This window comes from Cetorhinus maximus, chromosome 17 (genome assembly GCF_964194155.1).
Source record: "Cetorhinus maximus chromosome 17, sCetMax3.hap1.1, whole genome shotgun sequence".
Lineage (NCBI taxonomy): Eukaryota > Metazoa > Chordata > Chondrichthyes > Lamniformes > Cetorhinidae > Cetorhinus > Cetorhinus maximus.
The window spans coordinates 93048514-93548739 of NC_135895.1; the positions used below are offsets into that span (position 1 = coordinate 93048514).

Here is a 500226-nt window from a genome sequence, read left to right on the forward strand (position 1 = left end):
AATTTCAATCTCAGTCTTGAAAATTGAGCTTCCACAGCCATTTGAAAGTTGGGAAAGAGTAGGAATTCCCATTTTCTACTAGCCTGTGTATGAAGAATTACTGATTTCACATGTAAATGGCCTAGCTCAAGTTTTAAGATAATGTCCCCCTCATTCTTGATTCCCCCACCAGAGGAAATAGTTTTTTCTGCATCTACTCTACTATATCCTTTTATCATTTTAAATACTTCAATTCGATTACCCCTCAATCTTCTTTTTTAAAGGTTTATGCAACTGGACTTCATAGTTTCAGAAGTTTCAGACTCCAAAGCATACACCAGCCCTGCAAGCAAGGCATTTGCAGAGATCATTCGGCACCACTGGCAAAGTACAACTTCATTTGTGGCAGACTTACCTTCACAGAATTGGGCTTGTTCAGCCATCAAAAGAAGCACAGCAGATTATCTCAATTGACCTCAGATGGAAGGACGCCCACCTCATAAATGAATCCTCTTAAGCCCCAGCATCATTCCGCTGAATCTGTATAAGCAGCTATCAAATTGCATATTAGAACAGCCATGGTCCAAGCATGAACAAAAGAGCTGAACTCAAGATGAGATGAGAGTGACTGCTCTTCAAATCATAACAGCTTTTGATCAAAGGTGGCATCAAGGAGCCCTAGCAAAATGGAAGTCAATGGGAATCAGGGAAAACTCTCCACTGGCTGTAGTCATATCTAGTATAAAGAAAAATGGTTGTGGTTGTTGGAGGCCAATCATCTCACTCCCAGGAAATCGCTGCAGGAGTTCTTCAGGTAGTGTCCTAGGCCCAACCATCTTCAGGTGCTTGTTCAATTCCATTGGCAACTCCTCAGATACTGAAGTAGTCCATGTCCATATGCTGCAAGACCTGGACAACCTTCAGGCTTGGGCTAATCAGTGGCAAATAACATGGGCACCACACAAGTGCCAGGCAATGACCATCTCCAACAAGAGAGAATCCAACCATCTCCCCTTGACATTCAATGTCATCACCATTGATGAACCCCCTACCATCAACATCCTGGGGGTTATCATTGACTGGAAACTGAACTGGACTAGCCATATAAATACTGTGGCTACAAGAGACAGTCAGAGACTAGGAATTCTGTGGTGGGCGACTGACCTCCTGACTCCCCAAAACCTGTCCACCATCTACAAGGCACAAATCAGCTGTGTGATGGAATAGTCTCCATTTGCCTGGATGAGTGCCACTCCAACATTATTCAAGAAGCTCATCACAATCCTGGGACAAAGCAGCCCTCTAGGTCAGCACCTCATTCACCACCGTTAACATTCACTCCCTCCACCACTGACACACAGTGGCAGCCGCATGTACCGTATACAAGATGTACTGCAGCAACTCACCAAGGCACCTTCCAAACCTGCAACCTTCTCAAGAGCATTTAGAGATGAACAACAAATGCAGCCTTGCCAGTGACATTCATATCACATGAAAGAATAAAAAAACGCAAACACTTGATCCAGCATTTCAAAGGGGTTCAATATCATTCAAACAGCATTAATTAGACCACACTGCACAATTGCACTCATCAAGTATACATATACCTGCACGGTATTGCAACCATAATTGGAAGTAACAATTAGCTAGAATGTAGAATCATAGTATTGTAGAGCAGAAAAGGAGGCGACTTGTTCATTGTGCCTGAGCTCATGCTTTAAAAAAACTATCCAATTAGTCCAAATCCCCCTATGTTTTCCCCATAGCCTGCAATGTTTTCCTTTTCAAGTATTTATCTAATTACTGTTAGAAAATTACAATTGAATCAGCTTCCTCCACCCTTTCAGGCAATGCATTGTGGATCATAACTTGCTGTACAAAAAAAATCCTTGGCTCCACTCTGGTTCTTCTGTCAATTATCTTAAATTGGCAGCAAATTAGTTACAAATTTTCTGGAAACAAATTTTCATTCCTAAAACAGAATTACCTGGAAAAACTCAGCAGGTCTGGCAGCATCGGCGGAGAAGAAAAGAGTTGATGTTTCGAGTCCTCATGACCCTTCAGGAGAATTGAGTGAAGTTAGGAGAGGGGTGAAATATAAGCTGGTTTAAGGTCGGGGGGAGGGGGGGAGAGAAGTTTGGTGGGGGTTGGTTGTAGGGACAAGCAAGCAGTGATAGGGAAAGATAATCAAAAGATGTTACAGACAAAGGAACAGGGAGGTGTTCCCTTCCCTTCCCTTCCTTGACCTCTCTGTCTCAATTTCTGGTGATAGACTGTCCACCAATATCCATTACAAGCCTACCGACTCCCACTGCTACCCTGACTACAGCTCCTCACGCCCCGCTTCTTGTAAGGACTCCATCCCATTCTTTCAGTTCCTTCGCCTCCGTCGCATCTGTTCTGATGATACTACCTTCAAAAACAGTTCCTCTGACATGTCCTCCTTCTTTCTTAACCGAGGTTTTCCACCCGCGGTCGTTGACAGGGCCCTCAACCCTGTCCGGCCCATCTCCCACGCATCTGTCCTCACGCCTTCTCCTCCCTCCCAGAAACATGATAGGGTCCCCCTTGTCCTCACTTATCACCCCACCAGCCTCCGCATTCAAAGGATCATCCTCTGCCATTTCCGCCAACTCCAGCATGATGCCACCACCAAACACATCTCCCCTTCACCTCCCCTGGCGGCATTCTGTACGAATCGTTCCCTCCGTGACACCCTGGTCCACTCCTCCATCATCCCCTACTCCTCAACCCCCACCTATGGCACCTCCCCATGCCCACGCAAAATATGCAACACCTGCCCCTTCACTTCCTCTCTCCTCACCGTCCAAGGGCCCAAACACTCCTTTCAAGTGAAGCAGCATTTCACTTGCATTTCCCCTAACTTAGTCTACTGCATTCGTTGCTCCCAATGCGGTGTCCTCTACATTGGAGAGACCAAACGCAAACTGGGCGACCGCTTTGCAGAACACCTGCGGTCTGTCCGCAAGAAAGACCCAAACCTCCCTGTCGTTTGCCATTTTAACACTCCACCCTGCTCTCTTGCCCACATGTCTGTCCTTGGCTTGCTGCATTGTTCCAGTGAAGCCCAACGCAAACTGGAGGAACAGCACCTCATCTTCCGACTAGGCACTTTACAGCCTTCCGGGCTGAATATTGAATTCAACAACTTTAGATCTTAAACTCCCTCCTCCATCCCCACCCCTATTTCCGTTTCTTCCCCCTCCCTTTTTTTTCCAAAAATTTATATAGATTTTTCTTTTTCCACCTATTTCCATTATTTTTAAATCTATAACTATAATACCCTGTCAGCCTTTCCACCCCACCCCCACTAGAGCTGTACCTTGAGTGTCCTGCCATCCATTCTTAATCAGCACATTCTCTTAGATAATATCACCACCTTTAACTCCTCCCTGTTCCTTTGTCTGTAACATCTTTTGATTAGCTGCTCCTATCACTGCTTGCTTGTCCCTACAACCACACCCCCCCCAAAACTTCTCTCCCCCCTCCCCCCCCCCCCCCCGACCTTAAACCAGCTTATATTTCACCCCTCTCCTATTTTTATTTAGTTCTGCTGAAGGGTCATGAGGACTCGAAACGTCAACTCTTTTCTTCTCCGCCGATGCTGCCAGACCTGCTGAGTTTTTCCAGTTAATTCTGTTTTTGTTTTGGATTTCCAGCATCCGCAGTAGTTTTTTGTTTTTAAATTTTCATTCCTGTTCCCCTTAATCACCTGACGCTGATACATGATATGTCAATGGTTCATGATTAATTGCATGGTTTCGTAACTGATAAAAACACATTGAACATTTCACTTATTAAGTAAGCAAACCCTGTTGATATGACTGCCTCTTAGTGAAAAGTTCTTACATAGCAACAACTAAAATAGGCAAAAAAATCTGATTCAAACAAAGCTCTTTACAAGATAATTTACAGGATTTTTTTATTTGCTTATGGGATGTGGGTGTTGCTAGCAAGACCAGCATTTATTGCCCATCTCTAATTGCCTTTGAAAAGGTGGTGGTGAGCTCACCTTGAACCACTACAGTCCACGTGGTGTAGGTACACCCGCAGCATTGTTAGCGAGTTCCAAAACTTTGACCCAGTGACAGTGAAGGAATGGAGATATATTTCCAAGTCAGAACGGTGTGTGACTTGGAAGGAAACTTACAAGTGATGGTTTCCAATACTTCAGCTGCCTTGCCCTTAATCTAGGTGGTAGAGGTCACGGATTTGGAAGGTGCTGCTGAAGGAGCCTTGACGAATTTTGAAGTGCATCTTTTTAGATGGTACACATGGCTGGCACTGTGTGCCAGTGGTAGAGGGAGTGAATGTTTAAGTTGGTGATTGGGATGTTAATCAAATGGACTATATTGTTCTAGATTGTGTCAAGCTGCTTCAGTGTTGTTGGAACCGTACTCATTCAAGCAATTTGAAAGTATTCCATCACACTCCTCACGTGTGCCTTGTAGATAGTGGACAGACCATGGTATGCCACTTTTTACAATAATCGTTGTTTCCTGTCCATCAGCCAACTTTCTACGGTTCTGAAGAAGCGTCAAGTTGGACTCGAAATGTTAACTCTGTTCCACTTTTTACAGATGCTTTTTTTATTTCAGATTTCTAGTATCTGCAGCATTTTGCTTTTATTTCTACAGTTCCTCTCTTACCATATGCCTCAATTTTGGTAAGAAGTTTCTCGTGACATCTATCTATCCAGTAAATTTTAAGTATGTCAAACATTTGTCCAGATGAAGTCCATTTAGCCCAGCTAAGACTACTCTTGTCTCAGAACTTCGTTAAATATTCCAGGAAACTGAACCTTTCCCTCCTGCACTGTCTCCTGAGCCAGCATTTATCTCCCTTGTTTTACATTACAACATAGTTTATCCCTATCTACCCCATTAATTCCTTTAATCATCTTTGAACCTTCAGTTAGATCACCACTTAATCTTTATACTCAAGGGAATTTGGGCTATGCAATCTTTAGTTTCTTTATTCTTTCATGGGACGTGCATGCAAGGCCAGCATTTGTTGCCCATCCCTAATTGCCCTTGAACTGAGTGGCTTGATGGGCCATTTCAGAGAGCAGTTAAGAGTCAACCATATTGCTGTGGGTCTGGAGTCACATGTAGGCCAGACCAGGTAAGGGTGGCAGATTTCCTTCCCTAAAGGACATTAATGAACCAGATGGGTTTTTAAAACGCTTCTATCCTAGTACAGGATTTCAGCCATTCCCTTCCTACTAAATGCAACTAATTTTCCTTAAATGTTTAAGGAAATCAAAGACAATGACATGTTCAATCTCTTAAATTGGCCGGAAAGGAAGGTTCTTGCAATTCTTATTTTCATGAAATTGCATAAATTTACTTTATTGGGTATTGTGGATGTAAAAGAATATACGTAAAACTGAATATATATAGTAAAGATTGTTTTTATTTTTTTAAAAAGTGAAATTTTGTGGTGCAGCTTTGTCAGTTCATAGCTGGGTACTTAGATTTCTTCTTTAAACGTTAACAGTCTCTAACAGGATTGTAACAATACATCTAAATAAAAGGTTTTGTTGAGTCAGATGCACTTTGAATTGAATGAAGCATCATGGTGGGAGTAGCAGGGGATGGTGTTGGAACATTGTGGGTAGAATCTTCTGTTCAGCGTGTGGGAGCAGGCCCCTCATGCCGATGCATAAAATGACGCGCAGTGACGTCGGGCGTGCGTCCTGACGTCAACACGCATCATTCTGATTTTCCGTTTGGCGGGGGCGCACCAGAGTCGTCTGCGGCCCGCTGAACTGTCAAAGGTCTGTTAAGGCCATTAATAAACCAATTAACCCAATTGAGAAAGCTGCCTGTCCAACCTTAAGGTTGGCGGGTGGGCAGGCGAAGAGCCCAGGCGGCCTTCATATTTTTCATGGAACCTCGTCCAGGCGCAGGATGAGGTTTGATGAAAGATTTATTAATGAATTAAAAATGATCAAAATTCATAAACATGTCCCAGCCGGGGACATGTCTGAATAATTTTCTTTTTTCTTATAACTTTACAACTGCACTTAATCTCCCTGAGGCATGGAGCTGCCTCAGCGAGATTTCTGTGTTCATTCGTGCTCATGCGCGACAGAGCGCAGGCCCCGATTCTCCCTCCTCCCTCCGCCCACACAGGTAGCACTGAGCGCTACCAGGCTTGCGTCAGGCTGGGTGGGCCCATGTAAAATGGCGGCGCGCAGCCGACTGCGGGTGGCAATCGACTCCGTGCCCTCGCCCGCTCCCGACCGGCCCACCCGATGGGGAGAAAATTTTCCTGTGACTTTCAATCATACCAAACGAATGCTCGATGATACACCAGAGCCCTCCAATGCTATTGTTCCTCTCAAAGCAGACAGGCTTCAAACCTTTGTCCAAACAGCACTTTGTACAAGTTAGGCCACTAGCACCAGCCCCAATGACGGAGACTCACTTTGCCATTTTCACCTAGCAAAGCAAACTGCCACCATTGTGTAATGATACATTCAGACACTAATATTTAATACATGCTGCAAAAAAAGAATCAATGTTTCTTTTTCATTGAAAATCATAGGCTGAACTCAATAATACAGTGAGATCAGTCCAAAGGCTACTTGATGACTTAATACAGATAGTCGCTTGGTAGTAGAGAACTTGACTCTTTTTTCAGCAATACTTAATACAGATTTCTTATGCAGTGAAACTCTATTTAATTTGACAGATAAATGTTGCGGTATCATTGTATTTAATTGCTTAATTGATGATCCAAGATCCAGCACTAGCAGAGACCTTTTAAGGCAAGGTTTTAATGTTTTTATTGTGGGACCAAGAGGAACAGAAGTACTGATCCAAGCCCCACAAATGTTTAGGCCTCCCCTGGAACTTCCACTGTGACCTCCTCCCAAAAAGCCCTCCCTGCAACTTAACGTCTTGTTGGTAAGTTTCCCTTTGGTGCCATCTAGTGGTTTCCTGGCACCCAAACCTCAACTCCAAACGACAACCAGGGCATGCAGCTAATGGGCAGCATGCACATGTATGTATGCAGCTAATGTTCAGCATGCACATGTATGCATGCAGCTAATGAGCAGCATGCACATGTATGTATGCAGCTAATGTTCAGCATGCACATGTATGCATGCAGCTAATGGGCAGCATGCACATGTATGTATGCAGCTAATGTTCAGCATGCACATGTATGCATGCAGCTAATGAGCAGCATGCACATGTATGTATGCAGCTAATGAGCAGCATGCACATGTATGTATGTAATCAGCTAATGGGCAGATGTACATGCATGTATGCAGCCAATGGGCAGATGTACATGCATGTATGCAGCCAATGGGCAGATGTACATGAGGCCTGGGAGTTAAAATTGGGGCTAAAGCTTCTGGATTGTGCTGCTTGGGAACTTCTTAAGCTTCATCCTACTCCCTTAATGTTAGCAGGAGGCTGAATGTTAGTGTGGAGTTGAGTTGAATATGTGAAGGGCATGTCAGTTGTCACATCCAGACCAGTGGTCCTTTCTGATTGAACCGATAAGAGGCATTACTTTCAATATATTGGGTTTGAGTCAACAGAATTTACTTGTCTATGTAGACAAACTTGGCCTGTTGTAACAGCCGTACCAATACGTATTTATAAAGCACCTTACATTTACAAAACCCTCTCAAAGGGCTTTACCAAGATTAAATCCAGTGGTGTGATTGACTCTTAACTGCCCTCTGATATGGCGCAACCCACACAGTTGTATCAAAACTGCTAAAAAGTATAAAAGGAATGGAACCGGACGGACACCCAACTTCGACCTAGGCACAAGAAACAACAATGGCAAACTCAGCCCTGTCAACCCTGCAAAGTCCTACTTACTAACACTTGGGGGCTAGTGCCAAAATTGTGTGATCTGTCTCACAGACTGGTCAAGCAACAGCCTGACATAGTCATACTCACGAAATCATACCATACAGACAATGTCCCAGACACCACCATCACCATCCCTGGGTATGCCCTGTCCCACCAGCAGGATAGACCCAGCAGAGGTGGCGGCACAGTGGTATACAGTCAGGAGGGAGTTGCCCTGGGAATCCTCAACATCGACTCCGGACCCCATGAGGTCTCATGGCATCAGGTCAAACATGGGTAAGCAAAGCACCTGCTGATTACCACGTACTGCACCCCCTCAGCTGATGAATCAGTGCTCCTCCATGTTGAACACCACTTGGAGGAAGCACTGAGGGTGGCAAGAATGTACTCTGGGCAGGGAACTTCAATGTCCGTCGCAAAGAGTGGCTCGGTAGCACCACTAATGACCAAGCTGGTTGAGTTTTTTTTAATTCATTCATGGGATGTGGGCATCGCTGGCTAGGCCAGCATTTATTTTCTATCCCTAATTGCCCTTGAGAAGGTGGTGGTGAGCTGCCTTCTTGAACCGCTGCAGTCCATGTGATGTAGGTACACCCACAGTGCTGTTTGGAAGGGAATTCCAGGATTTTGTTCCACCGACATTGAAGGAAGGCAATATCTTTCCAAGTTAGGATGCTGAGTGGCTTGGAGGGGAACTTCCGGGTGGTGGTGTTACTATGTGTCCTTCTAGATGGTAATAGTCGTTGGTTTGGAAGGTGCTGTCCAAGGAGGCTTGGTGAGTCCCTGCCGTGCATCTTGCAGATGGTACAAACTACTGCCACTGTGTGTCGGTGGTGGAGGGAGTGAATATTTGTCAATGGGGTGCCAATCAAGCGGCTGCTTTATCCTGGATGGTGTCAAGCTTCTTGAATGTTGTTGGAGCTGCACTCATCCAGGCAAGAGAGGGTATTCCCTCATACTCCTGACCTGTGCCTTCTAGATGGGTCTGCAGCAGGCAGGTGGTGAGGTAACATACGACCTCATCCTCACCAATCTGCCTGCCACAGATGCATCTGTCCATGACAGTGTTGGTAGGAGTGACCACCGCATAGTCCTTGAAGAGACAAAATCCCGTTTTCACATTGAGGATACCCTCCAACATGCTGTGTGGTACCATCACTGTGCTAAATGGGATAGGTTTCGAACACACTTAGCAACTCACGATTGGGGAACCATGTGGGCCATCAGCAGCAGCAGAATTGTATTCAACCACAATATGTGACCTCATGGCCTGGAATCTCTCCCCTCTACCATCACCACCAAGCCAGGGGATCAACCCTGGCTCAATGAAGAGTGCAGGAGGGCAAACCAGGAGCAGCACCAGGCATATCTAAAAATGAGGTGTCAATGTGGTGAAGCTACAACACAGGACTACTTGCATGCTGAACAGCATAAACAAACTTCAGCCAGTTTGATTCACTCCATGTGATATCAAGAAGTGGCCGAAGGCATTAGATACTGCAAAGGCTATGGGCCTTGACAATATTCTACAATAGTACTGAAGACTTGTGCTCCAGAAGTTGCCGCGCCCCTAGCCAAGCTGTTCCAGTGCAGTACAACACTGGCATTGATCTGGCAATGTGGAAAACTGCCCAGGTATGTCCTGTACACAATAAGCAGGACAAATCCAACCCAACAATTACTGCCCCATCAGTCTAATCTCGACCATCAGTAAAGTGACGGGTCATCAACAGTGCTATCAAGCGGTATTTGCTTAGCAATAATCTGCTTACTGACGCTCAGTTTGGGTTCAGCCAGGGAACTCAGCTCCTGACTTCATCACAGCCTTGGACAAAAGAGCTGAACTCCAGGAGGTGAGTGAGAGTGACTGCCCTTGACATCAAGTCAGCATTTAACCGACTGTGGCATCAAGGAGCCCTAGCAAAACTGGAGTCAATGGGAATCAGGGGAAAACTCTCCACTGGTTCGAGTCATACCTAGCACAAAGGAAGATGGTTGAGTTTGTTGGAAGTCAATCATCTCAGTTCCAGGACATCATTGCAGGAGTTTCTCAGGGCTGTGTCCTAGGCCCAACCATCTTCAGCTATCAATGACCTTCCTTCCATCATAAGGTCAGAAGTGGGAATGCTCGCTGATGATTGCACAATATTCAGCACCATTCACGATTTCTCAGATACTGAAGCAGTCCATGTCCAAATGCAGCGAGACCTGGACAATATTCAGGCTTCGGCAGACAAGTGGCAAGTAACATTCGCGCCATACAAGTGCCTGCAATGACCATCTCCAACAAGACTGAGCCTAACGATCACCCCTTGACATTCAATGGCATTACCATCGCTGAATCCCCGCTATCAACATCCTGAAGCATTACCATTGACCAGAAACTGAACTGGACTAGTCACATAAATACTGTGGCTACAAGAGCAGATCAGAGACTAGGAATTCTGCGGCGAATAACTCACCTCCTGACTTCCCAAAGCCTGTCCACCATCGACAAGGTGCAAGTCAGGGGTGTGATGGAATACACTCCACTTGGCTGGATGGGTACAGCTCCAACAACACTCAAGAAGCTTGACACTATCCAAGACAAAGCAGCCTGCTTGATTGGCACCCCATCCACAAACATTCACTCCCTCCACCACCAATGAACAATAGCAGCAGTGTGTACCATCCACAAGATGCACTGCAGGAACTCACCAAGCCTCCTTAGACAGCACCTTCCATACCCATGACCGCTTCCTTCTAGAAGGACAGGGGCAGCAAATCGATGAGAACGCCACCATCTGGAAGTTCCCTTCCAAGCCACTTACCATTCTGACTTGGAAATATATTGTTGTTCGTGGGTCAAACTCCTGGAACGCCCTCCCTAACAGCACTGTGGGTGTACCTATGCCACAGTTCAAGAAGGCAACCCCTCACCACTTTCTCAAGGGCAATTAGAGTTGGGCAATAAATGCTGACCTAGCCAGTGATGCCTACATCCCATGAATGAATAAGAGTGACTAGTACCACTTAAAGCTAGCCTGCATTGCATAAACGCATCCTGCATCTTTTAAAGGAGAGGTGCATTTTATCTGGAGTAGGTCACTCAGGAAACTCTGACATTCAACAATGGCAGAACATGGAACAGCAGGCTTCAAGGTTTTCAGATGTTGCACTGGAGGCGGTTGAAAGGACAGATGTCCTTATCTGCAAGAGAGCCAGGGGGCTATCCAGATACATGTTCAGAAGGCAGTGGAGATCAATGCCTGGAGTCAAGCTCCTAGCACCTGGACTTGATGCTGTAAGACATTCAATGCCCTCACCTAAGTGTTCAAAGTCAGTGAATGCACCTTCAAATGTCATATACCACTAACTTCGCCACTAGCCACTTTGGTCTCCTTAATTGAAAAAAGATATAATTGCTTTAGAAGCAGTTCAGAAAAGGTTCACTAGACTCATTCCTGGGATGAAGGAATTGTCTTATGAAGAAAGGTTGAATACATTGGGCCTACACCCATTGGAGTTTAGAAGAATGAGACGTGACTTCATTGAAATATGTAAGATCCTGACAGGACTTGATAGGCTGGACACCCAGAGGACGTGTCCTCATGTGGGGGAGACTAAAACTAGGGGAATAAATTTAAAAATAAGAGGACTCCCTTTTAAAACAGAGATGAGGAGAAATCTTTTCTCCCAAAGGGTCGTTGGTGTGGGGCATTCTCTTCCGCAGAAAATAGTGAAGTCAGGGTCATTGAATTTATTCAAGGCAAAGATTTTTGGTAGGCGAAGGAATCAAGGGTTATTGGGGGCAGACAGGAAAGTGGAGCTGAGAACACAACCAGACCAACCATGATCTTATTGAGCGGACTCAAAAGGTAAATGTCCTACCCCTGTTTCTATGTTCCCTAGCCTTAGATGCTGCTCCATCCACTACACTCTGATCACCCACTTATCAACAACCTCTATCAATCAGACCTTATGGCTGACATTCATGTGCTTCACCTCATCCTCACACACATAGCATTGCTGCAGATTTCAAAACCACATCTCAAGTTGCGCACACACTGCCAGCTATTCACCCATCACAGCCACATGAAATGGATTGCCCAACCCTCACTGACAAATCCCTTTCTCTTGCAAGGTGGCTTGCAATCAATCAGAGTCAGCAGGAGCTAACTGGATGGGAAGAGGCGGAGAAGCATGTTTGACCCCCACAGGTCATGATGCTGGCCATTTATTGGGACACCAATTGCTGAGACCATGTTCAGTGGCAGAGCTGAAGCCATTGGATGGGAGTTTCCTTATATCTAATCCTTCTTCTCACATCTCACCTCCCTCTAATCCTGCATTCTCTTCTGATTTAAGCAGCAGATGGTATAAGCATGCTCGTCTTACTTCCCTCCACTTCCTGCATGACAATCTTACCCTCGTGCCTTGCTCCTGTCAAATGCCCAATAAGTGCAATCTAGCCACAGAGTGGAGGAACAGCAAGAGTGCAGTGATGATGAACATGTTCCTCGATTTCACACTCACAGCCACCTAGCCCATATACATACAGTCAATGTTTCCTCTAAGCTGCACATTGTATGGTTGCACAGTCATTCAGAACAAACTGTGCAGGGAACAGACTTCACTGAACCAATGTTCCTTTTTAGGTGCATGCATGTGTGGAAATTTTAAAGGTGTCATACACAGCAAAGAGAAATTAGAAGAATCATTGCTGTTGCTGCCCATAATTTAGAGGACAGCACGTGTGGTGAGATAAAACAACATAAGAATAATAGAACTAGGAGCAGAAATAGGTCATTTGGCCCTTTGAGCCTGCTGCGATATTCAACGAGATCATCTGCCTCAACTTAACGTATCACTGTACCCCTAACTCCCTGAGTACCCAAAAATCTATTGACCTTGGTCTTCAGTATAGTCAATGACTGAACATCCACAGCTCTCTGGAGTAGAGAATTCCAAAGACTCACAACCTTCAAAAGGAAATCTCCTTCTCTTTCTCTAGCTATTACACTGGAAGCAGAGCCAAGTCTCAGTAATTCTGCCATTCCAGCACTTCACTACATGTACTGTCATTCACTTGATCCCTCGCAGTATATCCTGAGGCATTTAGACATTGCATAAGAGAGGATGGGTGTGGAGTATCATATACAGCTAAAGGAGCAGAGAAATCCACTGGCTGGAAGGTTAATTGGTATCTCACCTTGGTAAAGGAGCCTGAGAATATGGGCTTGATCAGGCATCCTTTTAAAGGAGCAATGCTTTCCGAATATTAGGCACTGCAGTCAGTGCCAGGCAGCGTGCTGTAAATGGTGACTCAAGTGGGAGACTGCTGCAGTCACATATGTGGAGCCACGTATAATAATTTCACACCATTGTCACCCACGCTGGATCTTGCAACAACTCCAGAAATATTTTGCAGCAAAACCACACTCCCCATGTCCTTAAGGCAGCCAGTGCTTTTCTCACAGAGACATCAGGATGCAAGGATTGACTGATTTCATTAATGGAAACAGGGCTATGGTCAAGATTGAGACTAATAGGTTTTTGGAGTCCAAGGGAACCAAAGGATACGAGGATTGGGAGGCTAAGTGCAATTGAAGTCAAAGATCAGCTGTTAACTTATTGGATGGTGGAGGAGACTTGAGGGGCTGAATGGCCTACTCCCGCTCCTATTTCTTATGACTGCACTCTTGCCATCCTGTGACCATCCAGCAATAGGGGCTTGGTAGGATCTGGCACGGATGATGGTGGTGATTCCTGAAACTGTAACATATCCAGCCCTTTGCACCAGCATCTTCTGATGCACATGTGGCAGAAAGAATGGCCAGGGGAACATATAGTCAGTGAAATTGACACAACTGGTATGTAGGGAAAGAAAACCATCGCATTTCCAAGGTATTTGTATGCACTCACTGCAGACAGACACCCTTCCAATGATGTAGCCACAGGGAAGCTATGTGTAAAACGTATTCTACATGAACTTCTAGGTGGCAGGGGCGTGATTATTTGCGAGTTGTTTGGAAGATTTAAGCTATTCAACAGAATGTGCTTTTATCGATGACATGGGATGTTGCATACTAGTATGAGAAGAAAACAGCCCAAAAGAGAAAGCACATACACTGGCAGGGGCATCTCCTGACTCACGTAGCATATGCACACAAGGGAAAACCCTGTGAATCCAAGGAAGAGAGCTACAGAGAGTGCTGGAGAAGTAGAATTGTCAGCAGCTCAGCGATTGTCACAACTTTCTGCTGCTCCTCTTTGTCATCCTATTCTCTCATTTGTTTACTGGCAGCAAAGTGAAATCTAAAGCCCTTGTTATCATGTGTTTGCAAGTTGAGAGGAAGCAACCTGAAGGATAGCTCACCAAATGCTCTCGTAAACAAAGCCTTTAGGTTCCTTAGTAGGGACCTAGGGAATAGGAGCGGCCATAGGCCATTTGGCCCCTTGAGCCTGCTTCTCCATTGAATTAGATCAAGGCTGATCTTCCACCTCAACGCGGTTTTCCTGCACTATCACCATATCCCAAGGTCTTCAATGCATGGAAGTCTATCGATCTCTGTCTTGAACATACTCAATGACTGGGCCTCCAGCGCCCTCTGGGGTAGAGAATTCCAAAGATTCACCACCCTCTGAGTGAACAAAATCCTCATCTCAGTTCTAAGTGTTCTAATCCCTTTATTCTGAGTCTGTGCCCCTGGTTCTGGACCCCCCAGCCAGGGAAACAACCTGCATCTGCCCTGTCGAGCTCAGTGAGAATTTTGTATGTTTCAATTATATCACCTCTTTTTCTTTTGAACTCTGGAGAATATATGCCCAGTCTCCTCCATCGCTCCTCATAGGACAATCTCACCATCCCAGGAAGCAGTCTGGTGAACCTTTGTTGCACTCCCTCTATGGCATGTATATCCTTTCATAGATAAGGAGACCAAAACTGTATACAATGCTCCAGGTGTGATCTCACCACAGCGCGATACAATTGCAACAAGACATCTATCTCTAGCTCTGCACTCAAATCCTTTTGCAACAAAGACCAACATTTGTCTTCCTAATTGCTTGCTGCACCTGCATGTTAACTTTCAGTGACTCATAGACAAGGACACCCAGGTCCCTTTGTACATCAACACTTCCCAATCTCTCACCATTTAAGAATTACTCTGCATTTCTATTTTTCATACCAAAGTGGATAACTTCACATTTTTCCACATTATATTCCATCTGCCATGTCCTTGCCACTCACATAGCCCGTTGAAATCCCCCTGAAGCCTCTTTGTATCCTCCTCGCAACTCACATTCCCACCTAGCTTTGTGTCATCAACAAACTTGGAAATATTATACAACAACTCAGCAGGTCTGGCAGCATCTGTGGAGCAAGAAACAGAGTTAACATTTCGAGTCCATACGACTCTTCTTCAGAACTTCTCTTCGGCTCTGAAGAAGTCATACAGATTCAAAATGTTAACTCTGTTTCTCTTTCCACAGACGCTGTCAGACTTGCTGAGTTTTTCCAGCATTGTCTGTTTTTGTTTCAGATTTCCAGCATCTGCAGTATTTTGCTTTTATCTTGGAAATACTATATATGGTCCCTACATCCAAATCATTGATATAGATTGTGAACAGCTGGGGCCCAAGCACTGTTCCTTGCGGTACCCCATTGTCACAGCCTGCCACCCTGAGATTGAACCGTTTATTCCTGCTCTCTGTTTCCTGTCTGTTAGCCAACTCTCAATCCATGCCAGTATATTACCCCATTCCCATGTGCTCTAATTTTGTTTACTAACCTCATGTGTGGGACCTTATTGAAAGCCTTCTGAAAATCCAAATACACCGTATCCACTGGTTCTCCCTTATCTATTCTGCTACTTATATCCTTAAAAAACTACAGCAGTTTTATGAAACATGGTTTCCCTTTCATAAATTCTCGCTAACTCTGCCCAATCCTACCATTATTTTCTAAGTGTCCAGTTATCACATCCTTTATAATAGATTTTGGCATTTTCCCTACTACTGATGTCAGGCTAACAGGTCTGTAGTTCCCCATTTTCCCTCCCTCCTTTCTTAAATATTGGTTACATTTGTACATACGAGTGGGCCACTTTGACCCTCCAGCCTGCTCCGCCATTTAATAAGATCATGGCTGATCTGGTAGTAACCTTAAATTTACATCCTGCCTACCCCCGATAACCTGTCACCCCCTTGCTTACCAAGAATCTATCCACCTCTGCCTTAAAAATATTTAAAGACTCTGCTTCCGCCCCCTTTTCAGGAAGAGAGTTCCAAAGACTCTCAACCCTCTGAGTGAAAACATTTCACCTCATCTCCACTTTAAATGGGTGACCCCTTATTTTTAAACAGTGACCCCTAGTTCTAGATTCTCCCACAAGAGGAAACATCTTCTCCGCATCCACCCTGTCAAGTCCCCTCAGTATCATATATGTTTCAATCAAGTCACCTCTTACTCTTCTAAACCCCAGTAAAGACAAGCCTAGTCTGTCCAACCTTTCCTCATAATACAACCTGCCCATCCAGGTATTAGTCTGTAAACATTCTCTGAACTGCTTCCAATACATTTACATCCTTCCTTAAACAAAGTGACCATCACTGTGCACAGTACTTCAGACATGGTCTCACTAGTATTCTGTATTACTGAAGCATAACCTCCCTACCTTTGTATTCAATTCCCCTCGCAATAAATGATAACATTCTATTAGCTTTTCTAATTACTTCCTGTACCTGCATACTAGCCTTTTGTGATTCATACACTAGGGCACCCAGATCCCTCTGCATTTCAGAGCTCTGCAATCTCTCACCATTTAGATAATATGCCTCTTTTATTCTTCCTGCCAAAATGGACAATTTCACATTTTCCCTCATTATACTCCATTTGCCAGATCCTTGCCCACTCACTTGACCTATCTATATCTTTTTGTAATCTCCTAATGTCCTCTTCACAAATTAGTTTGCTACCTGGGTGTCATCAGCAAATTTGGCAACCATCTCATCTATCCCTTCCTCCAAGTCATTTATATAAATTGAAAACAGTTGAGGTCCCAGCACTGATCCCTGTGGCACACCACTCGTTACATCTTGCCAACCTGAAAAAGACCCATTTATGCTTACTCTCTGCTTCCTGTTTGCCAGCCAATCTTCTAGCAATGCCAATATATTACCCTCTATACCACGAGTTTTTATTTTCCGCAATAACTTTTAATGTGGCACTTTATCAAGTGCCTTCTGGAAATCTAAGTACAGTACATCCACCGCACATACTTCCTCAAAGTACTCCAATAAGTTGGTTAAACATGATTTCCCTTTCACAGAACCATGTTGACTCTGCCTGATGACCTTGAACATATTCAAGTGCCCTGCCATAGCTTCTTTAATAATAACATCTGTCATAGGGAAAATATTAGAAGCTAAGTTAACTGGCCTGTAGTTTCCGCTTTCTGTCTCCCTTCCTTTTTGAATAATGGGTCTGCATTTTACCTTTGGTGAGCACGTGCAATCGGCAGGCCCAGAAGCGGTCAGGCAACGGGCCCCCGACGGCAATTTCATGCTGGCTGGCCAATTAACGGCCAGCCAGTGTGAAACACGCGCTGAAAAGCTCAGTGCTACCTGGGGGGTGGGGAGGGGTGGGGGGTGGGGGGGGGGGGGGTAGCGGGGGGAAGGCGGGTGGTAACGTTTCCACGGCACAGGTGAGAGCTGCGAGAGAGCTCCCCGAAGGCAGACCTGAAAATGCTCAAATAAAGGTTTGAAAAGCTACAAAAAAATGTCCATGCATCACAATCAATCACTTGAAAATGTGGCTGATAAAAATGCTGTCCACATATTCATTTTTATTATATTTCATAACGGAAATATCATCCTGCCCTTGGATGAGGTTTGATGAAAAATGTAAAGGCTGCCTGGCCAACTTGCCCGTCAGCTGACTGCAAGGTTGGATGGGCCATGACAAATCAACAAAGAACAAAGAAAAGTACAGCACAGGAACAGGCCCTTCGGCCCTCCAAGTCTGCGCCGATCATATTGCCCGTCAACTAAAACATTTTGCACTTCCGGAGTCCGTATCCCTTTATTCCCATCCTATTCATGTATTTGTCAAGCTGCCTCTTAAACACTACTATCGTACCTGCTTCCACCACCTCCTCTGGCAGCAAATTCCAGACACTCACTACCCTCTGCATAAAAAACTTGCCCCGCACATCACCTTTATAGTTTTCTCTTCTCACCTTAAATCTATGTCCCCTAGTAATTGACTCTTCCACCCTGGGAAAAAGCTTCTGACTATCTACTCTGTCCATGCCACTCATAATTTTGTAAATTTCTATCAAGTCGCCACTCAATCTCCGTCGCTCTAGTGAGAGCAATCCGAGTTTCTCCAACCTCTCCTCATAGCTAATAACTTCCAGACCAGGCAGCATCCTGGTAAACTTCCTCTGCACCCTCTCCAATGCCTCCATATCCCTCTAGTAATGTGGTGACCAGAATTGCACGCAATATTCCAAGTGTGGCCTAACCAAGGTTCTATACAATCGAAGACAATTGTGCTGTTAATGGACTTAATTGCCCTCTTAATTGTCGGCGGGCGCGTGCTTCCAACTTTTGCACATGCCAGCAGAGCAAAATATCACAAGACTACGCGATGACGTTGGGACGCTCACCTGACGTCTTCTCACGCGATTTTACACCCAATCGGGTCGGATGCGCACCTACCTGCAGGACATAAAATTCAGCCCATGGAGTTACATTTGCTATCTTCTAATCTAATGGAATTGCAGAATCTAGGGAGTTTCAGAAAATTAAAATCCCCAATGCATCAACAATCTCACCAGCCATTTCTTTTAAGACCTTAGGATGAAGTCCATCAGGACCCGGGCACTTGTCAGCCCACAGTTCCAACAATTTACTCAGTACCACTTCTCTGGTGATCGTAATTTTCCTGAGTTCCTCCCTCCCTTCCATTTCCTGATTTAAAACAGCTTCTGGGATGTAAACAAACACGAGCTGCTGAAACCCAGGTATGAACTAGGGACCTTTAGATCTTCAGTCTAGTGCTCTGTCAACCAGGAATGGGAGCTATTCCTGCCACCACTCTTCAGGCTGCTCTAGTGTGTTCCCATGATGAGATTTTCAGCATCTAGTAGAGTTTAAAACTACCGTAGAATGCCCTTAAGAACCATCCAGGTATCTGAAGTGCAACTTTAACAGTTCAGTGGTGTGTTCAATGATTACTGGCATCTCAGTTTAACTGTGTTCAGCTGGCAAGAGAATCTGAGTGGAGATGAGGAGATTTTTTAATGCAGTCAGTTATTATGATTTGGAATACACTGCCTGAAAAGGTAATGAAAGCAGATTCATTAGTATATTTTGAAAGGAAATTGGATATATACTTGAAAAGTAATAGCTTACTGTATGAAAGAGCAGGGGAGTCAGATTAATTGGAAAGCTCCTTCAAAAGAGCCGGCACAGGAGCAATGGGTCAAATTGTCTCTCTCTGCACTGTATGATTCTGTGATTTTACTGCAGGATTGCTGTTTTCACCGTGCTAAATTCTCTAATCAATGGGATATGCTTTGCCCTTCATCCTTCTCAACACAGGGGTGACTCTCATACAGAGTGTGGCTTCTATGGTGTCAGTGTGCAGTATTGCGAATAACCCCTGCCTTAACATCATGCAGGTCAAAGCCACAATCTTTGGCAATGCACACTATGCATTCATTTTGAGACGGCCCACTATGACCTGCCGTTCAGCAACACCAACCGCCTAAAGGGCTGGATCACGGGGAATTGATATTTCTTTGAGACATGGCAGAGAAAGAAAAAAATCCGAAGAAGCCAGTTGTACACCCAATCCCACTCAGATCAGAGGAATCGAGAGGTGGCAGCGGCAGGAACGCAAAGGCCTCAAAACCATCAGAAACTTGCATTCATATAGCACCTGTGGCATAGTAAAAACCTCCCTAGTCCCTTCAGAGGAGCACTAACAGACAACTCTTAAAGCAGTAAAGCAAATTGCCACACTTGATCATTTTCATTCCTGAGATGCCAGTGTAGATGGGAATGTAAGAACTTGAAACACAAACAGATCAGCCATGATCTTATTGAATGGCGGAGCAGGCTCAAGGGGCCGAATGGCCTACTCCTGTTCCTATTTCATATGTTCATATTTAAAAAACTTTCCACCTGTAAATGACTTGGTTATAACACTCACGTCATTAATATAAAATAGATCCACAGTCATTCCGAGTTTCAGTTTATGTTACAAAACATGAGGAGCCATTTGGAAAAAACTATCGGAACTCAACAGATGGTGCAATTAATTTACTTTCTCATTAATCCGATTGTTTAAAAGAACTAAGCTTTTGAGACATGTATAATTTGGGATCAAATAGGAATTTAATTAGCATTATGCTATCAGTTACAGATTTGTTGAAGATTTTCTGGATCTATACCTACATCCAATAATTTGTTGCATCATGTTCCTGGTAAACTGTTCAGTTCATCCCATGGCTGTGGATTTCACTGGATAAACCACCAGTCAATTCCTCAGTGAAATCAAAGACGGTGAAAGAAAGCTACTAATTATAACAATCTGCATGTACCATAATTATACAAAGGAAAATGTCAGTTGTATTCCCCGCACAAACATCACCCATTGATTTACTTCAAAATAGAACCTAAACAGCTGCAGGCTTTAAATAATAGTATATCTGAACATTATCAGCTAAAAATCTTTTAGAACTGTCTCAACATTTCACATACAAGGAATTAGTATGTAGGCAAACACAAAGCCAATCTGCACATAGCAGCATCCCACAAACCGGAACAAGTAGAAGACTGAGGTAAAAAGTTGTTTTTTTTTTAGGTGGTTTAGTTGAGGGAGGAATGTTGGCCAAGACACCAGAAGGATTCTACTCCTTTTGAGAGACTTTCAGCATCCAGCTAAATTACCAGAAAGGGGGCGTGGATTTTATGGCCACCACCCCCCTAAACTGCTGCATTGGCAGGAGTGTGGAAAGGGCGCTCATAAGATGGAATGGGTGCCAAGCCCATCATCTCCCCCCCCCACCAACTTACCGCATAATACAGTGGGCGAGCAAGACAACAGCCAGCCCATCCACCCTTACACCAATTGAGGCCCTTAACTGGCCGATTAATGGCCAGTTAAGGGCCTGCTCCTGCCCCATCACAATTATATGTGCAGCTTGGGAAGGCAGAACGAAGGAGGTCAGCCTGTTACTTAACCACCTCAGGTGAAAAGGCAGGAGGGGGTGTTACCTCCTTTGTGACTGCGCCCACCCCCCGCCCCCACACCATCCCAACCCCGCACCCTCTCCTTAGGGTCCCTGAATCCCTGCCTGACCAAGAAGCCTAAACTTACCTTATAAGTCTGGTCGCCATGGATCTTCTCCTTGGTACGGCTTGTAGTCCTCGCAGCTGCTCCTATTGAGTTCTGGTGCTGCTGGGACTACTCAGCTGCCAGCCAATCAGAGTGGCTGGGAGGGCAGGGGGCGCCGGGGTGGTGGGAGCAATATGTCCCTGTAAAATTCAGCCCAGGGAGTGGATTTCCTCCAGTCCTACACTGGGGTATATTTTTAGATTATGAGCTCCAATCTTTTCAGGAGGGTTGCAATTGTTGCCATCTGAACCAAGTTGAGGATCTGTGGGATGTGTGTTTTATTTCTTCCTCTGGAATTAAGTATAACATTTTTTTTTAAAGAAATGTGTAAATCTTTATCATATAGTGTGTAAAAATTATTCTTACTTTCCCCGCCCTTCCTTCCACTCCTGAAATGTCAGCTGGAGCACAGATTCACAAGCACCCAGCAGTACCTCAGGCAAATGGCTATCCTCATCATCCTGGACAAAATGTTGCAATAGAAAAATCTAGTTCCCAGAGCATTTTCAAAAATGATTTCTAATTTTCCATTTCTTAAAACACCTCACCTGAATGCACTGCGTGTTGCAGCTCATGAATAAAAAGGACATGCAGTTTGTAAATTAGCAATTATTAACACCACAAGGAACATGTTGTTCATTAAAGTAAAGCACCCACAGCTGGCATGCTGCTTCTTGGCAAAATGTTCCTTAAATCAAAAACAACAGCTGAACCAGATGTAAAACCTGATTCATTCAAGGCACCGAGTCTTCAGGAACAAATTCCACAGGAATCAAAATACATCACATGAGAGGTAATCAATGCTATGATTAAAAACAATCAGAATCTGAATCTCTAACATTAATTGGCTGAGAAAAACTCCTGAGGAAAACCTTCTGACTAATTAGAGAAACAGGTAAACAGCACCAAGGGCAAATAACAGAGCCATGAGTTTCAGCAGCATTGACAAAGAAGCTTCTTGCTGATTCTTAGTGAGCACACGCGTTTTGGTCGGTTTGATGATGCGCTCCCACTGTGTGAGGATGGTCTCTCGAGCTTTTAGCCATTTTCCGGGCCCATTCAGTCGAAACTGGTACGGTGAACAGGGGCCAAAAAAGACCTGAAATGCCAACTGTGGATCACTGAAGAGGAGATGCTTCATGTTAGGCTTCACACCAATCTGCTCTGCTAATTCATCCATGTAGGGTATGTAATCAACTTCAATAGTGTGCCTTTGGGAGCTGACATACCTTATAGAGAGAAAGAGACACAAGGAGATACACGACTTAAAAAATATCTGACTTTGCCTTGACTATTCAAACCCTGGTTCCCTGCAGGCTACAACCTCATGGTGAGGGACTGTTCCAAGGTGCTGGCAGCCTTCAATGCAGTTTGCATTCTTGCTATGAATGTCAAGCAAGTTAACGGCTAATGTCACAGCCAAGCTCATCTGCTTTCCTCACTCAGTGTACACCCATTTTCCACCATGTGTCACTGGATAGTGAACATTTTCACTAGCTTTTCTTTCTACTGGCACTCTTTGAGATCAACAAACACACTACCACCCTGCAGTGTGCTTACCGGTGGTTGACTACTGTGGAAGCTCACTCACAAATCTCAAATGATATAGCCCTCAACATGAACAAGAAATAACCTTGGTCACAAACAGGAGCAAAATAGTGTAATTATAACTGTTTTTTTAAAAAAAAAAATATTGTTTCAAGGCAAGAACAATCAATATTTTCTCAGATCTTTGAAAAATATTACTTGAGGTCCCATGGCACTGCACATAGTGAGTCATGGTCTAGTGGTCTTCAGGTGAAGCCACGACAACAATGTGCATTTTAAAAAGCGTTCTAAATGTAGTAAAACATCTCAAGGTTATTTGAAGCGAGGGCACAGAAGTTAATTAGACTAGAGTATTTAGATACAAGTCAATTGCCATTTTAAAACCTTACACTCGCTCCTGATTTCAAATTATTACTAACATAACCTCAGGAGTGTACTTGTGGTAGGGCAGAAGGATTTGTTTTTTTCATTGTTTTTACAGGGAGGGAAAAGCACTTAAGCCAATGAATCACATTTCATTTTTATTTAAATATATTGTGATTTTTCATGATGCATCGGGGATTGAGTTTCGTAAATGTCCATTATTCCGTGAAAAGCAGGAAGGGTAAAGGAGTGGTCTTTTACCCCGTTACCCTTATTTTAAAGAAAATATTTTTATTCTTTTATCATCTTCAAAGCTGAATGAACACAGGCAAGATGTTACATGAGATGCGCAAATTGGGGATGGATACTGGAGTCCTACTAGTGAGGCAAACTATCAGAAGTGAACAGCAATGTACTGCACCCACCCACCTCCCCACCCCTTCCCCTACTTCCACACCCACAGTTCATTGCTAGCACCACCTGACTGCCCCACGTGTGGAACAGACACATGGGATAGATACCTTCAGTTTTGTCCCGGGCCAGTGGCTGGGTGCTTCCTACAGGTTCTGCGATGGCAGGCCCCTGCCTATTCACCCACTCCCTAACTGAAACAGATGCAATACATTGAAAATTGGCTCTGCACCCCCCAGCAGGTGATGCATTACATGACTTCCCATCTCTTTCCCTCACCTCGGAGTAGGTGAAACTCATGAATGAGTACACTCTTACCCTTTCGGCTTTTTTCTTATTCTTTCCTGCTCCTGTCTGCCTTAAATCAGTATCTCTGTATTTCTCCCCTCAGAGGACACTATTTGAGACTGATTTAATCGCTTTCTATTTGGGGAGACCAAGATGGCATGGAAGTGTGATGGGAGTGGGCATGGGGATGGATCAGAGGCAGGAGGCACATGAGTGACCTGCCTCTTGGGCAGGTTTCCATGTGGCATGTGAATTCCTGGGAGTTAGGGGTATCAGCAGCAAGGCCAGAGTGGGGCACATAGTGTTTGAGTGTTATGTGAGGACTTTTGATCGCCTTCTCAACACACTATTGTGTTGCTGGTGCTTTTCCTTTCTTATATATCTACCACTTCACTCACTGTTCCAGAACAGCTTCGTCCAATTCAGGTTTGTGGGGGGTCAGAGCCTATCCAGATAGGCACTGGGTACACTCAGGACACACACGTGCACACGTCGTTGGATGGTGGGTGGAAACTGGAGCAACAAGTGGAAACCCACACAGGCACAGGGAGAACGTGCAAACTCTACACAGACAGACACCCCAGGTCAGGATTGAACCCAGGTCCCTAGAGCTGTGAGGCTGCAGCGCTAACCACTACATCACCATGTCACCCAAATACCTACCAGATAACTTCAAATCCACAGAACTTTCCTGCACTGTCTCTACTAATGTCAAACTCCCTCTCTTTCCTCTCACATATAGGCATCCACTTCCTTTCCCTGGCCTGACTTCCTTTTGAACAGCCCTATATTCTGAGACATTTAATAGTGCACTGTTCAGCTGATGCAAGTTTTGAATCAATGCCAGACTGTTGATATATTTTCCCTCTGCATTCACACACTGGCAACTAACAGAAAATTTTGTTTTGCATAACTCTGCCAATGTGACACCCTAATCCACACAATACAACACATTTGATTATTAACTGCTCCATAGTATATGTCTGAGTTAAAATGCACCAATCAGATAAAAGCTGCCACTGACATTTCCAGATATTGCCTTTTCTTCATATTATGCTGTTCCAATGCCTTGTTATTGGGTTTATCTCAACATTTGGGCTTTAACAGTTCTTGTGTTACCACTCAAGAATTTGACGGGTCCTAGGTGCTAGGTTTCTCTTGTGATTTTATTCCCTCAGTGTTCTCATCCAATTCCACTGATGCTAATAAAAAAACTTGAGGGGAGAAATAGAGCTTTCAACAATATTTAGTAAAACGTAATGAAGAGAGTGAGTCGATATGGAATATCTTCACTACAGATGTATAAAATACATAGCCATAGAACTGAAAAGCAAAGAAGTGTTATTAACCTTGTATAGAACCTTGGTTATACCTCACTTAATGCAGCCTATCTCTGCATTATGAAAATGATATACAGATACTAGGGAAGAAAAAAGATACACAAGAATAATACCGGAACTGAGCATATGTACTTCTCAGGAATGGCTGACCAGACTGGGGCTCTTTTTCTAGAAAAGAGAAGGCTAAGGGGTGACCTGATAGAGATCTTTAAGAATATGACAGGGGTAGATGAGGGATTATGTTTCCACTTGTAGAAGAGTCCAAAACTGGAGGACATAAATATAAGAAATCCTATAGATAATTTAGGCGAGATGTTTTCACCCAAAGAATGGTTAGAATGTGGGACGCACCACCACAAGGGTTCGTTGAGACAAGCAGCACAGATACCTTTAAGGGAGAAGGGAATGGAAGGTAATACTATAGGGGTAGATAACGAAGGATAGGGGGAGCCTAGTTTGGAGCATAAACTCTGGCATAGACCTTTGGGCCAAATGGCCTGTTTCAGTGCTGCAAATTCTGTTTTCTATCTACTTTAATACCTTTTGGCTATTTTTTCTTTCTTCTCCAGTATCTCTGCCATCATGGCGCTAACAGAAGGCAGTTTAGCCAAACCTGGAAAATTAAATAAGAAAGTAAAAGAACATTATTCCACATAAGGTATCGGGTTTATCTCATCAATATTGTAGAAGTAAATGCAGTTACAACTTGTAGCAGCACAGTGCTGTCTTTGACAGAAACTAATATGTTTTAAGTTGCTGCTTGACCAGTGATTAAATCACCAGGGATTGATATAAAGGTAGGGATTAATCACGTGATAAAGGGCCTTCTTTGAATTCATTACATCAACTGTGAGGTTTTTTCTTAAATTAAGAAGCTAGAGTGAAGGGCCAAAGCCCTTGCTGCAGGACAAACCAGAGTTGGAAAAAGAAAGAAATTGAGGTAAATTGGAACATAGTGATTCAGTGGCAGTCTGATAATCCTAAGAAGTTAAGCCATTCTATCATTTGGAACAGCTCGGAAAGAATAAGTTAAAAGCAGATGCAATGACTGCTGGCAAAGTCTCTAGCAATCACATGTATTCCCCGCTCAGTTTCCCTCTAGAAACTACTAACTATTGACAGTCCTCTGGACCTTCAACCAGGAGGGTACTCTGCATGTATTATTCAAGACAAGTCAACACCAGTGAGCTACTTGGTAAGCCAACACGGTCAACTCAATATTGTTCTAATTCAGTATCCATACACAGTCCTTTCTGAGCTCACCATCAATTAGCAATCTAGAGCAGGAATTGTTGACTAATTATGTCCCTCCTAGTTTGGGACCATTTGCATCCCCCAATTGAGAAGGTAAAGAAATATACAACCAAAGAGGTTCAGCTTAATGCAGCACATGCTGCATGCTGGGGATTGAACCTGCGATCTTCTGGCCTGTGTAGCTCAGTATCCAACGGGGCATTTAAGGAGGTAAATCATCTTCACTTTGGCAACAAGATATCTAAATACTGATGTCACCTCAGAAATACACCTTGCTACACATTATATTGCTTTGCTCAGCTCTATGGAAATCACATATAAAAATGAAGGACAAAAAGTATTAAGCAATGCAAGCATCCTCATACCTTTAAAAACTCTTGTGGCCCAACGTGCTTGAAGTTCAGCTATTGGCATAATAGCTCCTAATGGCTGGATGAGGCCAATGATGGCCAGAGTTGGCTGCTCCAGCTGAGGTGGAAAGACATATTTGTGGAGAGTAGCATGGTTTTTGTTGACTTTAACAACAGACTCATCCAGAAATGGAAAACAGAAGGCGTATCCCGTTGCAAAAACAACAACATCGATATCTTCCACTGTGCTATCTTCAAAGATGGCAGCAGTTTCAGTAAATTGTTTCACATTAGGTTTCACAAGTACTGTTCCTGATAAGATGCGATTTGGTAAATCATCATTGACGGTTGGATGTTGGCTGCGAAAACTGCAATAGAGGTAACACCTCACAAATAACAACTGGAATACAGTGGTGTCATCAACATTTCAGAAATTACAGTCCAGGTGCACAAAATAACTTACCAAATACAGCACCCAGTGAATGTACAAATATTGCCAGCTAAGTGGAGGTCATGAGGGTGGAGGTTCCCTTCACATGATTTCCCCAGAGGGTGAAAACCCACGAAGCGTGAAGAGCACAGATTTAATGCTACCATTAGGAAGCACAGAAATTGGAAGAGGATAGATCTGAGACTGAGGTGGGCACTTAGAAGGAGTTTGAGGCAAGGTACTACATGATACACATTCTACACTCTTACTGATGATCAACACTGCCGATGTAACCATTTTACCAGAAAAACAAATTGAGTGGGGAAATAAAATCAGCTAAATCTGCTTTGGTGAGAGACAACTATTACAAGACTATTTTCTTAAAGTTCACTCCATGGTCTGTGTGAATTTACTTGACCTGAGCCAGAGTAACAGGGCTACAATTGGTGGCAGTGCCTCTGGGTTAGGGAAAAGGAAAGATTAGGACTCTTGTTCCTGATGGAAATATGCACATGTTTGTGTTGTGAAGATAGGACAGACTTTGGCTACAATGCAGCCATGATTCTAGGTACAAAAGGGCATTCAGGATCTATGGAACATTACTACAGGAAATAATTGATATTCTTGAGAAAATAGAGGGAAAACAGGTTAAGAAAATAAGTAGTTAAGAAGGTAATTGGGGAAACGACTGAAGGCTGGGAGACCATAAAAAGCAACATAAATTTGCCGTTAATTGCTAAAAGAAAAATCTGTCCCAAAAACAACGTACATTTATATAACCTCTTTTTAACACAGTAAAATGCCCAAAGCATTTCCTCTGAACATTATCAGATAAAATCTGACACCGAGTCATGTAAGGGAATATTGGCCTGGATTTTATATTAAGAATTACAGTAAGGCTATCAATGTTCACTTTTATTTTGGCATGACCCAGACACCAACTTCTGGTATCTGCATATGCACAGTCAGATGGGGAAATCAGGAGGTTGCTGCTCTTCCACAGCTTTTGCTACACCAGTACCTTGTGTTTTAATGCTTTTTTTATTAACATGAAGGGTATGCATTTGCGATACTTACCAACAAGATACACCACAAAAAGTTAGGACTAGTGCATTCAGGTGTAAGTGAACTTTAAATAATGTGACAAGTCTTAATAATTGCCAAACAGCTTCTCTGGCACTGAAAATTTACTTTTTCAAGTGTGGAGTCTCATTCCTTCAGATTGTAATTATTGAAGACTTAAAAAAATGTTTTTTTTTTTTTTGGTCTCTATCTCTCTCTCTTAATCCCATGTTTCTTTCTCCCTCTATTTCTCTTTCTGTACATGACTTTAGATTGAAATGAATATTCTAATTGACACTTCCTGGTTTCTACTCCGCATGTCTCAATGAGGATTCTTCAATCAGATTGGGTGAAGAGACACGCTCTTGAGATGTGCTGTTGCTGGCCCTGTTCACACACAGCACAAACCTCAGAAAGAGGGCACCATGCTGAAAATGATCTCTCAGAACTGCAAGTTACCACACAAAAGAGCATGGAAAGTCTGTGGGGAGTTGTAAGCGTATTGAAGAACAAGTGCCATTCCTTTGCCACTGACCACAAAATCTGGGCCATTAGGATAGGTCATCAGAAGCTTGGTCAAAGAGGTAGGTATTAAGGTGTGACTTAAAGGAGGAGAGAGACAGCTATGCCACATTGTTCAAATTTCCTAGAACAGAATGTTGCCGGGTACTACAAACCTGTGGCTAGGCTGAAGGCCATAGTTTTCATGACTGAATCGACTGTTGTGGGCCCTTTCAGTATACCAGGTAATAACAGATGAAGGCCAAAAGACATTAATGCGACGGTTAAACTGTACGTCTCCAGGTAATCCTCTGTAACCCACTCGGTTTACTATCCAGGCACCTCTTCTCGTACTCAGAAATACCTACAGGACATTTCAAGAACATAAGGACAGTGAGTTTTAAAATCTTCTCCATGTTCGTGCACAGGTAAACATTAATATTGTATCTTATTTTCTACAAAGGAGAACCAGATATGTACCACTGATTCTGGTGGGATTCTGGGGGAAAGAAAAAACAAGCTCACTAGATTTCCCACTTTTTATCATTCTCCAGTATTGGAAAGGATATAAACATCAGGAGGGGACATCATGGCTGAAATGTCATGGGCACCTCTTAATTGGCCCATGAACCACCTATCATTTTCCTGTCAAATAGGTTTCAACCTTATTGCTCTTTAGTCATTCTGTTCAGTCTCTTAGACTGACTCTTTAGTCAGTTATTGCTCTTTAAAAGTCCCAGACCAGTTTGCCATAATTCAATTAACAAACCTCCTTTTTAAAATCATGATTTATAATCAGTTCCGGCATCCTTCCATCTACGGATGATGATGGACATGCAGCAAACAATCCATTTCAGATGGGGTGTCTTCAAATGACGTTGCTTTGCTGATGGCTGAAGAGATCAATTCTTGAGCGACAGATTCTACCAAAAGTGCTGTACATGGAGCTTCCAAGCGTCATTGAGAGTTGTTGTTTTCAGCATTGGCTTTAGTTGCCAAGCCACTGTAGCCACCTGTCATCATGGGGGTGCATACCAGCCCACAGGAAGTGTCGACGTTTTCCTCTGTCATCAACTAGTGACGCCCATGTGCGATAATTGACGTCTAGGGCCTTCATGTCATGTTTGTGAGCATCCTTGAAGCCGAGCCTTGGGCATCTTACTGGACGCCTGGCTCTGGCTACCTCACCATAAGGAAAGTCTTTGGTGTGCGACCATCTTCCATGCTGTGGACATGCCCGAGCAAACAAAGTAATGGTCCAATGATGCAATAACCGCGTTAAAATTTGAAATTAAGGGTTTTATTAGGATAGATGTGCGAGAAGATGTTTCCCCTTGTGGGGGTCTTAAACTATGGGCCATAAATGTAAGATGATTCAACAGGAGTTCCGGAGAAATTTCTTTATTCAGGCAGTGAAATATGGAACTTGCTACCATCGTCAGTAGTAGAGGTGAATAGCAGAGATGCATTTAAGGGATAACTAGATCTCCATATGAGGGAGAAAGGAACATAAATGATATACTGATAGGGTTAGATGAAAAGGGGATCAATGGAAGCTTGTGTGGAGCATAAACACCCTTATGCCTACTGGGCTCAAATGGCCAGTTTGTGCTGTAAATTTGATGTTTTTCTATGCAATTGTTGTACATGCATTAGCAGTATTTCAGAATGCCGGAACAAAAGGTGGGCATTAGATAGCTGATCATAGTAATGAGTGTAACCCAAATTAAAACAGGAAATACTGTACTAGAAATGTGCATCAAGTCAACTAGGACATGAAACAGACCTGCAACAACAACTTCTTTTTATATAGTGCATTTCATGTAATAAGCGTGCCAAGGTTTTTCGTAGGAGCAAAGAAAATTTGACACTGAGCTACGATAAGTGAAAATGCAGCAGATAACCAAAAGCTTGATCAAAGAGGTAGGTTTTAAGGGGTTTCTAAATGGAGATGAGAGAGGCAGAGAGGGTTAAGGAGGGAATCCTAGAGCTCGGGGCCTTGGCAGTTGAAGGAACTGCCACCAATAGTGGAGCAGTTAAAATCAGGGATTCTCAATATGCCAGAATTAGAAGAGTCAAAATATCTTGGAGAGTTTGGAGCTGGGGGAGATTACAGAGATATGGAGGGGGAAGAAATTTAGAAACAAGGATGAGAACTGTAAAATCAAGACACTGCTTAGCTGGGAGCCAATGTAAGTAAGCGAGCATGCAGCTGAACAGGACATGGTGTGAGTTAGGACATGGGCAGCAGAATTTTGGATGATCTCAAGTCTTCTAAAGAGCGGAACGTGGAAGGTTGGCCAAAAGTGCATTGAAATAGTCGAGTCTAGAGATTACAAATGCATGGCGACGATTTCAGAAGCAGATGGACTGAGGCAAGGGGTGAAGTCAGATGATGTTATGGAGGTGAAAATAGGCCATCTTGATGATGGTGTGGGTACGTGGTTGGAAGCTCAACACGGCGTTAAACATGGCTCCAGTATGCTTCAGCCTGAGAGAGGGATGGAGTCACTGGCTGGAGAATGGAGTTTGTGGCAAGTCTGATGACAATGCCTTCAGCCCTACCAATATTTAATTGAAGGAAATTTCTGCTTATCCAGTCCTGGATGTTATTCAAGCAGTCTGACAATTTAGAGACAGTGAAGAAGTAGTAATTAGGTAGAGGTGGGTGTTGGCAATGCACATGTGGAAACTGATGTTGTGCCTTTGGATGACATTCCCAAGGTGTAGCACGTGGATGAGAAAAAGGAGGGGACCAAGGATAGACCTTTGTGGAGAGTTATCAATGTCTGAGCGTGAAGAGAAGCAATTGCAGGAATTTTTCTGGCTATGGTTAGATAGATAAAAATGGAACCAGGCAAATGCAGTTCCACAAAGCTGGTGAACCGTGGAGATGTTTTGGAGGAGGATGATGTGGTCAATCATGTCAAAGGCTGCAGACAGGTCGAGATGGGTGAGGATGGAAAGTTTACCTTTGTCACAAACACATAGGATGTTACTTGTGACTTTAATAAGAGCCATTTTGGTGCAATGGAAAGGGAAAACCTGATTGGAGGGATTCAAACATGGAACACCAGGAAAGATGGGCACTGATTTGGGAGCCTCATAGGCTTTGTAGAGGAAGGTGAAATTGGAGATGAGATGGTAGTTTGCTAGGATGGAGGGTCAGAAATACTGTGGTGAATGGAGGGTCAAAGTCTATGCAATTTGGGTTTTGAAAGTGCAGTTGTAAGTGAATTGAGAGTTTTTCACAAACGGTGAACACAGAGAGATGTAGAAACTGGGTCACAAACTGTCTCTTTCTTCTAATCTGCTTATTTCTGTCATTTTCTGCCTTTATTTCAGGTTTTTAGCATTTGCAGCTTTTCTTTTTAATCTCTAAACCTGGCCAATTCATACTAATCCTTACTTTCCTGAATCTGGATAAATGGTGGATGCCTCATTGCATCCTGTGAATTTAAGATAATGACAACACAAACCAAGCGACCATTCTAGTTATTACTTTCTTTCTACATTTAACTACAGAGATTTAGCTTCCAATAGTTTCCTCGGAATACATATTTTCCATTCCCATACACAATAGTTAGATCACATCTTGAGTACTGTGTAGAGTTCTAAACGCCACACCCTTGGCAATTATCTACTTGTCTTGGAAAGAGTGCAGTGCTGATTCCACAAAATGTTACCAGGACTCCAAGCAACGTTCCTTCTAATTTCCCCTTGCTATGTGCGGCTCATTTGTTGTACTGCACAGTCTCTTTAAGATTGCCCTGTAGCGGTGCAGCGCGCATCTTCAAAGGACCACTGCTTGATCACAGCCATGCACCCATGCAGTTCAGAGAAAACATTGGTTCCAAGGGTTAAATTGTGAAAGAGATCACATAAATTAGCCTAGTGATTTGGTTGAGGTAGTTGGGATTTTGAAAGGAATTGATGGGGCGGAGAGAGAGAATTTTTTCTGCTGGTGAAAGTCTAGGACAAGACGACATAATCCTAAAATTAGAGTCAGTCCATTCAGCTGTGATGTTAGGAGACATTTCTCCTACAGAGAGTGGCAGAAGTGGGTGGTAGAACTCTCTCTCTCTCTCTCAAAAAAAATTAGATGCGAGCTCCATTAGGAATTTAAAATTGGAGATAGATATATTTTTGCTAGATAAGGGTTATAAAAGGATAAAGAGACAAGGTAGGTGATGGAGTTAAGAAGAAAACAGCAGCTATGATCTTATTGAATGGTGGACAGGCTTGAGGCGCTGAATGGTCCACCCCAAGTGAGTTCTACCACCCACTTCTGCCACTCTCTGCAGAAGAAATGCCTCCTAACATCACTGCTGAATGGACTGACTCTAATTTTAGGACTATGTCATCTTGTTCCTATGTAATTATCCACTGTTATTTGTTGTCACATTCTGGACATCATTGTTTACTATGCAGCTCTGTGCCATGTGTCAAGAAGTGGGGTAGAGAAGTGCTGTCAAAGAAGGTTATAACAGATCAGGTTTGGAATAGCACCAGGTGACAGACAGATAAAGTTTCAGCGAAAGCTAGTCGATTCTTTTACAGGCAGTAACCATGTTCAACAATTCTGAAAGGCGAGATACTTTATTATGAGTTGATCCTTACCTGTTTAGCATGTCGACTGATTTCAACTGCAAGGTCACCCCCGGAGTTTCCAATTCCAATTATTACCACTCTCTTTCCTTCAAACATCAGGGGTCCTTTATATTCCTTACTGTGCATGTATTGACCCTTGAACTTTTCTATGCCTAGTTAAAAATGAGAGAGCGAGAAAGCCAAAGGAATGTTACTTGTTCAATATATAATTCTGTCTGGTAATAAAAATCTTGATATAAACAGACTAAAAGAATTTGTGCATTTGTGTTTGTGTCTGTGCAGGAAATAGTCATAATCAATTTCAGCACAGGAGGAAGCTATTTGCCTCATCATGTCTGCAGATACTAGCTTCTCTATCAATCCAATTCAAATACCTTATTCTTTTCCTATTCCCCTTAATATTTTTGCTCTTTATTTCACTCCTGCTCATGTGCCGTGATTGATCAGCTTCTGTCTACCTGTGGTAGACTTATCCTGGTGACACATCAGCCTTAAATCCCATCAGCCTTAAAGGTGCTTTTAGTAGTTTCCTTTTCAACATGAATTCATGCTACCCCAACATCCTCCTCCAGTCTTTGTCTTTCTCCTTCATTTACTTCTCAAAAAGCAGATGCAAAATCTGGTACATATCTCTTGACATTCTGTATTTTCTACAATGCAATTCCATCACTTTTTAAAGCTATCCCCTCTGCTTTCTATTTATCTTTTTTTATGTACTGTCCATTTATCCTTCTAGTCTCCCTGATTTGCTTCTCTTCCCTGCTTTTTTGTATTTTTCCTAGTTTTCTTCTGTATTATGAACTTTATTAAGGAGGAATATCCTAAAAATAGACCTCATTTTTGATCTGCTGGCCTAGATTTTGCAATATTAATGATGGTGAAGTTACTACTCTGAAAATAGCAGCAACTTCTGGACTCCGCACATGTGCAGTTGCATGTTGTAATCCAGAAGTTGCTGTCCAGAATCTTATCAATTAGAAATCATCGAGCTGATGAAAACTTCTACTCTTTTATGCTTTTAGTCTCACTGTAAAAACCTTTGAAGAAGTTATACCTTGTTGAATGATACGTAACTGAATTTTTAAACAGCATACTATGCTCATAATTACTGCTAAACAGCCTCACTGGTCTTGAAAGAGTACGTTTATATGTTCTATATCATGTGTCCCCATGAAATTCCACATTTAAATAAAACATAAAGTTTGTTTAGGAGATTTTAGCTTCTACCCTATGTCCATGTGCATGTCCTAATCATTTATTTCACTATCTGTAAAATTTAAAACTCAAAAGTGAATCTTTTTACTGCTATTCCCTTCCTGCTTTGATGTGAGAATACTTTACCGTGATTGGCTGCTTAACTTGCTCGATGAGATCATTGTTGCTCGCTGCCTGGAGATCTCCATGACTTGGCGCCGGGTTCAAACTGAGGCCAGGAAAGGTGATAGCGTGCTAGGAGATCGCTAGATCATTGTGGGCAAATATCTCAGGACAGTGACGAGTGCTATTGCTTCACCGCTGACTGCAAAATTCAGACTACCAGTGGGTGAAGACAATGTTAAGAGAAGATTTGATGGAGACGTTCAAATCATAAGTTGTATAGGCAGAATAGATAGGGAGAAACTGTTCCAATTGGCGGAGGACACTGTTTAAAGATGATTGGCAGATGAGGAAAAACGTTTTTATGCAGTGAGTGTTTAAGATCTGGAATGCACTGCCCCACCCCCACCAAGTTGGTGCAGGCTGAGCTTTCAGAGGGGAATTGGATAAGCACCTGAAGAGACAAAATTTATAGAGTTACGGGGAGAGGGAGGGGGAATGAGACTAGCTGAGTTGCTCTTGCAGATATGATGGGCTGAATGGCCTCCTGTGCAGTAACCATTCTCTGATTCTACCTTTATATTAATCTATGACACTGTCTGCAAAACCAATTTTAAAACTGGACAGCTGGTTGAAAAGTCCACCCTAACGTTCTATTACCTTCAGGTCCCCGTTCTTTATCCAGAGACAAGTCTGGCCCTACACTGTTCTTCAATGAATGTTTCAACAATGTACCGCTTTTAATTCCAATCCAATTATTTTGAATTGTTCATTAATACAAATGGAAGGTGCAGTAAAAAATGCCTCCCACTGAAAATTTGTTGCTTACTTCAAAATCACAGAATCAGAATCTTTACAGTGTAGAAGGAGGCCATTCGGCCCATCGAGTCTGCACTGGCTCGCTGAAAGAGCATTCTACCTAATTCCATTCCCCTAACTTATCCCTGTAACCTTGCACATTCTCTTTTCAGATAGCAATCCAATTCCCTTTTGAATACCTCAATCGAACCTGCCTCCACCACCCTCTCTGGAAGTTCATTCCAGACTCCAACCACCCTTTGGGTAAAAAAATTTTTCCTCACATCATTTCCACTCCTTTTGCCCATTATTTTGAATCTGTGCCCTCTAGTTCTTGATGCTCTCTTGAGTGGGAACAGTATCTCACTATTTATCCTGTCTATACCCCTCAGGATCATGAATACCCCTACCACTATCACTGCCTGCGAAATAACGGATTGCAAGAACATAGCTACAACTTTATTCACAGTCAAAAACCAATAAGAAATTATGAAGTTTTTATATATGGAATAATATACTCTCTATATATTCTGAATAAGGCAGATCCCTCCGCTTGCTAAGGCTATAACAAACCTGGAGAAGAGTCAAATACTTAGGTCTGAATTTTTAGGCCTGCGGAGGTCGGGAATGGAAATGGATGGGGCCCAAATATACCCTCGTTGGCTGGTGTGCAGGATTCCTATCCCCATGCCCAGCGCCAGACATTTTTGCCAAGGTGTGTTTGGGCTGGCAGGGTTACCCACCCCTCCATGAGTGGATAGCCAATCTGCCTATTAAAAGCCTTTGTTAACCAGAGTTAAAGGAGGTTGACTGAAGCATTCAATTAAATCTTAATTTAAACCTTAAACCACCTTAAACCAGCTTATATTTCACCCCTCTCCTATTTTTACTTAGTTCTGTTGAAGGGTCATGAGGACTCGAAACATCAACTTTGTTCTTCTCCGCCGATGCTGCCAGACCTGCTGAGTTTTTCCAGGTATTTCTGTTTTTGTGAAGCAGTTCAATTGTCTAGAGGTGGGCACCCAGCAGCAGGCCAGCAGGGGGGCTAGTGCTCCAGGCAGACTAATAGGCCCTCTCTGCCTGCCTGGGTGTGAGTTCAACCAAAGGCTGTCCTATAGGGGGATTCTACCCCCAACCTGCCAAATCCTGCCCCTCCCCCAGTGGTGGCCTGGCTGCTTTTTAAGACTTCAAATAGAAAACAAAAAAAATTTAATGAGAGGACATCTTCATGTTAAAGTTACCTACCAACTTACTGCAGCCTGCTGCAGCTCTCAAGCTGGAAGGTTTCAGATTGGCCCTGCAATTTCAAGAGCCCACCCTCCACCCTTATTTGGACAGGGAATCCAGCTGCATACTAATATGGGTGGGCGGGTGGGGGCAGTGTGGCACCAGGGGAGATGGTGGCATAGTGGCAATGTCACTAGACTAGCAATCCCGAGGCCTAGGTTAATACTCGGGGAACATGGGTTCAAATCCCACTACTACAGCTGAGGAATTTAAATTCAATTAATAAATCTGGAATTAAAAACCAGTGTCAGTAATGGTCACCACGAAACTATCATCGAGTTTCGTAAAAACCCATCTGGTTCACTAATGTTCTTTAGGGAAGGAAATCTGCCATCCTTACCTGGTCTGGCCTGCATGTGACTCCAGGTCTACAGCAATGTGGTTGACTTTTAATTGCCCTCTGAAATGGCTTAGCAAGCCACTCAGTGACACCCACATCCCATGAAAGATTAAATTTTAAAAATTGGCTGTTTCCCGTGGGGGTAGGAAACAGGAATTGGAAATTGGAAGGGAAAATCCAGCCCTTAATGTCAGTCACAGAATCACAGAATTGTTACAGCACAGAAGGAGGCCATTCTGCCCATCATGTCTGCACCAGCTTTCCAAATGAGCATTATGCCATAGTGCCGTTCTCCTGCCTTTTCTGTACCCATGCATCTTGTTCAACTCTATTGTTCTTCCAGCATCGCTCAACACCTTTTTAAATAATCACCTAATGCTCTCTTGAATGCCTCAATTGAACTTGCCTCCACACTTTCAGGCAGTGCATTCCAGACTCGAACCCCTTGCTGTGTGAAAAAGTTTTTTCTCACATCACATTTGCTTCTTTTGCAAATCACTTTAAAACTGTGCCCTCTCGTTCTTGATCCTTTTACGAGCAGGAATAGTTTCTCCCTACCTACTCTATCCAGCTCCCTCATGATTTTGAACACCTCTATCAAATCTCCTCTAAGCCTTCTCTCCAAGGAGAGCAGTCCCAACCTCTCCAATCTATCTTCATAATTGAAGTTTCTCATCCCTGGAATCATTCTTATAAACCTATTCTGTACTCTCTCCAATTCCCATAGTTTAGTGCCCAGAACTGTACACACTACTCCAGCTGAGGTCTAACTAGTGTCATATATAAGCTCAGCACAACCTCCCTGCTCTTGTACTCTCTCCTCCTATTAATAAAGCCCAGGATACTGTATGCTTTATTGACTGCTCTCTCCACCTGTCCTGCCACCTTTAATGATCCGAGCACATATACACCCAGGTCCCTCTGCTCCTGTACTCTCTAAAGAATTGTACCCCCTATTTTACATTGTCTCTCCATGTGCTTCCTACCAAAATGCTTCACACTTTTCGCATTGGACTTCATCTGGCACCTATCTGCCCACTCCACCAACTTGTCTCTGTCCTTTTGAAATTCTATACTGTTCTTCTCAGTTTACAATGCTTCCAAGTTGTGTATCGTCCTCAAACTTTGAAACAGTCCCCTGCACACCAAAATCTAGATCATTAATATATATCAATCGTGACTCAGTGGTAGCAATTTGCTTCTGCCAGAATATTGAGAGTTCAATTCCCACTCTCAGGACTTGAGCTCAAAAGTCTAGGCTGACACACCAGTGTAATACTGAGGGAGTTCTGCACTGCTGGAGTTGTCATCTGTCAGATGAGACATTAAGCTGAGGACAGTCTGTTCTCTCAGGTGGATGTAAAAGATCCCAAGGCACTTTTTTGAATGGCAGCAGGGGATTCCTGTCCAATATCTACATAGGCCATTCAGCCCAACAAGTCCATACAAGCATTACGCTCCACTTGAGTCTCCTCTCAGCCTTCCTCAACAAACTATCAACATAACCCTCATTCCCTTCTCCCTCATATGCTTATTTAGCTTCCCCTTAAAGTCCTGTATACTATTCAACTCAACTACTCCCGTGATAATGAGTTCCACATTCTGGGCAAAGAAGTTTCTTCTGAAGTCCCTATATGATTTCTTTGTGATGATCTTATTTTGATGGCTTCTAGTTTTGTTCTTTCAGAAGTGCAAACGCTGGCTACTCCAGCAAATTCTTTCATGGTTTTGAAGACATCTATTAGGTCACCCTTCCAGTTTCAAGTGAGAAGAGACTGTTCACTCTTTCCTGATGGGTATCACTTTGTAGTTCTGGTATCATCCTTGTAAACCTGTTTTGCACTCTGCCAGTGCCTCTATCCCCTTTATTACAATATAGCAACTAGAACTGTACAATACTCCAAATGTAATATAACACAGGCTTTTTACAAGTTTCATGTGACTACTCTCCTTTTCAATTCTATCCCTCTAGAAATACACCTTAGTGCTTGGTTTACCTTTGTTGTGGCCTAATTGACCCATGTCACAACACCCATTGATTTGTCTAATTGCATTCCCAATTTCCTTTTGTTCCCCAACCTATTTAGATTATTTTCCAAGTAATATTTAACCTTTTTATTAACAAAATGAAATACCGCACCCTTAACTGTGTTGAAATTCATTTGCAATTATATGCCCATTTTGCAAGTTTCTTGATGTAGTGTTTATTGCAATTTTCCTCATTATCAACTGTACCTCCCAATTTGTCATCACCTGCGAATTTAGAAATTGTGTTTTTGATCCCAACCTCTAAATCTTTAACATAAATTGTACACTCCCTGTGTCCCTGGCATGATTCTTGTGAGACACCGCTTCCTGCCTTCTAACACCCTGAATAACTACCCTTTACCCCTACACTCTGTTTTCTGCCTTGCAGCCAGCTAACTATCCATTCTAAAACTGGCCCCTCATTCTGCATGCTCTGGCCTTATTTCATTAGTCTATTATGTGGCATGTTATCAAAGGCCTGGTCATTATCACATTGCTGTTTGTGGGAGCTTGCTATTGAGCAAATTGGCTGTTGCATTTTCTCCATTACAACAGTGACCACGCTTTTAAAAAAAATACGTAATTGGTTGTAGATTTTTGGGATGTCCTAAGGCCTTTAAGGGTGCTATATAAATGAAAGGCTATTGTTTTGATACCCTGTAACATGTTACGGAACGTGCTGTACTCTGTATATTTTTTCCCCCCCAAGATGAACACCCTCAACATGTGATTTCATTGATGAACATACTCATGAGCAACTCACCAGGAAAGGAATCCAGAGGCAAATGGGGGTTGACATGGTGACCAGTACAGATCAGAATGGCATCGAAAATAGTTGATTCCGAGTTGCCCTCACCATCTATCGTCACAACATCCCACTGTCCCGTGGAGGAGAAATCTGCCCGCTTTGTTATGCTGCACACACTGGTCTACAGGAATGGAATGGGTGGGGTGGGGGGAGAGAACAATTTGGGAACATTATTGCTAAATTCACTCTGCAATTTCCTATAGGATTCTACAATCAGAACAAGATACAGAACAAAAGGGAACTTCAACATGGCTTGAATTAACTAAAATCATGCTGTTATTTTTCTAGACTTCATCCTTTTAATCTCCTGCACTTTTTGGATACCCCAAGGCATGTCTGGTTCCCTGAATAAGTGATTTGCTTAGGCTGCCCAGCTGCCTATGTTTGAGCCACATAGTCCATCTTTTGAGTTGGATGTTCGACTTCTTAGAATGTAGACTAGACAGCCAAAGTTATTTTGTTTTAAAACCGAGTCCATTTGCTCCCCCATTTTGTTTCCAAGTATTGTAATGGTGAGGCCCCTACCTACTAAGACTATGAATGGTTTCAATGAGTTTCCATCAGCAGCAAAGTGAACATTATGACAATGCTGTCCCAGCCAATCTGACTCCCAGCCCTATTTTTGGATTTTTTTTTTTGAGGTGCCACCTCAGAACTATTTTCAGTGACAACATCTGTCCCAGGAGCTGATGATGTGAGAGGGCAGTGTGGGCTGCTCAGTGACTCCCTGATTTCCCAGCTAAGATCAGCAACTCGGGAATACAGAATTCACAACCTCTGGGAATTCCCATATGTTACAGCAAGGAATGTGAATCTTGATTGACAGCAAAAGGGAAAAATCCCATTATCTGCAAACACCTTGCTGACTTTAATCCTATTTTCAAAGTAACCATCACAATTTTGCAAAGATAGAGTTTGCCATTCACCTGATACAGAAGGCAGAACAGGTAACAATCATGCTGTAGTCACAATGGGTCCCAGTTCAGGCAGAACAGCAAAAAGGGACATTTTACACAGGCACTAGATTAGAGTTCTGATAAAAGGCCATCGACCTAAAGCATTAAGATAAAAGCAAAATACTGCGGATGCTGGAAATCTGAAACAAAATCAGAAAATGCTGGAAAAACTCGGCAGGTCTGGCAGCATCTGTGGAGAGAGAAACAGAGTTAAGGTTTCGAGTCCGTACGACTCTTCAGAGCCATACGGTCTCGAAATGTTAACTCTGCTTCTCTCTCCACAGATACTGCCAGGCCTGCTGAGTTCTTCCCAGCATTTTCTGTTTTTATTTCAGGTTTCCAGCATCCGCAGTATTTTGATTTTGTACCAGGTTGGAGTCACGAGAGCAAGAAAAGCAAAGCTAGTTCTGCATGTTTCATTTAAAACATTATTTTCCTTATTACATTCATTTTGGATCGGGACAGCTCAACATTTTAAATCCTTTCATACTTTGAGCATTCTTAAGCTGTGGAAAAAGCTGTGGCAGACCCAACAATACTGGCTACAGATGAAGTTGAAAAGGCAATATCTGAAAAGAATGTTAACATTTATTTTTATAAGTTCAACTGCACATTTGTCACGAAGCTGCCAAGCTCACTGATTTGTGCGTCGCAGATAATTGAATTTAAGATTCTTGTGCTCACCTTCAAATCCCTCTGAATCTTTGATCGCCTCTGTGTTTGCATTATTTATGCAGTCTCCAGTTCTCTAACACCAGCCTACTTGGTGTTCTTCACTTCACCATGTGGCCGCTCTTTGCACTACATTGCCTCTGCTGTCTGGAACTTCCTCCCTCCCTTAAACAAAATCCTTACAACTATTATTTTCTTTACAGTAGATTAAAGCAATAGAGAGGTAGGGAAGGAATGCCGTGAAGGGTCGTAATTACAGGGATGATAATATAAAATTCCTCAGGTGTTGCGGGACCAGGAGCCGACGTAGGAAAGCAAGGACATGAGTATTGGGTGATTGGGGCATGTACGGAATAGGATATCAGCAGCAAAGTTTTACATGAACCGAAGGAGCAGGTCGGCCAGGAGAACCTTGACGTAGTCGAGGCTGGAGGTGACAAAAGTAAATGCTCCAGTGGCAGATTGGCTACAAACAGGAGAGGTTACAGAGGTAGTAGTATGCACTCTCTGTGATGCAGAGGACATGGGGTTGGAAACTCCGCTCAGGAACAAATGGAACATCAAGGTTGCAACAGCCTGGTTCAGTCCGAGAATGGCCAGCTTGGTCAGAAATGTAACAATTGTATGGATGCACTCAACAACGAATAGTCTACAGGTGACATGTCATGTGATTTTCATAATATAGACTTTAAAAATATCTTTGTGCTTTTTATCCTCTCAGAGTTTTGCTCTCTTTTATGCATGTCTTTATGCAGGAGAAGCAACACAGGGAGGCCAGGCTGGTATGGTTACACCAGAAGTACGTGGCACCCACCATGCACACACCAACAGCACACAGGCAGAAACTTGCATCTGGCTAAGCAGAGGTACCTGTGGAGGCCTCATTTTACAAAATGAAGCTGTTGCAGCATTGAGCCACATGCTACCAGCAGACCCGAACCTTACATTCATCAGATTTTTGTTCTGCTGGCTCACTACTCCTTGCCAATTCTGTGTCACAGGGCGATTTCAGACAACTTATATTTACATTGTTATGATCTCAGAAGAGACCAGTAACTTTTTTTTAAAAAGAAGAAATCCAAAACCCCAATTATTTACCTAAAGAATGAAGCCACAAGATTCCATGGTTTGAAAACAGAAGAATTTTCACTATACAAGGGTCAAACAAAGCAAGCACTAAATACTATCATCGATACCCTACAACCCAGAATCACCATTAGTTAAACATGAATTAACAGGCAAATCATGGTCAATTATAAATTACACAATCAACGGCAGAAACAACGAAGACAGATCTTACTATTTTGGCTCAGCAGCCCAACCAGTGTATAGATCAAATTCAGTCACAAACTCCTCCAAAACTCTGAGTTCCTTGTGAAGAATTTCAGCTCCTCCTCCTAGCCTGATCCGCAGTTGACAGCTTTTTTATTATTCATTTACGGGATATGGGCATCGATGGCTAGGCCAGTATTTATTGCCTGTCACTATTGCACTCGAGAAGGTGGTGGTGAGCTGCCTTCTTGAACCGCTGCAGTCCCTGTGGTGTATGTCTACCAATAGTGCCTTTAGGGAAGGAATTCCAGGATTTTGACCCAGTGACAGTGAAGGAATGGCAAAAAGTTCCAAGTCAGGATGGCGAGCGACTTGGAGGGGAACTTCCATGTGGTGGTGTTCCCATGTGTCTGCTGCCCTTATCCTTCTAGCTGGTAGCGGTCATGGGTTTGGAAGGTGCTGCCTAAGGAGCCTTGGTGAATTCCTGCAGTGCATCCTGTAGATGGTACACACTGCTGCTACTGTTCATCGATGGTGGAGGGAGTGAACGTTTGTGGAAGGGGTGTCCTGGATGGTGTCAAGCTTCTTGAGTGTTGTTGGAACTGCACTCATCCCGGCAAGTGAAGAGTATTCCATCGCACTCCTGCTTTGTGCCTTGTAGATAGTGGACAGGCTTTGGGGAGTCAGTAGGTGGGTTACTCGCCACAGAATACCTAGCCTCTGACCTGCTCTTGTAACCACAGTATTTATATGCCTGAACTGCACAAATGGACTCATCAACTGCTCCTTCCGAGCTCGGGTTGATCTGTGTCCTATTATATCTTTCAACCAGGTTCTGTCTCCCTAGAAGTTTTGGTTTCCAATCACAGTTTCAGTTTTCATTTCCTTAGAAACTGGGAGGGTCAGTTTCCCTGCTCAGTTTGGCCTGTCTTTAAAATATACAAGCTTTGAAATCATGAATTCCATCACAAGGTAGCCCCTCTGAAATAAAATGCACCAATGCATTTCATAAGAGCAGTATAAAAATGACACTGAGCCACATAAGGAGATATCGAATCAGAAGACCAGGAGTTTGGTTAAAGAGGTAGAGCTTAAGGAACATCTTAAAGGAGGAAAGAGAGACAGGGTGGTGTAGAGGAGGGAGAATTCCAGGGTTTAGGGCCTACGCAAATGAAGGCACAGCCACTAATGGTGGAGCGATGAAAAGCGACAATGCTCAAGAGGCCAGGATCAAATGAGCGCAGATATCTCAGGGGCTGGTGGAGGTAACGGAGACAGAGAAAGGCAAGAGAAAAGAGAGATTTCAAAACCAATATGAGAATTTTAAAATCAAGATGTTGCTTGACTGGGAGCTAATGTAAGTCAGCGAGCTCAGGGGGAGCAAAAGGTGAATGGGGCTTAGTGTGAATTAGAAAACAGGCAGCAGAGTTTTGTATGCCCTCAAGTTTAAGGCGGATAGAATGTGGGAGACCAACCAGGAGTGTGTTTGAATAATCAAGTCCAGAGGCATGAATGAGGGTTTCAGCAGCAGGTGAGCTGAGACAGGGATGAAGTTGGATGGTGTTATGGAGGAGATGGAAATAGGTGGTCTTATTGATGATGGAACTACATGGTTGGAAGCTCATTTCAGGGACAAATCTGACACCGAGGTTGTGAACAGTCCAGTTTAATCTCAGACTGTCGCCAGGGAGAGGGATGGTAGCTACAGAACAGAGTTTGGAACAGGGACCGAAAACAATGGGTTTGATCTTCCTAATGTTGAATGGGAGGAAATTTCTGTTCATTCCCTGCTGGACATCAGATAAGCAGTCCAATAAATAGCAACAGTGGAGGAGTCAAGAGAGGTGATGGTAAGGTAGAGCTGGGTGGTGTCAGTGTACATGCAAAAACAAAGCTGTGCTTTCAGATGATGTCACTGAGGGGCAGCACTTAGATGAGAAATAGGAGAGGGCCAAGGTTAGATTCTTGAGGACACCAGAAGTAACGGTGTGGCAGCAGGAAGGGAAACCATTGCAAGCTATGATTAGACAGATAAGAATAGAACAAGGTGAATGCCATTCCATCTAGTTGGATTTCAGTGGAAAGGTGTTGGAGGAGGTTGGTGTGGTCAACTGTGTCAAAGACTGTAGACAGGGCATGAAGACTGCTATTGGGGCCACCTGCAACAAGCGTGTACAAAAGAAACGCATCCATTGAGCCACTGATATCAGAGTGAGCAATTTCATCAGCGCCCCCAGGGAGAACCAGCCTCATGATGACCGCGTCACGTGCACGTGCTGCAATTTGTAGAAAACAGATGTAAATCTTACCTTGAACTGTACATATTTCAACAGATTGAAGTGCTTAGCATAAAAGCGGAAGTAGTCCAGAATCCTAGAGTTATGCATGTAGTTTGGGTAATCTTCAGGAACTGGAAAGTCGCTAAAGCACATCATCTCCTTGGAAGTGTTGACGATCAATGATTTATAGATGCTGGCTCTGCCATCTGTTACATTTTCCTGAACAAAAATAAAATTGAAAAAATAATTTGTCGGATTTTTGCTGCATTTTATGCAAACCATGAACAATAATATTCCAAAATATCCCCCTTAATTTAAATTTTGGAGAAGAATAATTTCCTGATATCAATCCTAAATTTGCCTGTGACTAATCTGAATTTGTGGCCCTCTGCCTTGCTTGTAACTTAAAAGTAATTTTCCAGATTTGCTTACCTCCCTCCAACCTGCGCCCACTGTTTACAGTCTTACATACTTCGATAAAGTCACCTCTTAGATGCCTGCTTTCAAGCATGAGATGTCCAATTTCTGCAGACTTGCCTCCCAACTCAAACACCAGGCATCAGCCTCTTAGCTCTTCTCTGTCTGCCTCCAATGCTCGAATTCGCTTGCTTCTCAGTGACCAGAATATTCTAGGTGTACTCTGCGATGAACACTATAGAGTTTAAATCACAACTTCTCTAATGTATTGTCTTTAATAGTTAAGCATTCTACTGGCCTTATTGTCTGTGGCCGAGCAGTAGGTGGGCATGTTGAGCATGTCTAGAAAAGAGAATGCTGAGGGGTGATCTTATAGAAAGTCTTTGGGATTGTGAAAAGTTTTAATAGGGTAGACAGAGAGAGGATGTTCCCATTTCTGGGTCATAGAACAAGATGGCCACTAATAAATCCAACAGGGAATTCAGGCGAATCATCTTTACACAGAGAGTGATTAGAATATGAAATTCACAACCGCAAGGAGCAGTTAAGGTCAATAGTGTGGATTCATTTAAGTGAAGCTAGATGAAGACATGAGAGAGGGAGAGAAATAGGTGAATAGCGGTGGGAGGAGGCTTGGGTGGCATATAAACAAAGGCATACACCGGTTGGTCTAAATATTTTCTGTAAGGCAGTAATATAGCTTTTGAAAAGAGCTGTGACCTGTTATATAACTAACTGTCAATCTGTATTGTTTAAAAATATAAAGCAACTCATCATTTATGTGCCAAATTCCTTGACTTTTAAGAGTTTGTCTCTTGATGCATGAGACACTGGGGTTGGTATTAATGGAATGGCGTCAACTTGTATTCAGTGAAATATTTCTGTTTATGGCTGGGATTACAATGCATCACCAGTCTGTGATCAAGCTGAGAAGATGTCTAATGCAGTTTCTGGATCTGTGGTGAGGGAGCTCTGCTTACACAAGTTCTGCTTGTAGCCAGTAATTTAAAAAAAACTGAGTGCAGTGGTTGGAGTGCACGATTTGTACTGAGGAAATCTTATGCACCCCTTGAGCAATGTTTACACCCTGCTTGACACCCCATAGTTGGAGTTACATAGCATGCAGCATCAAGGCCAAACAGTATAAGAAATGGTCTCCTTTTATGAACTTTAGAGTTGGATCATTGTTGGACACGGAATTTATATCTTTGCTCAGTCTTCAGTCAGTGCAATGGGATCCTGGTATTTTACTGCCTTTCAGGCAGCATGATGGGTCTAGAGTGGGGGAGGTAAGACTATATACAATTCATAAATAAAGTTTTATTATTGTTTGGGGTCAGACCCACCTTGAATTGAATGGTGTGGGCAGAAAGGAGTGGGGTTGGAACACTGGCTTTCAATCACACCAAATGAAACCCTCTCAAACACCAGAGCATACCTGAAGATTCCAGAGCCCTCCAATGTCATTGGTCCTCTCAAAGCAGACAGGCTCCAAGTCTTCATCCAAACAGCACTTTATACAAGTTAGGCCACTAGCACCAGCCCCGATGATAGCGACTCGCTTTGTCATTTTCACCTTAAAGCAAACAGACACCAGTTCAATATTATTTCATTGGGTAAAATACAATTGAGACACCAATACCCATCAAATAAAGCAAACATTTGTTTCCATGAAAATCATAGGCCAACCTTATTACTGGATAGCAAGGTAATTAGAGGTCAACAACTGTGGTGCAAGTGGTCACACTAGCTAGTGGAAGGGGTGGGCACTTATGGGTTGGATGTGGTCTATTCCTACCCTTTTCTGAATGTTAATTAAAGTGAAATTAAACTGTTGAGTTAGGGGAGAGTGAAAACAAAGACAGAGGGGAAATAAGGGGAATGACCGCCACAGCTTATCATCAACTACAGAAATGCAAGTGTAGAAGGAGGACTATCAGCCCATTTAGCTTGATGGCAGAGCTCTGTACTCCAGAGCTCTATCCCCCCATGTCACCAAACAGTCTCCACAGCAGAGCTCTGTATTCCTCTTCATCACCCAACTCCATCTGCAGCAAAGCAATGTACATCAGACCTCTATCCCTCCTCATCAAATTCCATTCGTATCAGAGATCTGTACTCCAGACCTCTATCCATGTTGAACACTAAACTCTCTCCACAGCAGATAATTTCCCTGTCTGTGCAAAATTGTTTTCCTTTTCAAGTGTTTCTTCCAGACTAAAATGTGAAGACTGGCTCGTCTCCATGAATCACTTCAAACCGTGCATTCCACACGCTATTAACTCTGTGTGAAAATAAAATCTGGGCTTTCCCTCTCCCTTCCTAAAGCAGTTGTGAATTTTATCATGACTCACACGCATCAGTTGTACGTGTGCAATATTGACCCTGAATCACTTTTTTCCAAAATGTGATGCTTCAAATTCACCTCCTATAAAACTGCACTGTTCCAATGAACCCCCTTCCTGTATCTCCAGTATGATCCAAGGTCATGTAAATTGTACCTTCTGAATGCCAGCCATATCCTTTCTACAGCGGGTTATACAGGGGATTGAGTTCAAGATGTAATGATGCAAATGGATAAAGACTGATGAGGCCACAGTTAGAGTACTGTGTGGTGTTCTGGCCACAGCATTATAGAAGGACACTAAAGCCACAGACAGTGTACAATCACCAAGATGATGCCAAGACTGGGAAACAAGAGTTTGAGAAAAGTTGTGAAATACTCGGATGATTTCCACTGAAGCTGGGAAAGCTAGGAGGAGATTTAATAAAGGCTTTTCAAATTACAAAGTGTGTTCTGACAGAGTGAATGGTGAGACACCATTTCCTCTGGTTGGTGTATCTGTAATAAGAGTAGTTTGTTTAAAATGGAGTGAGGAGAGAAGTGAGGAGAAATTTCTTTACAGCGTATGGCTGGAGCATGGAATGCTTTGCTACATGGTGTAGTTGAGGTGGACACCATTCACCTTTTAAGTAATAAATTGGATAAATATTAGAAGGTGAGGAAGATACAAGGCTATGGGGAAGAAAACAGGACAGTCGGATTAGTTCTGCATTGCTCTAAACAGCTGGCACAGACTCAGTGAGCTGAATATCCCAGAATATCCTCTTTCTGTGTTGTACACCATTGTGGCACAACCAGTACCTCATACAGATCACTGAAACACTGAATTATATAAGCCTTATTTAAGGCCTAATGCAAATGGCAGGACTTAAAGCAGGCTTTATCTGCACACTTAGAAACAGGTGTGTAGCTTAGCCCAATAGATTTTCCAGAGCTTCTGAATACTTCTTTGTTCCCTTTACCAATCATAAAACACCGCAGCCAACTGGGAACTGCATTTGCTACAAAACTGCAAACTACTCCAATCTGTTGTCAAATGTTGGTGGCGAGCCCATGTCCATATTATTAATTCATATATAATGCAGTTAACCTGGAGCATGCCACCAGTTACATTGACCAATCAGGTTTCAGTTACCAAGCAAAGAGGAAAAAAACTCAGGAAATTTTCAGTTGAAATATTTTCAGAGGGCATTTTGAGTGATTTGTGGGGAAAGCCCACCCAATGGCCAGATTGTGCAAAATGGCTTGCTATCATATATAACAGATGATACAAGTAAAGGGTTTCACACAAGCAGTACAGTTAGAGATGGATATATTAAAAGTGGGAATTCTCAATAGCAGGTGAAACAGATATATTGACTTTGGTAATATAAAGATGTGGAGTGCTTTGTTATTTTGAGTTGCCTGCTCTATTAGTTCTGGGAGGTTTGTAATTTTGTGCTATAGTGTCAGTTTTGGGGGAGGAAATTGGGGTGTTTGGCCTTGCTATTTTTACCGGCAGGTTTAGGCCATTACTCATTACATACACACACTTTCAGACTGGGATGCTGGATTAACTTGGGGAGTTTTGTCAGCACCATATCCTGTATCTGTTTCTGATAGAGCTGCTGTTGAGTGCAGTGTATGTTTGGATCATTTTGCCCACGTTAGAAACGTTGTCATTTAGCACTCATTACTATCACTAACTATTGCAGGTATCTTCTAGGGCTTAGGGCACCAGTACTGGAATTCCTCTAATCGGTTTGAGCATATACTTTTTGTTCTATGGAAGGTAACTCTCACTGAATTATATCTACGGTTAGGGTCGTGAAACCCACAGGTATGGATGTTATCTACTTGGACTTCCAGAAGGCCTTTGACAAGGTGCCGCACAGGAGGTTGCTCAGAAAGATAAGAACCCATGGTGTTAGAGGCAAGGTGCTAGCATGGATAGAAGATTGGCTGTCTGGCAGGAGGCAGAGAGTGGGGATAAGGGGGTCCTTCTCAGGATGGCGGCTGCTGACTAGTGGAGTTCCACAGGGGTCAGTGTTGGGACCACAACTTTTCACTTTATACATTAATGATCTAGAATGATGGAACTGAGGGCATCCTGGCTAAGTTTGCAGATGATACAAAGATAGGTGGAGGGACAGGTAGTATTGAGAAGGCGGGGAGGCTGCAGAAGGATTTGGACAGGTTAGGAGAATGGCCAAAGAAGTGGCAAATGGAATACAACGTGGGGAAGTGTGAGGTCATGCACTTTGGTAGGAAGAGTAGAGGTATAGACTATTCTCTAAATGGGGAGAGAATTCAGAAATCTGGAGTGCAAAGGGACTTGGGAGTCCTAGTCCAGGATTCTCTTAAGGTTAACTTGCAGGTTGAGTCGATAGTTAGGAAGGCAAATGCAATGTTGGCATTTATTTTGAGAGGACTAGAATATAAAAGCAGGGATGTGCTGCTGAGGCTTTATAAGGCTCTGGTCAGACCACATTTAGAATATTGTGGGCAATTTTGGGCCCCGTATCTCAGGAAGGATGTTCTGGCCCTGGAGAGGGTCCAGAGGAGGTTCACGAGAATGATCCCAGGAATGAAAGGCTTAACATATGAGGAACGTTTGAGGACTCTGGGTCTATACTCGATGGAGTTTAGAAGGATGAGGGGGGGATCTGATTGAAACTTACAGAATACTGAAAGGCCTGGATAGAGTGGATGTGGGGAAGATGTTTCCATTAGTAGGAGAGACTAGGACCCGAAGGCACAGCCTCAGAGTAAAGGGAAGACCTTTTAGAACAGAGATGAGGAGAAACTTCTTTAGCCAGAGAGTGGTGAATCTATGGAATTCATTGCCACAGAAGGCTGTGGAGGCCAGGTCATTGAGTGTATTTAAGACCGAGATAGACAGGTTCTTGATTGGTAAGGGGATCAAAGGTTACGGGGAGAAGGCGGGAGAATGGGGTTGAGAAACTTATCAGCCATGATTGAATGGCAGAGTGGACTCGATGGGCCGAATGGCCTAATTTCTGCTCCTATGTCTTATGGTCTTATGGTATTACAATGAAACTCCCTCATTATCTGACTGGATTTCCATGTTCAACATATAGGTACATCTTCAATTTCTCCAAAGGTATACCAAGTTAACAGTTTCCAATGAGTATATGGCCTCCTTATTCTTCCTACCAAAATGCACCACTTCTCATTTATCTGTATTGAAATTTATTTGCCAATTCCACACACATTCTGCAGACTTAAAGTTTTCCTGTGTTTTATTGCAGTCTTCCTCATTAATCAACAATATCCACAATTTGGTTTGTATTTTGTTTACAAATTCTGAAAATGTCCATTCAATCCCAAATTGTTTATGGAAATAGTGAACAACAGTGCTCCTAACACCAATACTTGTGGAACATGATTTCCTACCTTTTGTTAGTCTGAGCAGCTACCCTTTACTCTCGGCTTTGTAGCTAGTTTGCTATTCGTTCTGCTACTTGACCCCCTGCCTCCGCATGTCCTGACTGTAGTCATGAGTCTGCTTGTTGAAGGCCAAGATAAAACACACAGAATAATAAGAGTCACATGATACAATTGGCTCGAATTCTGTTTCTGCACTGTTGCAAAGTTAAACCACAAGGATTCCTACTCCTAGTTCTAAGTAAAAGTGTAATCTATTTGTACCCTGCCTGACTGGCTAGGGCACCGCTTTGCTCCCATCACTGCCTTTTGATGCAACATTGATTCTTGTGTTCTGATATTTTAAAGCTACTCAGCCCCCAAAGAGATTAAAAAATGTTTCCAACACTAAGGTGCAAAAGTATTCTTTTGAATAACCAGGCATTGATAATGAATTGTCCATTGTTTGGATCTCAGAGACAAGTTTGCATCTCATTTATAATTATTACACCCTGAGGCTGCCTGCTGATCAATAAACCAATATCAGCCTTTCAGAGGCACACTTACTAAAAAAAAAGCACAACCTGACATAACTAATGCCCACATCCTTTCAGTTGGAAATACGGCCAAAATGTTATGAACCGTGACAGGCCTGTTGAGTCAACTTGAGCAATTTGTCAGAATGGGCGCTTGATAACACAGGGCATGTTAGATTTCTGATCTTCAAACCTTTTTTGCCATAGATTATTCTGGCTGATCACTCCCATGGCGAGTTCCAACACTCCTCATCCTTGGAATAGTTTATCCTAACCCTGAGGTCTATATAAGCTTCTGAATTTGTGTCTAGGTTTTTGAACAGAGAATCCGTTAGGTACCTGACAACCTATAACCGTCACAAGGTCCTACCTTAGTCTCTGGACACAGAAGATGATCACAATAAATTTTGTATTAGGCTGAATATTCATTGGACAGATACCAAGATAGCAAATTATCAGCACATATACAATCTAATGGCAAAATAATAGGTATATAGCTGCAGCAGCTGTCCTGTTATCTAACTCCTCAAATTGGCAACAATTCTAGCACTAAGCAGACAATTTTTAAATCATTTCCTTTGCTTTCAAGAATGTCAGCAGGATTTCTTCGAAGGTTTCCAGCTGCAAAATGCCTCTTTTGAGAAGAGCTTGACGTTATTGTTAATAAGGAGGCAGTTACAACATCAATCTTAAGATAAGTTCAAAGCAAAAAACTACAGATGCTGGAAATCCAAAACAAAAATAAAAATACCTGGAAAAACTCAGCAGGTCTGGCAGCATCTGCGGAGAGGAACACAGTTAACGTCTTGAGTCCGTATGACTCTTCAACAGAACTAAGGAAAAATAGAAGAGAGGTGAAATATAAGCTGGTTAAATTGGGGGTGGGGTGAGACAAGTAGAGCTGGATAGAGGGCCAGTGATAGGTGGAGGCAAAGAAGAGATTGCCAAAGATGTCATAGACAAAAGGACAAAGACCGTTCCAACTCACTTCCAAGAATTGTTCGACTCATTGACCTGTACTAACCAACTTCAAAAGATTATTGAATATCTAGTTCAAGTTATGACAAAACAAAAAACGTTAAAATCATTCACAGTATTTAAACACCGACAGTATTTGTGGAACAAGCCTAAAGCTCCTGTGCGTAGATTTGAAATGTATAGCTAAATCTACTTGAATAATTAATATATCCAATTATGTATATAGATCTCCAATTAGTTTAATTCCTCTGCTCTTTCCCAGTTGTCCTGCAACATTTTTCCCTTCAAATATTTATCCAATTGCTAACTAATTGTGCCACTATTACTTATACAGGGGACTTGTGTGTGTTCCATGATGAATGTACATTGGAAAGTTGGACATTGTGTACATTAATTTGGCTTTTAATATCTTGAGCCATGGTGAGCAAGAAAATAATTTAGATAAGTAATCTCAGAGACAAAAGTGCTCCATCTTGGTGATAGTAGGGTAGATTTGAGCCCTCTATTTAGTGTTAAGTGATTTTTTTAAAACTATTTAAAATATTGAGCAAATTAGTTTCTGAATGGGAAAGGCAGTAGTTGTCAACAAATAGAAAAATTGGTGCTAGATTTTTAAAAATCTATTTCCCAAATTCACTGCAACCATGAAATGTATCAATCAAATGTCAAAAAATGTATCAATATTTTCTGGGGCAGAACCACCCTTAAGAAAATAAATCTTAGGCCTTCACACGCTTTTTCAATCAGACTTTTGTTTGTTCTGTTTCCTTCAAAATTGAAGGAATGTTAAGTATGGCCTACAAACCTCTGTGCCACTGCACTTAGTGTAAGTAAGTGCAATAAATGCCACCATACCAGCAACACCCACGCCATGAGAATGATTTTTTAAAAAAGTAGCCAGTGAAGACCAATCCCACATCAGGACAACAATTCTGCCCCTGCGGGTAAGTTTGCTGACTGATAACATATGATCACTGTTATCTACAGCTTATTTATCCAATTCATTGAACCAAGTCCAAAGTGTGAACTTAGCTTTCCATTTTATTTTGATAGTGACTTGGAACTCAGCCACTTGATGGCTGAACAGGAGGATGGGAACTGCAGTGAAGCTAATGATATGATCTGCTGTTCAAAATGCTATGCTGACGAACTAAGATACATTTTCTCCCTTGGAAACTTTAATTGTGGTCCTTCTCGGTTTGTTGGTTTTTTTGCAACCAGTGGTATAACTAGAGTTGCAACCAGCCATGATTTACACAGAAATCAAAGAAAAAGGTACAGCTGTTGTCAGGCTTTAATGTGTGCAATACGCTTCCCTATATTCAGTATAGACACCCAATTCACACTGGTACATATGAAGAGTACAACTTAAGCGATGAAAGGGCTTAGAAATGTAGTAAACAATGAGGAGGATAGTAAGAGACTTCAGGAAGACATAAGACTGCTGAAATGAGAAGATGGAATTTAACGCAGAGAAGAGTGCATTGATACATTTTTGGAAGGAAGAATGAGGGTAGTCAATCTAAACTAAATGGTACAGGAAGTGGTGCAGGAAGAGATAGACCTGGGGATATAAAGACAAGTCTTTGAACGTGCTTGCACAAGTTGCGAAGTCTTTTAAAAAATGGGATCCTTGGCTTTATAAATTGAGGACAGAGCACAAAAGCAAGGCACAATGCTAACCCTTTATAAAGCACCGAGCATTCTCTCCAATTCTGGAGACCACACTTTAGAAAGAATGTTAAAGTCTTGACGACAGTGCAGAGGAGAGATACTAGAATGGTACCAGGAATGGGGAACTTTAGTTAATTGGAGAGACTAGAGAAGCTGCAATTGTTCTTCTTGGAGTTAGAAGGCTAAAGGAAGATTTAAGAGAGATGTTCAAAGTTATGAGGGGTTTTGATAAACCGGATAGGGAAAAACTGTTGCTGCAGGCAGGAGGGTGAGTAACAAGAGATTTAAGGTAAATGATAAAAGAGCCAGAGGGAAGAAGAGGCGAGTTCCTTTTAGGCAGCATGTTATGATGATCCGGAATGCATTGCCTGAAAAGTATCTGGAAGCAGTTTCAATAATAATTTTCAAAAGGGATTTGGAAAATATAGGGTGGGATTTTCTGCACCTTCCCCCCCCACCTTCCCACCGGGATCGTCCGGTCCTGCCGCAAGTCAATGGACTTCTGGCTGGGGCACCGCCTCGCCTGCAGCGGGTCCCACCCGCAACGGGACAGGGAAATCCCGGCCATATATGCAAAAGGAAAATGAAAATCTAGGGCAATGGGGCAAGAGCAGGGGAATGGGAATAATTCTTTAGCTCTCCCAGATAACCATCTTCTTCAATGCTGTATGATTCTAGATGTTTCAAAAAAGAAAATCAAGTACAAATTAATATGAAAATTCTGAATTGAATAGTGAATAGTAAATTATGTTTACAGAGGTAATGCCAACCAATATCACCAAGACAGATTATCTGGTCATCATTCTTATCACTGCTTGTTGTCCAGAAATAGGCCTACATGCTTTCCCTACATTAGAACGATGACTGCACTTCAAAACGATTATCATTGAAGCACAATGTGATGTTCTGAGGTGATGAACAGTGCTATATAAATGCAATTCCTTTGTTTAGAGCATGTTAGTGTAATTCTCCATGGTTGCAGTCAAATCAAAAGGTGATTCTGATGATAGTAACCACCATTCAGGCCCGAATGACTTTAAACAACAAGCTTTAATAGACAAAAGCAACACACTTGCAGCTGCTAGAGGTCTGAAATAAAGGGGGAAGTCGCTGGAATACTCAGCAGGTCTGGTAACATCTGTGGAGAGAGAAATAGAGTTAACATTTCAAGTCTGTGACCTTTTGTCAGAACTGGAAAAAATTAGAAATGTTTCAAGCAGGTGAAAGGTGGGAAAAAGAACAAAAAGGGAAGGTCTGTGATAGGGTGGAGGGCAGGAGAGATTAAATGACAAAAGAGTTCAAGGTGCAAGGCCAAAGGTAATTAGATAAATAAACAAAAGAACTGTCCCGGGGAGGTGTGATTGGCAGGATCATGCATACCTGTCATCCGAAAGCAGACAAGAGAAAAAAAACACAGCAAAGAAAAAGGAAACAGAATTTAAAATTGTTTGATTCAAAGTGCCTAATGGAATAATAGCTTTTATTTAAAAGTATTTAAAATTGGAGTAAATTCATTCGATTGTACAGACTGGCATGAAGCCAAGAATCTCCCCGCTTTGCGCAACACCTTCGGTCTGTCCACAAACATGACCCAGACCTCCCTGTCGCTTGCCATTTCAACACTCCACCCTGCTCTCATGCCCACATGTCCGTCCTTGGCTTGCTGCATTGTTCCAGTGAAACTCAACGCAAACTGGAGGAACAGCACCTCATCTTCCGACTAGGCACTTTACAGCCTTCCGGACTGGATATTGAGATCAACAATTTTAGATCATGAGCTCTCTCCTCCATCCTCACCCCCTTTCCGATCCCCCTTTTTTCCAATAATTTATATATATTTTTCTTTTCCCACCTATTTCCATTACTTTTAAATGTATTTCCATCCATTGTTTTATCTCCACCTTTTAGCCTATTTCGATCCCTTCCCCCCACCCCACTAGGGCTATCTGTACCTTGCAGGTCCTGCTTTCTACCCTTAATGTTACCTATTATCACATTCCTTAGATGATATCACCACCTTCAACACCTCTTTGTCCTTTTGTCTATGACGTCTTTTGGTTATCTCCACCTATCACTGGCCCTCTGTCCAGCTCTACCTGTCCCACCACACCCCCCCTTAACCCAGCTTATATTTCACCTTTTCTATTTTTACTTAGTTTTGTTGAAGAGTCATACGGACTCGAAACATTAACAGTGTTCCTCTCCGCAGATGCTGCCAGACCTGCTGAGTTTTTCCAGCTATTTTTGTTTTGGTTTTGGATTTCCAGCATCCGCAGTTTTTTGCTTTTAATCTCCCAGCTCCGCTTCGCCCCCCTCGGGAGCACAGGAGAAACTTTGTTTCAGAGGAGCCGCCTCCAGCACTTCTTCAGATGTGGTTCAGGCCTGCCTGCCTAGCCGGGCGGTGTTAGTGAACAAAGTTTCCCCAGCTAGCTAGCAAGGAGGGAAGGAGGGAGGGAGGGTAAAGCGGAGGTGGGAGATTCAGTCTGTGCAATCCTGTGAATTTACTCCAATTTTCAAGGGGAGGGGAGAGAAACTGCAAAACATTGTCACTTTTTAGCACTATCTATTATCTGGATTCAGACAAATAAAAAATACAGAGTTCTAACATAGCTTTACGTTTTAAAGAGAAAGACATTGAAAATATCACAACTCACTACTTTGGACACGGCTGGATTATTCTGTCAAAAACTCTGGGCTGCAGGCACACTGGAAACGGCAGTGATAACACGGAACAAAAACAGAATTACCTGGAAAAACTCAGCAGGTCTGGCAGCATCGGTGGAGAAGAAATCAGTTAACGTTTCGAGTCTTCACGACCCTTCGGCAGAACTGAGTATAGTTAGGAGAAAGGCGAAATATAAGCTGGTCTAAGGTGGGGGGGCGGGGGGAGAGAGAAGTTGAGGGTGTGGTGATTGTGGAGATAAGCAAGCAGTGATAGGAGCAGATAATCAAAAGATGTCACAGACAAAAGGATCAAAGAGGTGTTGAAGGTGGTGATATTGTCTAAGAAAAGTGCTAATTAAGAATGGAAGACAGGACACTCAAGGTACAGCTCTAGTGGGGGTGGGGTGGAAAGACTAACAAAGTTTTAGTTTTAGATTTAAAAATAATGGAAATAGGTGGGAAAAGAAGGATCTATATAAATTATTGAAAGAAAAGGGAGGGGGGAGAAACGGGGTGGGGATGGGGGGAGGGGAAGTTTAAGATCTAAAGTTGTTGAATTCAATATTCAGCCCGGAAGGCTGTAAAGTGCCTAGTCGGAAGATGAGGTGCTGTTCCTCCAGTTTGCGTTGGGCTTCACTGGAACAATGCAGCAAGCCAAAGACAGACATGTGGGCAAGAGAACAGGGTGGAGTGTTAAAATGGCAAGCGACAGGGAGGTTTGGGTCTTTCTTGCGGACAGACCGCAGGTGTTCTGCAAAGCGGTCGCCCAGTTTGCGTTTGGTCTCTCCAGTGTAGAGGACACCGCATTGGGAGCAACGAATGCAGTAGACTAAGTTAGGGGAAATGCAAGTGAAATGCTGCTTCACTTGAAAGGAGTGTTTGGGCCCTTGGACGGTGAGGAGATAGGAAGTGAAGGGGCAGGTGTTGCATCTTCTGCGTGGGCATGGGGAGGTGCCATAGGTGGGGGTTGAGGAGTAGGGGGTGATGGAGGAGTGGACCAGGGTGTCCCGGAGGGAATGATCCCTACGGAATGCCCTCAGGGGGCGTGAAGGGGAGATGTGTTTGGTGGTGGCATCATGCTGGAGTTGGCGGAAATGGCGGAGGATGATCCTTTGAATGCGGAGGCTGGTGGGGTGATAAGTGAGGACAAGGGGGACCCTATCATGTTTCTGGGAAGGAGGAGAAGGCGTGAGGGAGGATGCGCGGGATATGGGCCGGACACGGTTGAGGGCTCTGTCAACGACCGTGGGTGGAAAACCTCGGTTAAGGAAGAAGGAGGACATGTCAGAGGAGCTGTTTTTGAAGGTAGCGTCATCAGAACAGATGCGACGGAGGCGAAGGAACTGAGAGAATGGGATGGAGTCCTTACAGGAAGCGGGGTGTGAGGAGCTGTAGTCGAGGTAGCTCTGGGAGTCGGTAGGCTTGTAGTGGATATTGGTGGACAGTCTATCATCAGAAATTGAGACAGAGTGGTAACACGGGCTGCAGGCAGGAGGGTAACCGCAAGTGGTGTCACTGGCTTCCCCGCAGCAACAAGTTTCACGGAGAAAGTGAAATTGGCGATTGGAAACAAACACACCGCCTCCCACACATGCAGCAAATCGCTTTCACTCACCATGTTCGCCACGTCCTTTTCGCCCACTTCGATTTCCAATATTATCTTGAATGTGACGTAGCTTCAGCCTCAACCACTAACCCAGGAATTGAACTCCATGGTTAAGGTAGTTTCTCCTGTTCTCCATCGCTGACATTTAATCTTTTTTTTAAAAAAAAACCAAAACTAACCTAGGGAAACAATATTTCAGGAAGTAAGTGGTCAATCTATGAGGACACACTGCCGAGGGAGGCGATGGAAACAGTGCGGATTCATTCCAATGAAAATTGGTGACATTTATTTCACAGGGTAGAGTATAGGAGTAATCTGGGGCTTGGCATGTGGTAAGGGTAGTTTACTGGAAGGAATAGGTGGTTTTTGGTTCCCAAAATTCTCCACTACTGGGGCTTTTTCTCAATATGTCTGGGTCTGTTGTAGGCTAATTGATTAATATGATTAAAAGCAAAATACTGCGGATGCTGGAAATCTGAAACAAAAATAAAACATAGCTGGAAAAACTCAGCAGGTCTGACAGCATCTGTGGAGAGGAACACAGAGTTAACGTTTTGAGTCCGTATGACTCTTCATCATCTGATGAAGAGTCATACGGACTCAAAAGGTTAACTGTGTTACTCTCTGCAGATGCTGTCAGACCTGCTGATTAATATGATTAATTAGCAGCTTCAATGGACCAGTCACCTAACTGTTGTGCCTACCATACCAGATTAGAGGCTGGGAAATCTGCAACAGGTAATTCACCTCCTGACTCCCCAAAGCCTTACCACCACTTACAAAGGCCAAATCAGGAGTGTGATGGAATACATTCCACGTGCTTGGGTGAGTACAGTTCCAACAACACTTAAGGAGCTTGATACCATCCAGTGCAAAGCAGCCCATTTGACTGGCATCCCATCCACAACCTTGAACATTCTCTCTCTCTCCACCAATGGTGCACAGAATCAGCAGTGTGTACCATATACAAGATGCACTGCAGCGCTTTGCCAAGGCTTTGCAACAGTGCCTTCCAAATGTGTGCCTTCTGCTGCCTAGAAGCACAAGGGTAGCAGGTGCACCACCTGTAAGGGAACACCATCACCTATAAGTTACACTTCAAGTCACACACCATCCTGACTTGGAAACATATTACCGTTCCTTCATTGTCACTGGGTCAAAATCCTGGGACTCCCCTCCTAACAGCACCGTGGACACACCTGCGCCACATGGATTGCAGTGGTTCAAGGTGGCTCACCGTCATCTTCTCAAGAACAATTAAGATGAACAATGAATGCTGGCTTTTATGAGTGAATAACATAAAGTTTTCCACAAAGTATTATCAGGAAGATGTAATAATTTCCATAATGCTATTGGATATTATTGTAAAATAGAGTAATAGTGGGATGTGTCTGTGTGTGTGTGTGACTTAATTGAATTAGAGGCAGCTAGTCTGGGTGCTTTGACAAAAGAAGAGAAATTAGGTCTGAAATGTTAATTCGGCAAACATGGCAAGTTTGAGAATGTGAAGCGTAAAGGGAACATTTATATTTTTAAACAAAGTATAGTGACATGAATTCAAAGGAGGAAGTGTAATGTATACCTAGCCAGCAGAAGTAGTAAGAAATAGTGTGTTTATTTATTTTTCCCAAAGATTACTGGTGGAATTGGTACTATGATAGATTTTTTTATTGGTAGAGAGGTAAAGTTCAAAAGACATATTGGCCAGAATTTTTCCCTCATCGGGCTGGCTCAACGGGAGCAGGCAGGGGTGGTCAGGAAGCCAACTGTTGCCCGCGATTGGCTCCACTCCGCGATTTCACGTGGGCGGGCCTGCATAGATCACGAGCGGCAGCGCTCAGCGCCACCTGTGCAGACGGAGGGAAGAGGGAGAGTGAGCTGGCGCGGAGCTGCCTCAGGGAGATTGAGGTGCTTTTTAAAAAAAATTAATAAAGGCAGTAAAAATTTAAAAAAAACATGTCTCCTCACGAGCTGGGATATGTTTTCAAGTCAAAAATAAAGTGTTTATTTGCTTCAGGAAGCCTCATCCACGGGATGAGGTTTCCTAAAAAATGTACAGGCCGCTTGGCTTTTCGCCTGCCCACCAACAGTAAGGTTGGGTGGATAGCGTAAATTTGATTTTAATTAGCTTGTTTATGGCCTTAATGGGCCCTCCAATTATTGGCGGGCGTGCAGCCGACTCTGGCGCACGCCCGCCGAACAAAATATCGTGCGAATGCACGATGGCATCGGGATACACGTCCGGCATCATTGTGCGTAATTTTATGCTCGAGCGTGTCGGGTGTGTGCCCGCATGCCGAGCGTAAAATTCTGCCCTGTGAGACAATGGGAATTCGCATTCAAAGAGGAAAATATGTATAAAGGAGAGAGGGCTGTTTGTAAGGGAGGCATTTTGAGATCCGACAAGTGTGAAAAGCCTTCAGCATCTATGCCTCAAGCTGCTATCTTCAAAGGACTGAAGTTAAGAAAACTCACCTTGAATTCGGCGTGGGTTTTTCCCCGGGTCTTTTAAAATCTATGTGTTTTACTGTTGCCTTAACGAAAGTGTAATTGGGAGTTAGATTGATTAGGAGATTTAGAAGTTATCATAGTAGTAATTTATAGATCTGTGTATGTATTTAAAATCATTTCTCTTATTCATAAATGTTTAATCTAGTTTTGTAAAAACCTATAAGACTGGGTGGTTTTGTTACTACTGTGTTCAAGGCACGCATCTCGAAATTTGTGGCAAGTTGTTTCAAGTTTCCCTTTGGGATTTGATCAATTCAGCATTTACCGTCGGCTGTGCCATAACAGTATCCACTGGATGTCATTTTAACTCCTGTACCAGCATCTACTTTACAACTTTGTAAATGCCACAGGTGAATGTAATTTGACCACTGGGATTGCTGACAATCTTGAAAAGATCAGTTTCAAACCAACAGCAATATTTCAGGTTTAATTTTTCAAAAAGAAAATCCAGTCAACTGCCTTCACCTGGCAACATGTGCTGGGCTGCAATGGGTTTGAACATTTACCACTTGGTGGTGCACTAAACTAACTCCTCAACTCTGCAGTGATGAGAGGTGTTTCACTTCTGTCAGAAAATTACATATCGCACATTACAATCGACACCTGTTACAACATTTCAAAAGTATCTAACATCCAGTCCAGCAATATTAGTTATCTCAGACTCAACAATTACAGTCACCAAAGGTAAGTGCAATCCTGCAACCATAATGTTTGAGAATTGGCTGGAATGGATTATTTCACTTTTAGAAAGTTTTGACAGTGATACCTTACTGCAACACATTATTTAATAAAGCTCTCATAGCTTATTTAAAAATATATATAACTTTCACTCTTATTTTTGTAAATCACCTGAGTAATTAATGCCGTGGTAATAGCCGATGAATAAAAAAAGATATACAGTGAGTAAATTACTAATTATTAACACTTTACAGAACATTTTGTTCATTAAATAAGCACGCACAGTTGGCAGGCTGCTTCTTGGCAAAATGTTTCTTCCATTGAAAACAATAGCTGAACCAGATGTTGAGCCTGGCATCCAGTCTTCAGGAACAAATTCGACAGGAATCAAAATACATCACGAGAAGTAATCAATGCAATGATTAGAAACAATCAGAACCTGATGGCAGAATTGCCCCAAATTTGCACTAAGTGCAGTAGCAGGCGGGTAAAGCGACGTGCTGCCCATCGACAGTGGTGGCAGGTTTTCACGCCATATCGTCCTCAGCCTGCCTCATTACTTACGCACTCCCGGGAAACACGCTGTTTCCATGGTGGGCGGGCGAATGAGGAGCTGCTGTATCACACCGGCTGCCATGTTTAAAGGTTAACTGCAAGCACAGCGCTCATTGCTTCCCACTCACCACAGCTGCCTGGGAGACATGGCCCTCAAAGGCAAGAAGACTGCAGCCCCCTGGCTTAATGACGGGTCCCTCGAGCGGCTGCTGGATGCCGCGGAGGCCCGCCGGGATGTCCTGTACCCCGGCTCTGGCCGCAGGATGGGCAGCAACGTAACCAATCCGTCTTGGGAACCGGTGGCAGCGGTGGTCAGCGCCAATGCCCTTCAGAAGAGGACAGCCACCCAGTGCCGCAAGAGGATTAATGATCTCCATTCCGCCAGGGTAAGTCCCTCTTTTCATCACTCCCAACTCACACACTTACAAACCCATCACACATCCACAGGGCCCTCACTCATTGCTGGTTCAAGGGACCACACCATTCACTCTCTCACACTCGCCATCATTGCCCTCATCCTGTCCAAGGGACCACTCACCACCCACACAGGCCAGGCACATTTATCATCTGGCCTGGCAGGCGTCCTGCTTACACTTTCTCCATCTCTATCCATGCAGAACAAGCTGGCACACAACAACAGGGAGAGGTCGCAGACTGGTTGCAGAATGCTCGAAATCAGGGTCCTCGCGGACTTTGAAAACAAAGCCATCTAGCTGGCCGGCGAGTATGTGGACCACTCCTGTGCTGACGGTGAGGTTGGCGCTGCTCTACCAAGTGAGGATCCAGCAGTGCAACATCCATCAGACAACCATGCTGTAAGTGATGTGTCCTCTTTCACAGGCCACTGCCATGCACTAATTATCTCCTTGCTTTCGCAGGCACATCTGCCAAACAGCCAACAGAGTCCATGACCCAGGGCCTCCAATCAAGCCCCAAAGAAACACACCTTGGTGGGACCTAGCTTTAGAGTAGCCCCTGGTGTGCACATCGCGCCGTATGATCCACTGCATGCGGCAGCAGGGACTTCCCAGGTGTCCGACACTCGGAGGACTGCTGGTGGCCAGAAATTTGCTGAGTCCGAGTCAGATGACGAGACTCTGGACTCGGTCATGTCACAGTTACTGGAGCTGCAAAGGCAAGCTCGGGAACATGAGGAAAGGGTGTCCACTGCACTTCTCAGACTGCAAGGCACAATGGAGGAGTCCGTCCGCATTCAGTCTGAGGTGATAGCGCCAGCATGTCAACGCACCAAGGTCAACACTGGTAGGATGGAGGCTGCCATGGAGACCTTGGTCCAGGACGTCACTCCTGCACTGCTGCGCTGGCTCAACTCCATCGCTGATGCCATATTTGGCTTCTAATAGTGTATATGCATTGAGCTTCCCGGTCTGTCTGCAAGCATTACCCGGACCTCCCTGTCGCTTGCCATTTTAACACACCACCCTGCTCTCTTGCCCACATGTCTGTCCTTGGCTTGCTGCATTGTTCCAGTGAAGCCCAACGCAAACTGGAGGAACAGCACCTCATCTTCCGACTAGGCATTTTACAGCCTTCCGGACTGAATATTGAGTTGAACAACTTTAGATCTTGAACTCCCTCCTCCATCCCCACCCCCTTTCCGTTTCTTCCCCCTCCCTTTTGTTTTTTCCAATAATTTATATAGATTTTTCTTTTCCCACCTATTTCCATTATTTTTAAATGTATTCCATCCATCGCTTATTTCACCCCACCCCCATGCGAGCTACCTTGCTTGTCCTGCTCTCCACTCTTAATTAGCACATTCTTTTAGATAATATCACCTCCTTCAACACCTCTTTGTTCTTTTGTCTGTGACATCTTTTGGTTATCTCCTCCTATCACTGCTTGCTTGTCCCAACAACCACCGCCCCCATCCCCCCTTCTTCCCCACCCCCCCCCCCTTAAACCAGCTTATATTTCACCCCTTTCCTATTTCTACTTAGTTCTGTTGAAGGGTCATGAGGACTCGAAACGTCAACTTTGCTCTTCTCCGCCGATGCTGCCAGACCTGCTGAGTTTTTCCAGGTATTTCTGTTTTTGTTTTTGTTTCTTCTTTTAAACAGACTGCCGGGTCGCCATGGGATCCGGTGGTCTGTACACGCCCGCCACCGCCTGCACACTCCCTCTCTCCATGGGAGTTGGGAAATACACTGGGCGGGCCTTAATCGGCCCGCCCGCGTAAAATGGCGGCGCGGACCCAATCGAGAGCGGCGATCGGGCCCGTGCCTGCTCTGCCCCAGGGCCAAATGGAAAATTCTGCCCCATGCCACTCATCCACACTTAACTGATCTACCTGATCTGTTCCATCACATAGCTAGATCCAGCATTTTTCCTCCCTTTGTAGGCCTATGTGAAGTCCTGCACACATTTTAGGAATCCCATTCCTTTTTTTTCCTATTCCTTTCTCCTGCTTCAATGAATGAGTAATTACAATCTCCCATAGCAATAATGTCGTTAATCATATTTGTATTCCTGATCTGTTGATAGATTTCCTCTTCCAGTTCCCTCCCACGTAAATGATTTTGTAGTCCAACTCCACTAATGCAACAATCACCTTTTTAAAATCTTGGACCTCTAACTATATTGACACCCCTCACACTTGTGCAGAATGGAAAATCTCTGCCAAAATAAATAGAAATGTGTCTTTTTTTAAAATCACCTAACGCAGCAGTTCAATTACAGAATGCTTAAAGACTGACAATGAAACACATTTTTCTATCAGTTTCTGAAATTGGGTATGATTTATTAACCGTAATTTATGAGTTATGCATTCAGCCACTTTTAATTTAAGAAGGCGATATTGAGCATCTTTTGTTTACCAAGTATTCATTGCAAACATACATATGGAAGAGGACAGGAAATGATCAGCCAGTCCATTGAACCTGTTCCATCCCCAGCACGGTGCAACTTCTGCACAATTCCACCGCCACCTTTCCTCACCTTCCCCTCAAAAAAAAGAAGCCACACCTCTAGGAGAGACCTAAAAAAAATTGAAAACAAAATGCCAATTCAAGAATAAAAAATATTGGAACTTCCTGTAGGACCTCCAAATCCAAGCTCCAGAAGACTCTGGTGACTGGGTCCCCAATAATCCACCTACTACTCTCATCTAGAACTCATTTAGATCCTTTCTGATTACTTAAACATTGCTACTGCCAGCAACTTCTCCCGGAGGTTGGTGCCTCTCTGCAAAAAGTCCTTTTTAGTGGCTAACCCAGTTCTGTGTATTTGTCACTTGTGTGCATGTATCCCCAGTACTTTCTAACCCATTTCGCTCAAATATCCTATTAACTGACTCCACAGGCTTTATTAAACTGAAAGCAAAATACTGTGGATGCTGGAAATTCGAAATAAAAGCAGAAAATGCTGGAAAAACTCAGCAGGTTTGGCAGCATCTGTGAGAGAGAAAAACAGGGTTAACGTTTCAAGTCTATATGACTCTTCTTCGGAACTGAAGTGTCAGAAGGGTCATATGGACTCGAAACGTTAACTCCGTTTCTGTCTGCACAGATGCTGTCAGACCTGCTGAGCTTTTCCAGCATTTCCTGTTTTAATTACCACGGGTTTTGTTATTCTGAAGGCCTAATCTAAACTCATGCTTTTCTGAAGTAAAAAACCACAACTCTCTAAACCTGTCCTGGTAACTAAGGGCTCCTAAACTGGGCAATCTAATGGACTGCATGTAAACCTTTCCAGGACATCTATGTCCCCTAATTTGTCCAGTGTCTATTGACAATTTTAAAAATGTATATTGACAGCAATGTTCCCTCCAATGTGCTTCATTTGTTGTGCTTTGTGGTCCCTTTAATCTGCTGTGTGGCCACACATGCGCATGTCTTAAAGGGGCCGCTTGTGTGTGGCCTGTTTGTCCCCTACGGAAGTTCTAGACTGCATGCGGAGCCATGCACCAACACAGCCTAGAAGGAACTTTGCTTGACAGCCTTTTCCCAGTAACGACTCAGTGGATAGATGTAGCACTAAGCCAAATGCTCCAGGTTCAATTCCCTGCTCCCTGCTGAGCCAGCTGGTCTCTGCTGTACTATTACAGAGGTCTCTGCATTGGAAATGGAATTGTTAAGTTAGTGTATAACTGGGAGAACATACTGGAACGTGGAATATAACTGAAAAAGTGTCAAGCTTTTCAGCAGTGTAAACAAGTACAAACTTTTAAACTAATTTATTTAATTATTTTTTGTATTTGTAAAGAATAAAAAGTAGTCAAATTGAGTATGTGCTATTTACAGTGCTACAGTTGTGATTCTACATTAATATCATTTGACTGAGAAAACATAGAAGTCACTGATACTCAATTGCTACCCCTAAAAGTACGATTTGTTCTTTATCAAGTTTCCTTTGTCTTCCATATTAGCTGATATTGTTAATGGTTTTCTCACCTCAGGTTCTGTCTGGCCCCTCTTTAAATCTGCTGTTATCACCCTCTCTCCTCAAAAAACTAACCATAGACCTCTCCGTCCTTGCAAATTACAGCCCCATCTCCAACCTCCCTTTCTTCTACAAAGGCCTTAAATGTGCAGTTGTTCCCAAATCTGTGCACAATTTTCTTGTAATTCTTATGTTTGAATCTCTCCAATCAGGTTACACTCCTGCCACAGTATCTAAACGGTTCTCATCAAGGCCGCAAATGACATCCCATATGACTGAAACAAAAATAATTTACCTCTCCTCGTCCTTCTTGATCTGTCTGATCACACCATCCTCTTCCAACACCTCTCCACTGTTGTCGAGCTGGGTGGTATTGTACTCACCTGGTTCCATTCTTATCCGTCGGGTTGCCCTTGATGCTACCCAAGGATCTATTGTTGGCCATCTCCTAATTCTCATGTACAGGTATGCCCATTTAAACTGTATTTTAATGGCATGTTTTCGTTTCAGCATGGTTTGTAAATTAAGAAAAGTTTCTCAAATAGTGCTGCCTCCATTTTTGTTTTAGCACAGTTACTGCACATACACATTCTTTTCTTAAAAAAAGAACGGCCACTCAGCTCATCATCTCTCCCCACCCCCTAATTATCTCCTGCCCATCACTTCCCTCTCCTAAGCCCCCTGCCCGCCGTTTCTGTGAGAATGGATGTTATTTTTTAATATTTGGGGGGAATATTGTGTTTCTCCGTGAAGAATGCCATTGTCTGTGTGTGTAAATGATTTAATTAAGCTGGGGAAGGTTACAAGAAGACAGGTTGTCTTGGGGGGTTTAAAACATGAAAGGATTGCGGCAAAAACAAAAAACTACTGCGGATGCTGGATGATAGAGGCATTAGGTTTGAGGTACTAGTGAATGGGTTGGATCTAACATCTGCATTTTTAGATAAGCTAAGAGTATTTTCAAATATCAAAGGGAAATCAGAAGTGCCAAGAAACATGTTTGCGACTTGCAGGAGTTCCATAGGTAAATAGAAGAGGGGATATTACATTTTATTGGCCCAAAAGCACAGAAAACCGAAGCATGAAAGATTTTATATTCGGAAGGATTTGAGTTTCAAAGAGTTGTGAGAACAATGGAACATGAAATGAAAGCAGGGAGAAAGGTGTTTTAGAGTTACTATGGAAAGCTTAAGGGAGTTGTTGGCTATGAGCTGTTAGCTGTAGTTGTGGGCTATTGGCTGCATGAGGAATATCTCCTGGAAACAGCTGGGAGAAGATCTAGTTTGAATCAGCCATCTAGTCAAGCCACAAAAGTCTTGGTCTTCAAAAACAGTTTTGTTCTGAAGTTTTGGATTTCCACAGTAGAGTGGGAGAGAGTTCAAGAGGTCATGTGGTATGTCTCTATTAAAGCTACAGCAGTTTTGCCTTGGGTATTATTCCTGGATGCTTAATATTAAACATCTATAAGAGAGTTAAAAGCAAAATACTGTGGAATGTGGAAATCTGAAACAAAAACAAAAATTGCTGGAAAAATTCAGCAGGTCTGACAGCATCTGCGGAGAGGGATACAGAGTTAACGTTTCGAGTCCGTATGATTCTTCATCAGAACTAAAGAGAAATAGCAATGTGGTGAAATAAGCTGTTTAAGGGGGTGTGGGACAGGTGGAGCTGGATAGAGGGCCAGTGATAGGTGGAGGCAATGTCAGAAACAAAAGGACAAAGGGATGTTGATGGTGGTGATATTAGCTAAAGGATGTGCTAATGGTGACATTAAGGGTAGAAAGCAGGATGAGCAAGTGACAGGTGGCCCTAGTTGGGGTGGGGTGGGGGGAAGGGATCAAAATAGGCTAAAAGGTGGAGATAAAACAATGGATGGAAATACATTTTTAAAATAATAATGGAAATAGGTGGGAAAAGAAAAAAATATATATAAAAAATATATAATAATTATTAGAAAAAAGGGGATCAAAAAGGGGGTGAGGATGGAGGAGAGAGTTCATGATCTGAGGTTGTTGAACTCAATGTTAAGTCCGGAAGGCTGTAAAGCGCCTAATCGGAAGATGAGGTGCTGTTCCTCCAGTTTGTGTTGAGCTTCACTGGAACATTGCTGCAGGCCAAGGACAGACATGTGGGAATGAGAGCAGGGTGGAGTGTTGAAATGGCAAGCGACAGGAAGGTCTGGGTCATGCTTGCTGACAGACCAAAGGTGTTCCGCAAAGCGGTTATCCAGTCTGTTTTTGGTCTCTCAAATGTAGAGGAGACCGCATTGGGAGCAGCGAATGCAGTAGACTAAATTGAGGGAAGTGCAAGCGAAATGCTGCTTCACTTGAAAGGAGTGTTTGGGCCCTTGGACGGTGAGGAGGGGGGAAGTAAAGGGGTAGGTGTTGCACCTCCTGCGGTTGCATGGGAAGGTGCAGTGGGAGGGGGTTGAGGTACAGGGGGTGATGGAGGAGTGGACCAGGGTGTCCCGGAGGGTACGGAATGCAGACGGTGGGGTGGGGGGGCGGAGGCGGTGAAGGGAAGATGTGTTTGGTGGTGGTATCATGCTGGAGTTGGCGGAAATGGCGGAGGATGATCCTTTGAATGCGGAGGCTGGTGGGGTGATAAGTGAGAGTCTATAAGGGAGTGTTACCTGGAAGGTGTTTACTTGTGGGTTTCACCAAGTAGGAAGTTCTTTTGGGCGGAATGTTTTTTAAGACTAATTTTAACTGTGTAACTATAATCTTGAGTGCTTAAGTTTTCTTTTATTCTTGTTAATAAAACTTTTACTGTTAATTTTTAAAACCCCAAAAGTGTTACTGGACTTCTTGCTGCTGAGATCAGTACATTTTCTTCTCGTTTTCAGAATACAAAAAAAAGGTATGGCCCGGAAGCCAAGTTTCGCTCAGGGATTTGGTCTGCGGAGCAATTAACATCTGCTGTGGTTTTAACAAATTTGGGGGCTCTTTGCAGGATTATTAAAATTCCTTGATTCGGTTGGAGTTTTTGAATCCATGGGATACGAGTCCAAGGAGAATATTGAACTCAGGAGTCTTGTGTTGAGGGATTTTAAAGTGGTTGAACTGCAAAATGGCTTTGGCAATTATTATGACTTTTCTGGGAGTGGAAAATGTGACTTATGGAGTACTTGAAATATCTGACTAAACATCAGTTGAGAGTAATAAATTAATTAAAATGTGGTAGTGTTGGCCGGATGTGTTGCTAGTACAGCATGTGGAAGCTGCTGAATACCAAGGTGATCCAGAGCGAACACATCTGGAGTAAGTGTTTGCAGCTCAAGGAACTTCGGATCAGATTTCCTCAGATTAGGTCATTCAGATTTGATGTCTGGTCAGGGACAGGAGGGTGTGACTGCAGGTTAGTCAGGTTTGGGGACCCAGGGAGTAGCATTCGAGGAGCCTTGGCCCCTGAAATTGTCCAACAGTTACGAGGTTCTTGCAAGCTGTGTGGATGAGAACAGGGACTGCAGGGAGGATGAGTGAACTGACCCACGGCACTGTGGTACAGGGAGCCATTCAAGTGGTGGGGAGGAAATAGGAACGCAGTAGTGGTAGGGGACAGTATAATTAGGGGGATAGATACTGTTCTCTGCAGCTGTGAGCGTGAGTCCCGAAGGCTGTGTTGCCTGACCGGTGCCAGGGTTAAGGACATCTCCTCAAGGCTGGTGAGGAATTTGGAGTGGGAGAAGAGGGATCCAGTTGTCTTCCACGTTGGTACCAACAACATTGATAGGACTAGAAAGGAGGTTCTGCTGAAAGAATTTGAACAGTTAGAAGCTAGTTTAAAAAGCAGGGCCTCCAAGGTAATAATCTTGGGATTGCTACCTGAGCCACGGGCAAACTGGAATAGGGTAAATAAAGTCAAGGAGTTAAATGCAAGGCTCAAAGACTGGTGTGGGAGGAATGGGTTTCAGTTCATGGAGCACTGGCACCAGTACTGGGGTAGAAGGGAACTGTTCCGGTGGGATGGGCTTCACTTGAACTGTGCTGGGACCAGTGTCCTGGCAAATTGAATAACTAGGGCTTTAGCGAGGGCTTTAAACTAAATGGGGGGCAGGGGGAGGGTTCTGGAGAGTGGATACATAGGCTTACAAAGGAAAAGGATATGGCAGCACTACGGGGCAGCTATTTAGGTAATGACACCCAGAGTGTGACAGGAAGGGACAGAACGTACAAACATAAAAAACAGCAGCAAGTAGAGTCAAAGGGGGAAAAAAATGGTAAAAAGGCAAAATTAGTGGCTCTTTACTTAAATGTACGCAGTATTTGGAACAAAATAAATGAATTAATGGCAAAGTTGAGGTTAATGGATATGATCTTATAGCCATTACAGAGACATGGTTACAAGGGGAGATCAAAGCTGGGAACTAAATATTCAGGGGTATGTGACTTTTCGAAAGGACGGGCAGGAAGGAAAGGGTGGTGGGGTAGCTTTGTTAGTACGAGATGGAATAAGTACAATAGCAAGAATGATCTTGGATCAGAAGATGTCGAATCCATATGGGTGGAGGTAAGAAATAACAAGGAAAAGACAATACTGGTGGGAGTAGCCTATAGGCCCCCTAACATTAGCTATGTAGGACAGAGAATATATCATGAGGTAGTAAGGGCATGAAAAAAGGCAGCACATTAATCATGGGTGACTTTAATCTTCATGTAGATTGGGAAAATCAAATTGGCAGAGGTAGCCACGAGTGAGAATTCATAGAGTGTATTCGGGACAGTTTCCTAGAACAATATGTTATGGATCCAACTAGGGATCAGGCTACTTTGGATCTGGTATTGTGTAATAAGACAGGTTTAATAAATGATCCCAGAGTAAAAGATCCCCTAGGAAACAGTGACCATAACATGGTAGAATTTAGCATTCAGTTTGAGAGTGAGACACTTGGGTCAGAAACAACCTGGCTAAACTTAAACAAGGGTAATTACAAAGGAATGAAGGCAGAGTTGGCTGGAGTGGACTGGGAAAGGAGTTTAGCAGAAAAGATGGTTGATGAACAATGGCAGATGTTTAAGAAAATAGTCCATGACTCACAACAAAGATATATCCCAGTGAGGAAGAAGGATTCAAGGAAGGGGATAAACCAACCATAGTTAACCAAGGAAGTTAAGGGTAGTATCAAATTGAAAGAAAAAACATTCAACGTGGCAAAAATTAGTGGTAAGCCAGAGGATTGGAAAAGTTTTAAAAACTAAAAGATGACCCAAAAAAAAGGAGAAAATAAGCTTTTGAGGGTAAACTAGCAAGTAAAATAAAACGGACAGTAAGAGCTTCTTTAAATATATAAAAAAAAAGAGAGAGGCCAAAGTGAGCATAGGCCCCCTTAGAGAATGAGGTGGGGGAAATAATAATGAGGAACCAGGAAATGGCAGAGGGATTGAATAAATATTTTGCATCAGTCTTCACAGTAGAAGACACTAATAGTATTTCAAAAATACTAAATAATCAAGGGGCAAAAGAGGGGGAGGAAATGAATACAATAAATATCACTAGAGAAAAAGTACTAGGGAAACTAATGGGGCTAAAGGCCGATAAGTCCCCTGGACCTGATGGGTTGCATCCTAGGATATTAAAGGAAGCTACAGAGATAGTGGATGCTCTGGCAATAATCTTCCAAGAATCCTTAGATTCTGGAGAAGTCCCAGAGGATTGGAAAACTGCCAATGTAACACCCTATTCAAAAAGGAAGGGAGACAAAATAAAAAACAGGTAACTATAGGCCAGTTAGCTTAATATCCGTCATTGGGAAAATGTTAGAGTCTATTGTAAAGAATGTAATAACAGAGTGTTTAGAATTACATAATCTAATCAAGCAGACTCAACATAGCTTCATGAAGTGGAAATCATATGTGACAAATTTATTAGAATTCTTTGAGGAGGTAACAAGCAGGATAGATAAAGGGGAACTAGCAGATGTAATATATTTGGATTTCCAAAAGGCACTTGATACTCTTTTTGAGTTCTCAACAGTCACAGATTGCAACTCTTTTGAGTACAATCACAGTTCTTGGTTTCCAGGAGTGGCACATGAACCCATAACCCTCTGATTCAAAGGCGAGGGTGCTATGAACTGAGCCACAGCTGACACCTCTCAAAAGGCACTTGATGAGGTACTGCACATAAGGCTACTTAATAAGATAAGAGCCCATGGTGTTGGGGTAGTGTTTTAGCATGGATAGAGGATTGGCCAACTAATAGAAGACAGAGTTGGGATAAGGGGGGCATTTTCAGGATGGCAACCTGTAACTAGTGGAGTGCCACAGGGATCAGTGCTGGGGCCACAATTATTTACTATATTAATGACTAAGATGAGGGAAATGAATGTACTATCGCCAAGTTTGCGGATGGCACAGAGTCTACAGAGGGATATAGACAGGTTAAGTGAGTGGGCAAAAACTTGACAGGTGGAATATAATGTGGGAAAATGTGAAGTTATGCACTTTGGCAGGAACAATATAGGAGTTCAATATTATTTAAATGGAGAAAGACTGCAGAAAGCTGCAGTACAGAGGGATTTGGGGGTCCTTGTGCATGAATCCCAAAAAGCTAACATACAAGTTCAGCAGATAATTGAGAAGGCAAATGGAATGTTGGTCTTTATTTCAAAGGGAATGGAGTATAAAAATAGGGAAGTCTTGTTGAAACTATACCATGCACTAATTAGGCCACACCTAGAATACTTTGAACAGTTTTGGTCCTCTGATCTAAGGAAAGATGTACTGGCATTGGAGGCAGTCCAGAGAAGGTTCACTAGGTTGATCCCGGGTATGGAGGGATTTTCTTATGAGGAGAGGTTGAGTGGGTTGGACCTGTACTCATTGGACTTTAGAAGAATGAGAGGCGACCTTATTGAAACATACAAGACTTTTAGGCGGCTTCACAGGGTAGCTGCTGAGAGGTTGTTTCACCTTGTGGGACAGTCTAGGACCAGAGGTCATAATCTCAGAGTAAGGGAGCGCCCATTTAAGGCAAAGAGCAGGAGAAATTTCTTCTCTCAGAGGGTAGTGAATCAGTTGAATTCATTACTGCAGAGGGCTGTAGAGGCTGGGTCGTTAAGTAAATTCAAGACTGAGATAGACAGATTTTTAATCAGTAAAGGGATCAAGGGTTATAGGGAAAAGGCAGGAAAGTGGAATTAAGGATTATCATATCAACCATGATCTCATTGAATGGCGGAGCAGACTCAATGGGCCGAATGGCCTACTTCTGCTCCTACACCTTATGGTCTTATAGTTAGCAGATGAAGTGCAGGTAGAGATAAGAGCAGAATTTCGTAAGGCTGATATGGTTAAAATACTCACCCAGCATTTAAAGTTGGAGGAAGGGACACCTGGAACTAGTGTGTCACTGTTGGAGGTACTAAGACTTCAGCTGCAAATGAAGCAACTTTTTAAGAAAGATAAAGGCAAAAGTTCAAATTGGAAGAAAGAGAAGAAGAGAAGAGAAATGAAAAAACTCGAGTTAGAAAGAAAGAAGAAAGAAATGACAAAACTTGAAAAAGGAAAAGGACAGATTAAAAGAAATAGAAATAAAAAAGCTTTGATGGGAAAAAGCTTTGATGGGAAAAAGAGGAGGAAAAGGAAGATTACAAGAGATAGAAATGCGAAAACTTGAACTTCAGAGAGAGGAGTTAGCAGATGAGGCAGAGAGAATGAAAGAGATAGAGAGCTCCAGAGAGACAAAGAAGCTAGGCAGTATGAATTGTCTAAAGTGAAACTTAGAATAAAGGAAGAAAGGAGAGATAATGTCAGATGGTGACTTTGGTTCCTTTGAGGAATTTAACTAGAAATCTTTGGTTAGTGCCCAAATTTATAAAGGATGGAGTTGAAAGATATTTCACTTCATTTGAGAAGATAGTTATGAAACTGAATTGGCCAAGAGATGCTTGGACTATAATGTTACAGCGTTTTATCAGGTACAGTAATGAATCTGTATGCTAGTTTATCAAAGGAACAGTCTGCAGATTACAAGATGGTAAAGAAGGTAATATTAAATGCTTATGAGCTTGATCCTGATGCTTATGAGCTTCATCCTGAAGCTTATCAGTTGAAGTTTAGGACCATAAGGAATAGTGCTCAGTCTTTTGTAGAGTTTGCAAGAGAAAAGAAAGTCTTGGATCAATGATTCAGGGCATTAAAATTAGACAAGACTTGAAAATGTAAGAGAGGTTATGATTATGGAAGAATTTAGAAATAGCATTCCAGAAACATCAAGACATATTTAGATGAAAGACAAAGCAAAAAGATAAGGGAAGCTGCCATTTTAGCCTATACATGTGATATTTTAAACAAAAAGTTGAGTGTAGGGAAAGGGTCATACGGAAATCAGCAAAGAAATTGGAGATTTTGAAAACTTAGTGACGGCAAAAGTGTTAGTAATAAGGATCAAGTTGAAGGATGCCAGTCTATTAAAGATGGGAAGGTGGAAAGTAGAAATGAAGGAAGGAAACTGATATGTTACCATTGTAATAAGGCTGGATATGCAAGATTAAATTGTTGGAGGTCAAACGGGAGACCAATTGGAGTGATGGGAAGTCAGAAGAGTTTTGCAAGTAAGAATACAGTGGGCTCTGAGATTTGGGTACAAGATAAACCAATGGCTTTTGTACAGGTGGAGCAGGAAGAATCAGTGGTAGCTAAAGAAGTGGGAAAGTGTTCACTAACTACTCAAAGGAGTTCTCAAGGGCATATTACAGAGATGTTTAAAGATTTTATATGTGAAGGAAAAGTATATCCATGTTCACAGAGAAGAGCAGGAAAGGATGTCAAAATGTTAAGGGACATGGTGGGGGGGCTAACCAATCCTTAATGTTGTGGCACATTGCCATCTGTTGTCCAGAGGGTTATTGCTGGAGAGGGTATTAATCGGGCAAATTCATGGAGGAGTCAAATCCATTTTATTGTATAAGGTAAATTTAAAATGTGATTTGAAAACAGGAGAGGTGATTGTTGGGGTAGTAGAGAAATTGTCCATTGCAGGGATTCAGTTTATTCTTGGGAATGATATAGCTGGATCACAGATATTGACTATGCCTACTGTAGTAGAGCAGCCTGTTGAGACACAGAGGTTTTACAGAAAGAGCATCCTGGATTTTTTCCAGATTGGTGTGGTGACAAGGTCACAGATACACAAGTTCAAACAGGAAGAGGAAGAATCTGAATGACAAGGGAGGATACTGAAATTCAATTGGCTTGATCAATTTTTAAAAAGATTACTCGGGAGGAGAAGATTAGCAAGGATGAGGCTGAGGTATTTAGTTCATTGAAGTTAGTGGAGTTACAGCAGCAGGATCCAGACTTGAAGCAATTATACCAGACAGCTTATTCTGAAAGAGAAGCAGAATACATTTCAGAGTGTTATTTCATTAAGAACAATGTGTTAATGAGGAAATGGAGACCGCCTCATGTTCTGGCAGATGAAAAGTGGGAGGGGGGTGGGGTAGTATCATGACTTGGCGCACTATTTGGGTACTGGAATGAAATTTTGAGAGTGGCTCATGAAATTCCAATGGCTACACATTTGGGAATTAGGAAACCTCAAGCTAAGACATAAAAACATTTCTATTGGCCTGGACTACATATAGATGTAGTCGATTTCTGTCAAACATGTTATACATGTCAGGTGATGAGAAAACCTTGAGGAGTAATTAAACCTGCACCCTTAATTCGAATTCCAGCATTTGTTGAACCTTTTAACAGAGTCCTGATTGATTGTGTAAGACCCCTCCCTAAGACTAAAAGTGAGAATCAGTGTTTGCTGACAATCATGGATGTGTCCATGAGATTTGCAGGAGCAATACCTTTCAGGAAAATTATAGCAAAGATGATTGTAGAGGAGTTATCCAAATTCTTTACAAGATATAGATTACCAAAAGGTATAGAGTTGGATCAGGGTTCGAATTTCATGTCACAGCTGTTTAAAGTCGTAATGAACAGCCTAGGAAAAAAGCAATTTAGGTCGTCAGCCTATCATCCTGAATCACAAGCAGCCTTAGAAAGGTGGCATCAGGCTTTAAAGACTATGATTAGAGCATACAGTCAAGACTATCCACATGATTGTGATCGCGGGATTCCATTATTGTTGTTTGCTATTAGTGATGTCTCTAATGAGTCAACAGGGTTCAGTCCTTTCGAGTTAATTATGATCATGAAGTAAATGGACCACTCAAACTGATTCAGGAGGGGAAATTAGTGAGTCAAAATTCTGAAACTACTCTCCTAGATTATGTGACAAAATTCAGAGAAAGATTAGGTAAGGAATGTGAGCTAGCTAGGAAACATTTAAAGATATCTCAACAAGTGATGAAGGCAAAGGCAGATAAAAGGGCAAAGGCTGGGGAAAAGTGTTAGTATTGTTGCCAGTGTCAGGAAAACCATTGAAGGCAAGGTTTAGTGGGCCTTACCAGATCGAAAAGAGACCAAGTGAGGTAAACTGTGTAGTGAATACCCTGGATAGAAGGAACAGTCAGCGAGTGTGCCATGCAAATATGCTCAATAAATACTTTGACAGAGGATAAACGGGTGGTGGTACTGGTAGCTGTAAGTAAGGAAACAGGGATAGAAAGTCAGGATTCTGAAATTGACCTTCCTCTGATTAAATTGGACAAAGAGGAAGTACTAAGAATCTAAATATGGTGTTAGGTTACCTTCCAGGAAAGTGTAGGAGTGATTTAAAAGAGCTATTGCAGTCACACAAAGCAATTTGTGGAAATAAATTGGGGAAAACAGATTTAGCTATACATGATGTTGATGTGGGGAATTCAAAATTCAATAAGGCAACAGCCACATAGATTAAATCCAGTAAAATTAGCTCATGTGTGGAAAGAAATTGAATTTATGCTTCAAAATTACACCATAGAGCCCAGTCGCAGTAATTGGAGTTCACCCATTGTAATGGTGCTGAAGCCCAGTGGATCACAAAGACTATCAGAATTCTCTTCTGTCGGGCCCAACCCAATCTCCGACGGGCGGGGAGCCAATCCCCGCCAGTGAAGTGGGCCGCTCCACCATTTTACGTGTGTGGGCCAATTAAGGCCCACCCAGCATGATGTCCGGCGGGAAGTGCTATGCTCTTCTTGTACGGGGTGGGGGTGGGGGGGGGGGGGGAATTCCCTAAAAGCGAGAGTGCGCTCTTTCACGCATGAGCACGAAAGAATGTACATCTCCCTGAGGCTAAGTGCTGCCTCAGGGAGATCGCTTTGACTTTTAAAACTATTAAAAATAAAAAAAATTAAAAATTCCCTAACGTGTCCCCCTCATGTGACAATGTCACGTGAGATGGGACATGTTCATAATTTACAGAATAACTTTATTAACATTTTTAAAACCCTGCATGAAACCTCATCCCGCCGCTTATTGAGGTTTCATGTTTTCTCTATTTGCTGCTGGGGCTCCTGGCCTGCCCGGCAACCTTAAGGTTGGACGGGCAGGTCCTTTAATTGTTTAAATGATCCTGTCAATGGCCTCAATTGGCCATTGACAGGTTGGCGGGCCCGCAGCTGATTTTGCTGCGCCCCTGCCTTCCTGAAAATTTAAATGGGGCGGGATGACGTTGGGGGTTCCGCCCGATGTCATCCCGCGTCATTTTACGTGTTGGCGAGCGGGCCCCGCCTCCTGCTCGCCGATGGCAAAATTCTGCCCCATGTATTGCTTACCGAAAAGTGAATGTAGTAACAAAGGCAGATTCATATCCTACTCCTTGATTGGAGGATTGTATCAAGAAAGTGGGACAGTCATCATTTAGCACAAAAATTGACTGGCTGTGAGGAGATTGGCAAGTATCCTTATCAGAAAGGGCAAAAGAGCTATCAGCTTTTGTGACCCCCTGATAGTCTATATCAATGCAAAGTAATGCCCTTTGGTATGAAAAATTTACCAGCAACATTTCAAAGACTAACAAAGTGACTGAGGGACTGAGCATTTGTGCTGTTTATATTGATGACTGAGTAGTATTCAGTTAAACGTGGGAGGAACAAAATGTCAACATTTAAAGGAACTGTTTGGTCAACTACGGGAAGCCAATTTGGTTGTATACTTGGCTAAAAGTGAATTTGCTATAGCGCAAGTTACATATTTAGGCCACACTGTTGGACATGGGTAAGTGGCCCCACGATTTGCAAAAGTAAAAGCTATTGTGGAATTCCCAGTGCCTACAACAGAATGGAAAGTTTTGAGATTTCTAGGCATGAGTGGATTTTATTGGAAATTCGTGCCAAATTTCAGCAGCTTAGTCGCTCCACTAAGTGGATTATTAAAAAAAAAGAAAATTCCAATGGACACAGGAGTGTCAGAATGTATTCAACAGTTTGAAAACTGTACTAACTACTACACCTGATTATACAAAGCAGTTTAAGTTGGCAATTGACGTTTTGTCAGTGATGTAACAACACAGCACCAACACCTACAAGATGATGAACTTGGAATTGGGAAGATGGTAGGATATTTCTCACGGAAGTTGAATGTATATCAGAAGAAATATTCAACTATAGAGAAAGAGACTAAGTTTGACGTTAGCTTTGCAGCATTTCGAAATGTATGTTATAAACAGTTATATATATTAACCACAACCCTTTGAAGTTTCTGAAGAAACTTCGAAACAAATGCCAGACTGTTTTGGTGGAGTTTATTATTGCAACCATTCAAGTTACAAATTAGACATGTGGGGGGGGGGGGGGGGGTGCGGGGGCTAAAACATGAAAGGATAGAGGCATTAGGTTTGAATAGATTGGAACTAACATTTGCATTTTTTGATAAGTTGAGAGTTCATTTGAATATCAAAAGGAAGTCAGAGGTAGCAAGAAACATGTTTGCACCTTGCAAGAGTTCCATAGGTAAATAGAAGAGGGTATATTACATTTTACTGACCCGAAAGCAGAGACAAAATAGAAACATGAAAGACTTTACATTTGGAAAGATTTGAGTTTCAGAGGTGTGAGAACAATGGAACATGTGATGAAAGGGGGTAAAAGATATTTTAGAGTTACTATGGAAAGTTTAAGGGAGCTGTTGGCTGTGAGCTGTTATCTGTAGTTGTGGGCTATTGGCTGTGAGGAATATCTCCTGGAAACAGCTGGGAGAACACGCTGTTTGAATCAGCCAAACAATCGAGCCAGAAAAGTCTTGGGCTGCAAAAAAACAGTTTTGTTCTGATGTTTTGGATTTCCACAGTAGAGTGGAATGCCTCTGTTAAAGCTACAGCAGTTTGCCTTGGGTAATAATACTGGATTTTTATAGTTAAACATCTATAAGGGAGTGTTGGCTGGAAGGTGGTTACTTGTGGGTTTGACCAAGTAGAGAATCTTTTTGGGGGAATGTTTTGTAGGACTAATTTTAACTGTGTAACTGTAATCTTCTGTGCTTAAGTTTTCCTTTATTTTTTAATAAAAAAATAAAACTTTTACTGTTAATTTTTAAAATCCCAAAAGTGTTCCTGGACTTCTTGCTGCTGAGATCAGTACATTTTCTTTTCGTTTTCAGAATACACATAAAAAAAGGGTATGGCCCATAAACCAAGTTTCCCCTCAGGGATTTGGTTTGCACAGCAATTAACATCTGCTGTGGTCACAATTCTTCCCTCTACGATCCTCCTGCTCGCCACTTCCCTCACTGACTCTTTTGCTGGCCACTTCCCTCACTGACCTGCCTGCTCGCAACATCCCTCTCCGACTCATCTTCATGGCACCTCCCTCTGTGATCCTCCTGCTCCTCCCCCCTCTCCGCTTCCCTCTCTGGAAACCTTTTTGCTTCCTACTCGCTGCCCCTTTCCCGAGCCCTAGCTGTGAGCAGGGGCTCAGGGAAGTGACTGCGAGTGAGAGGGAGTGTGCAGCAGAGGGAGAGGTCACAAAGCAGCGAGCAGAAGGATCAGAGGAGGGCGGGAGGGAAGTGGCAAATAGGAAGTAAGGAGGGGTAGGGGATGGAAGGAGGGAAACAACAGGCAGGGGCAACTAGAAAGAGTTAGTAAATTAGTAAAACAATTTTTCGATCAGTTCGGTTCAAGGCAGCCAATAGGTTTTAATGTAAAAATTATAGGCTGGAATATAACCCACCCTTATTACATGTTTTCTTATGGGAGAATGATTTTTGTTCAGCAAATGTTTTTTTTGGAACACATTAGTAATGGTAAATGAGGGATAGCTGTGCATGCTGCCCCTCAACAACATCATCCAAAATCATGGCGTCAGGTTCCACATGTAAGCTGAAGACACTCACTGCTACCTTTCTTGACCCCTCCACTGTCTCCAAAATGATCAGACTGTTTGTTTAACATCAAGTACTAGTTGAGCACAAATTTTCTCCATTTAGATATTGGGAGGATTGAAGATTGGATCGGATTTTAACTCTATGCAAGTGGATAGGTTTTTAACGGGTAAAAATCTCACCTATTGTCTTTAGCCCCAGCTACAAACTATGTTCCCTAGCTATCAGCTCCATCCCTCTCCCTTGTAATTGTCTGAAGCTGAACCAGACTGTTTGGAACCTTGGTGTGATATTTGACCTCAAGATGAGCTTCTGACCACATATCTGCACCATCACTAAGACTGCCATTTTCATCTCTAACACTGCCTAACTCCACTCCCTGCCTCTGTTCATTTTCTGCTGAAACACTCATTCTATCTCCATTCCTATCTCTACGCATGACTATTCCAGCATATTCCTGACTGGCTTCCCACATTCTGCCCTCTGAACCCATCGAAAACTCTGCTGCCAGTATCTTAACTCATCCCTTGCTGACCTACATTGGCTCCTGGTTAAACAACACCTTGATTGTTATATTCCGCCATGGCCAGGTCCTCCCTACCTCTAATCTCCTCCAGCCCTACAACCCTCAGATATCTGCACTCTAATTCTGGCCTCTTGAGCAACCCTGATTTTAATCACTCCACCCTTGGCAACTGTGTTCTGAAATTCCCTCCCTAAACTTCTGCCTCTACCTCTCTTAACTCCTTTAAGACCTTCCTTAAAATCTACATTGCTAACCATTGCCTTAACACCAATTTCCTTATGTGGGTCAATGTCAAATTTGTTTGATTAGGTTCCTGTGAAGGGCTTTGGAATGTTTCACTGTATTAACAGTGCTATTTCACTACAGGTTGTTGTTGAATGTAGAACCATGTCAAGGTCTGCTGTTCCTGGTATCCTGGACAAGCAGCAAGAAACAAGTAGCATTGGCCCATGGTCAACCTTCATGCTTAAGCCTGGAGTCATCCAGTTGGAAGGCAGGTACGTATGTACTGCATGTGTAACTTGGTCAAGCATCATTATTGTAGCATTTTAAAACAAAAATATTAGATCTTGAGAAGTAGGCCTACAGTATCTCATCCATAGAGCTGAAGTGGACTGGTTGCCCGTGAATGTCCTTTTTTAAAAATGGAGTTGAATAAGGAAGTCTGGTTACAAATGAAAAATTGGAATATTTGTATGCCATTGACAAATCTTCATTGAAAATAACACCAGTTAGGAAAAACTACTTATCATAAAGCCTAATCTGCCTGAAAAAATTATAGTATCGTACATGTCACAGCACAATGCAGCTGAGACACAATTATACCCAAAGCCTGTGTTATTTTCATACAATGCTTTTTTTTTAATATTAACACATCAAAATACACATTTCTAAACACTGAAAATTCCCACTCGAATGTCTAAATACTAAGAGGATGCTTCAAATCTGATTCCAAAAAGACTACAGTAAAAACATACCTCTGATAAAACATGAGCCCTGAAATTTCTTTCCTGAACACCCTCACAGATAGGACAGTAGTACTAACCTGCTCCCTAATAAATTCCAAGTCCAGTTGGCCAAATCATCAATGGATTGACCAGGGCATGATGTTTTGGGGGAGTTTCTTCTTCATCAGACATTGCTTCATCTGGAATATTTACCCAAAACAGCATCCTAGCAGGGTTGCCAACCCTCCAAGATTTTCCTGGCATCCCCAGGAATTAAAAATTAATTTCTTGCACCCTGCCATAACCTCGGGAGAAAAATAAGAGGCATTTAAAAAAAGGTGTATTTTTCATTTTCTTCAAACACTTTCATTAGCTAATAATTAAATGATAATCAAAAGTAGTAGAGAAAAGCAAAAAGGGCTGTTTGACTGGGTGGGGCGGTTGGGTGATGAAACCTCCAGAACTGCATCCAACTAGAGTTGGTAACCAAACACTCCAGTTTCATTTGGGTGAATAAATTACTCCAGTTTTTAAGCAAATCTGCTGCACTCAAGTTAGAACTGTTCTTGTGTAGGGTCTTGCAAGGCCTCAAGCTATTGACTCTTGCATGGCCCAAATGAGGCAGACTTGCCATTTATTGGTTTCTGTGATGCAAGGAGCCAAGGCAAACTTCTGATCAAGCAGCAACCACTTAAGTAGATGGCAGAGTGCCTCCCTATATTGAGGAAGAGCAAGGTATAGATTTAGAGGTGAAAATTGATGGGCAGGGTATACTAAAAAGGCTGGATATGCCTACAGTGGGTTGGTCACCTTGTCCGGATGACTTGCATCCAAGATTACCAAAGGCGGTGGGGTGGAGATAGCAGAAGGGCTTATCATAATTCATCCATTCTTCCTTAGATACGAGTTACTTGACAGAGGATTGGAAAGTAGCAAATGTGACAATTTCAACTACATATCCAGAGCATTACAAAAACTGCCTTTTTCATCTGAACAAAAATGGGTGTAAAGGCTCTTACCGACAGGTGATGAGAAATAAACTGACCCCACCAATTCCCTTCCCTTCTAACAATAATCAATGTAGTTTATTTTGGTGTTTCCTTTTTCCTTCAGATTTCCTTTGTTACATTGCAAACCTGGAGACATAGGCTAGGATTTTCTGGTCCCTGCAGTTGCGGGGGTTGTGCAGAGAGGACAAGATGTGTGTGTTTCGAAACCCCCATTAGTGTGTGGTCAGTTTAGAAAGGTACCAGTAGCAGAATTTTGTGGGTTTAAACATAGGATTATTTATTCACACACTCATCCCGTAGGATCTAAATGCTACGTCAGTCACATGCTACACACTCAAGAAAGATAGAATTAAAGAAGGTGGTGCACCAAGTATTAAACCAAAGGAATAGTTAACAGTTCATGTGCCTTCGAGAGCCCAGTGAAGGAGGAAGCTTTTTCCCCATTTGACTTGTATTTCAGACAAATAAAGATAGCTGGGATCATATATCTGGATTAAATGCAGGGTTCCTTCAAAGAGAAGAAGATGTTCAGCAGGTCACATGGAGAGGCACTCGTGGCCATTGTATCAGGAGGTCCAATTTCTTGATAGTTGAACTCGGAGCTTTGGAAACAGGGCGAGAGGCTTTTTAAAAAGACTATCAAGGCTCTCGGTTCTTAAAAGACAAAGGTGGCACAGCCCTTCTCTGCAGCAGTTGTCTTGCTGATGTTATTCTGCAGACTGACCCCAGGTTTCTTCTGAGTTTTGGGATAAAGGATTTCTGGTTTAGAGAACCAGTTTCAGTCACATGGTGAATGGCCATTAATATTCAATAGAAGGTAAATGGTGGTCTTTCACATTGAACTTGTGGATAACTGGTCTCGTCAGATTTCCTTTGTTACATTGCAAACCTGGAGACATAGGCCAGGATTTTCTGGTCCCTTCAGTTGCGGGGGTTGTGCAGAGAGGACAAGAAAATTTGGAGATCAGCCGAATGTCCGTTCACTTTGAGCTGGAATTTCTGGTCCTGCTGCAGGCAAGACTGGAAAATCCCACTCATAGATTCTAGGTTCAAACATGGACAAAAGAGCTGAACTCCAGAGGTGAGATGAGGTGAGGTGAGAGTAACTGCTCTTAACATCAAGGCAGCAACTGTAGCATTAGGGAACCTTAGTAAAACTAGAATCAATGTGAATCAGGGGGAAAAGTCTCCACTGGTTGGAATCATAGCAAGCACAAAAGAAGATGACTGTGGTTGTTGGAAGTCAATCATCTCAGTTCCAGGACATCACTTCAGGAGTTCCTCAGGGTAGTGTCCTAGGCCCAACCATCTTCAGCTGGTTCATCAATGACCTTCCTTCCAACACAAGGTCAGAAGTGGGGATGTTTGCTGATGATTGCACAATGTTCAGCACTATTTGCAACTCCTCAGATACTGAAGCAGTCCATGTCCAAATGCAGCAAGACCTGGACAATATCCAGCCTTGCGCTGACAAGTGGCAGGTAACATTCACACCATACAAGTACCAGGCAATGACCATCTCCAACAAGAGAGAATCCAACCATCTCCCCTTGGCATTTGATGTCATCACCATTGCTGAATCCCCCACCATCAACATCCTGGGGGTTACCGTTGACCAGAAACTGAACTGGACTAGCTACATAAATACTGTGGCTACAAAAGCAGGTCAGAAGGAATCCTGTGATGAATCCTCACCTCCTGACTCCTCAAAGCCTGTCCACTATCTACAATGCACAAGTCAGGAGTGTAACGGAATACTCCCCATTTGCCTGGATGAGCGCAGCTCCAACAACACAAGCTTGACACCATCCAGGACAAAGCAATCTGCTTAATTGGCACCCCTTCCACAAATATTCACTCCCTCCACCACCGATGAACAGTGGCAGCAGTGTATACCATCTGCAATATGTACTGCAGAAACTCGCCAAGGATCCTTAGGCAGCATCTTCCAAAATCATGACCATCACCATCTAGAAGGGCAAGGACAGCAGATACATAGGAACACCACCACCCGGAAGTTCCCCTCTAAGCCACTCACCATCCTGACTTGGAAATGTATTGCCATTCCTTCACTGTCACTGGGCCAAAATCCTGGAGCTCCTTCCCTAACAGTACTGTGGGTGTACCTACACCACAGGGATGGCAGCAGTTCAAGATGGCAGTTCACCACCGCCTTCTCAAGGGCAATTAGGGATGGACAATAAATGTTGGCCTAGCCAGTGATGCCCACATCCCATAAATGAATTTTTAAAAAAAAAAAGAGTCCATTGGCTTTGTGTTTTCGGACAAGCTTCGACTGGCAGGCGTGAATTCCAGAAAGGAATGCTGTTCAGTCATGACAGGACATTCCCAGTAACTACTGGCCAGTCGGTTTTACATTTATAGTGGGTAATGTTTGAGAAACAACAATTAGGGAAAGAATTAATAGGCACTTGGGAGAGTTTTGAATTAAAGAGAGCTGGCGCCTATTTGCAAAAGGCAGATCATGTTTGATTAACACAACTGAATTTTTTGATTAAGTAACAGTGAAGGTTGATGAAGGAAATGCAGATGTGGGTTCTGTTACGCTCCAAGTGGAGATCGATGACTTGTAAAATGATATTTGAATTTCCAGTGACTGACTGGAAAGATCACACAGCAAGATTTAAGTTTTAAGACTTTTATTGCAACAAAAACTAAAAGCAACACTACTCTAAGCTACAGAAAAGTTTCTCCCATGCAACTTTTAAAATGACCGAAAATCATCATATACTTTATTCTGTCCCTTAAGTGGACACTCTATTCTCCTGGAACCAGCCAGTGCTATTCTGCACTCCAGCTAGCCTGTTTCCTTTCTGAGCTGAGTAACTTCTAATCCCTGAACTGCATGTAAATGGCCTAGCTCAAGTTTTAAGATAATGTCCCCCTCATTCTTGATTCCCCCACCAGAGGAAATAGTTCTTTCTGCATCTACTCTACTATATCCTTTTATCATTTTAAATACTTCAATTTGATTACCCCTCAATCTTCTTTTTTAAAGGTTTATGCAACTGGACTTCATAGTTTCAGAAGTTTCAGAATCCAAAGCATACACCAGCCCTGCAAGCAAGGCATTTGCAGAGATCATTCGGCACCACTGGCAAAGTACAACTTCATTTGTGGCAGACTTACCTTCACAGAATTGGGCTTGTTCAGCCATCAAAAGAAGCACAGCAGATTATCACAATTGACCTCAGATGGAAGGACGCCCACTTCATAAATGAATCCTCTTATGCCCCAGCATCATTCCACTGAATCTGTATAAGCAGCTATCAAATTGCATATTAGAACAGCCATGGTCCAAACATGAACAAAAGAGCTGAACCCAAGATGAGATGAGAGTGACTGCTCTTCAAATCATAACAGCTTTTGATCAAAGGTGGCATCAAGGAGCCCTAGCAAAATGGAAGTCAATGGGAATCAGGGAAAACTCTCCACTGGCTGTAGTCATATCTAGTATAAAGAAAAATGGTTGTGGTTGTTGGAGGCCAATCATCTCACTCCCAGGAAATCGCTGCAGGAGTTCTTCAGGTAGTGTCCTAGGCCCAACCATCTTCAGGTGCTTGTTCAATTCCAATGGCAACTCCTCAGATACTGAAGTAGTCCATGTCCATATGCTGCAAGACCTGGACAACCTTCAGACTTGGGCTGATCAGTGGCAAATAACATGGGCACCACACAAGTGCCAGACAATGACCATCTCCAATAAGAGAGAATCCAACCATCTCCCCTTGACATTCAATGTCATCACCATTGATGAATCCCCTACCATCAACATCCTGGGGGTTACCATTGACTGGAAACTGAACTGGACTAGCCATATAAATACTGTGGCTACAAGAGACAGTCAGAGACTAGGAATTCTGTGGTGGGCGACTCACCTCCTGACTCCCCAAAACCTGTCCACCATCTACAAGGCACAAATCAGCTGTGTGATGGAATAGTCTCCTTTTGCCTGGATGAGTGCCACTCCAACATTACTCAAGAAGCTCATCACAATCCTGGACAAAGCAGCCCACTGGGTCAGCACCTCATTCACCACCATTAACATTCACTCCCTCCACCACTGACACACAGTGGCAGCCACATGTACCGTATACAAGATGTACTGCAGCAACTCACCAAGGCACCTTCCAAACCTGCAACCTTCTCAAGAGCATTTAGAGATGAACAACAAATGCAGCCTTTCCAGTGACATTCATATCACATGAAAGAATAAAAAAACGCAAACACTTGATCCAGCATTTCAAAGGGGTTCAATATCATTCAAACAACATCAATTAGACTGCACAATTGCACTCATCAAGTATACATATACCTGCACGGTATTGCAACTATAATTGGAAGTAACAATTAGCTAGAATGTAGAATCATAGTATTGTAGAGCAGAAAAAGAGGCAAAAGAAAAACAGAATTACCTGGAAAAACTCAGCAGGTCTGGCAGCATCGGTGGAGAAGAAATCAGTTAACGTTTCGAGTCCTCACGACCCTTCGGCAGAACTAAGTATAGTTCGGAGAGAGGTGAAATATAAGCTGGTCTAAGGTGGGGGGGGCGGGGGGAGAGAGAAATTGAGGGTGGGGTGATTGTGGGGATAAGCAAGCAGTGATAGGAGCAGATAATCAAAAGATGTCACAGACAAAAGGATCAAAGAGGTGTTGAAGGTGGTGATATTGTCTAAGAAAGGTGCTAATTAAGAATGGAAGACAGGACACTCAAGGTACAGCTCTAGTGGGGGTGGGGTGGAAAGACTAACAAAGTTTTAGTTTTAGATTTAAAAATAATGGAAATAGGTGGGAAAAGAAGAATCTATATAAATTATTGAAAAAAAAAATGGGAGGGGGGAAAAACGGGGTTGGGATGGGGGGAGGGGGAGTTTAAGATCTAAAGTTGTTGAATTCAATATTCAGCCTGGAAGGCTGTAAAGTGCCTAGTCGGAAGATGAGGTGCTGTTCCTCCAGTTTGCGTTGGGCTTCACTGGAACAATGCAGCAAGCCAAGGACAGACATGTGGGCAAGAGAACAGGGTGGATTGTTAAAATGGCAAGCGACAGGGAGGTTTGGGTCTTTCTTGCGGACAGACCGCAGGCGTTCTGCAAAGCGGTCGCCCCGTTTGCGTTTGGTCTCTCCAATGTAGAAGAGACCGCATTGGGAGCAACGAATGCAGTAGACTAAGTTAGGGGAAATGCAAGTGAAATGCTGCTTCACTTGAAAGGAGTGTTTGGGCCCTTGGACGGTGAGGAGAGAGGAAGTGAAGGGGCAGGTGTTGCATCTTCTGCATGGGCATGGGGAGGTGCCATAGGTGGGGGTTGAGGAGTAGGGGGTGATGGAGGAGTGGACCAGGGTGTCCCGGAGGGAACGATCCCTACGGAATGCCGCCAGGGGGGGTGAAGGGAAGATGTGTTTGGTGGTGGCATCATGCTGGAGTTGGCGGAAATGGCGGAGGATGATCCTTTGAATGCGGAGGCTGGTGGGGTGATAAGTGAGGACAAGGGGGACCCTATCATGTTTCTGGGAAGGAGGAGAAGGCGTGAGGGAGGATACGCGGGATATGGGCCGGACACGGTTGAGGGCCCTGTCAACGACCGTGGGTGGAAACCCTCGGTTAAGGAAGAAGGAGGACACGTCAGAGGAGCAGTTTTTGAAGGTAGCGTCATCAGAACAGATGCGACGGAGGCGAAGGAACTGAGAGAATGGGATGGAGTCCTTACAGGAAGCGGGGTGTGAGGAGCTGTAGTCGAGGTAGCTGTGGGAGTCTGTAGGCTTGTAATGGATATTGGTGGACAGTCTATCATCAGAAATTGAGACAGAGAGGTCAAGGAAGGGAAGAGAAGTGTCAGAGATGGACCATGTGAAAATGATGGAGGGGTGGAGATTGGAAGCAAAATTAATAAATTTTTCCAGATCCCGACGAGAGCATGAAGCAGCACCGAAGTAATCATCGATGTACCGGAGAAAGAGTTGTGGGAGGGGGCCGGAGTAGGAGTGGAACAAGGAATGTTCCACATACCCCATAAAGAGACAGGCATAGCTGGGGCGCATGCGGGTACCCATAGCCACACCTTTTATTTGGAGGAAGTGAGAGGAGTTAAAGGAGAAATTGTTTAGTGTGAGAACAAGTTCAGCCAGATGGAGGAGAGTAGTGGTGGATGGGGATTGTTCGGGCCTCTGTTCAAGGAAGAAGCTAAGGGCCCTCAGACCATCCTGGTGGGGGATGGAGGTGTAGAGGGATTGGACATCCATGGTGAAGAGGAAGCGGTTGGGGCCAGGGAACTGGAAATTGTTGATGTGACGTAAGGTGTCAGAGGAATCACGGATGTAGGTGGGAAGGGACTGGACAAGGGGAGAGAGAAGGGAGTCAAGATAACGAGAAATGAGTTCCGTGGGGCAGGAACAGGCTGACACGATCAGTCTGCCGGGACAGTTCTGTTTGTGGATTTTGGGTAGGAGGTAGAAGCGGGCCGTCCGAGGTTGGGCGACTATCAAGTTGGAAGCTGTGGGAGGAAGATCTCCAGAGGAGATGAGGTCAGTGACAGTCCTGGAAACAATGGCTTGATGTTCTGTGGTGGGGTCATGGTCATGAAAAAGAGGCAACTTGTTCATTGTGCCTGAGTTGACGCTTTAAAAAAACTATCCAATTAGTCCAAATCTCCCTATTCATTCCCCATTGCCTGCAATGTTTTCCTTTTCAAGTATTTATCTAATTAGAAAATTAGAATATCTTGTTAGAAAATTACAATTGAATCAGCTTCCTCCACCCTTTCAGGCAATGCATTGTAGATCATAACTTGCTGTACAAAAAAAATCCTTGGCTCCACTCTGGTTTTTCTGTCAATTATCTTAAATTGGCAGCAAATTAGTTACAAATTTTCTAGAAACAAATTTTCATTCCTGTTCCCCTTAATCACCTGACGCTGATACATGATATGTCAATAGCTGATGATTAATTGCATGGTTTCGTACCTGATAAAAACACATTGAACATTTCACTTATTAAGTAAGCAAACCCTGTTGATATGACTGCTTCTTAGTGAAAAGTTCTTATATAGCAACAACTAAAATAGGCAAAAAAATCTGATTCAAACAAAGCTCTTTACAAAATAATTTACAGGATTTTTTTATTTGCTTATGGGATGTGGGTGTTGCTAGCAAGACCAGCATTTATTGCCCATCGTTAATTGCCCTTGAAAAGGTGGTGGTGAGCTCACCTTGAACCACTACAGTCCATGTGGTGTAGGTACACCCGCAGCATTGTTAGGGAGTTCCAAAACTTTGACCCAATGACAATGAAGGAATGGAGATATATTTCCAAGTCAGAACGGTGTGTGACTTGGAAGGAAACTTGCAAGTGATGGTTTCCAATACTTCAGCTGCCTTGCCCTTAATATAGGTGGTAGAGGTCACGGATTTGGAAGGTGCTGCTGAAGGAGCCTTGACGAATTTTGAAGTGCATCTTTTTAGATGGTACACATGGCTGGAACTGTGTGCCAGTGGTAGAGGGAGTGAATCCTTAAGTTGGTGAGTGGGATGCTAATCAAATGGACTATATTGTTCTAGATTGTGTCAAGCTGCTTCAGTGTTGTTGGAACCGTACTCATTCAAGCAATTTGAGAGTATTCCATCACACTCCTCACTTGTGCCTTGTAGATAGTAGACAGACCATGGTATACCACTTTTTACAATAATCTTTGTTTCCTGTCCATCAGCCAACTTTCTATGGTTCTGAAGAAGCGTCAAGGTGGACTCGAAATGTTAACTCTGTTCCTCTTTTTACAGATGCTTTTTTTATTTCAGATTTCTAGTATCTGCAGCATTTTGCTTTTATTTCTACAGTTCCTCTCGTACCATATGCCTCAATTTTGGTAAGAAGCTTCTCGTGACACCTTCTATCTATCCAGTAAATTTTAAGTATGTCAAACATTTGTCCAGATGAAGTCCATTTAGCCCAGCTAAGACTATTCTTGTCTCAGAACTTAGTTAAATATTCCAGGAAACTGAACCTTTCCCTCCTGCACTATCTCTTGAGCCAGCATTTATCTCCCTTGTTTTACATTACAACATAGTTTATCCCTATCTACCCCATTAATTCCTTTATTCATCTTTGAACCTTCAGTTAGATCACCACTTAATCTTTATACTCAAGGGAATTTGGGCTATGCAATCTTTAGTTTCTTTATTCTTTCATGGGACGTGCATGCAAGGCCAGCGTTTGTTGCCCATCCCTAATTGCCCTTGAACTGAGTGGCTTGCTGGGCCATTTCAGAGAGCAGTTAAGAGTCAACCACATTGCTGTGGGTCTGGAGTCACATGTAGGCCAGACCAGGTAAGGATGGCAGATTTCCTTCCCTAAAGGACATTAATGAACCAGATGGGTTTTTAAAACGCTCCTATCCTAGTAAAGGATTTCAGCCATTCCCTTCCTACTAAATGCAACTAATTTTCCTTAAATGTTTAAGGAAATCAAAGACAATGACATGTTCAATCTCTTAAATTGGCCGGAAAGGAAGGTTCTTGCAATTCTTATTTTCATGAAACTGCATAAATTTACTTTATTGGGTATTGTGGATGTAAAAGAATATACGTAAAACTGAATATATATAATAAAGATTGTTTTTATTTTTTTAAAAAGTGAAATTTTGTGGTGCAGCTTTGTCAGTTAATAGCTGGGTATTTAGATTTCTTCTTTAAACGTTAACAGTCTCTAACAGGATTGTAACAATACATCTAAATAAAAGGTTTTGTTGAGTCAGACGCACTTTGAATTGAATGAAGCATCATGGTGGGAGTAGCAGGGGATGGTGTTGGAACATTGTGGGTAGAATCTTCTGTTCAGCGTGTGGGAGCAGGCCCCTCACGCCGATGCATAAAATGACGCGCAGTGACGTCGGGCGTGCGTCCTGACGTCAACGCGCATCATTCTGATTTTCCGTTTGGCGGGGGCGCACCAGAGTCGTCTGCGGCCCGCTGAACTGTCAAAGGCCTGTTAAGGCCATTAATAAACCAATTAACCCAATTGAGAAAGCTGCCTGTCCAACCTTAAGGTTGGCGGGTGGGCAGGCGAAGAGCCCAGGCGGCCTTCATATTTTTCATGGAACCTCGTCCAGGCGCAGGATGAGGTTTCATGAAGGATTTATTAATGAATTAAAAATTATCAAAATTCATAAACATGTCCCAGCCGGGGACATGTCTGAATAATTTTCTTTTTTTTTATAACTTTACAACTGCACTTAATCTCCCTGAGGCATGGAGCTGCCTCAGTGAGATTTCTGTGCTCATTCGTGCTCATGTGCGACAGAGCGCAGGCCCCGACTCTCCCTCCTCCCTCCGCCCACACAGGTAGCACTGAGCGCTACCAGGCTTGCGTCAGGCTGGGCAGGCCCATGTAAAATGGCAGCGCGCAGGCGATTGCAGGTGGTGATCGACTCCCTGCCCGCCCTCGCCCGCTCCCGACCGGCCCGCCCGGTGGGGAGAAAATTCTCCTGTGACTTTCAATCATACCAAACGAATGCCCGATGATACACCAGAGCCCTCCAATGCTATTGTTTCTCTCAAAGCAGACAGGCTTCAAACCTTTGTCCAAACAGCACTTTGTACAAGTTAGGCCACTAGCACCAGCCTCAATGACGGAGACTCACTTTGCCATTTTCACCTAGCAAAGCAAACTGCCACCATTGTGTAATGATACATTCAGACACTAATATTTAATACATGCTGCAAAAAAAAAACAATGTTTCTTTTTCATTGAAAATCATAGGCTGAACTCAATAATACAGTGAAATCAGTCCAAAGGCTACTTGATGACTTAATACAGATAGTCGCTTGGTAGTATAGAACTTGACTCTTTTTTCAGCAATACTTAATACAGACTTCTTATGCAGTGAAACTCTATTTAATTTGATAGATAAATGTTGCGGTATCATTGTATTTAATTGCTTAATTGATGATCCAAGATCCAGCACTAGCAGAGACCTTTTAAGGTAAGGTTTTAATGTTTTTATTGTGGGACCAGGAGGAACAGAAGTACTGATCCAAGCCCCACAAATGTTTAGGCCTCCCCTGGAACTTCCACTGTGACCCCCTCCCAAAAAGCCCTCCCTGCAACTTAACGTCTTGTTGGTAAGCTTCCCTTTGGTGCCATCTAGTGGTTTCCTGGCACCCAAACCTCAACTCCAAACGACAACCAGGGCATGCAGCTAATGGGCAGCATGCACATGTATGTATGCAGCTAATGGGCAGCATGCACATGTATGTATGCAGCTAATGGGCAGATGTACATGCATGTATGCAGCTAATGGGCAGATGTACATGATGCCTGGGAGTTAAAATTGGGGCTAAAGCTTCTGGATTGTGCTGCTTGGGAACTTCTTAAGCTTCATCCTACTCCCTTAACGTTAGCAGGAGGCTGAATGTTAGTGTGGAGTTGAGTTGAATATGTGAAGGGCATGTCAGTTGGCACATCCAGACCAGTGGTCCTTTCTGATTGAACCGATAAGAGGCATTACTTTCAATATATTGGGTTTGAGTCAACAGAATTTACTTGTCTATGTAGACAAACTTGGCCTGTTGTAACAGCCGTACCAATGCGTATTTATAAAGCACCTTACATTTACAAAACCCTCTCAAAGGGCTTTACCAAGATTAAATCCAGCGATGTGGTTGACTCTTAACTGCCCTCTGATATGGCCTAGCAAGCCACACAGTTGTATCAAAACTGCTAAAAAGTATAAAAGGAATGGAACCGGACGGACACCCAACTTCGACCTTGGCTCAAGAAACAACAATGGCAAACTCAGCCCTGTCGACCCTGCAAAGTCTTACTTACTAACACCTGGGGGCTAGTGCCAAAATTGTGAGATCTATCTCACAGACTAGTTAAGCAACAGCCTGATATAGTCATACTCACGAAATCATACCTTACAGACAATGTCCCAGACACCACCATCACCATCCCTGGGTATGCCCTGTCCCACCAGCAGGATAGACCCAGCAGAGGTGGCGGCACAGTGGTATACAGTCGGGAGGGAGTTGCCCTGGGAATCCTCAACATCGACTCCGGACCCCATGAGGTCTCATGGCATCAGGTCAAACATGGGTAAGCAAAGCACCTGCTGATTACCACGTACTGCACCCCCTCAGCTGATGAATCAGTGCTCCTCCATGTTGAACACCACTTGGAGGAAGCACTGAAGGTGGCAAGAATGTACTCTGGGCAGGGAACTTCAATGTCCGTCGCAAAGAGTGGCTCGGTAGCACCACTAATGACCAAGCTGGTTGAGTTTTTTTTAATTCATTCATGGGATGTGGGCATCGCTGGCTAGGCCAGCATTTATTTTCTATCCTTAATTGCCCTTGAGAAGGTGGTGGTGAGCTGCCTTCTTGAACCGCTGCAGTCCATGTGATGTAGGTACACCCACAGTGCTGTTCGGAAGGGAATTCCAGGATTTTGTCCCAGCGACATTGAAGGAAGGCAATATTTTTCCAAGTCAGGATGCTGAGTGGCTTGGAGGAGAACTTCCGGGTGGTGGTGTTACTATGTGTCCTTCTAGATGGTAATAGTCATTGGTTTGGAAGGTGCTGTCCAAGGAGGCTTGGTGAGTCCCTGCCGTGCATCTTGCAGATGGTACAAACTACTGCCACTGTGTGTCGGTGGTGGAGGGAGTGAATATTTGTCAATGGGGTGCCAATCAAGCGGCTGCTTTATCCTGGATGGTGTCAAGCTTCTTGAATGTTGTTGGAGCTGCACTCATCCAGGCAAGAGAGAGTATTCCCTCATACTCCTGACCTGTGCCTTCTAGATGGGTCTGCAGCAGGTGGTGAGGTAACATACGACCTCATCCTCATCAATCTGCCTGCCACAGATGCATCTGTCCATGACAGTGTTGGTAGGAGTGACCACCGCATAGTCCTTGAAGAGACAAAATCCCGCTTTCACATTGAGGATACCCTCCATCATGCTGTGTGGTACCATCACTGTGCTAAATGGGATAGGTTTCGAACACACTTAGCAACTCACGATTGGGGAACCATGTGGGCCATCAGCAGCAGCAGAATTGTATTCAACCACAATATGTGACCTCATGGCCTGGAATCTCTCCCCTCTACCATCACCACCAAGCCAGGGGATCAACCCTGGCTCAATGAAGAGTGCAGGAGGGCAAACCAGGAGCAGCACCAGGCATATCTAAAAATGAGGTGTCAATGTGGTGAAGCTATAACACAGGACTACTTGCATGCTGAACAGCATAAACAAACTTCAGCCAGTTTGATTCACTCCATGTGATATCAAGAAGTGGCCGAAGGCATTAGATACTGCAAAGGCTATGGGCCTTGACAATATTCTACAATAGTACTGAAGACTTCTGCTCCAGAAGTTACCGTGCCCCTAGCCAAGCTGTTCCAGTACAGTACAACACTGGCATTGATCTGGCAATGTGGAAAACTGCCCAGGTATGTCCTGTACACAATAAGCAGGACAAATCCAACCCAACAATTACTGCCCCATCAGTCTAATCTCGACCATCAGTAAAGTGACGGGTCATCAACAGTGCTATCGAGCGGTATTTGCTTAGCAATAATCTGCTTACTGACGCTCAGTTTGGGTTCAGCCAGGGCACTCAGCTCCTGACCTCATCACAGCCTTGGACAAAAGAGCTGAACTCCAGGAGGTGAATGAGAGTGACTGCCCTTGACATCAAGGCAGCATTTAACCGACTGTGGCATCAAGGAGTCCTAGCAAAACTGGAGTCAATGGGAATCAGGGGGAAAACTCCCTGCTGGTTCGAGTCATACCTAGCACAAAGGAAGATGGTTGAGTTTGTTGGACGTCAATCATCTCAGTTCCAGGACATCACTGCAGGAGTTCCTCAGGGCTGTGTCCTAGGCCCAACCATCTCAGCTATCAATGACCTTCCTTCCATCATAAGGTCAGAAGTGGGAATGCTCGCTGATGATTGCACAATGTTCAGCATCATTCACAATTTCTCAGATACTGAAGCAGTCCATGTCCAAATGCAGCAAGACCTGGACAATATCCAGGCTTCGGCAGACAAGTGGCAAGTAACATTCGTGTCATACAAGTGCCAGCAATGACCATCTCCAACAAGACAGAGCCTAACGATCACCCCTTGACATTCAATGGCATTACCATCGCTGAATACCAACTACCAACATCCTGAAGCATTACCATTGACCAGAAACTGAACTGGACTAGTCACATAAATACTGTGGCTACAAGAGCAGATCAGAGGCTAGGAATTCTGCGGCGAGTAACTCACCTCCTGACTTCCCAAAGCCTGTCCACCATCTACAAGGTGGAAGTCAGGGGTGTGATGGAATACACACCACTTGGCTGGATGGGTACAGCTCCAACAACACTCAAGAAGCTTGACATCATCCAGGACAAAGCAGCCTGCTTGATCGGCACTCCATCCGCAAACATTCACTCCCTCCACCACCAATGAACAATAGCAGCAGTGGGTACCATCCACAAGATGCACTGCAGGATCTCACCAAGCCTCCTTAGACAGCACCTTCCATACCCATGACCGCTTCCTTCTAGAAGGACAAGGGCAGCAAATCGATGAGAACGCCACCATCTGGAAGTTCCCTTCCAAGCCACTTACCATTCTGACTTAGAAATATATTGTTGTTCGTGGGTCAAAATCCTGGAACGCCCTCCCTAACAGCACTGTGGGTGTACCTACGCCACATGGACTGCCGCAGTTCAAGAAGGCAGCTCCCCACCACTTTCTCAAGGGCAATTAGGGATGGGCAATAAATGCTGACCTAGCCAGTGATGCCTACACCCCATGAATGAATAAGAAAAAAATCTTGAGTGACTAGTACCACTTAAAGCTAGCCTGCATTGCATAAACGCATCCTGCATCTTTTAAAGGAGTGGTGCATTTTGTCTGGAGTAGGTCACTCAGGAAATAACTCTGACATTCAATAATGGCAGAACATGGAACAGCAGGCTTCAAGGTTTTCAGATGTTGCACTGGAGGCGGTTGAAAGGACAGATGTCGTTATCTGCAAGAGAGCCAGGGGGCTATCCAGATACATGTTCAGAAGGCAGTGGAGATCAATGCCTGGAGTCAAGCTCCTAGCACTTGGACTTGATGCTGTAAGACATTCAATGCCCTCACCTAAGTGTTCAAAGTCAGTGAATGCACCTTCAAATGTCATATACCACTAACTTCGCCACTATCCACTTTGGTCTCCTTAATTGAAAAAAAGATATAATTGCTTTAGAAGCAGTTCAGAAAAGGTTCACTAGGCTCAATCCTGGGATGAAGGAGCTGTCTTATGAAGAAAGGTTGAATACATTGGGCCTACACCCATTGGAGTTTAGAAGAATGAGACGTGACCTTATTGAAATATGTAAGATCCTGACAGGACTTGATAGGCTGGACACCCAGAGGACGTGTCCTCATGTGGGGGAGACTAAAACTAGGGGAATCAATTTAAAAATAAGAGGACTCCCTTTTAAAACAGAGATGAGGAGAAATCTTTTCTCCCAAAGGGTCGTTGGTGTGTGGCATTCTCTTCCGCAGTAAATAGTGAAGTCAGGGTCATTGAATTTATTCAAGGCAAAGATTTTTGTTAGGGAAAGCAGTCAAGGGTTATTGGGGGCAGACAGGAAAGTGGAGCTGAGACCACAACCAGACCAACCATGATCTTATTGAGCAGACTCAAAAGGCAAATGTCCTACTCCTGTTCCTATGTTCCCTAGCCTTAGATGCTGCTCCATCCACTACACTCTGATCACCCACTTATCAACAACCTCTATCAATCAGACCTTATGGCTGACATTCATGTGCTTCACCTCATCCTCACACACATAGCATTGCTGCAGATTTCAAAACCACATCTCAAGTTGCGCACACACTGCCAGCTATTCACCCATCACAGCCACATGAAATGGATTGCCCAACCCTCACTGACAAATCCCTTTCTCTTGCAAGGTGGCTTGCAATCAGTCAGAGTCAGCAGGAGCTAACTGGATGGGAAGAGGCGGAGAAGCATGTTCGACCCCCACAGGTCATGATGCTGGCCATTTATTGGGACACCAATTGCTGAGACCATGTTCAGTGGCAGAGCTGAAGCCTTTGGTTGGGAGTTTCCTTATATCTAATCCTTCTTCTCACATCTCACCTCCCTCTAATCCTGCATTCTCTTCTGATTTAAGCAGCAGATGATATAAGCATGCTCGTCTTAATTCCCTCCACTTCCTGCATGACAATCTTACCCTCGTGCCTTGCTCCTGTCAAATGCCCAAGAAGTGCAATCTAGCCACGGAGTGGAGGAACAGCAAGAGTGCAGTGATGATGAACATGTTCCTTGATTTCACACTCACAGCCACCTAGCCCATATACATACAGTCAATGTTTCCTCTAAGCTGCACATTGTATGGTTGCACAGTCATTCAGAACAAACTGTGCAGGGAACAGACTTCACTGAACCAATGTTCCTTTTTAGGTGCATGCATGTGTGGAAATTTTAAAGGTGTCACACACAGCAAAGAGAAATTAGAAGAATCATTGTGCTACCCATAATTTAGAGGACAGCACGTGTGGTGAGATAAAACAACATAAGAATAATAGAACTAGGAGCAGAAATAGGTCATTTGGCCCTTTGAGCCTGCTGCGATATTCAACGAGATCATCTGCCTCAACTTAACGTATCACTGTACCCCTAACTCCCTGAGTACCCAAAAATCTATTGACCTTGGTCTTCAATATAGTCAATGACTGAACATCCACAGCTCTCTGGAGTAGAGAATTCCAAAGACTCACAACCTTCAAAAGGAAATCTCCTTCTCTTTCTCTAGCTATTACACTGGAAGCAGAGCCAGGTCTCAGTAATTCTGCCATTCCAGCACTTCACTACACGTACTGTCATTCACTTGATCCCTCACAGTACACCCTGAGGCATTTAGACATTGCATTATAGAGGATGGGTGTGGAGTATCATATACAGCCAGAGGAGCTGATGGTAGCAGAGAAATCCACTGGCTGGTAGGTTAATTGGTATCTCACCTTGGTAAAGGAGCCTGAGAATATGGGCTTGATCAGGCATCCTTTTAAAGGAGCAATGCTTTCCGAATATTAGGCACTGAAGTCAGTGCCAGGCAGCGTGCTGTAAATGGTGACTCAAGTGGGAGACTGCTGCAGTCACATATGTGGAGCCACGTATAATAATTTCACACCATTGTCACCCACGCTGGATCTTGCAACAACTCCAGAAATATTTTGCAGCAAAACCACACTCCCCATGTCCTTAAGGCAGCCAGTGCTTTTCTCACAGAGACATCAGGATGCAAGGATTGACTGATTTCATTAATGGAAACAGGGCTATGGTCAAGATTGAGACTAATAGGTTTTTGGAGTCCAAGGGAACCAAAGGATACGAGGATTGGGAGGCTAAGTGCAATTGAAGTCAAAGATCAGCTGTTAACTTATTGGATGGTGGAGGAGACTTGAGGGGCTGAATGGCCTACTCCCGCTCCTATTTCTTATGACTGCACTCTTGCCATCCTGTGACCATCCAGCAATAGGGGCTTGGTAGGATCTGGCACGGATGATGGTGGTGATTCCTGAAACTGTAACATATCCAGCCCTTTGCACCAGCATCTTCTGATGCACATGTGGCAGAAAGAATGGCCAGGGGAACATATAGTCAGTGAAATTGACACAACTGGTATGTAGGGAAAGAAAACCATCGCATTTCCAAGGTATTTGTATGCACTCACTGCAGACAGACACCCTTCCAATGATGTAGCCACAGGGAAGCTATGTGTAAAACGTATTCTACATGAACTTCTAGGTGGCAGGGGCGTGATTATTTGCTAGTTGTTTGGAAGATTTAAGGTATTTAACAGAATGTGCTTTTATCGATGACATGGGATGTTGCATACTAGTATGAGAAGAAAACAGCCCAAAAGAGAAAGCACATACACTGGCAGGGGCATCTCCTGACTCACGTAGCATATACACACAAGGGAAAACCCTGTGAATCCAAGGAAGAGAGCTACAGAGAGTGCTGGAGAAGTAGAATTGTCAGCAGCTAAGCGATTGTCACAACTTTCTGCTGCTCCTCTTTGTTATCCTATTCTCTCATTTGTTTACTGGCAGCAAAGTGAAATCTAAAGCCCTTGTTATCATGTGTTTGCAAGTTGAGAGGAAGCAACCTGAATGATAGCTCACCAAATGCTCTCCGAATCAAAGCCTTTAGGTTCCTTAGTAGGGACCTAGGGAATAGGAGCGGCAGTAGGCCATTTGGCCCCTTGAGCCTGCTTCTCCATTGAATTAGATCAAGGCTGATCTTCCACCTCAACGCGGTTTTCCTGCACTATCCCCATTTCCCTCAAGGTCTTCAATGCATGGAAGTCTATCGATCTCTGTCTTGAACATACGCAATGACTGGGCCTCCAGAGCCCTCTGGGGTAGAGAATTCCAAAGATTCACCACCCTCTGAGTGAACAAAATCCTCATCTCAGTTCTAAGTGTTCTAATCCCTTTATTCTGAGTCTGTGCCCCTGGTTCTGGACCCCCCAGCCAGGGAAACAACCTGCATCTGCCCTGTCGAGCTCAGTGAGAAGTTTGTATGTTTCAATTATATCACCTCTTTTTCTTTTGAACTCTGGAGAATATATGCCCAGTCTCCTCCATCGCTCCTCATAGGACAATCTCACCATCCCAGGAATCAGTCTGGTGAACCTTTGTTGCACTCCCTCTATGGCACGTATATCCTTTCATAGATAAGGAGACCAAAACTGTATACAATACTCCAGGTGTGATCTCACCACAGCGCGATACAATTGCAACAAGACATCTATCTCTAGCTCTGCACTCAAATCCTTTTGCAACAAAGACTAACATTTGTCTTCCTAATTGCTTGCTGCACCTGCATGTTAACTTTCAGTGACTCATAGACAAGGACACCCAGGTCCCTTTGTACATCAACACTTCCCAATCTCTCACCATTTAAGAATTACTCTGCATTTCTATTTTTCATACCAAAGTGGATAACTTCACATTTTTCCACATTATATTCCATCTGCCATGTCCTTGCCACTTACATAGCCCGTTGAAATCCCCCTGAAGCCTCTTTGTATCCTCCTCGCAACTCACATTCCCACCTAGCTTTGTGTCATCAACAAACTTGGAAATATTATACAACAACTCAGCAGGTCTGGCAGCATCTATGGAGCAAGAAACAGAGTTAACATTTCGAGTCAATACGACTCTTCTTCAGAGCTTCTCTTCGGCTCTGAAGAAGTCATACACATTCGAAACGTTAACTCTGTTTCTCTTTCCACAGACGCTGCCAGACCTGCTGAGTTTTTCCAGCATTGTCTGTTTTTGTCTCAGATTTCCAGCATCTGCAGTATTTTGCTTTTATCTTGGAAATACTATATATGGTCCCCACATCCCTAAATCATTGATATAGATTGTGAACAGCTGGGGCCCAAGCACTGTTCCTTGCGGTACCCCACTAGTGACAGCCTGCCACCCTGAGATTGAACCGTTTATTCCTGCTCTCTGTTTCCTGTCTGTTAGCCAACTCTCAATCCATGCCAGTATATTACCCCATTCCCATGTGCTCTAATTTTGTTTACTAACCTCATGTGTGGGACCTTATTGAAAGCCTTCTGAAAATCCAAATACACTGCATCCACTGGTTCCCCCTTATCTATTCTGCTACTTATATCCTCAAAAAACTACAGCAGTTTTATGAAACATGGTTTCCCTTTCATAAATTCTCGCTGACTCTGCCCAATCCTACCATTATTTTCTAAGTGTCCAGTTATCACATCCTTTATAATAGATTTTGGCATTTTCCCTACTACTGATGTCAGGCTATCAGGTCTGTAGTTCCCCATTTTCTCTCCCTCCTTTCTTAAACATTGGGGTTACATTTGTACATACGAGTGGGCCACTTTGACCCTCCAGCCTGCTCCGCCATTTAATAAGATCATGGCTGATCTGGTAGTAACCTTAAATTTACATCCTGCCTACCTCCGATAACCTGTCACCCCCTTGCTTACCAAGAATCTATCCACCTCTGCCTTAAAAATATTCAAAGACTCTGCTTCCGCCCCCTTTTCAGGAAGAGAGTTCCAAAGACTCTCAACCCTCTGAGTGAAAACATTTCACCTCATCTCCACTTTAAATGGGTGACCCCTTATTTTTAAACAGTGACCCCTAGTTCTAGATTCTCCCACAAGAGGAAACATCTTCTCCGCATCCACCCTGTCAAGTCCCCTCAGTATCATATATGTTTCAATCAAGTCACCTCTTACTCTTCTAAATCCCATTAAAGACAAGCCTAGTCTGTCCAACCTTTCCTCATAATACAACCTGCCCAACCAGGTATTAGTCTGTAAACATTCTCTGAACTGCTTCCAATGCATTTACATCCTTCCTTAAACAAAGTGACCATCACTGTGCACAGTACTTCAGATGTGGTCTCACTAGTATTCTGTATTACTGAAGCATAACCTCCCTACCTTTGTATTCAATTCCCCTCGCAATAAATGATAACATTCTATTAGCTTTTCTAATTACTTCCTGTACCTGCCTTTTGTGATTCATGCACTAGGGCACCCAGATCCCTCTGCATTTCAGAGCTCTGCAATCTCTCACCATTTAGATAATATGCCTCTTTTATTCTTCCTGCCAAAATGGACAATTTCACATTTTCCCTCATTATACTCCATTTGCCAGATCCTTGCCCACTCACTTGACCTATCTATATCTTTTTGTAATCTCCTAATGTCCTCTTCACAAATTAGTTTGCTACCTGGGTGTCATCAGCAAATTTGGCAACCATCTCATCTATCCCTTCCTCCAAGTCATTTATATAAATTGTCAACAGTTGAGGTCCCAGCACTGATCCCTGTGGCACACCACTCGTTACATCTTGCCAACCTGAAAAAGACCCATTTATGCTTACTCTCTGCTTCCTGTTTGCCAGCCAATCTTCTAGCAATGCCAATATATTACCCTCTATACCACGAGTTTTTATTTTCCGCAATAACTTTTAATGTGGCACTTTATCAAGTGCCTTCTGGAAATCTAAGTACAGTACATCCACCGCACATACTTCCTCAAAGTACTCCAATAAGTTGGTTAAACATGATTTCCCTTTCACAGAACCATGTTGACTCTGCCTGATGACCTTGAACATATTCAAGTGCCCTGCTATAGCTTCTTTAATAATAACATCTGTCATAGGGAAAATATTAGAAGCTAAGTTAACTGGCCTGTAGTTTCCGCTTTCTGTCTCCCTTTTTGAATAATGGGCCTGCATTTTACTTTTGGTGAGCGCGTGCAATCGGCAGGCCCAGAAGCGGTCAGGCAACGGGCCCCTGATGGCAATTTCATGCTGGCTGGCCAATTAACGGCCAGCCAGTGTGAAACACACGCTGAAAAGCTCAGTGCTGCCTGGGGGTGTGGGGGGGGGGGGGGGGGGTGGTGGGAGAAGGCAGGTGGTAACGTTTCCACGGCACAGGTGAGAGCTGCGAGAGAGCTCCCCGAAGGCAGACCTGAAAATGCTCAAATAAAGGTTTGAAAAGCTGCAAAAAAATGTCCATGCATCACAATCAATCACCTGAAAATATGGCTGATAAAAATGCTGTCCACATATTTATTTTTATTATATTTCATAACAGAAATATCATCCTGCCCTTGGATGATGTTTGATGAAAAACATAAAGGCTGCCTGGCCAACTTGCCCGTCAGCCGACTGCAAGGTTGGATGGGCCATGACAAATCGAAGACAATTGCACTGTTAATGGACTTAATTGCCCTCTTAATTGTCAGCGGGCGCGTGCTTCCAACTTTTGCACATGCCAGCGGAGCAAAATATCACGAGACTACGCGATGACGTTGGGACGCTCACCTGACGTCTTCTCACGCGATTTTACACCCAATCGGGTCGGATGTGCACCCACCAGCAGGACATAAAATTCAGCCCATGGAGTTACATTTGCTATATTCCAATCTAATGGAATTGCAGAATCTAGGGAGTTTCAGAAAATTAAAACCCCCAATGCATCAACAATCTCATCAGCCACTTCTTTTAAGATCTTAGGATGAAGTCCATCAGGGCCTGGGTACTTGTCAGCCCACAGTTCCAACAATTTACTCAGTACCACTTCTCTGGTAATTTTCCTGAGTTCCTCCCTCCCATTTCCTGATTTAAAACTGCTTCTGGGATGTAAACAAACACGAGCTACTGAAACCCAGGTTTGAACTAGGGACCTTTAGATCTTCAGTCTAGTGCTCTGTCAACCAGGAATGGGAGCTATTCCTGCCAACACTCTTCAGGCTGCTCTAGTGTGTTCCCATGATGAGATTTTCAGCATCTAGGAGAGTTTAAAACTACTGTAGAATGCCCTTAAGAGCTATCCAGGTATCTGAAGTGCAACTTTAACAGTTCAGTGGTGTGCTCAATGATTACCGGCATCTCATTTTAACTGTGTTCAGCTGGCAAGAGAATCTGAGTGGAGATGAGGAGATTTTTTAATGCAGTCAGTTATTATGACTTGGAATACACTGCCTGAAAAGGTAATGGAAGCAGATTCATTAGTATATTTTGAAAGGAAATTGGATATATACTTGAAAAGTAATAGCTTACAGTATGAAAGAGCAGGGGAGTCAGATTAATTGGAAAGCTCCTTCAAAAGAGCCGGCACAGGAGCAATGGGTCAAATTGTCTCTCTCTGCACTGTATGGTTCTGTGATTTTACTGCAGGATTGCTGTTTTCACCGTGCTAAATTCTCTAATCAATGGGATATGCTTTGCCCTTCATCCTTCTCAACACAGGAGTGACTCTCATACAGAGTGTGGCTTCTATGGTGTCAGTGTGCAGTATTGCGAATAACCCCTGCCTTAACATCATGCAGGTCAAAGCCACAATCTTTGGCAATGCACACTATGCATTCATTTTGAGACGGCCCACTATGACCTGCCGTTCAGCAACACCAACCGCCTAAAGGGCTGGATCACGGGGAATTGATATTTCTTTGAGACATGGCAGAGAAAGAAAAAAATCCGAAGAAGCCAGTTGTACACCCAATCCCACTCAGATCAGAGGAATCGAGAGGTGGCAGCGGCAGGAATGCAAAGGCCTCAAAACCATCAGAAACTTGCATTCATATAGCACCTGTGGCATAGTAAAAACCTCCCTAGTCGCTTCAGAGGAGCACTAACAGACAACTATTAAAGCAGTAAAGCAAATTGCTACACTTGATCATTTTCATTCCTGAGATGGGAATGTAGAACTTGAAACACAAACAGATCAGCCATGATCTTATTGAATGGCGGAGCAGGCTCAAGGGGCCGAATGGCCTACTCCTGTTCCTATTTCATATGTTCATATTTAAAAAACTTTCCACCTGTAAATGACTTGGTTATAACACTCACGTCATTAATATAAAATAGATCCACAGTCATTCCGAGTTTCAGTTTATGTTACAAAACATGAGGAGCCATTTGGAAAAAACTATCGGAACTCAACAGATGGTGCAATTAATTTACTTTCTCATTAATCCGATTGTTTAAAAGAACTAAGCCTTTGAGACATGTATAATTTGGGATCAAATAGGAATTTAATTAGCATTATGCTATCAGTTACAGATTTGTTGAAGATTTTCTGGATCTATACCTACATCCAATAATTTGTTGCATCATGTTCCTGGTAAACTGTTCAGTTCATCCCATGGCTGTGGATTTCACTGGATAAACCACCAGTCAATTCCTCAGTGAAATCAAAGACGGTGAAAGAAAGCTACTAATTATAACAATCTGCATGTACCATAATTACACAAAGGAAAATGTCAGTTGTATTCCCCGCACAAACATCACCCATTGATTTACTTCAAAATAGAACCCAAACAGCTGCAGGCTTTAAATAATAGTATATCTGAACATTATCAGCTAAAAATCTTTTAGAACTGTCTCAACATTTCACATACAAGGAATTAGTATGTAGGCAAACACAAAGCCAATCTGCACATAGCAGCATCCCACAAACCGGAACAAGTAGAAGACTGAGGTAAAAAGTTTTTTTTTTAGGTGGTTTAGTTGAGGGAGGAATGTTGGCCAAGACACCAGAAGGATTCTACTCCTTTTGAGAGACTTTCAGCATCCAGCTAAATTACCAGAAAGGGGGCGTGGATTTTATGGCCACCGCCCCCCCAAACCGCTGCATTGGCAGGAGTGTGGAGGGGGGGCACGTAAGATGGAACAGGCGGCAAGCCCATCATCTTCCCACCCTCCACCCCCCCAACAAACTTACCGCATAATACAATGGGTGAGCAAGACAACAGCCAGCCCACCCACCCTTACACCAATTGAGGCCTTTAACTGGCCAATTAATGGCCAGTTAAGGGCCTGCTCCTGCCCCCATCGCAATAATATGTGCAGCTTGGGAAGGCAGAACGAAGGAGGTCAGCCTGTTACTTAACCACCTCAGGTGAAAAGGCAGGAGGGGGTGTTACCTCCTTTGTGACTGCGCCCCCCCCACCCCCCACCCCCCACCCCCACAGCCTCCAAACCACCCCAACCCCGCACCCTCTCCTTAGGGTCCCTGAATCCCTGCCTGACCAAGAAGCCTAAACTTACCTTATAAGTCTGGTCACCATGGATCTTCTCCTTGGTACGGCTTGTAGTCCTCGCAGCTGCTCCTATTGAGTTCTGGTGCTGCTGGGACTACTCAGCTGCCAGCCAATCAGAGTGGCTGGGAGGGCAGGGGGCGCCGGGGTGGTGGGAGCAATATGTCCCTGTAAAATTCAGCCCAGGGAGTGGATTTCCTCCAGTCCTACACTGGGGTATATGTTTAGATTATGAGCTCCAATCTTTTCAGGAGGGTTGCAATTGTTGCCATCTGAACCAAGTTGAGGATCTGTGGGATGTGTGTTTTATTTCTTCCTCTGGAATTAAGTATAACATTTTTTTTTAAAAGAAATGTGTAAATCTTTATCATATAGTGTGTAAAAATTATTCTTACTTTCCCCACCCTTCCTTCCACTCCTGAAATATCAGCTGGAGCACAGATTCACAAGCACCCAGCAGTACCTCAGGCAAATGGCTATCCTCATCATCCTGGACAAAGTGTTGCAATAGAAAAATCTAGTTCCCAGAGCATTTTCAAAAATGATTTCTAATTTTCCATTTCTTAAAACACCTCACCTGAATGCACTGCGTGTTGTAGCTCATGAATAAAAAGGACATGCAGTTTGTAAATTAGCAATTATTAACACCACAAGGAACATGTTGTTCATTAAAGTAAAGCACCCACAGTTGGCATGCTGCTTCTTGGCAAAATGTTCCTTAAATCAAAAACAACAGCTGAACCAGATGTAAAACCTGATTCATTCAAGGCACCGAGTCTTCAGGAACAAATTCCACAGGAATCAAAATACATCATATGAGAGGTAATCAATGCTATGATTAAAAACAATCAGAATCTGAATCTCTAACATTAATTGGCTGAGAAAAACTCCTGAGGAAAACCTTCTGACTAATTAGAGAAACAGGTAAACAGCACCAAGGGCAAATAACAGAGCCATGAGTTTCAGCAGCATTGACAAAGAAGCTTCTTGCTGATTCTTAGTGAGCACACGCGTTTTGGTCGGTTTGATGATGCGCTCCCACTGTGTGAGGATGGTCTCTCGAGCTTTTGGCCATTTTCCGGGCCCATTCAGTCGAAACTGGTACGGTGAACAGGGGCCAAAAAAGACCTGAAATGCCAACTGTGGATCACTGAAGAGGAGATGCTTCATGTTAGGCTTCACACCAATCTGCTCTGCTAATTCATCCATGTAGGGTATGTAATCAACTTCAATAGTGTGCCTTTGGGAGCTGACATACCTTATAGAGAGAAAGAGACACAAGGAGATACACGACTTAAAAAATATCTGACTTTGCCTTGACTATTCAAACCCTGGTTCCCTGCAGGCTACAACCTCATGGTGAGGGACTGTTCCAAGGTGCTGGCAGCCTTCAATGCAGTTTGCATTCTTGCTATGAATGTCAAGCAAGTTAATGACTAATGTCACAGCCAAGCTCATCTGCTTTCCTCACTCAGTGTACACCCATTTTCCACCATGTGTCACTGGATAGTGAACATTTCACTAGCTTTTCTTTCTACTGGCACTCTTTGAGATCAACAAACACACTACCACCCTGCAGTGTGCTTACCGGTGGTTGATTACTGTGGAAGCTCACTCACAAATCTCAAATGATATAGCCCTCAACATGAACAAGAAATAACCTTGGTCACAAACAGGAGCAAAATAGTGTAATTATAACTGTTTTTAAAAAAAAAAATATTGTTTCAAGGCAAGAACAATCAATATTTTCTCAGATCATTGGAAAATATTACTTGAGGTCCCATGGCACTGCACATAGTGAGTCATGGTCTAGTGGTCTTCAGGTGAAGCCACGACAACAATGTGCATTTTAAAAAGCGTTCTAAATGTAGTAAAACATCTCAAGGTTATTTGAAGCGAGGGCACAGAAGTTAATTAGGCCAGAGTATTTAGATACAAGTCAATTGCCATTTTAAAACCTTACACTCGCTCCTGATTTTAAATTATTACTAACAGATAACCTCAGGAGTGTACTTGTGGTAGGGCAGAAGGATTTGTTTTTTTCATTGTTTTTACAGGGAGGGAAAAGCACTTAAGCCAATGAATCACATTTCATTTTTATTTAAATATATTGTGATTTTTCATGATGCATCGGGGATTGAGTTTCGTAAATGTCCATTATTCCGTGAAAAGCAGGAAGGGTAAAGGAGTGGTCTTTTACCCCGTTACCCTTATTTTAAAGAAAATATTTTTATTCTTTTATCATCTTCAAAGCTGAATGAACACAGGCAAGATGTTACATGAGATGCACAAATTGGAGATGGATACCGGAGTCCTACTAGTGAGGCAAACTATCAGAAGTGAACAGCAATGTACTGCACCCACCCACCTCCCCACCCCTTCCCCTACTTCCACACCCACAGTTCATTGCTAGCACCACCTGACTGCCCCACGTGTGGAACAGACACATGGGATAGATACCTTCAGTTTTGTCCCGGGCCAGTGGCTGGGTGCTTCCTACAGGTTCTGCGATGGCAGGCCCCTGCCTATTCACCCACTCCCTAACTGAAACAGATGCAATACATTGAAAATTGGCTCTGCACCCCCCAGCAGGTGATGCATTACATGACTTCCCATCTCTTTCCCTCACCTCGGAGTAGGTGAAACTCATGAATGAGTACACTCTTACTCTTTCGGCTTTTTTCTTATTCTTTCCTGCTCCTGTCTGCCTTAAATCAGTATCTCTGTATTTCTCCCCTCAGAGGACACTATTTGAGACTGATTTAATCGCTTTCTATTTGGGGAGACCAAGATTGCATGGAAGTGTGATGGGAGTGGGCATGGGGATGGATCAGAGGCAGGAGGCACATGAGTGACCTGCCTCTTGGGCAGGTTTCCATGCGGCATGTGAATTCCTGGGAGTTAGGGGTATCAGCAGCAAGGCCAGAGTGGGGCACATAGTGTTTGAGTGTTATGTGAGGACTTTTGATCGCCTTCTCAACACACTATTGTGTTGCTGGTGCTTTTCCTTTCTTATATATCTACCACTTCACTCACTGTTCCAGAACAGCTTCGTCCAATTCAGGTTTGTGGGGGGTCAGAGCCTATCCAGATAGGCACTGGGTACACTCAGGACACACACGTGCACACGTCGTTGGATGGTGGGTGGAAACTGGAGCAACAAGTGGAAACCCACACAGGCACAGCGAGAACGTGCAAACTCTACACAGACAGACACCCCAGGTCAGGATTGAACCCAGGTCCCTAGAGCTGTGAGGCTGCAGCGCTAACCACTGCATCACCATGTCACCCAAATACCTACCAGATAACTTCAAATCCACAGAACTTTCCTGCACTGTCTCTACTAATGTCAAATTCCCTCTCTTTCCTCTCACATATAGGCATCCACTTCCTTTCCCTGGCCTGACTTCCTTTTGAACAGCCCTATATTCTGAGACATTTAATAGTGCACTGTTCAGCTGATGCAAGTTTTGAATCAATGCCAGACTGTTGATATATTTTCCCTCTGCATTCACACACTGGCAACTAACAGAAAATTTTGTTTTGCATAACTCTGCCAATGTGACACCCTAATCCACACAATACAACACATTTGATTATTAACTGCTCCATAGTATATGTCTGAGTTAAAATGCACCAATCAGATAAAAGCTGCCACTGACATTTCCAGATATTGCCTTTTCTTCATATTATGCTGTTCCAATGCCTTGTTATTGGGTTTATCTCAACATTTGGGCTTTAACAGTTCTTGTGTTACCACTCAAGAATTTGACGGGTCCTAGGTGCTAGGTTTCTCTTGTGATTTTATTCCCTCAGTGTTCTCATCCAATTCCACTGATGCTAATAAAACAACTTGAGGGGAGAAATAGAGCTTTCAACAATATTTAGTAAAACGTAATGAAGAGAGTGAGTCGATATGGAATATCTTCACTACAGATGTATAAAATACATAGCCATAGAACTGAAAAGCAAAGAAGTGTTATTAACCTTGTATAGAACCTTGGTTATACCTCACTTAGTGCAGTCTATCTCTGCATTATGAAAATGATATACAGATACTAGGGAAGAAAAAAGATACACAAGAATAATACCGGAACTGAGTATATGTACTTCTCAGGAATGGCTGACCAGACTGGGGCTCTTTTTCTAGAAAAGAGAAGGCTAAGGGGTGACCTGATAGAGATCTTTAAGAATATGACAGGGGTAGATGAGGGATTATGTTTCCACTTGTAGAAGAGTCCAAAACTGGAGGACATAAATATAAGAAATCCTATAGATAATTTAGGCGAGATGTTTTCACCCAAAGAATGGTTAGAATGTGGGACGCACCACCACAAGGGTTCGTTGAGACAAGCAGCACAGATACCTTTAAGGGAGAAGGGAATGGAAGGTAATACTATAGGGGTAGATAACAAAGGATAGGGGGAGCCTAGTTTGGAGCATAAACTCTGGCATAGACCTTTGGGCCAAATGGCCTGTTTCAGTGCTGCAAATTCTGTTTTCTATCTACTTTAATACCTTTTGGCCATTTTTTCTTTCTTCTCCAGTATCTCTGCCATCATGGTGCTGACAGAAGGCAGTTTAGCCAAACCTGGAAAATTAAATAAGAAAGTAAAAGAACATTATTCCACATAAGGTATCAGGTTTATCTCATCAATATTGTAGAAGTAAATGCAGTTACAACTTGTAGCAGCACAGTGCTGTCTTTGACAGAAACTAATATGTTTTAAGTTGCTGCTTGACCAGTGATTAAATCACCAGGGATTGATATAAAGGTAGGGATTAATCACGTGATAAAGGCCTTCTTTGAATTCATTACATCAACTGTGAGGTTTTTTCTTAAATTAAGAAGCTAGAGTGAAGGGCCAAAGCCCTTGCTGCAGGACAAACCAGAGTTGGAAAAAGAAAGAAATTGAGGTAAATTGGAACATAGTGATTCAGTGGCAGTCTGATAATCCTAAGAAGTTAAGCCATTCTATCATTTGGAACAGCTCGGAAAGAATAAGTTAAAAGCAGATGCAATGACTGCTGGCAAAGTCTCTAGCAATCACATGTATTCCCCCCTCAGTTTCCCTCTAGAAGCTGCTAACTATTGACAGTTCTCTGGACCTTCAACCAGGAGGGTACTCTGCATGTATTATTCAAGACAAGTCAACACCAGTGAGCTACTTGGTAAGCCAACACGGTCAACTCAATATTGTTCTAATTCAGTATCCATACACAGTCATTTCTGAGCTCACCATCAATTAGCAATCTAGAGCAGGAATTGTTGACTAATTATGTCCCTCCTAGTTTGGGACCATTTGAATCCCCCAATTGAGAAGGCAAAGAAATGTACAACCAAAGAGGTTCAGCTTAATGCAGCATGCTGGGGATTGAACCTGCGATCTTCTGGCCTGTGTAGCTCAGTATCCAACGGGGCATTTAAGGAGGTAAATCATCTTCACTTTGGCAACAAGATATCTAAATACTGATGTCACCTCAGGAATACACCTTGCCAAACATTATATTGCTTTGCTCAGCTCTATGGAAATCACATATAAAAATGAAGGACAAAAAGTATTAAGCAATGCAAGCATCCTCATACCTTTAAAAACTCTTGTGGCCCAACGTGCTTGAAGTTCAGCTATTGGCATAATAGCTCCTAATGGCTGGACGAGGCCAATGATGGCCAGAGTTGGCTGCTCCAGCTGAGGTGGAAAGACATATTTGTGGAGAGTAGCATGGTTTTTGTTGACTTTAACAACAGACTCATCCAGAAATGGAAAACAGAAGGCGTATCCCGTTGCAAAAACAACAACATCGATATCTTCCACTGTGCTATCTTCAAAGATGGCAGCAGTTTCAGTAAATTGTTTCACATTAGGTTTCACAAGTACCGTTCCTGATAAGATGCGATTTGGTAAATCATCATTGACGGTTGGATGTTGGCTGCGAAAACTGCAATAGAGGTAACACCTCACAAATAACAACTGGAATACAGTAGCGTCATCAACATTTCAGAAATTACAGCCCAGGTGTACAAAATAACTTACCAAATACAGCACCCAGTGAATGTACAAATATTGCCAGCTAAGTGGAGGTCATGAGGGTGGAGGTTCCCTTCACATGATTTCCCCAGAGGGTGAAAACCCAGGAAGTGCGAAGAGCACAGATTTAATGCTACCATTAGGAAGCACAGAAATTGGAAGAGGATAGATCTGAGACTGAGGTGGGCACTTAAGAAGGAGTTTGAGGCAAGGTACTACATGATACACATTCTACACTCTTACTGATGATCAACACTGCCGATGTAACCATTTTACCAGAAAAACAAACTGAGTGGGGAAATAAAATCAGCTAAATCTGCTTTGGTGAGAGACAACTATTACAAGACTATTTTCTTAAAATAATAACTATACTCTAAAGGTTAGCGAGTTTATCTGGTCAGTGCTTGATATATATAGAAAATGAAAGTTCCCAAGTTCACTCCATGGTCTGTGTGAATTTACTTGACCTGAGCCAGAGTAACAGGGCTACAATTGGTGGCAGTGCCTCTGGGTTAGGGAAAAGGAAAGATTAGGACTCTTGTTCCTGATGGAAATATGCACATGTTTGTGTTGTGAGGATAGGACAGACTTTGGCTACAATGCAGCCATGATTCTAGGTACAAAAGGGCATTCAGGATCTATGGAACATTACTACAGGAAATAATTGATATTCTTGAGAAAATAGAGGGAAAACAGGTTAAGAAAATAAGTAGTTAAGAAGGTAATTGGGGAAACGACTGAAGGCTGGGAGACCATAAAAAGCAACATAAATTTGCCAGTAATTGCTAAAAGAAAAATCTGTCCCAAAAACAACGTACATTTATATAACCTCTTTAACACAGTAAAATGCCCAAAGCATTTCCTCTGAACATTATCAGATAAAATCTGACACCGAGTCATGTAAGGGAATATTGGCCTGGATTTTATATTAAGAATTACAGTAAGGCTATCAATGTTCACTTTTATTTTGGCATGACCCAGACACCAACTTCTGGTATCTGCATATGCACAGTCAGATAGGGAAATCAGGAGGTTGCTGCTCTTCCACAGCTTTTGCTACACCAGTACCTTGTGTTTTAATGCTTTTTTTATTAACATGAAGGGTATGCATTTGCGATACTTACCAACAAGATACACCACAAAAAGTTAGGACTAGTGCATTCAGGTGTAAGTGAACTTTAAATAATGTGACAAGTCTTAATAATTGCCAAACAATTTCTCTGGCACTGAAAATTTACTTTTTCAAGTGTGGAGTCTCATTCCTTCAGATTGTAATTATTGAAGACTTAAAAAAAATTTTTTTTTTTTTTTTGGTCTCTATTTCTCTCTCTTAATCCTATATTTCTTTCTCCCTCTATTTCTCTTTCTGTACATGACTTTAGATTGAAATGAATATTCTAATTGACACTTCCTGGTTTCTACTCCGCATGTCTCAATGAGGATTCTTCAATCAGATTGGGTGAAGAGACACGCTCTTGAGATGTGCTGTTGCTGGCCCTGTTCACACACAGCACAGACCTCAGGTAGAGGGCACCATGCTGAAAATGATCTCTCAGAACTGCAAGTTACCACACAAAAGAGCATGGAAAGTCTGTGGGGAGTTGTAAGCGTATTGAAGAACAAGTGCCATTCCTTTGCCACTGACCACAAAATCTGGGCCATTAGGATGGGTCATCAGAAGCTTGGTCAAAGAGGTTGGTATTAAGGTGTGACTTAAAGGAGGAGAGAGACAGCTATGCCACATTGTTCAAATTTCCTAGAACAGAATGTTGCCGGGTACTACAAACCTGTGGCTAGGCTGAAGGCCATAGTTTTCATGACTAAATCGACTGTTTTGGGCCCTTTCAGCATACCAGGTAATAACAGATGAAGGCCAAAAGACAATAATGCGACGGTTAAACTGTACGTCTCCAGGTAATCCTCTTTCACCCACTCGGTTTACTATCCAGGCACCTCTTCTCGTACTCAGAAATACCTACAGGTCATTTCAAGAACATAAGGACAGTGAGTTTTAAAATCTTCCCCATGTTCATGCACAGGTAAACACTAATATTGTATCTTATTTTCTACAAAGGAGAACCAGATATGTACCACTGATTCTGGTGGGATTCTGGGGGAAAGAAAAAACAAGCTCACTAGATTTCCCACTTTTTATCATTCTCCAGTAGCTCCTGTTGGAATATTGGAAAGGATATAAACATCAGGAGGGGACATCATGGCTGAAATGTCATGGGCACCTCTTAATTGGCCCATGAATCACCTATCATTTTCCTGTCAAATAGGTTTCAACTTTATTGCTCTTTAGTCATTCTGTTTAGTCTCTTAGACTGACTCTTTAGTCAGTTATTGCTCTTTAAAAGTCCCAGACCAGTTTGCCATAATTCAATTAACAAACCTCCTTTTTAAAATCATGATTTATAATCAGTTCCGGCATCCTTCCATCTATGGACGATGATGGACATGCAGCAAACAATCCATTTCAGATGGGGTGTCTTCAAATGACGTTGCTTTGCTGATGGCTGAAGAGATCAATTCTTGAGCGACAGATTCTACCACAAGTGCTGTACATGGAGCTTCCAAGCGTCACTGAGAGTTGTTGTTTTCAGCATTGGCTTCAGTTGCCAAGCCACTGTAGCCACTGGTCATCATGGAGGTGCATACCAGCCCACAGGAAGTGTCGACGTTTTCCTCTGTCATCCACTAGTGACTCCCATGTGCGTTAATTGATGTCCAGGGCCTTCATGTCATGTTTGTGAGCATCCTTGAAGCCGAGCCTTGGGCATCCTACTGGACCCCTGGCTCTGGCTACCTCACCATAAGGAAAGTCCTTGGTGTGCGACCATCTTCCATGGTGTGGACATGCCCGAGCAAACAAAGTAATGGTCCAATGATGCAATAACCGCGTTAAAATTTGAAATTAAGGGTTTTATTAGGATAGATGTGCGAGAAGATGTTTCCCCTTGTGAGAGTCTTAAACTATGGGCCATAAGTGTAAGATGATTTAACAGGAGTTCCGGAGAAATTTCTTTATTTAGGCAGTGAAATATGGAACTTGCTACCATCGTCAGTAGTAGAGGTGAATAGCAGAGATGTATTTAAGTGATAACTAGATCTCCATATGAGGGAGAAAGGATCATAATGATATACTGATAGGGTTAGATGAAAAGGGGATCAATGGAAGCTTGTGTGGAGCATTAAAACCCTTATGCCTACTGGACTCAAATGGCCAGTTTGTGCTGTAAATTTGATGTTTTTCTATGCAATTGTTGTACATGCATTAGAAGTATTTCAGAATGCCGGAACAAAAGGTGGGCACATTTGTTAGATAGCTGATCATAGTAATGAGTGTAACCCAAGTTAAAACAGGAAATACTGTACTAGAAATGCACATCAAGTCAACTAGGACATGAAACAGACCTGCAACAACAACTTCTTTTTATATAGTGCATTTCATGTAATAAGTGTGCCAAGGTTTGTCATAGGAGCAAAGAAAATTTGACACTGAGCTACAATAAGTGAAAATGCAGCAGATAACCAAAAGCTTGATCAAAGAGGTAGGTTTTAAGGGGTTTCTAAATAGAGATAAGAGAGGCAGAGAGGGTTAAGGAGGGAATCCTAGAGCTCGGGGCCTTGGCAGTTGAAGGAACTGCCACCAATAGTGGAGCAGTTAAAATCAGGGATTCCCAATATGCCAGAATTAGAAGAGTCAAAATATCTTGGAGAGTTTGGAGCTGGAGGAGATTACAGAGATGTGGAGGGGAAAGGAATTTAGAAACAAGGATGAGAACTGTAAAATCAAGACACTGCTTAGCTGGGAGCCAATGTAAGTAAGCGAGCATGCAGCTGAACAGGACATGGTGTGAGTTAGGACATGGGCAGCAGAATTTTGGATGATCTCAAGTCTTCTAAAGAGCGGAACGTGGAAGGTTGGCCAAAAGTGCATTGAAATAGTCGAGTCTAGAGATTACAAATGCATGGCGACGATTTCAGAAGCAGATGGACTGAGGCAAGGGGTGAAGTCAGCTGATGTTATGGAGGTGAAAATAGGCCATCTTGATGATGGTGTGGGTACGTGGTTGGAAGCTCAACACGGCGTTAAACATGGCTCCAGTATGCTTCAGCCTGAGAGAGGGATGGAGTCACTGGCTGGAGAATGGAGTTTGTGGCAAGTCTGATGACAATGGCTTCAGCCCTACCAATATTTAATTGAAGGAAATTTCTGCTTATCCAGTCCTGGATGTTATTCAAGCAGTCTGACAATTTAGAGACAGTGAAGAAGTAGTAATTAGGTAGAGGTGGGTGTTGGCAATGCACATGTGGAAACTGATGTTGTGCCTTTGGATGACATTCCCAAGGTGCAGCACGTGGATGAGAAAAAGGAGGGGACCAAGGATAGACCTTTGTGGAGAGTTATCAATGCCTGAGCGTGAAGAGAAGCAATTGCAGGAATTTTTCTGGCTATGGTTAGATAGATAAAAATGGAACCAGGCAAATGCAGTTCCACAAAGCTGGTGAACCGTGGAGATGTTTTGGAGGAGGATGATGTGGTCAATCATGTCAAAGGCTGCAGACAGGTCGAGATGGGTGAGGATGGAAAGTTTACCTTTGTCACAAACACATAGGATGTTACTTGTGACTTTAATAAGAGCCATTTTGGTGCAATGGAAAGGGAAAACCTGATTGGAGGGATTCAAACATGGAACACCAGGAAAGATGGGCACTGATTTGGGAGCCTCATAGGCTTTGTAGAGGAAGGTGAAATTGGAGATGAGATGGTAGTTTGCTAGGATGGAGGGTCAGAAATACTGTGGTGAATGGAGGGTCAAAGTCTATGCAATTTGGGTTTTGAAAGTGCAGTTGTAAGTGAATTGAGAGTTTTTCACAAACGGTGAACACAGAGAGATGTAGAAACTGGGTCACAAACTGTCTCTTTCTTCTAATCTGCTTATTTCTGTCATTTTCTGCCTTTATTTCAGGTTTTTAGCATTTGCAGCTTTTCTTTTTAATCTCTAAACCTGGCCAATTCATACTAATCCTTACTTTCCTGAATCTGGATAAATGGTGGATGCCTCATTGCATCCTGTGAATTTAAGATAATGATAATACAAACCAAGTGGCCATTCTAGTTATTACTTTCTTTCTACATTTAACTACAGAGATTTAGCTTCCAATAGTTTCCTCGGAATACATATTTTCCATTCCCATACACAATAGTTAGATCACATCTTGAGTACTGTGTAGAGTTCTAAACGCCACACCCTTGGCAATTATCTACTTGTCTTGGAAAGAGTGCAGTGCTGATTCCACAAAATGTTACCAGGACTCCAAGCAATGTTCCTTCTAACTTCCCCTTGCTATGTGCGGTTCATTTGTTGTACTGCACAGTCTCTTTAAGATTGCCCTGTAGCGGTGCAGCGCGCATCTTCAAAGGACCACTGCTTGATCACAGCCATGCACCCACGCAGTTCAGAGAAAACATTGGTTCCAAGGGTTAAATTGTGAAAGAGATCACATAAATTAGCCTAGTGATTTGGTTGAGGTAGTTCGGATTTTGAAAGGAATTGATGGGGCGGAGAGAGAGAATTTTTTCTGCTGGTGAAAGAGTCTAGGACAAGATGACATAATCCTAAAATTAGAGTCAGTCCATTCAGCAGTGATGTTAGGAGACATTTCTTCTACAGAGAGTGGCAGAAGTGGGAAGTAGAACTCTCTCTCTCAAAAAAAATTAGATGCGAGCTCCATTAGGAATTTAAAATTGGAGATAGATATATTTTTGCTAGATAAGGGTTAAAAAAGGATAGAGAGCCAAGGTAGGTGATGGAGTTAAGAAGAAAACAGCAGCTATGATCTTATTGAATGGTGGACAGGCTTGAGGCGCTGAATGGTCCACCCCAAGTGAGTTCTACCACCCACTTCTGCCACTCTCTGCAGAAGAAATGCCTCCTAACATCACTGCTGAATGGACTGACTCTAATTTTAGGATTATGTCATCTTGTTCCTATGTAATTATCCACTGTTATTTGTTGTCACATTCTGGACATCATTGTTTACTATGCAGCTCTGTGCCATGTGTCAAGAAGTGGGGTAGAGAAGTGCTGTCAAAGAAGGTTATAACAGATCAGGTTTGGAATAGCACCAGGTGACAGACAGATAAAGTTTCAGCGAAAGCTAGTCGATTCTTTTACAGGCAGTAACCATGTTCAACAATTCTGAAAGGCGAGATACCTTATTATGAGTTGATCCTTACCTGTTTAGCATGTCGACTGATTTCAACTGCAAGGTCACTCCCGGAGTTTCCAATTCCAATTATTACCACTCTCTTTCCTTCAAACATCAGGGGTCCTTTATATTCCTTACTGTGCATGTATTGACCCTTGAACTTTTCTATGCCTAGTTAAAAATGAGAGAGAAAGCCAAAGGAATGTTACTTGCTCAATATATAATTCTGTCCGGTAATAAAAATCTTGATATAAACAGACTAAAAGAATTTATGCATTTGTGTTTGTGTCTGTGCAGGAAATAGTCATAATCAATTTCAGCACAAGAGGAAGCTATTTGCCTCATCGTGTCTGCAGATACTAGCTTCTCTATCAATCCAATTCAAATACCTTATTCTTTTCCTATTCCCTTTAATATTTTTGCTCTTTATTTAACTCCTGCTCATGTGCTGTGATTGATCAGCTTCTGTCTACCTGTGGTAGACTTATCCTGGTGACACATCAGCCTTAAATCCCATCAGCCTTAAAGGTGCTTTAGTAGTTTCCTTTTCAACATGAATTCATGCTACCCCAACATCCTCCTCCAGTTTTTGTCTTTCTCCTTCATTTACTTCTCAAAAAGCAGATGTAAAATATCTCTTGACATTCTGTATTTTCTACAATGCAATTCCATCACTTTTTAAAGCTATCCCCTCTGCTTTCTATTTATCTTTTTTTATGTACTGTCCATTTATCCTTCTAGTCTCCCTGATTTGCTTCTCTTCCCTGCTTTTTTGTATTTTTCCTAGTTTTCTTCTGTATTATGAACTTCAATTTTAGGATATTCCTCCTTAATAGACCTCATTTTTGATCTGCTGGCCCAGATTTTGCAATATTAATGATGGTGAAGTTACTACTCTGAAAATAGCAGCAACTTCTGGACTCCGCACATGTGCAGTTGCATGTTGTAATCCAGAAGTTGCTGTCCAGAATCTTATCAATTAGAAATCATCGAGCTGATGAAAACTTCTACTCTTTTATGCTTTTAGTCTCACTGTAAAAACCTTTGAAGAAGTTACACCTTGTTGAATGATACGTAACTGAATTTTTAAACAGCATACTATGCTCATAATTACTGCTAAACAGCCTCACTGGTCTTGAAAGAGTACGTTTATATGTTCTATATCATGTGTCCCCATGAAATTCCACATTTAAATAAAACAAAGTTTGTTTGGGAGATTTTAGCTTCTACCTTATGTCCATGTGCACGTCCTAATCATTTATTTCACTATCTGTAAAATTTAAAACTCAAAAGTGAATCTTTTTACTGCTATTCCCTTCCTGCTTTGATGTGAGAATACTTTACCGTGATTGGCTGCTTAACTTGCTCGATGAGATCATTGTTGCTCGCTGCCTGGAGATCTCCATGACTTGGCGCCGGGTTCAAACTGAGGCCAGGAAAGGTGATAGCGTGCTAGGAGATCGCTAGATCATTGTGGGCAAATATCTCAGGACAGTGACGAGTGCTATTGCTTCATCACTGACTGCAAAATTCAGACTACCAGTGGGTGAAGACAATGTTAAGAGAAGATTTGATGGAGACGTTCAAATCATAAGTTGTATAGGCAGAATAGATAGGGAGAAACTATTCCAATTGGCGGAGGACACTGTTTAAAGATGATTGGCAGATGAGGAAAAACGTTTTTATGCAGTGAGTGTTTAAGATCTGGAATGCACTGCCCCACCCCCACCAAGTTGGTGCAGGCTGAGCTTTCAGAGGGGAATTGGATAAGCACCTGAAGAGACAAAATTTATAGAGTTACGGGGAGAGGGAGGGGGAATGAGACTAGCTGAGTTGCTCTTGCAGATATGATGGGCTGAATGGCCTCCTGTGCAGTAACCATTCTCTGATTCTACCTTTATATTAATCTATGACACTGTCTGCAAAACCAATTTTAAAACTGGACAGCTGGTTGAAAAGTCCACCCTAACGTTCTATTACCTTCAGGTCCCCGTTCTTTATCCAGAGACAAGTCTGGCCCTACACTGTTCTTCAATGAATGTTTCAACAATGTACCGCTTTTAATTCCAATCCGATTATTTTGAATTGTTCATTAATACAAATGGAAGGTGCAGTAAAAAATGCCTCCCACTGAAAATTTGTTGCTTACTTCAAAATCACAGAATCAGAATCTTTACAGTGCAGAAGGAGGCCATTCGGCCCATCCAGTCTGCACTGGCTTGCTGAAAGAGCATTCTACCTAATTCTACTCCCCTACCTTATCCCTGTAACCTTGCACATTCTCCTTTCAGATAGCAATCCAATTTCCTTTTGAATACCTCAATCGAACCTGCCTCCACCACCCTCTCTGGAAGTTCATTCCAGACTCCAACCACCCTTTGGGTAAAAAAATTTTTCCTCACATCATTTCCACTCCTTTTGCCCATTATTTTGAATCTGTGCCCTCTTGATGCTCTCTTGAGTGCGAACAGTATCTCACGATTTACCCTGTCTATACCCCTCAGGATCTTGAATACCCCTACCACTATCACTGCCTGCGAAATAACGGATTGCAAGAACATAGCTACAACTTTATTGACAGTCAAAAACCAACAAGAAATTATGAAATTTTTATATATGGAATAATATACTCTCTATATATTCTGAGTAAGGCAGATCCCTCCCCTTGTTGAGGTTATAACAAACCTGGAGAAGAGTCAAATACTTAGATCTGAATTTTTTGGCCTGTGGAGGTCGGGAATGGAAATGGATGGGGCCCAAATATACCCTCGTTGGCTGGTGTGCAGGATTCCTAGCCCCATGCCTGGCACCAGACATTTTTGCCAAGGTGCGTTCGGATTGCCAGGGTTACCCCCCACCCCCACATGAGTGGATAGCCAATCTGCCCATTAAAAGCCTTTGTTAACCAGAGTTAAAGGAGGTTGACTGAAGCAGTTCAATTGTCTAGAGGTGGGCACCCAGCAGGGGGGCTAGTGCTCCAGGCAGACTAATAGGCCCTCTCTGCCTGCCTGGGTGTGAGATCAGCCAAAGGCTGTCCTATAGGGGGATGCTACCCCCAACCTGCCAAATCCTGCCCCTCCCCCAGTGGTGGCCTGGCTGCTTTTTAAAACTTCAAATAGAAAACAAAAAAAATTTAATGAGGACATCTTCATGTTAGAGTTACCTACCATCTTACTGCAGCCTGCTGCAGCTCTCAAGCTGGGAAGGTTTCTGATTGGCCCTGCAATTTCAAGAGCCCACCCTCCACCCTTATTTGGACAGGGAATCCAGCTGCATACTAATATGGGTGGGCGGGTGGGGGCAGTGTGGCACCAGGGGAGATGGTGGCATAGTGGCAATGTCACTAGACTAGCAATCCCGAGGCCTAGGTTAATACTCTGGGAACATGGATTCAAATCCCACTACTACAGCTGAGGAATTTAAATTCAATTAATAAATCTGGAATTAAAAACCAGTGTCAGTAATGGTCACCATGAAACTATCATCGAGTTTTGTAAAAACCCATCTGGTTCACCAATGTCCTTTAGGGAAGGAAATCTGCCATCCTTACCTGGTCTGGCCTGCATGTGACTCCAGGTCTACAGCAATGTGGTTGACTTTTAACTGCCCTCTGAAATGGCTTAGCAAGCCACTCAGTGACACCCACATCCCATGAAAGATTAAATTTTAAAAATTGGCTGTTTCCCGTGGGGGTAGGAAACAGGAATTGGAAGTTGGAAGGGAAAATCCAGCCCTTAGTGTCAGTCACAGAATCACAGAATTGTAACAGCACAGAAGGAGGCCATTCTGCCCATCATGTCTGCACCAGCTTTCCAAATGAGCATTATGCCATAGTGCCGTTCTCCTGCCTTTTCTGTACCCATGCATGTTGTTCAACTCTATTGTTCTTCCAGCATCGCTCAACACCTTTTTAAATAATCACCTAATGCTCTCTTGAATGCCTCAATTGAACTTGCCTCCACACTTTCAGGCAGTGCATTCCAGACTCGAACCTCTTGCTGTGTGAAAAAGTTTTTTCTCACATTACATTTGCTTCTTTTGCAAATCACTTTAAAACTGTGCCCTCTCGTTCTTGATCCTTTTACGAGCAGGAATAGTTTCTCCCGACCTACTCTATCCAGCTCCCTCATGATTTTGAACACCTCTATCAAATCTCCTCTAAGCCTTCTCTCCAAGGAGAGCAGTCCCAACCTCTCCAATCTATCTTCATAATTGAAGTTTCTCATCCCTGGAACCATTCTTATAAACCTATTCTGTACTCTCTCCAATTCCCATAGTTTAGTGCCCAGAACTGTACACACTACTCCAGCTGAGATCTAACTAGTATCAAATATAAGCTCAGCATTACCTCCCTGCTCTTGTACTCTATCCTCCTATTAATAAAGCCCAGGATACTGTATGCTTTATTAACTGCTCTCTCCACCTGTCCTGCCACCTTTAATGATCCAAGCACATATACACCTAGGTCCCTCTGCTCCTGTACTCTCAAGAATTGTACCCCCTATTTTATATTGTCTCTCCATGTGCTTCCTACCAAAATACTTCACCTCACACTTCTTCGCATTGAACTTCATCTGGCACCTATCTGCCCACTCCACCAACTTGTCTCTGTCCTTTTGAAATTCTATACTGTTCTTCTCAGTTTACAATGCTTCCAAGTTTTGTATTGTCCTCAAACTTTGAAACAGTCCCCTGCACACCAAAATCTAGATCATTAATATATATCAGTCATGACTCAGTGGTAGCAATTTGCCTCTGCCAGAATATTGAGAGTTCAATTCCCACTCTCGGGACTTGAGCTCAAAAGTCTAGGCTGACACACCAGTGTAATACTGAAGGAGTTCTGCACTGCTGGAGTTGCCATCTGTCAGATGAGACATTAAGCTGAGGACAGTCTGTTCTCTCACGTGGATGTAAAAGATCCCAAGGCACTATTTTGAACAGCAGCAGGGGATTCCTGTCCAATATCTACATAGGCCATTCAGCCCAACAAGTCCATGCAAGCATTATGCTCCACTTGAGTCTCCTCTCAGCCTTCCTCAACAAACTATCAACATAACCCTCATTCCCTTCTCCCTCATATGCTTATTTAGCTTCCCCTTAAATTCCTGTATACTATTCACCTCAACTACTCCCGTGATAATGAGTTCCACATTCTGGGTAAAGAAGTTTCTTCTGAAGTCCCTATATGATTTCTTTGTGATGATCTTATTTTGATGGCTTCTAGTTTTGTTCTTTCAGAAGTGCAAATGCTGGCTACTCCAGCAAATTCTTTCATGGTTTTGAAGACATCTATTAGGTCACCCTTCCAGTTTCAAGTGAGACGAGACTGTTCACTCTTTCCTGATGGGTATCACTTTGTAGTTCTGGTATCATCCTTGTAAACCTGTTTTGCACTCTGCCAGTGCCTCTATCCCCTTTATTACAATATGGCAACTAGAACTGTACAATATTCCAAATGTAATATAACACAGGCTTTTTACAAGTTTCATGTGACTACTCTCCTTTTCAATTCTATCCCTCTAGAAATACACCTTAGTTCTTGGTTTACCTTTGTTGTGGCCTAATTGACCCATGTCACAACACCCATTGATTTGTCTAATTGCATTCCCAGTTTCCTTTTGTTCCCCAACCTATTTAGATTATTTTCCAAGTAATATTTAACTTCCTTTTTATTAACAAAATGAAATACCGCACCCTTAACTGTGTTGAAATTCATTTGCAATTATATGTACTTTTTTGCAAGTTTCTTGACGTAGTGTTTATTGCAGTTTCTCATTATCAACTGTACCTCCCAATTTGTCGTCACCTGCAAATTTAGAAATTGTGTTTTTGATCCCAACATCTAAATATTTAACATAAATTGTACACTCCCTGTGTTCCTGGCATGATTCTTGTGAGACACCGCTTCCTGCCTTCTAACACCCTGAATAACTACCCTTTACCCCTACACTCTGTTTTCTGCCTTGCAGCCAGCTAACTATCCATTCTAAAACTGGCCCCTCATTCTGCATGCTCTGGCCTTATTTCATCAGTCTATTATGTGGCATGTTATCAAAGGCCTGGTCATTATCACATTGCTGTTTGTGGGAGCTTGCTATTGAGCAAATTGGCTGTTGCATTTTCTCCATTACAACAGTGACCACGCTTTTAAAAAAAAATACGTAATTGGTTGTAGATTTTTGGGATGTCCTAAGGCCTTTAAGGGTGCTATATAAATGAAAGGCTATTGTTTTGATACCCTGTAACATGTTACGGAACATGCTGTACTCTCTGTATATTTTTTCCCCCCCTCAACATGTGATTTCATTGATGAACATACTCATGAGCAACTCACCAGGAAAGGAATCCAGAGGCAAATGGGGGTTGACATGGTGACCAGTACAGATCAGAATGGCATCGAAAATAGTTGATTCCGAGTTGCCCTCACCATCTATCGTCACAACATCCCACTGTCCCGTGGAGGAGAAATCCGCCCGCTTTGTTATGCTGCACACACTGGTCTACAGGAATGGAATGGGTGGGGTGGGGGGAGAGAACAATTTGGGAACATTATTGCTAAATTCACTCTGCAATTTCCTATAGGATTCTACAATCAGAACAAGATACAGAACAAAAGGGAACTTCAACATGGCTTGAATTAACTAAAATCATGCTGTTATTTTTCTAGACTTCACCCTTTTAATCTCCTGCACTTTTTGGATACCCCAAGGCATGTCTGGTTCCCTGAATAAGTGATTTGCTTAGGCTGCCCAGCTGCCTATGTTTGAGCCACATAGTCCATCTTTTGAATTGGATGTTCGACTTCTTAGAATGTAGACTAGACAGCCAAAGTTATTTTGTTTTAAAACCGAGTCCATTTGCTCCCCCATTTTGTTTCCAAGTATTGTAATGGTGAGGCCCCTACCTACTAAGACTATGAATGGTTTCAATAAGTTTCCATCAGCAGCAAAGTGAACATTATGACAATGCTGTCCCAGACAATCTGACTCCCAGCCCTATTTTTGGATTTTTTTTTTGAGGTGCCACCTCAGAACTATTTTCAGTGACAACATCTGTCCCAGGAGCTGATGATGTGAGAGGGCAGTGTGGGCTGCTCAGTGACTCCCTGATTTCCCAGCTAAGATCAGCAACTCGGGAATACAGCATTCACAACCTCTGGGAATTCCCATATGTTACAGCAAGGAATGTGAATCTTGATTGACAGCAAAAGAGAAAAATCCCATTATCTGCAAACACCTTGCTGACTTTAATCCTATTTTCAAAGTAACCATCACAATTTTGCAAAGATAGAGTTTGCCATTCACCTGATACAGAAGGCAGAACAGGTAACAATCATGCTGTAGTCACAATGGGTCCCAGTTCAGGCAGAACAGCAAAAAGGGACATTTTACACAGGCATTAGATTAGAGTTCTGATAAAAGGCCATCGACCTAAAGCATTAAGATAAAAGCAAAATACTGCGGATGCTGGAAATCTGAAACAAAATCAGAAAATGCTGGAAAAACTCGGCAGGTCTGGCAGCATCTGTGGAGAGAGAAACAGAGTTAAGGTTTTGAGTCCGTACGACTCTTCAGAGCCATACGGTCTCGAAATGTTAACTCTGCTTCTCGCTCCACAGATACTGCCAGGCCTGCTGAGTTCTTCCCAGCATTTTCTGTTTTTATTTCAGGTTTCCAGCATCCGCAGTATTTTGCTTTTGTACCAGGTTGGAGTCACGAGAGCAAGAAAAGCAAAGCTAGTTCTGCATGTTTCATTTAAAACATTATTTTCCTTATTACATTCATTTTGGATCGGGACAGCTCAACATTTTAAATCCTTTCATACTTTGAGCATTCTTAAGCTGCGGAAAAAGCTGTGGCAGACCCAACAATACTGGCTACAGATGAAGTTGAAAAGGCAATATCTGAAAAGAATGTTAACATTTATTATTATAAATTCAACCGCACATTTGTCACGAAGCTGCCAAGCCCACTGATTTGTGTGTCGCAGATAATTGAATTTAAGATTCTGGTGCTCACCTTCAAATCCCTCTGAATCTTTGATCACCTCCGTGTTTGCATTATTTATGCAGTCTCCAGTTCTCTAACACCAGCCTACTTGGTGTTCTTCACTTCACCATGTGGTCGCTCTTTGCACTACATTGCCTCTGCTGTCTGGAACTCCCTCCCTCCCTTCCCTGCCACTCCCCTCCCTTAAACAAAATCCTTACAACTATTATTTTCTTTACAGTAGATTAAAGCAATAGAGAGGTAGGGAAGGAAGGCCATGAAGGGACGTAATTACAGGGATGGTAATATTAAATTCCTCAGGTGTTGAGGGACCAAGGACATGAGTATTGGGTGATTGGAGCATGTACAGAATAGGATATCAGCAGCAAAGTTTTACATGAACCAAAGGAGGAGGTCGGCCAGGAGAACCTTGATGTAGTCGAGGCTGGAGGTGACAAAAGTAAATGCTCCAGTGGCAGATTGGCTACAAACAGGAGAGGTTACAGGGGTAGTAGTATGCACTCTCTGTGATGCAGAGGACATGGGGTTGGAAACTCCGCTCAGGAACAAATGGAACATCAAGGTTGCAACAGCCTGGTTCAGTCCGAGAATGGCCAGCTTGGTCAGAAATGTAACAATTGTATGGATGCACTCAACAACGAATAGTCTACAGGTGACAGGTCATGTGATTTTCATAATATAGACATTAAAAATATCTTTGTGCTTTTTATCCTCTCCGAGTTTTGCTCTCTTTTATGCATGTCTTTATGCAGGAGAAGCAACACAGGGGGGCCAGGCTGGTATGGTTACACCAGAAGTACGTGGCACCCACCATGCACACACCAAAAGCACACAGGCAGAAACTTGCATCTGGCTAAGCAGAGGTACCTGTGGAGGCCTCATTTTACAAAATGAAGCTGTTGCAGCATTGAGCCACATGCTACCAGCAGACCCGAACCTTACATTCATCAGATTATTGTTCTGCTGGCTCACTACTCCTTGCCAATTCTGTGTCACAGGGCGATTTCAGACAACTTATATTTACATTGTTATGATCTCAGAAGAGACCAGTAACTTTTTTTAAAAAGAAGAAATCCAAAACCCCAATTATTTACCTAAAGAATGAAGCCACAAGATTCCACGGTTTGAAAACAGAAGAATTTTCACTATACAAGGGTCAAACAAAGCAAGCACTAAATACTATCATCGATACCCTACAACCCAGAATCACCATTAGTTAAACATGAATTAACAGGCAAATCATGGTCAATTATAAATTACACAATCAACGGCAGAAACAACTAAGACAGATCTTACGATTTTGGCTCAGCAGCCCAACCAGTGTATAGATCAAATTCAGTCACAAACTCCTCCAAAACTCTGAGTTCCTTGTGAAGAATTTCAGCTCCTCCTCCTAGTCTGATCCGCAGTTGACAGCTTTTTTATTATTCATTTACGGGATATGGGCATCGATGGCTAGGCCAGTATTTATTGCCTGTCACTATTGCACTCGAGAAGGTGGTGGTGAGCTGCCTTCTTGAACCGCTGCAGTCCCTGTGTTGTATGTCCACCAATAGTGCCGTTAGGGAAGGAATTCCAGGATTTTGACCCAATGACAGTGAAGGAATGGCAAAAAGTTCCAAGTCAGGATGGCGAGCGACTTGGAGGGTAACTTCCACGTGGTGGTGTTCCCATGTGTCTGCTGCCCTGGTCCTTCTAGCTGGTAGTGGTCATGGGTTTGGAAGGTGCTGCCTAAGGAGCCTTGGTGAATTCCTGCAGTGCATCCTGTAGATGATACACACTTCTGCTACTGTTCATCGATGGTGGAGGGAATGAACGTTTGTGGAAGGGGTGTCCTGGAAGGTGTTAAGCTTCTTGAGTGTTGTTGGAACTGCACTCATCCCAGCAAGTGAAGAGTATTCCATCACACTCCTGACTTGTGCCTTGTAGATGGTGGACAGGCTTTGGGGAGTCAGTAGGTGGGTTACTCGCCACAGAATACCTAGCCTCTGACCTGCTCTTGTAACCACAGTATTTATATGGTTAGTCCAGTTCCATTTCTGGTCAACCCCCAGGATGCTGATAGTGGGGTATTCAGCGATGGTAATGCCACTGAATGTCAAAGGGTGATGGTTGGATTCTCTCTTGTTGGAGATGGTCATTGCTTGGCACTTGTGTGGCACAATGTTACTTGCCACTTGTCAGCCCAAGCCTGGATATTGTCTAGGTCTTGCAGCAATTGGAATGGACTGCTTCAGTATCTGAGGAGTTTTGAATGTTGCTGAACATTGTGCAATCATCAGCGAACATCCCCACTTCTGACCTTACAATGGAAAAAGGTAGTGGATGAAGCAGCTGAAGATGGTTGCACCGAGGACAGTACCCTGAGGAACTCCCCCAGTGATGTCTTGGAACTGAGATGATTGATCTCCAACCACCACAACCATCTTGCTTGCGCACAACCAACTCGAGTTCTAGGGGCACAATCTTCACCACAAATGGCACAAGTCTGCAGAACCTCCTCAACTCGATCTGGATGGTGTAGATCCACCAATGTTATCTTCAACCTTCTTCAGGTTGCCTGAACTGCACAAATGGACTCATCAACTGCTCCTTCTGAGCTCGGGTTGATCTGTGTCCTTTTATATCTTTCAACCAGGTTCTGTCTCCCTAGAAGTTTTGGTTTCCAATCACAGTTTCAGTTTTCATTTCCTTAGAAACTGGGAGGGTCAGTTTCCCTGCTCAGTTTGGCCTGTCTTTAAAAAATACAAGCTTTGAAATCATGGATTCCATCACAAGGTAGCCCCTCTGAAATAAAATGCAGCAATGCATTTCATAAGAGCAGTATAAAAATGACACTGAGCCACATAAGGAGATATCGAATCAGAAGACCAGGAGTTTGGTTAAAGAGGTAGAGCTTAAGGAACATCTTAAAGGAGGAAAGAGAGACAGGGTGGTGTAGAGGAGGGAGAATTCCAGGGTTTAGGGCCTACGCAAATGAAGGCACAGCCACTAATGGTGGAGCGATGAAAAGCGACAATGCTCAAGAGGCCAGGATCAAATGAGTGCAGATATCTCAGGGGCTGGTGGAGGTAACAGAGACAGAGAAAGGCAAGAGAAAAGAGAGATTTCAAAACCAATATGAGAATTTTAAAATCAAGATGTTGCTTGACTGGGAGCTAATGTAAGTCAGCGAGCTCAGGGGGGGCAAAAGGTGAATGGGGCTTAGTGTGAATTAGAAAACAGGCAGCAGAGTTTTGTATGTCCTCAAGTTTAAGGCGGATAGAATGTGGGAGACCAACCAGGAGTGTGTTTGAATAATCAAGTCCAGAGGCATGAATGAGGGTTTCAGCAGCAGGTGAGCTGAGACAGGGATGAAGTTGGATGGTGTTATGGAGGAGATGGAAATAGGTGGTCTTATTGATGATGCAACTACATGGTTGGAAGCTCATTTCAGGGTCAAATCTGACACCGAGGTTGTGAACAGTCCAGTTTAATCTCAGACTGTCGCCAGGGAAAGGGATGGTAGCTACAGAACAGAGTTTGGAACAGGGACCGAAAACAATGGGTTTGATCTTCCTAATGTTGAATGGGAGGAAATTTCTGTTCATTCCCTGCTGGACATCAGATAAGCAGTCCAATAAATAGCAACAGTGGAGGAGTCAAGAGAGGTGATGGTAAGGTAGAGCTGGGTGGTGTCAGTGTACATGTGAAAACAAAGCTGTGCTTTCAGATGATGTCACTGAGGGGCAGCACTTAGATGAGAAATAGGAGAGGGCCAAGGTTAGATTCTTAAGGACACCAGAAGTAACGGTGTGGCAGCAGGAAGGGAAACCATTGCAAGCTATGATTAGATAGATAAGAATAGAACAAGGTGAATGCCATTCCAACTCGTTGGATTTCAGTGGAAAGGTGTTGGAGGAGGTTGGTGTGGTCAACTGTGTCAAAGACTGTAGACAGGGCATGAAGAGTGCTATTGGGGCCACCTGCAGCAAGCGTGTACAAATGAAACGCATCCATTGAGCCACTGATCTCAGAGTGAGCAATTTCATCAGCGCCCCCAGGGAGAACCAGCCTCAAGATGACTGCGTCATGTGCACGTGCTGCAATTTGTAGAAAACAGATGTAAATCTTACCTTGAACTGTACATATTTCAGCAGATTGAAGTGCTTAGCATATAAGCGGAAGTAGTCCAGAATCCTAGAGTTATGCATGTAGTTTGGGTAATCTTCAGGAACTGGAAAGTCGCTGAAGCACATCATCTCCTTGGAAGTGTTGATGATCAATGATTTATAGATGCTGGCTCTGCCATCTGTTACATTTTCCTGAACAAAAATAAAATTGAAAAAATAATTTGTCGGATTTTTGCTGCATTTTATGCAAACCATGAACAATAATATTCCAAAATATCCCCCTTAATTTAAATTTTGGAGAAGAATAATTTCCTGATATCAATCCTAAATTTGCCTGTGACTAATCTGAATTTGTGGCCCTTTGCCTTGCTTGTAACTTAAAAGTAATTTTTCAGATTTGCTTACCTCCCTCCAACCTGCGCCCACTGTTTACAGTCTTACATACCTCAATAAAGTCACCTCTTAGATGCCTGCTTTCAAGCATGAGATGCCCAATTTCTGCAGACTTGCCTCCCAACTCAAACACCAGGCATCAGCCTCTTAGCTCTTCTCTGTCTGCCTCCAATGCTCGAATTCGCTTGCTTCTCAGTGACCAGAATATTCTAGGTGTACTCTGCGATGAACACTATAGAGTTTAAATCACAACTTCTCTAATGTATTGTCTTTAATAGTTAAGCATTCTACTGGCCTTATTGTCTGTGGCCGAGCAGTGGGTGGGCGTGTTGAGCATGTCTAGAAAAGAGAATGCTGAGGGGTGATCTAATAGAAAGTCTTTGGGATTGTGAAAAGTTTTAATAGGGTAGACAGAGAGAAGATGTTCCCATTTCTGGGTCAAAGAACAAGATGGCCACTAATAAATCCAACAGGGAATTCAGGCGAATCTTCTTTACACAGAGAGTGATTAGAATATGAAATTCACAACCACAAGGAGCAGTTAAGGTCAATAGTGTGGATGCATTTAAGTGAAGCTAGATAAAGACATGAGAGAGGGAGAGAAATAGGTGAATAGGGGTGGGAGGAGGCTTGGGTGGCACATAAACAAAGGCATACACCGGTTGGTCTAAATATTTTCTGTAAGGCAGTAATATAGCTTTTGAAAAGAGCTGTGACCTGTTATATAACTAACTGTCAATCTGTATTGTTTAAAAATATAAAGCAACTCATCATTTATGTGCCAAATTCCTTGACTTTTAAGAGTTTGTCTCTTGATGCATGAGACACTGGGGTTGGTATTAATGGAATGGCGTCAACTTGTATTCAGTGAAATATTTCTGTTTATGGCTGGGATTACAATGCATCACCAGTCTGTGATCAAGCTGAGAAGATGTCTAATGCAGTTTCTGGATCTGTGGTGAGTGAGCTCTGCTTACACAAGTTCTGCTTGTAGCCAGTAATTTAAAAAAAACTGAGTGCAGTGGTTGGAGTGCACGATTTGTACTGAGGAAATCTTATGCACCCCTTGAGCAATGTTTACACCCTGCTTGACACCCCATTGGAGTTACATAGCATGCAGCATCAAGGCCAAACAGTATAAGAAATCCTCTCCTTTTATGAACTTTAGAGTTGGATCATTATTGGACACGGAATTTATATCTTTGTTCAGTCTTCAGTCAGTGCAATGGGATCCTGGTATTTTACTGCCTTTCAGGCAGCATGATGGGTCTAGAGTGGGGGAGGTAAGACTATATACAATTCATAAATAAAGTTTTATTATTGTTTGGGGTCAGACCCACCTTGAATTGAATGGTGTGGGCAGAAAGGGGTGGGGTTGGAACACTGGCTTTCAATCACACCAAATGAAACCCTCTCAAACACCAGAGCATACCTGAAGATTCCAGAGCCCTCCAATGTCATTGGTCCTCTCAAAGCAGACAGGCTCCAAGTCTTCATCCAAACAGCACTTTATACAAGTTAGGCCACTAGCACCAGCCCCGATGATAGCGACTCGCTTTGTCATTTTCACCTTAAAGCAAATAGACACCAGTTCAATATTACTTCTTTGGGTAAAATACAATTGAGACACCAATACCCATCAAATAAAGCAAACATTTGTTTCCATGAAAATCATAGGCCAACCTTATTACTGGATAGCAAGGTAATTAGAGGTCAACAACTGTGGTGCAAGTGGTCACACTAGCTAGTGGAAGGGGTGGGCACTTATGGGTTGGATGTGGTCTATTCCTACCCTTTTCTGAATGTTAATTAAAGTGAAATTAAACTGTTGAGTTAGGGGAGAGTGAAAACAAAGACAGAGGGGAAATAAGGGGAATGATCGTCACAGCTCATCATCAACTACAGAAATGCGAGTGTAGAAGGAGGACTATCAGCCCATTTAGCTTGATGGCAGAGCTCTGTACTCCAGAGCTCTATCCCCCCATGTCACCAAACAGTCTCCACAGCAGAGCTCTGTATTCCTCTTCATCACCCAACTCCATCTGCAGCAAAGCAATGTACATCAGACCTCTATCCCTCCTCATCAAATTCCATTCATATCAGAGATCTGTACTCCAGACCTCTATCCATGTTGAACACTAAACTCTCTCCACAGCAGATAATTTCCCTGTCTGTGCAAAATTGTTTTCCTTTTCAAGTGTTTCTTCCAGACTAAAATGTGAAGACTGGCTCGTCTCCATGAATCACTTCAAACCGTGCATTCCACACGCTATTAACTCTGTGTGAAAATAAAATCTGGGCTTTCCCTCTCCCTTCCTAAAGCAGTTGTGAATTTTATCATGACTCACACGCATCAGTTGTACATGTGCAATATTGACCCTGAATCACTTTTTTCCAAAATGTGATGCTTCAAATTCACCTCCTATAAAACTGCACTGTTCCAATGAACCCACTTCCTGAATCTCCAGTATGATCCAAGGTCATGTAAATTGTACCTTCTGAATGCCAGCCATATCCTTTCTACAGCGGGCTATACAGGGGATTGAGTTCAAGATGTAATGATGCAAATGGATAAAGACTGATGAGGCCACAATTAGAGTACTGTGTGGTGTTCTGGCCACAGCATTATAGAAGGACACTAAAGCCACAGACAGTGTACAATCACCAAGATGATGCCAAGACTGGGAAGCAACAGTTTGAGAAAAGTTGTGAAATACTCGGATGATTTCCACTGAAGCTGGGAAAGCTAGGAGGAGATTTAATAAAGGCTTTTCAAATTACAAAATGTGTTCTGACAGAGTGAACGGTGAGACACCATTTCCTCTGGTTGGTGTATCTGTAATAAGAGTAGTTTGTTTAAAATGGAGTGAGGAGAGAAGTGAGGAGAAATTTCTTTACAGCGTATGGCTGGAGCATGGAATGCTTTGCTACATGGTGTAGTTGAGGTGGACACCATTCACCTTTTAAGTAATAAATTGGATAAATATTAGAAGGTGAGGAAGATACAAGGCTATGGGGAAGAAAACAGGACAGTTGGATTAGTTCTGCATTGCTCTAAACAGCTGGCACAGACTCAGTGAGCTGAATATCCCAGAATATCCTCTTTCTGTGTTGTACACCATTGTGGCACAACCAGTACCTCATACAGATCACTGAAACACTGAATTATATAAGCCTTATTTAAGGCCTAATGCAAATGGCAGGACTTAAAGCAGGCTTTATCTGCACACTTAGAAACAGATGTGTAGCTTAGCCCAATAGATTTTCCAGAGCTTCTGAATACTTTTTTGTTCCCTTTAGCAATCATAAAACACCGCAGCCAACTGGGAACTGCATTTGCTACAAAACTGCAAACTACTCCAATCTGTTGTCAAATGTTGGTGGCGAGCCCATGTCCATATTATTAATTCATATATAATGCAGTTAACCTGGAGCATGCCACCAGTTACATTGACCAATCAGGTTTCAGTTACCAAGCAAAGAGGAAAAAAACTCAGGAAATTTTCAGTTGAAAGATTTTCAGAGGGCATTTTGAGTGATTTGTGGGGAAAGCCCACCCAATGGCCAGATTGTGCAAAATGGCTTGCTATCATATATAACAGATGATACAAGTAAAGGGTTTCACACAAGCAGTACAGTTAGAGATGGATATATTAAAAGTGGGAATTCTCAATAGCAGGTGAAACAGATATACTGACTTTGGTAATATAAAGATGTGGAGTGCTTTGTTATTTTGAGTTGCCTGCTCTATTAGTTCTGGGAGGTTTGTAATTTTGTGCTATAGTGTCAGTTTTGGGGGAGGAAATTGGGGTGTTTGGCCTTGCTATTTTTACCGGCAGGTTTAGGCCATTACTCATTACATACACACACTTTCAGACTGGGATGCTGGATCAACTTGGGGAGTATTGTCAGCACCATATCCTGTATCTGTTTCTGATAGAGCTGCTGTTGAGTGCAGTGTATGTTTGGATCATTTTGCCCACGTTAGAAACGTTGTCATTTAGCACTCATTACTATTACTAACTATTGCAGGTATCTTCTAGGGCTTAGGGCACCAGTACTGGAATTCCTCTAATCGGTTTGAGCATATACTTTTTGTTCTATGGAATGTAACTCTCACTGAATTATATCTACTGGTAGGGTCGTGAAACCCACAGGTATGGATGTTATCTACTTGGACTTCCAGAAGGCCTTTGACAAGGTGCCGCACAGGAGGTTGCTCAGAAAGATAAGAGCCCATGGTGTTAGAGGCAAGGTGCTAGCATGGATAGAAGATTGGCTGTCTGGCAGGAGGCAGAGAGTGGGCATAAGGGGGTCCTTCTCAGGATGGCAGCCGCTGACTAGTGGAGTTCCACAGGGGTCAGTGTTGGGACCACAACTTTTCACTTTATACATTAATGATCTAGATGATGGAACTGAGGGCATCCTGGCTAAGTTTGCAGATGATACAAAGATAGGTGGAGGGACAGGTAGTATTGAGAAGGCGGGGAGGCTGCAGAAGGACTTGGACAGGTTAGGAGAATGGCCAAAGAAGTGGCAAATGGAATACAACGTGGGGAAGTGTGAGGTCATGCACTTTGGTAGGAAGAGTAGAGGTATAGACTATTTTCTAAATGGGGAGAGAATTCAGAAATCTGGAGTGCAAAGGGACTTGGGAGTCCTAGTCCAGGATTCTCTTAAGGTTAACTTGCAGGTTGAGTCGATAGTTAGGAAGGCAAATGCAATGTTGGCATTTATTTTGAGAGGACTAGAATATAAAAGCAGGGATGTGCTGCTGAGGCTTTATAAGGCTCTGGTCAGACCACATTTAGAATATTGTGGGCAATTTTGGGCCCCGTATCTCAGGAAGGATGTTCTGGCCCTGGAGAGGGTCCAGAGGAGGTTCACGAGAATGATCCCAGGAATGAAAGGCTTAACATATGAGGAACGTTTGAGGACTCTGGGTCTATACTCGATGGAGTTCAGAAGGATGAGGGGGGGATCTGATTGAAACTTACAGAATACTGAAAGGCCTGGATAGAGTGGACGTGGGGAAGATGTTTCCATTAGTAGGAGAGACTAGGACCCGAAGGCACAGCCTCAGAGTAAAGGGAAGACCTTTTAGAACAGAGATGAGGAGAAACTTCTTTAGCCAGAGAGTGGTGAATCTATGGAATTCATTGCCACAGAAGGCTGTGGAGGCCAGGTCATTGAGTGTATTTAAGACCGAGATAGACAGGTTCTTGATTGGTAAGGGGATCAAAGGTTACGGGGAGAAGGCGGGAGAATGGGGTTGAGAAACTTATCAGCCATGATTGAATGGCAGAGTGGACTCGATGGGCCAAATGGCCTAATTTCTGCTCCTATGTCTTATGGTCTTATGGTATTACAATGAAACTCCCTCATTATCTGACTGGATTTCCATGTTCAACATATAGGTACATCTTCAATTTCTCCAAAGGTATACCAAGTTAACAGTTTCCAATGAGTATATGGCCTCCTTATTCTTCCTACCAAAATGCACCACTTCTCATTTATCTGTATTGAAATTTATTTGCCAATTCCACACACATTCTGCAGACTTAAAGTTTTCCTGTGTTTTATTGCAGTCTTCCTCATTAATCAACAATATCCACAATTTGGTTTGTATTTTGTTTACAAATTCTGAAAATGTCCATTCAATCCCAAATTGTTTATGGAAATAGTGAACAACAGTGCTCCTAACACCAATACTTGTGGAACATGATTTCCTACCTTTTGTTAGTCTGAGCAGCTACCCTTTACTCTCGGCTTTGTAGCTAGTTTGCTATTCGTTCTGCTACTTGACCCCCTGCCTCCGCATGTCCTGACTGTAGTCATGAGTCTGCTTGTTGAAGGCCAAGATAAAACACACAGAATAATAAGAGTCACATGATACAATTGGCTCGAATTCTGTTTCTGCACTGTTGCAAAGTTAAACCACACAGGATTCCTACTCCTAGTTCTAAGTAAAAGTGTAATCTATTTGTACCCTGCCTGACTGGCTAGGGCACTGCTTTGCTCCCATCACTGCCTTTTGATGCAACATTGATTCTTGTGTTCTGATATTTTAAAGCTACTCAGCCCCCAAAGAGATTAAAAAAATGTTTCCAACACTAAGGTGCAAAAGTGTTCTTTTGAATAACCAGGCATTGATAATGAATTGTCCATTGTTTGGATCTCAGAGACAAGTTTGCATCTCATTTATAATTATTACACCCTGAGGCTGCCTGCTGATCAATAAACCAATATCAGCCTTTCAGAGGCACACTTACTAAAAAAAAAGCACAACCTGACATAACTAATGCCCACATCCTTTCAGTTGGAAATACGGCCAAAATGTTATGAACCGTGACAGGCCTGTTGAGTCAACTTGAGCAATTTGTCAGAATGGGCGCTTGATAACACAGGGCATGTTAGATTTCTGATCTTCAAACCTTTTTTGCCATAGATTATTCTGGCTGATCACTCCCATAGCGAGTTCCAACACTCCTCATCCTTGGGATAGTTTATCCTAACCCTGAGGTCTATACAAGCTTCTGAATTTGTGTCTAGGTTTTTGAACAGAGAATCCATTAGGTACCTGACAACCTATAGCCGTCACAAGGTCCTACCTTAGTCTCTGGACACGGAAGATGATCACAATAAATTTTGTGTTAGGCTGAATATTCATTGGACAGATACCAAGATAGCAAATTATCAGCACATATACAATCTAATGGCAAAATAATAGGTATATAGCTGCAGCAGCTGTCCTGTTATCTAACTCCTCAAATTGGCAACAATTCTAGCACTAAGCAGACAATTTTTAAATTGTTTCCTTTGCTTTCAAGAATATCAGCAGGATTTCTTCGAAGGTTTTCAGCTGCAAAATGCCTCTTTTGAGAAGAGCTTGACGTTATTGTTAATAAGGAGGCAGTTACAACATCAATCTTAAGATAAGTTCAAAGCAAAAAACTGCAGATGCTGGAAATCCAAAACAAAAACAAAAATAAAAATACCTGGAAAAACTCAGCAGGTCTGACAGCATCTGCGGAGAGGAACACAGTTAACGTCTTGAGTCCGTATGACTCTTCAACAGAACTAAGGAAAAATAGAAGAGAGGTGAAATATAAGCTGGTTATAGGGGGGGGCGGTGGGACAAGTAGAGCTGGATAGAGGGCCAGTGATAGGTGGAGGCAAAGAAGAGATTGCCAAAGATGTCATAGACAAAAGGACAAAGACCGTTCCAACCCACTTCCAAGAATGGTTCGACTCATTGACCTGTACTAAGTAACTTCAAAAGATTATCGAATAGCTAGTTCAAGTTATGACAAAACAAAAAACGTTAAAATCATTCACAGTATTTAAACACCGACAGTATTTGTGCGTAGATTTGAAATGTATAGCTAAATCTACTTGAATAATTAATATATCCAATTATGAAATAGATCTCCAATTAGTTTAATTCCTCTGCTCTTTCCCAGTTGTCCTGCAACATTTTTCCCTTCAAATATTTATCCAATTGCTAACTAATTGTGCCACTATTACTTATACAGGGGACTTGTGTGTGTTCCATGATGAATGTACATTGGAAAGTTGGACATTGTGTACATTAATTTGGCTTTTAATATCTTGAGCCATGGTGAGCAAGAAAATAATTTAGATAAGTAATCTCAGAGACAAAAGTGCTCCATCTTGGTGATAGTAGGGTAGATTTGAGCCCTCTATTTAGTGTTAAGTGTTTCTTTAAAACAATTTAAAATATTGAGCAAATTAGTTTCTGAATGGGAAAGGCAGTAGTTGTCAACAATTAGAAAAATTGGTGCTAGATTTTAAAAAATCTATTTCCCAAATTCACTGCAACCATTGAATGTATCAATCAAATGTCAAAAAATTTATCAATATGTTGTGGGGCAGAACCACCCTTAAGAAAATAAATCTTAGGCCTTCACACGCTTTTTCAATCAGATTTTTGTTTCCTTCAAAATTGAAGGAATGTTAAGTATGGCCTACAAACCTCTGTGCCACTGCACTTAGTGTAAGTAAGTGCAATAAATGCCACCATACCAGCAACACCCACGCCATGAGAATGATTTTTTAAAAAAGTAGCCAGTGAAGACCAATCCCCCATCAGGACAACAATTCTGCCCTTGCGGGTAAGTTTGCTGACTGATAACATATGATCACTGTTATCTACAGCTTATTTATCCAATTCATTGAATCAAGTCCAAAGTGTGAACTTAGCTTTCCATTTTATTTTGATAGTGACTTGGAACTCAGCCACTTGATGGCTGAACAGGAGGATGGGAACTGCAATGGAGCTAATGATATGATCTGCTGTTCAAAATCCTATGCTGATGAACTAAGGTACATTTTCTCCCTTGGAAACTTTAATTGTGGTCCTTCTCGGTTTGTTGGTTTTTTTGCAACCAGTGGTATAACTAGAGTTGCAACCAGCCATGATTTACACAGAAATCAAAGAAAAAGGTACAGCTGTTGTCAGGCTTTAATGTGTGCAATACGCTTCCCTATATTCAGTATAGACACCCAGTTCACACTGGTACAAATGAAGAGTACAACTTAAGCGATGAAAGGGCTTGGAAATGTAGTAAACAATGAGGAGGAGAGTAAGAGACTTCAGGAAGACATAAGACTGCTGAAATGAGAAGATGGAATTTAACGCAGAGAAGAGTGCATTGATACAATTTTGGAAGGAAGAATGAGGGTAGTCAATCTAAACTAAATGGTACAGTAAGTGGTGCAGGAAGAAATAGACCTGGGGATATAAAGACAAGTCTTTGAACGTGCTTGCACAAGTTGCGAAGTCTTTTAAAAAATGGGATCATTGGCTTTATAAATTGAGGACAGAGCACAAAAGTAAGGCACAATGCTAACCCTTTATAAAGCACCGAGCATTCTCTCCAATTCTGGAGACCACACTTTAGAAAGAATGTCAAAGTCTTGACGACAGTGCAGAGGAGAAATACTAGAATGGTACCAGGAATGGGGAACTTTAGTTAGTTGGAGAGACTAGAGAAGCTGCAATTGTTCTTCTTGGAGTTAGAAGGCTAAAGGAAGATTTAAGAGATGTTCAAAGTTATGAGGGGTTTTGATAAACCGGATAGGGAAAAACTGTTGCTGCAGGCAGGAGGGTGAGTAACAAGAGATTTAAGGTAAATGATAAAAGAGCCAGAGGGAAGAAGAGGCGAGTTCCTTTTAGGCAGCATGTTATGATGATCTGGAATGCATTGCCTGAAAAGTATCTGGAAGCAGTTTCAATAATAATTTTCAAAAGGGATTTGGAAAATATAGGGTGGGATTTTCTGCACCTGCCCCCCCCACCTCTCCCCCTCCCCCTCCCCTCCCACCTTCCCACCACATTAGAACGATGACTGCACTTCAAAATGATTATCATTGAAGCACAATGTGATGTTCTGAGGTGATGAACAGTGCTATATAAATGCAATTCCTTTGTTTAGAGCATGTTAGTGTAATTCTCCATGGTTGCAGTCAAATCAAAAGGTGATTCTGATGATAGTAACCACCATTCAGGCCCGAATGACTTTAAACAACAAGCTTTAATAGACAAAAGCAACACACTTGCAGCTGCTAGAGGTCTGAAATAAAGGGGGAAGTCGCTGGAATACTCAGCAGGTCTGGTAACATCGGTGGAGAGAGAAATAGAGTTAACATTTCAAGTCTGTGACCTTTTGTCAGAACTGGAAAAAATTAGAAATGTTTCGAGCAGGTGAAAGGTGGGAAAAAGAACAAAAAGGGAAGGTCTGTGATAGGGTGGAGGGCAGGAGAGATTAAATGACAAAAGAGTTCAAGGTGCAAGGCCAAAAGTAATTAGATAAATAAACAAAAGAACTGTCCCGGGGAGGTGTGATTGGCAGGATCATGTATACCTGCCATCCGAAAGCAGACAAGAGAAAAAAAACACAGCAAAGAAAAAGGAAACAGAATTTAAAATTGTTTGATTCAAAGTGACTAATGGAATAATAGCTTTTATTTAAAAGTATTTAAAATTGAAGTAAATTCATTCGATTGTACAGACTGGCATGAAGCCAAGAATCTCCCCGCTTTGCGCAACACCTTCGGTCTGTCCACAAACATGACCCAGACCTCCCTGTCGCTTGCCATTTCAACACTCCACCCTGCTCTCATGCCCACATGTCCGTCCTTGGCCTGCTGCATTGTTCCAGTGAAGCTCAACGCAAACTGGAGGAACAGCACCTCATCTTCCGACTAGGCACTTTACAGCCTTCCGGACTGAATATTGAGTTCAACAACTTTAGATCATGAACTCTCTCCTCCATCCCCACCCCCTTTCCGATCCCCCTTTTTTCCAATAATTTATATATTTTTTTCTTTTCCCACCTATTTCCATTATTTTTAAATGTATTTCCATCCATTGTTTTATCTCCACCTTTTAGCCTATTTAGATCCCTTCCCCCCACCCCACCCCCACTAGGGCTTATCTGTACCTTGCTTGTCCTGCTTTCTACCCTTAATTAGCACATTCCTCAGATAATATCACCACCTTCAACACCTCTTTGACATCTTTTGGTTATCTCCACCTATCACTGGCCCTCTATCCAGCCCTACTTGTCACACATCCCACCCCCCACGCCCCCCCCACCCCCCTTAACCCAGCTTATATATCACCTCTATTCTATTTTTACTTAGTTCTGTTGAAGAGTCATACGGACTCGAAACATTAACTGTGCTCCTCTCCGCAGATGCTGCCAGACCTGCTGAGTTTTTCCAGCTATTTTTGTTTTGGTTTTGGATTTCCAGCATCCGCAGTTTTTTGCTTTTAATCTCCCAGCTCCGCTTCGCCCCCCTCGGGAGCACAGGAGAAACTTTGTTTGAGAGGAGCCGCCTCCAGCACTTCTTCAGATGTGGTTCAGGCCTGCCTGCCTAGCCGGGCGGTGTTAGTGAACAAAGTTTCCCCAGCTAGCTAGCGAGTGAAGAGGGAAGGAGGGAGGGAGGGTAAAGCGGAGGTGGGAGATTCAGTCTGTGCAATCCTGTGAATTTACTCCAATTTTCAAGGGGAGGGGAGAGAAACTGCAAAACATTGTCACTTTTTAGCACTATCTATTATCTGGATTCAGACAAATAAAAAATACAGAGTTCTAACATAGCTTTACGTTTTAAAGAGAAAGACATTGAAAATATCACAACTCACTGCTTTGGACACTGGGCTGGATTATTCTGTCAAAAACTCTGGGCTGCAGGCACACTGGAAACGGCAGTGGTAACACGGGCTGCAGGCAGGAGGGTAACCGCAAGTGGTGCCACCGGCTTCCCCGCAGCAACAAGTTTCACGGAGAAAGTGAAATTGGCGATTGGAAACAAACACACCGCCTCCCACACATGCAGCAAATCGCTTTCACTCACCACGTTCGCCGCGTCCTTTTCGCCCACTTCGATTTCCAATATTATCTTGAATGTGACGTAGCTTCAGCCTCAACCACTAACCCAGGAAGTGAACTCCATGGTTAAAGTAGTTTCAAAAACAAAAAGCTAAAAGCTACTGCGGATGCTGGAAATCCAAAACAAAAACAGAATTAGAATTCAACAACTTTTGATCTTAAACTCCCCCTCCCCCCCATCCCCACCCCGTTTCTCCCCCCTCCCTTTTTTTTCAATAATTTATATAGATTCCTCTTTTCCCACCTATTTCCATTATTTTTAAATCTAAAACTAAAACTTTGTTAGTCTTTCCACCCCACCCCCACTAGAGCTGTACCTTGAGTGTCCTGTCTTCCATTCTTAATTAGCACTTTTCTTAGACAATATCACCACCTTCAACACCTCTTTGATCCTTTTGTCTGTGACATCTTTTGATTATCTGCTCCTATCACTGCTTGCTTATCTCCACAATCATCCCACCCTCAACTTCTCTCTCCCCCCGCCCCCCACCTTAGACCAGCTTATATTTCACCTTTCTCCTAACTATACTCAGTTCTGCCGAAGGGTCATGAAGACTCGAAACGTTAACTGATTTCTTCTCCACTGATGCTGCCAGACCTGCTGAGTTTTTCCAGGTAATTCTGTTTTTGTTAAAGTAGTTTCCCCTGTTCTCCATCGCTGACATTTAATCATTTTAAAAAAAAAACAAAACTAACCTAGGGAAACAATATTTCAGGAAGTAAGTGGTCAATCTATGGGGACACACTGCCGAGGGAGGCGATGGAAACAGTGCGGATTCATTCCAATGAAAATTGGTGACATTTATTTCACAAAATAATGGTTCAGAGTAGAGTATAGGAGTAATTTGGAGCTTGGCATGTGGTAAGGGTAGTTTACTGGGAGGAATAGGTGGTTTTTGATTCCCAAAATTCTCCACTACTGGGGCTTTTTCACATGTCTGGGTCTGTTGTAGGCTAATTGATTAATATGATTAAAAGCAAAATACTGCGGATGCTGGAAATCTGAAACAAAAACAAAACATAGCTGGAAAAACTCAGCAGGTCTGACAGCATCTGTGGAGAGGAATACAGAGTTAACGTTTTGAGTCTGTATGACTCTTCATCATCTGATGAAGAGTTATATGGATTCGAAAGGTTAACTGTGTTCCTCTCCGCAGATGCTGTCAGACCTGCTGATTAATATGATTAATTAGCAGCTTAAATGGACCAGTCACCTAACTGTTGTGCCTACCATACCAGATCAGAGGCTGGGAAATCTGCAACAGGTAATTCACTTCCTGACTCCCCAAAGCCTTACCACCACTTACAAAGGTCCAAATCAGGAGTGTGATGGAATACATTCCACGTGCTTGGGTGAGTACAGTTCCAACAACACTTAAGGAGCTTGATACCATCCAGTGCAAAGCAGCCCATTTGACTGGCATCCCATCCACAACCTTGAACATTCTCTCTCTCTCCACCAATGGTGCACAGAATCAGCAGTGTGTACCATATACAAGATGCACTGCAGCGCTTTGCCAAGGCTTTGCAACAGTGCCTTCCAAATGTGTGCCTTCTGCTGCCTAGAAGCACAAGGGTAGCAGGTACACCACCTGTAAGGGAACACCATCACCTACAAGTTACTTTTCAAGTCACACACCATCCTGACTTGGAAATATATTTCTTCATTGTCATTGGGTCAAAATCCTGGGACTCCCCTCCTAACAGCACCGTGGACACACCTGCACCATGGATTGCAGTGGTTCAAGGTGACTCACCATCACCTTCTCAAGAACAATTAAGATGAACAATGAATGCTGGCTTTTATGAGTGAATAACATAAAGTTTTCCACAAAGTATTATCAGGAAGATGTAATAATTTCCATAATGCTATTGGATATTATTGTAAAATAGAGTAATAGTGGGATGTGTCTGTGTGTGTGTGTGACTTAATTGAATTAGAGGCAGCTAGTCTGGGTGCTTTGACAAAAGAAGAGAAATTAGGTCTGAAATGTTAATTCGGCAAACATGGCAAGTTTGAGAATGTGAAGCGTAAAGGGAACATTTATATTTTTAAACAAAGTATAGTGGCATGAATTCAAAGGAGGAAGTGTAATGTATACCTAGCCAGCAGAAGTAGTAAGAAATAGTGTGTTTATTTATTTTTCCCAAAGATTACTGGTGGAATTGGTACTATGATAGATTTTTTTATTGGTAGAGAGGTAAAGTTCAAAAGACATATTGGCCAGAATTTTTCCCTCATCGGGCTGGCTCAACGGGAGCAGGCAGGGGTGGTCAGGAAGCCAACTGTTGCCCGCGATTGGCTCCACTCCGCGATTTCACGTGGGCGGGCCTGCATAGATCACGAGCGGCAGCGCTCAGCGCCACCTGTGCGGACGGAGGGAAGAGGGAGAGTGAGCTGGCGCGGAGCTGCCTTAGGGAGATTGAAGTGCTTTTTAAAAAAAATTAATAAAGGCAGTAAAAATTTAAAAAAACATGTCTCCTCACGAGCTGGGATATGTTTTCAAGTCAAAAATAAAGTTTTTATTGAATGTTTATTTGCTTTAGGAAGCCTCATCCACGGGATGAGGTTTCCTAAAAAATGTACAGGCCGCTTGGCCTTTCGCCTGCCCACCAACAGTAAGGTTGGATGGATAGCGTAAATTTGATTTTAATTAGCTTGTTAATGGCTTTAATGGGCCCTCCAATTATTGGTGGGCGTGCAGCCGACTCCGGTGCACGCCCACCAAACAAAATATCGTGCGAATGCACGATGGCATCGGGATACACGTCCAGCATCATTGTGCGTAATTTTATGCTCGAGCGTGTCGAGTGTGTGCCCGCATGCCGAGTGTAAAATTCTGCCCTGTGAGACAATGGGAATTCGCATTCAAAGAAGAAAATATGTATAAAGGAGAGAGGGCTGTTTGTAAGGGAGGCATTTTGAGATCCGACAAGTGTGAAAAGCCTTCAGCATCTATGCCTCAAGCTGCTGTCTTCAAAGGACTGAAGTTAAGAAAACTCACCTTGAATTCGACGTGGGTTTTTACCCGGGTCTTTTAAAATCTATGTGTTTTACTGTTGCCTTAACGAAAGTGTAATTGGGAGTTAGATTGATTAGGAGATTTAGAAGTTATCATAGTAGTAATTTATAGATCTGTGTATGTATTTAAAATCATTTCTCTTATTCATAAATGTTTAATCTAGTTTTGTAAAAACCTATAAGACTGGGTGGTTTTATTACTACTGTGTTCAAGGCACGCATCTCGAAATTTATACAAACTGCAAAACAAGTTGTGGCAGTTGTTTCAAGTTTCCCTTTGGGATTTGATCAATTCAGCATTTACCATCGGCTGTGCCATATGTCATTTTAACTCCTGTACCAGCATCTACTTTACAACGTTGTAAATGCCACAGGTGAATGTAATTTGACCACTGGGATTGCTGACAATCTTGAAAAGATCAGTTTCAAACCAACAGCAATATTTCAGATTTAATTTTTCAAAAAGAAAATCCAGTCAACTGCCTTCACCTGGCAACATGTGCTGGGCTGCAATGGGTTTGAACATTTACCACTTGGTGGTGCACTAAACTAACTCCTCAACTCTGCAGTGACGAGAGGTGTTTCACTTCTGTCAGAAAATTACATATCGCACATTACAATCGACACCTGTTACAACATTTCAAAAGTATCTAACATCCAGTCCAGCAATATTAGTTATCTCAGACTCAACAATTACAGTCACCAAAGGTAAGTGCAATCCTGCAACCATAATGTTTGAGAATTAGCTCCTCTGACATGTCCTCCTTCTTCCTTAACCGAGGTTTTCCACCCACGGTCGTTGACAGGGCCCTCAACCGTGTCTGGCCCATATCCCACGCATCCTCCCTCACGCCTTCGCCTCCTTCCCAGAAACATGATAGGGTCCCCCTTGTCCTCACTTATCACCCCACCAGCCTCCGCATTCAAAGGATCATCCTCCGCCATTTCCGCCAACTCCAGCATGATGCCACCACCAAACACATCTTCCCTTCACCCCCCCTGACGGCATTCCGTAGGGATCGTTCCCTCCGTGACACCCTGGTCCACTCCTCCATCACCCCCTACTCCTCAACCCCCACCTATGGCACCTCCCCATGCCCATGCAGAAGATGCAACACCTGCCCCTTCACTTCCTCTCTCCTCACCGTCCAAGGGCCCAAACACTCCTTTCAAGTGAAGCAGCATTTCATTTGCATTTCTCCTAACTTAGTCTACTGCATTCGTTGCTCCCAATGCGGTCTCCTCTACATTGGAGAGACCAAATGCAAACTGGGCGACCGCTTTGCAGAACACCTGCGGTCTGTCCGCAAGAAAGACCCAAACCTCCCTGTCGCTTGCCATTTTAACACCCCACCCTGCTCTCTTGCCCACATGTCTGTCCTTGGCTTGCTGCATTGTTCCAGTGAAGCCCAACGCAAACTGGAGGAACAGCACCTCATCTTCCGACTAGGCACTTTACAGCCTTCCGGGCTGAATATTGAATTCAACAACTTTAGATCTTAAACTCCCCCTCCCCCCATCCCCACCCCGTTTCTCCCCCCTCCCTTTTTTTCAATAATTTATATAGATTCTTCTTTTCCCACCTATTTCCATTATTTTTAAATCTAAAACTAAAACTTTGTTAGTCTTTCCACCCCACCCCCACTAGAGCTGTACCTTGAGTGTCCTGTCTTCCATTCTTAATTAGCACTTTTCTTAGACAATATCACCACCTTCAACACCTCTTTGATCCTTTTGTCTGTGACATCTTTTGATTATCTGCTCCTATCACTGCTTGCTTATCTCCACAATCATCCCACCCTCAACTTCTCTCTCCCCCCGCCCCCCTCACCTTAAACCAGCTTATATTTCTCCTTTCTCCTAACTATACTCAGTTCTGCCAAAGGGTCATGAAGACTCGAAACGTTAACTGATTTCTTCTCCACTGATGCTGCCAGACCTGCTGAGTTTTTCCAGGTAATTCTGTTTTTGTTATGTTTGAGAATTGGCTGGAATGGATTATTTCACTTTTAGAAAGTTTTGACAGTGATACCTTACTGCAACACATTATTTAATAAAGCTCTCAGCATATTTTAAAAAATATATAACTTTCACTCTTATTTTTGTAAATCACCTGAGTAATTAATGCCGTGGTAATAGCCGATGAATAAAAAAAGATATGCAGTGAGTAAATTACTAATTATTAACATCTTACAGAACATTTTGTTCATTAAATAAGCACGCACAGTTGGCAGGCTGCTTCTTGGCAAAATGTTTCTTCCATTGAAAACAATAGCTGAACCAGATGTTGAGCCTGGCACCCAGTCTTCAGGAACAAATTCGACAGGAATCAAAATACATCACGAGAAGTAATCAATGCAATGATTAGAAACAATCAGAACCTGATGGCAGAATTGCCCCAAATTTGCACTAAGTGCAGTAGCAGGCGGGTAAAGCGACGTGCTGCCCGTCGACAGTGGTGGCAGGTTTTCACGCCATATCGTCCTGAGCCTGCCTCATTACTTACGCACTCCCGGGAAACACGCTGTTTCCATGGTGGGCGGGCGAATGAGGAGCTGCTGCATCACGCCGGCTGCCATGTTTAAAGGTTAACTACAAGCACAGCGCTCATTGCTTCCCACTCACCACAGCTGCCTGGGAGACATGGCCCTCAAAGGCAAGAAGACTGCAGCCCCCTGGCTTAATGACGGGTCCCTCGAGCGGCTGCTGGATGCCGCGGAGGCCCGCCGGGATGTCCTGTACCCCGGCTTTGGCCGCAGGATGGGCAGCAACATAACCAATCCGTCTTGGGAACCGGTGGCAGCGGTGGTCAGCGCCAATGCCCTTCAGAAGAGGACAGCCACCCAGTGTCGCAAGAGGATTAATGATCTCCATTCCGCCAGGGTAAGTCACTCTTCTCATCACTCTCAACTCACAAACGCATCACACATCCACAAGGCCCTCACTCATTGCTGGTTCAAGGGACCACAATATTCACTCTCTTACACTCACCATCATTGTCCTCATCCTGACCATGGGACCACTCACCACCCACACAGGCCAGGCACATTTATCATCTGGCCCAGCAGGCGGCCTGCTTACACTTTCTCCATCTCTATCCATGCAGGACAAGCTGGCACACAACAACAGGGAGAGGTCACAGACTGGTTGCAGAATGCCCGAAATCAGGGTTCCCACGGACTTTGAAAACAAAGCCATCCAGCTGGCCGGCGAGCATGTGGACCATTCCTGTGCTGACGGTGAGGTCGGTGGTGCTCTACCAAGTGAGGATCCAGCAGTGCAACATCCATCAGACAACCATACTGTGAGTGATGTGTCCTCTTTCACAGGCCACTTCCATGCACTAACTATCTCTCCTTGCTTTCGCAGGCACATCTGCCAAACAGCCAACAGAGTCCATGACCCAGGGCCTCCAATCAAGCCCCAAAGAAACACATCTTGATGGGAGCTAGCTATAGAGTAGCCCCTGGTGTGCACATCGCGCCGTATGATCCACTGCATGCGGCAGCAGGGACTTCCCAGGTGTCCGACACTCGGAGGACTGCTGGAGGCCAGAAATTTGCTGAGTCCGAGTCGGATGACGAGACTCTGGACTCAGTCATGTTACAGTTACTGGAGCTGCAAAGGCAAGCTCGGGAACATCAGGAAAGGGTGTCCACTGCACTTCTCAGATTGCAAGGCACAATGGAGGAGTCTGTCCGCATTCAGTCTGAGGTGATAGCGCCAGCATGTCAACGCACCAAGGTCAACACTGGTAGGATAGAGGCTGCCATGGAGACCTTGGTCCAGGACGTCACTCCTGCACTGCTGCACAGGCTCAACTCCATCGCTGATGCCATATTTGGCTTCTAACAGTTTATATGCAAGAGGGATGCCGGGCAGCTCGATCTCACTGCAGCTACCCCTGCTCCTCAAGGATTCAGCCTGGGGCACCCACAGGGAGGGGGATCCACAGGTGCACACTCCAGGCCCATCTATCCAGGTGATTCAGAGAGTGTCTGGCCCATTCGACTCCCCTCTTCCTGTGATCTCAGCGGCTCCAGCTCCACAGGCTGAGGAGGGTGCTATTGCCGCACAGCAGGACCCTGAAAGCAGGCTGGAGAACTTGGTGGCACTTTGATGCCTCTGCGTTGCTTGAATGGGCAGATAAGCTGGGAGCCTGACTCCAATCATATCAATGTGCCTGCGCCTGAACTGTCTCAGTTGCAGAGGAATGGTCACTTTCTACAGGTTTACCAAATGCGTGGCCACTTCCCTCGCCCACCCTACCCCCACCCCGAATTCTTGCGTGCTATATTCAATGGCAGGGCAGCCCTTGCCCCCCCCCCACCCCATCCACGGCCTCCAGTCACTTCAGAGGCAGGAGGCCCTCAACCACCACCCAACCCCCCCACCACCAGTTACCTCAGAGGCAGGGCTGCACTTACCCCCCCGCTCCCCCTCACCCTCAAAAGCCACCTCCGAGGCAGGGCGGCACTTAACCCTGACCCCCCCCGGCGCCCCTGAAGCCTGTAAAGCAACAAGCGACCCTGGTAAGCTCTGCAGAACGTTGCTGTGTTCTCACCTCCAGTTCACCCAAAGTGAAGGCCGCCAAGTGCACGTCGCCTGTGTGCTGTTGTGAAACACATCGGCGTGCTTTCCCACCAATGTGGACGGGCGATCCAGCGGGTGTGCAAGAGCCTGGGGGGATGGCCTGATAATAATATGCTGACGTATTGCAATGAGGTTCCTGACGACCAATGGTGGGAAACACGGCCCGCCGTTGGCGGGATGAGCGGACAATCGTGACCTGCCTTCCCGCTGTCATGAAACCGATTGCGCCATATTGTCCGCTCACGCCACCTATCATGGCCGCCCTCAGCGAGCACGGAATACTCTGCCCTGAATCTCTAGCATTAATTGGCTGAGAAAAACTCCTCAAGGAGACCTTCCGACTAATTATAGAAACAGGTAAACAGCACCAAGGGCAACTAACAGAGCCATGAGTTTCAGCAGCATTGACAAAGAAGTTTCTTGCTGATTCTTAGTGAGCACATGTTTTGGTTGGTTTGATGATGAGCCACTATACATCCAGGAAATGGGAACATTAGAACAGCACTGGGCCTTAAAAATGGCACATGTACTCAATATGTAAATACAAAAAATCAAGCATAATCAGCACTTTTACATTAGCAGTTACAAGCAGTTTTACATTAGCCAGCCTGATTAAGGAACATTGGAGGCATTCAACCTCTGACCAAGATAGATACCAAATTCAGGATTCAGCCACAATCACATTACCTGCAATATTACCATCATGCCTTATGCAGTAATGATCAACATACACAAATGCTCCTTATGCTGTAACTATTTGACACCATAAAAGCATAATTAAAACTATCGTTTAATGACTTTAAAGTTAGCTACAGCTACAGCCCAAGCCAAACTGGCTCAGCCTAATGCTGGCTACTGCTGACTCCACAGTAACCTCGTTGGAGCAGGGGAAGGAAAGAACATCAATGATGCAGATGTTAGTTTTAATGTAAATAGAAAATGCATTGAGACACAAACTTTCAAATAGTACCAGACAGTCACAGTAGTCACAGGTTGCCAAGATTTATATGAAAAATAAAACCGGAAAAACTGAAAATATGCAGCATGCCCTTCAGAATCTTTAAAGAGAATAGATGATGGAATAAAGATAGAGCATTTTGGTATTACCAGGGAGTTTGGTTGCGCCCATAGGTCAGCACTTGTTATGTCAGGCAAACTGTTGTCCAGGGGATTTGACTGCTTTACACAATGGGTGCTGTAACTGGGAAATTAAGAGCACTTTGGTTGAAAAGAATACTTGCCTTCTGTCACAGCTGTGCAAGTGTCAGGGCTGGTGTCCTTGAGTACTTTAACACTGTTGCTTTCTCCGATGAATGCAATCAATCAAGTGATTTCTAAGTAAAAAAATTCATGTGGGAAGTGCTGGAGGAAATGTTTGTTTGAGCCAAATATTTATTGGACTAATAGATCCGATTTCTCCAGACCTGCGGCATGTCCAAGCACATGTGCCAAATCGCAGATGAGGTGGATGAGCTGCAGGCACAGATAGCCACATAGGAATATGATGTCGTGGGGATAACAGAGACCTGGCTCATAAAGGGCAGGACTGGGTACTAAATATTCTTGGATACAAGGTGTTCAGGAAAGCAAGGGAAGGAAAGAAAAGAGGTGGGGTAGCAGAACTTACGAAAGAGAACGTTGGCAGTGCTGGAGAGAGGGAAGATGTCAATGAGGGGCCAAGGACAGAATTAATTTGGAAAGAAACAATAGAGGCACCATTACACTACTAGGTGTACTCTGTAGGCAACTATCTCAGTCTATGCTAGGGTAATTATAGTGCAAAGGACAGAGAGCAGGAATAGTTTGAGGTGCGTTCAGAAGTTTCTAGAATCCATATTATTCCTGGTCTAACGAGAAACGAGGCATTGCTGGATCTGGTTCTGGGGAATGAGGTGGGTCAAATGAATCAAGAGTCAGTAGGGATACATTTAGGGGGCAGTGATCATCATATCATAAGGTTTATCTATGGAAAAGGACAAGGGGCAATCCAGAGTAAAAATAATGAATTAGGGGAGGACCAACTTCAGCAGGGTGAGAACAAATCTGGGCCAGGTAAATTGGAATCAAAATTGGCTGGCAAAACTGTAACAAAACAATGAGCTGCTTTCAAAGAGGAGATAGTTCTGGTACAGTCAAGGCACACCCCCACGAGGGGGAAAAGTTAGGGTAAATAAATCCAGAGCTCCCTGGATGACAATTGTGATAGAGGTCAAGATGAAGCAGGAAAAGGGTGCTTATGGCAGATGTCAGGGGGAAAATACAGGTGAGAACTAGGGTGAATATGGAAGGTCCAGAGGGAAAATGACAAAAGAAATAAGATAAGCAAAGAAAATGAGAAGAGACTGGAAGCTAACGTAAAAGGGAATCCAAAAATCTTCTAAAGGTATATGAATCGTATTAGTGAGGTAAAAAGGTGAATGATACCAAAAAGGGGATTTATGGATGGAGACAAGGCACATGGTTGAGATAGTAAATGAGTGGTTTTCTTCTGCCTCTACCAAGGAAGAAGTTGCTCCCCAAGTCATTGTTCAAGAATACTGAGGGAAGTTGTGGAGACACTGGCCATAATCTGCCAATCCTCCTTTGATACCTTGTGGTGCCAGAGGACTGGAAAATTGTCTAACAAAAGGTGTAAGGATATAAGCCCAGGAACTACAGGCCTGCCAGTTTAACTTGGTGGCGCAAAAGCTTTTGGAAATGATAACTCAGGACAAAGTCATTTGGACAAATGTGGATTAATTAAAGAAAACCAGCATGGACTTGTTGAGGGCAAATCGTGTTTAACTAACTTGCTTGACTTTTTTTTGATGAGGTAACAGAGAATGTTGATGAGGGTCATGCGGTTGATGAGGTGTACCTGGACTTCCAAAAGCATTTGATAAAGTGCCAGTAACAGGCTTATCAGCAAAGTTGAAACCCAGGGAATAAAATGAACAGTGGCAGTGTGGGTACCAAGTTGATTGAGTGACAGGAAACAGAGTGGTGGCGAATGTTTGTTTTTTGAACTGAAGAAAAATATATATGGTGGGATTCCCCAGTGGTTATCGTTAGGATCACCTTTTCCTATATTTCCTGATATATATTAATGACCTAGACCTTGGTCTACTGGACAATTCAAAAATTTGCAGATGACACATAACTTGGAAATATTGTGAAGTGAGAGGAGGACAGTGATAAACTTCAAGAGAACATAGCCAGGCTGGTTGACAGATGAAAATTAATGCAGAGAAGTTTGAAGCGATTAATTTATTAGGAAGAATGAGGACAGGCAATATATTCAAGTATACAATTCTAAAGGGGGTTTGGGGGCAGAGGGACCTGGCGGTACTTGTGAACAAAAGGGTGCAGAAAAGATTCACGAGAATGGCTCCAGGGATGAAAAAGTTCAACTTTATGGATAGATTGGAGAAGCTGGAGTTATTTTCCTTGGAGAAGAGAAGATTAAGAGGAGTTTTGAGAGAGGTTTTCAAAATCAAGTGGTCTAGACATTGTAGAAAGGAAGAAATTGTTCCTGTTGGTGGAAGGGTTGAGAACCAGAGGACATCAATTTAAGGTGATTGATAAAAGAACTAATGGCGGCATGATGAAGAACATTTTTATGACGCGTGTGGTGAGGATCTGGATTGCTCTGCCTGAGAGTGCTTTGGAGAGATTCAGTCGAACCCTTCAAAGAGAATTGGATCATTTTCTGAAGAGAAAAATTTGCAGGGCTATGGGGAAAAGGGAAGGCATTGGGGCTAGGTAAGTTGGTTTTCTAGAGAGCTGACATGGACAAGATGGGCCAACTGGCCTCTTACTATGCTGCAATCATTCTGTGATTCTCCCATTATATGAGGATGGTCTCCCAAGAGTTTGACCATTTTATGGGCCCAGTCAGTCAAAACTGGTATGGCAAGGGTAGGGACTGAAGAAAACTTGAGATGCCATCTGTGGATCATTGAGGTGGAGCTGCTGGCAGTGCTGTATCCTAGTCTCACTGTGTAAGCCTAAACAGTGAAGATCAGTAAGTTATTCAACCATTTGAAGGATCACTGCACGTCCCAACTCTGTTCTTGCCTGGTATCCACAGACGTACCTTGTTACTGGACTGTCATCATGAAGAAGGCTCTGATTAACTTTTCTTCCCTGTCTCTCTTCTCTGGTTGTTTTCTACCAGTGCACCAGCTAACTCAGTACAGTCTGAGGGATTGGACTAGGGAATGCCCAGGTTTCTATGACTCAGCACTACATCCAACTATCCATTATTGGCCATCAGGAGAGCTGACACACAACTTCTAATTTTGAATCTTGACATTATATGTGCACTAGAAATGATCCTGTCACAAACAAGAACACATGCCTGTAATGTAATTATGGAAGAAAGTTGGTGGGGGTGGGGCGGGAGGTGGTGGTGGGGGAGAGAGAGGGGGGAGGGTTCGGGATGAAGTGACCAGTGAAAGTGACAGTGATTGAGTAGCTCAAAAAGCAGTAGGGCCAGGGTTTTTTTCATATTCCTTCGTTTCCCCTTCCCCATCCCTGTCACCCAGGCCAGGATCTTACCTATGGTGGGAGCGGGCATGGGTGGGCGTGGAGCTGATCGCTGCCCGTGATCGGCTCTGTGCCGCCATTTTACGCGGGCGGGCCAATTAAGGCCCACCCAGCGTAAATCGCAGCTCCTGAGATCAGCCGTTATCAAAATAATGATTCGGTGCTGTAATCATTGGTGGAGCTTGCAGACACAGCACCAAAATATTTACGTCCTCATCTCGAGCCCACCTTAACATTAAGCCTCAAGCTCTGCGCGGACTGCAAAACATGCAGCGTCAGCTGGCACTGGAAGTGATTGTGACTTTGTATGAGACGGCCTCTGCCATGCGGAGAAAACACAGCAACATTATATCACAAGCTATTCCACCGATGCTGGCAATGATGGTGGATTTAGAGAATGATGAAAACTGGTCAAATTTGGACGAACTTGAAGATGATGACTTTGACAGCGATGCTGTCTGTGGCCTCGGTGGTAAAGTAGTGCTTCCACTGATAAAAGAACACATCATGCAGATGTTACAAAACCTGACTGGAAATACAGGCACGGGGGCCTGATGGCCTTGTCTGCTGTTGGGGAAGGTCAATGACCGCCGGGTTCAATGATGACCCGGCGGCCTATTCAAAAACGGCGCAGGCAGCCGTCCAAGGGCTGCCACTGATGTCGGACAGGAAGATGTCAGATAGTGTCCTCGGAGAGCAGGCCAGACAGGAGGGCAGGTCGGCAGGGCAGTCAGCCCCGAGGTTTTTGGATGAGTGCTTCGCTGCCCTCCTCGAGGAGATGGCAGCACGCCGCAAGATCCTCGTGCCAAGGGATGGGAGGAGGAGGCCCTACCTTCTCATCATGAACAGATATGAGCAGGAGGCACTAGAGCAGGAGAGGCACCATGCGCCCAGGTAAACCGGCCGTGGTGAGGTTGGGGTGCCAGTGGGAGGTAAGAGGGCCGTGCACTGAGGTCACAATGTCTGTCAGTGCAAACATTCCACTGTTGGCTGTATAGTGATTTCAGCTTCCAACATGGGATCCCCACTGATAATGGAATGAGGAGAGCGCATCCTGATCCGGGTGCCAGGCTTACACATTAACAGTGTCATGACTTCTACTAATCAAATGTCCTTCCATTCAGCCTCACCGGAGCACGCCCAGACTCAGGAGGCAAAGGGACCGCCACTGACCCCTGAGGGCCCCTCCGCATAACAAAACGTGCCTGGGAGGAGGTGGCAGAACGGATTAGCTCCCGTGATGTGGTGAGACGCACATGGGTGCAGTACAGCAAGCGGTTTAATGACCTCTTGTGATCGGGAAGGGTGAGTACCGTGTTGGCATGGGTCACTTAGCACAGCAGTTAGGTTGGCCCCCCCCCACCAACTCAGAATTTTGTTTTTGTATTCATTCATTCAAGGGATGTGGCCTTTGCTGGGTGGGCCAGCATTCATTGCCCATCCCTAGTTGCCCCTGAGAGGGTAGTGCTGAGCTGCCTTCTGTATCCACTGCATGTGGTGCAGAAACACCCACAGTACTGTTTGTGGGTGAGTTCCAGGATTTTGATCCAGCCACAGTGGTGGAACGCCAAAACATTTCAAGGTCAGGATGCTGAGTGACTTGGGGGGGAACTTCCAGGTGGCAATGTACCCATCTACCTGCTGCCCTTGTCCTCCCAGGTGGTAGTGTTCGTGGGTTTGGACGGTCTGAGTGTGAGTGGCAAATGTGATGGAGGCAGCATCTGAGCAAGGGGGTCAGCCCTGGCTGCTTGGAGTGAGTCTATGGCGGCTCCAGGGTCACGAATCGGATGAGCCCTGCAACGTTTCACTCAGCTGGGGGTGGCAAGGCTGCAATGGCAATGCAGGTACAGGGTGGACTGAACAATGCTCCTCTCTTTAGTGTGCTAGCTGAAGGAGCCTTGGATCAAAGCCTCCTGGGTGTCCCTGCCTCCCTGGAGGTTGCCCAGGTCAGCATCTATCCCCTCAGCGTTCACCTGAGTGTGCTGGTCCTCGGACTCACTACTGGACTCATTGTCTGTGGCCAGAGCATCTGCATCAACATCTTCTTCCTCCAATACATCCCCCTTTTCCAGTGCCAGATTGTGGAGAGCGCAGCATGCAACCACTATCAGTGACACATGACCTGGGGGCGGTTCAGGCACTGGAAGTGCATCTTGAGAAGACCGATGGTTCTCTCCACCACAGCCCTTGTGGTGCCGTGGCTCCTATTGTACCGCTGCTCAGCTTCTGTTCTTGGATGGTGGACGGGTGCCATGAGCCACCTTCTGAGTGGATAGCCCTTGTCACCCAGCAGCCATCCATCCAGCCAGGCTGGAGCACTGAAGAGTCCCGGCACCTGGGAGTGTCTGAAGATGTAGGCGTCGTGGGAGCTGCCTGGGAACCTTGCACAGACTTGTAGAATCAGCATCCTGTGGTCACACACTATCTGCACGTTCATGGAGTGGAAGCCCTTCCTGTTGACGAAGGCACTGGGCTCACCTCCTGGCGCCTTGATGGCCACATGTGTATAGTCTATTGCACCCTGGACGTGGGGGAAGCCAGCAATGGCTGCGAAGCCTCTGGCTCGCTCTGCCTGGCAGGCCTCGTCCGAGCGGTAGTAAATGAAAGTCAATGCACGTCTGAACAGAGCGTCTGTCACCTGCTTGACACAACTGTGGACAGCTGACTGGGAAACTCCACAAAGATCACCCACTGACCCCTGGAAAGAACCGGAGGCATAGACATTGAGGGCAGCCGTGACCTTCAGCGCCACTGGCATGGGGTGTCCACCCACACAGTCGGAGCTGATCTCAGGGCCTATCATCTGACAGATGGAGGTCACTGTCTCCCTTGAGAGATGGAGCCTCCTTCAGCACTCAGTCATATTGAGGTAGCTGCATCACCGCCTGTAAGCCCTGGCAGCAGGATAGTGGCGTCTTCTGCTGCCCCTTCCACCTTGGACTTCCTGGGCCCTGCACCCCTTGTGTCTGCACCTGTCATCCCTCCAGGCTCCCCTGGAGGCTGAATATGGACTCCTGGCCTCCTCCCCCTTCTGGCCCTCTCTTCCTCCTCAGAGGAGGTGCCTCCAGCAGAGAGCACAGGGTAAGGGAAGGCTGTCTGATACCTGAAGGCCCCGAGTGTTATGATTCCTTGAGTCCTGAATTGAAACCTGTTCTTTCTGTCAAAGCAGCTCTGAAGGAAACTGAAGTTGTCCTGTTCACACAAGCAAGTAGCAGTGAGTTAAAAACTAAGGTTCTAACCAGTCGCATTAGCCCTCTTATCCTGCCTGTCGTGAGGTTTTTGAAAATGTGGCCTACCCGCCTGCCCATTGTGCCCATGCGACGCACTGAAAATTGCACAGGCTGCGGAAAATTGTTCTCAATCGCTGCCTCAAGGGCCTTAACTGGCCCGTTAATTAATGGCGGGCGTGCCTCCGAACTCATAGCATCCCCCTTCCGAAATATCGCAGTGGCGCGCGGCGACATCGGGACGCAAACCTGACATCATCACGCGTCATTTTACACGTTGGTGTGTCAGGCCCGCCTCCGCATGCTGACTGAAAAATTCTGCCCCCTGTCTCTCCCTTCCCTCCACTCATCTGCCCCTTCTCCTTGCCTTCCCCTCTTTGAGTTGTCTCAGCTGCATTATAATTTGCCGTGTGAGGGGGTTTGGGGGGAGGTGACTGCATGGACTTAAGTGTGTTGCCACGATGAGGATCAACCTATTTACAATTCGCCGTGGGGTGGGGGATTGAAACACAGAAACACTGCACTGTCCAGTGTAGAGACGGAGAGCCAGTATTGCCAAACCGTCAGGACTGCTCTGGAGCCTCTGATTGGCTGTTTGAACACTGCTGGGAGCACCTCACAAGCAAAATCATAGGGGCATTAAAAAAGGATTATTTTTTCCAATTTCTTTGAACACTTCCATTTACTGGTTATAAAAATATTGGAGATCGGCAGCGGCGGGGCAGACTGTAGGGGGTGGGTGGGGGGGGGTGCGTAAAGGCTGTTTTATTGGGTTGGGTAGTTGGTGGCCATGTGATTAAAACTACAGAATATGTCCAGCCAGAGTTAGCAACCCTAATGGGGTTTCAAAACGCTGCTCAGTGTTAAAGAGTTATTTAAAGACCAACTTCCATTGTGGCCAAGGGCCGAATTGACATACATTTTACAATCAATCATTCCAAGTAAAATATAAAAATACAAAACAAAGATGGAAAAAAAAAAGAGTAAAATGACATACTGATCATTAGACTAGGGTCTTTCGTCATCAGAGTTCAAAGTTTAACCGTCCTTCGAGTTTGTTCAGCGTGCGGATGAGATATAGCATTGGACTATTCTTAAACCTTGTTTACATCCTAATTCAGAGAGTTGTTTTGAGTTCTGTTGCTGGTAGCCACCGTGAGACCTGTCTGTGGGCAACAAGTAGTTTGGAGTTCGGCAGCAATCTCAGTAAAGAATGGCAGGGTTGATCGGGTCTATCTGAGTGACTCCAGACCGCAATGGTGTAATGTTTGAGTAACTATGGTAATCAGGCCTAAAATGACTGCCAGCCCTTTTCTGAACACTGCCAATGGTTTTGTATTGTTGCTTTGTGATTCCATTGGACCACGCAGGTGCCCTGTCTTCCAATGCAAAACAAAAGATGTGAAAATGGCTACAAGATCATCGCTTGGGAGGGAATGGTATTTCAGCTTCCGAAGCATATGTTTAGACAGCCGTTTTGCATGTTTAACAATACAACTGATGTGTAGCTTGTGAGATTAAACTTATCCATTGTCTATAATGCCTTCATTAACATTTCCATTTGAAGGCCTCAGCCTGTGCCAAAAGCCTGGGCTTGGATTAGATATTTCTTGCTTGAAACTGTGATGTTGTCAGCTGAATTTGGGTTGTACAGTCTGAGCATGTGCAGTGTGCCTAATTTCCCAGCATGCATCAACATCAGTCAGCTATACGGAGGAATCTTTCTTTCTTTAGATTCCCAGCAATTCCTCCTCAAACGTTCTTCAAAGTTACAAGAGGAAAAGTCTGAGTACAAACTGAGTTATAAGTCATATATATTTAGTGAGGCAGAACTAAGGGTCAGGCTTTTGACTTGCCCTCAGGAGAATCTGCAGAAGTTTTGAATTAGGAGATATGGGGTGGAATTTTACAGCCCCATCACAGCTGTATGTGATGGTAAAAGTGAAGCAGATCCACATGAATCACAGAATCTTTACAGAGCAGAAGGAGACCATTCAGTCCATCGAGTCTGTACTGGCTCTCTGAAAGAGAATTCTACCTAGTCCCACTCCCCTGACTTATCCCCATAACCTTGCACATTATTTCTTTACAGATAGCAATCCAATTCCCTTTTGAATGCCTCGATCGAACCTGCCTCCACCACCCTCTCAGGAAGTTCGTTCCAGACTCCAACTACCCTCTGGGTGAAAAGGTTTTCTTCACAAAACATTTACTCCTTTTGCCCATTATTTTGAATCTGTTTCTTCTAGTTCTTGATGTACTCTTGAGTGAGAACAGTTTCTCACTATTTACCTTGTCCATATCCCTCAGGATCTTAAAAACCTCTATCAAATCTCCTCTCAGCCTTTTATCCAAGGAAAAGAGTCCCAACTTCCTCAATCTGTCCTTATTGCTACAGTTCTTTATCCCGGAATCATTCTTGTGAATCTCCTCTGTACTCCCTCCAATGCTTTCATATCCTTCAAGTATGGTGCCCAGAACTAGATGCAGTATTCTAGAGGAGGTCTAACTAGTGTCTTATACAAGTTCAACATGACCTCCTTACTCTTGTACTCAATGCCCCTATTAACAAAGCACAACATACAATATGCTTTATTAACTGCACGCTCAACATGCCCTGCCATCTTCAATGACCTATGTGCATAAACACTGAGGTCCCTCTGTTCCTGCACCTCCTTTAGAGTCTCTCCCTTTATTTTATACTGTCTCATCATATTCTTCCTGCTAAAATGAATCACCTCACACTTCTCTGCCACTTGTCTGCACAATCCACCAATATGTCTATGTCCTTTTAAAGTTCAAGACTAACCTCAACACAGTTGACAACATTTCCAAACTTCATATCATCTGCAAATTTTGAAATCATGCCCTGCACACTAGTCTAGGTCATTAATATATATCAGGAAGAGCAAGGGAACTCTACTACAAACCTTCCTCCAATCTGAAAAACAACCATTTATTATTACTCTCTATTTCCTGTAACTCAGCTAATTTCTTATCCAAGTGCCTACATTCCCTTTTATTCCATGACCTAGGATTTTGCTCACAAGTCTGTTGTGTGGCACTATCCAAATACACCACATCAACATGGTTTTCCTTTAATGAATCCATGTTGGTCTTCCTTAATTATCCTGCGCTTTAGATTTTATCCTGAACTATTGTTTTCAGAAGGTTCCCTGCCACTGAGGTCAAACTGACTGGTCTGTAATTGCCCGCTTTATCTTTGTGCCCCTTTTTGAACAGGGGTATAACATTCGCAATTCTCCAGTCCTTTAGCACCTCCCCTATGTCTAAGGAAGACTGGAAAATTATTGCTCGTGCCACTGCAGTTTCCATGCTCACTTCCCTCAGTACCCTTGAATCCATCTCATCCAGTCCTGGTACCTTAGCCTAGAATGACTAAGTTTGCACAATTTATTACTTTTGATTTACTGCGAAAAAATTCTTTTCATTCCTTTGCTCCACATAAAATTCAGACTAAGTGCAACTATCAATAAAAAACCTTTCCTTACCAGATGTTGGAGGCAAAAACTTACCCTCAGCTCTGTTGAAATCTATGCAAACAAAGTGGTTCAGTTAGTTTAAGCTAATTTGAATGGAATTTGAATGGTTGAATGGAAAACACGGGTGAATTCCATGAGGATGCCGAAGGATACTCTGGGACATCTTGGCTTGATATTACAACAATAAGTTCTGTGAGAAAACAGGCTAGAGAGAGAGACCTTGAGGCAAGGAACTGTAAGCATCTGAAACAGATAAGTTTCAATCAAGAGGAACAATAAGACGACCATAAGATGTGGGAACAGAAGTAGGCCATTCAGCCCATCAAGTCTGCTCTGTCATTCAACGAGATCATGGCTGATCTGATAATCCTCAACTCCACTTTCCTGCCTTTTCCCCATAACCCTTGATTCCCTTACTGATTAAAAATCTGTCTATCTCAGCCTTGAATATACTTAACGACCCAGCCTCTACAGCCCTCTGTGGTAAAGAATTCCACAGATTCACTACCCTCTGAGAGAAGAAATGCCTCCTCATCTCTGTTTTAAGTGGGTGCCCCCTTACTCTGAGATTATGCCCTCTGGTCCTAGACTCTCCCACAAGGGGAGCAGCCTCTCCGCATCTACCCTGTCAAGCCCCCTAAGAATCTTATATGTTTCAATAAGGTCGCCTCTCATTCTTCTAAACTCCAATGAGTACAGGCCTAACCAACTCAACCTCTCCTCATAAGAAAATCCCTCCATACCCAGGATCAACCTAGTGAATCTTTTCTGGACTGCCTGGTGTGGTCTAACTAGCGCCTTGTATAGTTTTAGCAAGATTTCCCTATTTTTATACTCCATTCCCTTTGAAATAAAGGTCAACATTCCATTTGCTTTCCCTATTACCTGCTGAACTTGTATGTTAGCTTTTTGTGATTCATGCACGGGGACCCCCAAATCCCTCTGTGCTGCAGCTTTCTTCAGACTTTCTCCATTGAAATAATATTCAGCTCCTCTATTCTTCCTACAAAGTGCATAATCTCACACTTTCCCACGTGATATTCCATCTACCACATTCTTGCCCATTCACTTAACCTGACTATATCCCTCTGTGAATTCTGTGTCATCCTCACCACTTGCCTTCCCACCTATTTTTGTGTCATCTGCAAACTTGGCGATAGTGCATTCATTTCCCTCATCTAAGTCATTAATATATATTGTAAATAATTGTGGCCCAAACACTGATCCCTGTGGCATTCCACTAGTTACAGATTGCCATCCTGAAAATGCCGCCCTCCCCCGCAAACACCCCCGTATCCCAACTCTCTGTCTTCTATTAGTTAGCCAATCCTCTATCCATGCTGATATACTACCCCCAACACCATGGGCTCTTATCTTATTAAGTAGCCTTATGTGTGGTACCTTATCAAATGCCTTTTGGAAATCCAAATATATTACACCTACTGCTTCCCCATTAACTACCCTGGTTGTCCTCTCCTCAAAGAATTCTAATAAATTTGCTCTTCGTGAAGCCATGCTGACTCTGCTTGATTAGATTATGCATTTCTAAATGCTCTGCTATTACATCCTTTATAATAGACTCCAACATTTTCCCAATGACAGATGTTAAGCTAACTGGCCTACAGTTACCTGTTTTTTGTCTCCCTCCCTTTTTGAATAAGGGTGTTACATTGGCAGTTTTCCAATCCTCTTGAACTTTTCCAGAATCTAAGGATTCTTGGAAGATTACTACCAGTGTATCCACTATCTCTGTAGCTACTTCCTTTAATATCCTAGGATGCAACCCATCAGGTTCAGGGGACTTATTGGCCTTTAGCCCCATTAGTTTCCCTAGTACTTTTTCTCTAGTGATAGTTATTGTATTTATTTCCTCCCCCTCTTTTGTCCCTTGATTATTTAATATTTTTGGAATGCTATTAGTGTTTTCTACCATGAAGACTGATGCAAAGTATTTAGTCAACTCCTCTGCCATTTCCTGGTTCCCCATTATTATTTCCCCAGCCTCATTCTCTAAGGGGCCTATGTTCACTTTGGCCTCTCTCTTCCTTTTTATATATTTAAAGAAGCTCTTACTGTCCGTTTTTATATTACTTGTTAGTTTACCCTCAAAGTTTATTTTCTCCCTCTTCATTATTTTTTTGGTCATCTTCTGTTGGTTTTTAAATCTTTCCCAATCCTCTGGCTTACCACTAATCTTTGCCACATTGTATGTTTTTACTTTCACTAAGGATACCTACTATCCTTAACTTCCTTGGTTAACTATGGTTGGTTTATCCCCTTCCTTGAATCCTTCTTCTTCACTTGGATGTGTCTTTGTTGTGAGTCGTGGGGCAGGAGTTTTCAGTCTGTGTGGGGGGGGGCCGGACACAATATGGTGATGTGTAAAATGACGTGTGATGATGTCGGGCATGCGTCCTGACGTCATTGCGCAGTCCCATGATATTTTGTTTGGCGGGCGCCCGCTGGAGTCGGCTGCACAGCCGCTGATATGTAACTGGCCTATTAAGGCCATTAACAAAGTAATAGATGTAATTGTGAATGCTGTCTGCCCAACCTTAAGGTTGGCAGGCAGGCGAAAAAACCAAGCGGCCTTCACGTTTTTTAGGAAACCTCATCCACGAGTGGGATAGGTTTCCGAATGCTTTTATTAAATAAATAAAAAATATTTCCTAAATATAAAAACATGTCCCATCTTATGTGACACAGTCACATGAGGGGACATGTTTAAATAAATTTTTAATCCTTTTATTTAATTATTTTCAATATCGATTCAACTTCCCTGAGGCAGCTCCGTGCCTCAGGGAGATTGAAGTGCTTTTTCACGCACGTGCGCGAAAGAGCACTGGCCCTGGCTCTCCCTCCTCTCCCCGCCCGCACAGGTAGCACTGAGCGCTATGGCTCATGTATTATGCTGGGTGGGCCTTTATTGGCCCTCCTGCGTAAAATGGCGGCATGGAGCCGATTGCGGGCGGCGATGGGCTCAGCAACCGTTCCCACCAAGCCCACCCGCCGCCTGAAAAATTCAGGCCATGAACCATTTTCTTAAATGTCTGCCATTGTTCATCAACCTTCTTTTCTGCTAAACTCCTTTCCCAGACAACTCCAGCCAACTCTGCCGTCATTCCTTTGTATTTACCCTTATTTGAGTTTAGCACAGATGTTTCTGAACAAAGTTTCTTACTCTCAAGCTGAATGTTAAATTCCACCATGCTTTGGTCACTGTTTCCTAGGGGATCTTTTACTCTGAGATTATTTATTAAACCTGCCTCATTACACATTACCAGATCCAAAAGAGCCTGATCCCTGGTTGGATCCACAACATATTGTTCTAGGAAACTGTCCCGAATACACTCCACGAATTCTTGCTCGTGTCTACCTCTGCCAATTTGATTTTCCCAATCTACATGGAGATTAAAGTCACCCGTGATTAATACACTGCCTTTTTTTACATGCCCTCGTTATTTTCTGATTTATTCTCTCTCCTACAGTATAGTTACTGTTAGGGGGCATATAGACTACTCCCACCAGTATTGTCTTCCCCTTGTTATTTCTTACCTCCACCCATATGGATTCCACATCTTCCGATCCAAGATCATTTTTTGCTATTGCACTTATTCCATCTCGTACTAACAAAGCCACTCCACCACCCTTTCCTTCCTGCATGTCCTTTCGAAAAGTCACATACCCCTGAATATTTAGTTCCCAGCTTTGATCTCCTTGTAACCAGGTCTCCGTAACGGCTATAAGATCATACCCATTAATCTCTATTTGTGCTGTTAATTCATTTATTTTGTTCCAAATACTACGTGCATTTAAGTAAAGAGCCATTAATTGTGCCTTTTTACCATTTTTTTCCCCCTTTGACTCTATTTGCTGCTTTTTATTGTGTTTGTACACTCTGTCCCTTCCTGTCACACTGTGGGTATCATTACTTAAGTTGCTGCCCTGCAATGTTGCCATATTCTTTTGCTTTGTAAGCCTACTTATCGCCTCTCCAGCATCCTTCCCCCCTTCTATTTAGTTTAAAGCCCTCTCTACAGCCCTAGTTATTTGATTCACCAGGACACTGGCCCCAGCACAGTATCCCACTGGAACAGTTCCCTTTTACTCCAGTACTGATACTAGTGCCCCATGAACTGAAACCCATTCCTCCAACACCAATCTTTGAGCCACGCATCTAACTCCTTGACTTTATTTACCCTATGCCAGTTTGCCCGTGGTTCAGGTAGTAACCCTGAGATTATTACCTTGGAGGTTCTGCTTTTTAATTTAGCTTCCAACTGTTCAAATTCTTTCCAGAGCCTCCTTTCTAGTCCTATCAATGTCGTTGGTACCAACGTGGAGGACAACTGGATCCCTCTTCTCCCACTCCAAGTTCCTCTCCAGCCTTGAGGAGATGTCCTTAACCCTGGCACAGGGCAGGCAACACAGCCTTCAAGGCGCACACTTACGGCTGCAGAGAACAGTATCTATACCCCTAATTATACTGTCCCCTGCCACTACTACGTTCCTATTTCCTCCCCCCACTTGAATGGCTCCCTGTACCACAGTGCCGTTGTCAGTTTGTTCATGGTCCCTGCAGTCCCCGCTCTCATCCACACAGCTTGCAAGAACCTCGTAATTGTTAGACAATTTCAGGGGCTGAGGTTTCTTGAATGCTACCCCCCAGGTCCCCATACCTGCCTCACCTGCAGTCACACCCTCCTGTCCCTGATCACAGACCAAGTTTGAATTATATAACCTGTGGGGTGTGACCACCTCCTGAAGCAAAGTGTCCAGGTAACTTTCCCCCTCCCTGATGTGGCACAATGTCTGCAACTCAGACTTCGGCTCCTTAACACGGGTCCAAAGTTCCTTGAGCTGCAAACACTTACTACAGATGTGTTTGCTCCGGATCACCTTGGTGCCCAGTAGCTCCCACATGCCACAGCAGCAACACATCACCTGCCCTGCCATCGCTCTCTTATTTAATTTAATTTATTAATTAATTACTCTATTATCCCTGCTCTTTACACTTTATTGAAATTAATTATTTACACCAGTATTGATCTCATACTTAATAAGCTATGTTTAGGAAAGAGAAAATAAAGACTAGAGATCTAAACACTAACTATAGAACTTTATTTTAATCTAACAAATCAAGATCAACGTAAAAGGAAGTAAAAACATGAGAAGATGTGACTGTTTATGGTCAATCGTAATGTCTCCTAATCAGGAATGAATAATGGGATATATCAGATCACAATATGATTTTAGCACAATAAAAAACTAAGATCATTAATAGAAGGAAAGGTAGCTGTAGATAAGTAGAATGAGAGTTTTGTGAAAAGGGTGAAATCAGATAATTAAAATGGGTTCCTGGAAGTCAGACTCCAGCTGGAATCTAGTGGAAAAGAAACTATTGAACAGAAAAACCTTGAAGAGATAAGGTCTAACGTCTGTCCTGCAGAACTTAACAAACCAGTTTCTACCGTTTCTCTGAGAATAGGGCATGTTGCTAACTGGCTTTAGTATACTTCACTGGGAGTAATCTTGCGATATTATCCTGGAAGCCTTTTTTAAATCTGAAACTGAACTCCTCAATCTCCCTTTGCAAGACCTCCATCTAGTTTTTCCCTATGTTATTGGTTTCTGTGCAAACTAGAACTTCAGGGTGCACCCCTTCCAAAATTTAGTCCATTATCTCAGCACCTGAATGACCAGACAATTTGCGACTTTCAATTGTGGCCGTTGAAAAGGTTATCTAAACCTTTAAGGATTGCATTTCCTATAACTGCCATGTTGTTTCCCTCAACGTTATTATTTGTCCCTCTCCTCCCCCCACTTCCCCCCAAATAACTACAATAATACTCTCCGAAATAATCGTTTGATAGTACAGAACTTGAGTATTGCTGAAAAAAAGAGACATGTCAAAGCTTTTTATCTGGCACTCATCAGGACACTTTGCAAGAATACAATACAAGGGAAAAACAACAATTTATGCTGTATGAGAAGAGAGTGCTGATCAGTTGGCAAGTGGACTCTGATTGGTAGAGGCATTGCCATGGAGAATACACCAATTGATGGTGACTGACAGTTAACGGCCAAGCATTGTTGGAAATTTAAACCAGGTAGCTTGACCATGATTGATCAAGGCATTGCCTTGACCAATGAGTCAGTGAATGGCTACCACTTATTTTGTTTAGCTGAAACAGGTGCAATGTGTGTACATGTTCTTTCTGTCTGCAATGAACAGGACCCTATGTATTAATATATGTGACTTCTAGTACATGCAAATGCACCACATTGCGAGCCCAACTGACAATCTTAAATCAGTTGTCAGCATAATTCTTAGCACACTGAGGATTATTTAGCAAATGTTGTCCAATTATGGAATCACATTTAATGTTGGATACTGTGTTTTGAGTTTTGCAAGCACGGCCTGGTTGGGTATGGTCTGTACCTTGCCCGTTGTGAACAGCGGAAGGGACATGCTGTTTGATATGATCCGCCAATTTTTGGGATGTACAGCCTACATACCTAGCATCACACTGGCACTGAAATTTATATACCACACTACTCATTTGTGTGATTGGCAGAACGTCTTTTTGGCTTGATGGCAGCATCCTGTTGGTGGCGAATACCACTCGTGTTACTATAGCAGCGTGAAACAGCTAGTTTCACCTGTTGCTCAAATTTTTGAGATATGAAAAGCTTCAACATGTCTCTTTTTCATCAATACTCAAACTCTCCAAAATGTTAATGTTCCTTGTGATTGTCCTCTCCTATATACCAATCAGGCCCTACAGGGGTTCCTGGACCTCTGATGGCAAAATCCTTCCTCACCCACTTTCCAGGGAATGGTCATCCATTTCTTTCCTCTACATCAGTATTTATTTTCTCCAGCTGCAGGATGACCACCTCCATTTCCATACCAGCACACACTGAATTGCACAATGTGCATGCCACAATAGAATGGAAGGAGTCTAACTGGGCCTTACATGTTACACTTGGTTATTTAATGGTTCCTACATGCCATTATAGGATGAAGGGTTTAAATAGCTATCAAAGGCTACCAAGTAGGGATTTAATGGGTCCCTTGGACGACTGCTTAGTCATTTAATGGATTCTGCTTGCCATTGCTCATGAAACCAATGGGTCCTGTGTGCCACTGCTTGAGGATTTAGTGAATCCTGTCAGTGACCACTCAGACATTGAGTAGCTTCTTTAAATCACTGTTCAATGCTCAAGGGACTAATGGGTCTCCTAAGCACAAGGATTTCTGTATGCCTGTGCATGGCCCCTCAGGAGTTCGACAAGTCAACAATTTGACAGCCTTTATGTGCAACTGCTTGTTTTTTCCATTCTTGTCCCTTGAGGAACTCTTAAGTTCCACTGGCATTAACAAAAAAAACAAATTTTGCGATGGGAAATGGAGCTTTCAACAATAGTTAGTGCAATTAAAGCAGTGGATTAAAGCAGAATGTCAAATCGATTATCTTCGGTGCTGATGTGTAAAATACAAACCTTTTGGCCATCTTTTCTTTCCTCTCAGGCATCATTGCCATCATACTAATGACAGAAGGAGCTTAGCCAGATCTAAAAATATAAGCACAAAATTAAAAGGACATTGTATCATACAGGGAAATTGATGTACCTCACTGATATTATAAAAGCAAATGTATTTCCAGTATGCGGCAGCACCATGCTGTGCTTGACAGAAATGAATACATTTTAACTTGCTATTCTACTAGTGATTGAATCACCAGGGATTTGGATGAAGGAGGGAAATAGTTTTTTCATAAGGGCCTGCTTTGGAATCACTAGACCAAAGTCCATGGTGCAGAGCAGCACCAAGGTTGTAAAGACTAAACGAGATGGATGGGGTACATTAGTAAGCAGTATTCATCAGTGCATGTGATGCTCGAACAAGTCATCTTTATTTTTCCAATTTCTTCCTGAAGTTACTGGTTACTGCTGGGAATCAGCAACCTCATGGTAGTTCTTTATACACAAGTCTAGGTAATGAGTCTTGATGGGCTACTCACAGTCCAGCAACCAGCAACCTCAGTCACCCCAATGCAGTTTTCGTCCAGTGATCCACATGGATGCCAGTTATTCTGTATTAATTTGGATGTCAGACAAGGACCAAGATGAGCAGCACCACAGCAGGACTAGGAACAGCAGCAGCCTTCTCATCACAGACCTGTCACTCCACAGGAGGGGATGTGCTGCGAGTTGCAGCTCACAGGAAGTGATAGGCACAACACAGTGTGTAGGCAGAGGATGTGCTTCCTGGACATGACAGACACGCCAGTGTCTCAGGAGGCTCAAGTTGTCATGTCAGGTGGGGGCCTGCTGGAACAACGCTTGTTGCCAGCTGGACTTGGTGGCCACACTTTACCAGAGCTTGTCAAAGTCAACACCACCCTCAACACCTCCTCGGCCCAACCGTCTTCAGCTGCTTCATCAATGACCTTCTTGGTGGGGATGTTCGCTGATGATTGCACAATGTTCAGCACCATTCGTGACTCCTCAGGTACTGAAGCAGTCCATGTCCAAATGCAGCAAGACCTGCACAATATCCAGGCTTGGGCTGAAAAGTGAAGTAACATTCATGTCACAGAAGTGTCAGGCCATCTCCAACAAGAGAAAATCCAATCATCACCCCTTGACGTTCAATGGCATTACCATCACTGAATCCCCCACTATCAACATCCTAGGAGTTATCATTGACCAGAAACTGAACTGGGCTAGCCATATAAATACTGTGGCTACAAAAACAGATCAGAGGCTAGGAATCGTGCGATGAGTAACTCACTTCATGACCCCCCCAAAGCCTGTCCGTCATCTACAAGACACAAGTCAGGAGTGAGATGGAATACTCCCCACTTGCCTGGATGAGTGCAGCTCCCACAACACTCAAGGAGCTAGACACCGTCCAGCCCGTTTGATTGGCACCACATCCTCAAACATTCACTCCCTCCACCACCAACGCACAGTATCAGGAGTGTGTATCATCAACAAGATGCACTGCAGGAATTCACCAAGGCTCCTTTGACAGCACCTTCCAAACCCATGACCATTACCATCTAGGATGACAAGGGCAGCAGATGGATGGGAACATCACCACCTGGAAGTTCCCCTCCAAGCCATTCACCATCCTGACTTGGAAATATATCACCGTTCCTTCACTGTTGCTGGGTCAAAATCCTGGAACTCCCTTCCTAACAGCACTGTAGGTGTACCTATACCACATGGAGTGCAGCGGTTCAAGAAGGCAGCTCACCACCACCTTCTCAAGGACAAATAGGGATGGGCAATAAATGCTGGCCCAGACAGCGAAGCCCACATCTCGTGAATGAATAAAAAAAAACTTATTTTCCTCTGGTTCCTTCACAGCTAATCACCATAAATTGTAAAGAAAATATCATTTTTTCCCCAAAATTACAGTGTAATACTATGAAGCAGGCTTGTTGGGGCTGTGTGTGTGTGTGTGTGTGTGTGTATATGTGTGTGACTAATTTAATTAGACTGAAGACAGTCAGACTGCAAGGTTTAAATCATAAAAGAGTTTGGTGTAAAGCAGGCATTTTTGAAGTGGAGATGAATGAGCTAAAATGGGATACCAGTAGATACAGCATCAATGAGAATTTGTATTAGGAGATAACTGAGGAGTGAATTTTTAGCTAATGAATTTCAGAGTGGAAAAAAGGAAGTTTTACAACTGGCAAAGTTCACAAATAAGTAAAGCAGAGTTAGGTTCATTTTCCCAAAAGTAGTGGCCATAAAGACAACATGAAAGATTTTTAGATTCTGGGAAAGGTAACTTTCAAAAGAAAGTTAATAACAATGGGTAAAGATAAAAGGGTAAAAATATATTTAAGGAAAGGTTGAAAGCTGTGTGTATGTGTATGTGCATGGCCATGTGCTCTTGAAGAATGTGCTGTGCAAGCATAGACTATTGCCTAGAAAAGGGTGTTTATTTGTGAATCTAGCTAAGTAGAAATATTTTGGGAAGTATTATAAGACTAAATTTAACTGTAAGTGTAATCTTGTGTGTTTAAGTTTTCTTTCGTTAATAAATGTTTTAATTTAATATTTAAAATCTCCAAAAGTGGTGGTGGAATCTTTACTTCTGACTTCAGTACACTTATCGTCTCGTAATATATACAAATTGCAAAATCATTGCGATCGCCTGAATAAGTTTCCCTTTGGGATTTGGTCAGCCCGGCAAATACCACCTGCCACAAAATGTATTACACAGGTGACTGATATCAATGTATGTCAGGGCAAGCAATTACACTTTGCCATCAGTGATGCCAGTCACATACCCAAGGACCGTGTGTATGTTGAGGTAGCTGGCATCCAGGGTTCCACTTCAAGAATGCTTGCAAGCGTGACATGTAGGCACTAAAAATTAACTATCGCATCTGGGAACCACTAGCTGGCAAAAGAGAAACTATGACACTTTCTGTCCACTGGCATGCACTACCATGACGATCAGTGGCTACAGCAGCTTGGCAACAGGTTCCAACACCAAAAGCAACAACGCACAATGTCACTTGGCGGCTTCATGTGCGGTGTTTGTGGCAGAACCTGCCTCTCAAGGATTGACTTTCATGGCCATGCACAAAGATGCGCCAAATGAAGATCCCAGATCCAAAAGGATTGTTTGCTATGTATCCTGATCTCTAATAAATGGAAGAATGCCATTACAAGGTGCCAATCAGAATGAGCGGACACTCAAGTTTACAGCTCTGTTGCAGGGTGTCATTGATTGCCTGTGTATGGTGAGTAAGGCAACCCCAGATCTCCCAACTGTATCAACTGCAAGTGCTTCCAGTCCATCATGTGCAGCTGGTGTGTGATCACAAAGATCTTTATGCAGATGTGCACAAAATTCCCAAGCATCTGTTCAGATACTTTGTCCTGCGCCCAATCATCCCCAATTTATTCGCACCTCAAAGCAGGGTGGCTGCTTGGAGATAAGGGATATCCTCCCAAAATGTCGCTGATGGCACCCATGAGGAATCCAACCAATGAGGCCCAGGAGCAACATAATAACAGTCATATGAAAACCAGCAAGCCATATTGAGCAAACCATTGCCATGCTGAAGATGTGTTTCAGGTATCTTTCAACAAATCTCGAGGTGCTCTTCAATATGCACCAGCCACACTCCAGAATGGTAATGGTCTGCTGTGTTCTGCACAACATTGCACAGCAGTGAAACTTGGATCTTCAGGAGGAGCAAGGTGCAGGGCATAGGTCCTTTTTGAAGGTGGTGAGGAGGATAAGGAGGAGGATGAAAAATGTGATGTGGCCAATGCTGCCAAGTATGCCCTCATAATGCCAGATTCAAATAGAACATAAGAAGGACATAGGAAATAGGGGCAGGAGAAGGCCATTCAGCCATTCAAGACTGCTCCTCCAGTCAATACGATCAAGGCTGATCTTCTACTTCAGGTTCCGCCAGTGCACCTGTCTGGCCGGCGCACGCTAAACCAACTTCCCCATCCCCCACCCCACTCTTACCCCAACACTAAACTGTCTTTAAATCAACCAAGCATCTCTTTCACATCCCCTCATTGCTCAGCATCACTTCGTGTGTTCTCATCCATCACAAGTGAGGACGTCACTTGCCTGGCAGCAGCCAAATGGGAAAAGCAGGAAAGTGGTGGAAAGAAATAATATTGATGTGGCTCAAAAATGAATCAGAAACTTACCAATCTAACATGGTGTAACATACCTATGTGTATACTTTGTGCCACTACAAAGACATAAGAAACAGGAGCAGCAGTAGGCCATGCAGCCTGTCCAGCCTGCTCCACCATTCAAAATGATCATGGCTGATCTTGGGCTTCAACTCCACTTTTCCACCTGCTCCCCATATCCCTTGATTCCCTGAGAGACCAAAAGTCTGTTTATCCCAGCCTTAAATATGTTTAAAGATGAAGCATCCACAACCCTCTGGGGTAGAGAATGTCAAGGATTCATGACCCTTTGAGTGAAGAAATTTCTCCTCATCTCAGTCCTAAATGATCAGCCGCTTATCCTGAGACTGTGCTCCTGTGTTCTAAATTCCCAGCCAGGGGAAACAGCCTCTGTGTCTACCCTGTCAAGCCCCTTCAGAATATTGTATGTTTCAATTAAATCATCTTTCATTCTTCTAAACTTAAGAGAGTATAAGCCCAATTTACTTACCCTCTTGTTATAGATGTTGGTGTAGTGGTAATGTCACTGGACTAGTAATGCCCAGGCTTTGGGGATATGGTTCAAATCCCACCATGGCAGCTGGTGGGATTTAAATTCAATTAATACATCGGGAACTGAAAACTAGTCTTGGTAATGGTGAGCATGATAATTATCACTGATTGTTATAAAGACACATCTAGTTCAGTAATGTCCTTTAGCAAAGGAAATCTGCCATCATTACCTACATGTGACTCCAGATCCACAGCAATGTGGTTGACTTTTAACTGCCCTCTGAAATGGCCGAGCAACTTCAAGGGCAATTTGGGATGGACAACAAACGCTGGCCTTGTCAGCAACTCACATCCCATGAGAGAATAAATTTAAAATATCCTCTCATCCCAGGGACCAATCTAGTGAACCTTTGCTGTACTGCCTCCAATGCAAGTCTATCCTTTAAATATGGAGAACAAAGTGTTCCAAGTATGGTTTCACCAAAGCCCTGTATAATAGTAGCAAGGTGTCTTTATCCCTATTCTCCAATTTTGTTGTAATAAAGGCTAATGTGCCATTTGCTTTCCTAATTGTTTGCTGTATCTGCATGCTAACTTTTTGTGGTCCTTGCAGGAGTACACCCAGGTCTCTCTGAACATCAACATTTACAAGTTTCACACCCGTTAGAAAATATTCTGCTTTTCTATTCTTATGGTCGAAGTGAATAACCTCATTTCCCCACATTATACTTCATCTGTCACCTTGTTGCCCACTCAGATAGCCTATCCATATCCTGTGTCATCCTTACAGCTTGCATTCCCAGTTAGCTTTGTATCATCAGCAAACTTTACTTTGCTTTCTCTTTGTCTAAGTCATTAGTATAGATTGCAAATAGCTGAGGCTCCAACACTCATCCTTGTGGCACTCCACCATTCACTGCATGCCAAAATGAAAATGCTCCATTTATCCCAACACTCTGTTTCCTGTCTGTTAACTCATCTTCTATCATGAGCCCTTATCTTGTGAATTAACCTTTTGTGTGGCACCTTGTTGAATGCTTTTTGGCAATCCAGGTAGACTACATCTACTGGTTCTCCTTAATCTGCCTTCCTAGTTACATCCTCACAAAACTCCAATAATTTTGTCAAAATTTCTCTTTCCCAAAACCTTAGGATTTTGTCTGATCATGCCATGATTTTTGAAGTGCATTGTTAAGACTGCCTCAATAATAGATTCCAGCACTTCCCAATGATTGATTTAAGGCTAATTGGCTTGTAGTTCCCTGTTTTCTCTCTCACCTGTTTCTTGAATAGCGGTGTTACATTTGCTAACTTCCAATATGCTGGGACTGTTCCAGAATCTAGGGAATTTTGGAAAATCATGGCTAGCGTGTCCACTATCTCGTTTAGAACCCTGGGATGTTGGCCATCACAAGCTTGGGATTTGTTGGATGTTAGTCCCTTGAGTTTCTTCGGTACTTTTTCTTAGAGATATTAATTACCATAATTTTCTCACTCTTATTAGCCCTTAGATAACCCTGTATTTCTGGTATGTAATTTTATCTTCTACTGTGAAGCCAGACATAAAATATTTGTTTCATTTAATTTAATTTAATTTAATTTTATCCAGTTTCATTTTATTCTTCGTCTCATCCGACGCCTCAACAAGAAACTTTTTCTCTTTCTCTCAAGTGCTAAGGAACGCAAGCTCCAACAACTCATCGACACCAACACCCATCTGGTACCCTCCACCCCTGCTTGTCCCTCCGTCCCCACCCCATCTTCCAATCCCAGCCCCAGCCGCGTATTCACTATACCCTCTGACCTTCCCCTCTCCGATGCTGAACGTTCAGTGCTCAGCAAAGGACTTAGTTTCATACCCTTACGCCCTCATCTCAATAAATTTCGGGCTCGGCACGATGCTGAACTCTTCTTCCGCCGTCTTCGTCTCCGCGCTCACTTCTTTGGGCAGGAGTCCTCTCCCCGTTCAACGGATCCTTTTACCCATCTCCAATATTCTCCCTCCACCTGGACCCCTCCCTCTGGATTCTTACCTTCTCTTGATCTTTTCATTGAGAACTGTCGGCGTGACATTAGCCGTCTCAATTTCTCTGCTCCTCTCACCCATTCTAATCTGTCTCTCTCTGAACTTACTGCACTCCGTTCTCTCAGGTCCAACCCCAACATTGTCATCAAACCTGCTGACAAGGGTGGTGCTGTTGTTGTCTGGCGCACTGACCTCTACCTCACGGAGGCTGAGCGTCAACTCGCAGACACTTCCTCCTACCTCTTCCTGGACCATGACCCCATCACTGAACATCAAGCCATTGTTTCCAGGACTGTCACTGACCTCACCTTCTCTGGAGATCTTCCTCCCACAGCTTCCAACCTGATAGTCGCCCAACCTCAGAAGGCCCGCTTCTACCTCCTACCCAAAATCCACAAACAGAACTGTCCCGGCAGACCGATCGTGTCAGCCTGTTCCTGCCCCACGGAACTCATTTCTCGTTATCTTGACTCCCTTCTCTCTCCCCTTGTCCAGTCCCTTCCCACCTACATCCGTGATTTCTCTGACACCTTACGTCACATCAACAATTTCCAGTTCCCTGGCCCCAACCGCTTCCTCTTCACCATGGACGTCCAATCCCTCTACACCTCCATCCCCACCAGGATGGTCTGAGGGCCCTTAGCTTCTTCCTTGAACAGAGGCCCGAACAATCCCCATCTACCACTACTCTCCTCCGTCTGGCTGAACTTGTTCTCACACTGAACAATTTCTCATTTAACTCCTCTCACTTCCTCCAAATAAAAGGTGTGGCTATGAGTACCCGCATGGGCCCCAGCTATGCCTGTCTCTTTATGGGGTATGTGGAACATTCCTTGTTCCAGTCCTACTCCGGCCCCCTCCCACAACTCTTTCTCCGGTACATCGATGATTACTTCGGTGCGGCTTCATGCTCTCGTTGGGACCTGGAAAAATTTATTAATTTTGCTTCCAATCTCCACCCCTCCATCATTTTCACATGTTCCATCTCTGACACTTCTCTTCCCTTCCTTGACCTCTCTGTCTCAATTTCTGATGATAGACTGTCCACCAATATCCATTACAAGCCTACCGACTCCCACAGCTACCTCGACTACAGCTCCTCACACCCCGCTTCCTGTAAGGACTCTATCCCATTCTCTCAGTTCCTTCGCCTCCGCCGCATCTGTTCTGATGACGCTACCTTCAAAAACAGTTCCTCTGACATGTCCTCCTTCTTCCTTAACCGAGGTTTTCCACCCACGGTGGTTGACAGGGCCCTCAACCGTGTCCGGCCCATCTCTCGCGCATCCGCCCTCACACCTTCCTCCCCCTCCCAGAAACATGATAGGGTCCCCCTTGTCCTCACTTATCACCCCACCAGCCTCTGCATTCAAAGGATCATCCTCCGCCATTTCCGCCAACTCCAGCATGATGCCACCACCAAACACATCTTCCCTTCACCCCCCCGGCGGCATTTCGTAGGGATCATTCCCTCCGGGACACCCTGGTCCACTCCTCCATCACCCCCTACTCCTCAACCCCCACCTATGGCACCTCCCCATGCCCATGCAGAAGATGCAACACCTGCCCCTTCACTTCGTCTCTCCTCACCGTCCAAGGGCCCAAACACCCCTTTCAAGTGAAGCAGCATTTCACTTGCATTTCCCCTTAGTCTACTGCATTCGTTGCTCCCAATGCGGTCTCCTCTACATTGGAGAGACTAAACGCAAACTGGGCGACCGCTTTGCAGAACACCTGCGGTCTGTCCACAAGAAAGACCCAAACCTCCCTGTCGCTTGCCATTTTAACACTCCACCCTGCTCTCTTGCCCACATGTCTGTCCTTGGCTTGCTGCATTGTTCCAGTGAAGCCCAATGCAAACTGGAGGAACAGCACCTCACCTTCCGACTAGGCACTTTACAGCCTTCCGGGCTGAATATTGAATTCAACAACTTTAGATCTTAAACTCCCTCCCCCATCCCCACCCCCTTTCCGTTTCTTCCCCCTCCCTTTTATTTTTTTCAATAATTTATATAGATTTTTCTTTTCCCACCTATTTCCATTATTTTTAAATCCACAACTGTAATACCTTGTCAGCCTTTCCACCCCACCCCGACTAGAGCTGTACCTTGAGTGTCCTGCTATCCATTCTTAATTAGCACATTTTCTTAGATAATATCACCACCTTCAACACCTCTTTGTTCCTTTTATCTGTGACATCTTTTGATTATTTGCTCCTATCACTGCTTGCTTGTCCCTACAACCACACCCACCCCCCAACTTCTCTCCCCCCACCACCCCCCCACCCCCCCTCCCTCCCCCACCTTAAACTAGCTTATATTTCACCCCTCTCCTAACTATACTCAGTTCTGCTGAAGGGTCATGAGGACTCGAAACGTCAACTCTTTTCTTCTCCGCTGATGCTGCCAGACCTGCTGAGTTTCCCCAGGTAATTCTGTTTTTGTTATAAAATATTTGTGCAGTGTCTCTGTCATTTCCTCATTCCCTTTGATTTTTGATTAATTTTTCTGTCTCTACCACTAAGGGACAAACATTTACTTTAGCTACTCTCTTCCTGTTTATATACTATAGATGTCAGCGAATAAGTCAAATCTTTACTGCTCCTCTTCCTAGTACTTCAGGTGGTGCATCCCCTGTGCCTTCAACAGCGGTAGAGACAAGCTGCTCAGATCCCCACTCTGATGGCTCAGATGACCTTGAACATGCCCTGACAGTTTTGGAGCCTATGAGGGCCCTGCCGAAGACTGCCTCACTTGCACCTGTGCTGGGGCAGACTCAAACATTGGGACACAAGGCGGCATGAGGGTACTGACTGACGGTAGGGCCAACAGGTAGGAAGTGGAAATGCTTTCAGTCAAGTCTCCAATTCCATGTCCCCTTTCACCATCATCCCTCTCATGTCCTCCACTCCATTAATGAGCCGGCGAACACTTCGCTGCAGATCAGTCGGGTAATGCCCCAGGCTAGGGTTTTGTGAATCTTATTTCAGCTGGCTTTGATAGTGTGAAAGTCATTAGTGAGAGTCTGCATGTACTTGTTCGATGCTCAATGCAGGTAGCCACACCTTCCATGGACGGAGACATCATGCAAATACCTATGACATCATGCTGCTCATGCTTGAGATGGACTCCTCCAATGTCTCTGCAAACAAGTGCAGTACATGACATATTCTCTGCTGCTGCTCCACAACTATCCACTTTGTCAACAGTCCCCAAGGTAAAGCCCCTCCATCCAGCTGAGCAGAGCTTGGAGTGTCCTACAACCTCTTCACTGGTGTTCCTGTCTCTACCATCTTCTCTTGTCCCTTTGTGATGTGTGAATCGCCAGGTATAAACTCAACTACCTGCTTTACTGGTTCTACTGAAGCGAGAGCTGGTGCATGATCTGCATGAGACCTGGGATGGTGAACCCTCAGAGAGAGTGATCTCCTCTGAGAAGTCATTGTTGTCCTCATGTGGGGGTGATAAAAGACCCTGTGGGAGATTAAAAACATAAATTACAACTGTCAAGGTGAGAATATTTTAACTGATTGTTATGCAAATAATCAAATTTCACTTGCAACCTGAGTGAGTGCTGTATGCATGTGTGCTATTTAATTCTGTTACCAGCTGGCTGGAAGCACCCCACCTTTCCATCCCCTTGGACCAGGCAAGCTGAGACTTCACGGATCTCCTGCACCTCTTCCTCTGCAGATATTAATTAATTACAAATATTGATGGAGGACCATCTCTGGTTCTCTGCCTTTTCTTGGTCTTTTTGAGTAAAGAAGAGACCTTCGAGTGAGAATATCGAAATGTATCAAACAAATGGATGGACAACATTTATTGAGGATGACTATTGGGGAGAGGCATGACATTGTATTAAAACGAGGGTGAGTGGTCAGTGCATGAACACATTGGGATGTGAGGAAATGCATAGACAGAGATAGATGGGTGTGTCTGCAAGTTGTTAGTGTGGAGGAGTAATGTGCTGGAGTAGGTTTGAGAAGGCAATGTGAGCAGGTTGGCATGATACACACACCAGGATGTAGTTGAATTTGCCACTTTGCTCACCTTTCCTGCCCTGATAAGATCATTAAACCGCTTTCAACACTGAATATGCCACACACTCCTGCTGCTCACCCCCTTGGTAAACTCCAAACATGCTTTCTTGCTTTTACTGTCCTGCCACTACCTCTGGTCATTAGAGAATGGTATCTCTCTGCAGGCTTTTCCAGCTCCCAGCATCACAACCAGGGAGGCCTCACTGAAGCAAGGCACAGGTTTGGAATGTTGGAACTTTATTCTGACAGTTCCTTCTTCTGTTCTCACTCCTCCAGAATCCATTGCAGTGTCCCTTTAAGTACTAGAATTGAAATTGACTCATTGCGAGTCATCATCAAGCCCATTCAATCTAATTGGTTGGGAAACGCGGAAGTCAGATGAAAATTCAGTGGTTGGGTTATGGAGGCGCTTACCTCTGGATTTCCTGTGAGCTAACAAGCACCACTCCCAGAGTTTCTTCAAGTTAAAATGGCCACCATTGTTTCCTGCCAGCAGCATGCTGGGAAACATACTCGTGTTTAAAGAAAAATGTAGATTTGTAAATCTGCAAAGCTTGCACAGCCGTCGAAAGATTTACAGCACCACAGGTGAAAGGTAAATACTTAGACTCATCTCCATAGCAACAAACACACACAAACCATGAGTGCTTTGTGCAGCATCAATTTACTGACATTTAATATCAGCAGCTGTGCTTAAGTGCTCCAATCTATTTATAACCAACAATGACCAGAATGTTAACCTGTAACTCTTGGCTTCCTATAGTCTGAAAAAGTTAACAGCTATTATACTGGTGTGGCAAAATCAGGAGCAACTTTAGGTGAAACTTTCTTCTAAAAAAAAAGCAGGATAGTTTTTTGTTAGTTATGTTTGTAGTCTATTTGTGCTGTTCTTGCCAGATCAGGTGATGGTGAGAGCCGTTGTTAACAAAATTAGATGGACCAGTGTGGCGCTGTGACAGTGAAGTTTCCATGTTTAATCTCTAGTCTGTGCTGGTCTTAGCAGGATAGCAATAAGGTACGGCAATTAGCCTCACAGCCACTGGGTAAGAACGGGGAAAATTGGCCAGGGTTCCCACTCCAGACCATTCAGAGGGTGAGCAATGTTCCAGGCTTAGGTCCGGCAGGGAAGGACAGCAGTTTGGACCCCAAACTGGCAGAAGAAAGCCCCAATGCAGGGTTGGGTGATAGCAGGCAGGAGAGAGTGTCTACAGACTAGGGAATAGGGAGGTTGGATAGTATTGTATTGGATATTGTATTCAAACACGACTGCTTTCTCTCTTTGCCAATTGGTCGCATGGATCAATCCAATCAATCTTTAAAAAAACTCGACAGTCGTACATCATTTTGATAGCATTAGACAGAATTTTCTCATTCAATGGACTCTGGGATTCTACCAGTAACAGTGGTCCCATTCTTTATCAGGGTGGCTGCCCCAGGCATCAGCTGACGTGATTTAACTTTTAATCTCTCGTCCATTTATATTGTCTTTATGACATGCACATTCTTTTGGAACTGGGCAGAGGTCAAATTTCTGCGATACAAAGACAGAGAACTCACATTCAGGAAATTGACATTCAAGAAATTGCCATCGCTTTCATTATCAAACTGTGCTTAAAAGCCTGAAAATTAATAATTAGCAAGATGGTGTAATGGATGGGCATTGGTTTTCATTATTGGAACATTTCTGTGTGGAATAAGCTTCACAAACTACACTGTAGGGCAGGGTTCAAAGCTTTAGCAGTTGGCACTGAACCACAGCTGTCCACATCTGTGTGAAGGTCTTCAGAAGCCATATTTGTGATTGCACATTTCCGATCACAGTCCTTCCTTGATGATGTTGGGGGAAGAACCGTGCAGAAACACAAAAGCAACATGACCAGCCTGAACTCTCCATCTACTTCAGCCAACAAAAGAATGTCAAAGTTACTGTGGCTGCCATTCATTTCTGGTTCGGTCACACCTTGGCTCTCAACACTTCTTGGAACTCTGACCTCAGGCTTGGTGCCTCTGGAGCCAAATTCTCAAATGCACAAATGCCTAGGTTTGTTATCGCATTTGCTGTGTTAAAGGTTCCTCCAATGTGCCTTGCATGCTGCTGATGGAGTCCTCTATGTGACAGCCCCCACTGTGTCCGATATAGCCCCCAGTGCTCTTGATACTTGATAACATGGTAAAACATCCCATGGTGCTTCTCAGGAGCATTATCAAACAAAATTTGACACTGTGTGACATAAGGAAATATTAGCACAGGTGACCAAAAACTCCCTTTTATTCTTTTTATTTTATTTTGATCTTGGGGCGTGAGCTTCGCTGGCAAGGTCAGCATTTATTGCCCATCCCTAATTGGCCTTGAGAAGGTGGTGGTGAGTCATCTCCTTGAACAACTGCAGCACATGTGGTGTAGATACACCCAGACCGTTATCCTCTGTAGTAGTTTGGTATAACTGAGTGGCTTACTACACCATTTCAGAGGGCAGTTAAGTCAACCACAATGCTGTGGATCTGGAGACATGGCAGATCTCCAGTTGGATTTTAAAACAATCTGGTAGTTTTATGATTGTTACTAATTTTATTCCAGATTTATTAATTAACTGAATTTAAATTTCCCCAGCTTCCATGATGGAATTTAAACTCCTGTCTCCAGAGCATTGGCCCAGTAATATTACCACTATCTAACCATCCCCCTTGATCAAAGAGGTAGGTTTTAAGGGTTGTCTTAAAGTGGGACAGAGAGGTGGACAGGCAGACGGGTTTAAGGAGCTCATTCCACAGCTTAGGTCCTCGGCAGTTGAAGTTTTGGCCTTGATCTGTAAATATAGGTGGTGCAACTGTATCCTAAAGTTACCTAGATTAACAGGTGGAGAATGATGGAAATCAAGGAGGCGTAAGAAGCTGGAATGGGAGAAGCACAGAGATCTCAGGATTGCATGACTGGAGGAGGTTGCAAAGATGGGGAGGGGCGAGGCCTGGAACTGGTGTATTTAAATTGCAGGACCTGTAATCTCTCCCTGGTCCATCATTGCCAAGGTAACCCTGTCCTCTTGCATTGCTTCCTCAGCATGTACCAATGCCAATTGTTTCTGCACATCTAGATTTTTTTTGTGCCATCTACTGAGCTCCTTTGTTCCTCACTGTCTCATTCCCCTGGACTGAATAGTGTGTAGAGGTGCATGCTTCTAATTCTGCTTCCACTGGATGGTGTGTGGTTTCTTTTTTCCTCATGCACTGGAACATCTATTGCAGACAAGAGGAAGAAAGTTTAGAATGGTTCCTGAGGAGTGGAGCCCTTGTCACTAGCTGTGAAAGGAATGGTATGAGGTACTTCACAGATAATGAAGAGAACAATCACTGGAGAAACAGTGTATTCTGCTTAACCCTCAGCTGGTCAATGCATCCTTGTACTTCAGCATCTTGAGGACAGATATTAGCCAGCTTCCCCAGGATGTGTAAGAAAGGTGCTTTAAAACCCATGAGTAACAAATGTTAGCTCAAAGAATCAGAGGCAGGCAAAAAGCCAAGAGAGAGAAGCTGAGAGAGAGAAAGAAATCAGAGGAATTGTTGGAATAGAGAGCAAGAGAGGATGAAAGACTAGAACAGAGGAGGAGAGAGACAGAGAAAGAGAGATCGATCATGGAGATAGAGAGGGAGGAGAAAGAGACAAAGCATGAGAAGGTGTGCATGAGACAGAGGGGAGAGATGAGGAAGAGAGGGAGAGAAGGAATGGTGTGATAACAAGAGAGAAGGACAGGAAGAGACATGATGTATGGGAATTAAAGGGGACTGGGAGAGGTATCAGGTCACAAGCATATCCACACAAACAGAGCAAGAGAGGAAGTCAGAAAGAGGCAGAGATCACAGTGAAAACAGCAAGGTTTGGAGAAATTACAGAGACAGAGGTCATGGAAACAGTGTGAGATAACAAAGACCAGGTGAAATGGCTCATGAGAGATTGATTAGTAATTTAACATCTATCTCGGATATTGCACCTAAAATAACCTTAGTCCATAAATACAGGCTGTGAAACTGCATCCTAAAGTTACCTAGATTAAGAGCCTGAAGTTGTAACTGTACTCTGCTCAACTTCCATGCGGAAATATTATAATCTTTATAAAGATTAAACTTTAATCCCACAAATCACTTCTGACTCATTTATTCTGAACAGATTTTTATGTCTCAGCGCTGGTTATGGCAAGAGTATTGCTTAAGTCACTGAAACAGAACCAGCCCATCATATCACAGGAGGTGGCAGGACCAGGCCAGCTTTAAGGTGTTTCTGATCCATCTTAGCAGCCACCTGATTGGAAAAGAGGATCATAATTTAACTTTATTGCTCAAATTCAAAAACATTGATGGGAAGCGTAAAAAAGTAAGCCTGCTTCTTCATGATGTATACTGGAACAAAGACTGGTGAACTGAGTAATCTTATAATGAGTTTACATAAATTAAACCTGTTACTGTTAAGTACTGCATTCAGTGTAGCTACGTGAACAGATAAAGGCCAATTCTCAAACTGCAAAACATTAGAGAAACCCCGTAAAAGTTAATGTACATCTGGGATAAATATCAAACAAATAAATTGTTTTAATAAAAGCAAAATACTGCGGATGCTGGAAATCTGAAACAAAAACAAAAATAGCTGGAAAAACTCAGCAGGTCTGACAGCATCTGTGGAAAGGAAAACAGAGTTAACGTTTCGAGTCCGTGTGACTCTTCATCAGAACTAAAGAGGAATAAGAAATTGTTTTGTTTATTATTTAAGCTTATGCTATGTTTGCATATATAACAATAATGACTAAAGTAGCTGTTAGCAATTCATAGTTGTATTCAACTGTTCAGTTCTTAATGCAAAATATTGAAAGATTTTCAACTAATACCATATTTTAATCATGCTATCCACCTATGGTAGTTTAATTGTTACTAAATATTTGTTAATTGTTATTACATAAGAAATAGGAGCAGGAGTACGGCCATACTGCCTCTCGAACCTGCTTTGCCATTTAATAAGGTCATGGCTGATCTTTGACCTCAACTCCACTTTCCTGCCTGATCCCCATATCCCTTGATTACAGAGTTCAAAAATCTATCAATCTCAGCCTTGCATATACTCAACAACTGAGCATCCGCAACACTCTAGGGTAACGAATTCCAAAGATTTACACCACTTAGTGAAGCTATCCCCTTATCTTGAGAATATGCCCCAGTCAGGGAAAACAGCCTCTCAGCATCTACCCCTGTCAAGCCCTCTCAGAATCTTATATATTTCAATCACATTACCTCTCATTCTTCTGAACTTCAGAGAGTATAGGTCCATTCCACTCAATCTCTCCTCATAAAACAGCCCTCTCATGCCAGGAATCAGATTGGCGAACCTTGGTTTTACTCCCTCTAAGGTAAGTATATCCTTCATTCTGATTAAATTAGGGGAGGGCTGAGTTATGAAGCTCCTGCCAACTTGAGGCATGGGGCAGGCTTGATGGATCAGCTGGTCTTTGCAGGCACTCCTTCAGCATCTCATTGGAATGTCAGCCTAGATTGTGTGCTCCAGTGTCTGGAGCGTGACTCAGAGATGGAAGTGCTGCCAGTCACAGCTGAACCTAAAGAGTGGAACAAAGCACGTGGGCCAAAGGCAAGTGAAATGTTGATTTGTCACAAGATGCAAAGAAACATTTCTGCACACACAGACTGAGCACCATTTGGAGTGGTATTCTGGGCAGAGTAGTGGGAGCAAACATTTAGATTTATTTATGGTCTGGTTGTATGATGCAATGGGGGTAATGTAAGCTTTTTCTGAATGGATGAACTAAGTGGGCTGAATATCATTCACCAGCAATGTTTATCACCTGGTATTTGTGTTTAATCCACATCTGTACACATAACTGCTCAGGCTGCCTGCCAACTTTCCACTCACTGCTCGCCAGATGCTGATCTAAATCATTTTTAACATAATCTTCTTCAACAAATTCACAGGCTTCCAAATTGTTTGCTAGTATCAATTTTCATCCTTTTGGGAGGACCTTTAGCACAATGATGCTGGATTTCACATCCTTTGTTTGAAAAAAATGAAATATAAAACATGCAAAGTTGTAGCCTGTGATTGCATCCCACGCTGCGCAAAAAATGGCGCAATTTACCAATGAAAATGAAATTAAAAATATATCAAATCCCAAAGATTGGAAAATGGGTACAATAAAAGTGAGACTATTCAAAACTCATTGAGGTTCACCATGCACATTTTACCCATGAGGTCAACACAAGGGTGGTTAAGTTTGTAGTAAGCACCATACTGACACAACTCAGATGTAGAAGTGTCCGTATGTGTAAATTTATGTAAACCATTCCAGTAGAAGCTCTGACTGTCTCTGCAAATGCAACTCAAGCCAGTCTTTAAATGTTTCATATCTTCTGCACTGTTATATTTTGAGCATTCATATTTGTAATTCTCCCACTGTATTCTGCCATTTTTACCACGATTGACCTACACAGATGATTGATGAATACAGATCAATATCCAAATAGGCATACTTTCACAGTCTGCGTGCTCAGATTTAAATGAAATTGTCAGTGCCTTGGGCTGAAGCCAATACTGTGGTGCAGTCTCATTTGAATTCAGCCTCATTGTCAGGACTGATTTATATATATTCAGCACTTGTGTATGATCCCTGTAAATGCAACTTACTTTCAAACTGTCAATAGCCATAAACAAAGTATTAAAGATTTAATAGGAAGAGTAGCCATAAACAAAGTATTAAAGATTTAATAGGAAGAGTACATTTCCCTTATCCCTAACCTAGTCTAAGAATCATTTCTTCTGCAGATAAGAAGCAACTGTGTCATTCCACTCGATGCTAAATTGCAGCTTCTTTGCCACATAAACATGAATCTTAACTTGAAGTGCAGCACATCTGATAATTGTAATAACTTGGAGTATTTTAAATGTATCTAGCAAGAATCAATAATTCCTCTAAGCATCTTTGTTTGTAAGCTGCCTACAGCCTTGTCAATTTCAACCTTGTAATTTCTCATTCATTCATTCACAGAATCAAGAATCAGGTAACAGAATCAGGTAGATTTTAGATGACAAGGTGATCGGAGATCTACCCTTGCTTTAAAGATGTAATTTTTTAAGCACTAGAGTAGATGCTTCTCTCAGCCCATAAGAAAAGCTTTGGCCTCCCATGCCCCAGACTCCCCAGTTACGATACACACCTGGTACTCGATCTCAATACTTACCATGTGCATCCGAGCTGTCTGATTTTTCCCACTGATTTCCCACCTGGTGCGGGATTTAAATTAAGGCTGGGAGTTTAAATAGCCCAGATCTCATTTCTGAAACAGTGGGTGAGTTTGACTCTCAATCACCTGCCCAGAATTAAAATCAGGACCATTATCCTCATTCCACATTTTAAAAAAAAATCAATCATGGGATGTGGGCATCAGTGGCTAGACCAGCATCTATTGCCCATCCCTCATTGCCCTTGAGAAGGTGGCAGTAAGCTGCCTTTTTGAAATACTGCAGTCCATGTGGTGTAGGTACACCCAGAGACACATAAACCAAGAACAACCAAATCCTGGACTAAAGGCCACTCGTGTTGTTTTCATCAGAATACAATTTTGCAGCACATGATCCAGGTGAGGAGTTTAATATGGGATTATCAGGCAGTGACTCTTTCATAAACGTGCCAGTGAGATGATCAAACATCTGATGACTCCGGGCTGGGAGCAAAAGAGGGAGATTCATGTATTATCCACAAAAGAAAAGTAAGTTCACTTGTCGGTTTCCTCATTGCTCAAATATACTCAGGGTCAGCGTTTTGTGTGGAGCTCCCTTTGAATATGTGACTGTGTGTATCAACAATCTATTTTATTCCAGTCAGGCGCCGGACAGTTACTATCAGAGATAACAGCACAGCTCCCATTCTAGGTGCTTCAGTTGTACCTTCAGTAGTAGTGCCCTGCCGATCCACCTATAGTCAGCAGTCTTGTTTGTGAAATTACGATTTTCCAAGTCCAGGTTTACAATCTCACTCCTGTTTGGACACTGTTGATAATTAATTATCAGTACGCCTCTTGTAAATTAGCAGGAAAACGCTTTTGAAGTGGGCCTATATTCTTAACGAGGAGGAATTTCTCCAATCAGAGTGTGGTAAACCTTCGGAATTCTCTACCCCAGAGGGCTGCGGAGGCTCAGTCATTGAGTATGTTCAAAGCAGAGGTTAGTAGATTTCTAGATACCAATGATAGTAAGGGATATGGCGATAGTGTGGGAAGGTGGTGTTGAGGTAGATCATCAGCCATGATCCAGTTAAATAGCAAAGCAGGCTTGAGGGGCCAAAATGGCCTATTGCTGCTCCTATGTTTCTATGAAGTATTTTCACTGCCATTGAATGCTACAATAATTCACTTTCATAAGGCTCATTTGCTTTCTCTTACTGAAGTGGGGGAGAAAGCACAAGTAAAAGATGGTAGCACTTTCATTTCAGGTAATTGTGCAGGTAGAAAAAGGCAAGTGAAAACCGAATAAGACTATAGATTCTTACAGCACAGAAGGAGACCATTTGGCCCATCAAGCCTGTGCCAGGTCTTTGCAAAGGCTATCCAATTAATTCAATTAGGTTAAATTCCTGACTCTTTCCCCATAACCCTGCAATTATTTTTCCTTTTCAAGTATGTATCCAATTCCCTTTTCAAAGTTAATATTGAATCAGCTTCCAATAATTTAAGGCAGCACATTCCAGATCACCAACATGCCAACTTGTGAGATAATGGCGTGAGATGCAATTTCTGGGTAAAATTATGCCTCTCTTGCAATCTCACGAGAGGTCACCAAAATCTAGAGCTTTTACTGCTGAAGGATCAGGTAAGGCTGGCAGCAGAGATGGGGAGTTGGCAGTGACCATGTATGAGAGCCTGCAACACAGAAACCCAGGGAAGAGAGTGGGAATGTGGGCTGGCAGTTGCTACCAGTGGTATGAAGGGACCCCAGCAGTGGCCATGGCTCTTCAAGTCAGGGGGCGAAGGTCAGTGTGCACCAAAGAACACATTTTCAGTACCTGTTGTGTTCCATAGACAAGATATCACATTAACAATACAGGTGTTCACTGTAAGGAAAGTACAACATTTCAGATTAGACAATCAACTCACGCCTGCAGCATTATTTTGTAAAATGGCCACTGTTTATGGCACAAGTGAAATACCTTCAGAGAAAGGGCTACTTTAGGATATATTGTACAATATTAAACTTATCAAAAGTTTAACAGACCCAGACTATTCCCTCCAACAGTTTCTGCAACCACATTACAGCCTTGTCTCTTTCTGAATAGAAGCAACATCTATATTCCCAGTCAAACTCTGACCTTTTTTGCTGTCAAAAGCTCATTTTGAATTTAAAACAGCCCAAACAGAACCAATTCCAGAAATGTTGCTATTAATTCTAACTTGTTGAACCCCACCATTAAATTGTCCAACTGATAACGTTCAGAAGAATGGCTGTCTACCCTGCTTTTCTTCCACAAGTCTACAAACTATGCACTCACTTTGATGCAGTTTCTACCTCTGGTGTCAATACTTGCCATTTGCAAGCAGTTGATTTTTTTTTGATGTTATCAAAAATATATTGGCGTTTTTCTGAGTTTTCAACACCATTGACAAGAAGGATGCGGAAAGACAATTGGATCAATTACCCTCTCTATCCAGCCCTGCCCTGTGTATCATTGCACACCTTAAAGGAGATGCTATCACAAATCAACACAAGGGGCAGAATGTCAATTCACGTGCATTGGTGAGAAGGAGCACAAGTACAGGGTGTAAACAAAAATCAAATTTTGTCCATTAAGTTAAGTTAAGGCTGTCATTTACAAAATTTAAAATTTTCAGACACTTATTTGCCCTTAACCTGACACAGGCGAAGTAGTGCAAACATACGAACAAGGAGGAGTAGGCCATTCAGCCCCTTAAGCCTGCCCCACCGTTTAATAAGATCATGACTGATCTGATAGTAATCTGAAATCTGCATCCCACCAACCCTGATAACCTAACATCCCCTTGCTTACCAAGAATCTATCCGCCTCTGCCTTAAAAATATTCAAAGACTCTGCTTCCACCCCCTTTTCAGGAAGAGAGTTCCAAAGACCCACAACTCTCCAAGTGAAAAAAATTCGCCTCATCTCCATTTTAAATGGGCGACCCCTCATTTTTAAACAGTGACCCCAGGTTCTAGATTCTCCCACAGTAATAGTATAGTAATGTTAGGAAAGGAGTTCCCTGTAAAATGAATGCAAGCATTTAAGTTAGATGTGGTAAATTTTTAACTTCACCGCCCTTGTGGCTTTTCTGGCGGAGTGAGCCCCTTTATAGAATGAGCCCAAACTCAGTAGATAAGACAAATGGCCGAGGTGAAAAACAGATGTCCAGTCTGCTACTGCAAACTCTTCGTCTGTGCTGAAGTTGCAAATTACCCCATCGTATTAAACGGCTAAGGGACCAGGCCCTTGATGCATGATGGCATCAAGGTTATAAAGCATTGTCATTAGGTGACACCAAGCTTGACTGTAAGTGCTTGATCATTGTAAATTATAGACATTAAAGGCTGCAATGACAGGTCTACTTCAATGAGACGCATCCAAGCTCAACATGGCACTTACTTTATTCATGCAGCTGAGATTGGCACCACTGGTTTCAACAACTCTCCCTGGTGTTAAACAACAAACTTAAACCACCAGATCTTCAGAAAGTACATTTCCAGTCCTGTTGTGTTTGATGGAGAAGGTTATGTAGCATTCAATAAAATGGTGCCTGTAAAAAGCGTGCATGATATTAGACCTAGAGGGGGGGATTAGAAACATTTCTTCACTTGGAGAAGTGTCAGGACCTGGAACACCCTGCCTGAAAGGTGATGGAAGCTGATTCTGTAAATAATTTTTAAAAGGGAGTTGGATATTGAGGGTGAAGAAATTATGGGGTTATGGCCAAAAAGGGGAAATATGGGGCCAAGCACAACAGCTCCTTCACGTTCTTATGTTTGTACCTTGGTCTGAAACAATGAGCTGCATTCAGATTGTTCAGCTGTCCAGGCCAAAAATGTCCTGGATTCTGCCCCTGTGCTCAGTTTGCTGGGTCGAGCTAGGCAGCGGAAGGTGTGGTATGAAAAGTTAACAGCTATTATGCTACTAGCTAGAGTGCATCATCAGTGATGTCAGATGACATCAGATCACATATAACTGGAAGCTGAGGGTTCTCCGTAAATAGTGTAAATAGTCAATAAATGTTCACTGGTTTGCAACAGCATAGTTTCCAGCTCTCTTCTATCAAAGATTCCCAGAGTCCAGTCGTGATAATAATACATGGTGGCAGTGGTCTGAGAACCATTTACTAAGGATCCCAGTCGATGTTGATAAAGGCAGGAAAGTGAAAGTCATCAGCCAGGCAGGGCACACTTGAAAGATGCCTGCAACAGCAATGGGCACAACTAATCATCATCCGTGTCCCACAACAGCCGACTAGAAGTGCACAGACCTGTGGAGAAAGCCTTAACTCTGCCCGAGCCCCTGGACCAAGCTGTGCACTGGAGAAACTGGCATCACCGATCAGGTCAGCATGTTCCTCTAAATAATCAGCAGCTGATGAAGAAACCATTAAACATGAAGAAGTCATCCAAAACTATGACTCCTACCCTTGCACAATATTATAATAGACTGGGCAAAATTCAACTGTTGCAACCAGGACCCTGAAGAGTATATTGATTAATTTATAAATGACCTGTATCACTTAGCAGATAACTGCGAATATGGCACATTGAGAGAGGCGATCATCATAATTGGAGTGATTGATGAAGCAGTCAGACTTCTTACAGTCCAGACAAAATCTCACGTTGTCCAAAGCAGTCCAGTTAGCCATTAAGATAAAAGCAAAATACTGCTGGAAATCTGAAACAAAAACAAAAGTAGCTGGAAAAGCTCAGCATGTCTGACAGCATCTGCGGAGAGGAACACAGTTGATGTTTCGAGTCCGTATAACTCTACATCAGAACTAGGGAAATAGAGAAATGAGGTGAAATATAAGCTGGTTGAGGGGGGTGGGACAGGTAGAGCTGGATAGAGGGCCAGTGATAGGTGGAGGCTAAGAAGAGATTGCCAAAGATGTCAAAGACAAAAGGACAAAGGGGTGTTGACGGTGGTGATATTAGCCAAGGAATGTGCTAATGGGGACATTAAGGGTAGAAAGCAGGACAAGCAAGTGGCAGATGGCCCTAGTAGGGGTGGGATGGGGGGAAGGGATCGAAATGGGCTAAAAGGTGAAGATAAAATAATAGATCAAAATAAATTTAAAAATAGTTGGGAAAAGAAAAATATATTTTAAAAATTATAAATCATTGGAAAAAGGGGATCGGAAAGGGGATGGGGGTGGAGGAGAGAGTTCATGATCTGAAATTGTTGAACTCAATATTAAGTCCGGAAGGCTGTAAAGTGCCTAGTCGGAAGATGAGGTGCTGTTCCTCCAGTTTGCGTTGAGCTTCACTGGAACATTGCAGCAGGCCAAGGACAGACATGTGGGCATGAGAGCAGGGTGGTGTGTTGAAATGGCAAGTGATAGGGAGGTCTGGGTCATGCTTGCGGACAGACCGAAGGTGTTCCACAAAGCGGTCACCCAGTCTGCGTTTGGTCTCTCCAATGCAGAGAAGACCACATTGGGAGCAGTGAATGCAGTAGACTCAATTGAGGGAAGTGCAAGTGAAATGCTGCTTCACTTGAAAGGAGTGTTTGGGCCCTTGGGTGGTGAGGAGGGGGGAAGTAAAGGGGTAGGTGTTGCACCTTCTGCGGTTGCATGGGAGGTACCGTGGGAAGGGGTTGAGGTGTAGGGAGTGATGGAGGAGTGGACCAGAGTGTCCCAGAGGGAACAATCCCTGCGGAATGCTGCCAGGGGGGTGAAGGGAAGATGTGTTTGGTGGTGACATTATGCTGGAGTTGGCAGAAATGGCGGAGGATAATCCTTTGAACGCGGAGGCTGGTGGGGTGATAAGTGAGGACAAGGGGCACCCTATCATGGTTCTGGGAGGGAGAGGAAGGTGTGAGGGCGGATGCGCGGGAGATGGGCCGGACACAATTGAGGGCCCTGTCAACAACCGTGGGTGGTAAACCTCGGTTAAGGAAGAAGGGAGACATGTCAGAGGAACTGTTTTTGAAGGTAGCATCATCAGAACAGATGCGACGGAGGCGAAGGAACTGAGAGAATTGGATGGAGTCCTTACAGGATGCGGGGTGTCAAGAGCTGTAGTCGAGGTAGCTGTGGGAGTCGGTAGGCTTGTAATGAATATTGGTGGACAGTCTATCACCAGAAATTGAGACTGAGCAGTCAAGGAAGGGAAGGGAAGTGTCAGTGATGAACCACGTGAAAACGATGGAGGGGTGGAGATTGGAAGCAAAATTAATAAATTTTTCCAGATCCAGACAAAAGCATGAAGCAGCACCGAAACAATCATCGATGTACCGGAGTAAGAGTTGTGGGAGGGAGCCTGAGTAGCACTGGAACAAGGAATATTCCACATACCCCATAAAGAGACAAGCATAACTGGGGCCCATGCGGGTACCCATAGCCACACCTTTTATTTGGTGGAACTGAGACGAGATTAAGGAGAAATTGTTCAGTGAGAGAACAAGTTCAGCCAGACGGAGGAGAGTAGTGGTGGATGGGGATTGTTTGGGCCTCTGTTCGAGGAAGAAGCGGAGAGCCTTCAGACCACCCCGGTGGGGGATGGAGGTATAGAGGGATTGGACATCCATGGTGAAGACGAGGCGGTTGGGGCCAGGGAACTGGAAATTGTTGATTTGATGCAGGGTGTCAGAGGAATCACAGATGTAGGTGGGAAGGGACTGGACAAGGGGAGAGAGAATGGAGTCAAGATAGCAAGAAATGAGTTCCGTGGGGCAGGAACAGGCTGACATGATTGGTCTGCCGGGACAGTCCTGTTTGTGGATTTTGGGTAGGAGGTAGAAGCGGGCCGTTCGAGGTAGGGAGACTATGAAGTTGGAAGCTGTGGAGGGAAGATCTCACTTCCTCCTACCTCCCCCTGGACCATGACCCCACCACTGAACATCAAGCCATTGTTTCCAGGACAGTCACTGACCTTATCTCCTCTGGAGATCTTCCCTCCACAGCTTCCAACCTCATAGTCTCCCAACCTCGGACAGCCCGCTTCTACCTCCTCCCAAAATCCATAAACAGGACTGATCCGGCAGACCGATCATGTCAGACTGTTCCTGCCCCACGGAACTCATTTCTTGCTATCTTAACTCCATTCTCACTCCCCTTGTCCAGTCTCTTCCCACCTACATCCGCGATTCCTCTGACGCCCTACATCAAATCAACAATTTCCAGTTCCCTGGCCCCAACCGTCGCCTCTTCACCATGGACGTCCAATCCCTCTACACCTCCATCCCCCACCGGGATGGTCTAATGGCTCTCCGCTTCTTCCTCGAACAGAGGCCCAAACCATCCCCATCCACCACTACTCTCCTCCGATAAAAACAAAAAGCTAAAAGCTACTGCGGATGCTGGAAATCCAAAACAAAAACAGAATTACCTGGAAAAACTCAGCAGGTCTGGCAGCATCGGTGGAGAAGAAATCAGTTAACGTTTCGAGCCTTCACGGCCCTTCGGCAGAACTGAAGCATAGTTAGGAGAAAGGAGAAATATAAGAAATTATATTTCTCCTTTCTCCTAGCTATGCTTCAGTTCTGCCGAAGGGCCGTGAAGGCTCGAAACGTTAACTGACTACTCTCCTCCGTCTGGCTGAACTTGTTCTATCACTGAACAATTTCTCCTTAAACTCGTCTCAGTTCCACCAAATAAAAGGTGTAGCTATGGGTACCCACATGGGCCCCAGTTATGCCTTCTCTTTATGGGGTACGTGGAATATTCCTTGTTCCACTCCTACTCAGGCCCCCTCCCACAACTCTTTCTCCGGTACATCGATGATTACTTCGGTGCTGCTTCATGCTTTTGTCTGGATCTGGAAAAATTTATTAATGTTGCTTCCAATTTCCACCCATCCATCATTTTCACATGGTCCATCTCTGACACTTCTCTTCCCTTCCTTGACCTCTCAGTCTCAATTTCTGGTGTCAGACTGTCCACCAATATCCATTACAAGCCTACCGACTCCCACAGCTACCTCGACTACAGCTCCTCACACCCCGCTTCCTGTAAGGATTCCATCCCATTCTCTCAGTTCCTTCGCCTCCGTCGCATCTGTTCTGATGATGCCACTTTCAAAAACAGTTCCTCTGACATGTCTCCTTTCTTCCTTAACCGAGGTTTTCCACCCACGGTGGTTGACAGGGCCCTCAACCGTGTCCGGCCCATCTCCTGCTCATCCGCCCTCATACCTTCCTCTCCCTCCCAGAACCATGATAGGGTGCCCCTTGTCCTCACTCATCACCCCACCAGCCTCCACGTTCAAAGGATCATCCTCCGCCATTTCTGCCAACTCCAGTATGATGCCACCACCAAACACATCTTCCCTTCACCCTCCTCAACAGCTTTACGCAGGGATCGTTCCCTCCGGGACACCCTGGTTCACTCCTCCATCACCCCCTACACCTCAATCCCCTCCCACGGCACCTTCCCATGTAACCGCAGAAGGTGCAACACCTGCCCCTTTACTTCCCCCCTCCTCACCGCCCAAGGGCCCAAACACTCCTTTAAAGTGAAGCAGCACTTCATTTGCACTTCCCTCAATTTAGTCTACTGCATTCGCTTCTCCCAATGTGGTCTCCTCTGCATTGGAGAGACCAAACGCAGACTGGGTGACCGCTTTGCGGAACACCTTCGGTCTGTCCGCAAGCATGACCCAGACCTCCCTGTCGCTTGCCATTTCAACACACCACCCTGCTCTCATGCCCACATGTCTGCGCTTGGCCTGCTGCAATGTTCCAGTGAAGCTCAACGCAAACTGGAGGAACAGCACCTCATCTTCCGACTAGGCACTTTACAGCCTCCGGACTTAGTATTGAGTTCAACAACTTCAGATCATGAACTCTCTTCTCCATCCCCTTTCCAATCCCTCTTTTTCCAATAATTTATAATTTTTAAAATATATTTTTCTTTTCCCAACTATTTTAAAATTTATTTCAATCTATTATTTTATCTCCACCTTTTAGCCCAATACGATCCCTTCCCCCACCCCACCCCTACTAGGGCCATCTGCCACTTGCTCGTCCTGCTTTCTACCCTTAATGTCCCTATTAGCACATTCCTTAGCTAATATCACCACCGTCATCACTCTTTTGTCTTTGACATCTTTGGCAATGTCTTCTTTGCCTCCATCTATCACTGGCCCTCTATCCAGCTCTACCTGTCCCACCCCCCTCAATCAGCTTATATTTCACCTCATTTCTCTATTTCCTTAGTTCTGATGGAGAGTCATACGGACTCGAAACGTCAACTGTGTTCCTCTCCGCAGATGCTGTCAGACCTGCTGAGTTTTTCCAGTTATTTTTGTTTTAGTACAGTTAGCCAGGCAGGCTGAACTTCACAAGCAAAACCGGCTATTCATCCTAGGGAAAGACCACTGACTCAGTCCAGTTCATCAACGACAGAGATATCAGCATGCCCATCAGAAAACAGAGCCGGTATGAAGAGGGTGCAATCGCCACTATTGTTCCATGACCGCGTTGTGGCAGGAAAAAACCTCATTGGTGCAAAGCTTGCCCAGCCATTAATGCTGAGTGCCGCTCCTGCCACTGGAGGGGGCATTTTTAAATAGTAAACTGCAGCAGCAGGAAACCTCTATTTACAGGTCCAAAATTTAAAGACAGGCCATTCCAATCTGTCAGCGTCGAAGAAATGGAGGATACTGAAGAAACAGGATTATTTTTCTTCGGTGAAGTGGCAGAGCTGCACGAATATTTCTGGTATGCAGATATCACGGTTAATGGCCAGTACACGCATTTTAAACTAGACACAGGAGCAGTAGTGTCCGTTCTTCCTGGTATCACACTGTGATTGGAGTCTGAATTTCTCCATCCTCTACCATTCAACTTCACGGCACAGGAGGTATTCCACTCAAGGTGCAAGGAGGGATGACTGCTCCATTTCGTTATAATAATATAGAGCTCACTGATACTCTATGTCATTCTTCACCAATATTGTTCACTGTTGAGCAGAGACGCTTGTATAGCTTTGCAACTTCTTTATTCACCAATTGCAGAAGAAACTCAAGTTGACTCAGAACACTGTGAACCAATCTTCAGTGACAAAACTCCATCCCTATAACCACAGGAGGACATCGTGGATTATGGGAGACAGATATGCCAAGGATGAAGGAGACCAGCTACAAGGTGACATTCTAGAACTTAATTTGCTCTTTCAGGAAAGAGTGGAAGAGGATGACAACCACAACGCCACTGAGATCTATGATTTGTCGCAGGCGGAGATCCTGAACCTTGCTTTACTTTTTGAAGACAGAGTAGATGATGATGATGATGGTCCGGATACTTCTGCTGTGTGTGTGTGTGTGTGTGTGTGTGTGTGTGTGGGGGGGTGGGGGGGGTGGGGGGGTCAACATACTAATGAAGAAGGTCATTGCAAATCCATCTGTTCATTCTGCTAAATACACCAATGAGATCCAACAACAACCTGATGCAGCAACTCTTTTGTACAATGAAGAACTAAGACCAGAAGTTCTTACTATTGCCACTGTAACTGTTGTGGAACAAATTCCTGCCATCAGTGACTTTGAAGTTAAACCTGGAGATCAAAAAACTGCAGAGGTGCTTACTACAAACCTATCACCATAGGGGCACAATAAAGTAATTTCTCTGTCTCTACATGTTTCTCTCACTGCTGATACTGGTGACAGCATACATTCTGATTTAGAGAGGTTGAATTCTGCTGAGGAACAAACTCACGCTGAAGAGAATGTGCAAGTTGAACCATTACCTGCAGAAAAAGAAATTCCTACAGTATTAGCAGGACAATCATCATTTTTTTCTTCAGAATATTCTTCGTCCTCCTCTTTGTCCATCTGATTCATTCATGGATGAGGCATTGCACAGTACTTTGTTCATCGCAGCACTAGAAGTCTGAAGACCCTCTACAGGCTATACAGATCTTCACAGGAGCTGAATGAGCTTCATTCTTTCAAGTCAGAGCAACTAGCAGTCCACCCTTTTTCCAGAGTATCAAGAAGAAGGGAAAGAAAAAAGTGAAGGAGAGGAAAATCTCTGTTCATCGCCCTTCTACTGCAGACCACAAGCAGAAATCTCTCTGTGGAGGTGGGTGCTTTCCAAGGAAAAGATTTTGTGGCGCACACATCCTACGCACCCTCAAAGACAGCCAAGAACACCATTGGAGATGGATGCCAGTGGCGCAAGAGACTGTGTAGGGGGTGGGGGTGGGGGAGAGGGGGAAGGGTAGATGCATAAATAGTTAATGTTAAAGAGTAGAACAAAAGACCTGGGGGAGGTGCAGTATAAAGGGTTGAAAGCAAGGATGCTAGAGTGCACCATCAGTGATGTCAGATGACATGTAACTGGAACCTGAGGGAAGGTGGTTTTAATGAAGTCCTGCCAAATTCCATCTCTGTAAATAGTGTAAAATGTCAATAAACTTCCCCAGATTGCAATAGCATGATTTCCAGCTCTCTTCTATCAAAAGTTCCCAGAGCCCGGCCATGATAATAATACACAAAGGGCCCTAATTGGCCTCGTTGAACATGAACCATGGAGAACAAAGATCAGAGAGATCTAGTGATCTCTACTGGGAAATGCATGGAGGTATGGATTTGTGTGTGTGTGTGTGTGTGTGTAGATGTGTGCTTATGTGTGGATATTGGGTGAAAACCAGGTTGTGCTCGCCTCTGATAATCTTTGTGGTTGAATAGCTGACTGAAGAGCTATTTGAGCTGCCAGTTGAACTGTTGCTTGAGTAAGAGGCAGCGCCTAAAATTGGAGGAGGCAGGAAGGGGAAAGAATTACAGGGCTATGAGGAAAGATCACAGGAGTGTGATTAATTGGATAGCTCTACCAATGAGCTAGTACAGGCATACTGTGCTGAATAGACCTTTTCTGTGCCATATCATTCTACTATGGTAGGCAAGCAGATCCTTCTTTAACACCTGTGGGTATAACAGATAAAATTTTAAAAGCTTTTCGTAAAGCTATTTCAGATGGAGTAATATAGTTTTTGAAAAGAGCTCTGATCTGCTAGAGGTTTAATGAGCCACTAATGAAATTTACAATTGATATTGTTTATGTTTGAAAACAATAGCACAAATGACATTTATATTAAAGCTCTTGATTTTTAGGATTGCTAAAATTTATGAGATTATGGGGGTTGGCGTCAGTGCAAGATCACAACTCACTACATGAAAAAAAATCATCCCTTCTCTCCACTGCTTTTTTTGGCAATTATTTTTAACCTATGTTCTGTGGTTACTGACCATCCCTGTCAGTTGAAACAGCTTCTCCTTAGTTACTCTGTAAATATTCCTCATAACTTTGAACATCTCCATTAGATCTCTCCTTAATCTTCCCTGGCCTAAGAAGAAAAATCCCACCAAGAGAGAAAATATATTAATGCCACATTTATATTGCATCTTGGATGTAATATTGCTTCTATTTTCACAGCAGTGTAGTAGTCAGGAGCACATTTTCACTGTCTGCTTGCATCACTGTGTCATTGGGGAAGGCAGTGCTCCACTTCAGGGAGTCAGATTGTGCAGCGCAATTTTCAGTGATTGAAAACAATCGACAAGAGTGTTGGCTTCTAATCAATTGCTAAAACTTAAAAGTGGTACACCAAGGTTTTCAAAAAAGCAAAATGTTGTAGTGGTTTGAAATCTGAAAGAGAAGCCAAAAATTCTGGAAACACTCAGCATCTGCAGAATGACAAAGTGGTTAAGGTTTCAGGTCTCCATCAGAACGTGCTCACTTTAAAGTGAAAGACGTACCTTTTATGGACGAGGCTTTTAAACTCCAGCCATTGCCCATTCTTCCAGTTGCAAGACCAATTCATTGAAGTAATTTCTGATGGGCTGAAACTGCTTCTTCCTGTAGCTTCCAGGAAACATAACTCAATCTCTCTTCAATCCTCATTTGAGCATCAGTGAGATAACATTAACAGTGCTGCATTAGCAGTGATGGCACAACAAACTTGGGATTAAAGAACTGAGTGTCTCCAGTTATCTGTGTAACATATGCAGCTTGTCATTTTCAATCTTTTTAGTGCTTTGGGTGCAAGTCAATGCTTCAGGTATGTGAATGACTCAGGGTTGAAAATCTCATTATTGGATTTGCCCAATGTTCATGGCTCTGTGCTTACAGTGTGGATGGATAGGGCCTGGATTTGATGAACAAAGAATGAATAAGTAAACCTGTATTGTTCATACACATCAGTGCAAGATCAAATCCTTTTATTTAAACAAGTAGAAGCACTCATAAGTATAAGCCACATACTCTTAAAAGTTTTTTCTGCCCTACACATGCGTACACAAAGACAGGAATATTAACGCAGTCGTCAGCAGCAGCCTCCTTCCAACTATGAAAGATGGACACACAGCAAACAATCCATTTAAGATGGGGTATCTTGATATGGTGCACCTTTGCTAATGGCTGAAGAGGCCAATCCTTGAGAGGCAGGTTAATGCTGTAAGTTTGCAATAATAATGGTGTTTAAGTTCAATGCTGCACTAATAAGAATGGGACACCAGATATGCTGAGCTACCAGCTGGTTAACTGGCTGGATCACTTTCTTAGAATGACAGCGCAAAATGTACAGCTGATGTTTATCTCTGTACCAAATTATATGTCTCCTCACACCACTAATTTGATGCTCTGATTGGCTGGTGGTGATGATGTGACTTATAATATGCATGCAGTCTTATTCTTGTATATTCATGATCAGTTTGGACCTTCGACTTATTCAACTTCAAAGCAGAGGTCCCTTGAAACGAAAATATTTTTAAGCACATAAGATTGCTGATTACAGCATCACAGCTAAAAATTGACTCAATACATACTGTAAGATACCCTATTCTTACACACAGATATGTAGGATTTTGTTTAATCTCATACGATTAAGATTTATGCTGTCTTTTCACTTATACTGTAGACTTGCACTGGAGCTAGGAATAATAAAGTTGCGCAGTCCTAGAATGCTTCAGGATACGGATGACAACCTTACAATACTTTCAGCTTCTAATACAAACACACAAAGGGACAATTAAATTAGAAATATATCATCAAACCTAAAGTTCACTTGATCCATTAAACAATATTGGTTAATGCGTCACCCTCTCCAACCGTTAGTAATACTTATCCTTGTGGGTGGCGTGTGATGGTGGGGAGCCAGAAAGAGGAAGTTGGGCTAATTTCAGGAAAATCCAGAAGACTGTGGTTAATTGTGACCTACTAAAACCATCCCTTTCCGATTCCAATTTCCATAGAAGAGAGAAACTACCATCTTCACCAAAAGATCACAGGTTTTTAACTTCTGATACTCTCCAGTAGCCCTATTTGACAAAAATTTAGCTAAAGCATTCTTGACATTTAAAACATATTCCACAGGTAGGTTATTCTATTGGGCTAAATCTTGTTGGAACAGGGCATCCCATTACATGCCTGGTTAGATATCCTTTTTAATAGTATCCTTCAGCTCAAATATTGTTGCCCTGTAACTTCCTGGAAGGACCTGATAATGGCATGATGAGGGCAATGGGGCATCTGGTGAACAGTAGGGCCAACAGATCAGCTTCTTAACCAATGAGATTTAAAGATTAAAACCTAAACAGTGCAAGAACTCTGGTGCGGCCACAGCTGGAGTATTGCGCCAGCTCTGGGTGCCACATTTTAGGAAGGATGTGAAGGCATTGGAGAGTTCAGAAAAGCATTATGAGAATGGTCCCAGGAGTGAGGAACTTCAGTTACATTCTTGATTGGGGAAGTTGGTCATGTTTTCCTTGGAAAAGAGAAAGGGAGATTTCATAGAGGTATTCAAAATCATGAGGGATGTAGACAGAGTAAATAGGGAAATACTGTTCCCATTGGTGGAAAGATTGAGAATAAGAGGGCATAGATTTATGGTAATTGGTAAAAGAAGCGATGGCAAAGAAAAACATTTGCATGCGGCGAGTGATTAAGATCTGAAATGCACTGCCTGAGAGTGTAGTGCAGGCAGGTTCAATTTAAGTATTGAAGAAGGAATTGGATTGTTATCTGAAAAGGCAAAATGTGCATGGCTATGGGGAGAAGGAGGAAGAGTGGCACTAGGTGAACTGCTCCTATGGTCAGCCGGTGCAGAACACAGCAGACCGAATGGCCTCCTTCTGTGCTGTAATAATTCTGTGGATTTGTGAAGAATTGAAAAGGTGGGTGAATTAGTCAACTCAGATACCGAAAGAAATAAAATGAGAGGGGGAAAAGATTGGATTGAGGGAGACAGAAAAAAAAAATTTTTTAAATCTTCCAATTACAACTCATAGACTGAAAGAGTGAGATTCCACACTTAATTGTTCACTTTTTGGGTGAGATATTGATTGCCAGTTATTAATAATCACATCATTAAAAGGTAACTTAAGCTATTCATTTCTACTTGATTTTCTGTGGCAAGATTTGTGGGCAATTACTGTGCAAATTCAGTAACCAACTTCATGAATGAAACACGCAGGGAAGTTAAAGGAAAAATTCCATTTTTGCAAAGATAAAATAACAGAGTAGCACAAATTATCCGGTAACTTCTGGAGATTCAAAATTCATGGGGGTGTCTCTTCCTCATTCCATGTTGCTGACCGATTTGTTGGCTCACTTCTTTCGTACACCATTGTTTTTTCAGCAGTTTCTGGCCCTACTTTTTTTTTATCTGTCTGAAGATATATCATAACTGTATTCATCTTTTGTTCTCTAAATTTGCGATGTCTTCTTGTCCTAGGAATACTGCTCATCATTCTGAGATCCAGTTCATCTAGTCTTTTAAAGGTCTTAATACTGCAATAAGGTCACCACTAAACACCCAACAGTACCCCACCCCCAAATATCCTTAGCTTTTCCTCATTGTTCAGGTACCCAGTCTTATTTACATTTGCTCATCTCCAGTTGTCTAATACAATTCCCCTTTTTATTGGTGTCGCGTGATTTGTCAAAATGTGCCCAATTCCATTGCTACCTCCCTTAAAATTTTATTTTAGAGTCCATCAGCACTGAATGCCATACTTTCCTTTACTGTATTCTATCCATCAGCACTGAGTAATTTCTATATCTATCAGTTCTTGCTCTTTAAATTCCTATTCTGCATGAAGGAATGCAGTCCTTGTAAGTCAGCAAGGACAGTCTGATGTATGCGTGGCATTTGGTGCACGATACAAACAACAGAGTTTTGGATGAGTTGAATTTATGGAGGGTGGTTAATGGGAGACCAGTTAGGACAGCATTGGAATAGTTGAGATTTCAGCAGCAGATGGACTGAGGTAAAGACAGAGGTGGGTGATGTTAGAGGTGACAGCCCCTGGTCCTTCCAATGGAGGGGATAAAAGAAAGAACGGCTTTAATCTATATAGCACCTTTCACAACAACAGGAAGTCCCAAAGCACTTTACACTCAATGAAGCACTTTTGAAGTGTAGTCACTGTTGTAACAAGGGAAAAGAGTCAACCAATTTGTGCATGGTAAGCTCCCATAAATAACAATATGATGACAAAAACAGATTATCTAGTTATGTGAGGGACAAATATTGGTCAGGAACCAGGTGGAGCTCCCCTGCTCTTCTTTGAGATAGTACCATGGGATTATTTATGACTATCTGAAAGGGCAGATGGTGTCTCCTTCTAACATCTCATCTGAAAGACAGCACATCCTCAAGTACTGCACTGGAGCGTCAGCTTTGATTTTGTGCTCAGGTCCTGGAGTGGGACTTGAATCCACAATCTTCTTATGCAGATGTGAATGTTACCAACTGAGCCAGAGCCGGCACTGTCAGGGTTTGAACGCAGAAGCTTAGGTGGGGGGCCAAATAAGATGCCTAGGATGCATATAGCTTGGTTCAGTCTTAGATGGAAATTGAATCATGGTAAGAGTATAGTCTGTGTTGTAAGTTTATTATAGCCATAAAATTCTCTGGCATTTAGTAATGAACCCTCCTCCAAATTATCTCAAACTAATAAAAGTACCATAAGTGTAGAGAATTCTGTTAAGCATTTTATCCATTACCTCAGCTAATGGACCTAATCAATATAGTGGATAACTTGTGTGTTAAACAGCTAACCCCTATAAACTCAAATTTATCGTCTTGTAAATTCAATTAATCATATCCCTTGCAAACTACATAGATAAAAACCTCAGAACTTGTTTTGTTTAAACATCACTTTAGTAAACTTAATTTTAAGTAAAAACATGTTGTAAACAACACATATATTGTTGCAAATTGGTTAACTCAAATATAATTTTTATTTCAGAGCTTTGCTGGGATTCCAAAAAGTGTTCACATTCCTACATAATAACAGGAATGAAAACACAACTTTTCACTTCAGTGAATAAGACATGCAAGTGGAATTTTAGAGCAGCTTGTGACTTATCATTTCAACTAATCTAAACTCAACATGACTGCAGCTGAAACTCTTCCCTTTCTGGTCAAACTCTGCATTGGATGCCAAAATAAAGTTAACAAAGCACTTCTACACAAAAGAGGAATTTGCCACTTTGGCTGTTAGTGCTCTCTCTGGAGAATTAAGTTTTGTTGCACATTTTTTTTCCTGTACTGAAAAGACAGTTATTAGTCAAACTAGATTATTCATCAGTTTGTAAGCTTTAAAAAATAACATCACAAAACTGAGCACAGGTTCTCTCAACTATATAAAGATGCATATTTACTTTGTGTTCCTCAGGAGGCAGATTGTGGATGAAGTCTATTTGTTTGTAAATTATGAGCGCTTTTTCGTGGAAAAGTATGTTGGGTGATGTGTGTGGGGAAAGTTTGATATTGATGCACATGGACAGAGTGTATGAGACTCCAGGGCTTTATGCAGTTGCAAAAAAGACCTAAAAGATGGTTTGCAGACGAGGATTAAGGTGGGAATGCAGATGGGGGCATTGTGAAAGTTGGCACTGGAACTCTCACAATGAATAGTGTGCCAAAGTATCAAGGGAAATTAGCTCTTAAAGTAACAAAGTCAACTGTAAATGAGAATATCAAGGCAGAGGAAAATGCAAAACTGGAAACCAAGAGGGTTTCTGCAAGACAGTAGTGATTACTACTGTACGACCCAGAGACAGGTTCCTTATTTCAGTAAGAGTCCAATTTGAACCCACCCCCAAAAGATAATCCTGAATACAAAACTGAGTATCCTTTCAATACTTCAGTCCTCTTAATTTTTGTCTTAACCCTCCTCACATGAAAAAAAACACTTGCATTTATATAGTCTCGCATTACATCTCTCCAAGTCCAAAAGCATTATATCTACCATAAATTGTTTTTACACATATAATCATGTCATATAGGCAAAGGTGGCAAGTAAAGTTTCACATACACCAATAATGCTCTGCTACTTCAGCAAATATCATATTGTGTGTAAGTCTGGAAGCAAATGTTGACTTGCTGTTAACATTTTGGAGGGAAGAAATTACAGTAATGCAATGAGCATTGGCTTACATTGTGGCATCAACGAATTGGAGTGGGGCAGCTATAGAGTCCATTTAAACAATGTCTAGTTAATGAGTCTCAATGTATTGCCTGCGATTGCAAATTCACCTGATAAAAGCAGGATTATTTGTTCAGCAAGATGAAGTGGATAGTTACATAACACATTTGATTATTTCTCCAGCATAATGCAGTGAGTAGGCGAAATCATAGAAATTTGGTGCAGTCTTGAGGCATGATCTTTGGGGTGTATTACCCAATCATCCCATCCTGGCTGGGTCTTATGTCACGATATGCATTTATAGTAAAACTTTGTCCTATTCTCAACAGGGAGGCACAGACTAGGAGTCATGGGGTAATGACCAGAAATTTCAGTCCTTGTTCATGTCACTTTCCTAGTCCAGGGACAAGACAATTTTCAACATCCTCACTCTGTCCCTATCTAAGGCTGGATAACCCAACATGTACTCTGGGATCAAACTAAAGGCCTTTCCAATTTGTGCACCTCCACATTTTCCTGACCAGTGAATCTATCAAATGAATCAATAAGTGGCAATCTTTTAACAAAAATATTGAAATGATTTCAATACATGAAACCTGATACAGGTGTCATCTTTATGTTTCACAGATACATGCCCAACTGTGCCTAGGTTAATTGGAGACTTTACATTGTAGTAAGCAAAGCTTTTAATATTGTAGATGGCAGGTTGCCAAACTTACGAACAAAACATACATGTGGAAAAGAACAGTCCGGATCTTCTGAGTTACAGTCGGAAACAAGAGGAAAAACGTGTCATAGTAGTAAACGGATACATTAAACATGCCCGGGATCATTAACTTGAGAGTGTTTTGCCTAAATATCAAAGCTCAGTTTACATACTGATGTCAAGAGGAGATGTTAAATTCTATAATGTAATTGGAAATTATGTTTAAATTGGAATTGTAGCAGGGTCTGTGTGTGGCTTAATTGGATTAAAGGCAGCTAGTCTGGATGCTTTGATGCAGAGTAGTTTTGATATGTTAATTAGATAAACGTAAGGAGGAATAGATAAAGTGTATATTTGTATTTGTTGAATAAACCATTCAAAAGAATGGGTAAAATCTTGCACCTGGCTGGGAGATGCCAAGCAATGTGTTTATATTACTAATAAAATTGGTGGAACAAAAGGATTGTTAGGAAAGGTAAAATTTTAAAAAACCTAGTAATACACTGGAAAATTTACATTCAAAGGGGAAGCTAGGTATAAACAGAAAGGAGTTTTGTGTGTGAGAGTCAGAGGCATTTAAGATCTAACCAGCCTGTAAGCCTACAACTGTGTCTCCAAAGGAATCAAATTGCAAGGGACCTCATTTTCAATTCGTAAGGTCAAATGTGCTTTGCCTGGTGTCTGTTTAGTTTATGGGTTATTGGTGCCTTGGTGAAGATTTACCTGGGAGTGATAAATTTGGGGATTTGCTTAAAAGTTATTGTGGTAGTAATTTGTAGACATGTATGTGTTTAATTTGTTGTTAAATTAATAAATGTTTTATATAAAAAACCTCTTGAGGCTTGGTGGTTTTATTCCTAAATTCAGAGCTGCATCTCAAACTTATCCAACAGCTCTACGACAGGAGGACACCTCGGTGGGCTCATGCAGCGAGGCAATATGGGTAGAGCTCTGAAATAGGAAGGGTGCAGTCACAATGTTGGGGGTTTACTATAGGCCTCCCAATTGCCGGCGGGAGATTGAGGAACAGTTATGTAGGCAGATTTTGGAAAGACGTAAAAGCAATAGGGTTTCCCTATATTGAATGGGAATCACTTAGTGCTAGGGGTTTGGATGGTGCAGAATTTGTAGGGTGCATCCAGGAGGGCTTCCTGAGACAATATGTAGATAGTCCAACTAGGGAAGGGGTAATACTGGACCTGGTATTAGGGAATGAACCTGGCCAGGTGGTCGAAGTTTCAGTAGGGGAGCATTTCGGGAAAAGTGACCATAATTCAGTAAGTTTCAAGGTACTGGTGGATAAGGATAACGGGAGTCCTTGGGTTAAGGTGCTTAATTGGGGGAAGGCTAATTATAACAATATTAGGCAGGAACTGAGGAATCTAGACTGGAGGCGGATGTTTGAGGGCAAATCAACAACTGACATGTGGGGGGCTTTCAAACGTCAGTTGATAAGAATTCAGGACAGGTATGTTCCTGCTAGGATGAAGGATAAGCATGGCAAGTTTCAGGAACCTTGGATAACGAAGGATATTGTGAGATTAGTCAAAAAGAAAAGGGAAGCATTCACAAGGGCTAGAAGGCTGGGAACAGATGAAGCCCGTGGAGAACATAAAGAAAGTAGGAAGAAACTTAAGCAAGGAGTCAGGAGGGCTAAAAGGGGTCAAGAAAAGTCACTGGCAACCAGGATTAAGGAAAATCCCAAGGCCTTTTATGCATACGTAAAAAGCAAGAGGGTAGCCAGGGAAAGGGTAGGCCCACTCAGGGACAGAGGTGGGAATCTGTGTGTGGAGCCAGAAGAAATGGGAGAGATACAAAATGAATACTTCTCATCAATATTCACCAGAGAAGGACTTAGCGGTTGATTTGTCTAGGGAAGAGTGTGTAGATAGTCTGGATCATGTTGAGATCAAAAAAGAGGTGTTAGGCGTCTTGAAGAATATTAAGGTGGATAAATCCCCAGGGCCAGATGGGATCTACCCCAGAGTACTGAGGGAGGCAAGGGAGGAGATTGCTGGGGCCTTGACAGAAATCTTTGTATCCTCACTGGCTACGGGTGAAGTCCCAGAGGACTAGAGAATGGCCAATGTTGTTCCATTGTTTAAGAAGGGTAGCAGGGATAATCCAGGAAATTACAGGCCGGTGAGCCTTACGTCAGTGGTAGGGACATTATTGGAGAAGATTCTTTGTGACAGGATTTACTACCATTTGGAAGCAAATGGGCGTATTAGTGAGAGGCAGCATGGTTTTGTGAAGGGGGGGTCGTGTCTCACTAACTTGATCGAGTTTTTCGAGAAGTGACAAAGATTATTGACGATGGAAGGGCAGTGGATGTTATCTACATGGATTTCAGTAAGGCCTTTGACAAGGTCCCTCATGGCAGACTGGTACAGAAGGTAAAGTTGCATGGGATCAGAGGTGACCTGGCAAGATGGATACAGAATTGGCTTGGTCATAGAAGACAGAGGGTAGCAGTGGAAGGGTGCTTTTCTGAATAGAGAGCTGTGACTAGTGGAGTTCCGCAGGGATCAATGCTGGGACCTTTGCTGTTTGTAGTATACGTAAATGATTTGGAGGAAAATGTAACTGGGCTAATTAGTAAGTTTGCAGACGACACTAAGGTTGGAGGAATTGCAGATAGTGAAGAGGATTGTCAAAGGGTACAACGGGATATAGATCGGTTGGAGACTTGGGCGGAGAAATGGCAGATGGAGTTTAATCCGGACAAATGCAAGGTAATGCATTTTGGAAGGTCTAATATAGGCAAGAATTATACAGTAAATGGCAGAACCCTTAAGTGCATTGACGGGCAGAGGGATCTGGGTGTACAGATCCACGTGTCACTGAAAGTGGCAACGCAGGTGGATGATAGTCAGGAAGGCATATGGCATGCTTGCCTTCATTGGCAGGGGCATTGAGTATAAAAGCTGGGAAGTCATGCTGCAGCTGCACAGAACCTTGGTTAGGCCACACTTGGAATATTGCGTGCAATTCTGGTCGCCACATTACCAGAAGGATAAGGAGGCATTGGAGAGGGTGCAGAGGAAGTTTACCAGGATGCTGCCTGGTCCGGAGGTTATTGGCTATGAGGAGAAGTTGCAGAAACTCGGATTGTTCTCAGTAGAGTGATGGAGATTGAGGGGCGACTTGATAGAAGTTTACAAAATTATAAGTGGCATGGACAGGGTAGATAGTCAGAAGCTTTTTCCCAAGGTGGAAGAGTCAATTACTAGGGGACATAGATTTAAGGTGAGAGGAGAAAACTATAGGGTAGTGAGTGTCTGCAATTTGCTGCCAGAGGAGGTGGTGGAAGCAGGTACGATAGTGGTGTTTAAGAGGCAGCTTGACAAATACATGAATAGGATGGGAATAGAGGGATACGGACCCTGGAAGTGCAAAATGTTTTAGTTGACGGGCAATATGATCGGCGCAGGCTTGGAGGGCCGAAGGGCCTGTTCCTGTGCTGTACTTTTCTTTGTTCTTTGTATCAATTGGAAATGTAGGTTATGACATTTGTTCAAGTTTCCCTCTGGGATTTAAACAACTTAGCCTTTACCAACTGCCTGTGTCATAACACTGAACATGGATTATGTAAAGGAGCAAATAAATAAAGTTCACACGTTTTTTTATTGTAGAAAATAATTTAGGAGGCACAAAATATTTAAACACAATTGCACATTTGTAACCAGATTTGTTCTCATCATATTTTTACACACAGCAAGTTATGTCAACATATCACATCATTTTTAAGATAGCACATAGATACCCAATGTCAGACATGTTAATATCTTTAACTAGGAAGAATTGGAACAAAGTTACATTTAAACCTCTGATAAAAAGCAAATGTAAAAAAACCCTCATTTATCCTTAATTATATTATTTCCAATGTCTTTGTAAATTTATCAAAGAAGCAGTAATCTATGGCAGCTTTTCAGAGTAGATACATCTGAATAGCTGAGACACTGCATTTTAATCAGAAGTGATGAACAGACATTTGTGACAGACCACTTGCTGCATGGTAATCAAGCAAAACGAAAATTAATTCCCAAATTCAGAACAACCGTATAAAAGATTCTTCAGTGCAATCATCTTTCTGTGACACTTTGCACTTATTACATTTTAAAGCACTTTCTGTTCAGATATGATCTTCAAGTGTACTCAGTAAATATCATCTAATATTCTTTCTAAACTGCTTCAGTTAAAGCCAACCAGGACACTTCTTTTCCACCTCCCTTCAAAACTTGCCAGAATCTCACCCTGAATGAGTCATTTTGCAATGTATAGATTTCCCTCAGTGTAAAATTAAAAACTGCGCATCATCACACTCAAATTATAAATCCCGTGGTGGTGGTGATCCAAAATAATTCTATGTTGAAAAGCAGCCTCATTAAAGCAGTTTTCAGGGAATCAAGGATGCATTTTGATTGGTCTCCACCTCCAAAATTATCATAGGATGGAGGAGACAAAGAGAACTGGAAAGTGTTTTGAGATCAATGGGAGGTCTAGAATAGGGGCAAAAGCCAAGCTAAAAGAAAAACTTGAAAACCCAGATAGAAACAGGAAATAAGATGAGCTGATTGCATTAAAAAATTGCAATTTTAAAAATTCTTTCATGGGATGTGGGTGTCGCTGACAAGGCCAACATTTGTTGCCCATTTCTACTTGCCCTTGAACTGAGTGTCTTGCCACACCATTTTAGAGGGCAGTTAAGAGTCAACCACATTGCTGTGGGTCTGGAATCACATGTAGGCCAGGCAGGATAAGGGCAGATTTCCTTCCCTAAAAGGCATTCGTGAACCAGATAGGTTTTTATGACCATCGATGATAGTTGTCATGGTCGCCATCATTGAAACTAGCTTTCAATTTAGGTTTATTGGTGGAATTTGAACCGGGGTGTCCCCAGAGCATTCGCTTGGACCTCTGGATTACAAGTCCAGCGACATTACCATTACGCCATCATCTCCCCCTAGTATTTCTGTGCTATAGAGTTATTATAACACCTTATGCTGACATTGTCTTGACTACTGGGTAATGTCTTAATATTTATATTTGTTCCAGTCAGAAAATGTACTAGCCAGCCCGAGGCCACAAATACTCCAGAATCTACGACTAACCTAAGCATTGTTCAGAGGTACGGTCATACTTTGGTAAAGATGGGAAAGTGCACAGGTCGAGTTCTAGTGTCTCAGGCACTGATTAAATATGGCAGGCCCAGTAAATGAGAAGAATTGCTGCCTCTCTGTGCTAATTAGTTTTGCAAAACTGGCAAACACAACCACACAGTCAGTTGTTATTTATAGCTAGCAATAAAATTGATGATTAACAACTCTGTTGCTAATTAGGGTTAGCAGGATCACTCTTTAATTGTATTCCAATCCTGAGAACTGCAATTGTTATACAAAGGAAGATTATTAAGAAAGCCTGAAATAACTTGCATTACAACACAGGTGCAACTTTGGCAGAACAATATTCTCTCAGTTACAAATATTTACCATGGCAATCAGTGCTCCCAAAAAATATTTATCATAATTCACAAATTATACACATTAACCACAATTATGCACAGACATATTGAAATATTATTACACACCACAAATATCAGGTTTATAATACTGCAGCTCTACATTATGGTAAATGAAGAATCAATTCATGTTATATGGCACAACTTCTCTCAGTTGCCCTGTTATATTATCACAGAATATATTATTCAAGCAAATGTTTGGACACCTTAGCTGCCATACTGAAGGTCATAAATACAAAAGGATGGTTTTATTAACATTTCTGTAAATAAATGTATTTTAAAATATGCAAAATGTTGTCTTGAATGTGATAGACTAATAGTTGTATTTCAACAAATTGTGAAGGATGTTGAACATTTTTGCATTTGCACACAGCTGGTACAATCCATATTTTTAATTAAATCTTGATGTAAAATCCAGTTGGCCTGAATAACAAAACTGGTCTAAATTGGTGTATCTTTAAAAAAAAATTAACTAAATTTGTTTAATTTCATAAAACATTGCATGCTGATTAAGAGGCAACACTTTCCTTATCAGGTACATCTACATAGTACATGCATAGTGTAAGCTGGGAATTTGTAAACCCACAATAAAAACTAATATCTAAGATCGTAGCAAGCGATGTTGGTGATTTGGGGGAACTTCTGCTTGCCTGTTGCCTCAGTGGGGAATCATGTTAAGTGATTTGGGACTTCTGTAAAAGCTGTGCAGAAGCATTGTACAACTCCAGTAAAACAGACAACCTACAGACATTGCAGAATGGACAACAGAGGCATGCTAGCTGGACAAATACAGTCACACCTAAAACAGCACATCTATTTTACACACACACATATATATGTATCTACTTACATGGAGGATATGGGTTCTGGAATGTCACTAAGTTGCAATGCATAGGAACTGCTCCCAATGGATAGTAAAAAAAAATGTTTCTGGAAGAAGTGCATTTTATGGAATAGCTGTCATCAGTGCAGTTGCATCACATGCTTTGAAACTGCTGGTTAGAAGAGCATGTCTTTTTATAGCACTTTCTACACACGATAAAAACAGTAGGTTGCGTTCAGCATTCCCTATTCATAACATCATGTCAGTAGCTGCCAGAGGAAAGGCACTGGATGAAGGCTTGGTGCCTTTATTGGATAGGGAAGGAGACGATACTTACAATAAACTATTAAAAAATCAAATATGCACAAATTGCTGGTTGAACTCATGCACAGAAAGGAATAGCTCTGTACTTGGTGGTGGGGACAGTGAGGGGGTAAACAGTAAGAAAAAACAGAAACAAAAGGGGGATGCAAAAAACGTAATTCATTTTTACATTTTATATTGTCGTTTTGTTCGCCATAGACAGCTGGATAAACTGTGCCATTAAATCATTCATCAGGTAGTAAGCTTTACTGTGATGGAAACGTGGTGCCCATGGAAAGATAAATAAATCATGCACCTGCCCAAAACAGGGAAACACATTCATTTTCAGCTTTATCTGCACCTCTAAGGGGGGTGGGGGGAGAATTTCACAGGCTTAACGAATCCTGTAAAGGAATGACCAGGATCTATTTAAAAATATGTTAAAACTACAGAGGGAGTTAAGGGTTAGCATTTTATTGAACTTTACCTATTTGCTATTCATGAATGACAAAAAAACCTACAGAGAGCATTTTACACGAGTTCCTGGTTAGCACACAATGTCCCTGGCAGAAATCAGAGAGAACTGCTAAGATGGTTTTTGCCTCGGGGACCTGGCTAAAACTTAGCTCAAATAGTGGGACAGAAGCTTTTCCACCAATGGGACTGATATTAATTCAGGACCAGCTACTTACGTTCCTGGGGAGAGGAATCCACATTAGGAAAACTGTCCTGAAATACTTGACTGATTCACCATTTATAACTCTGAAGGCTGTAATGTAATGTCAGACTGGGCTAGTAGTAAGACTGCTCTTTAGATTTGAGGCTCACAAAACAGAAGCCTGGAAAGTGCATCTGATCTATACCATAGATAGCATGATGGTACCTCATATACTCTGGGAAAGAAATGGAAAACGCCTCTCAATTTGTCTCCTTTCACCTAAACAGACAAATGCGCAAGAATTGGGAAATAAGCAGAAATAATGTCTTCATAGAGGTTGTTCTGGCAGTTCTGAAGGTTAACCTAGATTGGCTAAAATAAGATACAGTCTCAAAGTGAAAGGTCATAACATATAAAATCAAGTAATTAAGCACTTCAACCCGACCAAGCTACATAGTGTTTCGGGTAAACAGTACAATCATAGGTTGGAACACACATACCTTACAAAGAAAAATTCTACACTAATACATAATTATTTAAGTCCCCACAATCTCAGAAATATCTGCAGGTTAGTAGATGACAACCACATATACTCCACCAGGCTATACTGCAGATACCCCATGATAAATCCACAAACAACATCAGTCACATTGTGTCTTCCCAGCATCACTCGTGACAGTCCCACGATACACACCCACAGCACAACCAGAATACGCAGAGGAACAGCTAAAACTAAGTGATTGAGGAAGAATCGGCCTCCCAATGCTGCTCTAGTTGCATGGCCCGACGGGAATGAGTATCTGTCCACAGAGAACGTGGCAAACATGTCCATCTTGTTATGTGTGGGCCGACGCCTGCGGACCAGTGACTTGACAATTCCCACCAGGACCAGATCCAAGATCAGAGCTAAACAAAGAAACAAACCGGTTATTATACTTTTATAAACCAATGTACTGCAACATGGTTCCCCATCACAACAACTGACTGGCATTGAATTTCTGAACTCTTGGGCTAGAGAGAGGAAGCAGAGGTATTTTTGAGAGATTGAATCTCCTGTTCACAATGCCATTTGTGAAGATGACCATTGTAATTAAACCAGAAGTTCACTGTACAGATGGCGTTAGTCTTGTGCACAGTAGGGGCAAAGCTTCCTTAGGAGATGCACATGTTAATGCATTCCTCAATAACCGAACAAATCTCCATTCCATGACTATACAGAGGACCGAATTTATTCCCGCACATTTGTAAACAAAGGTAAAGGAGCAGAAATATTGATTGAAAACATTTATTTTGGAGCTAATCCATCGTGGAATTGTCTTCTGTAAAGAAGCCATGATGACTTAAGTTATACATAGGTTTCTAAGGAAGTATTCAAAAGTCTCCAGTCAGAATGCGGAAAAAATTAAAATGATATTACAATGCATAAGATTTATTTCTTTAAAAAAAATTTAATAGGATAGAAATAAGTCTGTGTCACATGAATATACAGAAATACCAGGATTTTGAAAATATAAGAGCTGTTGGGCTACATCATTTATATGTGCAGTAACAATCTGTAAACACAGGTGTTGTAGATTTAAGAAAATAACTTATTAAATCCATTTCACACATTAGGACTATAAAATATGCAGTTTGGGCTATTATCTAAAGAGGTGCTCAAACATACAACTACCCTGCCAGGACTGGCAAGAAAGGAACATGTCTTATTTTATATACACGCCAGCTGATCTCCTATGGCCTTGCTCATTGTTAGCTGAAGGAATTTGTATGGCCCAGATTTTGTATCAGTTGCAAATGGATGCCATTGCCGTTCTCATTACACTTGCCGCAGTAAGCCAGATGGCCCCTTAAGCCTGTTCTATCATTCAAAAAATGTGAGATCTTGACCTGGATTCCACTTGTCCACCCAATCCAATAATCTATTGATCTCAGCCTTGAAGGCACTTAACGACTGAACGCCACAACCTGAGTGGAAAGATTTATCACATCAGTACAAAATGACCATCCCCTTATCCTGAGACTATGCCCCCTAATTCTAGAAAGTCAAGTTAATGGGGAGATGTGGTGAGCTGTAGCTGCATCTGGCTACAATGTAATAATGAAATATCGCGCTGTATTGTTTGTCACTTGTTTCTGCAATTTCAGTTATAACAATTTTTTCCCTTTTAGTAAAATGCAGCAGCACAATGAGTTTAAATTTTGAAGGAACATAACTTGAGCCACATCCGAAGTCAATCTTTTTATAATTTTTTTTTTTTGCAAAAAGAATAATCTGTAATTTGAGAAACTGTCATTGTACATAATAGGCAGGTTTCCCAAATGAATGTAAGAATCAATTCCTTGAGATTTAAATCAGTCACAGGCTTCATGGAAGAACACATCCATTTCAGCACAGTAGGGGCGCTTCTTATGATGGCCTTTTGGCAGGGGGTGTGGGGTGCTGCAAGCAGGAAAGTGGAGTTATAAGGCCACATAACCAGATCAGCCATGATCTTGCTGACTAGCAGAGCAGGTCCGAATAGCCTACTCCTGCCCCCATTTTTATGATCTTATGCTCGTAACAATGGCATGTCTCCTCAACCAATCAACTTGAAGAATTATTGTTGAGATATGCAGAGTCTAAACCAGAAGTGCAAAGTTGAATATTTAATGTAAAATCATTTGAAAAGTGAAAGAAATGAGGGAGAAGATTGATGGGATTGAGAAAGATATAATAAACAAGGTAAAAGTAAAAACATTTAAAAGAAATTTCTAACAACATTAAAATCTGAATAAGTCTCGACACTTGTAAAGGTAAAATTTCAGTAAGAGGTTGTTTGTAGTAATTTAGACTCAAAGCTGTTAAAAATTCATTTACACTTGAATGAATGGATAAGCCCTACATATTTCTGGCATTTTTAGTGGGTAAATATCGCAAACTTATGCTTTTATGTATTTGAATGGTGAGTTTCTTGGCCAGCTACTGACATTGCAAAGCTTGTTTAAGAGCAGGGTGACTTGCAACAACTTCCGGATGTTCTTGTACAATTTACACCTCAATAAGCTTAAGCGCTGAAGCCTCACCGTTATTCCTACCGCAAAAGGAATAATAGAGTGTCTGTCAGCTCTCACCATTTTAAAGTAGTAAATCAGACAACCTCTGGCATCTGCACATGCACAGGCAAATCCAGAAATCAAGATGCTGTTGCCCAAGTTGCCCTGGAAGTCATCAAAGTTGCTTCCAAAGTTTAGAATTCATTCACAAGAAACAGTTTACTGAAGAATTAGGACACAATTTAGATAGGCACCTCTATTCTGAGATGAACTATGTTTGCACTTCTCACATAATACTATATAAAATAACAATATATTAATTATACAAGCTTTGAGTTTAATCACACTTCAAAGTGTCAAAGGATATTTAAACAAAAGGGAAAAGGCATTCACCTCATCTTGGTTTCTTCACATCTAGAAATTTCCAAACTCTGCTGATATGCAAACTTCCCTCTCCAACATTTAATTTCTAATTAATCTCATCACATGTTCCTCTGACAAATAGTTGTGGGCAGGTAGTAGTAATAAGAAATGGTTTAATTAATATATAAACACATATTTGTGGATCTGTCTAATGGATGGAACTCAGTTGCAAAACTACCTTATTTTAGATCACAGCAAAAGCAGAATACCCATCCCATTCATCAGAAACTCTGTCCAGAAATAAAAAATGAAGAATCTGCACGCCGGAAGTCCACAAGAGTGATGCTGACCTGATTTGAGTGTTATTTTACTCCTGCTCCAGCTTGTTTTAAAATTCCTGTTTCCATATGTAGAGGAGTTGGTTACTTCTGTTCAGCCTTCTGTGGGCAAGTGGTGAGGGGAGGGAAGTTCAGTCCAATTTTTATACAACATAGGTAATACCACATTGGGTGGGAAAACACAAGAACATAAGAAAGAGGAGTTGGCCATTTAACCTCTTGAACGAGCTTCGCCATTCAATGCGATCTGGGCTGATCTTCTACTTTAACTCCACCTTCCCACATTCTCCTCATATCCCATAATTCCCTTGGCTCCAAAAATCAATCCATCTATCTTGAATTTACTCAACAGCAAAGCAGCCAAAGCTCCCTGGGGTAGAGAATTCCAAAGATCCTCAACCCTATGAGTGAAGAAATTTCTCATCTTGGTCCTAAATGGCTGATGCCTTATGCTGAGACTGTGACCCCTAGTTCCAGACTCCCTACCCAGGGTTAACCTACTCCCAGCATCTACTCCATCCAGCTCCTTAAGAATTATATGTTTCAAAGAGATCACTATTTATTCTTCTAAATTCTAGGCAACATAGGCCTAGCTTTCTCAATCAGGACAGTGCCCTCACCCCAGGGATCAGTCTAGTGATCCTTTGTTCACCTCGTGAACTCCCTCAATGGTAATATAAAAGGAAAGAGGAAGAAAGGTGCAAGAGAGATATAAAAAAAACTTCCTCCACTGATGGTGAACACCTTGGTTTCATCTTACCAAGGCCTAATAAACATCAGCAAATACACGTACAAATGTGAACAGAAGACAGCTCTAGAACTTGAACTCAAAACTACCTTATGGCTAACCTGCTTTTCAAATTAACCCCTTTAACTCAGGGAATTCCATTTTTTTGTTATAGGCACATTTTTAAAAAATGCCTCACAAGCAGAATCTAATTGAGTGCAAAGTCTTACCAAGATAAATATTTTTCATCTAGAAAGAATTGCACAATCCTTCTCATCTGGGTATTTACAAGGTCAAATGCTCATCGAGATCTGCTGCGCCAAATTCCAGGGTTATATTGTATTAACAAACTGGGGGTTGAATTGGTGCTGCCAATGATTTTTCGCAACGGTTCTAGGAAAGAAACTAAAGGAAAAATCACCACAGTAAAAAAAGTTGTTCACTAAGTATTTTCTCAAGCACAGTAATGGTCAGTCCTACAAGCTGTTGGAGCACGTCACATTCCAGACAAAAACAGAATTACCTGGAAAAACTCAGCAGGTCTGGCAGCATCGGTGGAGAAGAAATCAGTTAACGTTTCGAGTCTTCATGACCCTTCGGCAGCTTTCAGCTTTTTGTTTTTATCACATTCCAGACTGCCTATGCTACCCAGTTTGTACAATAGCACAACCCTGGTTTTCACAGCACAGCCCTTCGATCTGAATAGTTTTGCACCTGCCTCTTGTGTACTTCTCCAATCTTTTAGAAAACAGACAAACATTTGGTAAGACAAGGCCAGATAACAAATTAAGCTGCTTTATTCACAAATTAGCAGTCAAAATATATTCTATTTATATAGCTTGATCTCATTTCTCTCCTCCAAAATGAGGGAAAAGAAACCACCACATATGCTGTCCTTTTTGAGAGCTAAGTCACTGGCTATTTGCAATACCTTTCTTTTAGACTAATAATTATAGAAATTGATTGACATTGCTAGCTTCCAGGCTCACGGCTCAGGTATTCTGCAAAGTCTTATTTGACCTTGTGGATACCCAGATGAAAAGGATTGTGCAATTCTATGTGGAAAACAGTTGTCTTCATAATACTTTGCACACAATTAGATTGGGCTTGCAAAGCATTTTTAAAAAATATACCTCAAACAAAAATAAAATTCCTTGAGGGATGGGGTTAAGTGGAAAAGCAGGTTAGCCACTAGGTGGCTTTACGTTCAAGTTCCAGGGCTGTCTTCTGTTCAAATTTGCATGTTATGTCTTTTCTTTTTGAGACACTGACTGACCAAGTTTTTTTTTGTCCATTACTGTGCGTGTTCCTTGTCAAGGGATGGATGAGGACTGTAATGCTAACTTCCTCCCCATTAGTAATTTGTCTATAGGCCCGTTAATAAAGTTGGCTTCTTTTCCTTCTCAGGTGAGATGCAGGTTTATGAGAAAACATCTGCTGTTCTCAAATTGAATGGGGATCATCTGGCTAATGAGCCTAGGATGAGATAATTGACCATCGCACAATAAGGTAGGAATAGACTGGATTACGGTTTCATAAAAAGACATTCTCGAAGGTCAGTGTTTGTTAGTATTCATTATAGAATTACCAGACATATCCATCTGGATTGACAAAGGAATCATAACTGCTTTACTGAGGCTCTTGAAGTTTTACTGCATGACAGGTGTATTTAAGACAAAGGTGGCTTAAGTGTGGAGACGGGCACTTGCTACTGGCATGAACAACCAGGTAAGCAAAATAATCTGCACGAGTTCATCTGGCTTTATTTTTAAAAAAATTAATTCTCAGGATGTGGATGTCACTGCCACAGATATTCTAGTTATCTTAAACTGAGTGGCTTGTCAGGAAACATCAGAGGGCGCCTAAGTGCCAACCACACTCAAGTGGGTTTAGAGTCACACAAGCCAGGCCAGGTAAATACAGTCAGTTTCCCTCCCTAAAAAACATTGGTTAATCAGTTGTCTTATTTATGATGATCCAATAGATTCATTCTCACTTTTGTTAACACCAGCTTATTCCCAGACTTTTAAAAAAAAAACTGAATCCAAATTCTCAAACTGTCATGGTGGGATTTGAACTTATTATTAGTTCATGCCTCTGGGTTACTCTTCTGTAACACTAATCTAAAATTGCAATTGGAGTCCCAATTACATCGTAAGGCATGGGTTTCCCTATCAAATGAGGTCTCTCACCTGTACCTGGTGAGTGTTTCGGCCCCTCATTGGTAGGCCTCTTTCTAAATGGAGTCAGCCACATGGCCAGTGTTAATGGGTCAGGAAGGGCACCTTTAAAAAGTACCTGGATGAGCACTTGGCACGTCTTAACATTCAAGGCTATGGGCCAAGTGCTGGTAAATGGGATTAGATAGGTAGGTCAGGTGTTTCTCATGTGTCGGTGCAGACTTGATGGGCTGAAGGGCCTGTTCTGCACTGTGTGATTCTGTGACAATCACGACGCAGTCTCTATGCCTGTGACATATCGTTTTAAACTTAAAACAAATTCACTGTTATCAAGCACAACTCTATACCAAAATTCTTTACATAAATGAAACTGAGATCAAAAATCCAAAAGCATGGCAATGGGACAGGTTAATTTCAATCTAGTTGTTGCATTAATATTGGTGGGGCTGTATAAATGGCAAATGTGCAAAGGGAAGAAGTTATAGATTTTACACCACAGAATCAGGCTGTTCAGCCCAATGGACCCAGGTCAATGTTTATGCTCCACATGAGCCTATCCTTCTGTCAACATATCGTTTTATTCCTTTCTCCCTCATGTTTATCCAACTTCTGCTTAAACTTGTCTATGCTAGTCTTCTGAACTACCCCTTGTGGTACATTTTAACCACTCCCTGGATAAAGTTTCTCCTGAATTCCTTAGTGGATTTATTAGTGGCTATCTCATATTTACATCCCTTAGATTCAGTCTCCAAGGCAAGTGGAAGCATTTTTGCCATGTCTGCCTTAAACTCTTGCATAGTCTTAAAATACCTCTATCAGGTTACTTTCCAGTCTTCTCTTTCCTAGAATAAGAGAGCCCCAGCATGTTTAATCTTTCCCAACAGATAGTTCTAGTTTAATTCAAGTAAATATTCTTCACACCTTCTCCAATCCTACTATATCCTCTTTATTATATGAAGACCAAAACTGTCCATAATACTCCAAGTGTGGTCAAACAAAGCTTCTAAGCACGTTTAACATAGCTGCTCTGTTTTTATATTCTATCCCTTAAGAAATGAACCAAAATGAATTTTTTCAATGACCTTATTAACCTGTGTTGCTACTTTTAATAATTTGTCTATCTCTGCTCCTGAATTCCTTTGCTCCCCAACCTCATTTAGACATTGATTTTCCATTGGGTGTGTGGGCTGCTTATTCTTCCTCCCAAAATATAGGGGAATGGAGGGTGAGAAGTGGAAGATTCCACATCAGAGTTTGGCACACTTTGTTTAAATAGGAGCTGAAACCCACAGAACAATTCCTTATTCTTATGCTAATTGACCTTCATTTGAATACCAAAAGACTGACAGTCTATAGATATAATTTCTTTCAAATTATATGAATCATTAAGCATGTAAGTTCATCAAATAAGACTGATATTATTTCTTGCCAGTATCAGAACTACAATCCATTTCCCCTGTCTTGCATGTTGGGTGATTTACACCCTATGTGATGCTGCCTGAATTCACAATGCAGCCAACAAACAGCAGAGCCAGTCCCAGATCATCTTGTCCAGCAGTCTCAGCATCAATGCCAATTTCGAAGTTGAGTGAATGAATGACATTTGCATTGCCCTGACATAGTGGTATTGTCGCTGGGCTAGTAATCCAGAGATCCAGGGAATGCTCTGGGGACCCGGGTTCGAATCCCGCCACAGCAGATGGTGGAATTTGAACTCAGTAAAAATCTGGAATTAAAAGTCTAATGATGACCACAAAGCCATTGTCGATTGTTGTAAAAACCCATCGGGTTCACTAATGTCCTTTAGGGGAGGAAATCTGCTGTCCTTACCTGGTCTGGCCTACATGTGACTCCAGACTCTCAGCAATGTGGCTGACCCTTAAAAAATGCCCTCTGAACAAGGGCAAGGGATGGGCAGTAAATGCTGGCCTAGCCAACGATGCCCACATCCTGCCCACAAAAAAATTTGAAGCCAACACTAAGTGAAGAATAAATGCATATGTTTAATTCAGTACTATAAATGGCCCAAGGTGGTTCAGTTAATACAGAAACCTCCAAATGCTCTCTTGATAACCTCGCAAGAGTCACCCAGTGTAGTACTAAACTATACACAGTAGAATACCCCATGTTTAATTCCTGATTTGTACTGAGGTTGACTAGATTAGCATTCTGCAATTGGCTACAACACCTTCAGTTCACTAGGTTGATTCATGGGATGTCTTTTGAGGAAAGGTTGAGCAGGGTGGGATTGTACTCATTGGAGTTCAAAAGAATGAGAGGTAATCTTACTGAAACATGAAAGATTCTGAGGGGCTTGACAGGGTAGATGGTGAGACAATGTTTCCCCTCGTGGGGGAAATCTAGGATGAGGGGGCACAAAATAAGGGGTTTCCCATTTAAGATGGAGGTGATGAAGAATTTCTTCCCTCAGAGGGTCGTTAATCTTTGGAATTCTCTATCCCAGAGGGCAATGGAAGCTGGGTCACTGAATAGATTCAAGGCTGAGTGAGACAGATTTTTGAAGGACAAGGGAGTGGAGGGTTATGGGGGTGGGGGCAGGCAGGAAAGCGAAACTAATGCCACACTCCATGATCTTATTGAAAGGCAGAGCAGGCTCATTGGGCCAAATGGTCTACTCCTGCTCCTATTTCTTATAATTAGGAAAGGAGTGAAGAAATGAAAGTCAATCATCCTGTGTTCCTATACTTGGTCACCAAAAGCATTTGATAAGGTGCCACACGTGAATTTATTACACAAAATTAGGGCTTATGGGATTGGGGATATTATATAAGCAGACTGGTTAATGAACAAAAAACAGAGTGGGGATAAACAGAACATTTCAGGCTGGCAGACTGCAACTAGCAGGAGTATTATAAGGATCAGGACTTAGTCTCATCTATTTATAATTTATATCAGTGCCTTAGCTGAGGGGACCAAGTGTAACATATTCAAGTTTGTTAGGTGGGAAAACAGGCTGTGAGGAGGATGCAAAGAGGCTGTAAAAAGATATTGACAGGTTAAGTAAGTGGGCAAGGAAGTGGCAAATGGATTATAATGTGCTGAAATGTGAAGTTATCCATTTTTGTAGGAAAAGCAAATTTTTTTTTTTAAATGGTGAGAAACTATTAAAGATTAGTTTTCAGGAGGATTTGGGGTGCCTTAAACAAGACAAACATAGTTAGCTTTAAGGTACAGCAAGCAATTAGGAAGGCAAATGTAAGTTGTACTTCAACCTCCTTGCAATAAAGGTCAAGTGTAAGGAAGTCTTGCTCCACTTGTAAAGGGCTATGGTGAGGCCACACCTGCAGCAGTGTGTGTAGTTTTGGTCTCCTTACCCAAGGAAGGATATACTTTCCTTGAAGGAGTGCAAAGGTTCACTAGATCAATTCCTGGGATGAGGGGATTGTCCTATAAGGAGAGATTGAATAGACTGGACCTTTATTTTCAAAAATTTAGAAGAATGAGAGAAAACATAATTGAAACAAAATATAAGAGGCTTTATAAGCTGGATGCTGGGAGGATGTTTACCCTGGCTGGGTGGTCTAGAACTAGGGGGGGGTCACAGTTTCAAAACAAAGAGTCAGCCATTTAGAGCTGAGATGAGGCTAAATCTCTCCACGCAGAGGGTTGTGAATCTTTGGGATTCTGTATCCCAGAGGGTAGTGGATACTCAGTCCTTGAATACATTGCAAGGCAGAGGTCGATAGATTTTTGGATACTAAGGGAATCAAGGGATTATGGGCATAGGATGGGAAAGTGGAGCAGAGGTTGATCAGCCATAATCTTATCAAATGGCAGAGCAAGCTCAAAGGGCCAAGTGGACTACTCTTGCTCTTGTTTGTTATGTTCTTATTTCGTGACCTCTGCGGGAATGGGCGAATGTGTGGTGATTAGGCAAAAACATGATCGGGCTTTACTGCAAAGCCTGTCACAGTTAAAACAGCCTGACGATATTCATGGTTTAAATCGACATCTGAAAAATATTGAGGCTACCAGGGAGCTGCTGATGCTCACAGAAATATACCTCAGCAAGTCAGTGCCTCCAGAAACACATTCTGCAATTGAACATGTTCAAATATGCTTACTAGCAACAGTTTAAAAAAGCTAAGACAAAAACTGTGATACACAGTAAATAGAATTCATGCTATTGAAGCAATCTTGTCATGGCCCAAGAGTTGCAGGTGGACTTAAGCCTCCAATCACTGACATGCATATTCAATTTAAAAACAGTACGTACATAAATAGCTGTCAAGCGTATCATTATTCAGTTCAGATCAAGTAGAACTGATCTAGCATGCTTTTCTAAACAAAAATGCTGCTTTGAATGGTTAGTCCTGTTGTCAGTATGTCAACAGCTAATTAATAGATATCCTGCCAGTTGTTTTGTGCGTCTAAAACAATTTCACTTCACAAGCAAGGAAGTATGTTGAAATACTCACTACTTAATTAAACTCTTTAAAAAGTGATATTTTTCAAATGTTTTGGTTTCTAAACCACTGATTTAGAAAGTTCTTAATGAAAATATTGAAGTATAACACTGTGTGAAGCTTAGAAGTTAGGAAATCGAAATTTAGTGAGAATCTTACCAAAATCTCGAGTGTCCAACCCTTCACGTTTCCAAGGAACTAGAAAACATTGGAGTTTCTGCAGAAGTGACTTTTAATTAAGCAAAGGAGCCTGCACACTGGAGTCAGCATGCATATTTAAAAGATAATTTACTTTAAACTTCCACTTGGAAAATAGTGGTACTGCATGTAATTTGTTTTCCAACTGCATACAATGTTCAAATGTATTGGCCCTGACTATAGCAGCTGTAGTTGTCTTGTTCTGGTGTGCAAGAGGGTAGCTATAAATTGTGAAAGGTTGGAGAAGTGTTAAAATCAAAACTTCCAACTTTTGGAAACTGCTGGATCGAGTTCAGAAAGCTCCTTAATATTGAACTAAAATTGATTTGTCAACTTAATATTCTCTAAGGCAAAGGGAGTGCACGAACAGAGAGGCCTGGAGGCTGTACGTCCACAAATCTTACAAGGCGGGCAGGACAAATTGAGAAGGCTGTTAAAAAGCATACAGGATCTTTGGCTTTATAAACAGAGGCAGAGAGTATAAAAGTAAGTAATGCTAAACTGTTATAACTGCTTAGGCCCCAGTTGGAGCATTGTGACAACTCTAGGAATTGTGCTTCAAGAAGAATGTCAAGGTCTTAGAGGGTTCAGAGGAAATTTACTGGAATGGTATGAGGGATGAAGTATTTCAGTTATTTGGATACATTGGAGACATTCTCCTTAGAACAGAGAAGGTTAAAGGAAGATTTAATAGAGGTGCTCAAAATCATGAAGGGAGATGATAAACAACAGTCAGAGTGGCAAGCAGGCTGGTAAGCAGATGACACATTTAAGGCAACTGGCAAAACCAGGGACAAGATGAGGAATTTTTTTTTTTTTTAAACTGAATGTACTGTCTGAAAGGATGGTAAAAGCAGTTTCAATAGTTTCCAAGAGAATTGAATAAATAATTGAAGGGGATGGAGGAAGACTATTGGGAAAGGGCAGGAAATGTGAATAATTGGATAGCTTTTTTCTATAATTCTATTCATAATGGTGAACTATCTCACTGAAGCAACAATTGGAAAATGTAGTTTCTCTCGTTTGCCTTTAGTCAAAATTGAAAAATGTCAAAAAATAACTGACAATATTTTGACCAGAATGCTTTTTAATCATTCATGGAATATGGGTAAAGCGAGCAGGCTCAGCGCTCCTCATTTACACAAAAACGTAAAAGAGGACTTTTAAGGCGCATAGGATACAACAAAACTAATGTCAGTGAGAGGACTTAGCAGGATTGACTGGGCTAGGCGCTCCTTTGTCATGTCCAGTGCCTAGGTCAACCACATTGCTATGGGTTTTGAGTCACTAGATTGGGTAAGGATGGCAGCTTTTCTTCTCCAAGGAGCATTAGTGAACCAGATAGATTTTTACCAACAACTCAGAGGTTTCATAATCATCATTACTGAGACAAGCTTTTTATTTCATATTTATTTAATTAACTGAATTTAAATTCACCAGTTGCCATGGTGGCATCGAGATCATTCTTCCAGTCCTCTAGATTGCTAGTCCAGTAACAGAACCACTATGCCACTGTACCTGATAATAAGTACAAATAATACTCTTGAAGGTGTGTGAGAATTACCTGTCTGGTTTAACGCCAGCACCAAATCTAATAAAATGACTGAAATAGATTCTTTATGAAAGTAACCAAACTTTTCAACAAAACTTTGTGGTATTCTCCAAAATTTAATCCTGATTTTTCTTTACATTAATGTTCAGTTTCCAGAAAAGATGCACAGTTGTTTTCACCACTTTTTTCTCCTCTTGGCTCATTACAATCTAAAAACAAATGAATTTACTCCTTTAATTGAGAACTTTTCAATTACTGCACTAGCAGCACATCATTGTGTATTTCATTTTTTACTCAATGTCTTCTTGAAGAAACTTTCACCTTGAGTACGGGCAATCAAGGTAATGGATAAATGCAGGATCCGTTGCCAGAACATGTAATTTTAAAAGAATGAGAATAATGTCTAAATTTCCTTTTTGCAGGCTGTGGACTTTGTTAACAGGTGCCCTGTATCTGAGTCTTTTCCAAAAGGGACAGAACTGTCTTTCCACCTGTAGTAGCAGACAGTCCAGAGGATTAAGCATATCAAAAGAAGCTTGTTCTGATATCTAAAAGCTCCACGACATTCAATGGGATTGGACAATAACTCAGCATACACATCATTAGATTAATTTAGTTTGCTCTACTTGGCAGATGATAAGAATAGTGTTATCATAAGGTTATCATATTGTCTCAGTCTCAAATTCACTTTATTGGAATCAAAAGTATATCTTATTCCATTCTTAAAATGTAAAAGTTTGTGTTGGCTAAGCTTCTACACTTGCTCAAAATCGCCAGCATCAAGCTAAACTCTACAAAGCAGGCAGCACTGGCATTAGGTTCCAAACATATGAGCTAAGCAAGCACTGAACTTGGGAGAATGACTTCAAAATACACACTAATGGCATGAAATTAAAAGTTATTTTACCATAAAGAGCAGGAATCTATTAAGAGGCTTATAATCGGGGAAAAAAATCACTTGCAGATATTAATGAAACAAGACATGGATTAATTGAATCAAGGTAAAGTTTGAAATTCAACAAGTTAGGTGGAGAGAGGTTAAAGGGAAGTGCTGAGTCTTCTAGGAGACGAGTTTGTTTAACTTTAACAATACGAGGGTGCAGGAGCAGAGGGACCTGGGTTATATGAGCGTAAATCATTGAAGGTTGCAGGACAGGTTGAAAGAGTGGTTAATAAAGCATATGGGATCCTGGGTTTTCTAAATAGGGGCAGAGAGAACAAAAGCAAAAAAGGCATGGTAAACCTGTATAAAACACTGGTTTGGCCTATTGCATCCACACCTTAGGAAGGATGTGGAGGAATTAGAGAGGTGCAGAAAAGATTCACAAGAATGATTCCAGGGATCAGAACTTCAGTTACGTGGATAGATTGGAGAAACAGATTGTTCTCCTTGGAGAAGAGGAGATTTGATAGAGGTGTTCAAAATCATGAATGGTCTTGGTCAGAGCAGATAGGGAGAAACCATTCCCATTTGTGGAATGATTGAAAACCAGAGGACACCGACTTCAGGTGATTGACAAAAGAAGCAACAGCAATGAGGGGAAACTTCTTAAAAAAAACAAAGATCTGGAATGCACTGCCTGAGTGTAGTGGATGCAGTCAATTGTGGCTTTCAGAAGAGAATTAGATTATCTGAAGAGGTAAAAAACTGCAGGGCCAAGGGAAAAAGACAGGGAGCAGCATCAGGCAAATTGCTCACACAGAGGGTCAGCAGACATGGTGGGCCGAATAGCCTCCTTTGATATCAATGAAACAAGACATGAGTTAATTGAATCAAGATGAAGTTTCACGATGAAGAGGTTGAAATTCAATAAGTTAGGTTAGAAGGGAGGTGCTAAGTCGTCTAGGAGATGAGTATGTTTTTAGCTTTAACAAAACTAGGCTGCAGGGGCAGAGAGACCTGGGGTAGATGAGCATATCCTCATATGACAATATGAAGGAGGTCATAGAAACAAGCAGCATTGAAGCAGGTCATTCAGTCTTTGAAGAGGATATCCAATTAGCCTCAAGGCCCCACACATTCCAACCATTTTTCCTTTTGAAAATTACTATTGAATGTGCTTCCAGCACCCTCCTAGGCAGTGCATCCCAGATCATAAAAAAAGGCTGCATAAAAGAAGAAAAAAAAGATAAAATAAAAATAAAAAATGAAAGCAAAAATAATAAATCTCTCCCCTTGGTTCTTTTGACCATGATATTAAACATGTGTCCTCTAGCATGGACCCTGGGAAGGTCAAGGGATGGAGATTAAAGACTCCACTCACCCAGCAGTAGGTTGAGGAGCACTTCCTGGCCGGCGGTGCTATCGCTCTTGCACAGACAGTACAAGGTGCCTCCTATCCAGGGGATGCCGTGGCCCGACACCTCGATCAGCTTCATGATGGGCCGGGCGCTGCCCCAAGCCGAGTCCTCGGTGGCACAGACCCCCAGGCGCTTGGACAGCCACAGGTCGATGGCCAGCAGCGAGCGCAGGGCGATGCCGAGCAGGGACGGGTTCAGCTTCATGCAGTCCTCGTCGGGCTGCGGGCAGGAGGAGGCCGAGGCCGAGTCCCGGCGGAGGGCGGCGCCCAGGCCCAGGCCCGGGCCTTCCAGCTGCTGCACGGCCCGGTGCCGGGGTGAGGGAGGCTCGGCGGAGGCCGCTCTCGGCAGGAGGGCAGGCGGCCTGCTCTGCACCAGGAAATCCAGCCTCCCCCCGCCGCCCTTCGGCTCCCGCTCTCGGTTCCGGGATTTGGGGGAGTGAGCCGGCATCTTGTCCCCCCCAGCTGCTATTCAAGGGAGGAGTGGAGCCTCCTTCACAGGAGCCGTCGCCACGGCGCCATCTTCCGGGGGGGGCGGGGGGCGGTGTCGGGCAGCTGTCAATCAAAACACACCCCACCCCCACCCCGCCATCTACACAGCAAAATCACACCGAGTGCAAACAACTACAGCAACACCTGTCTGTATTAGCACTGAATAAACTGCAGCAACAGATCTGCATGCATTGGTATTGAGTAGACTGCAGCAACAGATCTGGATTCATTGGTATTGAATAAACTGCAGCAACAGATCTGCATGCATTGGTGTTGAGTAGACTGCAGCAGCAGATCTGGATTCATTGGTATTGAATAAACTGCAGCAACAGATCTGCATTCATTGGTGTTGAGTAGACTGCAGCAACAGATCTGGATTCATTGGTATTGAATAAACTGCAGCAACAGATCTGCATGCATTGGTGTTGAGTAGACTGCAGCAGCAGATCTGGATTCATTGGTATTGAATAAACTGCAGCAACAGATCTGCATGCATTGGTATTGAATAAACTGCAGCAACAGATCTGCATTCATTGGTGTTGAGTAGACTGCAGCAACAGATCTGGATTCATTGGTATTGAATAAACTGCAGCAACAGATCTGCATGCATTGGTGTTGAGTAGACTGCAGCAGCAGATCTGGATTCATTGGTATTGAATAAACTGCAGCAACAGATCTGCATGCATTGGTATTGAATAAACTGCAGCAACAGATCTGTATGCATTGGTATTGAATAAACTGCAGCAACAGATCTGTATGCATTGGTATTGAATAAACTGCAGCAACAGATCTGCATGCATTGGTGTTGAGTAGACTGCAGCAGCAGATCTGGATTCATTGGTGTTGAGTAGACTGCAGCAACAGATCTGCATGCATTGGTATTGAATAAACTGCAGCAACAGATCTGCATGCATTGGTGTTGAGTAGACTGCAGCAACAGATCTGCATGCATTGGTATTGAATAAACTGCAGCAACAGATCTGCATGCATTGGTGTTGAGTAGACTGCAGCAGCAGATCTGGATTCATTGGTGTTGAGTAGACTGCAGCAACAGATCTGCATGCATTGGTATTGAATAAACTGCAGCAACAGATCTGCATGCATTGGTGTTGAGTAGACTGCAGCAGCAGATCTGGATTCATTGGTGTTGAGTAGACTGCAGCAACAGATCTGCATGTGTTGGTATTGAATGAACTGCAGCAGCAGATCTGCATTCATTGACAATGAATGAAGTGCAGCAGCAGATCTGCATTCATTGGAATTTAATGAACTGCTGCAGCAGATATGCATGCATTGGTGTTGAATAAACTGCAGCAACAGATCTGCATGTGTTGGTATTGAATGAACTGCAGCAGCAGATCTGCATTCATTGGCAATGAATGAAGTGCAGCAGCAGATCTGCATACATTAGCATTTAATGAACTGCAGCAATAGATCTACATTCATTGGTATTGAATGAACTGCAGCAGCAGCTCTGCATGTATTGGTGCTGAATAAACTGCAGCAACAGATCTGCATTCATTGGTGCTGAGTAGACTGCAGCAGCAGATCTGCATTCATTGGTATTGAATAAACTGCAGCAGCAGATCTGCATTCATTGGTATTGAATAAACTGCAGCAGCCGATCTGCATTCATTGGCAGTGAATGAAGTGCAGCAGCAGATCCACATTCATTGGTGTTGAGTAGACTGCAGCAGCAGATCTGCATGCATTGGTGTTGAATAAACTGCAGCAACAGATCTGCATGTGTTGGTATTGAATGAACTGCAGCAGCAGATCTGCATGCATTAGCATTTAATAAACTGTAGCAATAGATATGCATTCATTGGTATTGAATAAACTGCAGCAACAGATCTGCATGTTCTTTTTTTACTTAGTTCTGTTGAAGAGTGATACGGACTCAAAACTTTAACTGTGTTCCTCTCCGCAGATGCTGCCAGACCTGCTGAGTTTTTCCAGCTATTTTTATTTTTGTTTTTGATTTCCAGCATCTGCAGTTTTTTGCTTTTATCTGCATGTATTGGTGCTGAATAAACTATTATTATTGAATGAACAGCAGCAGACCTATATATACTAGCACTGAATGAACTTCAGCAGCAGGCGTGCATCAATTAGCATTGAACAAACTGCAGCAGCAGACGTGCATGGATTAGCATTAAGTGAATTGCTGCAGCAGATGTGTATGGGTTAGTTTTGAACTGCAGCACAGACCTGCATGTATAAATATTGAGAGCAGCACAATATGCATTCCCAATGAATACACAAAGTACCACTAAAAGACCTACATGAGTTTCGGCTTTGTTACACGGCTGCATCAAGTTTGCACTCTCTACCTTTTCTTGCAACACTGTCTGGACGATGGATGTGTTACTGCTACAACACCTTATATTGGAAAAAAGGAAATGAGATTGCATTTAATTTGCACTTTTTATGATCTAGGGGCATTCAAAATGCTTTATAGTGACCAAGGTCAATAGGTTTTAAAAGAAGTAGATGAGCAAATCGCAAGTGCTTCTTCATTATCTTCTGAAGCTCTCTTGATTCAAGAATTGTCCCTTTAGATTAAAAAATTGCAAATGCAACTCCATTATTTAAGAAAGGTGAGAAAGAGAAACCAGGAAATTATAGACAGACCTATAAGTGTAACATCGTTGTGGGTTAATTATTGGAATCTATAATTCAAGACAAAGTGATGATGTTCCTAGCGAAATGTGAGCCGATTAGAGAGAGCCATTATGGATTGGTATAGGGTAGATCATATCTAACAAACCTAATTGAATTTTTTTGAGCAAGTAACTAAAGTAGTGGGCAGGGGAATGTCTATGAATGTAGTTTACATTGACGTCCAGAAGTCATTCAATAAGGTTTCACTCAGAGACTGTTAGCCAAAATTAAAGCTCATGGAATTAATCATCATTGAAGGAAAATTATGACCTGGTTAGGAGATTGGTTAGGCATTGGAAGAAAGAGAGTTGGGATAATGGGTATGCACTTAAACTGGAAGGAAGTGACTAGTGTTGTCCTACGAAGATCTGTGCTGTTGCCTCAACTTTTCATTGTATTTATTAATGACCGAGATAATGCAATAGTGAGCCATATATCCAAATTTACTGATGACACAAAGATTGGTGGCATTACAAATAGTGTAAACAGTAGCATAAAGTTACAGAGACATTGATTAAACGAGTGGCCAAAACTGTGGCAGATGGATTTCAATGCCGGTTACTGCGAAATCATCCAATTTGAATCAAAAAAGGATAGATCTGAGTATTTTTGAAATGGTGAAAAGCTAGGAACAGTGGAAATCCAAAGGAGTTTAGGGATCCATGGGCACAGATCACTAAAATGTAGTAGCCAAGTACAAAAAATGATCAAAAAATGCTAATGGAATGTTAGCTGTTATAACCAGAGGACATGAATATAAAGGGAAGTAAGCTTAACTATAGCAATACAGAGCCCTGGTTGGATTATAGCTGGAGTATCATGTGCAGTTCTGGGCATGCACCTTAAAAATGGAAATGCAGTGCAGGTTCAGCAGAATGATACCAAGGGTCCAGGGGTTAGATTATGAGGATGGATTACATAAACTATGCCTGTATTCCCTACAATATAGAAGGTTAAGGCATGATTTGTGGGGTTTTTTTTTAAGGATTTTTAAAGGAATTGATACGGTAGCTAGAGAGAAACATTTTCTGCGGAACGGGGAGTTTAGGACAAAGGGATATAACTTTAAAATCAGACAACAGTTAGCAAACATTTTTTCACTCATAGGGTGGTAGAATTAAGGAGCAATCTCCCATAAAAAGCAGTGGATATTGGTCACTTAATAACTTTAAATCTGAGGTCAATGGATTTTTGCCCGCCAAAGTTATTATTCGGATATACATGGCGCCAAGGTGGGTGGATGGAGTTAGGACGCAGATCAGCTATGATCTAATTGAATGGTAGAACAGGGCTGAATGGCCTTCTCCTGTTCCTAAAAGGTAGCTTGTCACTCATAGAGTCATAGAGGTCTACAGCACAGAAAAAGGCCCTTCGGCCCATCTCTTCTGCGCTGGTCAAACAAGTGCCTAACTATTCTAAGCCTATTTTCCAGCACTAGGTCCATAGCCTTGTATGCCATGGCATCGCAAGTGCACATCCAAACACTTCTTAAATGTTATGAGGGTTTCTGCCTCTACCATCCTTTCAAGCAGTGAGTTCCAGATTCCCACCACCCTCTGGGTGAAAAAAATTCTTCCTCACATCCCCTCTGAACCTCCTGCCCCTTACCTTAAATCTATGCCCCCTGGTTATTGATCCCTCCACCAAGGGGAAAGTTCCTTCCTCGGCCTCGGTTTCATGTCCTCACCTCTCCCAGTACTCGACTGCCTGCCCAGATGTTATGCTCAAATCTCCAGAAAGGCACTTCAGCACCCAACTTTCTGACTCTTAGAGGCGCCACTGCTATCACTGAGCCTCCGTCAACACATGTAGAAAGCATTCCGCTGTTTGGCAAATCTTCACACTCCGTCGCGGGGAGAACTACCAAAACCTGTTTTACAAGCAAAAACAGAAAATGCTGGAAAAACTCCAACAGGTCCAACAGCATCTGTGGAGAGAAAAACATAGTTAATATTTCCAGTCCGTATGACTTCTTCAGAGCAGGTTCTTGTTAGACCTGCTGGGTTTTTCCAGCATTTTCTGTTTTTGTTTCGGATTTCCATCACCCGCAGTATTTTGCTTTTATCTTACTGTTTCCAAGCACGCCGTGTATTGGGGACGCCGAACGATTGCCCAAGTAATCTTTTGATTTTCTCTCTCCCGAAGAAGTTTGCAGTAAGTAATAAGGGCGATACATTTTTTTTGAACTTACAGACAAGACAAAACAGACAAATCACATTGATCCAATTGTTAGTTTATGATTGCGTTTGTAGAAATAAGTTTCAATTCTTTGCAAAGTGTGTGTTGTCCTATAAATGCTGGAAATGCATACGTCCCACCAAAAAAAAAGGGTTACAGTCAATGGCTCAGGCACATCTGTCATCAGATCTGAGCTACTGAGAAAGGTTTGACTTTTGCCTAGTCACTTTTCACATGCTGTTGCATTATGTTGGGATTGCCTTGAAACATATTCTGCTGTCATGCGGATATTCGAGCGCGCACAACCACACACACAACTAGTTGTGTAACTCAATGCAGCTCTTTTTGCCTATCGGGTCACAACTAGCTTCTCTTTTTCGAAAGTATGAAAACCTTCCGAGCTTCATTCCAACGCTTTGAACTGTCGCGATGAGCTAGTGTGCATCTCTGACTCAATAATAGAGGAGCGATGCGATTTTTCAACCCACGTATTTCAGGCGGACCAGGTCGTGCATAAGGGGGCGCCGCTCGACAGCTAATCCCCGGGAATCCTGAGCCAGTGGCAGAGCGTTCTCTTGATCCTGTTTTACTGGGGGATCTCCAGCCTATGGAGTCCCAGGAGGCACACAAAACGATTATTTCTCTCTCTCTCTCTCTCTCTCAACCAACCAACCGCATTCATCTTCAGCATCAGAGCAATGGACAGTTGCTGTACGACAGACAATGAAGGTACTCTCTCCTTACCGGTGTAAACGTATGGAGTGGATTTATTATTTTTTTTTTCTGACGTCTCACGGTACATTCATTTCTGTTCTAACGGGGGAATGGAGTCAACGGTTCATTAACCGTTATCTATGAAGGCAGAACAAAGGCTGTGTTATTCTATGTGACTCCAAAACAAATGCAGACTATGCTGGAATCAGTGGTTACAGTGCGTTTCCTCTGCTTCCAGGACCGCTCTGTTACAACGGGAAACCCGCATATCCTTTCGTCCCTCTTATCTTTTTGCCAATATGCTGCCTCGTCTTCCTCCTGCTTCCTGCCGTTTGTGACATGACAATAAGGAGGAGAAAAACACACAGGGGAAAAAAAAAAGAAGGAACTATAGCCCGGACCCGAGTGACGAATTCAAACTGAAACGAAAGACTGTATCAAAATTGACGCGGTCAGCAAGAACGACTCGTGCCAGTGCTGAATTCTGCACAGCCTCTATTTGCAATCTTGTTGGGTTTTTAAAAATATATATTATATTAACCCTGGAAGGATGGGTTGCATTCAGAGTATAACTTGTAAATCAAGGATACGGCGTGAGAATATAGTGGTGTATGACGTTTCTGCTACGATTGATCAATGCCCAACTCTAATAGAAGAAAATTCTCCCATTGTTTTACGGTATAAGACACCATACTTCAAGGCATCCGCCCGGGTGGTGATGCCTCCCGTCCCCAGGAATGAAACGTGGGTAGTTGGATGGATTCAAGCTTGTAACCAAATGGAATTTTTCAACACTTACAGCGACCTCGGAATGTAAGGGAATTTAACACGGTATAGTATATGCAACACACTGACATTTAATTCTGCAATGCACCGTGCTATGATAATTAACAGATAACAGTGAGCATTGCAACATGACCAGTCCAAAAAAGAGATAACAGTTTCATCACTGGTTTGCAAGCCAACAAATTTACATAACACATCATCCTATTTAAATATACTTTGGTGCGGATGTTAATACTAATTGTACCATTCGGCTGTGCTGAATAGGTGTTGCAGCTGCAGCGACCTTAATTAGTATTACTGTGCATTAGTGAGTAATTCATTCAATAAGCATCGTATGCAAATAAAGTGGAAATTTGTCTTTTTAATGTGCAGGATTTGTCTATTATTTTATCACTGCATGGTCACTCAACGCCTCCCTATTCTGTCTTTGACAACCGATATATGTCCAATATATTTCTGCTGAGATTTAGTGATGGGAGCGATATTCTTGCATGCTTCCTATGTAGCTAAACAGTTAATTTTCTAAGCAGACCAATACTTTCAGACTAAACATTCTCACCCGCCCACGTTTCTTTCTATGAAATGAGAGTCATGTCTCGGTGAGGTAGTTAAATATGGCTATATATTAATGCAGCTGTGGTATTAGATGCCTTCCAACTGATTGTCTACCTCGCGAAATATTAGCAATAGCTTTAAGGTGCGTATTTAAATATACAACGTCAGGCCTATCTATGATTCAAATCACGGTTTCAAGTTAATCTGACGAATTAAAATTAAATTTAATAAGGCAGTCGTGATCAACGTGTCGCCTAGGCTGATATCTGAAGTTGCTTAATCATTGGCCACTACTCCCGAACTTTCAGTAATGATCATAATGAAATGCCGATAGAAATTAAATGCATTTTTGCATTGAAACTGCAGACAAAGTGACAGTTTGCAACTCGAACTTCCGCATTCTTTTTAATGATCACGAAAAGTCAGGCTTTATTCTGTAATATAAATCTGTTGGACTTGATTTGGATCTCGCTTGTTAGACGCTGGGAGTAACGATTCAGTCCGACTGACAGTAAAATTGCAAGTTCCAAAATAGTGTCTCGGTACTTTGCGGGGACAATTACATCTTTTTGCAAATGAGTCTGGGAATTTTAGATCTTTTACAAACAACACAGAACAACTCCAGGGAACCTCTCACATTGCTCGTTGAGCTTACAAACGATCGAGCTATGTTTAATGTCAAAAAATCGCCTAGCAGAAAGCCCTAAATAAACATTTAAGTAGTTTGAAACCAGAGAATAACAACACCTTTCCCTCATCCGTAATGGTTTCTCTCCACCCGCCGTCCCCACACCCCCACCCCGCCCTTCTTTAAATGCAAAGCTGTCACTTACCAGGAGACTATGGTTAAAATATAGCGACAGCCAATTAAAGGCTGTCCCTGCTTTATTGACATGATTTGCTGCTGAGCACATTCACTGAGCTGTGCATTTCAGAATCGGTGAAATTGACCTGAAATGGACACCTGCAATAGACTGTAGAGAAGAGAAAGTAGGCTGAATCTTTCCCCTTTTGTGTTGAAATTCCCAATCAATACTGGACAAGCAAGAGCTCTGGCAGGCGCCAAATATAGAAAATCTCCAAGTGCTTTACATAGCTGAGACCAGTGATGTGATATGGATAGATTGCGGTTGTCTTATATGTCATTTCATTGTCCTTGCCACGAAGATGGCTTAAAGCGACGTCCTTCACATTACCAGTCAATATCTTCATGCCCACCAGGCATATATCTTTTCACGTCCCTGGGCAGCAAATTAAATCACGTTGCCAAAGCTTTAAAGCAGCAAAAGGAAAAGTGCTTAGTTTTAACGTTGCCAATTATATCAAACTACTTCAATAGCGTTAAAGTTTATAGATAACGGTTATCTGTCAACAACAATAACAACTTGTATTCATATAGCGTCCTTAAGGCAGTAAATACGTCCAAAGTACTAAAAGAGCCATTATCAAAAAACAGTGACACTGATTCACATAAATGGAAAGATAGCCAAAGTGTAATCAAAGATGGCCTAGAGGAGGAGCGAGGAGGTTTAGGGAGGGAATTCCCAGATCCCAGAGCCCAGATAGCTGAAGGCACGGTGGAGGGGCGAGGGAAGTGGTAGGCGGGCAAGAGCCACAGATCTTGGAGGGTTGTAGGGCTGGATGAGACTACAAAGATGGGGAGAGGCAAGACCATGGCAGGATTTGAAGACCAGGATAAATAGCAACTAATCTGCCGCATATATTTAGTTAATTTTAAAAGCTAAATTGTCATCTCTCCCCTGTGCAGCCTGGACTTCGTTCCTCATGGATAAGTCTGCTGTAGGTCCCCTCCCTCCTTGATTTGCTAGCTTTTGTCTGCTCTACCCCGACCCCCACTCTAAAACTCTGCTGTTTAAAAACCCTTCCAATGGCTACAAGGTTATTTTGTAACTTCGTACAATTCTCCTGTGTATTTTCGTCGATTTGTGGGGGAACCGAATGGTTACTCGTTTCTTTATACGGAAGTAAGTGTTTGGAGGAAGGATTTAATAGTCGATGTCATTCATAGCTCAAGGTGTAATGTTTACCTAATTATTTTTATGGCCAGGGATTAGACTTGGGTTAATATTTCTACAAAGTGTACTCTATTTTAAAATTACTCCATTTACCTATTTAATTTATTCTACAGTAATCTCCAGTTTAAAAGAGCTGATGATTTTGTTTCTCTCTCTCCATATATAGTGACATATTCATAATCACCAAGCTTTCCACCGTGCTAACATAGGCAATAGTAAGTAATGGATTAATAAGACTATCATGAACATTGGAAGTCTGTGAAATTCAGGATTGGTAGCTGGGGTTTATGCACTGAATGATGGAGTCTGGCTGAAAAATTCTACAGACAAGGTGTAAGTAGGAAAAGCAATTCGTACATTGCACTTCGAACCTTGAATCAGAATTATGCTTAGCTCACCGACCCTAAAGATCAAGTTGTTCTTTGGAGGATGTTCTGAGGCTTTGGAGGATGTTCTGAGGCTTTAAGACGATTTAGACAAGTTGAATGAATGGGCAAATACATGGCAGATGCAGTATAACATGGATATGTGTGAAGTTCTTCAGTTGGTAGGAAAAACAGAATGGCAGAGTATTATTTAAATGGTGATTGATTGGGAAATGTTGATGTACAAAGGGACCTGGGTGTCCTTGTATACCAGTCACTGAAAGCAAGCATGCAGGTGCAGTAGGCAGTTAGAAAGGAGAATGGTATACTGGCCTTCATTGCGAGAGGATTTGAGTACAGGAGCAAGGATGTCTCACTGCAGCTGTACAAGGCCTTGGTGGAGACCACGCCTGGAGTAGTGTGTGCAGTTTTGGCCTCCTTACCTAAGAAAGGATATACTTTCCATAGAGGCAGTGCAGCGAGGTTCACCAGAATGATTCCTGAGATGGTAGGATTGTCGTATGAGGAGAGATTGGGCAGACTATGCCTGTATTCACTGGAGTTTAGAAGAATGGGAGGGGATCTATTGAACTGTATAAAATTCTGTCAGGGCTGGACAGACTGGAGGCAGGGATAATGTTTCCTCTGGCTGGGGGTGGGGTCTAGAATAGTGGCTCACAATCTCAGGATACAGGTTAAGCCATTTAGGACTGAGATGAGAAGAAAGTTCCTCACTCAGAGGCTGGTGAAACTGTGGAATTCTCTACCACAGAAGGCTGTGTCACTGAATATATTTAAGAAGGAAATAGATTTCTAGAGTTTAAAGGCATCAAGGGGTATTGGGAGAGAGTGGGAGTATGGTGTTGAGATAGAGGATCAGCCATTACCATATTGAATGGCAGAGCAGGCTCGAAGGGCCGAGTGACCTACTCCTGTTATTTTCTATGTTTCCTCCTGAATCACTATGCTTTTTACAGAGGGACTGGTGCATTTGCAGTGCTTAATACATACCATTTTTATAGCCCTGTTCAGCTAGTGAACTGCTTGTAATCTATGGAGGACTGTTCTGCCTATTCAGAGAGGGCCCCCTTTCCATGAGTTATATCCTACCAGCCCACTTACAGTCACAACAGACAACTGTCAGCAGTCTTGTACTAAACATACATTCATAGGTATTAAGTATATCAAAACCTTCCTGAACCGTGTTATATTTTTCCCTTCCTTTGTAGAATATCACAACACCCAATTAATGACAAAAATCATTTACTTAGATTAAACATTTGACCAGATACCTGTCAATTCCTAGTTTTTTAAAATTGGCATCCACTGAGATTAGGGTAGGCCTGGGAATGCTGAGTGACTATAATGTTTTGCTGGCAACTATGGTTTTCTCATTAAGGGAATATTTCTGGATGATTGAATAAAGACTTCAACTAATACAACACAAATCTTACTTTAACATGTTATAGAGACTTGTAATGTGCTATTCACCCTAAACCCACTCCTGCCCCCCACCTGCACTCACCCCTCCATCATCGCTGGTCCCAGTTCGACAAATTGTCAATCCCCTTTATCTTGCACGGGGAGGTTTAGAACCAGTTTCCACATTTTGCACATATTCACACCAGAGATCTTTGTACACAGCCATGCTATTATCATTTGCTTTCACACCAGTCAGATGCAACCCCTCCAACTGACAATGTAATCAAAATCTCTGCAAGACTATTGCCAGTTGCTCAAGGGGCAGCCTTAGTATATCACAGTGGTGTTTTTATTGCAGGGCGTTTTATTTGAACAACTTCTATGAAGAACAGCACAGTTTATTGGAGTGAAGCCTTGCTACTGTTTCTGATGAGCTTTTGGTTATTTTCTAGGAGAAGACAGTTGGCAAATTGAAAGGCTTCATAAAGGCAAATTGAAAGGCTTCATAAAGGCAAATTGAAAGGCTTCATATAAAGGTTTCCACTGTAGCAGCATCAATAAAAGGGTAGCTTTAAATAAACGTATCAAATTGAAGGCACAGAAACGAGAGAATATTAATTACTTTGTAAGTAATCCTGTTTATTGTGAACTGTTAATTTTCTTGTATTGATCAAAGTCACGAATGAAAATTCTATTGGAAAAAATAAACAACATTTAAGTTTTCCTGTTTATTCGTGGGATTTGGATACCACTCATCCCTATTTACCCTCAAGAAGGTGGTGCTGAGCCGTCTTCTTGAACCACTGCAGTCCTTGTGATGAAGGTACTTTCACAGTGCTGTTATATAGGGACTCCCAGGATTTTAACCAGTGACAATAGAGGAATGGCAATGTATTTCTAAGTATGTGACTTGGAAGGGATCTTGAGGTGGGGGTGTTCCCATGTGTCTGCTGCTCTTGTTCTTCTAGGGAGTAGGGGTCGCAGGCTTGGAAGAAGCCTTGGTGAGTTGCTGCAGTGCATTTTGTAGATGGTATACATGGTAACCATGGTGTGCTGGTGGTGGAGGGAGGGAATGTTTAACCCAGCAGATGGGGTGAGATAAATGTTCCTGTGTAATTTCACTTTTCAATTTTTTTTAATGTTCTCAGAAATTAAAACAGTATGCAGCAATTTTGGATTCTTGGCTTTTGGAACAATTATGTTATTAAACAATGGTTTAGTAATGGCACTGTTGTTGCACATTATGAGACAATAACAGCACAGTAATAGAGTTAATACATTAGCCATTTTCCTTGTAAAATATAGAAATATATACAAACAAAAGAAAATATGGGGGGGGCAGCATGGAAATTAGTGTATCAATAGACTGATGCTCACTTTGTATTGTCAAAGACTTTCATGGGAAAAGCAAAAAGAGGAACAGAGGGAATAGATAGAGTGAACCTATTTCTGTTGGTTGGGGAGCCAAAGACAAGGAGGTCTAAAAATTAGAGTCAGACTTTTCAGAGGCAAAATTATGAAAGTTCTATAGGCATAGGGTGGGGGAAGTTTGGAATTTTTATGCAAATGGTAATTGATGCTAGATCAATTGTTAATTTAAAGTCTGAGATTGATAGATTTTGTTAACCAAACATATTAGGGGATATGGGGCAAAGAGAGATATGTGAAGTTGGGTCGCAGATCAACCATGATCTCGGTGAATGAAGGAACAGACTCGGGGTAGAGCTAAGTGGCCTCGTCCTATTCCTGTGCTCCTAACTCTGTCATTTCTTCATGATTCAAGACTAGCAAAACAGAATATCAAACAAGCTTTCAAATTTTACGATGCACATTTTATAAGCCTCATCCTTTACTCAGAATTATTTTTTCCCTGGTTTTTAATATGTCTCATTGTGCTATGTACTAGCCTGGCTGATGGGATGAGCAGGTGACATGCTCCCCTGTCTCCATCCAGAATAAACATCCTTCCCTTTTGATGGGGAAGTGACCGGCTTCTGCTGGGTGCAGTACCCTGACGGTGCAGCTAATTTTAGAACTCTCTGTCTGGGAAAGAGTTATTGGGAATCAAGATCCGTCCTAAGACCCCGAGGCACAGCAGTTCTAAAGTCTGACCTGTGGCTCACTCAATCTTCCACATTCTACTTTAAAACATTTAACTGACATTGCGGTTGAATTTCTTTTTTGGTAAGAATTCTTCTTTTTTGGTAATTGCCATTCCTTCTTTTTAAGTCACTACCGCACAATGAGAGGGAGCAGCAGAGCCCCCCTGCTCATAGCTCACATGGATTTGCTTCGATTAAAATTCATAATTGGAAAATGGTGCTGCTTGCAAATGGAGGACGCTGACCTTAGAGACCAAATTTCCCATATGTACTGCGGTCACAGAGCAAAATGGTACATTGCCTTTATACTACACATGCTCGTATTAATTCCGCCTCCGTGTATAATCTTCTTGCAAAATCATACCCTGAAATCTTTAGTCTGTTTGGGTCTTGTCGGTGTTGCACAGGTTACAACTGTCAGCGCTAAACATTTTGCAACATGTCCGGATTTAAACTTTAGATTTCTCGGCAATTTGTATTATGAAATATACTAATGCTGGGGAATAATACGCTTTCTACGTTTACTAGCAATTTTTAGCAGCAGACACTCTCACTTCACATCTGTCATGAGCTGTTTTGTGGATCTATACTTACCACGGTTGAAACCGCCTGGATTGATTTTTACCTAAAACGAATATGAATTTCGAAACTCAAGTCTTACTATTTACTGCATATTTACTACAGTATTTACTACTCAAAATTTCGATTTCTTTCTAAATTAGAGACTCCTCAAAATTATTTTCCAAAATATCTGTTTTAGAATCATAACCATTCTAAAAATGTATTTTTAAAATCATAACTGTTCTAAAAATGAGTTTTCATTTTGACTTTTCAATCCTCTGTGTAAACCTTGTTCTTGTCAGTAATAGGCAAGGGATAATGCTTGTTTTCTATTATGACGGCAGCTTCCACGTAAGATCCAATCCATTATGGATACATTGGGTAAACCTTTTATTACTTGGGGAAACTTCATCTCATCTTATCTCATAGAAAGCGCCGCACACACTGACAATAAGTTTCCTCCCCTTCTCCAAAACTTATTGGATGAGATTGTGCAACCTCATGAAGTGGCAATATGATAGCACTTGACAAACTCATTTGTCTTACCACATGTAATTATACATTTTCTGATGTGAGTGCTACTCGAGAGATTAGTACATGGCTCTTTTAAAACTATAGTCTACCCTGGAGGAGTTACTTTGGCACTACAACAACTTGTATTTATGTAGCACCTTTGAAGTAGCAAACCTTGCCAAGGCACTTCATAAAAACATAATAAGACAACAATTGAACAGAGCCAAACAAGGAAAGGTTCTGGCAATTAATCAAGAGAGGTAGATTTTGGGGAGCACCATAAAGGAGAGAGGTGGCAATATCCAGAGCCTTATGGAGGGGATGCCAGGGCTTAGAACCTAGACAACGGAGCTTGCACAGGAGGCGAGAATTGGAGGAGCACAGGTTTCTAGGAGGACTGGAGAAGGTTAAAGCGATTGTGTAAATCGTGAGGATTTTCCTTTGGAAGACAACTTGAGGCAGTTAATATATGGGCAGCTGACAGTAGAACTAATTTATCTTTGCTTTCAGACTATCTTCCACGAGGAATAGAACAAACAGTGCAGTCAGTTATCTATTGACAGACTTAGTAATGAATCTTACATTTCTCAGAAGCAGTAGACACATACAAACATAAACGGTACTGTATTTTTATACTAAATCTTTTCCCTTTCTCCTCTGTATGTTTAAAAGTAGAAAGAGAGAATTTTGATGAACAAGCACAATGATTTACCCACTGCCCTTTCTCAACATCACTCTATAGCGCTACCATACAACAGACATAAGATAACACTGACAACTCGACCATAGTAATGTAGTTAAAAGGCAACATTAAAACTTCAATCATTGTACCCACTTCCTCGGAACTCAAATGGAACCAAAGAAGTAATGCAGATAAGGGATAGGGTTGATGAAATCTGCGACGTTAGTGAGGATCCTTTCTATTTTCTGGTAGCAATTATAAACCTGGATTTTACGGCAGCATCAAAATACCTACGCCTCAATGCATAATAACATTTCAATTCGATATTTTAACATTTGATCACTGATCGATATAAAGTGATTTTGCACAAAGCACTTGTTCCTAACTGTGAATATAAACCTATCTATAAATGAGGAACACAGGCACAGGAGTGAGCCATTTATCCCTTATAGCCCGTTCAGCCATTCAATTAAACCACAGCTAATCTACCACCTAACATCGCCTGCCTACCTTTGTTCCATATCCCCGAATAACTTTGGCTGTCAAAAATCTATCAATCGCAGTTTTAAAAATTTGCAAAAGTACCAATTGCCCTTCGCAGCAGAGGGTTCCAAACTTCTACCACCCTTTCATGAAGAAGATTTGCCCACTTTCACTGCTGAAAGGTCTGGTTCTAATTTTTAGACTAGCCCCCCCTAGTCCTAGGCTCCCCAACTGGTGGAAAACTTTCCCCCCCCCGATCTACCCGGTCTCTTAATATCCTGAAAACTTAGATCAAATTCCACATCAATGTTTTTCATCAATGCCAACAGAATTCATTTAAGAACATAGAATGTCAGGGGTCGGCAATGATCTTTTTTTTCCCTCCCCTAACTCTACCATTACAGTACCCAGCTGCCCTTTGAATGTCCCTTTTATTTTTAAACGTTAACACTTTATTGATATGGTTGGTAAAATGCACCTGAACGAATACGTTGTGTTCACTACATTCTGCCTACAGATAATGCTTACATATATTTATCTTTATCCAGGTCTAGCTGGGAACTTCCTGATTTGCGAGAAGGCAGGGTTAAAGCAATTAGTGATTCTGATGGAGTGAGCTATCCATGGTATGGGAATACCACTGAAACAGTGACACTAGTCGGCCCCATAAACAAGGCGTCTCGGTTCTCAGTCAGCATGAATGACAATTTTTACCCGAGTGTGACATGGGCGGTACCTGTGAGTGAGAGCAACGTGCCCCAACTAACGAGGATTAAAAGAGACCAAAGTTTCACCACCTGGCTGGTAGCCATGAACACAATCAGTAAAGAGAAGATCTTACTTCAGACAATCAAATGGAGAATGCGTGTTGACATAGAAGTGGACCCATCGAACCCGTTGGGCTATCGCGCTAAACTTGTTGGAAGGACGCAGCAGGAACAGCCTCGGATATTAACCAGGATGGAGCCCATACCTCCAAATGCCTTGGTGAAGCCCAACGCAAACGACGCCCAGGTTTTAATGTGGAGACCCAAACGTGGTCTACCTCTAGTTGTCATACCTCCCAAGTAGTAATAGAGGCTTGCAGCTATTTAAGGAACTCCTATAAGGACGTGAATTTTTATACACCTCCTATTTCATTCAGCAGCAAGGAACGAACAAGGTTGGATTTTTTTTTTTGGTATGTAGGTTATGCACTTGTTTGAAGGAGGTGAATGAAGCCTTTGGTTCAAATGTACATCACGGGATCTCGCGTGGCTGTTTACAAAAGTCATTCGACTGTACAACCGCACTGGTAACACTTGATTCTTTTTGTTTTTTTTTGATGGCAAAGTTCTCAGTCCAGATGAACTGGCCGTGGTGCTGAAATGTGACGGGAATAAGGTACCACTATTTTATAATTGCCTGGGAGCTTGTGTTGCTCCACAGTGCAGGCTTCAGTCAGACGATGCTTCCTACTCTTGTTAACTTGTCTAATTATTCGACGGATTAATGGATAACCTTTTTTTGCATGCACCTCGTATTAAGAAGATGTATGGTACGGAATATCCATGTGCATTCAGTTTTTGTGTGTTGTGAGTAATTTCGAGCCTAAATCACAAGTGTCGCAGTCAATTGAATGACTTTTTATATTAAAATAGCATTTATTTGGAATGTTTTTCATGGGTCTGCATTGCAACCTTAAGGGGACGAGGGGGACAAAAAAAAAACTCGTCCCATTTGATGCTCTGCATTTATTTTGCTGTCATCATTTTTCAAACTTTAGATGCCAAAGTGGCTGGGACTTTAACGCATTGTGCCATAGGTTTCAGTGATTTCAACCGAAGATTTCTTTAGAATACCCATGCCTTTTATCTCGACACAAACAACGATGCTCTTTGCGGAAAATAGAACCATTTTATATTAATTTAACTTTTTTTTGGTTAATGCACGTTGTCACAACAAAGGAGATAGGTGATTGGTTAGGATTTCTGCCAGGTAATACAATGGTTCTGACGTTTTCCAATTTAATTTGGGCAGAATGAGGGATTTCATCTTAAATGCTGACCCATGAGTGGGCAAGGCATAAGCTCTTCAACCATTAGATATTTGTATTTGAATGTTATTTGATATGGTTCCACTTTGCACCTTTGGCACTTTGATTAAATCGCAATGCTCTGTTGAGTGCTGCTAGGTCAGTTGCAGTATATTGTTTTTTGGCTGATGCGGGGAAGTATAAGAGGTGCTACGGCCTGTAACCAACCGGACTGGGCAATGAGAAACATTGATAAGCAGGCGTAAGAATGAACATTTCCTATGTGTAATGTTTATTCCCAAAGCGTAAAGCAAGGGCCTGGATGAGCTCATTGGCAATGTAACATAATCAGCATCTGTCACCTCGTCTGATCCTGGCTTTGGTTAGGTCTCAAGCGAATTGGATACGCAATTAAACAGAGTAATATTGAGGGCTATGAAGAAAGAGCGGGATTGGGACTAATTGGTAGCTCTTTCAGAGAGCTGGCACAGACATGATGGGCTGAACGGCCTCCTTCTGTGCAATAAGATTCTATGATTCTATCTCTGTGATTGGTTCAGCATGAATCCAGAAATCAAAACCATTGTATTAAAAAAAAACACTTTAATTTCCCATCTGAATATGTACACATTGTATTTACCACCTAAATATTATACCAATTGTGTTTTGTTATTTATAAGTCACACCATTTTTATAACAAGTTTTCTTTAAAACTGTGAATTGAGTCCATGATATTGAAGTCAAATGCTAAAAAAAAAGGTATTCATCTGGAAAAATATGAACTGATTTGTTGTGTTGCTAAGAAGCTTGGCTTTGTAGCGTGCCTTATAAACTAGTGAGATCTGCCGCATACCTGGCTCTCCCTGGAGCACAGATGTTTGGCAGATGTTTGGCTCACTAATCTGTGAATTGGAGGTCGAAAGGTGACAAGCTGTTGGTTGGTAGATTGCATGCATTTTCTGTAACTGAGAGATTGCACTTTGATTTTGTTCATTTATACTGGAATATGAGATGTCACTTTCATTGCTGGAAAACAATGAAATAAAAATGCAATTTTTTTTTCTAAGTGCAATGAAATATATTAATTTACACCTCTTTTCATTTAAGAGACCTGGGTTTGTTTGACCAGAAATGCTACAAAATTGCTCTGGGTTGTGAAGCTAAATATAGGTCAGATCTGCATGGATGGTACTCAAAAACAAAAGAGATATTGGCCTCTTCAAATACATCCCAGTGAAACTATTGTATGGGCCTTATTTTGTTTAATTATTTGGGTGCAGGGCAAGCTCTTTTTTGTGAAATTTGTACTCACCAGGGTGACTTAAGAGTAGAGTTCTCATGAAAGATCATTGACCAGAAACTTTGACTCTGTTTCTCTCTCCACAGATGCCACCAGACCTGCTGAGTATTTCCAGCATTTTATGGATTTTATTTCATGACCATTAACAGTGTTGCGGAATGATACATATTTTTTGTTTGTCTGCAGTTCCATAATCAGAGACAGTGCAGATTACAGTAGCTGCAATTTAAAAAAGAGCAGTAAATAACACACCAGAGACACTCTGCAGGTCAGACAGTATCTGTGGAGAAAGAAGCTGAATTAATATTTCAGGTCAATGTTCTTCCACCAGGAATTCTGATGAAAGGTCATCAACCTGGAACTTTCAGCATTTTCTGTTTTTATTTCCGATTTCCAGCATTCGCAGTGTTTCATTTTGATTTTAGAGTAGCCACAGTTTAGAGCTCCCCATACATGGTCCGAACTAAGTGCACAGTTTTCAGAGTCTGGTGGGAATAGCACAGATTTATTGCTGAATTGATTGGTGCTGTACTGTACTTTTCCTGCAGTGAGAAATTGTTTTTCTGCCAACAATCCAATTAGATATGAAATGTGACAGAAATGCAAATTGTGCTTTTGGAGCTATATTTTAGAAAAAGGATACATTGAGTGTTTTAAAATATATAGTGATAATATACAAGATTGAAAGGTACAATTGGATAAGTGCCAGTCCATGAGGAGACCCGCCTGTGTGGCTATAATTTGCATTGAACGCTATAGCCTAGAAATCATACTGTGTGATGTTACTCTATGAACATGAAATACATTCATGTGAGAGTACTTTGCTTACATTTTAACAGAAGGGTTTGAAAATTCTTATTCAAGTTCAAATCTTCCTACGGCCTAACCCTTCACTATGCCCGTGATCTCCTCCAGCCCTACAGCCCTTTGAGAACTCTACATTCTTCCAACTCTGGCCTCTTGAGCATCACCCACTATCTTTGCCCCGCTATTGCCATGCCTTGAGCCCTAAGCCTCTCCACGTTTCTTCCATGATGCTCCTTAAAGCTTTGGATCACTTGTCCTAACATTTCCTTCTTTGACTAGGTGTCAACTTTCATCTGATTTGCTCCTGTGAAGCATCAGGTTTCAGTATGTTAAACGTGCTATATAAATGTGAGTTGTTGGTGTTAACGGAGCAATTAACCCTACTTAGCTAGTAAATCTCACTAACATTCTGATTATTGCAAAAATATCCAAATAGGCCACAATAGAATTTTGAAAAATTAACATGATAAAAAGGTATAACAAATTGCTCTAGTCTTTTGCCATGGAAATGCATAACATAAGTCATAAGAACTAGAAAGATCTTGTGTTTAATCCTGATTATGTGCTCGGTTAGCTGATCTCAGATAAAGCAGTGTTTGGAATACTACAATTGGCCTCAGTGCCTCCAGGTTACAAAGGGGAGAGAATAGGCAGGATTCCTGCTGTTGAATGCTATTTAGGGTCCTCTTTTAGAAGTGCATGCAAGTATGATATTTTGTGATGACTGTATGGAGTTCAACTGTAGCTGCTGTAATTGCTAATCCTTGCTGGGAGCTGGTTGACTCCCAAATATGCCTCAGGTAGCTGATAACTCCAGGAGAAGAGGTAGAAAAATTAGCAAAGAGAACCAGGGAGAAAATCTAAATAAAATTGATCCAAACAGTTTGCACTCAGTTCAAAATATTTTTAAAATAGCACAAAAGAGGCACAGATCCAATTGGCATGTAAAGGAAATTTTACATAGCATACCAAAATTTAGATGATTAACTATCACAGCCTGGTAAAAAGCAACTTCAGAATAACATCCTTAATCAGCTAACATGACATTTTGCTTTTCTTTAGCAGCCATTGTTAATACCTCTTTGAGTGAAGTTTCCGAAATAAAGCCAGTTGTTGGCAAATTGTAGATAGATGGGCTCCTCTGGGAGCTGGATTAAGATAATCCAAACTCCCTTGCTTTTTAGGTCCCTTAATTGCCGTCTGAGGGAAGATATTTTCCTCTCAGCCGTCTGCACTGGATCCTCCTCCAGGTCCCTGGAGTGTTGAGACAGATTGTAATTCACTTCACCAACCAGCTGTCCTCTGAATAAATCAATTAACTGACAGCTCGCTTCTCAATCAATTGAATGTCGCATAGATCATTGTTTGTGCATTATGCATTTGTCTAAATTACAAAATGGGCAGCTTTAAGATAGGGAAGAAGCCTATGGGCCCAAGGATTCAACACTAGCCAGGACTCATGCACCTTGAACCTGGTGATGTGTGCGTCAGTGTCTTGGTGCACATCACATCTACAAATGATATTAAAAGCTGCAACTTGACAAATAGGTAAACACCCAAGTTTCAAGCGCTTGTTTCAAATCATAAAAAAGGCAGTTTTAAAGATATTGCATGAAAAATCTGATGTATGCTAACAGAGGTATGCTGACTTCAGAAATATTAGGAAATTAATGCTCCATGTGTAATTTTGTTTGAATTGTGATGTTTACAGATACTCCAGATGCACATTTTAAGATGGGTCCAATTAAGAGAGAATATTGTTCCTTTTCTCTAGTTCATGATTTCGTAAGATTTTTAAAATCATTTTGTCATTGATAATTTGGTTAAGAGTACATAGTGCTTCTGGTCCATTAATTTTGAAGATCCCAAATAGTTTTTGTTAGCTATGTGGCAATTCTACTGGAGATAGTAAATTAAGTAAGAACATTTAAAAATAACACCAGTTGTCAAAACACATCAGATTGCAATCCCTCTTAAAAATAGCTACTTTGTGTTGGAACCATTAAAATATTTTAATGGTATTAGTTAGTCCTCAGTCCTAAGGAAGAAAATTGCAGCATCTAAGACATCATATTTCAGAATTTTAATCAAGTGTGATGGGAGAGTGGCCAATGTAGTGTCCATTTTCCAAAGGGCACTAGATTCAACTCAGTTAATTACAAGCCAGTTAAATCAACCTCTTTAATAGGAAACATTCTGGTATCACTAATTAAGGAAGGCATTAGCACAAATCTAGATAAAGAGAATACAGTTAAAAGTAGCCAGCAGGGATTTTAAAAGGGATGATCATGATTGATAAACCCCAGAATTCTTTGAGGAGGTGTGAGACATTATAGATGAGGAAATGCATGACATATGAACTTAAGAAAAGCCTTTAAAGAAGATTAAAGGGCATGGAATTGGTGGAAGAGCAGCATACTAGTTTAAAGATTGGTTGAAAGGGAGAGAACAGTATAATTTAAGGGAAAACTTTCAGGTTGGGATTGGGTAGTGCTGCCACACGAGGTTCAGCACTGGGGTTACTTCTGTTCACTGGGCATAATCCAACAAATTAAGATGGTTGTAGTTATTGGAGGCTATTGCTACATGAGTTCCTCAAGGAGGTGTGCCAGTCCCAGCCATCTTCAGCACCTCCATCGGTGAGTTGCCCTCCATCATAAAAGACGGTTGATGAACAGTGGCAGACGTTTAAGGAAATAGTTCATGATTCACAACAAAGATATATCCCAGTGAGGAAGAAGGATTCTAGGAAGGGGGTAAACAACCATGGTTAACCAAGGAAGTTAAGGATTGTATCAAATTGAAAGAAAAAACATACAATGTGGCAAAGATTAGTGGTAAACCAAGGGATTGGGAAAGTTTTAAAAGCCAACAAAAGATGACCAAAAAATAATGAAGAGGGAGAAAATAAACTTTGAGAGTAAACTAGCAAGTAATATAAAAACGGACAGTAAGAGCTTCTTTAAATTTGTAAAAAGGAAGAGAGAGGCCAAAGTGAACATGGGCCCCTTAGAGAATGAGGCTGGGGAAATAATAATGGGGAACCAGGAAATGGCAGAGGAGTTGACTAAATACTTTGCATCAGTCTTCATGGTAGAAAACACTAATAGCATTCCAAAAATACTAAATAATCAAGGGACAAAAGAGGGGGAGGAAATAAATACAATAACTATCACTAGAGAAAAAGTACTAGGGAAACTAATGGGGCTAAAGGCCAATAAGTCCCCTGAACCTGATGGGTTGCATCCTAGGATATTAAAGGAAGTAGCTACAGAGATAGTGGATATACTGGTAGGAATCTTCCAAGAATCCTTAGATTCTGGAAAAGTCACAGAGGATTAGAGAACGGCCAATGTAACACCCTTATTCAGAAAGGTAGGAAGACAAAAAACAGGTAACTATAGGCCAGTTAGCTTATCACCTGTCATTAGGAAAATGTTAGTCTATTATAAAGGATATAATAGCAGAGCATTTAGAAATGCATAATATAATCAAACAGAGTCAGCATGGCTTCATGAAGGGGAAATCATGCCTGACAAATTTATTAGAGTTCTTTGAGGAGGTAACAAGCAGGATAGATAATGGGGAACCAGTAGATGTAATATATTTGGATTTCCAAAAGGCATTCAATAAGGTACCGCACATAAGGCTACTTAATAAGGTATGAGCCCATGGTATTGGGGGTAGTATATTAGCATGGATAGAGGATTGGCTAACTAATAGAAGACAGAGAATTGGGATGAGGCGGGCATTTTCAGGATGGCAACCTGTATCTAGTGGAGTGCCACAGGGATCAGTGCTGGGGCCACAATTATTTACAATATATATTAATGACTTGGATGACGGAATTGAATGTACTATCGCCAAGTTTGCGGATGACACAAAGAGTCTACAGAGGGACGTAGACAGGTTAAGCGAGTGGGCAAAAAGATGGAATATAATGTGGGAAAATGCACTATGGCAGGAAGAATAGAGGGGCTGAATATTATTTAAATGGAGAAAGACAGCACAAAGCTGCAGCACAGAGGGATTTGGGGGTTCTCGTGCATGAATCACAAAAAGCTAGCATACAAGTTCAACAGGTAATAGGGAAGGCAAACGGAATGTTGGCCTTTATTTCAAAGGAAATGGAGTATAAAAAATAGGGAAGTCTTGCTAAAACTATACAAGATACTAGTTATACCGTACCTAGAATACTAGTTATACTGCACCTAGAATACTGTGAACAGTTTTGGCATTGGAGGCAGTCCAGAGAAGGTTCACTAGGTTGATCCTGGGTATGGAGGGATTTTCTTATAAGGAGAGGTTAAGTAGGTTGAGCTTGTACTCATTGGCATTTAGAAGAATGAGAGGCTACCTTATTGAAACACACAAGATTCTTAGGGGGCTTGACAGGGTAGGTGCAGGGTAGATGCACCCCACCCCCACTAGGGTCATCTGTCACTTGCTTATCCTGCTTTCTACCCTTAATGTCACCATTAGCACATCCTTTAGCTAATATCACTACCGTCAACACCCCTTTGTCCTTTTGTTTATGACATCTTTGGCAATCTCTCCTTTGCCTCCACCTATCACTGGCCCTCTATCCAGCTCTACCTGTCCCACCCCCCTTAAACAGCTTATATTTCACTACATTTCTTATTCCTCTTTAGTTCTGATGAAAAGTCACATGGACTCGAAATGTTAACTCTTTCTTCTTTTCCACAGATGTTGTCAGACCTGCTGAGCTTTTCCAGCAATTTTTGTTTTTGTTTCAGACTTCCAGCATCCGCAGTATTTTGCTTTTATCTAGATGCTGAGAGGTTGTTTCCCCTTGTGGGAGAGCCTAGGACCAGGGGGCATAATCTCCGAGTAAGGGGTCTCCCATTTAAGACAGAGATGAGGAGGAATTTCTTCTTTCATAGGGTAGTGAATCTGTGGGATTCTTTACCACAAAGGGCTATAGAGGTTGGGTCATTTAGTATATTCAAGGCTGAGATAGACAGATTTTTAATCAGTAAGGGAATCAAGGGTAATGGGGAAAAGACAGGAAAATGGAATTGAGGATTATCAGATCAGCCATGATCTCATTGAATGGCGGAGCAGACTCTATGGGCCGAATGGCCTACTTCTGCTCCTACGTCTTATGGACTTACGCAGAAGAAGATTCACGAGATTGGTTCCTGGGATGAGAAACTTCAGTTATGAAGATAGATTGAATAAATGAGGACTGTTTTCCTTAGAGAAAAGAAGGCTGAGAGGAGATTTGTTAGAGGTATTCAAAATCATGAGGTGTCTGGACAGAGTAGACAGGGTGAAATTGTACCACTCACGAAAGGATCAAGAACGAGAGTGCTCAGATTAGTAAAAGAAGCAATAGTGATATGAGAAAAACCTTTTTCACACATTGAGTGGTTAGGGCCTGAAAGTGCGATGGAGACAGATTCAGTTGAAGTATTCAAAAGGGAGTTAGGCTGTTATTTGAAAAGGAAGAATGTGCGGGGTTAAGGGAAGAAGGCAGGAGAATAGAAGTAGGCGAGTTGCTCATTTGGAGAGCTGGTGCAGACACGATGGGCCAAATGGCGTCCTTCTGTGCTGTAACCATTCTATAATTCTGTGATAAGTCCAGAGCTGGGGATGTTTGCTCATGATTGCACAGTTCCATTTGTAGTTTCCCAGATAATGAAGTAGTGCGAGCCTACATGCAGTACAGCTTGGGCTGGTACATGGCAAGTAATATTCATACTACACAAGTGCCAGGTAATAACCATCTCCAACAAGACAGCAACCTCCTCGTGACATTAAATGGAATTACCTTCACCGAATCATCCACCATCAAAATTTGGGGTCAACATGGATTGGAAACTTAAGTGGGCCAGCCACATAAATATTGTGCCTACAAGAGCAGGACAGAGGTTGAGAACTCTGAGATGAATGTCTCACCTCTTGACTCCCCAAAGACTTCCCAATACCTATAAGGCATAATTCAGGAATGTGGTGGAATACTCTCTACTTGCCTGGATGCATGCAGCTCCAACAATGTTCAAGAAGCTCAACGCCATCCAGAACAAAGTAGCAGGCTTTACTGACTCTGCATCCACCACCTTAAACATTCACTCACCCCGCCAGTGGCGCACAATGGCTGCAGTGGGCACCAAATACAAGGTGCACTGCATCAACTCACTAAGGTTCCTTCGACAGCACCATTTAAACCTGTGGCCTCTACCTAGAATGACAAGGGCAGCATAGGAACACCACCTCCTGCAAATTTCCCTCCAAATTACACGCCATCCTGATTTGGAAATATATCACCGTTCCGCCATTATCATTGGTCAAAATCCTGGAACTGCACACCACACTGACTGAAGCAGTTCAAGAACGTGACTCACCATCAACTTCTCATGGGCAATTGGAGATAGACAATAATTTCTGGGTTTGCCAATGATGCCCGTGTGCTGAAAATAAAAAATAAATAAAGATTTTGACAATGGTCCAGAAAGAATGGTGTTGGAGGAAGGAGGTAATGGGAGGTAAGGGGATGCTGTAAAGAGATATTAATAAAATGGTGGATTTTGTTAAAAAAAGAGCCAGAAGAAATTTAATGTCAACAAATATGAGGTGATACATTTTGCTAGAAAATATACCAGCTGTAATTATACTCTGAATGGCAGTAGACTCAGCGCTGTGGAAGAGTACAGTACTTTAAAAGCAACACCTCATGTTAATAAGACCAGAAAAAGTTAATGATATTCTAGGTTTATCGTAAAAGACAGAGGGGAGAGATTTGATTGCTCCTGTTTTCAGGGCTCGTGTTTTGCAATTAGTCCATGCCCGACATTGATGAGGCAGACAACATGCAAATTTTGTGCTGCCTCTTCATTCCAATGCTTTCAGTAGACAACCTAGCTCTGAACATGCTGCTGGCTGGCTGCACATTCAACAGGGTATATGACAGCATGCATATGAAGCATATGTTTCAGCTAGCCTGCACCTCTTAAAGGCAGCTTGCTCCTCTGGAGACCCTTGGTGGATTACATGGGATATACAACACAGAAACACGTCATTTAGCCCAAGGCAGTGCAGGCTTCCATCAAGCCTCCTCCCATCTTTCCTCATCTAAATTTATCATTGTAACCCTCTATTCCCATCTCCCCCAAATGCTTGTCTAGTTCTTCCTTAAATACGCCTATACTATTTGTTTCAACCATTCCCTGTAGTATGAGTTCCACATTCTCGCCATTCTTTGGGTAAAGAAGCTTCTTCTGAATTCCCTACACGTTTTCTTGATCACTATCTTATACCGATGGTCTCTAGTTATGCTCTTGCCCACAAGAAGAAACTATTTTCTCTGTATCGACTCCAGCAAAACCAGGATAGAGTCTTCTGTGGAGGGCTCCCCTCCTTCTCCCTCTGTGGAGGGCTCCCCTCCTTCTCCCTCTGTAGAGGGCTTCCCTCCTTCTCCTTCTGTGGAGGGCTCCCCTCCTTCTCCCTCTGTGGAGGGCTCCCCTCCTTCTCCCTCTGTGCACAGCCTCCCCTCTCTGCAGCCTGTGCTCCACCTGTTGCAGCCAGAGTGACTGCAACTAAAGCTTCCATGACTAGCAGAAAACTTCTCTGACTACCTTGCCAGGATGCAACAACACTTCCTTCAAAATAACAAGTCGCCAAAACCTCTTCTAGAACACACCTCAGTCCTTCCACAAACTTTGCAAGAGCAAAAATAGATCAAAAACCTCCCACCTGCAAGTTGAATGGTTGGGCCTTTGAATACTGCTATTGGGGGTGGGGGAGAGTGTCAAGCATTTGAATGTTCAGCTGGGACTGATTAAAACAGGGCATTAACTGACCTGCATAGTCCAAATTGGCAGAATGTGCATCAAATCAGCCAATAGGGAATGTTTGACGTCACAATCTACCCACCGTGCAAGATTCTGGTGCATGCACAATATGCCTATGCGTGCTATTGCCCTCACAAGCATGGCATGTCGCTCAGCCTGCACTAGATGTGACCACAAAAGGTGTGCCTGCCAAGAGCCAAAAGTTGCAACCGGAGAATATAAAAACAAAGAGGTAATGATGATCCTGCACAACACCTAATGATACCTTTCTTAGCATACTGACTGTGGGCACTATTAGACTTCACAATATAAAATGGAAATAGTGACTTTAAAGAGGATGTAACATAGTAGGATACTGCCTGGTAACACTGTCTGAGGAAATACAAATATGAAAAAGACTTGGAATTGTTTTTTCATTAGAACAAAGTAGATTATGGTTGAAGTGTTTAAAATTATGAAATATAGTGCAGTATTTGAGGGGTGGGGTGGCAGGAATTGTCAAGGATGAAGGGGAGATGGTGGTGCAGGGGTAATGTTACTGGACTAGTAATCTGAAGACCCAGGCTAATTTTGTGGGGACATGCATTCAAATCCCACCATGGCAGCTGCTAAAAATTGGATTCAAATAATAAAATCTGGAATATAAAGCTAGTAATGGTGACCATGAAGCTATCACTGATTTTTGTAAAAACCCATCTGGTTCACTAATGCCCTTCCTTTAGGGAAGGAAATCTGCTGTCCTTACCTGGTCTGGCCTACGTGTGACTCCAGACCCACAGCAATGTGGTTGACTTTTAACCCCGCAAGCCACTCAGTTCAAGGGCAATTAGGGATGGGCAACAAATGCTGGCCTTGTCAGCGATGTCCATATCCTATCACAGAATAAAGATCCATAAATACATGTTGAAATGTAAGAGATAAAGAACTTAGAAGTTAAGTGATGCAGAAGTTAGTGGTTGAGGCAGAAAATAGATTAGATCGATGGATGAAGGAAAAGAGGTAAAAGGACACAGGGTGGATAAATGTGATTGGAAAAATTCTGCCCATGATAGAAGGTATACTGAATGACTTCCCATGAAAAGCACTTTATGCTATGTAAATTAATTTATTCAAAAAGAGCTTGATCACTATCTGATTGTGAATGCAATTGAAGATTATGTGGATAAGATGGATAGAAATGATTAAAGGTCAACAGAACACAGTGATTCCTGTGCTGCTGGGTCAATGGATATGTCACTTGTTGAAATAATTTGAACAATGGAATTAAAAGTGTAGGTTGATATATTGGAGTTCTGTTCGATTTTCTTTGGTCGGGCAGTTTTTACATATGTTTCACTTAAATAATTAAAGTAAGTCTAATACGGCCCGCGACATATTGTACACAATCTGTAAAAGGAATGGAGTTGATGGGCAAAATGGTCTTTGATCCATTATGTACTAATACATCAAATATTTAATTTAGTTCCCATGTCAGGTCCATTGAGTGCTCACACAGCAGTGTTGTGGAGAGTGGCAACAATTGCAATCCCTTTTATTGACCTCCCCAAGTAGGTTCATATCTGCTCTATTTGCCACAGATGGGAGAGTGTGGAATTGTTCAGCCTGTGAGCATCACCATAGATATCAAAGGATTTGCAACATGAGTAAAGGTAATTTAGTTCACATGGCCTGGTTCCTTCGCCTATCATTGTTGTCTTCATTGTTGTCAGTCCATTGAAACGAGGATGTCATCTGCCAGGCTTCATGATTTGTGAGTCCTCAGGTGACTTAGCAGACCAATCTTAGAGCATCAGGACTTTGGACAGAGGGGACAATAATTGCCCTAAGGGAGGAGGGGGTTCTTGAGCCAAGATTCTGCTCTCTCAACCATCCACTTTCATCACTTCTCCACAGCAGAGTTCATGCGGCCAGTTTTCCACTGTGTTGTGGCTTGTTGGCTGCAGCACTGCATGACATGTTTTGTGGCAAATTCCTCGCATGCACTAATATCAATTTGTTCTCTTTTCAGTAAGGCCTTCAGAGTGTCCTTAAAACATTTTCTCTGTCCTCCTCGAGATTGGATGCCATCCTTAAGTTGTGTAAAGAGGGTTTGCTTTGGAACCCAATTACTTGCAATTTGGATGCAGTGTCCAGGTGCAACTTTCTTCCAGCCTTGCTCTCACAGATTCCACTGCCAGTGTGGGAGGGCTTTGGGACAAGATCAAATCTGCGATCCAAGAGAAATGCATCCAGATCATCGGGTTCTGGTTTGACGAGAATGATGAAGAAATATGCAAAATTCTTGATCAGATATGCCATATACATATACAGCAGAAATTAGAAGAATACTTACAACTCAAATCTGAAGCTCAGATAATGATATGTGTCAGCAAGAATAAGTGATGGGTAGAAAAAGCTAATGAAACCCAACTCTACACAGATCTGCACCACATGCACAGCTTCTTCCAGGCCACCAAGACCATCGACAGACCTAAAACAAATGGTCCGTCCGCCTTCTGAGCTGAAGACAGCAGTACTCTTCTCAAAGATGGTGCAGCCATCCGAGATCGTTGGAAGGAGCACTACCTGAACTTTCTCAATCAGGGTTCAATAGTATCAGACAAAACCATCAAAACCTAATCCCTCAACAGCTTGAGAGTCAAATTTGGGTATGCTACCTATCACATAAAACATGGACCTTATCCAACCCATTCCATCTCATGAAAGAAAAGATCAAACAGCCAAAGCCTTCAAGAAAATAAACTCTGTGAAATTGCCTTCAAAAAATAATGGAGAAAACTGCATGGAAATACATAGAATTTACAGCACACAGACAGGCCATTTGACACATTTGGTCTGTACTGGTGTTTATGTACAATACAAGCCTCCTTCCAAGCTACTTCAACTAGCTGCAGGATTCAATTCAGCCTTATAGTAGACAAGAATCCACTCCAAGCAATTGAATTCGTCATATGACACATCCATTATCTCAGTAGCAAAGGAAATTTATTCATAGGTCAGGCTAACTAGCCTGCTTACATTTATATTACTTCTTCTTCAAATGTCTAGATTGTGCTCCTTTGCTTATCTTTTGTTCACTGAAAACAAGTTCAGTTCTGTGATTTTTTTATCTTCCAAATTTAGAGATCGAAAATCAAGAATCATCCTTGTTGCTCTTCTCTGAACTTTCTCCACTACCATTACGGAGGTAAGGTGCGTAAAATCTCTAACATTATTCTAAATATGGTTTTAGTGATAAGTTATAAAGGGTCAACAAAGTACATTGTGTCTTTTAATGTTTTCAGGAACATCTCAGTATATGATTAGCCTTGCCATAGCTTTTAATTGATTAGATACTGTGGGTGAATTGTTAACCATCTCAAGCAAAATCTTTTTACATTTTCTACATCATGTTTCATTCACTGGCCCACATCCAGATGGAGTGCAGGCTATTCAACTTCAATTGTGGCTGTCACTGGTCTTTAAGAGGAGATATCTGTTTGTATTCCAGTGTGGTTAATTTTCCTTATCCTGCAATTCCTAAACTGAGGAGGTTTGCATTGGGAATTTTCAACAATTTCACTGTTCCAATTTGAATTCTTACTAATGTGAGTTTGGACTGGCCAAATCCCTCTGTGTATGATAGTGAAATTGCCCCTTTTAAGGAGAAGTGCATGGAAGAATCTAGTGGGATTAGGTTTGTCTCTCTTCTTGGAGGGCCCTTAGGTCAAATATAGCATTTTCCTACCACTAAATCGGTGAACTCAGCGACAACAACAACTTATATTTATATTAAATGTTCCAATGTGTTTCATAAGGCAAAATTTGGCAATGAGCCAGATAAGGTGACGTTAGGGTAGATAGCTAAAGGTTTGGTCAAAAAGGTTTTAAGGACCCTCTTAAAAGGGGAAGAGAGTTAAGGAGGTAGAGAGGTTTTGGGAGGAAATTCAGAGCTTAAGGCCCAGACAGCTGAAGGCACAGCCACCAATGGGACATGAATTAAAATCGGGGATGCTCAAGAAGTCAGAAATGGAGGGATGCAGGTATGCCAGAGGGTTGTGGGACTGGGGGAGATTATAGAGATAGGGAGGGGTTGGAAAAAAAGGGAGTATTTTAAAATTGAGGCATTGCTTGACTGGGAGCCAGGTAAGTGAGTGCAGGCGTAATGGGTGAACAGGACTTGGCACAAGTAAAGACATGGCAACAGGATTTGGATTGACCACAAGCATACGGAGGGTAGAATGTGTGAGGTTAGCCAAGAGTACACTGGAATAGTCAATTTTAGAGGTAGCAATGGATGAGGATTTCAGCAGCAGATGAGCTGAGGTAGGGGCTGAGTTGAGCAACATTTAGAAGGTAGAAATGGGTGGCTTTAGTGATGATGTGGATAAAAAGTCAGAAACCCATCTCTGGGTCAAATATGACACCAAGGTTGCAAACAGTGTGGTTCAGCCTCAGTCAGTTGCCTGGGACAGGGATGGAGCTGTTAACATGGGAGGGGAATTTGGTGCGAGGCAATGTATGGGCCTTGGTCTTCCCAATGTTTAATTGGAGGATATTAGCATCTACTACCAATTGAAGCTGCAACCTTTCTGATCTGCATGGCTCATTTCCATAATGGGTAATGGGATTGCCAGCTGAATAGCAATATCTTTTTTGATTTTATAAAAGGGAAGATATAAATTTGTATAGTGTCTTTCACGATCTTAGGACATCCCAAAGCACTTGACAACCAAGGAAGTACTTTTGAAGCTCAGGTAATGTAGACAATGTGGCAACCAGTTTGTGCACAGTAAGCTCCTATTAACAGCACTGAAAAAAAATAATCTCTTTTAGATGTTGGTTGAGAGATAAACGTTAGCCAGGACACTGGGGGAACTCCCCAACTCTTCTTTGAATAGTGCAGTGGGATCTTTCACATCCATCTGAGAGAGCAGATGTGGCCTCCATCCCATCTGAAAGATGGCACCTCCACCATTGCAGCACCCCCCACAGTATGTAAGTAAAATTATGTTGGTCTAATTCTGTGAACCAAATTTCAGTGCAATTTTAGGGAGCAAAAGAAGAAATGTGCTAGGAGTCACTCCCATTCTAAAAGTCCAGCGTTTAATATGAGTTTCAATCACCTTCCCTTCACCATTGGTAATTTAAGGTAATTGGTAATTTAAGTTATGACGAATATAGGGGTATATGGTGGTGTAGTGGTAATGTTACTGTACTAGTAATCCAGAGGCCTGGGCGAATGCTCTAGGGACATGGGTTTAAATCCCATATAAAAAATATACAAACTGTGGTGGCTGGTGGAATTTGAATTCAATTAATAAACCTGGAATATAAAGCTAGTCTCAGTAATGGTGACCATGAAACTATCAGCAATTGTTGTAAAAACCCATCTGGCTCACTGATGTCCCTTTAGGGAAGGAAATCTGCTGTCCTTACCTGGTCTGGCCTACATGTGGCACCGGACCCACAGCAATGTGGTTGACTCTTAACAGCCCTCTGAAATGGCCTAGCAAGGCACTCAGTTGCATTCAAGAAGATGGCTCACCACCATCTTCTCAAGGGCAATTAGGGATGGGCAACAAATCTTGGCCTTGTCAGTGATGCCCACTTTTGCAATAATTGTGGTTTAAATTTTTATGCATTGAGGGTTTTGTATTACATTACCCCAATGGAAAGCAGCTGAAAAAAATCTAAGATATAGGTTATTTAAAAATGGAAAACCCAAACCAAAATGAAAGATCACAGCCATAGAACCATAGAACCATAGAAAAGTTACAGCACAGAAGGAGGCTATTCGGCCCATCTTGTCCACACCAGGCCGAGGATACCCAGGTGCCCTTTCTAATCCCACCTTCCTGCAGCCGGTCCACAGTCCTGCAGCTTACAGCACTTTAGGTGCAGATTCAGGTACTTTTTAAAAGAGTTTAAAATTTCTGCCTCTACCACCAACTTGGGCTGCGAATTCCAGACACCCATTACCCTCTGCGTAAAAAAGTTCTTCCTCATGTCCCCCCTACACCTTCTACCATTTATCTTGAATCTATGTCCCCTGGTTCTGGAATTCTCCATCAAGGGAAACAATTTTATCCTGTCCACTCTATCTATTCCCCTCATAATTTTGTACACCTCAATCAAGTCAACTCTCAGCCTTCTTTGTTCCAAGGAAAATAACCCCAACCTATCCAATCTCTCCTCGTAGCTACACTTTTCTAACCCGGGCAGCATTCTTGTAAACCTCCTCTGCACTCTCTCCAGAGCTATTACATCCTTCCTGTAATGTGGTGCTGCACACAATACTCCAGTTGTGGCCTCACCAGTGTTTTATACAAATGTGGCATATACCTCTGGAATGGAAATGAGAGCTTTTGAGATTACCCCTCAGCAGTGGCTGAGAAAGCTGCCACCATCCCTCTAAAGAAGGTAAAATATAATCATTGAAGATATATTTCATTCTTGGATCTCATGCAGTATTTTAATTGCACAGACTTTACTAACAAGGCATGCTAATGAAAGGGCTGTGCCATTAGCAGTCATGTTACACAATGGCTCACTAATTCATACACCCTAACGAAGCAAAGCCAATGAGCACCTATGAACCAACATTTCAAACTTTAGCTGGGCCATATTTGTGAGAATGTGCACTTATTTTAAGAAAGCCAGTAAGTGTATTGTGATCCCTGTGTGAGGATTTCTTGTTACCGTGGCAACATATCTGAACGGTGAGCCATATTAATACTGCTATCCCCACTCATGCTAAATGTCCTTTACATTAAAAACAAAAGTACTATATTAGCTGCAACCTATTAGCATTAACACAATTGCATACCATGGTAGCTTTTTTTTTGCTCCTTTTTATCAAGCAAGTAAAATGTAGAGAGTGTCTGGCCCGTAAAATGCGCAGGTGTACGTTTTTTTTAACAAAAGAACTTACTTCAAGCTGTACCATGAATTGCTTTATACAATGGTCACTTCCATTTGGAGACCAGCTAAATTTACAGAATATGTTGATCTGGTTTGATGTGTGAGAAATAAAGTAATTGTCCAAAAAAAAAGGTTGTTTCAGAACTTCCTGTTCATTTTACAGGGAACAGCAGAAAAGGAATTGCCTGGGAAAGCAGAGAAACCAGAGACCTGACTTCTCCAAAATTTAATTGAAAACACAGTGCCTCACCCACATGAAATGAGCAACAAACAGCCAGGTCTCCTACAGTTTACTTTTTAAAGCAAAAGTTGATATTAAGCTTGTGTTTTTTTTTTGAAGCAGGTTCAAATTGGCTAAGGTAAAGTGCTATGCCAAAACCCCCAACCCACTAACCAGCATCTCATTCCTTCCCTCCAAGCCCACTCTGAGCAGGTCAAAATTCCACCTTAAAACCCTAGAAAGCCTGATCTTTAAGCTGACCTGCAGGTGATCTCTGTCAGTTGGAAACTCTTCATAGCTATGAAGGTTGTCATAGCATTAATCATTTGACTGAATCCTTCCAACCTACCATCTATCAGTTTAATCTGACACCATAGATGCTTCAAGCAAGTGACAAGTGCTATGTTTGTAGAGGAAACACCTTCACCACCCTCCTTATGCAAAGGAGGCATTAACTGTACAGTGCATAAAACTTTCACTGGATTGCTAAGAATTCAGGGCATGTTAAATGGCACCCATGTGGTCCATAAGTTCCTCATGCCAACCACGTGACTGACATGAGCAGATAATCTTTTGTTTAATTCATGTTTATGGGATAACATAATATCAAAATGTAAGTGAATTTTCATTATCTGGGAAGTATCTATTACACCTTCATTATGCGGCTTGTCCATGGTTCCTGCAGTGGTAACTTTGACTGAACAATGATGCCATTGACCCTTTGAAGACTCGATGAACAAAGGGGAAGAAACTCTGCAGTTTGTATTCTATCCCATCCTAAGTCCAGTTCCTCACCACCCATATCCTCTCCAGTCTCTAATAGCTCTCCATTTCCCAACTCATTGAATTCATGATCACCATCCTTATTTACAAATGCTTCCTGGCCTACCTCCCTGATAGCTATATAACCTCCTCCAACCTTAAATCTCAGCTCATACCCTGCACTCTCCTGTGTTGAGGACTCTACGCCTTTCTCCTTCCGTCTGCTCTGTTTGCTTTACACTCTGGAATTTCCTTCCTAAATCCCTGCAACTCACTAAATATCTCCGGAACTTCAACAGAACTTTTTAAAATAATTATGCCTTTATTGCCCCCCCCAAACCCATTGCTCAGTTCCTGTTCAGCACTTGTAACCCCTTTGCCTTTTTTGGGAGCAATTTTAGGGATTTTCATACATTAATGGTGCAAGATAAGTCAATATTGTTGGTGTTCACCTCTTCTCCTGGATGACATCCAATTAAGTTACTGAGCATCTATTGGGGACATTTAGCAATTTGATACAATGATGTGAGCCATCATTGGTCCTGGGCAATGGAGAAATTTGTGTCAATGGGGCGATAGGATAAATTCAGCAAGACTAGTTCCCAGAGAAGAATATCACTAGATGGGTTTGTGAGTCTGAAAATCTAGTCCATACTTCTATCCAGCACGGTTGTCCCCATGATTGCAGGCCTAATGGATTTGCTGTGACATTTTGTCTACTACTGTCACCAGTGTTGGCAGAACAGCAGTTGTATTCTCATAAAAACAGCTGTGTCCACTTGGTGGCTGGGTGCAGGGGTAAGGAAAAAAAAACAGTAAAACTTGGAAATGACTGGTACTGGATCTGAACTGGTCTGAACTGGCCATGCATACCTGAAAATGGAACTCCAGTAGTACTGGTTTTTGACAATTTTGAACAGGATTTTCCTTCTAAATTGATTACACTTAAGGAATAATAACAAAGAAAATCACTAAAATTCAGCAAAAAAAATACATTAGCAGCAACAAATGGATCAAGAAATTACAGAATTACTTTTCTGGGGTCAGAGTGGGGGTGCTAGGGAGGATACATGAAGATAAACCAAAGTTGGAAAATGGCGGATAGTGCCGTTACCATGGCGCTGACTGTCAGTATTCAATCCTACTGAAGTGCACAGCCCAACATCGGCAATCCAACACTTGTAGAGCTAAACAAGGTGTTGTCTTAACAAGGTGAAATGGAAAATGCTGGTGTGCAGTTATTCATTTAAGACCTAGTCTAGCTCAGAATGAACGAAAGCCAGTTTCTCAGCATTTTTCTCCTGATTTAAGATGTCTAATTGAAAGGATTTGGTGCAAGTATGAGCAAAGCTCTCTGCAGCTATTGTTTGTACTACAATATTTTTAATATTTGGCACTGAATTGCTGATTGCAATCAGAGATATAAGAATTTTCCAAAAACATTTATGGTGGCACAACAGGGGGCGCTCTTCTCATTTTGGCAGTAATACATAATGTTAGAGTATAGTAGGGGCAGTTGTTCACATCAGAGAATTGAGCTATGTATGTCATTGTATATTCAAATTTCATCGTTGTCTCAACTGGTGAAGGACTCAGAGATTGCTCATTCCTTGCTATTGGGTTGCTGTTAATCCAGTGGATAGGAAGATGTTGGTATTTGCGTGCAGGTCCCATCAGGTTCGGGGGTGGGGGGGTGGGGGGGAGAAGAGACAGATCAGGGAGGGGACAGATTGAAGGAGGGATCAGGTCAGGGGAAGGAACAGGTAAAGGGAGGGACATGTCAATGGAGAGTATGTATTGTCAAGTCCGTGTACAAACCTCAATGTTGCTAGCTAAAACCCTGTTCTGCATCTGGCCATAGGAGCCCGATACTACATGCTAAATGGTGGGGATAAAAATACTCGAGCATTGGCATTTCTCAATCTGGATAAGGATAAAGAAAAATAAAACCTACTAATCAGTTGATTTAATGCTTAATCTCCTTGAATCTGTTTTGGGGTTAACTGAAATGGGAGTATAAACATGTACTAAAGACCCACTTCTTGTAAAGTATAAATGACTGGTTACACTGCCACGGTAAACTTTATATTTGTAAAATATTTTTCTCCCATAACGATTCCTCAAAAATAAGGTTGTGCATCTCAGAGCAAAGTGGCAGAAATAAAGATTAACTGAGCATTGCATTGATTTTGTTTGGTGTACTGTCTGTCCCATTTAAGTGAACTGATTTGATCTTCAGCCTCAAATCCCCATTCATTTAAATAGCTTACTCTAGTGCAATGTTTAATATGAATATTTTAAAATGCCTTTGCTTAAATGAAATTCTCACAATTCGCTGTCAGAAATGCCAATCCTTAGGGAACCAATTGAATGATGTAACGGGCATTTTGGGCTCATTTGGATTAATGCACTAAGGTGGAGCAAATGGCCTTCCTCATCTGAAATTATTTTGTGTTTTTGTGAAATTGTTCAAGATATTTTAAAAAGGATGAATCATAAATTGCTTCCCCATAATTCTCTGTAAATTGCTTTCTGTGCAACAGTATCTATTTCCCCTTACAAAAACTCTTTCAGATAACACCTCTTTCTGCAAGATTAAACCTTATTTTAAGGTCAAAATGGCTTTCTTTCCCCCAATCAATCTCTTCCTCGGCTATGTCTGCACTTTCTAAGTGTACACTACAGTATATTAATTTTTACGCACAAGTGAAGAGTAAATTGCCCTTTGAACCTAATTCTAATCAGAAAATTTGTTCGTAGCTAATGCTACACATACTATTTTATTTGGGTTATTTAGTAGTAGATGATTTGTGAGTTTAATATGCTTGTATAGTAATGCCACCCAATCCAGAATAACAATCGCTGACCTGCAGCTGCTTTCAGGCTCAGACTGACTATATGTACAGAACTGCACTAACCCAGTACATTGCAGATAAGTGATGCTGGTGATGTTAATCCTGGCAATTCTTGAGATGAGCAGCATGTTTGCATGAAGAAATTTCTAACACCTTTTCCTAAGCAGCATATCTGGGCTAGTTTCAATATTCGAGAGGTGCTCACAGACTTAAAATGATCAGTATTAAATGTCACAATCTGTTAAAATGCTATAGCTTAGTAAAATTTCACAACATTTTTGATTCTCAAAAGTAGGTTTAAGGTATTTTATGTACCTGTTACAGAACGACTGTGCTATGGCAGACAGAGTCACTTTGAGTGCGTTCTTACATTGGGACTGTGATGCGCACACCTGACTTTACTTGAGCATCAGAGCCAACTGTATGTAACATTACCTGTAAGCAGTTAATGTTTTGGTAGTAATATAGCAGCCAAGTCTTCAGTTGGTGAAACAATAGCAGCAGAGCTCACCTCTTTGCTCCTCCAATCCTGATCTCTTGTGCACCCATGATTTTCATCACCCACCATTGATGGCCAAGCCTTCAGCTGCCTAGACCCTAAGTTCTGGACTTCCTGTCGTAAACCTCTCCACCCTCCCTTTCCTTGTTTAAGAAGGCCTTTAAAAGCGACTTCTTGAGCGAACTTTCAGTCATCGCTCCTAATAGAATCATAGGCCAGGATTTTATGGCCCCATTGCGGCGTGTTTTCCCCTGGCGGATGAGGCGTGCCATTTAAATCTCCATTCAATTCGGCGGGACAGTAATATCCCGCCAGGCGGGAAGGACTGTAAAATCCAGGCCATAGAATAGTTACTGCAGAGAAGGAGGCCATTAGGCCCATCATGTCTGTGCTGGTTCTCTACAAGAGCAATTCGCCTATTGTCACTCCCTTGCCTTTTCCCTGTAGCCCTGCAAATTTTTCCTTTTCAGATAATGTTCCAATTCCCACTTAAATGCCATGATTGCATTTGCCTCCACCACACTGTCAGGCAGTACATCCCAGATCCTAACCGTTTGCTGTGTAAAAACATTTTCCTCATGACGCCATTGCTTCTTATGCCAATTACCTTAAATCTGTGCCCTCTGCTTCTCGATCCTCCCACCAATGGGAACAGTTTCTCCCTATCTACTCTGTGCTGACCCCTCATGATTTTGAATACCTCCATCAAATCTCCTCTCAACATTTTCACCTTCAATGAAAAACAGTCCCAACTTCTCCAATCTATCTACATAACTGAAGTACCTCATCCCTGGAACCATCCTTGTGAATTTTTTCTGCATCCTCTCTAATATCTTTACATCCTTCAAAAAGTGTGGTGCCCAGAACTAGATGCAATACTCCAGTTGAGCATAAACCACTGTTTTATGTGGCTTGGTGTCAAACATTTGTCTGATTATTGTTCCTGTGTGGCACATTGGGATGTTTTTGGGACTTTAAAGATGTTATGTCAATGCAGATTGTTGTGAAGTTCAAAAGTGAAAGGACTGTATTTAATCGGAGGCAGGATTCTACTGGGAAACAGTACATAACAATCCAACACGTTATTTAAATAAGTTACAAGTTCTTGATACTCAATTACAAAATTCTTTGTAGCGTCCATTACACTTTTCTTATCAAGCCCTTTCTAACTTCCCCTACAAAATATTGCTCGATGAACATGTAACTGAAGACATATCCCACTGAGGAAGGACTCCAGGTTCATTTAAGGGAAGATGTGGGACATGCTGAAAAATACTTTCCGCACTTGTGACTGACCTCTAATTAATCTGACCTCCATTGGCATTTTAAACATGGAAAATCAGTATTTGCCTTGCAATTGCGCACAGCCAATGTAACTCTTTTCTGAGGACCTTAACGTAATGACTGAATCCAATGGCAGCCCCTAGAAAGACATTATTGTCCCTGTTTGATCTTACCAGTTATTTGCTCTTTGCCAAACCCCATCACCTCAATCAATAAAGTTCTCTGACCCTGAAGCATGCACCACACTACACCACTATTTACAATTATGAACAAAATTGGCAACTCAGGTATAATTCGCTGTTATGTGAATGTTGTAGAAAATATTCCCCATAACAGGTTAATCAAAATGCTTTCTACCAGTTAAGAGACAATTTGGTTATTCTTGTAGAGTTCGCAGGGGTACTCCTTCTGGTCCCTTGAAAGTAAGTATTTACTTAACTTTTTACAGGGCCTCTTCCTCTTTGCCGCCCACTTCAACTTGACACTTGCGTCCACATATCACCCTAAATTGCATGGGATCGTATGCACATCCTAGGATTTTGACATGATTACAGACAAGATTCAGGTAGGGCTGCCCAATGGAAGGTCCCAGTAATGGAACGGGAATGGAGCAGTAAGTAGTGTACAACAAAGAATTATAGAATGATAAATAGAAAAAGACCATTTGGCCCTTAGTGCCTGTGTCGGTTCTTTAAAAGAGTTATCCGCTTAAACTCCCCTGCACTTTCCTGATGGCCCTGAAATCTTTCCATTGCAGGCGTTATCCAATTTTCTTTTGAAAGTTACATGTGAATCTGCTTCCATCATCCTTTCAGGCAGTACTTTCCAGATTATAACAACTTGCTGTATAAATTTTTTTGCCGCTTCTGTCGCTTCTGACTCTTTTGCCAATCACCTTAAATTTGTGTCCTTTAGTTACCGACCCTGGTGCCGCTGGAAACACTTTCTCCTTATTTACTCTATCAAAACCCTCCATGATTTTGAACATCTCAATCAAATCTCCCCTTCCAGTTTCAACCTAATAACAACCTCTGTTTCTCTTGTCTCTCCACACAATAGAAGACTTTCATCTGTGGCACCATTCTGGTAAATCTCCTCTGCACCCTTTCTAATGCTTTGAATTGGCCACAATATTCCAGTTCTATAAAACTTTAACATAACTGCCCTGCTTTTGTCTCTTGGCTTCTAAGATGGCAACAATGTAAACTCTGATGTTCGAGTTAAAATCAACCTGTAAGAAAATAAAATGGTGTTCTAAATAGTTGTTTATTATACCCTTGTGTAGAAGGTTACAGAAATAGCCTAGTGTGAATTTGGCAGTAAATGGATGCACTAATTACCCCTTCCTCCAACATTATAAACTAATTCATTCTATGCTGAAGAACACACGATGCACAGTAAATGAATGACACTGTATAATAGCAAGGCATTTTACCTCCAGAGATGCTGGGTAGGAAAAAATTTATTCGCTCCTTCCCCTGCAATTAGTCTTGACATTACTGCAGCATTTGGAACATTGCTTCATGCCTGTTAATAAAATAACATACATCACGTCTTGTTCATTCAGCTGAGAAATACCCAAAAATTCAAGATGCAGCTTCACAAATTAACATCTGGTACAAGAAAAACAAGTATATATATATATATAGAAAATTATATGTTGGATAACTAAGCTGTATTTTACCAAAGGATGTATAAAGACAAGCTGGACCACAAGAATGGCTAACACTGCATTATAATCTTTTCTTTCCATTCCAATAATATTGGGATTTTTAAAGCCAATGCAGCAACTTGTTACACAGTACAATACGTTTTCGAAACCTCTCTCTCTGTCTGGTCTCTTGGCTTCTAACATGTCTAGAAATTAATCTCAGATTCAATTTTACAAAGAGGAAAACACCAGGCATCTGCCAAAATATAATATTCTTTAAAACCAATTCCAGAAATTGTTTTGTGGCTGATTGAAGTTAGATGATATCGGGAAAATACATAAAATGGGCTGGAGCGACACAGCAGCCAATATTCAAACCTCCTCCTTTCCTTTAGCACTTCCAATCACGAGTTTAGATACATGCATTTTTTCACAGTGTTATCAAAGAGCTTCCCTTCTGATTTGCCCACTCAGCTGACAAGGATTGATTTTAAAAACGGCTGGTGACACAGTGTGTTGAAACACTATCCTTTCACTTCGATCCAGACCAGTATGCTCGCTGGGTTGAAACCGTGATTAATCACACTATCTTTCATTGCAATTTATTCTTTTACAGGGCCTCAAACTGCTCAGTTCCTTGGCTTTCTCACTTTCAACATTTATCAGTGCCAGCTCATCACAGCTTTTTGATGTATTTAATCTTTTATCCTATTCTGTTCAGCCTGTAACATCCTGCACTCTGGACTCGGGCATTTCATTGATATTTCTCAATTACATTTTTTGTTTTGAAGAGAGAGAGCAAGAGAGGTTCCTTCTTTCCACTGCCTGAAATAGGTCTTGGATGGAATTAATTTTACCAGCTCGGTCCAGATGTGCTTCTTGTGGCCTGGAGAACAAGCAGGAGAACAGAATTAAATGAGACGGCTTGTGGAAAACAGAAATGCACCGTTGCAGACCTGGTGAACAAATATTTCTCTACTGCAACTTTTCGGCTACATGGCCCATAAGTTTCTCATTGGCATTCTGATCTGCTGCTGTAACTTTGCTGGAATTCTGCAGAAACTCCATTTATACATATTAATAGTTTCCCCACACTTCTGGCAAAGTTACAGTGGTGTAGTGGGAGCAGATCTGAGGAAATTAAGGGCCTCTAATTCGCAAACAATAAAAAGAGGAGCAACACTAACTAGGCCCAATTAAGCAATATGGCAGACGGCCCATAAAGATATCGGCCTAGAAACTATGCCTGAAACACAAGCATGAAAAGGATAGTGAAGGCTCCAACATGAGGCGTGGCTTGCGCAAGCTCTTTCTGCACAGAAGTGCATACACTTGCTGTGCTGGTCAGGGTTCCTCTATAACGGTTCAGAACTTCAGGGTGCATGCCTGAAACAGTTAGGCTTGTTGCATATGCAAAGTGCAGACTAGCACCTGTTTAAAGACTTCTCTTGCAAGGCTCAATGACAATGTGCATGATAAAGTCAGTTTCTTCAGACACTCACCAGCCAAACCATAGGGCTTTGAAGGGACCACCCAGTGCTGCCACTCAAAAGATCAATTTGAATTTGTTGTTTAGCTTCTTCATCATCGAGCCAGCCACTGCTTGCCACCCAACCCCACCCCACTTCCCGATGACCCCCTCTGCCTTTGCCCCCAGGCCCTCCTGAAGATCTCAGCTGATGATTTTGAAATATTGGGGAAAAGGATAAGTGAGAGCTGAAGTGTACATTATCTAACAGCAATATCAAATTTAGTGAGCTGCAACCATCTAAATAACAGTATTGATTAGATGCAAAAAAAGTGTCATTCAATATATCCATGCTGGCTCTGCTAATGATGCACATGATTTTTTTGAGAGTGTTATACAAGGTTAATGTCAATTGTTTTTTAAGAAGTCGGTAAATGTTCCTCTATTTACTGTGAAAAGAAAAAAGTCAGCAAGAGTATGTTCGCAAATAGAGGAAAAGCCAGCTCAATCGTATGAGTGGAAAGTATGATTCTTGTTGCTGCCTGTTGCTTAAAAGGTCATAATCCCCACAGTTGCTGTGCTTTTTCACTTGTGACACAAGTAGATTGTACTAAGTAGACACATACGATTAGAAGACCTGCTTGCAAAGATAGGATTGCTAAACACTCCAATTCCGAGCCCATCAGTGAACAAAACTGTCTGTTATGCACTTATCAGAATCTAGCCTCAGATGCACCCAACATGGCTGCCAATCAGAATTCATTTGGAACCATATCATTACCACTGATAGCAGCCACTGTGATGGCTTCAGTTCTATTAACGTGAAAATCCTGATCCATTTAGCATACTTCAGATTAGGTACAGTTGGTCTCATTTATCATTATTATGTTAGTACTAGCACGACTCATCTTGTCTAATGAAGGAACGATATGTGTCTCTAATCTCTGAACTCTTGCTTTGAGACGTATGTGCTTCATTAGGATATGTAGGTAAAGTGATGACAGCTGGTGCAAGGACTAAGGTTTAAAGTAGAATTAGATCTCACTGAATTATCCTACAATTCCCAAAGGCTGTAAAGGGCGATATGTGAGCACTGATTTGTTTGTGCCAGTCTCTCTCATCATGATTAATAATTTAGATCCTATGAGAGTAGATATTCGACGTAAGTTCCCTCTTTGAATGATATGGTTATGTTTCACTGACAAAATGTTTGGAAGCTATGGGCAGTGTGAAGAATCAGAATGTCACTTGACTGAACCTTCTTCATGTTGAAATCTCCACGAGGGAGTTCTGCCCAAAACTAATGGCTCACAGTCTACCTTTTCAAGCATCTAAAATACTGTAACATGGAATGATGAGGCATGGAGCACACCTCCTTTTCCAATATTTAGGTATCACGTAGCATTCAGTTTTTTAAGCTACCTCCTATGCATTCAATATGCATGATCTTTTTTGTGTGAGTAAACAGGTTCTTGTATGAACACTTCCTTGTATAAACAATCATCTTCAAACATAGATTATGGCTGGTCTTTTGGACCCCAGTATCAAAATAATACTGTACAAAAAGCTGATAATACAATATTGCAATGATTCATGCCACAAATTACCATTTAGCAGGTATAAAAAAGATGAAAATATTCCATTTTCATCCCATTTGCTGCAACAATGATTATCAATAATAAGAAACGCAATGATAATTCTGGAAGGGTTTGTCAAAGATTAAAGAAAGAGCCTGTTGTGACTAACTCTATTCATAGCTCATGGCATAAGGTGCAATTAGCAGCCTAAATCTGGCTGCAATATGACCCTTTGAATGCTCACGCCTTTTGGTCTAATATTTACGTCTGGACAACTAAGCATACACAAATTAATTTGCATTGAATTCCAGCTGCTTTGCATATCAGTTGAGGAATTTGTATATGGAAAATGTGAGGATTTGAAATATGTAGTTAGAGAGTCATGTCAAGATTAATGATTGATACAATTTAAATCAACACTATCAGTGTTTGCAATTTTATTGCCGCAAATGAAATTAAATTTGAACTTTATCACCCCTTTTATATGCATTAAGTGGTCATTTGCAGCATAAACATTTTAATGTGACATTATCAGGTTAGTTTATACAGTCTAATTTTGATATTGGAATGTGAAAGAATGATCAAAATCTGTCTTTGAGGATGACTGTTTATTAAAAAAAGTGAGTCTTTGCATTTTAATTGGAGTAGTTATACATTATTGCTTTCTTTATCTGCTGACTTTAATCAGCTTTTCATGATATCTCTCTTGCTTCATTCAAACCAAGGTCAAAAAGGAGACAGGAATAACTGACAATATAGCCAGTCCTCCAAAAACAATAATATCTATAGAGCTATAGATATTGTAATAAATGTACAACGTAGTGAATGCTTAATGAGAAACAGCTAGCTCACTGAAGCTAAGACACTGTCAGCCAAGCAATGTAACACTCACCCCACCTGTGCTGTGGCTGGTCTGAGTTCAGCCATAGCAAAATGAAGGGGCTGGGTTTTTGTGTGGGCTCGAGAAAACCAGACCTGTCCATTTTTGTGCTTTCCAAAATGCACACCCAATCCAAGTGTGATTTTACCTGGGGATTTCTGTCATTTCACGGCAGGGGTGGGGAGGGGGGTCAGGTTCATAGTGCATTTTGCAAGCAGCGCTGGAGTGTGTGAGGAGTGTGGGTGCGGAGGCAGGCTAGAAGGAAGGCCCACTCTTAACATGGTTTAAAGACCCCCTAAACATCACCCCTCACCCACCCCCATGCCACCCCATGCCCCCTTAGATTGCCCATGACACCCCAATCCCTCAGACCGCCCAAGCCACCTCTATGTTCCTTAATTCATTAATTACCTGAAACTGACGGAACAGAACGGTGTCTCATTTCCATTTCAAAGCAGAGTGCCTGTGAATCAATGGAGGAAAGGAAGTGCAAAGATTTTTTTCAACTTTCAAAAGCAGGCTTTTTTTTAACAACCAGAGCTGTCAGTTGATTTGAAACACAGCACAAAACATGACAGCAGAGGCTGATTTTTTTTAGGTTTTTTAATGTATTATGGCACATTTGACAATTGGAAAGTACTGTACTGCATGACAACAATTAGACAATGCTGGCCAATGTAAGGGTAAACTTACCTTTGCAGGACAGTTCCCTATGATGAATCATCACATTAAAGCACATCTATGTTACAATACAGCATCTAATAATGAGTGACATTTGATGGTGTTTAACACTTAACATTTAACACTTCCACATCAGAATACTTCTGACTCTTCAGCAGGCTTTCCAGTGGTCATGACCTCTCCATGGAGACATTTTTTTTTTAGGGCTTCCAAAACTCTGCACCACCACATGAAAATGGTAGTTTTGGAGTTTTCCTGTGGTCCTCACAATGGGGACATTTCCCCATAAGAAGTGCATGTGCGTTTTGCATAACAGGCCTTTCAGACCCACAAAAAGGCCACGCGAAAATGGCACAGGGTTGGGAAGGGAGAGGAAAATAGTTTTTTTTTTCCAGGCGAAAACCAAAGTTGAGCATTTTGCAATCCGATTCCAGCCTCCAGTTGGAGTTGAAAAACTGGCCCAAGATGTCTGATCTCTACATGGTTGGGAACAAACATTAGTGTTTCTGGAAGTGAAGTAAGACTGAGGAGCAGTCATTATTAAGAAAATGGAAGACTACCTGCACTAAAGAATTATGTTCTAAAGATTGACTTCTCAATTCAACTGATAATGGTTGTCCCATGCACGTAGGAAGCAGGCTTTCTCTTTGTGCAATCCCGCTCCCTTTATCCCACTATTTACCTTTACTGTGCCTTCAGTTTTTTGTGTCCTACTTTATAGAATTCCCTCCCTAAACCTCTCTACCTCCCTTTTTGCCTTCAGGATCTCCCTTAAAACCCACCTCTTACACCTTATAACTTCTTATTTGGCTTGGTGTTCATTTTAGTCTGTTTGTGCCTCTGTGAAGCATCTTGGATTTTTTTTCTACATTAAAGTTGCCAAATAAATGCAATTAGCTGCTGTTGTTTCTGCACCCTTCCAGGGCCACGGCGATTATTCCATCGCACTCTTGAACTTTGTAAATGGTGGAGGCACTTTGAAGGATCAAGAGGCGAGTTATTTGTTGCAGAGCACCCAAACACTGCCCTGCTGGTGTGTGAAAGTGGAAGGGAATTGGAGATCTCTGATTAAGATAAGGCAACCAGGAGCAAAGAACCTGAACTGTTAAAGAGGTAGAAAGTAACCATAAACTCGTAGATATGGAGAATAAAAATTTGCTAAAGACAAATCAAGGGAGTCAAAAGGAGATGAGTTCATGGGGCAGGATATAATGAACTCGTCAGAACAACCCTGTGAGTTTAGAGAAGAAGACAGGCTCATGTGCTGTAGATTGGGCAACAATGAGATTGCGGACACGAGACAGTTTTGTTTTGCTATAAACTCTGCTTCGCTTTGCTCAGGCTCGTTTCACTCTGGCCAATTGCAGTCAACAGAACCAACAACTTTCATACCATCAGTCTCGGCTGCATTCAAATCTAGGTGTTCCAGAACTAACAGAAAATGCTGGAAACACTCAGTAGGTCAGGCAGCGTCTGTGGAGAGGGAAACGGAGGGCACAATTTAATCCGTAGTGTTGTTCTCTACAGCAGAACTGGAAGTGGGTGTCACTTCCGCTTTCATGTCAGGATCCATTCATTCACGACTCATATGAAAATTTAAAGGGCCAGCAGCAGGCATGTGAAACACGTGTAATTACATGGCAGGGTGGGTTTCTACTGGAGGATGCTGCCATCAGGTGACAGTTCAACAGGTCTGAACGGGCTATAAAAGAGCCATCTGGACAAGCAGAGAGGCTCTGCTTCAAGGTCCCAACTTTCTTGTCCACCTCCTTTTTGACAGAAGTCTGAGCCATTTGTTCTGTTCACCCCTCCATCCCACTCAGTCCCCTCAAACTTCTCCCCTCACCTCACTTTCCCCACTATTATTAATCTTTATTTTCCTGCGAACACCCCCACAGCACCCCCATCACATCCAAGTCCTTTCCACATCACTTTGGAGTTGTCAGAGCCAAGGCATAGACCAGCCTTATGGTTCAGCTCTGCCTCCTTGCAGATTCTCCTCCAGGCCCTCAGGGAACTGTGGGTGATACTCTTCCTGAGCAATGGCAGCAGGAGATCCCCCACTGTCTGACCAAGGCAGCCTGGGCAGAGATTGCAGAGGAGGTTAGTAACCCTGGGGTCCACCGAAGATCCTGGGTCAAATGCAGGGAAAAGGTCAATGGCCTCATTTGACCTGCCCAGGTAAATGGCATGGTGCATGGGGTTTTCTCTCATGTGGGCATTAGGCTATGTATTTGTGCGAGTGTGTAGCTAGGCTAGGCGGGTGAATGTGTGATGAGCCTCGGGACTGCATAGCATTTGAAGCCAACGTGTGTGACTATTTGGCTTGAATGAGCGATTGGATGCAACCTAACACATTGACAGGCCAGTACATGTGATGGGGATGTGTGCAGACAAGGGGGTCAGTTCGCATTTGTCAAGTCACTAAATGTCCCCTTTCTCCTGCAGGACAAGCAGGCCCTCAAAAAGGAAAGGGGAAAGACAGGCAGAGGGGTGCCTGATCTCAAGGTCCTCACCCCTGCGGAGGAAGAAGCCCTCCAGATTGTGGTAGAACAGGGTGGCCAGCTGTAGCTGACGGCAAGGCTGAATTCACAAGGCATCAGAGTGAGAATAAATCAAGTGCTGCCATATGGGCATTAAGGACCATTTGAGGAATTGTGTCGTGCTCATGGACTCTGTGGAACTTGAAAGTGTTTCTTTTTTTTCTCCTTTACAGGTCCCTGCAATGCGGACTCCAGGACTCAGCCACTCCAGGACACTGAAGACCTCTGAGAATGGCGACACCAGTGACCCAGAGGATGCACTGTCACCTGCCTCTCCTGCACCTCCACGAGGTCAAGTGCAACCATGCAGGTCACAGACGGATTGCGTTTAGAATCGGGTCCACATTCTTGTGAGAACAGCACAGGCACATCCCAGCAACTGGGGGAGGCTGTGTCAGCCAAGATCCCAGGCACTTGGAGGACTGTTGGGGACCACTGTACCCCATGCTGACGATGGGCCTCTTGGTTCTGGCCACAAGAAGCCTGCTGGAAATGCAGCAGAGGTTAGGGGCATATATGGCAGAGTTTTCAGGGGTTATGTACAGCTTTGTACAGACTCTGGAGATCCATTCTAGCCATGAGTTCTGCCATGGAGAGGCTGCTGACTGCCATGGAGAGCCAGCTAGACCGATCGATCCGTATGTGCTCTGACCTGCAATCCGTCTCTCTGCCATGGGCTCTGTACAGCAGTGGCTAGGCGAGAGAGCGAGGAGGGAGGAGAAGCATGTGACAGCTGCCCCAGGGCATCCTTTCAGGAGACCCCCAGGGTGAACAGCCTCTCCTGGCCCTCTCTGCCATTGATCCCATGGCCTTTCTTAGGCGTGACCAAGGAGATTGACTGGCCTGCACCCGTGCTGAACATCCCCAGTAGACAAGAACCCTCATGGCCCTGGACCTCCAGAGAGGTCAGCCGAGGTCATCGCCTGTCTCCACCTCAGCTGCTGATGTTGGGTTCACTCCAAGACGTAATGGTAACAAAAGAAAACTTAAGATTTTAGGAGAACACAAAGGTGGTGCCAGTGTTTGTACAAAATTCACTTTGTCACATGTAAATATTGCAGAATATATTGTTTTCAATTTATTCATTTGTGGATCATTATCCTTTTAAAGGACTTAAATAGTCAGAGACCTAACTATACTGGTTTCCTCATGGTTGGTACTCATTGAAGGTTGCAGGGGTAGGTCAGACACCCCTCCGTTATTGTGTAGAAGACTATCATGTTGCGTGTTTGTGATCAGTCTTTATTGATTGATGCCCACTTTGATGTTTGCCAGTGTGTAGGACATAAAGGAACATATGGGCTCCGCAGGCACTCGAGGGGGAGTGCGGTGGGTGGGGGGAGGAAGGCTGGCAGGGGTTGATAGACATCTCAAGTAGGCAAACATGTCCTGGTGAGGGGATAATGGTCCTGTAGGTGCCTTAATCTTGGGTGAATCTCGTGTATGTTGGATTGTCCCTGGTATCCCTGGCATGTCTCTCCATAGCCCTGCATCCATTAGAGGCTCATGCACTTTTATGTCCCCTTTCTCAGGCTCATCCTATTCATCCTCATCTGATGAGGGAGGAGTGTTGCTCCCCCCTGTTGTCCTCATGCAAGGGCTCACCACATTGCATGGCCATGTTGTGCAGTGTACAACACACAATGACTATCATTGAACTCCTATGTGATAGGTGCCGCAGAGCCCCTCCGGACTTGTCAAGGCAGTGGAAGTGCCTCCTCCCACTTGAATCTACACTCCTGGCAGCTACAAGTAAGCTTTTGGACAGGGCAAGTCAGGGCTGGTGCAAGCACTAGGCAAACTAGGCGGTTGCTTAGTGTTGGAAGATTTGGAAGGCGGCAAAACAACTGTTTGATGATGGCTCTGGTGGACGGGTAAGCTGTGTACCGCTCCTCTGCTGCACTGTCGGGATGCCTCACTGGCGTCATCATCGAGGCTTGGAGGGGATAGCCCTTGCCACCCAGGATCCAGCTGTCAACCTGGGCACGAGCCTCGAAAAGATCAGGAAGCTGCGAGTTCCGTAACACATATGAGTCATGAGAACTCCCTGGGAAATGAGAAGAGACCTGCATGTGTTTGTAGACCCATTGGACCTTTAGAAAGTGAAATTCCTTATGGTTCACATATGCCACTGGTTGTTCTCGGGGAACTTTCATGGCAACATGAGTGCTGTCAATTATCCCTTGCACTATAGGGAAACGAGCAATGGCCACAGAGCCCATTGCCCTGTCCGCCTGGTTGTCATGATCTGTGGTGAACCTGATGAACTTATTGACATGGCATAAGAGGGTACTGGTCACCTCTTTGATGCACTTGTATGTGGCATCCTGCGAAATGCCACACATGTCGCCTGTGGAACCCTGGAAGCAGCTGGTGGCGAGAAAGTTGAGGGCCACAGGCATGGGGTAGCTGCCAAATCCATGTGGTCATAGGTCTTGCTGCAGGATTTGGGAAATTTCGGTGACCACTTCCTGGGACACCTCAGTCGTCTCCTAGAGTTGCCTCTCTGGCATATGGAGGTAGTTTGTCTGCGTCCTGAAAAGTGCTGATGTGCCAATGACCTTCTTCTCTGACACCATCCCCAGATGGCTGCTTGTGGACCACCCTCCCCCTCTGTTGCTGCCTTAAGCCTCAGTTGTTGATCAGTGAGAGCCCTCCTTTGTTGCATCTTCCCCTCCTGCTCCCAAGGTTGTAAGTATATTGGGTGTATGGAACCCATAGGTATTCCACCAAGTGAACTGTATGCAAAAGGCAGTCAGTGATGTGAGAACCTGTGTGTCCAGGGGTTTCATCCATACAACTCTCTAGGCAATTAGAATTTCTACTCCTCCCATTGTCCACACTGAAAACTCCACCCATCCCACACTAGTCTCCTCCCACTTGAATCTGCACTCCTGGTAGCTACAAATAAGCTTTTGGACGAGGCAAGTAAGGGTCGGTGCAACCACTAGGCAAACTAGGCAGACGCCTGAGGTGGGAAGATTTGGAGGGCGGCAAAAAAAAAACTGCTGGCTTTTTAAAAAAATTGGGAATGAAAGCCAGCCAGAAACCCACAAAGTTGTCTGAAGGTCAGAAGCTGCAGTTCCCGCTCTGTCAGTTTCTGAGAGTTGGAACTGACTGCAGAGTTGTGATTGGAGGAGCTGTTGTTGCTGCTGCTCCTGCAATCACAGATTCTGTCTCTTTCAGTTCGGTGTGTTGTGGTTGTGTTTGAAGGAGTTGCCTGCTGTGTCCCAGCTTCTCATGAATACACATGGCTTGAACAGGTTGGAAAAGTTGAATGAATGTGGGGGGTTGGGGGCGGGCGGCAGGTTTGCAGTTACACATTAACAGCTTGAAGGAGGCTGGAACTGAGCCAGAGGGGGAAAAAAAAACTTTCCAAGAGGAAGAACAACTCTAGCCAGGGGCCAATGAATAACCAATGCCCATTTACTTAGGCAGCGATATCAGTGAAGTGCAATGCCCATTTCCTGGCTATTTATCCCGATTATAAGTCAGGCAGTATTATAATCTTCAAATCAGGGACAAATTAAAATCTCTTGTTGTCTCTTGTTTTGATTTTTGTGTTTAATTCAGTTTTATCTTGTACTAAAGATCATTGTACCTATTTCTTTAATGTTTTTGCAAGTGGATTGAAAAGCAGGAACACTAGTTTGGTATATGTGAAAATCATGTCAAATATATGAGCAGAGCATTGGAAAAATAAATCAATTTCTCCTGGCTCACTTCACATGGTTGAAGCTTCACTACATACCTATGAGCTATGGTTGTCACCATGAACATAGCACCATTTTTAACATCTGACAGCTGTGTAGCTCCACAAGACCCCTAATGTCTCCAAACTTTCCTCCTGACAACTGATTGGCGGTTAAACAAGTTGCCAGCTTTCAGGGTCCATTGAGTCCAACCAGACACTTAGCGAATTCGACATGATCTCCGATGTACCCGCATAATCTCCCTTGAATTTCAAAATGAGTTTTCAATTTTTTTAACGTTTGAGACCCCTGCTAGTGACCCCCCAAACACACGTTGTACATTTAACGCTGTAAATGTACCTGCTTTAGATAAACCTCACCAAAGCGGAAAGTTAAATGTTAACCAGCTGATGTTTCATCAGATTGGACTGCAGTGCATCATCCAAAACACAACCTTAACCTCTGAAACTATAAAGATGTCATCTTGTTTCTGGCTACCTTCAACATTGTTAATGTTGTTTTAATTTCATTCCTCACAAAATTATGGGGACATTATTGTACTCGAGGCACCAGAAAAGGTACTTACATTTTGGAGTGGACCATCATTATTCCCGGGAGGATATGTATTCCAGTTTTACCAAACTGGATTACTGTTGCTACAATGACTGAAATTGGGTCAAAATGGGCACAATAACCCTGCACTGTGCTTTGTATTTGGACGCAGCCAGCACTGAAGGGAAGGTTACTGTATTAATGGCAGGATGTTGCATTGCAGTCTCTCCCTCTACACATAGAAGTAAAGGAGATATAGGAAGAAATAGAGTGAACACAGAAGCACAGCTAGAGTCAAGGAGAGAGACAGGCAAAGGGACAGACAGAGAGAGAGAGAGAGAGAGAGAACCAGAGGGAGAGAGACACGAAGAGAGAGAGACAGAAGGAGAGAGAGGTAGAAGGAAGGTAAGATTTTGGACAACTCCACAAAGGCAGGACAAGAAATCGCCATTTAAAAAAAGATTTCTGTAAAGATAGCTGCATTTCTTCATTACAAGATTCTTAGAGAAATACAGTTATTGTATAAAAACATTAGGATCACACTTACAAATATACTAAAGTCAGGAAATAATGGCAGGGGGTTATTTTGTCAGGATTTGCATCTTCCTGTCTCCCCTCCCTGAGTGTCAGCGAACCATTCGCCCAGTCACACAGGTAAAATGAATTCAAATTACTATTTCATTCACAAATTCAAATAATGACATTCAAACATTTACTTCAAATAAATGTTTTTTTAAAGTTTGCCATGCGAAGGAAACTTTTTCATACGTTGGATCAAAATTAATTGGAAAATATGAATTAAAAAAATTTAATTTAAAGGTTCATTTACTTTTTTAAAGTTATTTGTCTTTGGAGCATGCATGGGGAATGGGTGATACCAGATAATCAAAAATGCTGGTTCCGCATTTTCAACCAATCAGAAAGCTCCTGGGTGATCTCACGGTGATGCAGGAGCTGAGATCTCATGAGAGGTGTGGGAGCGGAGGGCGCAAATCTAGTGAACGGCGCCAAGGGAACATGGTGCTGCAGAACAGGGGGAGGTTGAGGCCGGAGAGAAGATGGGTTGTGGATAACAACTACCCATGAGTAATTCATTTTCGAAAGTTCGTTGTGGGGGGGGGAGAAGGGGACGCCAGGCTGAATGTTCGCCTAGGGTGGCAAATGCCCTTGTATCAGCCCTGTGGCCAGTAACAGTGTGCGAGTAACCCTCAAATTGCAACCTGTGACCCTCCACCCTCCTCCGTCATCTTCGACTTTTTCCCCTCCCAACGCCACTGTACACTTTCCCTCTGTAACCCTTGAGCCTCCCCGCATCACCCTGGACCCTGTCACCATGGAAATGGAGATGGCATCTCTCCCTTCTGAGCCTAGCCCCTCATCCCTGTCAAAATTCCGTCTCTGTTCCTAGACCCTCTCTGCATCATCCTTAGAGCTTCCGTTAGATCCCGTGACCCGCCCTATGAGACATTTGAATATCCACACCTCACACTGGACCTGACCCCCCCCTTCCCCCCACCCCCCTCACCCGCTTATCGAACTCCCCCTCTGTGATTATGATCCCTCCCTCTGCCAGCCAGCACCCTGAGTTTGACCCATTCTACCCAACTTTGGCCAGCACAGATCCCATGCTTTAGACCCTTTATCTTCACTGACGGCCCCACTCCACCCCCACCACACCTAAGGCCCTTCTCACTGCATCCTCCCTCAAAGCCCTCTTCCAGGCATCCATGCCCGCCCCCCCGAACACCCCCCCACCTCTAACTCACCCCTTACTCACCCTTTTCGGTCCAGACCCTCCCTCCCTTGTGCTGCAGAATTTAACAAAGACAACTGTTCACCTCAGATACAATCGCACAAAGCCAACTGGTGCATGCCACCTTTACATGAATGTGAACCGGGTGCCGTATGGTACCCGGGCACCGCTGACTTAATCTTGAAGGTAGGACTTAATTTCCAAAAATTTTAAGCTAATGGGTATTTGTGGCACGCAAATACATTATAGTAGGAACTTGCCACGGGGACTGTGAGGCCTGACCCACCTCTGGGGACTGGCAATCTACAAAGCGCTTTGGGATGTCCTGTGGCCGTGATAGGTGCTATATAAATGCAAGTCTTTTTTAAAGCAGGGAATGTTAAGAAGACATTTCATAGGTGTGTTCAAACTACGAGGGGTTTTGATAGATTGGAAATGGAGAGGCTATTCGCACTGACAGCAGGGTTTGTAGCTAGAGGACACAGATTTAGGGTCAGACATTGACAAAAGACCCAAAGGTGAAATGAAGAGAACATTTTTTACACAGTGAGTTATTATGGTCTGGAATGGACTGCCTGAAAAGGTGGCGGAAGCTGATTCAATAATAACTTTCAAAAGAAAATTGGATAAGTACTTGAAGTGGAAAATATTGTGGGGCTATGGGGAAAGAGCAAGGGGGTGGGACTAATTGGGTGGCTTATTCAAAGACCTGGCTTTAAGCACGACGCACAGAATGACCTTCTACTGTGCATTTCTTTTAAAATCTGTTTGCCTCAATTTTACTTCTATAGCCTATAAATAACACTGTATATGTGTTTTCAAGGTAATGGAAGGGGGAGTACATTTTCTCAAGGTATAAGTCTTCTCAGTGCTGCAATCGAAATAGCAATATCTCAGTACAAGAAGATGTGTTATAATATAATCTTCAACATCACAAGTAATTGTCTATTTTATTTGTCGAAGTGCAAGGAGACTACTTAAGCATTGCACGCTCATAATAACAACTGCCCAAAAAAAGACAGGTTCTCCGACAAGTGATGATGTACAAGGATGTGGGGGAGGGGGAGGTCAACTTTGAAGCAATTAAGAAAATTGTATTGTTCTAAAATTTGCAGAGGTTAGGGCATGAAGAAAAGCTCTAATCCAGAGACCAGCCATACACTCATTTTGCCAAAAATATCTGCTGCCAAATGTAATTCTAAATTGGTATGTGTTCATAGTGCAATAAAAAAATTACTTCAGTACGTTTATTGTAGCCTTATTTATTCAGGATAACCAGTCTTCTGGTCGACTGATTCCAGACATCTAATCATACCTACTCTGCATCTATCGCAGACACTGGATGTGGCTTATCAAGGTTTGAATTCTCATCACTTTCAAATGTTTTTCAAATGATTTGGTTGAACAGAGCAGGCTGAAAGTACTGGTAATCCAATACTCTGGTGCAAATCCCCTGACTTTAGGAAACGAGAGTGGCTGTAAACCTGCTTTATGAGCAGAAGTAAATGAACCGTATTTATTATTAATTATTGTCAGGAATTGAAATATCAAAGCATGTATAAATCCCAGATCTTTAAGGCTGCAATTACATTACAAATGCAGTGATTTCTCCACATTTCAGCTTTACAATTGTATTGTGACTGCAGCCCAAGAATGGTAATGTTTTGCTTTGTAGCGTTGCTTAGATAGCAAGGAAGAAGAAAAAAGGAACTTGCATTTACATATGCCTTTCACAATTTTTGGATGTTCTCTAAAGTGCTTCATAGTCAATTAACTGCTTTGATTTTAAGTGTAACCACCATTATAATGGAGGGAAACCCAGCAGCCAATTTTCACACAGCAAGGATCTACAAAAAGCAATGGGATAAAAGACAAGGGGCTAAATCTTTTTGTCGGAGACTAGACGTACGACCGAAGATGCATGTTGGGACCCTGTGGAAGTCCTGATGCCAAATTCCATGGGAATTGCCCAGGAGGTTTGAACTACCGATGAGCAATTCCCTACCCCGCCCAGGACATTCCTGGTCTAACATTTGGGTAACCATACAACTGACCCTCCCCTCCCCCCGCCATCAGCCCCTCGATCCCTCGACTACCCTCCCCACCTGACCCGACCCAACTATCCCCTGACCCGGCCACCCCATTACTCCATGACCTGTCTTGGCTACACCCTCCCCAACCAGCTGACTAACTCCCTGGGCCATCTGATTACCTTTTGGAGCCACCTACACCTCCCTGACATCTCGACCACCCCCTGACCTGAGTACCCCCCAACCTGACTACCTCCCCCAACCTGACCCAACCTGACTACCTCCTCACTTGACTACCCCTCCCAACCATCCAACTGGACCTGACAACCCACTTACTCACCAACCCCCTTACCAACTTATCCGCCTACCCACCCCACCTATTAACCCACCCACCCACATGCCTCAACCACCTACCCCTACCCACCTCATCTACTTCTCCACCTAACCACCTCATCCACTTACCTACTTACCCACCTCACCCACCTACCCATATACTAACTCACCCATTCATCATCCACTCACCCATTCACTGACATTTAAACTGGACCCTTAAATTTACCATACAGCAGCTAGTGCCGTAAAAAGGGTTGTGTCCTGTCTTTCCCTGACTCTGCTCCACTCTGATGGAGTTCCCTGAGGGAAGCTGCACTGTGCCTTTCTGTGGAAGCTGGGCTCGAGGGTCCCAGCAGAAAAGAGCAACTGTGTCAAGTCAGGGGAACTTGCAAGCGCAGCGGGAATCCGACCACCATTTGCTCAGAAGATTCAAACCCCGTAAACCTGTTTTCCTGATGTTGATTAAGCTACAAATATTGACCTCGTACAACTCCCCTACTCTTGTTGGAGAACAGAGCAATACTTCTTCAAGGAAGGCATTTCTTGAAGAGAAGTGGCAGTCAATTAAACACAGAGATAAAAACAAAAAGCTACTGCGGATGCTGGAAATCCAAAACAAAAGCAGAATTACCTGGAAAAACTCAGCAGGTCTGGCAGCATCGGTGGAGAAGAAAAGAGTCGACGTTTCGAGTCCAACATGACCCTTCAACAGAACTGAAGTATAGTTAAGAGAGGGGTGAAATATAAGCTGGTTTAAGGTGGGGGGCGGGGGGAGAGGAGTTGAGGGTGGGGTGGTTGTAGGGACAAGCAAGCAGTGATAGGAGCAGATAATCAAAAGATGTCACAGACAAAAGGATCAAAGAGGTGTTGAAGGTGGTGATATTATCTAAGAAAAGTGCTAATTAAGAATGGATGGCAGGATACTCAAGGTACAGCTCTAGTGGGGGTGGGGTGGAAAGACTGACAAGGTATTAGTTGTAGATTTTAAAATAATGGAAATAGGTGGGAAAAGAAAAATCTATATAAATTATTGAAAAAAACAAAAGGGAGAGGGAAGAAACGCGGTGGGGATGGGGGGAGAGAGTTTAAGATCTAAAGTTGTTGAATTCAATATTCAGCCCGGAAGGCTGTAAAGTGCCTAGTCGGAAGATGAGGTGCTGTCCCCTACTCTTCTTCAAGAAGTCGTCTGGAATATTTTCATCCGCCTGGGAGGGCAGATGGAGCCTTGATTCCATACCACATTTGAAAGACGGAATCACTGATGGGGCCATACTGAAGTGTTAGCCTCAATTACCTTCTCAATTCACTGTAGTGGGGCTTAACCCATGGCCTGACAGAGAGGCCCCAGTGCCACCACTAAGCTGAAGCTGACAGATACACACATGCAACCAGGAGGAAATGTTTCAATCTTTATATATAATAAAATGGCCATGGGTACTGCAGTAAACCAAACATTCTGAGGCCACTGTGCACGATGGTGAATTTCGAAGGGTGAGGGGGTGAGGGAGGGAGAACTAGCTGGGTTAAAAGCACAAGCTTTAGTTTCTCCCCTCCAATTCTCTATAGAATGTAGTATAACGGCCAATGCTGAGGAATATCCACACAGACTGCAGTAGCTCTCTGGTGCCTCATCTAAGTGTTCAATCTTTGGGGTCGCACCTGATCCCATCCTTGTATGATGTCCACATACACGCACATGTACATCCAGTGAGTAACTCATGGATGGTGATTACGCAAAAAAACACTAGCCAATATTTTTTCTAAGCTTAACCCAGGGACAGTGGAGGACTTTGCAGCATCCCTACTATAAATGGTTCAATGTATCACATGATATGGTACAAACCAGGATGGTTCCAGATTTGATCCCTGCACCATGCTCAGTTAGCTGATCTCAGATGGATTGTTAGATTCAAGGACATTGGGTCAAAAAGAAATAAAATGAGGCAAGGTTTCCATTTTTGCTCTGCGTGCGAATGTTAAATAAGGACAAGACGAGGCTTGGCTCGGATGGCTCAACTCAGTTGAATAGCCTTCCAACAATCTGTCTGCACTAAAGGCATGAAGAATGCTTCTTGGGCAAAGTCCCAGAGGAATGCCAGCAGTTGTGCAACTGTACCCTAGGAAGAGTCATTACCTTCAGGACAGGGCAGGGTGACAGGAAAGCAAATTAGCTTTCTTTCTTGTTTAGAACAAGAAAATAGGGAGCAACCTCTTGGTGTTGATAATTTTAGCATATTGTGCTCAGGCCATCTTTTTCATTCCAAGTTTCAGTGGGAAGAATTTCAGCTCCAAAAAGTGCCACATATTATTTTTAACACAATAACTGCTCACAAGTATATTCCAATATGATGTTTTGAGTGTCTGTGTGCTGTGTTAGTAAAAAAAAAACATGTTTCTTTGAGTAATAAAAAGATGCAGACAACCTGAACTGTTCTATAAAGACAACATAGCACAATGTCCTGCGACTCCTTATATGATTAGTAAACTGGTATAGGTTGTTACTTTGTCACTTATGTTTTATATAGTCCAATTTCACCACTGCAAAACATCCATTACATCAAGCTGTGTATTCCCTGTGTGCAGAATCACTGATGAGAGATCCCCTGGAGCACACAGATAACTAGCATAAACACTGACCATTTTCCATTTCAAATCAGAGTTCTTCCATCTAGTGGACATGTAATTTTCCATTTCACCCCAAAATAAAACCATTTGACACTGTTTTTAATTTGCTTCCAAGAAAGAGAAAGCTGTTGCACATATATAATGAGAAAAGAAACAAGGTGGGGACTGCCATATCATTTCCCTGGCGTTTAACTCAAAGATTAGATCACACGGCCAATTTTATAATCCTTCCATTTCAGCACAGAGGGCCCTTAACTGAAATGCTCCAGTGATATATTGAACTACTTGTTCACCCAAGATTTTAAAGGGATGAATCCAGGTCACTGTGCTGATCCTACGACATCACAGAAAAGGAATATTCACACAGCTTGAGGCCTGCATGAACAAATCTTTGAACAATAACGTGAGAAGAATGGAGAGAGTCAGAGTTGTTTCATTTCTCTGTTGAGTTCTCTCTCTGCTTTGTTAAACTGACTAATCTCCATAGCGCCAAAACGGGGCCTGGCATCTGGAATGGGCTCAATGACATTGGCCCGAGATTAGCTGCAAGCTGGGCCTCAGGCCTCATCTGTATAGGAGTGGTGAGCACTGGTGTCCTGTGTTACTCCTGCTCCTCCTGGATCCACATACAAGTTTTAAAAAAGGCTATTTTCATTGGTGGCCTCTAACAATGCCCATAAGGACTTTGGTTAGGCTGCTCTTGGCCTGTAACAATTTAGAGAAACACGCATGTGGCAGATGGGCCACTCAGTTTATGCCGAATTTGGGAGTAGGAGAGTCCTGAAAGAGGTTTTGGGCCCCTGATTAGCATATCCAGGGCAGAATGTTCCATTCTGCAGACTAAGTACAGCAGCGGGCGGGAAAATCTGCGTGATTCCCACTGGGCAGCAGGTTGCCCGCTTCTCAACTCATTAATTATGCGTCAGTGAGGAGCTCGGCAAATCTCGTGGCGGGGCGGGCAGGAAGTTGCCCATCCCGCCATTACCTCATGGGGTCAAATGTCCTGGCGCCATATTTAAAGGGCACCTGGGCACCAATTCACTCATTGCAGGCCAGGAGCTCCGCACTATTCCTCCAGAGTCCTTGAGCCTCCAGCTCGTACTTGAGGAGCTTGCAGATGTGAGCAACCACATCCCAGGACATATGAGGGTGCTGCCGGCATTGCCTTTCATTCATCTCTCAATAAGAGAACCGCCAGCGGGTGATACACCCTTGGTAGGGCCATTGCTCACCGTTGCAGCAGTCCATGTGCGCCAGCCTTTTGGCATTATAGAGGCCTCGCTGCCTCTTGATGCTCAGGCCATTGCTCCTCCTGGCCTTGTGCTGAATGGTGATGGGCCCTCCTTCTCCTCATCTGGATGAGAGCCATTACCAAGGCAGGGTTGCCTGCAACCTGCATCATCGACACCTCAGTGGATGTGTGAATGAATTGAAGTGATACATTGAGTGAACATGTCCTTTACAGGTTTCCCTCCATTTCAAAGCCAGCAGGGAAGTGCTAAGCCCTTCACCTGGCCTCCATCTAGACACGGCATCCCCACCCCACCACTTCCAGGTAAAGGACATCCTGGAGGACCAGAGATGTGTGTTCCTCCCGTTCATATGAATGTGTATGGAGATATTGCTCTTTGACCAGGGTGATGAGAGCCATGTGCAAGAAGCCTCACATAGACTTTTCCGCTTGTCCCCAATACCCTTGAGACTCTATAGAGAGACCATTGCCTTGGTAGCATTGAAAGACCAACTACCTGAGCCATTGTCAACCATGACCATTCACCCGGGAGGGTGGAGGTTTGGAGTTGCGAGTTGGCTGCCCTTCACCAGCTGTGCTCCTTGGAGGTATCCACCTCCGTCCCTCCCTGCATCCCTGCCTCTGACTGCAGCAGATGATAAATCGCACAGGATGCACAGCAGCTCCACACCTTGCTGGGGTCTTGATGTTATGAGACCTGTGAGACAGGAAAAAACCTGCTGCAATGTGGACTTCGCCACAGAGAGGAGAACACTGAGCATCTTTGACATCCAGTTGCCTCATTGTTCCTATAGTCGGCCACTTGTATGGACCTTGAACTCCGCTCACCCAAAAAGACTCACCTCCCACTCCGGGGAATCTCACTGACTGACTAACCTCATGGTCAATGTCAGTTTGGAAAAAAAGTGCGCATCACCTTTCCAACTCGCTCCACCACTTTCAACCCTCCCTCTGTCACCCACCAACTTCCCCGATCACCATGGACCCACTCATTGTCACCATTCCTCTCCCCGCTATCACCCTTGAACCTCATCCCATTATCCTGGAACCCATCATGATCCACCTCCACATGCCCTTCCTCCCCTTACAGCCAACAGCCGTTACTGTCCTCAAACCCATCCTGACCCTGCTCCTTCCCATTGTCCGAGCCACCTGTCTTGTCCCACTCCGTGACCCACCCGATGAGACCTTCACAGGCCAGACTCTCACCCTGAGCCCTACCTCAACCCACTACCCCCACTCTGACTATGGCTGTTCCCTCCTATCACCAGTACCCTGAGTTCTCCCCCCAGGATCCCACTGTCAACACCACTGACCCCACCCTCTAAGACACTACCCACCACCACCCCCCTTCCCCAGACACTCTCCCCAAACCTTCCCTGTCACTTTTCCTCTCACTTTCCCAGATACTCTCACTCACCCCACCTTCCCTGGACACTCCTCCCACTCTTCCCCAGGCACTCTCCCCACCCTTCCCCCGGAAGCCTACTTTCCCTGTCCAGCCTTCGCTCCGCCCTTCCATCCTACCTCCCCTTCCAGCCTTCACCTGCTCCCGTGTCCAGCCTTGGTACAACGTTTGCTAACGGCACTCGAGTGAAGTTATGCGAGGTCCCCATGAAGGTGAAAGTGGCGTCCACGGACCTCAAAGTCGTGGATGAGGTGGAGCTTGCCAGGTGCATGCCACTTATATACAGTCAGGAAAGGGACCGTTCTATTTATCGGCTGGGCGGGGTACTTAATTTGGAGAGGGAAACATAATTCTGACTAGTTGGCCTTTGCATTCATGGGATGCAAATGAATGCAAATGTAGTTCCCAACATAGATCATTGGGAAACCCGACCCACCTTTAACCTGCCATCAAAGTCGGGAGAACAGAATTCCAAACTAATTTCCTGTCGGCGGGCAACTGACTTTTTCCCTCACGCCAAGTTTAGTGCCCCCGCCTGCCACGATTCCCACCACTGGCAGAAGCAGAAAATTCCGCCCTAAGTCTTAGACACCTTCAAGTCACCAGTTACCAACTTGTGGGCCGGCATTCTTCCATGGGAGCATATCCATAAATCCCCAACCCGCATGCCGATTTTTCCACAAATAGACTGGGGCAAAAGGATTCAATTCCTCTCCCACTGCCCTTAACAGTGAGTTTAAAACGTACAGCGTGCATCATCAATAGGGTTGTCAATTTTAACATGTGATTAAATGTATTCCTAGAGGTTTCATCATGACTTGCCTTCCCACTCCAGCCATTAGTTGGCCAATGCATCCATCCTTGTGACGCACTGCCTTCTTACACCAATTGGAACACAAAAAGACTCATTGCCCATTTGGATGGCTGTCAGCCAAACAGCCTTTATTCCCCTCCCCATTTTCAATAGTTTTACATCTGGTAAAGGGAAAAGTTCAAAGGAAATTTTAAAAATACTGTTCTTTTAAATGTCCCTATGATTTTTCTCCAGGATTGCACACAACAGTGTCCTGGAGATTGATCTTCAATTCCTGAAGGTTCCAGGCCAATCCTGGAGGGTTGGCAACCCTAGTCATGGACTGAAAATAGTTAGGATGACTATGTGCAGATCTTGATCCCAGCTTGTTGTTCAGCAACTCTCTCAGCAGCCTGAATGCTGTGATTTTGTTGTCATGTTGTCAGTGCCTGTCTGCTTACGCAACAACATCAAGGGTGCATTTGATTATGTACAGATCAAGTCTAGACGAGGCATTTTGTTGTAGTGCATCACTTGCGTGATGCAGTTGTGTTCAGCCCTTCATCCGTAAACTCTCCCAGGATTGAGGACACCCGTGAAAACATTGAATGGGCTGCTCACACAGGAGTGTTGTTGTGACCTGATGCACAATGACTCTGGCTGAGCTTTGTGCTCCTGAAGCAGGATTTTTTGTTTGAATTTCTTATTTACCCATCACACTGAGCCTCCACCTCATGTTGTGCAAGCTCCTAAACAACATTGCCTTCACCTCTATAAACTTATGGGCTCTGCTTTGATTGAAAAGGATGACATCCTCTACCTGCCCCTACAATTTCCTTGTGCCCTTGTCAAACAATCTGTTGATATTCTGGCTGTTGAATGGGAGGAATGAACATTAAATATGAAATAAGTTCGCACACCTCAAAAAATGAGCCGGTACAGATGTAACAAGAGGATAAAGGGGCAGCAAGCGCGGTTCAGTCAGTTGGAAAAATGTGGAATGGAGGCAGGGCCAGTCTCAACTCGTGTACACCTCGGGAAGATTGCTGGCTGACAAATTGACCAGGCTTCATGTACATAGGAAGAGGAGACTGGAGATCTTGTGGTGCAGTGGGTCGTGTGCCTACCTCTGAGCCAGAACCCCTGGTTTCAAGTCCCGCCCCAGGACTTGATGGCCATGGAAGGTGTGTTTGTGGTGTGGTCCAGCAGGTTGATCCTGTAAATCCTTCTGATACGCCTATGGCGGGTGGTAAGAGCAGGATAGTTTCCTGGTTCTATGGTAAGCATCCTCCTCGCTTTGAGAGGCTGCTAGAGTGAGAGAGACATAGGAAGAGGAGTAGGCCATACTACTAGTTCTGCTTGTCAGATCGCGATGATCTGTGCCACAATCCCAGTTACCTGTCTTAGTACCATATCCCCGAGACTCTTATCTAACAAACATCTATGGATCTCAGCCACAGAGGCTTCAATTGACCCAGAATCCACAGCTTTGAAAGCTGTGTTCCAGATTTGCACTGTCTTTTGCATGAGAAAATGCTTTGTGATTGCACTTCTAAGTGACCTAGATTTAACTTGTTAGATTATGCCCCATTGTTCTAAATTGTCCCATTGCATGATTACTGTATCCATTCTATTGAATCCCCAATTATTTTAAAAACTTAATTAAATCACCCTTGAACACAAATTTCTAAAGCCAAATTTATGCAACCTGTCCTAGTTATCTAATCCTTCAAGCTCTGGTATCATTTTATTGATCTGCTCTGTGTGATGGTTAGTTCTATGGAAGCACCATAATCACAGGGTGCCTTACTTCCTGTGAAGAAGGAAGTCAGAATGTCTTATGAGCTATCAAAGAAAGCTTGCTGGCCTGTCAAGGTGGCCCCAACCTTACCAGGCAGTGATAAAGGGATTGTACTCACTGATGGTTTGCAACCCCCTTGGCCTACAGCATGACTGGGACAATGAAAAAGAACAGGACAAGATGTTGAAAGAGGGAGGGGGAGGAGGGAGGAGGGCTCTCAACAGGAGGCCCTTTCCATCCAGGATGTTCGGGGAGTAATTCTCTCATCTGAACCTTGGTGAGGAACAACCTGTTAGATGCCTCCACTTCACCAAGGACATCCTCACAGAAACCTGCCACCGGTTGCAGGCTAACCCGCAGCCTCAGAGCAGCATGAGGACAACATTGCCAATGACTCTGAAGGTGACTGTGGGCATGAACTTTTATGCACTTGGCTCCTTCCAAGCTGGAACAGGTGATATGAAGCCGTGCCTGTCCTCCAACAATTAGGTGCTGCTGCCTCTGTTGTGCACCACCTTGCCTTTCAAGAGATGGAAACATAACAGCGAATGTGGAGCAATGTGTTTTGTGGCGGCCATGGTTGAATAGCTGGCAATGTGTGAAATCTGTGAGATGTGGGTGTGAAGTTTCATGCAATGCCATGTGTGTGAGGGTGGGGTAAAGATATGAATGATCGGTATTGTGCATGATTGTTAGAGATTGTTGGCAGGTGGAATACAGGGGTGTGATGATTTGAACAGTGTGCGAGACTAGTGATGGCATGATATGGTACTTGAAGATACACTCATTACTCTTGACCACCGATGTGAGATCATTGAACTTCTTATGACAGTGTCTAGGCATAGGCTCCTGGCATTGACTGCCACAGCTATCTGGCCCCATTGCCTTCTGAGAATCTGGAAGGCCCCCTGTGGAAAGGCATGAACTAGTCAGGGATGGTCAGCATGGATTTGTTAAAGGAAGGTCTTGCCTCACAAATTTGATTGAATTCTTTGAGGAAGTGACAAGGTATTGCAGTGGATGTTGTGTACATGGATTTTAGCAAGGCATTTGACAAGGTTCCATATGGCAGATTGGTCAGGAAAGTAAAAGCCCATGGGATTCAGGGTAATGTGGCTAACTGGATAAAAGGTTGGATTTGTAACAGGAAACAAAGGGTAATGGTCAATGGATGACCTTGTGAATGGAAAATTGTCTCAAGTGGTGTTCCACAGGGCTCGGTGTTGGGACTCTTGCTATTTGTGTTATATATTAACGATTTGGACGTGAACGTGGGGGGCACGATTGGGAAATTTGCAGATGACACAAAGATTGACCGAGTAGTGGAGAGTGTAGACGATAGCCATAACCTCCAGAACAATATAGATGGATTGGTGGAGTGGGCGGTAAAGTGGCAGATGGATTTTAACATAGAGAAGTGTGAGGTCATACATTTAGGGAGGTCAAACAGTTACAAGGATTACACAATAAATAGGAATATACTAAGAGGGGTAGATGAAGTGAGAGATCTTGGCGTAAAAGTACACAGGTCACTGAAGGCAGCAGTTCAAGTAGACAAGGTTGTAAAGAAGGCATATGGAATGCTCTCCTTCATTGCAGAGATATAGAATATAAAAGTAAGGGTATAATGTTGGAATTGTATAAAACACTGGTGAGGCCACAACTGGAGTATTGTGTGCAGTTCTGGTCACCACATTACAGGAAGGACGTAATAGCTCTGGAGAGAGTACAGAGGAGGTTTACAAGAATGTTTCCAGGGTTAGAAAAGTGTAGCTACGAGGAGAGATTGGGTAGGTAGGGATTATTTTCCTTGGAACAAAGAAGGCTGAGAGGTGACTTGATTGAGGTGTACAACATTATGAGGGGAATAGATAGAGTGGACAGGATAAAATTGTTTCCCTTGATGGAGAATTCTAAAACCAGGGGACATAGATTCAAAATAAGTGGCAGAGGGTGTAGGGGGTACATGAGGAAGAACTTTTTTACGCAGAGGGTAGTGGGTGTCTGGAATTCGCTGCCCAAGTTGGTGGTAGAGGCAGAAACTTTAAACTCATTTAAAAAGTACCTGGATCTGCACCTAAAGTGCTGTAAGCTGCAGGGCTATGGGCCGGGTGCAGGAAGGTGGGATTAGAAAGGGAAACTGGGTGTCCTCGGGCTGGCATGGACAAGATGGGCCGAATGGCCTCCTTCTGTGCTGTAACTTTTCTATGGTTCTATGGTTCTAACCCCCTGCAGAGAGATGGCATCTCTCCTTCTCTGCACCACCTTGACCAAGGCCTCCTGTGCTATATTGGAAAACCTGTCCTTTGTTATGTTGTGTCACTTTTGTCCCTTTCCCAGGTCAAACTCCATCGAACATTGTCTCCCAGCACCTGCTCCAGCCAGAATACATCTCCCCTTTACGAGGTGTAGGCTGACTTTATGGAGTGCAGGCTAGCTTGAAAACATGCAAGCCTTGCACAATTTTGTGGCCCCTGCTTGGGAGTACAGCCACACAACACTGTGCCTGGCTGCATACTTAAACAATTTAAGTGAGCAAACAGCATAATGATGCGTTTTGGGTCTTATCAAATTTCTGGGTCAATCTGTTTACCCTGGGGAGAATTTTCTGCACGTTGAGCGGGCCGGTTGGGAGCGGGCGTGGGTGGGCACGGAGTCAATCACCGCCTGCGGTTAGATCTGCGCTGCCATTTTATGTGGGCGGGCCAATTAAGGCCCGTCCAGCATGACACATGGCCGGTAGCGCCCAGCGCTACCTGTGCGGGCGGGGGGGGCGGAGGGAGAGTCGGAGCCTGCGCTCTTTCGCACATGTGGGCAAAAGAGCACAGAAATCTCCCTGAGGCACAGAGCTGCCTCAGGGAGATTAAGTACATGTTGAAATTTTTTAATAAAGAAAGATAAAAATTGTTTGCACATGTCACCTCATGTGACAGTGTCACATGAGCTGGGACATGTTTGTCAATTTAGCAGGATTTATTTATTGATTTTATCAAACTTTTAGGAAACCTCATCCACCCCGTGGATGAGGTTTCCTGAAAAGCGCAAAGGCCGCTTGGGCTCTTCGCCTGCCGCCAACCTTAAGGTTGGACGGGAAGCGCTGTTAATTATCTAAGTTACTTCCCTAATGGCCTTAACAGGCCTTTGACAGTTCGGCGGGCGCACAGCTGCCTCCAGCACGCGCCAGCCGAATGAAAGATCTAAATGACGTGCGATGGCGTCGGGATGCACCCCAAAGTCATCATGTGTCATTTTACGCGTCAGCATGTCAGGCCCGCCCCCACACGCCAACGTCAAAATTCTGGCCCCTACATCTTTTGACCAATTTTCCCCTCAGAATGAGTACTTACTACAGTGACCATTACTGAGGGATAACATTTGCATTTGTATTGATGGCTGAAGAATGTTGGTTAATTTTTATTATGGCTGAGTTAATTTGATGCAATTTTTAGCATCTGCTGTCCCTAACCCCTTCCTGCCTGACATTCTATGATTTAAGACTGGTTGTAGGTCAGCTGAGTGTGCCTGTATGGCCTTTACAGCTGTTGCAAGGAGCTGAAGCAAATATTTGTTTTGTATTGTGCTGCACTCTCAGGTCCATGAGTCACTCTGATTTAAAAGGCAGTGCCGCTTTCATGAAAAATCAATACATCTCTGAAACCGAGCAATGCCATTCCATACTGAGGGCTTCAGATGCTTGGAGAGCATGTAAAGTATAGAAAACAATCATACTTAACAGTCACACAAATGAAAATCCACAATCCCAGTAATGACCCACAGATATACATTATGTTAAATGAACAATCGTGTATCAGGAATGATTATTTTTCACCCATTACATTGCTTAACTGAGCCATAACAATAAATCATTACTAAGCCAGACACTTTAACTCGCTTGGAGGCACAATGAAATGGCTTTGCAAAAGCTGTAGAAAATGATCAGATAGATAGTTTGCGAGGTAAATAGCAAAGATGCTTGCACATGGAGCAAACCTGTTTTTTGCAGGATTGTCTTAAGCAGAATAGCTAACTTGTGCTAAGTCAATTTATTTGGTTTGTCATTTCCTAAAACCACACTGAATATATATTTTTTTAAATAGCCACAAAGAACACAAGATAACTGTTGGATAAACTTGGAATATTTTCAGTTAAACCTCATTGTAATCAGTTGAAGCTGTCTTCAGACATGGAGCCCGGGTGTCAGGAGGTGGGGCAATATACTAAAAGCCCAGCACTGAAAGGAAAAACTAACCTTCTGATGCATGGGCAAAATTCTTTTGCAGATTAAGATGATTCAGGTAACTTCTCCTCAATTCTCTCTCCCCTCTCCTTTGTCCAGAAGATGCTTACTCATGCTAGCACCCTGCCAATATTCCTTCACTGACAGTCTGGCTCACAGTCTGAACCTGGGACCATCCAATCCATCGGCTTCATTCCTGTAGAGTACAGGAGCATTCACCCACAGGCCATCTTAGGGTCCCTGGTCACGCTATTTGTAAATAAAACTAAAAGTGGATGCTTAAGTGCATTTATGTTGAGTAAAATATCTTATGATATTATACAGGGCGCTAGGCATAGCCAAAGTGATTCCCCTTCCAAGCAAGCAAAAAGGAAGTTACAGGAGTAGCGTTATATACCAAACATTTTGTCAACATTTAAATTTGGGATTTCTAAACTGTTCTACTCAAACGATCACAAGAACACCAGTCCTGTCAAATGTTAACAGCTATCTTGCTATTTTAGGAATAGCACATTTGGTGTTCAGCATAAATGAAAGGCTGGCTTAGACCTGAGATCGTAAATCAATATTGTGCAGTGTTGAGAATGTGCTGATAATAAGAATAAGGTGCAATTTAAAATTCGACAGAAGAGTCTCTTGAGGAGATGCTCAGCAGTATGCGGAGAGCTGGACTAAAACCTCAGCATGTTCTACATTTCAGTTTCACTGACCCACCTCCTTTCTTCCTTAGTCTTTCTCAGTTAGGGAAATAAGGAATTTCAATCTCCGATATCTCCGAGAGAACCATTAATTCTGCTTCAGGGTTGTAATACAAGAGTCAATTCTGGTATAATTTTTAAAAATTCAACAAACAGCAGCGATCAGTAAATATCAATGCCCCTCCAGATCCTTCTTCCCCTTTCACTTTCCTCTGACCCCCCTCCCCTCTTCCAATCTCACCCCTTGCCGTGTTTCCATTCTCTACTCTCACCTTCCCCGATCTTACTCCGAATGATCTGTCCTCAGGAAAGGCATCAGCTTCATCCCCTTATGCCCCCAATTTAATGAATTTTGAAGTCCGCACAATGCTCAATGAGTTTTTTCTCCAATGCCTTTACTTCCATGCCCACTTTATTGGTCAGTCATCTTCCCCTTGCAAAGTGGACCCTTCCTCCTGTCTTCAGAATTCTCATTCCACCTGGACCTCTTGCTCTGGCCTCCTACCCTCTCTTGATCTTTTCATTGAGGACTGCTGGCATGACATTGACCGTCTCAGTTTCTCTACTCCCCTCACTCTAACATATCTCCCTCTTGTGGCACTCTATTCTCTCTGTTTCAGCCCTGCCATTGTCATCAAACAGGGATGGCGCTGTTGTTTGTGAACTGACCTCTACCTAGCCGGGACTGAATGCCATCCCTCTGACAACTCTTCCTACTTCCCCCTGGAAGGTAACCTATGACCAAACATAAAACCATCATTTCTAAAACTGTCACTGACCTCATCTTCTCTGTTAATCTTCTTTTCATGGTCTCCAATTTATAGATCCCAACCCCACCCAGCCCTTTGTTGCTTCCTTCCCAAGATCTACAAACAGGACTACCCTGCTAGGCCCATTGTTTCAGTCTGTCCTGCCCCACTGACCTGATTTCTTCCTATCTTGACTCACTTTATTACCCCTCCCTCCAGCCTCTTCCCACCTACATCTGCCACCTTTCCAATGTCCTCCGCACTTTAAGAGTTTCCAGTTTCCTAGTGCTGTCTCCTTTTTACCATTATCCACAGTATTTTGCTTTTGTGTTGTCATTGTAGATACAACAGAATGGTTTCAAGGCTGTAAACAAATCATGTTGGAGGTTCTGCTGCCAACCAGTGGTCTCAAGTCAGTTGCAGTCCATGTGTTCAGTCATTTATCGTGCATTGTTTCTGACCTGTGTGAGGAGGAACCAAACAGAAACCAGGAAGTTGAAAATCACAGTAATGTAGGTGATGTTGCTTCTGGTCTTTGCTCTCAAGGTTTATTTTATAGTCTGAACCATTCAATTAGATTACTGTTTCTAATCACTAATAGACAACCATTATTTTTTTCACAGTTTTAGTAGAGCTGCATTCACAAGTGGCTTTTTAAAGAAAAAAAAAATCATCCTGTATCAAAGATGCAACATGACCTCATTCTCAGAGTGTACCTAGTTCCTCTGTGACTGGACTATCTTGAATTGAGATATGCAATGAATTAGGACTCTGGCAAGTAGCTTCATAATAAACCAATGGGTAGCTTGTAATGATTTTCAACAAACCATGATTTATGGCAAAACTATGCTTAAATTTTGGCAATTCTCAGAATATACAACTTTCCCATCCAAGTTAATTCATGCAAATTCCTAATACAAAAAGTGTAGTCATAAAAGTATTGCAATTTGCCACATTTCTTCAGCCCCTTTAGCTCTGTGTAAACCAAAAAAAAATCTACATTTGGGCTATATTTAGCACAGATATACAAACATATGAATTAGGATTCCCTGAACAAGCCATAGCCCTGCAGCTGTACAAAGCCACCCCCGCCTTATAGCTGGTCTGGTAGGTGGAGACCAGCACATGAGCCTCCCCTAAAAGGGCTGTGGTGCTGTCTGTGAAGCCTGGCGCTGATGACTATGAGTGCTGCCCAAAGCGAGGTAGGTAAACAAACCTCGAAGTCCCGGGTGAAGTGCAGCTCGCCAGGTGCATGTCACTTATGTGAAACATATTGACGGACAATCATGCTGATGTGGGCAGATGATCCAGCGTGGGGCGATGAGTCCGGTGGGCTAGCCTTATAATGATATGCAGAAGTATTACAAGATGTTCCCGACATCTGATGGTGAAAAACGAAGCCCGCCATCGATGGGCTGAGCGGAGGATGATCTCAAACTGGTTTCACAATGCCGTGAAACTGATTTTTGGCCTTCTTACCATATTGCCCGCTTACACTGCCCATTGCCAGCGAGCATGGAAAATTGGCTCCTAATGTCTTCTTCACAACTAACTTTCCTACCCATCTTGTGTCATCAGCAAATTTAGCGACCATACAATCAGTCCCTTCATCTAAGTCATTGAAATAAATTTTAATTAGTTGAGGCCCCAGTACTGACCCTGTGGCACTCCACACATCACATCTTGGCAACCCAAGAAAGACCCATTTATCCCTATTCTCTGCTTCCTGTTAGCTAACCAATCCTCTATCCAGGCTAATATGAGATCATTCCTCTTCACCATGAGATCTTATTTTGCATTGTGACCTTTGCCTTATCTTCTGGAAATTTAAGTACAGCACATCCATTGGGTCCATGTTTATCCATGTTGCTTGTTACATCTTCAAATAACTTCAATAAATTAGTCAAACGTGATTTCCCTTTCACAAAACTATGTTGACTCTGTTTGATTGCATTGAGATTTTCTAAATGCCCCACTATAACCTCCCTAATAATAGATTCCAGCAATTTCCCTATGACAGGTGTTAAGCTAACTGGCCTGTATTTCCCTGATTTCTGTCTCCCTCCTTTCTTGAATAGAGGAATCATTTACGCTATTTTCCAAGCTGATGGGACAGTTCCAGAATCTAGGGAATTTTGGAAAATTAAAATCAATGCATTCACTATCTCAGCAGTCACTTCTTTTAAGATACTAGGATGAAGTCCATCAGGACCTGGGGACTTGTCAACTTTTAGTTCTAATCATTTTCTCAGTACCCTTTGCCTGCTGATTGTAATTGTTTTAAGTCCTTCCTTCCCTTTCACCTCCTGATTCACAATTATTTCTGGGATGTTATTTGTATGCTCTACAGTGAAGACAGATGCAAATGATCTGTTTAATTCATCCGCCATTTCCTTATTTTCCATTATCAATTCCTCATTCTCACTCTCTGGAGGACCAATGCTTACTTTCCTTACTCTTTACCTTCTTTAATACCTGTAGAAACTCTTACTTTCTGTTTTTATATTTCTAGCTAGCTTTCTCTCATACTCTAATTACTCTCTTCTTATTAATCTTTTAATCATTCTTAGCTGTTCTTTATATTCTGTCCAATCTTCTGACCTGCCACTCACCTTAGCAGAATTATACCCTTTTTCTTTCAATTTGATACTATCTTTAACCTCTTTAATTAGCCGCAGATGGTGTGTCCTTCCCTTAGAGTCTTTCTTTCTTGCTTAATGTATCTTTTCTGAGCATTCTGAAGTATCTCCTTAAATATCTGGCATTGCATCTCTATTGCTATATCCCTTAACCTAATTTCCAAGTTCACTTTAGCCAGCTCTGTCTTCATGCCCTCACAATTGCCCTTATTAAAGTTTAAAACACTAGTCTTAGATCCACTCCTCTATCCCTCAAACTGAATGTGAAATTCAATCATATTATGATTACTGCTACCTAGGGGCGCTTTCACAATGAGGTCATTAATTAATCCTGTCTCATTGCACATTATCAAATCTAGTTCTCTGATGACCAACTAGAACACTCATTTCAGCATGGTTCAGGTGAAGACTGTCCCAACAGTACAGTTCCCACATTCCCCAGTACTGGTGCCAGTGGCCATGAATTAAGCCCATTTCTCCCACACCAATCTTTGAGCAATGCATTTAACTCTCTAATCGGATTCACCCTATGCTAATTTGCTCATGGCTCAGGTAGTAATTCAGAGATTATTACCTTTACTCATACTCACTCAGCAGAACTTCCTTCCTAGTTCTACCTATGTCACTGGTACCTACGTTGACCATGACCACTGGATCCTTCCCCGCCCACTGCAAGCTCCTCTCCAGCCCAGAGCAGATGTCTCGAACGCTGGCACTGAGCAGGCATCACAGTCATCTGGGCTCCCGCTATCGGCTGCAGAGAAATGTGTCTATCCTCTTGACTATACTATTTCCAACTGCCACTACATTCCTAACCATATACAATTAACCATCCTGGGAAGGATAATCAGGGCTTTTGGTTTATAGTAATGGGACGTCTGCAGGGTCAATTTTGCATCTAAATGCTTAATGAGTTCCAGTTTGATGTAGACAGTTATGAATGCAAACTTGAGACAATGGAAGCTAGCACCTAGCTATTTAATGGTTAATGTTCGGTGACATTATGTAGGAATGTTGTACAAATCATTAAACATTCAGATCTGAACTTCACCAATTGGAAACTCTAGTCCCATAAGTCAAATCCTCTTTATATGATATGGGATTCCTATCCATGCTTTGAGAGTGACATTGCACAATCCTCTCCCGTTTTCTGTAGAAACTGAAAACCATGAGCCTTAAAAATGAATCCTGATGATAATCAGCAGCTTTTAACGGTGTCGGCACAGTTTCTTTCCTCAAAATGAGGTGCATCGCAAATGAAATAATGTTGCTGTCAAAACCAAAATCGAATGGTTAAATTACGAGGGACTTAGCCTTTCCATTTTTATATCATCTGCTGTCCTTTCCATTGGGCATGACCCACAGTGATAGAGACACCAAATTGCAGGCAGGTTTCATTTTACTACTCATTTGAGCTTACTAGACAGCATGACACCTGACATAAAGAACAGCTATTCAATGTTCCTAGGCGGTGATGAAAGGTGGATTAAAGTGCCCATCAGCTATTTTTGAACGGTCACTTAAAGATTTATTCGTGGACCGATTTTCTTAATTTTCCTTATAACATCAAAGTGCTTTATAGCATTCGTTCTCAAACTTCATCCACTGACTACTTAAGTGGGTAGATCCCCTGGACCACCTATCGGTCCGACCGTCCACAACAGAAATGATAAAATCTTGCTGTTTTTTCACAACCAAAGACATGTGCATTTTTAAATAAATGCTGCAAGTAAATTGTTAATTCACATCAGAAAAAAAAAATGTGGACATTTTCATATTATGAACATTAAACCACAAGAGAAGGTGTTTATTTGAAACATTCTAATCTGTGTTATAAAATGATCACAATCAACTTCTTCTGAGAAACTTCTTATTTTAATCAAGCAAAATCAACAGTAATGTAAATCTTGTTTATAAAATTAAATTGTTGCTGCTCACACTTATGCCAACAGGTGGGAGCCGGTCTAGTTCTGTGATGTCACGTGAGTGGTGGGGATGAGGCTTCTGGTCTGTTCTCGTGTATGGTCTTGACTGTGGCTTTGTGCATCGGTAACTTACGTTTTGGACCTGCCTGCAGACCACCTGGAGGACCCTCGCTGACCACAGGCCAGACTTTGAGAACCATTGCTTTATAGGAGGTGTAAAAAGACAAAATAATGGATACGGACCCAAAGGAGGAGGCAATAGGGCAGATGACCGAAAGCTTGGTCAAAGGCATTTATGGAGTGCCTTAAAAGAGAAGAGAGATGTGGAAAGACAGAGAAGCTTATGGAAAAAATTCCAAAACTTAGAGACCAGACAGCTTGAAGACACAGCCATCAATGGTATGGTGAAAGAAGTGAGGGCTACATGACACTAGTGTCATGACTAGTGGATTACAGCCCCAAATTACTTACGGGCATATGAACTTTTAAGGTAGATGTGTTTTTTTTTAAAAAGACATACAAGCAAAGACACTGAGCAAAAGATGGCTGGGAATATAAAGTAACCACTTCCTGGAAAATTCTTGTGTGGATTATACTTGACCGATTAGTCCAGAGAGAACATGGAATGTCACATCTAAAAAGATGTCAAGGCCTACTTCAAGGATGGATGAGGTTACAGAGATGGGGATAGATTTGAACACGAGAATGAAAATACACAAGTGAGATGTTCAGGGACTGGGAGCCAATGTAGGTCAGGGGTGATGGGTGAACAGAACTTGCTGAGTTAGGATATGGGCAAAAACATTGTACTTCCTCTTGACTCAGGACCAGTGCTTGCAGGTGCGGCATTTGACATGCTTCTGTCCTATTTCCTCATCTCCAACTCCTTTTGATAGCTTTCTCCGCAGGAGTAACAGGCTTTTGTTGAGCGTAGAGTGAATGAGGTGGTGGTGTTGGCAGGCTTGACTCCTCTTCCTAGCTCTAGTATGGTTATTAAGCCCTTTTGAGGCAGAAAGCTGCTGTTGAAGGCTGCTACAGTTGCTTTTTTTTATTCGTTTGTGAGATGGGGGGCGTCACTGGCTGGGCCAGCAATTATTGGCCCTCCCTAATTGCATTTGGGAACTGAGTGGCTTGCTAGGCCATTTCAGAGGGCATTTAAGAGTCAACCACATTGCTGTGGATCTGGAGTCATATGTAGTCCAGACCAGGTAAGGACGGCAGATTTCCTCCCCTAAAAGGCATTAATGAACCAAATGGGTTTTTGCGACAACCGGCATTGGTTTCATGGTCATCATTAGACTTTTTAAAGTCAAATTCCACCATCTGCCGTGGTGAGATGCAAACCTGGGTCCCCACAGCATTACCCTGGGTCTCTAGGTTACGAGTCCAGTGACAGTACCACTATGCCACTGCCTCCTCTTACAGTTCACAACTCTGGCTGCCTGCTGCCAATAATGCTGTGCTCCAATAGGATGAGTGCCGCAATTTTGTGGAGGTGGCAGAATTCCCTATGTGGCCCAAAGCGGGAGACAACCCTGTTTCGGTGAGCAGAGGTACCAGCGGGGCCACAATTTGTCAACAGAAGCCAATTAAGTGCATCCTGTTGGGGCTGCTGTGTTATTAAGGGCAGAGGTTCACCACCCCCCCACCCGCCCCAAGAGCTGCTGGCTCAACTGGAGGGCCGGGAGGTCAGCAGTGCCACTGGGAATGGTGGCCACCGCTCCGGCTGCACCCGGGGGAATGAGGGCTCATTGATGGCCGTTCACCCTCGGAGATGGGTAAGTGGGGTCTGGTGAAGCTGGGGCCAGGCAGGCAGGCCAAGGTGGGAGAGTATGGGGTTGCTGAAGACAGGCAGTGCCCACCAAGAAACTGCCATTGTTTATCTGGTGGTCTCCCCAAGCGGTGACAGGCCCTCCTGACATGGGCAAAATGCCCGAGGAGGTGGGAAGAGTCCATTAATTGGCCACTTAAGTGGTTCAGTTGGGCTCCGGGCAGGCAGCTGATCTGCACGCAGCCCAACGCCTTCCCATGCCATCTTGGCAGCCTTCCAGCCTGCCACCAAAGGGCTAGTAAAATCCCACACAGTGTGTCTGTGATCAATGCAATCCTCCACTATAGCTCTTAGTCCTCCTGGAGATCTCCCAGATAAACCTGAGGTAAGTAGCAGCAAGCTTAAAAGAACAGAAACTAGAAATCCTGCAAAGCCCTTTCTTGTTGATTCTTTCGTTCAACAATTGCAAAATCTTTCCCTGCATATGGCTTTTTGTTACTGATGAAGAAACACTGAGGGTGCAATTCAACTTAGCTGCTCAAAATGGAAAGTGGGATGTCTAACAGGTAGCCCATATCGCATCATCACTGAAATTTGAATTTTGCTTCCAATGCCCCTGATCGCACCCTTCAAATCTTCAATCTCAAATCTCCAGTCTCAAATCTCCAGTCTCAAATCTCCAGTCCCTTTAAGCTGCAGCCCTTCATCAGCTTGCAATTCTGAACAATTCCGCCCCTCCCAACCACCCATCTCACCACCCTCAAAAGGCTTTCAATCAGAGGTAATATCAAAGGAGCTTCCCCCATTATTAAAAAGAGTGAAGACGGGGTGGGATCAATCCATGTTATTTCACCATTATTTCCCTAGGGATTTCCTCCCAGTGGAAAACTTCTACACAATGTGTCCATTTCACTCATTAAAGGGAGGAAGAAGATGTCTTTCATAACCACAGGACATACCAAAGCGCTTTATAGAAAATGTCAGCACTTTTGAAGTGGAGTCTATGTTGTAATGTTGGAAACACAGCAACCAATTTATGCACAGCAAGCTGCCACCAACAGCAATGGGATAATGACCAGATAATCTATTGATTCTGATAAAGGGATAAGTATTAGCCAGGGCCCCAACGATAACATCCCTGTGATAAAAGCAAAATACTACAGATGCTGGAAGCCTGAAACAAGAACAGAAAATGCTGGAAAAACTCAGCTGGTCTGACAGTATCTGTGAAGAGAGAGACAGAGTTAACATTTTGAGTTCATATGACCCTTCTTCAGAGCTACAGAGAAGTAGAAATGTGATGAAAATTATACTGTTTAAGGAGGGTGGAGCAGATGAAGCTGGATAGAAGGCCAGCAATAGGTGGGAGCAAAGGAGAGATTGGCAATGATGACATGAACAAAGGATAAAGAGAGTGTTAATGGTCGTGGTAAGGGCTAAAAAAGGTGCTGATGGAGGCTTCGAGGTATGAAAGCAGAATGGTAAGCACTCTGAACAGAACAACATGAACAAGTAACAGATGGCCCTCGTGGGGGTGGGGGTGGAGGAAGGGGTAATGGTGGGGGGAATAAAAGGGATCAAAAATGGGATAAGAAGGAGGGGATAAAAAATGAATAAATGAATGAAAATAAAAATGAATAAAAGCAAAAATAAGTGGATAAAAAATAAAAAGAATTTTGAAAAGGGGATAAAAAAGGGGGTGTAGATCAAAGAGAGAGTTCTGGGTCTGAAGTTGTTGAACTCAATGTTAAGTCTGGAAGGCTGTAAAGTGCCTAATCGGAAGATGAGGTGCTGTTCCTCCAGTTTGCGTTGAGCTTCACTGGAACAATGCAGCAAGCCAAGGACGGACATGTGGGCATGAGAGCAGGGTGGAGTGTTGAAATGGCAACCGACAGGGAGGTCTGGGTCATGCTTGCGGACAGATCGAAGGTGTTCTGCAAAGCAGTCACCCAGTCTGCGTTTGGTCTCTCCAATCTAGAGGAGACCGCATTGGGAGCAGCAAATGCAGTAGACTAAATTGAAGGAGGTGCGAATGAAGCGCTGCTTCACCTGAAAGGAGTGTTTGGGCCCTTGGACGGTGAGGAGGGAGGACGTAGAAGGGCAGGTGTTGCACCTTCTGCGATTGGGTGGGAAGGTGCCTTGAGAAGAGGATGAGGTGTTGGGGGTGATGGAGGAGTGGACCAGGGTGTCTTGGAGGGAATGGTCACTATGAAATGGTGACGGTGGGGAGGCGAGGTGGGGGTGAGGGGAAGATGTGTTTGGTGGTGGCATCATGCTGGAGTTGGCGGAAAAGGCAGAGGATGATCCTTTGAATGCGGAGGCTGGTGAAGGACAAGCCTCCGTGTTCAAAGGATCATCTTCTGCCATTTCTGCCAACTTCAGCATGATGCCACCACCAAACACATCTTCCCCTAACCCCCCACTGTCAGCATTCCGTAGGGACCGTTCTCTCTGGAACACCCTGGTCCACTCCTCCATCACCCCCAACACCTCAACCCCCTCCCATGGCACCTTCCCATGCAATCGCAGAAGGAGCAACATCTGCCCCTTTACCTCCTCCCTCCTCACTGTCCAAGGGCCCAAACACTCCTTTCAGGTGAAGCAGCAATTCAGATGCACCTCCTTCAATTTAGTCTACTGCATTCGCTGCTCCCAACGCGGTCTCCTCTACATTGGAAAGACCAAACGCAGACTGGGTGACTGCTTTGCAGTACACCTTCGGTCTGTCTGCAAGCATGACCCAGACCTTCCTGTCGCTTGCCATTTCAACACACCACCCTGCTCTCATGCCCACATGTCCGTCCTTGGCCTGCTGCATTGTTCCAGTGAAGCTCAACGCAAACTGGAGGAACAGCACCTCATCTTCCGATTAGGCACTTTACAGCCTTCCGGACCGAATATTGAGTTCAACAACTTCAGACCATGAACTCTCTCCTCTATTGACACCCCTTTTTTATCCCCTTTTCAAAATTCATTTCTATTTTTTATCCACTTATTTTTACTTTTATTCATTTTTATTTTCATTCATTTATTCATTGTTTATCTCCCTGTTTTATCCCCCTGTTTTATCCCCCTTTCTTATCCCATTTTCGATCCCTTTTTCCCCCCCCACCATAGTCCCCTCCCCCCACCCCACCAAGGGCCATCCGTTACTTGTTCATGTTGTTCTTTTCAGAGTTTTTACCCTTGTCCTGCTATTACCACATTCTGCTTTCTTACCCTGATGCCCCTATCAGCACCTTTTTTAGCCCTTACCACTACCATTAACACTGCCTTTGTCCTTTTGTCCATGACACCATTGTCAATCTCTCCTTTGCTCCCACCTATCGCTGGCCTTCTATCCAGCTTCACCTGCTCCACCCTCCTTAAACAGTATAAATTTCATCACATTTCTACTTCTCTGTAGCTCTGAAGAAGGGTCATATGGACTCGAAACGTTAACTCTGATTCCCTCTTCACAGATGCTGTCGGACTTGCTGAGATTTTCCAGCATTTTCTGTTTTTGTTTGAATAACATCCCTGCCCTTCTTCAAAATAGTGCCATGGAGTCTTTTGCGTTCACTTGAGAGAGCAGATGGGGGTCTCAATTTAATGTCCTATTCGAGACACAGTGCAACACCCCCTCAGTACTGGTTTGGAATTTCACCCTGGACTTTGTGCTCAACTTTCTGAATGAAAAGTTATAGTGCAACCAACTGAGTCACAGCTGACAAAATGTAATCAGATGCAAGAATTCATTGCTCTGTCTGTTCGTCCATGGCTACAGTGAAATAGAAGCATCACAGCAGGCTCTGATAGCAAAGATGCAATGTTTGAAAGCCAGTGTGTTCCACGACCACCCCACTAGGAGCAGCTTGATCCTGTAACCACTACGTTTGAATACCAGATTGCTGTAATGTGCACCGCACGCCGCTGTGTTTCCAGATTCTTGTTCTGTCATGGGAAAGGTTATTTATGCATTGCTGATGAGATAATGTTTCACAGGCCACCCATGGCAGTGGGGTGCGGGGGTGGGGGAAGGGATGGTTCCACTGACAGCTGGTGGCACTGCCACCCAACTGTGTGCAACGGGCATTGATCTATGTATCAAAACAATTGCACTTGGGCAGCAAAACGGTTCCGTTTGCTAAGGTGTGATTTAATGCCTAGTATATGTTCCAGGCGAAAATATGGAGGGATTAACATGTGAGCTCATCGCGCCTGTTTTAGAAATGTGATTCTCTAAAGTTTTACTATCCTATGCCTCAGTGGCTCAATGTATCACATGGTGCATCATGAAAATTAAAAAAGATCCCAGCTTTGACCTCTATAATATTGATCTCAGCATTAGGGGTACAGTAGGATCAGGCTCAGCAGAGACCAGCCCACCACATGAGGCAGTGTTGTTCAAAATACAATTATGCCAGTGTCCTTCATTTTAACAGTGTGTAAAACAATATAATAACATTGACCTTGGGCAGCTTCCATGCTTTATTCACTCCTTGCAGTAAATCATAATGATATCATGTTGGACTGACTGGACAAGATTTGTATTTGTTCCTGAAGAAGTGTTTTAAACAGCAATATAAGAATTAGGAACATGTTACTAGTTACACATAACTAATTTTTTTAAACTGTGTTTCTTGTTTCTGAGCATTACTGTCAGTTTTCCTCTTTGACTATCTACTCCCATGCCTTTTTGCTTTGGAGTTTGTTTCACTTTGACTATTAATTGCTAACATGATGGAGTAGATACCTCAGGGTCACCATTACACCAACAGATAGAGTTCTGAGCCTTAACGTCCTACAGAGTACCATGAGATTGTGGGGGTGATATTTACCTCCAATGCTGGTTAGCAATCGGGTGGAATAGCTCCCCTGCCCATTGCAGAACTGGTCTGCTTTTCCATCTCATTGAAATCAATAGAAAATAAATCATGCAGGTTCTGTGTGCCACCAGATTACCATCCAGATGGAGATGGCGAAAGTGATCCCCTGAGTTTTAGCGGTTTGAGAAATGAAACTGGGAGTTGCAGATGGGGTTACATAACCATTTACAACTGATTGGGAATGAAATACAGTATCTGTGACGAGTCACAGCCACTAACAATGTAGCAACTCTGAATATTGTGCACCATCCATGGATTAATTATGATAATTTCCACCTCTATGTTAAGTGTGTGGAGATTAAACTCTTAAAGCTCCTGTAAATTTTGAACCTCAAAATACACGCTTTTTTTGTTCTATGCTTTGATTCAGCTTTCACGGTACTTTTGCTACAAGCATTAATTTGCATTGATTCATGTACAATGTCTTCAATGCACTGTGTTGTGAAATAGCTATAACAAAATGTCATACCTACACAATTTGATTCTCTTCCCTGCCTTTTTTTGGGTCTTTAAAAATATTTGTCCATTTATTATTGGTACATTTTAAATTGAGATCGAAGCCACAGTGGCAATTTGGGTGAGTTATTTACTCTCATCCCCTCTTGAACAGGATAGCACAATAGAAAAGTGGTTTATAGCATGACTTTTCTTTTCCTTAGGCACACATCATATTTTATCGATGTTCCAATTCAAAACTCACCAGGAATTCTTAACTTCACGAAACAAGCCTTTCCACACTGTCAGAAGAAAGCAATCATCTCATGTGCAAAGTATTGTATAGATAGCCTGTGCAGGGTGAACTCTAATGCCTTAATACTCCTGATGATCTCACCAGGGCAGTTAGGGGTCAGGTCTCCATACGCAAAGCTCCGCAAAAGCATTGGGGTAAATACAGGCAGCTGGTGGCTGCCCAAACAGCACAACCTACCCTACGGACGTCTTCGCCATGTAGAAAATAATACATTGGAGGACCAAATGTCTTAAGTGATTTTAAGAAATATAATGTAATAAAAATAAGAAAAAGGTCAAAAACAATCAAGTGTTTTTTTTACTCATTCATGGGATGTGGGCTTCTCTGGCTGGACCAGTATTTACTGCCCATCCCTAGTTGCCCTTGAGAAGGTGGTGGTGAGCTGCCTTCTTGAACTGCTGCAGTCCATGTGGTGTAGGTACACACAGTGCTGTTAGAAAAGGAGTTCCAGGATCTTGAACCAATGACAGTGAAGGAATGGTGATATATTTCCAAGTCAGGATAGTGAGTGACTTGGAGAGGAACTTCCAGGTGGTGGTGTTCCCATCTATCTACTGCCCTTGTCCTTCTAGGTGGTAGTGGTCATGGGTTTTGAAGGTACTGTCTATGGAGGCTTGGTGAGTTCCTAAAGTGCATCTTGTAGATAGTGCACACTGCTACTACTGTGCGTCAGTGGTGGAGGGAGTGAATGTGGATGTGGTGCCAGTCAAGCGGGCTGCTTTGCCCTGGATGGTGTCAAGTTTCTTGAGTGCTGTTGAGGCTGCACTCATACAGGCAAGTGGAGAGAATTCCATCACACTCCTGACTTGTGCCTTATAGATGTTGGACAGGGGAGTCAGGAGGTGAGGTATTCATCGCACGATTCCTAGCCTCTGACCTGCTCTTGTAGCCACAGTATTTATATGGCTAGTCCAGTTCAGTTTCTGGTCAGTGGTAATCCCCAGGATGTTGAAAGTGGGGGATTCAATGATGGTAATGCCATTGAACGTCAAGGGGCCAAGGTTATATTCTCTCTTATTGGAGATGGTCATCACCTGGCACTTGTGTGGCAGGAATGTTACTTGCCACCTGAGCAGGTCTTGCTGCATGCGGGCAGTATCTGAGGATTTGCAATTGGTACAGATATACAGTAAACTGCCCTCATGGCCTAGAGGGCAGACATGGGACAAAGGAAGATTAAAAGGGTGTCTGCACGGTGACTTCCTACTGATCTTTCTATTCTGCTTTGATTTATTTTGATGTTCTTGGGTCTGTGATGGAACTGCCAACTTTTCCTGCAGCCAATTCCAACCTACACATCCCTCCAGCCTCCCACACGCACTTCTCCCTTCTAAGATAATGGGTGGAATTATCCTAGAAAATGGCAAAATCTGATATCAGGTGGAGAAAGCGATTTTGACCCGCTGATGGCAATGGTGGCTTTTTCACTGTATCACTGTATTTGTTGAAAAAATGCAGAGGCATGGGTTTCACGTCAGATCACTGGCAGAGTAGCCTCTGATTCACTCGCACCGCCATCACCTCAGGCCGTCAGTAATCTGGGTGCCATATTTAAAGGGCTAGCGCTCTCTAAGGGATCGGAAGCTGTTGCAAAGTCATGGCCACCAAAGGGAAGAAACATGCTGCCCCCAATTTTGGTGATGCCTCCCTCAAGCACCTACTGGACACAGTGGAGGCTCACCACAAAGTCCTCTACCCTCGCACTGGGCGAAGACCAGCAAGCAAAGTTACTAATCCAGCAAGGGAGGCGGTGGTCAGCGCCAATGCTCTGCAAAAGAGGATGAATGATCTCCTCTGTTCCGCCAGGGTAAGCCACTCTTCTCATCACTCTCAACTCACACACTAACAAACCCATCACACATCTACTGGAATCTCACTCACTGCCAGTTCAAGGGACATCACTATTCACTCTCTCACACACACCTTCATCTGCCCTGTGGATTGTGTCTTCATCCCGTCCATGGCACCACTCACCATCTACATATGCCAGGCATCCTTCTCATCTGGCCTGGCAGGTGTGGGGTAATGATGGTTTTATGTAATGTGTAGTATGCCTTTAAGAAAGATGTTATAAAGGAAGATTACATGATCTTATGGTAACCGTGAAATAGAGGAGTAGCGCGGGCTGCCTCTGTAATCAGTAGTCTATAGTTAGTAGTCAGTAGTATGGAGATAGGGTTTGAGCTGAAAGCACACAAATGTAGCTGCTAAGTACCTTTGTAAATAAACAGAATGTGTTCCACCTAAGAAGTGTCTGCTGATCAACTCGGTTTATTGTACCAACTCGGCCATCCCACAATAAGTGTGCAACCAGGTTCCATAAGCCCCAACTAACTGGTGACTAGGATCCAACAGCAGGTGTCCTTTTACACTCTCTCCATCTGTATTCGTGCAGGACCTTGTGAGCGCTGTGCAACGTTACTGTGCACTCACCTCCAAGTTCCCTTCGAACTGCAGCTCGCCAGGTGCACGCCTTATAAATGCTGTTGTGAAACACGTTGGCATGATTGCCTGGATGATCCAGCGTAGGGAGATGATTCCGGCGAGCAGGGCTTAAAATGACATGCAGATGTATGAAAATGAAGTTCCCAACGTGCGGCGATGGGAAAATGCGGCCCGCTATTGACGGGCAGGGAGGACGATTGCAAACTGGTTTCACGATGTCGTGAAGCCGTTTTTTGGCCTTCCTGCCATAAAACTGCTCACGCCCACTGTGATGCCCTACGCCAATGGGCACGAAAAATTCCACTTATGATTCTGTGATATTTTAGCACAGAAAAGATAAAACAACCTTCCATAAAAATGTTCTGAGAAAGGGGTGACTCCGAGTGCCTGGGTTAAGTTTGGGTAGTTTGCATGCTCCAAGGAGGTGGACACACCCTTGCTCAACAATTTCCCCCTAGTCAGGCATAAAAGACCCTACTGGATGCTGATTGTTTGGAGGACAATTGAAGCTGGAGCCAGGCTCTTGGCACTCACAGTGCTGTACAAAGCAAAACGTACAACACACAAGGTAAAAAATAAAGAGGTAAAGAAAGGAAATATCTCACATTTATAGAGTTCCTTTCAAGACCTCCCAAACAGCTTTACTGCCAATAAAAAGGCTTTTGAAACGGAGTCACTATTGTAACGTTGAAAACACAACAGCCAATTTGTAGGTGGTGCGAATCACCTTCAGGATCTGCGGAAAGCTGAAAAAGCAACAAGGAAAAGCTTCCAGGGGGCCCGAAAAATCGGTACGGTGCTATGTTCCGTGAATCTATAGGCACGGATGTTGCCCGGGGCAGAATTAATGCAAATTGCCAAACATCAGCTGCGAGAAAGCGGGCGAACTTTTCCCAGTTACGTTTAAGGATTCCAAAATTGCCTAAAGGGCCGTGTGCAAGGAAACCAAAGCTAAAACATATTTGTCATGGTGAAGAGCTACAGAAATTTAAATTCAAGATGATGAGATTTCAATACATCAGCATCCTGACTGAGGAAAACAAATGATTACACAGTATCCTGTGAGTGATTGGGAATCCGTAAGTATCTCTTTCATTGCTGTTGGTGGGGCCTTCGCTGGAGATGAAAGTGACACCATCTGTGTCAAGTGTCGTTTCATGCAGAAACCTTGCCCCTTCAGAATTATTGCTGGCTCCCATGAATCCATTTAACGGCTATAAAACAAACCCTGGACAGTACAGATTCAGAGCTGAGTTCTCAAACCCTGTAAATATTTCATGCTTTTATCACACAGCAGATCTTGTTGCAAAGGTTTCAGTAACAGCATCCACTGATTGCTGGTACTATTTTAAGAGATACTATTCCATACTTTCATCGCTCCTTAGGGATAATTTTAAGTTTTACGACTAGGGGAAAATGAGTGATAGCGAGTCAGCAGCTTGATTAACAACTCGCCTGATTTCCATTTCCACTGAAGCCTGGAAAAGAAATTTGGGAATGGTGTAAGATGGGCACTTAGTGATAAAAGTTAACATAGCTGCAGCCCTCCCGACCCCCTGAACTGTCCTTGTGTGGAGGCTTTCACTCCTAAATTTGTCATTTACCTGTTTGAATCTGTGATCCTTGCCCGATTGAGTTTGAAACAATGTTCTACATTTGCATTTTCTGCACTCTGGGCTATTTTATATATGGGGAGTTTTATGCCCCCCCCCCCCACCCACCCCATAAAATCTGCAGGTGACTTTCCCACCACCTACCCTTTCACCACCCCACCCCACCCCGCCACAAACTCAATGTGATTTACTGGGGCGCGGGCAAGGCCAAGGGTGACCCACCTGCTGTCGCCCCAGTTGATGCTCTTAAATGGCGAATTAACAGCCAATTAAGGACTGCTTCCAGCCCCGGCCTCAATATTTCGGCTGGTGGGAGAAGGTTGGGGATGGGGTGGGTAGGGATGGGGAAGTCGGCCAGGGTGGCCTGCATGGGCCTTGGACGGGAAATGGGGGGGTGGTCCTCCTTCACTTTTGCAATTGGGGCCACCCCTTCACCACCCCCCCCCACCCTCCCCCTCCCCTCCCCCTCACCTCGGGTACCCCTCCCAACCTGGCCTTTGTATTCCACCTCCCCCATTGGGAGTGGGGATGAGTTCCCCACCCAGCTTGCCAATGGCTGAGTGGCAAATCCTGCTACCTGTTAAATGCTGCCCTACGGCACTAAAAGATCCAGTCCCAGGATTTGCACTCTTTCCCTGTAACTCAGTCCTCTGGTGCCATGGATAGGCTTCGCGGCACCATCTCTACATCTTGAACACTTTGATTATCAGTGACTACAACTGAGCATAGTACTCAAGGTGCATCACAGCCTCAGAACTGCGCAGTTTAACCCTGCTGTTTCAGCTACATGGTTCACCCTTCTATTAACTTTGGCGATTGCTGATCTGCAATAATTGGACGTGAAAAGTGCCATGTTCTCAAACGTTTTTGGCTGGAGGGCCCCATTTTCACATGAATCGGTAATCACAGACTCCCCCAGCTGAATTATAACCCTCATAATGTTTGGGCTAACTTCTATTTTGATGCCCTTTCTTTGAGCTTAAGTCTTGAATAGTTAAATAACTGGCTTCTTTTGAACAAGGCAGGACTCACCTTACGCTAAGCACCTGCATTGGTTAACTGCGGGTCTGACTGGTAACCTTACTGCCACTTTCAGCATTCCTCCACACATACTCCCCTAGGTGAGACAGCTGGCTCACTGTGATGTGCATGTGGCAGCTCCACTCTGCTCCAGCCTCCTGAGTTGCAGTAAGCCCATCTCTGGCCGCTGCTCATTCATACTTCATTGTTGCAAGGAAGCCCTGGAAAGTCTCTATGGGACCCCTCCCCACCCCAGGGCTCGAGGGGGCCCCAATTTGAGGAACACCGGACAAATGTTCCGATTGCCTTTGACAACATCCTTTAGCTACTTCAGCTGCATTCATTCGAAATCATTTCAAAACGTGAATGCTGGAAATGGCAGTAATGACATTGTTGACAGAATCTATATCAGTTGTGTTTTGCAAGGAAACACTGAGCTAGTTTTTGAAGCAATATTTTCACAGCATCAAAGCTGCTAGCTGACAGAACCAATTCCCGAGCCCCGTATAAAAATACATTATGCTTGCAAACCTCCTGTGACATTGCTCGTGAGTCAGAGATGCTGTAAGATCTAATGGCTGACAGTGCTGCCAGGGACATTGGGGTGAATTAGAACTTTGACCAGCAGACGATAAACTGGTCTGATGGGTCGTTAAAAGACAAGCTTACATAAAAGCTAACTAGCCAATGATACAAGTTCAAATCTACCCCATGGATCTATTAGTAGTGGGATTTGGGAGAACTGGAAAGGGATCCTTCAGTCTGGCAATTCTGGGATGGGGATCTCAGGGCACGGCAGTAACTTGAGGGTTTCCCGGAATCTGGGGGCATTGAGGGAAATCCTGGGATCGGGGGAGCCAGGCATAAATGCCAGAGAAAGAGGCTTCAGTAGAAATAAGGAGGAGACACAGCATCAGTGTCCAGAATGTTTGTGGAGAAAGTGAGGGACAAAGCTAACGTCAGTAAAATGGGATGCAAATTGCTATTGCCGCCTTTAAAACCGAAAGGAATGCCCTATCGTTATATTCTCATAAGATCAGCCTCCGTCCAGAACTGTCCTTCACCTTTAAAGATGTCCTTAAATTCCTCTCTCATTACAGCTCTCGCTCTCAGCAGCAGTTTCTGTCCCCACGTTCCAGTCTGAGAGCATTCAAGGGAATTTTCTGCTCCTACACTCCTGCCACATGCTGAGAGTGCACACTGTTACATTTGAGAACTCTAACCCGTAATTTTCATCCATTAAAATTAATAGGCCAGGCATACAGAAGGTTTAACCTGTAGTGCATCTCTGGTGAGTTTTCTGACAAAATCTTTATGCGTACACTACTTTATACATACAACATACATCGCTGTAAACAAACAAAAATGCCAAAAGTTCATTGTTTGTGCAGCTTCCCATAAAAAAAGGGGGTTTCTGTGCTGAACATGCAGGCAAGTTAAAGGGGTGGCTGCATCCTAAACAGAAGTGCCTTCACAAACTTTAATTGCGTGGATACTTGCGCCTATCCCTTCCACTCTAATGTCAAATGACCAGATAACTGGAGAACATCTGCCAGTAAGTTTATGCTTTCCTTTCCCTAATGTGTGTTTACACTGCCATATGCTGTCAGCGTAACCTTAGTTCAACTAATTAGCTAAAATAGCCTATCTAAAGATAGAGAGCAGGTGACAGGATACAATGTTGATGAAAATAATTCCGCTGCCAAAAAGCATGTTTTTGCTCTGGGTCACTAATGGGAAGGAAAATAGTAAATAGTTTGCTAACAAGCAACAAGCTAATGACTCTGCAAATCTATTGGAGCTTACTCAGCTGTTTTATTGGCCCCAGTAAACCTGAGAATGTTTGCCTGTGATTTCAGGAACAAGAACTACAGGAAAGAAAGTCATGTGTGTTTATAAACTCCTCTGATATGGTGCTCAGCAAAACCAAGGGAAAATTTTGAAATGTGGCGATTTTTGAATTTACTTTGTTCGGAGCAAATTTGCCATAACAAGGAACAGTGTCGAACTGTTACTGTTTAATTCAGGCACTTAAACATTTCAAATAATGTGTAAAAGCACAAGGATGCCAGATGTCTGAAGGAAAAAACAGAAAATGCTGGAAATGTTCAGGCAGCATCTGTGGAGAGAGAAGCAGAGTAAATGGGCTGTAACTTTCGAACTCCAGGGCAGTGTATCTGGGAGGGTACCTTCCCCCACCACCCAAAGTTCCCAGGTAAGGGCTGCACAGCAATTGCCTGGGAAGTGCAAACTTCCGATAGACAATTGCCCTACATTGGGAACCATCCGAAAATGCAAACCCCCCCATCTGTCCGAAACCCTCCAACTGTCTGACCCTCTGACTGTCCAACCCCACCCGACTGTCCAACCCCACCCGACTGTCCGACCCCACCCGGCTGTTCGACCGCACGTGGCTGTCCGACCCCGCCCGACTGTCCGACCCCGCCCGACTTTCCACACCGCCAGAATGTCCGACCCCGCCCGACAGTCCGACCCCGCCCGACTATCTGACCCCGCCCGACAGTCCGACCCCGCCCGACTATCTGACCCCGCCCGACAATCCGACCCCGCCCGACTATCTGACCCCGCCCGACTGTCCGACCCCGCCCGACTGTCCGACCCCGCCCGACAGTCCGACCCCGCCCGACTGTCCGACACCACCCGACAGTCCGACCCCGCCCGACTGTCCGACACCGCCAGACTGTCCGACTGCACCTGGCTGTCTGACCCCGCCCGACTGTCTGACCCCGCCCGACAGTCCGACCCCGCCCGACTATCCGACCCCGCCCGACTGTCTGACCCCGCCCGACAGTCCGACCCCGCCCGACTATCCGACCCCGCCTGACTGTCTGACCCCGCCCGACAGTCCGACCCCGCCCGACAGTCTGACCCGCACCCTCCCCCCACCCATGATGGCCCGACCTCCCCTGGACTGCCAAAATGCCCCCCGTCTGTCCAAACCGCCGCCCCCCCCATGACTGTCCGACTCCCCTTCCGCCCCCCCCCCAAATTCTAACCACTTACCTGACAAACCTACCTTCTCCCTGGCTTGAAGGTGGCTGGATCTTTACCTGATTTATGGCAGCCAGTGCTGTAAAAGAGGGGGCGCGGCCTCCTTCTGTCTGACTCTGCAGCAATCGCCTGAAAACCTCAGGAGCAGAGATCATACCCGGCCTGAGCCGTAAGGTCGGCCCAGACAGGATTGAGAAGACCTCCGGGTAAGAATGTAGGAGCAGAGTGGCACTCCGACTCTGACTGCCACTTTGTGGAAGTTCAGGCCCATTGTTTCAGGTCAATGATCTGATGAAAGGTAATTGGAAGGGTTAACCTTGTTTCTCTCCCCATAGAGGCTGCCTGACCTGCTGACCTTCCAGATCTTTATGTTTTTATATTAAATAATATGCAGCTTGGTTACTGTTTACTAGGAGACGATTGGATTTAAGGTATAGTTTACGCAGCGTCGTTTTGTTGATGAGCATGAGGGTAAAGCTTGGACCAGACTGATACTTTTGCAGATGAGATTAGGTTGTGTCCATGGCCTGAATTTTTCAGATGGCAGGGTCTCGCTTCCTGCTATCTGAAGAGTCGGTGGGGAACACATTCCTCCAACTCCAAATGGCCCACAGCCATTTCCCTCTCGAATGAGTGTTAAGTAGCTGCAGGGGGGACTTCTGTCCGTCACTTGGGTGGGGGTGGGGGGGGAGGGCCCACCTTAGAGAGCTGCCGGCCAATCTGATTGGCCAACATATCTCCAGCCCCTGCAGCGACAGTGCTGCAGTGGACAGAGGAAGAAACGCAGGGGGACATCAGAGCCTAAATCCGGGCACTGGAGGCCCAGGTAAGCTGACGGGGTCCCAGGGTGGGGGGTGGGGTAGGGAAGGCCTGGGGGAGTGCGAAGTGGGCTATTGGGGTCTTAGGGCAAAGAGGTACGGAGGCCGCTGGACCTTAAGGCGGGGTGATGCCCAATTTCAGAAGGGGATGCGCCCCCGCCCCTCCTTCCCGCCACATTTACACAGGCAACATCTGGGCAACAGTAAAAGGAAAACGTCCATGCTAACCAGAGATTTTGATGCTAAGCTGAGGTGTAGCTCTGTTCTTTTTCAGGCTTCCCTCACAGATGTTCAATCCTCCCGGGCTGGGCAGGAAATGGCCCTTAACCGGGGCAAGGAGGGGAAGCCTGTCCGAGGCCTTGCCTGCCCCAGTGTAAAATCGCTGTGTGGTTGGGGCCCTCAGGAACCTGGAGGAAATCCCATCCCTTCAATTTGACACTCCCTTCCTCATCGACCCCACCCACTGCCTAAAAACCCACCGGCATGTTCTGCCTCATGTCATTTCTCATCTTCTTCAATTTACAAGTTGATACCACTTTACAAACACACCTTCCTTGGCCGTCAAGTCCTGCAGTGGGACTTGAACCTAGAGCTTCTGGCTCAGAGGCAGGGGCATTACCCACTGCACCACAAGACTTCCTTACCTGTAACTAATAATTGATAATTATTCTGTTCAATCTTTGGCAGCAGATACTGTCAATGTGCTAAAGACAGAATATAACCAATTTTTGAAGTCAATGAACAGTGGGGACTGCTTATTATATCCAATAGAGAGAATCTGTGGAGGAAAAGATCATTTGGTTTTAACTCTTAACTCTTATACATTATGGTATAGACCGGAGTGTCCATTGATGCCTCTGTGTCAACCAATAGGTTGGAGGTGGGGCGGGATTTACAGCTGGACTCTCAATAAACGCTCTATTTATAGTAAACTCTATTTAAATAGCAGACTACAATCGAATAATCTACAGAGTAGAGTCATCCCAGATTTGCACTAAGGGAGGCAGCGGGCGTGAAAAAAGACGTTTCTCCCGCCAGCCACAATGACGGGTTTTTGCGCCATATCATCCCCTTCTCGCCTCATAAATTATGCAGTCACGAGAAACGCGCCATCGCGCTGGCGGCCAGCCTCCGATTGGCCCTCCACATCGTTACCTCGCAGCTTCCTCACGCTAGGCACCATATTTAGAATGCAGCCGTGCACACACTTGTCAAAGCTCACAGACCAGGACAGGTCCAGTGAAGACATGGCCCTAACAGCCAAGAAGAGCGCTGCCCAACCCACCCCCCCTCCCGATTTAGTCACGCATCCTGGGATGCCTCCTGGAAGCCATGGAGGCCCAACGCCAAGTTGTTTGACCCCGCTCCTTCTGCAGGAGGCCCGCCAGCCTCATCACTCTGTGGCTGTGGCAGAGGTGGCCAGTGTCAACACCACACACAAGAGGTCGGCCATCCAGTGCAGAAAACGGATGGACGATCTCATCTGAGCGCTAGGGTAAGTCAACCACCTCATCAGTCTCAACTGGCATACTCACAAGCCCATCACATTCACTGGCATCTCACTCACTGCCAGCCCAATCGACACCACCTTTCTCTCTCTCTCTCTCGCAAACACCCTCACATCTCCACCTGGCCTCATCTCCTCGTCCCATCTCAGCACATACGCACGCCTAGCATCCTTCTCATTTGGCCGGGCATGTGCCTTGCTCACACTCTCTCTATCTGTCTTTATGCAGGACAAGATCGTGCATAATCAACGGGGGAGGTCCCAGACCGGGGACGGAGTGCCGGACAACAAGGTCCTCACTCCGTTTGAGAGTCCCATGTTGGAGCTGCCCAGAGAGGACGTGGACCGTTCCTCCAGCGATGGTGAGGTCGGCGGTGAACACCCAGGTGAGGATCCTGCACCACATCATCCTTCTCTCAACGCTACTCTGAGTCCACTGTTCTATGTTCAACCTGACTGCCAGCACTAATACTCTCCACTTTCGGCCCTCGGATGAAGGCATTGAGCCAGCACTGTTGAAGCACCACGGTGCTTACCCACACCCTCCACCAGCACAGCAACACACACCTCGGTGGGACCTAGACCTAGCCTCGGGATCACAATCTGGTGAGCACAGCACACAATCTGTCCCACAGCAGGTGGAGGCAGGGTCAACCTTGGTTGCCGTCACTCAGAGGACAGCTAGAGGCAAGGAATCTGCTGAGTCCAAGGCAGATGATGAGCCTCTGGGACTCGGTCCTCAATCAGTTGGTGGAGCTGCAAAGACAATCACGGGAGCATCAGGAAGGGATGTCCACTGCACTCCTCAGATTGCAAGGGATAATGGAGGAATCCATCTGACTTCAGTCTGAGGTGAAAGCACCGGCATGTCAACGCACTGAGGTCAACACTAGCAGGATGGTGGCCGCCATGGAGACCTTGGTCCAAGACATTGGTCCTGCACTGCTGCGCAAGCTGAACTCCATCACTGATGTCATAATTGGCCTCCGACAATGTGTGCGTGAGAGGATTGCAGGGCAGCTCAATCTTACTCCAGCTTCCCCTTCTCCTCAAGGAGTCAGCTGGGGCCCTCAGGCACCCATAGGGAGGAGGACCAGCAGCTCAACACCCTGGTGCCATTCACCCAGGTGATTCTGAGCGTGTCCGACCCCTCCGAATCCCCTCTTCCCTGTGACCCCCCCAGTTCCTGCTCCACGGACCGAGGAGGGTGCAGCTAGTCTATAGCAGGACACACAAAGCAGGCCGGGGCCCTCCAGGTCTCGGCCCTCCAGAGGACGCTCGTTAAGGTCATCATAGTGATGACAAGGTCAGCAGGCTGCCTCCACCTCCGCTGTGGATGTTGGGGAAGCACCAAGACATAGCGGCAGGGTTAGGAAAGTTAAGAAGATGTAGTTGCACAGCCCAGGCACAGGTGTTAATCACTTGTACGTAATGTTCATTCTCGTAAATAATCTCCCAAGAATATCTCCTTGTCTATGGCTCCTGGTGATGAGCAGTGTTTGTGTCACTCAGATCCTGCACAAGATAAAGGCAGGTGTCTCAGTCCAGGGCCTCTTCCCTGTGCAGTGTGTAACCTTCAGACCAAAGTGATGGCCCAGCTTAACACTCAGTGGACACATTACTGATGCCTGCACCTCGACGGTGCTGGTCATTGCTGCCAGAATGTCGTGGGCAGGTGTCACAGAGTTCCATCATTCTCTCTGTGTGTTCTTAGCACCTTTGAGGTGGGGCTGGCCCACATCTCCTCAGCATCTGTAACCGGTGATGCTGTGCTCCTGAAGGGGTCAGGTACTGAAGATGGACAAAGGATGAGGTGCATTTAAAGTTTCACAGCTGCATCTCCATGATATGACCCTGATCACAGAGCGCAAGCGAGCTGCCCTCAGCCAGACAGGAGTCAACCATTCACAGAAGCAATGTGAAGATCTATGGAGTGTTCTCACAGTATGTATTCATCACCCTCCTGGAATCGAGTGACTATTAGAGCCTCCGCTGCATCTCCATGACATGACCCTGAGCACTGTGGGTATGAACTCTGCCAACAGCCACACAGGAGTCAGACTTTCACAGATGCAAAGTGAGGATGGCAGGACTGTCCTCACTGCATCTTGTCATTATCCTCCATGAATCTTGCGGCTATGAGGGCCTCCCGAGCACACCTGCCTCGTCTGGCTAGTGCGATGGCCTCATGACCAGCATCCTCACCTTCGAGGACCTTATCACTGTTATCCCCTTTAATGTCCTCCTCATTGGAGGAGATGTGCAGCTCTTCCATTTCCTCCTCAGCCAGTTCCTCCCCCTCTTGTAGCACCAGGTTGTGTAGCGTGCAGTAAGTGATGATGATGCACGACCCCCTCTGAGGACTGTATTGCAGTGCTCCACCGGACATGTTGCGGCACGGGACCCTCATTTTCAAGATGCCTATCGTTTGTTCCACCAAAGTCTGGGTCGCGGCATGAGCCTCATTATACCTTCGCTCTGCTGCAGCCTGAGGCCGCCGCATGGGTGTCATCAGCCGCGTCCTCTGTGGGTTGCCCTTGTCTCTGAGGAGCCAACCCTGCAGCCTCTCTGGACCCTGGAAGATGTCAGGGATCTGAGACCTGCTAAGGATGCAGGAGTTGTGGACACTCCCTGGGAATCCTGCGCAGACCTGCAGGGTATGTTTGTGGTGGTCGCAGACCAGCTGAACATTCAACGAATGGAAGCCTTTACGATTGACGTAGTTGACTGCTTGTTGCCATGGAGATCTAAGTGCAGCATGAGTGCAGTCGCTGGCACCTTGAACCTGTGGAAAACCAGAGATCTGCGCAAATCCCAGTGCTCTTGCTTCCTGCTTTCCTGATCCCGGGCGAATTGCACAAAGTTCTGTGCCTTCGTGAAGATGGCGTCCGTGACCTCCTGGATACATTTGTGTGTGGAGGCTTGCAAGACCCCGCACAGGTCACCTGTGGAGCCCTGGAAGGAGTCACTGGTGTAAAAATTGAGCGTCGTGGTCACTTTCACGGCCACTGGCAGTGGATGCCCTCCATGTCCCCGTGGTGCCAAATCCTGCAGCAGGTGGCATATGTGACCGACCAGTTCCCTAGACATCCGCAGTCTTCAACAACACATGTTCTCAGTCATCTGCAGGAATGACAGGCACCCTCTATAGAACCTGGTTCTAAAAAAGCACCTATGAATGTTGGCTCTCTGTGGATCTTCAGCTGCATGCGCTGCAGGCCCTGTCGCCCCTTCATCTTGAGGGAGGTGCTCCTACTTTTGCTGAGCCAGGAGCCTCTGCCACTCTCTTCTTCTTCTCTACTCCCTGTCAGCCATGAGGCATTCTGCTAAATCACCAGGCTCCATGATGCTGATGTTCCCCTCCTGCAGGATCAAAGACAGAGATGCGTGGGTTAGCATCCGTGTCCTAAGAACCTCTCTTGATTAAGTCTGAAGGCCCCTTCATGCATGCAGGAGCGAGCGTGCTGGTCACCACTTGGATGGCCAGTGTTTAGTGCATCATTGGCTGTCTGAAACCCCACCCACCACTGCCCCACTCCAATTGCCCGATTCATGGCAGCTTCAAACACTGGACTGCAAGCTGTGCTCTCAGCTCAGGCGCAGGCATTCTCCTGACCCACACTGCAAGGCTGCACTGTTAGCATGAACCATAATGGATACTGGTCCAAACCTTAATAAAGACTTTGCAAGGTGCTCTGAGCACCTCCATCAGTGGCTGCACCTTTCGCAAAGGGATTCTACAATTGCCCTGTCGCCCAACTGTTCTGCTGCCCCCTAAAATGCACATTAATTTGCAGTCTGCGCCCTAACCCCATCCCCTCACCCATGGCACTTGCTTGTGTACTTCCTTCAGTCTGTGCTGTCTTGCCCCCCACACCCACCACCCCCCCGGCCTCACCCACACTGGAACCCTTGCCCCGGCACCACACTGAAAGCCAGCTGGGAAAAAGTGACTTGCCTGTGTGCCCCCTCCAAATGCACAGCGTCTCTTCCTTGACGTCCTATGGGCGATGTTCGAGAGCGCTGCACAAGGTTGTGTGCACTCACCTCCAAGTTCCCCTCAAAAAGTTCAGATTGCCAGGTTGCATGCCTTTTAAAGGCAGTCGTGTAGCTCGCCGTTCTGAAGTCACGCCGATGTGGGCGGTAGATTTGATGTGTGAGGGCGATTCCGGTGAGCAGGGCTTATAATGAGATGCTAAAGTGTTGAAATTAGGCTCCTGACGTACAGCAGTGGGAAACGCAGCCCACCATTGACGGGTGGAGCGGACAATCGCACACTGGTTTCATGGTGGCATAAAACCAGCTTTTGGCCTTCTTGCCAGATTGTCTGCCCACGCCCACCATGACGCCCACTGCCAATGGGACTGGACGATTCCGCCTTATAGCAAACAAAACACAATCAAAACCACAGTAATGTCACCCAATAAAAACAGACTGATTTCTCCAGCAAAATTCAGCGGTTGGAGGATAGTTACATAATACAAATTGATTATTTCTCCAGGGAAATGGGAGATGGTTTGGATTGGAGGATGGTTACATACAAGCTATGTGTGTAAAATCAATCCCAGTCGCTTACATGAGTGTGGGTTCCAGGAGTGATTGACATCCCAACCATCCCTATTCTAGGCAGAAATAGTAGTGTCACTAGCTGCACACTGCATTGACACTGCACTAGTCCCCAATCAAACAACTTGAGCACGAAATCTAAGGTGACCCTTCATTGCAGATCAATATCGCTAAATGGGATTATCCTGTCATTATATCGTTGCTGACTGTGGGGCCTTGCTGTGCACAAATTGGCTGCTGTTTTTCCTACAGTGCAACAGCACTTTTCACTTTAAAAGTGATTACTTGGCTGTAAAGCACTTTGGGATGGCCTGAGGTCATGAAACCTGCAATCTAAATGTGAGCTCTTTGTTTCACTTTTAAAAAGGGACTTGTAATTTTTTGTGGTACACGAATGGATGACAAGAGTAACCAGCCTTGAGGTATTGCTGCCTCCTCAACCCTAAGTGAGGGGTACAGTACGAAGCTTTTCCTATGCAGGATGAGGAAACAGAGTTCGAAAAATATTGGAATGTTTTTCAATTTCTTCAGTCTTGTCTGTCCTGTCCTAGTCGATTTTATTTGTTCCTTCAATCTAATGCAAAAGATTACCTGTTTGCACATTTCAAAACAAGTAGATACCGTGTGAAAAAGTCTTAAGCAGCTCTTATTGTTATAACATGTATTACAAGCCAATTATTGTAAGAAGACGTTCTTCATTAGTCAGTTCAGGGGTTTTAGCTTGATAAAATTAAATGTACACAAAAATCAAACACTGTAAGTAATAGAAATAAGATACTGGAACTAGATACAATTTGCTAGTTGGAATTACAATGAGGGGATAATATCAGAGGCAAGGTTTATACTGCATATAATACTGAAGAAAATACTTAGGGGTGTGACGTGTTTAAAAAAAGGTCATGTGGGGTAAATAGGGGGTGGGGCAAGAACACCTGGAAGGTAAAGCAAGTTGTTCCTGCAGGAAATAGAGTGCTACAAAATACTGTAAACTACTTTGATTGGATGGTGTCATATAAGGGTCTGGCACATATAGGGTTAACACGGGACTGAGTACACAACCGCCCACACAGTGATGGAAGAAAGCACATGATCTGCACCCAGGGTCAGTCAAGTGTTGAACAGAGCTGTGTGTACCACCAAGCATGGAGACAGCTTCTACCTTGTACCCTTTACTGTATATTTGTAATAAAGACTTAGGGCGGAATCACCCCAGATTTGCATTGTGCGGTAGTGGGCGGGTAAAATGTCATTTTTCCCGCCGGCCATGACGGCGGGTTTTCACGCTGTATCGTCCCAAACCCACTGCATTGCTTATGCATTTTCGGGAACCACGCCATTTCCATGGCAGGCAGGCTCTCATTCATCAGCCATGCCACTCCACTGCTTCATCATGCCGGGTACCATATTTAAAGTCCAGACGCACGCACATCTTAGTGCTTCCAGCCCATGACTGCTGTGCAGGGAAGATGTCCACAAAAGGTAAAAAAAAGACTGCAGCCCCCAGGTTTAATGACGCGTCACTCGAATGCCAATTGGATGCTGTTGAGGCCACCATGAAGTTCTCTACCCCCACTTTGGCTGCAGGACAGTGAGTGGCAACACCAATCCAGCATGGCAAACGGTGGCAGTAGTGGTCAGTGCCAATGTTGCACAGAAGAGGTTGGCCATGCAATGCAGATAGAGGATGAATGATCTCATCCATGCAGCCAGGGTAAGGCAACCATCTCATCACTCTAAACTCACACACTCAAGCCCATCACACATTCACTGGCATCTCACTCACTGCCAGCTCAAGGGACATCACCACTCACTCTCTCACACACACCCTCGCATCTCCATCTGGCCTCATCTCCTCTGGAGACTGCCTCCTCAGCCCTCACCATCTTGAGGCCATTTGCACAGATCAACTTGTGCCCCCACACACCCTGGGATACCCTTCTTCCCCAGTACAGCCCTCGTCCTGCAACCTCTTCCCTTGCCTGAGGCCATTTCTTCCCCTTTCCCAAGCAAGACCTTGCCCTGTAGCCATTGAAAAGCCACTGATCTGGTAGGTGCAGACTACCTGTGAGCCCCTCTAAAAGTGATGTGGTGCTGCCTGTGAAGCCTGGCGCTGATGACTGCAAGTGCTGACCGAAGCAAGGTAGGTAAACAAACCTTAAAGTCCTGAGCGAAGTGCAGCTTGACAGGTGCATGTCGCTTATGTGCTGTTGTGAAACACGTCGGTGTGTTTTCCCACCGACGTGGACGGATGATCCAGTCTGGGGGGGGGGATGAGTTCTGCGGGCTAGCCCTATAATGACTTACTGATGTATTACAAAGAGATTCCCAATGTCCAATAGCGGTAAACGAGGCCCACCATCGGCAGGCGAAGTGGATTATTGCAACCTGGTTTTACAACGTCGTGAAACTGATTTTTGGCATTCTCGCCATATTGTCTGCTCATGCCACCGAACATGCCTGACGCTGGCAGGCATGGGAAATCCTGGCCTTAGAGTTAACCAATGTACGACCACAAAGACTTCTTCAGACCTACCGAACTGTAACCAACACCCTACAACAGATATCTCTACTGGAAAAAAATTCAAGCTAACACTAAGGGTTTGCTGTAGTCTGTCAAGAAGGAGGACAATTTGCTTTATGAACAGATAGAATGGATATATGAGAACTGAAGAATTATTTTAATGGAATATTTCAAATTTGCCAAACATAAGCTGATAAAACCCAAGAATCAGAGTCAATGAGTGAAGGAGGGCCTTCCCTCTTGCACATGAAGAGGGAATGCTGATCATGATCTGCTATTTGTACGAGCCAGAAAATGTATAGGGCATTGGAGCATCTCTGGAGGTGGAGCAGTGACTGCAGAAAGATATGTTTAACATGATCTGGGAGTTAGAAATATCGAAAACCAGAAGCCAGTTACATAACCTTAAAAGAGCTGAATTCAATTAAATGATAGAACAACTAAAGCCATTGGGAGGTTGTTCAACAATACTTACCCAGTGGGAGACATTTGAAAGTGAGATTCTACGGGCACAGTGTAGACATGTACCCTCAAAGATAAAGGGTGGTACTGCCAAATCTAGATTCCCCCTGGTAATCTAGAAGCATACAGGGTAAGATAAAACAGAAAAAGAAAGCTAATGACAGACACAAAAATATTAATACGTTAGGAAGCCTAGCGTGGTATAGAAAATACAGGGGTGAAGTAAAAAAGGGAATCAGGAAAGCAAAGAAGGGATACGACAAAATATTGGCAGGTAAAATCAAGGAAAACCCAAAGATGTTTCATCAGTACATTTAAGAGCAAGAGGATAACTAAGGAAAGGGTAGGGCCTACCAGGGATATACAAGGTAACTTATGCGTTGCTGCAGAAGATGTGGGTAGAGTTCTTAATGAGTACTTTGTCTCTGTCTTGACAAAGGAGAGCAATGATGCAGGTATTCTAATTAACGAGGAGGTGTGTGAAATATTAGATACAATAAGCATAATGAGAAAGGAGGTACCGAAGGGACTGGCATCCTTGAAGGTCACCAGTGCTGGATGCATTGTATTCCAGTCTGTTAAAGGAGGCCAGGGAGGAAATAGCAGATGCCCTGAGGATCATTTTTCAATCCTCACTAGATACAGGCAAGGTACCAGAGGATTGGAGGTACCATTGTACTGTTATGCCATTGTTTAAAAAGGGTGCGAGGGATAGGCCAAATGATTATTAGCTGGTCAGTCTGACTTCAATGGTGGGCAAATTATTTGAATCAACTTTGAAAGCCAGGAGAAGTTGTCACTTAGAAAGTTATGGATTAATCATGGACAGTCAGCATGGTTTTGTTAAGGGAAAGTCGTGTCTGACTAACGTAATTGAGTTACTAACTAAGTAACAAGCAGCATTGATGAGGGTAGCGCAGTGGGCCTCGGCTACATGGATTTTAGTAAGGTATTTGACAAGGTGCCACATGGCAGACTGATCAGAAAAGTTAAAGCCCATGGGATACAGGGGAATGTGGCATGTTGGATCCAATATCGGCTCAGTGAAACAAAGGGTAATGATTGACGGATGTTTTTGCGAATGGAAAGTGGTTTCCAGTGGTGTTCCACAGGGCTCAGTGTTGCTGTTTGTGATATATATTAATGACTTGCACTTAAATGTGGGAGGCATGATTGGGAAGTTTGCAGATGCCACCAAAATTGCCCGTGCAGTTGACAGTGAAGAGGTTAGCAGTGGATTCCAGACTGATATCAATGGTTTGGTTGAATGGGCAGGAAAGTGGCAAATAGAATTCAACCTGGAGAAGATTTTGGGAGGGCAAACAAAGCAAGGGAATACTCAATAAACGGGAGGATATTGGGAAGGTTAGAGGAAGTGAGAGACCTTGGAGTGCATGCCCACAGGTCCCTGAAGGTGGCAGGACAGGTAGATAAGGTGGTTAAGAAAGGCATATGGAATACTTCCCTTTATTGGAAGAGTTGTTGAATACAAAAGCAGGGATGCAATGCTGGAACTGTATAAAATGCTAGTTAGGCCACAGCTGGAATTTTGTGTACAGTTCTGGTCACCACATTACAGGAAGGACATAATTGCTCTGGAGAGAGTACAGAGGAGATTTACATGAATGTTGCCAGGGCTTGAAAATTGCAGCTATGGAGAAAGATTGGGTAGGCTGAGGTTGTTTTCCTTGAAACAGAGGAGGCTGTGGGGCAATTTGATTGAAGTGTACAAAGTTATGAGGGGCCTAGATAGAGTAGAGAGGAAAGACTTCATTTCCATTGCAGAGAGGTCAATTACTCGGGGGCACAGATTTAAGGTGATGTAGAAGGATTAGAAGGGCTTTCTCACCCAGAGGGTGGTAGGCGTCTGAAATTCGCTGCTCAGATTGGAGGAGGATGAAACACTCACCTCATTTAAATGGTACCTGGGTCTGTACCTGACATACTGTAATCTGCAAGGTGACGGACCGGGTGCTAGAAGGCGGGATTAGAATGGATGGCTAGTTTTTTCAGCCAGCGCAGACACGATGGGCTGAATGGCCTCTTTCTGTGCTGTAACTTTTCTGTGGTTCTATGGTTTCTATGGTTCATTAGAACAGGGATTCTCAGCCTTTTTGTTACTGAAGTCCCATCCCCATGTTATAAAAATTCCATGGATCCCTGTGAAACAAGAGAAGTATTTTTTTTCTAAATAAAGGTTAGTTATACAATTGTACATACATATTTATTATTATTTTTATTTTTCTTACTAAATGCACAACTTGTTGCTGGTGCTGAGCAACAATTCTATCAAAATGTGAAGGCATCAAATGAAAAATGTATCCATATCTGGCATTTATCGGAGGGGCTTACAATGGCTTACATTTTTCTTGCTTCCCTGATTTACATTTTCTGGTGAGGTTGGTAGAGCGCTATTGAATTTTCTAGAGTCTCACTGAAGTTAGTAAATTATGACTGAGGTTGGTAAAGTTATACAGAAGTTAGTCGACTGTCACTGAGGTTAGTAAACTATCATTGAGTTTGGTAGAATTGTACTATGGTTAGTACCCTGACGCCAATGTTGGTAAAGTGTCACCAAAGTTGGTCACGTGCCATTGGAATTGCTGGATAGGCTGCTCAGGCTCAAGGCAAACAAATCCAATCATTAAAGTAAATTAAAATTGAATTTTGAAGTCGGAATGTGCAACAGGCGCTCAGGAGTAAAGCCAGGGTCTGCTGTCCAGTCCCACTCCACTGGGTCTAGGCAGGTCTGAGCATTTCACTGAGGAGCTTTGTCCAATTTTGCAACAAGCAGAAAGTAGTCAGAAACCTGAACCAGAGGGAATCCTGCTCCTAAAGGAAGGGGCCCACCTAACCTTTGTCATGTAGGCCGGCTGAGGAGCAAGAGGAAATCGCAAGGCAAGGGCAGAGGAGCAGGGGAATTGTTCCAGCTTCCTGCAGCAAAGGCAGCAGAGCGGAACAGGGATATCTGGTGAGACTAGCAAGCAGGGGAATTCCTTCTATTCTGATGTAAAGCCAATGAACAGAGGAAGCTATTCAGTGCCACATTAAGTTACAGAGCAGCAAAATCCTTGTCTAAAAAAATTGATCAGTGGCTTATATGGGCACTGAAAACCTTCCACAGTCAATTTTTTAAATTTGTTCGAGGGCTGTGAGAATTGCTGGGAAACCAGCATGTATTGCCCACCCCTAATTGCCCTTGAGAAGGTGGTGGTGAGTCACCTTACTAAATCGCTGCAGTCCCTGAGGTGCAAGTGTAGTGCTGTTAAGGAGGGAGTTCCAGGATTTTGACCCAGCAACAGTGAAGGAACAGCGATATATTTCCAAATCAGGATGGTGAGTGGCTTGAAGGGGATCTTGGTTTTGGTGTTCCCAGGCACCTGCTGCCCTTGTTCTTCTAGGTGGTAGAGGTTGTAGATTTGGAAGGTGCTGCCGAAGGAGCCTTGGTGAATTGTTGCAATCATCTTGTAGATAGTACACACTACTGCCACTCTATGCCAATGGTGGAGGGAGTGAATATTTAAGGTGAAGATGGGGTTCTGATCAAGGGGCCTGCTTTGTCCTGGGTGGACACAAGTTTGACACAAACGTCTTGAATGTTGTTGGAGTTGCACTCATCCAGGCAAATGGAAAGTGTTCCACCACACTCCTGATTTATTCCTTGTAGATGGCAGGCAAACTTTGGGCCATCAGGAAGTAAGTGACTAACTGCAGAATTCCCATCCTTTGACCTACTGTTGTATTTATGTGGCTGATCCTGTCACATTTCTTGTTAATGGTGACCCCCAGGATGCTGATGGTGGGGGATTCAGTAATGGTAATGCTGTTGTGTAGTAATTATGGTTTTATTTAGTGTGTAATGTACCTTTAAGAATAATATGTTAGGAGAGATCACATGATCTGTAGTAACCAATAGGAGAATAGCTCGGGCTACTTCAGCAGTCAGTGTAGAGTTGGAGTTGAAAGCACACGTGTAGTTGTTGCTGAATATATTGTAAATAAACTTAATGTTTCCACCCAAGAAATGTCTGCAGAGCAACTCTGTTGTTAATAGTACAACTCGGCCACCCTACAACATGTTGAATGTCAAAGTTAGATTGTTAGATTCTCTCTTGTTGGGAATAGTTGTTGGCTAGCACTTGTGTGGCCTGAATGGTTTCCAGATCTTCCTGCAATCAGGCATGGACTGCTTCATTTTCTGAAGAGTTGCGAATAGAACAGAACACTTCACAATTATCAGCGAACATCACCACTTCTGACATTATTTTGACCACCATTGTTAGAATGATCAATACTTCTTTAACGGTCCCTATGATTTTGTATTAACAAAGATACAAGTGAAGAAATTGTTAAAAAAGAATGTACCTTAACACATTTGAGTTCAATTAAAAGGAACCGGATTCTAACCTTTTCATGTATTAACAGTCCGATATAATTCTAAATGCCTTTGTGGACAAGGTCTAACAATGATTTGCTGCAAGAGGCCTTGCAAAACTGCGAACTTCTGATACACATCCAGTCAAGTTACAGTGACTGAGTGAGAGTAGCTCTGAGGAAATTCTCTTGGTCAGAGAGGCGTCAGTGCTCAGGCCGACAATACCATTGTCAAACCAGCTATTTATAAGGTGACCCTCCTACTCTCCCTGTCGAAGAAATGTATGACCTTTTACATAAAAAAAGGCATTTATATAATGCCTTTCCTGATCTCAGGGTGTCTCAAAGCACTTTAGAGGCAGTGAAAGGGAGGTGATGGTGTAGTGGTATTGTCGTTGGACTAGTAATCCAGAGATAAAGGCAAAATACTGTGGATGCTGGAAATCTGAAACAAAAACAAAAAATGCTGGAAAAACTCAGCAGGTCTGACAGCATCTGTGGAGAGAATGACAGAGTTAACGTTTCGAGTCCGTATGACTCTTCTTCAGTAGTAATCCAGAGACTTGGGGTACTGCTCTAGGGACCCAGGTTTGAATCCCGCCAAGGCAGATGCTGCAATTTGAATTCAATAAAAATTTGGAACTAAACTAATGATGACCATGAAACCATTGTCGATTGTTGTAAAAACCCATCTGGTTCGCTAATGCCCTTTAGAGAAGGAAAACTGCCGTCCTTACATGGTCTGGCCTCCAGACCCACAGCAATGTGGTTGACTCTTAGTGCCCTATGAAATGGCCTAGCAAGCCACTCAGACTGCTACAAAGTCTCCAAAAAGGAATGATGGATCTCCCAGCATTGACCTAGGCACCGAAAATGACAAACTCAGCCCTGTCACCCAAGCAAAGTCCTCCTTACTAGCATCTGGTGGCTAGACACATCTGGGGGCTAGATGAGAGCCGTCTCACAGACTAGCCTGACATAGTCATCCTCACGGAATCATATCTGACAGGTAATGTCCCAGACACAACCACCACCATCTCTGGGTATGTCCTGTCCCACTGGCAGACCCGGCAGAGGTGGCGGTACAGTGGTATACAGTCAGAAGGGGGTTGCCCTGGGAGTCCTCAACATCGACTGCGGACCCGATGAAGTCTCATGGCATCAGGTCAAACATGGGCAAGGAAACCTCCTGCCTATTACCATTAACCGCGCCCCCTCAGCTGATGAATCAATGCTCCTCAATGTTGAACATCACTTGGAGGAAGCACCGAGGGTGGCAAGGGTGGCAATTTACTCTGGGTGCAGAATGTACAATGTCCATCACCAAGAGTGGTTCGGCAGCACCACTACTGGCCAAGCTTCTAGACTGGGTCTGTGGCAGGTGGTGAGGGAACCAACAAGAGGGTAAAATATACTTGACCTCATCCTCACCAACCTGCCTGCCGCAGGTGCATCTGTCCATGACAGTATCGGTAGGAGTGACTGCCGCAGTCGTTGTGGAGTCGAGGTACCATCTTCACATTGAGGATACCCTCCATCGTGTTGTGTGGCACTACCACCGTGCTAAATGGGATAGATTCTGAACAGATCTAGCAACTCAAGACTGGGCATCCATGAGGCGCTGTGGGCCATCAGCAGCAGCAGAATTGTACTCGAACACAATCTGTAACCACATGGCCTGGTGTATCCCCCACTCTACCATTACCATCAAGCCAGGGGATCAACTCTGGTTCAATGGAGAGTGCAGGAAGGCATGCCAGGAGCAGCACCAGGCACACCTAAAAAATGAAGTGTCAACCTGGTGAAGCTATAACACAAGACTACTTGCGTGCCAAACAGCATGAGCAGCAAGTGATAGACAGAGCGAAGATACTTCACAACCAATGGATCAGATCTAAGCTCTGCAGTTCTGCAACACCCAGCTGTGAATGGTGGTGGACAATTAAACAACACACTGGAGGAGAAGGCTCCACAAATATTGCCATCCTCAATGATGGAGGAGCCCAGCACATCAGTGCAAAAGATAAGGCTGAAGCATTTGCAACAATCTTCAGCCAGAAGTGCCGAGTGGATGATCCATCTCAGCCTCCTCCAGAGGTCCCCAGCATCCTAGATTCCAGTCTTCAGCCAATTTGATTCACTCCATGTGATATCAAGAAACAGGTGAAGGCACCGGATACTGCAAAGGCTATGGGCCCCGATAATATTTCGGCAATAGTACTGAAGACTTGTGCTCCAGATCATGCCACACCCCTAGCCAAGCTGTTTCAGTACAGCTACAACATTGGCTTCTACCCGGCTATGTAGAAAATTGCCCAGGTATGTCCTGTCCACAAAAAGGAGGATAAATCCAACCCGGCAAATTACTGCCCCATCAATTTATTCTCGATCACCAGTAAAGTAATGAAAGGGGTCATCATCAGTGCTATCAAACAGCACTTGCTTAGCAATAACGTGCTCACTGATGCCCAGTTTGAGTTCCACCAGGGCCACTCAGTTCCTGACCTCATTACAGCCTTGGTTCAAACATGGACAAAAAGGTTGAACTCCCAAGGTGAGGTAAAAGAGACTGCTTTTGACATCAAGGCCGCATTTGACCGAGTGTGGCACCAAGGAGCCCGAGCAAAACTGGAGTCAATGGGAATCAGGGGGAAAACTCTCTGCTGGTTGGAGTCATACCTAGCACAAAGGAAGATGGCTGTGGTTGTTGGAGGTCAGTCATCTCAGCTGAAGGACATCACTGCAGGAGTTCCTCAGGTTAGTGTCCTTGGCCCAACCATCTTCAGCTGCTTCATCAGTGACCTTCCTTCCATCATAAGGTCAGAAGTGGGGATGTTCGCTGATGATTGCACAATGTTCAGCTCCATTCGCGATTCCTCAGATACTGAAGGAGCCCATGTCCAAATGCAGTGAGGCCTGGACAATATCCAGGCTTGGACTGACAAGTGGCAAGTAACATTCGCGCCACACAAGTGTCAGGCAATGACCATCTCCAATAAGAGAGAATCTAACCACCCCCCCTTGATTTTCAATGGCATTACCATCACTGAATCCCCCACTATCAAGATCCTGAGGGTTACCATTGACCAGAAACTGAACTGGATTAGCCATATAAATACTGTGGCTACAAGGCCAGGTCAGAGGCTAGGAATCCTGCAGCAAGTAACACATCTCCTGACTCCCCAAAGCCTGTCCACCATTTACAAGGCACAAGTCAGGAGTGTGATGGAATACTCTCCACTTGCCTGGATGAATGTAGCTCCAACAACACTCAAGAAGTTTGACACCATCCGGGACAAAGCTGTCCGCTTGATTGGCACCCCATCCACAAACATTCACTCCCTCCACCACCGATGCACAGTAGCAGCAGTGTGCACCATCTACAAGATGCACTACAGGAATTCACCGAGGTTCCTTAGACAGCACCTTCCAAACCCATGACCACTGCCATCTAGAAAGACAAGGGCAGCAGATAGATGGGAACACCACCATCTGGAAGTTCCCCTCCAAGTCACTCACCATCCTGACTTGGAAATATAACGCCATTCCTTCGCTGTCACTGGTTCAAAATCCTGGAACTCCCTTCCTAACAGCACTGTGGATGTACCTACACCACATGGACAGCAGCAGTTCAAGGAGGCAGCTCACCACCGCCTTCTCAAGGGCAACTAGGGATGGGCAATAAATGCTGGCCCAGCCAGTGAATCCCACATCCCATGAATGAATTTTTAAAAAAGTATTTTTTTGAAGTGTAGTTAAAAGAGTTGCAATACTGGGAAATGTGCAGCTAATTTGTGCACAGTAAGGTCCCATGAACAGCCAGTGATAAATGGCCAGATAATCTGTTTTAGTGATGTTGGTTGAGGGATAAATATTGACTCCAGCCATCAGGGAGAACTCTCCTACTTTTCATCCAGTAATGACCATCGAACCTTTTACATCCACCTGAGACCACACCTCAGTTTGATGTCTCATTCAAAAGATGGCACCTCTGACAGTGGAGCACTCCCTCAGCACTGCACTGGAGTACCAACCTGGAATGTTCAAACCTCTGGAGTGGGACATAAACCAACGACCTGACTCGGAGACAAGAGCACTGGCACTGAAACATGGCAGCTGCCTTAGCTCCTGTAGCTATTTACAGCTCTGAAACAGCTCTCCCTTTGCCAGTTGAAATACTAGCACTTACTGCATACGTTGTTGAAAGTGCTACCCAAATTATCCCGCAATGCTTCAAAGAATTTAGCTGTAGACTTGCTAATGTCTCTCAATGCCCCTTGTTAACCTGCTTTAAAACAGATGCAGAGGAGACATTTTAGTTGCCGTAATGTTGTATGAGGCTCCTATCCGAGGTACTGGTGCCTGAAGCACAGGTTTCTCATTGCCATGATTATCCAAAGCTAACAGCCAGGTATACCCAGTTAAAAATGACTCAGCTACTGGCTTAAACAGAATTTGGCAAGATAACTCTTCCGCACAAATGACTCTGCAGCGCCTGCATGTCAGAAGCCAGCACCACTAACACGTCTCTTAATGCAGGAAGAAATAAAGAGGCCATTGTGTGAAGCTTCCCCCAGTTATGAAATCAGTTGTTAAAAAGTGCTGCCCATAGCCCAATGTGCTTATCACGTCCTTCCTTCCAAGGAGGGAAAGCAACTGGCAATGCTAGTCAAAGTCAAGCTGCTGCCAAAGTCCGGTTACAATGCTGACACAGGCTGGGATTAGGTTTCCGCCCATCTTCTGCTGTGGTGCAATCTGTTACCCAGAAGAACTCAAAAGGGAGTGGTTAATTAAATCTTAAAATGAGAGTGCGGTGATTCAGAAATGAAGCACTTCTTTGCACAAATGGAAATCTGGAGCATGCTTCCCCCAAAGAGCTATAAATGTTGGATCAAATGAAACTTTCAAGACCGAGTACAATAGCTTTTTGTTAGGCCAGTGTATTCAAGGATATGGAGCAATGACAAGTAAATGGTGTTGAGGCGTAGATCACCCACAATCTAATTGAACAGTGGGAAAGCCTCTGGATGAATGGCCTATCCCTATTATATTTCGAACTTAATCGTCTTAAAGTAATAAGATTGACTAATTAAAAATAGGGTGATTTCCATTTCTAATCTTCTTTTGAACACAGTTCTTTACTCTATATCTTATCCACAGCCTTTGTCCTATTAAAGTGTCACATTTTGCGACAAATTAAACTCTCACTTTCCGTAGCACAGCTGGTTTTGACCCCCTGACCTCTCATTTCTCAAAGAGTTTTCAGGTAATTGCCAGGATGTACACTGGCTGTTCTGATCACCCTTTGCTATTACTGAACATTTCCACACTGTGACCTCTCTGCTCCCAGCCAATCTATCTCTTGGTGAGTGTTTATTTCAATTCCGAGTTACAATAAGAATCTGGTAAATTCCATTAGCTACAAAGTGGCGACATGGGAATATTGAGAAATAAGTTGAGGGGGTAATTTTCATCTCGCCACTGCCCTGTTCAGCTCCAAAACAGGATGGTGTCAGGGTCAAAATTGCATGCAGGATTGACTTGACTCCTTGGGCCCCATATTAAAACCGAGCAGGAATCCTGATATTGCATGGAAAGCTCAGAAGTAATTTCAGCATGTGTTTCTATGACTTGATAATCCAGCCAACTCATTATCATTTGACTTCTGGATATGGCATTGAATGCATAACAGTGGGTGTGATGAGGACTTGCTCAACTCCATTACTTAAAGGGCCAATCCAAACATGGAATATGGAGGAATTGGTTTTGGCACAGACGGAAATTTCAGAGAATGGACTCAGGACCACTGAACAGAATCTCGTGGAGGCGATGTGGGACTTGGCTGCCAGCAGAGCACCAGCAAGAGCTTCGAGCCACCTCTTTCTGGCAAGGCTCGCTGTCTATTGTTTCTCTCAGGCACTTGACAGGCCTTCCCCCAGGGATCAAGGACCATGGTGGAAGTCCCATCCGCCGAGAGCTGCCAGCCAATCAGAGGCTGTCAGCTTTATTGAATGGCAGCGCCACCAGCGAGGAAGTGGCTGATGCTGGTACTACACCCACCCGAGGCCGAGTATCATTGGTGGATCCCAGGCTGAAAGCAAGTGAAGGAAGGAGGGGACCGTGGGGGTGGGGGAATCAGTGGAGCCTTGGCATCCTTAGCCAGTGGTGAGGGTAACTTCCCAGTCGTTTGGTTTCAGAATCAAATATAATGCACACATTCTATACAACACTCAGTCAGGTTGACTTGATTTTGTCAGCCATTGAAATATGTGGTGGGATTTTCCGATCCTGCCCGCCATGGGACTGGAAATTCCCGCCTGAAGTTGACGGTCCTTTTGCTGGCCTGGCAAATTATCCATCCCACCCATGACGATTCCTGCAGCGGGCAGGACTGGAAAATTTAGGCTGTGACCATCCTCACAATGATAAGCTGCAACATTCTTACTTTGCCAGTACTTATTCATATCTTTTCTCTTCACCCAGGGCCTTAATGCGTGCAGTCGGTGAACCTTGCAGATGATGAGTAATGCTTAGCATGCGCCAGAGCAGAGGCTCACACTTGTGGGACCAGTTAGACAGATAGTTGGGTTTTCACCTGGTGACTCATAGTTCACAAGTGAACAAGAGCAGATGCCCTTTTTCAACTCCCAGCTCACCCTCATCCTGTTATCTGGCATGATGAGCAAGCTGCAGATGGTGTGACCATGCACCTCTTGCTTTCCAACCCCCCCCCCCTTACCCCCAACTGTCCCCCTTTGATTTCCTGATTTCAGACACCGAAGAGCTTTTACCTGTCCAGCCACATCAGCCTGAGGAGGAAGAGAGCGAGTGACAGCACAACACTGAGGAAGAGGCCCTGTCAATTGATCTGACATTTACAACCACCAACTCAGCTATTTGGCATCACAGGTACCCTGGAAGGCTAAAAGAAAGTCGGCATCAGCGCACGGTGAGTCATCTGGGCATAAGAGGGCTGCTGCCAGGCCAGGAGTAAAGGATGGTTCGTTTGCCAGCTCCCCAGAAGGCAAGGTCTCCGAGCAGCCTGCTAGAGGGGACTCAGATGAGAACCACAAATTTGGCTAAAATCCAGTTGGTCCTTTCGCCCAAGTCATTCATGTAGATCGTAGATATCTGAGGCCCCGGCACTGATTCCTCTGGCACTCCACTAGTTACAGTTTGCCAACCTGAAAATGATCCATTTATCCTGACTCTCTTTCCCGTTAGTTAGCCAATTCTGTATCCATGCTAATATATCACCCTCAACGCCATGAGCTCTTCTCTTGTGTAGTAACCTTATATTGGGCACCTTATCGAATGCCTTTTGGAAATCCAAATACGCTACATCCACTGGTTCCCCTTTATCCACCCTGCTTATTATATCCTCAAAGAACTCTAATAAATTTGTTAAACATGATTTGCCTTTCACAAAACCATGTTGACTCTGCCTGATTGTATTATGAGTCTCTAAATGTCCTGCTACTACCGCCTTAATAATTGATTCTAGCATTTTTTCCAATGACAGATGTTAGACTAACTGGCCTATAGTTCCCTCTTTCTATGTCCCTCCTTTGCTGGATAGTGGTGTTACATTTGCGGGTTTCCAAACTGCTGCAATCTTTGCAGAATCTAGGGAATTTTGGAAGATTAAAATCAATGCATCTGTTGTCTTTGCAACCGCTTCCTTTAAGACCCCAGGATGCAGGCCATCAAGTCCAGGGGACTTGTCAGCCTTTGGTCCCATTAGTTTTCTTAGTACTTTTTCTCTTCCTTTTGTCCCTTGCTTTTCTGCTATTTTTGGGATGCTTGTTGTGTCTTCTGCTGTGAAAACAGATACAAAATCGTTGGAGGTTTTGGTGAGGGTGGGGTGGGGGGGGTGGTTATCTTATGAGGAAAGGTTGGACAGGCTCGGCCTGTATCCATTGGAGTTCAGAAGATTGAGAAGTGATCTTATTGAAACATATAAGATCCTGAGGGGACTTGACACGGTGGATGCTGAAGGGATGATTCCCCTTGTGGGGGAGACTAGAAGTAGGGGACACAGTTTAAAAATAAGGGGCTATCCCATTTAAGACGGAGATGAGAAGAATTTTTTTTCTCTCAGATGTCGTAATTCTTCAAACACTCTTCCCCAGAAAGCAGTGGAGGCAGGGTCATTGAATATTTTTAAAGCAGAGGTAGATAAATTCTTGACTAACAAGGGGGTAGGTGAAATTGGAGTTGGGGCCATAATCAGATCAACCATGATCTTATTGAATGGTGGAGCAGGCTCAAGAGGCCGCATGGCCTACTCCTGCTCCTAATTCTTATGTTCGTACGTTTATTCGTAAATTACATATTCAAAGTGTCTGCTATTTCCGTGTTGCCCACTATTAATTCCCCAGTCTCACTCTCTAAGGGACTGATGCTCCCTTTAGCTACCCTTTTCTTTTTCATATACTTGTAGGAGCTTTTATTGTCTTTTTATATTTCTTGCTAGCTTTCTCTCACTCTCCAATTCCTCCCCATTTAGTTTTTTTGTTATCCTTTTCTGGTTTCTAAAATTTTCAAAATCTTCTGGCCTACCACTTTGCAGCATTGTACATCTTTTCTTTCAGTTTTATACCATCCTTGACTTCCTTAGTTATTCACGTTTGGTGCACCATCTGGTAGAGTCTTTTTTTCTCAATGGAATATGCTTTTGTTGAGAGTTATGAAATATCTCTTTAAATGCATGCCACTGTTTCTCTACAATCTTACATTTTCATCTATTTTCCCAGTTCGCTCTGTCTTCATACCCTTGTAATTGCCTTTATCTAAGTTTAAGACATTAGTTTCAGACCCAAATTTCTCAACCTTAAACTGAATGTGAAATTCTATCTTGTTATGATCACTCTTAACTAGAGGATCCTTTACTATGAGGTCAATTATTATTGCTGTTTCATTAAACATTACTAGGTCTCAAATGCCCTATTCGCTGGTTAGTTCTGGAATGTATTTTTCTAAGAAACTGTTCGGTATACTTTCTATAAACTCAGCTTCTAAGCTACCTTTATCAATTTGATTCATCCAATCCATATGAATATTAAAATCTCCCATGATTATTACAGTAACTTTCTTACAAACCCCTATTATTTCTTGACAGTGTAGCTGCCATCAGGGAAAGAGGGGAAAGGGTGAGAACAGAAGTGGGGGAAATGTGTCGGACACAGTTGAGGGCCCTGTCAACCACGGAGGGTGGGGGTGCAAAATCCTTGGTTGAGAAAACAGGAGGACATGTCGGAAGGGCCATTGTTGAAGGTAGCATCATCAGAACAGAACATTATTATCTGGTTCTGTTTCTTAATTTAGTTCCTCGCTGCTCATGCTCCCTCAACAGATCCTCTTTCTTAGTCTTCCTGTGTTGTTGGTACTCATGTTGACCATGATAACTGAATCATTTCCCTCCCACTTAAGTTCCTCTCCAGCCCTGAAGGGATATCCTTAACCCTGGCAGTAGGCAGGCCTTCAGGACTCACACCCTATTTTTTTATTCATTCACGGGATGCGGGCTTCGCTAGCTGGGCCAGCATTTATTGCCCATCGCTAGTTGGCTGCAGAGAACAGTGTCTATCCCTCTAACTATACTGTGCCCTACTACAACTACATTCCTTTATGCTCCCCCCACTTGAATGGCCCCCTGCACCAGGGTGCTGTGGTTAGTTTGCTCATCCTCCCTGCAGTCCCTGCTCTCGTCCATACAAGCTGCAAGAACCTCGAACCTTTTGGACAATTGCAAGGGCTGAGGCTCCTCCATTGCTACCTTTTGGATCCCCATAAATGGCCCTCTTACAGTCAAACCCTCCTGTCCCTGACTACAGGGTCAAAGTGGGTGCATGAACAGAGAGACCTTGGGGGATATATGTGCACAAAGCAACAAAAGTGGCAGGGCAGGTTGAGAAAGTGGTTAAAAATCCATACGGGATCCTGAGTTTTATAAATAGATGCAAAGAGTACAAAAGCAAGGAAGTTATGATGAATCATTATAAAACACTGGTATGGCCTTGGCTGAAGGGTTGTGACAAGTTCTGGGCACCACACTTTAGAAAGTATGTGAATCTTAAGGAGGTTGCAGAAAAGATTTATGAAAATGGTTTCAGGGATGAAGGACTGGAGTTATTGTCCTTGGAGAAGAGATTTGCTATAGGTGTTCAAAATCATGAGGGGTCTAAAGAGAGTAGATAGGGTGACATTTGCCCGTTGACAGAAGGGTCAGGAATCAAAGGATACATATTTAAAGCGATTGGCAAGAGAGCCAAAGTTGGCACGAGGAAAAGCTGTTTTACACAGCGAGTGGTTAGGATCTGCAGTGCATTGTCTGAGAGCGTAATGGAGGCAGGTTCAATCCTGGCTTTCCAAAGGGAATTGGATAAGCAGCTGAAGGGGGAAAAAAAATGGTAGGGCAATGAGGAAAGGTTGGGAGAGTGGGACTAGCTAAATTACTCTTGCAGAGAGCCCGTGCAGGCTTGACAGGCCGAATGGTGATCTTCTGGACTGTAAACATTCTATGAGCAGGATTCTCTTGCCCCTCCCGCCAGCAAGATCTTCCGGTCCCGATGAAGTCCATGGAGATTTGAATGGCTCACCAGTTCCACTGTAAGGAGACCTGGCTGTGACAGGGCTGGAAATCCCTGGCCTATGATTCTATCGGTGAGTGGGTGCAAGCTGTTCAGCATCCTTCACTGCTAAGCTCTTGCATTATTCTTTGAACACTAGTTTCCACCTGGCCCATGGTGAGACTGCAGCCATATCAAGGTAAACTTGTTGCACTTCCTTAGGTTGCTGTTTCTTTATGAACATTCCATGTCGACAGGCAGGATGAGGCCAACTGCTCCATCAAGCTTACCCCATATCTCATGATGGCTGGAGCACCATGACCGAAGACGTCCTTCCTACCTACTTGCCCCCCACTCCCCCTACAACCACAGACATGTAATCCCCTGGCACAGGTAAACAAAGGAGAAATAACTGTCTGGGAAGAGTATCCTGTAGTCAGCATTGTGGTGAAGCAGTCTGGGAAGAGTGTGCTGTATTCAGCATCGTGGTGAAGCAGTCTGGGAAGAGTGTGCTGCATTCAGCATCGCGATGAAGCAGTCTGGGAAGAGTATGCTGCATTCAGCATCGCGTTGAAGCAGTCTGGGAAGAGTGTCCTGCAGTCAGCATTGCAGTGAAGCAGTCTGGGAAGAATGTCCTACAGTTAGTTCTTGTTGAAAATAACAAGAGTGACATCACAAGACAGCGCAAGAGAGCGGTGGAGAGATCAGAACCAGCTCGAGTGTGGGGAAGCTTCAAAAAGTGACGTCAGCACAAAGGTGAGAGCTGATTGGTGAGTAGCGGGTAAGTGTTTTTCTCCAGTTTTTCTCCAGTTTAAAACAGGTTAATCTAAGGAAAGGTAAGTGTTCTAGTTTTTATTTCAAGTACATAAATAATTTAAATTTTTTTACTGTATTTAACTTAAAGTAAGGGTTTTTCTTCAACTAGAGGCATGGCAGGGCAGCTCTGTCCCGTGTTATGTACCGCCTGCAACATGTGGGAAGTCCTAGATGCTCCTTGCGCTCTGACCGATCACATGTGCAGGAAGTGCCACCAGCTGAAGCTACTTGAGCTCTGAGTTTTGGAACTTGAGCGGCAGCTGGAGGCCTGAGGTGCATCCGCGAGGCTAAGAGTTTCGTGGATAGCACGTTTTTAGATGTGGTCACCCCACAGCTTACGGAAGTGCAGACAGAGAGGGAATGGGTGACCATCAGTCAGAAGAAAGGTGTCAGGCAGGTAGTCAGGAAATCCCCAGGGTGCATCTCACCCGAGAACCGTTTTTCTGTGTTGGAAAATGGCGAGAGTTATGGTTCTTCTGGGGAGTGCAGCCATGCTCATGGCATAACAAGTGGCTCAGCTGCACAGGGTGGGGGAGGAAGAAGAGGGGAAGAGCAATAATGGTAGGAGACTCGATGGTAAGGGGAACAGACAGGTGTTTCTGCGGCCGTAGATGTGACTCCAGGATGGTATGTTGCCTCCCTGGTGCCAGGGTTAAGGATGTCACTGAACAGCTGCAGGGCATTCTAAAGGGGGAGGGCAAACAGACAGAGATTGTGGTACATATTGGTACCAACGACACAGGTAGAAAGAGGGATGAAGTCCTGCAAGCAGAATTTAGGGAGCTAGGAAGCAGATTAAAAAAAGGACCTCAAAGGTAATAATCTGTGGATTATTTCTGGTGCCACGCACTAGTGAGTATAGAAATAGGAGGTTAGTCCAGATGAAAGCGTAGCTGGAGATATGGTGCAGGAGGGAGGGCTTTAGATTTCTGGGGCATTGGGACCGTTTCTGGGAGCAGTGGGACCTGTACAAGGCAGACAGGTTGCACCTGAACCGGAATGGGACCAACATCCTTGCAGGGAGGTTTACTAGTGCTGTTGGGGAGGGTTTAAACTAACCTGGCAGGGGGATGGGATCCTGAGAGGAGGTTCAGCAGGGGGAGATGCACAGCCAAAATTAGAAGAGAGAGCAAGTGAGTCTGGAAGGCATAGAAATTATAGGCCAGTTAAGGCACAAGGGAGTTTGGCAAGGTTGGATGGTATTTATTTTAATGCAAGGAGTCTGATGAATAAGGCAGATGAATTGTGGGCACAAATTAACACATGGAAGTGTGATGTCATTGCTGTCACAGAGACATGGTTGAGAGAGAAGCAGGATTGGTAGCTCAGTATTCCAGGACATAGGGCCTTCAGGTGAGACAGGGAAGGAGGTAAAAGAGGAGGGGGTATCGCAATATTGATCAAGGAATCAATTACAGCAGTAAGGAGGGATGACATCTTAGAAGGATCCTCAAATGAAGCCAAATGGGTAGAACTTAAAAACAAAAAAGGAGCAATCACATAGCTGGGAGTGTACTATAGGCCCCCAAACAGTCAGAGAGAAATAGAGGAGCGGATATGTAGGCAAATTTCAGAGAAGTGTAAAAATAATACGGTAGTAATATTGGGGGATTTCAACTTCCCAACATTAATTGGGTTAGTCATAGTGTGATAGGTTTAGAGGGAGCGGAATTCTTAAAATGCATCCAGGAGAGCTTTTTAAGCCGGCACTTAGAAGGTCCTACAAGAGGGGACGGTCCTGAACTTAATTTTAGGGAATGAAGCCGGACAAGTGGTAGAGGTATCAGTGAGGAAACATTTTGCAGATAGTGATCGTAACTCCGTTAGATTTAATGTTGTTATGAAAAAGGACAAGGATGGGTCAGAAATCAGAGTTCTAAATTGGGGGAAGGCCAATTTTAATAAGATCAGATATGATTTGGCCAGAGTGGACTGGGAGCAGCTACTTTTAGGTAAATCTGCGTCAGAACAGTGGGACTCATTCAAGAAGGAAATAGAGAGAGTACAGAGCCAACATATTCCAGTAAAGACAAAGGGTGGGACCAACAAAGCCAGGGAATCCTGGATGTCGAGGGATATACAGGATTGGATAAAGGGAAAAAGGGAGGTTTATGGCAGATACTGAGGACTCAAAACAGCGGAAGCCCTAGAGGAGTATAGAATGTGTATGGGGGAGCTTAAAAAGGAAATTAGAAGAGCAAAAAAGGGAGCATGAAGAAACATTGGCAGGTAAAATAAAGGATAACCCAAAGTTATTTTGCAAGTACATTAAGAGTAAGAGGATAACTAGGGAAAGAGTAGGGCCCATTAAGGACCATAGTGGCAATTTGTGTGTGGAGCCAGAAGACGTAGGTAGGGTTCTAAATGAATACTTTGTGTTGGTGTTCACAAGTGAGAGGGATGATGCGGGTATGGAAATCAGGCAGAAGGACTGCGATATAATGAAAGAAATTAGCATGGAAAGAGAGGAGGTTCTAAGTGGTCTGACAGGCTTAAAAGTAGATAAATCTCCAGGCCTGGATGAAATGTATCCCAGGCTGTTGAGTGAGGCAGGGACGCTGGCAATAATTTTCAATGCCTCTCTGGCCACAGGAGAGGTGCCAGATGACAGCCAATGTGGTACCATTATTCAAGAAGGGAGGAAGGGTTAAACCAGGGAACTACAGGCCAGTCAGTCTAACCTCAGTGGCGGGGAAACTATTGGAAGCAATTCTGAGGGACAGAATTAATCTACACATGGAGGAGCAGGGATTAATCAAGGACAGTCAGCATGGTTTTGTTAAGTGGAGGTCATGTCTGACCAATTTGACTGAATTTTTCGAAGAGGTGACCAGGTGTGTAGATGAGGGCAATGCATTTGACGTAGTCTACTTGGACTTCAGCAAGGCTTTTCATGAGGTCCCGCATGGGAGACTGATAACGAAGATAAGAGCCCTTGGGATCAAAGGCAATTTGGCAAATTGGATCCAGAATTGGCTGAGTAGCAGGAAGCAGAGGGTGATGGTTGAGGGGTGATTTTGTGACTGGGTACCTGTGTCCAGTGGGGTTCCACAGGGATCGGTGTTGGGTCCCTTGCTGTTTGTGGTATTTATAAACAATTTAGACTTGAATGTAGGAGGGTTGAACAGTAAGTTCGCGGATAACACGAAAATTGGTGGGGTGGTAAATAATGAGGAGGACAGCCTTAGATTACAGGAGGATATAGATGGGCTGGTCAGATGGGCTGATCAGTGGCAAATGGAATTTAATCCGGATAAGTGTGAAGTGATGCTCTTGGGCACGACAAACAAGGCACGGGAATACACGATGAATGGTAGGATCCTGGGAAGTACTGAGGATCAGAGGAACCTTGGTGTGCATGTCCACCGGTCTCTTAAGATAGTGGGACAGTTAAATAAGGTGGTCAAGAAGGCATATGGGATACTTGCTTTTATTAGCTGCGGCATAGAATGTAAGAGCAGGGAGGTTATGCTGGAACTGTATAAAACGCTGGTTAGGCCACAGCTAGAGTACTGCGTGTAGTGGAATTCGCATTATAGGAAGGATGTGATTGCGCTAGAGAGAGTGCAGAGGAGATTTACCAGGATGTTGCCTGGGCTGGAGAGTTTTAGTTATGAGGAGAGATTGGATAGACTGGGTTTATTTTCCCTGGAGCAGAGGAGATTGAGGGGGGACATGATTGAGGTGTATAAAATTATAAAGGGCATAGATAGGGTAGACAGGATGGAACTTTTCCCCTTGGTGGAGGGGTCAATAACCAGGGGGCATAGATTTAAGGGACAGGAGGCTTAGAGGGGATGCGAGGAAGAATTTTTTCACTCAGAGGGTGGTGGGAATCTGGAACTCACTGCCTGCAAGGGTGGTAGAGGCAGAAAGCCTCCTAACATTTAAGAAGTATTTGGATGTGCACTTGTGATGCCACAGCATACAAGGCTATGGGCCTAGTGCTGGAAAATGGGCTTAGAATAGTTAGGTACTTGTTTCACCGGTGCAGACTCGATGGGCTGAAGGGCATTTTTCTGTGCTATAGACCTCTATGACTTTATGACTCTATAACTCTGAGCCAATAAGGGAAAAAAGTACTTTGGAAAATTTCTCTCTGACCACCTCCACCTATGCCCCCACCAGCCTCTTCAGACAATCGAAACCAGTCTAGATCACAGGGACCAGGTGTTAGCTATAAAGCTTACTTTATGATGCAATGTCTGACCCAGTGAAGAGCTGCTCCAACACCCTCTTAATGTCATGCAGAGACTTAGCACCCACTGTACCAGCTAGCAATGTATTCCAGAGACTCATTACTCTCTGTGGGAAAAAGTACCACCTAACATCCAGCCCATTCCTTCTCCTCACTCACTTTAAACTTGTATCTGCTAGTCCTCCCCAATCTGTTGAACTGGAATAATCTCCTAAATACGGTAGCTTCCAGCTATACTGACAACAATGGCGTTGACACACTGGGTAGTGTTGTCACAATGCTGTGTGACGGCATCATTGCACACGAACATCTCCGTAGTGACGACAGAAAGTCACAATGTGAATGTCACCAGCAACATGCACACATATTGTAAAGTTGGGTCTGTACTCTGCAGCCAGTTTTGTCTGATCACACTCGTAAAAGTCAGCCCGTGGTTCAGTGGGTGAACTTGTTCGTCTGAGGCTCAAGCCGCAGTGCAAAAGCAACCTAAAAGATCAATAGGGATGGAGTGGATGCTATATATATATGCATGAACCACCACACCCGAGGCTGCAGCGGTGGTAGACACATAAATCTCTTGTGCCAGTATATTTAGTTCAGCCATTGAAATCATCAACATTGACAAGAACTGACTCTTGTTGGAAGCCATAGTTTGAAACAGAAAAATATTAAGGCTGATGATAAATTTAGGCAGTTAACAACATCAAGGTAATGGATTGGGCTGCAATAAATTCAATGAGGAATTCAGAGAAAACTTCTTTACCCAGAGAGTGGTTCGAATGTGGAATTCATTACCACATGGAGCGATTGAGGTGATTAGCATAGATGCATTTACAGAGAAACTGGATACATATGTAAATGAGGGAGAAAGTATTCTGATAGAATGAGATGAAGTTGGGTGGGAGAAGGCTCGTGTGGAGCATAAACACTGATATTGACCAGTTTGGCCAAATGGCCTATTTCTGTGCTGTAAATTCTGTATAATGGTTGTACGTGTAAAACCAATGCCCACCTCTCTCACACACAAACACACACACATGCAAACACACATATAAGCACACACACACACACATAATATGAGGATTATAACACCCTGGAGGGTTATAATTCATATCTAACAAACCAGCAGCCTCCTAATATGCTTTTTCTTGGATGCTGCCATATGGCTTTGTTATTATTGTACTGAATTTCATTTGCTTGCAGTCTTTCTCGCTGATTCAATATGCAGATGGTGTCTGTGACATGCTCGACAATAAATACCCTGTCGGCTCCACTAGTGAGGTTGCACTCTCCCTCATTTGAAAAATGGCATGTATTACAGCATAATACTCCATCATAATAGGCTGACATTTCAATGTCACTGATTTTCAGAATCAAACCTCGTCAGCTCTGCATGTCTGTGAGGTTGAAAAGCCTTCCCCTCCAATAATCCAAGCCATTTACAAAAATAACTAGAACCTTTCAGCTCTATTTCGTTTTCTATAAGACGTGATCCTTTTGACATATCCCCATCCTTCAACTATGCACCATGTCAGGCCAGATATACAACATTGAAAATTAAATTTGAAATATCATTCTCAAGGCAGTCTCCATTTTAAATTGCAGCGTGCAGAAGGATCATTTCACCTTTATTCTTTAACCAGTTTCAGCTAGGCAATGTTACCATGCCCATACCTGTGGAGAGATGGATTGTAGGTGCAGCTTGTGGACACTGCATTGCAGGCTTGTGTCATGAAGGTGGATGAAATTATGAATTCTGCTAATGTCAATTAGTAGCCTGGAAGTTCCCTCTAAAGCATGAGGAAAGAGAGTGTGCATTAGATTTTTCTGCAAGTTTTCAGTCAGAGACACTGCATCGCTGATATTCCCCCAGGGGCTTCTCCTGCTGATGGTTCACTGATCCCTGCCAAGAAGCCTGTAGGTTGATGTTGCACTATCGATTCTGGCTGCTGTGCCTTAACACTTAGAAATTTTGCCATGTAATTCAGATCTTGGACGTGACCGCTAAAAAGCACAAACAAGAAGGGGATAAATAAAACACAAACCAGTAAAAAATTATTATTACAATGATAGGGGCAGCGCAGTGCCATGGAATGTTGAATGACACTGAGGTGCAGATGAGTGTAGGATTGAGACTTGCTGTACCTTGGCTGGAGTCCAACTCGGAGACACCGGGAGCAGGATGATGTTAAGCAGAAGGTGCTCAATCCCCTAATGGGAGGGATGGAGGGAAGGAGGGAGGGAACAAAACACCGGAGAGGTGTGTTCTGTCTGACGACAGGGCTATTGGCCTGGTGTTTTACCATTACACAGCAGTGCAGTCAGACATTTTGTTTTCCTCCCTTATAATATGTTGAAATAGTTACTAGTCTTGACTGAGCAGTGTTATGGTTTGCAAAATTGGAACTGAAAAATAGTTACTGAAATACAGTCTCAATGCTGGTTATATCTCTGCTAGGCAAGAAAAGGGATAAAATTACGAAGGGAGTATAAGGTCAGAAACTGGTACCATTGTCTATTTTGAAACATTTTAGAGCGAAATTTCTGCTTTGAAAACAGTTGCAGTTAATACTTGACAAGTACAGGTTCCAGTTGATATATTGCAGCAGCACATTCATCATTGGATAGTGAGATATAATTTGTCTGGTTTAAACATCAGAGAGGCTTTCACTTGTATCTGGTTAGCCAAGTACAGAATCAGGAGCCTCTTAGGTAAATGTGGTTATTTTATTCATGAACAACAACTTGCATTTCTATATCACCATAGTAAAATTGACAACAAGCAAAAGAAAGAGGTATTCGGACAGGTGACCAAAAGCTTGTCAAAAAGATAGATTTTAACGAACGTCTTAAAGAAGGAGGGAGAGGTGAAGAGGCAGAGGGACTTATGAAGGAAATTCCAGCACATAGAGTCAAGATTCTATAGTGAAGATTCCATGGTGAAGTATTATTTTTATATTGGTCATTTGGTTCCAAAACTTCACAGAGTTCATGGGGGTGAAATTAGGCTCTTTAGCTATTTTGGGGGCACTATGGGTGCCTTTAAAGTTCCAGGATGGCACAGTGGTGCTCGCACATACTTCAGATGTGAAGTGCACTTGATGCCGTCTTGATAAAGGGGCTAGGATGCACACATTTAACATGTGCCAGAAGCATAGAGAGCAGGATCATCATGACGTTAGTCAGTGTGCAGCATCTTGTTGATACCATTTTTGGATCTCAACACTCCAACCAACACTCTCTCTTAATCTTGCAGCTGAACACACATTAAGCACCAGGAAGGGTCACCCACCAGCGCTATTTAAAGGGATAATCAACTACTTAAAGGTTGTTTGCCAGTTGATTTCTCCTGGCTGTCGCTACAATTCAGTCGCTATAAAGCACTGCGGGTGCTTTTCATAGTTGTTTCAAGTTTCAAAAGTCTATAGGGAGTGGTGTGGCAGGTGCTGAAGGAGTTTTTGCTGACCTCAAGGCCTGTGCACAAACCAGTTGTTCTCAGACATGGGTGCATTAGTAGGCTTTCCCTTGGAATTGAGCATGCCTGGGAGAATGAGGAGAGGTTACACAGAGCAGAACAAGCTGCTGAAAGAGGCAGGATGAAAATGAGGAGATAGACTTTCAGAAGGAGGATTCCGCTCCCTCAACATCCCGCTGGTGTTTGACAACAAGCAGAGTATCTTGCAGGTCAATGATGGGTATCCTGGCAGGAGTCATGATGTCTTCATTCTGTGGCAGTCCTCCATCCCAGTGGCATTTCAGTCACTGTGTAAAGCTAAAGGCTGGCTTGCTGCATGAAAAGGACTATCCATTGACAACGTGGCTTATGACTCCAGTTCACAATCCACATCCACGTGCAGAGCTTTATAAACAATAAGAGACAAGCTGCCACACGAAATGTAATACATTAGACCATTGGCATCCTGAAGCAATGATTTAGCTGCCTGGCCTGCTCTGGAGGAGCCTGCAGTACTCGGCTGAGCAGGTCTCAAGATTAGCGGTGGTCTGTTGCATGCTGCTCAAACTTGCCATCATGTGGGAATAGCTTTGGCCACCACCAATCAAGAGAGAAGCTGAGGAGGAGGAGGAAGAGGAAAAGAGGTTGCGACCTAGGCAGCCCTTTTCTGCCCAGGCTTTATCTTAAGAATTAATTCAAGTACAATATACCCTCAATCAATCCCCAATTCACAAACAGTCCCCACAGTTCCACGACCATCGCAGCAGCCTCTTGGCCACAAGGCAAACATAAAAGCCAACACAGAGTAAACATTCCAAGCCAAATGTATGAATTAAATCATGGCATTTTGCATGCAAAACTAAACTCATCATCTTTGTGCATTCCCTTCGACCCTCTTTCTGTCTACCTTTGCCTGTCCTAGTGTTCCTACACAGTGCTACTCCAGTGATTGCAGCCCGGATGGTGGAACATAAGAACATAAGAAATGGAAACAGGAGTAGGCCATTTGGCTCCTTGAGCCTGCACTGCCTTTCAATAAGATCATAGCTGATCTGATTGTGACCTTATATCCATTTTCCTCTCTGCCCCTCATAACCCTTGATTCCCTTGTAGATCATATATTCAATTTAATGACGCAGCCTCTCTGGAATAATTAAAGACCTTCTGAGAGAAGAAATTATGCCTAATCTCATTCATTTTGAAACTGTGTTTGCTCGTTCTAGATTTCCCTATGAGGAGAATTATCCACCCAGCATCTACCCTGTCAAGCCCCCTCAGAATCTTACATATTTCAATGAGATTAGCTCTCATGCTTCTAAACTCCAATGAACACAGGCCCAACCTGCTCAACCTTTCCCCATAAGAAACTCCTTCATCCCAGAAATCAACCTAGTGAACCTTCTCTGCACTGCCCCCAATGCAAGTAAATTCGCTCCTTAAATAAGGAGACCAAAACTGTATGCAGTACCCTAGGTGTGGTCTCACCAATACCCTGCACAGTTGTAGCAAGATTTCCCTACTTTTATACTCCATCCCCCTTGCCAGAAAGACTGACACTCCATTTGCTTTCTGAATTACTTGCTATACCTGCATGCTGATGTTTGTGATTTTTGCGAAGGCTGCTGATTTTCAGTGGGGGAGACTGCAGGTGGCCTTGCAGCACAACCTCAAGTGGCTCTGTCTAGAAGACCAGCTGTCGATTGTGCTATCTTGGCATGGATGGCAGCAGTCTGGGCTATCTATGGCTGACAGGCTGATAAGACATGGATGGAATGGGAGCCTTGGCCTCATGAATGCTGTCATCCTGAGAGAGAACAGGAGGCTCGTGCTCCACTGAGTCTCTGCCACTCCCTGGGCAGCGTCTCAGCAATCCTAGTAATCTACTGGGGGACAGGTTGCTGAACTGTTGTGACACCTTCCAAGCCCCTTTCAGCACTGCTCAGCCATAATGGCAGCAGTTTGAGCCTGCTTGAATTCAACCTGACCTTCCACCGACTTTTGGTGGCTGCTGCTTGTGCTGCAGTGGAAGTGAGACATTCGCCATCAGATGCTGCACCATAGATGGGTCCACAAGTATGTTGATGGAGTTAACCACCAATTCCTTGCTGGGACTGATGAGCTCCAAACTCTGCACAAAGTCCCATGCCAGGTTGGTTCTGAACTCCTCCATGCTCCTTATATTGAATGCAGTTTTTCTGGCAGACGTCCCAATGCACCAAGCATTTCAGTGTGCATGCTTATCCCACATTTTCCGTTGAAATCCTTGTTCGAGTCCTCTGCAGCAGAACTCATGTGCAACCTCGCCCTTTGCCAAGCTGGCACCTGCACTATCACGAGATGTATCCCAGGCTGTTATGTGAGGCAAGGGAGGAGATTGCAGGGGCTCTGACACTAATTTTCAAATCCTCTCTGGCCACAGGAGAGGTGCCAGAGGACTGGAGAACAGTGAATGTGGTACCATTATTCAAGAAGGGTAATAGGGATAAACCAGGTAATTGCAGGCCAGTAAGTCTAACATCAGTGAGAGGAAAACTATTGGAAAAAACTCTGAGGGACAGGATTAATCTCCACTTGGAGAGGCAGGGATTAATCAGGGATAGTCAGCATGGCTTTGTCAGGGGGAGATCATGTCTAACAAATTTGATTGAATCTTTCAAGGAGATGACTAGCTGTGTAGATGAGGGTAGTGTAGTTGATGTAGTCTACATGGACTTCAGTAAGGCTTTTGACAAGGTTTTGCATGGGAGACTGGTCAAGAAGGTAAGAACCCATGGGATCCAGGGCAATTTGGCAAATTGAATCCAAAATTGGCTGAGTGGCAGGAGACAGAGGGTGATGGTTGAAGGTTGTTTTGCGATTGGAACCCTGTGATGACTAGTCTACCGCAGGGATCGGTTTTGGGACCCTTGCTGTTTGTAGTGTACATTCATGATTTATACATGAATTTAGGAGGTATGATCAGTAAGTTCGTGGATGACACAACAATTGGCGGTGTCGCAAATAGTGAGGAGGAAAGCCTTAGATTACAGGATGATATAGATGAGCTGGTAAAATGGGCAGAGCAGTGGCAAATGGAATTTAATCCTGAGAAGTGTGAGGTGATGTATTTTGGGAGGTCTAACACGGCAAGGGAATACACAATGAATGGTTTGACCCTAAGAAGTACAGAGAATCAGAGGAACCTTGGGGCACATGTGCATAGATCCCTGAAGGCAGCAGCACAGGTAGATAAGGTGGTTAAGAAGGCATATGGGACACTTGCCTTTATTAGATGAGGCATAAAATATAACAGCAGGGAGGTTATGTTGGAGCTGTATAAAATGCTGGTTAGGCCACAGCTGGAGTACTGTCTGCAGTTCTGGTCGCCTCACCATAGGAAGGATGTGATTGAACTGGAGAGGGTGCAGAGGAGATTCACCAGGATGTTGCCTGGGCTGGAGCGTTTCAGCTATGAAGAGAGACTGGATAGGCTAGGGTTGTTTTCCTTAGAGCAGAGAAGGCTGAGGAGGGACCTGATAGAGGTATACAAAATTATGAGGGGCATAGATAAGGTACATAGGAAGAAATCTTTCCCCTTAGCGGAAGTGTCAATAACCAGGAGGCATAGATTTAAGGTAAGGGGAGAGCTAAGCAGAGCCAAACAGATCCAAAAGGAGACTGGCAGAGCCAAACGGAGCCCAGAGGGTGGTTGGAATCTGGAACACACTGCCTGAGGGGGTGGTAGAGGCAGGAACCCTCACAACATTTAAGAAGTATTTAGATGAATACTTGAAATACCATAGCATACAGGACTACGGGCCAAGTGCTGGAAAATAGGATTAGAATAGATAGGTGCTTGATGGCTGGCATGGACATGATGGGCTGAAGGGCCTGTTTCTGTGCTGTATGACTCTGACTAGTCCCTGTCCTGTCTGCAGCACACTTGAGCTCGCTGTCTCACCACCTGCAGATCCCACCTCTATGCTACCCTCGAAGATACAGGTGACATTAATGTCTGAGCTGGTGGCTGCGAGTATGAAAACTGGTGATGGTGTTTTCTCACCATTGCAGTCTTGTTCTTTCACCAGTACGTAACCAGGTGGCACTTCTTTGGGACCTGAAAGGAAAAAGGCATAAAGGTAAGATTGTGGTGGGGGAAAGTTAGAGGTGCATGCTTACCCCATCTGCAGCTTCTCGATCAGAGGAGATTGTGAGAGGAGGGGGAAGTCAGATGTGAGAAGTAGGATTAGGTGAGAGTACCATCATGTGCAATGGATTCAACCTCGCCGCTGGCCACAGGCCTCTGATAATGGCCAACAGCATTTCCTCCACGAGGGTTAGAACATTCAGGTACATCTCTTCCCCTGCCCCATCATTGCCCCTCCAGTTAGCTCCTGCTGACTGCAGTTGTGCATCACCTTGTCCCACAAGAGAAGAGACGCGTCTCAGTGGGTGTGGAACAATTTGTTTGGGTGGTGTGGCTGTTATGGTTGAATAGCTGGAAATGTGTTCAAGCAGTGTGATGTGGGTGTGAAGCTTGTGGTAGTGCAAGGATGAAGTGAAGCTATGAATGTTAGAGATGAGCCTTGAATGATAGAGGTTGTTGATAGGTGAGTTATGGGGCTGTGCTGAATTGGGCAGTGCGTTGGGATAGTGGTGCAGTTGGTGGGTTAAGTAATTAGAAAGTGAATTGACTCACATTGATCACATGTGTGAGGTCATTAAACTTATTGTGGTGCTGTATCCAGGTCGTTGGGGCTAAACTCCTGGTATTGACCTCCACGACTATCTGTTCCCACTGCCTTCTCACCAAGTGTCTGGAAGTCCTCCTGCGCCCCCTGCGGATACAGCATATATCTCCCCATTTCCACCCTCTCCTCCAAGACCTCCAGTGCAGCAATGGAAAACCCTGGTGCCTGTGATCTCCCATGGTCAGCCATTATTCTGTGTAGGATACCTATTCCGAATGATTTGAGCACCTCCCGCAGTCACAGTGCACCTTCCCTTTGATCAGTGAAGGCTGGGTTTAGGTAAAGCTAGCAATTTTGGACCCCCTGTTGATGTGTGCAGCCAGTGAACAGCACGGTTAGCACTGGCTGCACACTGCAGTCTTGATAATGAGCAGTAAAATGTAAAAAGCATGGATCATGAGGAACTGCATTTCCAAGTTTCACTCCCTGAATGTGCACATGCACTTCTATCCAGGAAACATGCTGGGAATATACATTCCCCCAGGAGGCTTCAGCCTCAATTTTAACCTCACCTGCCTGATGAGGATAAGGTTGGTTCAGGTGGGTTACCTGTTTTACAGCCAGTCCAATTCTACTCTCCACTAAAGCTCCCATCAGTTGTAACCACGAACGTCGTTTCCCTGTGCCAGTTTTTGGGGGGTTTTCCAATTTAGCCCCCATAATATTTCCTAAAAACTTCATTATTCTGAAGGTTGAAACTCAGCTGATTTTACAGATGTAATTCAGTATCATAGCATTTCAAAGGATTAATTGGAGGAGGAGAACTTTCAGTGTGAAATCCTCCACTGAGGCTTTCCTTCTGCCTTAAATAAGATGCATCAGAAAATCCTGTGAAGTTACCGCTGATGAATATCAAATCCGTGCTTTTAAAATACGTGGAACCTTGTTGCTGTAGCAACGCTCTCCTTTGACTATACTAATGGGATTCTTCGAATCCTCCCATCTGGCTATTACTGACCGCTCTAAGTGTCCCACTTGCTCTGGGCAACACTGCAAACATGTTTTTTTTTTGAGGTGAGAGGATTTCATCAAATAGATTAGGGATCTCATTGAACAGGATGTCCTTGATGCGTAGGTGCCAGATGAAGAGGAAGCTGGCAGAAAGACATTCTTCAGATAACATGGATGAGGGAAGAATCTCCAGGCCGGAATGGACAGGAGGGATTCCAAAAAAAAAACCCCTAACCCTTAAAACAACGGATGGGAACTGTAGTGGAGAGTAGAATTGGACTGGCTGTAACCAATCTGAACCCACCTTACCCTCATTAGGCAAGTTAGTTTAAACTTAAGGCTTAAGCCTCCTGGGGAATGTATATTCCCAGCATGTTTCGTGCATGTGCACGTTCTGGGAATGAAACTTTGAAATACAGTTCCTCATGATCCATGATTTGTACATTAAATAAAAAATGTGAACTTTTCTTTTGACGCACTACGATAGGGTTTTCATGAGCTTTGCACATCTTCTGGTCTTTTCAGAAATATGGTAGAATAAATATCAAACACAAATCTGAATTGGTTTCAAAGTTACCTCTTAGCATGTATCATATATTTTTTGGCAATTTTTCCACAAAAATGAATTGAAATAAACAATGAATTTAATTGTACTGTATAACATTAGCGCAAATTAAAAGAAAAGGGGCCTGGGATAGCAGGTGGTTAAAATGCTGATTAATCAGCTTTGATTTTTTTTTAGGCTTATTAATAAGCAAACCATTACCTTGTCTCAGTAATTGATAATCACCTCACGCTCATTCTGTTTGCAAATTGGTTGCCCTGGCTACTCATATGAAGCCTGGCAGGCCTTTCTTTTCTGGCATTGAATAATGAGTGATAAAATGCCTAGGGACAGACAGAAAAGCAAAGAGTTTTAAAACAGAATCTTGTAGGTAAACCAAGTATCAGATAGCTTCAAGGAAGCTAGAATACAGGAGTACAATCAAAACAGTAAAAGCAAAATACTGCGGATGCTGGAAATCTGAAACAAAAACAGAAATAGCTGGAAAAACTCAGCAAGTCTGACAGCATCTGCGGAGAGGAACACAGTTAATGTTTCAAGTCCGAATGACTCTTCATCAGAACTAAAGAAAAATAGAAATGTGGTGAAATATAAGCTGTTTGAGGGGGGTGGGACAGGTAGAGCTGGATAGAGGGCCAGTGATAGGTAGAGGCAAAGAAGAGATTGCCAAAGATGTCATAGACAAAAGGTCAAAGGGGTGTTGGCAGTAGTGATATAGCTAAAGGATGTGCTAATGGTGACATTAAGGGTAGAAAGCAGGATGAGCAAGTGACAGATGGCCTTAATGGGGGTGGGGTGGGGGGAAGGGATTGAAATAGGCTAAAAGGTGGAGATAAAACAATGGATGGAAATTAATTTAAAAATAAAAATAGAAATAGGTGGGAAAAGAAAAATATATTAAAAAAACATATAAATTATTAGAAAAAAGGGGGATCGGAAAGGAGGAGGGGACGGAGGAGAGAGTTCATGATCTGAAGTTGTTGAACTCAATATTCAGTCTGGAAGGCTGTAAAGTGCCTAATCGGAAGATGAGGTGCTGTCCCTCCAGTTTGTGTTGAGCTTCACTGGAACATTGCAGCAGGCTAAGGATGGACATGTGGGCATGAGAGCAGGGTGGTGTGTTGAAATGGCAAGCGACAGGGAGGTCTGGGTCATGCTTGCGGACAGACCGAAGGTGTTCCGCAAAGCGGTCACCCAGTCTGTGTTTGGTCTCTCCAATGTAGAGGAGACCGCATTGGGAGCAGCGAATGCAGTAGACTAAAGTGAGGGAAGTGCAAGTGAAATGCTGCTTCACTTGAAAGGAGTGTTTGGGCCCTTGGACGGTGAGGAGGGGGGAAGTAAAGGGGCAGGTGTTGCACCTTCTGCGGTTGCATGGCAAGGTGCCATGGGAGGGGATAAAGGTGTAGGGGGTGATGGAGGAGTGGACCAGGGTGTCCCGACCAGGGTAATCAAAATGAGTTGTGTTTAAATCAAGAAAGTAGTCGTTCCTTCATTGTCACTGGGTAAAACAATTCTAGAACTTCTTCCCTAACAGCACTGTGGGTGTACCTACACCACATGGACAGCAGTGCTTCAACAAGGAGGCTCACCCCACCTTCTTAAGGGCAATTAGGTATGGGCAATAAACCCCCTGCCAGCAATGCTCACATCCCATGAACAAATAGAAAAATAGGCAATCCAGTAATGTGGGAAGCATGGCAGGTTCTTTATTTCATATCATTATGCAAAGGTAAGTTGCGCTGTTTGAATTAAGTGAGTCTAATTATTCATGCCATTCTGCATGGTCAGTTTATTATTAAATAAATTCTCAGTTCATATCAGTCATCACCTCACCAAATGCTCGTTCCACCTTTGAAAAGATTGAAGAAGTACATGTGAGAAAGATTCCAATATCGTGTTCAGGTCACACTCTTGGGTTACGCTATTGTACGAGTATATATTGAGAAGTGTCAATCAACTTCCACAGAAGTAAGATGATCAACTTGCTTCCATGAGTGACTGAAGACCCTGAATCCAAGTATCAACTACAGACCAGATTTATAATACCCCAAAATAAGCGTCTAAACATTGTCATCCAAACTTTGAGCAGCTAACAAACTCAAATGGACTGCCAAATGCTGCTGCTTCTTTCCCTCAATTTCTTTCCTTCCCAAAAGTAACATCTCATGTGAGGCCTCTTTCTATGAGCTTGGCAGCTTTCAGATGCTCCAAAGCAGCTATTCTCCATGCAAGCTTGGATAATGAATGTTGGCAGGCTGCTCAATGTTGGAGGCAACACAGCCACAACCAACCCTGGTCTCACTCAAAAGTCTATTTAGACATTTTTTTCCAGCATGATGTCACTGGGTAGTGATCACAAGCAAGAACACTGGCTGATTTTTCACCCAAGTCCCTCCGAAGCCAAATGTTGTGTCATTATCTCTGGCCTAGATCAGCTAACCCAGCACAGGCTATACAGGGACCTTCCTGATAAGGGTTGAGTGACCAACTGCATCAGGCCGCCTAAAATCTCAAGTGACATCATAGAAGCCAAGAGAAGAGGGTGCAATAATAAGCCTCCAGATTCCCATATCCCTTACACAGCCTTACCCATGCAGGGAGAACAATGTCCAACTGTGGGCCTATCCTATATATTAAACAAATCTCAACAGAAAGGTAAAGAAGCCCTGAAATTAGAGGCAAGGAGACAAGACCATCTGCCAGATGGGGCATGTACTTGGTAGGATCAAGCGGGCGGATTATATATCAGGACAACTAACAGTATTTAGTGGATGAGATCAGAGAGTAGAAATAAACCGTAGGAAGAGAGCTTGATACTTGATATACGCATTACCTGCAGCACAAAATGCCAATTAAAATCCTGGCTAGAATTTTTATGGGGCTTCTCCTGATCTCCTGGTGTAACTTTGCTGAAAGATGGTTTAAGTTCTGTGGAAATTCCACTCCCCTGCCAGTTATGCCATTCTAACCGGGAAAACTGATAACCAGTATTTTTTTAACCTCATGGAGGAATTGAGCACAGCACATCCAGTACAGTGAGCAAGTCCATTTCGTGCTTGATGCTCTTCTGCAATTGACACCTTCCAACACGAAGGTTTAATATTTCTCTCCTTTCCCTGCCCTCCGACACCCCATCCCCTAAAGCTGTGACCGATGCTAAGATCCCATGAGTACCAACTTCCCTCCAAGACTTCACACAGGTGGCTATTCTTCATGTGGGAACCAGGACAGTGGGTATTAACAGGCAATTTGTCATGGGATATATCACATGAATTTTCCTGCATAACAACAGTCACTGCACTTAAAAAAAGATAATTAATAGTGTCAAGCCCTTTGATTTGTTTCAACATGAAAGGTATTATATACATGCAACTATTATCACAGCTGAGTCTGCTCCCGCATTCATCTGGTATCCACAGTTTACAACAGGTAGATAGCACTAAAGAGGCAACAATGTGGGCTGATATTCCACACTCTAACCCAAGGGGCACTGAGACCATTTGCAAAATGGCCTTTTTTTTTATATATTCAACAAAACAACACTTCAAGTAGAAAAAAAAGTCATGTTGCATAGTACCCACCATGAGAAACCTTTAAGGATTTGACTTATAACTCTCCTTAAAGATCGCTCCTGGTTGGTACATATGGATCAGAAGATACCAATCAATGATACTTGATTCCCAGTTAATGCTGGGTTCGTGATCTTAGCCATGCTATAGATAAAGCCTTACAAATTAGCATCACCTTGAACTAGGGAGCGAAATTCAACCAGGTTTACACGATAGACCACTATCCATTAAAAAACGTGGCCTCATAGACATTGGGGATATGGACAAGATTCAACTTGTGTGATGCCTTCCACAAGTGCTCGCATATTAAAAAAGGGGACCTAATCTTAGAACTTGAACAAAGATAGTTAAAAGTAATCCCCAGTAGAAAATTCACATAAAGGGTTGAAATGTCCCAGCAAAATTAATTGAGGCTTTTAACAGGGCAATAGGTACTTGTTTACGAAGTAAAGAATGTGAAGAGGCAGGTAAAAAAAATGATGGTGCTGTCATTGTCAACTGAGCTTACTTCTGTTCCTATGTTCCAACATGTTTTTTAATATTGTACTTTTTTTGGCCTTTTATATTCCTGTATCAATACAGGAATGGAAACATACTTTGATCTGTTATTTGATTGACTTTACTGCAGCCAATTACCCTGAAATGAGCACACCTTACAGAAGTGAACCTTACATGAGAGCAAGAAAAACTGTGTGGAGGGGATCAAATTCATCCTTCAGTCCCCCAGTGTCAACTTGAGCTATGATTTACCTGTGAAATGGTTCAGTTTCTGACCTTGGCCTCATCTTGGGGATTAATGAGGTATCTACAACACAATTAGTAGGATAATGGAAGGAATGAACTTAATCAGCCAAACAACCCAAATGTGTAGCTATTGGGTCCTTTGCACTTGGGACAGAAGACAGAACTGAGGCCAATCCACTGCGGGTGAATACAGCCAAAATAGTAAGCAGCAATTTTCAGCCACATTCTTCCTATAGTCCTGGAATATTAACACTTATATCGGATTGTGTTCAAAATACTTTCAGCAAGGGCAAGTTAAAGAAGTAGCTGTGTGCAGGATAAATGCCTGCAATAAGTTCAGTCAAATAACACATCCAGGTAACTCCCCATCCCCATTAATTCTGCAATGTAGAAGGCAGTCTATTCAACTGTTTCGCCATTCAGACTGAATTCCCACCCACCACTCCTATCTTGTTCCCAATAAACTGCATCTGCCATCGCTCTTTTTGTGACTACTTTTCGCTTTCTTTTTCACGGTTCACTATGCTTAATGTCACCGGCAAAATGTGATTGCTTCTCCTCCATGCCAAATCTGGGTGGTTTATGTATATGGACAGGGGTGGGGTGGGTGGGGTGAGGGGGCACCTGTAACTTTGGCCATTCAGTATAAATGGGAAAGTAGTTTATGCTGGCATTCTAGTGGCCGTCATCCTTAGGGATCTTCCAGGGTGTGGACCTGTTTCAGATGTTAGATTCTAGTCATATGCAAATTGGGTGCTGATTTTCAATTTGACAAGTAGCTGGATGGAGTGCAGCCTGTCTACATTCCGAATGCTGCTGCCGAATGGTAGAGTGGAAGGGGCGCTAAAATAAAGTAGGTTTGAAATATATTCCTGTGGGGCCTGATGGAGAAGGAGTGCTATTCTGGGCTCCGTGAGGAATGAAGAAAAAAAATACTGCCAATGTTGGAAATGTGAAATAAAAACAGAAAATACCGAAAAAAAAAGAAATCCCCCAGCAGAGCGGCCAGACTGTGTGGAGAGAGAAACGTAGGGCTGACTGTTAAGGTCGCAAACAGGTCTGAAATGTTAAACCTACTGACCAAGCCTTGCCACAAACATGGCAGCAAAAGTAGCAAAAGATCACCCAAATACATATACTATAGGTTCAAGCTATTTAGAAACAAGAAATGGAAGGACAGTTTTAAATCTCCAGTGCATTTGTGATGGAACTTAGAAACCCTAGGTGCCTAATTTTTGTGTAAGTGATTGAGGCAGCATCAAAAATGGGTTTATATGTTGCATTGACATATAATTATAATATTGCCTTGAAGCTCCCATCTGTTATTGGAAGGAACTTCCTGCCTGCAGGTCCCACCCAATCAGAAATTGTCAAGCACCTGACGGGCACCAACTTACGGGTTCCCACTTCAATAAATCACCAATGGCACAACCTGTAGGAAAACTGCCTCTTCACCTTTTGATCTGACTTGGGGTTTTCTTCCGATCTTCATTTCCTGTTGTAAAGCAACTACACCAATTATTTTCTATCAATTTTCTGAAGCAAAGCATTATAGCTGGATTCTAGCTAAGTGCAGAACTGCAGATTACATATAACTGCAAAGCCTCCTCTAAATAGAATTTAAAGATTGTAACCTCGCCATATATTTTTGCTTCAGTGCAGATGTGTGACAGCTGACTTCAAGGGTTTGAGGATCACTGTAATTGTCCCTGTCATCACTCAGTCAACCTTACTTTCTTGAGATGATTATGAGTTGCTTCCTGCGCCAATGATCCTGTATTTATCATGACATGGTCTTCATTTTTCTTCGCATCCCTGTAGTTGGATTGCTCATCGTTCACGCTTCATTTGTTTCATATTTGTTCCCATTAAGCTGCAGCCCTCCAAGTAATTCAAAACATGTGTTCTCTTTGTTCGCCAAGACTTTTTGACAAAGATTATGTTCAATGTGATTAATGCAAAATCTCACTCAAATCATGCCATGTTCCGGGATGGGCAGTGGATTGAAGGGACATCCCTTTATTGGTAAGTGTGTTAGACAGAAGAAAGAAAGACTCAGATTTAGTCAGCACCGTTCACAGCCTCAGGATGCCCCAAAGCAATTTTACAGCCAAGGAAACACTTTGGAAGTGTAGCCACAGTTGTAATGTAGGAACAGAGCACCCAGTTTGTGAGCAGCAGACAAACATCAGTGTGATAATGGCCAGATAATCTTATTTTTATTGATGGTGGCTGAGGGATAAACATTGGATAGAAAACTGGGAGAACTCACCTCCTCTTCTTCAAAGAGTGCAGACTTGATGGGCCGAAGGGCCTCTTCTGCACTGTGATTCTGTGAGTGCTATGGGACCTTTTATCCCCATCTGAGAAGGAAGACGGGGCATCGGTTTAATGTCTCATCCAAAAAAAGCACCTCCTCAGTACAGCTTTAGACATTAGTTTAAACTCAACTCTGGAATGGGAGATGAAATGACAAGCTACAGACTTAGGGGCTGGAATGCTACCACTGAGCTATGGCTGAGATATGATAAAGTGTGCTCTGATGCTACTTCTAGCAGAGGTCCTCTGACTATTGGCCATCAAGACACACTCTGCCATGTAGTCTGGCTGCAACAATGTCAAAATCTAACTGTCTTAACTGTCCAACCTAACCTGATATTGACATAATTATTGAAAGGTACAATAAAAAAAATGAGGTAATCTGAGAATAAAGTGAAAAAGCCAATTCTTAACTGATTATCCCACAGTCTTCAAAAGGCAAGTGGCTAATTACCTGAAGAGAAAAGATTTGCAGGGTTGCAGGGAAAAGGCAGAGGAATGAGACGAGCTGTGTTGCTCTCGCAGAGAGCCAGCATACACACAGTGTCCTAATGTCCTCCTTCAGCACTGTAACCATCCTATGATTCCTGATTCTATGATCTCCAACCTCCCTTTCCCCTCTAAAGCCCTTGAACATGCTGTCCCCTCCCAAATCTATACCCTTGTTTCCCAGAACTCCACGTTTGAATCCCTCCAATCAGGTTTCTGCTCCACCACGGCGATTATGAAAGTCACAAATGACATCCTATGAGGCTGTGACAAAGATAAACTACCCGGCCTTGTCCTTCTTGATCGACCTGCAGCCTTTGATGCAGTTGACCACACCATCCTCCTCCAACATCTCTCCACCGTCATCCGTCTGGGTGAGACTGCACTTACCTGGTTCTATTCTTATCTATCCATTGATAGGCAGACAATCACTGCAATGGCTCCTCTTCCTGCTCCCACACCTTTGCCACTTTATTCCCCAAAGGATCTATTCATGGCTCCTTCTTACTCCTTATCTATAAGCTGCCCCTCTGAGACATCATCTGAAAATACAGTGTCAGTTTTCACAGGACATCCTGCTCTACCTCACCACCTCGACACCTCACTATCTCTAAATGGTCAGACTGTCTGTCCAACGTGCAGTAATTTATGAACAGAAATTTCTTCCAACTAAGTATTGGGAAGATTGAAACCACTGTCTTCGGTCCTGGTCACAAACTCTATTCCCCAGCCACCGATTCCATACCTCTCTCTCTGGTAGCTGTCTGAGGCTGAACCAGACTGTTCACACCCTTGATGTCACAGTTGAGCCAAAGGTGAGCTTTCAACCACATATCCTCTCCCATCACGAAGACCACCTGTTTCTCCCTCTGTAACCTCACCTGTCTCCTTCCCTGCCTCAGCTTATCTGCTGCTGAAACCATTACCCATGCCTTCGTTACCTCAAGACTTGACTATTCCAAATCTGTCCTGATCAACCTTCTATATTCTACCCTCCATAAATTTGAGATCAGGTAAAATTCTGCTGCCCACATCCCATCTTGCATTAAGTCCCATTCACCTATCGCCCCATGAGCTCTCTGAGTTGCACTGGTCCCTTAATTTTAAAATTCTCTTCCTTGTTCTCAAATTAGTTAAGTTCCACTCAAGGACTTGACTACAAAAGTTAACACTGATGCTCCAGTGCAGTATTAAGGGAGCGCTGCACTGTTGGAGGTGCTGTCTTTTGCCCCATCTGTCAAAATACTGAGGATAAATCCTCTTTTTTCTATGAATAGTGCCATGGAATCTTGTATGTCCGCTGGAGAGGGCGGGCTCGGTTTAATGTCGCATTCGAAAGACAGCACCTCTGACAGTGTTACACTCCATTTGCACTACCCTGGAGTTAGAATAGATTTTTATTAGCTGATTGACTTGAGCCTGCTCTGCCATTCAAAAAGATAATGGCTGATCTGATTGTGGCCTTAACTCTATTTTCCTGCCGGTACCCCATAACCCTCGACTTCCTTGTAGAGCAAAAGTCTGTCTAACACCACCTTGAATATATTCAATGACTCAGCCTTCACTGCTCTCTGGGGTGGAGAATCCAAACACTAACAACCCTCTAAGAGAAGAAATTCCTCCTCATCTTTCTCTTAAATTGGAGACCTCTAAACTGTGCCCTCTAGTTCTAAATTTCCCAATGGGGGGAAACATCCTCTCAGCATCCACCCTGCATCCAGCATCAAGCCCCCTTGGGATCTTATGTTTCAATAAGATCACCTCTCATTCTTCCAAACTCCAATGAGTATAAGCTCAACCTGCTCAATCTTTCATCATAAGACAACCCCTTTATCCCAGGAATCAGCCTAGTGAAACTTCTCTGAACTGATTCCAATGCAAGTATATCCCTCCTTATGTAAGGAGACCAAAACTGAGTACTCTAAGTACGGTCTCACCAATGCCCTGTACAGTTGTAGCAAGACTTCCCTACTTTTATTCTCCAACCCCCTTGCAATAAAGGCCAACATTCCATTTGCCTTCCTAATCACTTGCTGTACCTGCATGCTAACTTTTTATGATTCATGGACAAGGACACCCAGATCTCTTTGTACCGCAAAGTTCTGCAGTCTCTCTCCAATTAAATTATATTCTGTTTTTCTATTCTTCCTGCCAAAGTGGACAACCTCATATTTTCCCTCATTTTACTCTTTCTGCCAAATTTTTTGCCCATTCACTTAATCTATCCCTCTGCAGACACTTTGTATCCTCCTGACAACTTGTCTTCCTCCCTATCTTTGGATCATCAGCAAATTAGGCTACAATACTGTTGGTATCTTCATCCAACTCATTCATGTAGATTAGAAATAGTTGAGGTTCCTGTGGCATACCACTAGTTACAGTTTGCCAATCTGAAAAATCCTCTAGACAGAGGACTTCCAACGAGTTGACAATCACCTGTCAAGCAGTGAAAGCACTCTCTGAGAGAAAAAATGCTTTGAACAGCAGCCTCTCACCTTGCCATGGCTGGCGCTCTTCAGTGTAACTGATCAAAGCCTGTCAGTTTCACTGACGCTCTTCCTGCTGTGCACTTGCCTTGTTGACCCTGGTGAGTTGCTGACAGGCTGGGAAACAGGTGCCCTGGCTGGGAAATCCAAGTTGAGGTGTAAAACAGTTTCTATTTGGTTGTTAAGTTTCTTAAATCATTTACCAGACAGATCCAAGGGGGCTCCCCGCTTATCTTCAATTCTGCCCTATAGAACCCAGAATGTTTTTGGGATGCTGACCACATGTCAATGTCAGGGGATTTAACTCCCCACACACATGCAAACCCGCCTCCCCTTGCCTGGGAAAATTCCCTGCAAGATGTCCGACATCTGTGCTTCAATAAAGATGTCCTTGCTGTGACCTACCACCCACTGCAGCCACAAATGCAATCTCAGAGCAGGGTAAGGAAGGCACTGCCAGTGGTTGTGAACATGACTGTGACCATGAACTTATATGCTTCTGGAACTGGAAATATTTGCAACATGTCACAATTTGTCATCCACTGTTGCATGGGGGAAGTCATTAGCGCTGTCTGCTCAATGAGACCTGACTACATTTCATCCTCTCTTGCCAGTGACCAGCAGGCAGAGCAAGCACAAGGCTTTGCCAGGTTTGTCGGTTTCCCTATGGTGCATGGTGCCATAGGCTGCAAGCACATCGCTTTGGGATGCTGAGTGTCCATTCTGCCCTATACCAGAACCGAAAGTGATTCCGCTCCCTCCCATCCATTGGTGTGTGGCAATACACAGAGAATCATGCAGATCAATGCCCAGTATCCTGGCAAGCAGTCATGATGTCAGCATTCCACTGTGCCAGCTGCATTTGAGCTACCATGGCAAACCAAAGTGTGGCTACTGGGCACCAAGGGCTGTCTACAGCCCAGATGACTCTAATGCATAACCCTTGCATACATGGGCAGCACACATACAATGAAAGCCATGCTGCTACACAAAATGTGACAGAGCAGGACACTGGCATACTGAAACAACTCTCCCGCTGCCTAGGCCATTCTGGATGAGCCCTGTAGTACTTGGCAGAGTAAGTGCCAAGCATCCTGGTGGCCTACTATGTGCTGCACAACCTCGCTTTCATGTGGGCACAGCCCCTGCCACTGGCTATTCGGTGACCAGCTAAGGAGCAGGGGCATGAGGAGGGGTAAGAGGGGGAACAGGAGGAGAAAGAGGAAGAAGGAAAAGAGAGGGGGCAGCCCAGTCTACCCCTTTCTAGCCAGGCTTTTCATGACAAACTCAGCTGACTGCAAGACCAGTAGCTGCAGCCCCAATTCCCTATTCATCTGCAGCCCGACATTTCTTACCTTCTCTCTGTCACTGACCATCATGGTGTCTACAATGCAAAAATAAGAGCCGCCAAAAAATAAACATTCCAAACAAATTAATAAATGAAACTATGCCATACTGCATACAAAAGTCAACTAATCACTCTTAGGCATTGTCTCAGTGCCCGTTTTGCCTTTGCTTGTCCTTGTGCTACTCTTGTGGTTGCAGCATAGCTGGCGGAGGGCTGAAGACTTTCAGTAGATGAGACTGCAGATGGCCTTGGAGGATGACCTCAAGCAGCTCTAGGCCTAGAAGGCCCGACTGAGACCCCATTTCAGCATGGGTGCCAGCAGGCTGGGAGGGCTGGCTGATAAACTACAACACCGGCACTACTGAAGTGCCAGGGGTGGGAGGATGGATGCTGTCTTCCTGAGACAGGGCAGCAGGTTTATACTGCATGGAGCAACTGCCAGTGCCCCAGGGCGGCGTCTCAGCAATCCTAGTAATGTGTGGAGGACAGATTGCTGGGCAGCTGTAACATGGAGTTGGCCACCACTTCCACACTGGAAAGGATGGGCTCCAAGTTCTGCGCAAAGCCCTGTGCCAAGTTGGTACTGGACTCTTCAATGTTCCTTGACAGTGACAGCAGGCTTTCTGGCAGGCTTCCCAATGCGCCAAGAAATGTGATTGTCCATACTCATCAGCCTAGTTTTGTAGCCTGCCCCACAGGAGTGCTTATCTGAGTACTCTGCAGCAGAACTCGTGTGCACCTTTCCGGTGAGCTGGAACTGCACCTTCCTTATCCACCGCCCTGGTTTGCAAGCCGCTCGTGACCAGTGTCTCACCACATGCATATACTGCCTCGGCGCTACCCCCTAACTTACACCAAGCACCAGTATAGTATCCGAGCTGGTGGTTGCGAATATGAGATCGAGTGACAGTGCGTCTTCATCATCACCGGCTCCTTGCTGTTCCACCACCGGCCAGGCTGCGCCGCTTGGGTAGCTCAAAGGAGGCAGGCACACGGGATACAGGCAGACAAAAATCAGAGGTGTCTGTTTGCACCACCTGCAACTTGTAAATCAGAAGAGAGTGTGGAAGAGGGGGACGGAGGATGTGAGAAGAAGAATCAGGTGGGAGGATACCTTTATTGCCCACAGCCTCAGAAATGGCCAGCCCTGTCTCCTATATGGGGGTTGGACTTACAGCCGTGCCTGTCCCTGCTAGTTAGCTCCTGTTGTTGCCTCCTGTTGTGCACCACGTTGTCCTACAAGAAAGAGGAAAGTGTGTCAGTGAGTGTGATGTGTGTTATGCTGATGTGGCTGTCATGGTTGAATAGCTTACAGTGTGTACAAACGGTGAGATGTGGGAGTGAATTTTGAAGCAGTTGCTGGGTGTATGAGGGTGAAGTGAAGTTTTGAATGTCAGGTGTGAGTCCTGATTGATAGAAATTGTTGGTAGGGGCGTGATGGGGCTATGGTGAATTAAGCAGTGGCTGAGCCTTGTTGGTAGGATTTGGAATTTGAAGATGCCTTCGCTGACCTTGACCACACGTGTGAGGTCATTGAACTTCTTGCGGCACTGTATCCAGCTCCTCCTGACTTGACTCCTGGCATAGCTCCCTATGGCTAGCTGCTCCCACTACCTTCTGAGCATGTGTCCAGAAAGTCTCCCGGCCCCTTGTAGACACAAGACTTCTCTCCCCTTTTCAACCTCCTCCATCAGTACCTCCAAAGCAGCATTCAAAAACCCTTGCAGCTGGCTTGTTCCCATGTTGTGCTATTCTTCAATGTTTTCCAAATCAAAATCTTGCATGACTGCCAACACTAGCTACAGTCACAATGCAACCCCCCCTCCAAATGGTTCAGGCTAGCTATAAGTGGTGCTCTCCACTCACAATATCGCCCCCTGCTGATGTGTCCAGCCAATCAAAAGCACAGTCAGCACTGGCTGGAGGCTGAAGTCGTTGAAATAAGCAGGCAGCACAAAGTTGGCCTACTGTCCGCATCACGATCGCCTGGCTCGGTGCGCAATCCCTTCATCCATTTTCTTGGGCTAACAAGTCTAGTTCCCCCATGTTCACATATGAAGTATTGGAGAAGATGCCAGAATACAGCCCATGGAGCAACTCTTTTTTTCCCTGCATTCATGAAAAGAGTGAGAATGGGACGAAACAGTGATGAAATTAAATTAAAAGGAAATTAAAATTTAATTAGTTAGAAAATCTGGAATTGAAAACTAGTCTCAGTAATTGAACCATGAAACTATCATCAATGGAGGTTGAAACAGAAATGGTGGTGTAGTGGTAATGTTACTAGTTTAGTAATCAGAGACCCACGCTGATGCTCCGAGGACATAGGTTTAAATCTCACCATAGCAGCTGGTGGAATTTAAATTCTTAAACTTAAAGGCTGACAAGTTCCCAAGTCCAGATGGCCTGCATCCTAGGGTCTTAAAAGAAGTGATGGCGCATATAGTAGATGCATTGATTATAATCTTCCAAAGTTCCTTTGATTCTGGAATGGAAAATAACTAATTTAACACCTTTATTCAAGAAAGGATGGAGGCAGAAAGCAGGAAACTTTAGGCCAGTTACCCTAACATCTGTCATAAGGAAAGTGCTAGAATCCATTATCAAGGAGTTATAGCAGAATACTTAAAAAATTACAATGTAATCAGGCAGAGCCAACATGGCTTTGTGAAAGGGAAATCATGCTTAATTAATCTATTAGAGTTTTCTGATGAAGTAATATTCAAGATGGATAAAGGAGACCAGGTATATGTGGAGTACTTAGATTTCCAAAAGGTATTTGATGAGGTACCACATCAAAGGTTACTACACAAGATAAGCACACATGATGTAGTGGGTAACATATGAGCATGAATAAAAGTTTGGTTAGCTAACAGGAAACAGTGTATGGATAAATGAGTCTTTTTCAGATTGGCAAGCTGTAACTAGTGGAGTGCCACAGAGATCAGTGCTGGGTCCACAAATATTTACAATCTACATCAATGACTTGGGTGAAGGGACCGAATGTATAGTGGCTAAATTTGCCGATGACAAGATAGGTAGGAAAAATAAGTTGTCAAAAGGAGGTAGAGAGTCTGCAAAGCAATATAGACAGGTTAAGTGGCAGGTGGAGTATAACGCGGGTAATGTGAGCTCCTTCACTTTGGCAAGAAGAATAGAAAAGCAGTATATGATTTAAATGGAGAAACAACTCAGTGGTACAGAAGGAGCTGGGTGTCCAGGTACATGAATCAGATACAGTTAGTATGCAGGTACAGCAAGTGATCAGGAAGGCAAATGGAATGTTGGCATTTATTGCAAGTGGAATGGAATATAATAGTAGTGACATTTCTCTGCAGCCCTACAGGGCCTTGTGGCACCGCACCTGGAGTACTGTGTACAGTAAGGCTGAAGCATTTGCAACAATCTTCAGACAGAGTGATGATCCATCTCAGCCTCTTCTGGAGATCCCCAGCATCACAGATGCCAGTCTTCAGCCAATTCGATTCATTCCACATGATATCAAGGAATGGCTGAAAGTACTGGAGACTGCAAAGGTTATGGGCCCTCACAATATTCCGGCAATGATACTGAACATTTGTGCTCCAGAACTTGCCGTGCCCATAGCCAAGCTGTTCCAGTAAAGCTACAACGCTGTGGGAAATTGCCCAGGTATGTCCTGTACACAAAAAAAACAGGACAAATCCAACCTGGCCAATTACCACCCTACCTGTCTACTCTCCATCATCAGTAAAATAATGGAAGGGGTCATCAACAGTGCTATCAAGTGGCACTTGCTTAGCAAGAACATGCTCACTGATGCTCAGTTTGGGTTCTGCAAAAGAGCTGAACTCCTGAGGTGAGGTGAGAGTGACTGCCCTTGACATCAAGGCAGCATTTGACTGAGTGTGGCATCAAGGAGCCCAAGCAAAATGGGAGTCAATGGGAATCAGGGAAAACTCTCCACTGGTTGGAGTCATACCTAGCACAAAGGAAGATGGTTGTCGTTGTTGGAGGTCAATCATCTCAGTTCCAGGACATCACTTGCAGGAGTTCCTCAGGGTTGTGTCCTAGGCCCAACCATCTTCAGCTGCTTCATCAATGACCTTCCTTCCATCATAAGGTCAGAAGTGGGGATGTTTGCTGATGTTTGCACAATGTTCAGCACCATTCACGACTCTTCAGATACTGCAGCAGTCCATGTTCAAATGCAGCAAGACCTAGACAATATCCACGCTTGAGCTGACAAGTGGCAAGTAACATTTGTGCCACACAAGTGTCAGGCAATGACCATCTCCAACAAGAGAGAATCTAACCATCGTCCCTTGATGTTCAATGGCATTACCATTGCTGAATCCGCCACTATCAACACCCTGAGCATTACCTTTGTCCAGAAACTGAATTGGACTGGCCATATAAATACTGTGGCTACAACAGCAAGTCAGAGGCTAGGAATCCAGCAGCGAGTAACTCACCTCCTGACTCCCCAAAGCCTGTTCACCATCTACAAGGCACAAGTCAGGATTGTGATGGAATACTCTCCACTTGCCTGGATAAGTGTAGCTCCAACAACACTCAAGGAGCTTGACACCATCCAGACAAAGGAGCCACCTGATTGGCACCCCTTCCACAAACATTCACTCCCTCTAGCACTAACAAACAATGGCAGCAGTGTGTACCATCTACAAAACGCACTGCAGAAACTTACCAAGGCTCCTTAGGCAGCGCTTTCCAAAACCACAACCGCTACCATCTAGAAGGACAAGGGCAGCAGATACATGGAAACACCACCACCTGGGAGTTCCCCTCCAAGCCACTCAGCATCCTGACTTGGAAATATATCGCTGTTCCTTCACTGTTGCTGGGTCAAAATCCTGGAACTCCCTCCTTAACTGCACTGTGGGTGTACCTACACCACATGGACTGCAGCGGTTCAAGAAAGCAGCTCACCACCACTTTTTCAAGGGCAGTTAGAGATGGGCAATAAATGTGGGCCTTGCCAGAACATCCATATCCTATAAATGAATGATTAAAAAAAAAGTTTTGGTCTCCTTATTTGAAAAAAATATATAACAGCTTTAGAAGCTTTTCAGAGATGGTTTATTCAATTAATTCCTGGGATTAAGGGCTCATCCTATGAGGAAAGGTTGAGCCTATACTCATTGGAATTTAGAAGAATGAGAGGTGATCATCCTGAAACATATAAGATCTTGAGAGGACTTGATAGAGTCGATACCCAGAGGGTGTTTCCTCTTGTAGGGGAGACCAAAACTAGAGGACACAGTTTAAGAATAAAAGGTCTACATCTTAAGACAGAGCTGAGGAGAATTTTTTTTCTCTCAGACAGTCGTTAGTCTGTGGAATTCTCTTCCCAGAAAGTAGTGGGGGCTAGGTCTTTAAATTTATACAAGGCTGAGTTAGAAAGATTTTTGATAGACAAGGCAGTCGAGGGTTATTGGGGGCACAGAAGCTGGAGCTGAGACCACAACCAGTCCCGTCATGATCATATTGAATGGTGGAGCAGGCTCAAAGGGCCAAATGGCCTATTCCTGCTCCTAAGTTCTATGTTCCTATGTCGTAAAAAAGAAAGCCATTTGGTCCACTAATGCCCTTTGGAGAAGGATATCTGCCATCCTTACCTGGTCTGGTCTACTGTGATTCCAGACCCACAGCAATGTGGTTGACTCTTAACTTCTCTCAAGGAAAATTAAGAATCGATAACTAATGCTGGCCTTGCCAGCGATGACCACATCCTACGAACAAATAAAAAAATGCAATTTTCACCAACGGGTGTGGAGGTATGCAGGACCAAAAATAATTCTTTTTGAGTGGATACCTCTAACCTGCATCACTTAACTCAGTTACAGGCATTTTCCTATACTTCAAACAACTTCCATCACTGCCTCAGTCAATGGTTTTTCAAATATTGTGGGCAGAGTTTCTGCTTTGAGTGCAAATATAAATCTGCCCCCAGAATGGGCTCAAAATTGCACTGGTTAGATTGCACTTCAAGTTTCTGCTAAAATTCATGTACATAATCACAAAGGTAAAGTCTTCCTTGAGCCAACGCAATTGGACATTGTAATACTACATAATAGCTTAGAGATTTTTTTCTTTTCACTAATGAGCATTCCTCATGTATTTAAGAGTGGCAACCTGCACAGTTTCGTCAATACCACTGAAAATGGATTTATCACCAAAAATATGTATTTTTCTTGAGGGGGTCCAGTCCTCTGCCTGCGAGTAACCTAATAAAAAAGAATTACTGAAAATAATTCTTTCAAAGAAACTATATTCGATCATTTGATAGCTTCATTGGTGTACACAAGTCAGTTTCTAAGTAAATAAAGTACTCTTTTGATACTACAAAACTTTTGACAAGTGCTTTATTATTGCCTGTGTGCCTTTCCTGGTCAGCACCACTAGTGGAATCTCACATTTTTGACCTGCTCAAAGGGTTGTGAATCTTTGGAATTCTGTACCCCAGAGGGTTGTGGATGCTCCATCAGAATACATTCAAGTCTGGGATAGACAGACTTTTGGTCCTGTAGGGAATTAAGGGATATGGGGAGCGGGCGGGAAAATAGAGTGGAAGCCCAAGATCGGCCATGATGCAATTGAATGGCAGAGCAGGCTCGACGGGTCATGTGGTCTGCTCTAGCTCCCATTTCTTACGTTCTCGCTGGCATGTCCAGCTTTGTGATTCCAGCTATATAAATCTTGAACCATCGTAAAAAAAAATTGTGGGAAAAACAAGTGCATGTGATTTTGACTGGAATTGAGTCAAGTTTAAAATTCCCTGATCTTTGCTCCAGCCAATTCTGCCCAAATTTTGTTGATGTGACTAAGAGAAACAAGCAGAAATTCAGCCTCTTAATTATGCCACAAACTGGCATAAATATTTTGCTTCACAGCTCAGTGCCTCTATAAATGTAAGTGCACTTTAAAATTAATACATCAGGATGAAAAACTGAAGAAAGCAATGCATCCCCATTATAAATGTTCCATGACAGTTGAATGAAATGGGCTTATATTATTCTAATCTTTTGAGTGCCAATAATTCATGGAGCTATACTTGGAACTCCATGGCAAGTTATTAAAAATATATGATTTTGAGTTCTGATCTGCCCATATTGCTAATTCAAATCTTTAGTAATAGGATTTCCAAATCAATGAGACAATCCTTTATTCCCTATACAGCACAAGGCATTTTCAGAGCAACTTCCACCCAGGAACAAGATGCCAACATTCTCCAGTGATGCGTCAGTCTAATGGATTATCCTTTGAGCATCAAGCTTTGCCAACTTCTCTCAACCATGCAGCCTTGCACAGAATATGTTTTATTAGCTATAGATTGCAGCACTTACATTAGATTTAGTAATTGCCATAGATTTTGCACATTCCGCCAAGAGTGGTGCTGTATTCTGTCATCCTTCCTGCTTTCTTTTCATCTGTATAACAGGGTCTTGAACCTAAGCTGTTCAGATACAGAACTGTATAGGCCAAGGCCCTCATCAAGATTCATCTACAGCCATAAACATAGCCAGAGTAGCAAGAGCTTACAGTAACGAGGACAAGATGAAAAATAGCACTCCCCGGATTACCTCAGTCACCTTTTCATTTCTCTGTTTTCCTTCATCTCTTGTCATGAAGGCATTGACTCATTCTGGGATATATGGTATCGGCAGTTCTCCAGTTCCTCTCTCAAACTTCACATGCGTGATGTTAATGTCAGCAGCAATTTAGCCCCGGCGGGAGTGGAGCACCATTGTAGCCAGGTCTATGGTGTTATGGATGCAAAGTTTTATAAGATGATTATGTTTTCGGACTCTCTATTTAATTCAAGTTAAAATGAAGTAGTGAAGAGGGTCATGAGGTCTGATATGGGTTCTGCCTGAGAACAAGCCTGAGTGGCTTGGGTGCTATGGGGACAGGGAGGCCCAGATCAACAGCTTCTAAGAGCAAGGTGCAAATTTCACCTGACACAAAGGCATGAACAACTGGGGCTGACTGTGGGCAGACTTTCTGTCTCTGAGTCTCAGACAGAAAGAGAGGTGGGGGAGGTCTCACAGAGAGACAAAGGGCTGCAGCTAGTGTGGTCAGCAGAGAGGAGAATGTAGCCTTTCTGTGGACTACCAGGCAGAATGCAGGAGGAAATACATTCCCTGGTTGAAGAGATACATCCTGTGTCTAAGGAATCTGGAAGATTCATCCTGGCGTGGCTGGGAGTGGGGAAGGGGGAGAGGAATTGCCAGAGTGGGCCTTACTACTGGTATTTGGTGCAGGACTTTCCTGAAAAATGAAAGAAGCGCCTTTTGACGGTCGCTCACCGTTATTATTCTGCAAAATGGGGAGAAGTGAACCCATCGGAAACTGAGAGCAGTGTTGGATTGGTTCTTGCGAAAACTTATTCTACAGAGAGCAGGGTGCAAAGTATAACCTGGCATGGGTTATTCAGTCAGGTTAAAAGTTAAAGGAGGGGTATATTTTCTGTAGTTAAGCATATTAGTTGCCTCCTAAATAGTGTTTATCCTCTGTTGCTTTTAGTTTGTTTGTTACAGCAAAAGCCTAAAACTTGAAATCTTTCAATCGGTCACTAGGAATTCAAATCTCTTGTTTAAAATTATTGGACTCTACAGGGATCATAAAATGGGTCAGACCATCACAATGAACAAACACAGCTACTTTGAATATACCCAATATTTAAAATCACAGTAGATGAAAGGACAGTTCATGTAGTCAAACACTTCTAACAACAACATTTATTAATCATCTCTAGAGTAGTAAAACATTCCAAAGGGTTTCCCAGAGCGTAATCAGGTAAAAATTGACAGTGAACCAAAGGACACATTAGGATGGGTGGCCAAATGCTTGGACAAAGAGGTAGGCTTTAATGGGAGTCAAAAAGGAAGCGTGAGAAGTTTAAGGAGAGAATTCCAGAGCTTAAGATCCAGACTGCGCAGCTGCTAATGAAAAGGAAGCTAATGCTGGGGGAAAGGAAGCTGGGGGAAGTTACAAAGATGGGAGGAGCAAAGATACAGAACAGCTTAATTCCCAGTCAGGATTTCACAGTGTCAATGGGGTGGGATAAATGAAGCAATGGTGAATAAGAGTGTGTGTGCTTATTTTTTTATTATTATTCATTCACGGGATGTGGGCTTCGCTGGCTGGGCCTGCATTTATTGCCCATCCCTAGTTGCCCTTGAGAAGGTGGTGGTGAGCTGCCTTCTTGAACCGCTGCAGTCCATGTGGTGTAGATACACCCACAGTGCTGTTAGGAAGGGAGTTCCAGGATTTTGACTCAGCAACAGTGAAGGAACAGCGATATATTTCCAAGTCAGGATGGTGAGTGACCTGGAGGGGAACTTCCAGGGCCCATAGCCTTTGCAGTCTCCAACTATCTGCTGCCCTTTTCTTTCTAGGTGGTAGTGATCATGGGTTTGGAAGGTGCTGTCTAAGGAGCCTTGGTGAATTCCTGCAGTGCATCTTGTAGATGGGATACAATGCTGCTACTGTGCGTCGGTGGTGGAGGGAGTGAATGTTTGTGGATGGGGTGCCAATCAAGCAGCTGCTTTGTCCTGGACGGTGTCCAGCTTCTTCAGTGTTGTAGGAGCTGCACTCATGCAGGCAAGCGGAGAGTATTCCATCACATTCCTGACTTGTGCCTTGTAGATGGTGGACATGCTTTGAGGAGTCAGGAGGTGAGTTACTCGTCGCACGATTCCTAGCTTCTGACCTGCTCTTGTAGCCACAGTATTTATATGGCTAGTCCAGTTCAGTTTCTGGTCAATGGTAACCTCCAGGATGTTGATAGTGGGGGATTCAGTGATGGTAATGCCATTGAACATCAAGGGGTGATGGTTGGATTCTCTCTTGTTGGAGATGGTCATTGCCTGGCACTTCTGTGGTGCGAATGTTACTTGCCACTTGTCAGCCCAAGCCTGGATATTCTTCAGGTCTTGCTGCATTTGGAAATGGACTGTTTCAGTATCTGAGGAGTTGCGAATGGTGCTGAACATTGTGCAAACATCAATGAACATCCTCACTTCTGACCTTATGATGGAAGGAAGGTCAGTGATGAAGCAGCTGAGTATGGTTGGGCTGAGGACACTACCCTGAGGAACTCCTGCAGTGATGTCCTGGAGCTGAGATGACTGACCTCCAACAACCACAACCATCTTCCTTTGTGCTAGGTATGACTCCAACAAGCGCAGAGTTTTTCTCTTGATTCTCATTGACTCCAGTTTTGCTAGGGCTCCTTGATGTCACACTCGGTCAAAAGTTGTCTTGATATCAAGGACAGTCACTCTGGCCTCACCTCGGGAGTTCAGCTCTTTTGTTCGTGTTTGAACCAGGACTGTAATGAGGTCAGGAGCTGAGTGGCCCTGGCGGAACCCAAACTGGGCGTCAGTGAGCAGGTTATTGCTAAGCAAGTCCCACTTAATAGCACTGTTGATGACCCCTTCCATTACTTGACTGATGGTGGAAAGTAGACTGATGGGGCAGTAATTGGCCGGTTTGGATTTGTCCTGCTTTTTGTGTACAGGATATACCTGGGCAATTTTCCACATAGGCGGGTAGATGCCAGTGTTGTAGCTGCACTGCAACAGCTTGGCTAGGGGTGCGGCAAGTTCTGGAGCACAAGTCTTCACTACTGTTGTCGGAATATTGTCAGGGCACATAGCCTTTGCAGTCTCCAGTGCCTTCAGCCATTTCTTGATATCACGTGGAGTGAATCGAATTGGCTGAAGACTGGCATCTGTGATGTTGGGGACCTCCAAGGCCAAGGTGGATCATCCACATGGCACTTCTGGCTGAAGATAGTTGTGAATGTTTCAGCCTTATATTTGGCACTGCTGTTCTGGGCACCTCCATCATTGAGGATGGGGATATTTGTGGAGCCATCTCCTCCAGTGAGTTGTTTAATTGTCCACCACCATTCACGACTGGATGTTGGACTGCAGAGCTTAAATCTGATCCGTTAGTTGTAGGATTGCTTAGCTCTGTCTATCACTTGCTGCTTATGCTGTTGGCATGAAAGTAGTCCTGTTTTATAGTTTCACCAGGTTGACACCTCATTTTTAGGTATGCCTGATGCTGCTCCTGGCATGCACTCCTGCACTTTTCATTGAACCAGGATTGATCCCCTGGCTTGATGGTAATGGTACAGTGGGGCATATGCCAGGCCATGAGGTTACAGATTGTGCTCGAGTACAATTCTCTGCTGCTGATGGCCCACAGTGCCTCATGGATGCCCAGTCTTGAGTTGCTAGACCTGTTCGAAATCTATCCCATTTAGCACGGTGGTAGTGCCACACAACACGATGGAGGGTATCCTCAATGTGAAGGCGGGTCTTCGTCTCCACAATGACTGTGCGGTGGTCGCTCCTACTAATACTTTCATGGACAGATGTATCTGCGGCAGGCAGGTTGGTGAGGATGAGGTCAAGTATGTTTTTCCCTCTTGTTGGTCGCCTCACCCAGTCTAGCAGCTATGTCATTTAGGACTCAGCCAGCTTGGTCAGTAGTGGTGCTACTGAGCTGCTCTCAGTGAGGGACATTGAAGTCCCCCGCCCAGAGTACATTCTGTGCCCTTGCCACCCTCAGTGCTTCCTCCAAGTGATGTTCAACATGGAGGAGCACTGATTCATCAGCTGAGGGAGGGCAGTAGATGATAATCAGCAGGAGGTTTCCTTGCCCACGTTTGACTTGATGCCATGAGACTTCATGGGGTCCGGAGTTGATGTTGAGGACTCCCAGGGTAACTCCCTTCTGACTGTATACCACTCTGCCGCATCTGTCCTGCCGGTGGGACAGGACATACCCAGTAATGGTGATGGTGGAATCTGGAGGGTATGATTCCATGAGGATGACTATGTCAGGCTTGTGCTTGACTTGTCTGTGAGACAGCTCTCCCAATTTTGGCCCCAGGTATTAATAAGGAGGATTTTGCAGGGTCAACATGCAATTGCCATTGTCATTTCCAGAGCCTATGTCAATGCCGAGTGGTCTGTCTTCATTCCTTTTTTGTGTCTTTGTAGAGGTTTGTCACAAATAAGTGGCTTGCTAGGCATAAGCAGGCCAGGGAAGGATGACAGATATCCTTCCCTGAAGGGGAATTAGTTACCCAGACGGGTTTTTACAACAATCGACAATGGTTTCATGGTCATCATTGGACTATTAATTCCACCATATGCCTTGGCAGGATTTGAACCCGGGTTCCCGGAGCATTACCCTGGATTTACTAGTCCAGCTACAATACCACTACACCATCGCTTCCCCGTTGTAGTTTTCCAAACAATTTTGTGAAATGAATTGGGTGCCCATTTAAAAGCCAGTGGAAACATGAGGATCAATTGATTTCTGTTTGTGAACATTGCAGGGCACAGCATTGTCAATTGCAATCTGCACATATAATGACATTTAGCTAATAGGGAATATCAGTTGAAAAGGGACAATTTGAATCTTGCATCGATGGTTTTATTGAGGTTCGTAGTAGCAACTTACACCCGAGTGGAGTTGCAGGAGTGTGAGTCACAAAGAAGTTGGCATATTGTAGGTCCTTCATCTACCCAACTTGGGGATGTATGGAAGTGATTGCACCTTTATGAATGGTGTTTGCAATGCACATTATTTGAAAAGAAGGGGAGAATTGGAAGGACTCTTCTCGATTCATGAATCAAGGTGCAAATAGAGGATAATTGCATTCATTGGCAAGGTTAGTTGTAGACCTTCATTCACTCGTGAGCTGTTGTTTCCTCTCAAGCCTCACACAAACGTTATTCCTAATTGTTTCTTCAGTGAATCTGTTTTTGGATAACAAATTAGCGCACATTTTTAGTTGGGCTTTTAGCCATTTGAGGATTACTGCAGAAGCATTTCAGTAGTGAAATCCAAGAGCAGAATGACAATTCTCTTTGAATTATCATTAGCCTTTCAATTAAGTAATGCACTAAACTTCTCTCTGATTTCATTTGGATATAAGCCCCTGGAAATAAATCAAGAAACATTTTTACAATGATTATGTAAAAGATGTGAAGTGTATATTTTTAAATTGAAGTACTGAATGGTTTTGTTCCTTTTTCAATTTGACATCGTCAAGGCCCATTGTGCCTAAGTCACAGCCAGAGTCACAGAACAAATGCTTTAGGATGTGTTCAGCTTCATAATATAAGGGTTACAATAAGTGGCACTTCACATCAGCTTTGGCGTTATGTGTTGCTCTTGAAATCTTCCTGCCAAATAAGATTCTCTAAATAATCTGTGTAATAACAAAAACACATTATGATAGTAGTTTGCTGCTTACACTGCTCGTGCAAAGAGTTTAAGTAAATTTTCTATACTCAAATTTTACATCATTACAGAATGCAAATTATGGAACTATTGGACCACAAGCCAACTGGAAGTTTTGCGAGACATTGAACAGCTGAGGTAATGTAATATAAGTATTGAAAACATCTCAGCCCTAATAGCAACAGCTTGCATTTATTTAGCACCTTCAATGTAATAAAATGTCCCAAGACCCTTCACAGGAATGCTACTAAATTGAACAGAGCCGCATAAAGTGATGTTAAGGCAGGTGGCCAAAAGCTTGGTCAAACAGGTAGGTTTTGAGGAACATCTTAAAGTAGGAATGAAGCAGAGAAATTGTGGTGGGGGGAGGGATGGAATTCACTGCTTTGGGCCTAGGCAGCTGAAGACATGCCCACCAGTGGCGTAGCTATTGAAGTTGACGATGCTCAAGTGGCCCGAATTGGAGCAATGCCTTTATCTTGGAGGGTTGTGGGGCTGGAGGAGAATACAGAGATAGGGAGGGATGATGCCATCAAGGGAATTTAGAGGAAGAATGAACATTTTAAAATGGAGACATTGCATAATATCTGAATGCTTCAGAATACAACGTATCAATCTTTATGATATATGGAAACACTCATAGGCAAATAGGTGGCAAACACGCCAGGGAAGTTGCTGCAAATTGAATCCAGGGCCAGAAGAGGTCCAGATGAGTTAAAATTTCTTTACAGTTTCCACATGGGTTATGAGGAATTGCGATGTCTCACAAGACGGCTTTGGGCCTATCGTGTCCCTGGCCTTACCCCCGCCGCAATTGCATCAGGAAGACCCATCCACACTCTACGCGTGTCTGACTGTCCACAGATCCCCAGCAGTGGGCCCCTGCCACGCTTCCTTCACTGGTTTCACATTATTATCACCGGGCTGGGCCAGAGTCAGACCTCAGTCTGTTAATGAGGCCAGGGATGTAAGTTATTCCGGTCTCAAACTTCTTGCTTGCCCCACCGACCTCACACTGACCTCTCATCCATGTTAAAATTGAGGTTACGTTCATTTCTTATCTTTACTTCGGTTTGAATTAATATTTTCTGGTTTTGTTGACAGAAGCAGAGAGTTGTCTTTTGCTTATGTAAAAATTGACACTGTATGATTAGGTCAGATGAAAACCAGGAGTTATCTTCCTCACTGTTACAGGATCACTTGCTGCTCTTTTTTGCATAGTGTTGAGGTAACTTTTCACATTTACCCCAGCCTATGGAACAGGCAGAAAAAGGCCTCCGTTTAATGTCACACCTGAAAATCAGGGGAACTCTGAGAAGACAGCACTCCTTCATTAGTGCCCTAAAGTATCAGCCTAGCTTATGTCCTCAAATCCTGATAGGGCTGTAACTTCTAACTTGTAGGCGAGACTGTTGCCAACTGCTGCTCTCTATAAACCACAGGATGAGTCCAATTTTAGTTTCAAACAAAAGATTCAAACTGCCCTAATGCTGGGGAAGATTGCCTTTTTATCTACTAATTTGATACATTAACCTCCAAACACACATAAAACCAACCTGCTTTGTCAATTAAACACAGAGATAAAACACAGAGATAATTTGTTTCTGCAAAGAGCAATATTATGAAAAGTTCAGGAGGCTGAGAGCAATCAAAAAGAGATATCCTTGTTGAATTTAATGGTCTTTTCCCATGTTCCTAATTTTTTTTACTTGATCCAACCCACATTTTCGTGCCATTTGATGCTAGTCTATTGTAAATTATTCCGTTGTTAAGCCATTTTTCATTAAATGGATTTGTTTATTTTGAATACTAGTTTTCTTTTTTCAACACTTAAACCCACATTAGAATTTATTTCCTGCTACATTAGTATGTAATGTTGCTTGACTATTAACCTGAGAGCAATCATTTCACTCAATGACTCCTTCTTAAAGGATAAAGCACCAGGGCCTCTCATTAAACCAGCTATCCCTCATTACAGCAATAATGATACCAGTTCAGGAAGCTCCAATTCTGTCAGATCCCATGATAATATCCTTCTTAACCATCAATGTCGATCCTGCCAAGTGGAAAAACTGTGTTCAAGGCTGTGTTTTCTCACTTCGCTCCCCCGACCCTTAACTTGCCTGAAATCAGGCATGGTTAGGTCGCCTGCCCCAGAAGGGGTTTACATCGTGCCTGATTTTGTTTTACTTTGAAGTAAAGTGGCTGCCAACTCACCACTGACATGTTTCATAACCCTGGCATACGTCAATTTCACTCTTTTAGAGAATTAGTACTGTTTAGTTTTTTTTTAAAGTGCAGGAATTACAGAACACATAATAGAAGTAAATTGCAGAACTAACCTTTATTCTAAATGTCCTTTCCATTTTGTAAGGTAGTTATCCGTTATGGGGTTTGATGGTCTATATCTGCCTAATATCAGTGCAATATTCCCTGTCTCAGCACTTTAACCTCATTGATGATGGCTTCAGCTTTGGCTTCTATTATGCAAAAAAGGATTTCTTTTTGAGAAAAAGTGTTTACTTGAAGGCCTCAACTCCTCCCAAAAACCCAGACTTTGGCTTGATTTTTGGCCAGGGCTTGGACTCTATGAGCTGAATTTCATATTATGCTATCTTACCTGGACATTGATGTGTGCCTAATTTTCCTAATGGATTAGTTGGCTTTCAGTCAGCTGTATTGATGCAATTTTTTTTCTTATGTAGCACTTCCTACTTAATAGCATTTTTTCAAAAAACTTTGCAAAAAGGACAAATATCAAAAGCTGTGAAGAAGTAAATTTTATATTCAGTTTTCCTTTAAAAGAGAAGCTGAGAAGTTTGTCTGTGTATCTGTGTAAGAGAATGAAAAGAAAAGAGATTTCTGATTACACGCTTTTTTTTAATAAACATTAGAACGTGCTTTAAGCTTGCAGAGTAAGAGGGAGAGAGAGAGAGACACACACACCAGCCAAAATAAAAAGGAATGATTGAGAGAAAAAGACTGGATTAATAATTAATTAAATTTCTAAAAATAAAAGCTTAATCTTGAAGCCCATTACTTAACCTGCCACAAATTTGGCTCATAGTTAGAAAAGCTCATTGCTACTTAGGATAGATCGAAGAGAGAATGAGACAGAACCCACACTCCGGTGAAGTTTCTCTGTGTTGCCAGTAGGTTGTGCTCTATGGACTTTCCATTTACTTACCTGTAACATTTGACTGTCACACTTTGTCGCTGGCTGACTTTTTATAATATTTTTCACTATATTTTAAAAAATAAATTGTTAGCCTTTGTTGGGATTTTTAAATGTTTTCCCCCAAGCCCCCATCCATTTCCAGTTAGCTCCTAGCTTGGTCTCCCAGTCTATGCATGGGCTGTTCTTGCTCCTGCACCACCCCCCACACTCCCTCCAGAACGACACCAGCATTTTTGGTTCCTCAGCCCTAATCAAGTGTACAATTAAAAAAAATACATGTTTTTACATTTTCTTTTGCCTCCCATGGGGGTGTAGCCCAGTAAGTTGCAATACTATGTGTAGTTTTGGTCTCCAAATTCAAGGAAGGATATACTTACATTGGAGGCTGCACAGCGAAGGTTCACAAAATTGGCCACTATGGTGAGAGGCTGAGTAAATTGGGCCTATATTCTCTGGAGTTTAGAAGAATGAGATGTGATCCCATTGAAACATACATGATTCTGAAGGGGCTTGATAGAGTAAACACACACATTGATTAATCTGGTTGGGATATTGTAGTATCTGAAGGTAAAGCCTCTCCTGCTGTCTGTCAGGGTCACGTGATGTACTTGGAGACTCCGACCAATGAGCCCTAATCGCAGGCAATCGAGGGTGGAGGGGGGGGGAGGCTTCCTGACAAGAGCCCTGATTCAGCATGTAGCATCTGAAAAGCTCGCTGTAATAAAGTTTACCTGCTTCTTGTTGAAACCCGTCTGGTGCGCCAAGTCATTAAATTTGGCGGCAGGGGTAAAATATCTCCGATACTGCACCTCGCCTTGTTAACGTGAGTACATCGACTCTTAAGAAAAAGAAAAGAGTACTCAGCAATCATGCCACTCTTCGGCAGAATAAATCCTTACAATGTGACTATGGAAGACGAGCTAGTACGTAGAGCGCCTTGGATTTTATTTCATAGCGAATGAAATTATTGCAGAGGAAAAGCAGAAAGCCATCCTTTTGAGTGTATGTGGCATTAAGACATACAATCTCATTCGCAACCTGACGGCTCCGAACACGCCCAGTTCCAAGTCCTTTAATGAACTAGTGGACCTCGTGAAAACCCATTTCCAGCCGAAGCCATCAGTAATAATGCAGCGTTTTAAATTTAATTCCAGAGTTAGGGCCCCGGGAGAGTCCATCGCAACCTATGTAGCGAACCTGAAGCAGTTGACAAAACACTGCGACATCGGGGACACATTAAATGAGATGCTGCAGGACCAATTGGTTGTGAAGTTCAGGACGACGCCACACAGAGCCGTTTACTCACCGAGATCGACATCGATTTGAAGCGCAGCCTAGAAATCTCCCTCACCATGGAAAATGCTGCGAGAGACTTGCAGGCTTTGCAACACTTACAACATGGCGCCGTTCTTCATGTTGGGGGGGAACCTACCGCCGGGTGTGGCGTGAAAACCAGAGACACAGCATCGAAACGAGAGGCAATGTCCGCTGTTAGAACATGAAAAGGCCGAGTAGAAACACTTCAGCAGCGACTGCAAGGTTAAATTGTCACAGGTGTGAGGTGACCACACCTATAAATTCAAGGAGGCAGGATGCCATTTCTGCCATAAGAAAGGTCATGTAGTAAGGCAAAGCAGGGCAAAGTCTAAACAGCCCACAAAGCAGCCAACCAACATGATTGAATTAAAGAATACAGTAGAACCTGAGCTGCCGGCACCGACATCTGTTCCCTGAATAACGTAACAGCTGTAAAAACCAAACCTATCACTGTCACAATCTAAGTTAATGAGAAGCCACTAATAACGGAGGTGGATACGGGAGCCTCAACTATAGTGGTGGGAGAGCACACTTTCAAATACCTTAATGGAGGTACCCAGCCACTAAGCCTGGAGTGGACAACTGCTAAATTAAAGACATACATTTGAGAATCTAATCAAGTAAAGGCATTGCCACAGTACCAGTGTCTTACAGGCAACAGACAGCCCAGATGCCTGTGATAATAGTGAAAGGAGAAGGACCCACTCTTCTAGGCCGAGACTGGTTACAGGAGATCAAACTTGACTGGTCTGAAATATTTCACCTGAAAACAGGGGGAGTTCCTGAACTGCTAAGGAAATACGACAGTATAGTTTGGGATGAATTAGGGAAGTTAAAAGGCTTGCAATCAAAAATATATGTGGATTCTCAGGCGACACCACGTTTCTTTAAGGCCAGGCCCTGTGCTTTATATGTTGAAGGAGAAGGTGATGCAGAACTGTGCTGGTTAGAAAAGCAGGGCATCATCCAACCTGTCCAATTCTCGGAATGTGCAGCACCCATAGTTCCAGTGGTTAAGCCTGACCAAACCATGTGCATTTGTGGGGACTATAAATTTACCATAAATAAAGCAGCAAAACTAGATAAGGATAGACGACTTATATGCAAAGATGGCTGGAGGCAAATCCTATATGAGCCATGCCTACCAACAAATAGAACTGGATAGCACGATAAGAGTATACATGACTATTAATACACACTAGGGTCTTTATCAGTACACTCACCTCACCTTTGGAATATCGTCTACATGTGTTATCTTCCAAAAAACAATGGAGAGTCTCTTGCAAGGGCATCCCCGAGTGGTAGTGCACCTAGATGATGTTCTGATCACAGGATCAACCGAGAGCAAACACTTAGCCAACCTGCAGGAGGTGCTAAGGAGCCGGCATACGATTAAAGAAGGAAAAATGCACAATTCAAGTGCCAGGAGTTACTTACCTGGGTCATAGGGTGGACGCCATGGATTTGCATCTGGTAGAAGAGAAAGTTCAAGAAATAAAAGGTGCATCCTCACTGTCCAATGTAACCAAATTCACATCTTTCTTGGGTATGATCAACTACGATAGCCACTTCTTGCCTAACTTATCAACTGTGTTGGCAAGATTACACTTGTTCTTAAAAAAGAATCACCGTTGGTTGCAGAGTTTACAACAGGAAGAAGCCTTTGTGAAAGTAAAGAAACTGTTGTATTCGTCCCGTTTATTTGTACACTACGACCCATCAAAAGAGCTGGTATTGCCATGTGATGCCTCTCCTTATGGTGTAGGAGCTGTGTTATCACATAGAATGGAAAATGGATCAGAAAGGCCCATTGGCTATGTCTTGTGAACCCTCTCCACAGCTGAAAAGGATTATTCCCAGCTAGAAAAGGAAGAGTTATCGGTGATATTGAGAATGAAGAAGTTCCACCAGTACCTACATGGACAACATTTCACCATTGTAGCGGACCATAAACCATTAATGGGTTTATTCAGTGAGGATAAGGCCATTCTGTGAATAACATCAGCAAGAATACAACATTGGGTCTGATTTTATCAGTGTATGTGTATACTTTTATATACTGTCCTGGCTTACATATTGCAAATATGGATGCACTCAGTCGTCTCCCATTGCCAGATAGCATTGTACATGCTCCTGTGCCACAAGAAGTTGTACTATTACTGAATTTCTTGGATTCTTTGCCTCTGTGTGCAAAGCAGATTAGAAATTGGATGAACAGAGCTCCAATATTGTCGAAAGTCAGAGATCTTGTTTTGCAAGGATGGTCAAATTCGCCTGTATCTGAAGATTTGAGACCATTCCATGCCAGAAACACAGAAATAAGCTGTCAAGATGGAATTTTGTTGTGGGGATCAAGAGTTGTTGTCCCTTCGCGAGGTAGAGAGCCATTCTTGACAGCGCTTCACAGTGCGCATCCAGGCATTTCAAAGATGAAGATGCTTGCACGAAGCTATGTCTGGTGCCAGGCATTGACAATTACATTGAAAGCCTGGTCAAGCACTGCTTCCATTGTCAGCAGCAATAGAAGTTGCCTGTTTCAGCTCCCTTGCATCTGTGGGAGTAGCCTGGTCGACCATGGGTTAAACTACGTATCGATTATGTAGGAACATTCTTAGATGCCATGTTTTTGTTGATTGTAGATGCACCTTCCAAATGGATGGATGTATACGAAGTCAAATCGCCAACATTGAGCGCAACTATCAAAAAGCTGCGTCACTGTTTTTAGCATTTATGGCCTAGCTGAAATTGTCATTTCTGATAATGGTACAGCCTTTACCAGTACAGAGTTTCAGAAGTTCATGAATCTGAATGGAATCAGACATATTAAAACAGCCCCATACCATTCCTCATCAAATGGTTTAGTCAAGAGAGCTGTGAAAACTTTCAAATCTGGTATGAAGAGGTTAACAGAAGGTACTCTAGAAAATCGACTTTCCCACTTCTCAGTTATTGTACAACGCCACATTCGACTACGAGTTCAACACCATCTGAATTATTGATGAAACGCTGCCTACGTACAAGTTTAAGTCTCGTGTTTCCAAATTTAGAGGGGAAGGTAGAGAGGAATCAGAGTAATCAAAAATTGAATCTCGATACAGCAACATTTGTACGTTCAGTGTAGATGACATGATATTTGTGTGACATTTCGGAAGTGGACCTTGTTGGGTTCCTGGAACCATTGTCTCAGAGACTGGTTCATTATCTTTCCAAGTGCAAGTGGAAGATAGAATTGTTCGTAAGCACGTGGACCATATTCGTGATATAGAGACATTCCAACAACTAACTATTCTGCCTGTGATTAACATCAAATCAATTCCTGAGGTGACAGATCAACCTAGGATAGACATGCCTGATGTCTCTGTACAGTTGCCAGACCCAGAACTGCCACTTTCTAATGGTGTGTCTCATGCTGCAGTTCCTAATCACGTTGATCCTGTTGAGGAACCTCAAGTGGTAGCGCTATGCCACTCTAGCTGTATAAGGAGAGCACCTCAGAGGCTTTAATCACCTTAAGTTGTAAATATATGTTGTTGGATATTCAAATGTTCTCTGTAAATAGAAACTGTAAAAAATCTAAAGGGGGAGGAAATGTAGTAACTGAAGGTATAGCCTCTCCTGCTGTCTATCAGGGGTCATGTGAAGCTTTTGGAGGCTCCGACCAATGAGCCCTTAGCACAGGCAATCCAGAGTTGAGGCTTCTTGACGTGAGTCCTGATTGAGCATATAGCACCTGAAAAGCTCTCTGTAATAAAGTTTATCTGTTTCTTGTTGAAACTTGTCCGCTCCGTCAAGTCATTACAGATATCTAAAACACAAGGGCACAGTCTCAGGATAAGGAGTTGATCATTTAGGACAGAGATGGAATCTTTGGAATTTTCTAACACAGAGGGTTGTGGATGCTCCATCGTTGAATACATTTAAGGTTGGGATACAGAGATTTTTGGTCTCTGGAGGAATTAAGGGCTATGGGGAGCAGGCGGAAAAATGGAGTTGAAATCCAATCCACCAATCAGTCTCAAGGGACCATATGGTGTTCTTGTGACATGTCTGCTTCTCAGGCATCTATCCTGGGCTTTCCTGCCTCACTCCTGCCATCTGTTCTTTTTCAATTTGCCCAAGGGTTCTAACCCTTCTTCTGCTCTAGGTTCAGCTTGCTCCTCAGCTTAACATTAGGCCTTTTTTTTTTATTCATTCATGGGATGTGGGTGTCACTGGCTAGGCCAGCATTTATTACTCAACCCTAACTGCCCTTGTTCAGAGGGCATTTAAGAGCTAACCACATTGTTGTGGGTCTGGAATCACATGTAGGCCAGACCAGGTAAGGACAACAGATTTCCTTCCCTAAAGTACATTAGTGAACCAGATGGGTTTTTACAACAATTGACAATGGTTTCATGGTCATCATTAGACTTTTACTTCCAGATTTTTATTGAATTCAAATTTCACCATCTGCTGTGATGGGATTCAAACCTGGGTCCCCAGAACATTACCCTGGCCTCTGGCTTACTAGTCCAGTGACAATACCACTACGCCATCGCCTCCCCTGTCCAGGTCACTTTAGCCCTCTTCTATGTTCCGTTTTGAGGAACAGAGATTTGAGGGCCAAAGAAAGAACAAGAGAGAGAAAGATTGAGAACAAAGGGAAGGGAATGAAAAGAGCGAGAGATTCAAAAACAGACACATAGTTAGAGAGAGAGATATTAAGTGAATGAGGGGGTCCAGAGATAGCGAATTAGACTTGGACAGCGAGAGACACATCTAAGAATAACAAAGAAGGAGACTTTAGGGGATGGAGAGAGAGAGGGAGAAAGAGATATATTCACTGTTACAATGATCGTAAAAGTGCTGTATAGGTATTATTCATCTCTGCAAACGGAGTGGCACTCAGGTACATAGACAAAGCATTCAGCCACGAGTTCTAACAGGTGTAGGATCAAATGGACTTTATTCCTCTAAGTAGGAACTAGTGCAATTGTGCAAAGCACAGCTCAAAATTCCCCAAAGACTGAGGACCCATTGGCAGTTTAATTAATTCCTTACCCGTGCTCCAGGCTGTCTCAGCATTTGGCCATTTAGTCTCAAGTTGCTAAATCAATAATGCATGATCCAGCCACAGTGACTAAATCAAGCAACAAATCATTATTTTTTTTTCCTGAAGTGTCCGCTAATGGCAGGGGCTACATCTCATGAGGTGAGGTCTTTCTGATTATACTTTGAGAGTACGAGGGCTAAAGTCCAAAGAGTAAGGATTTCATCACGAATGAGGAGAAAAGGTAAGGTAAATGAAGAAGCGATGACTAAATGATGCAAAAAAAATTGAGTTGCCTTGCATATATTTCCTCTTGCACAGTAAAAATGATCTTTTTCAATATTCATGGCCTGCCTATTTTCATAGGATATGAATAAATCATTAATGGATGATTCTTTTCTGAATGAAAGATATAATAAATTGGCTCCTTTTTTTTTTAACAAAGAGGCTGGTTGCCAGAAGGGGTAATGATGACATTAAAATCAATTGATAAATTTAATCATGTTACTGTGAAATACGTAACTTTTTTTAAAAAAAGAACTAATTTGGTTTAAAGATGTTAAAAATGTTACCTGTGGAAAAGAAATGGCAGATTCAATAAAAGATCAGAGGTTATTTGGTGAAATTTGAGGGCACCATGGGTTATTTTTTCTCTGCTTGCCACAATGCTTTTCAACATGATTAGGGAGATTGTTTGATCCAAATTTTTAAAAAGATTCCTGCCACACACTTGCCGTCAACTTGGTGTGAGTGGCTCGAGCTCCTACCTGAAAGAGACAGTGGCCTGGTTAAATCAGGTTCCCCCATCATTTGCACAGTCCCGATGCTGTGGTGTGCTGTTGGGCCGAGCGTAGCTTATTTCTGCCAAACTCTCTGAAAGCAGGGTAAAAAACGGATTTTTGTGGAACCCGGGGGAGTATGATTGCCTCTGACTCCAGGCCCTCAGAATAGCCTAAAAACAAAAAGCTAAAAGCTACTGCGGATGCTGGAAATCCAAAACAAAAACAGAATTACCTGGAAAAACTCAGCAGGTCTGGCAGCATCGGTGGAGAAGAAAAGAGCTGACGTTTCGGGTCCACATGACCCTTCGGCAGAACTGAAGCATAGTTAGGAGAAAGGTGAAATATAAGCTGGTCTAAGGTGGGGGGCGGGGGGAGAGAGAAGTTGAGGGTGGGGTGGTTGTAGGGATGAGCAAGCAGTGATAGGAGCAGATAATCAAAAGATGTCACAGACAAAAGGATCAAAGAGGTGTTGAAGGTGGTGATATTATCTAAGAAAAGTGCTAATTAAGAATGGATGGCAGGATACTCAAGGTACAGCTCTAGTGGGGGTGGGGTGGACAGACTAACAAAGTATTAGTTGTAGATTTAAAAATAATAGAAATAGGTGGGAAAAGAAGAATCTATATAAATTATTGAAAAAAAAGGGAGGGGGGAAGAAACGGGGTGGGGATGGGGGGAGGGGGAGTTTAAGATCTAAAGTTGTTGAATTCAATATTCAGTCCGGAAGGCTGTAAAGTGCCTAGTCGGAAGATGAGGTGCTGTTCCTCCAGTTTGCGTTGGGCTTCACTGGAACAATGCAGCAAGCCAAGGACAGACATGTGGGCAAGAGAACAAGGTGGAGTGTTAAAATGGCAAGCGACAGGGAGGTTTGGGTCTTTCTTGCGGACAGACCGCAGGTGTTCTGCAAAGCGGTCGCCCAGTTTGCGTTTGGTCTCTCCAATGTAGAGGAGACCGCATTGGGAGCAATGAATGCAGTAGACTAAGTTAGGGGAAATGCAAGTGAAATGCTGCTTCACTTGAAAGGAGTGTTTGGGCCCTTGGACGGTGAGGAGAGAGGAAGTGAAGGGGCAGGTGTTGCATCTTCTGCGTGGGCATGGGGAGGTGCCATAGGTGGGAGTTGAGGAGTAGGGGGTGATGGAGGAGTGGACCAGGGTGTCCCGGAGGGAACGATCCCTACGGAATGCCGCCAGGGGGGGGTGAAGGGAAGATGTGTTTGGTGGTGGCATCATGCTGGAGTTGGCGGAAATGACGGAGGATGATCCTTTGAATGCGGAGGCTGGTGGGGTGATAAGTGAGGACAAGGGGGACCCTATCATGTTTCTGGGAGGGAGGAGAAGGCGTGAGGGCGGATGCGTGGGATATGGGCCAGACACGGTTGAGAGCCCTGTCAACGACAGTGGGTGGAAAACCTCAGTTAAGGAAGAAGGAGGACATTTCAGAGGAGCTGTTTTTGAAGGTAGCGTCATCAGAACAGATGCGACGGAGGCGAAGGAACTGAGAGAATGGGATGGAGTCCTTACAGGAAGCGGGGTGTGAGGAGCTGTAGTCGAGGTAGCTGTGGGAGTCGGTAGGCTTGTAATGGATATTGGTGGACAGTCTATCATCAGAAATTGAGACAGAGAGGTCAAGGAAGGGAAGAGAAGTGTCAGAGATGGACCATGTGAAAATGATGGAGGGGTGGAGATTGGAAGCAAAATTAATAAATTTTTCCAGGTCCCGACGAGAGCATGAAGCAGCACCGAAGTAATCATCGACGTACCGGAGAAAGAGTTGTGGGAGGGGCCTGGAGTAGGACTGGAACAAGGAATGTTCCACATACCCCATAAAGAGACAGGCATAGCTGGGGCCCATGCGGGTACCCATAGACACTCCTTTTATTTGGAGGAAGTGAGAGGAGTTAAAGGAGAAATTGTTCAGTGTGAGAACAAGTTCAGCCAGACGGAGGAGAGTAGTGGTGGATGGGGATTGTTCGGGCCTCTGTTCAAGGAAGAATCTAAGGGCCCTCAGACCATCCTGGTGGGGGATGGAGGTGTAGAGGGATTGGACATCCATGGTGAAGAGGAAGCGGTTGGGGCCAGGGAACTGGAAATTGTTGATGTGACGTAAGGTGTCAGAGGAATCACGGATGTAGGTGGGAAGGGACTGGACAAGGGGAGAGAGAAGGGAGTCAAGATAACGATAAATGAGTTCCGTGGGGCAGGAACAGGCTGACACGATCGGTCTGCCAGGACAGTTCTGTTTGTGGATTTTGGGTAGGAGGTAGAAGCGGGCCGTCCGAGGTTGGGCGACTATCAGGTTGGAAGCTGTGGGAGGAAGATCTCCAGAGGAGATGAGGTCAGTGACAGTCCTGGAAACAATGGCTTGATGTTCTGTGGTGGGGTCATGGTCCAGGGAGAGGTAGAAGGAAATGTCTGCAAGTTGACGCTCAGCCTCCGCGAGGTAGAGGTCAGTGCGCCAGACAACAACAGCACCACCCTTGTCAGCGGGTTTGATGACAATGTTGGGGTTGGACCTGAGAGAACGGAGTGCGGTAAGTTCAGAGAGAGACAGATTAGAATGGGTGAGAGGAGCAGAGAAATTGATTCGGCTCATTCTAATCTGTCTCTCTCTGAACTTACTGCACTCCGTTCTCTCAGGTCCAACCCCAACATTGTCATCAAACCCGCTGACAAGGGTGGTGCTGTTGTTGTCTGGCGCACTGACCTCTACCTCTGGAGATCTTCCTCCCACAGCTTCCAACCTGATAGTCGCCCAACCTCAGACGGCCCGCTTCTACCTCCTACCCAAAATCCACAAACAGAACTGTCCCGGCAGACCGATCGTGTCAGCCTGTTCCTGCCCCACGGAACTCATTTATCGTTATCTTGACTCCCTTCTCTCTCCCCTTGTCCTGTCCCTTCCCACCTACATCCGTGATTCCTCTGACACCTTACGTCACATCAACAATTTCCGGTTCCCTGGCCCCAACCGCTTCCTCTTCACCATGGATGTCCAATCCCTCTACACCTCCATCCCCCACCAGGATGGTCTGAGGGCCCTTAGATTCTTCCTTGAACAGAGGCCCGAACAATCCCCATCCACCACTACTCTCCTCCGTCTGGCTGAACTTGTTCTCACACTGAACAATTTCTCCTTTAACTCCTCTCACTTCCTCCAAATAAAAGGTGTGGCTATGGGTACCCGCATGGGCCCCAGCTATGCCTGTCTCTTTATGGGGTATGTGGAACATTCCTTGTTCCAGTCCTACTCCAGGCCCCTCCCACAACTCTTTCTCCGGTACATCGATGATTACTTCGGTGCTGCTTCATGCTCTCGTCGGGACCTGGAAAAATTTATTAATTTTGCTTCCAATCTCCACCCCTCCATCATTTTCACATGGTCCATCTCTGACACTTCTCTTCCCTTCCTTGACCTCTCTGTCTCAATTTCTGATGATAGACTGTCCACCAATATCCATTACAAGCCTACCGACTCCCACAGCTACCTCGACTACAGCTCCTCACACCCCGCTTCCTGTAAGGACTCCATCCCATTCTCTCAGTTCCTTCGCCTCCGTCGCATCTGTTCTGATGACGCTACCTTCAAAAACAGCTCCTCTGAAATGTCCTCCTTCTTCCTTAACCGAGGTTTTCCACCCACTGTCGTTGACAGGGCCCTCAACCGTGTCTGGCCCATATCCCACGCATCCGCCCTCACGCCTTCTCCTCCCTCCCAGAAACATGATAGGGTCCCCCTTGTCCTCACTTATCACCCCACCAGCCTCCGCATTCAAAGGATCATCCTCCGTCATTTCCGCCAACTCCAGCATGATGCCACCACCAAACACATCTTCCCTTCACCGCCCCCTGGCGGCATTCCGTAGGGATCGTTCCCTCCGGGACACCCTGGTCCACTCCTCCATCACCCCCTACTCCTCAACTCCCACCTAAGGCACCTCCCCATGCCCACGCAGAAGATGCAACACCTGCCCCTTCACTTCCTCTCTCCTCACCATCCAAGGGCCCAAACACTCCTTTCAAGTGAAGCAGCATTTCACTTGCATTTCCCCTAACTTAGTCTACTGCATTCGTTGCTCCCAATGCGGTCTCCTCTACATTGGAGAGACCAAACGCAAACTGGGCGACCGCTTTGCAGAACACCTGCGGTCTGTCCGCAAGAAAGACCCAAACCTCCCTGTCGCTTGCCATTTTAACACTCCACCTTGTTCTCTTGCCCACATGTCTGTCCTTGGCTTGCTGCATTGTTCCAGTGAAGCCCAACGCAAACTGGAGGAACAGCACCTCATCTTCCGACTAGGCACTTTACAGCCTTCCGGGCTGAATATTGAATTCAACAACTTTAGATCTTAAACTCCCCCTCCCCCCATCCCCACCCCGTTTCTTCCCCCCTCCCTTTTTTTTCAGTAATTTATATAGATTCTTCTTTTCCCACCTATTTCCATTATTTTTAAATCTACAACTAATACTTTGTTAGTCTGTCCACCCCACCCCCACTAGAGCTGTACCTTGAGTGTCCTGTCTTCCATTCTTAATTAGCACTTTTTTTAGATAATATCACCACCTTCAACACCTCTTTGATCCTTTTGTCTGTGACATCTTTTGATTATCTGCTCCTATCACTGCTTGCTTATCCCTACAACCACCCCACCCTCAACTTCTCTCTCCCCCCGCCCCCCACCTTAGACCAGCTTATATTTCACCTTTCTCCTAACTATACTTCAGTTCTGCCGAAGGGTCATGTGGACCCGAAACGTCAACTCTTTTCTTCTCCACCGATGCTGCCAGACCTGCTGAGTTTTTCCAGGTAATTCTGTTTTTGCCTCAGAATAGCCTCCCTGCCAACTTGACCCTTTTAAAGGTGTAGTTCAAATTTCGCCCTGCAGAGGGGCCGCTGAATTTCCATCCTTCCCCAACCCCCTCCCCAGATCAGCGCATGGACTCTGAGTTGCTGGAGGAAAGGTTATCAGAAGGTGCAGCAGTTTTGCTAAAAGGAGAATGGATAGAAACGGTATGTATTCTAAAACCCGGCTGCTGGCAGATAGAAGGATTTGTTCCTTCACTATAAACCCTATCCTAATGATACTTTATGAGTTAGGTCCAACTGGCGGTGAAACACAAAGGCGAGGATCTCCTAGTTGTCGGGCGGGCTCTGCGGGGGCAAACGGGAGTGGCTGCGAATCGGACCGCTGTCTGTGATTGGGCCCTGGCCGCCATTTCACGCTGGCTGGCCAATTAACGGGCAGCCACGGTGTGAATCATGCTGCAGCGCTCAGCGCTGCCCACTTGGGGGGGGAGGGCGAGCACAAAAGTTTGCACTTGCGCGCAGGTGTGCGCAATAAAAGCCCCCCTGAGGCACAGAGCTGCCTCAGGGAGCCCAGCCTTTCTGAAAATAAGGAATGTAAAAATGCTAACAACGTGTCCCCTCACGTGACTCTGTCACATGAGGAGGGACATGTTACATATTAGTTTGAAATTTTTAAAAATAATTTTTTTAATCACTGATCGAAACCTCATCCCGCCCGTGGATGAGGTTTTTCGCAAAGAATCCAAAGGCTGCTTGGCCTTATCGCCTTCCCGCCAACCGTAAGGTTGGACAGGCAGCAAAAAAATGTCATTTAATTAGAACTTTAATAGCCTTACTAGGCCTGTTAATTGTTGGCGGGTGCGCTGTCGACTCCCGCGCGCGCGCCCGCCAACTGAAATATCGCACACGTGTGCAATGACATCGGGACACTCGCCTGACATCATCACCCGCCATTTTATGCTCGTTTGGGTCTGGAATTTTACAACAGTGGGATTTTATGGTTCCGCAGAAGTCAATGGAGTTTAGAATGACTCGCCACATTTTACAGCCCTTCGCTGCCCCCACAGGGCTGTAAAGTTCCGGCCCTAGACATCATGTGCATCTGCAAGCTAACTTGTGTATGGGTCAAATGTACCACTTTTTAGATAGAATGTACAGCAATGAAACCGGCTATTTAGCGCAAATGATCTCTGTCAGTGTTTATACTCCCTACAAATCTTCTGGAGGCCTTCTAGCACAGTGGGTAACATCCCTACCTAAGCCAGCAGCTCTGGGTTTGAGTCCAACACTAGGACTTGATGGCCAAGGAAGGTGCCTTCATAATATGGCCAAACAGATAATCACCTTGCAAATCCTTCCAACACAAGCTGATGGAAGGCGATTAGCGTGGGAGAGATTCCTGGTCAAGATATGTGATGAAAGAACGTTGGAGCCTCTACCATCACTATCCTTCACTATAGCTCCAGACTACAACAAGCATGTAAATAGTGCATTTTTCCCCAGCAACTCAAGACTCCCTGAGTGAACTGTAACACACCACCACCACAAGTCTTCACCAACTCTCAACACAATTTTCTCATTCACTGACTAACCCAGCTTCCTCTTAAAGGCATCCAAGCTATTCACCTTACCTATTCTTTGTTTGATTGTGTTTGGCATTCTCACCACTCTTTGGATAATAGAAGTTTCTCTTTTTTATTTGTTCATTGTTCATTGCCCATCCCCTAATTTCCCTTGAGTAAGGTGGTGGTGAGCTGCCTTCTTGAACTGCTGCAGTCCATGTGGTGTAAGTATACCCACAATGCTGTTAGGGTGGGAATTCCAGGATTTTGACCCAGTGACAGTGAAGGAACAGTGACATAGTTCCAAGTCAGGATGGCTTGGAGGGGAACCTCCAGGTGGTTTTGTCTTTTAGATGGGTGTGGTCATGGGTTTGGAAGGTTCTGTTTAAGGAGGTTTGTTGAATTCCTGCAGCACATCTTGCAGAATTACCTATTGGGTTTATTAGTGACTACTTTATATTTATGGCCCTTAGTTTTAGATCATGATCAACGATGACCATTGAAAAAAATTAAACTAGAGCTAAAACCTTCTAAGTCATAATGACAAAACAACTAAATGTTTTAGGCAATGAGTCGCCCATTCAGGCACATTGCCACAGTTTTGGTCACCAATGTTCAGGTTAGTAGTTTAAATTGTGCATTTTCGTAAATGTGACACAGTTCAATGCAGAGAGATTAAATATCGAGCTGCTTTTACCTAATACAGTAAAATACTTCCTTCACCTGAAGAATCTTAAGTTGATTGCAATGTTGTGTAATTCTGCACCACCAGTAACGTGCTGTGGTGCTACTTGACATAACCAGTTCATCTTTAATGGAGATTGAACTCCACTCCACTGGCTTAACAAATACGACTGAAACTCTCCTGCCACTGAGGCACTGATTGTAGTACACATTCTGCAGTATTGGCTGCTATTTTCCAGCCCCACGGTGGCCGGACCCATCGCAGGCGATGCGGCAGCCCAGCCAAAAGTCCATTGACTGCCGGTGGGACCAGATGATCACTGTCTCTACAATTCAGACAGTCAACTAGGTTGGAAATTCCTTTTCAACTTTCGTATCAACAGCGTCCATTGTACTTGAGGCAAATCGGGGGGGGCGGGGGTGGAGAGAGATGGGGGGGTAGTGGGGGGTTGGGGGCTCACCTACAACTCATGGGACAAATTCTGATCGTTCAATGATTACAACAGAGGAAAGCAGGAGTGATAGGCAGAGTAAACAGACATTGAGGTAGACATACTCATTAAAGAAATTCTACTAAGTACTGAAAAGGTCATTGATTTACCACCTGAATAAAGACTTGGAAGATTGTTCTGATGTTAAATGGTCTTCTCAATGGATTTATAAATTTGTGGATTCCCAGGCTAAGCCACTGGAAGGCAGTATTACTCAACTAAACCTCCATTTTCCACAAGCTCTTCCCCCTCACTCAATGGATTAATGGGTTGGGAGAAGGTGCACGTGACATTTATTGGGTATTTAATGCAGAAATGTCACGTTGTAAAGCACAGCCATCAAGAATAGCATGAAGGTAACAGCCAGCTACAATCAAGGTGGCAACCATTTCTTTCCAAATGTTGACTTACAAATTACTTATATTTGGCACATATGCCTAATAATAAGCATCAGAAGTCTACCAACAGTATGTTCTTTTCAGAGCTGTTGCACAAACTTTGCTACAATTTGCATCTAAAACAAAACCCCAGTTGTCGCCACTTACAATGTACCTTAGGAATGTACAGAAGTGGGAAGACTGTTGGGGTCCATCTGCCTGGTCCAGTGCGCAAGGACATGTTATGGGCAAATGGGTAGTAAAGAGATTGAATAGATAGGAATACTTATTATCCTTCAGTCCACAGATCTTATAATTGTAATAAGTTATGTTCATGTGTTTCTCAAGAGTGGTTAGAAGGAAGTGGTTGAGGTGAATGTCTTTAAGGACTGACGTGATAAGTACGTAAAGCAGAAAGAAATAGATGGATATGTAGGTAGGGTTCTAGTAGAGTGGAAGGAGGCAGATGTACAGCATTGATAGACTGGTTGGGCTAAAAGGCCTATTTCTGTGCTGTAGATTTGGTGTAATTCTAGCCTAATGTTAACAAACAGGCCTGTCACTGCCATCTGCTGGAGTATCTAATCATTGCCCTAGTACATGACAGTAGCAGCAAAAATGTACCATTCTGCATTAAATACTGCTGGTCACAAAATTAATTAATCCAATATCCAGTAACTCCAAGAGCAAAGTGCATTCATTGGGAAAGCCCATTGCTTGCCTTTGATGCTTGTGACAATTGATTACCAAACAACATTGTCTTAAGCTCACATACCAAGAATGACCATTTAGACAAAATAATTGAAGCTTGATAACAGCTTTGGAATTGTACCTCAGCGTGTGTCCTTGGAAAAACAAAGAAAAGCTGAAGAGAACTCCTAACTTCTGGAAGAATTAAAGTCAGAAGCCAAGTAATTGTGCATCTCATGCCGTGCCCTGCTTTACAGTAACTGTCACCAGCAGTAGCCAAACTTCAACAATGTGAAAATCCACATCAAGATGAGGGGTTTTCTCCCTAAGCCACAGCAGAACCAGGCAACAACATCATGGATCACTGGCAGCCAGTATATTTCCCAGCAGTGCGAAACCTGCCTGTACAAGTGAACAGTGTGGAATTCTGATGTATTATTGCTTTCCCCAGCCATTAGTGTAGGCTGGATGATTAGGCAATGCCATTTGCACCAGTGTTATTGCTGGAATCTGCATAAACATGGTGAATTTTCCATCAATAGGAGCCAAGGCAAATGTCCTTGATGTTTTTTTTAAATGTTCTGATCCGAGGCTGTTTTGTATGACATGAACTCACTGATTGTTCGTGAGACAACTCATAACATATCATACAGTGTTGGGGCTGGGGGAAGGGGAGGACATGGGGGGTGGGGGGATCAATAGAGTAAACTAAATTAATTGAAAACATAATAAAATTGACCCATCAGTGACATCTTCAGCTGTAGATGATGAGTGCTTACTCTGGTCCTGCCATTATCACATTCTGCTTTAACCTAATTCACCATTAGCACATCCTTTAGCTTGAACCACCACTATTGACAACCCTTTGACCTTTTGTCTATGACATCTTTTGCAATCTCTCCTTTGCCTCCACCTATCGCTGGCCTTCTATCCAGCTTCACCTGTTCTGCCCCCCTTAAACAGTATATATTTCACCACATTTCTACTGCCCTTTAGCTCTGAAGAGGAGTCTTACGGACTCGAAACATTAACTCTGTCTTTCTCTCCACAGATGCTGTCAGACCTGTAGAGTTTTTCTGGCATTCTTTGGTTTTCGTTTCAGATTTCCAGCATCCGCAGTATTTTGCCTTGATGCTTTAATCATCCCACCCCATCACCATTATAGCCAGTTCTGGGGTATAAAATATGTTTTACATGAAAAACAGAAGAAACTTGGTTTTGAGATTTCTCACCCACCTCACGTTCTTTCTCCTCCTCCCTCCTCCCCTTCCACTGATAATTCAGTAACGCTTCCCATACTCCCATTCATTGCCATCTTCTCAAAGGCAGTTAGAGATGGGCAAGAAATGCTGGCCTCACCAGTGACACTCACATCCCAGGATTGAATATTAAAAAAAAAACCCTAGTATAACACAGTCAGCATGGATTGAAAGCCAAATTTGTCTGGATGTTGGAGTCTGTCCATATCACGAGTGCAGAGCTGGTCACATTATGCTGTTTCAGAAAGCAGCAATGCAGGTTTCCACATGTACTATGGTGTCAATTTGCTTTGAGGTGTGGGCATCTCTGGCAAGGTCAGCAATTATTGCCCCATCCCTAATTGCCCTTGAGAAGGTGGTGGTGAGCTGCATTCTTGAACCGCTGCCGTCCACGTGGTATAGGTACAGCCACGGTGCTGTTAGGGAGGGATTTGATTTTAAATCCATGTTGATCACGTTGCTGCACTGGATAAAGCTGGCAAGCTCTCAATCCTGAAAGACCAGTTCAGCTTTTACAGCAACTTGGCAGCTTTCATTGTTATATTTACTGGTGCCAAGCCACGAATTACCAGGTTTATTGGCCCTGATTTTTACTCAGTGTCACGATGAGAGGGGGGTTGGTTAGCGGGAGGGGGGAGGGAGAAAGAGGGCATTTTTGGATGGGTAACCCGGAAGTGAGGATTTCCCAGGCGTTCTCAAGGATTTAACTGAAGGTTAATATATTTTTAATAGGGTCCCTACCTGACAAGAGAACCTGTTTGACAGGCTAGCTGCCTGGTGAATGGGAAAGCAAACAGAGGGAGGATGCCGGGTAACTGGGGAAGTTGGCGATGGTCGGGTTGGGACAGGTTTGGATATTGGGCTGGGGATGTGGAGATCATGTGGCTTCAGAGAGAGTTCTGGGGGATGCCGAGATTAGATAATTGAGTCTGGGGAGACTCTCCCGTTGCCCCTGGCCCACAGCAGTGCTGTAAATACATTTACTTTATAGGTTCAACCCTGGGAAATTTGGGGAAATAAAGAAAAAAACGGGAAAGAGAGACATCAAACCTCCTTAAAAGAGTTTACTAAACAATCCACCTCCTAAGAGCGCATTGGTCACCCTACCTCCTGACCTGCTTTTGGTTAAGGAAGTAGGAAGTTGAGATGGGGTTTGAAACTTAAAAATGTTTTACTTCCCACTCTACCAAAACCTACCTTCCCTTGAAAGTTAAAATTACACTCATTGAATCCTACTTACAAGTTGTCATGGTGGGCCTTGAACTATAGGTTACAAGTCCAGTATCACAACTGCTACAATATTGCACGGTCAAGGTGATCTAATCTGTTAGAGACAGAGGGCGGAGTTTTCCATAAATGAGACTAAGTGCGGTGGCTGGAGGTTCCAGCAGTGCCCATCCCGCTGTCCGGAATGGTGGGAACTCACACCCGATTTTGCACTTGGAGGGTCATTAATGATGCAAAGGCGTGTATCAGCCCGAATCACCTGGGAGTTGATTCGTCCGGCCGCCATCAGCTGGCGGGTTCGAAGTTCCGGGCGCCATATTTAGGGGTCAGTCCAACGCACAACCTCATTCTCTCCAGCCTACCAGAGATGCCTGGCAGCCAGAAGAGGAAGGCCGAGAGCCTGAAGAAGGAGGCAGCACCTTGCTTCATGCACCAGGCCCTCCAGGCCTTGATCAGAGGAGGCTGGCGCAAAGGCACGTGCTCTATCCCAGGGATGGCTGCAGGAAGCAGAGCAGACTCACCTCTCCGGCCTGGGAGGCTGTCGCGGAGCAGGTCAGCGTGGGTGGCAACAGTGCCTGAAATGCCACCCAGTGCAGAAAGAGGATGAATGATCTCATCCACTCCGCCAGTGTAAGTCATCCTCCAACACCCTCCAGTATCAAACTCTCATCATGGCATCATGCACTCAAACAGCTCCTCTCTTCAGGGATCTCACACAACCATTAGCGGGGGACACATATCAGCACTCATTCTCTCACCGAGACTTTCACATCATCACCATCCCATCTATCATGTTGCTCACACTCCATCCTCTGGCCCTCCTGGGGAGGGCTCACCACACACAGGGGACATGCATCTCACTCAGACTCTGCTCCATCCCTTCTCATCACATGCCTTTCTTTCTTCTTCACACAGACCAAGCTGGCACACAACAGGCATGAGAGATCACAGACTGGGGGGGGGGAGAAATGGCCGAGATCATCGCTCTCACTGAATTCAAGGAGACTGCAGCCAAGCTGGCTGGGGAGGGCAGGGATCGCTCCTGTGGGGAAGGGGAGATCGGCCTCTCCCACCAACCCAGTACGAAGCACAGCTCCATCACTTCATCAAATCCTGACATTCACAGTGAGTCATATGCAGTCTTACCTAGCTCATGCTCATTAGCTGAAACTCCATTTTCTAATTTCTAGGCCCCAGCAGATTGAGGCCTCCAAGCCAGTCCAGTACCAGTGCGAGCCCCTAGACTTCATCCAAAGAGGGAGCTTCGGAAGAACCATCATGACGCTCACACGCACTCTCCACCAACTCAGACACACACGTCGGTGGAGCACAGATGTAGATTAGGTTCTGTCTCACTTTCTGGGGAACACCTCACTGACATGTCCCTGCGGCCGTCAGAGGCAGGGACAGCCCAGGTCTCCCGCACTCGGAGGGCCGCTGGAGACCAGCCGAATCAGATGATGAGCCTCTGGAAGCGGCCACCAAATCTATGCTGGAGATGCAACGACAGGTGGCAGAAGATCAGGCAAAGATTCAACAGTGACTCAGCAGACCGGAGTGAACGAGCCCCATGCCCACGCAGAAGATGCAACACCTGCCCCTTCACTTCCTCTCTCCTCACCGTCCAAGGGCCCAAACACTCCTTTCGAGTGAAGCAGCATTTCACTTGCATTTCCCCTAACTTAGTCTACTGCATTCGTTGCTCCCAATGCGGTCTCCTCTACATTGGAGAGACCAAACGCAAACTGGGCGACCGTTTTGCAGAACACCTGCGGTCTGTCCGCAAGAAAGACCCAAACCTCCCTATCGCTTACCATTTTAACACTCCACCCTGCTCTCTTGCCCACATGTCTGTCCTTGGCTTGCTGCATTGTTCCAGTGAAGCCCAACGCAAACTGGAGGAACAGCACCTCATCTTCCAACTAGGCACTTTACAGCCTTCCGGGCTGAATATTGAATTCAACAACTTTAGATCTTAAACTCCCCCTCCCCCCATCCCCACCCCGTTTCCCCCCCCCCCTTTTTTTTCAATAATTTATATAGATTCTTCTTTCCCCACCTATTTCCATTATTTTTAAATCTAAAACTAAAACCTTGTTAGTCTTTCCACCCCACCCCCACTAGAGCTGTACTTTGAGTGTCCAGTCTTCCATTCTTAATTAGCACTTTTCTTGGACAAATATCACCACCTTCAACACCTCTTTGATCCTTTTGTCTGTGATATCTTTTGATTATCTGCTCCTATCACTGCTTGCTTATCTCCACAATCATCACACCCTCAACTTCTCTCTCCCCCTGCCCCCCACCTTAAACCAGCTTATATTTCACCTTTCTCCTAACTATGCTTCAGTTCTGCCGAAAGGCCGTGAAGGCTCGAAACGTTAACTGATTTCTTCTCCACCAATGCTGCCAGACCCGCTGAGTTTTTCCAGGTAATTCTGTTTTTGTTGAGGGAGGACTCCATCTGTGTTCTGTCTGATGCAGTGACTCTGACATGAGCGCGTCTCGAAAGAACTATAGGAAGGCTGGAGAACTAGGCCCAGCAGGTCTTGCTGGGTTTGCGCTCAGCCCTGCACTCCATGGCCACACACCCTGGTGGGTACCATCGAGATGTAGGCGACACAGGGACAAGGCACCTTGACCTCCCTCCAGGTGCACCATCTCCTGCAGGAGTCAGGGTGGGGCCCTCGGGCACCCACAGGGAGGATGAGTGTCAGCCAGACACCCTGGGGGCCTCCTCTCAGGACACTCCAAGGATGTGCAGCCGCTCACAGCCCCCTCTGCCCGTGACCCCATCCATTCCAGCTTCTCAGGCCGCTGAGGGCGCATCTGAGCAGATGACCCTAATCAGGCCAGGGCCCTCCAGTCCTCGGGCCGCCAGAGGGTGTCAGCCAAGGTCATCACAGACATCAGGATGTAGCAGTCAGCAGGCTGCCTCCATCTCTGCTGCGGATGTTGGGGCTACACTCAGTGTTACGCGCACTGGAGTTAGGAAAGTTAAGAAAAATTGATGTCACTTTTGGGTCACAGGTGTGCTAGACATGTAACTAAATTGCACTTTTGTTAATACATTTAATGGCTATGTGAATGTTCCTGTCAACTGAAGGCATTGAGATTTTGTACTTTGGAATCCTCCTATTTCGAGGTTTAGCCTCCCTCCCACTCAGTGATAGTGTCCCACTGTGAGATTCATATTCCTGTGACATCAACCTCAGTTGAACTAGTCTCTGCACCCTTGTGTGATGTCAGGGAGATGTATTTAAATCTTTATTTGAAGTGTGTGATGTAAGCGTTTCTAACCTTTCTTCCTCAAGGACCACGATTGAGTAAGGGCAACTCATCAGCATTATAATCCAGCAGCATACACAGGGGGAGGAGATCCCTAGGCATGTCCACATCTCAGTTGCAGCAGCGTTGGCATCATTAGATGGCAGTGAAGGCTTCAAGTCTTCTCTCGCATCGCTCTTGTTCCTAAGTGGACTCTCAGTTCCCAGAGTGAGCTCACTCACAGGGCACCACAGACCAAAGCAACATCGCCTGGTGACTCATGAGGTCAGAAACGCAAGTGTGAATGTGGGATTTGTTCTCGCTGCAAGTGGGAGGACATCCCCTGAGTTGAAAGAAGATGGCATTGAGGGCTAGGAGAGATGTGACCATATGCCCTCACTTAACTTTACTCTTCCTGAAACCTGTCAGCAATTAACATATCACGACCAGTCTCCCACGGCTTCTTCCTCCATGGAGTGATCACACTCATACTGACCCTCAGCAGCCTCCTGAGGTTCCTGGGCCTCTGGTTCTTCATCCCCTGATGAGCTCTTATCCTCCTCCAGCTGTTCCTCTGGCAGTGGTTCACCTCTTTGCATTGCCAGATTGTGAAGGGCATAACACACTGTGATGATGTGGGAAACCCTGTCCAGAGTGTATTGGAGTGAGCCACCTGAGCAGTCCAAGCATCTGAAATGCATCTTCAGAAGCCCTATGGTCTGCTCTATAACGGAGCATGTGGAGCTGTGAGCAGCATTGTACCTCTCCTCGGAACAGCTCCTCTGAGGGCAACACACCAGTGTCATCAGTCGGCACTTCAGTGGGCACCTCTTGTCCCCGAACAGCTATCCCTGCAGACGTAATGGCCCCTCGAAAACCTCAGGCAGCTGGGAGTGACTCAGGATGTAGGAGTCATGGCAACTCCCAGGGTACCGTGCAGTATGTGCTCCTGATGATCACAGACCAGTTGCATATTTATGGAATGATAGCTCTGAGATTTATAAACACTAGGGCCTGCTGTCGTGGAGCCCCTATAGCCACATGGGTGCAGTCTATTGCACCCTGAACGCTAGGGAAGCCTGAGATGGCAGCAAAGCCGGCGAATCTTGCAGCCTGGCTATCTTCATCCAGAGCAAACCTGACATAATGATGGGTCTTCCAGTAAAGGGCATCTGTGACCTCCTTTATGCATCGATAAGTTGCGGGCTGAGAGATGCTGCACAGGTCGCCTGTTGATCCTTGGAAAGAACCAAAGGCCAAGAAATTGAGTGCAGCAGTCACCTTCAAAGCCACTGGCAGGGGATACCCTCCAACTCCACATGGCGTCAGGTCTTCACGAAGAATGTGGCATATATGATGTACCAGATCTTGGGACAGGCACAGACGTGCATGGCATTGCTTCTCGCTCATTTGTAAATAGGAGACTATTGGACGATAAACCTTAGGTTTGGCGAGTCACCCCGGTTGTCCGGGTCTCTCCTCCTAATTCTCCTGTTCATGCCCTGGCTCCGTTTGACCATGTCCCTCCTACTGAAAATAGCGCGCCGAGTCGCCTCTCTCTCCTTCACCTCCTCCACTGCATTAGGACCCTGATAAAGGCAGCATTGAGCCCTGGATCCATATCTGCTTTTGCTTTCTCTCTGAAAGGAAACATTGAAGACATTAATGATTCAAGACAAGAAGGTGAAGTTAAGAGAATGACACCTTTGGAGACGATAAGGGTCCATAGTTCTTCCTGCCCTACTTGTATGGTGGCTGATGCCGCCTTATCCCTGAGTCACTAGCACACACATCAAGCTAACCAAGATGGCATTGCAGATATGTAACATTGAGCCCTGTGAGGGATGCTAAAGTTTAAGTGAGTTGAGTGACCCAACCTAGCTCTGTGCTCCAATCTCTTATGTGGCATATTAATGACCAATCAGTTGCTCACAGTCAACGAGTGGTTGCCCTTTGGCCTGAGTGTCAATTCTGGTGAACACATGACAGGCCATATGATGGAATGCCATATGTGAACCAGCTGTGCCTCCTTCACTATTGCCTGAATTCCCAAATTCTACATTCCTATGTGTTAAGCTTGAGATGCAGTGATTGTGATGTGAAGCCACTGAGTTCGGAGTAGCCCTTTAACACAGCTAATGAAGCCATTAGCTTTCAGTGGCTTTCATCCCAAGGAGGTCTTCCTCCTTTCCCTCTAAGCAGACTCCAGCTCACTCCTTCGGTAACAAGAGGTTAGAGGGTGACCCCAGAAAGGTCCACCCTCGTGTTCGCCCTTCCCCCTCACTGCCATTCCACTGACTTCCCTCCCCGTTGCCCCTCTCATGTTCATCAACTCCACCTTACCCCGCAGCCCACCCCCGGTTGAATGTTTCTGAAAGTGGAGGCCTGTGTGAGTACCACAGCACAGCGGCGTTCCTCGGGACGATGTAGGCAAAGAGCAGGAGCAGACCAACCTGACAGCCCCGGCAATGTGGCGTTCATCGCAACAAGACCGGCGCAGCGCTATGGCAGGTGGGCTATGTATGTTCCACTCGCCTCGAACTGAGGTCTGACTTGTGCACGCCGCCCTTTTTCGAACGGGTTTGAGGCCGATGTAATTTCCCGTTGGCGTGACACCTGATTGGAAGGCGTGGCAAGGTTCCGGCGAGCAGCTATTTTAATGAGCATTCATGAGATGTTAATGAATGCAAATGGTATTCGTCCCACTGGTCGGAGCGATATCCAACCTGCCATAAACTCACCATCGGGAGAATTACAACCTGTTTTTACACCGGCAGATTTGTGACTTTTTGCCTGCGGCTGGAGCTTCCGCTCTTGTCCGCCACAAAATCCCGCCCGGAGAAAACCTATTTAGATTTAGCCGTATTTTGTAATTGCTTGTTTCCGCAGGGCTTGTGAGAACTTAGCCCTATAATATTCTCATGCTGGTGTTCATCCAAGTGGGTGGCAGGAGCACAACAATGTTAGCTTATCCGCATGAAATTCAATCAACTGTTCAACAGATGTGAATAAAGAGCTGCTTAAATTAGAAATATGTAATGAGGAACGACAGGTTAATGTTTTGGGTACAGCTCTTCTGCTGGAATTCTAAACCGAAAGATAAGAAAATCCCTAAACAGTGCAGAAGAAAATGACAAAAAGAGGGTGCAGAGGAGCCATAGGTATTGCAATCACAAAGAGTAAGTTAACGACCAAATCCGGCCAAAAGGAATAATGGCCAGTTCATGGCGGACAACATTCTTAATGGTCAAATCAACTAACAAGACCAGGCCAGGAGCTGTGAATCGCTAGAACAATGTTTCCCAAATACTTTCCTGGTGTGACCCCATTTTAATGCCCAAGACTTTGTGTAACCCTGGAGTGAAGGTTTTGGTGGAGGGGGTGGAGCCATGAGAGTTGTTCAGCCAAGGGAAGTAGGGTGGTGGGGGGGGGGGGGGGGGGGGGGCTGGGGGGGTGACCCTTTAGTTGCTGAACGTGGTGGGGGCAGGGGAAGGGGGAAGGGGGTGCGGGAGTGAGGTTGAATGTGGTAGGAAGTGTTTAAAACACCTACCTTCTCACAGTAAGATAAAAGCAAAAAACTGCGGATGCTGGAAATCCAAAACAAAAACAAAAATACCTGGAAAAACTCAGCAGGTCTGGCAGCATCTGCGGAGAGGAACACGGTCAACGTTTCGAGTCCAAATGACCCTTCAACAGAACTAAGTAAAAATAGAAGAAAGGTGAAATATAATCTGGTTTGGGGGGTGGTGGGACAAGAAGAGCTGGATAGACGGCCAGTGATAGGTGGAGATAACCAAAAGATGTCACAGACGAAAGGACAAAGAGGTGTTGAAGGTGGTGAGGCTTTTTTGCAGCAGCAGTCAGGCCTCAAAGATCTGGCCATTAGGCCACGCCACCATTAAAAAAAAGGTGAAGATTTAAATGGACCTCGCAGCTGTCAGCATTCAGTCCGAACTCCACAGTAGCCATTGCTGCCTCAGAACTCATGACCCCAAAATCTAGTCTCGAGACACCATTGGGGCTGCGACCCACAGTTTGGGAAGCCCTGTGCTAGAACCTGCTGGTCAATTTGTGTTGCTCCACAGTTAGCTTCATACAAATGGTATAGCCAACTGTTAAGGACTTTGTGGAATTGCACATTAAGCTCAAATTAAATTTGCTGCGGAAATGTGGACCTGGAAATTAAGAAAGTAGATTTCCTTTTAACAGCATGGTAATTGTTAATGCAATGCTAATCAACCTTTCCATCCCAGAAGGGAACTATTGAGTTTTATTCTGGCATGTAGTAAATTCTTGAGAGAGATTTTTAAAAATATAATTATTTTACATTAACTATTTTCTTTACTTTTCTGTCTTTCTTTCCCTCTCTAGTTCTCTTTCTGTGCCAGATCTGACTTTAATTCACCCTATTTTCTTCTCTGTTGTTCATCTGTCTTTAAATCTAATTGGCTGAGGAGACAAACTATTGATCTCATTATTCACTGAGATCCCAGGTATCCTGCCACCATTGCTGTGCTGTTCATCAGCTCACAATTCCAGCAATTTACAAGGCAAAAAGAAACTGAAGGGTGAAGAAAGGTCTAACTAACAGAGCACATTGCAGGGTGTCCTGCTCTTGCAAGATTTGGCTGCTAATTGGCTGCTGGACCTGCAAGAGACGGGTGGATAGTCTCCATAAACTAACCTGCAGAAGCTAACAGAACAAGTGATTGTGAAAACAGTTAAGGGATTAAAAAGGGAAGCTTTTGGTCCTGTCAGAGCCTCTATACCCAGACGAGCACCCAGCTACTGTGCACTGCAGCACTGATCAGTCACTTCCTCACAACAGTATCTTAGCAGCGTGCACTAATGAGCGATGATGTAGGCACAGATCTACTCTTCCAAAGTGACTCATGCCAAACGCGCAAGTAGCACAGGCTCTCACAATAGCTGCAATAGAAGTGTCTAGACTAAGGGCGGAATTTTCCAGTCCCTGCCAGCGGCAGCTTTCATGGCAGGCAGGAATGGAAAATTCAGACAGAGTCCAGAAGTCAGATTCCCACCGGTGGGAAATCAGTTCAGAATTTTCCCCTCATCACCTGGCGTGTCAGAATTCCCGCCTGTCCATGGCAGGAATGCCACTTGCATTACCGTGTCATGAGTGCTCGTTAAAAAGGCTACTCACGGGAATCACATTCCACCTCCCAATCTTGTGCCACGCCAGCGGGAAATTAGACCGGTCTAAATCACGTTTGGAAATGAGTGACGTGCGGCCGTCCGCCCTCGCTTTGAGCTGAGCTCATCATTCCGCGCCTTACCTGCAGCAGCACAGCCCAGGGTTCTCGCCAATAGCAGTGTAATGCCACACTGGTAGGGGTGTAGGGTCGCTCTGCTTACAGTGGCCGCTCTGTACTTCGGGAGGATGGCACTCAGTGTGTGCAGCGGCTCTCAGGCAGGGCTGCACTCTGAAACAGACCAGCACTGCAATTGGGGTGGGGGCAGAGCATGATGGAGATATGGTGGGGTTGGGTGGAGGGCGTGGAGGATGGCAGGCAGAGGGGAGACCGAGGGTGGGCAAGCTGGAGCCCAACATGGAAGACTAGAACACAGAAGCGGGTGGATGGGAATCGAACTGTATGAATGGGAGGGGATACACACAGACTTGGAATAGGAGGGAGGGTGTTGTGTTGGTGTGACACCAGGGGGGTGGATTGTACAGAGACTCATGGAGGGGTGGGGGGGAAAATGGACACTGTGTTGTGATCAGTTACAAGGGAATTGGAGAGCTCATTGAAAGACAGTCATAGTCCCTGGTCTGAGGCCAAGAGGTCAGAGCGAGAAATTAAAGGCAGTCCTGGGGCTTTGCAGGCCATGCTGTAGGGCTATGCGTGCATGCACATCATAGTCCCGCTCCAGGGAGAGGCAAGGCCTGTGTGGCCAATTGGGATAAGGCAGGGCATGTTCATCCACTTACAGTTGGTGGTGATGGGTACTATACTGCAGATGGGGTGGTCATGATAAGAGGAGGCATCTGCAGCCTATAAATGGGGAAAACATAATAAAAGGGAAGGGGGTACTCGAAGTTCTTCAAGGGAGGGTTCTCCTCTATGTCACCGTGCACACAGCCTCTAGATGGGGAGGGATGAGGTCCACATGGGGCACGGGCACGTCAACAGTGATGGGTTCAGTGGGGAGGGTTGGAATGTCCACCACAATGACAATGAGATCCAGTGTTACTGGGGGAGGCTGGAGAATAACCAGAGGGAGCTCTATCTGCACATTGTGAGCTTTCGGGAAGATTTGAGGGACCCGGACACTGAGAGGGGGAGGGGCGAAGCTGGTCGCAAAATAAAAATGCAGCATCACCATCCTGAAATCCAGAAGTTATTGTGCAGTTTAAAATTGAAAGTGTGAAATAATCTGTACAGGAGGGGTCTGAGGCAATGTGGGAAGAGCCCATGGCTGGACTAATGGGCTCCTCAAACTGCTCAGAGACACAACATTGAAATAGAATCAGAACTAAGAGAAAAGAGGAAGACTTCCTTGAGAAGGTGCAATTGGAACTCATGCCTTTCGATGCACTTTAAAGAGGGACTGAAGGAGACATTGGCTTCACAATACTCCATTTGAGCCTTAACAGAGAGGTATGTGAGAATGGAAAATGCAGGCAACTGTTAAGGAAGCACAGTTGCTGCATATCTGCCAGATCATCAATGAAAGCCTCTAATGTGCTTCCTCCAATTGGCATGGATAGCAGGCCAAACAGCATCAGTCATTGCTGAAGTGCAAGTTGAGGTTAATCAGTAAACCAGGTCAGAGGTGGCAGGAGTGCCTTTGGTAGGTGGCACATTTTATGAATGCATCCAAACCTCTGTGGGATTGAGATGTCAAGTATCAGGGTTGGCATCGTGGTCACCTGGATCTGTGGATGTACACCTCAGCTACAAGGCTGTATCAGCAAAAAACTACTAGTGCAGACGCAGCTCTAGGGCATGACAGTGGCTTTCTGTTTGTGAATGAGAAGTCCACTATATTTCCCCAGTATTCATTAATCTGTTGGAATTATCTGTCCACAGGGAGAAGGGGGATTGAATAATGGAGCCTGTGCTCAATGGTGCCTTCTTGATGGCAGTGATCCAATTGAGGTGAAGAAGGGCCCTGCACCGCCTAGCAAGTGGAGGCCCTGCCTGAGGTTCAGGGTCCAGGAGAGCCCCAGCAAGACCTGGAGGATGAGGAGGTCAGACCCATCCCACGGAGGCGTCTCGCATGATCAAGTGTCTACCAAAGACACCTTTCCTATCTGGAGATGAACGAAAGACAATTCTGTACATGTCTGTGCTCGTCAAGAGACGTGGTGGATCATATCTGCCGCATTCTGCAGGAGTATCTAATGTCCTGTGGATTGAGAGAACATCACCTGCCAATGCCCCTGAAGGTCACCGCCGCACTCAATTATTTTGCCAACAGATCGTTCCAGGGATCCACAGGGGACTTATGTGGTATGTCTGAGTCCTCCACACATAAATGTATGAAGGAGGGGACAGATGCCCTGTACAGTAAGGCTCATCATTATGTGAGGTTCACACTCAATGAAGCTAGCCAGGCTGCTAGATTTCTAGTCTTTTCAGCTATCCTTGGATTTCCCGAGAGTTCATGGTGCAATCGATTGTACACATGTGGCTTTGAGAGCCCAATGGCAGCAGACCCAATGTTCATTAACAGGAAAGTTTAACTGGTGTGTGATCATCAGAAGCACATCGTGCATTTCTGTGAAAGATACCCCGGGAGTTGCCATGATTCATACATCCCGAGTCTCTCCCAGGTGCCTCGCGTATTCGAAGGGCCTCTGCAATTACAGGGCTGGCTGCTTAGGGATAAGGGGCACCTGCTTAAATGATGGCTCATGAGACCGGTGCGTCAGCCTCAGAGTGCATCGGAGGAGAGAGAGACAATGCAACACATAACTTGACACGATCCATCATCAAGCAGACAATTGGCATCCTGAAGGCACGCTTCCGATGTTTGGACCGTTCAGGGGGGTCTCTGCAGTACTCGCCACAGGGCGTGTCCCGCATAATCGTGGTCTGTTGCACCCTTCACAACCTGGCACTTCAATGTAGGGAAAGTGGGGTGGGGGTGGTGGGGGCTTGCTAGAGGGAGACACGGAGGAGCTCCTTAGATGATGAAGGGCAGGAAGGACAAGAAGCTGAAGAGGGAGATGAGGATCAGCTTCCATGTGATGATGCCATCGAAGAAGCATGATGAGGAAGACATGTCCGTAGTTAGGGAGGAAACAGTTCAAGAAGTTCAGTTGTTAATTATTAGGTTGTTTAACTAAGTACCCATTTGGTTGTATAAAAGGGATAACAGCTGAGACTAGTTCTGTTTGTCGAGAGTTTTATGACAATCAATAATACTCTGAAGGAATCTGTCTTGGTTTCAGTCTTCATTTCTAAACAACTATTGGAACTTAACAGTGGTAGCAGAGAATGGTTGCTGCTCGTAAGTAAAAGATTGGAAACTAAGCTTTCTTCTGACAAAGTTAACTCCAATACAGTCTTTTAAGAGCAGACAGTTTTGGGGGAAAAAAGGAGAATGGCTGAATCAAAATGCAGAGTTTCAGGGTGTGATTACCCACTGTTGAATCCTATGAGCAATGGGAGAATCAAGTAGCTACGTGGACACGGGTTACGTCCTTGTCAATGAAAAATAGGGAATGGCCTTGGCAGTTTCATTACCACACAAAAGCAAAATAAGATGCGAAGTATTTTCAGATTTGGAGCCTGATCATTTGGACACGGGTGAAGATTTGGAAACATTATTAGATTTTTTTGGTAAGATCTATCAAAAAGATGATTTATTAAGTGCTTACGAAGCATGGTCCGATTTTGACAAATTTATAAGGTTGGAAGAAAATTCCATAGAAGATTACGCAATGGAATTCAGTAGACTATATGCAAGATTGCAAAGGTTCTGTCTAGAAATTCCCCAATCGGTGCTGGCGTTCAAGTTACTGGACTGTGCCAAACCATCGAATATGGACAGGCTTCTAGTTCTAACGGGAGTTAAGTTTGCAGAAAGATACACACTGCTAGAACAGGTGTAAAAACAGAAAATGGAGGATACAATGTTAACGGGATGGGGAGATAGTTTAGAAACAGGATGCAGGCGTCAGTACAAAAGGAGATGTGTAACTAGAAACAATGGGGACAGAAACACCTTGAACAATTATGGCAGAAAAGAATTGGGGATTTACGACAAAAGAATGAACCCCAGAAATGCCCAGGGTGTGGTAAATCGGTGTTTTAGGTCCGATTCAAAATACCATTATGCAATGAACTGTCCTAAACGATATAATGTGTTCAAAATTAAACAGGAGACAGAGGACTTAGAAGAAGAAGAAGATGGAGATATTGACCAAAGAGAGGGCATTGTATTAGTTACAAGAGAATTTCAGCCCTGTGATGAATGTCTTGGTTGCAGGGTCCTTTAACTGTGCGATGCTAGATAACGGGTGCAGGTCTACAGTCTGCGGAATAGACTGGTGTCATGAAGCTATTAATGTATTTAATATTATTGGAAAATATTTTTCTATTAAAATAGAGATTTAGTTTGTGGGTGTGTCTTAATTGGATTAAAGCCAGTTAGTCTGGGTGCTTTGAAGTGTATTAGTTTTGAGGTGTAATAAGAGAGGTAGAGTGCATTTGCATTTTTTTGAATAGAACATTCAAGAAGTGGGGTGAATTCTAGCACCAAGCAATATGTTTATATTGCTAATAAAATTGGTACTATGAAATGGGTTTTATTGTTAGAAGAGGCTGGTGATACAATAAGAATTTACATTCAATGAGCTGTGCTAGGTATAACTTCAGCAGTTTTGTGTGTGTAGAGCAGAGGCAATGTGAGATCAACAGCAGCTGTAAGCCTCCAACTGTCTCCACAGGAACCAAAGTGAAAAGAACCTCATTTTGAATTTGTAGGGTGAAAATGTTTTGCCTGGTGTTTGGTTAAGTCTCTGGGTTGCTGTTGCCTTAATGGAGATTAGTTTGGGAATTTGTTAAAAGTTATGATTGTAGTAATTTGTAGCCATGTGTATATATTTAGCTTGTGTAAATTAATAAAATGTTTCATTTAGCTTAATATAAAACCTCTTGAACTGGTTGTATGATTCCTGAATTTAGAGTTGACATAACCTATAGGTTATGACAGTTGTTTAAAGTTTCCCTCTGGGATTTTTTTTTTAAATAACTCAGCTTTACCAACTGCTCAGTCATAACACTGATTAAAATGCTACCTGGACTCCTTAAATGACAAGGACCAGAATAAGGTTAAAGAATTTGAGAGTTCCACAGTTTTGGTTTTGGATATGATAATATCCTAAAATCTTTAAAAAGGGTAGTGATTCCCTGTAATCATTTCATCAGCATGGTGTAATGTCTAGCGAAATACCATGACTGTTGAGCAGACCATTGATGAAGAAAGCGCAAATAAAGCTGGATATAGAAAATGACAAGGCCATTGTATTTGGAAAACCTGTGGATTTACAATTTATGCAATCTGGACACTACTGTATTCCTTTTTAATGAAACCTAAGTTTTCTACTAAGGAGATTAAATAAGTGTTGTTAGTGTCAGAGGATAGGAATTTGGAAGCAAATTGTGTTAAAATTGCACCAGCAGTTTGCCCATCTTTCTTCACAAAGATTAAAAATTTTGCTAAGGGTTGCAGGAATAAGGGACGGAGAGTCCACTAAACTTATAAAGGAGATAAGCGATAGATGTGATATGTAAGAAATACAAACAACACCGTCACGGTCGGTAGTGAGTCTACCTTTAGCGAGGGATTTCAATGAAGTTGTGGCGATGAATTTAAAAGGTTTGGGATAAGGAAAAGAACATTTTTATTTTACATTTCGTAGATTTGGCAACAAGGTTTAGCCAGTCAACAATCATACACAGTTAGGAAAAGAAAATAATTGTGGATCAGGTAATGGAGAAGTGGATAGGGACCGGACCACCAACGAAATTCCTCACTGATAATGGGGGAAATTTGCTAACAACGCGTTCTGGGATATGTATGAAAACATGAATATAATAGTTATGAATACTGCAGTTGAAAGTCCCTTTAGTAACAGCGTGTGTGAAAGGATTCACGCAGTTATAGATGAGATGCTACGTAAAATATTGACGGATAGACCAAGCTGTAAATTGTCAGCTCCAGCATGGGCTGTCCATGCTAAGAATTCACTGTAGATGGTTGCGGGCTACAGTCCGTATCAGTTGGTTTTTGGTAGAAACCCAAAAATTCCTTCAGTCCTGAATGATCATCCTCCAGCTTGGGAGGGAACTACGATTAGCTCTACCTTTTTTGAGCATTTAAATGCACTACACACAGGTAGGATTGTCCCTTAAAGCCGAAGTTTTAGAAAGAATTTGGCGACCTTTAAGACACAATGTATGTCCATCGGAAACTATTTTCCATCAGGGAGACATGGTATACTGTAAAAGAGGACTTAATGAGTGGAAAGGTCCAGAAAAAATTATAGGTAAAGACGGTAAAAGTAATTTTACAACACGGGAACTAGGCTATTCGAGTACACTCATCAAGCTTAGTTGGCACGGACTACAAATTTGCGGGTTTGGAAAGTCTTGTGGGAAGGGATGAGCAATCATATACTTCTCATACCCATTTGTTGCATGATTGTGAGGACCAGGTAGCTGAAGTTGAGAGGGTATCTGAAGATGGAGACAGTCATTTGGATGACGGAGATGAAGCGATTTGACCCAGAGAACAACTGCCAAAAGCTGGCACTAAAGTTATGTACTTTCCAGAAGGGGCCAGTCAATGGGGGGATGTGATGATTTGTAGGTAGAGCAGGAAAGGCCATTGGAAAATATAAAAACTGGTTAAATGTACGAGATAAAGGACAGGAGGTTAGGCCTATGGATTGGGAACATCAGTTCAGACAGTGGGTCTGGGAGTGAGGCCTATGGATTGGGAACATCAGTTCAGACAGTGGGTCTGGGAATGAACATGCCTCTAGGAAGAGATTGTGAAGTTGAAAGAACATCTATAAATGGGAAAGGGAGATCAAATAGTAACAGTCTGGAGTGTGATAGAGGGCATAGCTTAACAAGGTCAAGGAATATGGCACAGACTGGTAATGTTGCAAGGAGCAGAAGCACATGTGATCAAGAAGTCTTTGTAGCTTCAAAAAAATTATTTGATAAATTAATAAGGCTGCCAAACAGCAAGAACTACATAGTTGGAAAGAATTTGGGGCATACACAGAGGTGCCAGATAGGGTACAACCAGCTCTGTCTCATAGATAGATATGCACGGAAAGGGTGCTTCCTGATGGGACTTATAAAGATAAAGCCAGGCCAGTGGCACAAGGGTTTGAAGAAAAATTGGGTGACTGGAATATAAGAGTAGATTCACCAATGGCAGGAAAAGTTATGCTGAAGATCTTTTTAACTCAATTAGCTACAAATGCTTGGAAATGTAAGTCCATTGATAGTAAAGCTGCTTTTTGCAGGGACATCAACTTCAAAGGGAAGTTTTTCTCCATCCACCAAAAGAGGCACCAAACACAGGAGGGATTCTCGGTAAACTAAATAAATGTATATATGGATTAAATGATGCCTCCAGAGTTTGGTATTTCTCAGTGAGGTCAGCTTTGTTAAAGTTGGGCTGTCTTTAGTTGGAAGCAGACCTGGCAATGTTTTATTGGTACCATGGAGGGAAACTTGCAGGCATCTTTATGATGCATATAGATGATTTTTTGTGGATGATAGTAGCGAATTGGAAACAGTTGTCGTTAATGGGTTCAGAAGGGATTTTAAAATTGGAAGTCAGGCTTCTGGTGCATTTAAGTACATTGGATTGGAAATCAGGCAGAGCAGATCACACGTCCGTTTACATCAGCAATCCTATTTAGACAACATCAATCTCATTGTAAGTAGTCGTGGCTGGGCCTCCCAGAAAGATACTGTGGCTTCTGAAACAAAAAAAAGTCTAATTGGGCAACTCAATTGGTTTGGTAAACAAACGAGGCCAGACGTCGTTGTGGAATTGAGCACTAAAATGGACGATCCCAAGATTCAAGAAATCATTTGGGCAAACAAAACGTTGACAATATTAAAAATGGAGCAGTGCATTTTCAAATTCCCATCTTTGGGCGACGTTAGAAAAATAAAACTGTGTTCAGTGATGCATCTTATGCAAATCTATGCGATGGATTTGAGTGTGGGAGGATTTATAATATTTCTCATGGGGGGGCGGAGAAAGGCAAATGCTGCCCTTTGCTATGAGAATCTAAAAAGATACGAAGAGTTGTAAAAAGAATGTTAGCAGCGGAGTCTCTCGCTCTTGTTGAGGCGGTAGATATGGCATTCTTTTTATCAAAGATACCGACTGAAGTTTTAAATGGAAGAATATTCAGGAACAGCACCTATCGAATGTCTTATGGATAATAAGTCACTTTGGGAAAATGTTCACTCTACGAAGTGGGTTAACGAGCAGAGGTTGTGATTTGACATTGCAAGCTTAAAACATATGCTGGAGAATAAGGAGATTGCCAAATGGATTGATAGCAGCTACCAATTATCTGACTGCTTCACCAAAAGAGGAGCGAGCTCCAAGCAGTTACTGGAGATGCTCAAAGAGGGAAATCTTTTTCTTTTTAAAAAAATATACTACTTTTGTGTGGATACATTTATACATGTGTTCTTTTTTTTAAAGGAGGGGAATAAGGTCAATTTATTGAGTGAAAAAATATATATTGATGTTTGTTATTACTATTATTTTGTGTGATTATAAGGGTTACTTTGCTTTTAACAAGAGGGGAATCTGATAGGGAAGGAAACAGTTAAAGAAGTTCAATTGCTAATTAGGTTGTTGAACTAATGACCCATTTGGTTGTATAAAGACAGCGTGTGGAAGAAGAGAGAGACCTTTAAGGAAGAGCTGAGCGGTGAACAGAGGCGGAGAAACTGTAGCCAAATAACCATGTCTGAAGAAGGAAAGTTGTTCGTCGGCGGCCTCAACTTCGGGACGGAGGAGCAGTCCCTGGAAGAGGTTTTCTCCAGGTACGGGCAGGTCTGTGAGGTGAGAGTGATTAAGGACAGAGGCACCAGGACGTCCCGCGGCTCCGGCTTCATCACTTTCGAGAGCCCGGAGGACGCCAGGGACGCGCTGCAGGCGATGAACGGAAAAGCCGTCGACGGGCGGCAGATCCAGGTGGACCACGCCCAGAAAAAGTCGGGGGGAGGCGGCGGGGGCTCTCGGGGAGGCGGCAGCTCCTACAGCCAGTGACATGAGTCTTGTTCCGAGGTCCAACCTCCTCCCGTTCGGTTGCTTTTCCTTTTTATTTTGTTTGGGGAAGAGATGGAGATCCATTAATTTCCCAGCTAGAATATAATTGTTGGCCCATTTCCCCGCCCCCCAATCCATCTACCGGAGTGAGAGAGGCTGGTGGCTGCTGATCCATCTCCGCTTGTCCCAGGCCCCATTATTCCCGGCGGCGGCTTCCCCGGCGGCGGCTTCCCCGCCCGCCCCGCCCGAAATCCCGCCGCTATTGTTCGGCCCAGAGTTGAATCTATTGTGACTAACAAAACCAAATCACTAAGATTGTATTTTTTTTTTTAAGACTTATTTTGTTCGTATCCATTGGAAGGAAGTGGTGTAGGAATGTATTATATTCGCTCCGGTGGTCACTAAGCGTCCATTCCAATCATCACAGCGCAGAGTCACTTTTCGTTGGTTTTTTCGAAATAAAAATGGACCTTCTATGTAAACAAACTTAAAAATCCCGCCCCTCAGGCGCGGAGAATTCCTTTTATTTTTGTGAAAAGCTGTATTGATGGGAACGGGAAAAAAAAGGATAACAGCTGAGACTAATTCTGTCTGTGGAGAATTTTGTGACGAGCAATAAAATTGTCTTGGTTTTGGTCTTCATTTCTAAGCAAATATTGGACCTAGCCACCCGTGCCACACTGATAGCCACCCGTGCCACACTGATAGCCACCCGTGCCACACTGATAGCCACCCGTGCCACACTGATAGCCACCCGTGCCACACTGATAGCCACCCGTGCCACACTGATAGCCACCCGTGCCACACTGATAGCCACCCGTGCCACACTGATAGCCACCCGTGCCACACTGATAGCCACCCGTGCCACACTGATAGCCACCCGTGCCACACTGATAGCCACCCGTGCCACACTGATAGCCACCCGTGCCACACTGATAGCCACCCGTGCCACACTGATAGCCACCCGTGCCACACTGATAGCCACCCGTGCCACACTGATAGCCACCCGTGCCACACTGATAGCCACCCGTGCCACACTGATAGCCACCCGTGCCACACTGATAGCCACCCGTGCCACACTGATAGCCACCCGTGCCACACTGATAGCCACCCGTGCCACACTGATAGCCACCCGTGCCACACTGATAGCCACCCGTGCCACACTGATAGCCACCCGTGCCACACTGATAGCCACCCGTGCCACACTGATAGCCACCCGTGCCACACTGATAGCCACCCGATTCCAGGGGGAGCAAGGTGCAGGCAACAGGAGATGGCCACATTTCTTCTGTCCCTTAGTGCCATGCCAGTGCACTGACAGGCCTTTACAGCCAGTGACATGGAGAGCAAGTTCAGCACTCAAGACTTGCACTTTCAACCCTCATGATTCACCAGGCCATGATCTCTGGAAAGGTCAAAGGTAAAGCCTGTATGTGTCCGCTCTGGGAAGTGAAAGTTAACACAACAGTGCAAATGCTGTGTCAAAGGACTTGATGCATTTGTTGCTACCTTAATGAGAAACTTCTATCGGACACTGAGATGTGTGTATGGTTGGAGAGACCATCATGGCTGCAGGTCTTGTGCTTCAGCACGAACAATGAACGTAGACTTCTCATTTTGAGAAATAGTTACAGCTAACCCTCCAAGGCTACTGAGCTTGTCTAACTCCATATTCTCTTGTAAGGATTATAGATTACTAATGCATTTTGCAGACACTTCCAGTAAAGAGTTTGACCATCACCCTTACATAACATAAGGGTTGAGTAACTATCATAACTCAGCTACGCATCACATGAATGCGAGGCGATCAGAGTGGGAGCTTGGCTCACCCTCGCAATAAGGACACATAGATGCATGTGCATGATGCTTTCAAAGGACAAGACCATTCTCATGAACAACAAATATATTTACAAAAGGTGCATGATATATACAGTGATTGAACACCCGTGACCCAGAAGTGATGTCAGAAGTTTTGTCATTTTTCTAACTACTGCTACATCTTGGTGTGTCCCTGACATCGACAGCTGAGCTGCTATGCCCTGTTGCCTTTGATTTCTTTGGCAGGCGTCCTCTAGAAGGCTGTGACCTGGAGGGCCCCGGCCTGCTTTGGGGCAGGTGCACCCTTTGCGGCCTGTACAGCTGGAGGTAATGGGCTCACAGGCAGAGGGGATTAGGATCAGTTGGATGCTCAGAGTCACCTGAATGGATGACCCCGGGATCTCCAGCTGCTGGTCCTCCTCCCTATGACTGCCCAAGGGCCACTGCCCGACTCCCTGAGGAGAAGGGGCTCTTGGAGGGAGGTCAAGGTGCCCCATAACCCTCTCGTCTAGCCGCTGATGGATCTCACCAATGCCTTTAGCGACGGAGTGCAGGTCCGAGCGCAGATCCGAAAGGACCATGGTCTCCAAGGTAGCTACCACCCTTCCTATGTAGGCCTCGAGGCGCTCACATGTTGGAGCTATGATAGCAGACAGAACACAGACAGACTCCTCCATCCTTCACTCTAGTCTGTTGACCGTTTCTTGCAACTCTACCTGATTTTCCACTGCCTATCATTACATCTCCAGCATGTCAGAGACAGCTACTTACAGAGGTTCATCATCTGACTCAGACTCAATGGGTGCCTGATCTCCAGCCATCCTCTGACTGCCTGAGACCTGGGCTGTCACTGCCTCCGACTGCTGCGGAGACTTGTTCAGTGAGGTGTTCCCAGAATGTGACCCCAAGCCTACTCTAGATTTATGACCCATAAAGGTGAGGTGAGGTTAGTCTCTGTGCTGGTGGAGGGTGCAGGTGAATGCAGTGACAGTTCTTCATCTGATGCATCCTCCTCAGAGGTGGCCTGGGGGCTGGGGCTTATGGTTGGTCTGGAGTTCTGCCTGGGCCTGCTGGTGTCTGTAAGAGAGAGAAGATAGATTTAGTTCATAAGCAGGCAGAATATGACATTGTGCGTCACTCACTGTGATTATCAGGATGCGATCAACTCATGGAGGGCTCATCCCTACTGGCTTGCTGGGAGAGGTCGATCTTGCCTTCTCCACAGGAGTGACCTTTGTCTTCACCTGCCAGCTCGGTGACATCCTCCTCAAACTGGGATAGCTCCTGGACGTTTGCCGTCCCTCCTTCTGTTTGGGATATCACCCTCTGGTTGTGGGCCAGCTTGGCCTGCACGAAGACCAAAGGGATGGAATATGATGAGAAGGGATGGAGGAGAGGTTTGGGAAGCACATATGACTAATGTGTGTGCTGAGCCCTCCCCGGTAAGGGCTGAGGATGGAGTTTGTGCAGCATGATAGATGAGATGCTGATGTTAAAAAGTGTCCGTGAGACGGTCAGTTCTGATGTCTCCGCCGCTAGTATTGTGCGGGATCCCTGAGCAGTGTAACCCTTTGAGTGCATGATGCCACAATGAGTGAGATTGGAGTGAGCTGAAGGTTGACTTACCCTGGAGGAGCGGATGAGATCATTCATCCTCTTCCTGCACTGGATGGCATTTCTTGGGCGGGTGCCCGACCAGCTGACTTCCCTTGCAACCGCCTCCCAGGCCAGTGAGGTGAGGCTGTTGGGCAACCTGGAGCCATCCCTTGAGTATAGGACAACCTGGTGCTGGCGGACCCCACAAGTGAGGGCCTCAAGGGAGTCATTGCTGAACCTGGGAGCAGCTTTTTTCCTTCGGTGCAGCCATATCACTAAGCTTCCTGCACACAACTGGCCTGCTGAGAGTAATGTATGTGTGTGGGTGGTGTTTAAATATGGCGCCCAGACCTTCTCCTCCCCCCGCCCCCCCCATTATGTAATGGTGGGGTGGACAAATCAGTGCCCGCCCCACCATGTGATTTGGAGAGCTACTCACTGATGTATAATTATTGAACATGATTTCCCACACAAAAACAGAATTACCTGGAGAAACTCAGCAGGTCTGGCAGCATCGGCGGAGAAGAAAAGAGTTGACGTTTCGAGTCCTGCCAGGGAACATGCCGCTAAACCCACCCGTTAGCACACACGAGGCTCCAGAACGGAAAATTCCACCTTATGATCTTAAAAAAAAATGCAAAATAAAAAATTGCCCACCGACATATTTGAAGTCTTTTCAGGTGATGGGAGTTGGAAGGGTGACAAGTATTTAAATATTACTGCATAATTTTAGTGGAATAATTGGGATACTGGTTACATTTTTGTGAAAAGCCAATATCATGAACAGCACTACCACACAGCCACCAGCCTATTCAGTACTGTTTCTTTCCCCCTGCTGACTGAGTAATTGGCAGGTTATGAATTAACTCAGTCAGACACCTGGAATTGTAGGTCTATAGTGGATCACATGTGCCTTCATACTTCATTGAGTGGCACTGCCACAGACTTAGGTTTTCAAGCATTTTCTACTGATGCATATACCTTTTTACAAATAGAAGGCAGTGTTGTTGTTCAAATCACTCCAAAGCTTTGTCCCCCCCTCTCTATATATTCTCCTCCAGCCTTACAACCATTTGAGATATCTGTGCTGCTCCAATTCTGGCCACTTTGGCGTCCTGAAGTTTCATTATTTACCATTAGCAATCGTACCTTCAACTACCTCAGCTTTAAGCTTTGGAATTTTTCCGGAAAACCTTTCTGCTTCTTTACTTTTCTCTCCACCCTTAAGTCAATCCTCAAAATTCACCTCTTTGACCAAACTTTTCGTCACCCATCTAACTACCTCTTTATGTGGCTCGGTGTCAAGTGCATTTTTAATAATGCTGTAGGTGTACAAGATGATGAGGGGCATGGACAGGGTGGATAGAGAGCAGCTGTTCCCCTTAGTTGAAGGGTCAATCACAAGGGGACACAAGTTCAAGGTGAGGGGCAGGAGGTTTAGGGGGGATATGAGGAAAAGCTTTTTCACCCAGAGGGTGGTGACGGTCTGAAATGCGCTGCCTGGGAGGGTGGTGGAGGCGGGTTGTCTCACATCCTTTAAAAAGTACCTGGATGAGTACTTGGCACGTCATAACATTCAAGGCTATGGGCCAAGTGCTGGTAAATGGGATTAGGTAGGTAGGTCAGGTGTTTCTCATGTGTCGGTGCAGACTCGATGGGCCGAATCAGTGTGTGATTCTGTGAATGCTCCTGCATTTTACTACATTAGAGGCACTACATACATGCAAGTTGCTGTGATGTCTACATACGCCTTGAAACAGTTACTTAGTCCACGTTTTTTATTTTTTACACATTATAAAAAAGGTGCTGATTTCATAATGAAGGGGGTCCTGAAATGGTGTCACTAATGGTACAAACTGCCCTACATAATCTGAGGGTATGACTTACAGGCACTTCGAACTTTAGTCCGGCATTAAGGTTGCTTTCTAGCCTAGGAGAAAAGTGACTAAATTCCTCTTCCCTCATTCCACAGGAGAGAATCACAATATCTCTATGGAGTTAGGTGCACCCACAAAAAAAAAACTGCGGACAGAAGTAACCGTTACTCTATCCGGGCAGATTGAATTGCCGAATTGAAACTAACAGATAGAAATGGGACAGGGAAGATAAAATCACTCTTCCAAAAGGGAGGCTGAACAATTTTCCCTTTACTTATAATTCCTACCCAATTATCTTCTGTGTGCTGTACCTTGGCAACAGGAAAATGTGACCACTGATCTTTACACTAGGAGGGATCCCTATGCCCCTCTACAGCATTTGACAGAGGAATTCCCTTCTTTGCCCCAAATTTTATTCCTGTACGAAAGACAAGAGATTTACTCTAGGATAAGGTTTAATGGGGCCCAGCAGCGCTGACCTTGAGCTAATTCTACACGTCTAAATGTGGACAGCAAGCATTGGCAGGCTATTGAAGAGCCACCCTTGCTATAAACTGCAGTCTTTATCAGAGGTGTCTACATCCACACTCGCAGGATGGAGATGGGAGGGTTGCTGCATAACAAACAGGAGCTGGAAAGGGTTGATTTTACTTTGCCCTCACATTCCCTGAGGAAAGCACACCGAGGTTAATTGTAGCGCCTTCAGCACAACCCTGGCTGATGTCAGCAAGCTTGGCATAGGCCAGGAATTGAAACTGAACCTGTGATGTATCTGGTTTGTAGATCGTTAGCATACTATAGACGTGTCTTTGTCCCATCAAGACACACCTTACCAAAAATATGAAATACTCATTGTTCTACAGAACAAACCTACACAGTAATTGTGATTTTAGAACACAAATGAACTAGTGATGTTAATTGTCTTTAGTCGTGTGTTAAAGTTGTGTGTGTTTACAGACATAATGGAGTGTAATGGGTCTAAAAATAGCTCATGTTGGGCGTACAACAAGCCATAGGTCTGACAAAAAAATTGCACAGCAGAATAGGAGAAACTGAAAGCGTTTCTAAATTAGAGAAGGTTAAGCTCTGACACAGTTTCCCAGTTTCTTCCCCCCCACACGGGGACTTTTATTAAAAATACATCTTTTGTTAACAGTTTCTTTGATTCAAAAATTGTCTACTTCTCCATTTTTCCTCTGATGGGGAATCCAGCTGTGGTTGATTGAAACATGCTTAGGTCATTGCTAAAACGCTCTGTGTGCAATACTCTGTCAGTCAATCCTTACTAACTGCAATAGAATTAAATTATGGGCAGAATTTTACGTTCTGCAGGCGGGCACACGCCTGACTCGATCGGGCATAAAATCACGCAAGATGACGTGTGGACGCTCACCCACACTCGAGCAATCTTCAGGTTGGCACAGGTGTTGGAGCTGTGCCCGCCGTCAATTAAAAGGCCACTTAAGGCCATTATAAAGGCAATCGTTCGCAAGTTTACATTGCTCGTGTGATTTCGTGCTCGTCACATGGGCAAAACCTTTTTACAAAACCTCATCCAAGGGTCAGCAGCATTGTCATTGTGAGAAGTGAGGAGTTTAGGAGAGAATTTGCTGCTGGTTGCTCATTTGAACTTGACAGCTTCACCTCTGTTCTGAGCTTCATTCTTAGCATTTCCAGACTTCACTTCAGGACTCATTGGTGTCTCCAAAGCCCCATGAGTATTTTGACCCTTCCAGGTTTCAGACAGCCTTCTGTTACCCTGGCAATGGGGATTGTGGTCCCTGCTGGCGGCACCTATTTGGAGGAGGGAGAGAGGGGCAGAAGGGAGAGGAGGCCAGGTGTCCCAATGCAGCTTCCAGGGGAGCGACCTGTGGGAGGAGAGGCGCAGGCACAAGGGGCGCAGGGTCAGCAGGTAGTCCAAGGCATAGGGGGCCACAGAAGACGCCACTATCCTGCTGCCAGGGTTCACAGACAGTGATGTAGCTCCTCAAGATGTCAGAGATGCAAAGCCCAAGGAGGCTCTGCCTCTCTAAGGAGACAGTGACCTCCATTTGTCAGATGATGGACCCGAGATCACCTCCAACTGTGTGGGTGGACACCCCGTGCTAGTGGCTCAGAAGGTCACAGTGACCCTCAATGTCTATACCTCCGGCTCTTTCCAGGGGTCAGTGGGGTATCTTTGTGGAGTCTCCCAATCAGCTGTCCACAGTTGCGTCAAGCTGGTGACAGAAACTCTGTTCAGGTGGGTGATGGCATTTATTCATTACCGTAAGGACAAGGCCAGCCAGGCTGAGTGAGCCAGTGGCTTCCTGACAATTGCTGGGTTCCCCCACGTCCAGGGTGCTACAGACTGTACACATGTGGCTATCAAGGCGCCAGCAGGTGAGCCCGGTGCCTTCGTCAACAGGAAGGGCTTCCACTCCATGAACGTGCAGATAGTGTGGGGCAAGGTACCCAGGCAGCTCCCACGATGCTTATATCCTCAGACATTCCCAGGTGCTGAGGCTATTCAGTGCTCCAGCCCGAATGGGTGGACAGCTGCTGGGTGACAAGGGCTATCCGTTGAAAAGGTGGCTTATGAAGCCTGTCCGCCATCCAAGAACAGAGGCAGAGCAGCGTTATGATAGGTGTCGTGCCTCCACAAGGGCGGTGATAGAGAGAACCATAGGTCTCCTGAAGATGCGCTTCTGATGCCTGGCCTGGACCGTTCAGGGGGAGCACTACAATACGCCCCCAGAGCAGGTCTCACTGATAGTGGTTGCATGCTGCACTCTCCACAATCTGGCACTGGCAAGGGGGAAGAGGATCTTGAGGCAGCTCCACAGGCCACAGAGGATGAATCCAGTGGTGAGTTAGAAGAGGAGTACAGTGAGGAGAATGCTGAGGGCATAGAGGCAGACCTCTGTATCCTTCAAGGAGGCAGAGACATCAGGGATGCCTTGATCCAATGCTCCTTCAGCTAAGCTGCCAAAGATCTGCATCCACCTCATGCCAGGGCTGCTGCCTCCATCCTGAATGTCTGTCATGAAACTATTAATGTATATATATAGGACAATATTTTGCTTTTAAAATAGTGGTTTAGTCTTAATTGGATTAAAGCCAGCTAGTCTGGGTGCTTTGATATGTACTAGTTTTGATATGTAAGAAAGATAGCGTGCATTTGCATTTTTTGAATAGAGCATTCAAGAAGTGGGGTGAAAACTCACACCTATCTAGCAGATACCAAGCAATATGTTTATATTACTAAGAGAGGTTTAGTTCAGAGGTTGGTGATTGAATGTAAATTTTCATTCAATGGGTTGTTCTAGGTATAACTTCAGCAGTGTTGTGTGTACAAGGCAGAGGCAATGTAACATCAAAGCAGCTGTGGTTCCTGTGGAGACAATGGTTGGCTCAAAGTGAAAAGAACCTCTTTTTGAATCCGTAAGGTGAAAATGCTTTGCATGGTGTCTGGTTAAGTCTATGGGTTGCTGTTGCCTTAATGGAGATTAGTTTATGAATTTGTTAAAAGTTATGTACTTTGAAGCCATGTGTATATATATTTTAACCTGTGTAAATTAATAAAATGTTTCATTTAGTTTAACGTAAAACCTCGAGAACTGGTGGTCTGATTCCTGAATTTAGAGTCACATCTCAAACATAACACTGAAAATTATAGCATATTAGATGCCTCATCCATCTCCCATGCTGGCACTACCACCTGAGGTCATTGCCTGCGTAAAGGCTTGCGAGTCCGAGCGCAACCCCAGGAACCCCTGAGTCCGCCTCTCCATGAGATTCGCCACTCTCTCAATGGCAGAAGCAGTGTGCTCGGCCATGAGGGTTAACACAGTGTTCACGCTCTGCATGGACTCCTCCACAACAGAGACCAGGGCACTCAGACCCTCATGGATCTCCGTCAGATCCTCCCACACATTCCTCTGAACGTCCAGCATCTGCCGCCTAATGGACGACTCCAGAGGCTCATCATCTGCCTGCGACTCAGCATCGTCCTGGTTTCCAGCAGTCCTCCGATTACCAGCGCCCTGGGCACTCTCTGCCTTTGCCTGCTCCTCAAGCAAGTGTGAAGCGCCCTCGCCACTTTGCGCTGACATTCTAGCCAATGATCCAACGCCCGCTGAGGTGCTGGTATCTGTGCTGGTTCCTGGTTCAGAAAGCAGGTATGATGCAGGTGCATCTGAAGCCCAGTGGTCCTCTGGCGTCAAGGGTGGTTCTTCGGGGTCCAGAGAGCAAGTGCGTGCTGGCAAATCTAAAAGGGAGAACAAGGACGTCATTAGTTAAAGTCATCACACTGTCACTGTGCATGCCAGGCACCCTGGTGAGACAATGGAGATCTGCATCATGGTGCCATCATCTTTCAATGATCAATGGGAGCTCCAGGTTTGAGGGTCCCATTAATGATGAGACTACACAAGAATGTTTGCACAATCCGACACTCACCTCTGTGCACTGCACTCTTACCGTCATCAGAGACCTCTGCCTCTCCACGACCGGCTGAACAAGGTGGGTGGTGGCTCTCCAGCTCCAATGCATCCATTTCGTACCTCATCATCGTGATTAGGAAGTTTGAGGGGGCCTCCGCCTGTCCTTGACCTCTCAATGTTGTTATGGTTCCTCAATTGTCTCAATACTGTTTGTGAGAGAGTGTCAACTTCCAGATTCACCCACATAACCGTAACAGTGCTGTGAATATTAATTGTATATAAAGCACTTTTGGAATCTTTCTGAAAGCCACAATAAGGTTCTATGTGACTGGAAGTTCTAGCTCTGCCTTCTTATTAACAACATAACTAGATTTGTACATAATGTTGGAAAAGCTTACATAAAAAGATCAAGCTTATGTATAAAAAAGTAAATTTGAAAAAAGAGTTAAGCTTGAAGAAGATGCTTAGAGTATTAAAGCTAGTATAGCATCAAAATTTGAACGACACACCAGTTTTGCAGTATAGTAAAAATGCAGTTGAGTGGAGTAACATGACCAACTTGTAATATTACTCTCAATAAAGTTCCTGTATTTCTAAGGAACAAAGCATCAATAATATGATCTAACAATTAATTATAGCCCCCCTTCCACATCAGCCACACACGCCACAGGTCTGTCCCTTGTGCTCCCTCCCGCTGGGCCTCTCCATCAATACCCCGGCACCACCACGGCCTCACCTCCCCCCTGTGGGACCCCTGCACTTACCTGGTCCTGGGCTTCAGAATCTGAGGGCTGTTTGTAGTCCCAGTCCTGACCACTGCTGCCACTGAGACTACAGCCAATCAGATAGGCTGACAACTCTCAGGTATGGGTGCCCTCTGAGCATTAAATGGCTGTGGGGTTACCACGATCACCCCGCCGACTTTGTAGGCAGTGAGGCGAGAAACCCCACCATCCGAAAAATCCTGCTCTATGGCAGATTGAAAATATCCATCCCAGTTTTGAAATTAAGGGTTATGGAACCAAGGTGGATGGTTGTATTTAAGATAAAATAAAACAGAAGACCATTATAGGCTTGAGGGGCTAATGGCCCACTTCTGTTCCTAATTTGTACTTAATCTATGTGATTAGCAATGATAGCATTGTTGAGTGGCTGGTTCCTATGGTGCAGGAAAACGTTCCTGTGCCATGCGTGCTTGCTCCTGTATAAATGGAAAGATGCATTTGACTCTGCCATAGTTTCTTCAAGGATTGGTGCTCAACAGGTTAATCCAAAGCTCATTCCAGATTCCTTTGAACATTAAAGCTGTACTCACATTTGGATGTGGCCAAGCAGATGAAGCTTGCGAAACCTGGATGAGGAACTCGTGGATAATAGATTTGTAGTTGATCAAACTTTTCACAATAACATGAAACACATTTTCTATGGCACTTGATATTGTTCCTCATGATATTTGAGGAGGTGATTTACAACAGATTGTTGGTTGCTCTAAGGAACATGGGCACAAGTAATTCCTTCAGCTCTGAAACAGTCCTATCTGTAAAAGCATACACATCATAAAGCTTAATGTTCAACAACTTAATGAGTTTGATGCAGTTCAGACTTGTAGATTTTATGTTGTAGATTAGCAAAAGGAGAAGTGACTTTTTCTGAACTCACATAAATCTTTCCACCTGTCTGATGGAGTGCTCTTGGAGTAAAAGATTTTTGATAACCTGTTTGAAAGTGCTTGTTCAGATTTTCATAGTAATTGAAATAGTAAGAGGGGGAAAAGGTGTTCTCACTCAGGAATGATGAAGTTGATATAACTAACAAAAATGTCCTGGAACTACTTCCTGAACATAATAGGTCATCTTAGTGCTGACTTGTGTGTTATCAGACTCAAACTGTTATTTCCAGTATTTCTTTAACACATTATCTATCACCTGGAATCTCTCCATGCCAGAAGTTCAGTTCACTGATAATACTGCTTTGTAGTTAAAATCCTGCAGAAGGACTTCAGCAATGGTATATGATTAACTGGTCTTGGATTTTATCCATACATAACTGATGCTGTGATTGTTACAGGTAACCAACCAGAGGCATATTTTCATCTCATTTTGGATGACTTTTAAACTTGAAAAGTCATCAATTTCCTGTGAGATCTGCATTTGCTTTGATAATAAACAAAGCTTAAGGACAAAGAATGCATTAAAATTGGACTCTGCCAGTCTGGCATTGGCAACTTTATATAGTTATGTCCTGTGTGCATTCACAACGATGTTTATCGGCAATATGGAGATCATAAAATTGGGATAGGGGGTGTGGAGACAGAGAGAGAGAGAGAGAGAGAGAGAGAGAGAGTGTGTAATTGGATAGATACCAACATTTCCATAGTGTGAAGTTATTAAAGTTTATTTTCCAAAAATAGGAATGAAAGAAAATTGCAGAGCTTGAATATACTATACCTTGTTTAGCACTCCTAATTCATTTCAAAAATAACAACATGCTGAATGGAAATCACTTTCCCATAAGAAAACCTGTAATAAGGGTAGGTTATGTTCCTGACCTGTAACTTTTACATTACAACCCAATGGCTGCCTTGAATCTAATTGGCCCAAACTTTTCTTATTAACTCTCATTTGGCGCTCCTCTCTTCCCAATCCTTGCTGTGAGCAAGGGCTTGGGAGAGGGGCAGCGAGAGGGAGGGAGGGAGGAGAGAACAGGAGATGGGTGAACAGGAGGGTCAGTGAGCAGGAGGGAATCCAGAGGTGGCAAACGGGAAAAAAAGAGTGCGTATGTGCAGAAACAGCGCAAAGCGGAGGCAGCGCTATTCCCTAACGTCAAAAATAAAATACGCTATTGGAACATACTTTACATGGGGATACCTGTACTTCTAGTAATGGCTCCTTTTTCCAATTTTTCTTCCTTAGAAAACAGTGGAACTTCTTCAAAGTAAGCTTCTTACTGACAAAATACAGACAGCCCCTTAAGGGAATAAGTAGTTAACTTTGATTGAGGTTAAACAAATGACAAAACATCATGATATTCCATAGAAAATGCTTATTTTATTCAGGTACACCACGTCAAGAGTCCCTTTATTCCCCAACTTTCTACGGTAGTGGACTAACATACAATATATTACAAAGCACTGGAGGTGGTGGGAATAAAAAGGGAAGTAGTGAAAACAAAATTTAAGAAAATAAATTCAAATCAAGTCTTTCACCAACAACAAAAAAAAGGTTACCTGCACCATGACAAAACAAGAAAGGACCACTTTGGTCAAACGGAACAGTAGAACTGTTCAACTACTTCAAGTTTAACTCCCCATTCTGTAGTAGCCAGTAAAACCCTGAAAATATGTAACAGTTCAGAAGTTGGCCGAAACATAAGCTTGTAGGCATTTGGTCTTTCCACTAGCAAAGCCAAATTCAAGTATTTTAGGCAAAGGCAAAATACTGTAGATGCTGGAAATCAGAAACAAAAACAGAAAATGCTGGAAATACTCAGGCAACATCTGTGGGGAGAAACAGAGTTACCATTTCACATCAATGACCCTTATGGGTATTTCAGCACTTTTTCTTTTTATTTTGAGTATTTTAGAGTGGGACCAGGCAATCTACGCAAAGCTTCAAATAGTAGAATTAGCAAGCATTTAATCTTTCCATCTTTTCAAACAAAAACGTCGACATACACAACTATTAATAAGGAAACTGGTTAAAGATTAACTGATCACAATTTTAGTAAGAACAGTGATGTTTATATCGATTCCCAGGAGCAGAGGGTTAGAGAAACACAAATGATCCAATACATGAATGATATGAACCCATATCACTATATATTCCCTGTAAAGAGAAAATATTCTGACATTTATAATCCTTCCACATGTAGGCCTTGCTTTAGGCAACATTAGTTGCATCTACTACACTCAGAGCTGCCATTTGCTTTTCAACTCAATAACTCGAAAATACTCTTTATGGCTTGGCACTACTGGTATTTAATGTTAACTCCTAAATTCCTGCACTCGATGCTCCAAAGAAAACATGGAAAGTTGACACTAAAGAGGCCCAATATATGTCTTAGCATTGAAACTGAAATTCAAACAAAAAAGTTAGTGTTGGTTTATCCTGAACTTCTTTTAAAAAAAACTATGTCATCAATGCATTTTAACATGTGGGTTGATTCTGGAGCAGAATCAATCAGTCAGTTGATTTTGAGCACAGGACATTGCGTTAAAAAAACTGTACAAGTAATAAAATTTCAAATCTGGACCCAAAATGCTGGAAATATGCAGAAAAGTTGCTTAGAATTTGTAAAAGGCAAAAAAATGATTGTGGTTGGGTGCAACCTTTCATCACAGATAGGAATTGAAAGTAGTTGTGAGTGTAATGGAAATTCAATGGGTAGGGGTGGGTGGGAGGTGTCATTTGGGGGAAAACAAAGACAGAATTTGTTACCTCGTTTGTTTGATTGCATTAAGAGAGTCCACTCATTTTCCAGTTCCAGTGAAAAGATTCAGACCATAGAGTTAATCTACTGAAAACTGGAGGTGATCAAGTCCAGGCAACAAGATAGTTAAAGGAATAAGGAGAAGGTAAACCTTATTATTAAATTGACTTTTTTTTTTTAAATGGACAAGAGGGGACAAAGGTTCTAACTATTAAAAAGGCAAATTTTAAGACCTCTATCAGGAAAGAGGAGTAACTGAGTGTAAGAGATTGGACTTTTGGGAAGTTAGTGGAGGCACAAAATCCCAGAATTATTTCGTTTTAAAAAAACTGGATGTTGTCAATGCAGAAGTGGAGTGGGGAGTGAAGATCTTTCTGGATAGCTGAATTAATATGGCTTGTTTGGTCTTCCTCCTTCGTAATTATCCTGTGATCTTTCTTTTGAAAAAAATTCTGCAAATACATAGTAAATCCATCTTCTCATTATTAGTTTAACCTTTTTCAACGTGAATGATGGCTTAACAAAAAGTATCAGTGACTTAGAAATTGCAGGTATTAAAGAACAATCGCTTTTAGTCAAACAAGTCCAATTCAATAATATCACCTTTTTCAGAAGTGATATTTTACTGTAACACTTTAGTGTTGGGCCCAGTACATTCCTAACCCACTGAAGAATTTAATCTCCCTTTCGCCACCCCCACAGGTATCACAAATGCATTTTGCATTCAGGCAAGATCTCCAGATATAAATATTATTGGGGTAATAACCCCCACCTCCTTAAGGTACACTGCTGAATTGCAAACACTGTCACCCCCTCCCTCAAAACTACCCAGGAGTATCTGCAATTTACATCAAAAATCAATCCACTGGCACATCATGGGTTAGAAGGTAAAACCATTCAGTGCAGTGAAGTTCAATAACGGTATGTCTCTTAAATATTGCTACACAGGCATTAATATCCAGATTTCTGTATTATAGTCGCAACAGTGAACACTTTGCTCTTAATTTGTTTCCCAAAGCAAACATTCGACAAAAGGGCGATCACAACAGGACAAGATTTGCCTTCATTTTTTACATTTCCAAACTAAAATGCAAATGTATTCCATTATTGGATTGTATTTCTTAGTCAGAGATGCTTGAGCACAAACATTTAATAGAACTTACTGTCAAAAAGCAGGATGTCACTTCTTTTAAAGTTAATGCAATAGACAAAAACTCACTTGGCAAAATTAAATGCTTCAGAGGGAATTCTGTATTGTCGCCAGAAAAAGTAAAGCCATAATTTTATTTTGAACAAATATTGTAAGACGTTGGCTGGCTTCCCCTTCCCAGAAACAGTAAATAGTAAGTCAATGCTAAACTTCAGTAGAGGGTTTCTACTGCTTGGCCTTCGGTCAGTGTGGTCTGCTGTTGGAATCCGAAGTGTCTCTCTTGCATGAAACAGTGTAGCCATTCAAATAACCATTCTGACGCTTGCTCAGCCCACCATTGAGAAGGTCTTGGATATGCTGCACTATCAGGTTTATGGCGACTGGAGGGAAGAATTGGAAGAATTCTTTAAATAAACTGTAATTAATACTAATATATCACTGTGTATACTAAGCCCCTAATGATATACACTTAACTAGTTCCTCTGCCAGAAACTCCCTCCATCACCACCTCTGCCTCCCTCTTGCCGCCATGAAACCTTTAAACAAATAATTTTATAATTTTCATTGACTGGAGTTTAAATAAAAAGTACTTTTATTCTAATTTACTGTTCCAGGTATGCAATGGATAGAGATAAATGAATCCTTGAGGGAATGCAACAGACATAAACACGTGGATGATGATTACTGGTTAAAATTATTCCATTCACATTATAGCACAACTGATAGGGTGGTAGAAGCACAATTCTTGCCCTAGCTAAAACAAGCACTTCAAGATCTATGGAAAAGTAGCATCGGCATAGCCTAATCAAATAAGAGGTAGAACACTCAGCCAAGACAAGACAGATTACTTCATGAACCAGCATGCTGAATGCTATGTATTAGCAAGCATTTTTCCCCAAGAAACAGTATTAGTACTCCATAAATTTCAGAATTGCTATCTGCTCAGACTGAAAAGCTACAGCTCAGTCTGGCGAGTTATTCCATCATTTCAACATGTTCAAATCTGAGGTGGTCATGAGCTCCTTTCATTAATGCACTCATAACTTTTCAGGTTTATTTAAAATTAATATTCCCACATTATAAAGAATTCTCTCAATATAGCATTATTCCTCCAATGCGCAATGTTATTGAGTTGTTCAGCAGCTGGGAATGTAGGACACTTGTCTTCACTGCATATAAAGTGAGAATGTTACCTGTGAGGGATTAAGACCACACCTGTATATTTGTTTAAAAAAAATCAGAGAGATATGCTCATTGTCCAGTTTGAATTTTCTGAGATAGCAAAGACTAAAAACGGTTGAATCCATGTCTGTCTGTGACCCTGAACAAAAGAAGCTACCTTGCAGTATCAGAGAAACTCGTACCTTATTATCCCTGAAGAGCCACTAAGGAGCATCCCCCCCACAAACACACACACACCGAGCGCTGCACAGACCAAATTCAAAAGAGAGCTATACAAAGACCATCTGCATTTCATAACCCAGGCTGGCCAACAAGAATCTGCTCATCTGCTAAGACAAAGGGCCTGTCAATCTTCCTTTCAATTCTTAACGGTTGAGACATTTAACAATCTCGGGGACCCAGATGAGGGATACATATCCTTTGTCAAAGAGAGTGTGGGGAGATGGGAGTCGTGTGACATGGGCCTCTGGCTTGTGGAACCAGTGATATTGCCTTGCTGAACTGCAAAGCCTCAATCTGCTTTTTTTAAACCATTGGACTAGCAGCCTCACAGACAAGGAGCTCTGACCCAGGTTGGACACCTGGCTCCATCTACACTGCTTTTGCTGGAAATTCTGTATCATTGCCAAGAAGACTGAGTCATCTCTGCATGCGTCTCTCATCGTGTGAAGTCAACACCATGAGAAAAAAGTGAATTTTATAGCATCAGTTTTCAGCTTGCTGATCTCTGTGAAGGAATACCTCATTAAAATTTGATTCTGGACTCTGGAACCCATGTGAAACAATATTTCTTTTCTCTGTGGTCTCTGCACTGTAAATCTCTCTTTTCTCCATCCATCTTTTTATGGTATGAATGCAAAGGAGGCAACGTTACAGCCCTCCTCCTGCATTTTGAGTGTGTGCAAATAAACTAACCCTTGGAGTTCATCCTCCCAAGTTTGCTGTGGGATTATTAATAGAAAATTGAATCACATCAAAACCGAAGGGTCGTGAAATATGCCACTGCTCATAAAAGGGGGGGCAAATCAAAAAACACTTTTCTGTTTACGGACAGGTGACGACAGCCCTTCTGTCTGAAACATATCCTTCTGGGGTGGTCTAGCTGGATTTCTCAACACCCTGCTCATATTATACAGGAACTATTGTATTAGGGGGTGGGCAATGCTGTTGGCAGAAGGAAAAATCAGTTCTTTAAAATTGTCTAAATTCAAAAAAGTTTAAAGCTCAAATATCAAAACTACCTTTATTTAGGAAATTCCAATCAACCTGATAATTGGCTTCACAATCTAAACAAGCTACCTGCCACTTGCAGGTGGGCTGGCCGTTCCTCCCTTGAACCAGCCTTCAGCAAAATGGCTTGGGGAGGCAGGATGGTGCTGGCAAAGCGGTAAGCTGGCCAGAGGTATGGAATTATGCGTCTGCCTGCCTCCACTCTCACCCACACATCAGGGCAAATATTCTGCACAAAATATCAAGCAGCAGCGTTTCCACGGTGATGGAAGCAGCAAATTCAGCAGTTTGCCAGCTACCATTTTTGTGGCTGCAGTTGGGTTATGGACTCAACCATCCAATGCAGCTCAATTAGGTGGATTTTGCATTGCTGATCTTTCCAGATGGTTTGCATCCCAGTGTTTTAAAGTAGGTGAGAACATTGAAGATGCCCTAATTATAATTTTCCAAAGTGCTCTATTCGGGAACTGTCCTTTAGTATAGAGAATTGCAGAAGTAATCTGCTATTAAGAAAGGAGAGGGTGGGGGGGAGGTGGGGATGATGAAATTACAGAATTATAGCTTAACATTTGTTTTCAGGAAATGAGGGATGATTGACTGAACACCTTGAAAACTTTCAGGTGATCAGAGATAGCCAGCATACATTTTTAAAGATGTAGGTCACGTCCGGTGATTCGTATTGAAATTTTCAAAGAAGAGGTGACTAAAGTACTGGACAGGAGAATGCCTGTGGTTGTTATTTAAATGGATTTCCAGAAGGGAGAGTAGGACGAGGCGAGTTGCTCTTACAATGAGCCTGCAGGGAGATGATGGATTGAATGGCCTCCCTCCCTCTGTGCTGTAACCATTCCATGGTTTTAATGGCTAGAAATCATAAAGGTGCAGGTACATGGACGTTTGAAATGCCATGGACAGATACAGAAAATAATCAAAAAAAGGCTAATGAAATGTGTTTTTTTTTACATCCAGAGGAATTGAAAACAAGAGGTTGGAAGTCATGCTGCAGGTATTCAAAGCCCTTGGTCGCACCACACCTGAAATACTGTAAGCAGTTCTGGGCACCACACCGTAGGAAGGATATGCTGGCCTTAGAGGGAGTGCGGCCAGATTCACTAGAATAAACCTAGACACCTAGGGAGAGAAATTATACAAACCAGGATTGTATTTGGTGAAAACTAGAAGGTCAAGGAAGAGTTGATTGAAGTTTGCATGGTATTATGGGGAACAGATTTGGCACATAGGGACAAAATATTTCCGCTGGTTGGGGAGTCTAGGGCCCGGCAGCATTGTTGCAAAATAGTGTGTTCATCTGATGTTACAAAACCTGCCATTTCAGATTTCTGATAATGGATCACTCCATGGATAGACTATGGGGGCATGAAGTAGTTCTCTGGTGTAATCTAAAAAATAATGTATTGGATTGCACTGGATACCAATCTGGAGTGCCAGCTGAACATAACATGAATTTGGGAATGAGACTTTCATTATCCTAGTTTCAGCACATACTACCATCATAGTCCATGACTTGAACACTTCCAATACCCCGTCAAGATGGTTCTCCTAAAATACTATGACTAAATTCAGTATTAGAAGTTCAAGTCCAGGCGGTAAACCAATGTTGATTTGTTAGGAGATACGTGGAAGCAAAAAAGGTTCAAAGTACCATAACTGATTTCACCCAACAGCTAGTAGTAAACTATGAAACAGCTACTCTGCTTCAAGGGGGAGGGATTCTATAAACAGTATTAAAAGCAATGAGAAGCTTCATACCCAAGTTTTCTGCTCCTCTTGGAATGATGACGTCTGCGTACTTTTTAGTCTGTTTTGAAAAAATAATGTTTATTTGGTGGTGTATCACAAAGTCATAATAGGTTAAATAGGGAGGAGCCCCAAGTTTATACATGTGGCATGCATGCAGTAGGATGGATGAAGCATAGTTAAAAGGGGGACTAGTTAAGGCTTTTGTTATTAAGTGAAGAACCGCATATTGGGAACTGATGACATAAAATGGAGTTTTAGACATCAAAAGAATCTTGTTCTTGATTATATAGCTTACTTAGATAGTCATGACACAAAATACACCTTTAAAGATTATTTTAAAAAATATTTTATAACAATAACTTGCTCAAGTTATAATACATGCATTTTTACAGTAGTATCATGGCATGTCACAAACATCTTTGAAAGTAAAACTCCATAAGTCACTGTACGCAAAAGCTTTCTTTTTACAATTATATAGAATTCACAGGCCACTTGGCCCAACTGGTCTATGCCAGTATTAATGCGCCACATGAATCCCCTCCCACCCTATCAGTATATCCTTCCATTCCTTTCTCTCCCATCTCCTTTTTGTGGCAGCTGTGGTTCAGTTGGTAGCTGTCTCATTTCCAAATCACAAGGTTCTAGGCTCAAGTCACACTCCAGGGTCTGAGCACAAAAACTCAAAGACTCATACTCCAGTGCAATACCGAGGGACTGCTGCACTGTCGGATGAGACAAACCAAGGCTCCATCTGCCTGGTTGGGTGGGCATTAAAAACTCCCAATGCACTATTTTGAAGAAAAATGGGGGAGAGCAGTGTCCTGGAAAATATTTATTCCTCAGCATCACATCATCAGCTTGTCTGGTCATTATCAGATTGCTGTTTGTGGGAGTGTGCTGTGTGCATATTCACTGCCACATTACAAAAAGGTGACTACGCTTCTATTCAATGGCTGTAAAGTGCTTCAAGACCGCCGGTGATTGTGAAAAAGCAATATACAAATGCAAATCTTTTTTTCTCTCTAGCCTCCCTTTAAATGCCTCTATAATTGCACAAAATGTGGGCAACTAATGTGGTTAGCAATTTTTAAAAGCATAAAATAAAGCCTCATTTCTAAAAAAGAGGTTTCTCTGTAGCTGAAGTAACCATGTTGGTAAAAACTTTGTTTTATTCTTTGTCAATTTGACACCTTCTATCTATCTAGCACATTCTAGTCCTGCAATTTATTTTTAATGTAATTAAAAATGCAAATATAGGGTTTGAGCAGCTTTACAAAGAACAAAACTTCATGAAACAAAAACTGTCTGTAGTTTTGCATTTAATTAGTGCCCTCAGCAGCATTCAGATATGTGAACTCAGTGTACCACAGCTCACTTAGTTTGCTACTTTTATTCTTAAATCAAGGTCTGTTAGATGGCATTTCCATCACCTCTACCTTGGACCAGCACTTAACATGTATTTTGTTTCTCGCAGCAGGCATGAGTAAAAAGGACACGTTGATATAATGTCATGACAGATTAAAAAACGCTGCAATTCATTTTTGAAATGAAAATTTAGACATATTCCTCAATTTTACTAACAACAGTGCCTGGGTGATTTAAAAAGGAATAGCCACAAGGTGCAACTAGCTCTGTTTATCAAGTGCAGAGGTATTTAATCTAATAGTAGCACATGGGATCCACTAAAAACATGGGTCTCCAATATTTCCTGGATTCAAAAGGTTATGCAGCCACTGGCAGAAATATCACAGTAAAAAGTGACTCAAAACAGGGAAGGTCAATAAGAAATGCATCATGATTATGGAAAAAAAAAGTTACTATTGCTGAATTACAGATTGCATAGTTCTCATCTCCATATTACAGAAAGGACATAGAAGCAGAAAGTGCAAAAAAGAGATTGTTAAAGGATGTTGCCAGAACAAAAAGTTGCAATTATCATCATACAAGCCATGGCTCTTTTCCTTTAGAAAAAAGAGGAGAGGTGACCTGTAAATGTGGTTTGATGGGGCTGTCCCAGAGATGTTTCCATTTGTTGGGGAGGGAGAATAAATATAAAATAGTCACTATTAAATCTAAATGAGGAATTCTTTACTCAGAGTAGTTAGAATGTGGAACTTGCTACCTCAGTGAATAATATAAATGCATTTAGCCAAGTACATGAGGGAGAAAGGAATAGGGAGAAATGTTGATATGGTGGGATGAAGTAAAGAGAGTTGGAGGAGCCAACGTGGAACATAAACATTGACAATGAATGGCTTGTTTCTGTACTGTAAATTCTATGTAAATAGTTTGGATTCTGGGGCTGCCTTGAGACAGTCAAATCACATTTCATTTAGAACCCTTGCTGCTGGCAAGAGAAGAGGCTAATATTTTAGAATGGTTTGATTTTAAAGTAAAATCCCAGAACTGCACTATCTGGTTACAGTATCAGAGTAGCTTTTGTACTGGGATTCACTGGCCTCAAGGTGTTTAAAGAGCTTGCAGTATCACAACAGGAAATCCAGATTTCTTTTCACGTCGTCTGTATTTCAACAGACCCACATTCCAAGCATGACATTCCTGCTGACAACAAAGGGCTTTTGCTGCGTGCTGTACCTTTGGGTACATGACTAGGCCTTTTAGAAGTTTTAAGGCACATGATGGAAAATAATAATAAGGCCCGTAATGGAAAATAAATAGAGCATTTTAAAAAGCTACTAAACTATGTTCACCTAAAAAGCCAAGGCCATAAAAGGCAGTCAATGTTTTTTTGAAGCAGCAATAGCTCATATCCTGTTAATCTTCTTTCAAATGGTAACCACAAAAGACAAAGGCAAGCAGATAACAGTTTACTTAATATCTCAGAAAGCATTTCTGCACAAGAGCGTTTATAAAGAGAAGGAAGTTCTTTGGAACGATGACCATTAGCTAATGGATTTGAAAATATTGCTCAATATACAGTAGGCTGCAAGGATAAACAGCAAACATTACAGCTCATCAAGATCCCCTGTTTATACAATTCTCCAGTACTATAAATTGCTCGATGGTCAAGCAATGTGAAGAAAATGTTTTTAAGGGTCAACTCTTATTGATTTGGCAGGAAATCTACACAATAAATGGGCTTCCAATCAGTAGTGGAAAGGAAGGATAAGGATTGGACTGATTAAGCAGTCAAGTCTGTTATCAACCAGGCTATTTAAGTACTGGACATTTCTCAAGGGTATCAGATTACAAAACACAGATTATTCTAACTATATAAAACTGATAATGCCAGAAGCAGTTTCTATAACACTGCAAATGTAAATTTGGGCACAGTCCAGAGAGAAGGAATCATAACCCTGGGAATGCAGTTTTAAATGGAGTTGGCTAAGAAAGTATATGAGCCAAGTTTTCAAATAAATATTTAAATAATTGTGCCCACAGTGATAGGATGCAAAACTGAAAACAAGCATAATTGAACAGGGATTAGAAAACATTTTCCTATGGGACATGTGAAAATATGTTAAAAAGTACACAATGTATCCTGGATTCTCAGACCATGGAGGAGTCATGAATGCATTTTGGGGTTGGGTAATGTTGAACTGACACCCTGGAAGCTTCTTAAACACACCTTAAGGCGTTAGTGGGGTTTAAAATAATGATGTTCAAGATTTTTATTTTCTTGGAAGCTTTATTTAATCTTGAGTGGATGATAATAATGAATAGATTGGAAGTCAATGCAACTGCACTATCTGGAAGGAAAGGGTAAATACCCCTAGGGCCCAGACATGTTAAAAATCTCACCCATTTTGTACATTACCCATTTAATCATGACACGGATATTGGTTATCAATGCAGGCCAAATACAACAGCAATTCAATGCTGTTTGGAGGTTCATGTTTCTACACGGTGTCAAATTCATGCTGTTATTCAACTATGAGGACCATCATAGCCAAGCTTATAGCTTCTGATATATATGATTTAGAATTGTAGATATTTGTCATAAGATAGCTATCAATATATTCAAATTTCCCACCCGGGAACTATGGTGATTGTTGGCTCTCATTAAAAACAGCAAATTCTTTTGCCTTACTGCCAAATGCTTTCTACTATTTCAAGCTCCATATATTTGGTGTATCAGTTTCATTGTATCCTACAGAATTTTACTAAAACCATATTTTAAAAAGCACATTTTACTGACAAATCTTGTCTCTTAGCAAACTCACTAAATCACTTACTACTCAGTCATGGCAGCTTCAGTAACAGAAATTAAACAATAAGCTACAAATGGTAAAAGCAACAAGATGACTAAACTTCCATACTATGAAGAGGGAACGGGGAGTTATGCTCGTGCAGAGTGGTTGCTTAACACTCCACATTATAGGACCTGAACTGAATATTACATTGATGGCTCCGTCATACTTACTGGGAGGCAGAATTCTTCAAAAGCTGGCTTGACAAATGTTATGTACTGTGTTAAAACTTGTTCTAGGTCCCGTTGCCTTTCGCTGATGTCTCTTAATACTGAAACAAAACAAGAGACAATGCTTACTGTAGAGTTGCAAACTGAGAAATATTCACTTCAAAAGTCAGCACTCAAAACAAAACAGTAATATTTCTCTAATTAAATTTTTAGTTAACCATGTTCTACTTTATTACTCTCAAGATGTGAAAGTCTGCAACTTTCAGCCAGCAGTATAACTAATTGCTTTATACTGTTTAATATTTGGTCATTTACAGGAAAGGTCAAATGTGCATACATTTATGAAGTTGCATACAGGTTGCACAATATATTTCAGCACAAGCCCAAGGAGCCACAGGCTTGAAACTCAAAGGGAGCACCCAATCTCAGCCCACTCAAGGAAATGAAAACAAAGGGGGTAGGGAACAGTTCCCCACCATACCACATGCAAATTAATATTTATAAAGTATTAATTACAGAAGCCTAAACTTAAAATACAAAATGCTTTAAAGACATTCCACAGTTTTGCGGTGTTATCACTCCACTTTCAGTTTGCCCAGCATTGTAATCAAGGCGCGAGTGAAAATCTAAATCTTTTAATTAATAGTATTTACGCAATTGGGCCAGTTGCTCTATGCAAATCACATGACAAAAATGTTGACTTGCCAAAGTGACATCAGGCAATGTTTTAGTGAACTTCAACTTTTAAACTCCAGTGATGGAATGTCACATAAACAAGGACTTCTCCTTAGAACAGAAAACAATATTTCCACGCCTACAGGAACAAGCTGAATCCAGATGAGTATTGTTCAAGTAAATAGTAGATTGTCAAAACTTCAAAGCAAAAACAATAAAATACAAGAGAAAATTGAAAAACGTGTAGGCTGGGTATCAGGTTCTCAGGTGATCTCAGAAAACATGAAACCGGACCACCCGGCATTGACCTAGGCACCAGAAACGACAACAGCAATCTCAGCCCTGTCAGCCCTGCAAAGTCCTCCTTACCAACATCTGGTGGCTGGTGCCAAAATTAGGAGAGCTGTCTCAGACTAGTCAAGCAATAGCCTGACATAGTCATCCTCACAGAATCATACCTTACAGACAATGTCCCAGGCACCACCATTACCATCCCTGGGTATGTCCTGTCCCACCAGCAGGACAGGCCCAGCAGAGGTGGCGGTACAGTGGTATACAGTCAGGAGGGAGTTGCCCTGGGAGTCCTCAACATCAACTCCGGACCCCATGAAGTCTCCTGGCATCAGATCAAACATGGGCAAAGAAACCTCCTGCTGATTAGCATGTACCGCCCTGCCTCAGCTGATGAATTAGTGTTTCTCCATGTTGAACACCACTTGGAGGAAGCGCTGAGGGTGGCAAGGGCGCAGAATGTACTCTGGGTGGGAGACTTCAATGTCCATTACCAAGAGTGGCTCGGTAGCACCACTACTGATTGAGCTGGCTGAGTCCTAAAAGGACATACCTGATAGGCTGGGTCTGTGGCAAGTGGTGGGGGAACCAACAAAAAGGAAAAACATACTTGACCTCATCCTCACCAACCTGCCTGTCGCAGATACATCTGTCCATGACAGTATCGGTAGGAGTGACCACTGCACAGTCGCTGTGGAGACCAAGTCCCGCCTTCACATTGAGGATATCCTCCACCGTGTTGTGTGGCACTATCACTGTGCTAAGCGGGATAGATTTTGAACAGATCTAGCAACTCAAGACTGGGCATCCATGAAGCGCTGTGGGCCATCAGCAGCAGCAGAATTGTATTCAAACACAATCTGTAACCTCAGCGCCCAGCATATCCCCCACTCTACCATTCCCATCAAGCCAGGGGATCAGCCCTGGTTCAATGAAGAGTGCAGGAGGGCATACCAGGAGCAGCACCAGGCATACCTAAAAATGAGGGGCCAACCTGGTGAAGCTATAACACAGGACCACTTGCATGCCATAAGCAAATGATAGACAGAGCTAAGCGATCCCACAACCAATGGATCAGATCTAAGCTCTGCAGTCTTGCCACACCAAGTCGTGAATGGTGGTGGACAATTAAACAACTCACTGGAGGAGGAGGCTCCACAAACATCCCCATCCTCAATGATGGAGGAGCCCATCACATCCATGCAAAAGATAAGGCTAAAGCATTTACTACAATCTTCAGCCATAAGTGCCGAGAGGATGATCCATCTCGGCCTCCTCCAGAGGTCCCCAGCGTCACAGATGCCAGTCTTCAGCCAATTCGATTCACTCCACGTGATATCAGAAGGCACTGGATACTGTAAAGGCTATGTGCCCTGACAATATTCCAGCAATAGTATTGAAGACTTGTGCTCCAGAACTTGCCGCACCCCTAGCCAAGCTGTTGCAGTACATCTACAACACTGGCATCAACCTGGCTATGTGGAAAATTGCCCAAGTATGTCCTCTACACAAAAAGCAGGACGAATCCAACTCGGCCAATTACCGCCCCATCAGTCTACTCTCCAGTAAAGTAATGGAAGGGGTCATAACAGTGCCATCAAGCGGTACTTGCTTAGCAATAAACTGCTCACTGAGGCCCAGTTTGGGTTCCGCTAGGGCCACTCAACTCCTGACCTCATTACAGCCTTGGTTCAAACATGGACAAAAGAGCTGAATTCCCAAGGTGAGGTGAGAGTCATTGCCCTTAACATCAAGGCCACATTTGACCGAGTGTGGCATCCAGGGGCCCTAGCAAAACTGGAGTTATAGCAATCAGAGGGAAAAACTCTCCGCTGGTTGAGAGTCATACTTAGCATAAAGGAAGATGGTTGTGGTTTTTGGAGGTCAGTCATCTCAGCTCCAGGACATCACTGCGGGAGTTCCTCAGGGTAGTGTCCTCAGCCCAACCATCTTCAGCTGCTTGATCAATGACCTTCCTTCCACCATAAGGTCAGAAGTGAGGATATTCGCTGATGATTGCACAATGTTCAGCTCCATTCACGACTCCTCAGATACTGAAGCAGTCCATGTTCAAATGCAGCAAGACCTGGACAATATCCAGGCTTGGGCTGGCAAATGGCAAGTAACATTCGCAAGTGTCAGACAATAATTATCTCCAACAAGAGAGAATCCAACCATTGCCCCTTGATGTTCAACAGCATTACCATCTCTGAATCCCCCACTATCAATATCCTGGGCATTACCATTGACCAGAAACGGAAGTGAGCTAGCCATATAAATACTGTGGCTACAAGACCAGGTCAGAAGCTAGGAATCGTGTGATGAGTAACCCACCTCCTGACTCCCCAAAGCCTGCCCACCATCTACAAGGCGCAAGTCAAGAGTGTGATGGAATACTCTCCACTTGCCTGGATGAGTGCAGCTCCCACAACTCTCAAGAAGCTTGACACCATCCAGGACAAAGCAGCCCACTTGATTGGCACCACATACAAACATTCACTCCCTCCACCGCTGACGCACAGTAGCAGCAGTGTGTACCACCTACAAGATGCACTGCAGGAATTCACCAAGGCTCCTTCAACTGCACCTTCCAAACTCATGACCACGACCATCTAGAAGGACAAGGGCAGCAGATAGATGGGAACACCACCATCTGGAAGCTCCCCTCCAAGTCGCTCATCATCCTGACTTGGAAATATATCGACATTCCTTCACTGTCGCTGAGTCAAAATCCTGGAACTCCCTTCCTAACAGCACAGTGGGTATACCTACACCACATGGACTGCAGCGGTTCAAGAAGGCAGCTCACCACCATCTTCAAGGGCAATTAGGGTTGGCCAATAAATGCTGGCCCAGCCAGCGAAGCTCACATCCCATAAATGAATGAAAAAAAAAAATCAGAGCTCATGCTATAGAGGTGTAACTTATACCGCCGTCTCATCTAGGGCCGCTTCAGAATCTGACCATGTCTTAAATGCCTCTGACAATCATACTGCAAAACTGAGAAACCACTGTTACTTAGCATCCACTTGGTAGTCGTATCTCGTGTCCTTCATGCTTTACTGTGCTCCAAATAGTTGTTTTGTCTGAAGTTTTACTGTGTTCAATAAACAAAATCAAACTCTCTCCTCTTCAATAATAAGCCAAACATGAGGTCCAAGTAAGCCCCACAGCAACCATCTGTAGATGTACAGGGTCCAGTCAGGTGATGGTGCTGCCAAGAAGATGCGTCAGCAGCTGGATCCTGCACAATGCCTTCTCCAGGTAGTGCAATGGAAGCCAGATGATTGCTTCCCTCCAACAATCAGGTATGTCACATTCTGAAAGCCTATCATGCTGCTTCACACCAAAGGGATGGTGGTGATCGTTCATTTGCTACATTCTACTCTGCATCTTTGGAACTAATTACAGGGCACTACTGCCTACCATTAGACAAGATGGAGGCAATAGGTAAAGAGATTTTAAGTTTTTTTTCTCCTCCAAAATAGAGTAAGCAAAACAACACCACCCAACCCATTTACCCCACTTTGGCTCTCATCCCTTCTCTTCCCTTCCAGAACCACGATAGGCTTCACTTTCCACCCCAACAGCTTCCACACTCAAAGATCATCCTCTGCCATTTCCGCCACCTTCAGCATGATGCCATCTTCCCCTCTTCTCCCCTTTCAGAATTCTGAAGGGACAGTTCCCTCTGCAACACCCTGGTCCACTTTTCAAACATCCGTAACATCTCACCCCCTTCCTATGCAATTGCAGGAGGTGTGGCATCTGCCATTTTACCTCCTCTTTTCTCACCGTCCAAGGCCTCAAACACTCGTTCCAGGTTAAGCAACAATTTACTTGGTACTTCTTTCAATTTAGTATATTGTATTTGCTGTTCACAACATAGTCTCCTGTGGAGGTCATGTGCAGATTGGGTGACCGCTTTGCAGGACACCTCCACTCAGCGTGCAAGCATGATTCCGAGCTTCCAGTTACTTGCCATTTAATTTACCACCTTGCTCCCATGCTCACATTTCTGTCCTCGGCCTGCTGCAATGCTCCAGTGAAGTTCAACGCAAGCTCAAGGAACAGCACCTACCTAACCTTCTGATTAGGCACATAGTCTTCTGGGCTCGACAGAGTTCAGACCATGAACTCTGTCCCCCATTTTGATTGTGTTTTTATATCACGTGCTGGTCTTAATCTTATTTTTCATGTTTCTGCATCGGACAGAACTACTCATTATTCTGGCATTTACACTCACTCTGGACAAATGCTTTGTCTCCTTACTACAAACATCATCACTCCCCTTGCATTTTGCTCCATGACATCTTGGTCATTTAATTTTTCCCAACCGTTTCCCTATCCCATACTTCCCCTTTTGTTCTTCCTCCCTCTTTTCAATGGCATAAAACCCATCACATTTATACCCTCCTTCAGTTCTGAAGAAGAATCATATTCGACTCAAACATTAACTCTGTTTTTCTCTCCACAGATGCTGTCAGACCTGCTGAGTATTTGCAGAATCTTCTGTATTCATTTTAGGCAAAACAAAAAACTGTACTCAACCTTTCCAGATTTTCTGTCTTTCACAAACATAGCATATAGACTCAGATGTCTACAGCACAGAAGGAGGCCATTCAGCCCAATGTGACCACGCCAGTCAACAAAGATCTGACTACACTAATTCCATTTTCCAGCTCTTGCACCATAGCCCTGGCAACACAAGTAAATATCTAAATACTTCTCAAATGTTACGAGAGTTTCTGACTCAACCACCCTTTCAGGCAGTGAGTTCCAGACCTCCATCACCCTCTGAGTGAAAACATTTCTCCTCAACTCCCCTCTTAGCCATCTACCTCATCTTAAATCTATGCCCCCTGGTTATTGACCCATCTACTAATGGAAAAAGTGCCTTCCTATCCACCCTATCTATGCCCCTCATAATTTTATACACCTCTATCAGGTCCCCTCTCAACCTTCCTTGCTCCATGGAAAACAACCCCAGCCTATCCAATCTTTCATCATAGTTCAGACCCCCCAGTCCAGGCATCCTGGTAAATCTCCTCTTCACCCTCTCCTGTGCAATCACATCCTCCCTATAATGTGGTGACCAGAACTGCACTCTACTCTAGCAGTACTCTAGTTGTGGCCTAACCACTGTTTTATACAGTTCCAGCATAACCTCCCTGCTCTTGTTTTCTATGCCTCGGCTAATAAAGGCAAATAGCCCATATGCCTTCTGAACCACCTTAGCTACCTGCCCTGCTACCTTCAGGGATCTATAGATATGCACACCAAGGTCCCTCGGATCTTCAGTACTTTCTAGGGTCCTACCATTCATAGTGTAATCCCTTGCCTTGTTAGCCCTCCCCAAGTGCATTACCTCACACTTTTCCACGTTGAATTCCATTTGCCACTGCTCTACCCACCTGACCAGTCCATTCATATCCTCCTGCAGTTTACGGCTATCTTCCTCATTTACCACCCTACCAATTTTCGTGTCATCCGCGAACTTCTTGATCATACCCCCTTCATGTAAGTCCAAATCATTTATGTACACTACAAACAGCAAGGGCCCCAACACAGAGCCCTGTGGAACACCACTGAAAACAGACTTCACCCTCTGCTTCCTGTCTCGCAGCCAATTTTGGATCCAGTATGCCACTTGCCTTGGATCCCACAGGCTCTTACTTTCTTGACCAGTCTGCCATGAGGGACCTTATCAAAAGCCTTGCTAAAGTCCATGTAGACCACATCAAATGCATTACCCTCATCAACACTCCTGGTTACCTCCTCAAAAAATTCGATCAAATTTGTCAAACACGACCTTCCCTTAAATCCATGCTGACTATCCCTGATTAATCCGTGTCTCTCCAAGTGCAGGTATATTCTGTTCCTCAGAATTCTTTCTAGTAACTTCCCCACCACCAAGGTTAGACTGACTGGCCTGAAATTTCCTGGTCTATCCCTTCCCCCCTTTTTTAATAATGGGACAACATTAGCAGTCCTCCAGTCCTCTGGCACCTGACCTGTGGTCAGAGAGGATTTGAAAATTACTGCCAGGGCCCCTGATATCTCTTCCCTTGCCCCCAAAAGCCTGGATACATCTCAACCAGGCCTGTGGATTTATTCACTTTTAAGGCCACTAAACCCACTAGTACCTCCTCTCTCTCCATGCTAATTTCGTCTAATATTTCACAGTCCTCCACCCTGATGTCTATATCTGCATCGTCCTTTTCCATTGTGAAGGCCAACGCCAAGTATTCATTGAGGACTGTACCCATGTCTTCCGGGTCCACACACAGATTACCTCTATGGTCCCTGATTGGCCCTACTCATTCTCTTGCTCTTTATATATTTAAAAAAGCCCTTTGGGTTTTCCCTTATTCTACCCACCAATGCTTTTTCATGCACCCTCTTAGCTTTCCTAATTTCCTTTTAAAGTTCCCCTCTGCACTTTTTTTACTCCAAGGACTTTGCCATATTGAGCCCTTGGTATTGCCATAAACTTCTTTTTTTCTTAATCCTAACCTTTATGTCCCTTGACATCCAGGATCCTCCAGACTTGGTCCCCCCCTTTGTCTTTACGGGGACATCCTTGCCCTGTACTCTCTCTATTTCTTCCTTGAATGCCTCCCACTGCTCTGACACAGCTTTATCTGCAAGTAGCTGCTCCCAGTCCACCTGGGATAAATTGCATTTCATCTTAGTAAAATTAGCCTTTCCCCAGTTTAGAACTTTTATTCCCGGCCCAACCTTATCCTTTTCCATAACTATCCTAAATCTTCTGCCTATTGGGTGGGTGGGCGGCACGGGAACGGGCTCGATCGCCGCCCGCGATTGGGTCCATGCTGCCATTTTATGCAGGTGGGCCAACTAAGGCCCAGCGTGAATCGCGGCTCCCGAGGACAGCGGGAGTGGGCAGGTGGTGGCGGGTCCAATGGCGACCCGGCCTGTTTTAAAAAGCTGCTGCAGCCTTTCAAACGCTATGAATCACGGCCAGTGGAAGGGCTCCCCAGAGCGCTGCTGCTGAGCAGGCCAGGCAGGAGGGTAGGGCAGGGGGGCTCTGTGCCCCTTGTTTTTGAGGATTGCCTTGCTGCCCTCTGACGTGACAGCATGACGGGAGGTGCTCGTACCCCAGGACAGGAGGAGGAGGCCCCCCCACATGACCAAACCTGCCTGGGAGGTGGCGGAGGTGGTGAGCTCCCGCGACGTGGTGCGGTGCACCTGGATCCAGTGTCACAAGCGCTTCAACGACCTGTTGTGCTTGGAAAGGGTGCGTACCATGTCGGCATTGGTCACTTAACCCAGAGGTTAGGCTCCCCACCGCCGCTGCCAAGTCTGAGTGTAGTGACTGCATTGAATCATTGACGGCATGTGTCCTTCGCTGGGTGGGCCAGCAGATATTGCCTATGCTGAGGTCACCCTGAGATGGTGGTGAGGTGATGGGTTCTGCCCCCACAGCATGTGGTACACTGAGACCCACTTGACTGTTTTGGGGCAACCTGGAGGAGCTGCACCCAGGCGCAGTGCTGGAACTGCAAAACATGTCAAAGTCAGGGTGATGCCATGCTGGGAGGGGAGCTTCAAGGTGGCGGGGGCACCGATCGATCTGCTGCCCTCTGCACTCCACGTGCTTGCGCCTCCTTGCTATGGAATTTAGACCATGTGGTGCCTAATGTGATGTAGGCAGCATTTGGTCAAGGGGGTGGGGGGTTGGGGGTGGGGACAGGCCGGGCACCTTTGTGTGAGTGTTCGGCAGCAGTGGGGTGAGGAGGCACTGGAGCCCTGCAATGTCCCACTCTGGTTGGAGTGGGCTGTCTGCGAAGGAGAGTCCAGGTACAAATAGCTCTAATCAATGCTCTTCTCTCCTTTTCAGGAGAAGGATGCACATAATGCCGCCGAGAGGGTGAGGACTGGCGGAGGGCCGGCACAGTTGGCGGTTCTCAGCTGCTTCGAGCAGGAGGCACTGGATTTGGAGAGGCGCCATGAGCCCAGGTCCACCGGTGTCGGTGAGGCTGGGGTGCCACGGGCAGGTATGTTTGCCCAGCAGTGAGGTCACCATTGTTCTCCCAACAGCCATAGCAGTGCTGAATGTTCAGTGATTGAAGTTTGCAACATGGCTTGACCATTGCTTATGGATGAGCGCATAATGATCCGGGGGACAGGGATGCAAATTGACATTGTCTCCACGTTAACTGACCCAATGTCCTTGTTCTTCCTTTCAGCATCAGCGGAGCAGGGCCGGGAGGAGTAGCAGCAGGGGCCCCGCTCACACCCGAGGGCCCTGAAGTCACAGACTCACCAGCGTCACACCATCTCTGCCAGGCAGGCACCAGCGCAGCTACTAGCACCTTGGTGGGAATTAGAACATCGGCTAGTGTCCCGGGGCACAGCGATGAGGGCACTTCACAGTCACTGGAGGAGCTGGTGGAGACAGAGAGTGCCCATGGTGCCAGCAGTTGGAGAACTGCAGGGGACCAGGCACATGCTCAGTTGGTGCCTGATGATGTGCCTCTGGAGTCGTCTGTGATGCAGCAAATGCAGCCGGGTGTGCGGGAACATCTGGGGGCGATACACGAGGCTATGCTTGGCTTGGTGTCCGTGGTGGAGTCGTCTACGCGGACGATCGCAGATGCAATGAGCCTCATGGCCGAGTGCCATGCATCCTCCATGGAGAGAGTGGCAATTCTCGTGGAGAGGGTCCTCCAGGAGACCAATCAGGCCTTCGTGGGGATGCGCTCAGACCAGTAAGCCCTCACATCGGCATTGACCTCAGCTGGTCAGGGCCAGCATGGGAGATGGTCTGGGCACCAAGTTTCCCAGCTTGGTGCCCATCCATTCATGATGAGCAGGGAGGTCCGAAGCGACCTGTCATCTCTGCGGGCTCATCTCAGGGCGCTCAGGATGAGGACAGCAGCTCCTCTGTCCCTCTGCCAGTGACTGTTGCATCCGATGAGGCTGCGACGACTGGGGAGATGCCAGCTGTGTAACTGTCAGCTCCCTCCCAGGCGGGGCCAGCACAGGCTCCACGGGACAGAGGGCGGCCGCCAAGGTAATTGAGGCCAACAGGACAGCAGAGTGAGTAGGCTGTCTCAGATGACACCCCCAGCGAGGGGGCAGCACCAAGACGTAGCACCTGAAAGCTTAAACATAAGGCACCTTAAGCACACCATGGGCTTATCACTGGTGCTTTTGTGTTGGCCACAATGAGGTCTTTATGAGTTGATGTGACTTTTAACACCTTTGTCATTTTATTTTCTTAAGTTCCTTTGGTTGTAATATTAAATTCAGACATGTCACCATGGCTGAGGGTGCCTCTTTTCTTTTGCAGGTGGATGGTTTCCAATAATGTTATGAGTTATTTGTGGGACATTCAGCTTTATTAACAAGGCCCTTAGTTAATGTTCCTATCAAGGCAGATTTTGCACTTAGGTATCGAGCATGGAGCCTGCAGCCCAGGCTTGTCCTGGAGGTCCATATGTGGTGTGCTAGTCAAAGGTTCGTTGGATTAAAGCCTCCCGGGTGTCCCTGCCTCCCTGGAGTATGCCCAGGTCAGTGTCTACCCCCTCAGCATTTCCCTGTGCATGCTCATCCTCAGACTCATTGCTGGACTCATCATGTGCAGCCGCAGCCAATGCGTCGATGTCTTCCTCATCCACAGTGTTCCCCCTTTCCAGCACAAGATTGTGGAGAGTGCAGCATGCAATCACTATCACCGAGACACGAACTGGGGGTTACTGGAGGGCACCCCCTGAGCAGTCCAGGCATCGGAAGTGCATCTTGTGAAGACCGATGGTTCTCTCCACCACCACCACCCTTGTGGAGGCGTGGCTCCTATTGTACCGCTGCTCAGACACTATTCTTGGATGGCGGAGAGGTGTCATGAGCCACCTTCTGAGGGGATAGCCCTTGTCACCCAGCAGCCATCCATCCAGCTGGGCTGGAGCACTGAAGAGCCCCGGCACCTGGGAGTGTCTGAGGACATGGGCATCATGGGAGCTGCCTGGGTGCCTTACACAGACTTGTAGAATCAGCATCCTGTGGTCACACACTATCTGCACGTTCATGGAGTGGAAACCCTTCCTGTTGACGAAGGCACCGGGTTCACTTCCTGGTGCCTTGATGGCCACATGCGTACAGTCTATTGTACCCTGGACGCGGGGGAAGCCAGCAATGGCCGCGAAGAGTCTGGCTCACTCTGTCTGACTTGCCTGGTCCCAATGGTAGTGGATGAAGGACAATGCACGCCTGAACAGAGTTTCTGTGACCTGCTTGACATAAGTGTGGACTGCTGATTGAGAGACACCGCAAAGATTACCTACCATCCCTGAAAGGAGCCTGAGGCATAGAAGATGAGGGCAGCTGTGACCTTCAGAGCCACTGGCATGGGGTGTCCACCCATACAGTTCGAAGATCTCAGGCCCAATCATCTGACAGATATAGTTGACTGTCTCCCTTGAGAGACAGAGCCTCCTTTGGCACTGCACCTCAGACATACTGAGGTATCTGGTTCACTGCTTATATACCCTGGCAGCAGGATAGTGGCATCTTCTGAGGCCCCTTCAGCCTTAAGTGGCCCGTTAATGGTGGGCATGCATTGTGTGCCCACCCAACGAAATATCGTGCTGGCACTCGGTGACGTCGGGACGCTCACCCTATGTCACCATGCGTCATTTTACCCGTTGGCGTACAGGTCCTGCCCCTGCACACCAACAGGAAAAGTCTGGCCAAGGTCACCATCTCCAAAATGCTTCCCTACTGATACGCCTTCCATCTGCCCGGGCTCATTTCAAAATATTTGGTCCAGAACTGCCCCCTCCCTTGTTGGGCTTTCTATGTATTAGCTAAAAAAGTTCTCCTGAATGCAACTTAAGAATCTTGCTTCTTCCCTATCTTTCACACTACGACTATCCCAGTTAATATTTGGGTAGTTAAAATCCCCTACTATCACTGCCCTATTATTCTTACAGTTCTGAAATTTGATTACATATCTGATCCTCTATCTCTCCCTGACTGTTTGGGGGCCTATAGTACACACCCAACAGCATGTTTGCCCTTTTGTGTTTTTTTTACTTCTAACCATATGGCCTCATTTGATGATCCTTCCAAGATATCATCCCTCCTCACTGCTATAATTGATTCCTTGATCAATATTGCAACCCCCTCTCTTCCTCTAACCCTCTCTCTATCTTGTATGAATACCTTATAACCAGGGACGTTGATCTGCCAATCCTGCCTTTTTTTTTAGCCAAGTCTCGGTCATAGCTATATCATACTCCCACGTGCCTATCTCTGCCCTCAGCTCGTCTATCTTCTTCCTCAGGCTCCTTTCATTAAAATATATTCCATTTAGCCTTGCTAAACTCACTTCTTGTCTAGCCTATGTTTCCTCTGCCTTCCAAACTCACTTACTAGCGTTATAACTTCTAATTCCATCTCAGCTTTTCTCCCCTCTGAACTACTTTTCAGGATCCCATCGCCCTGCCAATTTAGTTTAAATCCACCCCAACAGCATTAGACAACCTCCCCGCGAGGATGTTGGTCCCGTTCCTGTTCAGATGTAATCCAACTTGTACAGGTCCCACCTTCCCCAGAAACAGTCCCAGTGCCCCAGGAATCTAAAGCCCTCCCTCCTGCACCATCTCTCCAGCCACACATTCATCTGCTCTATCCTTCTGTTCCTATACTCACTACTGCGTGGCACTAGTTGTAATCCGGAGATTACTACCTTTGAAGTCCTGCTTTTCATTTTCCTATCTAACTCCATAAAGTCTGCTTGCAGGACCTCATTTCTCTTGCTTCCGATGTCACTGGTCCCAAAATGGACCACGACCTCTGGCTGTTCACCCTCCTCCTTCAGCTGTTCAACATACCATCCTGGAGTCACATCTACAGCCGCAGAAGCGCCTGTCTATTTCCCTCACTAATGAATCTCCATCAATATTGCCCATCCAGACTTCGCGTCCCCCCCCACCCCCCAGCAGCTGGACCACCCATATTGCCATGGCCTTGGCTCTGGTTGGCCTCCACAGAGGAACCGTCACTTTCACCATTTTCCAAGGCCGAAAAACGGTTTGCGTGTGAGATGCACTAGGGGGATTCCCTCACTTCCTGCCTGGTCACCTTATTCTGTCTGGCGGTCACCCATTCCCTCTCTGCTTGCATTTTCTTAAGCTGCGGGGTGACCACGTCCTGAAACGTGCTATCCACAAACCTCTCAGCCTCATGAATGCACCGTAGTGCCCCAGCTGCCGCTCTAGCTCCAAAACCCAGCGCTCGAGTTGCTCCAGTCAGAGGCACCTCCTGCACGCATGGTCATCCAGACTGCCAGGAACGCCTAGGATTTCCCACATAGCACAGGATGTGCAAATCATGGGACTGAGCTCCGCAGACATGTCTTAACTAAATAGAATATGGATCTTTGCTTTTATTTTACCCTTACTCCTACTCAAGTATATACTAGATGCTAGATACTCTAGATAGACTAGATCTTCTAGGTGCTGCCGACTGCCTGTCCCAGGGTCCTCCTCTCGCACTCTCCTCCATATCATAGCTATTTTCTTTTCAGTGTGCAACTTTGAATGCCCTTAACCCATTTAAGATCTCATCACTATAAATATCAACCCGTTGAATGATCATTCATCAACCAATGCTAGGCTTTTCACAAAGTTCATTTAATGACTTCCTTACAGTACAGTTTGAATAGGCATGGCAACTGCTCAGTATGTCAGGAACTGACGGAGTTCTGTGGTAGTGGGCAGCTTATGACCAGGCTGAACAAAGCTTCTGAATATTTCAACCCCTATCAATTTTAAGAATATGCATGTACAAGTAGCGTCAAGGTCAAACACTGATTAAAAACTTGAAGGACTCAATGGATGCCAGCTGTTATACTTCTTGCTGAATAAGGTATCTTGAGTTCAACCTCATGGTCACTGCCAGATGCCAGCACACTTACCAATAGATACTTTAAACAATGCAAAGGGCTTTGCCAGCTCCATTTCCTCTCAATCTCCAGACAACCAATAGAAACCAGCAAAAATTGCTTCCTGGGGAAACCTGGATCAGTTATTTAATTTAGTAACAATGAAGATTATGTACCATCATCATGTTTCGTTACACCGAAGATACTGAAAAAGAGATACAAATAGGACTCCCCAATCGACCATCTATGGTAACTGCACAGACAAGATCATTCCCAGTCGTTACTAAGTTAGTCACTCTTAATTATGATAGCAGTAAGTGTAAGAAAACATGGGCCAGGATTTTTAGGATTGCGGTGATTTCCTTCCTGCCACCCAAGGAGTCAGTGGAGAACACATCCTGGCCGATACTGCCTGACTCGCAGCTATTTAAACTCTAAAGCAGCCCCCAGTTCTCTAGTACCTGCAGCACCAGAAGCTGCGTAGGACAGGACTGGGACTACAAGCAGTCCCCAGAGTCTAAAATCTGAATTTTACAGATGGCCAGTTTCCCTTCCCGCCATCCGAAGAGTGTTCCCCATCAACTCCGGAGTGCCCAGCAGCCATTTCATGCTCGAATGAGCATGCGGGTGGGACATCCCCCCTTCCTCCGAGTGATGGGCGGAAGTCCCACCTTAGAGAGCTGCCAGCAAATCTGATTGGCCTGTAGTGAAAAGAGCTGCAGTGGACTGAAGAGGAAGTGCACCAGCATGCCTGAGCCTAAATCCCAAAGGGTCCCAGGGCAGGGAAGGTAGGGAATGCCTGGATGGGACGGGGAGGGGGAAATGGGGAGAGCCAGTGGCCATCAAACCTTTAAAAAGTGGAGGGGGTGCGGGGGTGCCTTCTGATGGAGGCACCCCCACCCCCTTCCCACCAAGATCTGAGCCCAGCCTTTTTTCGGGTTTCCCCACATGCCAGGTAAATCCTCTCACCAGCCTAAAAATTGAGGCTGGGCAGGAAGAGGCCCTTAGATGGCCAATAAGTGGCCACTTAAGGGCCTCAATTGTGGCAAAGGCGTGCTTCCCATCTAAGGCCTTGCCCGCCTAAGCGTAAAATTGCTGCAAGGTTGGGGCAGACGGGAACCCGGAGGGAATTCCATTCTTAGAAATTTTATGCTCCCCCCGCCTAAAAACCTGCCAGCGGGGGAGCATGAATTTCTTGCCTAAGGCCCAGGAGTGCAGGACCAGGTATGTGTGGGAGTGTCAGGACAGGGTGGGAAGGTGAGGCCCAGAGAGGTGGGGGTGTTAGTGGAGAGGCTGGGGGGAGAAAAAGAGGGAAGGGAGGGAGGCAGCAGCTGCAGGGGCCAGACCTTTTGGGCTGGGGGGCACCCAATGTTAAAGGAAGGCTGCCGATGGAGCTTCCACCACCCCCATCTTCTCCCAAGGCCTAAAAAGGGTTACTTTACAGGCTCCCCTCCGCCCGTGAATTCCTCCCGCTAGCATGAAAATTGAGGCTGAGTGGGAAAAAGTCAATAATTGGCTACATAAGAGCCTCAATTAGGGCAAGAGTGGGCGGATGGGTTGGCCTATGCTTCACCTGTCCCAGCGCAAAATAACAGGGAGGTTAGGGTGAGTGGAAGGCCATGGGAAAAAAAAACTTTACAGCTACCAACCCTGCCTACAAACCCACTGACGGGAGAATGTAACATTCTGCTCATGGTCAAGTGCTCGCCCTGAAATGATTTCCTACAGGAGTCACCTCCAAGAGCAACAAAATGATGAAAAGATCCAATTCTTTTGAAAAGCAATCTGAAATACCAAAGAAGGGCAAGAACTCCCAAAAAGGCAATACTCATCTTCAGGAAGAAGGAAAAATTCTGATAACATTTCTCCCCACGCAAGCCATCCTTTCCCTTTAGAAAGGAAATATTGCTCTAAATGTAATTTTCTGTCCAGTGGTTGCAAAATAGCAACAGCCTACATATCATAGCTTGTTCATGCCATGCACATAAAGAATCTTCATTTTTCTAATGATCAGATACACCAATTAATGGTAAAAATATAAAGTATATTTGGTAGTTTAGATAATGATAATCAGATTTTCCAATTAACATTTCAAAACGTGTTACAGACAGCATGAAAACAACGCTAATCAGAAAAATCTCAAGGGCAGAAGCTGCAATCACATGCTATATTTATTGTTCACTTCCCATCCAGCAGAGGTGGGCAAGAGGGGGGTGCTATGGAGGAGTCCTCTCTGCACCACTGGGGATCTGGGGTGGGGAGTATTGCACAGAGCAGTCCCATTTCATAGGATGACATTTACAGACTTAGGCCAACTGACAAGGCCAAGTTCACAGTGAGGAATAGTGGAAGAGAGGCTGCAACTTAAAAAGGGGTTGCACCTTGCCTTCGGTCCCGTGCTCCTGATCGATGTCCACCAGGCGGTGTGGGTAGGGGTCAAGCTGGAGGGTCAGCTCGTGGGTCTGCTCCTGGGCTTAGCAAAGGCAGCCATCTACTGATCCAGGCTGGGCACCACTTTTGTGGGGAAGCATGGAGGGCACGTACCCTGGTTGCTTGCCCTCTCCACAGTCCTGACCACATCCAGTTTGCCCTGGAAAAGGACCAGACTATGTCCACTGGTACACTTGAGGCTATCTGATCCTGGGCACTGCAAGGTATGGAGTGTATAGTGGACACTGGTAATACTTAAGTTCATAAAATAACTTTTTCATAAGAAAACTGATCAGTTGTGCCAATTGAATAAGGGGCAGGGGGCAGTTTTGGTTAGTCCTTATTAGACATTTTAAGAAAAGACATGCCATGTTTACACAGATGGCACATCGCAATGATAGTTTCTGTCTGCCCTGTACCTCTGCGTGATAGCCGGGTGTCTGCATCGGTGTCCACAAACAGTTTCATCTGAAACATGTCCCGGATCTCCTGCACATAAAAGGCCAGGATACCTTCGAATAGCACCACGTCTGCTGGGTAAACAGTGACCGTCTCATCTTTTCTGCAAAAGTAACATACACAGAAACAGGAACACCATGATTTCCACTGCCAGTGACACCTTGGTGTTAACTTGAACTATTTTATCCTTTCCAATGCTCTCAGCCATTTTTTTGTGCGCATTAGATTCCACGGAGTAATTAAATGCTTTTTCAAAGCTAATTCTCTCTGCACATCATAAATGCCCCAGGGATGCTTGTGCAAGGTTCCATTCTATGCTGTAAAACTCATCCACGTAGCACTCCCAAGAGTAGTTCAATCTGCACAAAAACATTTACTCATACGGGTGCTTGTTTTTTTTTGGGAGAAAAAAAAAAAGTATAAATTGAAACTGTTCAAGTTACAGCCACTCAACACCAATCCGAAATGGCACGTACCAAACTCATCAAGTGGGCTCACTGTACTCGTCCCTTGTGCTTATATTATACAAGGGGGGGGAGGGGGGGGGTGGAGAGAAAAAAGAAATCAGATTCAGCTCAACCTCCTGTAGCAGAGAAGGTACTTTTGCAGCTTACAGAACAAAATGTACAGACATATTTTGAAGTCAAAAGCCTTTGTTAGATGCTATATTAAAAAATAATCACGTTCAGGTCAGGATGATCTGAACTCCTAGTTCTAGGAAGATTTTGTTTTAACAATTTAGAAAATTTTCAGTCACACTTTGTAACATCAAAATAAAGCACAGAGAAACAGCTTAGTGATAAAGGTAGAAAATAAGCTGTAACAGGTTATAAGCTGGAAAAAGCAGTTGCTGGGCATGGGAGGGCAAGACTTTTTTTTTTAAAAAAGCAAAAACCCCTATGAAAGAACTGGAGATTAAAAGGTTAAGATCTCCGTTGATACTTGCAACTTGATGAATGGTTTCATTCTTTAGCTCAGAGCTGAACAGGAACTAGTTGATATAATGGAATTTTTGGTAAGGAGTGAAATATTCTAGCCCTGTCCAAGCTGCCTAGCACCTCAAGTAATTGCACGTAACCTGGATTCAGTTCATCTTTGAGGCAGTATTTAAATTGCTCCCATGTATTTAACTCTGCTATTAAAGTTGCCAACATGGTATTATTCTCCATTTTACTTTTTAATCTGACACCCCACACCTCCCTTCTCCCCCAGGACAACATTTGCACTGGGTATATTAGGCCAGTTGGACACACCTTGGCGCTATAGCTTCACTCAGAACATGGAAGCAATAAAGTCATTGCCCATACATGTACAGCATTCAAGAACATGCAAAAATCCAATATATACCCTAGTACTATGGTTATGTTACTGCGCTAGTAATCCATTGGCCCGGAATTATGATTTGGAGACAAGTTTAATTCTCCACCAAAGCAACTGACAAACATAAATTCAGTTAACTAAATAAATATGGAATTAAAAAGCTAGTACCAGTATTTTTTTCTTTAATGGGATGTGGGCGTCACTGGCAAGGTAAGCATTTGTTGCCCATTGCTAACTGCCCTTGCTAGGTCATTTCAGCAGGCAGTTAAGAGTCAACCGCATTGCTGTGGGTCTGGATTCACAGGTAGGCCAAACCAGGTAAGGATGGCAGATTTCCTTCCCTAAAGGACATTAGTGAACCAGGTGGGTTTTTACAACAATTGATGATGGTTGTCATGGCCGACATTACTGAGACTAGTCTTATATCGCAGATTTATTAACTGAATTCAAATTCCAACAGCTGCCATGGCTGGATTTAAACCCAGATCCCCACAGCATTAGCCTGGGTCTCTGGGTTACTAGTCCAGCGACAATACCATTACAACACTGTCTCCCCAGTGACCAAGAAACTAAAAGATTGATTTTCTGTTTTACTGATGTCCCCTAGAGAAGGAAATCTGCCATCCTTGCCCAGACTGACCTATATGTGACTCTAGACAGACATCAATGTGATTGATTTGAAACTGCTCTCTGAAATTATCTAGCAAGTCACTCAGTTGTATTCAAGAGGGTGACTCAGTACCACCTGAGGGCAATTAGGAATGTGCAATTTTGGCTTTACCAGCAATGCCCATATCCTGTGAATAAGAAATAAATAAATTAGGGCACAATCTGTGCATGATTTTGACACTAATTTCAGGAAACGCATTGTGTGTATACCTACAGAATTTTCTTGATTTCTAGTTTCCCCTCCTCTTAAAATCTCTAGTTCTATTAATTTTGATAGATTTCCATAAAATATATCCTTGCTTCAAGTGGTTCACCTGAACACCTTGCTACCTGTAACATAGTAAAAACATGCCAAAGAGCTTCACAGGAGTTTTATCATACAAAGCTTCTGATAAGTTTTGTCTGATAAAACAAAAAAACTTGGTGCTTTGCTACATTAGGAGATATTGGGACAGGTGACCAACATTTGGTCAAAGAGGTTGGTTTTAAAGGGGCATCTTAAGGATGCCCTTAAGGTAGGAAAAGAATCCAGAACTTACGCCTAGGGAGCTGAAGGCATGGCCACAAATGGTGGAGAAATAAAAAGTCATGGATGTACAAGAAGCCATAAATTGGAGGAGTTCAGACAGATTTTGGAGGATTGGAAGGCTGGTGGTGCTACAGGATAGGAGTGGGGGTGGGGGCAAGGCTACAGAGGGATTTAAAAACATAGATAAGGGTTTTTTAAAAATTAAGATGTTGCCAGACTGGGAGCCAATGTAGATCAACAGGGTTGTTGTGAGGTATCAAAGTTTTGGATGTGCTTAAGTTTATGGAGTGCGCAAAGTGGAAGGTCATCCAGCAAAGCATTGGAATGATTGAGTCTGGATATTAAAAAAAGGCATGGACAAGGGTTTTAGCAGCAGATGAGCTGAGGTAGGGGCAGAACAACAGAGATCGAAATAGGTGGTCTTTGTGGTGGTGATGATGATTTTCGGTTGGAAGCTCAGCATGAGGTCAAAAAGGACACCAATATTTTGAAAGGTCCAGTTGAGCATCAGACAGTGGCCAGGGAACAGAGCTTATGAGACACTATAGCATATCTCGTTACCTTGTTGCTATCTCCCAATTTGATAGAATGAAATCCTGCTACCAGAGCATGGCTGTACAAATTTATAATTAAAAAAATACATACAATAAAATAAACCCTCAAACTATATCATGCACAAGAGAGTCAGGCATGATCCTTGTCTTTACCCAATGCCTGCAGTTTAGCAATCACAAGAAGGGAGGCTACACAAGTTTTTCTTCTCTTAAACAAATGTAGCACTCCACACTTATGTCAATTGACAGGGGTCAATTTTTTGCACTTTTCTGTTCTGTGAGGCTCTATTGTTCATTGGCTTCTCCAGCCGAGACATGGTTGATAATTCTGAAACCAAGTTTGAGGAATGAAAGTACAAACAAAACATCAGCTCTACAAATTCACTGGCTCCGCACCCCAGATAAACCGAACACATCTGCTGTGTACGTCATTTGGCGCCAATGGAATCTGCCAAGTATTACTTTGCCTGCAAGCTCCATTTAAAACAAATATGACCTTTATTAATGTAATTTACCTGGAATGAGAAACAAAGTCATAGACAGGAATCTCAACTGTTTTGCCTTCAATGATATCCCTCAGAGTGTTCAGTATTAATTCATTATCAAAAGCATCTGTAAATAACAAAATGAAAAAAAAGATCAATTAAGATTACAGCAGTACATAACCAAATTCTCTGTTGAGGGCTCCTTTGTCAACATTCATGTACCTGGATGATCGAAGTTAAATTGACCTTTCATTGCTTTTCCTTTCTGTTCAGCTGTTAACACTCGGTAAAAGCTGTCTTGGCTCACAATAACCACCTGCCGCTTATGATGGTCGATTTCATTTTGGCCGAGCAGCTGGACTATTTTCGCACAAACTGAGGACTACCTCGGAAAAGAGAGAAAGAGAGAGAAAATAAAAACACGTGAATAGGAAGGCTGCAGCTCCAATATTAGGTATTTCACTAAAATTGGGTCCTGCCCTAATTCCTTCCAAATATTTGCCTTCAAAACTACACAAAGTAAAACAATAAGCAGATTGTATTGAGAGCTGTGGTAGAATTAAATTTTTTAAAATTGCATTCCTTAACAGTTGCCACACTTCAGCTTAAAAACTTACAAAGATACTGATATCAAATGTCAATGGCTTGACTATAAAATTAAGCTGGGATTACTATCTCCTGTTCTGTAGACAGACAATATCTGAGGCAGTGTGGAGCCATTATCACCAGTAGGCACAACAATACCACAAAGTTGGTCACTACTGCTACAAAAGTTATGTCTATGGCATTATGTGAAACTGTTTCTCAAAATTAAGCACGGAATTTTATCAGATGCAAAAACAACAGAATTTGAGTAGTGCATAATAAAGAGCATCTAAAAATTTCTTCAAAAGAATGGCAGGTTAAACTGGAAATTAAACATGTTTAATAGGCAGATGGAACACTTAAAAAGGTCAGTGGTGAACTCTGTGAAGGCATTGAAAACTTGCCACGTTATACTTCTTCAAGCACCATCTCCAAGGGGAGGATTTTCCCCTCATCGAGCAGGCTTGGAAAGCCGACTGCTGCCCGCGATTGGGGCCGGACCGCAATTTCACGCTGATGGGCCAATTAAGGCCCGCCCAGCGTGAAATGAGTGCAGCAGCGCTTAGCGCTGCCTGTGTTGGGGGGGGGAGGCAAGGGCGCCAAGTTCGAGTGTGCGCCTGGGCGTGCGCTGGAAAGCTCCCTGGGGCACAGAGCTGCCTCAGGAAGAAGAACAATTTAGTACATTAGAAATAAAGATTTTTAAAATGTTATAAAACATGTCTTCTCATGTGACTTTGTCACATGAGCGGGAACATGTTATTAATGAAATGTTAAAATTTTTAATTTATTTGCTGTTGGAAACCTCATCTCGTCGGTGGATGAAGTTTCCTAAAAAATGAAAAGGCAGCTTGACCTTTTTGCCTGCCAACCGTAAGGTTGGACGGGCAGCAAAAAATTTTTCAATTATAACTTCAATGGCCTTAATAGGCTTTTTAATTGTCGGCAAGTGCACTGTCAGCTCCCGTCCACACCTGCCAACTGAAATATCACGTGAGTGCGCGATGACGTCGGGACACTCGCCCGATGTTATCGCGTGTCATTTTATGCTCGGTCAGGTTGGGCGCACGCCTGAAGAGCATTATATTCTGGCCCAAGTGCGCAGGAGTTTACGCCTTTGAGCATAGGAAGAAAAAAAAGAAAAGCATCATAGCTGAGCCCATGAGCACCCCCAGCACAGATCACTGGATAGTAATGAGGAGCAGGAACCATGATACTCCCCTGAGAAGTCTGGTGCTACTGTATCCAAGGTTTACATTCCTACTTCTGCCCTGCCAAAGAACAGCACAGCACAAATTGGAAAATCTACTCACTGGCCTAAAGTGCAGTATCATCTGGGGTGCTATGTGATAGTGATGAGTGGGGCTCATGAGCCGCACTAGGCGATATTTAATAGAGTTGACCACTACAGCACAATCCATCATCTCACATGACAGAAGGCTACCAACAAATCTTCAGGCACTCAGCAGCAATCTTTATAACAACTGCAGCAATAAAAGAGAACTGATAACTGCAGAACTTTCTGAAATTGCGGTAGTTTCTACACTGTTGGAATTTAGTGTTCACTTTGTTAATACGTCAAAATTATTCTGGAATAAAGTATGTTTTTGAAGAATAAGTCAATTTTGGCTACAATTTCCTCTGGCTTTGACAAGAGTCCAGGTTTCAGGATTCCAGTTTTCCAGGTTTTGGTAGTAAGAACAAGGAAGAGATGCAATTCTAAGGGGAGTGCAGGAATGCAGACACCTGGGAATGTTTGTGCACAAATCATTGAAGGTGGCAGGGCAGGATGAGAGAGCAGTAAAGCCTATAGCATCCTGGGCTTTATAAATAAGGGCTTAGAGCACAAAAGCAAGGAAGTAATGATTAACCTTGTATAAAACATTGGTTCAGCCTCAACCGGAGCACAGCCTCCAGTTGTGGGCACCACACTTTAGAAAGGATGTGACGGCATTTGAGATGGTGCAGAATGGTTTCAAGGATGAGGAACTTCAGTTTTGTAGATAGATTGGGGAAGCTGGGCCTGTTCTCCTTGAAGAGAAGGTTGAGAGATTTGATGTAGGTGTTCAAAACCTTAAACAGTCTGGGCAGAGTAGATAGCAGAAAATGTTCCCAATGGCGGAAGGATCAAGAACCAGAGGACACCAATTTAAGGTGATTGGCAAAAGAAGCAACATAAGGAAATTATTTTTTTTTTAAAAACACAGCAAATGATTAGGATCTAGAATGCACTCCCTGTGTGGTGGAGGCAGATTCAATCATGGTGTTCAAGAGAATTAGATCATTATTTCCAGAGGAAACATTTGAAGCTACGAGGAAAAAGCAGGGGAGTGGAACAAGGTGAATTGCTCAAGAGTAGACACAGACACGATAGGCCAAATGGCCTCCTTCTGTCCTGTATCTATTATATGATTCTAGGTTTAGTTCAAGCGTTTTGACAATTTTTTTTTCAACATTCAGGAGGTGGGCATGGGGAGGGAAACCAAGGTTAGTTTTTATTGCAGGAAGCAAGCAACTATGTGATAGCTCCTTGTGATAATGCTGCCATAACTTCCTATTTTCACTGCAAAATTCTGCTGTCTATACAGGAGAGCTAGATTTAGTAGCCTAAATGCAAGGAGCCAGTGCATTGGATGCTCAGGTGCTGCTCCACTAAAATGCAAATAACGTTATAATGCTTAAAAGTAAGCTCTACTTTTGAAAACAGAATGGCAAGCGTAGGAAGATGTCTTGAAGACAAGTTTCTCGGATTACATATATGGCTGCACAATAGGTTATTCAGCGAGGCCATTGTTTAGCTGCTTTTCAATTTTTTCCCCCTCATATATGGAGGAACCCTATAAATATTGACAGTGATATAGATCGCCCTGCCTTAATTTCCAAGACAGTGTCAGCTATGCATCAGAAAACAGTACTATAAATGCTGGGAACAAATCCTAAAGAAATCACCAAAGGCAGAAGAGTACAGAATTCTGGACACATTTATGATGAGTGGCTCTAGATGGACAGAAATCAACTGATCTCAGAATCCTCTTACAAACCTCCAGGGGCCATGGCCATAGTTTGAAAAGTTACAAGTTTCGTCACTGCTTTTTTTTTAAAAAAAAAGTTCTGGGAATTCCACTGCACCATTCCATCCACATTCTTTATAGACAGGGGAACTGAATAAGTCAAATTTATTTTTCTAAGATTGGTTCTCCACCAGTTTTGGGTTTATGATTTTAATTCCTACAGCTTTGGAAAAATGAATGGCATTACAAGTCAAAATTAGAATTTGATTGTGCAGAGAGCTTTATCGGATGTGCCAAGCATCACACTGAGAGAGACCATCAGCCCGAGTCTAAATGCACCATTAAAAGCTGACAGCGTAAGTAAATGAGGGCATGTAAAAAGGCAAATAAAATCTTTATTGGCTTTTTTGCCTGAGAGAAGGATGAAGGAAGTCCAGAATAAGGCCTTCAGGTTATAAGATTAATGATAAAGATAGATTATTTCCACAGTGGTCAGCAAGACAATGCAAGTGGACATAAATTTAAAATAATCACATTAGTGGAGGTCAGAAAGCTTTACGCACATAGGGTGGTTAGAATGAGGACTACCACTGGCAGGGTCTACAATTTCTTTTGAAAGGAATTATGTCGGGTTTCCCATCCCCACAACAAGGGAAAAGTTATGTCTGGGGAGCAAACAGGGGTGTGGATTTGATCAAGTGGCTCATGCCAAGAGAACAGCACTGTAGACTTGGGGAACAAATGATCCATTTCTGCCCTAGAACATTCAATGATATCAGCAGATTCAAATTTCACGTCAGTGATCCCAGTCTTTACAGTTCTCTCAAGCATGGAGAATTTGTATCAGAAATTGATGTCAATGTGCAGTTACCTCTCCTGTAGTCCTGGGCCACTGGCTAGCCAATTTAATGAATATTTAATGAGATTCTTTTATCTTTAGACAGGGATTTTAAATAGTAAGTATCCTTGGTGCAGTACTTCCAACAGCACAGAGGTTCAGGTGAAAGGTTATCGATCTGAAACATTAGCTCGGTTTCTCTCTCCATTGATACTGCTTGATCTGCTGAGTATTTCCAGCATTTTCTGTTTTTATAGCACAATTAATGTCTTGTTCCAAATCATTTGAAAGAATAGGACAAAAAAAAGGTGTATGTGCACCTAGGAAGTGTCTGATCAAAGCAATACTCAATACTTTGATCCTATTACTCAAAATTTCAGGTCTAATATCTTCTGAAGAGCTCTGGTGTGTTTAATAGACAAAGACAAAGGAAATAAAATTAGAACAATATCATAGCACATCACATAAAACAGAAAATGCTGAAATACTCAGCAGATCCAGCAGCATCCATGGAGAGAAAATCCAGAGTTAATGTTTCAGGTCACTGGCCATGTATCAGAAAGCATAGCTTGTCAGGTTGGGATAGGCTATGCAGATAACCTGCCCTCAGGCTGCATGTTTGCATGGTATAGTTGTGTCAATGGTTTTGGCAAATTGCTGGCTATGCTAGTTACCAACAAACAGTTCCTAAAGATCAGCAGCTGGCAAGGCCCTGGATAGCTAGTACTTAGCTGGCCACTGAATTTCGATTTCCATTGTTTTAGAACTACAATAAAATTTAAAAATGCTCATTAATGCTCCTTTGCACTGCCCTCTCCCATCTCACTCATTAAAAGGGTAATTTAGCATTGGAAATCTGCTAACAGCAAAATGGGTTCTCGGGTTTAAAAAGGAACAATGAATGACCAAGAAACAAAATACTAAAGATCCAAAATCTTGGACAAGCAGAAAACACCGGAAATTGTAAACCAGGTAGCATCTGAGGAGGAAAGATGTGGATCCTTCAGCCGATGAAGGGTACCTATTTGAACTGCTATAATGCTGGTTCTCTGCAGATACTGCTTTCCCCAATGAGTGTTTCCAGCATTTTCCACTTTTCTTAAATCAATGAATTGTGGATATGGATTTGTAGGGCTATTTATTTAGATTCAAGTTTCATAACCCCAGCCATTCCACATCAAAAGATGTAATACATTCCAAGAGATCACTTTAATAACCTTTGCACGTTATTTGTGAAAGAGCTTTTTAATCTCAGGAGGTGGCACGCTTATTTTAAAAATCAGTCCAACACCTTTTTTTCAACTTTCAACAAAAAGAGTAAATTTTAACATCTGAATTCATAAACTTGGAAAGTGTTCCGATTTTTAAAATATATATAAATATAAAGCTCAATCTTGGGAATATCCTCTTTCAATCACATGCTTTGGTAAGGATAACAATCAAGACAGCTGGCCACTAATGGATGGATTAACTACTGTGATGGCCCATGTGCTTTTAGGGAAAATAATATATTTTATGGTGGGATGGTGGTCTCTTTAAGAACTAAGATCTGATTTCTGGTTAAAAAAAAGCAGCTGAGTTCTAGTAAACAATCATGGGACCAGGTTGTCTGGGAGATGAAGGTTAGAGAAAAAAAAGGGTCAACAAGTTGATTATAAGGATGAGTGGATTCCTAAAGGTGGTTCTCAGTTCAAGCAGTTTAGTTAGGTTTAGAAAAATCTGGAGTAAAAGGAAGCATCTTTTTCAGCAGAATACAGGTGAAATTTTGGGTGTTGTCCAAAAGAATTAAAAACTCTTGTTAACTGAAGGACTCTAATAACAGTGGGTTGCATTTCTGGTATAACCCAGCTGAGGAGAGAGAAATAAAGTGCTTTAGGTAGAAAACTCAATATAGTTAAAAGAATATTAGAACCAGGAGAGTTTTGACCCAAGGTGGCTATGCTTAAAACGCCAGAGACGCCCATGTTGAACGGGCAATTTGCAACCTTAGGATGGTTGGAGGAGATTTGAAGGGACAACTTTGCAGGAAGTAAACGGAAGACGGAAGAAATCTCATCCTATTTACGAATTGTTGACACAGTACCCAGATCAAGCAGTTAATTTTCAAGTTTTTAAATAAGTATATGGCTTGAGGGTTTTGGGGTGTAAGTCTAATGGAGGTAGAAGGAAAATGGAGTTAAGACATTTGATTTAGAGCGTAAGAAATTGCATTTTTATCTTAAATAGTCAGTTAAAGATAGTTCTTGTTCTTTGTATGTAGTAAAATTATTTTGTTTTAAACATGAACCTTGTGTATTCATTCTTTTAGTAAATACCTATTTTTTTAGGATTCGAAAAGAAACCTAAAAACATTACTGGTCTCTACAAAGATCATAACATTACAATTGGTAAATAAGGCAGTGATTCAGCTTCCAGGTGGTGAAGAGTCCTACCAAACAAAGTGATTTTGCACACCCAATTCCAAACAGAGCTCTACCCCACAAAGGATCTTACCACAACAGGCAGAAACTGCTGTGTTCTTGCCTTCCTGAGTGGGTGGATTGGCTCATCTTTGGGTAGTGGAAGAAGTAGGAGTGAAAATCCAAAAACACTTTCTTCCAAGAAGCTGTTTGGACTTGCTCAATTGAAAATGTAAAAATTAAAACTGATAGATTGTTAGGCAAAGGTATTAAGGGCTTATAGAACTGATGGAGTTAGGATATAGATCAGCCATGGTCTAATTGCATGAAGAAACAGGCTCTAGGGGCTGGATGGCCCACTCCTGTTAAGTGGTTCTGAACAGCTACCAGGAAATTTATATTCATATCAGAAAGAAAGGTGATCACATTCTAAACTGCTCATGTGCAAATGGTTGAATCTTAACTGCCCTCTGAACAAGGGCAATTAGGGATGGGCAATAAATGCTGGCCTAGCTAGCAATGCCCACATCCCATGAATAAATTTTTTAAAATGTTTTTCTGATTTAGTTGCTGTGCAATTTACTCTAATATCAACTCAGCAGCTTTTGCTGCATTTGTACCTTGAAGCATTAAAGCAGAACTACTTCTTGTATTGACTTTGTATCATGTCAATATCAAGATGAATGCAATGATCAACAGAAATAGTCACACAAAATGACTGAAGGTTCAATTAAAGGAATGCAGTGCATGGTGCAATGCAAGACACTAGCCAATGAGGAAGAAAGGGTGTCAACACAATCTTCCTTGACAAGAAAATGTTCAGCTGTGATTTTTTTTGTTGCAATTTAAACCTGCAATGGGCCAAGACTTCCACTTTTTGGACAGAACATTCAGCAGATCAATGTAATACAAGATGCTGAACACACTGAATTACCTGATGCAGCAAACAAATTGGCTATTCAACTAGACTATGTCACAATTAGACTGCACTATCAGCAAAATGCAGTGAAGCATTAAGCTAGGTACCAACGTCATGAGTGGTTGGATTGTGCTGCAAGGTTAGTGTTAGACTACTACATTATACAGAAAATATTTTAAGCTTGTTCCAGGCTTAAACACGTGATTGGACTTGACCAGAAGAAATTATCACATTCGCAACACATGCAAAAGAATAACTAAGAGAGATACAAAAACATATAGCAATTTCACCATTACAATGCTGTCCTTATTTTGCAACATGGCAGGATTAAAGCACATAATTCAATTTTAATAAATAGAGGGCTAAGCAAACTCTGATCAGGCTCCCATATAGTATCAGAAAATTACATGAATTTTAAAAAGCCAATTCAAAATGCAAACTGGAACATGCTGGAGATATACAGCTTATGTTATTTTTTGTTTCTCTTTCTGGATGCTGACTGGCCTGTTATGTATGTCCAGTATTTTCATTGCCTGTAGTTCCCACCCCATTATTCTATTTAGAAATCAAATAGGTCTTTTTGGTTGGTGTTTGAAAATCAGAAGCATTACATGCTGCTTCAGACTTTTACCATGCCACAAATAATAGCAACCAGAAAAAGACAGACTTGCATTTATATAGCACCTTTCACACCATCCCAAAGGACTTTATAGCCAAGGATGAAGTCACTGTTGCAATGTAGGGGATTAAAAAACAGGGCGCTTACAAATCCAACTGCCCCAAATTCTTGTGATCCTTCACACATGATACAATAATTTCGCCAGAACTGGCTGATGTTATGAAAGCGGCATCAGTAATGAATATCCTGGAGCAAACCGCACACAAATACAGGGCGATCAGCAACTGGATTATTGTACCGTTACATCATTTTCACAAAATGAAAGTTTTTGAAGACAGCTTTATGATCTAGTTTTTGCACCTCTCCTGGTAAAACCAGAATCCAAACGGATTGTTACTTTCAAAATTGATATTGCACATATGAAATCCCCTTTTCGAATCGGGCATAATACTTCTAATTAAAATAAAAATAGCTGGAAAAGCTCAGGTCTTCTAATTAACCCGTTGGTTCATCAATGCATGGAAATATACATTCAAAAACGTCAATCCTTCCCCCCTCCCCCCCCATTCCTTTTGCATTATAGGGAGCCCCCACATACATGTGAGTATCTAATGATTATGTTAACTCCAGCTCTAGATAAAAGTGAGCAGATACCTTTCACAAAAAAAAGTATTATACCAACTTTAGAGACGCTGTCCTTCCACGCAAATATTTCTCCCCTTTAAAATGGGCACGCAAAGAATTCAAATGATGATTGAAGCGCATAAATTTGGTTAATTTCATCTGTGAAGCCACCCTGACAAGTTAAACATCTCTCCCCCTCCCCCAATGGAAAGAAAATGGCCGAAAAATCCTCTTCCCATATATATATATATAAAAAAAAATCAACTACTTAACTTGGGAGGCGTTTGACAAAACACATCCGACTGAAATACTGCGAGGGCTTGTTGCTTTATTGCTACGGAATTCAGGAAGATCACTTATGTGAGTAACCTTGGGGAAATTGATTCTCACACACACACAAAAAAAACCTAATGATATCTCAACACATGGCGGGAAACATGCAGCCGGCTGACCGGATACAATGTGCAGAGAAAAATACAGACAGAGTTACAAACTAACTTGACCTGTTTTGGCATGAGTCTGGCACAGGGCTCAGAATCTTAAAGGGAAAAGTTCTCAACACTTCCAAACCCCCCCCCTCTGCAAATCTACAACAACGGTGTCAAACAATAACATATGCTTATAAACTAAAAGATCATTAACTCCACGTTTAAAACCTGACCCCGTCACCTCCGGCTGGCAGCTCATGACACTCCCTCTCTGCAAATCACACAAATATATATTACACATATATGTGTGTGTGTATTACCAAGTGGCTTGTTGCTGTTAACAATGACAAAAGGATGCAGTTGCGGCGACTGGAGAGGGACTGGTTGGCTTTATACACCCGCCGCGGGGGTCGCAATTACATTGCTACATTTAGCAACAATATTCCGATACATGACACCACAACCCTTTTGAGTATCTATCCTCCCCCTTATATAAATCGTTGCAACTCTGTAGCACCCAGCCGACAGGGTGTCTATCGGCTTCCCTCTTCCCCTTTACTAGTGCCAGATGCAGACAGCCCGGGACAAAGCGGCGTGTAAACCCGGGGGGGGGAGACACGCCGCCGCTTCAACTCGCTGACAATCACTGAGAAAACGCATCAATCGGATACACAAAGCCATACTTTGCCGCTGGCGGTGCCCCCTCCGACCCCGATTACAAAGGGTTTGCGGGGTTTGTGGTTCTGCACCGTCTGATCGCTGTCTCCTGCCATGGTGCACTCAGCTCTTGGGTTATTTTTTTTTCCTCCCTCCCCCACCTGCGAATCCGGTCTTGGTTGCTCCTAGGGAGAAGAGAAAAGAGAAGGGCTAACTCGACTGGATTTCTTGCGGTTGCATTTCTGAAGAACACCCGAATTTATAATGCTGGATGATGACCACAGCCCAGACGCTTTCCGATCCCCACCCGTCGCATCAGACTAGATGCAGCAAACTACTGAGTCAGAACCACCATCCCCCAGCAGCACTACCCAGGCATGCCAACTTTATACTCAGGGGCATGGGCGGAGCTGTTTCTGAGCAATAAGGGAAGAAACCACCCATAACTCATTTTACTGGGAATAGCCAATCAATGGCATCCAAAATAGCATGTCATAAAAAACATTTTTAAAACATTTTTATTGAAATTCGAATTTTTCAGAAATAATTAGTAAACACCTTTGAGAAATGCAAAGAGAACATGAAGGTATGAACTTTTATCTACGTTAACTCCAGTTGTGACTGGTGCCTTGTTATAATTTTCTCTCTCCCATTCCATCAATGAGGATCTAATATGATGCTATCTTCTAAATATGCAAGGTGACATACATGGATTGTGGAACCATCCTGCCTTAAATCCTCTCAGCCCTTTGTAATTCAACCGAAACAAATCCATGAAAATATGGGGGTAGATTAATTACACATAGGGAGTCTGATGTAAGACTATTTACATTGTCGTCACTGGCCGCGGCTGTCCCTCAATTCGAGGATGACATCTACTTAGGGTTGTGAGTTTCAGCCATGGCTCTTCATGTGACTTGACAAGCAGATTCTCAACTCGCAGATCTTTGGACATGAGTAGTGGGATCCATAGTGCAGGATTTGTACCCTTTCCTCTGCCGCTCTGCCTCACCATTAAGACATTGTGTCTCAAAGTGTGATGCAGCGTGATGGAGAGGTTGTCATCATTCTGAACAATTGATAGCAAGCTCCTCTCAGCCTTTAATTTCAATGTCTTTTAAGGAGAGCTTCACAGTGTCTTTGAAGTGTTGTCCTTCCCTGGAATGTTGGCCATTTGAGAGGTGAGAAAACAGGATCCGGCATACGAGAAAGCTCAAATGCTTATTGTCTATTCTTCATACAGTGAAAAGGACATCAAGCAATGTGAACTAACATTTTCCACAAAAAGATTTGATCAGTGCAGGCACTCACTGAGCACTGAGAGCAGCAGCTAATGGCAGATCAGGGAGAGCACAGCAAAAGCAAAATACTGCAGATGCTGGGAATCTGAAATAACACACAAAGTGCTGGAAATACTCAGCAGGTCAGGGGACATCCGTGGAGAGAGGAACAGAGTTAAAGTTTCAGGTCGACGATAACCCTCCGACATTTATTATAGCACAAGCAAATCCAAGATGAGGGAGAGCACAAGCATCTGCCAGATCAGGAATAGCACAAGTATACCATAGGTCAGGGACTGGATTTTCATCTCCCAATGGAGGAGCGAATCTGGTCATGAACCACTGAATTTTGTTTTTGTTTTGCTGGAAAAACAATTTTCCTCTACCTTCCCGACCCCAAACCATTTTAATGCGACATTCTTGTGATTTGGGAAGGCATTGGGTGAAAAACACACTCGCACCTCTTCCATGTTCGGGGTCCCCATTGTGAGGACCACAGGAAAATTATATATCCTCCTGCACACGATTTTCATGTGCTGGTGTGGACTTTGGAAGCCCTAAAAAAAGACGCACCTCCTTGCAGAGTTCATGGCCAATGGGGGAAGCCTGAGTTGGGAGCATTCAAAAAGTGTAAAATGTTTTGATAGATTTGAATATCACTTTCAGATACTGTATTGTAATGCAGATGTGTTTTTAATGCAGTGATTCATCATAGGGGCCTGTCCTCCAAAGGTAAGTTGATCCTTACACTGACCACCATTGTGTAAGTGTTTCCATGCATTACAGTACCTTTTCTATTGAAGAAATGCTATAATGCATTGAAAAATGTAAAAAGAAAGTCCTGTCAGTCCCCGCTGTCATGTTTAGTGCTGCAATTTAAATCAACTGACAACCCTGGCTGTTTAAAACAAAAACCTGCTTTTGAAAGTGGAAAAAAAATCTGTATCTACTCTTCTCCATTCATTGACATGGACTCTACTTTGAAATGGAAATGGGACACGATTCTGTTTTGTCAGTTTCAGACAATGTAACTGGAAGTTATTGTTATGAGAGCTGTAGCCATTATGAATGCTTGGCTGGGTTTCAAAATGTGTAATTGGTTCAACTCAGCAAATGTCTATTTGAGAACAATGGAAACTTTTAAGAGGCTTTAATAACAGAATATGTTTTTGCTGAGGCTTTTTAAATTTGTATACAAACCTAATAGGCACTTAAAGGATTACAAGTTTTAGATACTGGAGCAGTTTTTTTTACAGTAACAATGATTGTGTGTTTGAATTCAGTTCTTTATTAGATCGTTAGAGGTTTATTTTTTCCCCAATTATTTTAAAATAATTCTCATTGCTCCTGGGGACTGTACAAAGTGCATACTGGGTGAGTGGCTATAAAGGATGCATGCATGGGGGATGAAAGTGGGATGGGGGATATGAGGGGACAAGGGGTAAGTGTGGGAGTAGGGGGCATTGAGATGGGTAGGGGGCTGAGGGGTCATGGGATGGCCTGAAGGGACATGGGGGTGGCGTGTGGGAAGATAGGGGAGTGAAGGGGGGGGCTGAGGGGTGCAGTTTTGGGAACCTTTAAACAATATTCGGAGCTCTACTGCTATATTGGCCTTCCAATTAGCCCGCCTCTGCACTCACACTCCTCATGAACTCCATCACATGCATTGCAAGCGCGACCCCTGTATGAAAAGACAAAAATCCTGGATAAAGTCACATGTGGGTCAGCTTTCAGAAGGCACAGGTGTGCAGGTCAGGTTTCCCTGAGCCACAAGAAAATCCGGCCCCAGGTATCTGCTCTTCTCCAACAATGTGCTGTATTCTCAACCTCAGAAAGCACCCCAATAAACAATTTTCCACTTCATAAAGTCAGTCATTTGGTTTCTCAAATAATTTTGCAAAATATAGCATGAATTTACATACACTGTGGTAACATGTGGTGACTGGGTAGAGTGCATGTACTGCCTTTCTATATAGGGATCTTATTTTTATCAGAGTACACATTTTCTTTCAATCAGTCTAGTATAGATTTCAATTGTCCCCTTGCCAAGGCTCACTTAGAAATACTGCTCAGACAGACACAGCAAAGAAGAATATCATATTCCAGGAAGGAGTCAGGAGAGCAGGTGAGGGAAAAACTGCCAAGGCGAAAGGTATTCATGATGCTTTGATCTCACATTATCAAGATCATGAAATATCTTCGCTATATCTAAAAGAAAGGAAGACTTGCATTTCCATAGCGCCTTTCACAGGACATGCTAAAGTACTTTACAGCCAATGAAATACTTTGGAAATACTGGCATTGTTGGATTGTAAGAAATGAGGCAGCCAATTTGCACACAGCTAAGTCCATGAATAGCAATATGATAAAGACCAGATCATTTTTTAATGATATTAATTGAACTACTTATATTTATTTAGCGCCTTTAGTGTAATAAAAAGCCCCGAGGTGCTGCACAGGAGTATTTTAAAACAAAATATGACAACAAACCACATAAGGAAGGGCTGCTTACACTGAGTGCTGCAGGGCACAAGCAGGGAGGCTTATACTGGGTGCTGCCAAGTGCAGGCAGGGCTGCTTGTACTGGGTGCTGCGGGGCACAGGCAGGGCTGCTAGCACTGGGTGCTGCAGGGTGCAGGCAGGGCTGCTCGCACTGGGTGCTGCAGGGCGCAGGCAGGGCTGCTCACACTGGGTGCTGCAGGGCGCAGGCAGGGCTGCTCGCACTGGGTGCTGCAGGGCGCAGGCAGGGCTGCTCGCACTGGGTGCTGCAGGGCGCAGGCAGGGCTGCTCACACTGGGTGCTGCAGGGCGCAGGCAGGGCTGCTCACACTGGGTGCTGCAGGGCGCAGGCAGGGCTGCTTGCACTGGGTACTGCAGGGCGCAGTCAGGCTGCTCACACTGGGTGCTGCAGGGCGCAGGCAGGGCTGCTCGCACTGGGTGCTGCAGGGCGCAAGCAGGGAGGCTTGTACTGGGTGCTGCCAAGTGCAGGCAGGGCTGCTTGTACTGGGTGCTGCGGGGCACAGGCAGGGCTGCTAGCACTGGGTGCTGCGGGGCACAGAGAGGACTGCTTGCACTGGGTGCTGCAGGGTGCAGGCAGGGCTGCTCGCACTGGGTGCTATGGGGCACATAAGAACATAGAACATAAGAAATAGGAACAGGAGTATGCGACTTGGCTGCTCGAGCCTGCTCTGCCATTCAATAACATCACGGCTGATCTTCTTGTGTTGTGATTTCCACATTCCCATCTACACCCAATAACCTTTAATTCCCTTGCCAAACAACAATCGATCTACCTCTGCCTTAAAAATATTCAATGACCCTGCCTATTCCGCCTTCTGAGGCAGAGAGTTTGAAACTCTCAGAATCCTCTGAAAGAAAAAATTTCTCCCCATCTCTGTCCTAAAAAGGCGACCCCCAATTTTAAAACAGTGACCCCTAGTTCTGGACTCACCCACAAGAGGAAACATCGTTTCAACGTCCACCTTGTCGAGGCTGTTCAGGATCTTGTATACTTCAATCGAATCACCCCTCGCTCTTCTAAACTCCAGTGGGAACAAGCCCAAGCCCAGTCTGTCTAACATTTCCTCCTAAAGCAGCCCACTTATCCCAGGTATCAATCTAGTAAACACCCTCTGAACCGCCTCCAATGCATTTACATCCTTTCTTAAATGAGACCAAAAATGTAATTGAGGTGCGGTCTCACCAATGACCTGCAGGGTTGCCCATACTGGGTGCTGCGGGCCACAGGCAGGACTGTTATACCGGGCACTGCGGGGCACAGGCAGGACTGCTCACACTGGGTGCGGCGGTGCACATGCAGGGCTGCTCGCACTGGGTGCTGCTGGACACAGGCAGGACTGCTCGCACTGGGTGCTGCGGGGCACAGACAGGGCTGCTCACACTGGGTGCTGTGGGGTGCAGGCAGGGCTGCTCACACTGGGTGCTGCGAGTGCAGGCAGGGCTGCTCGCACTGGGTGCTGTGGGGTGCAGGCAGGGCTGCTCACACTGGGTGCTCCTGGGCACAGGCAGGACTGCTTGCCCTGCGTGCTCTGGGGCACAGTCAGGACTGCTCGCACTGGGTGCTGTGGAGCACAGGCAGGGCTGCTCACACTGGGTGCTGTGGGTGCAGGCAGGGCTGCTCGCACTGGGTGCTGTGGGGTGCAGGCAGGGCTGCTCACACTGGGTGCTGTGGGTGCAGGCAGGGCTGCTCGCACTGGCTGCTGCGGAGCACAGGCAGGACTGCTCACACTGGATGCTGCGGGTGCAGGCAGGGCTGCTTGCACTGGGTGCTGCAGGGTACAGGCAGAGCTGCTCGCACTGGGTGCTGTCAGGCACATAAGAACATTGAACGAAAAAAAATAGAAACAGGAGTAGGCCATTTGGCCCCTCGAGCCTGCTCTGCCATTCAATAAGATCATGGCTGATCTTCTTGTGTTGTGATTTCCACATTCCCATCTACCCGCAATAAACTTTAACTCCCTTGCCTAACAAGAATCGATCTACCTCTGCCTTAAAAATATTCAATGACCCTGCCTATTCCGCCTTCTGAGGCAGAGAGTTTGAAAGTCCCAGAATCCTCTGAAAGAAAAAATTTCTCCCCATCTCTGTCCTAAAAAGGCGGCCCCCAATTTTAAAACAACAACCCCTAGTTCTGGACTCACCCACAAGAGGAAACATCGTTTCAAAGTCCACCTTGTTGAGGCCGTTGAGGATCTTGTATACTTCAATCAAATCACCCCTCACTCTTCTAAACTCCAGTGGAAACAAGCCCAAGCCCAGTCTGTCTAACATTTCCTCCTAAGGCAGCCCACTTATTCCAGGTATCAATCTAGTAAACACTCTCTGAACCGCCTCCAATGCATTTACATCCTTTCTTAAATAAGGAGACCAAAAATGTAATCAAGGTGCGGTCTCACCAATGAACCGCAGGGTTGCCCCTGCTGGGTGCTGCGGGGCACATGCAGGGCTGCTGGCACTGGGCACTGCTGGGCACAGGCAGGGCTGCTCGCATTGGGTGCTGCGGGACACAGACAGGACAGCTTGCATTGGGTGCTGTGGGGCACAGTCAGGACTGCTCGTACTGGTTGCTGCGGGTCACAGACAGGGCTGTTTGCACTGGGTGCTGCAGGGCACAGACAGGGATGCTCGCACTGGGTGCTGCGGGTGCAGGCAGCGCTGCTCGCACTGGGTGCTGCGGGGCACAGGCAGGGCTGCTCACACTGGGTGCTGCGGTGCAGGCAGGGCTGCTCACACTGGGTGCTGCGGGGCTCAGACAGGGATGCTCGCACTGGGTGCTGCGGGGCTCAGACAGGGCTGCTCGCACTGGGTGCTGCGGGGCACAGGCAGGGCTGCTCACACTGGGTGCTGCGGTGCAGGCAGGGCTGCTCACACTGGGTGCTGCGGGGCTCAGACAGGGATGCTCGCACTGGGTGCTGTGGGGCTCAGACAGGGCTGCTCGCACTGGGTGCTGTGGGGCACAGGCAGGGCTGTTCGTACTGGGTGCTGCAGGGCACAGACAGGATTGCTCGCACTGGTTGCTGCGGGGCACAGACAGGGTTGCTCGCACTGGGTGCTGCAGGGCACAGACAGGATTGCTCGCACTGGTTGCTGTCGGGCACATAAGAACATAGAACATAAGAAATAGGAACAGGAGTAGGCCATTTGGCCCCTCGAGCCTGTTCTGCCATTCAATAAGATCACGGCTGATCTTCTTATGTTGTGATTTCCACATTCCCATCTACCCGCAATAAACTTTAACTCCCTTGCCTAACAAGAATCGATCTACCTCTGCCTTAAAAATATTCAATGACCCTGCCTATTCCGCCTTCTGAGGCAGAGAGTTTGAAAGTCCCAGAATCCTCTGAAAGAAAAGATTTCTCCCCATCTCTGTTCTAAAAAGGCGACCCCCAATTTTAAAACAGTGACCCCTAGTTCTGGACTCACCCACAAGAGGAAACATCGTTTCAAAGTCCACCTTGTTGAGGCCGTTGAGGATCTTGTATACTTCAATCGAATCACCCCTCACTCTTCTAAACTCCAGTGGAAACAAACCCAAGCCCAGTCTGTGTAACTTTTCCTCCTAAGGCAGCCCACTTATCCCAGGTATCAATCTAGTAAACACCCGCCTCCAATGCATTTACACCCTTTCTTAAATAAGGAGACCAAAAATGTAATCAAGGTGCGGTCTCACCAATGTCCTGCAGTGTTGCCCATACTGGGCGCTGCGGGGCACATGCAGGGCTGTTCGCACTGGGTGCTGCGGGGCACTGGCAGGACTGCTTGTACTTGGCGCTGCTGGGTGTAGGCAGGGCTGCTGGTATTGGGTGCTGCGGGGCACAGACAGGATTGCTCCCACTGGCTGCTGCTGAGCGCAGGCAGGACAGCTCGCACTGGGTGCTTCGGGATATAGGCAGGGCTGCTTGTACTTGGCGCTGCTGGGTGCAGGCAGGGCTGTTGGTATTAGGTGCTGCGAGGCACAGGCAGGACTGCTCCCACTGGGTGCTGCGGGGCGCAGGCAGGGCTGCTTGCACTTGGCGCTGCTGGGTGCAGGCAGGACTGCTGGTATTGGGTGCTGCGGAGCACAGACAGGATTGCTCCCACTGGGTGCTGCAGGGCGCAGGCAGGGCTACTCCCACTGGGTGCTGTGGGGCACAGGCAGGGCTGCTCACACTGGGTGCTGCGGGGCACAGGCAGGACTGCTCGCACTAGGTTCTGTGGGGCACAGACAGGGATGCTCACGCTGGGTGCTGCGGGGCACAGGCAGGGCTGCTTGCACTGGGTGCTGCAGGGCACAGGCAGGGCTATTGGTACTGGGTGCTGCAGGGCACAGGCAGGATTGCTCGCACTGGGTGCTACGGGGTACAGGCAGGACTGCTCGCACTAGGTTCTGTGGGGCACAGACAGGGATGCTCACACTGGGTGCTGCGGGGCACAGGCAGGGCTGCTCGCATTGGGTGCTGCAGGGCACAGGCAGGGCTATTGGTACTGGGTGCTGCAGGGCACAGGCAGGGTTGCTCGCACTGGATGCTGTCAGGCACATAAGAACATTGAACAGAAAAAATAGGAACAGGAGTAAGCCATTCGGCCCCTCGAGCCTGCTCTGCCATTCAATAAGATCATGGCTGATCTTCTTATGTTGTGATTTCCACATTCCCATCTACCCGCAATAAACTTTAACTCCCTTGCCTAACAAGAATCGATCTATCTCTGCCTTAAAAATATTCAATGACCCTGCCTATTCCGCCTTCTGAGGCAGAGAGTTGGAAAGTCCCAGAATCCTCTGAAAGAAAAAAATTCTCCCCATCTCTGTCCTAAAAAGGCGACCCCCAATTTTAAAACAGTGACCCCTAGTTCTGGACTCACCCACAAGAGGAAACATCGTTTCAACGTCCACCTTGTTGAGGCCGTTCAGGATCTTGTATACTTCAATCGAATCACCCCTCACTCTTCTAAACACCAGTGGAAACAAGCCCAAGCCCAGTCTGTCTAACATTTCCTCCTAAAGCAGCCCCCTTATCCCAGGTATCAATCTAGTAAACACCCTCTGAACCGCCTCCAATGCATTTACATCCTTTCTTAAGGAGGTGTCAGCTGTGGCTCAGTTGATAGCACCCTCACCTTTGAATCAGAGGGTTGTGGGTTCACGTCCCACTCCCGGAAACCAAGAACTGTGATTGTACTCGAAAGAGTTACATCCTTTCTTAAATAAGGAGACCAAAAATGTAATCAAGGTGCGGTCTCACCAATGACCTGCAGTGTTGCCCATACTGGGCGCTGCGGGGCACATGCAGGGCTGCTGGCACTTGGCACTGCTGGGCACAGACAGGAATGCTCACACTGGGTGCTGTGGGGCACAGACAGGAATGCTCACACTGGGTGCTGTGGGGCATAGGCAGGAATGCTCACACTGGGTGCTGTGGGGCACAGGCAGGAATGCTCACACTGGGTGCTGTGGGGCACAGACAGGACTGCTTGCACTGGGTGCTGCGGTGCACTGGCAGGACTGCTTGCACTGGGTGCTGTGGTGCACTGGCAGGACTGCTTGCACTGGGTGCTGTGGGGCACAGGCAGGACTGCTCCCACTGGGTGCTGTGGGGCACTGGCAGGACTGCTTGCACTGGGTGCTGCGGTGCACTGACAGGACTGCTTGCACTGGGTGCTGCGGTGCACTGGCAGGACTGCTTGCACTGGGTGCTGTGGGGCACAGGCAGGAATGCTCACACTGGGTGCTGTGGGGCACAGACAGGACTGCTTGCACTGGGTGCTGTGGGGCACAGGCAGGACTGCTCCCACTGGGTGCTGTGGGGCACAGGCAGGACTGCTCCCACTGGGTGCTGTGGGGCACAGGCAGGACTGCTCCCACTGGGTGCTGTGGGGCACTGGCAGGACTGCTCGCACTGGGTGCTGTGGGGCACTGGCAGGACTGCTCGCACTGGATGCTGCGGCGCACAGGCATGTTCAGGGGAGGCATCTACAACCTGTAAATGGGGAAAACATCATAAGGGGGTGCATTTGAAGCTCTCGTGGCGGGGACGCCTCTTGATGTGACCATGCACACGGCCTCAACTTGGGGATGGGTGAGGTCCAGGTGGGACATGGAGGCATCCACAGTGATGGGTTCAAGGGGGAGGGCAGGGATGTCCACAACAATCACTATGGGCTCCAGGGTTACTGGGAGAGGCTGGAGAGTGACCGGATGGAGGTCTACCTGCACATCATAGGTTTCCAGGATGATCGGAGGAACGGTGACAGGGGGAGGGTTGAAGCTGGTCTGGAAATAGAAGTTCAGCACCACCATCCTGAGACCCTGGATCAATGACACAGTTTAAAAATGAAACTGGAACAAAATCACCACAGGAGGGGCCTGAGGCAGTGTGGGAGGAGTCCACGGCTGGACTCTGGGGCCCTTTCAGGGGGAAACCTCATACTTAATAGAATTACAACATGGTGATGAAGGCTCAGCAGAGAGAACTCATGAAGACTTTATTGAAAAGTTAAAGTTGGAACCAGTAACTCATGGTGAACTTTTACACAAGACTACATGAGGCATTAGGGTCACATTAGAGGTGGTCTCATTGATCATTTAACCATCAAAGGAATGTGAGCAGGGAAGAGGCAGCCAGCCATTGAAGGAGCACAGCTGCTGGATATCTACAAGAAGCTCCATTAAACCCTGCAAACTGCGTTGTCCATTTGACATGGGTCATAGGGCACAAGGCATCCAAACATTCCAAAAGTGCAAGGCAGGGGTAATCTCAAATCCAAATTAGACAGCCTATGAGTGCCTTTATTGAGCCTCAAAATTACATGGCTGTGCTCAACCCTCTTCCATCCTATATGGGATTGATATGTCAAGTTGTTGGGGTAGCTTCTTAGGCACCTATGATCTGTGAGGGTGCGCCTGAGCTACAAAGGTGGAACAGGGAAAGGCAGGTAGTGCAAGTGCAACCCAAGGGCATGACAGTGGCTTTCTGGCTTGGAGTGGGAGGTCTGTAATTGTTGGGTAAAATAGATCCAAGAGATGAATGTATCTGTCTACAGGAAGAAGAAGGATTGCAGAATGGAACTGCGGTCAATGCTGCCTTCTTGATGGCAGTGCTCAGATTGAAGAGGAGAAGAAGGGCCCGGCGCTATCTTGCACAGCTTAGAGACGAGCCCCGGCCTGAGGTCCAGTGGTGCCCCAGGAAGAACCAGAGGCTGAGGAGGTGAGACCCATCCCACAGAGGCAACTGGCGCGACCAGGGGTATACCGAAGACGTCTCTCCTATTTGGAGATGAGCGAGAGACAATGCTGGGCACGTCTACATTTGTCAAGAGATGGGGTGGCTCATATTTGCCACATTCTATGGGAAATCGGATGCCTCATGAACTGGGAGGCCATCCCCTGCTATTGCCCCTTAAGGTTACCGCTGTACTCAATTTCTTTGCAAGCTGCTTATTCTAGGGGTCTATGCGGCATCTCTCAGGCCTCAACACATAAATGTATAAAGGAGGTGATGGATGCCCTCTACAGTAAGGCTTATAATTATATAAAGTTCACAAAGCTAGCCAGGCTGCTAGATTTCTGGGATTTGTGGTGATCTTCTGCTTCCCAAGAGTGCAGGATGTGATCAATTGCACACATGTCACTTTAAGAGCTCCCTGGCAGCAGTCGCTAATCTTCATTAGCAAGAAAGGGCTCTACTCCATCAATGTTCAGCTGGTCTGTGATCATCAGAAGCAGATCATGCATTTTTGTGCCAGGTATCCTGGTAGTTCTCATGACTCCTACATCCTGGGTCATTCCCAGGTGCTACAGATATTTGAAGGGCTGCGGCACTTACAGATTTGGCTGCTGGGTGATAAAGGGTACCCGCTGAAGAGATGGCTCACCATACTCATGCATCGTCCTCAAAATACCTCAGAAGAGAGATACGACATGGCGCACTCTGTGACAAGGTCCATCATTGAGCAAACCATTGGCATCCTGAAGATGTGCTTCCATTGCTTGGACCATTCAGGTGGGGCTCTGCAGTACTCTCCACAGAGGGTGTTCCCCCGTCATCCTGGTCAGTTGCGTCATGTGCAACCAGGCGCTTTAAAGAGGATTTCACTTGGCAAAGGGTGACATGGAGGATTTCCTCAGACAAGGAGGACTTGGAAGGGCAGGAACCTGAGGAGAGCGATGATAGTCAACTTCGCCATAAGAATGCCATTGCAGCAGCACAGTGTGGAAGACATGTCCATGACACACTGATAGCCACAAGATTCTAGCAGGAGTAAGGTCCAGGCACGTGGACCTGAGCACATTCCTCCTGTCCTTTAGTGCCATGCCAGTGATCAGAAAGGCCTTTACAAGCAGTGACATCACAAGCAAGGTCAGCATTCAGCCTTGGATCTGCAACCCTCAAGGGTCCAAAAGCCCTCTTTCTTGCAAAGGTGAGCACTCAAAGCTGCTTTTGGCCAATGTGCAAGGTGAAAGGCAGCACACACCATGTGTCAACTGCACATTGTGCAGTTGTTGCTACCTGAAGGAGACACTTTCAGCAGCCACAGAGATTTGCACGTGGTGGTAGAGACCATTATATTTAACCCTCTAAGACACATGAGCACACATAATTCTATGGTGTGTTGCAAGGCTTAAAGGATGAAATCTCATTGTGCAGTCACTTTCAGGATATGGCTTGACACATCTCCCTTACATGACTCAAGGGGTGAGTCTGATAAACATCAGTGAATCTGAGGCATACAAAGAGAGGCAATCAAGGAGTGGGTCACCCTCGCAATAAAAGGGCACATAGATTCATATGAAAGAGGCATTCACATGAGGAGACCATTATCATGAACTCAAAATGAACTTACAAAGGTGCATGAGTGAATACCTATACCACCCTTGTGCTCTCAGTATTTCTTAACCTTTCTTACCCAATCACTACGTCCAGGTGCTACTTCCCCAACATCTGCAGCAGAGATGGAGGCAGCCTGCTATGCTCTGTTGTTTGTGATGACCTTGGTGGGTGTCCTCTGGAGGGCTGAGACCTGGAGGGCCCTGGCCTGCTTTGGGTCTCCTGCTGGGGGCAGGTGCACCCTCCTCGGCCTGTGGAGCTGAAGCTGATGGAGTCACAGCCAGAGGGGATTTGCAGCGCCTGGACATTCTCAGTGTTTCCTAGGTAGATGGGCCCGCAGTGTCCAGCTGATGGTCCTCCTCCCTGCGGGTATCTGAGGGTCCCTCCCTGACTCCTTGAGGAGAAGAGGCACCTGAAGGAAGATCAAGGTGCCCCGTTCCCCTCTCGCCTAGCCACTGATGGATCCCACCTATGCCTATAGCGATGGAGTGCAGGTCTGAGCTCAAATCCAGCAGAACCTGCTGGACCAAAGTGGTCGCCACCCTTCCCATGGTGACCTTGAGGCGCTCACATGTCGGAGCCATGACATAAGACAGAACGCGGATGGGCTCCTCCATCCCTCACTCTAGTCTGCTGAGTGACTCTCGCAACTCTGCCTGTTGTTCTGTCACCTGTCTTTGCATCTCCAGCATGTGTTCTACAGCTGTTTCCAGAGGCTCATCATCTGACTTGAACTGAGCAGGTGCCCGTTCTTCAGCAGTTGTCCGAGTGCCAGAGACCTGGGCTGTCACTGCCTCCCAACTGCTGTGGAGAGGTGTCAAAGTGTGATCTCCAGAAAGTGACTCCGAGCTCAATCTAGATTTAGGACCCACCGAGGTGTGTGTTTCTGCACTGGGGGAGGATGCAGGTGAATGCAGTGATGCGTCTTCAGTGAATGGAGCCTCATCTGAGGTAGACTGGAGAGAGCTGGGTCTGATGGGCTGGATGGACCTGTGTCTGGGCCTGTTGGTGCCTGTAGGAGAGAGAAGATAGATTAAGTTAATGAGCAGGCAGAATGCAACATTGCATATCACTCACTGTGAATGTCAGGATTTGATCAACTCATGGAGGCTCATCCATATTAGGTTGCTGGCAGAGGTCGATCTCACCTCTGCCACAGAAGTGATCCCTGTCATCCCCTGCAAACTTGGCTGCCTCGTCCTCGAAGGTAATGGGCTCCTGGTTGTCCACCGTCCCTCTTCCTGTCTGGGATCTCTCCCTCCTGTTGTGGACCAGCTAGGCCTGCATGAAGAAAAATGGATGGAATGCGATGAGAAGGGATGGAGGAGAGGTTGGGAAGCATGCATGCCTGCTGTGCTAAGCCCTCCCCAGCAAGGGCTGGAGATGCTGTTTGTGCAGGATGATAGATGAGATGATGGTGATGTTGAAGTGTGTGTGAGACATTCCGTGCTGATGTCTCCTCCGCTATTAATGTGTGAGATCCCTAAGGAGTGTAACCCTTGCAGTGGCCTGATGCCATTATGAGAGTGAGGTTGGAGTGAGCAGAGAGTTGACCTACCCTGGCGGAGCTGATTAGGTCATTCATCCTCTTCCTGCACTTCTTTTGGGTCTCAACAGCACTGCGACCCTCTCCCAGGCCGGCAAGGCAGGTTTGTGGACCTCTTGGTGCCATCCCTTGGGAAGAGGATATCAGGGTGCTCGTGGATGGCTTTGAGGAGAGCCACCAGGGAGTCGTGACTGAATCTTGGGCACATGGCTTCTTTCTCCTGGGGGCCATCTCAGAAAATCCAGACCACACCCAGCTGGGCTGCAGAAAGTTAATATGTGTGTTCGGGCGGCATTTACATATTCCATCGGCACCTTTGACCCCATCAGGTGATGGCAGGGTGGATGAATCAGTGCCCGCCTCGCCATATGATTCGGAAAGCGGCTCACCGATGCATAATTAATGAGTTTCCAAGTGTACAATCAAGTGTGAGAACCCTCCGCGCCCCTCAGCGGGAAACACGCTGCTTATCCTGCCTGCCACTATAGTTAGTCTCTGGAGACGTAAATTCCATCCCTCATCTCTGTCCGAAATGTCGGATCCCTGAGGCCATGACCCTTAGTTTCAGACTCTCCAGGCAGGGCAATCAGCCTCTCAGCATCTATCCTGTAAAGCCCTCTAAGAATTTTATAGATTTCAATGAGTTTAACTCTCTTTCTTCCAAAATCCAAGAATATTGGCCCATTCTATTCATCCTCTTACATGAGGTCAACCCTCTCATCCCAGGAGTCAATCTAGTGAACCTTCATTGCACCCTCTCTAAGGCAAGTATATTTTTCTTTAGGTGAGGAGATCAAATCTGTACACAGTATTCCAGCTGTGGTCTTACCAAAGCCGTATGTAATTGCTGCAAATCTCTTAATTCTTATACTCTAACCTCCTTGCAATAAAGGCTAACAGACCATTTCTCTTCCTAATTGCTAGCTGTGCCTGCATGTTAACTTTATGTGATTCATGCACAAAGACACACAAATGCCCCTGCACACCAACATTTACTTGCTTCTCACTTTTAAAAAAATTCTGCTTTTCTATGCTTTGCACCAAAGTGGATAATTTTACATTTCCACACATTATACTCCATCTGACACCTTCTCACTTACTTAATCTGTCTATATCCCATTGCAGCTGCTTTGCATCCTTCTCATAGCTTAATTCCTCCCCCTAGCTTTGTATCAACAACAAATTTGGATACATAGGGCAGAATTTACAGCAGGTCAGCAGATTGGTACAGGGGTGTGCCTGTAAAATTCCCCATGTGACCTTGTCGCTGCTCTCCCACCTGCCCCTGACCTGTCCTCAATTTTATGAGTCAATTAAGGGCCCTTCCCTCAATTTAGAGACCAGCTGGAGGAGGTCAGAGATGAGGGGGGCGCATGGGGGATGTGGGGGTGTGGTGCGTGGGAGCCTAGACGATCACTCTGCTCGAGCCTGGGGCCTCCCTCACTAGCCCCCTTTCCACATCGAACACCCCACCACCCCACCCAAGGTCTGCCTTGGGTGCTCCTTCTCCACTTGGCCTTGCGATCAGGACCATCTCTTGATCCTCTCCCCCATTTTCCCTAGGGCGTCCCCTCCTGTTCCTCCCATGAGACCTCCACACTTACCTTCATTCTGACTCTGGGACTTAGAATCTGGGGAATGCTTGTACCCCCAGCAGTGGCCACTGCTTCCGGTGGCGTGCTGGGACTATAGACCAATCAGATTGGCTGGCAGCCCTCTTACGCGAGACTTCCTCCTTAGTGAGGGGCAGAAATCTCTCCTCTAGCCATTGTGGCCAGAAGGCATTCCCTGCTGATTTTTTGAGTGGCAGGGTGGGAAACTCCACCACCCGTAAAATTCTGCCCATTATACTCAATCCCCTATTTAAGTCATTGACATGGATTGTAAATAGCTGTGGCCAAAACATCGATCATTGTAGTGTTCCACTAATTACAACCTACCAACTACATAGTAAAATGTCCCAAGGTTCTTCACAAGACTGTTACCTTAAAAAAATACACTGGACAGAATTTTCTGCCTGTCGGGTGGGTGGGCCCGACCCAATCTCCGGCGGGTGGGGAGCCGATCCCTCCTGGAGAAGCGGGCCGCGCTGCCATTTTACATGGGCGAGCCAATTAAGGCCTGCCCAGCGTGACGCCCAGCGGGAAGCGCAGGCGGGGAGGATTCCCCAAAAGCGAGAGTGCGCTCTTTCTCGCATGCGCACGAAAGAGCGTACATCTCCCTGAGGCTAAGCGATGCCTCAGGGAGATCGCTGACACTTTTAAAATATTAAAAATAGAAAAAAAAATAATTCCCTAACATGTCCCCCTCATGTGACATGAGATGGGACATGTTCATAATTAGCATAATAACTTTATTAAAATTTTTAAAACCCTGCATGAAACCTCATCCCGCCGCTGGATGAGGTTTCATGTTTTATCTGTTTGCCACCGGGGCTCCTGGCCTGCCCGCCAACCTTAAGGTTGGACGGGCAGGTCCTTTAGTTGTTTAAATGGTCCTGTCAATGGCCTCAATTGGCAGGTCGGCGGGTGCACAGCTGATTTTGCTGCGCCCCCGCCTTCCTGAAAATTTAAATGGGGCGGGATGATGTCGGGAGTTCCGCCTGATGTCATCCCGCGTCATTTTATGCGTCGGCGAGCGGGCCCCGCCCCCTGCTCGCCGACGGCAAAATTCTGCCCACTGAATCACATAAGGAGATGTTCAGGCAAAAGAAGCAGGTTTTAAAGGAGGAAACAGAAAGAGATAAGTAGAAAATTTAGGGAAGGAACTCCCCAGGTGTAGGCACAGCCACCAAACTGGAGTAATTAAAATTGGGGATGCTCGAGAGGTCAGATTTGGAGGAGTTCAGATATCTATGAGGGTTTTGGGGCTGGAGGAGATTACAGGGATAGGGAGGGAAGAGGCAGTGGAGGAATTTGAAAACAAGGATGAGAATTTTAAAATTAAAGCAATGCTTAACTGGGAGCCAGTGTAGGTCAGCAAGCACAGGGGAGATGGATGTTGCGAGTTTGGACACAGGCAGCAGAGTTTTGAAGGACAGAAAGTGGGAGATGGGCCAGGATTGCATTGGAATGGTCAAGTCTAGAGGAAACAATGGCATGGGGTAATAGCTTCAAAATAAACCATTCATTTCTGCCCCTGTTTTCCATCTGTTAACAAATCTTCAATCAAAGTTAACATATTACTACCAATCCCATGAGCCCAAATCTTTTGCGTGACATCTTATTGAATGTTGTTTGATAATTCAAGCAAACTACACTGGTTCCTCCTTGTCTACTTTGCTAGTTATATCCTCAAAAAATAGATTTCCCTTTCATAAAACTGTATTAACTCTAATCACATTATGATTTTTTAAGTGCCCTTGTACCATGTCCCTAATAATAGATTCTCACATTTTTCCTACTTCTGATGTCAGGCTAACTGGCCTATAATTTCCTGTTTTCTCTCTCTCTCCTTGATTGAATGGTAGGGTTACATTTGATATCTTCCAATCCACAGCGACCATTCTAGAATCTAAAGAATTATGAAAGATTAAAACCAATGCACCCAGCTCTTTTACAAACCAAGGGTACAGCTGATCAGATCCAGGGGATTTGTTGGGTTTAATTCCATTAATTTCCCCAGTATCTTTTCTTTAGTAACATTCATTACTTTAAGTTTCTCACTCTCATTAGGCCCTCCATATGTATCTTGCTATGCTATACGATATATTTGTTTAATGCCCCATTCCCTTATTCTATATTATAATTTCTCCAGCCCCTACCTCTAAGGGATCCATGTTTACTTTTGCTAATCTCTCCCTTTTTACACACTTGTAGAAGCTCTTATAATCCATTTTAAAATACTTTTTGCTAGTTTATTCTCATTTACTTTCATGGAATAACAGAATAAAACAGCACAAGAGGAGGCCATTCAGATCATTGACTCTGCGCCAGCTCTTCTGAAGAGCAATCTAGTTCATCCCACCCTCTGGGTGCAGGGTTGGCTCCTCAGGGACAAGGGTTACCTGCAGAGGACATGGCTGATGACACCCGTGCAGTGGCCTCAGACTGCAGTTGAGCGAAGGTATAATGAGGCTCATACTGCAACTCACACCTTGGTGGAGCAAACTATCAGGATACTGAAAATGAGGTTCTGGTGCCTGGACTGGTGAGTGGAGCCCTGCCACAGAAAGTGTCACACATTGTCATCACCTGCCACGCCCTTTACAACCTGGCGCTGCAACGGGGCGAGGAGTTGGCTGAGGAGGAGCTGCACATCTCCTCTGATGAGGAGCACGTCCACGGGGATAAGGGTTAGGAGGTCCTCAAAGGCAATGATGAGGCCATCGCACTGGCTAGACAAGGCAGGCACGCTCGGCCGACCCTCATAGCTGCTAGATTTGTGAAGGATGATGGCGACATGCAGTGAGGAGACACCATAGATCCTCACATTGCATCTGTGAATGTTTGACTCCAGTCTGGCTGACGGCAGCGCACATACCCACTGTGAGGATGCTCCTGTCATTGAGACAGTGGAGTCCTTAATGGGCGCTCAATTCCAGTGAAGACACTCTATAGATCTTCACATAGCCTCTGTGAATATCTGACTCCTATCTGGCCAAGGGCAGCTCGCTTGCACTTTGTGATCAGGGTCATATCATAGAGACGCAGTCATGAAACTTTAAATGCATCTGATCCTTTGTCAGCCTTCAGCACAGTGTCACTGGTCACAGATGGGGGCCAGCCACACTTTAAAGGTGCTGAGAGCACACAGACAAAACGACAGAACTCTGACGCCTGCCCACGACATTCTGGCACCAATGACAAGCACCATCGAGGTGCAGACATCAGTAATGTGTCCACTAAGCATGAGGCCGGACCATCACTTTGGTCTGAAGGCTGCACAAGCCCAGGGAGGAGGTCCTGGACTGAGACACCTGCCTTTATCTTGTGCAAGAACCAAGGTTTCACATCCGAGTGACACGAACACTGCTCATCAGAACAAGGAGGCTTAGACAAGGAGATATTCTTGGGAGTTTATTTACAATACTGAACATTATGTACAAGTGATTAACACCCATGTCCAGGCTGTGCAACTACATCTTCTTAACTTTCCTAACCCTGCTGCTATGTCTTGGTGCTCCCCGGCCATCCACAGCGGAGGTGGAGGCAGCCTGACCTTGTGATGACCTTGGTGGGGGTCCTCTAGAGGGCCGAGGCCTGGAGGGCCCCGGCCTGCTCTCGGGGTCCTGCTGTGCGGCAGTGGCACCCTCCTCTGCCTATGGAGCTGGAGCTGCTGGGGTTACAGGAAGAGGGGATTCGGATGGGCCAGACACTCCCGAAGTCACCTAGGTGGATGGCCCCGGGGTGTCGAATTGCTGATTCTCCTCCCTATGGGTGCCCAAGGGTCCCTGGCTGACTCCTTGAAGAGATGGGTAGGCTGGAATGAGATCGAGCTGCCCCGCACCCCTCTTGCGTATACACACTACTGGAGGCCAATTATGTTGTCAACGGTGGAGTTCAGCTTGCGCAGCAGTGCAGGACCAATGTCCTGGACCACGGTCTCTATGGCTGCCACCATTCTACCAGTGTTGAGCTTGATGCGTTGGCATGCCGGTGCTATCACCTAAGATTGAGGGTGGACAGACTCCTCCATCGTACCTTACAATCTGAGGAGTGCAGCAAACATCCCTTCCTGATGTTCCTGGGATGACTGAGTCCAGAGGCTCGTCATCTGACTCATACTCAGCAGATTTCTGGTCTCCAGTAGTCCTCCAAGTGCTGGAGACCCGGGAAGTCCCTGCTGTGGATCAGAAAGTGCGATGTGCTTACCAGATTGTGATCCCGAGGCTACTCTAAAGCTGGGTCCCACCGAGGTGTGTCTCTGCATTGGTGGAGGGTATGGGTGAACGCTGTGACAGGTCATCAATGAAGGTGCCTTCAGATTCCTCTTCAGAGGTTTCTTTGGGGCTTGATTGGAGACCCTGGGTCATGGAGTCTGTCGGCTGTCTCCCAGGTATGCATGCGAAAGCAAAGTGAGATAATTAGTCCATGGCAGGGTACTGCAGAACAGGGGAAGTGACTCAAAGCATGGTTGTCTGATGGATGTTGCACTGCTGGAGATTCACATGGTAGACCACCGCTGACCTCACCTGGTAGGCCACAGGACTGGTCCAGATCTTTGCCAACCAGCTGGATTGGATATTTTCAAAGTCCGTGAGGACCTTAATTTCAGGCATTCCTCCACCGGTCTGTGACCTCTCCCTCTTGTTGTGTGCCAGCTTGTCCTGCATCAATACGGATGGGGAGAGTGTAAGCAGAATGCCTGCCAGGCCAGATGATAAAATTGCCTGGCATGTGTGGGTGGTGAGTGGTGCCATGGACGGGATGAGGACAATGAAGGTGTGTGTGAGAGAGTGAATGGTGATGTCCCTTGAACTGGCAGTGAGTGAGATCTCTGTGGATGTGTGATGGGTCTGTGAGTGTGTGAGTTGGGATTGAGGAGAAGAGTGACTTACCCTGGCAGAACAGAGGAGATCATTCGTCCTCTTTGCGGCACTGGGTGGCTGTCCTCTTTTGCAGGGTGTTGGCACTGACCACCGCCTTCCAAGCCAGATTGGTGATGTTGTTGGCCCTCCTGCAGCCAGAGCAGGGGTACAGGACATCACGGTGGGCGTCCAAAAGGTGCTCGAGAGATGCGTCATTGCGTCGTGGGGCTGCAGTCTTCTTGCCTTTTGGAGTCATGTCTTCTGCGCAGCAATCCTGGGCTGGAAGCACTGAGAGGTGTGCACGTGGCTACACTTTAAATATGGCACCCGGCTTAATGAAGTGGCGAGGTGATGGCGTGAAAGCCGAATGACAGCCCGCCTGCCATCAAATGGGCGTGTTTCCCGGGAATGCATGATTAATGAGGCAGGATCGGGGCGATACGGCGCGAAAACCCGCCACTGCATTCTTTTTCCCACCCGCTAACGCACTTAGTGCAAATCTGGGACAATTCCGCCCATCTTTTTAGTGATTCATGTACAAGGACACCCAGATCCCTCTGTACAAGAGCATTCTGCAGTCTATCTGTGTCCCTTGCAGACCTTTTGAGGTGGATTTATCAGAGCTCGCAAGAGCATGACATGTGGCGTGGAGGGTGACTTAATTAGGCCGGGTGCGAAATTTTGATTTCCTGATGGCAGGTTAAGATGTAGAGAAAAAGTCAGCGGTGTATTTAGGTATGTCAGGCCTCATACCAGCCTGTGGCAAGTTTGTACTTGCATGCCATGAACACTCATTAGCATGAAACTATTTTTAATAAAGTCCTATCTTCAAGATGAAGTCAGCGGCACGAGAATCTCATAGCACCTGGTTCCAGTTACTTTAAAGCTGGCGTGTACCACTTTTGCCTGAGGTCAGTGTTTTTTCTTGTTGAACTCTGCGGCACAAGGAACGGGAGCAGGAGAATGGCAGCTTACGTGGAGGCTTTGGGCTGGCATGGCTGAGATAGTGGTGGGGTGGTGGGGGGTGTGCTTGAGTGAGGTCGGGGACATGGAGGAGTGGAAGAGGGATCCAAGGGTGGACAGAGGATGGGATTGGGGACATGGAGGAGTGAAGTGGGAATGATCTGGCATCCTGGGTGTGGAGGGGGTTGGGTGATACAATCGGTCAAGGTAAGAAAATGAGGTCCCTAAAGGGCATGTTCAGTACTGTCCGTATGATGCAGGGAGGGTCTAATATCAAAGGGAAAATGTCGACAGGTGGGTGTGGGCTCAGGGGGTGGGTGAGATGGCATTTCCAATTGGGTGGTGACTGAACCCAGGATAATGGAGGGAAGTTGAAGAGCTGTAGAGGGAAGGTTCTAAGTGATGTTGGAGGATCAAGGGCGATAGGGACAAGCTTGAACGTGACAGGGGGAGGGTGGAGAGTAATGGCTTCAAGCACAAATCTTATTATGACCATTTTTGTAATGTCTCCAAAAGCACGTATGGCAGCAAGATTGGAGATCGCAGTAGTAGCAGCCCGGTGTGTGGAGCTTTGGTTGTGGACAATGGAAGGAGTTGAAAATATTCTTGCTCATCAGTTCTAGGGGCTAAATCCACAGAGACACATGTTCTTATCTCACTGTCTGCCTTCTTCACACAGCTCAATTGCTGGAATATGTTTAAGTCTCATACACCCAATATTCCTGTAATCTGGGGAGCAGAAGAGGATGCAACAAAGGAGAGCTCTTTCCGGTCGACAACAAAGCCGATCAACAAAGCCCAGCAGCAGACAACATCAGAGGGGGAGGCTGGTCAGGATGCAGCATCCAGGGAGGGCATCGAAGAAGACGGGCACTGGCATTTGGCAGCAAAGCTGTGGCCGTGATGCAGAGGCTGTTTTATAGTCTGCCTGTGGCTGCAGCAATGTCAGCTGATGGCAGGTTTCTTCAATGAAATGCTTCCCCTACCGCAGAATCGCAGGTGTTTCCCACACACGCCACTTTAAATTTTAATCGTAATCGTGTGGGAAATGGCAAATTTGGCTACAATATACTCGATCCCTTCGTACAAGTCATTAATATAGACAAACAGTTGAAAACTACCCATTTATCCCAACTCTGTTTCCTGTTAACTAGCCAGTCCTCTATCCATGCTAATATATTACCCCCAAAACCATGAGCTCTCATCTTGTGTGGCACCATTTATGTCTTACCTTATTGAATGCCTTTTGGAAATCCAAATATACTACATCCACTGGTTCCCCTTTATCTACTCTGCTTGTCACATTCTCAAAGGACTCCAATAAATTTGTCAAACATGATTTGTCTTGCGTAAAACCATGTTGACTCTGCCTGATTGTATTGTGATTTTCTAAATGTATGCTATTGCTTCCTTAACAATGGATTCCAGCAATTTTCCAATGACGGATGTTAGGCTAACTGGTCTATAGTTTCCTGTTTTCTGTCTTACTCCTTTCTTGAATAGAGGTGTTAAATTTTGATTAGAGGCGTTACACTTACCCAGTAAAACCTGGCAGCCTCCCTGTGGACTTGGATGGGGGAGAGGAGGCCCTCCTGATTGGGCACCTTATAACCCTGGAGTGGCCAGGTCTGCCCCCAGCGGAAGAGTCTCCT

The 500226-nt window shown here is 44.0% G+C and overlaps 5 protein-coding genes across 10 annotated transcripts; 1 reads left to right on the plus strand and 4 right to left on the minus strand.

The window, feature by feature from the left end:
- Positions 1-20203: 20203 nt before the first annotated feature.
- LOC144692582 (flavin-containing monooxygenase 5-like) lies at positions 20204-426690 on the minus strand. 3 transcript variants are annotated; one of them, XM_078561590.1, is made up of 10 exons: positions 426645-426690; positions 55476-55596; positions 46999-47136; positions 45174-45362; positions 39920-40085; positions 33396-33538; positions 28952-29139; positions 26798-27150; positions 25719-25791; positions 20204-22457 (listed from the first exon to the last, which is right to left on the minus strand). In XM_078561590.1, the coding sequence occupies exons 2-10, from the start codon at positions 55476-55478 to the stop codon at positions 22112-22114; spliced, it is 1599 nt and encodes a 532-aa protein (XP_078417716.1). In that variant the 5' UTR covers positions 55479-55596; positions 426645-426690; the 3' UTR covers positions 20204-22111. The 3 variants fall into 3 exon arrangements, with proteins under 3 accessions (XP_078417716.1, XP_078417718.1, XP_078417717.1); XM_078561592.1 differs by having other exon boundaries at positions 29018-29139; positions 426645-426689; XM_078561591.1 differs by lacking the exons at positions 55476-55596; positions 426645-426690 and adding an exon at positions 51301-51459.
- Positions 106164-143344, minus strand: LOC144692581 (flavin-containing monooxygenase 5-like). 2 transcript variants are annotated; one of them, XM_078561589.1, is made up of 9 exons: positions 143126-143344; positions 133388-133525; positions 131566-131754; positions 125776-125941; positions 119467-119609; positions 115007-115194; positions 112778-113130; positions 111709-111781; positions 106164-108448 (listed from the first exon to the last, which is right to left on the minus strand). In XM_078561589.1, exons 2-9 carry the CDS (start codon positions 133517-133519, stop codon positions 108103-108105), a joined length of 1590 nt encoding a protein of 529 aa, XP_078417715.1. In that variant the 5' UTR covers positions 133520-133525; positions 143126-143344; the 3' UTR covers positions 106164-108102. The 2 variants fall into 2 exon arrangements, with proteins under 2 accessions (XP_078417715.1, XP_078417713.1); XM_078561587.1 differs by lacking the exon at positions 143126-143344 and adding an exon at positions 141480-141601.
- Positions 210434-229761, minus strand: plpp6 (phospholipid phosphatase 6). The gene is made up of 2 exons (XM_078561593.1): positions 229213-229761; positions 210434-215036 (listed from the first exon to the last, which is right to left on the minus strand). The coding sequence occupies exons 1-2, from the start codon at positions 229694-229696 to the stop codon at positions 214663-214665; spliced, it is 858 nt and encodes a 285-aa protein (XP_078417719.1). The 5' UTR covers positions 229697-229761; the 3' UTR covers positions 210434-214662.
- Positions 219263-247873, plus strand: LOC144692584 (protein FAM78B). Of its 2 annotated transcripts, XM_078561595.1 has the most exons (3): positions 219263-219354; positions 219999-220100; positions 245347-247873. In XM_078561595.1, exon 3 carries the CDS (start codon positions 245495-245497, stop codon positions 245867-245869), a length of 375 nt encoding a protein of 124 aa, XP_078417721.1. In that variant the 5' UTR covers positions 219263-219354; positions 219999-220100; positions 245347-245494; the 3' UTR covers positions 245870-247873. The 2 variants fall into 2 exon arrangements, with proteins under 2 accessions (XP_078417721.1, XP_078417720.1); XM_078561594.1 differs by lacking the exons at positions 219263-219354; positions 219999-220100 and adding an exon at positions 234994-236106.
- Positions 426691-435486: 8796 nt separating the features above from the next.
- Positions 435487-477385, minus strand: LOC144692586 (uridine-cytidine kinase 2). Of its 2 annotated transcripts, XM_078561599.1 has the most exons (8): positions 477020-477385; positions 467139-467298; positions 466947-467043; positions 463320-463462; positions 446595-446692; positions 442220-442268; positions 438512-438573; positions 438278-438417 (listed from the first exon to the last, which is right to left on the minus strand). In XM_078561599.1, exons 1-7 carry the CDS (start codon positions 477107-477109, stop codon positions 438539-438541), a joined length of 672 nt encoding a protein of 223 aa, XP_078417725.1. In that variant the 5' UTR covers positions 477110-477385; the 3' UTR covers positions 438278-438417; positions 438512-438538. The 2 variants fall into 2 exon arrangements, with proteins under 2 accessions (XP_078417724.1, XP_078417725.1); XM_078561598.1 differs by lacking the exon at positions 438512-438573 and having other exon boundaries at positions 435487-438417.
- Positions 477386-500226: the final 22841 nt, after the last annotated feature.

Coding starts and splice junctions, on each gene's coding strand:
- plpp6 (XM_078561593.1), bottom strand. CDS start 229,696: ATGCCGGCTCACTCCCCCAAATCCCGGAACCGAGAGCGGGAGCCGAAG. Junction 215,037..229,212: donor GCTCCTCAACCTACTGCTGG/GTGAGTGGAGTC, acceptor TTCTTTGTTTAG/CTCTGATCTTGGATCTGGTC.
- LOC144692581 (XM_078561587.1), bottom strand. Junction 125,942..131,565: donor TGAAATATGTACAGTTCAAG/GTAAGATTTACA, acceptor CCATTCCTGTAG/ACCAGTGTGTGCAGCATAAC. Junction 113,131..115,006: donor GGCCTTCAGCCTAGCCACAG/GTTTGTAGTACC, acceptor CCTCTATTGCAG/TTTTCGCAGCCAACATCCAA.
- LOC144692586 (XM_078561598.1), bottom strand. CDS start 477,109: ATGGCAGGAGACAGCGATCAGACGGTGCAGAACCACAAACCCCGCAAA. Junction 463,463..466,946: donor GACTTTGTTTCTCATTCCAG/GTAAATTACATT, acceptor TTACTTTTGCAG/AAAAGATGAGACGGTCACTG. Junction 442,269..446,594: donor TTGAAGAATTCTGCCTCCCA/GTAAGTATGACG, acceptor TTTTCAAAACAG/ACTAAAAAGTACGCAGACGT.
- LOC144692584 (XM_078561594.1), top strand. CDS start 235,844: ATGGGTTGCATTCAGAGTATAACTTGTAAATCAAGGATACGGCGTGAG. Junction 236,107..245,346: donor ACTTACAGCGACCTCGGAAT/GTAAGGGAATTT, acceptor ATCTTTATCCAG/GTCTAGCTGGGAACTTCCTG.
- LOC144692582 (XM_078561590.1), bottom strand. Junction 25,792..26,797: donor GGCCACAAGAGTTTTTAAAG/GTATGAGGATGC, acceptor TTAATTTTCCAG/GTTTGGCTAAACTGCCTTCT. Junction 22,458..25,718: donor AAAGAAAAAATAGCCAAAAG/GTATTAAAGTAG, acceptor TCTCTCTATAAG/GTATGTCAGCTCCCAAAGGC.